The sequence below is a fragment of the Lepisosteus oculatus genome, chromosome 23 (assembly GCF_040954835.1).
Source record: "Lepisosteus oculatus isolate fLepOcu1 chromosome 23, fLepOcu1.hap2, whole genome shotgun sequence".
Taxonomy (NCBI): Eukaryota; Metazoa; Chordata; class Actinopteri; order Semionotiformes; family Lepisosteidae; genus Lepisosteus; species Lepisosteus oculatus.
The window spans coordinates 9,488,548-9,942,044 of NC_090718.1; the positions used below are offsets into that span (position 1 = coordinate 9,488,548).

At 37.5% G+C, this 453,497-nt stretch overlaps 1 protein-coding gene and 1 long non-coding RNA gene across 14 annotated transcripts; both read left to right on the forward strand.

Moving 5' to 3' along the window:
• The first annotated feature begins 64,742 nt into the window (after positions 1-64,742).
• LOC102684295 (neural cell adhesion molecule 1) lies at positions 64,743-417,830 on the forward strand. Of its 13 annotated transcripts, XM_006642289.3 has the most exons (21): positions 172,924-173,216; positions 335,061-335,135; positions 337,822-338,031; positions 339,556-339,699; positions 341,324-341,461; positions 342,160-342,277; positions 346,716-346,876; positions 347,400-347,542; positions 347,811-347,834; positions 358,947-358,976; positions 369,239-369,389; positions 371,726-371,910; positions 374,136-374,232; positions 376,565-376,735; positions 378,640-378,771; positions 395,614-395,738; positions 396,725-396,905; positions 405,086-405,293; positions 405,820-405,936; positions 408,326-409,003; positions 414,255-417,830. In XM_006642289.3, exons 1-21 carry the CDS (start codon positions 173,165-173,167, stop codon positions 414,373-414,375), a joined length of 3,261 nt encoding a protein of 1,086 aa, XP_006642352.3. In that variant the 5' UTR covers positions 172,924-173,164; the 3' UTR covers positions 414,376-417,830. The 13 variants fall into 13 exon arrangements, with proteins under 13 accessions (XP_015193236.2, XP_015193239.2, XP_069039073.1 ...); XM_015337758.2 differs by lacking the exon at positions 347,811-347,834 and having other exon boundaries at positions 172,925-173,216; XM_069182977.1 differs by lacking the exon at positions 408,326-409,003 and having other exon boundaries at positions 172,937-173,216.
• Positions 417,831-419,442: 1,612 nt separating this feature from the next.
• On the forward strand, positions 419,443-443,784 carry LOC138224555 (uncharacterized). The gene is made up of 3 exons (XR_011183042.1): positions 419,443-419,494; positions 443,282-443,400; positions 443,732-443,784. It is a non-coding gene; the product is annotated as an uncharacterized lncRNA (long non-coding RNA).
• The last annotated feature ends 9,713 nt before the right edge of the window (positions 443,785-453,497 follow it).

Here is a 453,497-nt window from a genome sequence, read left to right on the forward strand (position 1 = left end):
AGGATATGATTGAAAATGACATACTAAACTAATAAAATTCTAACTCTTTTTGTCTGGTTGTGTGACTTTAATTCTTATGATTTTAAGTGCAAATCTTCCTTTTGTACAAGCAAAATTATGTTTTTGGCTTCCAGAGCACCCATGGTTAGAACAAAAATGTGAAAAAGTGATTGAAGGAAATGCACATTATTTAACTTTTTTAATATTTATGGAGAAAGACAATATTTTTATTTCTACTGTACCCACAAAACACTGGTCCTGGGATAATATACTGACCATTTTAGTTTAATTATACATTTAAGCATCACATTTATCATACATGATGTATTGTAATATAATTTTAGAGTAAGCCTTTATAAATTACATAGCCAGACCTTTCACTTAAATTCACATTCCCAGATGGTAAAACAATATTCCATAGTTTTATTTAGAAGTTATTTTGCTGTTGTATGGCCAAACATTTGGATATAATTTATGTAGTGGTATGTGAAGTTGAATTGTAAAATGTCAAACTGTTGGTTTCGCACATTTATGAAATGGTTGCATCTTATTTGGAACCATGATGTTTATTTATTTTCCAGAGTTAAATATTTAACAATAAACAATCATAAATTTCTCATTTTTGTTTTGAAGATTTTCCATATGGTTTTATGAACAGCTAAAATAACTTTAAAAGCTTTTAAATTGAAATTAATGTATGAGCAGAGCTGCACGTTTTGAAAAATGTTCATGTTTGAATGCAAGACTATGTTAAATAAACTTTAAAAAGTAGTTTTAGAGAACATGAATTGCATAAGAAGAGTAAAAGCTGATTTAGATAGCTGTCATGTGAATTCAATATCTGCAACGTTTTGCTTTTTTTATATATAAGATATATATAAATGCATTTATAGTAATTGAACAATTTTGATTGGTGTAGGTAGTTCAGGATCCATTTAAGGCTATCCAGTAAACAGCTATTTTACAGAGCTCAGATACTACAGTATATGTACAGTATGTTATGCCATAGTTTTGTCAAGTAATTCAACAACAGTGAAAATTGATGGCTTTGTTTGGAATTACAAAAATAGAGATCATGGACCCAAGCCAGTCTAACAAGAGGATGTTTTCACATTACAAAATGTGACAAGTAAGATGTTAATTATGTCTCCTTCTCTTGCAGTGTGATTGAACCAAGCTTTGGCTTATCTAAGAACAAAACCATATATTTCCCCTCAGTAACCCTGCAGAGACTTTCAAAAGCTTCTCTACAACCATAGATAAACTTTCTCGATGCACAATGAGTTATTCTGCATCAATCAAAGTGGGGAATACACAACACTGGTTTGTCTGAATAAGTAGTCTTTCTTCTTTCATAAATTATTCATTACTAAATATGTAGCAGTTCTGAAAGACTTCAATCTTCACGGTTTGTAAATTGTACAAATTGGGATGGGCTGCCAAGTTAAAAAAATGTGAGGTATATCCTCACATACTATACCCACACAGAGAAAATAATTTTGTGGCCTGACTGCATCAGAAGTAGAGGTAATAACTGAGGGACTGGGGAACTTCTATGTGAGTTTTAAGATTTCCAAATACAATCTCACATAAGGTGTACAGTAGTTATCAGTAAATATGGTTAGGGTGGCCACTGTAGCAGAAAAACAAGTCTGATCATAGGTGACATGAATCTAAAGCATGGAAGCCTTGTAATTGGGTCTAGTCATTGTAGGATAATTGTAGCATGCTTGCTTTGTGGTGCCAAAGGTTGACTTTCTTGCACATTGATGCACACACCAATGCACAATTATTTGGGAAAAGGTTGTGTACAATATTACATTACACAGAATAACTGATTGAGATTTTCTAATTAAAATTTTACTGGTTTCACTTTACTGTTTGTACTACACTGTTAACACTGTTTAACAAGTATTTACTCTTCAGTGCAATGTGACTGGCTAGCAGGTTCAGACAACATCTCTTGTCTGAACTACATTTCCCGGATAGCTGGGGCTGACCCATCTCAGTCATATGACTGCTTTCAAAGAAGACAATTGGTCAAGAAGTATTTTAAAAACCAGAAAGCAGCAGTTTCCATTGGTTTGTCATTGTCTTCTATCAAGGAGAAAAGAAGATCTATACCATGTCCTGAATGCATCAGAGGGATAAGGTAACAACCGTGGAACTTCTGTGTGAGTTTTAAGAACTTTGTTTTGGAAGATTTATTGGCAAGGTTTTTGGAACATGGTTTGGAGGGACACATTTATCACAAAAGATAAAAGATACTGTTTGTAAAGCTGGTAAGCAGTTAAGCTACCTGGTTATGTGCAGTGAAGGACACTGAAGTATAGTATGATTGCAAAGAAAATATCTCAAGAACTGTAAAAAAACAGCCTTCACTAGAATGTTACAATCAACTCTTAAGTTTTCTAGTGTTAAGTAAAAACAAATTTCTGCTTAGGTTAAATGTACTTTTAAATGCATTTCTAAGTATTAGGATATAGCTAATCAATGCACCTTAAGGTCTATTGTGTTGAAATGCTGCACTTAAAAATCATTACAGAGTACAATTACATGTTCTTTTGTATGGAGAGAATGTATTATTCCAGTGAATGAAATTTAAACAAGAACTGTTTCTCTGGATAGCTCATGGTTGTACTTAATAGATATTAAATCAGCTTTATAAGCCTGCAAAGCATTTTAACTGTGCATAATATACACATCTAAATAAATATATATTTCCACCTTATTTGTACTTTTGTAGTTTTCAAGGATCATGTATTCTGAAGAAATAAACACTGTGGTCAAACATGAAGCACTTACTTCTAATATATTAAAACTCACATCTTATCATGATTAACTTTTCTTAACTTTTACTTTCCACTGCTTTTTGACATATTTTCAGACATCTTGCACCAAAAGTGTTTTTTAAAAGTCTTTAAAATACTGAACAAGCCTTTCTGCATACTATTAAATGTATGTGTGTTCTAAAAGACATGCTTCTCTTGGATGAAACACCAAAGGCTTGATACATGTATACTTATGAATATACTATTAGCTTGGATTGTAGCACAGAACTACACTGTTTAATTCAGACATTTAAATAACTTCAGTATAGCCCATAAAAATGCTTAAACATTACCATTGCTTTTTTATTTGTATAAGTCTTTCAAGCAAAAATGCCTTTTAACCCATCTTCTTCCATCTTTATGCCTGTGAAGTCTTCTAATGCCTCAACTGTGTTGTGTTTATTTCAATATTCAATATTCCCATTAACACACGTCACTAAAAAAGTAAAATAGGTATACCAAATTTCTACAAATCCTTAGTTAACTCTATAATTCAAACTGGGTCCTTAAGACCGAGATGAATATTCAATCAAGCTTATCCTGAAGGGAGATTCATGCACACTTAATATTATAATATACAGTATAAAACTGTAGTCAACCTATATTCTGCAAGATGCAATCACAAAGTTATGATAAGCTAATTGCTTTTAGTTTCATACTGAATTAATGGTTAAGTGTCCTCTGTAATAATGTCTAATTATGTATTCAGGAAGCAAATAGTTTGTGCTGGGTTCTCCATCCTTAACTTTTTAAATACATAAGTATTTATTTTTTAAACACAACAATGCACCCACCTTTGCATGTTCATTATAGAGCATTGTAAATTCATTATTTACAGTCAGTAGTCATATGACATGAATTGTTGTTCTGCATTTTAAACTTGGACTAAGGAAGTACATTTTGGAAACTTTTAATTTATTCAGAGAGCCTTGTACAAGATAAATACAGTGTTCTTCAGTACAAGGTCTTTAGGAGTTTCAGTAGTGCTAATGAAGAATTTAATTCGCTTAACGGAATTTATTTTAAGAAAAAGGTGGTTATTTGTTTATGCTGAAAAAGTTTTTGTTTGGTGTGCATGAAACAGAAAGGATAAACCAACTATAATTTGCATTCTGTTTGCAAGACAGGATAAGCTGCCACAGCAATTCGATGTTCAAGCTGTCAGGACCAAAGGGGGAATTCTGAAAAGCACTGTTAAATAAATTGCAGAGATTTAAAAGGATTGCCTTTAACCAGGTTCTGAATTAAGAGAACCTGTAAAACAAGCTTCATTTTTTACTTGTGTCCTGTGCTTTGTTTTGATGTACTACAAACAGCTGCACAATCTCCAAAATGCATTCATAGAACTTGCAACAACACACCTAAATGCATAGAACACACACAAATCTAATGTTTTTTTCACCTTAGATCAGTGTTAGGATGCTCTTCCTGCATTTCCTTCATTTTCTATACCTCTTTTAATAACAAAATGCCCTTTTGCTGTTTGAATGTTACATACTGTATTCCATCAGAATACAATAAAAAGGGTTTTAGTTCATGACGCATATATTTGACTTCCTGTGTTGCCAAGAAAGATATTAGTCTTGGGGCCGTAATGTACATGCAGTATATTTACTGTACTGTAAGCTAATAAATCAAACAGCTCTTGGATGGAGATAATGTGCTTAAAAACAGTGTTTGTCTTTGTTAATAATAATTGCTTATACTTATATAGCACTTTTCTGGATACTCCACTCAAAGTGCTTTACAGGTAGTGGGAATTCCCCTCCACCACCACCAGTGTGCAGCATCCACCTGGATGATGTGACGGCAGCCATAGTGTGCCAGAACACTCATCATAAATCAGCTATCAGTGGGGAGTAGAACAGAGTAATTAAGCCAATTCATAGATGGGGATTATTAGGAGGCCATGATTGGTAAAGGCCAATGGGAAATTTAATAGTAAAAATAATCCTCTTTATTTTATATAACACCTTTCATTAAACAAAATGCAATTCGTTTTACAAGAATGAAATCTGATAATAAAAATACATTATTGGCAAAGATTTTGATGGTAAAAACCACAGTATACTGTAAATAGTGTAATTGAGAAATCATTCTGTAGTCTAGCAACAAAACAGCAGAGCAGTCTATGGAGGACCACCATTTTGTTTAATTATCTGCATGCACAGCCTTGCAGTAATCTGTTCAAGAGAATGTAAAAGTCTGTATTTGCTTCTGCATCCATCTCAGACAGAGCACAGTAAACATGAGATGGAAAAAGTCAACCTAATAACATATTATTCAAAAGACAGGATAAAAGACATGGATTATTTACTTCTGTACTAGACTGCATTTTATGATTCTATTCTATTCTATGATTTTTTAATATATTTGTGCAGTAGAAAGAGGAGCCAATTAACATGACCAAAATTCATCAGTATAAAACTTTAGAGGGTTCAATTCTTGATATCAGCCAAACTGCTCAATCCATGCTAGGAGTTAAGCACGGGTAAATTTGAGCTTTGTCAGCACAGAAATAAATGTGAATGCTACATTTGTGAAATGTGAATTTGTGATCCAATGAGAATTTACGGATACTAAATGAGATCCATAGACCTGATGCCTGAGAAACGCCCAAATTTAAGTCCTCATTTGGGTTTTCCGTTTGATATAAGAAACCTGATATAAGAAAAACAGAAATCATTGGATAATCCTTTAAATAGCTTTATTAGAAAAGTACTTAAGAATCTTTAGAGATGATTTCTTTAGCTAATCAATTATACCTGACAAGCCTCCACAAAAGGGATTAGAAATGGACGAGATGGATGATTCCTGACAGGCTACAGATACTGCAGTCAGAAATTGAAGTGTCAGCAAATGTAATGTTGTGTTTACCATTGATTGAAAAGATTTACAATGTGTGTGTGCTTGTGCATCTAAAAACAGCATTGAATAATACTGCAAAAATATAAAGTTTTTAACACATTCATCTTTGTGTAATCAAATAGAGCCTACAGTCTTAGTTAGGAATTATTTTGTACAAGTTGTATCTTATACCCTGAAGTCTGTTTATACCTGTAGTTTTTTTAACCCTGAATGCTATTTCTTGCATTCACACAAGTCCTTAGAAAATCCATTTGCTTTCCTCACAAGGGTTAAATTTAAGGATGAAAAAGTATATTTTTCAAAAAGAGAACCATGAAGGGATATTCTTCTGAATTCAGAATGACCTTATGAAGCGTGATCATGAATATTGCAAGGGGCAAACGCAACAAAGAATCTAATAAAATCTATATAGATGGATATGTGACTGAGAAAACATAAATTATTGATAATGCCTACAGGATAAGTTACAATTCTGAAGTCTTAACTGTCTCTGTTTAAAAATCACTAGAAAGCTGGTACTGTATGTAAGTCCTGCAGTATTGGAATGTGATTTTTATTTTGCATCGTTAGATTTTGTTGGTATTGTTTTTTTGAAGCCAGGGAAGTGGCTTTCATCTAAACAGTTTAAAATGTGTTTGCCCATAATAGTTCAACTCATTATTGCCCAATGCCCTCGAAAACTTTGAACTTTGTCTTTTTCTCTAAAAAAATTGTATTTTGTATGTTGAGAAGCTGGACTCCTGGGGAGATACAGTATCTGCTCAGCTGACAACAAATAGAACAGAACTGCCCTGTTACTGCTGCCTTAGCACACCGTGTTTGTGCAAGCTGATCTGACAGACTGCTGACCACAGCTCCCCAAGGGTCAATTCTGTGGAACCGATGCTTGTTTGGAAAATAAAGTACCTACAACACCATATGCATGTACACCAAACCTCTTTAAAGCATTGCATATTTCACACTTCAAAATAAATTGTAAATGAACTGTTTCTTTCACTACTTCATTTTCAACATGATTTAAGATGGATTAATACACATTAGCATGTTGTATCTCAATTTCCTAGGACTCAGTGGTACATTGTACAAGCTTTAGGCTTCATTATTACTTTTTTTTTTCCTGTTGCAGTGGTTTCTGAAATGTGCCAAGATTGTTCACAGCAAGACTCTTTTTTCCATCCTTACAGTGAGTCTGTCTCTTTTGCTTAGACTAAGTAAGTGATTTTACTTAAGTAAAGACTATTGAAGATCTGCTCAAATCAATAAGCTTCCCTTCTGAGAATGTTGAGTGACCAAGTTTAAGTTGAGAACCCACCTAAGGTTCAAGATAACTATTACTCTATCAGCAATCAATTATAAAATATTGGTTTTGCTTATATACATATCAATTCTTTTATAAACATATATAATTAGATTTTAAGGAATCTCGTGAAGTGAATGCCAGCATATATTTGTTTGACAAATTTCTTATGATTGTAACTAAAGGGGAAACGTACTGCATATTTTTTTTGAGGAGACAGAAATTGCACAAATACTAAATGTCTGTCTTTTTCAATACAAAATATTGATGTGGCAGTAAACGGAAGAGGATGAATGAATCTCATAGTGGCAAGGTACAGCTGTTCCGATGTTTAAAGAACAAGCTACACCATATATCGTACTGTACAGACAAATAACTGTAAAGCTAAAATAACTGGAACTTTTAATTTAGAACAGAGAAGAGTACAAGGGACCTGTATCCATATATAATCCTCAAAGACAATGGCAACCCTTTGAGCTTTGTTGGACTCAACAGGGAAATACAATCCAGATTACACAAGATACAATTCCATACGACAGCAACACCAGAGGTCAGTAGGAGGAGCTTTTTACATAGAGAATTATGGGAGCCAGTATGGGAATTAAGATATGTGATAGCCTGGCTTCTTTCAAGAAATAGCGACTGTAGATGAGATTCTCAAATCAATTAACTACAAGCAATCACAAGATCTAGATGGGCTTTATGGCCTCTTCTCATTTAGAATCCTTGTGTTCTTGTGTAGATATTCAAGGGTGTTGTGCACAGCACTTGTTTTTTTTGCTGGTCATCTGGTGCAACGACAGTCCAGGTTCTCTCTTGTGAATTTTCACAATAAAACCTCTTTGCTTTGCTGATGCAACATTTAAACTTGTCTTAAGACGCATAAAATCTTCAACAACAACCTCAGAGGTGCTGTACTATAAGAGTTTGAGAAGTCTTTGTTAAGCATTATAAATACTACAAAATCCAGCAAAAGGAATCACTTGTTAGAGTATCTATGGCATATTAACATTTTATTTTTGTCTCTGCAATAATGCTATGTGACCACTAGACTGTACTGTATTTTAAGATGCAAAAAGACTTGAATCTTTTCTTTTTTGGTACAGTATTAGCTGGCACACTTGGAAGAACAACTGTCTGATGCACTTAAGAGTCCATGCAAAATGTCCTGTATATGATGGATTTTGTACTAAATTATGGTTTTATTGCTATGTGTACATTTATTTTCTTCTTGGCATCTTATATTTGTTGTTCTTCAGATTTTCTGGCCGGAGAGGCGTGTGGTATTGAAACGTGAGCATTCATCCTGTGGGATGATAAATTCCTGCTGCACTTTGTTTGCCTCCAATGGGAGAAGCCAGGGGTTGCACTATCCTGGTAATGTTTATATCCATGGTGCATTAACCCAGCTGTGACACTATGATGGCATGGTTGTGAGCCAGCGAGCTGTGCATTGCTGGCATTGACCATATTCTAAGGGCCCATATGTCTCACAGCAATCCTTGAGAAGGTTCAAAGTTCAAAGAGCAGTGAAAATGCATCGAGGGCAGCTCCACAGCCCAACCTAGACAGTGTCTCTTGGATGAACAGAAAAAAGCAAAACAGAAGGAAAATCTAACTTCTTTCCCTGCTGTGGAAGCATTTCCCTGCTGTGGAAACAGTGTGCAACATTGTCCTGGTGTGACCAAAAATGATTCCTACATCCAATTATGGCAATCGTAAAATTGTACACATCTGTCTTTTATTAATTTGAGTGCAACAAAATGGCTGGAATTGCAATACATCTGGTAACAGTGTATCTAACAGGGTTAATTCAGTCCTTAAGCCTGTTACAGTGATGTACAGTAATCCTGTAGGAACCTCAGGGGCTTTCAAGGTGCTCACAGCCTGGTGGGAGTTGAGCTTTACACATTGCCAATATGCTTGATTTTATTTCCACTAAAGATCTACTGTAAATGGAAATTAATTGATAAAACACTGATTGGATCTTAATCTTTTATCAAAAAGCCATTCACATTAAACCTAACTTGGTTCACTAGGAATGACAACACCCAAGAATAAAGTGTACTGAAAGGATAAGGCTGAACACGCTCGGCTGAGGGTTGGCCTCCTGGCAGGAGGACGAGGAGGCTGGGACCCCCTGCAGAGTGAGGGGTGACCCAGGGGCTGCAGAGGTGGAGATGGGGTGGAGGAGGGATGTACTGTAAAAAGATGTACGCGAGGGAGAGAAGGGGATTAGTACAGTATTTATAGTGTTTTAGGAGAGGATATGACATCAAGAGTGATTGCTAATTACCGACAGCAGAGTCTGATTGAACTTAGTTGTTATCATTCCGCCCAAACTTTCCTTACGAGCTCCATTTAATTAATTGTTTCATTTTCAAACCGTAAATAACACTATTTTAAACACTAAAAGAAGTATGTTCTCTTCGAATTACACTAATTGCACAAAAGAAACAGGTAACATTTCTTACACTGAAATACCAATTAAAAAGTATCAAGAATTTCATTGTTTTTTTTAATGAGACATTTCATAATCCTTTCAAAATATAAACCTTCTAAGTGTTTGATGCACTAATGTGTTTTTTCTCATATGAAAACTCGTATGAAATTGGCTTATTTTTTTTATAAGAACAAGATTAATCCAAAGATAAAAATAAATTAAGGATGCAGTTTCTTTTGTTTTATGAAGATCCGCAGTTTTAAGTATTTTAGGTTCTGATGCTTAATGAGAATTCTTTGACTTAATGTCTGTAAAAACTAAGAAATATCTTGTATAGAAAAGGTTTTTCAGTGATGCAGTGCCCTCCCAGAACAAAACAAACACCCACACATTATAATGGATTTACATTTTATTTCTATTTGATTTGAGCCATCACAGTAAAGTACAGTACATAAAATAAAATTAAGAATCTTCACTCTTAATTATATGGATTTTCCTTTAAGGAAGAGACGTACATGCTCATTTTTATGAAAACATACTGAAGTGAACAGAAAAACATACATTTAATAGTTACACTATGATTATCATATTATATCGTATTCACTCTTGTATTATACAGTACATGTACTATATATGTTTACACTGTATGTACAGTACAATTATTTACTGTATGAATTCTAGGCTGTATACAGAATGGAACAGAATCATGCACCTACATGGATGATTTAAAATGTTTTCCAATGGAAGGATTTACTGTATGTAATTTAAATACCACCTCTAACTTTCTAGCTTTGACTCCAAACAAAAGATGAAGACCTTAATTTTAATAAATCTAATAAGGGAACTAAAAACCACCTAAATGAGAGTCTGGTGGAGATTCACCAAAGCTATATGGCATCTTATAACATGCTCTTTAAATATGTATTGAATATATAGTTCTTAACATGCCTTTATTTTAAGGTTTATCACCAAGCTCAGGTGCATTTTTCTCAGTGAGGATTTGCTCAGTGAGGCAGGACACCTGCCACTGAGCAGTCTGTGGAAACTACAGTAAGGGAGATTTTTTCTCCCTTGATAGGACATAAATCTTATCTTGCACAGGAGAGGAGCTCAACTGCACGGCCCTGACAACAGAATAAGAGATCAAGCAAAAAAGCAACTTTAATGCTGGCTCCTTTTTTGGAGAGCATATTGAAAAATAAAATCCCTGTTTCTCAGGAAGTTGTGTGAATGTTTAGTTTGAATTTGTATTCTTATTACGGTCATCTGAAAGAGGAGACAAGTATTCAGTTTCACTGCAGTATTGTGCATAAATATTTAAGGCATGTTTTGAAACTTTTTTTAGTTTGACGGCTAGAACTATGAGGCAAATGTCAAATTATAAAGCAGCTAAATAATATGAATGGAACGTAGTCTATAAAAAGTAGCATTAAGTGACATTGGTGAGGTTGTGTGCATTGCTAGCGTAATGAGCATTAAGGCTAAATTGATAATTCAGCATTTTAAATGAAAAACAGATGTACTGTATTAGTCACAAATAATAATTCATTACCACCAATTTAATTAAAAATGGGGTTATCTAATGCTCAAGCTTTTCTCATCTAAAATTGTATAATTGATTTGGTATCTGTGGAAAGTGGGGATGTTTTGAAGTTTGGATTTATTCTCTGTCCAAGACTTGCTCCTGAATTTGCAGGTAAAACCTATTATGTCTGATATTCATAGTTGTAACCCTTTTCTATTTAAACCAGTATTCACAGTATACAGTGTGTGGGAGAGGACCGATCTCTTTAGCTGCACATTTAGAAAAAGGAAGCAAGAAACTGAAGTGACAGAGCGGCAAAAGGTCAAATCAAGGAAGGGCAGCAGATTATTAAAAGCTCCTGTGTGATTTGGCGGTGAAATATATTATCTAAAACCCTGAAAATGTAAACAACTAATCTGTGAGCTTCTTCAGTCTCTCAGCATTCCCTTGGAAACATAATTTCAAACCTCAGTGGTCTCACTGTTGCTTTCGCTCTCACAGTCAAATGAGAATAAACAACTCAATTGAAAATATTTGTACTCAGGCAAAATCCACAAGCTTAACCCTCATTAAAGCATTAACTGAGCAGTGCCAAATATTTTTTTTAATAAAGGACTCGCAGAGCTGCAACGGAACCCTAATGGCTAATATACTGTAGCTTAGTTATCATTTCAAAACTCTCTACTAGGTGAGAATCAATGGACAAGGAAGAAACAACTGCAGCTGGACTAAATTTCATTTAGTCAATTACAAAAAAATTGTCAATTCAATTACAAGTGAATGTTTGTTTTCCACAGCTGAAAATCTTCTTGCCGTCTGACAGGCGTTTATTACACTTGATGTTTTCAAAGTGCATTCTTACTCTCTTCGGACCAGTGAAGCTGCTTTTCCAAGTCCTGATCAATCTGGACCCAAACACCACTCATCAGAAGAATTGGTCTGCTGACCAATGAAGAAACTCTACATACAAGCTTTAGGCAAAGGTTTACCATGGGATTAGTGTAGCAGGCTCAAAAAGGTCATATTTAGTGCTTTGTTTTCTTGACCCAGCTTTGCTGATAAGAAACCAACTGGCTGTTTATCATAGCAGAATTTTATTTTAAGGGTGACAGTGGCTTGTCTCACAAGTTTTGGTCTGTATGGAGTCTGCATGTTTTCCCCAGGTTTGCATGCTGTAGGTTATTGAAGGGGCTCTGTTTCGCGATACTATCCTGGGGTAGGGACTGGAATATTTTTCTAATTTTTGGCAATACTTTTTTTGTTTAGTTCTTTGTTTTTTGTTTTTCCTGTCAGCATTTCTTAAATGGAAAAGTAAAAAGTGTGTTAGAGAAGAAGAGGGTGTCATTCAAAGATATTGACTTTGGTTCACCACTATAATAAACATTTTGCCAAATTGAGTAGCCTGTGTTTCCTATGATGTCTTCAAATTAATGTACAGTGTGATAAAGTATCATAATATGTATTGAGTTCACAAACAGCCTGCTCTAATAAAAAACATGTCTAGTTTTCTCACTTTTCATTCATTTCATGTTTGGAATTCATAATGCGAGTGTTTAAGAAGTTGCCTGTAATGAGATATAATTATTTCTTTCTTTATTATTATTTAAACCTTTCTTTATTTAGAAAGGTTTACCTTTCTAAATAAATGATTCATACAATACTGTAGCTTTCACATATTGACCATGGATGCTATCCATGCTAAAAATAAAACTAGTTCTGTATTACTCCTTAATTATCAATGAGGTATTGCACCACGCATTTGAGAAGCCAATCTTCCTTTTTAATTGCTAGTTAACATTCTGTAGTGTTAGTCAGAGAATATGCAGTTATTGAATATTCTCATTTCACAAACCAGTAGCACAGACAGTTCTACATAGCTTTCTGTTACTCTCGGAGTCTAATAACATTTCAACTTCAAAGTCAACCAAATAACATTTTGAGAAATGAAAACAACCTTGTCTTGTCAGCATGGGCCTTGAAAAAACTTTATACATGTTCAACGTTTTCACTAAAATATGTTATGGTCATGGTCAAAATCAAAATGCCCCTAGCAAGCACAAGAACTATACTACACAAAAACATGAAACGTTCATACAAAACATTTATAACAGCTATGTTTTTCAATGAATATTCATGAGTAAAATGTAAGAGTTCTGTCTGCACGTGTTGGAAGGGAATCTCATTTGCTAAGCAGCTAAATTGCGCTTTTAGATACTGCTTATTAAAGGCAAAGGATTTTGCTCCACTCTGCAAAAGTACATAATTCCTTTATTAAGTGTTAGTGATGCAAAACCCCTGATCATTAAAAATATAATGATTATTAGATTCTAAAAACTATTGCAAATAAAGGGGAATGTTTTCCAAAAATGAAGCCCATCCCAAAACTGAGATTTTTTTAAAGTTAAAAAATAATTAAAATCACACACAGATGATAGTGTGAGGTTTTTTTTGTCTTTCTTACTGCATTGACTAGTACAGATATCGGTTAAATTCTGTAATGGTAATAACAGAAATAAAAAAAGTATGTTCCTTTTTACATTTTTTATTTATTGTGATTGCAAAATTCCAGTGTGATTGATGAACTGTAGTTGCCAAACTGGTCAAATACGTAAAATGCACATAATATCTATCTTCAGGGTTTGTGGGTTGAACCTAGGGAATCTTAATATAACTGACTTGTTTTGAAAGAAGACTTCCTTTTATATAGATTACACAATTAGGTGCTTCAGACACTTTATTTAAATGTTATTATGCATTTGTTCAAAGCATTTTGAACGTATTAGGCCTGATTTTCCCTGTTGGCAAATCCCCTACCTAATTCATTCACAATGGAGCCTGTACTTTGTGCTGCAGCTTGTTGTTCTTGGCCTAAGGGTGCTTCTTCAATGATTGACCTGCTAATGTTTAATTTTTAAGGAGCAAAGGAATGCATGATGAGGTGAAGAGAATTTAAATATGCTTGATGTCTTTTTCTCTAGTTCTACACTTTATTCATGCAACATATACCAAAAATGACATTTTAAAAATGAGAGTTCCTGTATATTATTCTACAGGCCTCATAATGCAATTCAAGGACTTAGGTAGATATGCCCTTAGTCACATCTGTAAAGGTTTTTTGTTCATGTTTTTATGGATGAAGGTAAATGTTACACCGTCAAAGCAGACAAAACTGATAAGCAAACAAATAATTCGGGTTTCATACAAGGTGAAGTGTGAATGTATAAATCATTCATGCAAAAACCATGTGCATGAGAAACAAAGTACTAGACCTGGCAAAGAGAGCATAGGTCTATAAATTCAAATCATTGTTAGATTTTCAGTCTTGGTGAATCACAAAGGTCATGGAAAAGGTGCATTAGACAAAAGGTCTGTAGAATTTCTAAATTCTGCACACAACATAAACCTTTTAGGCTTAGGTGTTTGGAATATGTAGTTGGCTGTGGCTTAATTAGTTATTAAATATATTGATTATTAAGACCAATAGACATTTTCTTTCTAGGAGATTTTATTGTCTTTTATGAAAGTGTGAAAGGAAATAATACTTTATTCCTTCTTTGTGAAAAGAACAAACTTCACTGATCATAATGTAATCTCTTGACTCCAAAAACCTTTTAATATTGTCTCAAAAATAACTTTTGATGTCACTGTTATATTTTAATTTAATTAAAAGTACATCTCTTAAACTCAGTTCCCAAAATCTTGAATGACTGAAGCTGATGGAAGCTGTGTATTTATTTTTTTCACATTTGCATTTTATATGTTGTCCAACATCTTGAAGAATACAAATCTCCCTTTCATTGGACCGGGATGAGAAGTTTTTATAATTAGATTGTTACTCAGATTGATGTTGTGTTTTTTACTAAAAATCTTCAGCATGCAGCATACATAAATACTTGCATATTCCTACTGTAGGGTTTGAAATTTTCAATTGTTTTGTCTTCTAAACAAATACTAGAACTTCTATCCTCTGCCCTAAAATCGATACTCTTATGAACTACAGCAGAAGTGTTAATTTATCTTACCAATTGTTTCTTCTCCCATGCCATTTTAATGCCCTGAGAGCATAAGGAATCAATTTACCATGCAGGATTTTTAGCTACAGTGGCAAGAGTAATATAAGTAGATCTGCAACTGATGATCAAGATCAGGGAAAAAAGCAAAATACTGTAATTGAAAGTGGACCGGTTCCTCTGTAGGTTTCTCAGTCCATTAGTATTAGTTATTGCTGTTGTTATTAATGGCTTTTTTCAATAAAGGGTTTGGAACAATTCCAGTTCTAATTTTGCCCATTTCAATTCTCCTAGGCATAAACAATTTGCCTCCTGAGTATCCCTTTTGCTTGTGTTTTATCACACTCCACATTTGGTCTCGCAAGCAAAAATCTTTAACTTCTAATTCTCCATCTCTACTTTCATTCTCTGTTGCTCCTATTCATTTCTACACTTGCCTCATCAGCTATGTTGAGGATTTAGCTACTTGTTAAAGGAAGATAAAAGCAACCCAGCAGGATGGGTCAAATGACCTCCTCTCATAACCTTTATGCTCTTGGGATGAGGAAGATTTATTTTGTATAGTCACAGCCATGTACACTTGTCAGTCTGTGATAAAGAAGTTTAGAAATGGTTTTAAGAATCTGCACCATTCAGTTATAACGTTATACAGTACCTCCCAATCCAAACTATGATCACAGGTATTCATATTGTCTTCTCCTTTAAATATCAGCCATTCATTTGCTCTGACAAGACTGATCACGTAAGAGTCGCCACCACCGTGAAGCATGAATGTTGGCTCCTAATATTTTGTAGAAGTACATCAATTTCCATCTAAAGCATATGAAATGCGAATATGTTTGTATAGCGAAATGAAGTAGAGTAATATGGCATTTGTGAATTGGACATATGTGCATTAGCATATCTGCTTTGTCTCCCTCTGTAATCTGGATCTGTGTGCAGTAGCTCAGACAAAATCCATATAGAAGGAAAAGAGACCTGAAAATATAAAGATTGCCCTGGCTCCCAGCCCTTTTCTTAATGATGATTGGTGTTTATGCACAGTGAAAAATGACCTTAAATGCTTTGGGGGTGTGTAATGAAGTATGGTATCATTAGCCACACTATGCAACCAGCTCTTAAAAACTGAATTATTACTTCTTGTACAGAAGCAGGCCATTGCTCTTCAGCTTGGAAGATTATGGGTCGCCAGTAACAGGAGTGCAATATCATTTTTAGGTTTAATGTCAGGATTACACTACTAAAGTCATTAGTATTATGACCCAGTAGCCTTGTGATAGGGAGAGTAGTCTTGCACTCATGGATCCTGCTTTGTACGTGAGCTTCAAGAAGAGTCCCCAGCTTTCCTAAGCTCTCAACAGGAAGAGTGGCTTTCAGGTAATGAACAGAATACTCCCTGAGCCATCGTTGTTTCACCAAAAAAATTGAGATACTGTACAAGTCCGTTTCTTCCAGTCATCTAAATGACTCCTGTATGTTTCACTTGTAGTCACTTTCAGACTTTCACAGTCTGGCATAGCTGGGTTTCAACGTTAATGTAACAAAGAAAACTCTGATTACCACCTGTCGTCATCTTTATGTAAGATGAAAAAGTATTATGCAAATCACCTAATAGATAAACTGCCTCAGTAATAAAAATTCAACACGATCTTTGCAGGGGCCCATCATTCCAGGTTATTTAACACCGCACGAAATAAAGCTGATTCTAGTATGATTTAATTAGCAAATACCGGTGAGGCCAGTAGTTATTCAAATAACTCATTAACAATACTCTACATATCCCGACATCTGACTCTCTTGTTCTATAATTTGATTTATTTTTCTTAAGTGTGCTACATTGAAGTTATTGGAAATCCCTAATATATATTTTTATTCTCCAGGAACTAATAACTGATGTTCAAATATCTTAGTGTGACCAGGTATAGACTGGAATCCAGAACACAAAATAAATCACATCATGAGAAATGTGTGATATTGATGAGGTATTAATGCATAATATAGAAGCCTGTTGTATGACATTTTTCTATGATAAACCTTTATGTATGACATTTTGATCTGCCAAAGACTGAAAAGAGAAGCCTTCCTTTTTTAAATTAAACTGATGCAATCTGAAAACTTTATTGAAAGTAAGTGATGCGTTCTTTTCATTGCCTTTTCCAATTATTTGCCGTTTAAATGCCTCCTATTATAGCTTGACCTCAAAGAAAACATTTCAGTTGCTTAAAGTTTCCAGATGGGAACTTTTGCATCTGTAGACAACTTTTGAATTAGTTCAGAATGAGCACCATACAAAAGCTTTTTTTCAGTTCCATTGCTTTCTGCTCTGATTGATACCTAATTCAGCTATGGCTCAAGGGATGAACAAAAAAAAAGAAAAACGTTTTCTGTGCATGAAAAAAGTACAACCTAGTCCATCCATTGCTAGTCTCATTCTAATTAAGGTGTACTTTTTACTGCCATGTCACGACTTTACCAAAGTACCTTTTTAATACATCAACTTGTAGAATCAGTGCATCCGAAAGTGGAAAAAATACTTTCCTCCTAATGGAGATAATAATAATAATAATAATTGTTTACACTTATATAGCGCTTTTCTGGACACTCCACTCAAAGCGCTTTACAGGTAATGGGGACTCCCCTCCACCACCACCAGTGTGCAGCATCCACCTGGATGATGATGTGTTCTATACTTCATATAACAATCGATAGCATTCAACAATAGCAGACTATCATATATAAGACAGTCCTGGACACTTAACAGAACATGCAAGAGAAGACGTTAAATGTTAGAAAAATGCAGATCACACAGCTCTGCCTTCGATATTTCACATAATGGGTTAAGCAAATCGGCAAAAAGAAAATTGATTTTTTGGACCTTTTTTATACAGAACATGTAGAATAGCTGAACTAGTAAGTTTGTTTTTCATAATAAAAATCCAACCCCTGATTATAATTTGTGTCGTAGCTTGTTTATTATTAAATATACACCAGAGAAAGCTCTTTCAAAAAAGAACCAGATATGGAGCATTTGTTTTCCATTGAGGATAGGCATTTTAATCAGTACTACGCTGTCAGCTGATTGCCTATGAAGCAGGGGAGTTAATTAGAGATGTTACAATTGATACTAAAAGAAGTTTCATCAATGCTAAGTGCACTATCAACCAGAAAGAGTGCTGAAATCGTTAAGAGCACTCCAGGCCACAAAAAAAAATCATTTACAGCCCCTATCCTGCAGGCCTGAAGGTTTTATATGATTCTAAAAAGAGCATGTTATATTGATATTATTCACAGAGTATTTTCATTTACTGCTCTCCAATTTCCAAAGATCTGTGACATTTCCTTGTTTTTACTGTGACATCCCAGTAAAATACAAGCTGATGATTTCTGTAGCATCAGAGCAGATTTGTAGGGAAAGGCACTATTAGTGAGAATAATGTACATCAAACACCTTCAGATGAGTAAAAAAAGCTGACAGATCATTAAAAATATAAAGATCATGTTTTAATTTATTTATGTTATGAATTGTCTATTTATTTCCCTATTAATTAGTAAACATTAACAGTTATTCTGCTATATAAGTTAAGTAACACCCTAAACTGATTTTTGAAACCTGATATGTACAGTTTCAAAGATTATTTAAGCATACAATATCATTAACTTTCCAAATATTTCCTAAAAGTATTTTGCTACCTTAAATGACCCTCTTTAGAATAACCTTGCCATTAGATTTAAGTCATGCTGAATGTAAGGTTAAGCAAAACAGGAATCAAAGCCACCCATGCCAGAACTGATCGCAATGATCACATCCATCCTGTCCCTTTCCGTCTTACTCACAGTTCCATCTGATATGATCCTGCCCTTGCCTAATGACTTTTTAATCCACTCAATGTGGGATGGCTCTTTTAAATTAATTCATCAGTCTAAACGGCTTAGAGACAATAAAACCACTTGTTGTAAACCTGGAGCTGGCTTAGAATTCTAATGTCAGTAGAATGAACTGCTGGCAGTCAACAAATCAAATTGTACTGTCGGCACATTTAAATTCTGTTTTCCTTCCTTGGTATTGAATATTTGAATTGGCAGCAAAATATTTCAGCAAGATATTGGGTTGTGGCTGCCGTAATGGTATAGTGGTTAAAGTTGCTGCCACAGCACTGGGGTCCTGGGTTCAGTTCCAGACCTGGGGTGCTATCTGTGAGGAATTTTATGTTTTCCCCATGTTTTGTGTGGGTTTCCTCCAGGTGCCCTGGTTTCCTCCCACAGTCCAAAGACCTACCAGTAGGTTAATTGGCTTCTGGGGAAAAGGGCCCTGATCTGAGTGTTTGTGTCTGTGTTTGCCAAGCGACGGACTGGTGCCCATCCGGGGTGTATCCTGTCTTGCGCCCACTGCTTGCTGGGACAGGCTCCAGCTCCCCTGCGGCCCTGATTTTGATAAAGGGCCTCGAAAATGAATGGATGGATATTGGGCAGCCTAGCTGGTTTTGAGAACAGTATAAGGACATACCAAGTTCAAAGAATTTGATCTGTACGTTGTTCTTGCGGGTGATGGCCTGCTGGTGTTTAAGCTTATTTTGCATCAAATGAAATAGCTTTGGTGATGTTGTAGCCGGATACTGTACACGTGTACTTTGCTTGGTACAACCTGAAACGTCACCCTGTTAGTTGATGGCCTTATTTTAATCCTTTCCACAGTGTAATGGAAATTAAAATTTCATGACAGCTTTCTCTAAGGATGGCACTGTCCAGGTCTCCACAGGTAAAATTGAGGAATTCCTGTTGAAAGTACAGAGTAATTTGGCATATTGTTGACAATTAATATATCTATTTTGTCTAGCTTGATTTGATTCATTTTTTAATTTTCAGTGTTCAATTTCTACAATGTACTTTATGTTATAGAAATATACATATTTGTAAGCCCTGTAAATAAATCAGACTTGAATTGGACAGACATGATCATGTTCCATGACTCTATCCAATGATCATTTGAGCAAGACAAAATAGTTCAGTGCAATATTTCCATGTCATCTTGTTCTGAAACTGGCCGCATGCCCAGAGATTTTTGATATTGGCACATCCATACCTGGTGCGATGGCTTTCTGTTCATCCTGAAACGATGTTTCTGATGGCCCCATCATGTTCGATGTGCGTCAGTCTGAAGGCTCTCTATTTTAGGAAGAGCTGCAGTGCATGCCTTCTGTCAGCACAATTCATTCTTAGTTCCTTTCGTGACAGTTTTGTTTACATCATTCTGTATGGCTCCCAGAAAAGTGAGAAAAATTAAACAACAAATTCAAAAAGAACAGCTGCATATTCAGCAATGACCTGAAACCATGAATTGTTTCTAATTTGTAGTGTTTTTGTTACCCATATGCCCCTTCAGGGTTTGCATTCTGTATCAAAGGTTGAATAAGGTTTTATTTACTTAAGCAAGAAAATACTTATTTGTATGGGACACAAGAGAACTTCAAAAACTGGTGTGAATGGAAATGGTTTGAAAAGATTGAAACACTGCGCATGTCAGAAAAGGAAAAAAAACATATTTGTATCTCCTGTTTTTTCTTATTATCTGTGATGTTAATGGTATGATAATGATGGTATCAAGTGCTTTTCAGTTTTGTGTAGAACTTACTGTTTTAAGGAGCCATCCTTTAATGAAGAACTCACTTCATAATGATTTCTGAATGGAATCAAACATTAGATAGTTCTGCTGTATAACTAACTAATAGACCAAATCTGAGAAAATTTCTACACTAAGATTCTAACTCCTGAAAAGCAGGGGTCATGAGGCCTAGCTCACTGGTCTTCAAAAGGGCATTGTTTGTACATATTAAATGGTTCTACTTTCACCCCATGTTAATTTTCAATTTGACAGAGTAGTGAGAACAATAAATAAAAATAGAATGAAAGTTGATGGCAGGTTCTTACAAGTACAGAAATACAATTGTTTATTTGCATCTGAATAGATAGCTCAACACTTTAAGAACAGAAGAAAATAAGGACAGCCAGCTGTGTCTTGAAAGAACCCAGGGTGTTGGATTCAATATTTTTTTTTCCATATGCCAGCATTAGCTATACCCATTTCTTTATTCCAGAGTCCAAAAGGTTCATTTAATATTACTGTGCTCCACAAAAATGTTGTGAAAGTTGCTCTGTGAAGAGAAATTAAAAATGTCCCTGTGCAGCCATACTGTGCAATCTATTCAAAACTTTAAAGTCTGTGGTGAGCTTAATAAAATCCTAGAATGCACAAACTTTGCTGGCTGTCTTTCGAAGATTTGACAATACTCTGAGTATGAGAAAGCTCTTCTGAATGACCGAGAGCTCAAATGAATTCACTTGCAAGTGTAATCTACAAGGGCAGCCTAAAACAGAATAATAATTCTGGAGTATCCCTCATCCACAAGTGGATCAATAAAAGCAGGGAAATTATGACAATTGTGATGATGGCTATGAATGGACATACGCGTTTTACCTTCGTCTGCAAATGTACCGCAGAACTGAAGCTTAATTGATTCCTGATTGTAATTTGAGCTATAACCACAATTAACTAATTGTACAGTGTGTTGCCGACAGAATCTGAAGTGGAATAAAAGGTTTCTGTAGATGTCTTCTGTCTTCCCGCTTGGTTTCAGGCTATGAAGATTCTTTCTTCTATGCTTTATGTTCAAACACCCCGCTTAGCACAATACATTATCTTGCCCTCAAGATTATTCCCTCCTAGGTGTTGTTCAGTTTTACTTACCACTTGTAAATGCTGATGGTAATCTTAAATAGCCAGAGGGTTTGAATTAGTACCTAATTTTTATGAGCAGGCTTCAGTGGAATTGAATATACTGTAACAGTGCATGGCTTAACTTATACAAATTAAAATATGGCTGTTGTTAGTATTAGTTTTCCCTTTGTGTTTTGCCCAGGTGAACCCTAGTTTTTTTTTATTTTGTAAATTTTAATCTAGTATTCTCATATTAGTATTCAACATATACCTCCATCATGAGACATAATTATGATAGTACAATCTTTGAAGAGCCCTTAGTGCCTAAAAGCTGGTAATGTTTAAGATAGAAGGAAATGAGAAAAAACGGAAGACATAAAAATATTTATTTTTTTAACCTTTGCACTTAAGAAATAACATAATTGAGCATTGTGAAAGACATTCTTGCTACCCTCTGCTTATATTTTGTAAGTAAGTTTGATTTTACTTATAAAATATACTTTTGTTTTTCTCAGCTGGAACTACTGGGGGCTTGTGTGGTTATTCATTGATTTTTTATTTTTGTTATAATATATATTTTTGCTTTGATGGTAAACTGAACCTAGTACCTGTATCTACATGAGCTGGTTAAAAACATAGTGACTGCAAATTCACACCCTAAATGAACAAAGGTGATATAATGATGTAGACTGCAAAACATACTGTATGTCAGCTGTATGTATTTCCTGCTGTGCCCATGTTTTCAACTGCTGAAGGTCACCAAACAGTGTATCAGTCACAGCCCACTGAAAAAGAGAAAGGTGAGAAATTCAGATTGATAGGACTGTGCAGCATGGTCTTCTTAAGTGCAGAGGTTTCTGCTTGGCCCTTGAGTTAAAAACGTCATATCAAAGCATCATATATTGTAGCGACTCCAGAAATTGTAATATACCATCAACCATTTTATACTTGACGCACGGATCGTCAAGATAAAGCCAGCATTTTTATGAGCAGCATAGTGCAATAAAATTCCAATCTATTGCACAGCAAAACCATAGGTTCACATCAGCCTGACAGCTGGTGAAAATAGCAAGTTGTCGCATTTTTCCTTTGCAGGTCTAGTTAAAGTCATAAAGTAGTTTCTAAATGGTAGAAGAAATGTAAAAAAAAAACATCAGGTCACCTGTTTATTACTTTTACTTTTACTTAAAGCAATACTCCATGTTCTGCTAGACAGCTCCCGTAACGGACAAAGTACAGTATATGTCATAAAGATATCTCTCTTGCATGGTGCTAGAAAATATTGTAATATCTTGATAAAACATTTGCTATTGTTTAAAAAGATATTGCAAATTAAGATTTGAACATTTAAAAAATGTTCAAATATAAAAGCAGTTACATTCAAGAAAAAGTAATAAAAGTACAATTTCTGGTGGGTCAAACGGAAGTACTTGGCAATGTTAGAATTTCATTTCACTTTGGTGAAAATATAAAATGGTGTCACTGTTGATGGATTTTTTTTTCAGGCAGTAGCTTTAACATCGATAAATGCGCAGCGAACCATAGTGGTAGTGAAACATAATTTACATGAATATTTGATTATTTGTAAGAGGATCAATATCTGAAATGTCTATGAACTTGTTCTTTCCCTTTTTCGATGTACTGTATTTTTAACATGTTCACTTACTGTATATACCAGTCTGGCAAAAAGTTCACAGTTTAATGACCATTGTTGCCAAAAGAACTGAGGAAAGAAACTTCATTAAATGTTTATCCATTGGTATATCAATGCAACATCTGGTAATATTCTGCGAACAAAAATTGAATCACACTTCATGACTGTATCAGGTTGCCAGAGTACAGAAGGGATAACGATGTCATTACTGATCTGGCAAATCACAAGGGACTTGGACAAGTCTGATGGCTCCATCTGCAACAGTTCAAATGACTAAACCAAATAATGTCTCAGAGAATTAGCGCAATGCAATCAGCCAACCTAATTATTTAAAGGGCAAACAAAAAAGACTACTTCATGGCTGTCTAGTCCTACTTAACAGTCAAAAGGATGAGTTTGGTTTTACAGAAGCTGACAGATTTGGCATGCATGGTACACACTGTGGGACAACTCCTTTCTCTCACTCGGTGAGGTACTTTGAAATTCATTCAGTCACAAAAATGAAAAGATCAAACTAAAAGGCATCATTAGACACACCGGGATACCACAATGGTATTTAAGTACATCAAAGAGTTTTTTTTTACTTTTACTTTTTTCTACTTTTTAATGTATTAACAGGATTTGTTTCAATCTGCATTCTTTTTGATAACGTGTTCAAATCTCTTGGCGGGATTTAGGAAATCTTTAAGCACAATGCATTGTGGTATTTCATTCTATAAAACCTTTAATTGGCATTTCTACAAAGACAAAGGTGTTATGTGAAGGATAGAGACGGGGATTTACAGTACTAAAAGATGAGATCAGCACAAAAAAATACAAAACTGAAAGGAAAGGTGACCTCCCTTTTAAATCCGGGGTCTAGTGCTGTCTAATGCAGATTTTGCATCTGGTCACTTGAAAAAATCCTGAAATTGTTTGACTTCACTAGTTTAGGAGATAACTTGTGATATTTAGATAAATGCAATGGGATGTTGAATACTTTTTCACATACAGTACTCCACAAGTATCAATTTTAAGTTTTCAATAGGTAATAACAGCACAGAAGTAAACAAATTGTTTTCCTCTAAAGGGAATAGGTGTACTTTATCATGAAGCCTTTTACTAATAGATTATTGTCAGTATTGCTGAGGCTCAGAAGATGCGGACTCGCTTTCTTTTTCTGTATGTTTAAAAACGCAATAAATTTGATTTCATGTATTGAAGATTCAATGGATTCCATCAGCAGGCCTAAGATGGCACCAATCTTTGATGAGGAATTGAATGAATGTATTTTTTGAATAGTCTGCACTGGATTTCTTCTCATGTCAACAAATGAGACTGCATATAATATGTTTTATAGTAAAGGAAAATTGTTATAAAAATTTAACTATAAAATGTCACATTGTATAATGCGACAATTAGAAAAATATATATAGTAAGATGACTAGTCTCTCTAAGCATGAGCAAATTAAGAAGTAAATGTTCTTGCTAATTAGTAATTTTTTAAACTCTTTTTAAACTACTGTAATAAAAGCAAATTGTTGATTCTACAGACCATATTTTAAGAATTTCCCACAATTTTGAGATTGCTTATTTTGAAACACGAAAATCCATGAATTTCATCATGAACAGCTTCAAATCACCCTTGTTTCCTTTCTTAAATGACAAAAACACTAAATTAATTTTTTTCTCGAAAACGTGCACTACAAATGTCTCACTGGTTCTTAGAAAGAAGCAGATTTGCATGCAACACTCAAAAATACTATGGGAAGAAAACCTTCACTTATGTTTCTGTAATTTATATGTTAGTGAAGCACGTATTGTAAGGTTGAGTGTCATATTCCATTCCATTGGTACTGTAGTTTGGAACATGAGAGAACTGGGCCTAACCCTTAAGCAAAACAATATTTTCAGTGTGAATACATTGTACCAATAGAATATATTTTAAAAAAAGCTGAAGTAATTAATAAGACCTGGCACTGACAAAGAAAGTGACAAATCCCAAGTTAGAGGCAACAGCAAAAAATATATACTTATCCAGAAAGCATTTTTTATTGATAAAATATTGATTTCTCTTCAATTTTTTTAATCGTATATTCCCCATTTTAATATGGGTTTTGAATGAGAACTGTCTATAAGAATTTGTCTATGTTTATAAATTTGTAGCATTCATTTAAAGTATAATTTAAAGGTATTTCATCATTCTTAGGATAGGGTGAGATTACTGTACAGATGTTTGCATTTAGTTTTATTGTGTAAAACCAATACATTGGTCCAGTACACATATTTCTGTATTTTGTGACAAAACTGTATGCATATGATTACAGCTACAGCAGGAATAAACTAAATGGTTAAAACTGTTGAAGTGTTTAGAAACACATGTTTAGAAATGACTCACACCATTAGAAATTTGATGAGGGAGGACAGATGGCTTTAAAGTGGGTTTAAGGCATCTGCCTATATTTCTAAATTAGCATTTTGAATTACTGACAGCTGATAAAATTAATAAAACCACTAAATAGCCTTGTTTGGCGTGAAACACGAGACGCAATAAGATTTCAAGAAATCTTCTGTAGTTGGAGGCAAAAACCTTTAGGAGAGAACTGTCTTCCCTATTGATAATACAGTAAATCTACTTCTAAATAAAGGAAGGGGTGGATATTACAGCTGCATGACAACTAAACTGAGCTTTATAGTTGCTGATGATGGCTCGAGCCTTTTCTATTCATTATTTATGGTTTTGTTTAGTAAGTGCCCTTATTGAGAGCCTATAGGGAAATTAAATTGGATAGATAATGACCATGTACATGCAACTAGATCAAGTTATCACTTTTTTTTTCTCATATGTGTTGAAAGTGGCTTTTTCAAACTAACACTGCCACACTTAAATTACAGGAATTAAAGATATTACCCAGTAGGGCAATGGGAAATATTATAATGTGGAATGTATACCGTATATACAGTATTTCTCTTGATCTCCCCAGTATCCCCTTGCACAGGTGGCGGTGTATTAAGAGAAGAAGGGGACTGGAACAACAGCCCACTTGCTTTATTGGCCTTTTCAGCTGTACTGGTGTGCTAGCCACTCAGGAAGGAGAGCCATGTAGGAGGCAGGGAGGGGAGAAAGAGAGAGTAATGGCTGCAAATGCTAGCTTGGGAGTTAGGTGTCAGGGAGGGAATAAAACAGAGGGCCCTCCTATTTATAGGGGAAATAAGTCTGTAATTTTTGGACAGTCAAGGTCAGGGTCTCAGTCTCCCAGGCAGCTGGCTTCAGAGGGGAGGGATGCAACAATACTGTATGTAGATTCTGCCTCCTTTTTGCTCTCTGACGGCAGAGGCAAGCTACAGTACATTTTCTGTTTTCTTTGGCACCGGCCTTTTTTGTACGCAGTTCATGCCCAAACAAAGCACCCTGTTTATGAATTCCAGCTATAACTGACAGAGTAGACTATCAAAACAGTCAGTTCTCGTGAAGATGATGGGGGAATTTCTGTTCATAAAACTTAAATGAAATTTTGCAACATAAGAATTAACCTGGAAAAATAGATCACTCTTCCGGAGCAGTAGTTTTCAAACATTATTCTAATGATAAAGCATGTACTACATATCTTCTATTTGCATAGATTGCTTGGTAAATTGGTCTCTATGCGATTGACATCACTGGAAAATCCCACCAGAAGAGATTCTGGAAGGTTTAATTCTTTTATGATCTTCAGTCAAATTATACCTGCCAGTCCTCTATCAGCCCAGTAAATTTGCCTTGATAAAAGAAATCATGGGGAGGTTTCACATTTAATTAGAATTTTGTGCCCTTTACTAATTCACTCAGGCTATGACACCACTAAAATCTTTTTTTACTTGGTGATTTTAACAGGGCAGTGTCATAAAAATCATTTAGCACTTTAAATGAAGCATTAAAGGCCTTTTTCAAATTGATTAATGTGGTCTGATTGCTGGGATATGCTTTCTTCATTTATTCAGCTCCCCTTGTGTTTGGAAAATTGATTTTCTTTACCTATTACAGTACATCGCTTGCTTTATTCTTGCAAATGTGATAGCAAGAGATTATAATTTTCATTCCAAGCTTCAACTCTCTGGTTTCTGGCAAACACAGTGTTGGAAAAGGTAATTGATTGCTTCATGATAAAAATTGTTTGTTGAAAAAGTATTTTATTTCTATTTTGTTCTCATTTTAGTATTGTAAGGAATTGCATTCTTTAAATTGTGTATCTGTGGTGACATTTCATAATGATGATAAGCTTTTATGTTTTAACATTTTGAAATCCCGAACAAAGAAAAAATGTTGTGTTTATTACAGATAAGAAATGTATAAGACGTAACTGATATATTTGATATAATATATAAGATATACAGTATTTGATTGTATGAGTGCATTAACTAAGATGAAATGTGCAGGTTTTTCCAACATTGGACAGTAGTGTTACCACATTTACTGTATGTAGTGTGGAAAGTAAAAAAGGGCAAGGGTTACAGTGCACAGTTGACTGCAAAAAGCTAAGTAAATTAAGTGTATATCTTTTGGGCAGTATATCAAAAAGCAAAGATTGAACATTGTGTATGCATTTTACAGCATGTAGGGTACATGCAGGGTGTGCATTATGTACTATAAGTGCACTAGTAATTGTACATCAAATGTAAATAACATTAACATTTAGTTTATCTTAGCTACATTCACTTATCTGCTTACTTTAACTTTCTTGCCATTAGTAAGTAATCATTCTCATTAGTGCAATTTATTACTTTCCTTATTGATACCATGATAAGGATTATGGTATCAAGAGAACCGTGTTTTGTTTCACAAATCGTAGGGTTTTGTTTGAACAACATATTTTGTTATAACTGCATAGTGTTTTGTTGTAAATATACTCATGTGGTGAGTAGATTGCAAAGTGCTTCTCCGCGCCTTGAAACCCATACAGAATGTTCCAATTTCACACTATCTAACTGTACGGAGCTTTAGCCCACACTGTCATAAAATTATTATAAATAACAAGAACTTCTACTGTGTGGGAACGTTCTCCAATGGTAATCTGCAGAAACTGACAGTCAGTGGGCATGAAATCTGCCAACAAGTCAGTTTATACACTGAACTTGATGAATTGAAGTAAAGATATGCCGGGTGATTGTCTTCAAGTTTGCAAATTAACTGGCTTTGAATGTTTTAGAATTTCTGTAGATGATCCATGTGGACATTTATTCTTCTGTTTCTTCAGATCTCTAGGATTTGTAGGAAGATCTATAAAAAACAATTCCTCTTAGTCTGCATCCTGCACTGCTTACAAAAATAAATGTCAATCTCAAAGCTTAACCACTGGTTATTTGATGTAATTCAAGTTGTAATGTCTTACTTTGTCCACTTTAACAGATACTTTTGCTACTGAAACAATAATTAGGCTGTATTTAAAAGTGAATATCCAGCAGAATTTTTACTTCAGGAACGTAACGTAAGCATCGTTTTTCAGTTTTAAGTATGAAACGTTTGATCTTAGGTTATCCCAAAACACTAAATGATGATTGGATTGGGATTGACCCCCCTTCTGTCAGTAAAGTTTTTTTCTCAAACCTTTGTTCACATTCCAACAAATAAGAAAGCATTTTTCTACAGCGTCCCCAATGGCAGAGGGCAGCTCACTGATTTTGGAGGATTTTGTTTTACAATGAAAACAACAAAAATACTATAGATATAATTGTACTTAGATTATTATTCATTTAGTTGGATGACGCTCTCAAAGCTACTTGCATTTGGACCCATTTATACAGTTGGGCGTTCAACTGAAGTACCTTACTCAGAGGTATAACAGCAATGTCTATCCCCAGATCCTTAACTACTCCACACTGCTGCACAAAACAGCCATCATAGTAAGTAATACCCACATTTTTACCAATAGGCCTGTCTTTATAAGTCTTATATTGTATACACCTACCCTGAGAAAAGTTTCAGATATGTGTGTGATTAGAAAGTATTGGTATTGAGTATGTTTTTAATAAATATCTTTAAACTCTTGTAAAATATCTTAAGTTTTATACTGTATGCATAAGTAATGGATGATCATCTTCATTATTATGTAAAGACAAAAATTATTTCAGAACATCGGAAACCTTAGAGGTGCTCGATGACTTTTTTGATGTACTTGATATGTGCCATACTGACTTCAGGCAAGTCTTAGCTTGTGGACACACCAGGATCCTCAATTTAAAAAATGCAGTTATATCAAAACATACATGTTAACGGGGGCTCAATACTGAGACAGGATAGCAGGCCGCCTCCAAAGAGCCTATATCTTTGTCCAGTTTTCAGCCTGTGGTCAAAACATATTTTTGACCTTTTAAGGTACCATATAACAGATTGTGTCTAGATTATCAGTAATGTTTAACCTCAGTGCCAGAAGTCTTGTTATTTTTTACTGTTGTGGCAGTACTGGTCATCTTAAAAACTGTGGTAGTTTGGTAGACTGTGGTAGACTTTAAGTCACTCATGTCCTTCATTTCTTTAACCTTGACACTAGATTAGGGGCTGAACTATCGCCGGAATAATGGGGAGTTCACTGTAGTGATTTGAGGAAGTCAAATACCAATTAATTCCTTGTGTGTATCACATTCACACACAGGCATACAAAAATTAATAAGATCACTGGAGTAAAAAAAACAGATATTTGCCCTCAAAATAAGAAAAAAAAAATGTCAGGCTACCCTAATACCCTTTTATTGCATTTTCACAAATTTAACTTACCAAAATGCTTTTTTATCTTTTTTAACACTTTCATCACTGGATATAATTTTTGATGATATCTGGAAAATAATTGGTTTTACCCCAAGCCAGTAAAATAATACAATATTGGTCCAGCACAGCTGATGCCAAATGGAAAATATCACAGATATTATGTGGATTAACATGTAAGAAGAGTAAAAGCCAATGATTTTTCTTTGCTTAATATTGTTTAAGCAAGCACTGATTCAGAATGGCATTACACAAAGAGGAAAGTATTATAAAAAGGAATTGAATGAAATGAAATTGTCTCAGTGCATTGTTTTCCACACACAGGGCCCTCCAGACTTGTTTGTTCTTCTGTATTATTCAAATAGCAGTTTCCATTTGAAAAGAAGCCCAAGCCTATTTGAGAATAACAATGACTCAAAGTATATATTTACATTCAAATCCATAAAGTAAAAGTTAACTGTGAACAGTATAAATGATCTCAAGCCAATCAAGTACAGGTAGTTGTGGGTAAAACTCAACAAAGTACAGGTAGTTCACAATTGGTAAGCGAAAGGTCTGAAGGGCCTAGAGCAATTCTGCCTGATCAAAAAGCTCCCCATAGGGGTGCCAGAACTGCACATCCCAATTCAAGAGGTGTCAATGCCACAGGAGTACTTGCAGAATACTAATTTCAGGTGTGTGAATACATGAGACCCTACTGTACAGTATGTGTTTTCCAGACCTAAGGTATTTATGACAAAGATTATTTTGTTTTGTCCAATACTATTGTGGCTATTGTGTGAGATTTTCAGATTTTTAAGCAAGACGCCTTATCCAGTCTGTATATCTTTCTGTCACATGATCTTTTTTGTTTCTATTTCAGAGGTATGAATAAATCTTGAGGGCACTGTTTACTGTAGTAGTATCAGGACAAATCTGTTGTTTAAGCCAAGCTGCTCTAACCAAATCAGTTTTGATTAAATCAGGGTTAGCACAGTTCAGAAATGCTGTGATTCAAATCACAGTTGAGTGGCACAGCTTTAAGTAATTACTTGCTGGCAGTGACAAGACCAAACTGTTTTAGAGCCAAGCAAGGAAATCCCAGAATTTTTCACTTCATCAGCAATTTTGGCATAAATAGATTATATGAAGTGCAAAGAGATCTTTCATTTTTTCTATCTTTTTTTAAAATAGTTGTTTTTTTCTTTCCGAATTATGAGACAAACAGAAATCAATTAAGAAAAAAAGAAGAGGTTAGCTAGTTTGGCTAAATACAGAAGATGATGCTCATAAAGATCTTCCTCACACCACTGCTATGTGACTACATCACACCCTGTATGGTATCAGTGATAGGATCAAGGTTGCTGCAACTCTTTCTAGCAATAGTGGTTTGGCTGCCTGGTGCTGGATGGTTGTTTTATAACCCTCTATGTAAATAAGGAAGTAAGTTGAGCACAGATTCTCATTTTCAATTGTGATGTACAGAGTAAATGTTCATTTATACAGCATTAAAATAGAGAATTTTTAGTTGCTCAAGGGTGCAACACTAAATCTCTTATTTCCCTTTCTTTAAAGGGTGGTTGTTGCTATTACATTATGTCTCCCTACTGTATACCTACTGTATAGTCCTTTTTGATGTTTTCTCTATTAAAATGCATGACTTGCTCCCTCCCATTGTATTCTGCTCTTAGTTTTCTGAAAACACCTCTGGTGAGTAGCATGCATTAAAGTCATTTCTTCTCTGTTGCAGAAACAGATGGGTAAATTCACTAGGATAAATTCTTTTTAAAGACACAAAGGTTTCATTTGTAACATTTGCTGATGAGTATTAAAGCATTTTTATTCATACTGTACGTATGGATGTAGCCGGTCTGTCCAGATTGGAAGGATAAATTGTGCGAATGGCAAACGCAGGACATGTGTGATAATGTGATTTTAGCAATAACCTAACCAATTTAGAAAAGGATTGCTGCTGGCTAAGTGGCCGTTCCGACCGTTCTATCCTTGCGTTATCATAATGCTGATTTGATTACTGTGTTACAGCTGTAATACATTATGTTAACTTATCTGTTTGCAATGTGCTTTTTTACAATTTCTTTTTGTTTAATTTTCTATGATTTTCTCATTTGTTTACAATTAAAGATTAATTTAGAATGCAGCTGGTCATCTGGGTTACATTTTTGTTGTATACACAATTGCAGGCTTCTCTTATTCTAGTTTGTGAGCCGACATAAATCAACTCCAACATTAAGTTAAGGCAAAGATGCCTCAAAGAATCAGCTGATTCAGAAAAACTGGTACTGTATATGCTGATATACAGTAGGGTGTTTTAAAGGAAAGATTAATTGTAAGTAGTTACCACACTTCAAAGCTTATAGTTGAAAGAAGAATTAATAGTATTTAATGACAGTATTGACACTATATAATTAATATCTTGAATCTTAATGAATAAACACATCTTTCCCTAACAGAAGCTTACAGTCAAGGGAGAACTTACATCTTTTCTACCATTAATTGGCTTTTTAAATGTCTGTATTGATGCACCACAGAGAGTGGACACGCAGTACAATCGGTCTAATTTCTCCCTGCATATTCAGTTACTGTTCTTTGTGTCTATTTGCATCCATCAAACAACAAAAATATATACAGTCGTGTTTCTTCTTTCTGATTTACTAACGGTGCACTCTGAAATAGAGCGAATAAGAATCACAAAAAGGACAATGAGAATTACAAATATATTCTTATTTAACTTTGCAGTGCTGAATCAAAATTTAATAGTGTGAGATTGCTAGGTAGCCAACTGAATATCTAGTCTCTTTAATATTGTTGGGTGAGTATTGGGAATTAAATATCTTATTTGATAATGTTAAGCCACAGGGTTGTATGATTTGCTGTTATTTGATTTTTTGGTGCCAAAATGATAGGGCAGTGAGCATGAGATTGAATAATGTTTGCTGTGAACTCTTGCAGAACCCAATAAACTAACGTCACACTGCAGGGAATATTTGAGTCAGAATATGAACATTAATTAATGACAAAATCTGAGCTAGGTAAACAGGAACAATATACAGCATAGAAAATACTGTAATGTATTCTGCCCACATTTTGTATTTGGACTTAATAAAGGTCTTCAAGCATTATTCTTCTGTGTAGGTTATGGAAAAGCAGAAATAAGAACAATATACGTACTGTATATTTGTCACTTTCTGGTTCATGGAATGCTTCTTAAAGGTGAATTGACATCTTGTTTCAAGACTTTGAATTTACAAGACACCCAGACTACTGCCCATAATGTAAAATGCATTCATAAAAACATGTTAATTGTGTCAATCATCATTCACAAATGATTTTTTGGATGTTGACCAAACAGAATTGCTGATGAATGCCTTTCTAATTCATCAGACAGCTCAGAAACTGGAATTATTAAATTGTTTTCTTGACTACAATAATGCATGTTTTCTGTTTATTATTACACAAGTACAGTCCTGGAATACCAAGTTGGCTTGACTGAATTGTGACCAAAACTGTTTGTTCGGAATATCAGCACGTACAGTCTGAAGACAGGCATAACTTTAAGCTTTTTAGATTTGTTTCTTGGGTAATGGGCATCAGAAACACATTGACTCTAGTCATTTGGAACCATCTTCCAGATGACCCCTGAAAACTCTGAGAGTGGTCAGATGCAGAATGACAAAACAGGAATCTAGTAGTACAATATGTTGACAAAGTGCAGCAGCTGTTTTTATCTCATTTATTGCAGGACTATTAGTATTGCAACACCTGGGCTTCAGTTTACTGCTTAAAATCAAGAACACTGCAAGATGCCCCATTCATGTAGAATTAGATGAGAAGAATAATGGAGGGACACAGGAAAAGTAATGGATGAAAGCAAGTCATTAGAACCACCTTGCTCATGTGGTTGCTAGCAAGGTTATGATGAAAAAGATCTCATCCTCCTAAATTGATGAAACCAAAGAAATCACCTGCAGCCACATGACTTAATATGTACAATACATTTCCTGTGAAAACAAGAACTGAAGAACAAAGTCCTTAAATTTTAAATATATAGAACACACACTTTTCACATACTCCTAAGATTTCAAGTTTTATTTATTTAGTTTTTAATGGCACTTAAAGCACAAGAATAATCAAGTTGTTGTTTATAATAGATTACTGTTTGCACATGCAGACAAAAATGCAGTTTGGGCTTAAAGTCATGCTTCTTACAGGAAACAATTGTAATTCTGCACATGTTTGGGCAAATACAATATACACTCAAATTGGTGCAGGAATTAGATGACAACTTTGCTGCAGGAGAGCCATTAAAAAAAAAAGACTTTAACCTCAAGAATTAAATAGTTTTCTCATAACTGAAAATAATAAATTCCCATTTTTCACCTGTTTTCTTGATAGTAAGCTTTGGTAAAGCAAAAAAAGGGAGCAGAGATTAAACATATTTTGGTGTATGTAAAGGTAACACAGGTAAACACAATTCTTGATTTCTTAATCCGAACACAGAAATAAGCAGGCAGACGCACAGGGAGACAAGCAAACAAATGTATAAGTTGGTGAGGAAATACACATCCAGGTGATGATAATCAACTGTTTGACCTTTCTGGGGTTGGAACTGATCGGATAGACAAACCAGATAGTGGTCAAGCATGTGTAAGAGCAGTGAGGCACGACGCTCATAGGCCAATTGTCAAATTGTAACCAATTACAAGCCTAAGTTATGTACAGTAAATGCTTAAAAGTAGAGTGAGAATGTGGCTACTCACTGGACAAGACATTGATGTAACCAAGTACTGTTATTTAATTAAGTAATAGCTCAAGTCGATAATGGCACTTTTTCTAAAAATCCTCTTAAAATTATTTAAGTAAAGATTCGAACATTACTGTAGGACCTGCTTCTCAAGCTAGTTTTGATTAGTTTCTCTTTTGTATATCTTGCGGATTGTATAATCTATTGTCTTTTCAATGATTCAGTGAGCAAGAAAGGTGCCAGTGTTATCGACTTTTTGGGGCGAGCTTTGAATAGAAGTAGTGTGGCATCATTTGCCATTCGTTCTACATCATTCTTCTATACAGCTGTCCTTCTATGTCTTTTTTACACTCTATCAGGCAGACCCTAAGTATAGTTGTACAGTAAATGTAACACTCATTTAATTTTGAAAAATGCATTGAATAAAGCGAAATACAAAAAAAGGGATCGCAACGCATTTTCATATGTAATCGTTGTACAGTAGTGTGACAATAAAAAAGATGATGCAAGCTCTCACTGAGACCCCTTCCTGGTCCTAGTTTAACAGTGAACATAAAGTGTTCAGAGGAAAAGATATGTATTACATCCATCTGACAGCAGTGGCCCCTTCCATATACCCCTGTCTGATTAAATGGTTTCAGGGGTGTTTTTTTTCCTGTACAACATACCTCTCTTCCATGTGGCACAGCAGATAGTGCTGCCTGGGTTACTCTTGTATTCCTGCAGTATAGTTGGTAGACTCAAACAATATTACAATATTGATCCTTATCTGCTTTCTTCATAAGCAATTTCTCTGACAGTAACTTACTTTCTTTGCTGCATGAAAGACGGTGGAATATCTTTTCCGGATGTGCTGCTGGAGATGAGGATACAGCTGTCATTTTTTTTTCAGTATGAGACGGTTAAAAAATAATTCATATACCAGAGTCTATTGGAAAGATCCAAATCTCAGTCAAATCAGGTTTCTAATCCTATTTTTTGCTTTCTACCAAAGTGGAGCTATTAACAATGCTATACTGTTGACTCTTAGGCAGCTGATTACTTCATGGAAAACATAATATTAATCAAATCCCCTGGGGGGCAAAGCAAGGAGTATTGAGGGCAACATACCATCTTTTCAAAGCCGTGTACAATGCACCACTTAAACAGTGAGAAATAAACAGAGATTGACTCCCAGTTTCTTTCATTTGTATTCATTGTTTAGAAGTAACATATAATTTAGTACTGAATGTAATGCGGTTTGTATATCTGCTTTGCTTCTAATCTTTCCCATTTTTATTTTACTTCTGAAGATCATATCGTCTTCTCTCATATAGCAGAAAAATGTTTTTCATTAACAGACTATAACATGAGTTGAATGCATATGTATTCATTAACACACAAAACCGGCTTCAGCATATTGTGGCCTTGTTGTACTGTTGCAGGACATGGAAAGAATCTTGAATAATTCATGCAAAATTCCAGGAGCACAAGTGTGATTTTCTCTGCATGAATGTGTAGGATAACTGTAAGAAATGGCCGTGGATAGAATCTGCTGGAACAGGTACCACTGCTGCCTCACCTCTGACAGTTTGCTTCCCATCTGCCATTACTCTTGAGTTCCAATTAAAATGGGTATCCCTGAAAATTCAAACTGGGAGAGTTTTTAAACTCAGTTCACATTATGCAGTCTCATATGGTTATGGGTTTTCATTTCTGATATGAATTGCAAAAAGAATGATAAACACTCAGCTTTCCAGAAACTTTTATATAAAACATTTTGCACCAAGCTGTCTGTTGGCCAAATGACTTGACATTTCAACAGAATATGCTGGAATAAAAGTGGCCCAAAGAGCTCTGGTGCATTGTGTGATTCTACCTTGTGTTAAAGCCTCTGAGATACAGTAAAAAATTGGAAAACTCTTTTAACACAACTTGCTTATTTATAACTTGTAAGAGATGAAGGTGATGTTTCTGTAATTTAAACTAGCTACTAGAACAGTGACAATTCAAAGAACGTTAGTAGAGACTACAAAATGTTAAATACAAGGTTTATGGCGACCATTGGTGAATTCTGATTACTAGGATTGGTAATCCTGTTGGACATATTCCTACAAAATGAGCTCCCATATTGACAGAACTGTTAAACCAACAAGTTTAAGTAGAGCTGTGATTTGTTCATGGAACACTAAGGTGTTCATTTGATATTGGACAAAACAGTAGCTATCAACCTGAAATTCAATGGCTTCTTCTTGCTGGAACAGTGCTCCTTTTGTAGATTAAATTCAACCAAAACCATGTTTTTCGTCTTTGTGTTATCACTAAAGCACATAGCATGTCTTTCTAGAGTCCAATACCTACTGAAATGCCTGAATGGCAATCAAGGCAGAAGAAAGGGTGTTATATAAAGACTGAATGTTTGAGAGCTGCAATAGAATGTTTTCTGATTAAAAACTATCAGTAGTAATGTAGCTGAAACTGTTCCTTTCTGTTGAAATCAGTGTGTTTTGTTTACATTTTCCCAATGACTACATTTTCATACTAGTCCCCCCCTGTTTACTAATTATCCAAACATATTTCAGTATTGCACATTTTTTCTAGAAATAAACATCCGTCCTGATACCTTTTTTTCTCTAGGCAACAATGACTGCCCTCAAAAGAACTTTACCTGATAGCTCTGAGTGAGATTACTCCTTGATGAATAAATGAGCAGTTGGAAAAGGAGAACCGAAATCTAAATGGAAATGTTGCCAATTTAATATTCTGAGGTTGTGGTTAATTGCAAATTAAGCTTTTTAAGCAGCCAATGAGGTTAGGTTCATTCTCACATTACTGAGAGTCTGTGGCCTTTAACAAAAGATGCGCTGTCACATTTAGGAAACTGTGGGTCAAAATGGGAGACTGTTGTAGGAGAAAGAGGTTGCTAGTATGTAGGGAACTAACACAAATAGCTACAACAATTCCTATCAGTTTACACAAGCCACTGGTTCTTGCCCTAATAAAACCTTTGATCTCTAGTGTTGCACCCTAGAATTACTGACTACCCCATCTAACATGCATGTGCATTAACCTCTGCTGAACGTCAGCAACCCAACAACTAAAAGCAGACTGCAACACTATCAATTCCCTATAAAAAATTAATACTGACTAATAACACACAGCATGACCAGCTGACATTCCTTCTGCATGCAAAAGAAATTATAAAATGTACCTCCACGCTTTACATTAATTTTAGCTGCTGTTTACAGCTGCCCTACATACTAAAAGCCAAAACCAAACATTGCATGCCTTAACGTGTGATAGAGACTTTCCTAACACGAAATGAGTCTGTATATTTAATGGTTAGAACAAATTCTTTTCCTCAAAATACTTTGTTGACTAACTCATTTTTGACCAAAGTCTAAATGTGGAGAGTTAATGCTGAAGTTGGATAGATTCTATTCTTCTGCTAGAATTGTGCTAAAAAAAGGCAGATTTGGACAAATACCTACAGTAAGGCCAAGAATTACAGGACCGGAATAACAGAAGGTGTGTGTGGTTGACATTCTGCCAGTGTCACATGTTCCATCTTCCAACATGCAACAACAACAAATTGGTCTTTACTAGCTACTATTTTCACTATGACCTGAGCCTGGTAAAGTATGTAAGAAAAAACATGTCAAGATAACTATGAAATACTGCTTTTCCTACATTTAATTTTTGTCTTGAAACAACATGCCATCACAACCTGTCTACATTTTCAGGGAGTACTAACACTAGTTAAGGATTGGGTTGGTTAGAGTTCAGACTTCCTTAAAACAATCAATGTCACCTTCTACTCATTTCAGTGGAAAATATACTTCAGCAAATGAAAATAACATTCAGAGCTGACATAGGAACCTACGCTAACCAAAGAGAAAGCATCATCAATGCTTAAGTTCTGTTTTTTGTCAAGTATTCTGTTAATGGAAATCTCATGTTGAATGGTGTCCACAATGAGCTTTGTTTTGAGATTACCAAGGGCAAGAGTCATGAATACCCATTAAATTCTCACTCTGTCTGTTAAAATGCCTCTGGATTGAATGCCAAATGCAAGAGTTTTAAAGCTTTCTTCACTTTCTTTCAATCTTTTGCTTTTAGTGCAATTTAGACAGCATTCCCTTGTATGGCGATGCAGTGTACAGTATATACCAATATATGTAAGAAAGAAAATGTGAAGCTAGCTTGGAAATTGCACTTTTCCTACATTTCATCTCTCTCCTGAAACACAGCCATGCCATCAAAATTTGCCTACATCTTGAGGGAATCCTAACTCTAACTGTAGCTAGGGACTGGGTAGGTTAGGGTTCAGACATCCTTCAAAGAATCAATGCCACCTTCTTCTCATTTCAGTGGAAATTTGTGGGACTTTCTTTTTCCTCCATTTGATGGTCTCTCAGTTTCCATAGTTCCTGCACCTGTGCATTAGCCTTTTCAAAAAAGGACCAGATATTATTGCAGTTTTCACGAATATTAAATAAAATGCTTTTTAAATAGATCTTTTCAATGTTTCAATATTATTGTCATTTCTCTGTATTAATCTCAAGTACATCAAATATGCATGAAATCTAATAAGTTAAATGCCTCTGCACCATACTGAGGATGTGCAGCCAGTCACAGTAAGGCATTGCATTATTTCTTACTAAATAAGCCCCCTGCTATTCACCAGATGCAAAACAGTTTATCAAGGACAGTTTCTTGTATTTGAAAAGCTATTGAAATTTAAAGGTGTTGTGGGCTACTGTGCATAGATTAGATAGATAACCATAGATTTATATCTAATGTGGGGGTCATTAATCATTGTTAATCTTCATGTGGCCATTGTTTTTTCAGAAAGTGTTGTGGCTCTTTAAAATACTAGACAAACATCTTTATCTTACATGTATTTTTACTACCTATTCTAAAAATAAACATACAGCAGTATAGATCCATTGTATATATCTTTATGGTAACATCTGGATAATGGTTATTGTACAGACTAAGTGACTGAAATAGTAATGAAATCTGTCCTGCTACGGATCCCAAAGAACTTTGCAGTTCATTAAAAAAAACATTTTTTTTTCTTTTTTTTTACCTTAAATATGAATTTATCTTTTGAGATCACTTTCTGCCACATCAATTACTTCTGGAGTTCAGGCAGATTTTGTACTAGAAACTTGTACCCTATGACCCTAATATCCTGGTGCTGTTTTCAAAGAGAAACTTATAATCAAATTACCTGACCACAGTGGGAATTAAGGAAATACCACCTAGCAAACAATAACAACTTGCCATAATTGTTGCTGCTTTAAGTGCAGACATCGCGACCCAGGTAAGGATCTAGTCTTTCCTGAGCACTGACATCAAGCACAGAGGGAATTATAGTACCAGAGATGTCAGAATGGGGTTTTGGCTCTTAAAATGTCTTTAAAGATTCACTTTTCTCCAATGTGCCTTTAGTCTCTCATAAATGTACAGTGGGAATACGGAATGTGTACGAAGCTTGCAAACTGAGTAATGGATGATAACTATATGAATTTCTGAAGTATACCTGCTTGTAAATGTTACAGTATTAAATTCCATTTAAGAGAATAATCTTATTAAAATAACACCACAAGCTACCCACAAGCTACCGATGTCAGTGCTGTGAGTACTTCATACACTTTCTCTATTTTTTTTTCTTCAGATTTGGCTGTTAAATTAAAGTGGGATATTAAACGAGATCACCTTCGTGCTTCAGAAGCACTCCAGTGGAAATAATACATTAACTGGCGCTATACTATTCAAAGATTAACCTATTTTAAATGTATGGAAACCTGGACTGGGATTTAATCATGTTGATAGCTCTAATGGAAGAGCAAAATATTTTATTAATGGTGATGTTTTAATAAGTTGTTTTTTTTCCTTCACTGTGTGACATGAAGGATTATTGGCATAGCCTAATGGACATTTTTTTCCCCTTTTGCATTATTAAAATAGTGTCAGATAGTGGGAGAACTTTAATGTTGCCGAAGGCAGTCGTACAAATTGGCTCTGCTCATTTTTTAAGCGTTCTGTAAAACTGTCAATGAGCCGTCTACATCCACAATTTAATATAATCTATTCAGTGAAGAAGTAAGGAAGTCTGTACAATAAATGCTTTGTTTTTCTCTTATCACGGTCTTCCCTGTGGCATCTTTATCTCTTTCCGAAGAAAAGGTGGAAAAGGAGGGTGACACAGAACTTGCGAGCAGTTCACAATAACACAACTATTTTGTTTAATCAGAAAAAAATAATGCATTTAATCTCTACCATTGAATTGTTTATGTCTTATAGTACTTACAGTATAAATATAGTTAAGTACAAAAACAGGTGCATCCCTGTATTTTATACCTGACATTCTTTTGCATTTACAGGAGACAGCATCATCAACATCTGATCAATAGAGACATTTGACATTATGTGCAAAGTACCCAGTTCTAGAAGAATCAACACAACAGATGTTTATTTATCCAGAGTATACTCACGATTTATAGCATCATTCATTAAACCCTGGAACTCTGTAAGTAACCATTGGTAATGAAATTATGTCCCTCTCCAACATCAGATGTGATAAACTCTGTATTTTTCATTAGGAAGTTTGTTTTATAACTGCGGAATGTGCTGTTTCCTGTTCCTTTGGTGACTGATTCACATTTGCCTGTCTTATATTTATTACGTGGATTTGGATGTGTTCAGGGGTTATAAACTACAAAATGCATTTTTGACTTGACTTCCCTTCTTCACAGCTGCAAAACCTATCAGGTTTTCTTGAAAATCCAAAATCACCTTTGTTTATGATTTGGGAATTACAGTAAAAAGTCTGCTTGATCAGATAGCGCTTAAACAGCAGCTGGATTGAACTCGATGGTGTATCATATTCTTATCTTTAAAATACCCACATCAGTGTCTTATGTTGAAAGGGAGAAACAAGAAGAGTGCAATTTAAAAAATGTATTTCTATTGCAGAATTACATCTTCATTCTGTATCCTCTCTGATTTGAGGATCAGTATGCACTTCCACTGTTCACATAATAAGTGTGGTACTGTAGGCTGTCAAGCTCAGACCTACATGCTTGACTCTGTTAAAGTGATAGATGGATGTTAAAATGTGTTGAATTCAGAGTGCATTTGTATACCACTGAGATATTTGTTTCACTTGTGCCTTTGTTTGACTTCATGGTACATTCTTAGAGACTAAATACTTATTTTTTTGGATATCATAGCTGGTCTTTATACAGTACTTTAGGTTTAAAACCAAAATAGTGCAATATAAAGCAAAAACTGTAAAATATTATTTTAAGTGCGATTACAGCCAACTTCACCTATGCAACTTAATCAGCACATCATCCTCACCTGTTGCTAGAAAACCTGCCTCATTTACGAATTTCATTGTTTCACTTTTTAAATTAGAATGGCTTCGAATTGTTCTGTAAAACAATGTGTGTGGGTATATTTTACATATTTTTACCTAAAACATCAGCTATGTATGTGCGGGTGAACATATAAGTTGTCTAACCCGCCACCTGCACTGTCACAAACACTGTGCTTGATATTCATTGTAGGAAGGTTTGCATTGATATTTTGAGATACAGTCCGTGTCAATTATGATGAGCACTCACTACGCACAGTGTGAGAATATACTGATCTGAGCTGAAAAGGTCATCATGACATTTGTGCAATAAAATTGTGGGTTCCTCAAAAAGTGAAACAGGGTCTATCTCAACAAAGTACCATATATTACAGATCCTACGTACAAGGCATTCTGTTATACTTTAGCAGGATTACAAGACAGGTTTTAAAAGGTTACTTTTTTGCTCTAAGCCACTGAAAATATCATTGGTAAATGCAACACGTTTTATGAAAACCTGATCTAAACCATGTGCTCTATTTGCTTTGGGCTTTGCAAATCATCAGAGGCTATAAACAGGTGATGCAAGCCAAATATTAATTTAACTATAAATCAGTGAAAGAATGTTCCTTAATTCCTAACTTTGTTTCTTATTAGTCTTGCATTAAGGCATTACCAAAAAATGTTAACAACAAGTATTAGCATTTTATTTCTATATTAATCTCTTTCTGAAAGTTTAAGTGTACATTTAGCAGTGAATGTTCTTTTCCAATGGAATGAAAACCCAGACAATTTCTCACCACTCTTCTATTCTTAGTATTGAGATAGACTTATTTGCACATCTAGATTGTATTCTGAAAGGATGAAAATTAGCCTAGATTTTTTTATTTGCACCCTGGTGATTTATGCTGAGAGGGTGAATATTAGTTTATGAGAATTATATCCCTGGTATTCTATATTTAGATGTGAATATAAGCCTAGGCTCTTTATAGCATTGGTACAAAAGTAATAAAAAATTCAATTTGTACAACCTGTTGAGCATCTCTCAGAGGGATTAAAAAATCGTTTCTTAGTCTTTCCTCCTAGTACAAAAATATGGGCAATTTTCATTTTCAGCTTTTCCAAAATGTGACAGCAAACATACTGTATAAACACTTGTCCAAGAGACCAAGATCACTAATCATGCAAAACTAATTTGGCTATTTTGAAGCACAGAAAACGTAGCCTGTGCAAATTTTATTTGCATGCCAATTGGGTAATTCAATTGCCTGAATTGCTGAGGTTGTCACTATTAGTTGAAATGTAGTGTGACATTTGATTCTTTTTAGTCTGTCTGTGTAACCATGGAGACTGCCTTTGAGATCCTACTTGTCTGTGTAGTTTCCTACTTATTTTAGTCTGCCTACAGTGTGATTCTTTTTCCTCCATTTATTAATTTTCATCTAACAGTTGGCATAATCCTGTGAAAATGAGCTTGTGTGTTGAAGAGACAGACGTTGTTACATTCTCTGTTGCGTGAAGTCCTATATATCTTAACATAAGGCTTTCTCATTTAATTTAGTTTATATGAAAGGCTGTAATCCAACTCTTTGCAGAATCTCCTAAGTATTTGTTTTCAGTGTCTTACAAAATGTAATTCTGGTTTCTTAACTAATTTAATTCATTTATCAATTTTTTCATTTGAGAAAAATCCTTTTCACTCATATCTTAATTAGTTTTACTAATAATTGTCTCTTTATTATTATTACATTTGTAAATATTAAGTTCATTTAATAATTAGGGGCTTAAAATACAACTTCTGTAAAAATTTAGTGGTTAAATACTTTTGCTGCTTTCAGAATCCATATTATTCATAAAGTTAATATGGTTCAGCATTTTTTAGCTTAATAATTTTAAAGTAGAATGTGTAAACATAAAGTCCTCATTTAAGGTGTTTTGATTGTAAGCTGATATAGCAACACAATATGGGAAATGTGTAAGGCACCCTAAATAGCACCAGAGGTGATGGATTTAGGATGAATTGTACTGCCTGACATTTCTCCAGATTTTTGTTTTGACATTTAAAATGTTAGGTTTCCCAATAATTATTCTTAAACACACCAAATTCAGAGTAGACATCACATCTCATTTCCATGAATTCCATAACCACACATATTCAAGCCATTTGTCTTTAAACATTACGCAGGCTGCAAGTGTTATCAAATGTGATATACTGTACAATACATTCCCTGAAAAGTAAACAGGCAACTTTCAGTTTCAGTGTTCAGCAACAGAATAGCAAAGTATGTTGTATCCAAAGTGCAGCCATCACATAACCTATAAACTTTCTTCCATTGTAGGATGAATTATTTACAGATGACTGGTGTTTTTGACATACTGTACAGTACATTGAAATTGTATGTAAATATTTTACACTAAAATACTAAAAATAGGTGTAGTAATAAAGATGACTCTAGTCAGTCTTTCTCATCTTACATGTATTTCTACATCTGAACTCTTCAAATGAACTGAGCTAATTTAATACTGTAGGTACCTTTCCTTCAAAAAACAACTCTACCATGGTATTAGACTGGGAATTTTCTAATTCAAACAAATGTTCTTCCAACAGTAATTCTGATTGGTGAGAACTGTGAGAGGATTAATTATCTTTGACTTACGGTGCACAAATTCCAGTTGGACTTAGGAGGAATCTTATCACATTTCCAATGAAAAAGCAGCATGAAAGAGGGAATCAATAGTTATTTTGTTCTAGATGTTAAGTTGCTAATTGTAATTTGGAGGAATTGGTGAAGGAACAAACATCAGTCCAACCAATGCATCATGACCCAAGCTATGCTGTTTAAATCTCATAGAAGAAGAAGCATTTTGTTTTCATCTCGATGATGTATGGGCCACTAAACTGCTGGTAGCAACTGTCATGGTATGTTACTTGCATGCACCTCCAAAACCAAGGACCAATCTTCTGTAAGTTGGAAAAATGTGGTGTAGGATAATAAATAGCTGACTGCAAATCCAGTGCAGGGATTAAAAACAAAGAGAAGCAGTAAGAGTAAAGCAGAAATGATGGAGAGTACTGTGCATGTCTACACTCCAGGACTTTTCTCTCTGCTTCTGCTCTGTGCGTTCATCTTCATTCAGAATTTAAGGTTTTTTGGACCTTTAAAAAACCTCAAAGTATTCCAGCACATCAAAAGATTGAAAAAGACCTGTTTTTAGACCCATTATATTGGTTGTTTCATGTATGTATAATGTGTGTACATGTCTAGATAAGTCAGACAGAGTTGGGATAGGAGTAGTTGGAGCCCTGAGAGGTTACAGCCTCAGACTCTTGGTTTTGTATATTTATACTTGCAGGTACAGTACAAACAAGTACAAATGGATCAAATGTAAAAGGTTAGCCTTAAATAATAAGCAATGTCTCTGCCAATGTCAATGTCTCTGAGACAAGAAACCATAGAAAATAGAACTTTAGATTTTCTTCATTAATGTTCTGTGAGGAGGGCATTTGTGAATTTTTTTAAGTTACTCTACTGAAGTGAAGAATCGACGATCATTCTTTATACAGAAAACAAAGTTCAAACAAACTTCATTTGCTAATTTATTGAACTGCATTGCAATCAAAAAACTCACAGTAGCATGTTCCCTTAAGAAAGATGAAATTGTCCTGAATATTGTAAATATCAAGAAATATTTCAGGCTTACAGCCAAATACGGCTGTATGTTTTATTTCATTTCATGTTTCAGTCACCTTTTTATGACTCTGCATGAATAAAATGTGTATTTTCATTTTATTCTCTAGTTAGAAGCAATTTAGTTTTCTCATTGGAGAACACTTCAGCAGCATATAAAACAGTTCTGTGTTCTCTTTGCATTCTGCACTTTATTCTTTCATTTATTTAACCATTAAATTGACATAATCACATTACATTCAAGAAGGGGCACATCAATCTCTCAGCCATCTGTCATGAAGGCTTAGAAAATTTAGGGAAATTACCACTATAGATGTACTCACAGTGTATGGAGTCTGATTGCTGCTTTAGATATTGAGACAAATGATGCTGTTTTAGCAAAAAGCAAATGGTTTCCAGAAAGAGCAATGAAAAATAAGTAATTCAGCATTAAATAAATTTAATTTAAAAATTAAAGACACAGGTGGTTGTGCCCGCTCAGCTACAGCTTGCTCCTAAAATCCAAAAAGCAAATGTACAGACGGTAATTGAACATGTTTACATGAACTATATTTGCATGTATTTGCATGGGTTATGGATAAGAAGTAACATTTCTGAAAATATGACCATTTTTGGTACATTATTCATATTTGTATGATCGTAAAGAATATGTTCTGAAATTAGGACAGCATGCCGGCGCAATTGTTAGCATTGCTACAGTACCTTGCTGGGTTCAATTCATGAAGCGCTACAGTATGTACAGTACGTGCAGTACATGTGCTCCATGTGGGCTTCCATCAGAACTCCAGTTTCCACCCACAGTCCAAAACCATACTGGTAGGTTCATTGGTTTCTGGGGAAACTAACCCTGGTGTAACTGTGTGTCTGTGGTTGTAACTGACTTCCCTGCCCTTAATTTTGTGATTTTTATTCCCCCCCGTGAGCTCATAGAAAAGACATTTAATTGACAGCAACTACTGCTGCAAGCTGTATTGTTGTGCATTTGCTAAATAAACTTTGATTGATTGATTTATTGACTGGCATCCCAGCCGGGCTGTATCCTGCTTTGCTTGCAGAGATAGGTTCTAGCTACCCCGCAAACCTGAATTGGATTAACTGTTTTAAAAAACGGATGAAGTTCTGAACTTATTAAGATATAGTATGTCTATAGTAGTTTTATTTACATCTATTAAAATATAAAATATATAAATATTTATGGAGTTATTTTGTGGACACTCATGGCAGCATAAGTCGCACAAGTTTGATGAGCTTTAGTACCTCTACAAGAAAAAAACTTAGCATGTATTCATGGGAGATCTGTTGGCAAACTGTTCTTTTACATTCATTATCATAAATGATAGCAGGAAAGTACGTATCAAAATTCAGAATCCTCACATAGAATCAGTTGGAAGGGACGCTAAAAAGTCACATTTCAGTATTTGAATGAGTTGTTCTTTTTCTGTAGGTTGATGTGGTATGGCCAGTTCAATAGAAAGAACAAAAACAGGTGTCTATGCAGGACATTGTCCATGATGGTGGAGAGAAAGAAATGTAAAAAAAGACCTCAAAAAAGTGCATAGACAACATAGACGAAAATCTACTGTTAGTGGTGAGTGGTTGAATCATACAGGTATGTACTGTAGGATGACAGAGTACTACTCAACAGCCTGGGGGAGATTTTAAGGCAGCATTTATTGCTGAAAATGATGATAATTACAATTCCTTCATTATGATGTATATATGTATAGCATGAGGAATGTCTTTATTAGACAGGTTTAATAGAAATGGCATCACTTTTGAAAAGCAAAAGCGTATGGGCCTTTATGTTTATGGCTTTCTGCAGGACTGCCTGCTGTCCCCTGGTAGGTTTGTGACATTGTTTCCCCTCGTTAGATGGCTGGATTTCTGCGCAAGATTTGTGGAGCAAGTCCCTGTGGAGAACCATACTTACATATTTTTTTTTTCTATTTCAACCACAGCAGCAGCAGCAAATAGTGATATGGGAATCTGGGTTGGAGTTTTTGAGCAATCAGTTTTAACTGTACTCCTAATCTTATGGTGTAAACAGTAGAAACTGCATAACCAAAAAAGGGGGGGAAAAGGATTAAAAGGATTCTCCCTGTAACCCAGGTAAATCATAGGTTTTTGTATCCCGAGACCTGCACAGTCTGGTTCAAAAGTACACCCCTTAAGATTTTATGGTTTATAGAGTCATGTTTCCTCTTCAACCAGTTTGACAACCATTGTCAAAGTCTTTATAGTAGATAAAACTAACCTCATTAGACAAACAATTAAAACTTTTTTGTCTTTTTTGCCTGATTTTGTCATTTTTTTATTCAAAACACATCAGCCAGCATTCAATATCTTTATGCATAGCTTTAGCTCCACAATGTTGTCGGTGGTTTTATCTAATATTAAGACTCTCTGAAGACTAGGTTAAGGTCAAATATTGATGGAAAAAAAGTTAAACCATAAAAGTGTACTTTTTCACCACACAGTATATAGAATCTCTGTGGCGGAAGACCTATTGGTTTAACATGTAATTCATCGTACACAACCATATGGATAAATATTTCATACAATTTAGTCCTTGTTTTTCCTGTGGGCAAACTCTGGGCATATTGCCCATCTTAATCACTTTAAGATGGGCAATGGGCAGTTTGCCCACAGAGAAAATAACTAGCTTTTATTTTGTTTTTATTTGCCATTAAGAAAAGTATTGTCTGTATTTCTTGCTGCTAACTGCAATAAAAACATTTCTTCACAACATTTACTTCAAAATAATATTTAAAGTTTGCTATAGATATAGTACAATTTATTTGTCTTAACTTTTTTTATAACAATTTTGTGTATTTTGCTCCTCTTTCCTAAACATTAACATACAAATACTAATCTAATTGCTGCAGTAAAAATTAAGTTATTCTCAAATGTTTTTTTTCTAGAAGAAGACTGCATCATCTGTTCTTAACATACTGCACTGTTCATAAAGAGTCTTATTTCATTCTTTATTTTTTGTGCAAAAAATACACATCTATCAGTTTTAAATGAGCTTTTGTTGAAATGCTATTAAATTTCTGGAAATAGTTTTTATTTTTATTTTTTTAGTTCAGAAGATAAAAATGAATAATCAGGATTCTAAGTACAAAAATAATGAGAAACTATAATGCTTGTGATTCAGCAAATTAAAATTATTTATTTACAACAAATTTTTAATTTGATTTATGCTCCAAAGAAACATGAGATATGAAGCTTTTTTCTGTCCAGAATTCATCCAAGGGTGATTGGGTTATATTACATTTGCTGCTTTTAAGTATTAGTTTCTGTGGCTACAATGAAAACCATTTTTGAAGCTGAAACAAACTTAAAAATCAAAGAACAAAACAGTGCCGATTATAACTTTCATAAATGGTACAGAGGTGGTAATACTACAGAGATGCAGTGCTTGTAATGACAGGATTCAAAGGCTTAAATCCAATGAAAACTGCAAGAAATTAGAAGCCAGAAGCTATGGTAGGCCTATAGGTAACAAAATGATTGAACCAGGATTGTGGTTATTCACCCTCCAATTTGTAGCATGACTTCAGAAATAACAAGAAAAAATGGCCTTTCCTTTTGTATACCCGGAAAAAAGTGACTAAACTATAGTGTGGAGGACTTTCTCTGGCCTGTAGATAATGTCTTTTTATGGCATTTAATGATAAGCAAAATGTCGTTAAAGCTATATTTCTGATCAAGGACTAAAGCTTTGTGTTGTCATGTGAAAGCTTGTTTTAAACCTTTTAAAAGCTTTTTGAAAGATTATTTTTTTAGTGGAGTGCTGTTATCTACTGGCATACCTTGCTATTTTGATGTACAAAAGCACACCTATGTTTCCAGTTAATGTGGTATTTATCTCTAAACTTATTCTAAACTAATGTCTGACTTTCATCTCCTCTCCAGGACAAACATAATGACATTCACTTTTTATTCTTGCCTTGGATTGTTGGCTTTCTGTTATCTATGGATTACATTTCCACTTCTTATTTGAATATTTAATCTTTAACCGCCACCATATAGAATTGTCTATGTAGAATTCTTTATGTATAGAATATCAATGTTCCATCAATTTTATAAAAACAAATTCTGTTAAATTGCACTGATGATTATTAATAAATTTGACAAATTATGAATCAACCTGCTTGATCGGTGGCAAATGCTGTTTTAAAACTACGGCGCAAGAGATATTATGTGCTGTATGTATATTTACATTCCCAAAAAAGAAAACTTACTGTACATCTCCAGTGTACTACATGCAAGTGTATTAAATCCTAATATTTATTGATTGAATATGCTTAATGATTTATGATGGCAGTGAAATCCAATTGAGCACTGTTCTGGGATAAGACATGCAGATATTGTCTTCAAGATGATGTTCCAAGTATAATAAGACTTGGACAAAAACAAAAGGGATTTGATGTGATAAATGTGCGCTGCCTGACATGTCCCGGCCAAGAAGAAGTGTTACTGTTGTGCTGCTCTCCCAGAATCCCTTAAAGTCTTTTCTGCTCCACTCAATGGCAGCAGTACTTAGGCACTTTTCTGACACAGCTGAGTACTCTCCAGGCTGCCTGACAAACAGGCTGCTAAACCACTGGTCACTATGCAGGATATTGCACCGGATTCCTAAATCTTTTTTTTGTCTGGTGAGAATCATGACAAAAGGATTTAAAGTATTGGGAAAATGAAGGTCAGAATACCTGTAAAGCAAAAGAAAAAAGCATTACTGTACAGTACATAAAGTTAGAAATAGTTGATTTTAAAATTGCTTAGTGTAATCACTTTCAATAGAAAGTAGAGTACTTAATTTTAATTGCCCATCTTTCCATGAAAATCAAATGCAAAATATTCTTATGACACACATTTAAGTTCATTTTTACATTTTGGGCTTTTTATATATTTTATAGTCATGTTCAACAATTTATTTTGCATAAATTCTTTCCTTTCTGCATTTTCATGCACTGGTTGTACTGAGCCGTAACTCACATTTGCTAAATGAAGGACCTATTTTGAGATTTGGAGGAAAGCACATAGAAAATATTGCTGTATCTACCTCTAAAAACTGCTTGTTAATTTAATCATTTCATACATACACTGTAAGTGCAAGGGACCAAATTTCTCGATTTAAAGTGGAAAACAGGCATATTTTCTAGACATAAACATGCCCTGAAGTGTTTGTTTTATGTTATTAACTTAAAATGCTTATGTACTTCATGCACTTTACACACATTTCCTATTGAAAGAGGATACACTTTATTGTCTTAGGTTTCAAGTTAATCTCCATATTGTATGGAACAGAAAGAGTTGTGTGATAGCTACAGCATATAAAGTGCTGAAGAAATTATTTTCTTTTGTTGGCTCCAAAAAATGGAAGACAGATTTGCGACATTTCAATCTTTTGAAGCATCCTTTGGGTTTGGATACTTCACCAGGACTTCGAAATATGGAAATATGGTATTTTTATGGTCAGTGGAACGTCTGTGTACGATGTCTTTGGTGCTGAAGCTTCTGTATATTTTGAACCATACTTTCAACATACAATACATGTATTTTATAGATGGAAAGAGGTACTGCCAAATATATTGTGCTGATGTACAAATTGTTTAAAAAATATCCTCATTCATGAAATTTACATGATTGTCCCCATTTCCATTTTTTTGCCATTTGTATGAGCTCTTATGTGATTGTTTAATTTTCATTAATTCCCTGTTTCTTTAGTACTCTTTCCATTATTCTTTTGAATTTGTATGCATTTGTGTGCTCCCCAAAAGCCGGAGGTATAAGAAAAGTGTTTAATTCTGACCTTAATTCATTTAGAATTTGCAGCAAACAAAGACTGTCACACCTCACATAATCTTTGCCAAACGTACAGTATTAAACCTTTTTGGTTTTGTATTGTGTGCCTTGTTCTCTAATACCACAAAGCAGCTAAGCGATTAGGACTAATTGAAGGGCAAGCTTTTTCATTTAGACACAGCTCTACTTAATTAGACATGCCCTTGATACAGAAAGCTTAGGTGTAAATGATTAAGATCTTAATAAAATCTAATGTGGATTAAATTGCTATTCCATGGAAGCTTTAGTTAACACTGTATTACAGATTCCATATTTCAACAAATATAAAAAATGTTTATAATAAATAGGGAGCAATTTAAGCTCAAATTTCCATTTTTTAGATTTGCACAGGATTTTACAAATCCACTTTTAATTGTTTAGTGGAGAATTTGACAAATAAATTGATACTCATGTATCAAGATTCAGTAAGTGAAGAAAATGCAAACAACAATTTCCAAAAACTTGAAACCGTTGTTGCAAGATTATAAAGCCCCATTTCCAACCATTTGCAGCCTGCATATTCTTGAGAAGTTGATACTGTCTGAGAATTTGATTAACATAGTTGCATTTTTAAAAAAATACATAGGAAAAATGCTAGAGTCATTTATTCTTTGTCTATCTAAAGAAGTTTTAATTCCATGTAACAAAAATGACTGGAGAACAGGTATTGCTCTCACTTCTTTTGTGTTTGAAATTTGTATTAAAACGCCAATCTGTCGGAAACATCCTGTAAAAAAGATGAATGAGGCCTTGCTATTTTGATGCACTTTAGATTTAAGTGAACCATTTCCCAAAGGTTAAAGGACTCTACGTTAAGGTCAAATGTATTAATCACATTCGCTGTAGTGTCAGAAGTTACACAGAGGCCACAGAAAAATCATTGTGCTTTAAAAGACAGATTTGCACGAAAGATGTTGTGCTTGATAAAGTGCTACTGTTTGACAGATTATCTATTTACACTTTTCTTACTTATTAGAAGAACATGGGTTTCATATGAGTTTGTACAATTTAAAAGTCGTATATTTTTGTTAATCAGTATGATATTGCCTTTGAGAGAGATTGTAGTGCTCCCTCAGAATGCACATTAATGTTCATTGAGTTGAATTCCAGTTGAAGGGATTCATTGATTGTGGTGGTTGAGTATTCAGAGAATTAGAAAAGATGTTGAAATCTAAGGACAGAAAAGCAATCTTTGATCATGCCATCTGAGGACATTTTCAATTTGCAAAAAGAAATTGCGAATGAAAATCAGGGGGAATAAAATGAAGCAAAAAGCGTTTTTGGTACGGTATATCCGCAAGCAGATTTAATACCCCAGGTTCTGGTTATCATTAAAGTCCTCTCCATCCATCCATTCGAAGGTAATCTCAGCTCCATCATCCTATTGTATCAGTTTGCAATATGTGAAATGTATTTACCTGACAAAGATTTCTTAAACTAGGACTACATCTGCTTTTGAACTTTTTTGGAAAAGTTCTGATCTGAGCCATTAGCAGCAATATTGCCAAGCACAGAGGACTGAGCAATTTAACCTCAATGTAACACTTTACCACCATGACTAATGTAAATGTTAATTTATTGGTCTCTTTTTTTTGCAACTAACAATATAACTACGGTATAGAAAGCAGCCTTACCATCTTGTTGTCCGATTTCATTGGATCTCAAAAGCTGAACAAGGCAGGATGTGATCCCTACAGAGATGGGAGACATCTAAGGAAAAGCTGTAATTAGGGTTAGCAGTCTCCAAATAGAAGGTTTTCGACTTAATTTCCTGTGTCCTGGAGCTGCTGAGACAAAATGGCTGCCATGTATCACCCAGTTGGGTAGTGTACTTCAGTGGTGGATGAAAGTGTAGCACAAATACAGTATGAGGAAATAAATTCAGCAGCTAATAAGTAATCTCATGTACTGTATAAAGTGCCTTGCAATAATATTCACACCCTTCAAATTCTCTCTTATAGAATTATAAATAATTCCTGCACATTTTCAAAATGATTTTTTTTAATCAAAACTTGGTTAAATGTCAACAAAAACTGCAAAGAAAAAATAAGACCTGACATGTTAAGTGCTATGATGACCGTTGCCATGGTACAACGTGTTCAGCATAGATTTCAATAAGCTTTCCCAGTTTTCTGCTTTCAATTCAAATAAATTCAAATTGGCTTCTTACACTCCTTTATCACCTGTTCTGAAGCTGCTTTGCTCTTTCTAAAGTCTTTACACAAACTTCTTAGGTGGTTTCTTACAGGAAAAGAAAGCTGTTCCTTCAACATTTTGCAAGATGTAAAAGCTCTGGGCTTGACATTGGCAGTTTATGAAGATCCCCTTTTCCACAGTGCAACCCAAGCAGAATTTGACCGTTTTCATGTTTTCTAAATTGCATTTGTCTCCCTTAGCACAAATAAATTTGACAAAACCTGAATCCTAACCACATATTTCTGCAATGGAACTTAAAAAATGGCTACTCCATTATCCTGTTATATTGCTTAACCTCTAATAGTCTGAGGATTTCCAATTCATTAAGCAAAAATGAAAAAGTTAATGTTCTTAGATAGCTTTTTATTAACATCAATTCAATGTTCTCTTTGTATCTATTTGTATATTATTTAAGTAGGATGTTCATGTTATAGTTCAAGTAGCTAGCTTCGTCAGCATGCGTAGGCTAAGTTACAGTAGGTGTATTCCGTGCTGAAAAGAGGAGAAAGGAAACACAACATTCCGGCCGAAACATTGTCCACAGTCCACAGCCGAAACATTGTGTTTCCTTTCCTCTTTTCAGAATGGAATAAACATAACTTGTTCCTGTTCATGTTATATATGTTTTTATATTATCTCTGTATGCAGGACTTTCGCATCCTAAATTTCACATTAGAGGGCTATGCAATACTGCTCGAAGCAGCTCATATATTTTTAATATTTTTATAAAGTGGGAACCATCTTCATTGGCAATCCACTGTCAACAATTAAAATACTTTCCAAAAGGAGACCTAATGGCTGTTATTTTTCATATGAAAACTGATAAAATAATTACTTCATAATAAAGTTACATCCAACATATTAATGACTTGTAATAATGTAAGGTTTGGGACAAGGTTGTTGTGTACTTGTAATCAAAAATATAAATGTCTATATTTTATGAACTAGCACAAAACCATCAATGGAAAAAGTTTCATTTGCTTTGACAAGTAACACATTAGAAGTATTTGATTCTTCCTAAATTAGGAATAAAGTAAAAGTGCACAATGTTGAGGTATTTATGCATACCTTTAAGCAATTATGTCCTTTGTTATTGATGTTGTGATTTTTCAACATATCCAATTCTAATTTGAAACTCCACATTTAGTTTCTAAAATGTCTTGTATGTTTTCATACAAATTTAGAGGAAAGCTTATTGACATATAGGAATTTACAGAAGAAGCAAGGAAAGGGTAAACCTTCTTTTCCAAGAAGTATCCATCCTGTAATCTTCATATTATGGAAGTGGGTTGCAAAACTTCACATATGGAACACATTCTTGCATGACTGTGTATCTAACAATTTATTTTATCAGTGTAGCACTTCATCTATAGCCAAGGCAGTGGTCAAAGATAAGGAAGGTTGTGTAGTATTTTTTAGCTGTGTCATCTGCAGAATATATGTCTTACAGTGCAGTCAATGTAAGATTGAATTACTGCAGCCTGACATTAGTGCTTGTCTGACAAAAGCAGGAAGACATTACACAAGACATTCTGTTCCTTTTGCCAAAACTGAAGGGGTAGAAAAAGGTGTACTTTGTATTGGATTCTTCGCTATACAACAATTACTCAGATACCGCATATTCCAGCTGCTTCTATTAGTTTTTTAGTGCCATTCAGTGACAGCACAAGAAGCATTTGTTTTTCTTCAAAGGGTGATGTCTTAATATAATACACTACATTAAAAAATGCTGATTACACATAAATAAGCAGCTAGTCAACCAGCAAGTTAATCATTTTTCATTATGTTGCCCTGAACAAATACTTTCTCATGGCATTATTATAGAGTCATGGGGCTCAAGCACTAATAAATGTCGTTTCGTCTACTCTTTACAAACCATTAACTCATTAAAAAAATTGTGTTAATGAGATACTTTGAATGATTAATGTCCCGCATGCAAAAGGAAATTAATATCTCCCAGCATAATCAGAACTGCAGTATTATTTCTTCTCTGGCCCTTTTTCCACTGCTCCTATTCATCAAGGAACAAAGTAGTTTTTTTTAGGAAGTTTTATTCAACTGATGCAGTGCTGATTGTTGTTTGTGAAGGATAGTAAGTACAGAGAGCCTGACATGAAGGTAAACTACAGACAAGGTACAGGGAGGCTTCTGTTAATGATTTCTCCTGTCAACTACTCTATGTATTATGCAGAATGTATCAGTGGATGTTGATCAGCATTAAGACTGGTTGACTAATCCCATGCTGTCCAGTACAAACTGCAAATTTAAGCAATACTTATTTTTATCTAACAGTTGCCAAAACAATTGAATGTTCTTGAAATTTCTTGTCTTACAAAAAGCAATGAACCCGTCCTTACTCCTCCTTACTTGATACTTGCAAACTGCTCTGTACCTGCAGTAATCGACAGTATCTATCTATTGACTTCATGGTTTATTGGTTTTCTGTGGACACTATCACTGAATAATTAAGATTTTAAACTCTGTAAAACAAATGCACCTTTCAACAACTTAAATGATCTGCCACCTCTTTAATCCCTTTGAGAGAAATGAGCACTCTTGGCAGTAACTAAAAGTTTCAGAAATGAATTAATTTGGATGGGCTTCAATGTGCATTATCAGAGACAGAGGTTGCAAAAAGCTCTAAGTATGTTATGTCGGACTGTTGTGAAACAGGCAAACCTCAGTTCCTAATAGACTGCCACTTTTGCTTTTTGCTCAGCAGCCCAGACATTTGGGAATGGAAAAAAATGTTTCTCTTTTAAAATCCTCTCCTCAATAAATAAAATGTGGCTGGTTTTGAACTTTCCTGCTCATCCTTCCGGGAAACCTGTTGACCCCTGTAAACACAAATACTGTCTTGCAGTTGTCACATTGGCAAATTCATATGGGCTCTCTAAAGTAAGCGTCACCTATTATAGACCTTTATGTTTGAAACTGTGCTCACTTGTTCCCAGCTGTCAAACACTTGAAGCAAATTATGGGAGAACTATGTCTCTGAAAATTGATTTTCAATCTTAATTTATTGTACTACATTACAGAGTGCAGACATTTGTAGTGTATTTTTGCCAGATTTAACAAAAACTTTAAGGCATTCTTGACAAAAAGAAATTCATGTGTGGCTAATGTAGAAATGATCAGTTCTTCACATACTGTATTCAGAACATCAGTTTCCCAAATGTGCAGTGATTCAACCCTTTAAGGTTGTTATAGTCTTGTAATAATGGTGGCGAAAAAAATGCAAAAAGACAACATTGCAGGATGCCACGATCTAATCTTTCAGGTGTCTTTCTCACACCTGAAGAAGGCTCCACGGCTGAAATGTGTTTTCTTTTTTAGCATGGAATAAACCTACTGTATTCCTTGTTCCCTCACATAATTATGTCAGTTTTCAATGAAAGGTTGTGGCAGACTTAAACCTGCACCATTTTCTTTCATACTGTATGTGCATGTTTGTGAAACAAAATACTATATAGTCATCGGGGTGGTGCAATGCAATGCTCGGTTTGATTTAAACATCGGATAGAGTTTCGATGTTCACCACATGGTTGCCTGGGTTTTCACCAGGTGTTTCAGTTTCCTTCTTAACTGCTTTCAGCTCCCTTCTTCCAAAGTCATGCTGGCCAGGTTAACTTGTGTCTTGACGTTGTCCTTGTATGTCCAAGGTGCAGTACCTCCTTGCACTCTGTATCTGCGGGATATTTTCCAGATATCCACAACCCTTACCAGAAATATTTGACTTTTTGATAACAGATACTAATGAAACAATTGCTAAAAACACTATTGTTCCCAAAAATACTTTCCTTAGAAAATGTGTCACCGCAATCATGGTGAAACAGAGTACTAGCGAAATTCGATTTTTTGAAAGCAAGAGTCTATATTTTATAGTTAATCATTACATAAAAACTAACAGTTTAATTTTAGAGTTTTTTAGTTTTCTTTCACAAAAGTGCTAGGCATTTTGGAAGGAACACACTGCATTTAACTAGAATTGGGTTAATGTCCCTGGATGCTGTCTGTGTGGAGTTTGTGTGTTGTTTTGCACATTCTCCCTGTGTTTGCATGGGTTTCCTCTGTGTGTTCCAGTTTCCTCCTAGGGTCCAAAGACATACTAGTAGGTTAATTGGCTTCTGTAAAATGGTACCTTCTGTGAGTGTGTATGTGTTTGTGGCTCTGTGTGCCCTGCGATAGACTGGCATCCCAGTCAGGGCGTATCCTGACTTGTGTCCATTGCTTGCCAGGATAGGCTCCTGCTCCCCCTTGACCCTGTGTTGGACAATGGGTGGATGGATTCAAAGTCGTTGACATCATCTTATCTTGCTCTGCGGGCCAACAGCTGCAGAAAAAATAGTGTGAAGGTTCAGTTGCAAATGTGACATGTACAGATGCGAAAATTAAAATTATACAGCCTTCTGCTCTTGTGTTGAGAACAACAGCATGGGGCAAATTATAAAAGGAACAGATCAAGATGGAACGAATTATATGAGCATAAAAAATAATTTCAAATTAATAAACCCAAAGGCATTAGTAGAAATTAATGCTATTAGTACTGATGGAGAAAAGTATTTTCTTGATATGAGAAATGAACTGCAGTTGAAAGCTACTTTTCAAACTATTATGCTTCAACCCAGGTCTCCTGCTTTGTCCTCCAGCGCAGATTACTTAAATGTGGATAATTACAGTGCAGAAATGTGTAGCTGCTGTTTTATGCTTAAACAATATTGTTGATTTGGGATTTTCTTTCAAAGCAAAAACCAAACCAGGGTATCTTTTGTAATAACTAGTCCACAAAAACAAATTAAAAAAGAAAACATACATCTACAGTATGTGGTTTTCACTGTTTTTTTAACTAATATTCCTTTTTTGTGTTTACATTTTTCTATCAACTATCTTCTGTCAACAGGAATTGAAAAAGGTTTTCAATAGGTTCAATAGGAACACAATTGTCTTCCTAAAAATAAACTGCTTTTCATAAAAGACTATGAATTTTTTTTATTTTATTTTGATGTGGTGCTGGTTTTTAGATTTACTGACACAAAACACAAAAAGGCTGTGCCGCCGAAGTTTCTTTACTGTATGTACTGGAAAGGTGGGCCCACACTACGACTGGGGAAATGATTATTTGTCATTGTTCTATGTGATTATAAATACTGCAAAACCCTTTAAAATCTAATTTGCAAGATATGAAGGTTTTCTGTTTAACATTTTGATCTCGTTGCTATAAATTAACATACTGCAGCCAGGCTTTGACAACATGCTCAAGATGGGTTTCTAAGGCTGGTTCACTCAAAGACAGCAATGCCAAGGCTCTTGTGTGGACCTTTAAAAGCTCCCATAGCTTGAGGTTTGCTCAGACTCTGTTGACAGCTCAGGATAGAGTTTTTTCTACAGGAAACTCAACTAAGGTGAGGTTGTGTTTAACCCCCCTCTGAGATTGTTTCAGGATTGTCTTTTTCCACTGCCTTTCATTAAAGTGCTACCGTCTGCATTCTGTGTTGAGAAGCACATGGCTTGATGATGCACTGTTGGAGAACTTGGTTTGTTCTAATCTAAGATAAGATTAATCCAAATCTACCAGAAAATCCTGACTCTACTACTGAATGCGTTTAGACAGAATTACACCTTCTTTTTTCAAAAGTCCCATTTGCTCTTTGGTGCTACTGTTTAGCGTTAACAGGCTAACATCCAAATACCTGCCAGCAATACCGTACCATGATGTTGATCCACTTTTTTGATAAGCTGGGGTATTATCTTGAAAGGGTTAAGCTTCTTTTTGTAAGTGCCTAGGTTTTAGAGTATTTAAGGGCACAGCAAGGCAAATACTGTATTATCATCTATTCCCATAAAATCGAAAAAAGTGGAGGTCATGCACTTCACTTCTGCCATGCATTAAAAGCAATCAAATTAATCTATTACAACCAACAGTTCCCCATAATTCAGAGTATCCAATGAGAATTCATAATTCTTAGTAGCCATTATGTTTAAGTGTTAAAATACTTATCCCCTCACCTCTCAATATGAGATGTACTGCATAAGTTCTATTACAGCTCTGGAAAAGTCCCCAAATAGAAAATCAGTTTATTAAAACAAATGGTTATAGCTCCCTGTGCTTAGCTGTCCACATCCTATAGCAGTCCATTAAGCAAATGAAATAAAGGCATCGAAGTCATCTTTTTTTTCACTGCTGTTCGTGATTAAGAGCACAATAAAAATGATATTAGATGGACATAAATTGTGTAAGCTGCAAACTGAGTGCCAAAGCATTCAAACTGAAGCACAAAACAAAGGTCAGTTAATTCAATGGAACGCCTTAATATGAAATTGTTTAATATTATAAGTACAAATGATAACTTATTCTCCAGACAGTTTATTTTGATTAGTTTACATGGCAAAGATCAGATGAACAACCCAGCCAAGGTTTTTTTTTTAATACAAATTTAATTTAAGTTAAAAAAACATCCCATTATAATTGCACTCTTGTTATTAACTGTTGTGTTTGCGATCACACCACTATATGTGACAGTTAATTCACAGCTCTCTGTCATGATTAGACTTGTTCAGAGCCATGAAAAAGATGATTGTAAGGTGTCAAAAAAAGAACTTTTTAAATGCAAATCAATATTGTGTCTTACACTTTTCTTTTTCTGTATTTTGATAAAATGCTAGTCAGTATAAGGATACACTGCAGTGCACGTTGGAAGTGCTTATAAAGTACGAGCAATAACACTTTCAAAAGCTGAAAAATGTCATACCAGTCATGTGCTCAATGAGGTGAAATATTGGAGCTAGTATAAATAATACTGTTATCTCCTATGAAGGAATCCCTTACATATCTGATCTGGAAGGAATCGGTGTTCTTACAGTTACACAAAAAGCTACCCTCTGTACATTATGTGGACATCACCTGTGATCTCTCCACATTTGTGTTAACGCTGAATATAAAATGTCCATTGCTACCTTGACTGCTAATTAACATTTAAGCTGATCACTGACCTTGTCTATTTGAATCTGAATTCACATACATTTCAGAAAGGGCATTTTGTCTCCTTCAAAATAATATTGCTTTTTTTTTTCTTGTGTGACTGTCCAGTTCTGCTTCTTATAGGGTTATATGAGACAGACATTTTAATGAAGCTGATCTCTTCTGCATATTCAACAAAAAAAAGTATTCTTAGAGAATTATAATATACTGTGCTATTTAAATTATGAATCGACACATTAAGATGGATTAATTTCACCATGTTGTGTTTATTACAGTATAATTCTCAGCTCATGGATGATTTTTATTTCCATTCCAAAGTCTTCAGTTATTTGATTATAGTCATTTAAATTTTACAACGGCCAGATATTGAGTTTAAACACATGGCTTTGATGCCCTACTTTCCATTATGTTAAGTAGCAATGGAGCTTTGATATTCCAAAGATTTCAAGTTATAAATTAATATTTAAAATCAACACGACTTTTTCTTCTACAAGGGCAAACATTAAAGATCAATCTGGTCCATTTTGTATGCACAAATGTGTTAAATGAGAAATTGCACTTTTTTATTATGTGAAAATAGTACTTGGCATACCTAATGGAATGCAATCAGTCTCTTGTTTACAAAAGTGAGTTCAGTTTCAGAAACCTGACAAGATCAGAAATCTGTATTGCTAACACTGCTGTCAGCAACCACATCATTGTAATTTTCTTGAACATACAGTATAAATGAATAGGATTTCAGCGCATAACATTACCTTAAAAATGCAACAGTTAATTGACTAGATGGTGACATTAAATTAGGGTCCTTCAAATTTATTTAATTGACCTTTTTAATTTATTTTTTTAGATAGCAGTTTTAAAATCATAGATGTTATTTTACTGAGGCTCACCAGAGCTGGCCTAAGGATAGACCACTCTCTGGAAGGCTGGTCCAACAGCTACTGATAACACCTAGTCTTGCTTGTGCACAGATAGTGATAGAATGACAGTTTGAAAATGCCGAAGGCATGTCTAAAGCATAGATACCAGATCTCCTTGACTCTTCAGAAACATCTATTCTGTGTCACTCCCATAACATTTTTGCACATTTTTTTCTTTCCCTGTATATCAACTAAAACACTTAATTCTCTTAGCCATCTACTTTGTAAGATGCTTTTGTATGCATTTATTTTGAAAAGCAACTTCCACTGAGGTAAACAACTATATGCATTTCACAGGCTGTACGGTAATATATATATATAGATTGCATATCATGTGCTTTCAAATCATTACGACTTTCACTGATTTTAATCATTTATTTTACCTCTGTATAGTAAGCCTCAAGCCATGCAGTTTGGTATCTGCAACAGGTGATAAGAAATGTATTTTCAATTATGCTTAAATAGTGTATTGAAAACAGAGTCTAAAACTGAAAGTCTAAAACACAACTTATAGTGATGAAACACATCACACATTATTGCACTTGGTTCTCTTAGATGTTAAACAAATCTGCTGTGGTAGGCAGATGTAATAATTGCATGCAGTGTACGGTACAGTATGTCCATGGGCGAATTCATATTAATACTACTCAGACTCTCAGTTTAATATAATGCATTCCTGGAACTGAAGTATAAATACACAAGTGGTAACACACTTTCCAATCAAGTTCATGCTGATTGCATGTTAAGAAAATGTAGAAATACGCTCCATTTGACACAAAATAACAATCAGCAGACATTGATTTTAATCGTGGATCACTGGATCTCAATAATATATCATTCAATTATAAGCATGAACAAAACAGGAATTTCTTCAAATTCAATGTTACTTTTTTATTATTACTGCCCATTTTTCCTTTCACATATCCAGGATTTTTTGCAAATTGTCACATGCCCAGGACAAACAAAATGTTGTCTTAAGGTCATATTAAATCCCTACATTTTATTCATGCTGCAGTGACTGGAATAATTCTGAATATACTGTATGTTAGGTGTTAAAATGTTAGGACATTTTTGTGTCTTTGAGTAAACTCTTTAGGAATCTATCAGCTATGATACCAGTTTGCTGATTGACAACACCTGATCCTATGGCCCTGGCTGCTATCAGAGAGGCAGTGGCTTTATGCTGTGCTGTTGTTAATGAGTTCACAGAGGTGAAGGTAGGTTTCAGAGTCATGATGAGCCTTGCAGTTCTCCAGTCACTACAGGTGCAATCCATCACTTTCTGCTGTCTTTCAGTACGTACAGCCCTTTTCAGGAAAAATAAAATGAAGCAGTTTTCTCCGTGATGTACTGTGATTCCAGGACAGGCTTAGTATCAAGTGGAGGTCAACTGTCTCCCCCTTCAGTCCTCAGCTCCTGTAACCCAGGTCCTTGTTTGGCTTAGAGAAACTAGTCTCCACTTATCCCTAGTCAGACACAGCACAAATCATGGGCATTACACAAGTCACAAAAGGTGTCATTAGATGGAAAAATGAAGAAGGAAAACATTACTTGACTGACAATCGCAAACATACTATAAGCATCAACAAAAAAAGATTCCTCCAAACTCTGCTGCTTCAGATAAAACTCTTGCTTTACAGGCTCATCTTTGAGTTGCATCCATGCTCCATTCTCTCTCTGGTGCACCACAGAACAGAGGCTCTGCTCTCTTTAAAAAGAGCTCAGGTTGACAGTTCACTGGAAGCCTCTGCTTCCTGGGTTTTTTAGAGCTGGCCAGGTTCTATTGCTCTCTGTGGAATGTGATACAGACAATCTCCAACTTACCCCCTCAATCTGCTACAGGGCAATAATATCTGTGCTGGAATGGCTGTCTACAACTCTAGTAGTGAATTTAAATCATGGGTAAATTGAAAGAAAAAAAATATAATTTTTTCATTCCAAAGGGACATGTTTTTTGTTTGTTTTTATGAACTGTGTGTGAACAGCTTTATGTAGTGCACTCTGTTTACTTGGCAACACTTTCTATCTCTTTGGAGACTTCCTACACTGCACAGGATAGCAAAGCATGTTTCAAGTTATACTGTACAGTATGATGGTGCAATAACACTGGCTTCAGCTGATTTAATAGCAGGACCTGTAAGTAAATGAAAAAATAATATATTGAGTAAAAAAGTAGAGGAAGAATAGTATAACATAATCTCAAATTAAACACCTGCCTGCAGGAGTTGTCTACTGTATGTTGGTTTATTACACTGCTGATTCATATTCAGGTCATACCTTGCCTTTTCCTCCTTCCTGCTTAAACACCCAGACTCAGTCACAGTTAAAATGTGATTTGCTTTTCCAAATAAAAAATCTGAATGTTTGAAAAATAAAATAAACCTTACTTTAATTGTAAAGCTGACTAAAACCCTAAATCAAGGGGCTGTCATACGAGTCATAAAACTGTGCAAGAAATAAAATTGAGGTGCAAACCAGTCTCTATTTAATAAAGTGTTCCGTGAAGAAAACATTTACAGGAAAAAATGGAAAACACAGTTTGAAAATAAAAAATCAAGCTGTGGTACAGCATTTAAACATGGTTAGATGATGCATACTGTATAACCTGTTCTAAATAAAGATTTTCTGTCACGCCATTAGTGCCAGATTAAATACCCTAGGCTCTGCCCCCAGTTTCTGTGCTGGACAAATAAGATGCTATCTGAACCAGAGGTGAGTCAGAATCTGTAAAATTACATCAACATTGTGGGACAGACAGGAGACCAGAAACATTAACCATTTTAAAGAATTATTGAGGATCTACAGAAACATTAAATAATAAATAAGAAATACTAAATAGAGCAGATCAAAAGAAATCATCTATTTAATAGCTTAAAGTAACAACAGTGATAATGAAGATGGGTGTACTACAAATTGTTCATTTCTTTATACTAGTTCCGGGTTGATGGATGACGATGGTGAACCTGGAGTCAATGACATGCAATGGGTGAGTAAACAATGCCCTTCAGCATTGAACCATCAAACATCCGTTATTTATTTAGGTGAAAGCAGTGGAAAGGCAGATTTTAAAATAGATTTATAGCTAGCAACACAATGAGACAGCAAAAATAAATCTGTTTTATTTTTTAGATACTGAAAGACGCAAGATCCATCTTTCAAACACCAAAGACATTTCCATTTTTTCATTTCTATACAGAATTAGGTCCTTGAACAATAAATTTCTTCTGTATGAGAAGATGTCTTTTATGTCACAAAATAAGCATATGCAAATGCGAAGTGTATTCACATATTAAGCAGCACTGATGAGGTGTTGTATTGTTTTTAGTTTTAAAGGGATATCCACTGGAGTATATCATAAAAATATTTAATTGCAGTGCCAATAGGTCTGATAATTCAGAAAAAAGTGTTACATTGTGTAAATGAAGTGTGATTATTCTGATTTGTTATGAATTTTCAGGAGTTTGGTTAATGCATGGAATATTTTACGGGAATAAATGGCTTAAAATTCCCATAAAATATTCCTTTTTAAAGTTAACATTTGAATTGGTCCTATTGTCAAATACAATTTGACAATAGTATTTTTTGTTTCCAGTCCATGCTGACTCAAACAGTGATCTTATGCCATTCTCAAAACATCTATTTAAGCTCTGAACAAAAAAACTAAGTTATTTTATTGATCAGTGTCTTTCAAGTGTTACAGTAGTTTTTATTGGTTGATCTAAGTATACTTGAGGAATATTTTAATATGGATTCTGAGATGGCAAAGAAAAGGTGCTCTGTATTCCTGAATTTGCAGCAGTATTGCTGCAGAATTGCTCCCAGAATGCTGCATTTCTTTGGTTGTTCTGTACTGGCTTTGTGAAATATGTGTTTGAATAATATTTTTGTCAAGTATAGACTGAATCTATGCAAATGCTTTGAATAGCCATGGCTTTCATAAAACCATAAGTATCAATATGTTTCAGCAAAGGAAAAAAAAAATGTTCCTTCCATGTATGCAAATAGATGAACACCACTGTCCCCTGATTACTGGTTCTGAAATCCCTTGCAGAGTATATACAGTACATAATCACAGTATGGAGGTAATGAAAAATACATAATGTCATGAAATATGCAATGGTTGGTTTGAACATGAACATTTGAGGAACCTTTTAAGATAGCAAATGTGTTACAAGTCATTAACTGTCATGTGTTAGGAACTCTTAGGAATATGAGATATATTAATTAAATGATTGCTTTTTAAATAAAACTGTTTCATTAAGATATTGAACCAGTGATAATATAGGAGAATATAATGTTATTTTTTCCTCTGAAATTCCACCAGTCAGGTGTCATCCAAATGGTTAAAAACATGTCGGCCTATCTACAGTAGCTCATTTTTAAGTTCTTATTTATTCATTCTGGAAAGAATTCAGAGTATCAGCTTCAATAAAATTTCTCTACATAAAAATGTCACCTGTTCTTAGTTTTAAATGCAGTTTCTAATTCTGTCCTCTGGTTTGTGGGTCACTACTGATTCTGAAGACGTCCACTGGACTGATTTTGTCAAAACCTTTGTAGGTTTTGAATAATTGAATCAGGTTCCCTAACAGCTGTTTAGATCTTTTAGTCTGTTACTGTACTGTAGGAAAATTTCTTTAAGCCTGGGAATGAATCTTGTTGCTCTTCAATGGACTAATTCCAGAGAAGCCATATCCTTTTTTATAATATGTACTGGACTACATTCCATGTTAAGTTCAGAATGCAGATAGTGCCATTAGAAAAATAAAATGGTCAGGTGTTTAACAATGGTTTGCATTAATTAAAGCTAAGACATAGCCCTGCCTTTTAAATCCAATGGTTAATTACAATTCACTAGGTCTTTATAAAAGTCTTGAATTGCAAAGTGCAAAACCAGTTAGTATGTGTGTCAATAGTATATAAGAAGAATATAATTAGGAAAGTAACCAGGCTTTTCTTATGTATCGACTTCTAGTTAAAACAAAGACCAATTTAGTCAGAACAGTGCAAAGATTTTAATCTCAGAGGCATTGCATGTGAACAAAATATTTAGAGTTGAGAGACATGAAGTCTGATACCTGATTTAAGCAGATCTCACTGGGGGCTGTTAAAAGCAGAGATTTACAGCTTTAACATTTATTGGCTTGTTTCAAAGGTGAGCCAAAGAATCTGGCTTTAGGCTCAATTGAAAAAGTCAGTATAATTATTTCATCTTTTTTTTTTTATCCTGCACAGCGCTTTTTTGATTACCTCTGAGGACTCGGCTTCACTACCTTCAAACACTGTAACATAATATTGGTGGAATATTTAAAAAGAAACTTTAAAAATGTGTGTTTTACATGGACGATCAAAAAATATACAGGAGATGAATCTCATAACCAGCTCAATAACATCCTGGTCCGATGTTAAAATGAAAATATATGTAGTTCAAGTAGGGAGCTGCGTCAGCATGCTTAGGCTGCAAAGAAACAAAGTAAGAGTTTATTCCACGCTGAAAAGAGAAGAAAAGAAACACAATTGTTCGGCTGTGGAGCCTTCCTACAATATGTATGCGTGTGTATTGAACACTACCATATCAGAATGAATAGTATTGTGACAAAAATAAAAAAAACTGCAGCAATAACCTATGGTATCAGTTCAAAAAGTTGTTTAATGGTCCTAAATGTAGATCAGGAAGAGCAGAAGTGGGCATAGAACAGATGTATGCAGTGCTTACATACATTAGATCAAGCCCCTTGAGATTCTGTTTTTACTTAAACTAATACACTGTTTTCTTGTACATGTTTTTGATCCATAACATAAAAGATCTCTGTTTTCAATCTGAGAATGAATGTTTTGTGGCAGACCTTATTAGAAATATACATTGCCCTCCAGATTTACCCAGAGTACCCAGAGGAAATAGGGGCATGAATAAATCTGGAGAAGAAGGAGTTACAGACTTAAAATTATTATAATGTTATACAGTAATCATGATAGCATTGCGCAGAACACAGCCATATTTGTCAGAAATAATTGATTTACAGGACTAGATTTATTCATTCAGATAAGTACTCCTTTCCTAACAAGACTATAGCAACATTCAAGTCTTTGTAAGCAGAATGGAAGCCTTCAGAACTACAGTATATACTTATTTTATATTTTTGTTAGTATATTTTAACATTACTGTACAGTATGTTAGTTTCCATAACTTTACAATTCTATAGCTTTACTTCTATAACTTTTTTTTTTCAAAAACCAGTGTGTCTATATTTTCTTGTTTCAACTCCCACCTTGTTATAAATTGATATAAGTGAGTGTTACAATATCCGTGTCTTTGAATTGCATCTCTCATTTCTTTAAGTCTGAGTGGGAAAATGTGCTAACTCACTGGCAATTTATCAGTTTAAAGCTGACCTAGCTAAAATCACCCAATACTGACATGGCACCTTCTATAACATGAGGCATTAATTTATCACATTAACTATTTAATTTAATCATCCGTTATTAATTCCTTATCATCTCTACAGGTATTTACTGTTGCAGTATTGAAATAACATTTTGTTTGGCATTATTTTCAGACTTTGTTGCAATATTCTTTTCTGTTTCTCTCTGAAACTCATTTTTTTTTTCAGCTGTGCCAGTACCCCAGTTCATCACTCAGAACCTGCTGCAGAATGTCACACAGAAAGCTAATATTTACAGTTTGGGTTGGGAAATTTGTCAGTTTCACCTTTTTACATGAACATTTTCAATTAAGTATGACAGGATTCTCCATATACACATACATATGAAGATAAGCAAAAAATAATTTATCACAGCAGGAAAAGTCAGAAAATGCAGATTTTGCAGGATGGATCTAAATTGAACAGCAATCTCTCACAGTGATATGAGCAAGGAGAGAAATACATTTAAATAATCCGAGCAAACAACTGTTCTATATTTTTAGGAGAAAGTTTAATTCAGCTCTTGTCTAAGAACATTGATCAAATGTTTGCTAGCAGAAGACTTACAAGCGTATAAAAACTTAACTCTGAGTAACTATGAAGTTTTTATTTAAGATTTCAAAATGTGACCAACATGGAGAAATACAGTACTTCATTCACTACATTTGCGACAATAAGAAACATTTTCATTTTTTTCCCATTATTCTTATTTGCAGTTTGCCAAAACTTTGTCAAAAGCAGCAGCAGAAAAATGCACTTTACTTTGCAGTTTTACAGTGGAGAGTGAGGACTGAATGTTTGAATGCAGGAGAAAAGTTAAAAAGCTGCTTTTGAACCAGACTTTATGAAGTCCATGCACTGAAGGTTGACTTGTGTAATCAGCTAACCTTTATGAATCACCTTAAGCAGCTTATATCATACTCTGTAAGCTTTATAAAAATACAAAAGACATATGTATAATGCAGTCAAAACCAGCTAGCTGAGAAGAAAATGGTTTACAGACCCCTTTTTGTTCAAAACTGCTGTTGAATGAAAGCGTCACTCTGAATTGTGGAAGGCTAATTTAAATTGTTAACTGTGTTGGAGTGCCATCTGCAATTAGAGATTGATTAAGCTTGAATATTACTGTTTTCGTTTTGGCAGTGTAACACGTAAAACGGCTTCAGGTATAATTGAGCCAATCTAAGTTCCCTTATCTAATTGCATCTGAAGAAATGAACTGATTATTTAGACATACTGTACAGCTTGGTTATCAGTTTGCAGCCCTTCAGATACCAAGAGAGAAGGCAGGAATCTACTGATATGGACAGTGGTTTGCTAATATAATGGATTCTCTGAAACCCTCTCAGTTTTAAGGAAGGAATGGACAATTTAAGTGATTGTACAATAATCATCACAGTGGCAGTGACACAAACACAGTAACAAACATTTTAACTGTGTGTGTCCCTGATGACTTAATTCACTGCAAAATAAGATTGGTGAACTTGCCTTGTCAAAAACTGGATATCTAGTATTTGTATAATCTGGCACCCTGGCTAAATTTCCCATTAGCCTTTACCAATTATGGCCACCTAATAAACCTCATCTATGAACTGGCTTCATTACTGTGTTCTCCTCCCCACTGATAGCTGGTGTGTGGTGTGCATACTGGCGCACTATGGCTGCTGTCGCATCATCCAGGTGGATGCTGCACATTGGTGGTGGTGGAGGGGAGTCCCCATTACCTGTAAAGCGCTTTGAGTGGAGTGTCCAGAAAAGCTCTACGTATATACAGATCGTGTAAGAAATAATCATAATTATCATCAAAGAACTGTTGTTTTTCTCTTGCAAAAGTCAAAACAAATAGTCTAATCTTATTGCGAGTGTTGGTGAGTTAGCCGAGATGTGGTAGTTCAAGCAGTACATTATAGAGGTTTAAATTATTTACCTTTTTTTGTGCCTTGGCATTACGGGGTTTTCATAACCGCAAGAATAATATGAAATGAACTTCATAGAAAGACATGGAAGGAGTCTCAATGTTTTGTTCTCAGCCGGCTCAAAGCATGCAATATGAAGTTCAGGAAAAATCTAAATGCACCTAACAGTTTTTTACTCAAAATAATAGGTAAATAAGTACTTCTTACTGAGACCCTGCTTTGAAAAAATACATTCAGTATAAAAACAGAATTACACTGGATTCTAAGTGAGCATCATAACTTCTATTTGTATGTATTTTGGGGGGATTTTTTGTTTTATTGATCTTTATTTTCAGGACATGCCTGACCTTAATTTGCTCCAGAACCGATTATGGAATGCGTCAATAGGAAAAGCAGAATAAATCTCTGGATATGTTTTAAATTGCCTTTTCTGAAGGTCTTTTCCTGAAAATATCAGCTGTTTTCATAACAAACACCAATCCAGATGGATGCAAATAGTTGTTTTGCACACAGCTGTGAAGAGATTATTTTAATTTAGTTCATTTTACTGTATGAGTGGGTGATTTTCTTTAATTTCTGGCACATTAGAGAACAATGCAAAGACAGATAAACATTCTGGAGTCATGGATACTTTTACCTAACTTCAGATTTATAAAGCGTATTTTAATTTGTTTCAGTAGTCTCATTTCGAAGTTATATTGTAGTGAAAAAAAAGAGAACAGATGGTCTACAGAATGGGTCAAAAGTATGAAGGCTTGTATATGAAGTAAAGAAACTACCAGCACAATAGCCTAAAGATTTCTTCATAATTATGGTTACATGATGGAGTAGAGCAACAGGACATCAGGGTCTTTAAACAATGATCTCTCCACCCCAATGCTTAGATTTCCCTTCAAAATATTTGGGATGAGCTTGATAGAAATTTTGGATGATTCTAGTCCTATGAGAATATATTATTGTGCTTAGAAATCCTTGCATTTTGAAAAGTTTGAAAATCTTATTAAAGAAATGTCTAAGTTTTAAATTTAACTGTTATCTTATTGATCAATTGGAAGGCAACTGAATTGCATGCAGTTGTTTTGAATATGCAGATATAATGTACGTTTGCTCTAGTTTGGGATACAGTATTTACAGTATTGTTTCTCATTTCTGAATATTCTTAACCCACATTGTGAGATTGCATCTTGCTGACAGTAACACAAAATTACAAAGACCGAAAGAATCAGCTGCAGAAAGGATACCGAAATTCACAATCTTGTTTAATAATGTTTCTTTTATACACTGCAAATGAAACAAGTATTACATCTGAAATACTCTGTACAGAAACACAAAATTGTGTTCCCATAGAAACAAGATCTTCTTAGTGTCCATTTTTTAAATTTATCCATGTAATTCATGCATTGCAGTACCATTATCGCAGCATATTTTCATGTCCCATCACTTATTCATGTTTCTGCAGTAAACAAGAACATTAACATTGCAAACTGGGAGGAAATTGAAATGGCATCCCTATGGCAACCATATACACCTTACAGAGCTCATTTACAAACTAAGATGTGAAGCAATGACATTAAAAATCAATCAGAAATAAGGCAAGTTAAAGAATATATAACATGTCATTGTATTTTTTGCATACATTCCACTCAGTCATTCACTTATAAACAGTATGAGCTGTGACAAAATGTGGGGGAGGGTGATATATTTTGGGCCAAGAGTTTTAAGAAACCTCTACTCACTATTAGCCTGCAAACTAAGGACCTTTCAGGTAGGCAAAGAGAAACATAATTACCTTGTTTCCTGTGTGATGACACTCAGCTGTTTGTGATTTGTTTGCCTCTCAGAGTATAAAGCAGAGTGGCAAAGCCCAGCTCTTTGTCATTTGCTAGAAGTAGCTATGGAATAGAGGGGTCTTGTTTGTACAAGAGAAACCATAGGAAGAATCTAGCCAACCTGTTAAATACTATACTGTACCTTCAGATCTTGTGCTGTATGTGTAGCTACAGTAGGACTCCAAAAGTGGAGCTAGGTTTTCCTTTTTGGTTTGGGTCTGGCAGTAGGCTGAAACCCTGCATGTTCTGGAAGTGCTTATAGAAATTAAGAAATTAATTTTTCATTATACAGATGGAAGAACTCAGTGGTGACTTGGCACCCTCCAAATTGTAGGGTTTATTTAAGGACATAAAAGATTATTAGTGAGAGGAAGACATCTGACTCCCTTTAGCTTGTGTGGTACAGTAGTTAATAGCTAATTGATTCAGAGACCTTGCTTCTTGAAAGAAGCAAGGTGTGATTGGGCAAACTTTTCCTTGTTTAAGTTTTCCAAAGTAGAAAAGTTTCTCCTATGCTCAGTTATTCCATACATAGATATTGGCTTATTTCTTTTTAAAATGGATTTGAACAAAAATACAAAATACAAAAAGCAGAACATTGATATAGGAATCCTTTCGAGCCAGGATAAGATATCTGTCACGAAAGTTGTTTTTCAAGTCTTTTTTTTTTACACCACTATTGAGCAACTTTGTTTTTTCTTTCTGGTTTTGATTGAAGTTGGGAAATGTATGCTGAGTATTATAAATGATAATAGCTGTATGAATGATCTATAAATGGAAAAGAACATTTATTTTGGATCCAGTAGTGGACAACTTGTTTGTTTTTGCACTGATGCTAAAGTAATACCATTGCAGTAACCATTTCTTATCTCTTTAGATTTGAATTTATAATTTCAGAAAGAACACAATTTGAATACAGACGATTAGGGGAGGAATAAGCATTTCTTTTCAAGCAGATTGATCCATTATTTGAAGACTTTACCAAATGCACTGTAGCATTCTTTAACTTGCAAAAGTAGGTTCTGTTTAAATGTTGCTTTTAAAGTTTTTTATATCCATTCTGTAAAGAAAGGAAGAATCTTAAGATAATCTAGGCAGTAGCATAGAGTAGTGGTTTCTCCTCCAGACTCATGACTGGTACACTGTGGTTGCTCTATCAGTGGATTTCCAGACTCACTGTAAGTCGGAATTTATTCTCAAATGATGTAATAAAAAATAATAACTTAGTCTGTAACCCATTTAATTAGGTTGGACAAAGAAATATTATCAGTGGCACATAAGCTTAATAAGTATTTTTTCAGCTGTGGATCTATGTCTGTATGCATTGCTAAATTGGCTTTTACATGTTTGCTATTCAACAGACTAAGGCGCAAGGAACAGTAGTGAAGGGAACTTGCAAATTACATAAACTGTTCCAATTTGAGAGTTTATTCCCTTTTTCTTCCCTAGTCAAAAATAAACATGTTTATTCACTTTGTAGGAGTGCACTGACATAAGTAGTCCATTGCCATTCTTCAAAGCACACAGTTTTTTTTTACTATGCGTGTATAAAATAAATTAGCAAAGTTAATTAATTACAGGGTGGTGTTCAGTAAAAATGAGTTAAATTAAAAATGCAAAAGCTTGCCACAGAATTTATTTTCCCGACTGTAACAATAACAATAGAAAGACTATAGGAACATTTGAATTCTGATGATAATCTGTGGTTCAGAAAAGTGCTAATAGTAGCCTACTAGTTTTGGACAGAACATTCTCCACAAATGCTAAAATAAAAGGCATTTCCAGTGCCAAAACACTTAATTGAGGACAGACCTTAGCATATGTGTAAACCAAAGACACAATCATTGCAGGTGTGTGTAATTTCATTATTGTAATGTGATTTTGCAATTTAAGCTTAGAAAGTGTTAACTATATTGCATTACTTATTCTTAAAATGGTGTGCAGTGTCTCCCAGCCTTCAGTAGTTTAAAGCTACTGTATAATCTTAAAGCAAACATTGCATGGGTTGATAATATTTATTGTATTAGAATTTTCGAAGATCAAGACTGCCTCGGCACATGTTATTCTGGTTGGATCTTGTGGGTTAGCAAGTGAATGACTTAAGGGGGTTAAAAAAAACAAGATAGGAGAAATAATTACAGAGATGCTGTCTAAACTGCAAAGAAATGTGGGGAAGGTCAAATTGGAGATTTTGAATATGCAGATATATTTCTGCATTTTGTTGTCTTCAACATGCCAGCCTGAAGGGTAGCAGTCAGTGACCACTCCTCCTAGAAGGATAAACTCTACACTTCTCAGTGTTAGGGGTTTTTCACTTTTCAAACCCGAGTGTGCACACATAAAACACATTGACGTTTACGTGCATGATCTCATGTAATCACATCACCACGCAGTGAAGTTAGGTTTTCATATGCTGTATTTTTGAGCTCGAAAGATTGTTGTGAAGAAGGAATAATTTGTTTCAAAATGTTTACCGTCAGCGTAAAAGTCAGCGTGATTTATTTGCTGATATAGAGCTGGGAATAGTTTATTATAAAGTACTTAACTCGTTCAAAAGCCCTTAATTTAGCAAATTTCTCATCATACTGTGAACAGATTATAAATAGAGGCCTATTTAGACAATATATTGTAATAAAACCACATTTGACAGATTGTAAACATGAAGTTCATACATTTCTACAGCAGTGCAACTAAATGCAACTGCTGTACTCCGATTCTGATATCTTTCAAATATGTGGATTTGAGCCCAGTTCATCAGCATCAGGTGAATAGTACACAGTCCTTTTTTTCCAATTCAAACTATCAGACTTCCAGTAAAGGAACCCTGTGTCAAACAATGCGTTTTTCTTTCAGGTCTCTTCATGGACACAGAGCTTTGGAGGAAGCATAAAATGCTAATTATTTTCAGATTTTCAATACATTTTAATGAATTTTCTGTAGATTTGTTATTACTGGTCAGATATTTACTTTAGTTCATAGCATCTTGCAGAAATCAGGCGGTGCTGTGCTTCACACCAGCCTCCACCATTTCTTTATCAGCATTCATATCCTGTTTGCTTTATCATGTTTGGAAAGCAATTTTTAATGATAAAGAAATGTAGAATTTTCTGAAGCCTGAAAGGGCCCAATCGTATAACTGCTGGCTGCAGTTTTTAATTTATCCTCAACTTGATGCCACTCACAGGAATCTGTAAACAGTATTTTAACTTCATGCCAGAACAATTTTTCCTTTCTCTCTTTATATAATTTAGAACATTATACAAAAGTTGGAGAACTATTTTTAAAGTCATATTAATAAAAATTTGAGTTGTTTTTGAGAACGCAACACTGTTTATACAGTAGGTAAATATCCTGTGATATCAGACTATACAGGTAGGATATACTACCTGAAATCGGGACTCCCAAGCTTAATAATAATTAATATTTGTTAATGAAATGTTTAACTTTATTTCAAGTTTTATGTGCAAGGTAGCCTTTGAGATTTACATAACATGGTCTATCAGGAAGATCTGTTTCCTTTTAATTGAAGGGTCCCGACAAGTTTGTTTTTTATGTTCTCCGTTGCCCAGGTGTTACAGTATCTGCCACATTTACTTCCAAATTTACTTGTGTTTTGTCTTCAGATGAACTTTTCCAAGAAGGCTGGCGTTTTTATCTGAACATATAAATGTTTGAGAAAACATGTTGTCTGCAGTACCTATTTGTAATTTAACTGCTATCATGCTTTCTAATACTTATCTCAAGTTATTGTTTTAACTCTTTTAAATGAGTCTGCGGTTTGAAGTATATTTATCTTCATGAGATTAAAAGTGATAGATTTTTCACTGAGCCATGTTATTTGAGTTAATACTGCCAGGTATTGAAAGTATATGGTGGTGCTTGTCATGTGAATTTGGTAGTTTATTCTATAAGGTAGCAAGCAAGTGACACAACTCATGATTCCAACAAAGTCACAAATCTGCATGTGGTGTAACCATAATCTTTTCAGTTCAATATATTTCTGTGCCTTTCACCTCATTTGTATTTTGTCATCACTCATCCCCATTTATGGTAGTGAGGAAATCATAATGAGTGTTATAAGCACGTGTGTTTCATTGTTTTTAGTGTGATTTAAGACTGTTACTTTATCTTCCAGACAAGGTACAATATAAGGCTTTGAGAGTCAGCAGTAATGAGCAGTTCAATTAAAACTGCAGTCATTTAGATCACAATTAAGACTTTACCTCTGCTGATCTTTGTCTGACTAATGACATGCCTAACCATCTCTAGGACAAAACAAATTCAGAACAGCTAAGCAAAAATTAAATCTGCTGTGTACTTGATGCCCTAAAACATAACATCATACAAACATACATTATACACTTACTGTTCGGTTGAAACATTCCTCTTTTGCACGGACGTTGTGTGGATGTCATTTATGTTGTAAATGCCTGTACAGTACTGAACTGTAAATGTTGTTAATGAATAGCATTTCAAAGCCATACTAACAAACTTGAGAAGAAAAAAAAATAGACTTTCTTTATGGCCTATAGTTATGGATTGCTATTACATGCCCATGCAAATTCTTTTCATCACACTAAATTTGGTGCACTTTTTGAAAAGCTACAATTATTTTAAAATGTCAGATTTATCATAAAATTTGCATTTGATAACTCTGGAGCCTCTTTTATAAATGGTAATTTAAATATACATTCAGCTCAAGGGCCTACTGGCAGGTAGTCATGTGTGCAAAGATCAGGATTGAATTTCACTCGTTTGAATCTCTTGTCCCTGACTGTTTGTATTACTACTCTGCCACAAAACAAAGGTGACCAATCTCCTCAACATGAAGTGAATTAAAATCCTGAATGCTGTGGCCATTTTTCTGTTTGTGTTTCTATCCAGTTCTAAAATCTAAAAAAGTTTTAATTTCTTTAAAAAATTAACCATAGCCCATGGTTATGTTAGTAAATACTGTCAAGCCACTACAGTTCAGACATTTCATAAAATACACTACTAAGAAATGCAGGCTTTAATCCATTGGATTTGTAAACAGGTTTCCTGATTTTTTTAAAAAACAATACTGTCAATATATTGTCAATACAATACTTTTAACAATCATTGAGAAACCTGAAGAGGTATGAGACTTTAAGAGTTGTGAAACAGTATATTCCATAGTAATTCAGAATTTTTACTCACTGCCGATTGTACTTTACAAAAGGTATAGCTTTTTGTGCAGATTCTTTGGCCGAGTTTGTTGTGTACATTTCTGTTATATTTTTTTCAAAATCTCTGTTTAACAACAACATATTCCTTTTGACTGTGTTTCAGACTGTCTAAATGCTGCAGTAAAATAGCCTTTGTTTAGTAAAAAGGCCTCAAAGTTGGGCCTGCTGGTCACATCATTCTTTGTTTCTATGGCTACAGAGGGCTCGTGCAGACAAGTCTTGTGTGATTTCCATCAGTAACATTGTATTGAACAGTGTTATTATGATTGATTTGTGACCTCTAGGGATTAAAACATTCGTCTCGGAGAACTGCAGTTTTCTGTATGAGGAATTATTCAACTGATCATATTCTGCAGTGTCTTTTGGAGGAATGGAGGAATTTTTGCATCAGCCAAAACATTTAGAAATTATAGCAGGAATGTCCAGTTATACACAACTCAGTGTATGTAATCTCTGTGCTACGTTGGGCAAACTAATTGGTATACATTTTAAGTCAGATCCTGTGCTTGTTGAATGATGATTATTCTGTTAATTTTACTTTAATCCTTAAGAAAAGTCTGCTTTTTGCTGGCTTAACAGCAGTATAAAAACAAAACAATTCTATGCTCTGGATAAGCCCAGGCATTGTGCCAGATAAATACTAGATACTCAGATTTCAGTATATTGCAGATTTAGAATATGCTGTAAAACAGCTAGAATCAACAAGGCATATCATAAAATGAATCAGTCTTGGGAAGGGATTTCCATCGTTACTAGAAATACAATTGTTTCTAATAGTAACAATCATATGAATAAGATATAGGACATATCCTATCCTAGTCCTATATTTGTAGGCATGTAATACTAGTGTAAAGCACACAGGCTTTGGATAAAAAGTACGACTCTGTCGGTGCTGCAGTCCTGAATGCAGTGTTGATGTTGGTTTTTATTTGTTGATATGTTTAAAATCAATAAAAATGTTGACTCAGAAGAAAAAGAAATGACAAAAGTACATGTACTCTGTACACTAAAACATGGGAGGCTCTCAGAAATGAGTATTAATATACAGTATGCGTATATATTAATTGGTGTATATATGCACGCATTAGTAGATATATGTGATAATGTACAGTATATTCAAAATTAATCTTCTCTTGTTTTATGTGTGTTTGCCAACCAAGGCACATGCTGCCAGTGAAAGTATGTCGCTCTGTGGTCCTTTACTCCCCTCACTGAGCCGGTTGAAGAAATCTGAATTTCAGAGCAAGAATTTCCCATGGCCACAGCATACAGTGGGTTTGAAACATAGAGTTGAGCCCTTCAAATGCCAGTCTTACTAGAAGAGCTCAACCTAATGTTCTCTCAGATCCGGAGGTAAATGTCTGGTGCACACCAGGAAAAATTAGTCTGTTTTTTTTTTTTAGATCACCGATGCCAAAAGGAAAGAACAGCAAAACAAATAAGGTTCCCTCTGCAGGAGGGAGGTGTGCATGTGTCTTTGTGAAGACTGGCTGCCTTCCTTGCTTGCTTGAATGATTAATTTTTAATTAATTCTGTTGTGTATAATATAGAAAGAATGCCTAGTTTTCCCACAGTTGGAGATCTGGCCACAGTTTTTTTTTTCCTGTTGTGAATGTTAAAATTAGCAGCTGACGTTTTCCAATGGTGTAAACAACAGTTTCATATCACCAATAAGACATACAGTACAGAATATCTCCATGCATTTAACAGTCATGCAACAATAAGCTTACGTCACTTGGTCTAGTATATTTATAGAAAAGCAGATTAATGGATCAGTTGTTTAGATGATAAAGTAGTGTTATATAATGAATCTTTTTTCTGTATCCAATCAATAGCTTAGTGCCTTTTACCAATTATGTAAAACAATGTTTTGCTCATGTCCCAAGCTTCATTATAAGATTTTTCTCTGACTTACATTTACAACAGTAGAAATACAGTATACATTTAGATAAGCTGCTTGCCCAATTCCCATTTTGAGTTCTAAAGATTTTTGTTCTCCTTTTGATTAATACACATGTGTATAACCACATCTTAAGAGACGTATCATCTGTCTATATATTACACATACTGTTCATTTATATAACATCACACCCTTCATGAACGCATGTATATCTGGCACATTATCATTGATGCAGCATGGAGCCAACTAGTGTTTAGGGTCTTCCATCATCAGACATCCTCGCCTAGGTGACCCAGTTAAGGCTGTTCAGACCTAACAATACAACAGTTTGTGAGTTTACTGACAAGGCATATCCAGAAGAATTCAGGTCCAAGTACAGGAAATAAGATTTTCAGTGCCCATGAAGTATCCAGAACATCACCAACCATTTGCATGTGCAATAAAAAACAATCTGATGTCAGAGTGTGAAGATGAGTAGACAGCTGAATGCAAGTTATACAAGATCCAGAAATTCAGATTATTGCTAATCAGATTTTGACTGCACCATTTACATGAAATTGATTAATAAGATCAACATTAAGGAAATTATCCTAAATAAAAAATCATTGTATTTTTATGCATCTTGTCAATCACTATGATACACCCAGGGGTTAGTGTACCAGAAAAAGCGATCTTACAATGAATCTACTGTAGATAAACACAAACGCAAATGCACCCATCAGGTTCAAACCAGTGCTCTTCATTTTCAGAGCAGAAAAGACTCAAAACCAAACACCACACAAAAGGAAAACCTAATCCTTTCTTTAAGATTCTTCAGTCCCGCTTTAACACTAACCAGGCAGCTAAGCGGTTTTCAGAACAATGCCACTTAATGAAACTCCCATAAAATTCACACTTCAAGTCTTCAGCCTCGGTCATTGCTCAGACTGCCAGTGGATTTGCCCTCTGTCCTCAGATGGAATCATCCAAAAGCCTCCACTTCCTATTTGTATCAATGTCAGATGATCAATTATCTCCCGACTGGTCAGGTATATAAAGATGGCACATCATTCCCCACTGCATTCTGGGGAATGTGGATTAGACAAGGATCTCCATCACAACCTGCTTCCCTCTTACTGTGTACATGGTACTGTAAGTATTATTGTTCCTGACAAAAAACAACCTTTACTGTATATCAGTATTATTTCTGGTAGTAATTATTTATGCCTCCTCTTCACTCTACTTTCAAACTTTTTCTCTAGAAAACAATGTGCAATGTAGTCTAAAGATCGGACATTTTTGTGTTTTGAAATATAGACTGAAAAATCACATTTTCTTAAAGTGAAAACCCAAGTGCATTATTTAAGATTAGAGCAGTGGAGTAAGACGATGTCTGTGGAATGATACAGAAAGACCATTTATTTAATTAAAAATACATATATACTTTTCTCTTTGTGTGGCATGTTTAGAGAATATGCAATGTGGAGTCTTAGACAATTTTAACATGACTCTTGCCTCAGGGCACCATGGGTGTTGTCAAGTATTGTAATTTATTTTTCTGAGAAAACAGAAGAAAAAGGTTGCGTTAAAAAATAAACACATTTAGTGACAGGTTAGAGGTTGTATAGATACTGTACCCTGTCTAATCTTTGAAAATGAAAGGTCTTGCCCTGCTATTTGATATAATTCATGTGCCTCATTCACAAGTTCTAATATAAGCAGAAGTCTGTCAAAGATGACCGGAATGTCATGAAATGCTATATTCACAGTGGAGTTACAAAACAAAAACAAAAAACTCATCTTAAAGCTTTACACACCTTTACATGCACACATTTAAGTTGGAAGAAGTGCTAGATAGGCTAAAAGCATGCTAATGTATTCAAATAATGTAGAAAGAAGTAATGAAGATAATGATATTCACACTGTGTTCAAAAAACCTTTCAACCTTAAGGCACATCTAAATTAGTAGCACGTCTTCACTGCTGCAGAGCAGGTGTAATGAGCTGAGATTCTTCTCAGAAAAGGATACTGTGCAACAAGAGTGGCTTATCTCAACATGCAGGCACTCCTTGCACACAGGGAAAGACGCTGTTTTCAAAGGCAAGAGAAACAAGAAAGGTCTAGAGCCCACAGGATACCGATACCCATAACTTAAGGGGCAAGCCAAACAGTTCTCAGAATGTCAGAGGTTAAATTCCCCTGTACATGTACATGTAGATACAGATTGAGCACAAGCATAGTCCTAGCACCATAGTGGACAACCACCTGGTCCACCAACAACTCCGCTTTACAGCCTTTAAAGTTCTGCCTTCTCTGCTTTTGCTGTATGCAGGGTTCTGACATTTCTTATAATTCAATTTTCTGATCTCCAGTTGCTTCCACATGCTGTCTCTTCAACACTTCTCCACATATTCCCAACCTCTGTCCCACCCTTGATAATCAGTGCTGCCAATGTACAAACGTCACACCCAGTAACACTGCTTATCTACAGGTATACTATAGAGAATGTATTTTACTTAATCCTGTGTTTAAGTTACAGGTAAATAATTTCCTTTGCACACCGAATGCAAATTGACTTGTGGTTGTTACACCCACCTAATGGGATACCACTTACACTTGTCTTTTTTAGACATCTTTGTAAATGAGACCAAAGTGTGTTTAACATAGCATAAATGCATAGTAGAGGTTGATACATCCTAGTGTGCTTAATGACCCATATCCTTGACAATTATATGAAAATGAACTCGAATGTTATTGCAATTTAGCTGCTTTTTGGTACAGAAGCTTTATAATGTGTGCACAGTTTTACCAATGAACTTTTTTTAAATTGCTCAGCTTTGTTTTTTTCAATTTTCTTTGTGTCTTATTCCATTATGTTCTTGATATTGATTCATGTACAAAAAACTTCAGCCATATACTGTATATTGTTGTACAATTCAGCCTTGTACTAGAAAAGTCCATCTTAGCAAGATTTGCTTATTATTTGGCATGTCCTGTGAAACCTCAAGACCATAAAGTAGTATCATACTTGGCCTATTTCATAGTATGCTGTGTTGTTGGAAAGAATGTTATAGTAAACAGCCACACAACAGTCGTGATAGCTGGTCCTTATGCACTAGAGAATTCACACACAACTGAAAATCCCATTGAAATGGTGTTGTAACGTCTTGTTGACATAATCATAGCTGAAAGCCGACTGTCCTAATTTTAAATGTATTTTGTTCTTCTTTCTAAAGCATTTAAAAATATAATGAAGAAGAGATCCAAACACTTTAATCTGCTGGATTTTGAAATGTGCTTAAAGATTTACCTTAGGCTGATTTAGGTCATTTTGTATTTTTCAGTCCTCCAGCAATAAGCAAGTATAGCATGTGGAACTTCCAGAGGTCTTAGCTTGTTTTATTCATCATTTTATCTGCAGAGAATAGCTAACTCACAATATTTAGACCATTATTCAATAGGAAGAATTAATTTAGATCTGTCTTTGAACAAAGAAATAATGGGGATAAAAGTATTCTTAAGAAGTGTAATGTTAGCTTGCATAAAACATACAATTTATTAGTGATATGAACAGTGAAACAATAAATATAGTGTTTAGTTTTTGCTTGATGCTTTGTGAACATCAGAGATGTGATCTCTACAACTATAATTTGCCAAATCAAATTGGCACAGAAAGGCTTGCCTTTTTTGTTTCCCAAGGACCTCGACAATTTTTTAATTAAGGAGTACTTTTTAAAAAACAACTTGCAGACAAAAAAAAAATTGCAAGGCCTGGGTTTTTGTTTAAAGCCTTTTATGAGACCAAAATAAATTCCCACTCTTCATTATACACTTCAGGGACTGTACACATATAGATAATAAATTGACCTGATTTGATGTCTTTTAATGGGTTTTAGAGAATTTCTGTGTACCAGTGTGTGCTCTAATTAAGAGTCCTTTTATCTGCTTGTACACATAAAAAGAATGCTTAAGGTGAAGATTGCTTCAAGTGAACTGCAGTGTCAGGATAACTCACAGATGTAGATGTTGATATTAAGCAGCAGTCCCAAAGCAGCCTCTGCTTTGTCTATCAAATATTTGCTATTCTGTCTTGGTTTATTATTTGTATTGTTTGTATATATTATTTATTTGAAAGATATAGACATCAAAAGCGATATTTTACTGTACATCTTTACATATACATTTTAATTTCACTGTAGGCAGTTAAGGTCTTGTGCCTGTTAAATATTAGAAGATCAGACTATATGAGGCAATAAGTCATACGCTCTGTTAACAAACAATTGTGCTAACAATTTTTTCAAGGATTGCAGAAACTACTAACATCTGCTGTACAGTACAATGCTTAAATATAAAATAGCTACAAACAAAAGAGGGGTAAGGTCTAGATAGTATGTGTTTGTTAAACAGGTTCAAAATATATATGATAAAAAATGCATGAATTCCATGTACTGGAGCATAGTATCTCTGTTTCAGTCTCAAAATCTCTATCCTTTAAAAACACATTAGTGTTAAACACAAAAGGTAATACCGTATATTGCAAGTGAAATGGTATCTTTCTAAAAGAAAATCATATTAGGCTATGATGTGATATACCAAATTTTACAAATTATCCATTGACTTTGAACAGTGTAATTTTATTTGTTTTTGTCATTAGGAAACAGATGTTATAGCCACTCAAGCCAAATTCTCCAGCTGTTAATTTCCATTGATTTTTACTGTCACAATCCTTATACTGTAACTTTCTGACTTCCCAGTGTAAGGCCTTTATTTAGTTGTGAGGTATTGGATTTTTTATTTGATACACATAATTTGAAGATAATGTAATAGTAAAAATCACTACTGTCTCAAAGTCCAGAAACAAGATATATAGACCCCATGCAAAAAAATACATTTACATGTTAAAATTAAAAGAAATTAATATCCACGCAGAGTTGGTACCTGGGTAGTTCTTTTAGTAAATGGTAGTCTTAAATGATATCTTTTTAACAAGCATTTCATGAGGCATATGATTGGAAATGAAGGTTGAATGTTAGAATTCCTGTTATGTGAGATATGGATGTGTAAAATCTGAAAAAAACATTCCAGAAGTTCAAGTGGCCCATGCTATGAGACCAGTCGTGAACTGATGGAGAAGACTCACTATTATATAGTCCTGTGAAGCAGCTTGTTTCTAACATTTTTTGTACATTTTACTGAGGATAAGGGAGGCTGTGCAAGTGCTCTAGAAATGTATTGATCTTTACAATTTTCTTTAAATGTGCAAAAACACTAAACACTTCTCAGGGATAAATGTGAGAAGTTCATTAAAGCTCTTTTTGGCTTAATAATTATTGCACATAAAAAGAAGGAGCAGCCTGTAGAAATTGTGCTGTTGTAAACAGATATTCACTCGAGTTTAGAAAGAGAAAGATCTGCTCATTTTTTAACCATGACAGATGTTTCTAGCTAATGTTAAAGCTTCCAAGCTATATTTTTAGCGGCACTGACATACTGTCTGCTGGCAGTAATTACCAAGCGTAATAAAGTAAAAGACTTCTAGTGATTAAGGAGATGTGCCAATAACAAATTTGTTTCAGTCCTGTATTTTTATTCTTAATCTTATATTATGTAAAAGGGTGAAGAATACATACTGTATTACAATTTAATTTACAAAAATACATTTTATTATCAGATTGCGGTAGAAATGATATTTTATGACTTATATGAAGAAGCCTAAAAATCCTGTTGTAGATTGAATTCCTGGGCGGCAATGCAGTGCTGTTTGGGGAATGAACCCAGATTGCTGGCACTGCAGGTAACCTTGTTACTGCATCACTTGAAGACCGCCTGGCAAAGTGGTAATTGGCTGCTATGTGCAAGCGCAGAACTGGGGCAGGAGGCATATACAGCATGTTAAAATTCTTGTTAAAGCACATCCCTGCTCTGCCTCACACATTTAGGTGTTCAACCTATTTCAAACATCTGTGATATGCTGGAAGCAATTTGGGAACCCCTTTCACTAACGCTAGAGACAAGTTTATAAGCCCATTACAGCATGCATGTTATGTTTTAAATATACAGTAAAACAAATAATTCATGTATATGGACAGGTAGGGAAGGATGCATGGTGTGCTTTGTTTATATTATATTTAATAATATATTAATTTATATGTAGGGTTAGCATTGTTTCCTTATTCAATACCCAATTTTTGCAAGGTTAATTCTCAGCTCATTTCAATGCTGCACTCACAGTATGACCTGGACAAACCTGGGCATGAGCCAGCAGTTTCATCAAGTAAAGTCTGTCGAGAACTTCACAAAGAGGAATAGTATGGTCGGGTTGCAGTGCACAAACCCCTTATTACACCTAAAGTGCACTTTTACAGGTAGGTGGTGCAAAGAGCACAGGCAATGAACTGAGCAATGGAAAAAAGTCATTTGGTCAGATGAGTCATCCTTCACTGTATTCTCAACAAGCAGACGAGTACATTCGTGGTGCAGGCCAAAAGAAGCATACAGGCTCAAGTGCTTGTTTCCCACATGAAGATGAAATGTTCTGGTGGCTCTGTTATGGTGTGTGGTGTGGTGCATTTTCCTGGCAGGCTTTAGGTCCATTCAACCCTTTAGAGGGCAAGTTAAATGCCAATAAATACAAAGCCATTCTGAGTGATCACGACGCATGAAGCATTTCTATCCTGATGGGAGTGGAATCCGATTCTGAATCTGAATAGATAATACCCCTATCTACAGGTGGGGTCGCTGAATGGTTTGTTAAGCATGAAAATGAAACAATGTAGACCATATGCCATGGCCATCCCTGTCACCAGATCTCAACTCCATTGAACACTTATGGGAGGTTCTGGAGCGGTACATGGGACAGCATTTTCCTCCACCATCCCACATGATGAGATTGTGGAACGACAGTGTTGCATCCCTCCAGTAGAGTTCCAGACACTTGTAGAATCTATGCCAAGATGTACTGAGGTCATTCTTTCTGCTCTTGGTGGCCCAACACCCAAAAATAACTCTTTATGTTGGAGTTTCCTTTATTTTGGCACCTATATACTGTATTTGTATATCTGTAAATATACCTGTATATTTGGCACCCTTACCTCTATAATGGCTTGATGGGTTAAAATTTTAAAATAATGTTTACACACTGTAATATTACCCAGTTTAAAAATTAAACTAATTTAAAATTCTTTAATCAGTGATTTTCCTTTAAACTTCACTACAGCCATACATTACAGCATGCTATACTTCTCACAAGTTTGTCTGATTCTGGGTTTTGATGCAGAATACGTCATTGTTAGGAAAAACAGTTTCCCTGTTTTCTGAACTCAGTCTTCAGTCAGAACTCAGGGTACACCAGGTGAAGATCTATCAATCATTCATAGAAGAAACACACAATATCTTTGTTCTACAAGAATAACAAATTACAGGTTTTGCGTCAACAGTGTCAATTCCCCCCAAAAATGTGAGAATCAGATTTCTAACTTCTGATGTGCACTGAAGACATATGTCTTCACTACAGCATATTTCTATAATATATTGAATTACAGTAAAGAAATTCAAAGTCTGAAAAACATATAACTTGAAAATTTTAACAAATGAGTGTGTGGGTGTATTCCATTATGTAATAATGTATAGTATGTGTACATGTATATGTTAATGATCTGTGAAGTAGTATAAAGTAACATCAAAGGTCTTCATTGAAGTGCAATTATTTTTTACTATCTTTGGTATGTTACAGAGGCATTGCTCTGTAATGGAACACTTGACTCTTAACATCTCCAAAAGGAAAGGAATTAATACTAAATCACCACATGGGTAAATAAAAAGATGTATAAATATGACAATATAAATTGTCCACTTGTTCAGCTGTTTATTGGCTTTTTAGAACTGTTTTATAACCAAATATGCATTGCAATCATTTCCTTCTTTTGTTCATCTTTTTCCATTCATTTGCCCCAAGGAGCAAATTAATAAACTTGTTCTGAGTTCCGCTGGGTAACGAATTCCATGGGTGTCATCATGTGATTCTCTAAGAAAAATCACAATCAGTTAATGCACAGTTAATAAGTTCACTCCCACTAATAATGGAAAAACAACCCCCTAGAATAATCTGGACCATGAGGGTGGCTATAATTGTAATGCTGATTGCTTAGACATTACTGGACAGAGAATTTATAGATAGTTTTTACAGAAAGAAATACAGTGACGGTAATAGTTACCCATAAACATGTAGCCAGGGAAAAGAAAGACCATTAATTTTCATGATTCCTCCTACACTAAGACAGAACAGTAATAGTTGAAGCCCCGTATTATGGAATCTAATGTTGTGGCATAATTTCTCCTATCGATCCGTTCCAAACCCATTCTGTATGATTTATGGCAATAACTAGGAAGCAATGCACGCCGCAATGTAAAAAAAAAGCACTCTCAAACTTTATGAAGCTTTGCTAGCCTTCAAGGTTAATAGACTTTAAATCACACCATGCAGAGGTGTTGATGCTTGCCAGTTGACAAATGACAGGGTGATATTAAACTGTCTGTCAATGGTGAAATAAGAGGATTTAGTCAACTAGCATCCAAACACAATAGGAAATAATTGCAAATTATGTTCTTTGGTCTGCTATTGGTAAACAAAACAATTTACACTGACTCTGAAGGGTGTAACATTTGTCCAGTCAATAATTTATTTCTTTGTTCATTAGACATAAAATTAAACATTTGTCTTACACCTACTAGGAATAAATGAATGGCAGTCTTTTACAGAAGATCATTGAAAACATGTTCCATTGATTTAACTACTAAAATTAGAAAAATGTGTACTTAAGAATCATACAGTAGTGTCAGTCCTGTTACGTGTGTCAGTCATTATGTCATATTTGTAACGCTACTGTTAAGACAGTAGTTTTTTTCATAGTTCTCTGAGAATATTGTCTGTTGCCTAATAATTAGATTCTTATTTGAAGGAAACTTCTCAATTATATCCAAAGTTTTACTGATCAATACGGAAACATTTCTGTAAATCTTATTTTTTTTTAAAGGAGATAAACATGATTGAGAGGGCTGCATTAGAATGCACTTCTATTATCAAAGTGGTCTCATTCGCATTTTTGAAATACAGATTCTTCACTTTTTAAGCAAGTTAACGATGCGCAGTACCCTAAGACGTGAAGCATCATACATGTCAAAGTATCCACTGCTGTTATACATCATCGCATTTGAGAAACGGCTATTGTTGAACTTACCATGGAACATTACAATATAAGCAAATTTCTTCAAGAGAGAACGAAATAAAACGCATATAATGTGACATGTCTAATTAAGAAATAGGAGGTAGAGAAAAATTAGTAGTGCCTCTTAGGATATTTTGATTTAATTTGGTGTTTCCACTTTACAAACTCCGTGCAGATAATACTCCAGGTCCAGAACTGAACCCAGGTCCCCAACACTGCAAGGCCACAATGCTAACTTCTGCACCACCATGTGCCCCCCACAGTGCCTGATTACTTTTACAATTGTTCACTCCATTTTTTGTGGCTACATTGCATTATATAGTTGGGCACAACTACAGATACCATTCTTTCCTGTGAAGACTCAGTGGCCTCATATTTTCATCTTTAAACTATACTGATTGTCAGCTCATCTTTTAGATGGCCAGAAAGTTAGATGCACCACTTGATGTTGTACTTCCCAGATTATTCCTTTCTCTTAGCACAGTGCGAACAAATGATGCCATGGTGCAGAAAAGTCTTTCCCAGCTGGCAATCTGGATTCTCACTTTACCCAGCCAAGTCCCGATCAGACACTGGACTTAGAGCTTTTTTCTCTGGCCCTTTTTTTCTCTTTGTGGATAATCTTGTTATAGTGTGCTTCCATTCCTCTGCAAAAATGGATAATCTGCTTCAGTGGAACAGTGAGCTGTCTGCTATTTAGGAGGTGGTGTTTAAACTTTTATGTGATTCTTAGGGTGTTGTTCATATATATTATAACATGTTTAAGTCTGTCCTAGCTTAAACGTAAGCATTTTGGGCTGTGGGCGGGTGTATTACAGCTTGGCTCTAAACCATGGAAGTTGATATTTTAGTTTTTGATTTAGAAAATAGGGGAAGCAGAATGATGGGATGTCATAGAGTTAATGCAGGACAAGGAAGCTCTATTACAGACATGCTTAATACCCTAGTAGTTTGCTTGCCCTAAGACTAAAGAAAAATAACCTCTTTGCTTCTGCTGAGGTGGTCAAGCAGCAAAATGATGATGAACATTTACAACCTAGAAGGTTAGTAAAGTTTTCCAAGAATTCTACTCACATCTCTATCAAGACAGTACAGACTTGACCAAGATCAAAGAATTTGTAAACCGTCTGAAATTTCCTCAACTTCTGAACAAAAACAGAAATCTTCTGGCTTAAAGAGCATCCCAGCTGAGATCAGCAGTGTGAGATCAAGTCAGACATTTTATGTTAAATTCACTAAATATTTAATAGTTGTCAGTTTTCATGAGTATCAAAAATCATCTCTAATCTTGCTTCTTGTTAAAAAAGGCAAAGTCTGGAATAAGCCACTTATAGACACTTATACACTATCATCAAACTCATACATGAACATACTGTATTTGCAAAGGGTCCTACTAAGCAGATGCTATCTAATTCATCAAAGTACTCTTTTGCCTTCTGGGTTTTTGATACAACTCAGCTCTTAGTTAAAATAACCGAACATTAAATGTAACCACTTCCTTGATTTTAACAGTTTGAGCATTCAGGTTTCAGAAGCCATGTATCTGTATTATTTCCCATTCCTTTGTAAACAGCTCCTAACTGTTATCAGTTAAAGATGTACAGAAGCAGGTGGGAATGATGCTGTAGCAAACATTTACATTTTTTGAATTCTTATCGATGTATGGACTTATCACTCGAATTCTGCCTGGTCATTTACTGTAAAACAGTAATCATAAATGAGAGAACTTCTGAATCCCAGCATCTGGTACAGAGTTCATATGAATTGCCTACTATTTAGGAGCTAAAACGTACTTAGAAATACTTAAAATACTTAAACAATAGTCAAATTAAGCATTCACTGCGCTTAGTTAAGAAAGCAATTGGAAAGCAGTTGGAAAAAGCAGTAGACACAGGTGTACTCCAGAATGAGGTCTTGGAAACATTGTAATACATCATAACCAGGCAGGTTTTTTAAAGGTTTAGTTTGCTTCCGATAATGTTTGGCACCTCTTCCACATTCTAGGCAAATCCTTCATCAGTTAGAAGCATTAATTGGGATAATTTGACTCCACGAACTTTTATTTTCTGCTCCTAAGGGAATTTAAAGGCTGGAGGTAGACTTGCTTGCTTCCCTGATATATTTTATGTCACCATTCAGCTTTCGTCGGGACACTGTTTTAACTTAATCACTTATCCAGAAACTATTCTATTTTTTTAACACTCCCTAAAAGGGGTCTAGTCTATTCTCTAAATGACTTTCCCCTCTTGTGTAAATAAAGTTCTCTCTGAGCTATCTTCATATGGGATACAGAAATAGACAAACTGGAGGATGGTCCTGATTGGGAAGCAGTCTGGGAAAATATTTTCTCTTTGTCTAAAGTACAGCAACTAATCCACTTTAAACTGTAAAATGTACATTCTGGGTGTTCGAGATGAAGCTTTCAGATCCACCTGTGCCAGCTCCGGTCCTTGATAATTCCCAAATTACTGTCTGTCTTCAAGCACCACATCTTTTGTTTGGTGATTTAACTGCAGCCAAAAATGTCCTTGAATTGCACTTTTATATGTAAAGGTTGTTGTTATGGAAAGAAGTATGGCCATATTACAATTTCCTAATGCTTGTAAGAATGTGTTCAAGTGCCTTTTTGCTGTCTGAAGGGGTTGTGTAATTAATCCCCTTTTATTTGTGTTAGGTGTACCCTCCCTTTGGAAACCAGGTTTTAAAATATAAGACTTTAAAACAACTCTACTGTGAGTGCTTACAAATTGGAATATACAGTATAAAGGCTGGCACACAAAAAAAAAATATTTGAAATACACTAAAACCAAAAAAAAACCACAAGGGGCTCTGTTGAAATGTTAATGTGCCAATAATTTGTTAATTCACTGTGCACTGCTCCGTGATATATCTGTGATGATAACACTGGCGCAAAGGGAATATGGAAGCAGCTTTCTATTATACTAATGGAAAAATTGTAGCAGCAGTTTTTTCCAGCATCGTTTTCTGTGCCAATACCAACATTCAGCACTTTGTCAGCAAGATAAACCCTAGAGTGTACAGATATACACCAGCAAAAGCTTTGCCAGGCCCCTATTTCTGTTTCTGGAGCTACGGCATATGTGATGTAAAATGAGGCTTGCACAACAGTCTGGATATTCTTACACTGTCTACAAACTGTTTTTGCCACTCCAGGCAAACCTGGCTGGTGTCTGCTTTGTCCCACCACTAATTTCAAATTTTTAGTCTTTTTGTGGTATTCTTTCAGATTTCCCAAACAATTTTATACCTGTTGTATAGTGAATTACAGTTATAATTTCAGACATGTCTTATCATAATTTAGTTATGTATCTTTCCTTCAAGCAATTTGTTCTACCAGAGGTTATATAGCCACTTAGCTAAAAAATTAGACATTAAATATCTCAGTTTAAGTATCCATGGTCTGCCCTCCAGATTTCTTCATTCCCATGATGAAATAGGAGCAAATATATTGGATAATGTGCTGTCTTGAAATTTCTTCTGAAAATATCATACCCTAATCTTAATAGTACTGCACAGAGAAAAGTTAGACATTACATTACATTCTCTATCGTGTTTTGCGTTAAGGTTCAATAAGAAAATGTATTTTTTAATGTAATCTGAAGGAGAAAATGCTTACTCACATAAAATATCCTAAACCTGGGACAAACTATTCTGTTTGTTTTTTTTTTTCCATTACTGGACTATGATCTTCCTTGCCGATCTACTTCTTAACACTCACATAATTGGAAAAAGCAGCTAATGGAAACTTGTTGAGGGCTAATCTTGCTTTCATAGAGTAGGTTGCCATGGAGATAATTACTGAGATACTACTGACTTTTTTCATTGTTTGTTTTTTGAACACGTAGAGAAATATGTGACTCCTTATGCTGACATTACCTTTTCTGTGTGAGGCCACTGTAGTTCAATTTAGAAAAAAATAATGCTGTGATCCACCATCAAAATAGGAACTTTCCAAAGGCAATCATTTACTGTGACAACAGGGCTTTGTATGAAACAAGATGGATGCTGAACAGCCATGGTTCGTTTTCACACGTCATTTCTTGTTCTTTGCCTGAAGAGAAACAAGAATGAGAACTCTTTTACAAGCATGGACTTATATATTCATATGTTGTCACATCACACTTATTCATATCATGATAAATGACAAAGATATACTAAATTTTACATTTCCACAGTGTATGATGGAATTCCAACAATACTGTTTCAAAATCAGTTCTACCACACACATCATCTAGATACAGTATGATGGACTACTGAACTTGTTAAAAAATGTCCTTTATTATTGATGTTTCTCTACTGTAAAGAATGTAGAATAATATCTATGTGGGCATTTTTTATTATTATTATTTGGTGGTGTTGGTTTAGTTGAAGGTTTTTTGATGTCTTGGAAGACGCAATCTCATTCTTCTCAATCTTTTTGAATCAGTCTTCAAGATTTTGTGATTTTGTGAGACAAGACTTTTCAATTCCTTTTCACTCTGACAGCAGTGGCATAGTTTCATGAAAGACTGTATAGACAGCTATAGACATGAGAAGGAACAAATAAACTTGTCAGTGAAATTTCTGAAAGCTGCTATCTTCTGTCAGAGAAAGGAATTCTTAAGTTTAGCTCAGTAAATAGAAACTACCAACTATTTTGAAGGTGTCCAAACATATCTATGAATTTGTTATAGTACTTTATGTATAGAACCAGTTTGCCTGACAGCCAAAGTACCATATTGCTACTGCATATGAGGTGTGTAAGGCTCTATACATCTGAAACTGGTATAAATATTGAAACATAGCTTCAATACAGTTGGTACAGCGGTACCCAAGACATTATTCAAAATAAGCTGTCCGACAGACCCAAATCCCGAAGACCCAAATCACAACATTTAAATTGCAAATTGTAAAAAGAATACTTAGTGCCGCAGGAATTCTGTTTTGTGAGACTGCATCTGCATTAATTCATCGATTTTAAAAAAAAAAACAGCAGTCAGTGATAAGGGACACATATCACAAATTTAGGTATGGAACACTGAAGCATGTTTAAGAATAATAAAATCTGCCAAGTTGAAATTCAATCAGTTTCAGTAGTTCCTAAGACCGCAGTAGTTTGAAGCCTGAGAACTAAATGGCCGTCAGGCAGCCATCTTGCTTAAAGCAGGAACCCTATTTTTCACAATATTTGCATCCTGTTGCATGATGGGAAAAATGTATCAAAAAACAAGTTAATCATAGCAAAGGTTAAAACTGTTGCACCAACCTTTGCAGTCCAAATTTGAGTAAACTTTGATAATTAAGAAGTAAAACAGTATTGCAAAAAAAGGGAAAGCTTTGAATGTGTTTCTTGTTGGTAGTAGATCAAGGGATCTTCATTTTTAACTTTTTATCTTCATTATTAATGCTTGGCATGATGACAACTGTGATACTTGTATGAGAACAACATCTTTTACTCTAATCGATGGCATCCTTCTAATGCTTCCACTATAACTTTTTTCATAATTAATTCATAATTGGATTTAATAACGGAAATATTTCTTAAAACAGCCATAATAACCAAATCATAGCCATAACCCATGCAACAACAGCACCCTTGGAGACCTGGAGTCAAATATCTACAGTAACAGTAAGAAAAAATATTAAGGCATGGAAAAAAACAAGTTCAAAAGAAGAAAAGTTTCGCATACTTATTCCATGGAGATCTCGCAGTTTTCTTTTATTTTTCTTATCTGTATTACTCTGATGAAGGTCTTCTGAGTGAAATGTATTATTTTTTGAGGGGGGCATTTTAGAAACAGTGCGTGGGAGCACTTTTTCTGCACCTTGATTGAAGTCTTCCCATACAGATAACTTGTTTTCAGGCCTCATTTTGAGTGGAATGTGCAAGAATAACTGTGCTTTTTTTTCTGAACCATCTAGAAGTTATTTGTCCACTTGGTTTTGCTTGAGCATCCACAGAGGCAGGCTGAAAGACAAGACCCCCAAAGTCAGTGCTTCAAAGTGACTTTGAGCATTTTCTCATCCTCATTAGCTTTAAGGCTTGGATGTCACATCCTGTCTAAAAAAATCAATCCTGATAATTGCTGGCATTGGAATCAGGTGGATTTCACACAAGGAGAATGTCTGTCAGCACTGGCTTTGATTCTTTCTTATCTCAAACAAGTAATGATCGCCTGAAAAACCTAGAGTATTCTGAGAGACTCTTAAAAAACCTTGTTTACCAATCATTGTGCAGTGAATTCAATGTGTGGCCCAATACCTTTACAATTTAGTTTACATCGTTACAAAGTACAAAATAATGCCTTTTATAATGATTTAAGTGGCAATAAATGAGTTAAAGTCAAGGTGAAACAACTGACCTTTTCATTAAAGAATTTTTCATAGGCTTCCAGGAAAATTTATCAACAGCAAAATCATTGTGTATTTGCACCTATAAAGTTGTGGTGTTCATTTTTATGCCTGCAAGGGATCAGAAACGGTTTAGAAAGACAGAGTTGATCACACAAAGTGCCCCTTCTCAAAAATCTTTTAGCCAATTAACTTAAGACTTCCAAGGTATAGAGTAATATTGGTTACATCTTGTTAAATAAATACTGTATATAAATATGAAAATGCCTATATAACCAAAGATGTCTGCCAGACCACTGTTTTATTTTAGTTATGAAATCCATAAACTTCCTCTTTGCAGTTTTCAAGTCTATAATCATGTTTCTAAAGAATATAGAAGCCATTTATGTGTTTTATATTTTCAAATCTAACATTCTATAAATGTATGGTATATTTCCCTGGTACTATTTACAGTACATAAGCACAATAAAAACCAATGGATAGCTGAAAATAACAAACTTTTTTAAGGATCTTCATCTAGTTTTTATTCTGTTTTTCAATTTGTTACCTAAATTGATGCAGTCAAAGGTTTGGAGTTAGTGTAAATGCAATTCCTGTTTATTTTTTTTTTGTCTGAGGAAAGGTTAAGTGTGTTCTGCAGTTGCTTTTATTTGTTTCTACTTTGTGGGCAATTAACCTTTTATCTATAAAAATTTTAATTGTAAAGCACTTGATATGCAATTATGCTAATATTACTGATACAGGCACTACATTAAGCATTGCATAAAGTAAGCTCTGTTACATTTGACATCAAAAGCCAAATTCTGTTTTAAAAAATAAGGAAAGGACATACTGATATACAGTACATATGCTTACCTTCAATAGAGTATCCTGTCTTGCAGAACACCACAATCACATTTTAGTGACTTATTGTATACAATACATTAACATCAGCATCTTGCTAGAATGTTTAGTTAAATACATTTTTAATTAGCAATTACAAATACATTAATCATATGTTATTAGGCATATTATTTTTAAAGCAGGTCCACTCTGATGGAGCTAACTTCAAGTCCGTTGGGTTTCAAAATCTTACCGAATAGTGTACTCTATCTCTAGCCTACTGTTTTCTTGATATAGCCCGTGGGTAAAGAGTTTGACACAAATATCTCGTTTTTTTTTCCAATATTTTAGTAAAGCCGTGATTTTGACAGCTTTTTGGTTTAAAAAAGATACAGGCCCATGTAGGCTCATCGGTTATTAGCTAGACTTTAGGGGCAAACTGTACAATCTTCTCAAACGATTTTCTCCTCATTTCACTGGAAATGTGTAGTTGGATGTTGGAGCATGCAATATTAGAATGCAAAATCTGATCCATATCAATCCCATTCATTTCCTGACGGCGTGCAAAGGCGTAGAATGCAGATTGTCAGCAATGCAACAAAGCGTGAAGCTCCGTGCAATGTTCTGTTTTTTTTACACAGCACGTTTTTAAAGTATTCTCACATACTGAGAAAATATGATTTTTTTGAGTAGTAGTAATTGAAGAGTGGGTGAGATTAAGCAGTGAGTGTCTTTAAAATATACATTTTTTTTAATAGCGAACGTGCATGTTAAATTTTTTATGTAATAAAGAGTTGCCAGAGCTGGTTCCCGACCACAGCTAGTCTGAAACTGACAGGTACCAGGTCTGATCCCACAAACATCAGCACCAGGAAAGCAGCCAAGGAGACACGGAGACACAGCAGGATACAGAGATCATGGAATTGTACAGGGAGGTGCATGGATCACCAGCTATCACCAGCTATCGAGAACATGGTTGTAACAGGGTGCAGAGCTGACACAGTGAGACCCAGAGTCTTTAGTTCTATCCTCTCTCTATTCTCTCTGAGTATTTTTTTCTCATTTTGACCAGAACACACTCTGAAACAAACTCCTGCTCAGAGAGGTGAAAAAAAGCATCTTTAAAAACACTTGGTGGTCGGTTATTTTGCCTTAACACATAGTGTTAAAAGTAGTGCAAATTATTCCGGGAAAGTGGCATGGAGCAGTGGATACACACACACTTGGAGAGCTATAGGCAGGTGCTCAGTCACTTACCCATTGAGGAAAAGAAAGAGGAAGATAAGCTAACGTGCTAGCTCTCTAGCTCCTCCAGAGTAATCAAAAAGGGCATCAAATTCCCTAGTGGCTTTTTGACAGCACGGGTATAAAGATTCAACTCTCCCACCTTGTTGGCGGCAGCAATAACCCTTTGGAGAGCCTGCATTTTTAATATGTATGGTACATAAAAGAGAAAAAATTTAAAACTCATAGGAAGGTGTCATTTTGGCAGTAAATCCCGGCCAGAGCGGTGTCAAAAATAGCATCATCATTCTGGTTCGGCCAGCAAAGACTCTCTCTCCGAAAGCAGACTGAGGGTTGGGTTCCAGCTGTCGCAAGTTCAAGCCTGGGTCATGGCAGTAGCTTGCTGTGACTGGGATTCCCTAGGCAGTTGTGAAACATTGGCAGGGGGCAGGGCTGGGATCAATCAGCCAAGGTTTTCTGAGCTTCCCTGCAAACAGAGGCTCATGTGGCTCCTGTGGTGCAAATAGCATGTCAAAAAGCTGATTGAATGACACCATGGACGGGGCGATTCAGAGAAAAGCATGCCTGCTTTGGAAGTAGCGATTCCAACTCTGGGGTGGGCATAAGATAAAAAAATCACAGAATGAAAATATGCACAGCTTTAAAGGAAATTGTGGGGGATTTTAACGATTCAGCTTAACCCCTTTTATAACCTCAGTCTTTGCTGGTTTCAGAAACCCTGTCACTCAATGTCCATTATTGATTTGCACTACTCGCATATAAAATGTTTTTATGTACTCGATGTGTAATGTTAGGTTAAATAGCTACACTGGATAATAGTTCTTGGATTTGTGCCTGGTAATTAGCTGACAGTAGGAGTAGTGCATTATCCTGGCAAGGTGGCCAGTCTCTGTCGTTTGTGAAGACAAGTCTCAGAGGTGCATAGCAGTAAAGGCAGGTGAGCAGTGCAAATGTGTGAAGAAAATTAGCCGTTAAGATCTGTAGTCCTGCTCATAAGACTGAGCAAATAGCTTGGGGACTTGTGTTACCTGTGTAATGAACAGATCTCGTAAATGAGTCAATGTCCCCTGTTCAATTGTACTGTGTTACAGGTTTTGTTATGAATTATTTCTCATAGGTACAAAATAATTACTGAGGCAGGGGAGTTCAGGAAACTCATAGCAGTAGGTGTAAGCTCTTCCTTTTCACTAGTATTGTGTGTGGGAGGAAGGGGCACTACCTCGGGCTTTGTATCTCTTGTCAGTTTTTGGCAGGCAGGCTACACGTAAAATTCATACATGTTACATTTTGAACTCATGAGTGCCTCCTGTTAGACATTCAAGCAACTGCATGGTGGTGCCACAGTTTAACCTCCGCAAGTGTTTGTCTCATATTGACTGTGGGAATTAAGCACCTTTCATGTTTTGTTTTCATAATTAATACCTAGTTAAAAACTGATTTTTGCCATTTACAATGAAGACAGATTGCAACTTTTAGAGCCCCATTTCCAGGCAATATTGTGAAATGTTTTCCTTGATAAAAGCTCATACCGCATGCTTGAGATTGGCCTCTCTTCCTTTGGATTTTATCTCCCCTTCTAAAACCTGAAAAACCATACTACAGTTTTGGGTACACAGGAGGTTCGCAAGAATGTCAAGTCCTTGTTTGACATTAGTGAGTATTCCAAAAGAGCATTCCAATACTTGAAACGTTTTGTAAACCCAGCATTAAATGTTATTGGACTTGGCCAGAGCATGAGAACAGGCTCTGTAACTTCCGTATGTGGCATTGAACACTTTGAAAGTGTTGGATAGTATGCCAGATATGTACCTCGGATATATTTACTTTCACATTTATATGTGAAGAAGAAAAAAGCTTGTCATCTTAAGAACTAAAATGTGGCGTGATTTTAATCATTTGTTATTGAGTAAGCAGCTATAACAACACTCCATTCCGCTTCTCTGCAGATATTGGAAAGAACGAAAGAATCGCTTGAGCATTATGTTCCTTTGAGAAAGGTTCAGCTTTTCGTTACAGCTCACTTGCATCTCAGAGCTAAATAGAGGAAATGTTTGGGGTTACTGGGATAAATAGTTCATGCTGGTTAAGTGAAGTAAGTAAAACCTTATTTTTATAGCTGTTTTCTAAAACATAACAGTGTTTAATTGTATCTGCCCCCAAATAACCCCATATTAAACCCAAATAACTCTATCTGTGCTGTGGTAATCTATAAACAATTCTTTTAAAATATTTACATATGTTGAATGAACTTCTAGCTTGTTTTGTTCCAAAACTGTATTTCACTTTTAAAGCGTGCTTAGTTATACTAACCACAGAGAGTGAGTATTATAAACACAACGTTCACTTGCCCTGAAGAGATTTTTCTATTTTTTCATTTTTTAGTTATAAACAGTTTTATTTGTTTTCTTATTGTCTTACTTACTGTATGAATGTGTTCCTTGAGGCTGCAGTAGACTTTCACAACATTTTTCTTTCTTTTTGGAGTACTTGTGAGATTTGTATTACAGGGCTAAAATAAAACTGTCAATACAATGTTAAGCTAGTAAATGTATTTGCCAGAATGTTTAAATGCTTTAATTTATTTCTTTTCCAAATGTCCTTTTTGCATCGCTATTTTTACCAATATAAAAATATAAATATTCACCTGTTCCCACAGTGAAAAACATTTGCTCATCCCAAAAGGATCATCATATTGTAGGATTTGACCGTTGTTCAGCAGTGGAACAAATCTTAGAACAGGACTATTCAATTCCCAACCCATTCAAACAAGGAATTTGACACAATCAGCTCTTTAATTGCTGTAGTGCTCCTGCTGATTACTAGTAAAAAAAAATTAAGGAGCTGATTGTGGCAAAATTCTGGAATGGAGCAGATTGGAAGGACTGCAAGTTGAATAGCAATGTATTAGAAAATGAAGGCAAAAAAACTACATCACATTTGATCTAGCAGAAGATTGGTATAATCAGTTGAAATGCAATTTTCTGCAAAAACACCAAAACTGATTAGATCATTTAGGGATCCTGGAATATTAGTACAGATATTGTATATTGGTATGTTTATATCAATACTTTTATAAACACACAGGGTGATGTTAATACAAAGATATACAATGAATAACAAAAAAGAAACATTTAATTTGCTTTTGAGATACAGTACCTGTGTGTAGCTTGAGTACATGGTGTGGCCACATTATCAATTGTACAGTTTATAATACAGGACTTGTTTCCTAAGAGTGAGGTTTAGGTTCTTATTTTCTATATAATTGGAAATTATGTACTGCCTACAACACTTACAGTACAATACAAATTGTATTTATTTTTTGCTGCATTGCAACATTTGCAACTTTCTATGCTTACAGTCCATTTACTCTTAGAGATGTACCATTTTAAAACCTAGTTTTAACTTAGTTTCAGACACTTACTACAGTAACTAGACTTTTGTTCTCAAACTTTAAAAAACACCCTGCAGTTATATTTTTCACAAGCAGCCAACATGAAAACAGAATCACCCCCCTCTTTCTGGCATAGCAAATATAACCTTTGTCAGGAAAACAGTTAGTTACCTTAATTTGCTTAACAGATATCTTTATCCAAGGTAACACAGAGTGTATACCAAGTTTATATGAAGTATCAATACAAAGGCAAAAAGGTAAGATAACACCCAATAACTTGTTTTTTAAGCATTCATACTCCCTATCCAATTAAAATTAGCATACGAATAATACCAAAAGTCATGGGAGGACATGTATGGGCCCAGAGAGTGGGTTTAAGAAATAGAGAAGTGGGGAACAGCTTTGGGTGACACCCCCCCATGGCAGAGAAATAAGTGGTAGGATCTGAACTGTACCAGGAGATATGATATTTGTAATCAAAGACAGGAGGGGAACCAAGTTTTAACAGTGTCAGAAATTCAGATCAGAAAGGATTAAGAAGGAGAGGTAGGCACTATGCTCTGAGTGAAGGGAATCTGCCACAAAGAGGAAAGCTGCTTCTGTCAAGTAAGCTGAGTGAAGGCCAGACCTGAAAAAGCAGCAGAAAAGTTACAAGCAAGAGGAAACCATCTAGACATTTTGGTAGTTAGCAACCAGTTGATCCAGGTATCACACCCAGCCTTTACTGGAAAGAAGCTAGACTGTTGGCTACATAGCTGGGTAGCTTCCTCCATAATCCTGCAACCCTTAAACGCAAAGCAAAGAGATGGTGGTGTGCTGCTTGCTTAAGGGTTTGAGAGAAAAAGGAGAAGGGAGATAGAATGATAATTGTGAAGGGATGATGTGTTTTTTGGAAAAGTGCAATGCAAGCATTTTTCAAAGCTCTAGAACAGGGAGGTGTCAAGCAGGGAGCAGTTATTGGAAAGGAAATTGGGAAGATAGCCTGGAAGAGGTGAATAGGGAGAGACTTCTGAATGGAAGTGGTAGGTATATATTGTAGTCCTGGAAAGAGGATGACATGTCTGAGTGAGAGATACTGTAAGTGTGAAGGTAAAGAAAGTTGGAGAAGCAAGGGAAATAGTGAGTCAGAGGGCGATAAAGTGCTGACATGCTTGCAGATATTAACCCTATTCTCTATTTTCTTGATTTTTAGATATTTCCAGAGTAGTACACTTTACAGATTTTGTTACATCATTCTAAAAATTCTGTTTATACAGTTACTCAGTGATTTTGCTAAGCAGTGTCTGTTTGTGCAGCTATAGAAAGGAATTTGCTCAATGCTGAATTCCGATGTTGAGTCTAATCCAGAGTCTAATCCAGGACCAACTCAACAAAGCTGCATTAATAACATTATTACTTCTGGCAAGTTGTTGGCAGTATGTTTAGACAAAGAGTTGTGCCAAAGCATACATCTTGTCCTTACAAAAATCCTTGTTCAACATTAGAAGCACTCTGAGCACCATTTGAGCTCTGCGGTCCAGAAAAAGTTCAGTTCTGGTTGATGTCTCATGCCGATTGTGACTAGGATTCCTAAAGTGTGTATATATTTGGCACACTGCGGCTGAGATTAGCATTGGGATTTGTCAGTTAAGGCTCTGTTGGCTGCTAGCTAAACAGCATCTCCTACAGCTTTCAGGGTGCCTGCATGCTTCAGCAACATCAGCAAGAGATGTGCCACAGCCTCTCTTGTCAAAAGATTAATAGTTATGTGGAATGACCAGACTGGAGGAGAATGTCTGTCTGTCATTATCCTCTTTGTGCAGTTCAGGAATTGATACTGATACTTAAGACATAAAGAAACAATTGGTAGTTCCCAATAAATGGGGAAATATTGGGGATAAAAGAAAGATTGCTAAAACCATTGGCAGCAGTCACTTTCTCCCTTTTGACATCTTTCTTCTTAGAGTATCGGCGGGTGACACCATTGAAACACCTTTTACATGCAGCTTCACTTTATCTATAGTTTATCAGCTAGTGATATTTGTGTTTACTGTTGCATTGAACTCCCATGGACGCTATCAGATGTTGCTGCTCTCAGTTGTCCGCATTAGTCTCTTTGGCAGAGAAGGAAGCTTCAGCAGTATTAGTGCTGTTCGTCATTTGTTTCGAAAGGATGAGGATCCTAGTTTGTTTCTATTAGTCTTACCATGGGCACAATTTAAAATCAGATGGATAAAAGGAGCATTGTTTAATATATTGGCCAATAGGGAGAGTCATTTAACATAATTTCTAAGCAGGCTGCTTATTCACTGCCTGTAGGTTCTGATTGCAATAGGAAAGATAAGAACAAAAGTGTATTGTGTATCTACCAAAATTCCTTGTAGGACCCATAAAACCAAATATGTTCAAGACTTTAGGGACACATCCCTTGATAAATTCAAATGTTTTGTTTTGGGTATTACAAAGGGATTATGAATAAATTATTCAGGTTGTTATCTAGAAAAGCAACAACTATTTTGTATGTTTCTTCATTTGTTAATCGTAGAGATTCGTATCTCTTCTAGGCTGTTAATTATGTGCATTTGTTAATAATACACAATCTGGGCAAAATGTCATTCAAAATATTTTTTTTTTTTAATGATGCATTGAGACTGCTAAAAAGCTCTTGGGTAGGATGAATTGTGTGTATTCCTTAAAGTTTTGACATGTTTGCAGAACACTCCTCCCCTATTCTTCTAGAAGGCTCAGTTGCATTTGAGGCTGTGTAAAGGGTAACAGTATGCAGGACTTGACTATGCATTCCACTGGTTCCCCACCTTTTCTGTATGATTGCGACCTGGAGATATTGCTACCCTGGGCAGCCACAGAGTCCATTCCCTGGATTCATAATGGTCTGAGCTAGAAGAGTATATACTGTACAGTATTTTCTTCAGTAGCCTGGGATGAAAGAATGGATGTTAATAATTGTAAACAGATTTGTTGGTTTGTTTGCTATGTTGAAGTTATGGCTAAATTTCCAAGACCACAACGTAATTTTACTCAATAATATTTTAAATGTCATGCTGCACAGTTATACAGTGAGTGGTTTTGACCCTAGAATAGCCAAAAAATAATAAGCCATATTATTCGGACACAGGCGTCCACACATCATTGAACACAATATAATGCTATAAAGGGCATATAAAGTCACAACAGTGCATACCCCCAATATAAGAAACCTCGTACACTTTATAGTTAGCAGTCTTTTCCAAAATGTGTACTTCTTTTTTTAACTTTCCTGCTGTTCTCTTACACTAGATATTTGCAATGTTTGTTTGATCACTCTCTTCATACTATACTACGAAATATACTCATAAATGCACATTCTTCTATAATTTGTGCAAATAAAGCCTAAATCTGGTTTTCCTATTTGACAAATGCATAAACACATAACTAGTGTAAGATGTTTTACCAATGTGTAGGTGAAGATTAGTGGTTAGCAAAATGCTCTGTACTGTAATTCCTCTTTTGCCAAATTTTTATTTGTCATTTGAATAAGACATTAAATTGTGTTCATTGGGTTTTCCATTTTCTAACTGTCTGCTTTTGTGAGAAGAGCTAAAATGGGAAATTAGAATCACAATATAAATTGACATCTTCTTGACATGAATACACCTTCCGTTGATTTCTGTGGTCCCAAGAGCTTCACTGATTACAAGGTTAAAATTACAGCTACGACATCTACTCACTGCACAACTGTGGCACATAATTAAGAAAAAAATGCCTCAGCTTATGAAATCAGCTCAACCGAAGAATCCACAGAAGGTTAATGCAGTATAGCCTAAAATTAAATCAAGTTTTTAGCCTATGACCCTTTTAGAGCCCCAGGAAATTAACCAATCACTGTGGTGATGTGGTGATATCTGGACATGTGTCTAATCAATACTTGAAAGGGCCATAACTATATTAAAAACCATTAGTACTTATTGATCTTTAAATTGTGTTTTCTTCTTTGAACTTCCGACATTTTGGTCAGTAAAAACTACAGGAAAATAAGGATATGTTATTTATTCTGTTCACCATTAAATGTATCTATCTCCCATGGCTGATTTTACACTCCTCATGTTCCCCTTTTAAAGTTTAACTTCCGTGCCATAAAGCTAATTGTTCTCTTTGGTTTGATTTAATTCCACAGACATAAATTAAGGTATTTCTGTTCTGCTTACTAAAAGAATGATTTAATAAGTTGAAATCAACCATTGTTGAGACTAATCTGTAATTATTGTTATTCTTGTCTAAATAAATGCCACTGAATGAGTTCTAGTTCATCTAATGAAAACACTTTTCTATTCCTTTTCCTAAAAATCATTTTTAGAATCATGTTCCTTTATTTTTTATTAAGCAGTAAAATGCTTGCATTATTATTATTATTATTATTATTATTATTATTATTATTATTAAGTTGTCTCACTTTAGGGGTGTAATATACTGTAACTCAAGATACAGCTACTTATGTTGTAAAATCATACCATTTTTTTCAATTTAGACTCTCATGGTTTTATTTAATTTACTTTTATGAGTACACGGCCTGTTAGTTTGATCTCATAATGAAGCTTGTCCACAAAAGTACATTTATGGGAATTAATTATTTAATTCAATTAATAGACGAGAAAAAAAAGTCCTTTAAGAAAACATTACTTATAGATACATTTAGTCTTTTCAGTTAAATATCTAGAGGAGAAGTGCTAAATTGCAGAAGCCTAACAGTCCTTGACCAAGTATGACGGCCCTGTTTTCCAGGAATTGTCTCATCGTGTGTGGTTAAATGCAAACTGATGGACCTCCTCATTCAAAGTTTGGCGAAGTATACATACAGTACAAACAGACTATAAGCATAGCAAACTGTGTTTCTTTGCCCCCTAGTTCACTTCCAGTGATTCTAATCAGCTTGTGAAAATAACTTTAATAGGGTTTGGATTTATATCTGGCAACACCTCAGGCAACCACCTGTATCATCAATTGTTTTTTTCTTTCTCTCGTTGGTGTTGCTCTGTCTGTAATGACCTGAAAAAGATCTCTCAGCACTGGCTAATGTGACATTTTCAGATTGTAAGTACAGTACCTGCAGTGAAACACAAGTTAAATTAAACATAATGTGCAATGGATTCTATCTAATGGAAGCTCATCTACTGCATCAATCTAAAAATAGCCTTTCCTTGAATGAGAAATCCTAGGCTTAGTCCTGCTTTGTAAATATCATAAGCAGGGGTTTGCAATGGGTTTACTGAAGAATTGAATCCAGCAGTACAGTCATTTCAGTTCCATAATTTAGTGTCCCTTATTTAATTTTGTCAAGGACAATCTGAACATATCCATGCCAAAAATTATAATAAATCTCTAATATGTACATTTTATGTTTGTGCTCATTCCCTTAATACCAGCTGAACTGATTTGTATTATGTGTTCCGTTGCTTTGAGTGGAATATATCAAGTAATAAGGTTTCATATCAATCAAAGCTTCCTTGATGATAAATTTCTCAGTCCCACACTAAGCTGTGGAGTATTTTTTTTAAGTTTCCTTTCTTCTTAGAATCCCTGCTTTGTGTCTTGTACTGTATGTTACAGTACAGTATGTGTGTGTGATGCATTACTCCTCACACCAGACATTTTCTTCCCAAAGATACTTTTGTTTTGTTTTTTTCTAATTGGATCAATTATGGTAAGAAATAACCATGAATTTAAATCAGTTTAACCATATAAATGATAATCATTTTAATATTTCCACTTTTGTTGGTTACTTTTTAGCATACCAATAGTTTCGCATACAGTACAGCTGTAGAAATAGTTTATTAACCAGGTCTTTGCAATATGACTTAATGTATTTTCATAAAGAAAAGCAGGTGAAATTTGCAGGGCTTCTTTAAAAAGTAGAATTGCTTGCTACTCATTTTGCTTCCCTGGAGCTATTATTTCACTAACAGACACTCAACACTTTATAATAAGCTGCCTCTACCTTTAAAAGGTTGGGTTAATTAAGCTTTCAATCAAGCTGTTAATTTGTTTCACCTGCAATCTTTCCTACTGCTCAAAACAATTTAACCTGCTCTGCAGTGCTAATCTGCGTATGATTCATATGCCGCTGCTAATGGAGCAGGATTCTTCTTGATCTTGCTTCATTAGCATTAAAGCCTCTGTTACCTTCGCTCATCACTCTGACTCTGCCTCGCTAACCTCATCAAAGTCTCAGCCACACTGGTATTGCCCCTTCTGTAGGTAAGACCTCTAGTTATTTTTTATCCAGATTCCCTGAAACCCCAGATTTTGTCATTTTTAAATTTGTGAAAGGACCCACACAAGCTTTCAATTCTGCACTGCCTTGTGCTCTTCTCTTGGTAAGACCACTGTGGTGCTCTACAGCCAGAGGAAAATGACTTTTTTATGGGGAAAGAATTAGCTTCTCTGGAAGCATTGCACCATTTCTATTCAAATGTTAAAATTAAGAATGCTGTTCAATGGTCTTTTCAGAACATACTTTATTGAGAATAAACCTCCTGATTGGAATGCTGTGGGTTCAGGTCCTTTCTGCAGAAGCTGCTGCTGTATCATCATCTAACATGGTACTTTACCCCAGTAGCTGGTGAAAAATCGGTAGAGCATCAAGCACTAGAATCCCATCCAGGGGGTAGTCCCTATGCTCAGAACTATAGAATCCAGGACAAGTTCTGGTCTAATGCAAGCTTGGGGTTCACCTTAGACATTTTTGTATAAAACATCTCAATAAATTACTAAGTACAGATACGTCAGATGTTTCTACTTGGCAAATTACTGTAAGTCTTTAGACAAACACTCTCTATCTTTCCCCCTCTCTTGGAAATGTAATGGTTTCGGTATGCGTAAGTCACATTATACTAAATCCTATTTCTTCTCTGTCCCCACAAGTTCAGTGTGAGTCAGGCACTTTCAACTAACTTATCATATAGGCAACTGTAAAACTGAAAAAAACTCATTAAGAGTTTTATCATTCCCGTCATGAGATTATTAAACTATTTTTGTGTTTGGAATATCTTTTTTTTCTCCAGCCAATGGAAGGACCTTGATTCATGAGCCTTTCTGCTTTTCCTAATAGACTCTACACTAAAAAATCCCATTGCCACATTGTTACAAAATGCCTCAGTGCATTTAATGTCATTATATTTTCTATCAGATTTGCATAGTCGAAATATATGCAAATTCCTCTCATTACACACTTTTAATAGGTTTAAGAAGGATGGAATAAATAGCCTTTAAACTGAATATGCATTTGTTAAAGGAATAAATTCAGAGTTTTTAATGAATGTGTCCAAAACATACTGTAAGCTAGCATTGCAGCCAATTTACATTTTGTAATGCATGAATTGAAAGTTCCACTGCTGTTTAATTTACTAGCATTTACAGTAGACACTGTGATGCAACAAATTGAATGGGGCTGTTTCCGTTTTAGTCCCAATAAGAGCTCCCAGTCCCAAGACTAGAGCTTAAAAAATTGAAATATCCACAGAAAGTACCCAAGGGGCTTTGAAACATGGTTATATTAAGATAAACAATATATATATATATTTTTTAAAAAGCTTTTGATTAGAAATCCCTGAAAATCCTTTTGTTTGCGTAACAAAGGTTTTGAATTCAGAGCCATTGGAAATGGAGCTTTAAATTTGAAAATAAACCCTTTCATTTGGCAGGAGCTTGGAACATAAGCATCACTGGCAGAATGCATTCCTTTATAGGAAAACAGTATAATATAAACACTTGCATACATTTTCTTTTATTTATGTCACCTGCTTTGGGTTGTCAAGAAAATATAGAGTACCTTTCAATAATGACAGAAAATCATTCTCTTTAATTGTCCATAATTTAGTCCACACAAATAAACAATTGCCTCTCACATAAAATATCCACCCACAGAAAAGAGCTGTAGATGAACACAAAGTGACAGACATGGGCAGTATCAAAATGATTGAGGTACAGATGTGAAATTTTTAGAAAAGTGAACCGCATTTTGCCAAGATGTCTTATAACTAGTAAATAGAAGATAAGTCCTGTAAATTAAATATTCAGACACCACTGTGAAGATTTTCAGATTTCCTACCAATGTATTCTAGCAGTAGGAAACTTACAATAAATGGAGCAAAAATAGGCATTAATTTGTTAATGTTGTGGTTGTAAAAATTAGCTTTTTTATAAGAAAGCACTTAAGAGACGCTTTGTACATATGCAGATAAAGCAACACATTTTTGGACATTGTAAACTGTTTCATCCAGGGAATTCTCTGGAGCACCAGTAAACAGATTCTCACAGTCAGCAGGTCTGTCAGTCTGCTAACAACAACATTTGGTAGCTTCATTATTATCATGGCAGCCATAAGGTTTTGTAATAATGAAAATTTTGAAGTTCTGCATCCTGTATTGCTTCAATACAGTATTCTGCATCAGAATTATTTTTATCAGAGACTCATTATCTATAATAGTTTCTCTTCTTTGCTGTTTCCTGGAACTTTTTTTGAGTATAACAGAACTGGCAGAAGAAAACATTGGACTGTTGTTGCCCAAAAGATCATTGAGATAAATCTTAAAGTGAAAGTAAATTGCAGCTGTCTGTAAAAATTGCTAAAAAGAACCACAACACTCTCAGCCTTTGAGCACTGAACTGCATTACACAGCAGTGTTGCTTGGACAGTCATTTGATCAAGAGGTCAAGGTTCAAATGCTGGTCACACCCAGCTGATGATCCTGGCCATGGTCTGACAGAAAAATAGATATTAGCACTTGTATTCCCAACCTCAGCAAATAGAATTGACTGGGTGTGTTTTGCTTCACCAGATCATAGCAACTCCTGACGTAGCAAACTTTCTGGATTATGAGATGAAAGCCAGTGAAGTTGTGCACTCTTCTCCCCTTGTATCAGTTGTGCTTTGACAAAAGAAAAAAGATCCAGGCAAGGCAATCAGGTCAGAGTGACCTAATGGTGACCAGGGTCTTCAACAGTGGTGTAGTAAAGGCTAACACAAATATATTCATAGAAAATATGTTAAAATCTGAATGTATCCCTAATTTGTAATATGTGTACACAGAAATGTCAGTTTCTGGTCTGTAAAACCTTAATTTGGTCCAGCATAAGAAGATGGCCATGGACCAAGAATAGTTTTGATGCTTGCTTCTCTCTGACTACCCTCAGATTTTTTTTTTGGGGGGGGCTCCCAAAAAAACTCTCTAAAACCTGTTAGTAGGAGTGAAGCTTGTTTTCAGCCAGGTTCACCCAATCACAGGACAGAAGGACATTTCAGTAAGTTGTGTATATGATCTACCATGCAGATCAGTTTGATGATATGATATGAGGTAGTTGACGTTGATTAAACAAATTGAAGCATCAATCTCTCTTACTTATTATTCTGCCTTTGTAATAAAAACGTTTGTTATTATTATAATTATGCAGATTATTTTCCTATATTATATTACTATGTTACTTTTTTAAAAATGTGCTTGCCTGTGCTAAAATACAGATTTATCACTAAATCACATCACTTTTATAAAAAAAAAGTCTCAAGACTCTCAAAAGAGTCTTGTCACAATCCATTTTTTCACATTGGAAGGATAATTCTGTCAGGAATGGCTTCAATAGCAAAACTATAGTTTCGGCAAAATGTCTGTAATAGGATGGAAATGAGTCTTGATCTTAGTGTCTTTTTGTAAATGGGGAAATTACAGTATTTGCTGAGGCCATACACAGAATGTTCTTTTTTTACCCACTGAGAAATACAAGTTAATCCATGTGGCTGTCATAAGCCTTTTTTTCAGAAGCATTACCTGCCTCTCCATAACTTCCAGCACCTATGAATAAAACCTCTTACATAAAACCTGCTGAAGACAAGTATTACAACTGGACTTTTCACATTCTAAACGTTGCAGACTCTTTCTGTTTGAACAATGATTATGAAATGTCTTGAAACCAGTGACTTGTAACAGCTTAATATGGATTACCTGCCCAGTGATTTCTCATTTCTTCATGGCCGTACAGTGTTTTTGTCATGTTTTACAATGCTTAGAATGTTTTAGTACTGTTCAATTATTTCCAAGTGAATAGTACAGAAAAACAATACCTTTGAGAAATTCTCATCGAGAATTGAAATACACAGTACATACATAAGTCACAAGAGATAGATATGCCACATACAAGTTGTGTCCAGGTTTGCCTAAGATAATATCTACGTATAATGAAAATATTGATACCTTCAGAATTACCTTCCAGAAAATTCCTTATGTCTTGAAAATAAATTGAGATTTTTATGATGAATTTCTGAATAATGAAGATCTGCACAGATATTTGTTTTCTTTAAACAAAGGATTTAACCAGCATAAAAAATGGTCAGTTAAGCATTCTTACACCTTAAGACACAATAAAATAATAAAATCATAATTAAATGAATTGTTACCATTTTAAATCATTTCTACTGTTTATGGACATTGAAGTAAGCTGTTGGGGGAAAAAAAAAACATTTTTACGGCCAAGAGAAAAGCACAACTTCTTCCAAAAGTTCTATGTTTTCTTGAGTAAACACCACTATGTACTGTATATATAAGTCCTTGTTATCCTTTCACATCTTTGAGATGCAGCTTGGTTTCATGAGTAATGCCAAATTGCAGGAAAGAAAATGTATGTTACGCAACCTAATTTTAAGGTCCAGTGGTGTTGAGGCAAAGATATTAGATTGCTTTCTACAGTATCAAGACAGCAGTACTTAGCAACCACTCTTAGTTGCACTTTTTTGTATTACAGTTGAAATACTTTTCAGTTTTTTCTTTGGGTTGAATAGGCAAAAACACTTTCATTAAAACAGCAGGAATTAATTAACTTGCCATATTCAAAATCTCTTCGGATTAAATAAAAATTAATTGGGAGGTTGGCTGTTCTTCTTTCGAGTACTTTCCTCTTTCATTCTGTAGCACTAAATGTAATGGAGGTTGTCTGGTGCCTGACATGAATAGACCCACTGCTCTTTGTTCTTGTTGACAGCATGCCAGGAGATACATTTTCTAAGACACGTGCTTCAGAAAGAAAAAAAAATTTTTCTGGGTATTCGCACTCTCAGCTGGCGTCTGCTGTTTTTTGTGTGACAGATACACAGTTCTGGCAGAAAATGTGTAGTTTTACTCCAGGTCAACTATGAAAATCTGATAATTCACAGTTTGGGTCTACTTAAGGAAATCGTAGAATAATGAAAACCATCCTTACCAAGCTTCTCGCGTTTCATTAAATTAATACTGGCATTTCACTGCGATTATGGATGGCACAGTGGCTGATGGCATTGGTGCCTTGCAGCACTGGGACCCTGAGTCAATTCAGGATCTACTGGGATTTTGGATCCTCCCCCCAGTTTTTACATGGGTTTCCTTTGGACGCTTTGCATAGTGGTAGATAGATTGGTTTCTGGGAAAATTGGCCCTTCTGTGAATCTGTATGAGTTTGTATCTGTGTGTGGCCTGCTATGGCCAACATCCCTTCCAGGGTGTGTCCTACAGTATCTGTGTCCTGTCACCAGTGCTTGCCAGGATAAGCCTCTGGCTGCCCTGTGACCCTGTACTGGATAAAGCACTTAGAAAATGGATGGATTCACCCCAGGAATTAAACCCAGGGCCCACAGACTACTGAAATAACCTTTTTGTTAACAATGTGCTTCAGGATGTACAGTAAATGGTAATATCATTTCAACTGAGGCTTGGATGTCCAATCAATGTAGATATTGATGGTTCTATCTATATTGTATTGAGTCAAACTGTCGTTGAGCATGTCTTTCCTAACTGTAAGGTTAATTCCCACACAATCAGTATTTTACATGCCAATGTAAATACAAAGGGTTTTTGTTTATATTGTAGTTATTTCTGTATTTGTTAACAGCTAGGTGAATGGTAAGACTTTTACAACAAACATTAACAACATAATTTGATTAAAAGTTAAACCTTAAAATCTGAAGAGAAGTATTTCCGTTTACTCCTGTTGCACACAATTGTGATGGTGAGCTTAAATGTTTTAGCAGTCCTCTTCTGTCTCCCCTGATCTTTACCCTGACATTTGTAAGAATGTGTTACTGAGCATCACCAAATGCAATAAACAGTGGTCTAAAATGTTAATATGACCTTTGGCAAATTATGGGAATTTCTTCTTAAGTCCATGAAAAGATCATGAATATGTCATAGGACTGGTGTCGAGAGATTTGATTTTTTGTTTCTCTGAAATCACGAAAGACAGCATGAGAGTAACTTCACAGAATGAAAAAAATATATATAGATAAAATAACTGTGACATCTATATACAGAGATACTGAGATTAGGACCCCCCTGATCAATTATCACATCAAGAAGCTCTGTAATAATTGATATTTCAATGGTCTCCACTCCACTTTCATCCTACTTCATTACTCTCTTGCCAAAAGCTATGTCCTAACAAGGTACCAATTGTAATGAAGGTTATTTTAATAGGAATTCATTTCAGCTGGAACCATTCAAATGGCTTTATTGCAGAGAGACTGTGAGCTCAAACTGAGAGCCTCTTTCTTTAATGAGCAACAGTAAATGACACTCCCCAAAAAGCCATTAGGAGATAACCTAATTAGAGTAAAGAAGGAGCCCCACTATGGGTCTAGCATGTAATTGATTCTCAGTCCTCAGTTGGCCTCAAAGCAGATCGTTTGTAACTCAGTGTAAAAGGTTTATATGAGGGCTCATCTGCACTCACCTTTTGTGCTCATTTTGGCACTCTGGCTCTGACCACTCCTACGTTGACAGCTGTTATGATCGCAATCCCACACAATCACAATCACAGCAGGGTTGCAGAAATGCCCTCCATTCAGAGTATGCGCTGAACAAAAAAAAAATTCTGCCCACTCGGCCATTCTTATATTGTAGGACTTCTCTAGGCTTGTCTTCCTGTACAACTAGGAGAACAGAATCACTCTAGGCTAACTGTTTCAGAATAACAGGCCTACATCCATTCCTCTCCTTTTATTTTCACGAGGGTAATCTGTGGCAAACCATTTTTATGCAGCACAACACTGTGCACGTAACAATGCCAAGTTAGCAAATAAGAAGTTGTGTGTCTTCCTTCAAAGAAAGAAAAGTAAATGAACTGGTTATACCTGTGCTGTGTATAGCAAATGGGTAATGTGTTATAAATATGACAAAGCAGTATACAGTAAGGTGCAGGCATTAAGTATATTTCAAGCACAGTATTCACAATTTACACATACTGAAGCTTTTTGCATTGTTGTTTTCCAATATGTGTGAAACAATTTTCATTTTAAAGTGAGTACTTACATCTGAATAATCCCCTATCTACAGATACTGTATAGCTCTTCAGTCCTAAGTGAAAGGCATTTGCAGATACTGATTGATTGTTTCCAAACTCTCCCAGTGGTGAAACAGCATGTGGTGTGGTTAAAAATCCATCAGATCATTTAAGGACTAAAACAATCTGTATTTACAATACATATTAATGGAAAGATAGGTATGAATATGTAATTGCCAGAGATTAATCAGAATTCCTTTTGCCCAGTATGTTCACTGAGCATATCCCGTTATTTTAATGTGAGCCAAAACTGTTTTGTTTTCATTGTACTGTAGAAAGGCACAAACCGAAGAACTGCGATTTTTGGGTTTCCTCATACAGTATATGTTATTAGAAATAGCAGTAGGTTTAGGATTTTTTAATGTGATGTTATTTCTTTAAAATTTGGTGTAGGATTTTAACCTCTAAAAGAATAAAATGTAAAAGTAAAGAGGTTGTAAATTCTACACCTCATATACTTTAAATATCTGTGTGAGCTTTCTGAACCTTTGCTAGTCTTTCTTACTGCATAATATTATTGTCATTAAGGATCAAGATACAATACCTTGACCACATTAACCCCAACCAGGAGTCTCTAAATCTATTCTAAGAGTGTGATTTTTAGGATTTTTTTCACTGACACTTTTGGTACTATCTTTCAATGTTCCAAATCTTTTTTAAATATACCTTTTGTAAACTTCTGTGTGGAGTTTCACCAGTGTTTTTTATGTAACCACTGCACCTACGTTTTTCATTTGGATCATGAAGGAATTATTAAACATTGATTTGTAATACTTATTATAAAATTCACAGTTATTTGAAATCCTAAAAGTTAACTGGAATTTGCTTTTAAAATAATAGGGAATAATAATAATTCATAAATATTAAAGATGTAATACTACAATTTTAAAATGTGTTTTTCTATACACTCTAGTCTGTATTTTTGTCTTTGTACAACTTTCTTATTATCTGTTCAGAAGACTGTGCTGGTTGTTTGGTATAATAGAAAAAATAACATTTAAAAATTAAAAATGAAGCAGCCAGTGGGCTAAAATATGATTCCTTTTCAGGAAGAAGTGTAAACTGATTACATTTTCATAGTCGCGGTGGAAACCTTTTAACATTTCAAATCTGTCCTGTTTTTGAAGAAAATGGATGTAAATAGATAACAGACAATAAATGATGGGATTTAAGCTTGCATCTGTTCAGTTGTTCCTCAAGGTTAGGACTGGAATGGACTACAGTTAAATACTATTTGAAATTGCTGTTTGAAATCCTCATTGTTTTATCCCTTTGGGCTGCTGGATTCTCTGCACAGATAAAACTACATCCTTTTGGACTGATGCAAGAAAAATGTACAGTAACATTTGATTATGCTGCATTTGATAGCTACTATAGTAAAGGTTAGATTGGCAAGATTGATCAACCTCTTTCAGAACAGAATCTTATCAATTTTCATTGACTGCAATTTTAGAAAACTTCATTTATAAATCCAACAAGATTTAAAACGGCGATTCAGTAGTGGAAAGCTCCTATTAATAAAGTCCTGAAAAGTCCCTCAGTCAACATGTTTTGATACACTTTTATTAAACACCGTTTTAAAATAAAATACTAGAATCAACTCATTTTCTTTAAGCCCAAATCGTACTGTATATGAATTTAGCAAAATTCTAATACATTTGTGAAGAACAACTCCTTAAATTGTTTAAAGAAATTTGGTTGCAAGGTGTATACACCACAATGACTTATGTTAGTGTAATGTCTTTTATAACTGTAGTTATGACTCTAACCGTACAGTTATAATTTTAGTACTTTGTGATACTTTCATCTGGTAAATCCTAATAATGTCTTTAAATCTTTGTATGCTTTTTAAAAATCTGAAACAGCATTATTTCTATCCACAATCGCTTGTCATGGTTGATGTTTTTGGCCTTTCAATTTCCTTGTTTTTCTTTTACAATGTATTTTCACCGTGGTATAGGGGTAGAGGGTTTTCTGAGGTGTTAGTAGAAAATATTTAAACAAGTGGTGCATGTAGTGTCTGAAACAATTCCTTAAAAACGTAATTTCCACAGTACTGCAACATTCCTGCCAGTGTGACAGATAACATTATCCCTAGAAAGATCAATGACTTGTGATTTTATGCATGGCAAAGATACAAAACTATAATCACTTAGATCTGAATCTTTAGAATCTTTTAATCTTAGCTGTTAGATGATATATGATCTGAATAGTAAATGAAAAAGTACTGCTGAAATATTTATTGGGATTTAATGACAAGTTAGCATATAAATACTGTATCAGTAAAGTGTTTAGACTGAATATGCTTACAAGTTTTTGCCATACATTTTGTTTTCCTTTTTTCACTCATTGACAGCTTCACTTTTTTCTTTTCCAAAAGGTAATTTATTTATGAGATATTACATTATCTGTATATTGCACCAAGCTTCATAAGATAAAAGTGGTGTCACATCAAATCGCCTCCTACTAGGAATATGACATTAATAGGCATTCTCCTTTAAATGAGCAAATATTTTTGTGTTTATGAGAATTTATTTTTAAATGCCATGGAACATTTGTCTTCTCACTTCTATAGATCTAACCTAGAAAACCTATATAGACAACAGAAACAATAGTTTTTATGTTATGTTATTATGTTCTTTGTGTCATTATATAACATATCTAATCTGAAAGTCATCCGTGCTGTTTAGTTAATTGTATCTTTGCAGTTATATTCAAGGTCTTATTAAATAACCCTCCAGTTAAAATTTCTTTCAACATTCATTCATTCAGTATCTTGTACCATTGTTGAGATCAGTATTATCATTGTTGTCTCAAAGAACTTTAGCTGCAAATTCCCAAGTTGAAAGGTCACAGTTTAAATTTAAATATGAAATGTGAAAAAATGTTTTAGTACTGGGTGTTACTTAATGATGCTCCTGTTTTAAGATCTATGGAAATACAATTGTATAGAAGACTGTTTAAAAGTTCCAGAAGAGAAAAATGAAAACAGATGCTAAAAAACTCACAAAAAGACCTGATCTTGCAAATTTGGACAGCTATTCTCTTCCAGCAAATGTTTTGCAAGCATAAAGAAATTAAAACTAAGATCAAGAAAGCAATCCCATAACAAAAGCAATTACATATTTTTATTTAGGTGAAGAAGCCATTTGATATGTTAAGAATGCAAAATGCTGTTACGTCCAAACCCTTGATTCCAAATTTATCAACTGTAAAATTGCTTTAACAGTTCTACTCAATTAAATCCTTAAACGTGGGTCTGTTCATTTCTTCCACTAAGGAAAATATCAAACAAACAGTTTATCATTTAGCATTTTAATGCCATGTTACCACTAGGATTTTTTTAATCCAGCAGCCATCTTAAATATCTAGGTTTTTTGTAATAGCCCTTGAGAACTCTTAGATGAAGACTTTGTTTTGTTTTATAGTGATTTGCTAACAATTACTCACCACTGGCAGACTATACTTATCTAAGCTCTTGTAGAGTCAATGTAAACACACAAGGCTGGATCTTTTTGAATTTGCTTTTGTTTTCTGTTCTGAGGAACAAGGTAACCCAGATTCTTAGTAAAACAGTTTACACCAACAAATGGAACTTCAGTGCTTCACTTGAAAGTCCTTTTAAGGATAAATTTTATTTCTTATTTTCCTGTTGGCTGCTTTCTTAAAATATCATTTGAATTGCAAGAGAATTGTGTGATATATATCACTACCAACCTGAGTCTAATCACATATTTAATTATGTACAGTATGTGTGTACTTAATCACTTCTTTTCCTTCAGATCTACTATATACCTTGTTGGGATGTTGATACTTCAGAGATTTGAGAAGTTGAGCTATAACAGCACCAAAACAAAGGTCACATAAGTGTTGTGATCAGAATTGAAAGGCAATACTATTATTTGTCCTTTAGATTAAATAAAAAACAGCTCTGGTTTTAGTTGGTTTTAGTTCTGGTTTTATCTCCCTGGAAAACGGGTTATACATCAATTATTAATCTGTTGTTTCCCCGGCAATTATTGCTGTCAATAATATTCAACAGATTATTTCTACCTAAGAATGTGGCACATAATCCATATATTTCATCATGAAGTCCTATAAGTGGCTCTCCTTTTACTACAGTATATTAATGGTTTCTGTATCAATCATGTGTAGAGCAGTGGTGGATAAATGAAATGTCATAAAAACAGACCTGGGTGTTCAGATTTCACACTAAAAACTGAGGAAAAAAATATCAACTAAAGACATTTATCTGGATTTGTACGATAAGGCAGAATACCCCATTGGAACTGAGCAATCTTTTTTTTTTTTCTTGCCAGTTACACGTGAAAGTCTGAGCAGATTATGCAGTACTGAATAAGGGTGTCTTAGCAGCTGTCGTCCTCAAAATTACTCACTGGTGAAAGCAGCTAAAAGCAGTTAAGTTCCCACTTTCCATGTATGAATGTATGAATAAATTCCTACTCAATAAAATGGCTGTAGCATGTTGAAGAAAATAAGATTTTGCAACATTCCCAATTCAGACACTTTTATAAGGCCTTACATCTATATAAATAAAGAATGTCGTAACAACAGTTGCTTTCAGTTTGCTTTAGGCATGTATTATGTTGAGCATTTCTTTCCTTGTGTGTCTTCAGAAACATCTGTTGTAGGTTAATACTATACATACAGTACACTGCAGTGCAAATGTCTCAGATATTATACACTGCTCTTTACACTTCTGTTTCTGTTTTTTAATGCAGAAATAGTTCTGACTGCTGGTGTTTTAGCTTTACTGTTTTAAGTACACTTTAGCTATCTAACTAACAATCCCAATAGGTCTGCATTTTTATGGCACTTAATGAAGCCTTTAGGTGTTATGGATATGAAGAAAAGAACAAATTAGGATTGCTAAATAGACATGTTTCTCACCCAAACCAAGCTGTATTAACAACTGCCAAAGTGTTTCATAGTAGAAAACGCTGGTGGAGACTCTGAGTAAATTCTTGATGCTCATACACAGAATGTCACTGCAGATTTTGTCTAGGATGTCCAGGACTTGTTTGGCATGTTTGTGTATGTTTCCTCTATTAGGATCTCTGGAAAAGCTGGAAAGTAAATTATTCTTGGGTTTCCCTAACATTCTCATTCATGGTGGTTATCGCACTGCATTATTTAAATATTCTGCTAAATACTATACAGGGATGACTGTCTAACTTGGATCATGATGTCTGATGATGAATACTGAAACCAAGCACTCAGAAGGGCTTAGATTTTATGCCCCCTCTCTGGGCTGTCAGTCTCTGATTGACCGGTTGCTCATTTATCAGCAGGCTCTATTTCTCCCCCCCCACCCCCGCCTCAGACTTTCAGCTCCAGTACTTTTACCAATTACTGGAGAGCAGTGATTCAGATAAATGCAAATTTGACAGCAGAACTCCTGTTTTATATTTACAGTTGCAGTAATCTAGAATGTGTAAGGTGTCAATCAGTGTATCATAGTATTACGGACAGCAGCACATCACTCTTTTTCTTAATAATCTGATGCAGGACATCGCTGCTCTATAAAACTGCCAGGTGGCGCAGTGAATCCTTAAAGTACTGTATCTGTGTGTGGTTGCCAGACCATCAGTACATTATTAAATGGTTATTATGGTATATTATTATAGTAGGGCGGTGCGGTGGCTCTGTGGCTAAGGATCTGTGCCTGTTGCTGGTTCGAATCCTGCAGCTAGCAGAGGAATCCTACTCCATTGGGCCCCTGAGTGAGGCCCTTAACCCCAACTGCTCCAGGGGTGCTACAGGTATGTTAAATGAAGAACCATTTCAGTAAAATCTAACAGAACACATGTGCCACCTATCAATCTTGTTTGGTCAATGAGGGGCTAAATCCAGAATACTGGCCAAGACTGTACCACAGATTGCTTATTGCTACAATGAGTTTTGACGCCGGCTCTTGATGGCTGCTTCTGAAACCTATTCTTGTTCATTACAGTTGTAAGACTTTGTTCTATGGGAATTTAAAGGTCTACCAGTAGGATTAGTTTTGCCATTCTTTCTCTTTTATTTCCATAAATAGCATTTTTAGTGAAGTTCAGGAAAAAAGCTTTTCCAGTATATAATTTTAATTTCAGTATTAGGCATTCTTTACAGAGAATAAACAAAGTTAATTAGATAATGACTTACGCACCTAATTGCTTCTTATAATTACTTCCTTTGTGGTCACTAAGGCACAGTAATGATTGTTTAGCAATGCTATAATGGAATAATTGTTCATTCATTGTAACAAAAGAATTTCAGAAGGCTACAGATAACTGAAGATTTATGTTTGGCTGGTTGCTAAGGTTTTATTGATACAAGGATCTCATCCAGCTGTTTCTTGAAGTTTGCCAAGGAATCAGCTTCCACACGTTTTCATGACTTGTTCCAGACACCCTTCATCCTTTGTGTAAAAAATGTTTTCAGTTCTCAATGCAAAAAAAATATGCAGCTTGCAGGTGTCCCCTATGTTTTTGTTTTGCTGCTGAGAATTCAGTATTCAATTCCCAGATTTTGAATATGGATATCGAGTTGCCTTGTGATAGTGTTAATGCAGGAAAGAACATTCAGTTCTTTTAAAAATATTCAAAAATCAAGAGCATTAGTATATTAATAATACCCAGAATGCTCAAACTTGAAGGCTATTACCAATTTGCTTTTAATCTTAAGGTACAACTATTTACTATATAATAGCCTCCTCTTTTCTTTTTGTTGTCCTGTTGCCAGTTTCCTTTTATCTTGCCTTGATTTGTTTGTGTAATGCCTAACATTGTTACATCTTTTGATCATTGTAATTAAAAATATATTTAAAACATAGAGATTTTTTAATTACTACATTCAGCTAATTGCATCTTATTCTTGTATTATGTGTTCTGCAAAATTAAAGTCAGTCATTTTTTCTTCACAACATGATGACAGCTGAATAGTTATAATGGGAGATAAAATATTACACTTAAGATTTCTGATGAGAAGAAAGCAAATAACAGCATGGTTAACATTTAATTACACTCTGATGGGGATCTGCAATTGTCCTTAATTTGTTCATCCTAGGATAAATGTCTTTCACTGCTGCTTTTTGAATCAAAGAGCATGCTTTCAAATTTGACACGTCTCTTTTTCTCTTTGTAGTTTTGGGACTGTCAGGTGTTTAAGGCCCAGCCTTATGGCAACAACAGTTCTGCTGTTGTAGCATTCTCTCTACTGTATATCTGTACATCCACCTGTCACTCAAAAACTGAAAAGAGTGAGTTAGTGCCAACTGGAGAAGCAACATGCATGCCTGTCAATGTCGTCAGTGCCAACTTGGAGTCACTGTATTTCCAAGGGCCACCCTAGTGTCATTCTGCCAGTTGTTCACTTCTGCCTCAGGGAATTCTGCCCATGTTTCCATAGAGACACAGCCTAAGCTCGATTTTATAATAAAGTGACATCTGTATCAAAAAGTTCAACCTATTTGTCTATTTGTGTCATCACTTATGGCACTTATTTCCTAAATCATAATGCAAGAAAAGTTAGTTATTTCCCAGAACACAGAACATTCTCTTAGCATAGTTGTAGTATGGTGAGTGTAAGTCAACATTTACTTAGTACTTCTGTTTCCTTTTGATGCCCTTGAGGGGCATTGGTAATGTTGTAACCCTTTCTAAGCTGCTGTGGTGCTAGCTGCTGTGCTGTGTCACCACAAAATGTTGAACTGTTTGTGAAAAGCAGCTTGTGTGACAAAAATGAACTCGTCACAAAACTGGGGAAACTGACAGCTTTCATCAAGTTCAATCAATATAATTCAGCTTGATATTTATGCCTATGTTTTTAAAATGTGTGAGATGCTGTACAAAACTAAGTGTTTTGAGTAAAGTGTTGCACCACCCGTTCGATAGATTTTGAAACTCTTAAAAAACACTCTGCTCTTCAAATGCCAGTTGCTCCTGATGCACTGCCATCGGCATCACAGAAGACATATAATAATTAAAGGCAGTAGCAGCATCCGTTCAAGTGAATAAAAAACAAAGCATGTCAAAGTGAGACCTTGATACGAAAAGCCACTCAGGCAGCGCAAAAGGATTTGATCAAATATTTTGAACATGGATGTGAGACAAAAATAAAGATGTAAGAATCATAAATGCTGAAAACAATAAAAAAATTGTATTGGGTTTATCTTTTCTGAGTATTAACACATTCCTGACTCCTGATGGCTTATGTTTAGGCTTATTCAGCCTTTGAACAGACTATTGTGGAATATTCTGTCACCCTTCCTGGACACTTGCATCTAACTGGTGAAGGCTGTCTGGTCACAGTTGTCATGTGTTGCTAATGTTGTCATAGAAGGAGAAATGGGTGACAGCAAGACTTTGTCATTATTTTAACAATACTTTGACATTATTTTGACATTGTAATTCTACTTCTGTGGTCCTGCATTGTTCTACTGGAACACTATCTCTTCCAGATCAATGTGTATCCTCAAGCAGTAAGCTTGTCCTCAGTCTGCACCAAAGGCTATCTTGTCTTTAAGAAGATTGAAGGAAATGTATTGCCACATTTCCATAACAATTCCATTGCCTCTCTAGTTAACTTGAAAAAGAACACTGTCAGTGTAAAACTCACCACAGCATCTTCCATCATGTAGATCATTCATCCAGTCATTCTACTGATGTGCGGATTACTCTTTTCTGAAATTTCTTGTGCTGTAGCCTCTGTAGTCTGAAAACAATTACACAGATCAATCATACCTCTGCCTAACAGAACATGGTCTATGGCTTACAGAGTTCCCTGGTTTCTCTGGCCCAATCTGCTGACTGGTGAAGCAGAATATCTCATTCTCTCACAGACAGACCACCTTCAATAATGTCAATAGCAACTTGGCAATCTTCATTACTCAAGCAGGGAATTGTCATATCTTACACTGGTCTTGCATTAATTAAAATCATGTACTGTATTTTTGAAGTATGGTGCTGCTCAGTATTTAAAATGTAAGTGATATAAACTACAGTATGTACCCAAAAGGCACCATGTGCATGAGTACATACTGTAACTCAACAAAGTAAATATTACCTAATGACATTTTAAATTTAATTAATGTAAAGTTAAAAGAAAAAGGCAAGCTGATAACTTCAATTCCATAGAAAATTAATGCTTTTCATCCATTGAAATTGGAAAATGATTTTGGTGGCAGTGGTTAGCAGTCTCTGTTGATTATAGAAAATACATCCAAAGAGTTCTGTATTTCTAATGTATGTTTATGAATCCACTGGTTTGAGCATGTCCTATGTGTGATGTTTTCAAAATGAAATTTAATATTTGTTCTAATGATTTCAGTCAAGCCTACATTTAACTAAAAAAGGTGATTGATGTTTTTTTAAAGGTTTAAATTCTTTACAAATCCTTATAAGCATATTTGAAAATCTGAAAGTTTCTTCTAGTTGCAAATCCTAAAGTCATTATAGGATTTGCTGTATAGTGGGAACAAAATGTGGTTCTGTACATGTAGATACTGTTGAGAGTATTTTTATTTGGGTTTTTTAAATTGATTCTAATCCACATAAGTTATCTAAGGTATATCTGATATATCGCTCCTTCACTTCTTTATTGACAGAAAGTAACATTCGGCTTTAAACTTATGAAAAGTGTCTACTGAATTTCTGCTAGGATGAGATAATGTTTTTTTTTTACTCTAAAGCTTTTTCTGAGCAACACCTGACAATAAAAAAAAATATTTAAGTCTTATCTTCTCTGTAAAAACTCAATTTTAACATGATGGGTACTCTAGTTTTAAAAAAGGCTCAGATATCCTGAAAAATGTATTTTTTTAGTTATTGTAGTGAGTCAGAGTTTGAATGGTACTGATATCCACTGTCCTTATGTAATGAAAAAAAAAATCATGATTAATTGAACAAGTTTAAATTATGTGAAATGTGTTTGTCAAAGTCACGTTTCAACTATTAAACTAAACAAGTAGTTTAGAACCTGGAGAAATACCTGGATCTTGGGTAAGAAATTTGCCACATGCATTGTATACATGTAGTAGGCAAAATATATATTGATGGAAAAAAGAAATGCAACATTTGTGGAATGCGAATACTATAGTTATAGCTTCTGTACTTTTACAAAAAGTTGTCAATTTGTTTTAAGCCTGCTGACCAGCAATACAGCCTGTGCAGTGAGGCACTGCAACTTGTCAATCACTTGTCAAGCTGGTTAGGTGCGCTTTTACACAACGAGGTCCAGGTGGAACAATGGCTGATTAGATCAACTGTAAAAAAGCCTTAATTCAAAGCTTAGGTCACTGCAAAAAAAAAAGGCCACACTTAGTCACTTTTCTGTGCATTTTATAATGCCTCTAATGTCACCGGGAGCAAGGGAAAGGGCCAATGGCATCCTGCAGGCAGTCTTATCATGTGCCAGTGCTGCCAGACACTATGGAGTAAGCCTCTCCACTGTGTCCTGACTGCAGAGAAGGTTTCAGCAGACCGGCAGGACAAATGACCATCCAAGATCCGGTCGCCCTCAAGTGAACAGGACTCAAGAGCAGGATTGACACATCAGACTGGTCCATCTGAGAGATCTTTTCAGATCTACCACCTGTACTGCTGCTGAAACTGCTGGCAGACACAATGCCTGCATCAGTGACAGGACAGTGAGGCTCCATGCTGCTGGCCTTAGAGCATCATGATGGTGACCCATCAGAGGCCCGTCCTAGAAGTCACAACTGACTGGCTTGGGGCAGACAGAGTCTGCGATAGACTCGTCAGCAGTGGCATCAGGTCCTCTTCACGGATGAGTCACTCTTCAGCCTGTTCCACGCAGACGGGAGGGCCAGAGTGTAGAGGAGGAGGTGTTGCGTTTCTTTTTTAGTATACTAATTGCTTTTAACATTAAACATTTCAGTGTATTTTTTTCTTTTTGCTTGTGCATTGAAAATAAAAAACACTTTGAAGTGATGTTCTTTTGTACTTTCCAGTACATAAGGATAGAGTGATCATCCAAGCAAACTGCCTTTGTTGCTGTTTATTAAATCCTTTGGTTGCAGCAAGAGTAGAAGTGTTATATAGTGTTTCAGTTATGTAGATTTTCCTGAACTTTACTGCATTTTTGGGGCATGTTTACAGTTATTACGCTGAATTTTGTCACAACCCCTTGAAACAGTTCATCTAAGTTCAGAATTGATTTGCAAGAAAGAAATAATTGTCTTCACACCATTGTGGCAGCAGGAATAGCATATACTATATGTAAACAAGTTTAATACAGTACTCATAAGCATAGTACAAAGTACAATACAGTACTGTATATATATAATAACAGTGATGAAACTGGTATCCAAACCTTTAAAGCGGTTTGCTACTTTTTAGTAAAAAAGAGGTCAGAAAACAAGAAAGTTAAATGATGAGGAAATATGTGGGGCCTTGACGTGTCTGGTAAATTACTGGGAAATTCAAGATTAATGAAAAAGAAAGCATGCAGTTTGAGTATCATGATGAACAGCAAAGTTACCCAGCCCATTTTTCACAAATGTATTGTATAACAGATATTAGCAGGCTTTATTCTGCACCTTTTCCCACTGATAGTAAGCATGTTACTTTATTTTGGCAAATTTCAGTAGTGTTTAAAAGGTAAGGGATGCACTGTATTCTCAAAGGAATCGCTTGGAAATGTGTTCTTCCCCACTTATTCTGTCAAGTCACAGTGCATCAGGCTGTTTCAAACTGCAGGTTACGTGTCAATTAATTAATAACTCACTAAGTTACAAAGTGCTGAATGCAGTGAAATGAATCAAGCAACAAAACATATTTGCTGCATGACAACCTTAGATTATTTTTTGATGTTTATTAAATTGTTGTTAATAAATTATACATGTCACCACTCTTTTGGTGCACTTTGAAAATAATTTTACCCATGCAAACTACTCACAAGATTACCTTCTTATTTGGAGTGTTAGAGGTGACTGCGAATGACTTGCAGTGAATTATTTTATCTACAGTATGATTTGTCCACAATTCAGCCATAGTCAGTATATCATTATATTCATTCTGAGCCTAATACTAAGATACATATTGAGGAAATAGCAGATTTATTATTTGCAAACTTTCTTAAGTATTGCTAAGTTTACAATTTCTTTTGAAGTAATTTTCAAAACTTTTTTTTTATTGGAAGTTAGAGACAATTGATAAAATGAAAACAGGATAGAACATGTGAAAGGAAAACGATTACAAAAGGTAGAGGCTATGCAGTTTATCCAGTTGCTATGATTGGTTGGCTGAAAGGACCTTATGTTGTATTGTACAGGGGGGTGGAATATCAGGGACAGGGAAGTATACTCTTTGAGAATATTTTTCTTATCAGTTCAGATAAGAATTCCAGAAGATGTGGTTAAATTCTGCATCTGGGATTCTGTAAATTTTCAGATGTCTTCCCTTTCTCATGAATGTTTTGAAAAAGGAATTTTATAGAAGTATAAACACAGTATAAATAACAGAAATAGTCCTTCGATTGTTGCCTTAAAAACTGTAATACCGAACTGTAGAAATCATACATGCAGAGGCGCACACTTTGTAATGGGCACTTACAGTCACAGAATGTGTAGCTATTTAATCTTAATCATCTGGGATGTCAGGAAACACCTGCTGATGTTATTTCTGATGTAAAAGATAGTTAATATCTAAACATAGAAAAGGAGAAGGAACCAATTTTTATGTCACTTGATTTTAAGTGTTATTCAAATGTCTTTGAATTTTCAGTGGTGAACTAAAGAGTTATTTGCTGCCAAGGTTAGAGGCAGCACTAGCATTTCTCATAAGGCCTCAGAAGTTTTTGCTGTCAACAAATATTATCTGAAACTCAGGTGTTTCCTGCAACCTACCTGCAAGTGTTCACTTTAGCAACTAAAAAATGGATTATGGTACATGGAAGGTCGACTTCCTTTTTTGGGAATGGGTGTTTGCTTTTAAGTATTCGATGGGGCAAGTTGAAACATGACAGAGTCTCACTGATGAGTAGGTAATTTTATTGTGACAAATTTAAATAATCGCTTCTGACTATATTCTTTAAGGGTATGTTAGTATATCCCTGCCAGACAATAGTCAACCAGAAATTCCAGCCTTCTTTGAAGGCACGTCAGTGCCAGTCTGCTCACCCCTGAACAAATTCATCCAGACAATTCTCAATTGAGAACTGTCTCAACATTTAAAACCCTGTGGCCTTGATCTCCCCTCGTCTCCTGAGAACTATATCACACCGAGCAAGGGGGAGAGGTGTTGTGTCTTTAAAGCCTCTTTTTCAGAGCGAATGACCCAGAATGACTTCTGTAGCAGACCTTCAGTGATACGGCTCTTTTGGGCATCATGGACAGATGGCTTAGCTGGGGGCAGCACAGAGAAAATGAGAAGGGGAAGAAAAGTCAGTAGAGCTGTATAACGATGGCTGCCTTATTTGTAACTCGGGTCATTTGGCCTGTTTCACACTCATTCGGGCTTAGCCAAAATCAGAAACAAAGCATTGCAATTTGAATGCATTGTGTGAACCTTTAGCCTTGTAACGTTGCGTACATGTAAATTTTAAGGTACGGATAAACAATCTTTAATTGTTCTTAAATGATTTTTTCCCCTTCCATGAGATGCAGATGTAGGTACTATATAATTGCTATACTATATACTGTATATATTCTGAATCAGAGCCTGGCATGGTGGTGCAGTGGTTAGCATTAGCACTGGGGCCCTGGGTTCAATTGTAGACCTGGGGTGCTATTTGTATGAAGTTTGTATGTTCTCCCTGGGTGCTCCAGTTTCTTCTCACAGCCAATAGATATACTGGTAGGCTAACTGGCTTTTGGGAAAACTGGTCCTGGTGTAAGTCTTTGTGTCTTTGTGACTGTGTGTGTGCCGTGCAGTGCAGTGGACTGGCCTCCTGTCCTGGGCATATCCTGCCTTGTGCCCATTTATTGCTAGGATAGACTCTGGCTCCCCTAGGATCCTCTATTGGATGAAGTGGCTAGAACATGGATGGATGTGGAATTTTCTGTTTAAGTTTTGTATGAAGAGAAATGTAGCTCGGGGATTGTGGTCTGCAATGCAAACCTGAAGAAGGTGTATCCGGCATCCCTAATGCTGCTTTTTATTTCATGTGAAATTTATCCTAATGATAAATTATGTGCTATAATACAAATTGAAATTGTAGAGTACCTTATGATATGGACATATATTTAATGGGAAAATGTAATAGCTTACAGATTTAAAGTGTTCCTTTGCAGAATCCCAGAAGCTTTTAAAACAGAATGTTTTATGTGCACATAACAGGGGCACTGGTGATATACAGTATAAACCTTCAATTTGTTTATATATGTATATGTTCTCTAGACACCTTTACTATTTCTTTCCGTTCCAGTTTAGTATAAGAAGTATCATGTGAATTTCAGCTTGGAACCTCATCTTGCTAGATAATTATTTACCAGAAATAAAATGCCACAAAGTCCTGTGCATCTGACATGATTCAGTGGATAGTATGCTCATATTGAAGGAAGAGAGCAGTGCACTCAGGACTCTTCCTCTGAGAAACTGAATACAAATGTCTGTGGGGTTATAACTGAAGCATTTCTGTAGATCGTTTGTTCTTTGGCTTCCAAGAATCCAAGACTTGAGAGACACCATATCGTCAACCCATTCAGCTCCACCCCAGCAACCCCAGGCACCACAACCAAACATATATCGAACATCCCCATCTATGAGTTGGCTTTATTACTCTGCTCTCCTCCCCACTGAGAGATGGTCTGTGGTGAGCGTTCTGGTGCACTATGGCTGCCGTTGCATCATCCAGGTGGATGCTGCACATTGGTGGTGGTGGAGGGGAGTCCCCATTACCTGTAAAGCTCTTTGAGTGGAGTGTTCAGAAAAACGCTATATTAGTGTAAGCAATTATTATACAGAATGCCAGTACTTGGGAGAAAGGAGTCACACTGCTCTTATTGTTTGAGCCTGAAATTAATCGATACAATATAAATGTATGGTATGGTATGCAATTACTCTACCAAAAACAACTCCCCCTAATTGTAGTATAAGGATATATGCATTGCATAGTATACTACTTCTGGCAGTTCTACAAACATTCTGACACATAAATATGCACAAAGCAATCAACCTTTAAAAAATCTTAATCAAAAAAATGTTTTTGCTGTCTGTGGTTGACATTGCATCTGTAATGGTCACTCTGAAAAGCAGTGCCAAATCATACCATTCACTGACCGCCATCAAGGGCTGAAAGAAAATTAATTCCCACATCTCCTCTTGCAATCAGGATCTTTATAGTTAACGCTCTCTGCTCCCCCACTATTTGCAGAATGAGGATCCATAAACTGAAATTCATTTCAAAATAATTTCTGCACGATAATCCTTCCCAAATAATTCACAAAGCTCAAGCATCTTTTTACTTTTTGTTTTGATTGACCCCATCCCACACTGCAGGTGATGTTTCACACTGTGATTTGTACATGTGCTGTATGTCGAGTTATAATTCTATTTAGGTTGTAGCTATCAAGACTATTTCTTTTTTTTATCCAATGAAATGTTAGCAAATTGTAAAAGCACAAAAAGGAGCAGTTAAAACTACATCCTTTTCAGAATGTAAAGATAAAGAAATCTCTTTAAAGCATATTTCTTTTCAGTGCAAACCAGTTTGTCCTTGAAAAGTAATTCCTTCTAAACTGCATCTAAACTGTTGGCAGCCACAGTGATTAAAGTTATTTGAATCTTTAAGGATTTAGTAAAGCTGTAAACAAAATAATATAGTGTCAGTATGATTTATTATGCTTACCTATTGTAGTGGCAGGTTTTTAAGTTAAATAAGAAAGCCACTTAAAAACATTTTTGGATCTTAACTGAAGTATCAATTTTTGTGTCTACCTTTCCATCGATCTTTGGTCCTGATTTTGACCTTTTTACTGTAGCTGAGCAGCTATGATTCGCTAAGTGTCCTAAGTGATGGGGGGGCTGCAAGGAGATAACAGTTTCTTGTGACACAGTGAGGAGCTGGAAGATGTCAATGCCCCAGTCAGGCTGGAATCGACAGAATCCCTCAGTCTCTTCACCTTGGCGGGAGTGTTTTGGCCCAGAGGGTAATCAGATGAAAACCCACTGCTGTCTGCTGCCTGCTCTTAATCTGCCCTTTCACAAGCATCTGGGATATTACTCTGCCTGTCTTCTGCTATGAGACACAAATGGTAATCCCTTGTTCCAATGAACAGTTTTAAAACTGTACCACACTGCATTCTCTCTTTTTTTCCCCTTTTTTTGTGTTTCACCACATTCTCCTTCATACTTCATACAACAACATTGGTTGTTCTGCACAGCTCCACATACTGTACATGCCACTCAGTGTTGGGTTAGGTTATTTGCACAATTCCATAGATCATTGTTGGAGATACAGATTCAAAATAATGAATATTCCTATTATCATCATCTCATAATCACCAGTGTTGTAATATGTTGAATCAATCATCTATACTGTACATACTGATTTCTTTGGACATATTGATTCCTCCTCTAGGACATATTTGCATTTGCATTCACGTTTGGTGATTTATAATACAATTTTTGTTTTAAATGTAATCAGCAATTTTGTTTTCTTTTGAATAAATGTATTTTTTGGCCCGAAATTGCTGTTCACAGTATATATCTGAACAAATTAATTAATTTTTATAAATAAATTTTATTGTTAAAATCCAATTTTTTTATTTTGTGTTGTTTATACAAAGGAGAAGCGTTGACAAAAAATGACTTTAAATGCTCTTACACAGCAAAACTACCATTTTATTTCCAGCTGTTCCTTCTCCTGGTAAGGAAATACAGTAAAATCCAGAGCTATAAAAAGAAAGGTTCACACACCTCAAGAAGTAGAATTGTTGTGTTTATTGTTCTTTTATCTTATATTTTTAGTGGGGAATGAACCTCGGCAAATTTTTAGCTCATATGCTGACTCATAAGAGTGAGTAGCTGAATCAGCTCCAGGCTCTGATCTCTAAAACAGGTAGAATCAACCTGCAGTCCCTCAAAAGCGCTCCATTACAGTGTTAAATACTCTGCAAGACCAATATAGTCTAGCTTTGTCAAAAGCTTTGTTAAAGCACAGTAGTGTTGGGAATTGGAGGGCCTCCAGGTATGCAAGCTATTATTATTATTGTTGTTAAGAAGAAGAGGAAGAAGAATGATGTGAAGGACAATTCCAAGAACAAGTAAAAGTGAAAGTGGCTCTAGACTCTATTAAAACAGAGTTGTTAGTATGTGTCATTTACGATCCAATCTATATTCTGTTTAAAAACCAAAGTCATAATAATTTTCAGTCTCACAGAAACAGAATATACATTTGTGGCTGTGAAACTAGCAGTTGATGCAGCTACTATAATATCTAAGAAAATCGTTCCCACCTTGTGTGTGTGATATAAAGGTTGATGGGGCTTTTAAGCTGAGATAAAGGGTTTTGTTTGGAGTTCCCTCTAGAGAAGTCTTACAGTGAAGGCTTCAGGCCATGGTGGGTACATCATAAAAATGCTGAAAGAGCACAAAAATGTTAGAAAGCTTTTATTTGTTTGGTCACAAGTCTGAAATAAATTCATATGGTAACACACAATTCTCTGGTGAATTATCAGATTTTATAAATATATATTTTGATATTCTTATGTACTCTGCATTATAACCTAGAATATTTAGAGATGAGTAGAAACAATGTACAGTGTAGAGAAAAAGGAAGTACACCCCTTAAGATTTTATGGTTGAACATTTTAAAACATTTTTTACCTTCACCTAGTCCTCATAGTAAATAAAATAATAAGGTTTTATTCAAATGTTTCCTCATAATGCCTTCAAAATGAAATTGTGAAAATTCCTGTAGAAAGTTCCATGAGAAATCATGGTAAAACAAATATGACCTTATATGGTAACAGTATGTAATTTGCACATGTCCATGTGAAGTATTATGTATGTGATTATAATGTCCAATGTAGCAGATATGAAAGTATTATGAAGCCATTATGCAGCCACATTTGATTGAAGCGTTACCGATAAAACTAACCTCATTTAACACATAACACAAAAATGCTGCTGTTAATATTTTTTTTAAATCATCCAGGATTCAATATCTTTGTGTGAAAAAGTGTACCCTTGATTGAGTAACTTGTGGCACCCCCTTCAACAGCAATAATGCGAATTAAACGTTTTCTGTAAGAGTTGATCAGTCTCTCACATTGCCTGGGAGGAATTCGGGCCCATTCGTCCTCTCAGAACCACTTTGTGCTGTTTGAGGGCTTTCACTTGCATGCACAACTCTCTTTGGGTCCCACCACAGCATTACTATGGGTTTTAGGTCTGGGCTTTGTATCACTCATCATACAAATATTAATTCTTCTACCCATTTCACCTGAATAAAAAAGAACATAAAATAGAACACATAAAGAACTATTCTTTTAACCAATTATGTATCCTTCAGAAAGCCATTATGAACACATATGACAAAGAAAGTTTCACTGATGCATTAAAAATTGTAAAATTGTTTCAATGTAATAGTAAAACTGTGTGACGGTAATAGCTGTATGCTGTTTTTCTACATCAACCATGTGCAGACCTCCAAATGTTTTCCACTAATAATGTTATATCCTTACATCAGCCTGCTCACTTCAATTATAATTAAGGGCCTGCACTGCAAACATGCTGTAGTAGTTCTTATCAGGAATTCCTGCAAATTCTGTGTCTTGGGTGGAACTTTTGTGCCTGGTTCGATCCACCTCACTTCAACACAAGAAAGCTCTTCCCGAGGCTGAAAAAAGATAGAATTATAAATGGTTTAAACCACACTTACTGATTGTAGCCCATAATTATTTTGGAATGGAAGTCTGACAGAAAGGGTAGGGATGTAATGAAGGTTACAAGAAGCTGCGGTAGCCAGTTTATAAATGATGTTATTTATAAGCTCTATCAGGGTGAATCTCTTCTGAATTGCACTGTTTGAAGTACCCTATCAATGGCACACAGCCCTGGGCTTGGTTGATGCACAGCAGGGTTCAAAAGTACAGAAGGAAGAATGGTATGGTGCACCATACATCTGCAATGCCTGTGCTGTGACTGGGGTTTTAATCAGTTCCTGAGACAAAGACCTTGATTAAGTGTCTTTTTCAATTTAGACTACATTATAGGAATATTTCCTTCCCCGTTAGCGCTGTACATATGGCGAATGTTCTAGCCTTCTGCCCACACATCCCTCTGTTTGATATAGCAGATGTAGGCCATTTCTGCTTTACTCACTATCTCCCCCAGCTACTGTATACTCCACTGAGCTCTGCAAAACACAAAGCCATCAGGATTCGTTCAGGCCTTGCAGCCGTGCAAGGCCATGTGTTCAAAAAAGATTTGAAGCTATTTTTGTTGAGTGTCATTGTTTTGTAGGGATAACCTCATTTTCACCACAACCTAACCATTAGAAAAACATAGATAAAACTTAAAATCCTTTTTAATTACCCCTTTTTGCGTGTATAGATTTCCATAATACTTTAAAGCTGGTCAGCTTATATTGTAGGGTAGCAAGTCCTGTGTTTCTAAAAGTTTTGTTTTAGGAGTTTTTTTATAGAGTGAAATGGTTTGGTTTGGAAAGGATTACTTCTGAGTCAACAAGCCACAGAATAACTTATTTTCCTTTACATATTGAAGTTTTAACAAATCACTTTAACTGTCTTAAAATTATAAAACGAGATTCCCATTTCAAACACAGAATTGGAGCTAGTCTACAAGCATTGTTTACTTGGAAGAAAGAAAAAAATAAATACTTATACACTGTAAAAACAAATCATTGATTGATCTATCAGTACTTTCAAGAAATCTGTTTTCCTGTAGCACTTTGTATTTGTTGTACATTTTATCTGACTTTTGAGTGAAAAAATATAGGATAATCTAGCCATTATATTGTTATTATATATATAACTTATATTATATATAAGTTTCTCACTTTATTATTTCTCACTTTTCTTGGTTTTATATCAGAGGTGTAGAATCATAACAGCTTCCAGTGTTTTCCCCACACAGATAGTGGGAAAAGTGTAACAGCTCAGTTGGTACTCTATGCTGCCCCAACCCTCTGGAAATAGAAATACATTTGCCTGTGTACTGGCTCACATTACCACTCTTGTGCCTTTCCAGATTTTTTCCCTTGCCCGTGCCTTTTTCATTTCCTGTGTGTCAGGGAGATGCCCAAGAAACAGTGGATCAGAAGCAGAACTGCCCATGTTACACTGGTGTCATAATTCACATCAACAAAACTGACGCCTGTAATCTGCTGAGAGGTGGGGCAATATAATAATAATTGCTTACATTTATATAGCGCTTTTCTGGACACTCCACTCAAAGCGCTTTACAGGTAATGGGGACTCCCCTCCACCAGCACCAGGTGTAGGATGATAGTGCGCCAGAACGCTCACCACACATCAGCTATCAGTGGGGAGGAGAGCAGAGTAATGAAGCCAATTCATAGATGGGGATTATTAGGAGGCCATAATTGGTAAGGGCCAATGGGAAATTTGGCCAGGACACCAGGGTTACACCCCTACTCTTTACGAGAAACGCCCTGGGATTTTTAATGACCACAGAGAGTCAGGACCTCGGTTTTACGTCTCATCCGAAAGACGGCACCTGTTTACAGTATAGTGTCCCCATCACTATACTGGGGCATTAGGACCCACATGGACCGCAGGGTGAGCGCCCCCTGCTGGCCCCACTAACACCTCTTCCAGCAGCAACCTTAGTTTTTCCCAGGAGGTCTCCCATCCAGGTACTGACCAGGCTCACACCTACTGAGCTTCAGTGGGCTGCCAGTTGTGAGTTACAGGGTGATATGGCTGACCATATAACAACTCTTGCTCAGCATGGGCCTGTTATGGTGATGTACCTCTCTGTGGCATTAAAGGATGTGCACATCCTGGATTGCACAACTGATCACTTGACACTTCTCTCCTAGCAGAGTGTCGTACGTTGGTCAGGAGGTCTCCGAGAGACGGCAGATCAAATCCCAGTCAGGGGACAAAAGCCCTAGACCACTGGTAGATTTTATTTGAAAATGAAAATAGGAAATGTAGTCCTCTTTTTTCCCTGCACTATTCTATCCTGGACACAACTTGTACGATGCACAGTAAATTAGATAAAGCATCAACTGAGAGGTAAGGTTCTTCAGGAAAGGAGGGAAATTGATGCTCCTAAAATATCCCATTATAAGTCTGTTAGGTTAGTATAATACAGTGATTAAGATGGGTCATGCTACATTAGTAGAGTGCACTTCCTTAACTGCAGGATTGGAAAAAAAGACAGCGGAAATGTAAAAATTAATGTTCTATGACAAGCATTTACAGACAGTGCTAAGGTAGAAGAATTAACATGTTTTAGTCAATTTCCACAATCTTTTTTTTTCTTGAGTTTTAACTTAAGAAATATGTCTAATGAACGTCCAAAATGTCAGCAATAATGATTTCAGCTGTAAAAATTAAGTTTTGGGGCTGAAGGTTATAATATGGTTGTTTCTACTGTATGTGCTGCATAGAAAGTGCAATAAAACTGTAAGAAACAGAAACACAATATGCAGAAAGCCTGTAAATGGAAATTACATTACTTGATTTTCTACATTTTTATTTCTGTGGACACCTTTCAGGATTTTGACAAATGGTTTTTAGAATCACAGAGGGTGTGGCATTGTTTTCTTCATTTATTGTCTAATATTTTCATTTTTGCAACCAGCACTGCACAGCGTACTGTACGGTACCATTATTTCGGAATATGAGAGGAATATGTTTCCAATGCAGTACAACAATAACAGCTAGCGATGATACAGTGGTAATGATAGAATGTCTCTCATGGGCATTAATGTCATTGTACTCCAAAATGGCTTGCTTTGTTTTTCATATGGAGTGCTGAGGGAATTGTAAAATGTTTATTTTAGACAACATCACATTGTCCTTGCAAATGACAGCCTGTGCTTTATTCTGATTAATTCTGTCATTTTGCGCATTTCATTATTTTGGGGAGTAGATGTCTAAATAAACATAAGGACGGTACTATTAGGAGACAAGAGTGGTGTTTTTTTTTTCCAATGGGCAGAAAATGAACAGTTGCGACAGCAATGGGCATGATTCCAAACTCCATTTTGGCAGGATCTGCAAAGCCATGGGAAAAGCATGTCACATTCATACCACAATGGAAAAAAGAAATGATGCAAGCTATGCGGAATAACCTGAAATGAGGTTTAATATTAAATGAAAATCACAGGACTTGGAAAGAAAAAAAACACAAATGAGGCATTTCAGAATTAAATTTGAAATAAACTTTTAACCCTTTAAATATTACATCATCGCAGTTAAATCTTGCAGTCACTGCAAATAGTAGAAATCTTATGTGTGACTAAAAATGACATATAATTATGTGCACTTTTTTTCTTATTTGATATCACAGTGCTCTTAAAGGAATCTTTTTCACCATTTACAAAACACCGAATGTAGATGAAATATAACTGACGTCAAAGTCATTGAGCATTAGAAATGTCCTTTTGAGCAGGTTAGCATAACAGGTATGTACTACTGACTTGTAACTATAAATTGCCCAATTGATAGGTTCAAGAGTCATCAAACACTTGAGTGTACCAAACCTCTAATAAGGCAGAGCATACTTTTTTGTATGAGAATACTGTCTTGATTTTTAACACATTTTATTCCTTCTGCTGTTCTTTTTTTTTCCCTGTTTTTTTTATTCTTTATTTCAAAGGAGACTGGTGCTACTTCTATAAGTATGTAAGAATAGAAAATAAATGGTAATACTGTCTAATTATACCCAGCAATTTAAAGAAAATCAGTGTAGAGCAAGATACAGGTGGAAAAGCAGAAGCTTGTGTTTGCATGCAAAATCAACAAAGCAGAGACAATCAATACGAAAGCAGCTGTACACTGTGAGATATTAGCTGTCTAAATGTCAATACAGAAATTCAGACCTTCTATACATTTGTAATCGGAGGCAGAAAGTGCTGTTGAAATAAGATTAAGCTTGTATTTTACTGCTGTTAAAACAGCTCAGAGAATATTTGCTGCGGAAGAAATGTATAAAACATTATCTTTTCTACACTTCAGTACTTCAATCTGGATGACACAAAATGAATGTGTGTGATACTAAATTGGAGTCAAACCATGTAGTGCTGAGTTGAGAGAATTCATCTCTGTGCATTGCTTTTTTCTTCTCAGTAATATTAGAAAAAAAGACCTGATTTTAATTGCTAATGGCTAATGGAGGAACTAGATGCAGCCATTGAGAGAAAATAAACAAGTTAAAAATTAAACTGACCGCATCAGTTCAAAGAATGTAAATACCTAAAATACTTAAAAATACTTATAAACCAACAACCTGTGGCGTCAAGAATAATTATGCATTATTGATCTGGAACTCCAGATGATGTAAATATGTTGAGAAATACCTTTTGAAGTTGGCATCCATCCAATAACTTAATCCAGAGCAGGTTATAAAGAGAAATATAGAATGAGTAAGAGGTTTACATGGCTTGAACGGAGCTTGGTACAAGAGTGAACTGCAAAAGCAACATGTAGAAGTTAGTTCCACACTGAAAAGTAGGAGGCAAAAAAAAAACACAATGTTCTAGCTGTGGATCCTCTTACTTGTGTGGAAACAGTGGAACAACTTGGCATATTTGACTTTTTTCTGTTCTTTGCTTTTTTATCTATTATTTCTGGCTTGAATATTAAAAGTTCAGGGTTAATTAAAATTATTTCAACAAATTTACATTAAAGATTATGTTATCTATTACGGTGAGTGGTCTCCAAACTGGGTTCTGGAGAGCTTTAATTAATCAAATCTTTTAGGTCACCTGTTTCTAAAGATTGGGAACACATTTAAATGAGTGATGAAGTAATCAAGTAATATGCTGAATTAAGAGAGCATAGATTTTGATTTGATTTAGATTTTGGCCCTGAATAGTTTACACAGTATATTACTGAATTTAACACGTAACTATTAGTCACTTAATGAAACTGCTCCAAATTTGTATAAATTCCTGATTTAATATGGACCTCCTCCAAAAACAGGCTGATTGCAGGTTGGACACCTAATTGCCTTTATTTTACTTTTTTAGAAATTACTTTGTGAAAACTATTGAGGCTAGACTATTGTTGTCATTATATCGTTGTCATATTGTATTGCTGTCATTAACTATTGTTGCCATTAGTTGTTATATATAAAGATATCACCTGTCACATGTTGCACACTATAATCCTCATCGCTTATCTAGAAGCGATGTCATCTTTCAGGTCCATTTGTCTGAAAGTGCCAAACACTGGAAAAAGTTTCCCCTGTTGACCACAGGCTGTAAGAAATACAAGAAAAAAGCTAATGTTGTATGCAGAGAACATCTTGTTTTTGGCCGCACAGGAAACAAATCAATTACTGAATTGATGTGTCTTGTACACTTACTCTCATAAATCTGAGGAAACCATATTAATTGGGACATAATCCAAACTTCCTACATTCCTCTCTTAAGACAACCTTTCAACACCAATTATAAATAATGGCCCTAAGGGATTAAATAAAATTCAGAAGAACAAAGACGATGAAACTTTCATTTATTTCTGAATAAATGCCATCACGAAAGCCATCGATTTATGTGGATATTGCTTGATTCAGGACACATTCCCACATGATTGAAAAGATGATATTGATGGAACACAAATTTTTATTGTATGTCAGATAAGCATTATGAATATTAGAATCATCTTTCGCATTTTTGATTGAGAGCAAGATTAAGGTGATACTGGTTCAGTAGTGGTCAAGGAAGGCCAGCTAGATTATTAGACATTCGTGAAACTGCAAGAGAAAAAAAAACACAAGTTCCCAATGTGTTCCATATACTGTATTTGCTACAAATTACATAAATGCTGAATTTACCTCAGATTTTTCATTTCAAAACATGGGATGTCTCTAGCATAATTTAAAAGGTGTGGTCACTGTTTCGCCAATTTAAAAAATTTGTAGAATTTCCAAAAAATGTAGAATCAACTGCTGAGTGTACCATACTGACAGTGGCCAAGGTATTGAGGAGGTTAGAAAAACGCAAATGCTTTCCAGAAAGTAATTAGCAGTTGGTGCTGTTTATAAAATATTGCCCTTTCAGCATGTGTGTTTGGTTGTGAAAGTGTATTGCTTGTGGAGAGGAAGTGATATATCTCAGGAGAGTTTCCTGACCCCAGCCAAACTCTCCCTTGATGTGGAATTTAAAGACCGGCCGGCGCTCCTTGTGACCAGCCGTTTCAAATACTGAGCTCAGCTTCTGATTGTGAAGCACGACCAGTTCATTCCTAGAAGTCAAGAGTGATTTAGGATTTACAGGTTGTTTTAAAATAGGATTTTTTGTTGCTTTTTACTGGTAAGCGTGTCTACTACAGCACATTTCTATGTAACAAAAATGCCGAAGTAAAGAAACCTAAAGTTCCTTTAAAGCTGTAATGAACTTTCGGTATGAAAGTGTCTGTTTTAAGTGTTTTTAGAACACTTTCTTAAGAAAATGTTCTTAAGGATGTTAAAAGAGCTATACAATTATATGAAGAGCATTTTAATTGTGATTTATGGCAATAAGAGCTTTTAACATTAAATAAGCAGGAGGCTTCAGCTTAAGATCTTGTTTTCAACACTCATTAGCTCTTATAACTTGCCCCCTTTCCATTACATGTCCTGGCAGCATTAATTAAGGCAACTTTGGGCGTTGTAAAATCCCATCAATTCTGAGTCCGTGGCAGGAGAGTCTGCCCTCAGTGAAGAGCTGTGCTGAATCCCTGTGGGGAGACTGCAGTTCTCTCCCAATGCCAATCAAACAGGCTTTGCTGTTAACCAAAAGGAGAAGTCGGCAAACAGCAGCTGTGTGAGCAGGAGTGAGGTATTCAACAGCATTTACGTTGATCATTTTCCCTTTAGAGGGTTAACCAGGGCCTCTGATGCCCCTGAATGTTCATCAAGCCTCATTAAGTAACGTTTATCTGGGAGTCTGGACTGTTGCCAGGATTGCTAAGGGTATGGTTTGTCTTCCCTGATGTTATTCTATACTATAATGAGCCTTTTAGGAGCTATCCTAATTTGATTTCTCAGGGTGGCACAGCATATGAGTGCGTAAAATGACCTGACCTTCTCCTGCGAACTCCACACAACTGGACCCTGAAACTAGAGCACCCGTAGCCATCCTGGGCTGATTCCAAGTGGTGCGTTCAGTCTTTTAAAACAGCTTAACTAGGAATAAATCGTTCTAGGTGTTGCTCATAAATGACTATACCATCCTGAAGTGTGATGCTAAGTGCTGTAATGGTGACTTCGCTGTATATCAACATGATCACAAAGGCTTAAAACATATGTTCCTGAGTACAAAGCGAAGAATCAATCCCCGAGTTTTTTAAACACCTATTAGTGCATGATTAAACGCTCAACAGTCATTTTCTATTTACTGTTGTTTATCTTACACAGTGGTGAACCATATACAACTGTGACAATTACTGCAGAACTACAAAAATGCAGATATTCACTTTAATATGTGCTTAGAAAAGTATTCATATTGAACTCTTAACAGAAAGCATGGGGTAGCTGTACTTTTTGAGTCATTGATGTGCACGTCTGTAGTGGGATAAGGAGTAAACTAAGTTCACATATGACATGTTTTTTTAAAATGATTCCCAAACTCATGTGCAATATGGGTTCTGTTTTTGATGTGCAATGTAATTGAAGTAGAAAGAGAACAGTGCTTAGGAAAATGCAACAATATTTGCAGATCCTCACTGGTAATGATTTAACATAAAAGTAATCTTTCCTCAGGAAAAAAAAAGATAGGGGTGTTAAAATGATTTATTGTTGAAATGGTTAACATAAACGACGCCACTTCCTCTGCTCTGTTATCCCAGCAGGCTTAGTCGCTCGCATGAGTCCCTTGTGTCTGTGAGACTCAACTGGACTGGTTTTGTGGTTGCAGTGCACACTGAAGGAAGAGATACTGGGGGCAGGGAGACCTGGAACTTGAGACATGTGGAGGGGTTTGAGTGTCAATTCTCTTGTCTGAGCCCTGACAGTGTATTGACAGGCCCCAGCTGAGAGAAAACACAGAGACATCTGAGATCAGTCCCTCCTGGACAGTCCCATTGCTAGACAGAGGAATACTCCAGAATCCAAGAACTCACAGTGGTGTTGAGCATAGGAATAATTCAGATATGTTTGCTGTGCTTCATTTTTGAGATGAGAAGATGCTGTTGAAGATGTTGACAGCTTTTTTGGAACAGTCAGCGTTTTCTCCTTTTATGTAGTGAAAATACATGTGGTTTGTAAACTCTCAAATATGCTCTGAAGCTAGTGTTCACTATTTTTCAAGGTTAAAATGTTTTGCTTTTAAATGTCACTTCTATGCGAATCTCAGATGTATACAACTAAGGCTCTTACAGTATGTACTAAAGGATTGCGTCTGTTTTACCAGTATAAAACCTGTCACAAATGAGTCAATAATGTAAGGTGATGTACTAAATACAAGTGATGCATATGCAAGGTTTTAAGGAACATTTTGCGTAGGTAATTAGTCTTCTCAGCTAAGCCCTTGATGAATTCTTAAACAGGGTGGAGTTTGTGCAAATTAGGTTTCTTGAGTTTTAAAAGCAGCCAGCAGTTGCCGTACTTAAAATCATGCCAATTTGTTAAGACCTTAAAAGCATGTCTTAAAGTGTCACAGTCAACAAATCATTAAAAAGCAATGCAGGAAAAACATCGCTCCCAGCATTTGCAGCAGGAAGGAGACATCATCTTTAGCAACAAGTGAACTGGAGAATGAGAAAAGAAAGGGTATTTCATATCCTCTCAACCTTCTTCCAATTACATGAAGACCAAATTAGAAACAGGTATTGGATGACCTAAATGATGACCTGGAGCCTCTCTCCCAGAGAAGACAAGCCATCCCTGCTGCAGAGAAAATATTATCCACCCTGCACATTCTTTTTCCAGCTTTTCCTTGCATTACCAATTTAACACTGTGACACAGATGAACAAATTCCTGTTTTCCCTAAAAGGACATTTGATTATAAGATTTGAAAGGAAATGTTTTTTCTTCTCTGGTTTACCTGAAGTACTGGGAGCAACACACTGTGCGCATGTAGCCAAAAGCTCCATTTCATTCCAAGCATTTGTGCACAAACAGGAAACATATCTGTTCTGTAAATGGCCATTTGGCATGTGATTCACACTGAACTATCACGATCGTAGTCAGGTATTGTGGTTTATTTCACAACTCTTTTATTCTTAAAAGCAGATGCAGTTTGTAACCAACTGAGGATGGAGAAGCATGCTATATCCAACTTGCTGAAAAACTGAGCTCTTTTCCAACATTGCCCTTTGCCAATAGTGCCAGATTTTAGTCCTGGTGAAACGGACTGGGACACTAATATTTTACTCATAAAGTTGTGGGAAAGATCATGCAATTCTTCATTTACAAAAGTGTTGCAACAGGTATTTCAAGCAGTATATTATGTCTTTTCTTAGTATGTCCAGCCCTAAACGTGTTTGATATAATCTGATGACATGTTTTATCTGGAGAATGAATGTAATCAGTCAAAGAAGTTTGCCTCCCTGTTTCTTGCAGAAAAAAAATTAAAAGATGAAATAAATTTGATGATGTATGGAATAAAAGACTTGTGTGAAGCTTGTACATACTGTAAGTGTAATTTTAAGACAAGTACTGTAACTTTTGTATATATTTACTTTGATTTTGTATACTGTACATTTATTCTCTAAATGTTTACTGTAAACCACAGCTTCCACATAATTTTTAATGGAAAATAAACAGATCTGATGGGCTTATCTGGAAAAAATAAACATACACATAAGAAGCTTCATGCAAAATGTTGGATGAACACTGGATTGTATATACCTGTATGATTATACCATGAATAGGTGCTTAAAGTTCATATTTTTTCACTATGTGGCACAAACGTTATTGGAGTTTGCTTGCATCTGGATGCTTCACATACAGTACAAGAAAAACAACTTTTACAACATTTCATTTTACAGAACTGCAAAGGCTTGGCAGCCTTTTGTGATGTATTTTTTTCTGCATACAGCTTAAACTATCTGTCAAACTGGTCTTACTTTAATTTCCTGCACAGCTATTACTTGGGCAATGTAGACAACCCTGAACCAGTGACTCAGAGTTAATTTATGTATTATGCAAAATGTTCTTTTTCCCTTTCTTTTTAGTGGTTCCTAGTTGTCACATCTGAGTCTTTGATTCGTTCCTTTTTCAGTCATGGACCTGCAGTGTGCAATTTTTCTTATGTGGTTGACAGCCCTCTACATCCTTCTCATTTGCGGCCACATTAATCTCCTGTGTGACCACCGTAAATCAATACACTTGGTTTAAAAAATAACTAGCACCACCTTGAATTAGAAGTCTTTGTTGCTTATGATACGGTTCTACAGAAGCTCCTGAAACACCACTGTGCAGTGGTTTTCTACCCTTTCTTTTCTCTACTTTCAATACATTTTTTTTTAGTTATTTTCTTTGTTTAGTAGGCGGTTTATCTGCACAGTATTTTCAGTCAGATGCTGGAATCTTGCCTCAGGTGCTCCTGCGACACCTGAAATGGAGAGAAACACAAATAGTGCTCATGACTACAATGCAGATGTTCCAATTAATGGAAATATTTGTCCTCAGAGTGCAATGGGTTGTCAAAATTGAATATTTTTGTTAGAAATCTTGAATCATGATACTGTATTAATTCCAGGCCCTAATTGGGAGGCATGGTAGCTCAGACGGCAGGGGCATCTAGCTCCTACTTGGAAGGTTGCAGGTTCAATCCCAGGAAGGGGCAAGTGATGGAGGTAATTCTAATTCTTTCCAGATGGCTCCCAGGTCCACTCAGCCTACTTTCCAAATGGGTACTGGGGGTTAATCCTTCCAGGGGTAAGAGGCCAACTGGAGTGTGATGCTGACCAGATCACCTCCACCTCCATTGTTGGATGGTTGAGGGAAAAATGGTGGCCCTTGCCACCCATTCCCTCATGGGCCTTGATGGCCTGAAAAGTGTTACCAGCATAACAGGCAAAATCATATCCACCATGGCCAATAATCTGACCAAACTGAAGCAAGTAGAAGTCTCATCACAGAACCCCATGGAACAGCCTGGGTAGATGGGACATTTTCACATTTAAAAACAGCCAAGATTTAGGAATTGATTCCTAGATAACCTAGTAATCCCTAAACAATCTACACTGTTAACAGTTGCTCTTAATGTCCAGAAAAGAATATTAAATGAAAAGGGAGTCAGTCACCATCAGCAGGTAATTAATTTGCTGAAGAAGGTTTTAGTTCTCCTTCTTTGCCTAAAGCCTGACTGGAAACCTTCAGACAGTTCATTAGAGGCAAGATTTGCAGTTGACCTACAATCAATTGTTCTGAAATTTATGGAAGAAAGGGGGAATTGGAAGTAAGACGGCAGGTATTTAGCATTTTGCGTTCCCAACCAGCTGTTTTAAGTCTATCACAGTTGTGACAGCTGTGTATTTTAAGCCTACAGGTGTGTGAAGTTAGTACAAATGAGCACAGAGCAGAGAAGCTAGATTTGATGTTCCACAAAGTCCAAGGCAGTTGTTCTAATTTTATTACCATTTTGGTCACATCAGTAACATCCACAGCATTAAAACAGCAAAACTTCAAACCTCTGAGGGCAGAAGTGTGCAGAGATGACATGATTGTAGAAGCTGAGGGCAGCTGCTGACTAGCAATACTTAAATATTAGGTATCATATGCTGTACAATATGTGCTATTGTATATTCAATATGAATGAAATTGTACTCTTTGTCAAAATATAAACAATAGAATGTGAGGGAAAAAAGAAATTTGGAAACAAATGTGTAAATACTCAGCCAGCATCAAAATACAATGTGAAAACAGGTTTGTGAATATATAAATGATGATGGCAATTATATGGTTTCAGTTTGTGTTGATCACATATTATTTGGATAATCTGATCAGGCAAAATGGAATCTCTTTACACAGCAAGATAATTTAACATATCACAACTTTTTTTAAATTTTTGTTAGTTTAAAAAGAGACACATATTGATGATGGTAGCTGCTTGTCAAGATGGAAAATACATAGAAGCAGAACAAGGGAGACCTATCAAAGGGCAAGAAATTATTTGCTGTTAGTGTTTTCCTCTGTTATCAGTTAAGTATTTTATGGCCAACTACCAACTCGTTCCATTCAGATTTCCTGATATACTGTACAGTATACATGCGTTACAATCTGTAGTGTTACCCCCATTTTATGTGATTCGAAATTAATAGCTTTTTCACCCCCAAAAAATCACCACCGCATGATTATTCCAATAAAAATAGCTTCATAAATCTCCGCTAGAATTTATATGGGGTTAAACAAGCATGTTTTATTGCAACTATTAATGGTGAAACACCACAGGGCTGCATTTTCAAGATAAACTATCTCAATGTGTTCCTTTGTAATAATCGACTGGATTATTGTGTGACCGAATGGATGGAGGTTTCGTCTACATTATTTCCAGTGCTCTGAAGGCATCACTTGAGGAAGTTTACTGTGTAGCCTCAGGGTTAAATTAAATGATGAATTTGCCAAGGGTTTCCCTTGCATAGAGATACAGTGATTGTTCCTGTAACAAAAAGAAGTAAAAAGCACCCATTCTTGTAGTGCAGTTTGATTATACAAATTTTGATGGGATTTAGTCTCAAGTATGCAAATTATTTCATAATTAAGTGCACTTTAGAATTGAAATATGAACTATGAATATTTGGTGATATAAGATAAATATTACAGATAGTTGAAACAAAAACAGGTTTTGGAACTCTTGTTCTATTATTGAAGCATTTTCTTATTGCTTACCCTGATGTTACTTACTGTAGTATAAGTCATTTTAAATATAAAATATTTAACTGAACAAATGCAGCAAACAAAGCTTGCTATAATAAGCACTGGTGTAGCCTAACGTTGACCAGAAATGAAATAAACATAAAAATATGTGCCCTCTGCACATAATCTCTGCATTAATCTCAGACATTTACAAAAAGTTTTGAAAAACCCTCAGTGTACTGTCTACCCTACCCTTTTTTCTTCTCTTTTGTGTACCACGTTTTTGCATAGTTTATTCAGAGCCAGGCATTTGTTTTCCCAAAATCTGACTATTTTGCAGGCCCTTTACTTTTTCATTTGGATTTTTCATTTCTTCTTCTGGTTAGATAGTCCTTATGATGTCACCATGCACTGACTCCATGAAGGGAAGATCTGTGTGTACATTTTTCATTTTCAGTGAAAAGCTCTTTTTTTGAATGTTTTCTTTTTTATTTGTCCCATCTTGGCTGAACTATCAAAGGCTCCATCCTTAAAGTACACCCACATAAGCAAAAAAAAATCGCAATGGAAAGGTTATTTTGCATTGCATTAATGTAGCTCACAAAGATTTTCTTTTTGTGTCTTTTGGCAATGGATTAGTGAAAGGCTACATCTAGGAGACAACTTGTCTAATTTTGATTAATGTTCTCTTTGGAAAATTACAGATCCAAGTCAGCATGCATCAAGAATTTGAAAGGTGTGATTTACGCTCTTTGTGTGTGTTTTTTGTATGTAGCGTATATTGTAAATGTGGCTAATATAAGGGATTTCTAAATGCTATTTCAGAAAATAAGTAAAAGGAGCAGAAATTGAGCAAATAGAAAGCAGCTTCCCTTCAGACATCTTTAAAATGCTTTTGGTAATTCATGCATTTGGATGTTTATTTTACAGTCATGAAATTCATTGATATAATTTTGAGTGTCCGATGAGAGTATAGTTAATTGGGAGAGGGATTCCAGAATGGGGTGTGATTGAAGTTGTGTTTGTGCGCTGGGAGTTGAGGATCATTGGTGCTAGAAGCCGCTGCCAACTCTTCCTGACACACTGGAAATGGAGAGGGAATTTCTATGTGGGAATGCTGTCAGATGCTTCTGATTTCACAGCCCGCTGAACAGGTGCTCGACTAACATGCGAGGGATCTGTTTCTGAACATTGAAGTTCTTTCTCCTCTGGCTCCTCAAGCTTTCCTGTCCCCTTGTAATGAATAATAACATTCGCTCTAATTTATTTTAATTACCTGCCTGTCAGGGGTGGTTATTTTCAAGGATGTTGAAGTCTTATTACCCAGTGTCACTTTTATTCTGGTGCCGAGCTTGATGATAGTCCCTTAAACATTTCATTACAGCCACATTAGAATTTAAATGTTCCCCTTTCTATTCCTTTATTTCTCTCGAAATTAGCTTGATCTGACAACTAATTAATATTTAAGCACATATTTGGAGGCATGTGTAGGATACTCACGATCTTACCCAAAATGCCTCTGTTGCTTTGAAAAAAACAGCACTGTAGTATCACCGCGTCATATAGCAATTGCTGTCCTTAATGTTACTGAACGTATGAAACCCTGGCCTCTTTATCCAGCAATCAGAATCTGGCTCTGTGAGGAGGAATTTCTGACAGAAGCTCAAAGCATGTTCATGTCAGGAGAATATTATTTTGCTGAAGTTTAAAAAGCAAAATAAAATATTCACTTTATGACCATCGTATTTAAATGACACACTTGGATTAGTCAATCACGACAGATGGAAGTGACAGGCACACAAGGCTAAGAAAGAATCAAGCTGTCTTCCAATTTATTTGATATTTCTGCAGTGTCCCTATTCCTCTACAATGGTGATGAACTGTTCTCTGAAAGAAGTCTGCCAAGTACAGTAACATTACTATATAAAATAAGCTTCAGTCTCACCTCCAGTTTGTCTCTGAAGGGGAGACCAGAGGCATATTTATCAGGCAGTACAGAGGACTCCACATTGCTGTCTTTAGTTTTGCAAATCATAAAAAAATGGAAAAAAGGCCTTAAGCTTCATGTTTTCTTTTCGTGTGTCTCAGTCCAACAGGAGGAGGGTATGATGAAGTGTGGAAACATTCTGCCAGCAGTGATTCATTCTAAAAATACATTCTTGTTCTTTTGGTGTAATTAACACCAGCTAGAAGGCAGGTCAACAATGGATACCAGTGCTGTTTCTAGTTTAGAAAACCCAGCTTTAACAGTCTGTGTCTTAGCATATATGAAAATCAAAGAAAATGAGTAATTCTAAGCCACAGAAATTCAATATTTACATGTAATTATTTCATCCCCAGAAACTGTATGTGTTCTCACACAATGCATATACTGTATACTGTATAATTGCCAGAGTAATGCAAATCGTATGTTCTGTGCTGAGCTATTTATGAGGACCTGCCAAGAGAGTTTTAGTTCTGCAAACACCTGCAACCTGCTTGAAGCCAGCATTTTTTAATCATAATGAGCCCCAGAAAAAAAAACAGAAATAGGTGCACAGGTGTTGCGCAGTCAGTGACATTCCCTCCATCCTAGGAGCAATCTGTGATTGTACACAGTGCCTACAGATTTCTGAAAATTAACTGGAATCACAGTGACACCTGCACAGCAGCAATACAGATATCCGCAGGACAAGATCTTCAGCATCTCTTCAGCATGCAGACGGGGCAACACTTATGCTGTATGCCTTATGCTTAATTAATGGGTAGAGAGGGAGACATTTCAATTACTATAAATTACAAATGTATAGTAACAGTATTTGTTTCTTCTAAAAAATGTCTGCACAAACTGATTCTACTTATAGGCATTCTAATCTTCGAAATTGTTGAAAATTTAAGATAAGCAGAGCTTATATTAAGATAAGCAGAGCTTCATTTATTCTCTGAAAATGATGTGCAATCCAACCAAGATAAAGTGTAAAACTCCAGTCTCACTTCTTTCTTAACTCCATCTCAGTCACCTTGTCTAATATTCTGAACAAAAAACACACATGAGCAGAATGTAAGAATAAAGAGGAAGGTGAGACACAAAATTGTTAATCACTTTGCTGCAACACCTTTTCCAAAAGCCATTTAGTCTATGAAGAAATGAAGCTTTCTGCTGAGCATAAACTAAGCCTGAAATGCAATCCTTCATAAAACAGTGCCTTCCCATTACAGTACATCACATCATTAGCATTGTCCTGGAAGCAGACCATTTCTACTGATGTATGACTTTCTTGCAACTTTCTGATTCCCATTTAAAGCATTTTTTATTCTGCTTGCCGGACTGGAAGGCTTCTCAAAATCAATCAGTTCCCAAAAGAAATGAATAGTAGTAATTCAATATAAGCTTTTTTCTAATAATCCTTTCTATAACATATTCTATAGCCATTGCTGTCATTTTAAATTGATTTTAAAAAGTACTTAAAATAACTTCCTGCACAAAACAAAATGTGTAAGCAGTTTATTTAACAGTTTAGATGCATTTAAACATATGACCAAACGAAAAACATTTCCTCAGATTTTACAAATTCTGTGCCTTATTTTATAGCCCCTTGAGATCAGTGTTTTTGTTACATGAGGAAATATCATAGAAGGTATGAGGGATATCATGATCATGATGATCATAACATTATTACAATTCCAGACTGAAAGACAGATTTAAGATAGGAAAATGTCTCTTCTTCATTCTTAACAAAGTAGGTCATATTCAGGTGCTGCACAACATATTAATCTGTAAACTTACATATATTATTTGAAGTAGTAGATTTTGTGAGCCACAAGTGCACTGAAGATTAAGAGTTGGCACTACAATAACTGTGTCAAATCTGACAGTTTCACCATTTTCCTAGTTTTTGCCTCAAGAATATTTTGAAGCTGTATAGCATATCCTCCCTGCAGTCGAGCTCAGGCCCTGTATCAGCACAAAGACAGACAACATGAGTTCTGTGACAATCACTGTGGTTCTGACTGGCATGACAGACTAATCAACATTCTTTGAAGTTTGGAAGTCAGATTGACCTCAGCTTGCAAATGATCCACAGTTTGTGGTCTTGACTCAAACAGCACTGCAAAACAACCGCAAATTACGGCACCCTTCTGGACAAAAAAAAAGTTTAAAGTAAAAGACACTCTTGGCAAGGAGTCAAGCAAGAGACGGCTCTCTTGATGCGGTTGTGTTTCACTGTAGCTGGTGTCCTTGTTCTTCCTTTCTAAACAGCACAACATGAACAAAAGGAATAAAAGCTCCCTTGCCCAAATGAAATAAAGGGCTCTCTAGTGTGGGCTTTTGACTGATTAACCATTTAGCTGGCACCTTTTGTCACATTGGAGAAAAAAAGAATAGGAATTACCCAGCAACTAAATGAGAGTAAGAAAAGCCCTTTTAAGCAAGCAAACTTTATTCTTTTGCTAACAAAATAATTACAACTGGTTAAATGCAGCTTCAGTACCATTCCTTCTCAAGTTCTATAATATAAACAGGTTTGTGATGTTGGTCATATTGCACATTTTTCTTGGTAGATGGATCAAGTATATCTACACATAGACAAGGAGCAGATAGATGTTCATGTTGTGGTTTCAAACGGTTGTGTTTACAATTGTCAATATGTTTTCAGCACTGTATTTCTAAGTAGTAAAATGAAAACATTTACAAGATGTCTTATAATCAGCTCAGTGTTTGAAGGAAAGAGCTTCTTCGTTTGAAATGGACGGTCCTTGAAGGACTTTCAAGGTGGCTTGCAAATGATTTCACAGAATATTTTACGTTACAAACATTCTTCTGCTGAAATAGTCCCTGGCCTTAAATGTTGTTGATAACACAAAACCTGGAGTGTTTTTAAGGGTTTAAAATGCAATTTTAACAGTTTGTTGTAAAGTTTGTAATAATAGTATACAATTCTATATAACAAGAAATGGCTGTTCTATCTTGTGGTTTGTAACATGATGCTAAAGTTTTCAAGGATTGCTGAAATAGTTTCATATTGTTTTAACAGTTTGATGTTCATAACAAACATGGAGAGAAGGCAGATCACTTTTACAAGTATGTGCCAGCACAAACTCCCAATCAAAGGGTTTTTTCTGGTTCCTATGTGGTAGTGAATAAGTTCTCAAAATATTTTTAAAATCTGGCTGTTATTGAAAGAGAGTCCAGTGTTCCTATTGTAAAACGTTGGGAAAAAATAAATTCCTTTTTATCAAATGTTTATTGTTTAATGAAGACCACCTATTGATCTTCTGCTTGCAATCATTATAAAAAAAACTCTGATGTAAGAAGGTCACACTGAAAAGGTTCTCCATAACAAATACACAAATACTGTATGAACATGATTGTCACATAATGTTCCATTTAGTAATGAGTCAAAAATTAGACCACATGCTGAGGATGGAAGCATAGTTTAAGCATGAGGCATAAGGTCTGTTTTTTTGTTTCAAAGCTTAAATATATTTGCTAATGCTGTGGATGTAAATATTTTAAAATTATGTTGTTTTTTATACCACTTGATGTGACGTTGTCCAGTGGCAGGACATTCTGTGAACTCTTAGTAAATGCAGTCTTCGGATTTAAGTGAAGAAGTCATAGGGTATATTCTTAACGCCAGACACTGTTTAAAAAAGGCATGACGTTTTTGCATGGGATTCATGGTGGTTAAAACTGAAAATTGAAATCTTTTGTTTTTCGTTCCCACGACTGTCTTTGTCCTGTTTTTTTTGTCTGGCCACTTTAGAAAGCTCATTTTTTCAAGTGACTTTACCAGTTCAAACCCGTTTTAGTCACCCTGTTGAATTAATCTACACAGGGTTATTGTACAGGATTTATTCTGAGTGCCACTATATAGAAAGTATTAACTGAAGTTGGGGAGGGATAACAATGACAAGTCAGTCTCACACAGCTGCACCTAATCACCATCATTATGAAGCCAGCTTCATAAACTGAACTCAAATGCCTCCCTTCACAGCATCGCTCCTCCACCCCATCTCCGCCTTGGAGCTGCCCCTGGATTCACTCAGTCTGAATGGGGTGTGAGGCTCTTTGTCTTGTGGCCAGGAGGCTGCCCCTTTACCAAGCAGGTTTAACCAAACTTTTCTCATCAAGTATTCCAGGTATTCCCAAAGCATTTAATGAAATACCTGTTATAAGCACCTTGACTTTTTCTGTCATAAAGCCAGATAACATCTTTTGCCCTTTTTAATTTCTTCTTTATTATTTTGAACTATATTCAGTTCTCTTATAAATACAAAGCAATCTGGTAGTGCTCTTTATTACAATAAAGTTGTTATTGTACACTGTCACTGCCACTGAGTGTTTTCCTGTGAGTAACCAAGCAATTCATGTATACATCTCATCCGTCTCATGAATTATTGACAGTGGCTGATATGATTTCCCAAGAAGGTAATCGCTCAGCTTTAAAATTATCTCTTCTAGAAGTTTGCAACGTAATGGGAACTACAGGTTCAGTATGTTCTCAGAGAGGTTCGTTCTGTACACACTGATGTCTGTAGAGCTGCTGACACACAAATCACTGGCTCACTGAACCCCAGATGAAGAACGTGATTATATAGTACATTATGTGAAGAACATAAGAATATTGAATTCTTTTCAAACCTTAGAGGAGGTTATCATTGACAATTAAGAATAGCTTAGCAAATAGTCTTGATCATGAATATCTGGGGGAAGGACAAGGCCCAGTTTTCATATCTCCCTGGCTTTAGAGCATAAATATGGGTCTTGACGTTAATCTTTTCCAGGGTTCATTTTGTTAGCATCTCTCCACATCCCCAAAATCCATTGCTCACACTGCATGCAAAACTTATTGTAACTCCTGAAATCTTATTAATTACATTTTACACAGCAAATAACTTTTGTCAGATGCATGGTCCCAACACTTTTGAGTCCAGTTATATGTATACAGCATAACTGCATATGTATTGCACTGTATGTTTAGACACTAGAAATTCACTAGCATACATAGAACATGTTATGCATTGCTGTGCTACACATTTTTATTCAGTCTCTGTGAGGAAAGCAGATTGTGTGGCACAAAAGTTTTATGTAATGCTAATTCCTTATTCGGAGAAGTTTGTATTGTCTCTGGTCAGTTTGCCACTTGTACCTCAAATTAGAAAGACAGTAGAATCTTCTTTGCAACTCTGCATTGAAAACAGAGGATAATCAGCCCCCAAAATGCAGATTTTTTTAGTTACATTTGCAAGAGTATATTGGTTAGTTGTGAGATGACTTTCAGGTTTTCTTAGGCATATATCAGACATACATTTTAATAAAGTTCTATTACTTTAATTATATGCCAACTTTAAAATCCCACCAAAAAGTAATACATTTCTGTGTCACACCATATGCATGCTAATTAAAGCAAGTGCTAAAGAAAATGCTTTATTTAAAAAAGAATCTTGTTAGTTGAAGAAAGTTGTGGCCACAGAACAATGGTTTACACATCCCTGCTTGTTAATAGTTTTTATCCTTACTGCAAATGTAAATAATTTATTTTTTTATAATTGATACATTCCAGGTAGCATTGTGGTTAAACATTTAGATATTTGTAAAACACATATTTGTTGAGCGAATTACAAGCTATAATTGTTAGAAAACAAAAGCATATGAGGTATGTTATTTTTAATGTCAGATTAAGTAAGGTATGTATAAATGGGTGCAAGATGACAGGAAAGAAAATGTCACTGAAATTGCGGTATAATAAACTTACTAACTTAATAATAACTTAAATAAAACAAGCAATGTGAGAACCTAGTGTACGTGCAATTGTTAATAACCAAGATTGTTGTTTTTTAGCACAAGATTTCTTAGATTTTGACTCTTGTGACCACACTGACTTCAGTAAATGCCTACCTGTCCGGCTCCACCAGCATTGTTGTCTTAACACTGCCTTTATTCCTCAAGAGGAAAAAAACCCAAGAGGGAAAACACGGTTATCACTCTGCAACCTGTTGGCCAATGTGAGTAAACAAATGTAAAGACTGACCTTTGCCACGGTTTGGAAGGAGTCATTAGTCACACTCCCTATCAGCCTCTCAGTAGCATTGTCATTGTATCTCCTCATGTCACCGCTCTGTTGACAAGAAACACATTAACAGTGATTTCAGAACAAACAAACGGTGCCTCACCTCCACTCCTTTAGTTGTCATATTTATTTTCTGTAGAAAGACCTACAGAAGACATTTGAAGAAGCAAAAACACAACTAACTCTAGGTGCTGCATCTTTGCATCATCACAGAGGTGGCATTGCTCTGTTCTGCTTGTTATTTTCCAAATGATGACTGATTAAACGTCTTCAAACTTGTGGGTTTTTGTAGGCTCAGTCAATGTAACATTAAAACTAGCAGGAAGTCTTCATTTTCTGTGAATCGACAATGTTACCAAGTTAAACTATTCTTTATCTTCACTGTGCAACCTGATGGGCCGGCATTTACTTATCAAACCAGGGCATAGTTCTTTTCCCTGTTAATGAACTATTTAATTTATTAGGAATAGTTTTAGCATAGGTCTTTAAGGGTCTTTATAGTTTATCAGATTATAGAGGTTTGCCAATTGTGTATAAATACAGATGCAGCCATTTAAAGTGCGCAGTAAAAACCCATACTACACTCAACTACCTACAGTAAGTCATTCTGCGGTATGTGATTGCCTGGCCAAAATGACCGACAGGGGCACTTGTGGAGCATTGGTCGTAGTGAAAAGATTTTTAATCATTTAATCTCTTTATTGTGCATGTTTTAATCAGCTTGGTATTGAATATTTATATGGAATTTTACAACTAAAGGGAAATTTTAGTAGCTGAGCATAAAAAGAAGAGGAGTATAACGCGTCTGATGATCATAAATGATACTAATTTAGGAACATAAACATATCATGCAAACTATATATGGCTGGTATTGGTAGTTTAAAGAAAAAATACACACCAGCATTCCACTTAAATGTTATTGATTTACTTAAATTATTAATTTTATTAAAAACCTATTGATTGCATACGACTTGTATTTTAGAAATACTGTACATGGGTGATACCATCTCTACTTAAAGCCTTCCTCTTATAGATGCTAAAAAATTTAAACTTAAATCTTTAGCTGTTAAGCTGGCAATTAACACTAAATAATTAATTCAACTTTGATACAATATAAGTTTATTTTTGAAGTGATGACAAACAGCTCATGAGAATGACAGAATTTGTTTAAGCCATTCTGTCCGGTCTGTGGTTTTTCTTTGTCTTTTTTTTTTTGGACAGCACCTCTTTTTTTAAAATACCTTAGCAAATACTTGTTAAAAACAAGCCAAATGCAAACCTTCTCCTTGTGTTTGGTTTCCAACATGTTAGACAAATGGACACACAGACAAAGTTATGCAGGTTAACTTATTTCACACAGTATGACAATAGTCAGATCTCATCTCATACTGTACCTCCTACCTGCCTCATAATGCTGTACAGTATGTACAATACATTGACATACACATCATTACGAAGGTTATTACCACATCATTACCAAGGCTCAACTCAGGGTTAACTCAGTCCTAACATTCTTTGTGGTGTAAACTTATTTAATGTGGCTCTGAAAAGCATCCTCTGTAGATGATTTCCTACACTACAGAGCTCAATAAACAGTGAATACACATAGCTTCAGGGCTCCCGGAACAGGAATAAAATTTTCTGTTCTACCTCTTTTAAATAAATCATAACAATATCTTACAGAAAACCATTAAGTACGTTTGCAATTTAACAACAACTTCATGCATTTAGCAAATTAATCACGTAGAATGTTTCAGTTTTGCACATCTGGGAGTAGGAATTGCAGAGTGATGGTAGCGTTTATTTTTGTTTAACTGCTCTGTAAATGGTGCTGGGCTTGGTATTAATAGTAAAAGAAAAATCTGTACAATATACTATACCACTAATGCTGTCTTTGTGAGATTATTTTGAAGCATCATGCTATGGACTGTTCTTGTAATACAGCAACAGCAGCCTTTTTTTTTCTGAAAAATTCAGAATCCCCTTTTAAGGAATGAAATAACACTGAAACGTGACCCTCCTGCAGAATGTGGGAGACATTTCCTAAGTTGAAACGAGAGATCTGTGGGAGGTGCTTTCTTAAATGATATTACTGACCCTCTTTGGACTGCCATTGCACCCTCACTCACCTCTGTCTGCACAACAGACTAAACCCTCAACCTCTTTAGCACTTGTAATATGATATAGCAGCTAAAGAGACCACTAGAAGGTAATGAAAACTTCTCTTTTAGCACCCTCAAGAACCTTAAAGAACACCTTTCCTTTTGCAGTTACATTAGGGATAGTGCAATAGTGACCTTCAATGAGGTCTTTTCGTTATGAAAAGTAGGGATCACTTAATCAGTGACATCTTATTGTGACGCATATTCATAAAGGTAAGGAAACAGTATGATCATAATTGAAATGACATTATTAAATTATGAACGCATTTCAAAACTTTAATAGTTCCGAGCGGCGTCAGTTTTCCTTGCGGAAATGTGAGTTTTCAAGCAACGACTACAAAAAGCATTTCTAAAATGGAGACAACAATTATGGGGAGCCCAGTGTTGCAGTGCCGCTTCGCCGCACTGGCATTGTGGGTTCAATTCCAGACCTGGGGTGCTACAGTATCTCCGTGAGGTTTGTATTTTCTCTTTGCGTTTGTGTGGCTTTCGTCCAGCTGCTCTGGTTTCCTCCCACAGTCCAGAGATACAGTAAACTCGTAGTTTAATTGGCTTCTGGGAAAACTGGCCCTGCTGTGAACGTGTGCATGTCTATGTCTGTCCTGAGATGGACTGAGGTCCTGTCCAGGGCTACCCTGCCTTGTACCATCCTGTATTTGATAAAGTAGGTTAAAAAATGGATGAAGGGAAAGTAATTATTTTTCAGTTAAATTATTTTAGAAATAAAAGGGTCATTACATTACCATACCTGGTGTGTTTCTGTTGTATTTTATTAAGGACTTATTTAGTATTGACATACTAAATTGGACATTGGTATAAACAGTAATGTGTAGTTGTTATATTTGAATCCAGTAAGACCGAGCAAAACAACTCAAACTGCAACCCAGCTTTATGAAGGAAAGCATTTTGATCACATTTTGCAGTCTGGTTTGACTGTTCAGGTGAAGATATTTAAAGTTTAGGTAAGGCAGAGATCAAGAGAGAAGGCAGAGAGAACAAGATTATAATTAGAGGAGACACAACAAGCAAGTGCTCACTGCATTTCTCCAGGACAACAATCGGTACACATCATGGTTTTTTTTTTTCATTTTAAAGGTAGATCTTGCCTAGTTAGGAATCTGAGAGATATGCACACTGCTGAGATATGGAACGATGCCATCCATCATTAACAGCTCCTCAACAGTACACCCAGCTGGCTTTGCTTTGAGACACACTCATAGCCCGCTGATCCAGAGAGTGAAAGTAGGCTGGGTGAAGCTTCTGTTTTCATAATGAGAGACAAGCTGGGGATTGCTGAGAGGCAGCCTCTGCTATACGGTATATGCACAGGAACCAACCGAAACATGCAATTTCAACCTGCTTACTAAATGCTAATATGGTTTGTGCATGTGTGTGACATTCTGCACGTTCTGCAAGCCATAATGAGGGGTGACATTCTGTATAACAGCTGTATATAAAATGACAGTTGTTATTTCAAGAAAAAAAACAGGGGAGACCGTGCTCACAAATTTGTTACAGATTGTTATAAATTTGTTTTAGACCACAGGTCATTCTTCTAAGGGATTACAGTTTGCACTGAGGCACATGAGATGAAGGCAATGCAAAGCCTAAAGCATCTTTGTCTAGTGTTGATGTCTTCAATAGGTTTGCATAAGCCCATCACAAAAGAGAACTAAGAGGAAAATGAGTAATGTGCTCAGAGTATGAGCGATTGCTATCTTATTCTTGTTTTCTGTTTCTTTTCTTATTAAATTGAAAAAGCAATTAAATTCTGTTGGAAAAGGAGGAGATAATTTCCATGAGAATACATCATAATTTACTGGATTACATTCAAGGTTATTGTATTATTGTGGCAATGCAGAAATAGGCCACTTCAGTTTGCACACAAATGGATATGGTGAGAGCATTAACAAAAATTGTGGGAGATTAATTTTCATAGGAAGTTACCATTGCTAGAAAAAATGATCATCAGGGTCCTTTACCTTTGCTAACAAGTAATGTAATAAAGAACCAGTAAATAAGTGAAGGTTTGCTTTCTGGGGAACTGAAAAAGACATAGGTGTGTACACCTAAGCTATTTATCAGCTCCACAGAACTAAGAAGAGTCATTAGTGATGACAGTTGTTCATTAAAGCTGTTCTCAAAAGCATTTTCACATTTTCAGAGAGAAACGTTAAAGTCTCTAAATATGTACATAGTCACTGCCATTGTGTTCCCAACTCATACACACACAGCATCACAATGAAGATCCAGGACAGTTCATAAACAACCTCATCTTAACATACTGTAATGAAGTGTGCACTTGTTTTTGTTTTCAGTTTCTTTACTTGCACTAAGAAAAGGTTTAGAAATAAATAAAACATTCATGTCTCGTGTTTTTAATTCTGCGTCTTTCACTGTCAGGCAAGACTGAGCTCCAAGGTCAGTGTCCTATAATTTCAGTAAATACAGACAGGAAGGTGTTCCTCTAAAGAAATGAGAAACTTTCATTAAGAGATATCTTATACAATCCCACACCTGATTACCTTGGTATCCTGTAGCAGTGGATGTTGAGTGATTTACTCTTTGTAGCAGCTTCTAATCTTCTAATCTAATGCCTTGTATGGTACGTCCATAGCAACAAATGGGCTTCACGTGCAATTTTTATGTAGCTTGCAACAAATAATGTGGCATACACTTATCACATGTATAGTGTGAATTCATCATAAAATACATAAAAAATATTGATAGCCATTTCTCCACTGGCTTTGCTTGCTTGACTTCATTGTGGATCGGGGACAGAAATCTGGAGGTGTCTGCAAAGATCCAAGACGATCAGTTCCTTAAATGGCAGGAGTCCTTTAGCACAAGTATCAGAGAGAAGCTCTAGCAAGGGTGAAGTCAGGAAAGAAACTTGCAAATGGCATTATTTATACTGGGCAGAGACGCTAAGGTTAATGCTGGAGCGACGAACCCAAGATGAAAGTTGTCCTACTTATGCTTGCTTCTATTTTTAAAACATTAAAATACATCTCAATTATTCAGTATGAACAGCACATGAAAAAGGAATTACTATATCAGGCCAGAGGAACAGGAGCTTAATTTAATCCTTCTGAGTACACCCAGCAGTAAGATTACTAAATTAAAAAGAATTCATCTTGGCATCTTCTAATTGTAACCTTTCTTTCTGGTCTATTGTCCTTTTTTTTTTGCTGTTGCATCTTTTATAATTCTTAAGTTACTGGTCCACTATAAGAAAATACATTATGTTTACGTAATAAAGGTTATTTTAAAAAGTTGTTCATCTTTATTGTCTTCCAGTTGAAATAGAGTGTTTTGGTAATATAAAATAGCACTGTCTGGAACTGGTGATCGTACAGCAAAAATTCTTAACACTGTTACTCTGTGCTTGTGCATATTTAGTATCATACTGGATGCTTCCTTTTAACCAGGATTGTAGATATTTTATTCACCAGTTATTAAGCTGATAAAGATGACATGAATATATACCAAATTCAAGTGTATACAATAACTGTTAGAAACACAAACATTTCTGTTTGTCCATGATGGAGCAGGGCAGGGCATGATCTTGGACGGTCATCTGTCCTGCCGGTTTGCTGTAACCTTCTCTGTAGTCGGGAGACAGTGAAGCGGCTTGCTCCATAGTGTCTGGCAACGCTGGCACATGACATGCCTGCCTGCAACATGCCAATGGCCCTCTCCCTTGCTTCTGGTGACATTCGAGGCATTACGGAATGCACAGAAAAGTGACTAAGTGTTTCCTTTTTTTGCAGTGGCCTAAGCTTTGAATTAAGGCCTTTTTACAGGTGACCTGATCAGGCATTGTTCCACCTGGACCTCGTTGGGTAAAAGTGCACCTAATGAGCTTTCGTGTGATTGGCAATTTACAATGCTTCACTTCACAAGCTGTATTGCTGGTCAGAGGGCTTAGAACAAATTGACAACTTTTTGTGAAAGTACATAAAGTATAGTATTCTAATTCCAGAAAATGTTGTTTCTTTTTTCCATTGGTATATATTCTGAATCGGAGGGCTGCATGGTGGTACACGGGTTAGTATTTCTGATTCCCAGTTCTGGAGTCCTGGGTGCTGTTTGAGTGGAGTTTGTATGTTCTCCCCGTGTGTGCAAGATTTTCCTCTGGGTGCTCCGGTTTCATCCCATAACCCAAAGACAAACTGGGAGGTAAATTGACTTATGTGGAAACGATGGTAACATTGCACTGATTGCTTGCCAGGATAGGCCCCGCAACGATGTATTGCATAATGTAGAAAAAGTCACGACTCTAATCCGAGTTAAGTAAAAAGGTTGAGGAATTTTCACTTCTCTGTAGATTTCAATTCTTCAGCCTGTCTGGATCAGCTAAAGCACAAGAGAAGATAAAAGTACACAATTCCTCCAAGAAAGAAAGATGCAAACATTTGTTAGATTACATCACCTCACAAATGTTAGCGTGAGATTTCTCTTGTGTACAGAAGACCAAGGAGGTTGAATCATGTCCCTGTAGTCATCCAACCTACAGCAGATGTATGTTTCATCGTTTCTAATTTAATTAATTCTCTTGCATTTTTTACTCAAAAGGAAATCTTTCTTTTGGTTCCTAACTAACAATAGTGTGGTCCCACATGTTTACCATTTCTGCAGTATTATCATACCAAACCTACTGTTTATAAGAATGTATATGTATCTATTGCTTTGAGCTTTTTCTTTACTGAAAGTTTTGGGAAGCATAATGAGTTTCAATTATACAGATTTTTTTTTAAATCTAATTGTATTGTCTTGACTGAGATCCTGCAAGATTGAGGTCTTGACCGTTGTTCACCACCTTTTGTAAGAGAGGTAAGTTTGTGTGGGATTGAGTTTCCATAGTATTTCTTCACTACCGCTAATGAGCAGAGTTTTTACTGAACCAGGAAGAGGCTACAGGCAGCAAAGTTCTTGACAGTGTATACAGCGTTATGGTTTTCATGCAGGAAATAAAATAGGCTAGGCTCTGCAAGATTATCTACCAGCTCACAAGAAGCAACAACACTCCAAATTATATGTATTAAAAAAGCTTATTGAGTATTTAGTCAAATTATGATTTGGTTTATCCTGACTGACCATAGGGTGAAGAGGTACAGATGCAGAGACAGAAGTTGGACCACTTTATTATTACTTTCCTTTAATGATTGGTGTGTTGGGAGATTAAGGTACACTGCATGTTCTGCAACTCCAATCTTTGGTCTGACAGAAAGGGCTTCTGTGTACACTGTACTGTACATAAACTGTAACTGCAATAACATGTAGTTAAAGAGGTTGCTTAACAAATAATTCAGAGTGCAGTAGCAATAATAAGACACTGAAATGTTTTTAGGCGAATGTCCGACAAGATCAAAGACAATGATGTGTTAACCAACAGTCAGAAGACACAAAGATAAGGAAGTACTCCTCAGCAAGTTAATCCTGAAGACACACATCACTGGCTAAGGATCTGCTCATGTTGCCAAGTGCTCTTTTGAATTTCCTTAGGCTTGTTTAGGCAACACAGTAGACAAAAACTAGTAGAGTTTGCCCACAGCTATAGAATAACACATCTGTCAGTATCCGGCTTAAGTTTATTTTTGCTCTTTTCCCTCTTTTTCTTGTTTTTATTTGATTTATTTTTTCCTGTGACCAGGAATACCCTCCAGTTCATACCTCTACTTGAAATATGCCACAGGCCACGTTTTGTGATCCATGTTTTAACTAATACAATTGTTGTGCTTCAGATTTTCACACATCATTTCTCAAGATATTGCCATGAAGTTAATTCTGCCAGTTTGGTAGTTTTTCAGCATGCTGCTGAAGGAAGGTGGAAATTTTGCATTCTTGCAGAGTACATCAGCTACAGCTGTGATAGCAGAATAATAGGTTTGGAAATGTTGTTTTTTGTAGACTGAAAGAAACAGGAACACATGTATAATGAATTTGGTCAGTGAAAGAATGTCTCACTCCACAGTAAGAAACCTTAAAAAATAATAACTTGCTGAAAGTTTGTACTGCTTTTGCATTGCATTCTCAGTCTGGTATTTGGTCTTGTCAACGATTAAGAATTTTCTATTCAAATTATAACTCAGAGTTAAAAAACTAACACCCTTTGAGAAATTGATGTTTATTTTAAGAATATCACAATTTACTGATGTTTTGATGCGTGGTCTGTTCTTCAGGGGGTGCTATCTTGAATACCATGCTGACCGGAATTTAAAATGTGTGTCTGGACCAAAGTGCTGCACATTTCCAGCACTGTTATCGCTCGGGTACTGTGGTGGAACAAGACTCAGTATCATGCTGGTAAGTGCTAGGGTCTCAGCTCTCGCAGGCGGTTTGTGCAGTGTTGTCACAGCATGTTTATGTGATTGAAGATCTGTGCTCCTCCTGCATGAGTTGCTTTGTTGTGTTCTGTATGCCATCACTGGCATTTACTGCTGTACTCTGACTTGATCCCTAAGCTCGTGCTGGCAAGCCTGGCGGAAATCACAAACCGCTGAGCAAAAGTCAAACTTTGGCATATATCGAAGGAATTGTCTTCCAGTTGCTTGTGGTGAATATTAATAAAGCTATACATCCAATTCCATAGATGCTCTATGTTCCAAAACAAAAACTATTCCCATCATAATAATTACATGCTTCTTATAGCTGTATACAAGCTGACACAATCTGCCAATTGCTCCACTGGCAAAACAAATTAAGATTTTGAATCGTGTTCATGCTTCTATCAAGGTATATCAATATGAATGTTACAGATCTGCGGTTTTTATTATTAATTCATGTTGTAGTCACAGACACAGACAGTCATAGACACAGTACGAGAAGTAGTAGCAATAGTTTCAACAGGGTGAACTCAGTATCACAATTGTACATGTGCTTATGGAAATGATCGTCTGCGATATTTTGTTTATTTACTGAGCGACCAACAAAATCCTCATGTGACAATCGTCAGCTGATTTGCATGCACTGCAAAACACATCACAAAGCAGAGATAATTATCATGAATTAATTGATGCATTGACCTGTTTGTTTGTTTTTTTGGTAATTACCATCAGGCTTGGATTTGTAAAGGGGTATTTCATCCAGTTAATCTATTACTGTCCCATGGGTGGAAAATGAAACTTCAAAATAGATTCAAACCTACTGTAATTGTCTCTAAAATACAATTTTATTATAATTCATTGGGATTTGGAAAACTGGCAGGTATAAAAATATATAGACTATCTGTGCCTGTGGCTGAAGGTTGCCGGTTCAAATCCCGCAACCGGCAGAGGAATTCTACTCTGTTGGGCCCCTGAGCAAGGCTCTTAACCCTAACTGCTCCTGGGGTGCTGTACAATGGCCAACCCTGTGCTCTGACTCCAAGCTTCTCTCTCCCTGTCTGTGTCTCATGGAGAGCAAGCTGGGGTATGCAAAAAGATGAATTCCTAATGCAAGAAATTGTATAGGGCTAATAATGTGATGTTGTTATATAGTCCCCATGCAATGATTTTCACATTTGCACTATTTTTGTAAAGAATACAGAATAAACTGGGAATACTGTTCAGGGAATGTAATTACTTAAATTCTTTGCATGGCAGTAATTCAGTGTGCTATTCTCTGCATTTTTTCTTTCGGTGTGTTTTGGTGCATGTTGGAATGTCAACATGAAATTGCATTCTTCACTTTACTCCTCAGAGTAAAGAAATTCACTGCCTCAATACTGTGAGCATTTATAAACTGAAAGTTAAAACACTTGTTGCAAAATTTTGAAAAGTGTTAGCGCTCCTTCACATACTTGGCTATATTATATTCTTCCATCTTCGCTGAACAACTGAAAGGTCAGGCAATACTTAATTTCTGAGTTAAGGAAATCCATTGAGTTAACATAAAAAATGAATTCTCAAGTATGATAGGATTACAGACTTTCAAAAACTCAAAAAATAGTATTATATTAAATGAAATAAGTCAGGAATTCACAACATGAAACAGAAGCAACAAGCAATTTTGACTGATTCTCTGTTCCTTAAAAACAAAAACCAAGCTTATTTAATGTGTTGTGAAGCATAGTTTAGTAGTAGGATAGCTTTATCAGTGGAAATAATCTATGCGGTTCTGTAAACTAGAAGCCTTATGATGACCTCCCTGATTTTACTCCTTTATGACTTATTACCATGTAAGGTTTAGCTACTTTAATTTAAGGCTTAAAAGTACAGTTACTGTATGTACCAAGGCTCTCCATATTTATGCAATAATAAACCTTAGCCCTTCTTCAAAAATGTCACTTTGAATTTACATACCAGCATTGAAATCCAGAACAGGTCGGTCTATTTCAGACATCTTCCTGGTAGCCATTCCTCTTTAGAGTTTGGTTATGCTCTGTCTTCTCCTACCATTAAGATATAAGGCCAATCTCTTGTGTTCCAACACTTTGTTCATTTTTCAGTGCAGTACAATCTCTACTTACATGATATATAGCATTTTGATTTGGGACAGTAGACAGGAACCAAAAATGCATCTGAATCTTATTGCAGAATAAAGGTGTGAGAGTCTGTGTGTGTTAGGGTTTATCATCCATAATCATATTTCAGTCTGACTCCTTGACAGAATGAATTGCAGTACAAAGAAGGAAATGTAAAATGGATTTCAAATGTTGTTGCCAAAGACACAAACGTGGTTTGGAAGTCTAATGCCTAGTATAATGAGACCAAACCTCTGCTGTATTTGGATCATGTTTTATGATACTTCAAATAAAAAGTTTCCATTTAAGCCTTGCCAGGAATGAGCTCATTTTATGAGGGACTATAATGGAGGTCAGATGTTTCTGTACTGTGCCTATATCTCTCTGTGAAACACCTTACTTAAGTAAAGTTTTCCTTCTGGAAGTCTTCTTGCTGGCACTGAGGAACATGCAATGCATAGTATATGTTAAACGTAAAATATTTTGAGTTCTTGAGACATAAACACTTTAATTTACGATCTGTGAATGTTATTATTTCTTTAAAGGAGTGTATTCATGAAACAAAATGCCATTTGTGAGGGATTGTACCCTACTACTGTTGTTTTTTGTCTTCGCTGGTGGTGTTGTAGTAACGAGAGCATTCATAATTTTGTCATGGCAGAAGAATCAAAGGTGTTTAAATCAACATCCAAGTGAGTCTTTCCAGATCTGAGAGGAACACACAAGTGGCTGCGATCACAAAATGCTGTGTTTCGTGAGCACACCTTATGAGCAATTGAAGCTGTAGAGGAACGGCAGAAACTGTATGACAGTATTCTAAAGCAAATCATCACATGTCACATAATGCTAATTGACATCATAATCCCCCAACAGCTGCTAAGATAACCAAAGAATTCTAAATATCTCGAACCCTGCTTCTGGGTCCATAAGTGAACATAACAACAAAGGAGCTGTTAGGCAGCAGTATGCACCACTATACTACTATGCCGAAACATTTACCTGTTGCTTAAGATGACTGCACGTGAAAGCTGAATGAAATCATTGAGAACAAATTACAACATTTTCAAATATTACAATAAGGAAAATTACATTTCTAAATTGCAGCATTGGTTTTACAAAGTAGTTCTAAACCCTATTTAAGTTTGGGGTGAAGCTAAATGTGTTTTGCAGACTACTTGTGAAGGTTCATTGAGGATCACAACTGGGAGTACCACAGGGAACTGTACTAGGACCACTACCTAATTTATATCAATGATTATAGATTCTAGTAAACTAGTCATGTTTGCAGATGATAGCAAATTAGGAAGATTAGCAAACATTATAGTGAATGAAATTCATTGACAGTACAGTTGAATGCATAAGCAGGCAGTAGGCAGGCAGGCTTGTAACTAACAATCTGAAAAACATAGTCCAAAGTCATAGCCAAACAAACAGTCCAAGCTGAGAAAGCACAGAATGAAGGCACAGAGGGTGATCCATAAGACTAGTTCAAAGCTGCAGTGAATTCCAGAGTCGTGGTCCAAGCAAGGTAGCAACAAAGCCAGCTTAAACAAGAGAGAACAAACGCAGAAGCCAGAGACCATAAAGACAAGTGCAGAGACTCCATGACTGAGTGAAGAGGCACTGTCATAGCTGGTCTTCAATACCCACTGGTAAAAAGGTAAGTAATGGTTTAATTGCGCACAGGTGGAATTCGTTTTTTGGTTCCAGTCTTGTTGTCATGGCAAACAGTGGATTGACAGGCTGAGTAGAAGCTGGTTGCCATGGTGCTTCAAGTGCACCCACCAGCATTCCTATATGATCAGGTATGATAGTCCAAACCTGTGACGCCCCTCTGTATGGCCTAAGATCTATTTTACTCGAGCCTCTCTAGCTCCCCGAGTCCCACAGGCCTGAAAGCCAGCCCAATCCGTTGCTACCTCTAGCACTCTCCCCCTAACCTCCCACTATCCCTCCTTCCTCTCCTTCCAAGGCGGGTCTAGATACAGACTGAAACCCTTTTCCTCCCAACTTGGACCAAATTAATTAGCACAAGGGAGTGGTTCATTACATGCAGAGCTTGTCCTGACAGCTCCCTTCCCTCACATGGAACCTCACTTCCTCTGAGTGCTAATTACCTATTCAGTCCAGCTGGGCTCCATTCTGCAGTTTTGCTCAACTGGCAGGTGGCTATATTGAACTGGACCTGACTTTCGAGCAGAGATTCTCAAAAAGCCACCTCTTATTCTTACATCACAGACCTAATTTAGAATATTGTATGCAATTTTGGTGAGCATGTTATAGTAATTAGTCTCGAGAAGAGCAGCATATACATTATAGAGGAATATCCTAAACTTACAAACTGAAAAAATGAACCTTTTTAGTCTTGAACAGAGAACACTACAAAGGGACCAAAAAGCACTCTCCAAAATTGTCAATCACAAGAATACCCTAAACTGGAATTGGATAAGAGAAACAGATCAGACATACTGGTGTCTATAAATTGTCCACGTGTGTATCTATAATATATTATGTAAAACCCATAATATATTGTCTGTATATTGTATATATAATCTGTTGGATGACCACAAAAAATTTGATTACATTTGTTGACGGACTATATAGTGACATGTTTCTCTTGCTTTGCTTTGTAACAGTATTTTTACAGTTTCCCTGAGTAAAAATACAGCATCATGCATCACAGCATTTTTTCTTTTTTCTTTCACTTTTTTACTGTGTTTTAAAGCATAATAGTGCTGCCTGCAGAAACTCAAGACATGCTCCCATAGAAAAGAAACTTGAACTTAGTCATTATGGTCAGTGTATTCAAATTTTCCTTCATCTCTTAAAGAACCTGTTAGAAGACAGATGTGGAAACTTTTATAAGTCTTTTATTTTCCCTATATTTTAAGGAATTTAGTAAAAGCACAAATACTTGAAGTTGAAATTGCTTCCGAAACAGCTACAGTATATACCTAGAATATATTGTATATAATGAATCATAGGGCAGACATTTGATTGTTGTTAGTATTTTTACACATCATTATCAGAGATAGCCAATAGCCAATGTGGACTAGAAGGACAAATGGAGCATTTTGCAACATATTGTGTGTCCTGTGTATAAGTACAATTTGCTTACACATATGAATTTTAATTCACATATTAGATGTATCTTATAGTATTAGATACATAGTATCTAATACTATAAAACTATGTATTAGATACAATAGATACATTACAGTAACAAATGTCTTTAGAGTTATGGTTCTGAGTGAAATACATCATGATCATAGAAATATTTATTATTAAGTTTAGTAACACCTTAACCTAATATTTTAATATTTGTTTATTGTTATGGCTGGGTAGTTTTTAATTTCTTTCTTAAAATATCTTTGTAACATTGTCATGGGCTATATAAAACCCAGTGTGTCCTGACATTATGAAGCCATACGCCAACAAAATAATAGACATAGTACATCATCTTGCTTCCTCTAAACAAGCTTTAAAATACTGATGATATTTTTATATCGTCAGAATCATCTAAGAAACAAAGAATTTAACAATAAACACATCAAGATCTGAAGTTAAAAGATTATCTCACTCATCAGAACTTTTGCTATAGTTTTTATACAATTTTGCATCATGATATTCTGGTTGGTAAGCCCTGTCTCCTTCTTAAAATAATTATATTAATGGACTACTATAGTAAAACTTTATGAACAGCTGTACTGCAAAACACACAGAATTGCATTTGTTATGTTCAAACAGTTTTTCCCATATTTTCTAAGTCAACCAAAATTAAAGCAGAGTTCTATTTCCATATTTCTGTTTTTGCTGATATCACTTTGAGAGCTATCCCCAGGGTTTCTTCTGTGCTTATAGACTTCTTAAGGCTTCACTGTAAACTGTTAGTTTATGTAAAAAAGGGATTTTGTGGTTTTCTGAAATATGTTGAACCTTTCTTATTTATAGGAAAAGGAAATGTGCTTGAAACAATATTAAAGCTTTCAAAGAAAATGACAAGTGCAGATCTACAGTGCTTGTGAGGAATGACACAACAGTGGAATGCACACTCTGTGCTCTTTGTGTTCAATTTGTTTATACTCAATTATAAAAGGTTCTGCTCTAATTGTGTATCTCCACCTTGCAACTGGATTAGAAACATTTTGCAAGATATCACACAGCGTGTTACAGACCTCTGTCCATTCCCAAGCAATGAATCATTTAATCAATCAGTTGACCTCTATAGTCTTCCCAGTGCTCAATGCAAGCTTCCCCCACTCCACCCATTCGATGGATTCTAAACCTCTCTAATCTCTTCTGAAATGCTCAATGATTTGTGAGATTTCTCATTGCACTGCTCATCTATTTCTCCTAGCCATTTTCTTGCTGGTTTTCTCCATTTCTGCATTTCTTCCTCCTTTTCTGAAATTACTCCCTTCACTATTGTCATCCTTCATTCTGCATGTATGCCCCAAAAGACCCATAATAATAATAATAATAATAATAATAATAATAATAATAATAATAATAATAATAATAATAATAATAATTGCTTACACTTATATAGCGCTTTTCTGGACACTCCACTCAAAGTGTTTTACAAGAAATGATGCGACGGCAGCCATAGTGCTCCAGAACGCTCACCACACATCAGCTGTCAGTGGGGAGGAGAGCAAATGAAGCCAATTCATAGATGGGGATTATTAGGAGGTCATGATTGGTAAGAGCCAATGGGAAATTTGGTTTATCTTACTTAGTAAGGCCCCTCCTAAGGATGCAATATCTTCTCTTGGTCTGCAAATATGACAAACAGTCACAGTCCCAAAGTCATTTTCAAAGGGTCTATCATGTCAGGAAAGGGATCTGGATCCACAATACACTACAAAACCCACAGGCCTCTTTGCGGCATCAGTTCCTCCAAAGTCTCAATCAGGCATCCAATCGCTTGGAGCTTCACTCATAAAGCTGGATTTTTTCATTCTGCCAAGTGCCAATGTCACACAGACAACCCCTGGAGAACGACAAAGCCAGCTTGCTGGTATGGCCTGGATTTCCAAGTTATTAATCTCCAAGTTATTTTTTAGTGTAGGCCAAATTTTGACTCCCTGTCTGCATATCACATCACCGTAATAGTGGGCAGACCAACACCATTTTCTTTAGGAGTGATTGCCTTACTCCAATAGCGGAGTTCCAACATAGCAGCTAGGGGTGTGACCACCACTGAAGACAAAGCCAGAAGCTGGCATGACAGCTCTCTTCAGCTCTACTCTTTCTCCCTGCTTCTAGGAAGGCCTACTACAGGGTTTGCTCCCATGGCGCTCCTGAAGACCAGACGTGGTCTGTAGATACTGTAGCTGGATAGCTAGTGTCACTAGTTTTCACCATTTCCCATGCTAGCACTGCCATCTCCTTCTGGGAAGAAAGCTTTCCTCCTGTGTACGAGCTTCTGCATAGCTAAGGAGCCACTAACTCAAGCACAACCATGGGCCCACTCTCCTCCTGTACGCAGGTCACTGCAAACTCCCCTGACTCACTTTCTGTTTTCCGACTCAAACACCAGTGGCAAAGCCAGGAAGTCACTGGGGAACTTTTAAATATGAGGAGCCAAAGTAGTGCAGTAGTTCTCATTCCTTACGGCAAAGTCACAAAGCATGCATTGGCATTGTAGTTCTGCAAAATAAAGACACGATCCAAAACAAATGTATGCATAACATAATGGACAACACAGATTCAGTGTAGACCACGTCAAATTTAAAATAAGGAAATTGAACACAAAGGACTCAAGTTTTTAATTACTGAAAATAAGGCCCGCACATCAGATGTCCATTTAAAATTGTAATAATTAAAATGAAAGTAATTTCTGCTGGGATTATGGTCATTCATTTAAGTTAACATTTTATGTTTGAAGCACAGAAGAGCAAGCCATTTTAATTAATCTAAAAAATCCTGACTAATTTAATTAACTTACTGCTCAAATTAGGTTTTAAAAGGCCAAAGGCCACTTTTCTGTCCTCTCATTTGTTTGACTGAAATATTATAATTTTTCTTAATTTGGTTGGTTTGAAAAACAACAGAACAATAGACAACCAACTGTATTACCATTCTTTAAATCAAGAAAATGTCACTACTGTCTGTTTTTTTTACCTTGTCTAATGCAAATGTAGGATATTTACTGTAATGCATATCATGGCAATGCGAAGTTACCAAACTTATGAGTACTACAGATGTTTATACACCTACCTCTAATTCAAATTGTCACTAGAAGACTTCAAACTCAATGACACTACAATTGACTACATTTCATTATTGCTTTTTTAACATATGTACCGAAAAATGTTTTTAGATTAAAACTAAATTTCACTACCTTATACAATTCTGTGGCATACAAATAAGGTCAAATCTGCTTAAACTTGTTTAGGTCACCAGGTTGCATATCCAATTGGATTGCAAAATAGATGTATATGAACAATCAGTAACGTTTAATCTCAGGCGACGCATTTTGTTCTCTCTCTGTCTCGTTATGTTATACAATATTTTTTTACCATCCACTTATACTGCATTACCATCAAAGGCATTTATTCTTTACTGTAATAAGTGATTCCTTACTTGTACTTGTTTTATAGGTTGATACAATACTGCACAAGCATTACGTTTGTACCGTGTGCCTGCTTCACTGTTATTTGTCACTTTTCATTTTTTACTTATTTTGTCCAATGTAGAAACATTTCTTTTTTATGTATCTTTATGTCATTTTGAGTATTTTGTAAGTTACCCTACAGAAAGGCATTTTGCTGATCAAATAACTACCAAAAAATGCTGAACCACTCATAATTGATGGTAACTGGTCCAGTCACAAGCATTTGTAATGTTCAATTTGGTAGACAATGTAGCTAGAAATCTGCCCACATTGGAGGTAAATGTGTTTTGACACCACAGTGCTGCAAACCTGCAAGAGTCCAGACAGTCACAGGGGTCACTAGGAGTCGGGAGTGCCCTGGCCGACATAACCCTAGTTGGCTGGGTGCTGTGTTCTGGGGGCTTTGCCAGTCATAGTCGGCTAGTGACTTGAGCCCAAGATCATAAAGCTCAGCCTGCGCTTGGGCGGAAATCTTTACTACTTCTTCACTTGAGGCCTGAGTCCATTTAGTTTCTGGCAAACACAGATGGCTGCTGCTGGATCGACTTTTTTTGCTCAAATATTAAAAATCCGTCTTAAGCCAATCAGTGTTAGTTGAGTCGGTGTCATATTGTGAGTATCTTGCATCTTTATTCTCTCAAATATCGTCCATTAGAAACTATCCTGACTGCTGATGTATTTTCTAACAGTGCTACTGGCTTGGGAACTGTAAAACAGTTTGCAGTACGAGAAGCAATTTTTATGGCAAAAATGTTATCCATATAATGGGGAAATTATTGTTAGAAAATTCTAGAAGAGGAGAAAATAAGGAAAATGAAAGAGTGATTGTTGTCTGTATTTTTAAGAGATTTTAAGATCTAAAGCTGAAGACTGGTCAGCTTTAGATCTTAAAATCTCTTTCTAGTTGTTCTCCCTGTATTACTGGGATCCTCAGTGCAGTTTGGGATGTTTTAGATGAAAAGTGTTATTTTTCATGTTCCAAGCTGAGCTCTTTGCTATACTGTAGCAAGAGTGTTGACCTTCACAAAGTTAGGAAGATTGAAGACTGCTTACAGGTCTATAGGCACTTTTTCAAATCCAATAACCCTTTCTAGTTGTTCTCCCTGTATTACGTTTTTTGTTAACTCAAAATCTCTGTTATTTTTAAACATGCTTTATACTAGTATATGTTTACTGTAATTTGTTGTGGGAATAGTGTGCTTCAGTTGTTATGATTGCAAATACTGGTGAACATTATTTCTTATTTAAACACATGTTTTTTGTTAATGAATACATCACAATAAAAGTGTAAAAAATAATTAAAATGAGAATGTTCTTTGAGATGGGTAGATAATGCTTTAGGGGTATCTAGAATTAATTCATCAGTGTGTGGCAGTCACTGATGTATTATAAAGTTTCCATTGCAATTCCACTTTTTTTTTGTCATCTAATTTTCACTCTGTGTAAAAAAGGAAGCCTTTTGTTAGGAGCAGACAGGTTTCCTCTCGCATAACTGTGATATTATGAGGAACTCGTCCTTGCAAAGTTGAATTTACCCATCAGAACTAAGTAAATATTTGTTAACACTGGTTAAATGGCCCAGGAAGGACCTTCCTGAAAACTGATCTCAGGCTGAGAATCATTGTTCTAAAGTGTGTCAACAAAAGCAACAACAAACAAAAAAAAAGATGACTTTTATAAGAATTTAGAGGCCTTATAAACAAAATACTTATGCTTAAGCACCCAAATGTTTTGAATACATTGCGCTCTTAATTACGGATTTGGATTTAAAGTAGGAAACAAGTGGACAACCTGTTATATACTTAATTGCTTCTAAAAGGATAATTCTGAAAGGATAAGTTAAAAAAAACCTATGAATATTGCAAAGGAGAGCAGGTCAGATGGTCAGTCTAATCCTTCTGTTTTGTCATTAGCTAATTGAACTAAGAGTCTCATCCAGTAAGAACACAGCGTATCGGCTACAACAGAGTGGATGGGCAGCTTGTTCCATATTTTTTTCGCATAAAATTCCGAAAAACACAATCCAGGCCTGTTTGATTTCTCACTGTAAAACAGATTGCTTCTAAGGAGTGCATAACCCTGAAAGGCTTTGGTCGTTTAAGAAAAAGCAGAGCTGCAATGCACGACGTTTATTTATATCACGAATTTTGTTCCAGGGCTTCACTCCATTGAATCCTACTCCAAATTCTGGTAACGATCCATGCCAGGGTTTGCCAAATGCACCATCTGCTGTTTCTGAGGTGCAGCAGCAACGAGCTATGTACTTAGCCGCAGAAGGCTCAGCGCACTATTTGTCGAGCATGTGGAGGTATACCCAGTACCCCCCTCGAGTGAGAGCGAGTGATTTTGCCCAGGCGGATTAATTCATGTTGTGTGTGCTGAGGCTGCTTCTTGTCACTCATTCTCTTCGCAGCGTGCGAGCGTACCCAGAAAACAGCCAAGGAGCAGTGTGCAAAAATATATATATTCAAAAAATTGAAATATAGGAAAAAAAGTCACCTACCAAAAACCCTCAGCATCTTCTTACAGGAACATACCTTTATAAAGCAAGAAACATCACTTATCTAGCGATTGCAATGCTTCAAACCAGGGATCTCATCTGGGCATTGCTTTTCTTTGGCAGTGCAGGTAAGGTTTGCTTTTTAAGTGTTTTTTTTTCTTTAAAAAAAGTACCCGCTTGCAATTAGTTTTCACTGTGGTTTGTGAGATATCCTGCTAGTTGCACTTGGCGTCCCTTCATCTCATAGACCCAAGTTGCACTGTGTTCAGGAGCCAGATTTATTGTCAGACGGGAGCTGTCCTGACTGAATTTTCCAGGGCTCACCGAAACGTTATTCTCTTATAATTTCATTGAATGCGTGCTCTAGTGATGAACTGAGCTCAGTTAATTCCTGATGCGTGCCCTCAAAAACCGACTTTGCCGTTTTAATGTTGGAGTTATTTTTGTTTGTTTTGTTTTGTTTTGCATGTTTGGTAACATTGAAGTATATTTGTACAACAAATGTTGCGTCTCTGTCCGGTTTGGCTAGGTGGGAGCCAGGTCTTGGCAGCGAGCTTTTGCACTGTTAATAAGGATTTGGCTCATGTGTGGGAGATTAATTGAAATAAAATTATGAGCATGCATGGCGTGCAGTATATATAGTCCGAAAAAGAAATACATGGTTGAATTAGGTTTACGCATTTATCCTTAAGGCGCAAAAGATTAGGGCAAGAAAACATCCTGAAGTTTAAGTTCGCAATGCACTGGTATCGCAGGAGGGTGGTTTAAAATTAAGCAGTAGAGCATGTTGTATCTGAGCTGATCTCCGGACAGATCAAATTCGTCTTTATTCAATCTCGGTCTCCTTTTCTGTGCAACGCTCGATTTCGGTATATCAGAGCAAATAAGTTGCAACAGACATTTATTTTTTTCTTCCAGCCCCCTTTTTAAAGCAGCTATCTTTCTTTATATTTGCGAGCGTTTCTGTGAAGCGCAGTTTTTGAAAAGGAGACGCCGTGTTTTCAGCTGCGGAATTACTGTACATTGCGCGGTTAGCGTCCAGTGGCGTCTCTCGCATCTATCCAGTAGCATTCATCACTCCCGTAGCAATCCAGGAGGGGATCCCCCGTGTAACGGGACATTGATTTTAAGAAATTGTTATATTTATCTATTGTAGAATGGGAAGGGGGGCTTGCGTTGCCACGTCAAATCGGGGGTACTGTGCCATGGTACCGTGCGCGTTATAAAAAGGTAAATAACCCAGACGTAATTCATAGAAATAGCATCTGGGGAGCTGAATTGCATTGTGCGATGAGGATGGCGAAGTATTCCTGGAGGCGTGTGCGTGTGTAACCCAGCGGAGCAACTCCCCAACTCTACAAATAATGTTTTAACACAGTTAGTAGGCGTAAATCAGGGGAATTTCTCACGCAGAGAAAACGGCCATAAAATATCGGTTCAAAGGGCTGCATCTGTGCTGTGTAGCTCATGGCAGTCGTGCGCATCTATGCTTTTCTAGAGTCGGTTGAAATGCTGAGCTATCCAATCGGAATGCAGGGACCTTGGGCGGGAATAATCCCGTTATTTTTTTATTATTCCAAGGCATAATTCGTTATCTCTTGCAGCCATTCCCCCCCAAAAAAACTAAAAACAAATTAAATGGCTGCAGAATATGCGAAGGGTGGTCTGCATATTTTTATTGCGCTCTGTTAACTTCATGTTGGCGAAGAGATGATTTTGTAGGGGGGGGGGTGGGGTGGCCCCTGAAGACATGGTTTTGCAGTAGGATTCGTTGCGCGCAAAGCATTCTCGGATTAGGAATTTCCACGTTAAACCAGGCTCAGTAATTTGCGGTTTAAGAGGATAAAAGCGAGGCTAAAAAATGCGTTGGGAGCGTGTTGCTTTGTGCTAATGTCAGTGCAGTTAGTAACCGACCTCATCCGGCGAGGGGAGAGGGGAGCCAGACCTACTACGCGCGTTTAAATGGTGGATTATACAGATTGCGCTGTCTGCGGGGCAGGACCTATTGAAGTACTGTACTACGGTGCAGTGCTACTATGGTAGTAGACGGGGGTGGGTGGAGGAAAGGGGCCGTGTTGCGTCTGTCTTCAGTTGGATAGAATTGCAGTTGCATGAAAACCAGTCAGTTTTTCGGACAGAGAGGGGGCGGGTGGCTCTGGGTCGGTGGGCTGTGAGAGAGTTGGTGCCTAGAAGGAGCCGGGAGTTGTAAAAGGAGGGAATGCGGTAAATAATGATATATAAAAAAAACCCATCAACTATGCAATCCATTAGCTATGCCGAAGACGGGTCCGGATTGCGCAGTGTGAAACGATAAACCCATCTGCGAGAACGAAAAAGGGAGAAACAATAGGGTCAGGGCTTCATTGTGAGACAGGTAGGCGCGCTGCGCTCTAGGTGGGGTTCCTGAGGCAGCGCACAAGCAGAGTTTCCACGCGTAAAAAATACTGCATTTCGCCCCTTTGGAAATTAAAAGATGGAAGTACAGTACTTGTTGAAATTAACAGATTCCCTCAGATCCTATCCCATTCTGCACCAATACAGTCACTTGAAACAGTAATAGCAAGAGGATAATATTTATTCAAACCTGATTTTGTTAACTAGCTGGTAGTTTTGTTAAAAAAAAATACTAGCGAGATAAGGACTCGGCTGGTGTGAAATTAGCTTGGCTACCCCCCACCTCCCGGAAAAAAATAGGGAAACGCTGTAATGTCTGATGGAAGATGTCCGCTTTTCCTTACTTTGGGGGGGAGATGCACTTTTTTGGGGGATAAATTGGAAAAGATGTATTTTTTATCTGGGCGCAGGCTTTGGTGGGGTCGGTGCTGAAGGGTTGATTGATTGATAATGCTGCGCTTGAAAGTTTGCAGGGCGGGGACTGGGGGTAGGGACACACTACACCTGCTGCTCTCAATCTGCGCACAGCCTTAACGGGCCCCGGGCAAAACCTGGAAAAAAGCAGAGGGAAATGATTAAACCGAAGAGGCGAGTTTTATCCAGACGTGTGGCGGCGTCTTCTCTTTTCCGAATGTGCGAGCAAGTACACGGTGTCGGCTGGGATGCGGCTGCCGCCGTCAACACTGCGGGCTCTGTGCATAAGGGATTGAGACACGAGCTTCACCATGTGCACTGCGTAAACAGGTGTTGGGAGTGCACTAACACTAACAGCTCTTTGTGTTGTTGAACGGCGAAACCTGTTATTTAAAAGCCTGCTCGCAAGCAGGCACTCAAACAGGCTACGGTGTTGCACAAAATTCATTAAGTGATGTAGCTATTTATTGCCAGGTTAGGCGCAGTTCAGGCCATATAATGTTATTGATTCAGCAGGAAATGTGGGGATTAACGGGAGTTTGCGCCCAGTGTTGACGTTTTACTGTTGTAGCTGCCATTAGTCTACTCCTGCCTTGGGATGGATGGGCTCTAGTTGGCCAGTTGGCTGAGTATCATGCTGTTAAGGACACAATAGCACGGCTCTTAGCTCTTTTCCCCCCTGTGAGAAAGGCACTCAAACTTTAGCCTAATATACAGCGACCTGGAAAATATGCAGGTTTCTGTGTATTTTTTAGATTCTGAGACAATCATACAGTTTAAGTACAGCTTGTAGACCTTGTCTGCAGCACTTATTGTTGTAGTTGCTGCAGTGCTCATATACTTAGTTTTTAGAAAGCATGATTGGGAACTGTGTTAGAACCATCACTCAAATGTGTCAAGTTGACATTTTGAACTAATTCTGAACACTAATTAAAATGCACAAGCTGGTTGTGAGAACATGGACCGACTGTGTCATGTTACTTACTGTATGTAATTTCCACAGTCAGATGATGAGCATGGTATACAATGAAATGAATATGGTTTCCTTCATTAAAATAGTTTCCAAGGACACTTTTTTTCACTTTTCTGTTTGAGACATTTTAGAGATTTCTACTTTTGAAGAGCTACAGAAGGCTTTGGCAGTGCTTTGCAAACAGATCCTTCTGTGTGCTAAGTGCAGTTTTGTTGGTTCACAGGGGGTGGCTACATTCACAAGGAGTCAACAGTGGAAATAAACATGCAGGCTTAAGATGGATAACATCTGTGATTTAAATTTTTGAAAGGTCAAGACAAGGATTTAAGAGGAACCCTGAAATTTGAGACCAAGGTGGAGACCACAAAAGCAAGGAAAAAAGGCTTGGAAACAGCAAAAGAATGCTGTTTTATTGTATAATGATACAGCTATTGAATATTTAGTGCTCATTTTTCTAAATTCAGTATGTGCTACATCTGCATTTAATTTTCTTTTTGCTTCACAGGCATGTGTAGGTTTGAATTAATGGGCTTTCTCAAAGTTTGAAATATTGTTTACTCTGTGCACAATGACACCTCTGCTGCTGTTCACCTTGCTGATAAGGTGAAAAGTTTGCCCAGTGGAATACAGCCCTGCTTCTTTATTGCCATTCGTACTAGGGATGTCAGCTGTTAGCATATGATTTTGTTTTTCAAATTCTTTGTGCATTACACTGTTAAAGGGATACAAGAATAGGTGGGATTGAATTCAGTACTGTAGAATAAAATGCTGTGTTTCCTGGTTCATGGAGAATTTCTAACAACTGATTTCACTAGCTCTTAGCGGGCTGTTTTTCATGGAATATGGGCTAAAGGGTCCCTTTGAACCAGATGCTGAAAAAAAAATGTATACAGTATTCTGTTTGTAGAATCTTTGCATATTTAATGATATGCTTACTTTGCAGTACTTACACAATGTTTCAGATGAACAAAGGGAAAGCTGAGACCCTATCTGAATCCCTAATAGGAAAAACAGTATTCTTTGGAAGTAATAAACATCTTGGCAAATTGTGTTGATTACTTTGTTCCTCAGTTTAACTGCAGTCCCCCTCCCAAAGAAAAATGAAAGTATACAGTTTTAATTTCCCAGTTATTAGTTAATTCAGTATAATTTAAACATTTGAAAAGTAGAGTAAAATAATGTCTTTCGTTATGCCATCAGCTACACATCAGTTGTCTTCTGGGTTCCTGCAACCAGACCCGCTCTTGATTAAATGTTGTGAAATGTTCATCTCAGTCCCTGAAATGTCTTACCACGCTTTTCTTCGGAGAAAGGTGCAAGTTTGCCTAAGTGAGCCAAATTGATTTCTCCTCAGTGATATTTTTCAGCTGCACATGTTCTTTTGGGTGGTTCTGTCATTTTTTTTTACTTACGGTGCCTTTGTGCTGAAGAGAAAGTAACAGTTCCAAGTGTTCCACGTCACAGTTGTGATGATCCTGAATAAAGGTGGCACTTCACTGTTTCCTGTGTGGGCTCCATTTTCAAAGCAGTATATTTGCGATATTTCTTTTCCGTTTGAAAACAACAGCATGCCTTTTTTTCCCCTGCGTATATACTTATAGTCATAATATAAAAAAATGGGTTTGAAGAGGCCAGGGGGTGGTCTGGCCTTTTTTAATTTTATTTTGTATGTCGCTGTTAAATAAAGACGGGCTGTCTTTGCATATTAATCACTTTGTGAATAGAAACCGGCCTGATCTACTTTGTGTCAACTCTGAAGGAGTCCCAGGGAGCCCCTGAGAAAAAAGGAGGGAATTGGGATTGTGCTGCTGAAAAGGCAGCCCTTCCCCTCACCTCTGAAAGGGGTTTTCGTCCATTCAAGTGGAAGGCTGCTGAATGCTGGTGACCTAGAATGGTCGTCTTTGGTGGAGTAGTTCCATGACATGTGGGGGGGCTCTCTCTCTCTCTTCCCCCCCCTCAGTGAGGAGCCGTTGGGCAGGGGGAGGAGCTTGAGGCTGGCTGGCTTTTGTGCTGTCTCTCGGCTGGGGTGTGACTCATCACTCTCTGATGTAATCCCCAGCAATGGAGGTTATCTCATCCCTTGGTGTAATGCTCTCCTGCGCTAATTAGCTCTGCATGAGCAGAAATCGTGAAAACAGTCCCTCTTCTGGGGAGAGGCGACGGTGATGAAACCATTTGGTCCAAAATGCAAATTTCTTTTTGTATAAACACTTAAAACCACTGGTTTGTGGAACGACTGCAGGCGGTTGCATTTGAATGGTTTTTAATCACGGGTGTTTTAAAATTGTATGAGCTTCTTGGAATAGTGGTTAGGGTCTTGCAACGGCCAAGTCATTTGTGTCCCCTTCTGTGGTCACTGCCGGCATACACTGGGGAAAAAGGTACTACCTCTTCATTGCTCCAGTCCACCCAACTGTAAAACTTAGTGGCATCACATCCAAGGGGTGGTGCTGCATAATGTTTGCTAAGGAAACCATGATAAGCACAGGACTGATGGGCTTCTAATTATGGTAGATGCTACAAATTAAAATACCTTTGTACTTTTAGTGCTCTAAAATCCTCAGTTGATTTTTTTAAATTACTTTTCAACACAGATGGGTGGTACTTAGAAATAAGTGGTTATGTATATATCAGTTCTTCTTCTAAATCGAAGATGGGATGTTTTTTTGAAGGCTCCAAAAAATACATCATGGGTGAAAGGCTCATGAGGTTGTCAGGGAACACAGTTTCTACCTTGATTTGAACCACATTTACAGTGATGTTGGAGACATGCTCTGGCATCAGCTCTTGAGTTCTAATTTCATGCCTGCTACTCAAGGTATAATAATCAGCCAACCTGGCCTGTTAGCGCATCCTTTGAGTGGGGCTCTCAAAGTAAACTAGCTTGTGAACAGTGGAATTGAGCTGATTAACAGTTGGTTAAACAGTAAAGATAATAGTTGTGCTTGACTGCTGCCAAGGGAAGGACTGATCTGTTGAGGAAGGCCGAGCTAATAGCATCCTTTCATAAATTACAGCATTAGCATTTATTACACAGCTTATTTTCCACTGCGGGCAGTGGTGACTAACTTAATGTAAACCTGGCAGAGCTGTTGGGCCACGTCCTGTCTTGTTTTAATGAACTGTGCATGGGCAGGGTAAAGTTATGATTTCTAAGAAGCTGGCCCTTCTCTTCTGGACGATGTGCAATGCACGAATAAAGAAAGCCTGTTAATTGTAATGAAGTCCCTTTCTCTTTGTTCACCTACTGTATGCGAGGTATGTCATCTGTGCAGTTTAAATCCTAAGAAGTGAATAAGCAAGGAGATCATTTTTGCTGCTCACCAATGAAGTGTGTTTGGCTTAGCAGAAATGTCTAGTTGACGCAATTGTGCGATTAAAACATTTTCAAGGTTGTTAAGATGTTTGTGAGACTTACACTGTAACTGTTCTTTCCCCTTGTTTTCTGGGGGGGTCTTGCAGATGGCGCAGGAAAGATTTTTCTTTTACCTCACCTGAAAAAAAAGCTTTCTACCTTCCCGAATTTGGTGTTGGAACAGTCTTCCTGCATTCATTACCAACCTTAAGACACATTTTCTCGATTTAGAATGATAACCTATATCTTATAATGCCTGCACTTTGTTATAGAACAGCCAAAAGACTTCTGGGAGTTTGATTTGTATTGTTAACTGTGTTTGAGGTCTTTTGCAGCACAGGATCACATATTGCTTTTGGGGGCCAGCTGACACTTTCAAGTGTAAGTGGAACATTGGTGTCATTCTAGGACAGTTATTTTCAGCATTCTCCATTACTGAAAACTCAGCTTCTATTCTACTAGGATGTGCACCCATACCAAGAGTGCATTTAACTTTCATCTGCCTGGAAATGCAAAGTAGCGTATATTAATTTAAACCCTAAAGGATATGACGGAGCGAGAAGCTTTTGTTAATGTGCAATATATGCTTAAATGATTACAGTGCATCAAGTTATTCATTCAGGGGTAGAAACCCCTGCCAATATCTTCAACACTTAAAAGCAAAATTGCAATTAGCAAAGCTTCTTATTAAAGGAGACTGCGGTATTTCTTTTCAGAGAATGATAAATTGAAGTCAGATTTATTAGGAATTACATGCAGTTACCACAGTTACAATTCAGTGCATTTAAGGTTTAGATTAATATCCCTGTTTGATACCTGCAGTTGATATCAAGAGGTTATTAATTCAATATCGGCTTCGGCCTTTTGATACTTATTACAGAGTGAAGTGCATGGTCTTAGGTACGGAGTTTGTCGAATACAAAAAAAAATGTGATTAAATTGTCTATCTGGAACCTTATTCCATTCACATTACATTATTGCACAAAGCCCAGCACACAGCATGGCTTAATTTTGAGAATCTGCTTCTTGTTGAAATAATGAGTATATTGTACAGAATGCTGGTATGCGTATTCAGACTGCAAAACCTGCTCTATTGTTTGGTGATTTGTGAGCAAAGCTGCTCATTGTTTGAGGGGCTGCAGGCTATGCTAAAAAACAGCGAAAGTATCTAGGGCTAATCTGTCAATTGCTAAATGAGATTTTCTGTTCAAACTGGCATTCATGACGTGGGGAAATATTAGATTGAGGTGGCAGCAGGGGCAGACAGTTTGGCAGTGTTGTATAATGCAGAAACAGAGAAGGGATGATAATTAGGTGGGGTCTTGCCGACAGTACAAGCCAGCCCTACCTTCTTTTCCTCTGCAGCAGCTTGTGCAACAAAATGTTAAGGTAATAGCAGCCGCAGGAACAACAGTAAAATTCCAGTGGAGTACCATAATGGGGCACTTACATTGAACTGCCATGCAGTACAATTTAACGAGTTAACAATTGGAGAGGAGTTCTTAAATTTTATTCCCAGCTCCAAGGGTATCCACTCTTCAGTGCAGCTGGGTTAGAAGGTGATTTTACATCTTGTGCAGCATTGGTTAAGTGCTGTTCCTGAAATTTTCTGGCAGTACAGAATACACTACCAGCCACAGTGGAAGTGGCTTGTCGATCATTTATGCTCTTCTTCACACACAATCGGGCTTGGATGGCTGTGCGTTTCATGCATATGGATGGGTTTTTTTTGTCTTTGGAAATGGAACAGCGTACACCGGAACTGGGATGAAGAAAGAAAAAAGGCTGTGACTGAAGCAAAAAGCAAAACTGCTATTCGAAAAACAGACATATAGAAAAGCAGCGAAAAATACGTAAAAACAGCTGAGATGCTTTGAGGCCGCAGTACCCAAATAAGATCAATATTTCTAATCTATAAAATTAGTGAACGTTATTAAATACATGCTGAAAATTTGGTATTAAAAAGTAGAATTAAATAACCTCCTCTCTGAGAGAGTCTGGGGTAAAACCGCCTCCTAATTTTATCACAACACATTAATTGCATTGTGGCCTGGGCCTCAGAGAGTGCTTGATTTATTGGGGTTAAGCATTTAAAACAATGAAAGAGGAGCACTTTGAATATACCCTGCTGGCTTCAGCCTTAATCTGTAGAAGGGGAGCAACTGAGAAGCAGACAAAGGGAGGGAGAAGGATGCTTTGTGGGGGAGGAGCTCAAGATGTTATGCATGCCTCTGTAATAGCTTCCAACCCATTGTTTTTTGGCTTCATCATGCAAAACACAGGAGTGAACAGTACAGGATGATGCATCTAAAGGGTCTCTATATAATGTGTATGTTTTCGATTAAGTTCGGGAGTTGAAAACCGATAGCTCTGTTTAAATACCGACGGTCTAATTTCAGAAACTCATTTCTGAACATTTCAATATATGATAGGGCCGTTTCTGAACACATGGTTTCAGGGTTTAAGAGTGCTCTGTTGGAAGAGTTTAAAATGCCTTTAAAGTTTAAGTGCAGTTTCTGTAAATGGGATACTAACAGCAGTAGTCGTGGAAGCAATAGAATCTAGTCAGCTGAGTGAAAGTTATCTGTTCTCTCATCAGATGTTTCTATATATAAAAAATGTGGGTCAGGTTTTCTCCTATGAATTTAGCTCAAGAGACCCACACTTCCAGCTATATAGCACACATCAGTTTAAAGTGTGTATTTGTAGCTGCAGATTTTCGGATGTTTTTTCATTCTTTTTTTTTTAAAAAAAGACACATGAATATTTTAGTGGCTGACAGGATAAGTGTGTGAGGATTGTGTATTCCTGACTACAAAATTATGAATCGCATGTATCTCATAGCCTCACAGGACATAAAACTTCAATATTCTAGCAGCCTTTCACAAAATAAGTGGAATTATGACAATCTTGACATGTGATTTGCATAATTAAGAAGGCCAAAGCTATGCTGTGATTTTGCAGTTAAAATTAATAGGGACTCATTTGGAAGCCTGCTGTGTCATCTGCGCGATTACAAGTGCATGGAAGAAGGAAGATTTATGAGCTGTGAACTGCTTAGGTATCAGTTTCTTATCTGGACATTTTTATCATTATGATTTACCCTATCTCTGGCATATCGAGCTACTACAGTATATATATGTTTTGAACGTTGTGAAAGTGCTTTCCTGTACAGGCTTTTGGCTCTGATCTTCGGTGAGATTATAAAGTCTGATGGCTGCTGTTGTGCAGGAAGGAGTGAGCAATATTAGTCTCGGAGCAATGAAATTTGACAGGCAAAGACAGCATGAGTATGTTAGTTGTGTTTTGGTGTGTAACTCCAAGGCCTTCAGTTTCAGGTTTGGGGCTAAGAACAGGTGACCAGATTATTATTTTTGAAGAAATTTTTTGAGATCTGTTCCATTAAGCCAAGACCACAGATAATCTTGCTCTGTAATCATTTGTCTTTGGGTTTTCTTTTATTTGAAAAAGAAAAAATGATAGACACTTGAACAGTGTCAATGAAACATATCAATAATTCTGAATGGCATTTTCATAGCTTTGAAGAGAAACGCCTCTGTCTATTCTTATATTCTTAAATCTTAGGTAGATATTTGTGTTATGCCCTCCCTAAACAAATGACCAAAACTAATTGCAAATAGAAGTATGAAAAGGGCATTCTCATGTTTATGCCCATATAATTATCTGTAAAAATCTCACAAATCCTCATGTTGTTTTCATTACATTTTGGTGTTAAAGCATTTTGGGATTCTCTATGTTTTATTTCCTATTTGCAGTATGGGTATCTCCACAGCCTGTAGTACTTCTTTAAGTTCCATATTCACGAACAGTGAATCTGTATTTGATTTGTGTGGTATATGTTGTGGCTATAGATTTTGCACAGTCATCTGAATGTAACACTAGTTCCACATTCACTGCCCATCTCAATTTAAGCAGGAGTCACGTGTGTTAGAATTAAAATTATTATTTTTTTCTTCTTAGCTGACGAAGTTTTTCATTTCTCAGGCACAAATAAATGACACGTCTTTTATTTAATGTGCATAGGCAGCATAGCTGGGTGACATTTCCAAATCAAACACATTATCTGATTTCCTGTGTGTTGTGTATTTTCAGAGACTGCAAATATCTTCACTCTTGTGTGCCCCTGTTAACATTCCAGACAACAGTTTTCTTGGGGCTATAGGGTATAAAAAAAATAAAATACGAGAAGAAGCTGTGGTCTTCGCTTGTGATAGAATGGAAAATGTCAGTTTGTTGAGCAAACCATTATATGAAGTCCTAGACAAGATATAAGGTGAAAATGCGTAAGCGTTTCAAAACTGTCAAAACAGTGGAGATTTGGCTTACTTGCATACATTCTTTTTAAACATTTTTAGCTGATTAAAGCAGCCAAACTGAATTCAGGCTTGACGGTAAAACCGTTTGAAGCCTCCTTTTCCAAGCAGATTTTTTTCCCCCTCTTTCATATGATAAAAGTATTATCAGAGAGGTTTTCATGTGCTGTAATGCTCCTGAGAAATGACTTTGACGCTTTCCTTCTATCTGAATCTCTAAAACACCATTATAGCAATTCTGAACTCCGGCTCATTTCTCCTGGCTTTAACTCGACTCTCTGCATTAGCTCTGACATGTGGTGCCGCAGAGAACATCAATGAGAACCAACAAAGGCAGTCCCTTACAACTGACATCTGTTTACACGTGAAAGGAAACATCAATTTCAGTGTTATTCTCATCTGAATTCTTGGGGAAGTGTTTTCTTGCCTTGCTTTTGTTGTTCCAAAAGGTATGTTTATGATTAATGGAATGTTCAGCAGTTTTAAGATTGAGGATGCGAGGTCCAAATTGCTCTTCTACTATAAAACCAAATCATAGCTCCGTTTCCAAAGCCCACATTCACAAGATAACACTCAAATCAAGCACTTTTAATGAAAAGGGTACATTAAAAAATAGTTGTTCTTATTTATATTGATAAGCTAAGTATATCCTTAGTTGATGAACTGTCAAAGGAGCGCTCTTTGCGCTAAAGCTTGTGAGTAATACATTGTTGTTGCTGCTATAAATGTTTGCCGATTCTCCAGCTGTTGATTGTGTTAGACTTGCCACCCAGGTGGCACCTTTCCACCCCCATTCAGCATTCCTTGTGCGCATTTGCTTCTGATTTAAAGAAAATGGGTTTGGTGAGGAATGCATGAGCAACATTTCAGTATGTTTTAATACCATAAACAGTTTAGTGTAACACAGCCATCAATGAAATACAGGGCTACCCCTGTATGTTGAAATTCAGAATTGTAGTCCTGTGCTAACCCAGCTGTTCTGAGCACTCCTATATGCATGGGAAATTGTGATGTGAATCCCTGTTACGCCCCTCGTAATGAGTGGGGCCCTGTATCAATGACATCTCTTTAGCTGTCAGTATATATCTTGCTGTCCTATGAAATGGGATCTCCTCCATGTCCCTGACTTTTGCCGCTATTTCAGAATATCAATTAAGTGTGCTGGGATATGTGTTTTGGGTGCATATCAGTTTACAACTAAAAGTTGATTGAATATTGTATTCATGGAAGTTATTTACGGCACGTCTCTGCCTCCCCCCCAAAAAAAAATAGAAACAAAAAATAGTTCAGCTGTTGTCTCTGCTCTACAATTTGGAATAGCAAACCAGATGGGAATATACAGTTGCAGATAACAGAGCTCTTTGAGAACAAGTATGTTTTTTTTTAGAGTAAACCTATAGCCCATTTTATTGCCAGGCCTTGGAATCTGGTTTAAAACAGATCCTTGTGGATTAAAAGACCATTTGGGGTGATCTTTGGTGCCCTGGCTCTCATTTCACAAACAAAAAAATCAAAATGCCTGTCAAACCGAGGCAAAGCAGGAGACGCTTGTCTAATCCTTCGGTCTGGGGGTGCAGATGTGAGGATGGAGATACTCAGAATGAGGGCCAGACGAATTACAGAGCGATGAGCAGTGCTGCTGTGCTCATTTCCAAGGCCCTTAACAATGTAAGCAGATTAGAAACAAAAATAGCCTGTAATACTACTCTGCTGAAGGGTACAAACATTACGAATGGCATGAGGCAAAACCATAGGGTGGATGTAGTGCGTGCTTTTCATCTGATGGCTTTTTGCCTGTATATTTCTTTTTTTTTGTCAAGTCTGTGTCCAGTAACCGAATACTGCCATGGCAGTATTTCCTAATCCATTGTATTCTTAGATCTTCCCCGTTTTTGTATTTGGGAATCGACTTCTTGGTTGGTGGTATTTGGAGGTTGAGCCAGCTGTTGACTTTTTGATTTTTTAGCGGTGACTTCCTGTCACTCTGAAAAAGATGAAGGACGCTTCGTTTTGTTAAATGCAGTTATAGAAATTATGAATTTCGTTTGGCCTGGCTTTAACTCCACTGCCTTCACTCTGACACATGGCATCAATGAGGAGATTCAACAAAGACCTTTATATAAGACAGCTGTTTACATTTGTGTATCAAAAGGAATGCTCAGCTCCAGATGATTGATATAGTGTCTGCGTTACGGAGAGCTGGTTGTGCAATCAAATGCAGATAACTTCAGGGTCAAGGGGGGTCACAGTATTGTAATTTTCTAGTGCAAGAAAAAAAGATGAAAGCTGTGTGTGATGTGGTACTCTTAAGTAAAGAATAAAGTACTCTCGATAACTCAGTATTGAGCCCACTCAAATTCTTTGACAAAAAGAAGAAGCCTACATTAAAAGGATGATTCCGGATTTCACTTTCAATTTGGTCAAATTTAGAAAATAGTGTGAGCTCTGTTCCCTTGGCATTGAACTTGCTGTGGTTGTTAGCCTCAGCAGTGAATGTGGTGATAAAGGAAAAGACCATACATTAAGAGCTCTCAGGACATAGGGATGTCATTCTTAAAAGGAGAAGCATGTATCTGTGTTCCGTTGCACTCAGACACTTTGACAGGCCACATTAATCCAAACTGGATGTTTAAAAGACAAATCATGCACCTGAGGAGTTTTAATATTGATTTCTGACAGCAGTTGTGCTTCTCGTGTTAGAAGTTGCTTCGGGATATAATAAACGTGAATGCAAAGGCTTTATTTTTCTTTTAATGCTTAGGATTAGTTTTGAAATCCTTTTCCTTAGGCCTAGAGGTATACCACTGGTATCTTTTTTACAGTCCTCTCAAAGTACATTAGAAATGTGCTTTAATTAGATAATATCTCCACGTAGTGTGGTGTTAATTCCTGGAAAGTAGCTTACCTTTCTCTGTTCATTATGTAATGCTTTTTTGTACACTGGCCATAAATGTACACTAAAGCAACAGGATTGTATTTTATTTTCTAAAGCATCTTCAATTTTCCAACTGCTTTATCTAATACAGGGTCACCCGGAAGTCAGAGACTATCCAGGTAAGCTATGGGTGAAAGCCAGGATACATCCTGGATGGGACGCCAGTCCATCACAGGACACACACAGACACAAACACACCAGGACCATTTCTCCTAGAAGCCAGTTTGTTTTTGGACTATGGAGGAAACTGTAAAAGTATAATTTTCAACCAAAAGTATTTAAGTAGTATTATATTATATGCACTGTATAATAATTTAATAACTTTACATTTAATGTTACATTGATTCAGTTAAAGCACTGTCTATTGTAAAAAGTTGTATTTTTTAATTTTTCGGTAATCTGACCTGTTTGATTTTGGCCCATTTAAGGTAATCAGTGAGCACTGATAAATGTTTGAAACAAAGCCTGTGAATGGGGACAGGAAATCCCTAAGTATGTTATTGGTAGCTTACATTTGTCATTTTCTGTTCTGTTTTTATTGTTATGGTAGCAGATGGTAGACAATTTTCTTGCACTATTTCACTGTATGAGATAATTGCTCTTCAGTTATCGGCTAAACTAAAAACAGAGAAACCTGTGTGGTTCCCTTTGAAGTGTCTTTTACCTTAAGTACTAAATGCAAACATTGAAGACAGGCACAAAACTCCACCTTCTCTGTCAAGATCATGGGCAAGTGGGATTAAGCAAACAGAAGGAACACTTTACTAAAGAGCAATGTTAAATAGAGTTAGCTTGTGCTGTGGACAAAAATTACGAACCAAAAATTAAATTGGTGCTTTGTTCTTTCTTTGAAAAACAAACGAGTCCTTGGATTATAAGAAAAAATCCGTAAAAGGGCTTTTAACTTGAACGTCTTTAAATTTGTTCACTGTAGAAAATGTCCTCGGAGTATCTTTGTCTTTAAAAGGAGTGTTTCAAAGCAAATCAATATAAGGGATTGTAGAATTTGAGAGCTTTGCAGAAACATTTTTAAATATGTTTTACGTATAATATGTTTTACATATATGTTTTAAGTCTTTGTTCCCCACTAAAAATACATGTTATTCAATGAATTAAGATTTGAATAACCAGTAAACTAAATGGGTGTTTATCAGTAAAGCAAATTATTATTAGATGTAGGAGAATAATGCAGCGTGCTGCTGTAATACACATTGTGAAAAATTAGCCTAGAAAACTACACAGTCTACAGGGATATTCTGCACGCCATAGAAACGGGAATGGAATTGCCCTGTTTTAGAGATAGTTCTCTTCTGGACAATGTGGAATACATACAGACATCATTAATCATTGTGACAGTAGACTAGAAGAAGATTTAAAACACAATTAAAAAAAAAACTTCACTTTCGTGTGTGTGCCAGGATAAACCGTGTTCTGTCTTTTAAAAAAATTAAACGTGAATAAAGAACGGTAAATAAACACAGAATGAGACTCAGTGAAAGTCACAGATGTCCTTATAAGGACCTTATAGAAACACACACGTGTGGGTGTGTGGGGGGGGGAGAGATGAAAGCACAGAGCAGCAGTTTCTTCTCCTCTCGAGATCTTAGGGAAGAGACTGAAGCTTTGGAAGGCATTGACAGAAAGTGTGCAAACGTGGAGGGCTTTGTTCCAATTCTACATTTGAGCTTCCTCATTAGAAACTCACTGCTATTGTCTGCTGGTCTTAATGAGCATCAGTGCTATCAATAAGGATACAAAGAAAATGAAGCATAACATGCAACGTAATGCTGAAATCTGTTTACACTGCAGCTCTGTGACTGCAGGGTGTGTTTTGTCTTCCTGAGAAATATGTCCTAGCGGCGAAGACTGATGGATATTAAGGGTGAACACTGGAACGAACTGATGTATCGGTGTGAAAAAATAGACAAAATGCAAACCCAAAAAGGAGAAAACATTAGGCTGGCTGCTTGCATATTTCTAAGTCGAAAGCGAGTGGCACATCGTTTATTACACCTGCACCCCTCTGCAAGACAGACACAGCCACTGTTTATTGCATTATGCGCAGCAATTCATGCTACAAAGAACAGTAAATGACATGGAAAGAAAAATACTGCAATTAGGGTTGTGAGGCGTGTCAAGGCGATGAAATTCCACTGAGAAAAGTTTGGCTTCATGGGGGCGTCTGGAGGATTCTGCATGATAAAACTCTGGAGGGCTTTTGTACATGATTTATTACTGTCTCATTGCTCATTAGCAGAATTCAAAAGCAAAGGGTCGCAGTTTCTAACTGAACATGGTTTTGTTGTGGGATGCATGTTGAGTGCTTAGGCAAAAATTCCACATTTTGGAAACAGGTCAATGGATGTAGCTTTTCTTCCAGGAATTTGTTTACAATTTACGATGGATTTGCAGCTTCCTGACAGCGGAGCATCAGCAGTGCTGTTCACTTGGAGTTTACTGAACACAAAAGCGTTGAGTGAAACCTGTAAATCCTAATGCAACTGCTTATAAACACCCGTATCAGACTGTTCTGTAACTGGAAGTTGTCAATTCTAGATTCCATAGGATTAATAATACCTGACTATTTTTAAGTTTTTGAACTTAGTTTTTTGGAAGACAATAGTATAGGGAGGAATATTCATCCATTAATCATTAAGTATTACAACCCCTATCGCATGCTACAGGAAAGTAGCATGCACAGTGACACTTTATTCATTTAAAAATAAAACATTGCTATTGTGAAATTTAAGCACATGGTACTCCATGTTTTTGTCACTAGCTATTGGTGTAGCAATTGTAAAAAATAAGAACAAAGACAATCACAGAGAAATGCTTTTCCATGCACATGTGAACATGTGTTCCTGTTCAGTACGACTCACCGCAGCCTAAGCAATTGGAAAATTGTGTCATTAATCAATGTGTCAACCCAGGCAAATCACGTGCTGGCTGGTGCCTGTTCCCCACCCCCACCAGAGTGCGGAAGGAGTCCCTGGCCTGCCCTGGCTCAGGCACAAGCACCATGTGTCTGCATTCTGGGGTGCTGAGAAGGACCCATGGTATCATCTTCGAAAAGCTCAATGAAGTCCGCCGCCTGTCCTAGTGGAGAGATGCAGTGCAAGGTTTATTGACACTGGCTATTGATCTGGTGGTGTTCCACCCTCGCTGTCAGGACTCTTGAGGGGTTTGCTTTCACAGGATGCTCCAGTTTCGTTTCTCAGGCATACTGTTGTTTGCTAAACAGGGACTACGGGGCTTTCTGAGTAGTTCAACCATTAAAAGCCCTCTATGATCACGGGTTCGAGTCTGGGTCATGTCACTAGCTGATTGTGATGGAGGTCCACAAGCAGGGTGGGTAGTCAGCCAGGCCTCTCTTGGCCTCTATGGAACCCCTGTGGCATTGAAGGCATGTGGTATCTCTGATCTGTGCTGAGCCTCTGGTATGGAGCTGTGTTGCCTGTAATATGTTAAAAGACGAGTTGCCCAAAGGCCAGCAGGTCGGAACAGTCTTCCTACACTTCCTCAATCTCCTGTATGCGGTTGCAGGATTCATAGCTGCAAGCCAGGATACGAAAACTCCCAATCATCTATTCCAAAATGGTGGATATAGCAAAAGTAATTGGTGATTCTACATTTCTCCAGTAAAAAGAAGCAGTAGGGTTATATAAATATATAAAGCTGCTACAGTTTACAGCACTTGGGCTGCCCTTCATATTACAATGCTGGTCATTAAAAAGGTTTGTGACCTTTTAAATAGCAATCTAGTAGCATGTCAAGTTATGGGAAATCAAATGATATCTTGCAAATTAGCCTCCAGTTTCCAAAAACCTCATTATAAGTCACAGAAACATGAGAATGTGGCTAGGTAACCGCAGTATGTGTTTCACTTAGTGCTGAAAGGTGGAAGTCAAGACTAAACTAAGCGAATGTCGCACTGGAAGAAAATAAACACCGGCCGACCAGTTCACTGAACTGCAGTGCTTGGAAATTATTGCAGAAATACTCTAACTCAAGTCTTCAGAGAAGAAAAGAAAACAAGGAAAATGCCATGGGGTTATGGCTCACTGTTTGTTTCTAAACCCCCTACCTGAAAGAAATATGGCGCCAGTTAATCCACGGAGAGTAGGAATGCAGTGCTGGTGCACAGGAGGCACTGGGGAATTAAGAGGGTAGTGCAAATTAAAATGTATATATGAACAAAGAAACAAAAAGAAGGGGGCGAGCAGACACAGCCCTTAAAGATTAAGGGTAAGAGAGGAGACGTGGCCAGCTGGGGGTGTGCAGCTGGAGTGGAAACGAGAGGCGGTAGTGTAAACTGGGCATGAAGCAAAGCAGCGCAGGGCTGAGCTGGGAAGCCGTGCCCGCCGTTGCTGTGCGACTTTGACTGCGGCAGGGAGGTGGTGTGTAGACTGCAGTCACTGGGGCTTTTCCCGCAGGTGAGGGTAATGATAGCATGGTGGCAGATGGCCCTGGCGCCATCCAGTCCCGAGGACACCCTGTGGGAGCGCGGGCTCTGTGCGTCTCAGGATCTGCAGCCGACAGCGAGCCTAGAAAATGATTCCCACGGGCGGCTGCCTTCTGCATGGCCTCCCCTATGACGCTGAGCCTAGCTGGCGTATTCAGGGCTGGAAGATTCTCGAGGTGATGCAGTGCCAGTGAAGAAAACACAGCGTGCGCACACACACACAAACAAACTGACTTCATTATTCTCTTTAGAGCTCCCCAAACTGGTTGCCTTAGAGTCCATCGCTCACTTACCTTGGTGTTTTTTGATGTACAAGATATGACCTTTGATTGTTGGAAAATATATCTATACTCAGCTAACAAACTCACATGGGGGAAAAAATGTATTCCTGTCTAGCAGGGAGTCTTGTAAGCAGGGAAGGAGTTTGTATCTTTGCAAAGGTGAAATTGCAGTTAAATCACAGATACTCCTAAAGACGTCACCATCCAGAGCTCTGGTCTGTGATATCTGCAGAGGGGGTGGGAATGAAAAAGGAGTTTTTATGATACAAAATGAACTTTGGAAAACAGTAATTAACCTGAACTGACAAGGCTGCTGTGGACGTCCTAAAATTTTAAGCTTGTAAAACAGCCAGAACCAAGCATACCTGTACTTTTTTACACAGTACTTGCACTGACTGCTCTAAGGGATGAGCAGCCTCTGCTTCTCTCTAGAGTGTAGAACAGTGCAGCTGCAAGCCCAGGCATGGCATTATTAGGGTATACTGGGAAACCCATTCTGCCATTTTCAGTGACTGCAAAAGAGGTTGAAATTTTGGACATCCATTTTCATTTTCGGGAAACCATCTGGGTAGAGGTTTGGAGTCCTGAAAATGATGACGTATCAAGGGACAGTACCAACGTGTGGCAAATAAAAGTGTTCAGAGTGGAGAGGTTTTTTCTGATTAAACATTGTTTTTAGAGTTTGTGTGAACCCTTGTTCAGACGCTGCTGTGCAGTGCAGTTAATGACTGTCCAGTGTAATTTGGAAAGAACAAGGGAAATTTCAGCAGCACGATTAGTTGCCATGACGGATTATGAATGCCATTACAATTTCATCAGCCATGTATTGTGCTTCTGGGCTCTGTTCGATCTGCTTGTTTGTTTTTACTGTTCAAGGTATCTGTTATCTATAGAGTGATGCCACAAATACGCCTTGCAGTTTCTGCTTTTGGTACAAAGTCACTTTGCTGTCTAACGTATTAAGTTTACCCCACGGCTATGTTTCTCACTAAACAAAAACATTAATTACCCTTCAAATAAAATATTATTGGTATTTATGCACTTGGAAAATTATTAGACTGTCTTCTGGGCAGCTGTGATAAAACAGAATTAGGGAGAGTCTTGAACCATGTAAATTATTAAAATTACCTAAGCATACCACACCATTTTGTAATTTTCTTTAGGAAAAACTGGAGACAACTCAACTAACTGCACATAGCTCAAGGGAATTATATACCAATTTCTTAGGAATAACAGTTTATTGCATCATTAGTGGTAGACAATAGATGTAATCTCTCTGAGCAGCTGGAACGTTTCAGATTGTTTTAACAGAAATCTTAACAGTATTTTGCAGACATAAACAGTAACTTAGTCGTTGGAGAACGTGGGAGACGTGAACTGAGATGTATTAAGTCGGTTCAAATTTATCTTTAAATCTTATAATAAATCTGTAAATGTTAAGGAGGCAAAGTGACTCTCAGATGTGAGAGCCTTATCCATCCCTTGTTGTATTTAGGTTATTCTGATATAATTTTAGTTTCCCTGGAGGGCAGAAATCTTGTCACACAGAAGGGGAATGACAATCCAATGTGCTTGGGATTGAAATCAGGACAAGTGCCTGGGCTGCAGTAGGATACAGTTCTTATCCTTGAAGCCTTCCAATGCCACCTATTGATCTGTGTGTCTGGACATCACATTGCTGTCCCAGCTGTACAGTATGTCAGTTTGCTCTCGAGATCTTAAAATAGCACAAAATAGAAGAAATTGTGTGCTGAGGTTGAAAAGCAAAATGAATCACCCATTTGACTTGAGTGAGGCTGAGCTCGTCTGACATGATCGCTCATGTGCACGCATGATGAACTTCAGGGAACTGAAACAATAGCACATTGTTAGTAATTTTTCTAGAAGTTGTAAAGCCCTGAAATGGGCGTAGATTTTCTGGGTAGCAGTTTGCATAATTCATTTTTCCAGTGCCATTTCCAGTGCCAGTCTGATAGTAGCTAATAGTTCAGTATCTTCCAGTTTACTGCTGTGATGCCATGGTTCATCAGCTCGAGGAATAATCAGTGCTGAGGATGTTATATAAAGACTACTGTTTAAGTAAGCTTTCTTTTGATATTTTTCCAAAATGGCCTTTTTATTTCTTCTTATAGACGTAAAAATTCTGTTCCCAGCGTGTAGACCACACAGAAAAAAAAGATGTTTACGGGTTGATGAGAGCCCTCCAGTCTCTCCATATTGTCTGTATCTCCTTTATACCGAATTAATATCTCTAACGGCTGTTGCTCAGCTTTTGTGCACAGGAGGATGGAGCTCTTCCAGAGCAATATCCTGGCATCTTCTGGTACTTGCTCATTAGGGGTTTTTATTACATGGTTTTCGATCTCCAAACTACAGGATCTTAATGCTCTCTTAGGTGGTCCACAAGGACACTTTTACCTTGCTGTTTAATCACAAATGTTAAGGGATGTTAACAAGCCATGTTAATTTGGTTACACTGAGCTCTATTTAAAGCCCTTTCTTTGTGTAATTACAGGGTATTGGAACAATATCCTCTTTCCTTTTTTAAGCAGTGTTTCAGTCTGTCATATAATTAGTAGGGTTACAGCAGTGCCACTGTGTAAGTCTGTTGAATATGGCCACATTCTTGTTCTGAACACTGTTCTTAACCACTTTGTTGTTTTTTGTCATATCCAAGCAAAGTAATTGATGTGGATGAAGAGATCCATGAGGATAACCATACCGTGATGCTAATCCAAGAGGTCTTTGGAATAGGAATTTTGTCCTCCCTTACAGACAACCCCATGGGTTGAGATTCGTATGCGGAGTCATATTCCTAGTCAGATGTGCATGGTTTAGCTGTGTGTGCTCTTTGTACCGTTGTCTTTGTTGTTTGCTCTTGCAGCTCCAGGGAGAAGTTAAACTTCTGCTGAGCTACTACACATTGTGTCAAACTAACAGCTGCCCGCGGTATTTACATTCGCTCTGAGCATAGATTGGATTTCAGAGCTTGGATGACATGCCTGAAGTGCAGTTGTTCTGAGTGTGTGCAGCACGGATCAAGAGTCCAGTTAGATTCATTTTTTTCATAATTGAAAATTTATCCCTGGAAACTTCAGTCCTCAGATTATAGAGGGTTGCAGTAGAAGAGAGCTTGGCAGAACATTGTATGTGAACTTGCTTGACCAGCTCTGTATGTTTCCAGTGTTTCCTTCAGTTGTGTCAGATTACAAGACCATTCCAATGTGAGTTATTAAACTGAATGAAACAGAAGGAGCTTTTGCTTTACTTTTTCAGTATTTGAAATACATAATTTCTGAGACATTCCTATTTTTTTCTGTTGATTCCTAATGGCATTACTGTAGCAGCGGGACACTAATTGTACTTGGTTGTCATCCTAGGTATATTTATAATGACATGTTTAATGACTCCTTATTTTGGCTTTTGCCTGCCAGATGTATTTTTTATCTGCTTAGCAGTGCAGGTTCACCTCTTGGGGTGCAAGAGGAACCTTTTCGCTATTGTTTCAGCTGAAAGCGTGCACAACTTGGACTTTTCACGCCTGTGAAGTGGAAATAATGCGGAAAGTAATTCATTTACTTCATCTGAGAATTGTATTAAATGCAAACAGTTCAATACTGGAAGAATCTGTGTAGGCTGTCACTGAGCTTATTGTAACCACCTCGTACTCAGCAGCCTCAAGCACACACAGTTGTGTTTGCCCAGCAGTTCGCTTGAACTTGCAACATCACCCCTCATGCACAACGGTAGAAGCAAAATGCCTCAGTCAGCTAGGTTGCAGTTTGCCAGCTCCCAGGCAGAAAGCTTTTTGAGAGCTCTTTGGAAACTTCTGTGTGCTGCAGAAACAGAGTTGAACACTTACTTACTTAAGAGTACCCCTGCAGTGCAAATGTATCCACTCCTTGGCCTTGTGACCACCTTCTAGTTGTTTTCAGTGACTTCTCTTTTATGGGATAGTTCAACATATCAAGTTGCTCCAGCCAAATGGTGTGTTAATGATTAATTGTTTAAAGTGTTTTTTTTATTTATTTGTATACATTTTCATTGTTGGTCACTTCACATGAAGTTGCCAGTTTCCCACATGGACCACTGGTCTGAGCCCTAGGAGGAGGGTGTGAGCTCCTAGATGCACAGAGAGGCATTTGAGCTATTCCATGGGTATCAGATTTGCAAAAGATCATAGTTTATGATGGAAATCAGGTTCTAATACTCTAAATCAGAATATTTCAGGTGGTGCCTTCTGAACTGGCTTCTGTATCTGACATCATTTTGGACCTAGTCAGGGACTACTAGTTGTAGTTTTTCTTCTGTCATTAAAAATGTAAAAACGTAATCGCAATGCATCCCTCCAGGCTTTTCTTTCTTTTTGTCCATTCTGTCCATTCTGCAGAGCTTGACCTTGATGCCCCCTAAGGAAGCCAAAACAAAGGGATTGCCTGTTTTTTTATAACAGGCAGCAGTTACTATATGCAAAAAAATTTGAATGTCACAGAGGAAGCTGTATCCTACGACAAGTTTGAAATAATGTAAAATCTACCTCTGAAAATCTTAATTATCTAGCAGATCCACTTACCTTTTCTTAACCAAGTGTATTTGACCACATGGGGATGATAATGTACAGTAGGATGCTTGGAGTGCTGCTGCTGATGCCCTTGTTGAATGAGGCTTCTGGTGATACAAGGGATTGGGAAAAATATAAATTTGTTCACCCCCCAAAAATAAATCATTGTAAGCTGACTGGCTTAGTTTTGGCTCCAGTGTTACTTAGGTTTGAGTGGGTAGATAGATCTGGGCTACTGGTAACCCCCCCTAACAGTATAATGTTGTGTGATGGTTTTGAGTAATGCTGAAAAAGGTAGATACTTAGTGTGTGGAGACATAATGGATTTTGCATTTTGGTCCGGTTTATACTCTCGGAGCTGTTCGTTATGTCAGTGTCATTGGTTGTCTTCTGGTTTAAGTACTAAGGGAAGTTCTTTCTTGCTCATGCCCTGAGCTCAGTGAAACCGCTCAAAGCTTGCAGTGCGTTTCCAAGGAGCACTCGAACTGTTGTAAACAGCCACTCCAGCTCCAAAATTTAAAAGAGCAAAGAACCCAGGAGCAGAGCGGTCTGTTTATTGTAGCCCGAAAGAGTATACATAGCTGAAGCTGAAAAAATGCCACTCGGTAGGCAGGGGGAAAAATTGTTTTTGTTCAATTGGCACGACCGACGGAGAGAAAGATGAGACTGACTCTCAGTTGGTGGTCCTCTTAAAAAATCTTTGAATTGGGGGACGTGCTAAAATCCTCAGTACTAAATATGGGGGGGAAGGGCTGGATTCCTCTAGTAATGGGGCCAGAAGAGGTTGGGTTGCATAGTAGAGGATAGCATTGATATGCATGTTTTTAACTAAGATGAAAGAAGGGTGAAAGATGGCAGCAATAAAACACATGGCTGTGGCCAATGGGGTTCCTAACATTAGAATGTGCTTGTTCCAGATATTTAACTTTTTAAATATTGCCTTCACATCATGAGTTATTGGAACCTGTAAATATTCTTTCCTACTATAAATCATTTCTGTTTTGTTTTAGTTTTAAAACTGCTTTGTAAAATGAGCCCATTCCTAGTCCAGTAGTTGCTGTGTGGACTTGTTTTTGACCCTGTGGTTTTCTAGTATAAATGCCTTTCAGTGGATGGGATGGGATTCATACAAAACTTCATACACATGCATTGTCTCCGTGTGAACAAAGCTGCACTCATTGCCTGTTAGTTGATAAAGGCCTCTGCGTCTTCCCACACAATTAAATGCTCTGCAGTTCTGCCATGTCTTTGAGTCAGTTGTTCAATGGGTAGTGACAATGAAAATCTTAGTAACCTTCTAAGAATTCTACTGTACAGTAAATCCAGTTGAACACTTTGAAAGGGGTAGGCTAAATTGGCCGAAAAAATCATGTGAGACTACAAAGTACTGAATGAAATATTTATACTGTGCATATGGGAGAAAATTGTATTTTTGTTCACCCATTTTTTTTGGGATGTACAGTCTTTTAGTGGGGATTTTATGCCTCATTCTTCATAACCTGAGACTACAAATGTTAATGACAATAGAGACTGCTGGGTGTTTTTTATCTCTCTCTGAAAGAGAGCATGTAACAGTGGCAAGATGGAGAGGTGTCTGTGTTGATAAAAGCAAAGCAAACGGTTTCAGTGAATTGATTTTAAAATTGTAAAGCTGTTGAGACTTTTTTGGCTAAACCTCTGTTTCTTGATATAGCTACCGTCTCACATTTCTATTGGGAATGGATTACTAAAGTCTGGTTCTTGTGCATCTTCTCTGTGTTTATATTATTCATCAACAGCATTTAATATCCTCAGCTGTGTTGGCTGACCAAAGATAAAGAGAGAGTTGTTAGTCTCAGGAGAACTGAATATCAGAGTCAAAATTAAGTGCTATTCCTTGCCTGCTACAGTATGTATTAAAGCAAAGGCGTTTTGGAGTTTGGAGCATAAACCTCACATTTTCTGCCAAGACCAATTATTCATGAGAACATTCAAGTCTAATATAATGAAATGCATCTGGTATTTTAGCTGAAGAAGCCTAACCACCATACACACGCACCCAATGCTTGCTGTCATTTCTTTAGAAAAATAGTTTAGTGATTGTTTGCAATTTGGATTTCCTTTAATTTCATTTTTGGTGATTGCTGTTCGTCATGTGGTATTCTTGGTAGAGGTTTTTGGTGCAGAAAACAGGTGTGTAATGTCTAGGGTATATGCTGGCATTGCATGTTGCTAATGACATTCTTTGGATTCCATTAATAGCAAATCTAATCATTCCGTCCAGAAGCAGATCTGTTTTGGGCTGGTTAGTTGTTAGATGGAGCTTACGTATTGTATTTTCAAATGGACTGCAAAATTTCAAATCAGTTTATTGAAATTTGTACATCTGTTAACATTCCATTAAACATTGCGGAGTGAAACACTTCAGTGTGGCTTGTATAAAAGTAAAGATGTTTAAACTAGATTTCAGCAAGTGGAGTGGTGCTGGAGATTGAGACAAATGTCTTGCATACTCAGAAAAGCTGTCTGGTGTATAAAGAGTTAAAATAACAGGCTGGCAAATTCAGTTAACATATGTTTGATTAGGAAGGACATAAATATGCACACAATATGCAATTATTGTTATGTGGTGCATTCACAGTTAGTTGTAGAGCGGGATTTATCTATAGATCACTGGCTAGGAATAATCATGAAACTAATCAGTAAATAGGATTACTGGCGTGCGTGTTAGCAGGCCAAATGGTCCTCTTGGAAACTCTCAACCCTTCTGTTTTTCTCTAGCACAATACGAGTAAAATAGGCCTACTCAGCATTCTGGTGGCCAATGAGAAGCAGATGTTCTGCAGAGTGGAATAAAAAAAAAAACCCAGAAAAATCACTGCAGAAGAAGCAGAGTAACAAAGCTCACTGAAACCCTAACTTCTTGCATTACCATGAAATTGATTGAATTTGAATTGTGCCACAAAGCAAACAAATGGCCTATGGCAAAGGAGCAGAAATAAAACATAAGGCGTTTTAACTCTTTTGCTCCATGATTGAAGGAACTTAAGGTTGCCCAGTGATGGATGTATTGAATTAGGTGGGTTTATGTTTTAACAGTCTAGATGTGTCAAAACTGACAGATTGTGTCTCAATCTATTCTTCCTGGCATTGTTGCTTCCACTTAATATGCAATGACTGTGCTGAATGTGAAACTGAATAGTTGTTGAAGGCTTTTTACTTATGAATTGCTGTTGGAGATTCAGAAAAGTCTCTTGCATTCTTGAATAAAATACCTGTTTTGAATTCAACTCAAAGTCTTTTCAAATCAATTAACAGATGTTTCTCAAGCAGGATAGTTCTATGCAATATGGCAATATGTCATTTTTAATGGAAGATCAATGCAGGAGCAGGTCAACTGTAGGTGTTCAAGGCATTCGCAGTAAAGATTTTTTTTCCCTTCGCTTTGGGAAGTCATATTTAAAATTCCTGTCACCACTGCAGCCCACACACCAAAGGATGAAAGACTGATGATAAATGATTCTTTCCCCGATGCCTTCATCTGGTGATGAAACTAGTTCATGAAAGATGTCAGGCTGTCACTGCTTGCAGTCTGGACAAACCAGACTACGCTGTAGCAAGGCGTGGAGTTACAGTGCGGGTTTTAAGATAAGCTCACTTTACTGGCCATATACAATTTCTTGCATTAGGAATGTGTCTTTTCGCATACCCCAGGTTGCTCTCCATGAGACACACAGATGGGGAGAGAAGCTGGGGGTCAGAGCGCAGGGTCAGCCATTTTTACGGTGCCCCTGGAGCAGCTGGGGTGAAGGGCCTTGCTCGGGGGCCCAACGGAGTAGGATTCCTCTGCCGGCTGCGGGATACAAGCCGGCAAACTTCCAGCCACAGGGGCAGATCCTTAGCCACAGAGCCACCGCACCACTGCACCATCCCTGAATCGGTTTGAATCAGTCACTTGGGAGTGCCACGGCAATATGATATGACAGAAACTTGCACCCATGACCCCTGCACGCATGACTTACCTTTTGCACCTTGTAAAGCAGTGGCTGCCAGTCCTGGCCATGGTGATCCACACATCTGCCGGTTTTCATTCCATCCCTCCTTCATTAGGGAATTGAAGCCTTACTTGAGTTAAAGAGTTGCGTCCCTTTAATGTTTGCGTTTCGTTTCTAGTGACCAGTTTGGGATTTCACTTCCAAACACAACAGTTAATGATTCAACGTGTTTGTTCTTCAGGTCTTAAACTTTAAATTATTAGTATTAAAGTCAAGGAAGGGGTTGATTGTGTAACTTAGGGTGTCTGCTGGAACAAAACCAAAAGCTATGTGGGTCACCAAAACCTGGACCTGGATTGGGAACCACTGTTGTGTAGTGTGCCAGGGTCAGTGACAGAGTGCACAGTGTTTTACGGTTTCACAGAGGAAACACCCTTGCTGTGGGTTCGAAATTCCCGCAGGTAAAATCACTTTCCATCTTTGTTTGTGTGGCACAGTTGTTATTGTGTAGTGGAGTCCGACATGGCAACCTAGAATCCTTGAACCTTTGGTGTTGTCTCTATTTTTAAAAGGGATCATTGTCACTGAGGATATCTTTGTGGCTGTAATTAACAGTCTGTGGGTTGTCTGGGCAGAACTGACTTTGGAGTAATCTTCTCTTTATCCTACACAGACATGGAGTGACTTTCTCGCTCCTGATGGGAGTGCGAATGTGAAACCAGAGCCATTTGACCTCCCAGTCCTCTGCTCTGAATTTTTATTTACCTTGAACACGTCTAGAATCTATTGATGTTTCTTCCAGCCATTAATGGGGAAGCTTCTCAAGAGCACATTAGAGACTCTGGGGGCTGTCTCTGAGAATTATTTTTTCTGCATTTTACTTCAACAAGCCCAATGAGTGTTAAAGTAAAATGAGGATTTCTTAACTCTAATGGGATATGTTCTTGTAGGCTGATGTCAAACAAACCTGGATAACATCAGCTGTTAGCAATTTAAACTGTAGTGTAGTGTCAGGCTTTGTTGCTGAAATGATCTGCATCTGCCAAATGTTTCATTAAAAAAAATAACAATACCTCTTGTGATAGTTCTGTATTCCTGCCCCCACTTTTTTCTCTAGGTTTTGAAGGGCTTTTTGGCAAGAAACTACACACTTTTACTAATTTAATGAGCTACAGTTAAACAGAGGTGGATTTCATCAATGCCCGAAACCTCTTACACATTAGCTCCTGACACTCGGCCCATTTGTCTTCAGTTTGGTTTAAGATTTGAAAGTTAGATGTGAGGTAAAAAACGTTTCTCAATATTAAAAAAACAGAAAAAATTAACTCAGAGACTGTAATTGGTAAGTCATGTACGGTACTGGTTTATGTATCACTCATAATTTGTCAGCCTTCATATTGCTTTTTGTATGGTGCTTACAAAATAGGCACCTGAAGAAGCGGTTCAGTCAGCTTTGTTAAACAGTCATGGCAGACTATGAGACTCCAGATGAGATGTGGAGAAGATCACGCATTTAAGCCCCAGGTTTTTCCACTTGTGCAACATCAGCTGCCTCTAATTAATCAGAGCAGGATTTTGCTTTGAGGTTTAGTCATCTCTCAATCAGTTTTCAGTAGTTCTCTCTCCTATCCCCCATTCTCAGCACTTTTATCTGGCCACTTTGACAGATGGGATACAGGATTTTTTGTTGTTGTTTAAAAAGTAATAAATGGGCTATACAGCAACACTAACAATGAATCCAGGCAAAACGGTTACACTGATCTGAAAAGAATTCCAGGCATTGCCCAGCACACATTAAACATTTAAATGCCCACTTATCTTGAAAGAAAAGTTACTTTAATTGAGCACTTAATTTGCCAAGCTTAATAAAGAACAGAAATGCACTAACTCTCGTGTCGCATTAAGTCCTGTCTACCTAATTAATGGCTGCGTTTCTAGCTAGAATTGAAGCTGTTACAGAGATCAGAACTAAGAACCGGGGTGGGTTGCTTTTGTTTTTTCTTTCTGAAAGCCCATGCTGGTGGTGCTTTGCAACTAGCTACACCTTTTCATTTCATGCCGGGGTTCCTAGCTAGTTCAGCTGTGCTTAAAAAGGCGAAGTGAAGGGTTTACTGGCCTCTGTACAACTGTACAACAATTTTCTGATTATGTGTTACGGGATAAGGCATGACATTTTTTTGTGCTTTTTTTTTTAAATCAATTTATCCATTCTCTAACCCCCTTTATTGAATACAGGGTCACAGGAGAGAGTTGGAGTCTATCCTGGCAAGCAGCGAAAGCAAGGCAGTTACACCCTGGACAGGCTGCTACTCTGTCTCTGGGCACACATTGACAACACATTAAGATCACTTCATTGGCCATATACAATTTCTTGTATTAGGAATTTGACTATAAACACAAGCATGCACACACTGACACCAGGGAAAATTTTCCCAGTTGCCCATTAACCTACTTTTGTCTTTGGGCTGTGATTTTTTGAGCATGGGTTGTGTCACTGTCCGACTGTGACCGAGGAGTGACACCCAATTGGTTAGAGCACTGCCAGAGGGTTGGGTTAGCTGGCTGGGAACAAGTGACTGTATTAACTTCCTGGGCACCTCTGGGCTTGCCTGGATGTTGGTGAGTGATTTGCTCCCTCGGTTGTGAGACAGCTGTAGAGTTTTTAGTGTGCCAACATCAATGAAGGACAGAGGAGCTTGTTTGCCCATTTTCTTTCTCCCTTTGCAGCGCAGGAGTGCTGAAATAAGCAGATTGGCAATAGATGTTTTTCAGAGTATTGATGTTATCATTATGTCCTTATGAAAATGATTTATAATTAGAGAGCAAATTTTGGATGTAGTGTTCACATTTTCACAGTCATTCTTTATTATTGAAATTGAGTTCATAGTACTGCACTCTTATAATCTTAATACAAACCTGTATTACAATTCAAAGTAAAAGATGGAGGTGGGAAAAGCTTCCAGAGGGCCTGGACGAGATAATGAGAAAGGTAGAGGAGTTGAGGTGCAGGATATATACCATTAATTCCTCAGCCTTTTGAGACGTGTGATTCACTGCAGATGTACTGCTACAAACGATTAGGTTTTCAGGATTTCTGCATTTGGAACAGTTACAGATGTAGCCTTAACATCTGTGAGCCATTATATATTGTTTGATTATTATTATTAAACATCTTTTGGAAATATGCAAGTGTGAAATAAAAAGAACAGTACAACTGATTGCATTCTTGAGCTGTGAGGTACAGAAACATGCGGATGTATTATTGTAACATACTGGATATTTTTATTGGCACAGTGAGCCAGGAATATTTAGAGGTAATCACAGAATCAAAAGTTTCTGTTTACCCTTTTGACACTGAATAGACTACTTATTTACAGTAATCTTGTAGAGGCATTTGATGAGGAGAACATCTGTAAGCTGTTGTCAATACCCAGAAAATTCCACGAAGCAGATTTACACACCTTCTAACCTTTATCACTGGCAGTAAAGCCTTGCACAGGAGAAGAGAGGGGAAACATCCCCCCACATTCAAGAATTAATAACAAATTATATGTAAATCCAATTTAGGGTGAGTTATTAGTGATCCGTGGGTCGTGAGGAGAACCCAAGTGGAGGGAGGAATACCGAGTAGGCATAGGCAAGCGTGATAAGAGCACAGTCAAAATTTGTACTGAGGAAAGCAGCAAGGTTCAAAGCTGGGTGACATGGAACGGCGGCTCAAAAGGTGAATTTATAAGTGGTATTGAGTCCAGCAAGCACAGTTTTTGGCCTAGTTAATCACAGTTTAGAGGAACGTGGGAAAATCCAGGAGAAGAGGTGGAAACAGCAGGGTAAAGTATCCAAGGTACAGCACAAGGCAGAGGACCAGAGAGAACAAAATAGGCTTGGGAGTGGTCAAACAATGTACACAGGTGGAACGGGCTTCCTGTCCTCCTGCCTGATCATGTAACCACGGCAGCGGCTGACTGACAGGCAAGTAGAGGCATGGCAAACGTGCATGGTAACGCTAGCTTCCTCTGCTGCATTCTAGCGGGGGCGAGCATGACAAAGTACCTTCAAAATCATAATCATTAATGCCATTGGGCCATTGCAAAACTGTTTGTAAAGGGTCAAGTTGAACAATACAGTTTTGCATTTTGGCAAGTTAAAACTGTTGTGTTGAGCAGCCCTCCCACTTTTCCACAGTGTATGGAAACAAGAATCACTTTGCGCAAAGAACTGAAGCTTTAGAAATACAAGGCAAGGAATGAGAGTCAGCGTTGTGTGCATTAAAAAAAATCTTCTGTTCCTTTTTCTGTGTATCACTTGTCAGGACTGGGAGTTCAAACCAGCCTAATGGATTCAAAAGGAGATAGCTTGTATTAAGAATGCATTTTATTATGAGGCCTTGTCAGCATAATCACAGTCAGTAGTTATATTATGACATGCTGTTTGTCTTACAACATCAGATTTCTCAAAACTGCCCTTTTTGGCTTACTGGTGAAGTAGTAAGTTTTGCCAGGTACTCCTAATAAAAAAAGTTATGTGACGCTTCCTGCAGTAATGCTAAAATAGCTTTTCTGAACTACAGTTACGGCATGATGATGGCGCTAAATCAGAATCAAGAAATTGCTGTAGCCAGAAATTGCTTGTCTGCTGTGCTAACACATTGTGAGACAACAAAGCATTTATCAGAGCAAACGCGTTATAACAGGAACATAAAACTGCACTTTAAAAGCAGTAGGAAAGTAAATCTGACACCTGTGTTTGAGAGGTGATGGTTTAGTATAAAGAGTCTGTTTTTTTTCTTTTTATTGTGCAGAATTTGACTGATGCAAAGACATTGTTGAACTGAGAAGCAAGTTCATTTTTTATTGTACCAAGCTAAATAAGGACCGGCATTCCAAAGGCAAGCGGACTAAGGAAGTTTGTGTCTTGTCCCTTTATGTGCACACCCTGCAGTTATCAGGTGCTCTGTCTATGGTATAGACCCAGTGTAAACCCTGTACATTTTGGAGAAACTCTGGGGGTACAAAGAATAAACGGCTTTCTGGTGATGAATGAAAATACTTAGCTGCTAGGCTGAGTTTCACTTAGAAGTCAAGCTTAGGCATTCCTTGCGTGGGTTTCTATAACTCCATATTTCATTGTTTCCATTAGTTATATCTGGGTAAACCAATCTCTTTGGCAAAACAAACCAAAGAGTGGAAAAGAATCATAGCTCCCTTTCATCTGTCAGAGCAGCGACTCTTGAGGAAGGGTTTCATCTTTCCTTCTAAATATTTAGAAAATTTGAAACTTTTATTTATTTTACTGCACTCTCCCTGTGCACAATCCATTGCGGGATCCATAATATACCAAAGCTGTGAGATGACACGGTTAAGTGAAGATTAGTGTTTTATTTTGTTGATTATTTAAATGCCCGATGGCTGAGGAGTCCTTGCAGAGGGACTTTTATAAATTGGTAGGGTTACCTTTTGAATTTAGTTTTTTTTTTATTTTGAAGGTTTACACACTTATGCCTGGATGTTTTTGGGTTTGTGTTTTGAAAAGAAAACTTTGTCTTACTGGAAATAGATAAGTGACCTTATTCTTTCACACTAGGGAGGTATCCTTACCCTATACCACAAATAAAGTTTTCAGTGTAAACTAACAGCTGGAAATCCTTCATCTGTGGCATAGGTTAAGGATACCTCCCCTAGTGTGAAATAATAAGGTCACTTATCTATTAATTACTCCAGGTGATTTTGGTTTCATTTTGAGAGCCTCTTAAGCTATTAAAAACTACCCTCATTCTGAGAGAATTGCCTGTTGGAACGTGTACAATAACCATGTCGTAGGCCTCAGCTTGGACTGTCTTAACCATTTTGTGTAGTAACAAAATCAGATATGGAACTAGAATGATAATGGTAATAATTAGGTGATAGTCTTTTTTCTAAAAAAATGAAAAATAGCTGAAATAACAGATAGCCAAGAAGATAGTGTCCTCATTAGCTGGCCGTCTGCAGCAAAAACCTGTATATGAAAGGCTTGATGAAGGGTTGAATATGCTGTCATATTGATAACAGTAATTGCATTTCCATAATCTTTGAAAGGCTGGAGGTTCAGATTAACATGACTTCCTAATGGCCAACCATTTTTGAGACACTAAGATTAATGCAGATGTCTGTCACTTAGCGTTAAAGTTGATCTTTTCCAGGTATTTTATACAGTGTGTACTTTATGCCCTAAATGTTTACTATATCGTTCAGAATGTTTTTTCTGATACACAATATAATTGCTTACATCTATCTTGACACTTCCTATGTCATAGATTATTATTTAGCATTTCTTATTACCAAAATCTTTTGGTTGACACAAATAAGGGTGTGCTATTGAAACATCAGGTCTTTTGCATTGAAAAAAAAAATGATGTCTTTCTGGAGTATTAAAAGTGCATAATTGTGCAGAAAGAAAGTGCTTCGTTATATTTACAGTTAAAGTCATTCAATTACAGTAAAGGAAGAAGGATTATTTATGGATTTGATTCCTACACATTCATGACAGTACAGCAAATATACTCACTTATACTGCCAATCAAATAAGGGATTTTCATTGCACTGGAACAAAGACGGGCTAGAGTTTTAGACCATTCCTTTTCATGACTGCTGGAATGAGACCCTGTGAAGTGGATAAACCCTCCATATTTTCTTTGCCTCACTCCAAGTCTGGCAGACTTACTTTCGTTTGGCTTTGAGACTTCATAAATTATTAATTCTTCAGGCTGCTTTGAGCAGTTAATATGAAAAGGAAATGCTCCGAATTCCGCTGTAAAACCTCTATGAAAAGGGCCTTTTCTTAAAGATATCTTGAACTGGAAATGACATTGAATATTGAAAATAAGGAGTGGAGAAGTGTAGTGACCTTGTTTCGCCCCAGAGACTGTGTTGCAAAGACGGATGGCTGGCACTGTAAGCCTTAGATGAGATAATACTGTTTTTTGCCAGGAAGGTGGTGTTAGATTTTTTTGGTTGTTGCTTTTTTTACCCTACATCAAGTTGTTTCCACTGTTTTAATTGCTCCACAAGAAGCCTCTTGCCACACATTTCTAATTATAATGCTGTATTGTTCCAAGCTTTTTCTGTACTTTTTTGTCTCTGACTTAGATGATCAGTTCTTACTGTACGGTAATTCGTAAGTGGTTGTTTTTTATTTTTTATTTTTCCATCTCTAGATGTTTTTTTTGTTGCCGTTTATTTTTGTTATACCCACCAGCCTGGTGTGTATCACAGGAGCACCACCAGGTACCAGAGTGTCAGTGCTGATTGGAGAAGAGACCGCCAGGGTTGCTGAGGGCCATGAGAACGCTGGCTGAACTTACCCACCAGCCCTCGGTTCAGTACCGCCACTTGTCGAATCCCAGTCCCAGTCATCTAGTAACACAAGCCAGGCTCGAACACCGAGTCGGCTCGGATGAACGCCTTTCCTGGCTGAGCTGCTCAAAACACGGTAGCTTAGCCAGCTGTTTATAAGATCGTAGCCTACGATGCGGGGGAGGGAATGAAGACCATGAGTGTGGGTGCTCTGAAACGTGCTCTGGCAGAATCTTCTCGGAGCACCTGAAAGCGCTAGACATCTCGACGGAGGACCGCGTGCAGTTCTCGCTGGTAACAAATCAACCTCACAAGAGCTCTGCAGGCTGCAGCGCCAGTTCCTCTCAACACGGGATGCCGTTTCTGACTGAGGTCCCACCCAGTGCTGGCGGTGCAAGGACGGCAGTTTGCGGCTGCTGTAGGAATCCCGTTCACTCGTGCCATAGCTCTGGGTTGTGGTCTTTTAGGCCTTCCATCTGAGTTCATGACTTATTATGGCCTGGCCCAAGGTCCCACATGTTGATCTTGTAGAATGCCCTGTGGCAGGTGCATTTGATATGCATGTCTAATTATAGGTTTCCTTGCATTTGTGAGAGTGGTCTGATCCTTGTCAGCAAGTTAGATAAATGTTTAATTGCAGTGTTCAAGCTGTTAACGTGCATGCCTGTGACACATTGTATTTTCTTGTGCAGCTACTGTGTTCATACCCAGCCAGTGAGTTGCTGCTCTACCTGAGCTTAGTATTTGTATCAGAGGCACTGGATCTGTGAGGGATGTTGTGTATTCTTTTTCAGAGAAATCTGAAAATGACATTACTACTTCATTATTACAGCATCAGGTTGCTGATTGCTGAGTGCGACTCAGCTCTGTTTCTGGCTGGATTTATTTTATTTTATTCTGCAGTACCACACGGTATACAGTGTTGATAATTATAGGCGACTTTATGTAGGTTATGAGAAGGAGAAGGGATGAAATTAAATGGAGGAGAGAGGTTTGTTAGCAGAAGATGCCCATCAGGGGTGATTTATCAGCAGCCTGATAAACACTGTAATTTTCACTACAGGCTGTTTAGCGTGTGTTACAGTATATAAAAACAAACAGTTCAGGTGTTAATGGCTCCTAAAATGTGCTATTGCTATTTCCACTGTGAAATATATTCTAGTTGTGTAATAGGTTTGTACCATTCATATTATGTGTATTATTAGGAGCAGGGTTTTGTTTGATTAACTTTTCGGTATTTATAAGGTAATTGTTTTTTTTTGTAATTTATCAAGTGCACATTTGAAGAGGTATCAAGTATGTAAAATTACACTTTTAAATCAAAATTAAAGGTTATTCATTTTCCATGAAAAAGAAGTCGTCTTTGTGGTATTCATTAAATAAACAGGTTAAGTACAATACGCAGGGCTGTAAAAAAAAAAACACTCTCTGAAGAGATGTGGGGTGGGTGTGATGGAAGGAATATGATTATGAGGATTTGTAAGATTTGCCAGTGATCCCTTATTATGTGCTCCGTTACATTAACAGTCATTCTTTCATAAACAGAATGCGAGAGCAAATCTCATTGTGAATCCACAGAGACAATATTTCCTGTCTTCTGCAGAGCTGGGGCTTGTGTTTATTAATTCTCCAAAGGCTCCTGTGGAGGTGTTGTTTTGAAGGTCAGTGTGTTTGCTATTGTTCTCCTGTGAGCACATCCAGACCGCACCTTATTTTCCTTTGTCACAGCAGCTCAGTCAGTAGAAGACTATGTTAATGAGGCACAAGAACAGACTGAAACAACGGGAGGGTGGTTGATTTATGTAGAATGTGGTGGACAAGGTATTTCTTAAACAACATTGCATGTCCTATATACTGTATAATTTATCCTGGAACCACAGGGATTTGCAGGAGGCACATACTGATTTGTCACAAGTTAACAGACTGAGGATGTGCGCACAGCTTTCAATACGTTGAGTAGACCACATGTTCGGTGTAACATATCTTTACAGTTGAGGAGAAGATTTTAATTGTATTGTTTTTATCACTGCTGCATGTCAAGTGGCTTTCCTTCTTCTTGCATTTTCTGGAAAAGTGCTTCATAAGATATTCCTTTGCAGCACAAATACAAAAAGTGACATTTTCTAAATTTACCGAATGCTATAAAATGACATGTTGCTTCTTGGTACATCCAGTGTGTTTGTACTATTATTATTTCTAAGTTTGTGTCAGGTCCGGACCACATTTTCACTCTCCATAAGTTCACTTCATCTTTGTAACTGCCTCACCGAAAGCGACTCATTTCTACTTCTACTTCCAGAAGATAAGTGAGCTGTGTTTGAGCTCCTGACATCTTTTTAAAAAATGGCAGTTGTCAGAAAGTATCAGGCCCAGCTAAAGGCAAGTAGTTTAAAAAACAGAGAGCGTAAATCACATCTTTAGAGCAGCTATTAGTTTTTACCCACCGTTCATTTGGAAAAAGAAAGGTAGCACCAGTTCTTCAAAAGCAGCTCTGTGCTTGATGGGTGAAGTGAATAAGCAATACTTGAGAGGGGCTGTGCAGGTTAGAGTGTGGGTATCATTATACACAGGCAATAGAGATGCTCTCTGACATCTGCCGGGGTGAGTGTTTTTGACAAGAGATTATACTGTAGACACCAAATCAGGCAGCTGAAGAAACAAAATGATTTTGCCCGCATTTACCTCACTCCTGCCTGTGTGTGAAGTCTAGAATTTGTATCTGATTGAGTTTCACAGATCTCTTATCCTTGAGTTCAGGCAGGCTTCTGTCGCGTACCCCCCTGTTCCGTGTAGAAATGCGATTTTTATTTGACTTTTTTTCCCCTCCCGCCTCTCTGCCTCCGTCCTTTGCTGAAGGGAAAAGAATGAGAAGAGCAGCGCCTGACTCCGTGACCTCGGCTTCTGAAGAGCCCGCTCGTTCGTGCTGCAGCCAGAGCCTGGACGTGTTCTGACTCCCATTGCTTTGTTTTTAGCAGATAGTGAAAAGAGCAGTGCTGATGATAACTGACAAGCAGTGCATCTGCAAAGAACATGAGTTGAAATGCTTCACTGTTCTCCGACAGGGATCTACAGAGGAAGCAGTGAGGAAAAGCTGTGTGTAGTACTCATGTACTGAGGCACAGGGAGCTTTATCGTGAATACAGCAGTGGCCCCTGTAATATCTGTGCTTTTTATAGTGTGAGGCCAGGATAGAGGGCAGGCATGGAGATGTGCGGGTTAGCGTTGCTGCCTCACAGCTCTTGAGTGCAGGGTTGGATTCTGGATTGGGATGCTGTGTGTGTGTGGGGCTTGCATTTTCTCGCCATATTTGTGGAGGATTTTGCAGGATGCTTTGGTATTCCCCCAGCTCCTCTTCTCTGTATGCTTATGTGTTGTAAATGCCTTGCAGTTGACAGCCTGCCCAGTTTTAGTCCCACTTGGTACCCTGTGCATTTCGGATAGGCTCTGGGTTGCTGCCACTCTTCCTGGGGTAGGTGTCTTTTTGACAGTAGACGAATAGATCAATGGGTGCCAAGAAAGCACACCTAATGCATGTTTTCAGCAATTCAAATCATAAGTCCTGTGGTCTTCATACAGATGTACAAACACGTGAGCGAAGGAAAGTGATGGTTTTCATAGTTTGTCTTGTGATGTTTTATCCAGGCTTGCCTCATCATTGTTCTTTCAGCTCCCTCTCTCTCTGTTTGAACAGGTCTTGCGCGGAATTTACATCTGATGACCTGGCTATGAGTCTTTGTGGAATGAATCTAGCCAAGTCTCTGTGGGGCTTCTTCGCTTTGTTTTTCCAGCTGCATTATTTTGGGAGCTGCAAAGTATAGAATGTAAAGCGTTCTGATCTTTTCTGGATGAATAGCCAGATGATGACCCACTACTTAATTTCTTCTGTGTGATATTAATAAAGGGGTGCTTTAGTATTTGCAAAGTGTGTCACCTGAGCAGTGAGCAGCGAGGAAAGACAAAGCACTATTTCTAAAGCTTTAAAGCTGCTTGACCCTGATGTCTTTCACAAAAATGCAAATAAGGACAAACTTTTGAAAGCTCTTAAATCTGGTAAGAAACCTAAATAAAGTAAGAAATTTGACTTTGTGTATTATGCTAATGGATTGTGAAGTACTGCAATATTTAGGCTATTGGAATACGTTTTTTTGCATCTTATCTTTTGAGGTGTGGCAGTACACTGTAAGGGGAGAGAATTAAGTTATTTATATTACTTTCTTCTACATTTTTAATCTAAATTTTAATCTTAGTGCTTTCAGCATGGGGATTCAGAACAATCTTGAAACGGGCTCTTTTTACCGAGAGGGCAAATCTTTGCCTTTTGATACCCTTTTAAGGTCTTTGAGCATCATTACGAGTTGATTGGATCGCTTACTCTGTGGATGCTTGCTTGAACTTGTTATTACTGGAGACATCTGGGGTTCTTGCTTGGCTCCACCAGTGAAGCTCCTCACTTGAATGACTAGTGGAGATCTCTGGTCCAGATGGCAGTAGTCAGCTTCGTCCTGACTAAGCAGTGGCTCACAGCTGGCAGAGCACTGCCAGGATACGGTTGGAATTGTGCAGTTGGAAACAGTTTGCCAGTGCAGTCTAGGCTTTCTGGTAAAACAGTTGGCTCCTGTTACTTACCAGGCTAACTAATTGTCTGAGAAAGATGCATCACATCTCCAGTTCCCAGATACTCTTCTGCAAGTTGCTGTAGAACATACAGGGTGTCAAAGAGCAGTTGTTCGATAGTCAGGTGTTTCAGATCCTGGGGAGCAAGACCATGTTTTTGAGAGGCACTTAAGTCATTTCTGGAGAACTTTGCTGGGGTTTTTACTATATTGCTGCTTTTTGGGCATTCAACAATTGACAGTTCCCAAATGGGTGGACAGACGATAAAGAAGTCAGTTCCAAAAGTAAAGGAAAAAAGCAAAACTTCCTGAAAGCAAAGAAGCGAACATCCTGAAATAAATTGGACAAAAAAAACTTAACAATCTAAAATGAGAGATCTTTCTTTGACCATGAAGTGGGTACGGTGAATACCCTTACAGTTATTTTCAGTTCAGTTTGTCAGTAAGATATGCAATGCTTCTACCTGGCAGTTGGAAGCCTCTTCAGAGTTTGCAGAAGCCAACTGAGTAACCAGTAAGAAAACAGTAACAACCCAACTCCACGAACAAATTATATTCCATAATTGCATCGCTTTTATTTTGCAGGTTATAAACTTCGTCACACGAAAGGGTATTGTGTATCGAATTCAGCAGTTTAAAAAAGAAGAGTAACGTACTGTAAAGGGATTTTTAAAAGATAAAGTATTTAATTTCTGAGATGTGAATTGTGCAAACCTAGAAGCAGGAGCATGAGGTCCCCTGAATTAATCTCCACTGAATATCAGGCATATAAAGGCTTTCTTACTTTTCTCCTTCCCCTTATTTTGGTAGCATGCTTTTGATGGATCAGGGCTTTTGACATATCATTTATAGGTCTTCCCCTTTCTAAACAAACATGATGGATAAAGTCACTTGTATGTTCTAGCATGTAATTCTTCATTTATTCCTGATGCACAGGGCTAAGACTGCCATTGTGCTACAGCATCAGAAGGATCAGTATTAACCAATCATGTCATAAAGTCAGAAAAGTCAGCCTGCCCCCACCACCAATTAAGATCAATGTAGAAATAAACTTGCTTTCATTGTTATCCATTCTGGTGTGTTTTGTGTTTTCAGTTCCTTAAGCATTTAAAGACTGAAATAATAGTGAATGCTGAACTAATTAACTCATTTTTTGCCTTCTGTCATGACATTAGAGATAAGACAAGCTGGCTTCAGCTTGTGTTCTGTAGAAAAGCAGAATCTGGTGGGTTAAAAGATAGGGTTAGTTTTTTACTGTGACAGCTCATCCTGCTGTGGCAAATTAACTGTCCTCCCACCATCTCAGATATATGGGGAATCCAGCCATTAACATTTAAGCAGATGACAAGATGGCTGGAAGCTTTTCTTGGATTTTGACAGGTAGTTGATTGTGTTTTCTGGATATCTCTGGGTTTGTGATAGTTTCATAGTACGAGATTTCTTTAGCAGACTTCTTCTTTCTTTGAGTTTCAGGGTTAATTTACTGTTTCTGTCCTCTGATAGGGACGGGCTATGGTCTACAGTAAATTCGTACTCATCACAAAACAAAAAAAAACTGCTGGGACAACGCACTAGGGACATTGTGAAACAAACATCATTCTAGAAAGTACAATAAATACAACTGACATAACAGTAGAAAATCTCTGGTTATATTGTATGCATATACTTAAGACGTTATATGCAGTTTTTGTAACAGCATTACTTCTCTATTTAAAGTTATGAAGGGTTGGTGGGTGTGTCATGGCGGCACTGTGGTTAGTACCGGTTTGTCACAGCTTTTGGGTTCCGAGTTTGACTCCGGACCGAGGTGTCTACTTTGTGGGGTTTCTAGGGGTTTATATGTTCTCCTCTTGATTGTGTTGGGTTTTTCACCTGATGGTATGGTTTCCTCCTGTCTTCCAAAGATGTGCTGGGTACCTGGTGTCTTTGCATTATCCTTTTTTTTCTGATACACAATATAATTGCTTACATCTATCTTGACACTTCCTATGTCATAGATTATTATTTAGCATTTCTTATTACCAAAATCTTTTGGTTGACACAAATAAGGGTGTGCTATTGAAACATCAGGTCTTTTGCATTGAAAAAAAAAATGATGTCTTTCTGGAGTATTAAAAGTGCATAATTGTGCAGAAAGAAAGTGCTTCGTTATATTTACAGTTAAAGTCATTCAGTTACAGTAAAGGAAGAAGGATTATTTATGGATTTGATTCCTACACATTCAATCAAATAAGGGATTTTCATTGCACTGGAACAAAGACGGGTGTGTCCTGTGATGGGCTTACCTTGTTCCTACATTTCTGCAATAGGCCTCAGGTTGTCTAGACAGTATCCAGAGATAAGCATCTTTCAGGTGGATGGATGTAGAAGCAGTAAAGACCATAAAGCCTTCCCTTGCTTCTAACCTTTGAGGATAGTGTCGTTAGATTGAAATCAAATAATTTATGCAAATGCAGTTGTCAGCATAGTACGGTATCTGAGATCCCCCCCAAATTAATAGCTGCATATCCCAGATTTTCAAAAGATGTAAGTTTAATGCTTCATTGACAAGGAACCCTGAAATCAAGTTTAATTTAAATCTTGTAGTTTTAATCAGATTCATAAAAGAGTAAATGAGACTGCTAATATACCAACTGTAGTGTGTATTTGAATGGAGTAATCATGATCACTTGATCTGAAATTACATCCGATGTGCTTATGTATTCATTTATTGCTGTGCATTTAAGTCTAAAACAAGACATAAGGCCACAGAAGTACTTAATGTGGTTTAATTTAGTTTAACATTCCAGTGCTGATGTTCAATAATGTTTTGCTGTATTTGGCTGTTTTTTTTTTTCCAGTAGCTTTCAGATTTGTTTCTCACATTGAACCCTCTCTGACACCCTGGCAGTTGTGATATTTTAATTTCATGAGGGAGTGAATGAAGGAGTGTTCTGTGGCGATGCTGGAATTGTGGATGTTTGAGGCGCAGAAGAAAAAGAAACTGGCTTATATGCTCCTGCTGAATGGAATGGATCTCATGTGCTCCTGTGGAAAGACTGAACTATTTAAAGTATTCTTGATTTTTCTATAGTCCTTTTAGTACATATAATATATAAAATATAATGCAGAGATCCTTGAAAGGATCTTTAAAACTTTGGAAAATGCTTTCAGGATTGGAGTAGCCAGTTGTGGCTGGTGGTGTTTGAGGAATTCCAGATGAGTTAACGCATCTCCAGGCTTGAACCCACAGTGCTTGTGTTATGGAGCTCAGCTCGCGCTTGGGTGAATGTCCGTTGTACAGATTGAGCTACCCAGGAGCCACCATATTTTCCTTACATGTTTCTGCCTTCGTCTCTGCATTGGTCCTTAAGATGGGAGCCCTCTGCTCGGTCAGGAATCTCCTTCACAGAGGTTGTCACAAAGAGTAACTTGGGCCGGCAGCAGGGAGGAGGGAATAAAGAAACTGCTTAGTGGAGCTAAGCCTTCAGTAGACGGTTTAATACATCAATACTGTGCTTATTTTTAATGCTTGTTCTGCTGCAATTATGCTGTGACCTTAACTTGGAAAAGATGAGATATTGTGCATAACCCAAGTACGATACTGTTAATCTTATAAGCCAATAAAAATTCAATTACCAAAAAGCAAACATGCCGCCAACACAGCTACTGTTAGATTAGCAGATTGGTAATGGCAAAGTCAGGCTAACATTCTCCAAACTTCTCCAGAGTATTTGATTTTTTTTTGCCGTTATGTAAGGTCAAAGCTGTGATGGAGGTGAGGACTGGCGATCATTTTGTGTCAAAAGAGAATAGCTTGAAAAAATTACCCTTCGTTTGAAGGCGGAATCTGCTTTGTTTGGTAAAAACGCGGTCTGTGTATTTTAAGTTACGTCAGCTCTATTTTGGTTTTAATTATTGTGGTGTTCGTTAGCAAGCTGCTGACTGCAAGCTCAGCAGTATTAATAAAGCGTCAAAGTAAAGGTGTCAGATTTTGTGGAGTAATAAACTAGGTTGAGTTCATCACTTTTGATCATATTTTTAGCTAAATAGCTTGAAAGCCCCTCTCATCAGCTGGATAATGTGCTGAGCTGCTGACTGCTGGCTAGTCCTGTTCTGTGAGAACAGAAACATGGCAAACTTGCCTTTTAATGGCAATTGTAATATATTTGAAAGTTAAACTTTAATAAAAACAGTCTAATGCTGTATTAATGTTAATTACAGAATTCATTTGGTTCCTTCGATTAGTTGTAATACATGACGCAGCAGACCAACGTGCTGAGCTTGTAGGAAAGTTTTTGGACAAGACTAATGGATGTAGTTTCTTTTCATATTCACTTGGATTGATCTTATGTGGGAACACATATCTGGCAAATCCCCAATTATGCATAAATGAAATTGGAATCTGAAAATAAAGCTAAGTATAGATGTAATGTAATCATATAATTGAATGTCATATCCAGTATGATGGCCTTATTTTAACCCTCTGCTATCCACATTATCATTGTACCTGCTTTAAGCTGTCAAGATTTCAGTGTATTTATCAAATTAGTTTGAATGTTTAAAAACATCTCCAGGAGATGCGTTTAGGACGCTGAGTCAGTGGGATTATGTAGCTGAGTTTTTCAAAAGGGATCCGAATGCAATTAAACTGGATTTAATAATAATAACATGCAAATAGAATGCAAATTGTACAGTGCATTCAATCATTGCATAAAAAGTGCTTTGACCATGTACTTGGAACCAAAAACTGCGACATTTAATAACTATTGAGCTTATTATATAAGACCGAGAAAGATATTCTGGACAGTGATACTTTCACTGGTTTAACAAAAAATAGATACACGTACTTGTTCGTGCTTTAAAATGGGAGAGTCACTAATTTTAATCTAATCTAATTTGATACAATTCACTGCCTTAACGGTGATGGCTTGAGATGGTGAACTGTGTTATGAGGATAGAGTAAGGAGGGGCAAGTTGTAAATAAACACTTAATGAATAATTCATCATGAGTAAGACACATTCAGTTATTTTGTAGTTGGGGAATTTAAGATGACTGTTGGCTAGATGGCAGTTCTGTAAAGATTTTCATCAGAAAGTAATGGCCATTAACAGGACATTTTCTGTTTTAGAATCCATTAGTCTTTCCATTATTGAATACTCTGCAAAAAAAACTTAATTTCCATAAATACAGTGACATTTACAAATCATTATTGTGGCAATAATTGATTCTTGGGAAACATTTAGTGTCTTCTTTTAGAAAGCAATAAATTAACTGTAATTTATTCCTTTTTTTGCTGCACATCATTTAGTATTTGTCTGTCTGAGCCTGAAAGCTGCTTTTGAAACAAGGTCTTTTCTAAATATTGCACTGCACTTAGTTTGATATGCCTTGGAAAATAAGCTAGTTGATCTTTGGGCTGTCTGCAATGGACTATTTTTTTTTATTAAGGATTTAATAATAATATCAGGCCTTTTCAAAATTAAGACAGTGACAAAGTACATTTAATCTCTGTAGATACAGAAGTGTCCATGGTGGTAAGAATGATGGACGGACTAAGTTGTTGTACAGCAAGGAAGCATCTTTACATCCTTAAGAGATAGTCTGCGATGGACAGGCAGTAAGGGCAGATAGTCAATAATATGAGACCCTGTCATTCAGGGTGCACAGATACTGTAGCTGCTTTCTTCTAATTCAGATCATCTGAGAAAGTGGATTTCCCCCTGGAGAGTATTGTCTTGCCTCTGTGTCTGCAGTTTAAAGGTCTGTACTCAAATGTTTAGCACTTACTAGGTATTGTAAACACTTTGTTGAAAAGGGGTATGTCAAAAAGGAAAGTTAGAAAGCAGTCAGTCAACATTTATTTGGTGTATTTTATAATAAGTCATTATAGTTTTTGTCGAGTCACCCCTTCCAGGCACTACTCAGAGGCCGATATATGTTTTGGGGGAAAAAAAATTAAAAACCCCATTGAATTCAAATCACATTGATGTTGTGTTGAAATGGATAATTTCATGTTTAGAACGCTGAGTCAATGGGATTATGTAGGAAGAGTCTTGGATCATTGAGCTGCTGACAGTCAGATGACCAAAAGGGGATGAAAGGTCTACTCTCATCTGTAACCTTTATGTTTGTTAAGCAGATATGTTGTTGAAAAACACTAGTGACTTGAATGCAGCCTAATCCTTTTTTTTCTTTCCTTTCTGTCACCTTCAAATTGCTGTTCCGAAATTAACTGTTGGAAACGGAAAATCTCTGGTGGGCAATTTGATCTTCTCAAGGTAAGAGTATTGCATTATCTATTATCATCAGCCACAGCTGACAGGATACCTGAACGTCTGTAGCATTTCATGTTTTTAGGTGTTGTGCTTTGTATTACAAGAGCATTCATTTATTTCTGTGCTATTTCTGAAGTCTTAAATGTACCAAAAGGCATTAAAAATGCAACAAATGAGGACTGGGACTCTTTTCGTCTTTGTTGTGTTGTTAATGCCTCTTGGAATATATAGTACCAGCCTACCCTACATTTTCGTCTTTTTGGGTTCAGTAAGGTTTTATAGGAAGTTGCACAACTATAGATTAATCTCCCAAGGCTGCAGCGTTTTACAGAATTAAATTTCAGTTTTAAAAATAAAAGGATGGTAAAGTAGGTGAGTATCAAGGAAAATTCAGAAACAAATTTCTAAAGGGCCACAGTTGCCGCCAAACAAATTCATGATGGATTTAATAAGGATGTGTTTTTTTTTTCTGTAAGAATGGAAATTGCTTTTCGCTGAATAGCTACATTTCTCCATCATAAACGACAACCTCCATAAATTCTCCTGCCATTTGAGATCGGACAGAAAAAAGTGGTTTGTTCTATTGAGCCCATAAATCACACACAAAAATACAGTGTAAAACCCTAATCATACGGACCTGAAAGAGGTTACAGACGTACATGTGCGCACCTAAGGCCAATCGGAATCTTCCAAGCACAGTGCTTCTTTTTATCTTTATGTTCTGAATCGGTCTCTCATTAAACTCAGAGACTGTTCTCTGAGGCTCTTCAGAATCCTTTAATTTGCTGTTTGTGTTTTTACTGTCACCTGTGTGCCTTGTTTGCCTTTTTTTAACTTTGCCCTTTTGCTGCACTGTTTTGCGCGACTCATGACAAATGGTGACAGAAAAAACAAATTTGGAGAAGGGACAGAAACTGCTGATAGAGCTGTGCAGAGAGCTGTAGTACATAGAAGTGATAATAGCCATAGTGCCTCAAAAATGTCCTTAAGTCCCCTTCTTATATGTAGTGAGACCCTAATGATTTTTCCTTCAGTGGTCTCTAGCTTAAGCCAGTCAGTGAAAACCTAATGCCAACCATTCCTGCCTACAGCACTGTCAACATGGATAACACACAAGTATTTGTCTTGAAGGCTGCTGAAGAATAGAGGCTACAGTACATTTCAAATTTAACTTTGGGAAATATAAGATGGGGTGGCTTAAACAGGGCATTATAACTAAATTTGCTTAAATAAATTTCATCTTTGTCCTCATATAAAGAGGAATGACTGTGCAACATTAGGAATCAGGTCGGTCTTCTGGCCTAGGAGACTCCAGTCTGTGCTTGACGCGTGCTCAATTTATCAATAAGGAATCACAGCATTTTAACATTCTGCACTTTATAGCAAGCACACAAGTAGAGAAGTGAGCCACACTGCAGATGACAGGTTATCTAACACGCTCAGCTCTCAAGTCTTAATTAATTGCCCTGTTTAAAAAATGTTTATGCTGTGCTCGTGGGCTAATTCTTATCCCTGTGTTATTAGAGTAGTGTCTGGAAACACTGAGCAGGGGAAGAAACTTAATATTCTGCACTTCACCACTAGAACTGTGTCTACCTAGATACACAGAATTGTTTGGGCTACAGCGATGACAAAATAACGTGATACAAAGTAGATATGGTTGGTGTGTACCTTTTAAGTCAGTTATCAGAAACAATTATCAGAATGGTTTAATCTTAATTTTTTTAGGAAATAGTTTATAGAGGAATAGTGTGGTTCATTCAGTCGTTTTGAATGAATGTTGTCAGCCTCCTGAGGTTAAACTGTCTAGTTAGCCACCAGATGATGATTTGTGCTAAATATTTTAATATTGTTATTGTGATGTGCTGCTTTTACAGACCAAGTACATGTTGCGGATGAGAGTGGCTGGATATTGAATATTCAGGGTGGCGCAGAGCCAGCGTGTTTTGACTGATCCCAGTACCCTGTGTGATATTTGTTGACAGTGGAGAGTCGCAGAGAGCTGATTTGCACAATGTTCCCGAAAGGCAATCTGGTCGCTGAGTCAGGGGTACCCCACAGCAGCCTGCTGCGTCTGCTTACCCTTCTCACCAAATATAGTCTGTCAGGGTAAACCCGAGTCCGATTGCTGAATAGCTTGTTGAGTGATGGATTAATTGGAACGTGATCTTCATGTTTCTGCCCTTACTGTCACACTGCTTGTCTGTGGGGGAAAGCACTGAGTAGTTGGTCATTTGTTTTGTGTTTGTGAAGCTTAATGAGTGGTCCTCATCTTTGCCTCCTGACTTGAAGAGTTTTATGCCTCTCTTGGCCAGCTGAACTATCTGTTGTCTTTTCATTGGCTTATATGGAAGTCTCTCCACTGACTAGTCATTTTCTATGACCCATCACTCCTTAAGTGTGTTAAATTGTTCTTCAGATTTTAACCTAAACAGAAATGAAACATTGAGACTGTTGTGTGGTATCATTGTATCATTTTTCTTTCTGGTGCTGAAAGGAAAAAGAACAACTATGCAAAATGAAGGACAAAATGGTTTACTATGGGAATAGATGCTCTAAGATGTACGGTAGGAGCTGCAGTAAATATCACATAACTCAGATTGAACTGTTTTCCATAGTCGCACATTTTGCTGACAAAGCTTTGGTCTGACAAGGTGTGATGCTGTTTAGCTGGGGAGGTATCTTGAGAAATTGTGTGTTTATGTATTATCAGGGCTCCTACTTGAAGCTTTCCTGTGCTTATGTGGCCTAAATTGTGTTTACAAAGGAGTGGGCAGACCTGATTTGACATTGTTCTCTATGTGGTTAATTTAGTTTTTGAGTATACTGGGCATGAAAACAACCACAAATAAAAGGACTAAAACCCCAACAAAAGCAGAATTAACCTCTTTTAACAAGGGGGTGTGGTTATTTATGTTTTGTGTTAAATTGAATAGTGAGATCATAATAAAACTGCAATAAACCATGATTTTCTACACTAGTGAACTACTGTAGGCCACATTCATGAATTTAAGTGTTCAACATTAGGTGGTTTTTTTTCAGTAAGAAGAAAAGAAAAGGGTTATTTTGTTGTTTGTAAGACTTTTCTACTACAGTGTTTTTTGTATTTTAGGTAATTTGTTTTCCACTCTACTGTCAATCAGTGTACATGTGTTTGCCATGAAAATAAAGATCAAATCAGGGAGTCCACATCTGCTCACAACTTTTCAGTCCTGCAAGGTAGTGTTTTCTTACTTAACTGCCATTATGTGGTGAAGCCTCTTGCATTGAGGTGCAGGTTGTGTGGGCTGTGAAGGATGAAACTGTTAATTTGAGCTGTATTCCCAGTTAACAGCAGAAAGTTGGAAAAACAGACGGCATTCTGTTTTTGACTCAAGTGCTGGGTAGATCATTGTGGTTCTGCAACTCCTGGCTGTGACACATGCTTTGTTAGAGCACTCCTAAACCATCTGTTTGAAAGGATAAGTTCTCCTGTAGTATAAAGTGACACCTTTTAGTTCAGTATGCTAAAACATTCTGAGAACATACAGAAAAATTTTAGATATGTGGTCCCAGACTTGGGTGGACCTTTGAAATCCTGTTAGGGTTCTCCAAACTCAGAAGCCTTTGAGATCGGTTTTGCAGGATGACGCATAGTCCTAGGTACAGTAGCTTTCTTGCCATATGTATAAAATATACCTGCTGTATTGAGTTGTACCTGAGGATGAAGGTCTTCTCAGTGAGGAAATAGGCCATGATGTTTCAGCACGCTGGCTAGGTGGGTTGGGACTGTACCTTTGGGTGTCTGTTACAGAGCTTCTTTAAGTAAGGTATTTGGTTTGGTAAGGTATTTGTGTCCCGTGTGTATATACATTGTAGATGCTAAATGGTCTATATACTGATTCTTCATTTTTTTGCTTTTAAAAGCATTTTTTTCTGAGTTTAATTAAGATTATTAATGTTTGTTGTTTGGAATGTAAAGAAAGTACTCCTGGATGTTTTTTGACTTCTTTGCTCCCCAGAATTCTGGCCTCAAAAAGTGAAAGGTTATAGCACAGGAAAGGCATTTTAACGAGGCCAATGCATGTGCTGTAAAAACAATCATACTGAATGTGGTATCTGGCTATCTTACCCTTTGATGTTGGATAGAGTGCAGGGCCCTGCTGTGCATATTTAATTGGATTCTGAAGCAGAGTATGGGGTACATTTGGCAAAAGCTAATTGTTTTACAAATGATACATTAATATCTTGGTCTCAGCTTTAATAGTTGATTATTTTAATTGCCTTGCTTTTGTAATTTGCTTAAGCTTTGTAAGCCTGTCTCTATTGTTAACAATACTGTTTATTAAAACATATAATCACTAAGAAGTAGTTTTTGTTCTTTTATGACCAAATTGAAACTGTTGTGATCTGGACCATGCAAGGGTTTTATAGTTTACCTCCTGTGACGTTTTGTAAACAACGTGCCAGTGATATGAGCAAAGGAATTGGGTCGGCTGCTACAGTTTACCAGCCACACACTTTTGCCGAACTGCTGTACATCAGAGAAATGGAGTTGAGTTAAGATATGCAAGGCTTGGGTAAGAATCTGTTTCAGTCCTCACAAGCAAAATTTAATGTCTCCTCTTAATGGAATACAGCCTAGATCCACACCACATAACTCAATTTAAATTACTCAGTGTGTTAATCCTACAAGGAAGGAACTGCTTCTTTATTTGTGGGGAAGAAACGTCTGGAAACTTTGTATGTGCGTATTGAGAGGTCTACTTTTTGTTATGTTTATTACTGTACTCTTAAAGCACAGTCCATGCACGTTTTGGAACACTTAGATAAAAGCAAACTTCACCAAGTAGAATGCGTTTCATCATCAAGAAATCCTGTCTCGCATATTTCAGAGATTTTGTTCCACTACCACAAGATTTGTGTTTGTTTTAGGAATTCTCCCTGTGATTTAAAATACAGCTATCTTTTGAATTAAGAGTGGTGTTTATTTTTTCACCACGTATATCTGGGCAGAAACATTACCTTAACGTTACAGAATATTGGACTGTCTCTCCCCTTTGTTTACTACAAGACTTTGGATACATTGGAGACTACAGATCAGTAGCATTTTCCTTGTCCCCATTTATAATAACTGGGCCTGCCTGCCCTTTGCTGTCTCAGTGGCACAGATGATGGATAGGCTGCATCTTTTGTCCTTCTCAAACTCTAAAATATATCTTCAGGTACGTCCAAACCATTTTCAGGTTTTCTTGGTAAAAAGGGGATCGAGCAGATGAGGTGATTATACTAACTAATTGATTACTACTAAATTGTCCTGGTTACTTCATTCAAATGAGCTTTAATGTATTTTCTAACAGAACATAAATATCCAGTCCAGGTGTAGAGTTCAGTACTCGCCTGCAGACAAGTGCTGTTAATGTTCCTATTCCCTTGTAAGCAAAACTGGAGATGGTTTGTTTTTTCTAAGAGATCCTGTACTGATGACTGTGTATGCAATCCATTTAATTGGGTTTAAGAAAATATCTTTCTAATGAAAAGCAGCTGCTGTGGTTTGAGCAGTCCAGATAGCTGACAGGCAGACAGCTGGCTGAAATTAAGTCTACCGTACCTGCTATGCTATGAAATACTAACTGCATACCTCAGTTTTAGCTTCCAGTAGTTGCTCATGGCACATGGCGACTGTCCAATGTCCATTCCACACAGTAATGAAGATAGCTAATTGCTTCTGAAAAATGTCAATGGCAAGATTGGCCGGTAAGAAGTGGCTTCTCCTCTATCAGACAGTTTTCCTTTTTGCAACATTCAGCGTATCATACCAACAAATTAATATTTTGTCGTTTGGCTTAGAAACAAATGCTAGTAGAATGGCGTATGGTAAGTGTCCCCAATCAGGGAAAAATTGTTTGTGGTTCTTTCTTTCTAAAGAAATTTAAAATCTTGTATTGAAACTTAAATGGAGCCAGCCGCTGGCAAGATTGCCATCAGTCAAAACTGAATTTGCAATTTTAAATGAATATTGTCAAACAAGTTTACGCAAAATTATCCATTTGACATTAGCTGTATCCTCTTGACACTGCCTGCAAATTCCTACTTGGAGTGTCTTTTTTTTTTACATCAATACATTGAATGGTTAGCTAGATTTAGTAAAGAATTAATAAACACTTGGGTCGATTTTCAATGTTGTATATTACTGCTTTGATTAAGGCAGGGGTGTTTAGTGGTTAGAGATTTGTTCCATTTAGTTTTTCTTCAGTGTGTTTGAAGCTGCTTTTATGTACAGAAATCTCACCTGGTCACATTCTTCATTGCTACCAAAATTTGCTTTTTGAATAAGACTTTACTATTTTAATAATACAACTTTGCAAAATGTGGAGCAGCAGTACTTGTGTGTGTGTATACAGTACATTTTAAAATAGTTATAATTTCTGTTATCTCAATTCCCCAAATAGAAGCCACGATGTGGCTGGCTGGAGTCTGGCTTGTTGTCCTCGGCTCCAGTAACTAGGGCTTTCAAAAGAGCTATGAGATTGCAGCAATGTGATTAAAATACTTGCTGGTCCTACATTTGGCGTGAACTCTCCGGTGAGGCACTGTGAAGCTCATGGAGTGTCAGCTATAGAAAGGCTCTCGGGGGTATAGATGGAGGACAGTGAGTGTGCACAGGACTTTGTTGTCCGTGTGCATTACCCATTACTGGGGCTAAGCCAAGTTGACAAATCAGTGATTCAAAGTCCTGTTAGCACGGAACAAGATGGTTCATAGCTCCACATTTTTATGGATGAAAGAATAAGTTTGGGATTGTGCTTATTTGCAGAGCTAGAATGCTAGAGGTGCATGAGTCTCTTCAACTAGAAACGTGGCATCTGTGATAAATAATTAAACATTACAACAAAGGTAAAGCCTTAAAGTGTTACTTAAAATTTAGGACAGGATAACATAGGCTTCATCAACGGGTTTCATGGAACTGGAACTGGTTGGTTAGAGGCTTGTTAGACTTACGGCTCTGATTTGACTTAATGCCAGATCTGCAAAAAAAAGGTTCACAAAAGATAAAAAAGCAACTGCCAGCAAAGTTCTTCCAAAGCCCCACAGAATTCTGGGAACCTGATTTATAGATTAAGTGGTAGCAGAGACCATATGGTGCCACAAACCTAACTGTGAAGTTAAATGAGTCAGAGATGGTTTGTTACGCCACTTCTGTGTCCCCAAAGGGAACAGGGTGCGCCAGCTCCATCCATCACACAAGCTTTGCCGCATCTAATCACATTTCGACTGAAGTGCTGCCGAAATTTGATTAAGGCTTTGACAGAGGCTTTTATTGGCTCTCTGGCACAGGCGGGGCAATGTGTTCTCTGCCTCTTTATATTGTTCGTGTTGTCGTATTACTTTTTTTTATGCATGCATTTTTTTGGACTTTGATGCATTGAGAGGTTCCATTAGTGTGCTCCATCTTTTGGCCCACAGATGGGCCTGGCTTTTAAGAGTTCTCAGATGGTATTTGAAAAGTGTCTAGTAGCCATCCATTGCTTGCGGTAATTAAAAAAAGAACAAGCACTTGGGTATCACTGTGATGCTTTTGTTAATGAAGAATCCTGAATGAACTTTATTTTCTACATAAGAAAATGTCTTGTTTTTGGGTCTATTTTTGTTTCTCTTTGAACAATGTTGATCAGCTTTTTGTTCTATACACTCACACCCTTGGGGAATCTCCACAGTTCGGTGTTTTCATGCCTCAGCTCATAGCTACGAGACCAGTCACTGCTTCATGGGAGAAAGAGCGTATTTAGATTCGCTCAGATCCGGCCACCTTCAAGCCAGCCATCTTTTCACATGTCTCAGGCCACGTGCAGGTTGGCAAGAATGCCAGGGCCCAACCTTGACTCGGCAGCCCAGATATATGGCCAAGCCTCGAACCCATGACCCCAGGTAATAAGGGCCTATATGGATGTGTGCAGCCTCAAACCTCTTTAAACGAGTCTGAGACGGCGCAGTTTTGCTCTTGGAAGTGAATTGCCCTTCATGGCCAAAGTGTCTGCCCTTAACGCCATGCATTGGGCTTTGAGAAAGAAGAGATTGCATTGACCAGTGAGAGGAAGGTGTGTTCATACACAAGAGCAAAGCCAGTGGAAGGGCTTTTGCCTTGATTCTTGGGTCCTCAGAGCTGAGACCTGTGCTCTGAGCAGTTCATCGTGTCTCCAGGATTGTGTTTAATAGATGCCGGTGCTCTTCAGCTCCCCCTGCATTGCTCTGTTGCCACAAGCACAGGTGTTCACATTGCCTGCTTGACCCTTCCAGTGGTTGCCTTGGTAACCAGCTAGCAGCATGGATCTTTAAATCACTGTTTTCAAACAAGATTGTCATTAACAAGTCATGGAAGTCTGAAGCACATGTTTACTGATTTTGGCAAATTGGGAAACACTAGCTTAACTCCTTAGCTACCAGATGGTCAGAATCAAATTGGCGTCAGTTTTTGTTTTCCTGCGAAACTCCGATTTGTGCCTGTGACAGCAGGATGGTTTTCAAAGCATTAAATAAGATCAGTTCACAAAATTAAAGATCAGCTGAACAAAGGAGCTGATAACTTGAAATTCTTCGCTCCCTGATGTTGATATTTTAACAGGAGATTTTTTTCTTCACTGCGGAAAATAAGAAGTGAATGGCCTAATTAAGTGAAAAGTGCAAAGTGGTCCGTGCTTTATTTGGAAGCTGTAACAGAAGCTGATCAAAGGTTTTGTTTTTGGTATTAAATAAAAATACTAAGTCATTTCATTGCACCGTAGTAAGATGCTTCAATGACTATAATGAACATTAAATGGTTATTCAGAAAAAAACATTGGGAGCAAAACTACATCATGTTTTTCCTTTCATAGCATTATGTACGGTGTGTTTGAACCAGCTTCTGAATGTGTGTTTGATCAGTTCTGAATTGGTTAATTCTAAATATTAACTGACCTTCAAAATGTACAGAAATAATACTGTAATCTCTATCCAGAACTGTTTCCACAGACAGTCCTTCAGAAGAATCTGTGGATTATAAAATTCACTGCGTTAAAATATTTAGCATTGCTGAATGACTTAACCAGGGGGAAATGTAATTTTTATTGACTTGCTGTCAGAAGTATATAGCATGAATTACTGAGACGTTTCAGACCATTAGATAAGTTGGGCTTAGAGATACAGCATGAAGTCAGTGCTACATATACAGTATCTCTGGAGCAAAATGCATTCTGCCTGTTTAAATGTCATTTGACTCCGTATTTGGAGCTCTGGGGCTAAATTATGGTAAAAAGACAAAACAAATGAAATATAAATATTGAAAGAAATTGCCGAGCTCATAATATTGCCACATTTGATTTGCGGTCTTGATTTATGAACACAAGTTGAAGGTGTACCTTTGTCTCAATTTAATGCTTTTTTATGAAGCATTCAGGTTTAATTTCAAAAGGCTTTGGCTAACGTGGCCAAGAATTCATATCTGCATTTCTGAATGTGGTGTGAAGGTAAGGAAGGCCTATACATAGATTAACACTAAACAAGTTACAGTGGGTATATTTTATTTAATTTGCTTCACAGCTTCTGTTTCTGTTGTCACTTGAGTAGCTATAAACAGCAGATGGGCATTTACAGCACGTGAATCTAGGAGCACATTTTCCTAGATTCTTATTCAGAGCCATGTTTTTATTTTTAAATGTGTCATTCATTTCTGCTGACTCTGGCCAGATTGGCAACTAAATCTGTTTTAAAAGGTGAGGATCAAAGAACTTCCTGGTCTTGTTTTCAGGTCTGGCTTAAACCATTGGAGGTTTAAACAACTGCTTAGTGTGGTCAGCTGGTAACCCATAGAAATCAAGGTTTACCTCTGAACAAACATCCAAAATGACTGCCTTTGTTTTTGCATTGCAGTTTAAGACAGGCTCATGTATTCTTCCAGACTGAACATTTCCAGAGTGTTCGATCAATGAAACTGTAAGGAGGAAAGGAAAGTGACCGTGTTGTTGTTCCTGTAGAGACTGCAATATAAATGATAAAATATTCGTGACAAGCCAGTCCTAAATGGATGTGACATTGTGCTACAAACAAAGAATTAAGCAGGATTAAAATCTGTTTTTCATTCAGACTTTGGAAAACGCGCAAGACTCAGTATGATTTCTTATATTTTTTCACTGATTATCCTAGACTGTTGCAGCCCCTAGGGACATGTAAAAGCATATAATACCAGGAAGGATCCTGTTTTGTCCATTTTGATAATTTGGTTCCTAGTTCTTAGGTTTTTGCTGAGCACCAGCAGTCTTTCAGAAGTGATGCTGAGAGATGTGTCACTCGTCCTGTGAGGGTTTACCCCCCTATAAGGCACGGTGGAGGTCCTTCTTGCATGATCCTTGGTTTTGCATTGCAATCTGCAGATTATTCTGTGGAGCCTATCCTATTTCCTTTCTTGTATATACTGGAACAAAATCTGAGGTATTTCATTCCTGTCTGATTCACTTCTTGAGCCTCTGGTTGCCATGAGGGTATACCTTAACACAAGTTTATTATGTGAGCCGAGTCTTCTCTCCTTCTCTTCCATATTTCGATATTTGTGGACAGCAAAATCAGATTAAATGATTGCCGTGATGTTGAATAAGCCATGAAATCAGATTTGTAAACAAAAGGCAAAGACTTGCTTATTAATTTTTTAACACATTTTTAAATTAAAATTAAAGAACAGGTAGATTGTGTAGAAGGCTGGTACTGTATGTGCATATATGGATAGTGCTTAGTTCTTTTTTTGATACCACAATTAAATATTCTACAAAAATAGAAAATGTCTCTTAATTTTCCAACGAAATCCAACACTTGAGCTTTCAGTACCAAAGGTGGTGGGTCAGCATTTGTCAACTTTTGAGGAATTAAGATCAGATTTTTTTTGACAATTTATGTCATTTATTTCTGTTCTCTTTTGTTGCTTTTAGCCTCTGTCTTCAGCGGGGAAAAGTATTTTTGTAACGGAATTTCATTTCATGTGAGGTGCTGGGTTAGGTCATAATTAAATGATCAGGTGCACAACATTACATGTGGGTGGGTTTGTTTTGGGGGTTTTGGGGTGATTTTTAGTTACCAAGGGAGGCAAGCCTAAGGATTGGACCCCTTTCTCCTCAACTGGGCCCCCATTGAGGCTGAGCCCCTTTGTACTTTGATTACTTGTGCACCCCCTGACGCCGCCCCGGGTGTACATGTAATTACACTGCATTGATTTAGTTCTCCCCTCTCCCATTTTCCTTCAAGACATATGTAGCTACTTACTGATTTGGCATGTCCTTTTTAATTTAAGTAAAAGATAGAATTTTTGAAGAAAAGCCACAGGCGTGCCCCCATGAAAGAGATTCATTGTGCGAGACAGTTTCATTTGAGGGTGGCCAGGCTTTAGCTTACAATAGGATGGAAGCCTGGACTCTTTTTTTCTTCTTCCCAAGTGTGGAAAAAATGCAGAAAAAAGGAACTGTATTCGGTTTTAGAAGGACTGGCTTTTTACACAGCTGTATGGGAAACAACAGCTAGCCGAAAACACTGGAGTTCAATCGAGCTCAGGTTTTTCTCAGTCATTTCCATCACATGGCACACTTCCATAAATACAGTTTATGATTTTGCGGCACACCAGTGCCCACGCATCACCAGCCCAAGCCCTTTTTTTTCTTATTGATATTATAACAAAAAACTAATTACAATCTTTTAATCTGAATTTGTCTTAAAGTACCTTGTCACCTTAACCCAGCAGGACCTGGTGACAGCGAATCACAGAAGTCTCGCGCGTCAGCTCCCAGGCACTCTGTTTTTGTGTTTTATGTCTTTCATAGGTGAAAAACTTAATTCATGCCGCACAAGATTGTCACGTGTACAGTGTTAGAGTGTGGCCTCTGTCCCCTAAATATATTCCAAACGAGCTTATATATATATATGAACAATATTCAATTATTTTTTATCCCTTTATTTTCCTCTTATGTTAATGTTCCAAAATTCCACAATGCACCAGTTAATTTAGGAAGGCACACCGTTGTTTCTGGTTTAAGAACTCTGATACAGCTCACAGGTCATTAAGATTGCTATTTTGTGTGTCCCGTCATAAAATACCTATGGCTTTTATATGCTTATAAAATCTTTTGAGGGTATTTATTGACAATAAAAAATGGGTTTAGCTGCTAATTAGCTAGACAGTCTTTTTACTTTTTCCTTGATGGACATTTGTTCCTGCGTAAAATTACTGGGAAATACTCGCCAGATTTCATTTTATGGTATCAGATCCTGTTTGGCAGGTCTGCCGAAGGATTTAAAATGATACTGTTTTTTTTTAAGCAAAAAGAGGTCCAGTCATGAGCACAGGCCTGTGGTGATGGTGATGTGCATTCTGGGAAAAATAAATTGCCTGTCTTCTTCCATCATGCTATTGCTTTTCTCCTGGATGCAGACCCACAGGTATCATTCAACTTAATTTAGTTTGTAGTTGCCTTTTGGTATACAGAGTCACCATTGATTTAATCCACCTGGAGTTTCAAGCTTTTGTTCTATAGAGAGCTAGCTCCTGAGGCTTGGAATGAGCATCTTCAACAGAATGGCAACACGACACTAACATTTTAAATCCTGAAGATTTTAGCTGTGAAAGATCTGTAGAGCTGAGATAGAGGTCACTTGTCTTCAAACGATTCTGGCTACATTCTTGGATGACTAGCAGGAATCAGACCATACATATTCCAATAGGTAACCACCCCTTCCCCCAGAAAAATACAAATAACTTCTTTTGTAGCTTTATTGGTTTGTTTACATGGTATTATACTAGATGTGAAATATCATAAAAGCCGGTGTCTGCTGGGGCATTCACTGATGTTCAGCTTTGTAGAGCTGGTATTGTCTGAGCAGCTGGTTTCCAAACCTCATCTCTGGCTGCTGTAGTTTTAAGGTAATGAAATCGGTCGAAGGTCTTGATCCCAGGAAGGCACTGTGGGGAAAAATGCACTTAAGAAAGGGCTTATTTTGATACAATAGCAAACAGCTGAAAAAGGTAAGTGCTTGATTATTGAGAAGAATAGCTATCTTCCAACCCCCCAATCCATAAAATGGCTCCATCTCCTTTGTGTAATTGAATCAAACTTGAGACAAGCCTTCTATTGATCACTGACCATGGTCTTATCGAATCCCAGTCACTGCCCTGTGGATTAAACCTAACCTCCTTACCAGAACGATGTAATGGACTCTAAATGTAATATGTTTGAGATTAAGGGAAAAATTGTTAATGTGATCTTTCCCATTCTGCGTTGGATTGCGTAGGTGTCTCGGGATGCTTAAGCCCTTGAAATAAATTAAATTTTATCTGTCTAGTGTATTTTAATTCATTTCTTTTTCATGCAAGGGCCAAGGGCAGGATTGCCAGCCTGTTATCAAATTTGTGCTCTGTGAACATTTGAGAGATAACTAAAATATGGAATAAAGGAAGATATTAAATGTTTTTTCCCATTGCCTCATTGCTGTTCCTGGAGAAATGTGCTACTTCTACCTGCATTGCTTAGTAAAAGTTTCATATGCTTTTCCTAGCTGTTATTGGTAGTTATTGGAATTTAGCAGGGATTGGCTAAAAAACACTTCTTTGGTTTTTCCTTTATTTTATCCAAAACGAGGACTGATAATGGACTCCTGACACACCAAGAAAGCTTTCAGAAGTTATTACTTAATTATTCCAGTGGAATATTGTGTTCTGTTAATGTAATTGCTTGATTTTGTTATTTGTTAAAAACTAAGAAAGACGCCTGTAAATCAGAGTATTAAACACAAACCTCCTTTGTATGTGCATGTCAAGTGCTGCCGTGGGAATGAAAAGGAGAAGATCAGTTTAATTCTTAGTCTGCACAAATGTCCTTCATCCACAAGAAGGGAGATGGTCATTGGGGAAAAAAAAAAGCCAATGAAACAAAAATGTCAACCATTTCATACTGTACTCTGAGAACGTCCTTGTAAGATCTGGGTTTCTGCATTATACGTTGTCTTTTGAACATGAGTGTTCATTGTTAAGCCAAGTAAATACTGTACATCTGGATATTAATACGTGCCAAAGTGTAGTCACGGGACTCATACAACTGGCAGCTCCAGACGCTGCAGTTATCAGCAGGGTGCCTGAAGTTAAAAGCATCTCTTCTTGGCACTTGTCGTACGCTGACGCCTGCTTTAAATCCTTTAAATCCCCCTTGCCATCTCTTCCAGTCTCCCAAAGAGCAAGAAACCATGAAGGGAAAGGTGGAATAAAACTAAACAAAACAGTAATAATCCCCCAAAATGCCATTTTTGCCTCCTTTGAAGTAGATATCATTGGTGTAAGATTGAAGAAAGGTAATTGTACACATTGCACATGTGGGTAAGGGATGCTGTGTAAAGAACATCTTTACTAGATTTATTCAAAGTATGTACTGTATGCGTATAGATTAGTATATATTGTGAGAAAACGTTTGTGAGCCCTTAGGAATTATATGGGTTTCTGCATGAATGGCTCCTAAAATGTGATCTGATCTTCATCGAACTCCTAATAATAGTCTTATTTAACAAACAACACACACAACATTTTACATTGTTATATCTTTATTGAACAAATCGTTTAAGCAATCAAGGCCATTGATGAGAAAAAGTTTGAGAACCCTTATATTTAGTAGCTAGTGGAACCTCCGTTATTGGCAGTAACCTCAACAAAATGCTTTCTGTAGCTGCTGATCAGACGTGCGCAGCGGTTAGGAGGTATTTTGACCCATTCCTCTATACAAAACTGTTTCAGTTCTTGTATATTTTTGGGATGGCATGCTTGAATGGCCTGCTTCAGATCATGCCACAGCATCTCAATGGGATTGAGGTCAGAACTCTATTCTAAAATATGGAATTTTGACCCTCTCTATTGTTGATTTACTTCTGTGTTTTGGATCATTTTCATGTTGCACGACCCAACTTTATTTGAGTTTTAGATCACAGACAGACACCCTGACATTCTGCTGTAGAATTTCCCGAAACAACTTGGAATTCATTGGTCCCTCAGTGATTGCAAGCCGTCCAGGCCCTGAGGCAGCAAAGCAGCCCCACACATTTTTACTCCCTCCACCATGCTTCACAGCAGGGATGAGGTTTTGGTGTTGGTATGCAGTGTTTTGTTTTCTCCAAACATAACACTGTGTACATTTACCAGCAAGTTCAACTTTTGTCTCATCTGTCCACAGAACATTGTTCCAGAAGTGCTGTGGACCATCCAGGTGGTCTTTTAGCAAACGTGAGACAGGCAGCAATGTTTTTTTTGGAGAGCAGAGGTTTCCTCTGTGGTAACCTCCCCATGAACTTGTGAACACAGACATTATCAAGTGCAAGAAATGCCTGCAGATCCTTAGCTGTCACCCTAGGGTTTGTCAGCTGCTTGAGGATTGTACGGTGTGCCCTTGCACTGATCTTTGTAGAATGTCCACTCCTAGGGAGAGTAGCAACGGTGCTGAATTTCTTTCATTTGTAAACTATCTGCCTGAGTGTGGACTGATGGAGGCCCAGGTCTTTAGAAATCCTCTTGTAACCCTTTCCAGTCTTATAAGCTTGAACAAATCTTCTTCTGAGGTCCTCTGAAATCTCTTTTAATCGGGCCATATTGCACTGAAGCGCAGGTAACCAAACCTGTGTGATTTTTTTTTATACAGCAGGGCAGGACAAACCCACACCTAAATTGACTGGAACACCTGACTCTATTTACCCTCTTTTCAAGATGTCATTATCCTAGAGGTTCACATACTTTTTCCATCAATGACCTTGATTGTTTAAACCATTTGTTCAATAAAGATATGACAATTTAAAATGTTATGTGTGTGTTGTTTGTTAAATGAGACTGTTTTAAATTATTATTATGACTTAGATGAAGTTCAGATCACATTTTAGGAGCCATTCATGCAGAAATCCAGATAATTCCAAAGAGTTCACAAACTTTTTCTCACAACTATATACTATACAAGTAGCTCTTTCCTCGCCTTTGCTTTCTCTTCCCTTTCTGCCTCTTCTTTGTCTAGACAGTGGTTTGTATCCAGGCCCGTCTTTGTCCTCTGCCTTAAGGACCTATATATAATACTGCTGAATGAAGACTTGGAGACAGGGCCAGCTGTCAGGTGCATTGTCTGTCAGTAGGTGAAATATTACAAGAAGCCAAGCTGTTAGGAGGAAGGCTACTTTCAGTTGCCAATATCGACAGCAAAACGCTGTGCTGAGTTAAGCTTGAAAGCGACACTGAAGGGTGCTTTCTTTGTAAACCATCTCAGTTCTGTTATTTATTAATCTCTGTGCTTATGTATTTTTGTTTAACTGGGGTGTTCTTTGCAATTTGCATAATTGTGATTTTTCAGGTACTGTTTGAACTGCAGGATTGCCTTGTTTTTGGTGTGGTTAATCTGTTATGTCCAGTTTTTTGCAAATTATCACATTTACTGCAGTAAATACTGTGTATGACATATTACAGTACTCACTGAGCCATTTTTTGCTTATCCATACTCCAGCTTGGCCTGTTACAGTGGGGGCTTTTTCGTGAGTTATTCAGAACAGGGGAACAAGGCAACCAGCTCATTGTTCAGCCTCACTCACTACACATGCTGGGCTGTCGACCTCTCAGTAAACTGACAGGTTAGGCACAAAACCCAAATCAGAATACAAGATTTCCAGATATGAAGATGCATTTCTGCTGAATTAATGTCCAAATGATTCAGAAGTTAGGAATTGGGCATTGACTAGAAGCCATATAGATATCTAGTTGGCCGATCTGAAAAGCTAACAGGCAGAATGGCATTTCTAAGTCATTCGGTTGCTGCAGTTTACAATGCGAAGAGGCACAAGGAATTTAGGCACAAATGGATTTTAAGAATGAGTACGATGGGCGGTCACTTAATAAGGCTGGCGTTACAGCATTTAAAGATTGCAGAAGGCGAGGGATGCGATTGGTACCAGAGCTGTTAATCTTGCAGCATCGATCGCATACTGGAATACTTTAAGGAGGCGTTTATGGCAATGGATCTATTTATTTTATGGGTCCCTAGAGGGACTTTTAAATTCTTTATGGACCCATTGTCAAAAGCATGTGAGCAACCAAGCCTTGAGACGGACACCATCTCCTCAGGGTGATTGAGTTCCACATTGTCATCCTATTGTACATCTGCAGCCTGACCAGTCATTTTCCTGCTTTGGAAAAGCAAACAACGTGTTAAAGAAGGTAGAAAAAAACCCAACTTTTAGTAACCAACAATAAAACCACGGTAAATAAAAACATGTATTGTAACGAAATAGTTTTATATCTTACTTATTTTTAAAAAAAAGTGTAAAGGGGCTATACCATTTTTTTCTAGTTTAGCCACCCAGTTTGGAATTGACATTTGTTTTTCAGTGTCAGCTCTCCTGCAGTTGATTCCTGTCCCTGCCCGGGGGCTGCTTGAGAAATCCTGCTCGTGGCCAGCTAGCGATATGTTCCAGGCATTGACTAGCAAAGTCAGGAAGACAGAGCATGGGCTGTGCTCTAAGAGGGTGCCTTTATTGGGTAGACCACTGAAGATCCCACCATATTGTCAGTTTGAACTGACAATAATGATACTATCTGCTTTCATTATTATACTATGTTTGTTACTGTACCAGTGAGTTCCCTATACTTTGCAGTGTGATTTTCAGTTAATTCCAACATTCAGGCTTTTTATGAAGTTCCCCTTATAAAATATAATTTCCAATTTCTTCCTTGGAGGGTTTTGGTAATCTGGCTCCTTTTGTTCTTGTTTAAAACCTAGGCCGAATTCTTCATTTGTTCACTGCCGTCCCAATTTCTCAGACCGGGTTTTAAATCTTGGTAATAAAATAAATTCACTGACGTTATAAAAAAAATACAAATTTCGAAATAGGCACAAAATCATGAACTTTGTTGAAGTACTGTAAGTCACCAAGGCGTCGCAAACTCGCATTCCGCTCCCACAAATTGCAATGTTTTGAGGCCCTTCCTGCTCACTAGTCTCCATAATGACTAATGTGATGTATAGTGTGAGCGAATAAATATAGGCTGTGCAGCAGGTATTTCACCGCAGAAATATTCCAACGTGATCTGCATGCAGAGTTAACAAGTAAGTAGTATTTGTTGGTACAACCGTGTTTAAATCAAAAGCAATATTTCTATTGGATTAAAAGGAATGTATTATTTGTAAGCCTGCTTGTTTACAGTGTCATAGAGCCGTGACATGTCACCAGAAAGTTTTATTGCTTCATTCTGAATCGCAGAACATGGCACTGCGCATACCTGGAAATTTAATCTATTTTGTGAGTTTTTAAAAGTTACTGTGTACATTTTAGTTTTATTGTGGTTTGAAATGCACTCATCAATGCTGATTCTTTCTAACCCCGAATTGATCATAGCATTTCAGTTCAACTTTAATGCAAACGTTGCCTTTAGGAGAGCTGATTTTCCCCCCCAAACCTGATTAATATCAAAGTTGTGTTTAGTTATAATTAAAATCCCTGACACTAACAATTAGTTCAACTCAAGTACTCTCAGCAACCTGCCTTGCCATCAGTAATAATTATAATAAAAATGAAACTCTTGCTTGAATTGGTAATTTTGATTATAGTGGATCCCAACCTTGATAAACATAAGAGCAGCTGTGTCTTTTTATTTGAAAGAGTTGCCAGATGAAAACAATGCACAGAGTAATGGGTGTAATCAATGCAGGAAAAAGGTTGAAAGCATTTACTCCAAAGGTTGGATATGAAAGTGTTTGTCTGATATGGTTGCAAGCATTTGTAACGATGTCATGGAAACATGATTGTTTATTCCTGAGTTTGCATTTGTTCTGGATGCATCGTGTTCTAATTTCACACAACAACAAGTCGAAATTGTTGACGAATACGGTCTGCATCAACTAAAGTAAATGCTTTCGCTCTCTTTTCCACAACATAGTATATATATATATTTATTATGTTAATATCCTGTTATGAAGACTAGATTCTCTTTTAGTTTTTCCTTTTTTTTTTAACAGTGACATTTTAATACAGATTCATCATAGTGAAGGTTATTTTCATCTACATCTACATCTAGTTAGGATTCAGAAGTGGAAAATTACGCGGAAGCGTTGTTCTGCCACCCTCAAATTGGGCATCTCTGATAAATGACATCATTCCACAGGGCCGACAGTTTCTCTGGGCCATTAAACTCAACGCACACTTCTGTTACTGCTTACATTTGTACACACGAGCGGTAAGACAAGTGCTTCTCTGCTGTGAATAAGTAAGATTTCAAGTCGGGCAACCTGGTATTGCACATTCACAAGGAAATTGTTTTTATTCCCCCATACTGTATGTTATAGCATTTATGGTCAAATTTTAATTCAAGTCCCTTTTTTTAAAGCATTTGTGCTCTTTTAATGAATACATATATTATGTATGACATCTGTTATTAATAAAAGGGGTTATTGTATTTGAGTGATACATCACTGGCATATTTAAATGTCACTTTTTTGTTTTGGGATAATGTGGATAGCTCGTGCCGCACAGCTGAATGGGCTTGACTCGGAGTACGACATCATCAGGAAAAACTATTTTTAAAGGGCAATTGAAATAAATTAAGGATTGTAATAATCTGATGTCTTGAACAGATGAAGGGGGAAAGTGCATGTTACTGATCGGCTTGGTAACTTAGAGCACAGGTTTCGTAATCATTACTCCAGTGCTCTCGGAGTGATGTTGGGAATTATCCCAGGGCACAGCAGTGACAGCCCTGGTCTCTTGCCATTTGCATGTAGACTAAGCTCAGAGGCTTCATAAAAAAATATAAATTGGCACTGAGTGAGCAGAGCACTGTGCTGTACAGGACAGTCTCTTGAGAACAAGTGTGTTACAACTTCTGTCTAGACAGAAATAAAATTGCAGGGTAACGTACATGCATAATACAGAAAGGCAACTGGAAATGATTTACTCAGTTTGATTTAATTGAACTTTATGATATCATTTTATACAACAATTAAAAAAACAAATGTTAGAAGTATTGGCATCAGTGCCTGACCCATAAAAAGGGTACAGACTTGGTGACCCCATGCCTGACTCCAGCCCTGTGAATGTCTGTGTGGAACTGAGATCCATATACAGTATCTGAGTCATCGCAGTCTGTGATAAATTTGTATCATTTTAAATTGAGTTTTGCCTATGCAGGATTTTGCAGGAGTATCTTGTACACTTCAAGCTGTCCTGATCTAGCTTATCAGCCTTTTTGTACTCAAATCCTTTCTAGCAAAGTTGACCAAAATTCTGTACTACCCATGGAATTCGGAAATGGATATCTCAATGGCTTTGTATCTTATTTTCTGTAAAATACAGGTTACAGTTGTAGTTTAATAGTACTTCAAAATGTCATCATGAATGCTCTTTTAATCTCCAAGACCACTATCTTCCTTTTTTTTTTAAATGGTAAATTTATATTTCAGTAAGGTACTACAGATATAGGAGGTAGATACTGTAGACCTTGACTAAAATGGTCCCTAGCTCATTTGAAAACAGAGTAGCAAATACAGATGGAGCACACGGTCCTAATCTTTTGGTTCTGGCGGCTGAACTTCAGCAGCAGTGTTAAACTGCCCCTGCGGCAAATTTGAGAAGTTTTCCTTCCTTAAGCCGTTATGGAATGATAACAAATAAGATATCAGAGAAGTTAAAGGGTTCCCAGGGGCATTTAGGCACCGTCACGCTTAACCTTTCACCTTTCCAATTTACTGCCAGAGTGCAGAAAATGAAAACAATCTGTGGTGGTTCTGTTCCCCCTGCAGTCAGTGTTTTATACTCTTTTGTCTTTCTTGTCTGAAAAACAATGGCCATCCAGAAAAGGCCTCAGAGTGATCACTCCAGAAGGGGCGGGAGTTGTGGAGGGACTATCAAGAAGGTCGACAAAGGCACTTCTGTTGACAGACCCATTTATTTTTGCACCTGAAGTCCCAGAAAGCTTGGGGTCCAGATTTTTTGTCACAGAAGTTCACTGAAATTAGAAGATTGCTGAGTGATGCTTCTACTTTAAAATGATTCTGTCTCCTTCTTTCGTGATCTTATTGAAGCACCAAAAAGAGTCAAATAAAAGCCCATATTAATGCCCTGATTTGTTTGTATGGACAGAATGAGCAGTTAGGGCTTCAGATACAAATGAAGCATCTCTGTAGAACGCTTTTGTGACGTATGGAATGACCCAACAAGCTGGTTTCAACAAAATACAATACAGTGTTTCAGGTTTGGTCTGCTGTCAAGGTTAGATACATATACTATATAAAAAAAGATGAGCTGCTGTCCAGAATACTTAGCTTAGCCCCTTTTCGGATTTTCTTATTAATAGTTTTTTCACACTTTGCTGCATACTTAATGTATAAGAAGAAATGAAAGTGTTGCAAAGACCATAATTTAGGTTATAGCGTCCAAGAAACATTGTTTACGAGCAGTACAGTTCATTACACTAATGGTCGCAATTTGGGAAGAGTGGCCTTTTTTTCCTTACAGGGCTGTTTAATATTAATTAGGTGCTTCTGAACAAGCTCCTGTCAGTGATACTATGTGGATATGAGGCTAAAACATTTATTGGGGGGAAAAAAGGGCTTGAAGGAATCCATTACTTATGACATGCATTTTACAGTACTGACAAGGTGCTTTTTTTGTCACAAAGAATGACTGTATCACGCCCATTGACATTCATGACAAGCCTTGCATTCCATTTACTGTATGTGGAGCATTTCTGAATGAATGTAATGTAATAGAAAGTGCATGTGCCCGGGGGCTGGGGTGGGGGATCTTTCAGAGTAAATTGGCCAAGCTCCTTTAAAAAGTCAGTACCTGTCACATGGCAGAACACAGGATGGGAGGCCACTTCACTTATTAGTGTTAAGGGTCCAGGCTAGGAGCAGTTCTCAGCTCACAGGAGGTGGGATTACAAGGCACGTCTTGTTATATAATAGCTCATAAACTGTGACTCATTAAAATCTTGGTAACATGTTATTATAATTGTGAATATTATATCTCACTGGTACGGTGGTTGTAACATTTCAGGAGAGTATCAAAATGGATAAGTTAAATGCATAACGCCTTTGTACTATGAGGGAAATGTTATCTCTTGATCTGCAAGAACGCAGTGCCCTCAGTGCACTTAGTGTATTACTGTACAGTGCCCTCCAAAATGCATTTGAGCATGCATTTTACATGTTTAAAAAAAGTCACAACACTCCACGCGTGTGCAAAAATTAGCTGCATTAGTAAATAAAAAAAGCTTTGACTTTGGACTGTACCAGTACGTTTAGAGAGCACTGTATGTTAGCAGATCAGAATGTGAGATTTAAATTGAAAACAATAGGCACAATACATTTTTTTATGGGGGATTCGTCCAATGTATGGGATGTAGATTAATATAAATTGTAATTAAATTACAAATAGTCTGTGCACATTTACCACCATTGGATGGCAAACGTACAGTAGTTATAAGTTTTTACTAAAATCAGGAAAGCAGGTACTTTCAGACACTAAGGAATACCTAAGAACTTGCTAGTAACCAAGAAAAGTACTAATTAGTTCAGGGCTTTCATATGCTTTATATGCTTAAATTTATGTTGTGCCGGGTTTAATATATTTTGTATTAAAAACTGTTCCCACCTGGTGAGCATTTGAGGCTAGTATCCTGTCCCTCTTAGTATGGTAGAATCCTAATTGGACCCAATGGGCTTTGATACATAATGCTTTTGCAACATAGCAATTAATTATATATTACATTGGTGCGGTTTAAAAATCTGAAATAACTGAGACATTGTTAGTTTCAAGATACACTAATACTCATCTGGTGAATTATTCGAAAGGCATTCAGGAAAATGCAATGTGTTCCTGTGTTCTCAAAATAGGGTCTTTGATGAATGAAAATAACTGAGGACTACTTGAACTCAGAACTGGCTATATTTGTTTCTGACCCAGTGACTCACTGACTTGATAGCTTCAAAACGGTTGAAAAGACTTTCATTTTTAATGAGAACTGTATTTTGTAGTAATATTTATGATAACACACCATATGTCCACTAATCTTGCTTAGTTTACAAGGTATTTTCATTTGTCATTCTTTAAATTATCTGATCACTTAAGAGCCACTTTAAGATGGATCTTTCTCCTGTTAGTTGCTAAAAATGAATGTTACATTAAATTCTTCACCAGTTCGCGATCAAAATGGTAATGCAGTGATGAAATGATCTCACAATCCCACAGGACTACAGCCCTCGTTTGGAAAATTGCAATGAATATGTAATGAGTAAGTAGCAATACAATCAGCTGTTATCAGACTTGAGCATGAAAAAAGAGATATGGCGCATTTTCCTTTTTTGTACAACATGATTTCTCAGAGTTGCATAGGGATTTGATGAGGCCTGTGCTGGGCAAAAAAAAAACTATTTCCCTTTTCCAAAGGCTTGATATTTATCATGAAGTAAGTCTTGAGCCCATCATGATTTCTATCAGTCCCCATGACCTCCTCCTGTAATACACATGAATTGACTTCGCCCTGCTGCTTTATAAATTGGAACGTTGGCCTATAAATGATGAATTGTGGCAGATATGGATGCTGTATTTTAGCAATTGTTGTTGGCAAATTTGGATTATGTAGTTTATTATTTAGGCTATCAGTGACATGTATAAATGGACTCAAGAACAATACATCTTTTGTGACAGGGAGGTTTTGGATGGCTGAGCAATAATACAGGTCACTTTTCTGTAGAGCTTGTACCAAAGCCACTCATTCCTAATAAAATTGTGGACCTTCTGCAACACATATAGTCTAATCCAAGGCGTTCTTAACCCCTTTGGTCTTACAATTGTGTTCAGTGACCTCATACGCTAGCAGGCTGACAACGTATTGTGAGCAAAATAGGAACAAATTGTTTTTACTCTAGCTTTTCTGGAAGTGTTGCAGTTCTATTTATTCAAAAGTAAGGAACACAAAAATGGCCAAATCAGATATAACTGAATTATTAGAACAGCTTTCATTAATGGCTTTGGTTAGTTTTGTCAGGAGCTGTAGCTTGTTGAATGTTTTTAATGAACAGTACAGGGAAAGGAAGTGTTCTGATTTAAATCAAGCTGAATGACCCTTGGATACCCTTTAATATTACCTAAGGGGTTGCTTATTTTAGGCCAAAAAAACTCAATTTGTGAGTGTTTTGGAAGAGAAATGTAGCAGTATTGCTACATTTACAATGTAGCAGTATAATACTGTAGTTGGTAATAACAGGGCAAGACCTCTAATTACTTTAAAACTGGGACCTACATACTGTAATGAACTTTAAATGCCTTAATTTTGTATTTCCATCCCATAAATCCTGATAGGACAATGTTGACAGTTGAGATTAATTTCTCAGTGTTCAGAATTTAACCCGATTACTAATGAAATCTGAAATTAAATGGATGTGAAACGAACATGGAGGAATTTCTACACATAACTTCTTATTATCTTTCATTTAATTAGTCTAGAAATTTCAGCTCAGATTTTCTTTCCAAACCCTGGAACATGATTAGCAGTTTTATTTTTAAGTTTTGTGGTTCCCTGTCAACACTTTCTTATTATCGCATAAGCATGAATGGATTATGCAGAAAGCTCAGCTTTGGGAATTGAAGAGAAAAGCAGAGCTACTTTCAGGACCAATTATAAAATTGCTCTCAGAAACTATCTTAGGAGCTTTGCTAATTTTTAGGCCAGACGTGTTATAGTTTCCAAAGATCACTCTTGGTACTCCGGGAAATTAAGATGCTTACAGCATTGAGCCCCTGAGATCCAAAACAGAATTTTTCAATTTGTGAAGGAGACACTAAGTCGGGCCACAGTCTGATTATTAGGAAGGTAATTAGCCTATGTTTTAGATTGATCTGGGATTGGGAAAGAAAAGACAAAAAAAATACATTTAAAACTTTGCAGGTCATATTCTAATTACATTCTCCATGGGATGGCACATTACTGTTAGCTTAGGGTTCTGCTTATTCATATTTGTTACTGTCTTCGTCACTGTGATTTGGTTTTGTAATTCATTTCTGAGTTTGATAGGCATGGTTCAGTGCCCACATTGTGAGTTTGGAGAAGAAAAGCTTTAGTCTTACTCTTCATTGTCCTTGGGATATTTAATTTATTGTGTGTATAATTTACTGTTAACTGTTTTGGGAATTTAAAATACATTTAAAAATAGGATGTTTATTTTTCCTAGGTCCAAACCCCCATCTTCAGCTGACGGTGATAGGTCTTATTATCCATGTTCTGCCCTGTTGCACTGTTTTTGCACTGACTTCATTTTGTCAGCTGTCCATGAATAATGAGTTGATGCAGAAAACAGAGTCCGAGCTATCAGAGCACCTTTCTCTCTTTTCTTCAGTCTGTGGGCTGCAGAAGGCCTCAGAAGGAAGCTGGACTTTGCTGGCTGACTTCCGCTGCTCAAGTCAAGCAAGCTGGAGCTAGTAAAACATCATAATTTAGAATCTGGCAACTTCCTTTGCAGTGGATTTAATGCGTTTAGTCACCCTAAAGCCTATAATATATTTCCATTATTCAGAAATGCTGATTAATTTAAACAGGGAAGGGAAGTGCTTTGATGTAAAAAAATCACTGTATTAATAAATATACCGGAGCTTTTGAGCAAGTGCTGAGTTAGCGTTTCTTTTTTTTTTTTGCAGTTTGTAATTCCCTGCTAAAAGTATTAAAGCTTACATGTAGAAAACCAAGACCTGCCTCTACAAACTGGATTATGGAGTTTAAAGAGGGTTAGGGAATGGGGAGGAACCCGGGGCAGGAGTTTTGTTTTTTGTTCAATCAGCATTTGAGTTTACCGGCGCCTTCCCTAGTATTGACTTGCCATGAGTTGTCAAGCTGACTCAACAATGGCGGGTGAGCTCAGTATAACACTGAACTCAATCTGTGACTGCTGGTTCTCAGGTCCTTTGATGGAGAAAGATGGAAAAGTTTTGAATAGTGACAGCTGCAAAGATCTGATCCTTATGTACAGGGGAAATGAGGTATGCAGCTACTGTGGAGTTCTGTGCTACTTTAGAATCTCTCCCTGCAATCTCGAATAGTTTTAGCTGTGTTCACTGCACTGTGCATAACCAGATTTGTGCGTATGTCCAGGCATTGCCACCCAAAAGTAACAGCTTGGGTTTCCCTTGTTTTGTGAGAAACAAATGGCCTGTGCACACTCTGACGTCCTCGAGCCCAGAGAGACCCATTGCTGAGAAATGTGGTCTTCAAAGAAACAGAATTCTTTACATGTATGTGTGTGTATAAAGCATTTGTCTTGGGCACAGCGGTGTTAATTCAGTTTGTTCACCTCATCTTTATTTTTTTTTTGGCCCCGTCTTGAAAAGGAGGGTAATGGACTTCACGTTTTAAAGGATGTGGGAATGCCCGCCTTTTTTTTTCTTTTCTCCTCTCTTTTATGGTCCTGTCTTTGATGCTGCAGTTGTGAAAATCAGAGAATGTTGGTTCTTCCCCCTCAGAATGCCCTGTTCTCCCTCTTTCTCTCTCGTTTGCATAAAAGGCCACCCTCTCGGCTGTCTGTCAGGCATCCTGATCTACCGCAGATGGCCCCGACAGCTTCGGCACTCTTTTTTGGGGGGGTTTGATTGTTTTTCAAATCTTTTTGGGAGTATTTTTTTTTTTAAAGGAGCCGCAGATGTAAAAGCAGACGTGCTCCGTCAAGTCAGTTGAGCAGAGAGGAGGCACTGTTACTGAGGGATGAGGGAAACGCCAGAGGAGAGGGAGAATATCTTTGCTGGTCATCCTAAGAAACAAAAGCCTCCTTCGTTCTGCTGTCTGCCCTGCTGCTGGGAGAGGATGTTCCACACCCATTTCATTCCTCGATGGCACTTTCTTAATAGATTGGCTCACATGCTGGTTTCAGAGGGAGTCCCTTGTGGACACAGGGGCTGTGAGCTCTTCTGCTTGGTCCAGACAGATTTCCCACCTTATTTTTGTGTCCTGCTGTGTTTTTTATCTACTGTAGGTGAAAGGCTGCTGCGTAGTTCTGGGTGTTATGATTGTATTATGGGTGTTGGTCCATAATGGATGTTTATTGCCACAGACTCTCCATCATGACATTTTTGCAAAGTGTATTGAAACTGAATGTCTTGTTAGCGAGGCTTGTGGGGAACGTTTATCTGTCACACACATTACAGCAGCAGTTACCTTGATTTTCAAGGCATCAGCCGTCTGGATGAGAAAAATAGTTTGCATGGGATGTCAAGTATATCCTTGACATCCTTCTCCTGAAACTGAGCAAACATTGCTAGAGAGCTACAGTAGGGCATTTTTATATGATAACCTGATACTAAGGAGCAAAGAGTGGCAGTGATGTGAAGGAGAAATGGGTGAAGAGTTCAGGTTGGGCTATAAGGGTGTAGAGTTTGCCCACAGTTGAAATGTGGAGTGATAACTTTGCTGCAGTAGATCTGCAAAAGCACCCACCTGTGTGGAAAGCTTTGCTAAATGGGAAAATTGACCACAGCTGAGTGACGTTTAACCCCTGCATCTGATAACATTCATTACACCTGCTTCCTTTTTTTTGGTATAAGGCAGCTGTTTATACTGCAGATGTTTCTATCTCTCAGTGGTTTTTAAATCTTTTACAAAGTTTGCACAGAAATGATTGACATTAAAGGCCGTTTTGTAATGATTAGAATGTTTATACAATACTTGGCCTTTTTTTTGTTAGCACAAATGAAAAGCAGTAAATAACTGTGGGAATGTAGTTTTCTTGCCTTTAAAGCACAGGGGTGTCATACATGGATGTACTGTATGTACATCTGTAAATGCAGGATTTGCATTAAAGAAATCCAGTGCTTTAAATTTCAGGAATCGTTTCTACAAGGCATTAATAATTTAGAACTGGCTTGGGAGTCCTATTAATTTACTGGTACATTAACACTTCGTACATATGACCCAATGTACTGTGACACTGCACATTTGGGTATTTTTGTAAAGTTAATTAAAGCATTGGTCTCCACATTTTTAATTCCATCCCCCTCGATAACCTTGGTAAGGTGATCCTCAATGAGCTGTACAATGTATATTATATCCCTGCTTTAGGTACAATACAATAGGCTATTTTCTATTTTACTTAGCATAAAGATGTCCTAATAGCAGTTAATAATAAAGAAAACGTTAATTTTAATTTAATTAGATCACATGAAGTCCTGTGGGTGGGGGGGGGGGGGGGTGGATTGATGCAGGGAAACATTGGTCTAAAAGACGAAGCAAAGACTGTCCCTATACACTGGAGGATCGGGGCAGAAACACTGGCTCCGGCAGTCATGCCTCTAGTCTTGCTAATTTCATGGTTGATTGACTTGACTGTGAACAGTTTGTAAAATAAGGCCTAATCCCCACAATTCAATGTCATGTATCGAGGAGTACGTATGTACTCGGGGAAAAAAAAAGCTGCAGCATTCCTTTGTGCTAAGCTGTTTTCCCCCCATTTCCACACTGAGTACGACAATGCAATTTTATGTAACCTCATTAGTGATAAAGCACAAGTGCGCTTACATAACATCACTAGTATTCAGAGACAGTTTTTGTAATAGCATTTATATTTTATTTGGTTTATTTTGTCAACACCACCAGCATGACAAAATGTTAAGTGCCCTAAAGCACAGATGCAGTGCCTCCTAAAAACAAACCTAGTCACCTAGTTATTTCTGAAAAAAAGATGTATCAAAACTCAAAAAAACAATTCTGTTGGGCGTTAAATAAACATAAATTTGGTCAAGTAGAAACTAAAGTGTGCTTAGGATGGTGCACTGGAACCATAATGCTTCTTTTTTCAATACAAGGCAGGCTGTGAGCCACAACAGCAATTAAGGAACTCCTTTTATTTGACCATTTTTTTATTACAAAACACGCTAAAAGCAGTTTCTCTTCTTCTCTTTGTTTTCCTGAACCTGACTGGAATCTAATTTTCTCCAATTGTGTTCAAATAAAGGTAAGACCACAGTATTTTCTAAAAAAAAAAGCTTTGAAAATAATGCAGGATATTTGAGAAGTCACATTTAAAGGCGCTATATAAAATAAAGTTTGAGTTATATAATAATAGTAATAGTCTTCCATTCTGCTTTTTCATGCATTTGGGAACTTAACTGGGCCACAATTCTACAATGTTTTGATTTGCTGTCTCTTCCTTTTCTTTATATTAACCTTTGAATTTAAAAAGACACACGTAAGGTAGTTCATATGAGAACATTCATTCTTTGGGTGAGGTAAGAGTAGGATTTGTAAAATGCTTTTATAAAAAAAGGGTTTCAATGATTTGTTGAATCCATTCGCAGTCTCTTTTCAGCAACAAATATCCCATTGTTTTTGTAATTGCTGTGTAGATAATTTTGTACCTGCTGCTTACAAACTTTGGCAAGGTACCAGAAATGATAAAAAATGTCAGAAGTAAGTGTTCTGCAACAAGTCCAGAAAAAAACATAATCCTAATTTTATTTTTTCTTTAAATGTACCTGCAACTCCTTCCTAAGAAATCTGGGTCTAAATGGTTTTGGGATTGTGTGATGTGCAGGTGACTCTCCTGCTTTGATGTGACCTAAAGAATTTGCTCATTCTTTTTTCATTTCAACATACAGTGTGTGTGCTCGACTTCAGTTGCACCTGGTCTGTCTTGACTTATCAGAGCCTGGGAGAGAGATGGTGTTAATTGAATCCGAAATTTACATCTCCGAATCACCCGTCTGAATAACTTACCGGTGCGATTGGGTGGAAAGCAGCAGTTAATTTTCATGTGGTTTGCACTGCAAGTGACAGGTCGATTCCGAAGGGCGATTTAAATGGCTTGAGTTATGATGGGCTGGAGACCTGTGATGTGCAGGAACTCTTAATTGTGGCTTTTTTAGTGCTGTAAATTCCCCAGGCTAGGACTTCTGAGTGTGATGTCATGTCACTCCCTGTTTATGTTCGTGGTGGTAACATGGAAGAATGGGATAATTCAGCTTGCACAGTGGCTGTCCTGTGACAGCCATGTTAGTTTCTAGCACAAAAGAAATCCATTTCCACAAGTCTGAAATGGGGCTTTTTCCCTTTACTTCTGAAAACAGTTAAGAAAGCTGACATGTGGTGGAGATTTCATGAGAGTTTGACCATACTTGGAAAAAGTTTATTTGTAAAACCTCTTATGGAATAATACAGATGAAATACAGTGGGGATTACCGGATTAAGGTAATTAAACACACATTTGTGTCGTCTTTGAATGCATATATCAACATGATCTTCTGAGACCAGACTGGTCTAGAAATTTAGAATACTTAACCCCTTTCAACGTTTTCCAGCATATTCAGTGTGTGTTGTCCTTCGTGTGGAGTCCAGTTGAAATTGTAATTGTTTTTTTTTTTAGACTGAGATTTCCTTCACATTGTTTTTACTTTTTTAGATGGAGAAAAGGTGTTACTGCATGCCTGTAGGTCCACATGCTAGTAGTTGAACTTCAGACAGTCACTGGCTACTCTGTAAAGCTTCTGTTGCTGATTTGTTCATTCTTTTGTAGGAAGATTTGTTTTCAGAATAATAAATACTGTTAAACATTGTAAAACGCAGATTTTCGGAATGTTGAAAATGTTTTGATACCACTGCAAATTGGAACTTGAGAGCAAGAAGCCTAACACTCTTCGCAATTCTTCCAAAAATAAAAACTTAGTAAACTCTGGTAGCCTTCCAGCATGACGAGAAACATTATTGCACCTGTTTATTTAGATCATGCCTTGAAATGAATGCATGATCTAAACTTTTCTAAAAAATGTCCTTTTCTCTGTCTTTTTTTGTCCTCAAGAGTGTTAGCCATAATTCTGTCTTGTTGGTCGATGATGATACAAAACACGAGCCTTCAGCATTGCAGAGCCAAAAACTTAAAATGCAAATTGCCACTTGGATGTTATTCTGCCAAATAACACAGAAGCAGCCAGGCAGATTGTGAACCCAGAGCAACTGAGTACCAAGCTGTGCTTTGAAAACTGCGGCAGGCATATGTTGTAGTGCGTTCATGCAGTCCGATTAAAGTACATCCCATGCAGATTTGTTACTCGGAAGTACGTTTACGAAGTATTAAGCAGTTGGGTTTGCAGATTTTAGCACAAGGCTTGGAGCTATGTCTTAGCCAGTATGTTATTCAGAAATAGAAGTTGCTGTCCTTTACTTTCCACTTTGTCTTGAGGGTGTGGAGTGTTGGTTTGTTCAAGTTGATGCCAAATGGATGTGAAGCAGAAACAAATATTATGGCATACTGTTGACCATCTTTATTAAGAACATGTTGTGTTTTCATGCTTTGTGGAATTTTGAATGACACATTTTGTGAACCTAGAAACGTTAAGTGTGAAATTATAACCAGCTTGTACATTGCAGTCCTCGTGTGTAGTATGTAGATGTCTAAAATTTTTTATTTGCTTTTTAAACGTGGGGGGGGGGGGGGCAGAACTTTACTTCCAAACTTGAAATTTCTCGACCGTTCTTCTCTTGAAATTTTGGTTTCCACGGTTTCCAAATAGCCAAGCTGCAGCTTGAAATGGTAATTGTTGACTCAAAATGAGCCATTTTGTAATGTGACAGAGGTGGCAACATTCTTCTGTGGCAGTGAGGTCTCTGTTATTAAGACTCAACACTTATTAAGTTGAACAGCTGTGTGAAGGCATGCTAATGAATACAGTTTTTCACACTCAATTTTTGAATTGAAATATTGTGAATTTGCCATTCATGTTTTCTAAATAGGAGAATATAGGCTATATAGGCTGTTTTTGATTAAAACTGATCTCTAATTAAGTGTAGTCTGAAACAGGAGAAACTCAAATATTTTTATTTTAGCTTGAAAATGTCTTACAAATTAAAGAAAATGCTAATCTAATCTTCCTTTTTTAGATAAATATAGGTAATTTTTCAGATTTTCAGTTGATTTTATAGCCTTTGACTTAAGTTTTGTGTATACAGTGTCATTTCAAAATGAAATTGTATGGAATTTTGTTTATAACTTGTCCATTAATAATGCAGGGAAATATCAAATATAGATGAGATACATACATAAGAAACTTTGTTGTATCAGCTAATATTTCCATTTCTTACCATGAACTTCTGTTGGGTGTTATGATCATTGTTTTACATTGAGAGCTACTAGTGCTGTTTAGTTTATGCTAAATTAAACAGTCATTAGGTCTCACACTAAACTTACCTCTGCATAACTAAAATATGTTTAATTTCATACATCAAGTTAATTGCGCGTAACAATTTTAACATTTCTAATTAAAGTTTGAAATGATCGATTGGGTTACATTCCGTTCCTTAATCTGACTTTTGAACCATTTAAAATTATTTTTGTCCAATATTCTTATTTTATTACTTGTTTCCATTGGCTACCAGTCCTCTGTAATAACTCTAGTTAGCAGCAGTTTTTTCAATCCCTTTTTTAAATCTGAACCCTGAAGTTGAATACTGTCCACAGGGAAAACATTCCTGGCCTCCATTTATCATAATTTCTGATTTATTAAGGTCCTTTTTTAGCTTTTTTTCCCTATCATTATAACAATTTTCCCATAGTACAAAATTCACACGGGTGCAGGCAAGGTGAATCAGTGTCTTGGATGTGATGTCAATTTAAGTAGATTATTCGGTGGATTCTGAATCTGTTGTGTCTTCCACAAAGTTTCCGTTCCAGAAAACACCAGCTACTGCTTACCTCTTTTGTACATTGTCAACAGCAATTACCAGAGAAGAGCATTTCCATGTTTCTCATTCTTTCTGAATGATAAAGTCTTAAAGAAGCTTGAAGTGCTTAAGGAACATTATACAGTACCTTGGGGAAAGAGGCTCAAGGAAGGTCTGGAAGATGGGATGCTCTGAGATAAGGGTAGTGGTGTGAGAGTTGACACTGCAGTGAGGTGCATAAATGCATAGAGTTTGCATAATCTTGTTTGGACTTTGTAGAGGTTATTTCTAAAATGTGTAATTGTTGAAATAAAACAGATTTTGAAACCAATGCCATACCTCAGCCTGTGACAGATATACTGTAGTAAAAGCTTTGTGAAAAAAGTAATCTTACTCTTCTGCTTTACATATCTGCATTATGCAAGTACAGAGTGAAATCTATTACAAGGAAGTAAAAATAAAAACTTTTCCGAAATAAGATTTTGTAAAAGATCCCTAGAAATGAACATCATCAGGAGTCTGTCAACTGTAGCCTTTGGCGGGCTTCTGAGCGCACTAAGTATAGTTGCAATTCTCCAGGATAAAAAAAGACGCCAAGACACAGACTTGAATGTCACAGAAACAGGCACTGTCATCTCATGATAAGGCAAGGAACACTGTGATGCAAATGATCAGAAGAAAGTGCCTCTTTTTCAGTGTCATCCCAATGGGCTGAAGAGGCTGACTTGCAGATGTTGCTTGTATCATTATTAAACATAGCCTTCTGGTTTTAAGTGGTGTAAAGTGTGTAAATGAGGTCGGATGAGACCTACTGTAGGGAATGGGCAAGCAAGAGTACCCATGTAGCTGAACAAGAGATGCTGCCTGTTAAATGTGGAGACCCCATCTAAAATGAGAGAGAGCAGCCTCATGAGATGACCGACTGTTTCTTGGGCCCAGAAAGCGATGTCATGGCATATTCCCTGAGCAGAGAAAATGAAATCAGTCACAGGTGATGCTGTAACTAACGCACCACGATTAAACTGCCAGGAGACGCTTGTGAACTGATGCTAGCAAATTAAAATTTGATATAGCAGGACCCCCCCATACCGCACATAATCAGTCTCCTGCAGAGGCCAATTCATTTTTTAAATGAAGCTAAATTGTAATTGAGCTTACAGACCATTTTGAGCTGATTTTGTTTCACTAAACAGCATTTATGGGATGCCAATAATTTGAGCATAGTGTGCTTGAAAACACTTTGGGTTATGTTGGTAAAATATTAACATACAAGTAGAAGAAAAGCAGTGTTATTTGTGTTTACCAACACAAAAATACTTGTCCCATCTGTCAACCACGTATTTTGCCTACCCAGCATGTGATTCAGAAGTTATGCAATACATTGTTACCAAGAATAGAAAGCCTTCTCATGAAATATCATAAAGACCGGTCTTTTACCTGCGCTGTCAACAATGGTGTTATCAGGTTGTGCATTCTGCAACACTATTCATAAAAATATTTCAAACAGACTGCCTGGTTCTTTGCAAGAAAACATTGTGCTTTTTTCAATCCATTTGCGTTCTATTTCATTTATAGATGGTCTGTATATTTTCATTTTTGAAAAGCATTAGCATAGCTGTTGTATTTGGATTAATTTCAGTACTGTATTGTATTTATCATATTAACAGAATTATTTAGGTTTGCTCATTAGCAAGTAAGAAATTAGCATTGCAATCTGTCATACATATATATTCGATAATGATAAAAAAAATATTTTTACAGTGGTTGATTAAGGCTTTTTTTACATCCAGGATGACAACAGCAGCTGGCTTCATTTTGCACATTTTCTGAAGACAAAATCAACATTTCAGCTAATAAACCGTCTACAGAATGTCCTTGTCATAAGATGAAAGCAGTCACTTCAGTTTCTGAAAGACTCTATGTCCCACATTATCTTTCCTTTGAAGCTGCTGATAAAGTTTTGAGGCAAAAAACTTTTTTCAGCGTAGATTAGATCCAGTCATGGGTGGAATGACTGAAAATTTGAGTTAAAGAATGCAAATATTAAGCCAAAACAGGTTGAAACTGCACAAGGACATAAAAAAAGGTTTACTTTTTGCAGCATATGTTGACTTTTATGTGGAATTCTTCTAAAATGGAAAGCATGTATTAAAAAAAACAGAGAAAATAATTCAGGTGCTAAATAAACATAAGACATCAAACATCATAGAAAAAATATTGATCACATAGATTAGATGCCAAGAGAATGGCTCTTTCAAACTCTTAGTCCAAATGTGTATTTTTTTTTCAAGACCTCTTTGCCCCATGTTGTCAGCTGCAACAATTTATTATTTCACGTACTGCATGTGTTCATATGGTAGAGTCATAGATCACTGATGTCTCTCACCTTTCCCAGCACACCTGGGCTTGAGGAGTGAAGTCAGTGAATTGGAGATCAAAACCCTGACCATGTTACAGTTTGGAAAATAAATGAGGAGGAAGAAAAACAGACTTGAGCATTTCTGTGCAGAAGTGATGAATGCCAGCAGTCAGTTTGAAAACCATTAGCACAGGCAGGACTGATGTTTATAAACAGTCACCACCAGACAGTAATGGGGCTGAATGAAAATGGATGATCATGAGAAATGTTAAGCAGAATTAATTACCAGTGTCCTGCAACCCTGGCAGGTCTCTGACTACATGCATATTGCTGGAGAGTTTTGAGGAGCCAACATCACATACAACATAGGAGCAAAGAAGTACGCTTTCCCTGTTTTGTGCGTTTGAACTCTGCACAGAAAAAGGTGCTTGTTGCATTGTAAGAGGAGGGGCACATGTTTTAAAGATGATAATGTTTTAGGTAAAATCAAAATCGATTTTGTAAATAGATCCAGGCTTTTGATGAACCTTTCTCCTGAAATGATCCATCCCTTTGCATCTTTCATTAAAAAGTATTTGCTGACAAATATTGTGTTAGAGAGATCAGGGTGAAAGCTCTGGTTGACCAATGTTTTGGTTAAAAGATAAATATACCATCTTGTGCTGGTATTTTAATCCCCATAAAGAAATGAAAATGCATTTCAATTCATTTGACAAGCAAATCACCAATGGATGGAAATGCCTGCCCCATTGAATGCACTGCGCCCTTGGCATGCAGAATTGAAAATTTAAGATCAGAAGCAGCTCATGAGTTTCTCAAAGTGACACAGTAAAACCCTTCTTATTATCCGGTATCTGCCTAATGTTTTCTATTGCTTTCTTACAACTTACTGTACATCATTTTATCAACGTGTGAATGAATACCCAGCACAAATGTCTTACTACGATAGTACTGCCAGCATTCTAAACTGGATGCTGTTGTCAGTGGGAAAAGACAAATTCATAAACTGTTTTGATGTACTATGTGGTGGCCTGAACTTTTTTAATTGAGCGAATGTGTTTCTCTTCAGAGGTGATAAGGGAATGGGACCCTGGTGACAAGACAGTTCCATACTTCATTTTGTTAAAAGGCTTGTTAAACATGATATATGCTTTGTGCAGGATGAGGCTTCCAGGAAATATTCTGCTCCTTTTTCACTCTGCATGCAGATGTAGACTAATCTTACAGAAGAGCTTTAGGAGGGAGTTGAAATGTGCGTAGTGGGGGGGGGGCAGCAAAACATTTAACGATTTTTTTTTAGAAGGAGATAATTAACAAATGCGCCATTCATTAGTACTTTTTTTATTTTTATTTATTTAGTATTAGTTTTCGGAAGTGAGGGATGGGTTTCCATACATTTTCATGGTAGTAATCGCATGGATAAGTAAGCTGAAATGCCAAATACTGGAATATTAAGGCAAAATATTCACTTGGTTCATACATAGCTGAGTTGTTGCCAGTGCTTTGTTTTTCTTCATTCGCAATAAATTTTATAACCCCCACCTTTCCCTGCGTACATCACCCATCCTGATTGCTCTCCTGCCTTATCTGAGAATGCACAATGCATTTTTTCTGTCATGAGTTTTTCTTTTCCTTCACATATGTGAGGGAAGACATTTTATTGTGTGTCTCTTGGCAAAACTGTTTAACTCCAATGACCACATTTTCAACACTGCGTAATAAGTGAGAAATCTGGCCTTGTTCTGCTACCTTTAGGACAACAGTTGAGTAGTGGAATTTCTCTGTTAAATCCATTTTGCTGTTGTCATCAGTCTAAGACATAACCCAGAATATGAATAAGGGTTTGACTTCATTATTCTGTGGCGCATGAAATGTGAGAGTGATAGTGTTTAAATCAGCTGGTGAGGTTTTGGTTCAGGAATGTCTTCATTGTGGATCATGCTTTCTTTTCCACTTCAAAGATCTTGGGATGAGTCCAGTTTCCCAGGAAGAAAGATGCCCGGGCAGAAATGACTTGCCTTTGCACAGTGTATTTTTAAACTTAAGAAAAGAATTGTGGCACAAAATAAAAAATGATATGACCCGAAGAGATTTTCAAACAATCCCTGAAATTGTCACCATGCAAATTTAATTTTTAATGTGGGGAAATACGCTGTATGTGTGCCATTGTGAAAATTAAGGTTCACATCATACTTGTTACAAGAAGACATGCAGACCGGTAATTCATAGTAAATGGAAGCCAAGCGATCTGCCTCAAAATCCTATTAACCTAAGTGTTACCTGATGTTGCCTTCGTTATGTCTTCTGATTCAGAGGTCCAGAGGGTTATTAACCTGTCCCATCTGCTTTGAGCTTCATGTACAGTGCAGTCGTTTTGGCATCCGTAGGCTTTCAGGTGATGAATCTGTGTTCTGCTCCTTTTTGTCTTCATTATGTACATTGTTTCGAAGCCAAAAAGATTTAGCACTCCTCCCCCTAAATGGTATTAATCTTTATGGCGGAGGATCAGCTCAGACATTTCATAGTCAAATGAAAAAAGCTGTAATGTAAGAGGTGTTTAAATGAATTTTGCCCTGTAACCACTTAATATATCATAATTGATTGCTAAAATATAGGATACTGTTGGAAAGAGTTGTGCAGGAGTTCTGTAAAACAAGAAAACAGCGTGTCTCTTTATTTTGATTCAGAAAGATTGGAGACCTGAACCTTAATATGTCCAAATTTACAAAACTTTGTGTTTTGGATGATCTAATCTGGAAGCCATATGGACCTGAGTTGGTATCATGATTGTGTAGCTTAATTTTTCTGATCTAGGAGCTCAAGGAGCTTGAACTACTTTTCGCTCCAAAACAGAAATACAGAACTATTTGTATAGTGTCCGGTTTACCTCTTGAATTATTACCAATGTCCTGTTATAATAGCCTGTGCTAAAAAAAAAAAAGATAACCCAAGAGATTTAGACAAAATGTAAAATATTAGATCTTAGTCCTCTTTCTGTGCAGTCTGAAGTGAACCATTGTTATTCACTCGGTCTGTTCACAGCGCTTGACTGCAGAATGTGTCGCCATGGCAACTGGGAGGCCTCCTGTTGCTGATGTTGCTCAAGACATCTCTGTGTGCATGAGGGGAGGACTGACAAGCCAGTCAAACCAGTGGGAAGGACATTGGAACTTCTTTGATTGTCGGCTATCGGCGGTGACTGATGTCTTCACTAATGTAAAGGACATGTGGGAAGTTCAACAAATGGTGTTTGGAAACACCATTTGTTGAACCAAATGGAAAAATTGAAGAGCCACACGAGATGTAAGGTCTTCTCTTGCCACCCATACATTAGCACAAAGGACAAAGGTCCTAATAGAGGTAGCTGCAACCTAGAGTTCACCCTGGCTGCAGAGGGCACAAAGCTGAACTCCACCTTTTCTGGGATGCGTCCATCGCCAGTAATGGACACACATTTTGCAGACTAGCTAATAACGTATTTACCTTTTATTGAAAAGCACCTCGAGAAAACTAACACGAACATAGGAAGACATACAGACTCCACACAGATGGTTCTTAGCCTGGATTCAAACTCGGTGCTCAAGAGCTGTGGCATGCCACCTTGCTGCCCCTCTTTGGTTCTCAATTTAAGAAGGAAAAGGACAGCTGAAGTATGATTGATGCTAAAACCAAGTTCTGTTTCATAAGAATCTGCTGGTTCAATTTTACAGGTACTGGTGCTGTCTAGTACTAAAACTGTGCTCCTAAAAACGCAAACCCTCAATCCTAACTCAGGCCAGCTTGGAAAGAGTGATTTGATCAGGTGACTTATGGCTGTCTTACAAATGCAGCTACCTAGGGACAACATCAGTCATACAGACTCATCGTTTTTTTCATTTTCATTGTGGTTCTTCTTGAAATTTCCCTTATGCTCATCAACATTTACTTCTTTAGTGCGTTGTCACAAAATAGAGCTTCACATCTCTGTTTTTCCTTGGATGTGATTGATGATTTATTAATAATAGTGATTTTACTGATGTTTCAGTTTATTTTTTTCTGCTAAATAACTCTGCGCTCCACCTGAAAGTGTACTGGGACAGACACTCTAAAAACATTTTTTAATTGGTTAAGGACTCCAGCTACTTCTATACATTTTAGATTTGCTAGAAGGTTGTACGCTGGCGAGCATGTGAGACTGAAAAAACGTGAGTGGCATTGCAAATTGAGACTGTTTTTTTTTTCTTTAAAGGCTTAATTTGTTAACTTTGCACACATTAGAACTGACAAATAGAAATATCGCTCTTGAAATAAGTCCAGATCTGTACATGATTTATATCATTAGACACCAATGAAACCTTAAGACTTTCAGCGCTAGTCTGGGAGAATTCAAAACAGATTTCTCTATTTAGCACTCTGTGTGGCCTTGTTTCTCCAGTCCAAGGGCTGCTATTAATCTAATCTATTTACCAGTAATGCCCCATAGAGATGTTTTATCACTAGCAGGAACAATTTCCCCACCAGCATTATAAATTTAAACAAATGCTCCCTGAGAACAAAGTGTTCAAAAACTGAGTTGGATAATCAAAATCAGGTAGTTTTATGTGCCCAAGAATATACACTAGGATAACTTAACACTGGTGTTACTAAAATCGTCTATTGTAGTTAGTTTTACCTATTCAGAATGTTGAGGATTTCCAGTGAAGTAATATTTTTGGTTTGTGATTTGAGTAATAAAAGGGGTTGAATTGCTCAGTGATCTTCTGTTTCATAATGCATCTTTTTTTCTTGGATTTTTTTGTCGTAGTCTTGTTGGATGATTTTAATTGTCTCAGGTTTTGTAAAGGTGAGGTTTCGCAGGGTTTGATTGTACTGGTGTGTGTGTGTGTGAGAGAGGAACTAGGTAAGGATTGGTTAGGGGGAGCGTCCAGGGTTTCTATATCCCAGGCCTGCTCATTCATTCCTGGCCACCTGAGTGAGCTCAAATCTTGAGTGAATTGTGGACGGCGCAGCCCTTCACTGCTTCAGAACTCTGACCTCAAGAGAGCTATCGCAGAAATGTCTCAAAATTCTACTGAAAGAATATTAAATCCTACACGGTGTAGTAAACCACAGCTCAGCATCGCGGGGACAGCACAAGTAATTGAAAAAGCACAGAATACACATTAGGACTGCTCTGCAAGTCCTGCCTGCAATTCACCACTGCAATTGAATTTTGGCTCTGGCTTCACAGGTGCGGAAATATAGCACATATCTCATCACGGATAGCAGGATGTTCACGAAGCATATTTCTGTTCATTAGGGCTCTGTTTATCCACTCATTTCCTGAGCTGTCAGTGTCTTCCATGCCAAATGTTTGCTGTAGGCGGGCAAAGCTGTGCAAAACCTGAGATTGAAGATATTCTCAGAATAGTTCTGGTTTTCTAGCAAATCACCCAGGGAGCATTAAGGCAGAATAAAGCAATCAGAACAAAATGATGGTTCACTGTGGCTCAGAGCAGGTTGCAGTGCTCTTCGGGAGATATTGTTTCTGATAATTGCTTAAATGATTTTAAAAAAAAAGCTTTAGCTGTACAACAACACCAGCATGCTGCGGTTTACACCCTTGAACTTCAGAAGTGTTGTGCTGAGAGGAAGCCTGTGCTGCCTTACAGTCTAGAATAAAATGGGAAATAGGCTTCATAGCTCACCCCTCTTTTCTCTGGTGTACAATACAGTGCAGGGACTCCATTTCTCTGGCTAATGGATTGTATAGAGTAAGAGCAGAGTGGATTGAAAGTGCTGCAGAGAGCACTAAAATCCCTGGGCATCATAAACTGACCTGTGAAACAAAGAGGAATATCAGTGACACCATCTGCTTGTCATATAGTGATCAATCATATTCCAGGAAAACCAGTATAAATCAGTGTTGCAAGGAGGGGGTATTTATTTTCTTCAAAGAATTTGAGCGGTGACTTCTTATTTTAAGAAGCAGATCCTGTTTGCTGCTGAACCTGGACAGAGGAGGCTGTGACGGAATCTGAGTTTCTGATTCAAGCCGGGGATGTTGTGGGATTAAAGATGAAATGAATGAAAAATTGATAGGTAAAAAAAAAGGTTACAACACCAGAAGGTGATATGAAGGTAAACATCTCTGGAGCTCTAGACTAATGGTATGAATGAAAGGCTGGGTTGTATTCATTGAATAAATGTTGTTTTTCGGGGAAACTATTACTGTGTCAGTTTTGTTCTTATTTCATCCTTTAATAAACCACGTATATCAATTGAGATCAAATTCCAGTACACAGTGCTGACTAGGCCAAGCCTTTTCACCAGTGTAACACAGGAAATAGAAAAATGAGAGAGCAAAAATGCTAATAACATAATGAAACATGATAATATGAACAAGCATGAGAAGAGATCTACCCAGGCGATTTTTAATGCCCTCAGATACTTGTTGGCCATTTCAGTTTCATTTTATTCCAGTCATAAGTAGTGGCAAAATTAAGTGATGCGTTGCTCAAAAAACAGTAGATGCTCAATCTGATATAAGTACTACATCTTAAATTTCAAGATGGCACAAACTTAAAAAAAAAAGATTTCAAATTATTTCCAGATAAAGAACTATACATTGCCTTCAAGCAACAATGCATGTACCTAGAATACAATATTTTAGGGGGTATTCTGACGCTGAGGTACTCAGTCATAATCCCAAACTGTTTGCGCTTCACCACTACTTCCTCAGACAAGCACAGCCACTAAATGTCTGGAACCCACACTTTGTCAAATACTGAGCAGGATTACTATTGTCACAACAGGGGGCGCTAGTGATGAAATGGCAGAATGGTACAGGCACCAGATTTCCCAGAAGAGCCCTTCTGTATAGAACATCACAATAACCCAGGTTGAGGGAGTATGGAAGTTGTTGTGTATAACTGGAGAAGTATATAAAACAAGATTTGTTTTAGACCAAGTCTGCTCTTGGCATTTCCTTGTAATTTCTCAATGGGTTTTGAAACTTAACGAGCCAGATCCTTCGGTATTTATAAAACCTTAACTCTAACTTTTTTTTTTCCCCCCGTGAAGTAAATAAAAATCTGAAACTTTTTAAAGATGAAGATGTGAATACATTTTGCCGCTGGAGTTTCAGTCTTTTTTTCCCCTAAGATCGTTAAAAAAAACAGACTCAGGGTTGCTGTTGTGTTGTGGGAGGTAATTTGTGGGGTAATGTAAATCCACGCCTTTGAGAGAAGCAAATAATGTTTTTTTTACTGGAAAGGTTACCCCTGTATCGATCAAGCCACTCTATTGTACTCGTCTAGCCATCTGAAAAGCTTAGCCAACTATGACAATCCGATAGCAAAGGGGAACTCAAGCCATGCAGAAAATGTAGAGCAGTCTACCATGGCATTAGTTCATTTAAAAAAACACATTCCACAGTGGGTTTAGGGCAAGCTTCAAGGTTATAACCTGATGGCAGATAAAAAGTAACATCCCACTGAATATCCAGATATTTACAACATTGTTCCTAAAGAACTCACATGATGATTTTTTGCATGTGGAGTTGTGCAGAAGAAAAACAGGGCCTGTGTTCTGCTTCACTGACACTTCCTGAAGGAAGGTGGTACTGTATATATGGCTTTTCTGAATAAAGGTCACTTTACTGCCTGAGCACCCCAGTTGTGGTTCTAAAAGGTTAATTTTTTTTTATTTGTGTATACAAAACATCTGTGATCTTGGAGATCTTTCTCTGTCACTTTCTGGGGGGGAGGGTAAGAGATGCAACATGTTCAGTTTCAAGAAGGATCCTAACAAATTAAAAATAAAAGAACCAAGTTAATCTGCCTCCTCCAAAAAGATTTTTCAGGCAGTTACAGCAAAGGCATTTAATGGAATAAGGTCGATTACAGATCACGTTGCTCTTCAAAAAACTTGAAAGGCCATTCCACTTTGTCATGGGCACAATGAGGCTGAGAGCCAGCATATCACACAATTACAAGCACACATTTCTGTGGTCCGCTGCAATTGACTTTGCAGGAGCCAGGAGGGGTTCTGAATGTGCTCATAGACCCAGTAGCTTCCACATGGAATATGGAAGTTAATTCTTAATGGAATAGAGTGCCAAGAAGCCCACACAGTCCCGTGTTCAGTCAGAGGTTCCATTGGTACAGTCACTCCAGTTCCTCTTCCACTTATAGTGTCCTAAACTTCAGACTGAATGCCAGGAGGCACAGAATGGGTGTATTCCCCTTTAAGGCTTTTAAAGATCTCTCCATTAAGAGAAGGAAATTGCTAAACTTCCCTGGAATACCAACACACATAACCTGGCTTTTTCTTTCTCTGGTTCCACATCTCCTCAGAGACCTTCTGGTGTACATTACCTGACTTAGTCCTTTTACTCCCAGATTCCAACAAAACTCCACTAATCAGTTTGCTCACAAAAACTCAGGAGATTTAAAAATGAATTTAACAAGGCTGCTGCTAGCAAGTTAAATAACCCTCTACACCTCCTGCTGTCACCAATAAAACTAATGAAGGAAAAAAAAATCCTTGCAAGTCTTTTTAAGCCTCTCCATGTTGAAAACCACTCTAGGTACTGGGACTATCCACTGATAGGACAGTGCAAATCAAAATAATTTCACAAATCAAAATAGTCATAATTCCTCCGGTGGTAGCTAGTTCTGCCACAATACTCACCCTGATCTATAAGATCCTAAACAAAGACTCTCAGTCTAGGCACACCTGGCTACTAATATGCCCTAAATTAATCCTGTGGAATGTGGAATCACCAGCTGGACCAATCCAATCAGTTGTTTTTTCCTCCAGTGATATTCCAGTCACACAGGATACTAATTAGGCAATTAAGCCAGGTGTGTCCTATTTAAACCCACAGTGGAGGCCCTGGTCAAAGCCTTGTCTTGCACCATCATAGAGGCACTGGAGGATATATCTTGATTGAGTTATAATCTAGTATTTATATTAATCAGTCATTGGTGAATATTGCTCAGACTCTCTTCCTAGACCTCTTTAGAAATTGATATTTTGGTAATTTTCAATGGTCTTTTCATATCCAGCAGTAGGTCTTTTTACATACTTGTCTTACCCAAGTGTGTAATTAAACTATACATTGTATAGTCTACAGAAGTCTTCTAAATTAAATGGCTGTATTTTATGGGGAGATGTATTGATTTATGTTTGGATCAGCAAGCTATAATAGTCATTTAGGTAGCTTTGGAAAGATGATAATCCTGAGGTTTTACAGTGTGCACTTCACAGGATTACTGAATAAGTACTATGTATCTCTTTCTCTTGGCCTTTGCTGTTTAATTTCCCTATAGTGTCATTACTAATTTCCAGGGCTCTAACATGAATTATATGGGTAATAACCCATAATGTCACCATCGCCTTTTTTATTTTATATGTCAAAAGTGCGTGCAATAAACATGCCATAAGATTAGCTGTTGAAATTGCCTTTAATGAAAATTTAGATTTCAACTAGCCTGGAGAATTAAAGATGACAGACTCAAGGTGGTCCAGGCATTGCACGGTTTATGAAAAACGGACCGCGTGTGTCAGAAAAAGCAGCCGATTACATTAATCCTGCTCGCCTTTGTATTGGTGCAGCAATGAGAGTACTGTACTTTGCATGGTGCAGAGCTGCAAGCGAATGGTTGCAGTGGTACTGTAAAGTGTCTAAAGGCAGACTTCAAGAATACCTGATCTCTTTGATGGCTCGAATGGTTTCACTTGGTCATCACGTAGGGTTCCTGTTCAAGCTATGCCAGTCACCTCTTAAAGCCTCATGGTGAGCGTCACTGCCGTTCTGCAGCTCCTGTTTTGTCCTAGTCCTTTTTTTATTTTACTCCTTTTTTTGAAGGGAGAGAAACCTGGATCAATAATTTCCATTAGCATCGATGTTTGGAGTGTGTGAAGAGGTCGCTGATAGAGGGGAAGGGGTCCTGACATCCTATTGGATTTTCTTTAGCAGTTTTATTCTTTTGTAACTGTGGGCCAAAAGACCCTCGGAGTCCATTAGAGGATTTTATTTATTCATTTATTTTTGGCTCTCTTTCCGACGGGCAGAGAATGCTTAAAGAGTTATGAAGGGAAACTTGCTTGTGGGGTCTTTCTCTTTGAGCACGGTGCCAGGCATTGTTGCCATTTTCACAGTCCTCTCCTGCTTTGAATGAGAAGTTTCCAGCTATTTCTAAGTTATTGTGCCTTAGTAAACAGCTTCAGCAAAGCGAGAAAGTGATTTAGAGTAGCCTTGGGCTAGACTGGATGCTGTCCCCTAACTCTGGCCCATGGATTACAGTTTCCCTGCTCCCTGTAGGAATCTGGCAGCAGTTTTGTTTACTATGCTCCAATCAGCTTTGAGCTCCCACAAAAACGTGCTAGTTAATACTGCTGGACTCGTAACAAAATCTTCACTGAATATGCCAAGTCCCTTATTGAGTTCATATCACTAGTCTCTTTTTTTTTTCTCTTAGCTTGTCTTCATGTATCCAAACAGTAGTGAGACTTCAGAGTACAGGGCCACACAGCTGTATTAATTTTTTTAAGGTCTAGGGACACATCCTGTTGGTACAGGTCAAGTCTTGGAAAAAAAAACTCTTTTGCCTGCTTGTCAATGATTTCAGTATGGCAGTTCCCCTGCATTTTGTGGCCTCAGCAGTCTCATTTTTAAAACCGTTTATGGTTTAAGAGGAATTATTAAGAGGTATTACCTGACCCATTCCATAAACATCGACCTTGAATGCTTATGAGATCATTTCAGACCAGCTTTAGATTTTATCAGTTAGGGTAGTCATTGTTGATTAGGCGTGATTCAGACTTGTATGGGTGTATTTCATTGTGAGCTGCTTGATACATAAACCACAATATTGTGTTCCCTCTTCCAGAAAAACTCTGCAGTCAAAGGTTTGACTAATGTTCATTCCAGTACTTGCAGGCAGTGTAATGCAATTTCTGAATTCACAAGCTATCACTGATTATTTTATTAATGTGTTTGTTTATGCATTATGTTTTGTATTTTGCTTTGAATAAGAGCCTTATATTTGACGTTTGAAAATTCAACTTGGTTGCATTATAAATCATAAATCCCTATTTGAAGACTAAACTTTTGCTCTGAACACTTCCAAATCTATTTGTATTTTAAATGTTTTTATTTTTAGAAATAGACATCATTAGGTTTTTATACTTGAGTTTCAGGCTGCTGGGAGTTTGTCGGGATTGAATGAATCCAACCTGAGCTTCAATTCGTGTGCATGACAAAATCGAAAAACACTTGTTTTCAGATAAGCACTGTTGGATGTGGAAAAAAATACAGATGATTTAAAATTGTCACAAAATCCGGCCATTAGAAGTGAAAGAAAGACTTACAATTTTAGCTAGATGGTTACATGAATAAATTGCCAACTTGTAATATAATTATAATGTTAGTAACAGAACCTTTTTGAATATTATTAAAACTGATTAGAACTTGGGAGCTGGAAACAAATGACTTGTGTTTGTGCTTCTTTCAATTTAATGCAATATATCGAGTCGATTGTGTGGGGAGCTGGTCAGTGTTGGGACTACACAGGGACAAGTAGAGGTTATTGAGGAGCAGAGAGAAAAAAGCAAACATTTTCCAGGTTTGTCACATGCTTTCACGCACCTGAAATAAATATTTTTTTCCTGCTGCTTTTCATCGTGGAATTAGCCTCTGCTTGTTCATATTGAGCGAATAACATAAATGAAAGGTGAGGTGGCATCATGCATAGTGGAACAGAATTTCCATGCTTCAAGATTAGTAGCAGGCCAACAAACAGTGAAAGTGGGGCAGTAAAAGAAAATATGTATAGATATCTTTATAACTGATGAACTATATACTGATTCAGTTTGATCAGTATTTTTGTTAATTAATACTGCCTGCACAAATAATGAGAAGCTGGACCACTGGGCTTTGGTCTGATGAAAGAGTAACTACTGGTTAATTGGTTTGCCAAAAGCAGGGTTCATATTAGGTTATGTCAATGCTTCATTGTGGAGAATGGAGGGGAAAGACAATGAGTCATTAAAACTTCTAAGTTGGGAAATAATGAATGGTTCAGTGTTCTCGTTGATAGCCAGTATGCCAATGTTAAGTGGTTAACTGTAGCTAGTTCTATAGTGGGGCATTCTTCATCTTCTGTCTAATGTATAATGAGAACAAAAACTATGTTTTTTGCTGAAATTCAATAGTGAGAATACAACATCAAATTAGTTTAAAAGTCCATGTTTAATGTCCAAAAATGTGCACCTGTCAGTGTGCTTTGAAATAGAATGGAGTGGGAAGGGCGCAGAAATGTACACACCTTAAAATGCATTTCTTCCTGCTACATGTGATACACTTAGACACCTCACAGCTACCTTTCTTTCCCCCAGCCTGTGTCCTAGCAGATCAGGTCTGCTCTGCTGCCTCTGTTCCTATTACAGTTCACCAGAGATCTTCATCTTTGGTTCTGAACAGCCCTAATCCTTTAGGTTTATACCTTAAAGGCGTAGGTTTATGCCTTTTCAGTCAGTCTACCGTGTCTAAATATGTCTGTATTTTTTACAGTTAAGACTTTGAGATTATCTGGAATAGAAAGGGCAACGATAGGTTTTCCATTGTACCCCAGACCCAGCTGCGTGTCATTACTCTGATGGCTTTGATGAGGGGGGACAAATCCTCCTAAAAATGGCTCCCTGTCTGTCACCATTGACAAGACTGAAGATCATAAAGTGAAAACCTTAGTATCAGCACTTAATTTTTAATATTGTGCCTGTTATCAGCATGTTTCTTCTGTTAACATCACTGCAGCCCTTGTTAGGTGAAACTAATAATTAGCAGGTATCCTGGTAGCTTTCATTTTAAAATATTTAATTATTTAAATTATTTAGCTTTAATTACTAAATTAAGTTTAACTCTGAAAATTATTATATGACAGAAGACTGTAGAACAGATTTGGTAATACATGTATTTCCTATGTTTACCATTTTTGGATGAAATTCCACATTCATAATGCATACATGTATTAAAACCAAATTCCGTGCGTTTCTCAATAACACAAACATAATTCAGAAGGAAAAGAGAACCGAACTCCTGAAGCAAAGGTGGCAATGTATTTTTATTTAATTCTTTTTTTAAGTCTGTGTAGCAGTAAAGCTGGTTTTGTTTCCATTTTGAGATAGAACACATGTGAGATATCAGGTTTCTCAACACATCTGGAGGACTGGGTTATTTTTATCATAGGTTTTTATATGTAACTTGTAGTTCTCATAAGTCTTGCAGTGGTGTGTACATTATTGACCGTTTACGTGAGCGGCGAACATTTATGAAGGATATTAAATTCAGAAAATACAATTCCTTTTGCTTTATGTTGAACAGTGTTTTACAGGCTTGCCTTGGGCTTCATTATGAGTAACATCCTGAGCCGTGTAATTCCGGAGATAAACAGTAAGATATGTTCACAGAACACACTGTAAAGCTTACATGATCAGAAAGCTGACATTGCTGAATCTCGTGTTGTAACTTAACCTGCTCAGTATCGATACAATTAATTGCCTGACTCCAGTTGGAAGAATTTTGAGACTCATCTCTCTGCACTGAGCTGCTATGATGCTGTTGTGAATTAACCCCAAGCTTTGACTTTTGTCACTTATAACTCTTCTGTTGAGAGAAAATGCCAAAAGTGCCTATTCTGGGGAACCTCAGAGGCTTATGAGGACAATGTGACCCTGAGAGCGAAGACACCAGAGACCACACTGGCTTAAACACACCCTTTAGTCATATACCTACTCATTTTCTTGCAATCTGATGTTTTTAGGCTGTTGAAATAAAAGATGAGAATCCTGTTAATGTGTCAGAATTCTCACAGTTCATATAATCCGTGTAAGTGCTGCGTTTTTAAACTGTATCACAGCCCTGTACAGTTTGTTGTCTGTACTATTTTCTGCCAAGTATCAGGTTGAGCCATCCACTGGGGGATGTAACACAGACTTGAAAAGAAACCAATTGCAGTGCCGCTGAACTTTTTTTTAATAGTTGCACATCTGTCTTGTTAATGTAGTGAAGTTGTAGCACTCAAGCTAGAATTTACGGTGGCCTCACACCTCCCCAGTAAAGAAATCCTCTCCCTTTTATAAACAAATAAAAGCAATTAAAACTTCGGTCACGGCAGTGTGGAAGGATGTAACTTGATGAGGTTGATTCACAGAAAGACCTGGGGAAATGTGATGCCCTCAACCTCTAAGAGCTTGAAAGTGGACGAAGCAGTAATTTTTCTACACTCAAATCTTGGGAGCCCTCAAATGGGATTTTGTTTCTAATAAAGGAAATGGCCTCATCTAAAAGGGATTTGGCTAGGGTACGCTTCTGTTTCACTTCAAATTGAAAGCAGATCCTTACTCCCTTGCTACTATAAATATTACCCCTGTTAATTGGGGAGCAGGACTATGCATGAGACTATATTCAGTGTTTTTCATGGTTGACTGATTTGGCTGTGGTCTATGTGGTGGAGTTAAAATATTAAAAAGAATATTTTTGTAATTGACGGTGGAAGAATGCTATTCACCGACTTCAGAATAAGCCATTTTTAAATGGCAGTTAGTGGTCATTATAGAAACATTATTAGAGAATCCATTAGTGGATTTTTCTAAGTAAAGAGAAATTAAGTAAAGAGCAGATTCGTTCAAGAGCCAGACAGTCTAGGGTTGTTAATCTAGTGTTTTGAGTATTCCAAAGGATTATTAATCCAGATTAAATTAGGTAACCAGTTAATGTCATCTTGATTAGGATGTTGAAGCGTTTGGTGTGATAAAGGCCTGGTGGTGGTGAAGAAAAGAATTTGGACAGGAATGAAAATTCTGTGTTAGAAAACCATTTCAGTTAATGTTTGTCGTATCAGTCCCATGTCCGGTTTAGGTTTTTCCAGTGAATGTAGAACTCATTTATTTGAATATTTTGGGATTTTTTATATGGGAATACAGAAGTGCAATATAGCACCTTTACTTTGTGTAGCTCGTGGTCATGTGGGGGGTATTTCCAGCATTCTTCCCTGTGATTGTTGAGTTTATCCGGAGAAGAGAACAAATGTAGGACTGGCTGCTAATAAAAAGGGATTGAATAGTAATCCTAAAGATATTAGACTGTCAGGCTTCAAAAAGCCTCTGAATCCCAGCTGTAAGTTTTCTTTGGTGTAGTGATAGGACATCAGCATTTTTGAGTCTTTCTTATTTTGCATCTTTATCTGCCTGTTTGCTTTATTTTATGTGTATCTCAACACATCAAGTAAATTAATCACTGTTGTCTAGTGACTGAGCCCTGCTTGAATCCAGTATGTGAAAATAAGATTGTGGTTAGGTATGGTATTATCAATTAATCCATGCTCTAATTTAAGCATTCAAAAATACTGTAAACCACAGGATCAATATGGTGTTTAGACTGTCTCAAAGTACATTCATCCAGTGTCGTATTGAATAACCTTTGTCAGCCACTTCAGTCTTCATCTGAACAAAGTGCATACTTATGCTGTACTATTTTCTTTTATATATTAATATTGCATTTTTCATTTTAACATGATAAACTGAAAGCTTTGAAAAAAAAATACAAGCACGCCTGTGCCAACAGAGACTTGTCAGAGGAGAGAAATGTGGCCTGGCTGAGAAACAGGATCCAGGAATAACATTTGTCAGTCAGCCGTTATTAATTCACAAGAAAACTCTGATCGGTTGGCTGGCAGGTTGCACAGGAGGAACAATGGGGCTATTTGAAGGGGAGATGCTGTAAAAATAAATTCCGCTCAATCGAAAGTGATTGAAAATCATGTTGATTTACCACATGTCCCCCACAAGAGGAGATTTATACGGCTTGAACCTGGACAGGCTTTTGTAGGGGGGAAGGCATGTTCACAGAGCTCCAGGGAAAGCAAAAGCATAAGTATAAAAGCAGATGGTCAAAATGACTTTTATTTTCTTTTTGTTCTGCCTCACAAATCAGCCTCATCCCATCTCTCCATGAGAATCTTTGGAACTGTATTGTTACCAGCTATACACTTATATTACCTAGTGTTGCAGCCAGTAAGCTCTGCCCTCTTAATCCACAGACGTAAAACAATAAAGAGTTTGTTTGGCCTGTCAAAAGAAAATGCCCTTCTATAATGTGTTGTGTATCAGTTAGGCTTTCTTACACTTTTAGGCACAGACTCTTCCATCATTAATTTGGCTGTCAAGTTAAATTCTTTTTTTTTCTTTTTTTTCATGATGCTGGTGACTTTTTTTGCTGTCCTCTCCTCCTTTGTGTCATTTGTGCCCTGCTGTTGGCAATACGTCAAAAGGTAAGAGACTTGTTTTCCAAGTTGGTGTGTTATCCGCCATTTCAGGAAAAAAAAAACTTCAGACTATTAGTGCTGGCCTATCACTCGCCTAAGAGTACAATTTAGAATTGTGGTAAATGCATCTCCATTTTTATGTCGTTTAGGCTTTCTGCCAGTAATTATACAACCTTAGCTAGCTAATGTACTGTATTTAACTACTGTGTGTGTGTAAAATGTGTTTTGAACCATGCCAGCTTTCGTTGCAACATTTGGTGACCTTGCTTTTCATATTTTACTTACAGTATATGCCTTTTAGTTATGTCTGTTTTAATAAAAAGAATCATTTCAGAAGTACAGCCAAATTTGACATTCTTGGCCTGACAGTGACCTCACCCTTGAGGCCATTGAGACTCTTCCACAATTTCTGAAAGCCCTAACATTTTCTTTTATATATATACATTATATACAAAAGGAAAGGACGTCTTGTCAGCTTTTATTGTATGGAACAGAAAGTGTTTTGCAGTTGATTTTAAATATTTACATCAGCGTTTGATTTGTCTGTTTGCATTTCTGAACCAAATGATCTTTTGCCAGAATGGCTTCCTCCTCCCCCCATCCCCTGGTTTCCAAAATTCAGGGAATGTTTTTCAGTTTTTTGCTTTTGTTCTCATATATCTACCGACTGAGCCCAGTGGTCGTTCGGTAAAGAGGATGGCTCAAGAGAACGTTATTAACAAGGCCTAAAGCTTGCCTCCGTCCTCTTGTAAATGAAGAACTTGTGCCTGACAGTGAGTGCTTTTACAGTCCTGTCTGTGTCAATAACGAAATAGGAGCTGTGAAGGGCAGTGTTCCATTACTCTGGCAGGAGGCACAACAGGGGTCTTCGCAGCATAACACAACGCAGTGCTGTGATTTGTTCTCCAGATCTGTTTTTAAACCCCTACTTCACAAGTTAAAAATGCTCTTTACTGCATTGAGGTCGGTTAAATGGGTGAAAATTACACAAAAGCTATTCAATGGTTAACCTGTCTTCAGCATTTCTCTTGTATCGCTCCCAGTCTCTTATGTGTGTCGATCTTATTTGTTTTCCAGCAGTGTATGTGCCTTGTTCTTTTTAACTGTAGGCTGTATGGAGTTGCGTGTCTCATGTAAAAAGAATTTCCAGTCCTATTGGGCTTGCCTTACAGAGCAACATTCATGTGTTAGTGTAAGAGTGACTTGTTTAAAAAACATGTCTGAATTTGGAAGAGGTTTTGTTTGTATCCCTCAAATCTGTGTGTTTTTACTCATTATTTTTTTAGGTTCTCCAGTTACACACACACACATGTTAAGATCAAATGTATTAACAAATGCTTTTGCCACTTGGATAGGCTCCCAACCCTTTCTTATTCAGTGTTAAAAGATATGTGTTTAATACATCACCAGTTTAGAATCTCTCTGGAGTTGAAATAGTGGTAGTATTTTTTTAAAAAAGACAGTTTTAATATAGATTTTTCATTTATTGAATGCAAGCACTATTAGAAAGGCACTGCGATTATTAGATTGCATATTTTTTACATGAAGGGCAGTGTGTTCGCTTTAACACTGTCCCTAATTTCATCAATATAATTAACTCTGTTGCCATGGCGCATTGTGAGGCACTGCTGTTGTGACCGAATATGGACGATGACTTCAGCTCTTGCTGTGTCCCAGAGGGACCTGCGTCCAATGAAAGGCCTTTGTTTCCCAGTGTTCATTAACGCAGTAGGCGACACTCCTTAATCCCCAAAGAATTGACGCCATTGCTGCCGTGACAAATAAATTAATGGACCTGATGCGGTTTGTAGTGTTGAAACTGTGAAATGAGAAAGAAATAACACACGCACACGGATGAGACCTCAGTTGTTGCAAAACTAACAATAATAATTACAGGGTAATAGTTGCTACATTTGAGCTGACTGAAAATGACCAGAATTACTACTGCTGTGCATTTACATACTTTAATGAGAATAAAAATGTGAAACAGACATCTAAAAAATACAATAGAGCTTTGTGTTGTCCTGTTGTGTTGAGACCTGTGGCCAGTTTAAATGTTGATTTGGACATGCCACCTTGGTGTTTAACGAGAACTAAGAAAATGTGACAATATTTTTGCTAAAACTGTGAGGTAACAATAAAATAGTCATTAAGGCTGACATAGTACATTTGGTACTACTTTGTTGTTCAGCATGACAAAGGAAAAGCTGTCACTTTCTTGACTGCCGCAAGTATTCAAAATAGACTATCCTGACACTAGACTTCTGTGGAAATTTTTCGTCTGTTTTCAGCTGCTTTTCTGTGAAGACAATGAGGAGAGGGAGATGGGAGTGAGGGAGGGGAAAAATAGAAATGCAGATGACCAGAGAAATCGTCTTTGTGTGTCTCTTGAGACGACACAGGGCAGCTAACTGGGTAGACCCAAACCCTGAGACAGCTTTGGCCTTTGTGTGAAACTTTTCCATGTGAATCATGCAGAAGCTCCACACACAAGGGCAGCAGCTTGGACAAAAAAAGTCACACATTTTGGAAGCGTGCAGCATAGTGCTCTTTTATGCATTCTCTATAAATTAGCCCCATCTGAATGCAGATTAATACTGGCGAAAATCTGGTGTGAGATAGACCCAGCTGTACTGCAGTTTCATTTAAGTATTGAAACAAGGGACCAAGGAGTGGAAGCAAGCAAGAGGAACACAATCTGTGTTACTGGAACATGTGTGACGAAAAAGCAAGGCAGCCTTGAAGGATTTATGTCCGTATCGTCTCCATGTCTAATGCGGATGGAAATAAAATAACACTCCCAAAGAATAGTGTTTTGAGCATTGTGAGGTTAAAAAGACACAGATGAGGTTAGTTAGGAGCACAATGCCTCTGGATTTAGGGGTAGCATAAAGAAAATAGTAGTGCTTGGAAAGTCTCCGACAGCTCACCACTGGGAGTATTTTTTTACCACCCCTGAAGGCCGTTGTAATGTCTCTCAAATACTTCCTTTTATGTCTTACTTAAAAAAAAACTTTATAACAAACGGTAATAAACTGCTCCATTTCTAATATGATCCAGGAAACTATAAGTATTCTAAAACTCTAGGGAAGCTTTAAAAATAGCTGGGAATGGGGAATTATGTGCTCTGGATCTAGCTTTTCATTGCAGGATAAAATTACAAGTTCTCTGGACAAAGGCTGCAGCAAGCCTTATTGTGTTTTGCAGATCACTTTGTTTAAACTTCTGTTCTCCCTGGTGATGTTAGCAAATGGGGTGTTCTCTTCTGCAAATAAATAAGCGTACCAAGTGTTAATTTTCTGTTTGTGCTGGAATTAGTTATGAGTCCTTGTAAAACTTCCGCCTTCTCTCCAATAACGAATGAGAGGGAAAATATCCCCTCTGCTGTCGGTGAGCTGACATGCAGATGCCTTCAGGAAAGCACATTGACATTTATACTTGTACACTGTTCAATTAGAAACTAGGCAGAGGCCTCTCTCACAGTCTGCTTGGAACAGCTCTAATTAAAAGGAGCGTGTTATACCTCCTCTCATCAGCAGAGAAAGCCACTTATTCCTGGTAAGGGACCTGACAACCCAGAGCCTATCCTGAAAGGTAGGGATTATACTCTGGATGGGAAGTCACTGCATGGCATAAGAACACAGGGATAATTCAGAGGCACCATTCCAACTAGCCCGCAAAGCCTGGAAGCCTGGGTGCTTAATGGAGGCTCGCATGAACATGGGGATAACATACACACACCACACAGAATTTCACCAGTCAGGAATTCAGTGTAGGAGCCAAGATATGTGAAGCTGCAGTGCTAACTAACATGACACCATGCTGCCCTATTGCATATTTTTGTTTCTTCTTTAAGGTACCTGTACTTTGAAAGCTAATCATGGAATTGGAGGTATAATAGACATGCTTGACATTTAGGATGAAGTGTATTATGCTGTAAAACTCTCTGCTGCCCGTTTGCAGCACTCCCTATTTGATTATTGCTGTGCACTTGTGCTGGCATCAATAACTGTGGCTGCTGTGGGCTGCAGTTCTTCAATCAGGGATGCTGCGGCAATGTACTGGACACATTTTAATGTTCATCTGTACTGCTGTAAAGGAAGCATGTAAAAATAACTCTGAGTGGAACTAATGAAGGGGTAAGGAAATGGATTTTAAAGCCACAGGGACAGTGTTTTTGATATTGGCTTCCACTCATCAGATCATTTTAATGCCTGATTTACATATAATTGACTTGCTGTTGTCAGCATTCATTACTGTGATGCCGGGTGCTGCAGTCGTCTGTCAGGTCCTGGAAATACAGCAAACTTCAGTTGGTAAGACAACCTAAAACTACAAAATGATATGAGTGCAGCTGAACTACGCCATAAAATACAGAATCAAATTCTTTTTTTTTTACTCTATCCTTAATGTCAAACTTCCAGGAGCCTTCCTTCCATTTTATGTCTTTGACAACTTTCATACTTTCACTTTGCCTGTGAAAGACATCCGTCCACGATGACTCCAGCAAGGAGAGCAGGCATGGGCTTAGCAGGACGTCAGTGCTGTTACCCTTCATTCCCTTTTTGGCTCAGTATGGGGCTGCTTGTCATGTCTCTGAACTTAATTTGAAATAACTAGGAGCACAAGAAAAGAGGCCATTGGGCCGTTGGCTCATATGGTTCCAGCATGAGGAATCTCATCCAGCTTTGCCTTGTAGGAGGTCAGGGGTAACAGCTGCAACACTGCAGCTGGGAGGCTTGTAGCAGACTCCCTGAACTCTCGAGTGTTTATTTCTTAAAAACAACAGTCAGTCTCCTCTTCTACTGAGAATGCAAAACGTTCCTTCAGTTTGTTCTTGTGATTCATCTCCTTAAGCCTTGGAATTAGTCTTGTTGATCTTCTCCACTAGGGTTTCGTGTAAAACAGTGCTGAGTAACAGTTTTTTTCTGTTTTTCTTTGCAGTGAGGGTCAGGCAAGAACATAATCAAATTCTTCTTTTAGGAGTCTTATCCAAGAATTACAAGGAATTTTTCCTTTACAATAGGAATAAAATATTTCATTCTCTAAATAGTAGGCAGCAGCTGTCATTTTAATATTTTAATGCACCTCAATAAACATGGTCAAACATCTGCTACTCTATACATTGTACTGCAGGATTCATTCTTTTAATTTTGCAGCACATTCTTTAAATATTTCATTTGTCTGTGCTGCAGAACAACATCATAGCGGCTCTGTGTCTAAAGCATATTGTTATAGCTGTTTTCTGACATTTATGAGGGTCTGTCAAAAGTGTGTTTGCCACGGTTGTAGGAACTCTTAGTGGTACCGTGTGGCTGTAATTGCTTTTGTCCAGGAACTACATGAGCTGTAATTCACAAGCACAAAAGTGTATTAAGATATTGACAATGCTACAACTTGCCACATTCAGTGCTGATCAAAGTGGGGAGCCTTGTTTAGAAAGGTGTTTAGAAATAAGGCATTACTTTATGAGGACACCTACAGTATAAAGCTGCTCTAGCAGGAGAAAAAAAAACAGAACACTCACAAGAGGCAGCGTAGCTTATTACTGCTAATGCAGGAAAGTGAAATGGTGTGAAAGAGCAAATAAAAAAGAGCACTGTAATCAACACTTTGATGCGAGAGAGGGAAACCAGCAGCATATGTCCCTGATCAAAATAATTGAAGAAAACAAGGTTTTGCATTCCGCGCAACGTTATAGAAAGAAAACAATTAGTTGCATTCATGTAGTGCTTTTCATCTCAGATGATCCCAAAGTGTTGTATAAATTGGAGGGTTATTTTTATTTATCTTCATCTACCGCTGAAGTACAGCACCCTACACCTGGTAGGTGATACCAGCTACCGCACTATGGCTCACAGCCGATCATGTGGAGCAGTGAGAAACTGAGAGAGAACTTTAGGGACGCCAGATTCTACAAGGCCAGAGCTGCTCTTAAGACCAGTGCCATGACATCTTTAAGGACTAATGCGTCAGGATCTCGGTTTAAAATCCCTTCCGAAGGATGACATCGTCATTATTAGGATGGAGCAGTTTTCTTGGAAATCCTGGTCCAGGGAAAAGAATGACAATAAACACCACATTAAGCTGCAACCTCATTTTGCTAAGAAGTCTCCCTTCCAGTGCTGACCAGTCCCACCTTTGTTTAGCTTCTGAAATCTGACAAGATCAGGATGTAAATTGATAACACTATCGCAAAATAGAACAACCAGAAAGAAAGGGACTGATAGCAAACTCTAGCATTCCTCTTTATCGTTTAGATAAATGGCGACCACTCATTTCACATTCTGAAAAGATGATGACCAGCTTGCCTTGCATTTGCTTGGCTGGAGCATATAACCCATGGAGGCACAGAGATGGGAGGAGTGTGAAGGATTCTCAGAGGAGGTGCAGAATGACAGGTTACACTGAACGCAGTTGACAACATGCAGTTATCAGATCCTCGCAAACATATTCACAGTTGCTTGGAAGGGTCATAGGTTATAAACATGCAATGTGGATATGCAAGCTTTTTGTCAGGGTTTTAGTCCCCAGCCACCCATTGCATTGCTCTCTGAGATCATTTGAGCTTAGGGATGGACTTTACTGACAGAAGGTCAGGTAACAAGAGGATATCACATGCAATGTGAAATGCCCATGACTTTTAATGAGAAACAGTAGAGCTTGGCTCTGTTTCTCTGTTAACCATGAGTCAGTAATCCAGAGCACAAGAAAAGTTAATAACATGTGCAGGCCTTTCACAAAGGTTTGTGGGAGACTAGGACAAACTACCTAGTTGCCTGAGCTTGTACAGTGGTTTTTCAGGTAACAGTAAAATGATATCCTGCAAAGACATGGCAAATTAATTAGATGAGATAAATAGCCAGTGTCTTCTTATTTATAACCTTTCTTATGGTTTTACCAAAGTTGCCATCTTCATGTACACTAAGCAATTATGATACAGCATGGAAATTTTGAAAATGTCAACTGAATCTCTTAGCTATCTGTGACTGCAATTCAAAATGTTACTTTAACCTTTCCTCATACGTCCTAGCCTTGTTGCTGTTTGCCCCTAATATTTTATCTAATAGGTTTTGCAGCCAGCTCTTTTTCTTTGCCTGACGTTTTGTGAAGATGAAAAATTACGTGAAGCGTCAAAGTATCACCAAGTTGATTCTGAGAAAGCTCCTACCTTCATTACTGAACTTTCTCCTGAGGAAGAAGAATTGAGAGGGTTGTTTTTTTGCATTTTGGTATTATGAAAAATACAAGTTAAGCTTTTTAAAACGAACAGAATATTTCTAGTAAATGTTTTGATTGCCATTTAAAAGATAAGATCAATATCGGCTGCACAGTCAGGTACCTGTTTAGCTTGTAATTGCAATTTTATAAACAACTTTTCAGAATTTTTAGATTGTTTTTTGCACACTTCATACAATTAGTAATGCACACTGTGAGGGGAAAAAAGAGAAATCACAACAAAATGCATAAGGGGATGTTTTAGTGCATTAGTACACACTGATGGATCTTCAGGATGGTAAAAAATGAGTCTGATTATCTCAATCTCAGTGTATATAAGATTGCTCAAGATCTCAGATTAGGAAGGTTGTGTGCTTGGAATATACATTTAAGTGTCTAGAGCATGTGCTTTGTAGTGCTCCGCAAAACAAGTTTTTTTTTTTCAGAAAAGAAGGAACCTGTACTTAAGTGCTTTTAGAAGGCAAAAAAAAAGCTTACCCTCCTTTATAATTTAAGTGACAGAATAAAGACAATCACAGAATGGTAAAAGTATACAGCTGGACAGTGTGGTAGCCCTCAAAAATCCCTTCTAAAGAAAATGTACATGCATATACAGTACATGGGTAACATTGCAGACAGTTAATGCATCTGAATTGGACACATCAAACAAAATGAAGTCAGAAGTATCAAAATTCTGTGTAATTTATTTAGAGCAACATTCTAGAAAGCAAGGATTTTAGCAATTTGCGAAATGATGGGTAAAACAATGTGAGCTGATTATTTCTCTGAGTTAAAGTGCATTAAATTAGGCAATGGAAATGATGCTTCACTTATTGTAGCTTAAAAACAGTATGCATGAGATAAAAAATTAATTGCTAACATGTGCATTTACTTTGCTGTTTCCAGGCAGCTTGATCGAGCTGTTTAATTATCGCTTTGACAGGTGCGCCTAACATCAGGAGACTGTATAGTTGAAAAAGAAAAGGAACTTGATTATGTTCATAAAGTTTGACCCACAGAATGCTTTTGCCTGCTTTCTTTTGCTTTATGGTACTGAAACACGGTTCTGGTCTGTTAGGGCATTTCTCACTGTGTGCTGTTTTCAAATATGGTCTCATTCCATGCAAGGAGTGTGCGTTATTTTCTGCTTTGGAATTGTGTGTCTCCTCTTTTTCACTTGAGTGCAGTTGTCAGTCAGCTGTACAGCTGGAGCACATGGGGATGAGTACTTATCAAGCACACTGACTAAATATGGTTAGGAGTCCTCTGCTTTAGGCACATACCAGAACTTCACTGCTCATTGAATTGGAAGAAATACTGAGATTTCCCATGAATTCAGGATCCCACACATTTGAATTCAACTTGAAAAACTTTCTGTGGGAAAAAAAGTTAATCATTTTTAAATTGTGACAGGCCCTGGTCTTCCATCTATTACTGCTCAGATTCTGAAAGCAAAGAAAAATCTTTCTTGTTGCTCTATGACTTAAATAATTTTCTTTTTTTTTTTCAAATGAATTTTTAAGTGGCCATTTTGAGTACTGGCGTATGTGGAGGAGGTTAAATATAGGTAAAAACTGTGAAAGGATATAAAAAGTGCAATTTGCAAAAGAAACTCCAGAACTTGGAATTGTTTCATTTTAATATTTTAAAAGGGCATTACTGCTGAGAAGTGAGACTGAATAATGCGATGCATTATTACTTTAAAGTTAAAATATCCCAAGACAGAGTGCTACTTAAATTATTAAATTTACTCTTTGTCAAATCTGTAATGTGTCAGGGCTGTTATTTCATTGAAATACTATCAGAAGAAAGTGCCAGTTCACACTGTCTCTGGGCTTCAAAATGCTTTGGGGGGAAAAAAGTGAATGTAAATGAAAACGTGTTGAATACAAATGCAATATTTTGTGACGTTACATTACAGCCTGTTAAATGCCAAGGAAAACATTGCTCTTATTTAGAGTAGAGTAAAATTAGATGGGTATGAAGATTCATAATCTTCATGTGCCAGAAGATCATTGGAATATCAGATGTGGAATGCCAGATATAAATATTTCAAGGCACATAGGCAAAAAGTAAATAAAAAATCTCTCATAGCCAGCAATGTTTGCCCTTACAGCTCTGAATTGAAAATGCAAAAGAAATTAAGCATACTAAAATGCCCTTTGGGCTTACATTTGGCACATCTTCTTAGAATGCAGGATGTACCTTGTTGTCTTGAGGTTGTTTGTATCTGTTCTGTGGCACCAGCCAGCCTGCTGTTGTCTATAGTTCTTGTGCGTTAGTACTGAATGAGTTTTTGCCAGGAAAGGTGGGCTGGAGTTAACTGGATAATCATCAGTTCACTCCACGTCTTTATCTGCTGTCACTGGTCTTATGTTGGTGTGAGCTAGTGGTGTCATTCCAAGCTGCTCAGGTGTTGTTAGTTACAGATATGGCACTCTGGGCAGTCAGTGCATGAAATGAAGTGGGTGGTGTTATGGTAGATTTAGATGTACACAGATTGACTTCATCTTAGAGGCTTGGGGCTGTGGTTGTAAACATGAGCCGCTTTGAATTGTGGCTGTGCGGTTCCTAATTATTGGGTGGGAACGAGGAAAAATATCAGCCAGTTTTCAACTTAGAAGGAACCCCCTTCCCGTTATGGTTTCACTCAGTAAGAAAAGCAAAACTGGGTCTGTTTAAATTTTACCTTATTCATGTTCTCGTGTTTCACGTTCGGGTTAGGGAGGTGAATTGTATGTAATCCCACAGGAATCAAATCAGTTCTTTTGCCCTCATTCTGACACGCACAGCATACAGAGGCACTTTTCACCAGCTCTTCGCTAAACACCCTGTGTTAACTTGTATAGTGGATATTTTACACTTCAAGGGAAGTACTGTGTGGTGTTCACCCAAATGTGGTGGACATCTCTCTCATCGGCTGTAGTATTATAAGATTAAGTGATACACACACTTGCCCACCCTCAGATACAGTTCTGTGTGATTTCGCTGATAAGAGTCTAAAATCGAGGACAAGACTCACTAAGCATCCCTGGAGCCTTTTGTTGTTTTTAGGCAAGTTAACAAAAGTAGAATGTGGATAGACCTCCAAAAACAAAAGTGTTATTACTGTCAGCAGCATTTAATAAAACTCAAAGAGCATTCTGTGCTTGGAAGGCGAATGGGCAGCCAGTGTCAAAACGATTGCTGTTTAGATGAGATGAGCTCAGACATGCATAAGTAAATAAGGATAAAAAGCCTGGGGCAGCTTGGTTCACAACAACACAGTAATAACTTTCTTCCTCTTGTTTCTGTAGCTTAAAATGGAAGGATCAGGAAGCTTAGAAAATAACTTTGAATTCTTTATTTTCCCTAATGTCTTATTTTCCACCCAAGAAGGCATTTTCTATATAGTAAATTGCTCATAATTTATGGATTTGTCCTGTATGTGTGAAAACCTGTCCATTTTAATGAGAGTCTCTTTACAGCCTTCTTTGTTTGCTTATTTTAAGTCCAGAGCAGTAAGGACTGATGTTTTGATGAGTTGATACTCGGCAGTATCTTGAGAGAGGATATTCTTAATTCTCAGTGATTCTGTTCGGTCTGTGGTGCCAAATTACATAATGGCAACTTGGATTACACAATTTGCTCCATGTTTTTCCCCAACTAGCGTTTACCAAGCTTAAGCTGCTCCTGATTCTTCCAGGGTTCTGGGGTGAATTTTGTTTATTCTAGTCCAGTTCTGGAATTTTCCAGTATTCTACAATCCAGGGACCATAGCAGCTAAGGGGGGGGGGGGGGATGAATATTCCTATTCAATCTCGTCCGTTTGCTATATGATTATATGATACAGGAATTACACAACAGTCGTTCTAGATCGATCAAATATAGTTGCGCTTCCAGGAGTTTTAACTGCTAAGTTATTGAACAGTATTTGAATGTTTATTACCTAATTACTTTTTTGTGCTTGCTATCGATTACAAAACTGCTTAGTATGTGTTAAAACAGTAGAGATGGTAGCTCACCTCTTGTTGAATAACAAAAAAGACCAGGGGAATTTTTTTTTTTACTTGGCGCTTGGTTATGGAGGTCACAGATGATGTTGCCTGAGGGTGGGATTAACCTGTTTAGTGTGTGAAATCTAACTTCGCAAGAAGGGATGAAAACTGTACAAAGCAAATGACGGATAATAACGTACGGTAGCATTTTTTTGCATTTTATTTTTCTCTTTTTTTATTTTTACTTTTATTTCGGGAAAGATAGTACAATTCTTTGTTTTAGGTAATAAGCAGATGGAAAAGAGTGCGGATACATTTAGGTAGAAACATCTATAGTAGTAACTGTGTGGAGCCTGAATAACGGCACGTCTTCTGTCAGCTTTTATATTGTTTTTGTGTTGAGACTGTTTCTGAGTGTAGAGATTAGATTGCAGGATAGGAACATACAAACATGGCTTTTGGTCTACAGCCCGCACAGTCTCTGTGACAGTCCTCTGCAACCCACAGCAAGAAGACCGATCAGCCGCTAAGTGAAGAGGGAGCTAAGAGTGAAGGTGTGTTCGTCTTTGTTTGGAGGATGAAGTCCATTAAACATTGCTGTTGGTCTGGTTCAGCGCTGCTGAGCACAAGGCAGGTTGTTGTTTTCTTTTATTAATAGCCGCTGAAAAAATGGTAACTCAAACACATACATTACTGCACGTGCAGAGTAATGTATTAAGTAATGTAGAGTGCCATGAACATTTTTACAAGTGAGATCCTCATGACCTAACAGAGTGGGGGTAATGAAATGATTAAATGTTGACTATGATGCTTCTTATTATTATGACTTATTGTCGAGCTAGGCAAAGGACGGTTGAATTAAGACGACTCTGCTGAAGCCTCCTGAAAGGAAAATCCAGGGATAGAGTCAGAAGTCATAAAAACCCTGAAAGAAAGATTGTGCAGAAGGTGTTTGTTTACTGGTTGTGCACTGTGCGACTAAACAGTTTACATAAGGGGCAGAAAAAAGACATCCAGCAACAGTTAGATACAGTCTCCCAGGTGACGTTCCCTCCTGCATTTCCAAAGATTTAGCAGCACAAGGGTATGATACTGTACACAAACGTACACAAAGACTATAACTTAATACACCTTGGGAACCAGCATAAATACTCTAAGATCCACCCCCGGCTCCAATTGATGGACAGGAAGCCTCCATTTAATCCTGGGGTTGGATGGGTTCTGTAATCCTCACACAACATGTTGGAACAAACAAATAAGAACATGGCCAGAACTGGGGGTCCACAACAGGTAAGACAGACACAGAACCAATACATAGATTAACGGTACACAATAATTCCACCAATATAAAAGGACAAAGAAAGAGCCTGTTTAAATAAACTATGGATGAGCGAGTGCATAAAAGTTGGTGGTAAGACCTCTGAGGTCATGCACACTAGCCCTTCATCACAACAATCAAACTTGACAAAGCTGAGATTGTGTTGAACCGATATCTTCCGACATAAAAAGGAAAATATCTCGATGGCCAAGCAGATGTACACTGACAGTGGCAAAGCCTGCCAACAGCGGAGATCTCATTACTGCAATGGAAGTGAGCTACGAATGCATAAAATGGGTGAAATAAAGATCGTCTTTCATTGCCTGTGAATATACCAAGCTTAAAACACTTTAAGGCATTTAAAACCACTAACCGTGTTGTGAGTGCATGAACATCTATGTCTGACTGCATGCATGTGACCAGCGAAGCCGTCATTTTCTGATGTAATGGATGATGATCACAGAACCAACGGCCAGTGATACCAGAGAACAATTGCTTGTGCCCCTTGTACCTGCCCCCCACTGAGTCTCAGCACGCTCAATGATAGTGCACCCTGAAGTAGTCGCTGGATTCTCATGGGCTGGGATGTGTGCACTTCAGCAGGAAGAAATCCCTTGAATGTTCAGTATTGCAAACACAGAGGCAACGTGGATGTGCTGAGTCTTTTAAGAAAATAGAAGGAGAAGTTCCCAGAAAATCTGTCAAACCTAAAATAGAATTAGACCTACACAGTAGATCCCTATAGGTATACCGTGTGTCTTAAAAACTAAACTACTTTCTCCGCTCTGAAATCTGATCAGTATTCAGCAGTGAATGTCCTCTGTGCCTAGTACTACTGTTCAAATAATTAAATGTATCAGTTTTCAAATTTAGAGGAAATGACTTCCAGGCTAATGCAATTTTATTCTTTCCTTTTTGTACTGGATTGAGTTTGTTCCTTTTTTCGGGCATTATTCAAACACCCTGTTTATTCTACCCTTTCTCCTCTGATTATGATATAAAGGTGTGAGATATTTTTGTCAGTTTTACACTGTGCTGATCACAGGCATACCATTGTTTTTGGTGTCCATATGACTGCAACTGTAAGAACCTTACTCATGAACAGAATGTGTTTCAGAAATGTGAACAAAAGATTTCATTAAATAGCATTCTGAATTTAATTATGTTGTATCAGCTTTTGTCTTTGAAAAGTAGTGTAGCAGAACTCAAATTTGAAATGTGGCCTTTCAAACGTACATTTTATCATATAATTTGAGTAGTAGCCAATGAAAGCTTCAGGTCAGTTGCTTCACATCTGATAATGTTAGGCTTTCTATTTTCTGAAAAAATAAAAAAGGCACCGGTTTATTGCAAAATAACAACAAAATAAAACTAAATAACATTCCTAAAAGCTAGTTGTAAAGGGAACTGAAAATATTCCTCTGAGAATACAATTTGTGAAGTATGGTATAGTTTTAACATTTTGTACTTTGTATGTAGCAAACGTTTTTGAGTTAAGTAGGTAATGGTGTCAGTACAGCATCTAATTCTGTTCTTGGTTTAAATCTACAATTTATGATCAACAATGGGTGGACTAAATAGATAATACTATATATTAATAATAGAAAATGTACTTTTCAACTTTTAATTAAAATTACCTGCTCTCTGATTTAATGAGATTTAATGGCAACTGTAAAGCTCTTCCCCACTTGCCTATCACTAGTTAGAAAAAAAGTTTGCTGGTGAAAATAGTAGGGCTATTAGTTTTTTATTGTCCTGCCCCCACAGCATTAAAAGGCTGTTACTGTGCAACGGAGGAATACCACTAAGGAATAATATAAAGTAATGACGCTGTCTGTAGGGAGTGACAACTGCCTGACAGGTTGTAACAGTGTTCCCCATTGAAGACAGAAGCTAGTACTTAATTCAAATGGCAAACTGCCACACTGCTTAGTGTATAGCACACTCACAGTGGCATCGAGGAAGTCACGTCCTCGATGGCTTTATTTGTCTTGTCTCCGTTTTGTTGTGAAATGTGGAATTTAAACTGAAGTGACCTTAAAGGTTATAACTGTCACGGACGTCCAAAGGGACTAACCACGGGGAGCAGGAGAGCGGAAAAAGACCCATATGCGTAGCGGCGAGACGGGAAAAAGGCCCGGGCTCGTATTGCAAAGAGTTCCGGAATGCCGTATAGAAACCTATGCCCTCAGGGAGCAGATGTGGGGCGCCCTGGTGCTAGGCGGGTCTCAGGACATCCGAACGTCAATGCTGAGCCCCGACAGAGTGCAAGACCCGGAAATAAATAGCCCAAGGGAAAGAGAGGGACCGGAAGGACAGCAGGCAGGAAACTAGGGACAGGACAGAGAAGGAGCGCCCTCTGGCTGCAGAGGGCGTGACAGTACCCCCCCCTTCATGGGCGGCTCCTGACGCCCATACAAATAAATGAGCTGCCCAGCACTAGGGGGAGGAAAAACCTAATTTAACTGAAAAGAAACCTCCGGGAGTCCACAGCTGAGAGCTACCCCCTCCCCCGGGGTAAAAACCTTTATTGGGTAGAGGCAACTCCGGAGGCAAAAACAAAAAAGTACACAAGCACAAACATAATAGACAAAAACCTGGGAAAGACCAGGGAGACAAACCACACAAAACAGATAGGAACCAAAAACAGACACAGAGAGCAGGGGGGTCCAAAAAGGAGGGGAAACCAGGAAGAAAAAATAAAAAAAGGCAAAAAAACAAGAAAAAAACCCACAAAAACCCCGCAGACTGCAGAAAAATACCGCAGACTGGGCAATGGGCACATTCACATTCTAACGCTGATATCGGAGAGAGCAAGACCAGGAAGAGCCAGGCACGAAAACCCGCTCCAGACACAGAAGCTCGGAGTGATATTCAGCAATAAGAATAGGCAAGCCAGCTCAACATTCAATCACTGATATCGGAATGAACAACCTGAGGAGAGCCAGGTACGGAAACCCACTCACAGACACAGATGCTCGGAGTGATATCCAGCGATTAGAATAGAGGAACTGAAAAAAAAACAGCCCAGAGAACAAGAAAAAACTGCGGAAAAACAAAAGGCGCCGCTCGCGGGGTCGAAAAAATGGCTCAGCATTGATGTTCGGATGTCCTGAGACCCGCCTAGCACCAGGGCGCCCCACGTCAGCTCCCTGAGGGCATAAGTTTCTATACGGCATTCCTGAACTCTTTGCACTATGAGCCCGGGCCTTTTTCCCGTCTCGCCGCTACGCATATGGGTCTTTTTCCGCTCTCCTGCTCCCCACGGTTAGTCCCTTTGGACATCCATGACAATAACCAATTGGACTGTTCAGTACATTTTGTTGCTTGAAGGTAATTGATCCAGCGACTTCTTCAAGCATCCCAGGTATCACCATCAACAACAGGGCCGAGAAGCTCTTTCCTGACATGCTCCTCCTCCTGTGAGCATTTGGAAAGAAAACTGTCAGCTTTTAACTTAACACCTGTAGCAGTTCACTGTATCTATCTGGTCTTCTTGTTTCTTTTCATGTAATAAAACATATTATATCAAATCATAATAATGGGCCTTATTCGGTGGTCAGAAGTAGCACATACATCATACTGCAGGATAATTGTGATGTGTTTTTCAAGGCACATCAAATTTACCAGATCATATTGCTTCCCTTAGGATTATACAGTAAACAGTACAGTAGTTCTGCATGAACTATGTTCTACATTCTTTCTTTAATGTTTTAGTTCTTTAAATTTATCTAAGCTGCCATTAATTTAAAGTTGTGTGAAGCTTAAAAGTTCGGAATTTCCTTTTGACGTTAGTCCAGGGCATACATTAAAAGGACATAAAGGGTGCCAAGCTTTCAAACCCACAATGTTAAAATGGGAGAGTAATCATAACAGGAAATACGAACCTTTTTTCGTTTATCCATTATAATTGTGGTTCCTCCAGTGAATAGTATAGGATGTGGCCACTGTAAAATAATACAAGAAGGGTTACAAATGGAGTATCTAGCCTGTTTGGCAGTCAGTAGCAATTTGAACCAAAGGTCTCATTTAGCTGTATCTTGAAAGGCACCAAGAGACTGGATTCAACAACATACAGTAGCCGGGTAGGTTGTTGCATACTCCTGCAACCCTTTGAATAAAGAAGTACCTCCTGACCCCACTGTGTTGGAACATGAGGGTTCCAAACTAATAACTGTTCGAGTGAATAAAAGCATAGGCTTTCATAAAAAATAAAACACTTTGCTCCAATACTTATTTGTTGCAATTTTAATAAAACCTCTTAGTACTGTACAGTATATGTTATTCGTATTATATACTATTGTGTAAAGTCTTATGTTTTTCAGACTGGGAGATGCTCTTTCAAGGGGAATATTTACACATTGATAAGTGCACATATACACGTACACCAAAAGTAAAAATAGCTCTTAATCTCTTAATTCCAACATGCAATCTTGTGAAAACATATTTAATCGTTTTTTTTATAACAGAGAGCTGATGGCATTAGTGAAGGGAATAATTCAACACTAATTGAACCTTTCTGGAAAGGGATACAAAAGTCCAGTCTCATAGTCCCCCCCCAAGGTTACATTTATAATACTGCATTTTATTTTTCAAGGTTGTATTCAGTACCTCTGGCCAGAAGAGGTTTTTTAGTAATCTGTCATTCCTTTTCCATAAAAAAAACAACTACTGTCCCCCCTCCTCTCCCCCACCCTCCTGATTTGTATTTTGATGCGTCGGGAGATTTTTTTTTCTTTCCACAAAATTGTCGTGCGCTCTAATGGGGCCTCATGAGAATGCGACATGCTCCAGTTCACTGCCTCCGCCTTTCACCATGTTAAGCTGTTCTTCCCTAAAGCTGTGCACTTGCATCCTATTCATAGCAGGATTACTATGGAGGAGTGGGGGTGGGGGGGTTCCATAGCAACCAGAATGGCGGTATCAGCAGTAGCATCGGCAGGCTGGCAAAACCCAAAAGTCCCATCTTACAGTACAAAGCTCTGGTAGCATCACGCATTGTGGATGTTTGTAATTCTTAAAGGTATAAGAATGTATATTGTGTGGCGGCTAATCTGATCAGATAAACTTGCAATTTATGGAGTATTTAATTTAAATACGGACCGTGGAGAGATTATGAGTAAGAAGGGGCTTTAACTTATTTTGTATTGCAGCTATTGTTTCGTTTACAAATTACTTGTTTTAATTACAACTGGTATTGTATTGTATCTGTACTAACCCTTTCTACATAGGCTAAACCCCTTGGTCAAGACCAGTTGTAATTAGACTCTTAATTAAAAGGTGTAAGTGATTGAAATATGCGTTTTTGGGAGGGACAGCAATACACAAAATAAACGAACCTGCTATATTTTGGGTTTTTTATTGTCAGCTGCCATTTAATCAATGCTTTAGAGCTATAAACATACTACTATTGTAAAAATAAGCAATTAATTAAACTATTTCTGTTATAATAAACTTGAAGCTGATAATGCAACTGTGGACCTTTAAGAGCATGTCTGCACTGTCAGATAATATATATATTTTTTACACATAAGTAAAATTTAATTTGCTGTCCCTCCGCACTGCAGCCTTAGCACATTGTGGATCTGATTGACTCTTGGCAATTCAATTGTCATTGTTTTCAGAAACATTCTCTTTATGCTTGTTAGAAAATGTGGAATCTGCAAACTCATCCTGGAATTTGAAGGGCTCATATGTTTGTTTTTTGTTTCTGTGGCAGACTACTGTACATACAGTACATACTTAATGCAGTAGATAAGAAGTTTTTCAGTTTTACCCAAATGTAAATATTGGCCCACAAATTATACTACTTAACTTTTTACATGATCTTTTTCTGTGTTGGTGTTAATGTGCTGTCTTCTGTGATGTATTGTGTAAATTATATTATTTTCTTCTTTATTGCAAAGGAAGCCACATCTGCCATCTGACGTGTAGCTTCTTATACTGCAAAACAGGGAAAAAATGTGCAGATTCAGACTGTATTCTGTGCAACCCCTGAAATGCGTCTTTATTTTCAGATAAAGGGCATTTGAGATTGAAGTATCCTTAGAAAACAAACTACCAAAACAATCCATTATAGTTTAACCTAGAGGTCAGAACCTGCCTCTCTATTATAACCTATAAGAAAGCATCTATTGTTTAAATGGTCATGCCAAGAAAACAATCTCATTTCACAATTTGATTTCTTTTTCTGTTTGCTTTATTTCGTAGGCCCTGTTTGCGCTTTGTTTTTTTTGTTGTTGTTGTTGCTGTTGATAGACAGCTAGTCAAATTCAATCTTCTGCTGCGTGGTGAAAAACGCCAGCAACTGAAAGCATACTTAGATAAGCATCTTAGACTTCCACAGCCTGCCTGCCATGTTAGGTACTGCGCATATCAGGGACACAAGAGAAAAGCAATCTGGAATTTAATTTAGGATTCTTTTTTCCTTTCACTTTGAGCGCCGGCGATATGATTCTTGTAATTTTATTATTCATTTTCATAACTTTTACAAGACAAAGGCAATGTAAAGAATACTGGCATTGCTGTGTAGATAAGCAACGCTTTCCTGTATTGAGTTTGCACAGTAACCCTTTGCTGAGCCACAAATATCTGAATGTCAGCACGGCTGGGTTTGTGGTCTTGACTAATTCCAAAGCAAAACCGACAGAGAATTTAGCACACTTGGCAGGCTTTCTCTGGAAGAAATCCAGGCTGTCAGGTCACTTCTGAGGTACAACACAGATGTGAAAGTACAGTAGTTTACACACTCAATGGACTTACTTGTGGTTTGCCATTTTTTTCTGTTCTGTGTTCCTCACACTTCAAGATACAACAAGTCCACCTTACGTCAGCTTTATATAAGGTCCACAAGCTTCACGAGAGGTGGTAGGGGATACTGCGCATGAAGATGGCAGAGTTGTGTTTTGCCATTTTGGGTTTGTAGTGCATTTCTTAAAGGTCATTGCAGATGCGAAGGCACAGATGGTCTTGGATTATGCTTCCACTGCTGACTTATAAATCAAAAGCTGGACATAAATAATATGCCAAACTGCTCTGCAGCTTTCCCTATCAGCTGTTATCCCAGTCATGGTTTCCATGCTTAACATTTTCATAGTTAATTATTGTATATGGGTAATAACAAAATGTTCCTCAAATGACATGTAAACTTCAATGAATTGCCTACATTCTCCTCCACATTTGCTAATACCCCAGTTGAAACAGGGACAAAAACATATAACAGAAAGATTTAAAAAAAAATCTATGAAAGATCTAAAAAAATCTAGGGACTGGATAATGTTTCCTAAAACAATTATTTTAAATGTCATATTTAAATTGTGTTGATGTATGGCAGAGAACATTGCATAAAGTCATATTTGTCATATTATGACATTATGTATGTGTTGTTATTCACCTATACTCCAGTTTTGTGTGATACTTATGTTTAAAGTATTTAATTAAATCCTTTAGACTTTCATGATTCTTCTTTTGTGGATTAGAATAGATCAATCGATTCAGGAAATACATATTATAGTGTGCACTCCATGCAGCCTGTGCTGAAATTGTGGTTGGGGTTGAACTGTGGTTCACTGTTTTGTGTATGAAAACACCTTACTATGAGGTACTCTCCTGTGTATCGTCTTTCTGCACTGCAGCACAGTGGAACACACAATAGGTCGGAGCAAGCCTGTAATCCAGCTAGATAATTCCACATGGAAAATGACGTATCTGAAAAATTGCTCCTTTTAACAAACCTTGGTGTTGCTGTCGATGAGTTCCTATTTAAATTGTTTTTAAATAAAATAAGTAAATATTATTTTTATATCAGATGCCTCAGAAAACATTAAGAATGATATGGTAATCCTGTGTTCTGATGTACCATACTTAAACCTGTTGTGATATTGCAGACGATACTTCCTACCTGGTTCTGTACTCCCACCAAATGAGCTTACCTGTGATTTGTTTTGTGAAAATGCTTAAAATGCATCACTTTTAAACATAGCCGTCGTTGGACTTTATTTCATAACATGACCCAGAAATTATTCATATTTTCAGTGGTAATCTACAGCATAGCTAGAAGTAGAAGCAATGTATTTTGCATGAATGCCCTCAGTGGTATTAACGTTTATAATGAACAGATCAGGTACAGTAGACTTTCTTTTTAATGGCAGTTGCTCTTTCCTTTGGAAGACATTTTGGCACGTATATAAAGCTTTGGATAGGAACATCCTAAAAACATGTAAAAACATGAGCAGTATTTACAACAGGCAGTGTCTTTGAAAATGTATATCATCATTACTAGGGCACTGCATCCCAGGGAATACTGTTTGGCAATGGAAAATTTATCTTTCTTGTTTTAAATTTATACATATTTAATTGGAGGAGAGTGTTGCCGTGGCAACCGGCCCGACCTGGAGTAATTCCTGACAGCAGTGAGGTGAATTAATGGCTTGGGGAATTGGGGAGTGTTCCACATATTGGAGGAAGGAGTAAATTTAGCACATAGGAGGACATGCAGGGAATGAAGGTGGCGGGGGGGTATGGCTGTTACAGAATGGCAGGAATGAAAAAGGGAGAAAGATGCTCAGTGAAAAGGTTTGCTCTTTATTTACAGATTTAATTAACACTCCAAGGAGCAATAAAGATAAAGATAGTCCTTCTGTAATGTGGATACAGTCAAAGTCCAAACTGAGTTGCTTCTGGGTGCCTGTTTTTTTTTTCTGAAAATAATTTTACATGGGTTTTGACACTGGGACAGTTAAAAATGACTTCTGCAGCAATGTCTTCTGAATGCCCTGTGTATGGCTTATCTTTAAAAAACAAGAATGCTGTATATCTCATTCTGAGTTGAGGTTGACAGAATACTTCTGGAAGATGTTGTAAATGTTTTGAGCATTTAGCTCAAAACTGATTTCCCCGATCGCAACCTCCTCTCTTAAAAAAAATTAAAGGGGTACTGGAATGCTATTTTTATATTTTGGGGTTAGAAAAATCAGTATTGATGAGTGCACTACAAACCACAGTTAAAATAAAATGTACACAGTAACATGTAAACCCTCCAATTTTCATCACAGATGACATTACCAGGTTATATACTGTACAGCCATATTATGCGATTCAGAAGGAGGGAACAAAACTTCCTGTGCCGAGAAGAGGCCCTATTTCAGGCAGGCTTGTGAATACATCTCTTTTAATCCAGTAGATACACTGTCGTGCTCTTCGAGATGGATTTGCCGACAAATACTTCTTGTTAACTCTGCATGCAGATCACGTTGGAACACTTCTGCAGTGGAACGTCTGCTGCACAACCTGTACTTATTGGCTTGTACATTTGGGTTACTAGTGAGCAGGATGGGCCACATTACATCACAATCTGTGGGAAGTCTCGCTCTTGCCCGTGGTGAGACCAGTGGTTTAAAAAAAAAACAAGGCGGCTTACTTTCACAAAGTTCACGGCTGTATGCTTGATTCGGAATTTGTAAGTTTTTCTATACCATCACTGAATTTGTTTTGTTACCACGATTTTTCTCGTAAAACTTGGGACTGCAGTTCCTCTTTAAGCCTTTTTTTATTTTACTGTGGTTATCTTTGTAATATCCCAGGCAGCACACTAAGTGACAATCTGTCTGGGGCCGATCCAGTACTAGAGTAACACTCAAAGCAGTCATTGCTTATTAGCTCATGGTTACCAAAACCCTCTCCCACAGAGAAACTGCTGTAGCAAAGAGTTTCTATTATAGCAGAAAGCAGGGTGTTCATAGTCTCTGGAGAATTGTGAGCTGCAGTTTGAGACCAGCATTTTTCATTATTTTGAGCTTTTGTGTCTTCAAACAGTGACAAAGAGTTTGGGCATTTTGGAAAACAATTTACATATGCTTGTTTTTGTTTGTAAACCTGCCTGTATGTGCATTTAGTACACCAAGACATAAGTGTTTTTTTTTAATCCTCCTGAGAGTAAGAAACTCACAGAAGAAAGAAATGGCAGGCTCTAGTCTTGGGCATAGTCATGGAAAAGGTGCAGTCTCAGAAGGAAATATTTTGGGACAGGACATGAAGCTTCAGTCTGTCAATAGAAGATGCTTAACACTATTTCACTTATATACATACTTCGAGTGGTACTGTAAACCTCGTACCACTTTATTGTTTGTAGATACTTATCTCACTATTTGCGGTCAGTGTGCAATGTTTTTTTCTTGTAGCTAGATTTCTGCTTTTTGTAAGTATCACCCTCCAAATTTAAGTCAATTTCTTATTGGATCTAGCTATTGGGGAGGGGTTGCACTGAACAAACTGAAAAAAGTGCATTTTGATACAGTTCCCCTGAAACAGTGTGATAAGATCTTCTTGTGTTTTAAATCTCAGGGGTTCACAATCCTTGTCCTAGAAGACCACACACCTGCTGGTTTTTATTCCACTTGAGCTTAATTACCTAATTGAAGCCTTAATTGAACTAATAACCTGATTGAAATATTTCCTGATTAAAAACTTTTTTTGTCTGCTCCCAAGATTGAGATTTTGTTTCCATTACAATATGCAGTAGTTGAAAGGCAACCTCCTACGAGTTTAAGAGCAGAAAACAACCGAGGAGTTGAAATTAATCCTATTATTAACTCAGATGAGGGTTTGATTGTGTAACTGGTAGCTTGGCGATTGCCAGGAGGTGTGAGGGCCCCAAGACCAGGATTGAGAATCTCTGTTCTAAGTCATGAAGGGTTTAAGTGAATAGGTGGGGTGAGTACAAAAATGCAACTAGTCATAGAGACCAAAAACCAAAATAGCTCCTTGTATTTTGCATCATACATACTGTAAGCACCGGTTTAGTCTCCTGCTAGAAGAAGCAAAATTGAAAACATAGCACTGCATACATATATAATAGCTCCATACATGGAGCGCTAAGTAGCTTCTTTTTGTTTCCTGCTCACTTATTGGGTAGCTACCTTGCTTGCTGACTGTACAAACACAATAAACACTGTTACCTGTTAGATCGTTTTGTTACCCTTTTCTCTTTACTTTTAGTTTTTCTCTCAGCTCCCTGCCTTGGTGTGTGTGTTTAGTCCTCCTCTGTCCGACTCTGCAGTCAGATACTGTAGCCCGCTCCATCCCTACATGGTTACAGAGCTGTGTTCTTTCTTACCTTATACTTATCCCATGATCCTCCACACTAGGCATAATGTCAGCTGTTAGAAAAGGATTCTGGGTCTTGTTTCTCACCAGCTCTCCCATTGTACAAGTAGCTACAGTCTTCCTCAAAGCCTCTCATGGTGCTACAGTTTTAATGACTGAACATCTTCCTTGGTACTTGCCATGAGTATATGACACTGGGGGCAGGAAAGGGTTACAATGGGATCTTTTATCCCTACTTTTATTTTTTTTAATACCAGTAAGAAACTGTTTTCAATAGACAGTGCTGAAGGCATAAACCACAGATATTTTGCAGAGACCAATTATAGAGAAAACATTTTGTACTTAAGTGGTTTTTCAAAATCTCAGAGTAGAAGCAGATGCCAAAAGAACATTTGTCTGATATATTTTTTGATGAACAGAAATGGAAGTCTGCACTTAAATAAGAGAGGGCAATGTACTATTTTGTTGCCAAGGAGTTTACTATACATTTTATAACTAAAATCTGTTTTTATTTAGGATAAAATTTCTGCGTTGCGTCTTTTAGTGTGGAGCAACCACGTTTGTCATATGCATATCTTTCACATTCCTTGCTGAACTAAGATTAAAAAAATAGAAGAAAGAGAAACTTGTGGTTGAGTTTGAGAGAGAGTTTACTCTGCTGTCTCTCTCTTGCTTTCCTTTCAGCAGTAATTGCCTGATTGTCTGAGATGACAAAGTCTTGAAGTCTTATAGTCCCCCATTCTCCTTTCTTCTGGAGATTTCAGGTGATTTCCTTGAAAGACATTTCTTTGTCGTCAGCCATTCTCTTTTCTGTTTTATTACTGTCTTGTTTTTCTTCAGTATCTGTGTTGAGCTGTGGTTTGCAGTTTGCTTAAAAGGAATTGTAGAAAAAGTCCTATGGGGTAAATGGCTAAAAGATTGTGCAAACTTAGGAAAACACTAACACAGATATCGGGCAACTCACTTTTTAATGGATCTCAACAATCTGGAAGTAATTATAGCTTCTGGCTTCCCCCTGGTGATCTTTAGTCAGTTCCCTATTGGTGTCAGCATCTTGACAGACATGCTTAATCTCAACTGCTGCATTTTTCCACCCCTGTGCTCCAGAGGTACAAGATAAGCTGCTCCCGATTCTCTGAAAAGAAATTATACTTCAGCATGTGAAGGTTTGTGCACAGTCACCTGTGTTTGGCTTGTTGTCTGTTGGGGATATCTTCATTGTTAACATGTATAAGTCAGGGGAAAAATATTCGCTATTTTTGGTGAAGTTGTATTTTAGCAACATTAATGATACAGTATATGAAATAACTCTTAATTCTAAAAGTATATTAACAGGAAGTAGCATCATTTTTATTTGAATGCCAGCAGAAACTACCAGACACCTCCTTTTGTTTATTTCTTCATTGATCTAAAGATTTTCCTAAGCTGCTGAACCTTGTGATGAGACTGTTTTTGACCTTTTATGGAAAGGTGATTGCCTTACTGTCACGTCAGGTCCCCTGAAAGTCATCTATGTCTGGGCTGCTGCTTGTTTGTCCATTGGAAACAACATAGAGGTTTACGGGTTTTAGAAAATGCAATTCGTTTTGGCCTCCGTACCAATTTCAGGATCTCCTAGGTTTATATATAATATTCATTTTTTAGATTATACCACACTGTTCTGGACTGTGACTTTTCAAGAGCTTATTTTTTGCTTTTATAGGAAAGTGTCCTGAAATTATGGTGGATTAAAACATTCTTCCTTTTTTCCCAGATGCGCCTCATTTGACGTAGTCGACACCCCAAGCCTGTTTGCTTTTTCATTTCACCACTCTTTTAATATTGAAGCTCTTTCCACTGTAAGGTCTTGGCTTCTTATTGTTAAAGCACTGCCATTTTGACCTTGTTGTGACTACGATTGCATTGTCTGTTATACACCGCCATGCTCTTCACCTTACAGCCCCTTGAGAACATCTGGAATTGTAGCACAACCTCTGCTTTTGTGAGAAGGGCCAAACATGGAAGGAGTTAGGGCATGGCATACTCTTAATATACAGAGCAGTGCCTTTTTCAAATCTCATGCCTTGTTTCATTGTGGCATCTACTGTTACCTTCAAAGCATTGTGACTGTTTTAGTAATTATCCCTTGGGGCTTTTTTTTTTTCTAAATGCAGTAGTCAGTCTGGAAGTTGCATATACAAATAAAACCTAGAATAAGTAGTGTGCTAGCTTGTATTGTTGGCCCTTTTATTTTAACAAGTGGTAATATTCCTTAAGGAGCTTTGTAGTTTTGGTTTAAAATGTTATTGCTTTTCTCACTTCTGTATTTATCATCCTCCCAGGAGGGCCCAAAAACCTCCTTAAATGTTTATACTTAAAGCTGCAGAGCACAGTGACACAGATCTGAAAGAAAAAAGAACCAAGAAAAATGCAAGCAGGCTCTGCCACTTATTCATTTCCAAACAGACAGAACAACAGATACGAGCTCCTGTATCATTACTTCATCTTTTTGTCATTTTATACTAACTGTTGCTATCAGAAAAACAAAAAACAAAAAAAACTGTACACTCTGCACAGTGAGGACGAGCGAATCTTCTTTTAAAAAGGGCAAAACAATTATCCCAGGCTTGTTTGTGTGGTGGAAAAGGTCTCTCTGAAACATGCAGCTTTCAGGTCTCTGCCTGAACTTAATGATCTTGAGGCTTTGGTACGCTTTAGAATCACGATCTTTAGTTGGAGAGCAGGGAGACTAAATGCTTGGTCACTCTGGGACTCCAGCCGAGTTAGTGAGCTGTTCTAACAAGCTCAGAGGCGATGGCCCAGCTGAGCAGTACAGTAGGAAGGGTGAACAGTGTGGAAATTGGCCCTGAAAATGGCAGGATTCAGCAGGAGGACCAGCTCTCTTTTTGGAAGTGATGAAACACTTAATAACCGAGTGAGTGCTGAAGCTTACCCTTGAAGGATTTTTTATTTTTCGTACTCAAGGTCCTACCTGCTCATAAACAACCGAGTGAAACTGACCACTGTTCATAGCCCAATGAGTTGGTGTAGCCCAGAATCTACCACAGGCTCTTTGTTCATTGTGCATTATTGCCTGTACCTGTTAATTACTAATTATTAATACTAATAAACCTGTTAATGGCTAATTACATATAATATAAAAACACAACCAGTGTTGGGGTGGTAGTTTTATAGTATAATATTCTTCCGACCTATGTATTAATCCTGACTTAAAAAACAGTTTTCTTGCAAACAAAGTTGGTGGGGGAAGGTAGTTTTATTTTAGTATTTGGTGCTCAAATGTGCAGGCTGTCAGGAATAATGCACCCAGTCATCTTTAATATAAACCATTTCTGAGGAGATTTCAGAAAGAAAAAGAGATGCTATATTTCTAAAACTGCCTACATGTTATGTGAAGAAGCTTTCCCAGCTTTCCCAGAAATATATATATATATGTTCTCTGATAGATGTTCAAAAGAAATGGAAACAACTTGGAAATCACTTTAACCTCCTCACTGTTCTGTGAATAAGAAGATACTAGTACAGTAGCTCCAGAAATTTGGTTACCTGGAGTAACCAAAGTTTCAAATGATAATGTGGGCGTTGAAAAAGTTAAATTGTTAATATAAAGCAGGAGTAAAGTAAACAAGAGATATTAGTTTTTTTTAAGACGTGTATCTTACTGTATGAATAATGAAAAAAAAGATCTGTCAGGTGCTGAACATCAGAGTGTGTGTAGCAGATGTGACTTCATCTCGACCCAGCCTGGAATGGAGATTTAGAGGCAGAGCAGAGACCATGGATACTTCTCCCCCAGAAAGCACAAAGTGTGAGGGGGCTGCAGTAACAATTTGTACCACTGGCACAAGTAAAAGTACTGCCAGCTCTATAGTCGAAGTTACAGTTCTAAACAGGCCTCCTGAGTGCCTCATCCAGTATAGGCTATTGCCCAAGGGCAGGCTGACCTCTAATCAAAGTTTCACGCCTGAGTCATATCACTGGCTGAATCTTGTCAAGCACAGTTTCTGAAGTAGTGGTGCACATCTGGCTGAGGACATTAGTCATTCAGGGCTTTCAGCACCATAGTGACTTCTGTGACTTCCCAGCATGCAGTGCTGTTGGAAGGGGACATGCCCGTTATTCAGTGAGATCTGGACATTGGGAGTGTTGCAGGAGTCATCTCCTGTGTGCAGTCGCAGGGTTTGTAGCTTTGAGACATGAAAAATCATCATCGTACATCTGATGATTCCAAATTGGATCGGTAGAAAACCCCCAAAAATGTTGAAATAAAAAATAAATTAAAAAAAGTAAGACACAATTACTGGGACCAGATTAGACTTAATGATAGTTTGTGTTTGAAGGGCTTCGGTTTCCAAACCACTGTCGGGATAGCTTTAGGTTTGGTTGAGATGGACATAAACATACAGGCAATGAATCTTTATTTGGAATTAGAGAATAAAATAAAGCTACAGCATACACTAAGGTAAGATCTTTATATGAAGTTATAATTTATGTTTTAATGTACTGGCCTAGCACTAAATGCTCTTTTCATCTTAAGAGATATAGTACGTAAGCAGCCCTCACAATGCCCTGTCCTGCCCTCTAAAACCTACTGTTTTACAGTATATCGAGGCCTATGAAACATTTTTCGATCTTGTGTGCAAGAGTATTTTCATTGTGAATGACTGTGAAGGCCTGCCAGGAGCTGCGCACACTGCTAAACATCACTCCTTTGATAGGAAGAAGGCTTTGGCCACTGGATTACACCATCAGCTCTTTGATTATAATCATATTCTCTTTCTTGAGGCTCATGAAGATCTAAGATAATTGCAGCTGTCCTTGGGTAGTTCATGCCCTTAAGAGAGAGCAAATTTAATACAATTGTTTTTGCTCAAACACAGGACAGCACACCATTTAAATAAAAATAATGAAATTTAGAACTTAATGCTGGAGTTCTGCACTTGAATTAAGATAGGAAACAAGTTTATTTTTTGTATGCCTAAAGGGCAATTTCTGACTCATTACTGGTGAAAAAGTTGAATGCATAATTAAGCTAATGTTTTTTCACAAATAATTCTGGAGTGATTCTTACCTGAGCTTGATAGAAAGCATACACATTTTTATTGTGGGATACAAAGCACATAACAGTCTGCAAGAACAGATAGTACAGTTTATACCACCGGGGAATTAATTAAATTTAAAAATAAATAAATAAATCTCTGTCAACACTGGCAAAATGTATTTAGCCTAGGTAATAACAATTTGTGTCTTTTAATTAGCATTCAGAGTGTTTTTTCTTCTTGGCCATTTGAAAACAAATGTCTTCGGACTACCATTATAGATTTTTCGGCATTTGTTTTTAAGTTTCTATAACTCCAAAAACATTTTCTGACATTTAAAATGTACTATAACCTCTGTAGTATAAAAAAAAAATATTGGTCTCCAATTCAAGCAAGTTCCTTGCATTGTAATTTAAGGTTTACAATTTAAGGTTCTGTCACATTCCTGATTGCAATAGTGGTCATTTCTTTATTTCTGTGGGTTTATTATTGATCTCAATTTTCTTGCTTTGTTAATGTAATCTTTTGGGTCCTGTTATTTCTTAAGCACTTTGGTGGTATTGGAACAACATAGTACTATCACATGCAAAAATAAGACATCTTGGAAGAAATATATTTTTAGAAAGATCCACAAGAAAGCAGTATAGTTTATTATTCATAGGAATTTGCTGGGGAATGTCTGGAGGAGCCATTAATTCCACTATGCAGTGCTTATCACATGTGTGACATATACTTTCATTTTCACCTTCAAGCCAGCAGTCAGTAAGCTGAGATAAGATTAAAGGCATTTGTAATTTATTTCTCCTGACCATTTGGGATGTATATTTATATTTTAGCTTTTTAGGATTCATTTAGAAGCCTTGGAAAAATTGCAATTATGTAATGTTAAATATTTAAAAACATATTTACAAGTGTGGAGTTTTAGGTTAGTGGAGTTAAGATTTTAGACTAAATTAGGAATTAAAATCAAAATTGTATGAGTAAATATTTGTTATGGATATATTCAAAAAGTGGAGGACTAAGGGGATGTGCGAATGAGTCCCATCGCCTTTCTTGAACAAAACACATTGGGTAATGAAATGCCTCCTGTTTTAACTGCACTTCAAACGTAGTTTTCACGAGTGCCTTTTGGTTTGTTTTACTGTCCAGTCTGAGGTGAAATACAACCCAGGGAGCCCTAGTAGAAACTGTGTTTCCGTATCTGTTGTATATGTTGATATACAGTATATTTACTGTATATGTTGAATATGCTCAAAAGTCTTAATTTAAGCATGTTATCATGTAATCAATTATACTGAAACTTATAGAGTGATGTCTTTGGCTGCCAGTGAGCCAGTGTTGATTTCTTTCATCAGCTTATTCTTATTTTCACATTCCTTCAGTTCCTTTATTATCTGTCGCCTTCTACTGTGTTTTTCCAGTACCTGAGTGAACTCTCTTGGCTGCATCCTGAACTATCAAAAGACATCAGCAAAAGTCTGCAAGCCAGGTAGAAAGAGAAATGTCCCTGGATGCCAAAGTCTGATTTTAATTGGCTGAAGGAGAAGATGCCTGTTTGTTGAGAGCGTTCTGGTTAATAAAAGGCTGGATCGTACAGCTGGTACTGTCAAAGCGAAACTCAAATTCCCAGGGATAGGGTGTTGTGACGACATCAGTGGAGTGCAGGAGTAAGATGTTTTGTTATTAGATGGAAATCAGAGCAATGTGGAAGTATAATGGAAGGAGAGTAGTGTTTCAAGTACGAAAAATGTCTTTAACCCGCACCACTGTCGTTGATAGTGACTGAAAATGTGATTGTGGACATCACGCGGAGGTTTGCTGCTTCAGCATCAAGTGGGTTGGCGCCTCAAAAATCCCTATTGGTGAAACCTGGACATGCCTTTCCAAGGCTTAAAGTGTGCTGGCATCTCATAAAAATTGCATCAATTATAGCAACACAGTGCAACACACGTGTGCTGTCCTAAGGGAGCACTTTTTTCTAGCCCAGTTTCAGGAATTGCCTGTCATGATCTTGCCTGAAGACGTTTCTTGAATGAGTACATGCACATCTAGGTTAAAGCTTTTTTTTTCAGCAATAAAACTGTAACCAGTCCTGATAAGAAGGGTTTGCCTGTCCAACCTAAACAATGTTCCAAGATACTCCTGAAAGGGCCTTCTACAGCTCTTTCTGCTGAATCTGTAATTTTCACCTCAGCAGTACATTTTTAGCTATGACAGTTACATTTTATGTTGATGTTTTAATGGGCAGGGCTGCTGAAATAGCTCCAGCTAAAATGTCTTTATCCTATGGAGATCACCTACAGGATCTTACCATGGAGCTTTGGGGAGGTCAGCAGTCACCCAGTAGGGACCACCATGAGAAACAGGTTTGTCAGTTTAATCAGAGAGGTACAGACTCTGTAGGTACAGTACATTATGCATTAAGTTGTGATATAATTGTGGCGTGCTTGGGAAATTATTTGAATCATATTTATTACTTCCTCTGTACTGTTAAATTAGCATCTTCAGCTGTTGTTTCCTTTAATTTCTGTAATTCGTTTCCTGTTATTCCTGACATTTTTGACCGTTAATCTGCTTTATATGTTTTTAATTGTACATTTGCAGAACAACAGGTGTTCTCAGGCAAAATGGCAGCAATTGTTAAAGGTACCAACGTATCATTTTTGTAATCGTGCAAGTAACCTCTCCCTGATTTGCTTTTCATTTTGAATAAATTTAAAGATTTTCTGAATTCAGGTTTTGAAGTAGCAGAGCAGGGCTGATGTGAGCACCCTTGGGAGCTTAACAAATTCTAAATTCTACAAAAATTGAACATTTTGTAACACATTTTCATAATTTTTTTCCCAAATGCAGGTAAATTACATTTTACTAGTGACTAAATCCAAACTGCAAGCTCATTACTAAATGATGCCTCATCCAATGTATTCAACTATTAAGACACTTTTAATAGAAAACATGAAATGTGTATTTAGCAAATTTAGCCAATGAAGAATCAAAACTGATGCTACTCCTTTCCAGCAGAAGAAAGACATGAGAAGAATAATGTTTTAATGTAAAAAATGATTCTTAGAAGTCTGGTTTAGACTGTACAGTACATAATAAAACAATCTCAGATCACTTGAATTAGGGGAAGAAAAGGAATTTAATGATTCTGAATTCATGAGCTTTTACCTGATGCTACTGTTGGTTGCTCAGTGCTTCAGGAACAGCCTTTTGCTCTGCTGCTAAATCCAGCAGCTCCAGTAAATCACCTAGCTGCCTAGTCCTTGGACCAGCAGCTGTATTGTCTAGCTGCCTAGTGCTTGGTCCAGCAGCTGTATTGTCTAGTTGCCTAGTGCGTAGACCAGCAGCTATATTATTTAGCTGCCTAGTGCTTGGTCCAGCAGTTGTATTGTCTAGCTGCCTAGTGCTTGGTCCAGCAGCTGTATTATCTAGCTGCCTAGTGCTTGGTCCAGCAGCTGTATTATCTAGCTGCATAGTGCTTGGTCCAGCAGCTGTATTATCTACAGTAGCTGCCTAGTGCTTGGTCCAGCAGCTGTATTATCTAGCTGCCTAGTGCTTGGTCCAGCAGCTGTATTATCTACAGTAGCTACCTAGTGCTTGGTCCAGCAGCTGTATTATCTAGCTGCCTAGTGCTTGGTCCAGCAGCTGTATTGTTTAGCTGTCTAGTCCATTATCCAGCAGCTGCAATATCTATCTGTTGTCCTGAGGGCCAGTTCAGCCCTGGCATTTGCCAGAGCTTCCATGTTGCCAATCCAGGCCTGGGTTTAACTGACTGCTGATGGTAAAAAGAAAAAAAAAATCCTGAAGAATTTGATTGCTTTATGTGACCCACACCATCCACTGTGGGGTTGTTGTAGTTGTAGTCATTATGTGCTAGCAAGGAAGACATTTTTCAGCTTTCTACCTGAACTGCTGAGGAGAGAAATTGCTTTACCAATGGAATTAAGGTAGATCTTTTAGGAAAGCCAGATCATAGCCTTATTAGTATCCCTGGAGATCTTCCATCACAGTATTGACCGGGTCTAGACTTGCTTAGCCTCTGAGATCTGACAGAATTAGGTTGTAGGGCTGTAGCTCTGCTGGCTAAATCATTCAACTTGGGTTTATCCTGTATGCAAGGGGATGGCCTCCCCACGTCATTAACCAAACCGTGGGTGCACAGGCTTGGTAGCTTTGCTCTCATATGCTCTGCATGCCGAATATGGAACTACACAAACAGAGGAGCTGCTCAGCATGTCTAGAAGTACTGTTTATAATACAAAGCACTAGGCTTGTTCGCTGGAGTGAGACCCGAGGGTTCTCAGTTGTAGGTTTTCTTTCAATGGCACCCTGCCAACCAAGATGCTAGTTCAAGTACGGATGATGCTTTTCCTACAGCATCTACATTTTCCTCTCCAGCACATAATAAAACCCTATTGTGTAAACAATTGATCCCTGCACATGTAAATCCCAATCATATTATCTTCCTGAAATGCAGAACTGTGTTACCACCTTATCAATAACATGCTTTCTCACAAACAAGGTCGATGATGAAGTATGAATCTGGGGGGTGTTGTTTGCATGTCAGAGAGGGAGTATTCCTGCTTTGATTTCCCCATAATGCTCCTTATGTCTGCCAACCATAATTAAACTGGATTTTAAAGTATATGTAATTTCCCTGTAGAGATCAAGTGCCTGAAGCTGCTGACAGTGGAGGAGATGTGATTAGTTAATAAAATAGATTTAATCTAAATGCATCATTTGTATGTTCACATACACGTTTTCACTGTATACTTAAATAATATAAATAAATGCATCTTTGGAAGCACAAGAACTGAGCTACATGGTTTTATTTGGAAATCTGCAGAGCTGTCTGATTCTGATGTCCATTGTTTTCTGAAGTCTTGTCAATTGTTTGTTTCTGAGAGTTGCTGTTCCACTACAAGAAGGGCTTGTTCTGCCTGAATCCATCCTCAGGCCTCTTATGAAAGACTTGATTGCGAAACTCAATAGGTTTCTTGACCGAGGAATATATTAGTCAATCGAACTGAAGTGCCTGTGTGGCACTGGAATCTATTGTTCTTGTGGAGCACTCATTGAAGAATCAACACCATTGTTTCTAACACCTTATAAGGCACAGTAGACACCTGCTGTACTAGGACTAGGACTGTGGTATACAAACAGTGGACCATGTAATTTCATCGTTTGCGGTAGTTTCTGGCTATTTTTGGTTAATGATCCTTGTGTTGTGCATAAAGTGGCAGTTTCATTGTGGAAACTAGTTTGTTTAACAGTAGTTGAGCTGTAATTTTTTGGTACATCAAATAAATCTCTGTTGACGACAGCCAGAGAATCCAGAAAAGGAAACTGACCACTTTTTAAAGAACTACAGGTTGGGTTTTTTACTTGTTTTCTTGTGTATCCTTTACAGTGACAGCTGGCTATAATTCCCACCCGGTGATTTTACTACCTGGGAACAAGACTATAGAATATCAGTTTTTTCAAAGCTGTTTTTTTTTCAATAGCGAGGATGCAACAGTGTCAGGTCCCTGGACCATTACTGCAATGTAGTGAATTGTAATGTACCAGTTAAGATGTTTTGGGTTGCTTATGGAAGATACCAGATTTAACTGTCTAAAATCACTACAGTATAATACTGGCTTCTTCAGTGCCTTAATGACTTGGACTTCCGCCAATTGCTTGTTTCCTAAATCCATAGACACTGAATGATGACATCTGGGCATGAGTGGTTTAGGCAATCACTTTGAAAAACAACCCAACAAATCAACCTAAAAATCATGATGTGTGATGTATACAGGGATATTAGAGACTAACAGTTTATGAAACAAACTGTGTATCGGTTTGGGGAAAAAATGAAAGCTGCCTGAAATATTTGTGTAGCCTGCCAATGCCTTCTGAGCCTTCTAAAAATATTATTGCTGCTGCACATTTATTCAGCTGGTGCATCTATCCAAATCTGTGCAAAGGTTTTATATTGTGGGGTAGTGTAATAGGTGGTTTACCATTCAGTATAACATGACTTTATACTATGCCATTAGTACAGTATGTGAACTATATTATGTATACCAAACAAGATATAGCAGTTATTATAAAAAAACAGGGATGGATTATTGGATATACAGGCACACTGTGAATAAGGAATAATTGAAGAAGCATCAGAAAGGCATCAGAGATGGTATAGGTCTATGCTATATGTTCCTAAATATCTCATTCCACAGTGAAGTACTGTAATTAGTACAGCTAGTACAAGCAGATGTAATGGTTTTCCATGGAATTTATTGAAAATGTATTATTGGAAACAGAAAAGCTATAACAATAAGTGATAGATTCATCCTTCTTAAAATAGGTGTCAAATTTTCTGTTTGCATTAAATGCTGCTTTCATGCTTTCTGTACTAAATAATATTTTTAGTTAATATACAAACATCCGCCTTTTTTGAGATCTATCCAGTTAATGTTAACAAGCTTACATTATTAAGCCTTTGTAAATCATTAGAGTTAATTTCTCCCAAGGGTTTAATTATTGTTTGTTATGTTATTTGTTTATGCTATTGGCTGGTGCAGTTGCTGTGCAGTGGAATTCTCAATGAATAAATAAAAATTGTTTATGTAGTTCTCTTGAATATTTGATATAAGGGTGCCTGAATGTTCAAAGTGATTTGCTTATTTAAGTTTAAAAGGAAATAATTAGTGGAAAGCTTCTAATGCATAAATTAGGTTTAAAATAAATGAAAAGGAGGCATCAGAGATTTCATTAATTTGGGTAAACTTTGAACAGAAGAGCTAATGTTGAATTTATTGAAATAGGTTTCCTTTATGTCACTCGATATAGACAAGAACTAGAAGGAACTGGAAGCAAAGTAAAAGACATTATGTTGTGTAAACGTGTGTGAGGCCAGATCTATAGTTCTGAGCTTGTGCTGCACAAAGTGATCTGATTGAGTAAATCTGTTTATTGATCACCTTTAAAAGACGAACGCTGCAGAAACACCTTGTTCATAACAGGTGTTCGCATTTCTTTTCTTGGAGGCTGACAGCCTGCCTTTTTTGTGTGTGTTTAGCCTGTGTATGTGTTTGCAGCTGGTTGACATGATTTCCTGTGTTGTGTTTGTGATATGTTATTTGCCATCTCTCTTCCCATCCCATCATCAAATTTGAAAAAAATATGAATATTTGTCACTTTTATTTATCTTCTATATCAGTCTTCTTCGTCTTTGCCTTTTCTCCATTCTTCCCTTTAAATATAAAAATATAATTACACCTAGAAAGTCTCCTTTACACGTAGAAGGAGAACCACTTTATCCATCGCTGAATTACAGCATCCACTGGTTACAAGCATCCCCACTAACCAGTGTCAGGTTAATAAAATTCACCAGCTTAATTACTATGACCTGCAGTACAGGTACAGTACCATACTTTGGTGTAGTTCTGGTCCTGACGGATTGTCACCTACTGGTTCAACAACACCACTTACTGTATACAGTGACTTAGTTATCCTTAGAGGTCTCCCATACTAGTGCTTTCAAAGACCACCCCTGGTAAATGTCTGAAATCTGTTGTGATCATTTACGCTGTTTTTAGCTTCACTAAGGAGAGTTTTGTACATTAATAATCAGCCACAAGGCACTCTTAAGCCATACAGCTGAAAACCACACGAGGGGGAAGACCCTCTCTCTTTGTAGGTTTGATGTTTTTAAAAGAGAAATACAGATACAGTATATGTCACAATTGTCAGTGGCTATTAAACTCATTTGAGTATGAATGTGTACTTTTCAATTAAGATTTAACTCTTTGTGAGAAGACTCTTTGCTGTTTGATGCTAAAATAACAAACTGAACACGGAAAAAAGAAAATGTGTGACAAATTAGGGTTTGTGATTGCAAATGGGTTCATTTGCACCAACATCGACACTTCCAAAAATGCTTTTCCTACATCAGCAATAGCATTTAATCCTTTGTTTAAATGGATAAGTTATTTGACAGCAAATTCTCAATTACAATGACAAGTCTGAGAAGCACCTAGCAAACAGCAGGAATTTTGCAGGTGTAGCATGCACTACTTTGTTTTAGTATACATAAGCACATCACCCCCTTTGGATAGGAGTAGGAAGACGAACCCACTACTCCAGACAAGTGTGTTCAGTCTGTCAAAGCAGCCTGTCTCCAGTAACACCAAAGTGCGTTTTGTGTAGAAAATGAATTGTTAATCACTTTAGCTTTTATCAAGGTATAACTGGTAATGTCACTAGATGAGTGTCGTGCTCATTTTTATTCTTTTCATGCATGTCACTTTATCATTCTGTTCAATTTATATTTTATGCTTTTTTTTTTTCACTGCATGGCAAAGCTTTTTAGTTTGAAGCGGAAAAGATCATTTGGCACTGACTGTGTGGAGTGCATTTAACCTGGAGGCAAACTGGAAGAGTTCACATATGGTCCACTGTGGTACAGCTTCGGTTTAGCTACCTTTCGCGTGCCTCAGTTGTCAGCAGTGCCATTTTGCACCGCCGTCCTCTCCCACAGTTCCTTGTCTTCTTTCATCAACGTTGGCTTTTAGCTGTGTCATTTGGGCTCACTTGAAAGTTGTGTTTTAAGGTTGAAAACAAGTTGCGGTACCCAAGGTGATTGGTAGCAGTTTGCCAGTTGTCTACATGCAATGCGTGCCATATTTTTAAATAAGTTCATTGGTGAGATTGGTTTGAAAGAAAAGGTTTTGTTTATTGTATTTTCCCTGCTACAAGTTGCTGTCCATTTTGTGGCAGGGAAAGAGAATAATATATTTGGTTCTATTTATATTTGGTATGTTCTGACTGGCAGTCAGAGAGACAAAATGGGATTTGTTTCCGTCCTAATTCAGGAAAATTATTTTTATTATTTTTTTGTTCAGAGACTGAGGGAGACATTTTCTAAGCAGACGTTCTTGGTTTTGTCTCCAGTGTGTGTTTGCCATCACATCAAATAAATTGGCTTGTTTTTTGGGAATGAGAGAGGGATTACAAATTTATTGGACTTCTGAGGAATATGCTGTATGGTTCCGTATGGAAGGTGATATTGAGATGGTGTTAAATTCCACTAAGAATATATTTATAGACGCAGTTGTGGACCATTTTGGCTTGTCAAAAAAGCAACACTGTGTTGCCGCTCTATGGGAAGTTATAAAGCAGTAGTTTTCTTTTTCATTCGTATTTTAGTATGGTGAGAATTTCAAGATTTTTACATCGTTCTTACTTCCATTTTAATACTGTATGGAATCAAAAACATAAATGAGCCCAAACACAACTTCAGACATATACCAACATAATTTGTCCACATGGTACTGCTTTCAGTGTCATCTCTCTTCACTGCAAAAGGGGCATCAAATTGAAGGGGGTTTTATTAAGGTAAATTGAGTCTGCTAGTTTTTCCTTTGTCATTGTTTAGGAATGTGATATATTTATATATCAGGATGGATTTGCTAAGGAGGTGCTAAAATTATTTTCCAAAGTATTTTTTTGGTTTGTAGCAGTTAGTGTACTCCTTTAGAAAAGATGGCAGTGTGCACCATTTTTTGGTGCAAAAATCAATGATGTGCCGGAAAGAGACAGAGACTTGATAGAAAAAAGCATAGATAGAAGCCTTATTTCACCATTGGCGAGATCCATCCATTAGATTTCACTGTTTTCCTAGACCAAAACTGGGCCTGGGTTGCTGCTTGCGGATCTCTTGAATGAGGGAACTTGGTTGTGGGGTGGCCAGTAGATATTTTTCAACATAACTACTCAAGTATATCATTTGTTTTTAATTCCGTCATCTGCTTTGGAGAAAGTGCTGGACTAAAATGCTGAGGATAGTAATACCTGAACCTTGGAAGGTACTTCTCACTATATTGTACATGGCTGCAACTAATAACACTGAACCTTTTAGAAATATGATGAGAGTAGTTATAAAATAAAATGTCAAGAGTAGTGCATTTATTTGACCTTGTCTCTACAATGTTTGTTACTGTAATTATAAATAAAATCTGTCCACATAGTTTTACAATAGCATCTCAAAAGAGCAAAATCGTAGGAACAGTATAAAGTTAGGTTTTACTCGGTTATCTACAGTACAGTGTGATGAAAAAAAAAACTGCATGATAGAAGTAGAGCTTCAAAGATCCTGGTCATTTGTCTTTAGGTTGTTTATTAGGTGGCATGTATCATGTTTTTATATCTAGGTGTTTCTAAATCTGTGAACATTATATGTTTTTTTTTAATTCTTTAGGTTAAAAATATGCATGTATAAGTTTGTGAAGCACAAACAGTTTTCATTCTGTATTGCTCCCACTTTCACATAATGTACAAACATCATAGTTTTAAAAGTTGTGAACAGGCTAAGGATCAGCAGAGTTGCACTGCCTTTACAAATTAGCTTGTTTAATGGAGCTAAAATGTGAATTCCTTCAGAAGACATCCTTCAAGTCTTGCAGTCATTCAGAACAGTACGCACTGTGTACTTGTTAAATCACAGCAGTGCAATCTACCCAAGTTATTTGGCAGAAATAACCTCAGCCATTCTCGTGTTACAAAAATCATTTTGCTGCTCTGGAATCAGTCCAGAGAAGAGCAACCAGATACATTCATGGGCTTAAAGAAATGTGCGTCACTGACAGGGTAAAAGTACTAAACCGTCTTAGTCTCTAACAGAAAAGACTTCTGTGGGACCTGAAACAAATATTCATAATCCTCAAAGGTACTAATAAAGTCAACCCCATGGTCAACAGTGAAACATGACCTTAAGGACCTAAGTGGAAGAACTGTACATTTAAAACTGAAAGTTTCCAAACTGAGAATTGGTCAGGGGTCTGGAACAAACTACCAAGCCATGTTGTTTGAAGCTGATACGCTGGCTTCTTTCAAGAAACAGCTAAATGATAGATCCTCAAATCAGTTAGCTACCTGCAACTGAATGGGTTCAGTTCGGGTTAGACAGGCCGAACTGATTCGGCTTGTTTGAAACCATTCTTACAGTATGTATTTGTGTAATGCCTTGGAAGGCAGAGCTGCATTTTAAATGTGTTGACATCAAATACTGAGAAGTCTTCATCTCGTGTGCTTTATATAGAGGGAATTCGATTTAAAATATTACTGAACATTACAGTATATGGTCACTCGTTGTGATGCAAAAAAAGCTTCCTTTTAAAATGACTACTCTGCTGTTTGTCTCCTGTCACGTCTACCGCCGCATGGTGCCCACATCTTCACTGGCTTTGTGTTCATTAAACCCTTCAAGTATCCTCTGTACCTGAGAGGAGATGGACACCATCATCAATATCTGCCTCTAAGAACTCAGAAAACACAGACCCTGCTGTACAGTACGGCATGTTGCTAGGCAACAGAGAAAAGATAAAATGACTGTAGAGCTGAAAGGTCTACTTTTTAAGAGAATTCTGTCCAATAAGAATGAGAATGTATTGGATTGGTAATGGAGAAATCTTTACTACCTGAAGGGTTTAATGCACCTGACTGGGAAAGAAAAAGAAGGACCAGGTATACAAAAAAGTAGGCTTGGGGAAAACAACATTTTTTTTCCTTTAAAATCATTTTAAACTTTAAAACAGTACTGAAATGTTTTAAAATTTCAGTTTTGTCTTATGCAAACTATTTTCAGCTCTGTCACTGATCAAACGTTTTGCTCAGCACTCCAGTCAAACCAAGGGCAGAGCTCACGCTGCAGGTGAGGATTTCTGTGGCAGTCTTCCAGGTTTCTGGAAAATGGTATTGAACCTTGGTACCACGAGCCAGCTTGATGTTTGCAGAAGGACCCTTTTGTCTAATCAAATTTAACAGAAGATAAAATACATCTGTCTTGTACCTACAGACTCGCTCTTTTTTCTGGCTCAATTAACTATCCAATTAATAGTTTGCAATTCTGCACTGGAACAATTTTGATACAGGATTGTGAAGATACAACATATTTGTTTTTGTACTTACAGCAGCTATTCAGGCAATGTTTTGTGTGTTAAGACAAAGTTACTCTCTACCATGATCTGCAAGAATTCCTGCCTGGTTTTGTGCATCACAAACGCCAGGTACTGTACCCCCAACTCCTCATGATCCCTACCCCAGAGGGTTTTATGGTTAACCACTAAATCATCAGTTTCTAAAGGCCGGGAATAATTAACTGTGATGAATCAAGCAGGTGATTTATTACATTTAGAGATTATTTGGAACAAATGAGCAGAGCCCTAAAAATCCCAAAACTAATAAGTCTTAAAAGGATAGAGTTCCCTTAACAGAAGACATTTATTTTTTAATTGATCAGTAACTTTAAAATGTTTTTTTTAATTAAACAAACAGGCCATTTAATGTGACTTCTAAGAATCACTGTATCAGGGGTCTCAGGTATTCCTGGAGACCCCTGTTTTGCACTGAAGCTCAGTGGGTTTGCAGAAGTCCAGGTCTCCCCCTGGTGGTATTTCACTGCACCGGAATGAGTGAAAAAATGGCACAAATATCTTTGCCTCCAGTTCAGCATTGACTAATTGGACGCACGCAGAAACCATAACATTTAATATTCACTCACAGTCTTGTGCTACATAATATTAATCTTAAGCTATAGCGGGTACACCATCATTAAGAAATGCATGCATAGTTTATAGAATAATCAGTCTCCAGGAAACGTGAGTGGATTTCCTTAAAGCCCTTTTAACACTTGTTAAGTTTGCTTCTCAGTATAAATTTGGTCTGGGATAGACGTTTTGGTGGGGCTGGAGACTGATGTTTTGACACACAGTGCTTCAGCCAATGTTGTCCTCTTGACACGTTTGCTCTTCCAAAAACATGTTTAAAAATCGCTTTCATTCAGAGGATTTTTGCTGATTGGTTGTTTAAGGTCTGCCTCGATGCGGTCACTGAATGTGTGTCTCTGGTGATGTTTTACTTAAAAACTGAAACACCATTTCTGAGCCTCTCACAGCCAAAAATAAAGCAGTGGCCTTAAAGCTCTTAATAGGATCACACTGTTCTATTGTGGCAGATCTCAGTGCCAGCTCAGGTTAGGTACACACAGCAGGATTAGGTTATTAAACTACTTTCCTTTGAAGGTGCTTACTTGATACATCTCATTTGTTGGAACTAAGTGGTTTGAAAAATCCAAGATTATATCTGGAACTGACTTGGGTAAAGGACTGCTTTGGTCTGTTATTCAATACAACAGCACGATGGGACTTGGAGGGCTTTAGATGGCAGGGCGGTGTTATATCTCTGAATTTTAATCCTGAATCTAAAAAAAAAAGATGTTTGTGTGTGTAAGGGTAGAGAAAGAACTGAAATTTCAATGCAGTTTATAATCCTATGCGGAGATAGGATAGAAGAAGCAACTCAAAAGTCTTATTCTTATATTTTGGGTATTTCTGTTCTCCCGTGGAAGGGCTCTCCCTGCAGTAGTCCTTTATATAACCAAAAATTGTGAATAACCAAAGTATGATTTGGCAGTTTATCACAAATTCTACATTTATATTTCTTCAGGTTCAGAAGAACTCCATGCTATTAGGTCATCGAATGCTGTGACATTAGTTGCGGCCTATTAAATCATTTCTGTTTTTTTCATTGTAAAATGAAGTAACATTAAATGCCTTGGATGCTATACATACAGTACAGTAGCATTTTCTTTCTACCTTTTTTGTGAACCAGAATCTTCAGAGTACAGAGTAGATAAAGGCTGCACTTTATCATTATCATTAGTTAAATTAAGCAATGCTGTACTGGAGGCTTGTCACAGCCCACTCTTTTCCTTCTCAGTAACCATGAGCAAGTATGAGATGGAAAGCAGATGCTTAAACCTAGGATGAACGCATGAGACTGTGCTCCCTGTACCACAAAATCCACTGTGAACAACCTGTCATTTCTTGAAAACTAAAAAGAAAAAAAAGACCTCACCACATTTAATTTTTTTCAGATTGGTAAGAAAGTTTTTTTCAGATGTTTTGTGCTCTTTATGAGAAAGAGTATGGAGGATTTTCTGCACATGAGGTCAGGGCATTTTTGTTCTGTTGCCCTTTGTAATCAAACGTGGTAACCTCAAGAAGTCCCATTGTGCTAGAATAGAACCAGCATGTGATTTCATGTGAAATTCCTGTTGATTCTAACTATTTCTTCCACTGTCCTGGCCTGTGATTCGCAAGAGAGCTGAATGTTATCTGAGGCAGGCGGATGGAGAGGTTTGAGAGGATTTAGGGAGTGTGGTGATCCCACACTGCAGAATGCAAAACACTGACAGAGAGTAAATGCTCAGCATCTCTGCAGCTCCCTAAAGTTCATGGTGTTGATTTTGTAAGTCCCCAAATTGCTCTCCTTTTGCTTTTGTTTCTAGTGGTTGGTATTTCTTCTACCTCCTGGCTTGCTTGCTAATTTGAAATCAGCTTAAACTGCATGTGGCCACTTCAGCAAAAGAGCATTGGTCCTGAGCTGTGGGCAGCCAGTGTAGAGTGAGGGAGCCAGGACCTTTGTTTGATGCCGGCTGAACTGAATGCTAATGCTTTGTCTTTGCATTTCTGCATCAGAAAACCCTTGGCTGTCAGCGCAGGGGAATGTTATAAACTCTCAATGTCAATCCCTCCATCCATTTTCTAACCACTTTATCCAATTCAGGGATAAATGCGAGGGAGCCGGAGCGTTTCCTGGCAAGTCATGGGCGCAAGGCAGCGTACTGCCTGGACGGAACGCCAGTCCATCGCAAACACTCAGTGTCCTTAAAACAAAAAGAATGCTGCACGTTCTCAATGCACCAGCATTGTTCTGTATGACTATTTAACACATGCGTGAGAATACTGTAAGTGTATGTTAATATGCAGACAAACACAACTACAAAAATGTTGACCAAATTCCTCTCAACACTGTAAAACAAAAACAAAAAACAACGGGACATGACATTTCTGGAGCTCCTACGAAATACTGTGACCTTTTTTCATAGAATTGGGATGAGCTGAATTGAATGTAACCATTAATGTATAGATGGGATGTTCCATAAAGACACATCTAGACACATCTGTCAAAAGTTCATAAATTCTTATAACCATCTTGTGTTCATCATAGCGTTAGCCAGTCATTACTTGTTTAATGGGCCTTTGTGAATATGTAGCTCACAGACAAGAGACATATATCATTTTACAGGAGACATATATCGTCTTACAATATAACCAATGTGCTCCTTTAATCTGATATTCTTATTGCCGCTTCTGTATATGTTTTAATCCCTAGATTCTTTCCATATGTTTTAATAGGCTGGTAAAAGTAATCATAATAACCTTATGGCAGACTGCTTTAAATGGATGCAAATGTTTCTACTTTTTTTCTTATCGTGTTTTGCTGGTGTAGTCACTGTATTTGACTCTCAGAGTGCATGTCTTGTATAGCGGACACTTCAAAAGATTTCAACCTGAAAAAAACTATATTGTATCTGAAAAATCATAACTTTTTATTTACAGCAAAAAAAACACTATTAAATATGAATATTTCAAGAGCAATCTACTTCTCTCTTTTTCCCTTCACTGTGTGAATAGTGGACATAAGAGCTTTTTACTCATAAATAGCATATTTGCTGTCTGATTTCATTTTAGTGCTGTTCAAAATATTAAGAAAGCCTTCAGATCTCATGCTTTGGTATATCTGATTATCTGAAGTTTTGTTCGATCACTTGACAATACAATACTGTACATTTATGTTACTGAAAAAAATAACTGCATGCAAATGAGAAAAACAATACAGAAGTAAGAATACATCATATACAGAGACTCCCTAGTGTGGTTAAATGAATATTTTGAAGCCATGTTCATTGCAAAGCTTGTTTTTAAAGTTGATTTTTTCAGTTGGTGCTATTTTCAGAAGCAGACAGTTGGGGGGGGGGGGGGGGGGCAGAATTTGTTATTAAGCAGTGATGCTTTTCACACAATGTAGATAATTTATGCTTAAAAAACATTTGGGCCTCCCACACACCGAAAAAGCCTTCATTTGTCATAATGTAGTTGCCTTGCCCTTTTATGTTAGTTATTTAAGAAAGTAAAAAAAGAAAATGTTGTGTTGTCATGTTTGATTTAGGTTGAAATCACTGAAGCTGTGACAGCTGCTTTGATATGCAAACAGGGTCTAACCTCGAAACAAAACATATTCAGAAACTTGTGAATGAATAACTGAGGAGTAAGAATGTGCCAGATCTTTGCTCCTTTTCATTTTCTGCTGGCTCTGGTTTTCATACTGTCAAGCCAGCCATTTTGAATAATAATCATCACATATCACATCACTTTCAATAACCGCTTATCTAATTCAGGGCCGCTGTGGCCTGGAGTCTATCCCTGGAAGCACCGGGCGGGATAAACGCTGGATGGGACACCAGTCCATCGGAGGGCACACACAGAGATACACATACACTCACACCAGGCCCATTTTTCCCAGAAGCCATTTCATCTACCAGTACGTCTTGGAAATGTAAAAGGGAATCAGCTGAATATTAAGTGAAGCATCCAAGTGCAGACAGCACTCCAGGAATCAGGCCCAGAGCCCCAGTGCTGTGAGGCAGCAATGCTAGCCACTAATGGAATGACACCCATTTTGAATAATTAATGTCTTAAATGTTAATTTTTAAAGAGGTGTTGCAAAAATATACAGTACCATGCTAAAGTAGCAATCTTCATTCAGAAGGTGTTGTTCATAAACTGGAATGGTGTACATGTAATGTTTACTACAGTATATGATACACTATACATCATTAAATAGCTACTGTATTTTTTGTTTATAAAGGAATTTATCATCATTAATACAGTTGAATTAATTAAAAAGTTATCAGAGCGTTACTACAGTTCTTATTTTGGGGATGGTACAAAACTTGCCTTTAGTCTGTTTGTGCAGTTTATATAAAAGGCACTGGGTTTCTGACGCTGTTTCCTGTAAGCTGGCAGCCACACTAGTGAGAGTTCAGAGAGCAACAGGACATGCCAGAATCAGTCAATAGCACATGCAAGAGGAGATAATCAGTCCCGTAACAAAGGGAAACAGAATGTCTTATATTTTTTGTAGGCAGAACAGCATAGGGAAGATTTGGAAAATAGGCCTGAGTTTCAAATTTAAACAAGACGTGGGATATACTGTATACTCACCTGATGCTTTCTATGTATTGATCAGAATATGTTCTAAAGAAAAGTTATTTCAAATAAATATTTCCTTGTGTGTTAAATAATAATACTACACCCCTTTTGGTGAAAGATTTGAAGAGTTCATCTAGTGTCTCATCTTCTGATTTAGTCAACAAGAGGACATTTTTTTTATTCCTTAAGATTAGGGGCTTGCTTGGCAGTCAGAGCATCTTGAAGTACAAGGTGCGTTTAAGACAATTTGATTTTTGTAATGGAGGGGGAAAAAACGTTTTTATTTTATTTTCGGTAACATCCTATGACTTCTTTCACAGTTGTCTTCAGCGATTTAGATCCAGTACCTTTGTGGGATTAGCATTTAGTTCAAGCAAGCTTGAATGTCTGAGCTTTAGAAACGAAACGGTGTGAAAAATAGGCCACGGGAATAAAACCAACAGGCTGCATTCCCGTTTACATACCCTGCCAGAGATCGTGCCACGCTGAGTAGGAAAATGAGGCCTTCCTGTGAGCAGCAGATGGTACTGCCAAGCTGTTTACTAGGAGAGCTCCCCACGTTGTATTCCATTCACTCCCAGCGTTAGGTCTTACTTGGAAAAAAAAAACACTATGACAATCACTCTTATATGACCTGCTTGGAATATTCTGAGCTTGGCCTTTTGACAGGTTTTGATGTGTGAGGGAACTGTGCAATGCCTGTGTTTGCTCAGCTGCAAAAGCTTTTGTCTCCAAGCCAGAAGGCTGCAGGTTTTCCACCTACTTAAGAAGCAAATTTACATACTGTATGTATTCTGTCAGCTCTTCAGCTGTGAGGTCACTGAATTCTCGCATTTCCCTCCGTGTCCTTGCTGAACACAGGACGTTGCTTTTCCTCTCTGGGATGAATCAAGACTCAAGCCAGTGAAAGAAGGAATTACAGTATGATCAGTTTTTCAGTCCCCACTCAATATGGATTGACATGCTTTATTTTTCTATGGACTGTCTGTTTTGAAGACGTACAGCAGGAAGCTGTCAAAGACTTAGACAATCTTGTTGTTGGCTCTGTTTTGAATTTAAAGTAATGACTGTCAGAAGTTGTTGCTACCTTGATTTATTTTTTTCTTTGCATTAAAAACTCTGCATTAAATTTGAATTAATGATGGCATTGAAATATTGTCTTCCTTGTAGCAAACTTTAGGGGTCTTTTTTTGAAAAAAGTATCTCGCAATCTTTACTTATACAAAATTAAGTACTTAAGATTTATTCAGCAATGAAAGATGTATGCTGCATTCTGCAGGGAGGGTAAGATCATACAAACGTCAAAGCACAAAACAATTTGTTACTCTACATCTGTATGGACAGTATGTTTTTAATACATATAGCATACATATTTTGGAACATGGAGTGCATGTTTTTGTAGTTATTTTGATTAATTGATCAGAGAAGACTGGCTGTGGTTGAAGAAACACTAAATCACTCTAGTAGAAAGAGAGCTGATTAACAGGTGATGAGGCTGTTGAATGAAAAAATGAGGCTGCCGAAAAGCAAAGAGGGAAAACACAGGAAGGAGCCAGTGTACTCTGTTATCAAGAGAAGGATGCCTTAGTGCCGTTGGGATGCCTGAGGCTGAAGTAAGTCATTGCTTCTCCGGGGTGTTTGCAGCTATCAATTTCAAACATGGAAGGTCATTACGGTCAAACAGTCGAAAAATAGCAGGGCACGGTCTGGGCGACCATGAGTCCCCAACACCTTGCCAAGATGAAACGAAGAGGCGCAGGTGTGATGGTCTCGGCAGGAGTGCCCACTCCCTACAGATCTCCGCTTTAACTGATGGAACGGCAACCTGACTTCAAAGCTCTTCTGCCCATCCTGCGGGCTCATTCTGAAATGACATCATTCCAGCAGGAGGATGTACGTCCTCATGCTGCTTGTGATTTTCTTGCGAGATGACAAAGAGACCGTTTGGCACCGGATTAGCTACTCGCCAGACTTCATTCAGTACAGTGCAAGATCTGGTGTAAGTTTATGTATTAAGGGCAGATTCATTTTAGTGTTTTATATGTTTCACGATCAATTTGTATGTACTATAGCTGCAGGCGGATGCTTTCAGATGTATTCTGCCTGCATGGTCTCAGCTAAGGATGGATGTCTTGTTTACTGACGAGATGGCGGAGTGCGGGGTTTGTGGAATTTAACGTTGCTAAGAAGTTTTAGATTTTAACTCCTGTGAGCTTATGCATGCCATTCGCGTGCTTCCAGTGTGTAGTGTGCTTCCTGGGTATGCAAAGAAGATTTTAAACATATTTGCACGTATAATAGCTCAAAAGCATTGCATTTTTATGCTAAAGTGACTGTACACCATGCAGGTATGGTAGGAAGCCCTTTTATTTATTTAGGAAAAACTGACAATACAAATTGAATATAAAAAATTATACTCTAAAATTGTTTCGAATTGATGCGTGACTTCATTTTAATGGGATAGATTGAAAGGTGCATTGCTGATAAGGAATCATCTAAGAGAAGTTTGGGGAGAAAAATCAATACTCCTGAGCGCCTTTGGTGGTTTGTGATATCAGAGAGTACTGTGTGTAGTGCAGTGATAAACTGGCCTAAATATTAAAACACGTAATCTTGTGCAGTGTGGGGAACAAGTGTATTCCTTAAGGTATAGCATCCTTACCACAGTCCCTAGACTTGGCCTTAATGTTTGTTAGAATGGTTAATTAAACTTCAGTTGATAATCAGATAGGTTTCTATCAGGGCATTGTAGATGAAACATGAACTGCGGTGAAATTGAGTTTTTAGAGACTTAAAAAGTCCCACAGATGCCAAAAAAATAAAATAAATTATTGATGTAGCTTTCTTTTATTCATACTAAGCCACTAAGCTGTAATGAATTTGTTAAATGCTCACTGATGTGTTTTTATATTTGAAAGATTCCCATGCTGTGTTGAAAATATTATGCAAGTAAGTTTTACTGTCAATACATGCTAAATGATAATATTGTCCTGAAGTTGTTTCAGTGTTAAGGTTTACTTTTTCTTTTAATTTAAAAAACTCATCTAGTGTGTATATTAATTTATTGTTTTTTAGCCTTGCATTTATGCAAAAATGGGTACCTAGTTAAATGTACTGTTGAATATTATGATCTCTTCATTGATGTCTCCTAAGTTGAAGAAATTATTTTGACCTTGGACTTGACACCAGTATTAAAGACATTGAGCTTGTTCTTAAAAAGGCAATGTGTGTTATACAGGAAGCTTTGAAGGTTTCATAAAACAAACCTGATGCTCTTTAACTGTAGCTATTAAAAATGACTGCTGTAATGTCTTTGAACCTGAGCCATTAATCACATTATTTTTCTTTGTTGCTAATAGAAGCTGTAGGTGCACAAAAATAATGTGATAGTCTTTCACCAGCAGTAGACTTAAGTCTCTTGTAATGAGATACAGACCAAATGGTCTGATAGGCAGAAATGACACTGTATATAAAAATGGGATTGTGTTTTCTTCTTATCTTCCCTTTGTTTTTGATAGATAAGATCATAGTGAAAGATGTACCGGCAATACAGTACCAGGACCAATTTTCCTAGAAGCCAATTAACTTACCATGTCGTTGGACTGTGGGAGAAAACCAGAGCACCCAGAAAAAACATACAAACTCCATGCAGACAGAACCTTAGAAATTGAACCTACTGTACGGCCCCCGTGGTGTGAGGCAGAAAAGCTACCCACTTTATCACCGTGCTGCCCATGGTTAATTTAGTGGAACACGCAATGAACATTGCTCAAGTCCTTCCAAAACTCGAAGCTATACACATACTGAAAACGAAAAATTGCATTTTCCGTTCCCATGCCCATGTTCCTTTTGACAAGGGTTAATGATTTAAAAGTGAATTTGTCCGGCATCCTTTTTACATTTTTTGATAAATCATGCTTTTGTGCCTTTCCATTTAAAATGAATCTGAACTGATGATTTTTTGTCTTGGTTTTGTCACTAAACAGCTGTTGGAACTTCTTTACATCTACTCTGTAACCTGACGGGCGTTGACTATGCTAACTGTAGTAACAGTCCTTAGAAACTATTTCTCATACTGTTTATTTTTAACAAGTGTCTTATATTTTGTTTTCCTATTTCTTTTTACTAATAACAAATCTTTAGTCCAAGGTAAAGTTGGTTGTTTCAGAGTCTTGGAACAAACATAGGGCATCCATTGTTCAGTGCTGCATCTATTTGTCAGACTGTCAGTTCTTTGTCACGCTGATTGTGGTACCTCAGACATAAGCCAGTGTAACTCCTGTGTCCTTCAGCTGTTCCCAACTGGGCTTTGTGTGGATTGTAAGGTGTGCAATTCATCTGGCTCCTGCCATAAATTGTCACTGGCAGCACGCAGAGAGACTCTCTGAGGATAATTCACTGGATGGGGCATGAATTAAGAAGCAAGCTTAATGACTTTGTAGCTCTCAATTGGCTCTTTCTATTCAGTGACAATCTGGCCTACGCTTGGAGTCAGACTAATGCCAAGTTTGGACTTCTTTGTAGATAGGATACTGTAGCCTCAGTTAAAAACAAATGCTCAAGATATGATTTCTGCTTGCTGATGTTTCAATTGTCTTGACTGTACAAGTGAAACAAAAATGTATCATTTACTGTTCCATGAGCAGCAGATAGGAACCAGATCTAGTCTCTCCCCTCCGTAGTCTTATAAAACAATCTATTTTTATATGACGTACATGTATACTTACAGTTTTCTAATGAAAATCTTTGTCTAAGGCGGTATAGGCCAGAAGTATTTTTGTATTTTTTTTTAGTTTGCTTTTTTTTTTAATTTCTCAGTTTTATTTTCTAGCAACCGGCGTCAAAGTTTGTGAGTCAAATCAGTATATAAAAAACGGGATGTGAGTGCTCTGTGCCATTGTGTATATCTAGTTAAAATAATTAAAAAAAAACTAATTTACAGCCAGAACAATGCTAATAAGCTATATCTTGTGAAGATCAAAGGCCTATTCTCCAATGGGGACACTTTTCTGTTCTCGGGTACTTTGCATTGAAAGCTTTTAAATTACATTTTAGATTAAGGAGCAAAGTAGCTCTAATGTATACTGCCAAGCGTTACAAGTTTAAAATTGCTCAGGGAAAAAACACATTATCTTATGTGTCTCCAGGGAAGGCCAAGTACAGCAGTTTTTGAACCTCTTCCTTGTGCTGTTTCCCCAGATCAGGCACCAGTCCTGGAAACTCCTTATTTCAAGTCAGTTGACTCCTGTTTAGTTTAGTTTCTTGCCTGCAGTGCACAGCCCCTTCTGGTGCAGGGTCCTACCTCATTAATCAGCTACACCCATCTCTCCACGCTCCAACCCTGAACATCTCAATACCTTTTCCACACAGACAGATCCGGCACTGGATAAGCAAGACACCTTCCAGTTCATATGTGTCATTTCAACATTTCTGTGGCTACTAACTTCTTCCTTTAGATTTCAGTACATGCTTTTTCTTCCAGACTCACAGCGTATAGCCTATGTATTCCATTATATAGATTTGATGAAGATTGGTTGGTGAGTGGCACAATAGTTAGCAGTGCTGCCTCTCAGCCCTGGGCCCAGGAGTGCTGTCTGCATGGAGTTTGTATGTTCTCCCCACCTTTGGTTTCCTCCTTAGAAGATGGATGGATGCAAGATTATTTAGCGTGGCATCTATTCCCAAAAAACTTATGGTTGTCCCTTTTCCTAAGCCTTCATGACCACATCCAGACTACTACACAGTAGCCACGTGACATTGATTAACTAAAGGAAGCTTTCACATCTAACTGAACAAGTACGGTATGTAGTAGGAAGAAAGCTGTGCTGCATTGTCATTATAAAAGCGTAGTAATAATAACATTAAGTCATCACAATATAACAACATCCCAATTAGAGAGGGAGCATATGCTGAAATCTGGAGAGCATATGTTGTTTTGGTAGCCTATAACATTTGCTGCCAGCTCAAGGACAATTCTTCTGTATTCAAAGTGGGAATGATAGATGTGAATAAGTGCCTAGGAAGAAAATAACTAATGCAATTATCAGCCAGGAGTAGCAACTGCAGCCTTATTCCTGTTTTAATAAAATTACTACAGGGCAGTGTTCAGGCACTGTTTCATGAGAGCTAACCTAGGTTACATATGGGTGGGTGATTTGGAGGGTGAGAGCTCTACTGGCTGTTTTGTTTGTGGCAAAACAGATTTTGAAAGTCTAAGCTGTTTTTTTAGACTGTAAAATGATTTTTTCCCGGGGGTGGGGTTGTTTCAAGGGTTTCGCACAAATACAGTACGTGTGCAGATATTAGCAGGTTGTGAGGCTCGCAGGTGGCACTGCCAGTAAAGGTCCTTGCTCAGAGAGCTGGTTGAGCTCTCCAGTGTTGCAGGTTCGACCTTGATTTGTTTCACTTGCTGGCCAAGGCAAACAGTGGGATGATTTTAACATTATGACGTACATTTTACTTTTCCATTTTCGATTTACATTTAAAAACAAGAAGAGGAGGCACTTCTTTACCCAAATGGTTACGGGAGTATGGAACAAGCTTCCCAGCCTTGCTTTTCAGGTCAATACCCTGGCTTCTTTCAAGAATTGGCTGATGAGGTCCTTGGATCAATTAACTACTATTACATGAGCTAATTGAGATGAATGGCCCAGCACAACTGGTTGGATATGTCTTCAGTAAAGCCCTCTATATGCCTGCAGGTACCTGCCAGATACCTGCAGGCTTGCCATCCATGACAGTACCTCCAGTCAGTTCTACCTCTCCACTGGAGCTCACAGTGGAGCTGGATGGCTGTGTCCTTGTGTCTTGTTCTCTCCCAAGTGGGTGTGCGTGTTGCTGCCAGCAAGTCAAGTCTTTGAGCATTTGGCATATCTAAAATGGGAGGATATTTGTGACCCATTGAGAGAAAACAAGCCTGTCAAGTGTCAAGAGTTTACCCTTCGCAGTCTGGGCCTGAACAGTACAATGTGGAGAGTATTTTCTGTTGTTCTCTGGGACCAGTCAGTGGGTGTGATCGTGAGTTGGTTTGAACGACAGCTGGAGCCCAGCCAGAAAATTGGCCTATTAAAAAAGAAAAATAAATCATACTTTAAATTGCAAAAAAAAAATTAAATGTGGCTTGTTGACATAAATAAAACGTGTAGGTGTTCCTTTTTTGTGTGGAACAAATGGTAACAGACACTTGAAAGTTACATTGTTGCCTTCTGATTATAAATGTTCGGAGAAAAAATAGTTAAGACTGAGATAGATGAATAAGAAGACTGTTAAGATGCTATTTTAAGTTTCTCATTAGGTTTTGTTTGTGGATTTTTTTTTCTGTGGATCCCTTCCATATGTCTGTAGGTCTCTCTTAATAGGCTGTATTTAGAGCTGTACCTCTGTTGTCTTTATCTCTGTGAAACTGAAATGTGGCAGAAAGCATATCTCCGACAAGTGAGAAGAGGTTTTGGACTTGCAGGGCATAATCTAATGCTTGCTGTTGCACAAATACAGAATCTCCTGCACAAGCTCCCTAAGGCTAGTGTGTGGTATTTTAGTTAGCAAAGCACATTTGTCTGGAGTCTCTGGTGTATTGCAGCTCCCAGATGGAAAACAAATAAAATCAATATTTTATCACTGAAAAAAATCTTGGCCTTACATTTTAGAATCACTTTTCTCACCCTTAAAAAACCTAATTGAGGTGCACGATGTAAAACTAGTTTTATGAGCTTCTTTCTACCTACCTTTTATTAGATTGCATGCTTTTTCCAGTGTGAATGTCTCACGTTTGTTAATAAAACAGAAAGCTCATCTGTCAAATACTTGATCCTAAATAATAACAGTGATTTAAATATAAACAGGGACATTGAAATGGAGCTTATCAGATTCTGTAATAATGGGAAATGGAAAATAAATGGAAAGAAAAAAAATGCTACCTTTTTAGAAACCTTTTTTTGTAATACCTTTTCCTTCACCCTTATCTACTTAAATCTGAGCTGCACAATGAATGCCAATGAACTTTATGATATTACCCAGGTTTCAATTTTCATGCTTTTTCATCAGCCTGAAAAATGTTGAAAACAGTGCTTTAGTGGTTGACATTTCACTTCTCATGAAGAGAAGTGGGAAACTGCTCACTCCTGCGAGCTGAAAGGAAGTAAAGAGTAATCGGGGAGAGATATGGAACAAAAAACATGTACAAAAAGACACTGTATTTAACACATTTCACCACTTAACCACATCCTTGTAGCACAGTAGATTGAACCTTTGGCAAAGGTTTGACGGTCTTGTTGTTGCTGGATTTACGTCAAGATGTGCCATAACAAGGACATGATAGCTCATTCCACCAGGGTGCTGTCTCCTGGGCTCCTTTAATGGAGTCAAGATGGACAACCTGCAGCTTCACCCAGTACAATTGTCTGCTTCAATTCCCTGAATGTTATGATCCGAAAAGATGTTATAGCCACTGAATCACATCCCCTGTAGTACAGTAGGTTTAAGCTTGCCAGAGGTTTGAAGCCCTGTGGCAGAAATTAGGGTGGTGAGGGAGTTTTGGCAGAGCTGAAGTTACCCCCCAAGTGTGCCATAGCCTTCTGTGAGAAACCTCTGCATTTTTACTTCTGTTTTTCCGACACGGTGATGGGCAGTAGGTACCGCATACGTTATTGGTCTTGGCGTGTGTGTATGACTTCCTCAAGCTGAAAATAATGATCATATTGAGTACTATGTCAGAATGGTCTGTGGTTTTTTGCAGCAGGAAGCCAGGTTCCACAAACGACAGCAAGCCAGTATATTTGGTTATCCTGTTGCTGGATATATCTTTACTATTTTCTTTTGCCAGGGTAACAAAGGTAAAACACAGTGCAGAGCTCCTGTTGTTAAAGCTAGCTCACTTTTTAAATGCCATGTGTGCTTGTACTGTATGAAGTGTGTAGCCCCCTCTTTGCTCTGTGGAGCGAACACCTGGTCCCCTACAGATGGATTAATGCATTTGTCATTTTCTGTTTAATTTTGAAAGTCTGTTCCGGTTTCCTCCTCTCCCGCCATTGATTTCCATGCGTTTTTCCAGCTCTGTATTATGCTGCCTGCAGTTCTGACAGATCGAAGTTAATATAAATATTTTATTTCGTATTTTACATCCTTCTCCTCTGGTGCAATTAATCACATTGGAATAGATTAGAAAGTGGTGTGTAGGGTACTAAGGTAACCCACAGAGATGGGGTGGCACTTTGCGTTTTGCTGGTGGAAGGCTACAGCAGCCCGTTATTCCTATTGGATTAGGGGAAAAACGAGTAACCATCCTTTATTGTCGTTCAGCCCAGTGTGCTGCATGGCTTGAGCTTAGCAATTACCCTGCAGGCAGATATTAGGTACTGCACAGCTCATTTAGGGTCTGACCTTAATATCTCCTCTCTTTATCAAATGTCATCAGCCCACCCGATTGCTCAAAATTTCTAGTCTGTAACCTTTACTGCCTCACATTATTTCATTTTTATCCTCTTTTTATTTTATGTTCTTTCCCCCTGCTTGGTGATGTTTTTTTTGCCATTTTGCTTGTACAGAGAAAAATCTTTATACTGCCTGCATGCTTAGTTATCTAAACGTGAAACCGCTGCCCGGCTTTGTCTCTAACCTCACACATGACTGCTCACGCTGCACGGTGCCATTCTGCTTTCTTGGACTGGTTTTGTTGGTCTGGGGACCCTTCACACTGTAATTATTGAGGACTACATTGCCCACTGGTTATTAAATACATCCTTTTGGCCTACCAGGTGTCTGGATTGTAGCCTGCAAGGAACCTAATGGCTCTGCCAGGCTTGTGTCTGCCTCTTTGGCCTCTCTTTCCTGCAGTGGTTCCCAGTCCTGCTCCTGGTGATCCACACACCTGCTGGTTTTCAATCCGTTCCACCTCCATTAGATAATTGAAGTCTTAATTGATCTAAGAAGCTGCTTCATTGGAATATTTGTGTTTTGTTTCTAGTCCCAAGTTTGGCATTTGATGTCACTTATAAGACACAATAGGAAAAAGCTCCGACATGTTTAAGAGCTGAGGACAAACAATGAATCTTCTTCTTATTAAGTCAATGAAGGGTTTGATTATAGAACTTGGGGCTCGGCTGGAATAAAAAAAACCAACAGGTGTGTGGATTATCAGGCCCAGGATGGAGAACGGCTGATCAGTAAAGAGCCTTTGTTGGCAGCTTCAATCAGTGCAGTTGTCCACTTCTACTTCTTGTGTGTTAGGGGGTTCGGCATTCTCCAATCTGCAGCCTGGCTGGATGCATGACCTCTGTCACCATTGTGTCTGACTGCTCACCCTTCTGGGTGGTGCAACAGCAGAAAAATCTTCCATGTACCTGAAAAGCCAAGAAGTGGTTACCCTCATGGGCCACACCCACTCGGTCTTGGAAGGGAATTGTTAGTCAAAAAATCTCGATCAGCTTTCCCTTATTAGCTGGGCCTTACAAGGATACAGGAGGAGCCAGGAGTGGTCCAGTTGGACAGAGGCACACATATTGCACTTTTGAAGAGATAATTAAACAACACAGAAATCTTTTTGCATACTCAGTCCTTTTGCTTATTTGCATCTTCTCCTTATTTTTATCTTCTTCTGATCTTCTGCTTACTTGCATTTTCCATACTCCCCTGTAGTTTTCTTGGTATTTCACTGTGCTTCACCTAGCATAAGCTCATTGTAATAAGTGTAACACCACCTAATTGGGAGCAGGAAGGGCTATAAAGTGAGCTAGGAATGATTTTAGACTTTTTCAGCTTTTCCTGCAAGTTTGACGCAGTAAAACTCATTTTACACTCCTACAAAAAAAAAAACAGACTCTGTCTCATGGGGGCAAACCAGGGCTTTGGGGATGCAGACCTTGTTTCAATAGAAAAGGCGCATCCTACATGGTTGGTTTGAGAGAAAGAGAAGAAAAACAGAATGAAAATGTTATTGTCTGGCCTCATACAAAGGAACTGATTTAATGTAGAATTTTTCCATGGCTTGATGCTTGATGCTTTGTGCGGCTGTCATTATCAATCTAGTCAGTGGATTGAGAGAGCACTGCTGTTAATGAGGGCATACTCACCCTTCCACCCTTCTGGGTGACAGAGCCTATCAGCTCATTTGAATTTTTATAAAATCTACCTCAAGGTTGTTGTTTTTTCAGTTTTCATAAGCTCTTGCCAGCTCTCTCGCATCATGAGATGCAGTTTTTCTTACATTGTTTTCAAGCTTAGCGGGTTGTCTCCTCTTGCACACAGTGGGACCCACTACCATGGAACATGATTGAAAAATTCAGCTGCAGGTTACACAGAACCGCTGCTGTTATTCTTTTTAAATCTTTTTCTTTTAAAAAAAAAAGCTTCTTATTAATGTTATTTACAGTAACTGAAATGAGAGATTCATAGTTAAAAAAGAGAAGAAAACAGCAATTATGTTTTACTATACCTCATTAGAGCAGATTGGTGAAAAACACTATAATCCGAACCATTGGAATAAAACCCTTTATTAACTAGGAGTTTGCGTTCAGCAGAGTCAATCAGAAGAAGAACGTGGGCTTGTGTTCTGACTAACCTGTAATGCTTTATGTAATTAAACTTTTTATTATATTGCATTCAGGAAGTAAATGTATTTTTTTTAATCTGCATCTCTGAAGTATCAGTCAGTCATTTTATTTGTGTGTTTTTTCCCATTTCTTTAAAAGTTGTTTTATGATTGCTTTCAGCTCCCGCCTGTCACTTATGTGTTGTACGTTTAATTTTAAAAAGAAACATGATTTGCGTCACAGCTATAAGCAGCAGCATAAATACATGTTCTCAGAACATTAAGATTAAAGCATTGCAATTAACATCAGCCTAAAGAAAATCTTTACGAGGTGTGTTTTTTTTTTGGCTATGGAATAGACGGCATATAGCTTTGTTTTATATTATTAATTACTACAATTCCTGTTAATAATGATTCTTCAAACCGATAGGCATAGATTTGAAGAAGAAAATTAAAAATAGTAAATACAACATTTCATATTAGTTTAGCTCACATAAAAACACTACTTGTGTAAGCACTAGAGTAAAGTGCTTTGAATACGAGGTTCCTCAAAAATGAATTTCGCAGCAAAGATGTCATTTGTTGCCTTGAGGTACAGTGAGATTTGCTACTCTGATAAGGGATGGGGAAAAATCTCATTTCTGTAAATCTCTGTAACATACTGTGAGGGCAGATATATGGCTTTGATGTCATGCCTTTGATATCATACTTGAAAGCTAGACAGGGGCTGAATAAAACATTTGAAACGTGAGTTGTTAAAAAAAATTAAATAGCCATGTCCCATAGGTTCTCGAGTATGAAGATGCGGGTTTTAACTAGGTCTGGGGAAAGTGCACTTTTCATGGTCTAATGGGGACAGTGAGCAACGTTTAGCCATAATTAATGAAGATTAACAATTCAGATAAGTACGACAGCAGTCCATTTAATTTCAAGTGCTCCAGGGAGATATTGATATGTAAAATTAAAATCTGTTTGATTTAGCATATTTCAGGATCTTATTGCAAATTTTACACCCATTTTATCGAAGCTCATCAGACTGGTGGGGGGTGCCTTATGGGAGAAGCTATGCAGAGTTTAGCTAACCTACTGTACCAACATCACCGGCAGCCAGCACAAGTTAAGAGCCGAGCAGCGGGATTCTATTAGGGGGAAGTGTGAGTAGTAAGAATTCAATAAAAAAGTCATGTTGGCACATGTTTCTTGGGAAGGTTGCGGGTATATCTCCTTTACTTTCTGAAAATAAACTGCTGGTGAAGGGAGCTCAGGTGTTTTAGAGATATATTAAGAGTGAGTTGACACAACCGCAGTGCTTTTAGGTTCTTTGATCAGCCAGCAAGCTCTGTCCAGAGATGGAATCAAAGCACTTAATGCTCTTACATGAACATTTCCACAAAGTCTCAGAATCCTGAAAAAAGATGCAGGAAGGTGACGGGGAGGGGGGGAGACTTTGTATCTGGGGCAGTCAACTTGGAATCTGACTTTGAAAGATCTAAGCTTCTGCCAAAAGTGAAACACTAGGTGTCAGATAACTGCCAGGCCAGTGCTGGTGACTCAGTAGCTCATTACAAGCTAAATATCCCAAATTTTCCAAGTACAGTAGGCAACGTTCTGCTCCTCCCCTTGATTAGACAAATTTGCTCACAGATGCTGCTGTACGTGCCATGATCTCTCCTTCTGGTACCCCCAAATGACCTACAGTGTGACTTTCAACAGTCTGACTGAAGTTTTTTTTAGATTTTTAGAATCATTTGGACTGTATCTGTTTTAGGTATGGATAGCTGTATATTTCCATTTTATACTGCACAAAGCATACATATGTATAAAAAATCTTAATTAATTTGCATTGCACATTTGTGAGGGATCAGCCCATTTCTAGTGTAAGCTCTTTCTTTTTCAAAGTGTTCTCAGTACCAGGTGTTAAGAAAACAACAGTTTGAAATTTAAATTTGTGTATTTATTCTGTGGCAGAAAGTACTTCTGTCTTGCACAGCTAAGAAATTCAGATTTAAAATGTAGGTTGCCAAACCAAGCTCTGAAAGAAGATAATGGGTTGTAGAGTTGATGTATTGATGGAAGTTTTGCAGGTTTAGTGAATTCACAAGTCTAAAACAGCCTCAGTTCATTTGCTCTTCGAGATTAATTTGACCATTTAGAATGAAAAATAGGACTTCTGGTGCATGTGGGGACATTACAGAAGACATATGATCCAAGGATATTTCGTCGGCAGATTTTATTCAATCTCAACACATCATTATATGCAATCCATATATCAAATATAAAATAGTTTTGAACTAGCAGCTGCTGTATAAATTAAATCTGATGCTTGTTGCATGTGATGCTGAAAAATCAATTTATCTTTCACAAACATGGAAAAAAAGACTTGTAAGTGTATTGTGAAAATTAGCAGATTAATTTCTAACTATCACAAAGATGCATCACATATAGAAAGAATGAAGTGTTTTGTTCATGTGAGAATTACCGGGAGTAGGGTTTGGGCGTTATGATGAATATCATATATCATCCTGTTTTTCTTGATATATTAATCTTGATATATATACTGTATATCTTGCAGGGAAATATCACAATACAGTTGATGATGTCACCAGTGTTGATTTTAATATATAATCCCATTTTATATTTGTTTCTCATATTACTAAATGACACATTTTTTATTGCTACAGATCCGTCAATTCTTTCAATCCGTTATTTTCAATTAAGACTTTCACCCAGCACTACAGTATTAGTATTGCATCCTTACCATGACAACAGCATTTTGAGAAAAGCAAACAAACACATTTTCTGTCCTTTTTAATGCTGTTCTTTCATAATGTTTATCTTTCCTTTTGTAAGGACTGTGTATTTATGACTTGTGCATTCTGCTGTCTTTATAACAAACTCCGTCTCGCCACCAGTGCCCATCCTACACTTTGTGAAATACAGAAAGTGAACTGTATCTAATTGTTTTTTTAACTCATATTTCCTTTTCAGTATTTTGAGATACATTACCCATTTTCCTAAAATGGTAAATGCTCTTAGCACTCAGTTGCAACAATATTACAATAATGAATAAAGTGGACCATGATCAGAATAGTACAATATCGCTAAATATTTTCTGTAATTTTCTAAAATATTATGAATATTTTGTTTTGAGGTGCATTGGCTACCTTCTGTATGACCTGGGAGACGAAATGGTTAAAAAGATCAGCTAGCTGTAGTACAGTATTTGGTTAATTTCAAAGTGACATAACATAGTGTTTCTAATGTAGTTTAATCAACTCTGTGTTAACTGCTTACACACTGAACAGAGAACAAAACAAAATCTTTGGGCAGTGGAAGGAGGGATTAAAAGAGAAATCGGTGCTCTGTTTTCTTCCTTCAAGGAAGAAGAAAAATACTGTTTACTGATGAAAACTGATTAAATTCCAGATTTGCTGTGTTGAGAACTTCATACTGTATTAACTCCCCTGTGGACGTTTTTGCCAATAAACACGTAAACAATGGAGTAAAACTGCAGCCGCTCAGAACATTCTGCAGTCTCCTCCCCGATGAGGAGTCGGCTGCCGACAGCAATCCCTGGTGCCACATATTCATTAATGTTTTTGCTCATCAGAAGAGCAGATTCATGATCAATGTCGTAGTTAGCGCTCATTAGATTGCAAAAAAACAAGATTAATTGGAATGGTGACTTCCAAGACAGCAAAAGGATCTGCATAGTCTGCTTTAGGTCAAATGGCTTTTCAGCAAAAGGTGATTCTTTGTCCATCCATTTTTTAAAGACATGTTTCAGAAAGATATGTCAGTAGTATATACAATACAAAGAGAGGCTAGGTTCCTGGGCTCCATGTTAAGACTCTAGAGAATATCTCTCTTTCTTCTTTTAAAAAAAAACTGCCTTGTAGTTTGATTATTTATTTAAAAACATACTGTTATTTAAATTGGCTTTGATTTCACGACTGACATTAAATCAAATGAGGAAAAAGAGGATGCAGGGATACATAGATTGCAAGAGACAGGAAAGCGATGTGTGCTGAACAGCTGTTTCCATGGTTTTTATAGATCACTTTCCCCGTTACTGATCCTAGATGTAGTAATTCAAAGTGTTTAGAGTCCATGAACACATCCTCCTTTCATCTTTTTATTACTTTTATTTTAAATCTGTAATACCTTACATCTTAGATTTCAGTAAGCCTCTACATATTTATCTCAGGGTCGTATCTGGAATTCTTGGCTTCTGGCGATTCAAACCTCCTAAGAATCAGCATTAGTGTCATTGATGTATTTTTTTGGAAACTGGGATGAGTTTCTGGGGGTGTCTAGCCATGCTCCTGAACTGGTGGGGAAAAAAAACTTTCTGTGATTGTTAGATAAGATAGGAGAGAAGATCAGATCACTTTATTGACCACAAACATTTTCTTGTATTAGGAATTTGTCTTTTCGCATGCTGTATGTTATCATGGCTGTGATCAAGAAAAAGTACCTGAGTAACCGGAATTGTGTATTTGCCTAGGCTTTACACAATCTACCAGAAAGCGTGCTGATCAAAAAGGTCTATTTAGTGTTCCGGGAGTTTTGCAGATGCTTGGTTTGGCCAGAGCTCTATCAGTGGGAGTAGAACCCTGACTGGATTTATTTCTCTCCAAAAACCCTGGAGCCTCAGAGGAGCGATAGACACTAGATTATGATCCAGCGCATAAGTCAAGGCTGTGCTTAGCTGGCGAAGTTCCGTGAAAGAATGGGCCGAAAGGGAACTTCTGCTGCCACTTATTTTCGGGAATTTAGTTTGTTCACACCTAACTCTGTCTAGTGCCTCAAATTCTGTGTTTCGCAAATCCTTAGATCTGCGTTAGGGAAAATGGTAACAAAAGAGAAATCCTGTAGGTTTAACTGACCACTTGTTCACCGTGGCTTAAAACCTCTGTATACAGTTTAATGGTGGTGTCTTGTACCATTTTGCTTTTAGGCTTTTGACAGGTAGGAAGCTGAGAAACATTTTTCTGGCAAAAAAAGATTCCATAGTCACTTTTGAGTTTCAAGGTTTTATGTTCTCAAGCAGTGATAGCATAGGCAGATCCTGAAGAGAACTGGAATGAAAGCTTGAAATGAAAAGCAGGCAAGACTAGCAAACAGAGACATTTTTAACTAGATAGGTAGATAACAAAACAGAAAACATTTGAGAACGTCTTGAGCCATGAACCCAGGTAGAAAACAGAAACACTTGATTGAATACTAAATTAAGAAGAAAGATTTTTATTATTAAATAATAATAATTTCTGAATGATGAAAATGCACATGACAGGGTGATAAATGACAAAATCATGACTTAAATAGAACACTCAGTCTTTTTTGTTAGTTAGATTTCCTTTACTCCATCAGTAGTGTGCAAGTGAATAATTGAAAACATCAGTCTGTATTTAAATCGGTCACTCTCCCTTTTTTGTCAGGACAGAAACGTATGAGATTTGTCTGGAAAAACTAAATTAACTTGATTTATGGTTATGAGCTTTTTTGGGGGGTTCATTTTGAACATGCAGAAAAAATAATAATTCGCCTTGCTTATCACTGTCACGACGTGCACAGGTACAGTAGGTTTCATGAAAGTAATTCGAAAAGTGAAGTGAGAGGTAATTATGAAATGTCACTGAACACTGAGGCCTTTAGGTCAATGTTAGTGGAAATGAAGTTTACAAGAGGCTGATGGTTTGGTAATTGGTGCCCCATCTTTTAAGTGTAGAGCCTTAATTGCCACATTTAGACAGGGGAGCAACCTTCCCTTGCAGTGTTGTTGGATTAAGTAGTCTGAAGTGTTGTTCTGACTGCACTACAGGTTTCCATGGCAACAAGTTGCTCTGGTACTTGGCATGCAGGATGGACTCAAGGCTTTATTTATTTCATCGGCAATTGATGTTTTTCTTCTTTTTCTTATTATCTTACAAGGATGTTTTATTCTTCTGATTAACACTGTCATTATCCGTGATAAATTTTTTTTTGTGAGTTTCTAAAAGCCCCGTACTCTACTTAGGCTCTTTATGAGCAAGCATTCAGAGAGACTCCCTCACAGGAAATGGACGCTTGATGCAGATGGCGGACGTCACCGGTTCTCATCTCACGACTCAGAGTTTTGAAATGTGTCTGTACCCATCGTACCCTGGGAGGGTTATTTCATGACGTACGCATTCAAGCCATGTTGCTTGGTTTGAAAATGTACAGTAGGACTTTTAAGAGTTGGGCAGTATTTGAACACCTGTAGGACGTCAGACGACATACTTGACTGTATTATAGACACATATTATAGGAAGTGGTATGTCAGCAGTAAAAATAACAATTATTGTTCTTCATTCAAATAAGAGAAAAAGACATAACCTTCAAAGAAAGTCTCCTTTTCCCTCATTAAACCACAGAAACAATAACAAACTTCCTTCTGCATATTACAAGTAAAATGAAGGAACTGAGAAGAAAATATGAAAAGAGCAATGAAGGAAGTCATATTGAATAGAAACAATTCATAAACCAGTTACCGACTGTAGTCTTAACAGTAGTAACTCCAAGTAAACATTGTTCATCAGTTCTCTTGGTAATATTCCTTTTTTTACCAAAAAAATGTTTGCATTTGATTGTGATACTCTTGTCAGCTTAATTTCTTGTGGACATACTTGGTTAGTCTATCTGGATGCATGGGTACCTCATTACGTAGCACTGTTAATACTCAATGACCTTTTAAACCATTCAAAAGAAGTGATCTTCTATTTGGAACAAATTTCCTGCTTTTAAATTAGCTGTTTAAAATGAATGCAAATCAAGCATACCATTATGAATGCACACGCGCCTGGGCAGCCAGTGCTATCCATAAAATTCACACTGACTTTAATCACAAATAGAGAGTGCTTTAAAATAAATAAGGTACAGAGACTAAACAGTTTGCAAAACAAGTGGATGATGAAGCCAGTTGCTGGAAATTAAACCACTTAATGTGTCAAGAAGTTGCTCTCTCTGCCTTTTCTCTTCATCTTTATACTCATAAATAAACATTTTAATTCGGTGCAGCCCAGTTCAGAGGATTAGATGGTCAGAAAGAAACTTTTAAAACATTTACAAGATTGACAATCCTAATATTGTGCAGTCTTGGTCATTGTTTAGCCCCTACATCTGATGTAGAGGGCATAACACATTGTAAACATACTGTACAACACTAGTATACATTTAAAATATAAGGTCACATATTTCCCACTTAATTTATTAATATTGCTTCTTTCCTTAAAAGTGCATGAAAAAAAACTGTAGAGAGATCTGGCATGGAACATTGCAGACCTTTTCTGTCAAAAGTCAGACTCACAATCTGGTAAACTTGCAATCAGAGCTTGTGTTTTCTGAAAACTGTGCAGAAATCCAGTTGGTGTTTAGTCACATAACGGTAAGGTCTTAATCATACCTATCAAATGGATGTGTCTCTAATCTCCGATCTTTCTTTTGTTTTTCAGCTTCTCTGCAAGTGAACATCATTCCGGCACAAGGAGAGATCAGTGTGGGAGAATCCAAGTTCTTTCTCTGTGCAGGTAGGCTCCTTGTCACAGCAAAGTAAAGAAAGCTTGTAAAGAAAGCATTTGGCCCCTGGATTGGAACCACTGTTGAAGGTGCTGCTCCCAGCATGCAATCTCTATACTATATACAGTTCAGGATTCAAGAGACCTGCAGACACTCTGGCCACCCAGGAACACTGAAACTTTTGCTGCTTTCTGAATATTTTAGTCATGCGTACGTTTTCATATATCTTCCCTGTGTTTTTGAACTGTCGAACATTTTCTACTTTTTGAATAATAACTACCAAGAAGAACCAGAGGAGGATATTTAAAAAAAAACACTCTGTAGCGATAAAGGCCATGTTTGAATGCCAAAATGGAAGGTTTATCTCTTGATATTCCATCTGTTCAAGTCCTTATAAATTTAATTACTGATTTCAGATTTCAATTTTTACAATTCATAAAGGCCATGGGAAAGTGTCTTTCTAAAGTGTATCTGCTCTTTCGGAGTAAAAATTGTCCTTTTTATTCCCCTAGTTACTGCTGGTCACTCACCGATTGCTTAAACTGACAGTATAGCTAATGTCCTAAATTTCCACTTTGTAGAGCTTTAAAAAGAACCTGTAGCTCTAGGTTTAATTAGATTCTCCGCAAGACACATTACAGGACTGTTAGTGCACTGCAGATTTTTTTTTGGATGAGTCATGAAAAAGCATGACAATAAAAGACCTAATGATAAACGTAAATTACTCAGTATTGCTCTGTATGGCAGTAATGACATATTTCCATGGTAATGCCATTACTGCACCCGATATTGTATTCTTATTGCCCGAGTAAGCTGTGCTTGCTTTCTTCAGTGTTCTGAAGCTGCTGAAAAAGAATCACCATTTATTTCATTATCAAAATGGAAACAAGCTTCAATATATAGCTGGAAAGAGCTTGTTCTGATAAATTTACCTTAAATCACTCTGTGGGTTTTCAGCTGAGTTTAGAAAGCCTTTAAAATTAAAGTGATAATGCCTGCAGCTTTGTAGACATCCAAAGGAGCCAAGCCTGCTTACAAAACCCCGATTCTCTTCAAAAATAAAACACCCAACAAAAAAGCCACGAAAAGCCTCCATAAAGTTAATGTGCAATTCAGTTCTTATCATTTTATTTTTTTGAATATTGTTTTTATTTTACTATGAAGACGGGGAGGCTTTCAGCCATAATGATATCAATATAAATGGCTTTGCTATAACATTATAAAAACCATAAAGGAGCCTGCTATTTAAAGCCTTTTTGTAAACACAAATGTACAGTATTTTTCACATCTGACAGCTCAAGAAAAATGTTTCTGAAACACCACTTTCTTACCTTTCTTATCTCTCAAAGTCAGCACATGGTACAAATATCTGGATGCTTGGAAATATAACCTTCAGGGTTCAGTTAGATGTTTTAAAAGACATTAGGAAAAAAATAGTCTTTCCTCCCAAAAGAGCAGAAAATGACTACTGTATTCTTTTTTCTGTTGTGTTTGTATTTAGTGTTTAGGTCTATGCAAACATACGGTAGTGATAAATACAGTAGTATAAGAAAAAGATTTGGATTAACTCGTGAAGCCAGGAGCAAAGGAGTATGGCATAGTTCTTAAAGACTATTACAGATCTGTGACTCAATGTATTGTTGAGTCCATTTTCTCAATGGCCTAACATGGCATTGGGTATTATTGGACAGTCTTGAAAAAAATGACAGTAATTTATTTTAACTTAAAAAAATAACATATTAAATTGTCTAACCATCTATCTTTAAAAAGATAGTTTGGTAGCACGCACGTTATTTAAATAGATCACAAAGGGATTTATGTTCCCAGTATTCACAAACTGTGGTACTTACTAAGAGACATACAGTATGAAAAATTTGCCCCTAGGCCGTTTTAAAATCTTGCCGTAAAAGGAGGGCTTTGTTCTCATAGGATGTGTAAGCTTCCCAGTGAAACATATTGAAATGCAATATGGACTTGCTCTTGGAAGCTAATGTTTAACTGAGTTGTTATAAATCATTTCTAAGGCACCAAAACTTTCTTTTTCAGCTTGCAATGTACCCGGAGGGAGTTTAAGTCTAGCGGTGTTATGATAAAATATTTGATTAAAAAAAGGAAAGGAATGTATAAGTATATTGGAATGTAGAAGAATATTACTGATGCATGGAGAAGCACTGCACTCTTGTCAGTAGTGTTGTAACAAATGTACTGTTCCCATGCAGACAAAATATCTACCTCTGTGTTCTAGGAGTTATTAGGCGCATTAACATTTGTGGTCTATAGCGTGAGCAAAAAAATATACTAGTTATGCTGTTTTGTTTTATCATTGGAAAGGACACATATTCTAAATAAAAAAAGCACATATGTTTCCATACATACTGTGTGCTGTTATACCGTATATCGGTTCAGAACCTAAAAGAGCATTTGACATGACTTCTAGATCTCTTTAGAGAAAGTCCAGAGGATTACCAAAGACACAAGGAGAAATTTCATCACCCATCCATTTCTCTCATGTTTGCCTTTAAACACAAAAAGGGTATTGTGCTGCAGTTGTAAAAGTTTTGACATATTATAATTAGCAGCAGAATCATTTGTCAAATTCTACTCTTCCAGATAAAACAGCCGCCTGATGTCGTCAAGTGTCCTACTTTCATCTTGCCTGTCAATCCCACTTGTCCCTCCCCTGTTGTTGTTTTTCAGTCACTGGTGAGGTAACAAATATCGACTGGTACGCACCCAGCGGGGAAAAGATTCTACCAAACAGACAGGATATCTCAGTGTCTCGCAACGATGAGGCCTCGTCCACCCTCACGCTCTACAACGCCGACATCGACGACGCCGGAGTCTACAAGTGTGTGGCGAGCCATGGTGAAACCGAGGCCGAGGCCACCGTCAACATGAAAATCTTCCGTAAGTGTTCGTGGGGCACGCTGTTCCGGTTAATGTTATAATAATAATAATTATTGCTTACATTTATATAGCGGTTTTCTGGACACTCCACTCAAAGCACTTTACAGTTAATGGGGAGTCCCCTCCACCACCACCACCAGTGTGCAGCCCCACCTGGATGATGTGACGGCAGCCATAGTGCGCCAGAATGCCAGAAGGCGTGGGGAGGAGAGCAGAGTAATGAAACCAATTTATAGATGGGGATTATTAGGAGGCCGTGATTGGTAAGGGCCAATGGGAAATTTGGCCAGGACGCCGGGGTTACATCCCTACGCTTTACGAGAAACGCCCTGGGATTTTTAATGACCACAGAGAGTCAGGACCTCGGTTTTACGTCTCATCCGAAGGACGGCGCCTGTTTACAGTATAGTGTCCCAGTCACTATACTGGGGCATTAGGAGCCACATGGATCGCAGGATGAGCGCCCCCTGCTGGCCCCACTAACACTTCTGCCGGGGTCTGCCGTTGGTGGGTTTCTGGGCCGGAAGCAGGGATCGTTACCAATTTTCCCGAATTGTATTAGTTTGCAAAGCCTAAACCAGTTAGCGTAGGTTTAGAAATACTAAGTTTAAGAAAACGCATCTTTCTAATTGCATGAGCGTTCCATCTGAAAACGATAAAAAAGTATTTTACACGAGAACAAAGGCTGTTGAAAGCTGTCCCTTTTCCTCGTTTTAAGACCCAAATTAAATCTACCGTTGTGACTCGCAGCTTCTGTGGCGCGCAGAGAAAAATCTGTTTCGGTGATTAAGAGGAGTCTGTTTAATACTTGTCAGCCATTTACCTAGAGATTCTTGATAAAAACCCCAGAGTAGTCTCTGATTCTTTCCAGTTTCTAAAACTCTAAGAATCTAAAACTCTTTCTTGTGCAACAGAAATACAATTTTTGTCAAAAAAATATAAAATATTAGCTACAGTTTCTGAATGCTGATATAAGAGAACCATCTCTTTGCTAGATTCTAACATATACAGTAATACTGTATTCACCGTATTCCCAAAATATCTCTCACTGGCGCAACATTGCATGAGAGTTTCTTGTCAGACATACAAACATTGCATGGTAACTGAATTAACCAGATTTTTCCGTATCGGTGTTTGTGGTTGAGAGAACCTTATGTCTTTAGCATGCCAGTTGATGAATTTTGTCATCTTGTGTTTGCCATTGTGAGATTTTTTTACACTATATGTCTGTGAAGATTTATGATCAAGTCCTTGAATTTACAAATGCATAGCAGCCCAACAGTGCCTAATGAACCCTTCTGTTTTTGGAGATAATGAGTTCTTTTTTAATATCCCTTTATGCTTTCTGAACAATTACAGACCTTGAATATGTTATTAAGAACCTGTCAGGGATGCAAATAGCGGAATGAGGAGTTTTAGGTAGCAAGGACACCTGCGTGGAAATAAATAAAGGAAGAATGGGGGGGAGTTCACTTTTGTATTATTTTGTCTGAAAAAAACAATGCTTGTTTTTTTTTCTTTCAGAAAAGCTAACCTTCAAAAACTCACCATCCCCCCAGGAGTTCAAAGAAGGAGACGATGCGATTATCGTTTGTGATGTTGTCAGCTCGCCTCCTCCCACTATAATCTGGAAGCACAAAGGTGTGAAGATTCAGGTTGAGAAAGATGGTAAGACATCAAAACCTGGATCCCAGAGTAAAGGGTGAACTTTAAGGTGATTCTCCTGAGCTGTGCAAGACATCATCTCTTTAATTAGTTCATGTCAGCTTCTTGTTTGTTTGCAGTCTGTCATTTCAAGCAAGTCTCCCAAGGTATCTTAAAGCATGGTCACATAATCCAGTAATTTAAAGGTTTCGATGCAACCTGCAATGCAATGGGTGTTTGAACAAGAAACTAGAGTGGTGAAAATGTACAGTAAGTAGACTTCCTTAACATTTTATGGTATAACATGTTTGCCTAATTTGACAGGTAACAAACATTCTACTTTGTCATTATATTTAAAAAAATCAACAGGCATGCAATGTCTTGTGAAATCGTGTGAAAAAATAATAGTACCCCTTAACTGATATGGAGAGATAAGGGTTCACTTACTTTTCACATAAAGTTATTAAATGCTGGCTGATTTGAAAAAATAATGACAAAGTAGACTTTTGTATGTTATTTGTCAGTTGAGGTTAGTTTTATCTATTATTGGGACTGGGTGAGGACTAGGTGAAGATCAAATATGTTAAATTATAAAATCTTAAGGGGGTGTACTTCTTTTTTCACCTCATTGTATGATGTGGGTCTTTTGCAGTCTTGTTGGTTTTTTTCTCCAAATGGATCATTTTCTGATATTGTTTTAGGGGTGTGTAATTCTTGGCCGTATTTTATTTGTCTTATAATGTCCGTCTGATGACTCAACATTTTTGGCACTTGTTCTCTAAAAAAATGAAATAATGTGGTCTGTACTATTCTGACTTTAAAGCCTTTATTCTTATACACTGGTGGTTTCTTGACCATTGGAAAATACAAAATCACTACGCTGTGCTGGAGTGTGGGATGTATGGACACTCCCTCTGTAGATGCATTTTTCACTGGAAAACAAGATTTACCAGCAAAACCCCAAATTATAGCAGTGTCTTAAACCAAAGGCTGTTTATGTAAAAGTCCATTTTTGACACAGCTTTTAAAAACAGTTTGCTGAACTTGAGTACAACTATACAAATGAAAAAAAAGCAGACGTTTCCGCTAGCATCAGCATATTGTGACTAGAACATAGATAACTCCAGTCATAGGGAACTACAGGGGCATTCTGGTTTGTATTCCATCTTAGCTCTCAGTTAGACAGTTGAACTAATTGTTAACATTCAGTAGTGTATTGAATGTCTTTTTTAAGGAAAGATTTAAAGACATGCAAACTGCTGGAGAGTGGTCCTTCAGAATTACCAGTGTTTTAGTTGGCAAAGACTAAAAGGAATCTTGAAACTGACAGGCAGTATTGGTTCTTATTTTTCCTGTAGGCAGTATTCTGGTTGTCACTGTCTCTCTGTAGTTAGATATATGAAGGATTTGAAGGTACATTTCCATCTCTCAAGAAACAGTTGGATCAGGTCCCTCAGATTGTTTAGCTTTCTGATGAGAGAGATGAGTCAAGTGGCCTCCTTTAATTTATAACTGTTCTAAGGTTCTCCAACTTTAACTCTCAACTTTTACCTCAACATTTGAACTTGGTGAGGCACACTCCACTCGTGATAGCGTGCGTGTTGTTCTAAATTCCCTTTCAAGACGGGATTCTCCCTTCCTCACTAAGTTCGTTTCAGAATCCTGGGCAACAACCACCTACAGATCCGGGGAATCAAGAAAACGGACGAGGGGTCGTACACTTGTGAGGCTCGGATCATGGCCCGCGGCGAGATTGACTTCAGGATCATCCGGGTTATTGTCAATGGTGAGCACTGTGAATCATGCCCCTTTGTTTCTTTCATGTTCAACGCAGTGGAGTGCCTCTTTCATTCTGGGCACGTGGCATCTTCAGTGTCCACCACATCCGCAGATAACTGGCAGTTCACAAGGCGCGACACGGTGTCCAAGGGGATTTCCAAATAAATTTTCCCTCTTAACTCATTTTGAACTGGAAGCTAGCAATGAAACCTAATAAAAAACAAAACTTGATGAGATTATCTGCTTTTTTAGTAACTGGAAATCTATGCGTTGTTTTTAGTCATGATCACTGAAGGGGTGGAATGTGACTTCTGACAAATACAAACTTTGACTGATCGGAAAGAAAGCTGTCACTGTTAGTTTTCACTGAATGTGATTGCTTGACCGTGCTAATTTTGTACGGTACATGTTTGCTGTGCTGTAGGAGGCAAATCTATATCTGAGTTTTCGGCTCCTTTTTTCCAAATGCTCAGTTAACACAATTTCTCATAAATGCACTGGAAAAAAGAATACCCCATTTTTGCACTACTACGAAGTCATCTGTAGCTGTGTTCATTCCCAGCCATCACTCCCACAGCTACTGTAGTTGCTGTCTTTGTGCTGTATTGTTTGTTGCCTACTGTGCTCTGAGTATTACTCATGTTTGTGAATTTGATCTCACAGTAGCTTGCCCTTCATCATGATAGTGTTGTTGTTTTTTTCCAGTTCTCCCTACGATCAGAACCAGGCAGCCTGAACTTAATGCTACAGCTGACATTGGACAGTCTGTGGTGCTGGCCTGCGATGCTGATGGCTACCCAGAACCTACCGTTACTTGGGCAAGGTAAACTAAAGCATGAGGAATCCCAAACTTCACACATACAGTGGGGAAGCAGCAGTCTGTGATGTTTGCAGTGCGATGCTTTGCATCGTTAGCACATTGGGAACAGTCCGATCATTCATTTGTTAAATACTGAGAAGAAGAGAAGGTTTTTGGATTGACGATGATTTAACGCAAGGTGTGCGGTGTTTAACATTTATAGTTATACACCTGAGCGGGGGTCCTGGCTTCAGTCCAGGACTGGGGGTGTCTTCTATATGGGATAGGCCTGTTTTCCTGATGTTTGCAACAATAGGCTTTCGTAGATGGCCAAAATTCCCAAAATGAGTTCAGTAAGAATCTATTAAAAATGACATGGTTTTTAATCAGTGGGAAAATAGCAAAAGTTAAGACCATACCCCAGTTGAGCATGATGAACAGCAGCTTTTCTTGTACGGTGAATGAGTTGTTCCGCTTCTAGCAATCAAAAGAGAAATTCCAAGAGTTCCAAGAGATGATATCTCCATTACCTGCAGACCACACGTATTAACAATAATGCAAAAGAAACTAAATGAAATGGGTACTTTGATATCGAAATGGAAAAGAAACCTAATCCCTTCCCAAACCCCGCCAGATCAAAACAATAATTTCACAGGATAAAGACAAGATTCTCTTCCTGCAATAAACAAATCACATACAGTACTTCTTACAACATAACAGGTCCGAAATCTCTCTGGAATTTACACGTCTGTCACAGTAATAGTACTCAGCATTCATCCTGTATTTCACCTGGGATTTGAAAACAGTTGGCAGTGTTCTTAACTTCCTGATATACAGTAAATCATCACTGTTGTCTTTCCAAGAAAAAACTGAACTGCTGCAAAGTATAAACAATGCTCTGTCCCTTTGTGCATAAAAAAACAATACTGCTTTAAAAGTCATGTTAAAATACATATATAGCTTGTATTAAGTATGTACAGTACACTGCATAAGTATCAGTCAGCACAGAAAGAAGTGGGTTACCATTCAGTGAAACAGCGATAAACAGTTTCTCTAAAAGGACAGGAAGGGCATTTGTCAGTCAATGTGGGATTTAAACCAGACACAAAAGAATTCACTGTGAAAACAGCAGCCTCCACTGCAGATCTCCAGCTCTTTTGTTCGATGGTGTTTTGCACAGGGATCTCCGGCAGGCTACAAATCCTTCCTCGCCCCCACTCTGCTTCTCTGTGGCTTGTCGGGGGGCTGCTGGAGCTGGGCTTTCAGAAGTGCTGTGTGAAGTGTCTTTCCTGCCGCTGCAGTATCCATCCAGGCCCTTAGGGCACCAGTCAGCGTGAGAGCAGAATTAAATAGCATTGTGGCATTGCTCTGCATCGATTAGAAGATCCTTCCTATGCCTCTTGCAGAGAAACTAGGGGTGGGGCAGATGGCGCACTCAGATTAGTTGTACTTGATGTGCATCAGCTCTGGGAAGTGTTACAACACTGTCTTTAGCCACAAGTGGGCCGAAGGCTGTGCTTTTTTCCTAATGGGTGAGGGAAGAGGGGCGGTGCTGGACCTGCTGGACCGCAGTGGATGCACCAGGCCAGGCCAGTGATTGCAAGAACTTGCCCTGAACCTGGACGGAGAATTGAAGGGCGTGAGAGAGCAGTTGGACCACTGGCAGCAGCTGTTTACTCTGCTGTCCCAGCAGGCAAGGACCTGCATCACCAATAATCTGGGGGCTCCAGCACTGTTACATACAGTAAGCTGGCGTGTTTAGCGCCACCAGTGACTCTGCACTTCCTGAGACGGGTGGCTCTGGCTGCCTCAGTGCGTGCAGTCCCAGTGTTCCAGGCAGCGATTCACATTCCTGGCCAAGCTGCTGCCGTCTGCTTGTTGTCCATCCAGTGGTTGCTGTACAAACCGGACAGGCTGTCGTGTGGGCCCCAGGCCTGGCACCCTGCTGCTGAGAGTAGTGGCGCTGAGCACGGACCTCTTTCTGTTTCAGCTGCCCTTGTGCCGCAGTCTTCTGTGGGCCTGGTGAAGGTCGCAGGTTCAGAAAGACAGAAAATGGGGTATAAAGAGTAGGGGATCGCCTGTGAGCTGGTGATACACAACCCCAATGGCAGTTGCTCTTTTGCTTTTCTTTATCTGGTGTTCTGTGCTTCAGTTACCTGACCTGGACCTGGTGGGGGGATATTATTATCACTACACTGACTACTGTATGTGCAGTTTGCCCTGCTGAGGGAGCTATTTTGAGGGCTTTCTGAATCGCAGCCCCTTTCTGAGGGCCAGAGAACAGATGAGGACACAGTAGAGATACAGACAAAGCACCACCAATTCACCAAAGAATGAATTGCCATTTTGCCCTTAACAGATCAGATAGAAAACCACATATATGGAGACTGAGTGTATTTGTGCTTCAGTGTTTTTACAAGTGCCCAGTCATTATCTGCAAAGAGTTAAAACATCCTTTTCCAAGCGCCTTATTATGAAACTAGTTTCTCATCTGGTGAAACTATAAAGGAAATGACCTTACTTTATAATTAAACAATCAGTCATAAATCTATAAAGACTGTACTACTGATCTGTTGTTTTCAAGAGAGGAAAGATAAATTACAGTATAAAAGGAAAAAAAACATTGAATTTAGGTATTGTCACCAGTTTTTTGGGTCTGTTTCCTTGCATATTTAACATTCCTGTTTTTTTTTTTCTGGTGCTGATAACATTGAGTTGGAATAGAATGAGATACTAAAGCTAATGGAATTAAATCTCAAATCGTTTGCAGATGCATTGAGATTCTTCCTGCTCTCTTCCCACCTTAAGAGCCTGTACACTGACAGCACTGAGTGCTGTTTTGAGCTCGGTATTGACAAAGAGGTTGTGATATGACTTTTGCTCTGAGAGGGAGGAGGACCTTTCTCAGTTTAAGACCGGGATTACAAGGAGATCAGAAGGTGTCTCCATCATGGCTTAGGGCCAAGGAAGCAGAAGGCAGTCCCACTCACCAATTTATCATTTGTCTTTAGGGTCAGAGACAGCTCTGTCACACTTCCTAGCTCTCGCTGTCAATGGTGTGAATATACCTTCAGTGCCAGTATAAGATAAGCACCACCCTCTTTGTACCTCTAAAGTTAAAGTGCTGGGGTAGCTGAGTCACTCTGCTGTCAGGAGTCTTCACAGAGCACATTGCCTGGAGGTGAAATGTTATCAGACTTCTCTGTGCAGAATTCCCACAAGAGGCAAACAGGTTTCTTTTGGAGCTTTGGGTTTGCAGCACAAACCTATCTGCTGTGTCCCCTTCGGAATAAAACCTGGCATAAACTACGAAGGCAAATTATGAACCATTTATTTACACAGACTTAAATGAGCCTCAAGGGAGTTACGTTTGCCCAGGTAAAACTGAAATGCATAGTTCAGATAATATGGTGTTTTCAGAAACAAAAACTGGCCTGAACTATGCTGGAAGTGAAATAAATTTGGTTTTATTACTGTTCTTAATTATGGGTGACATGGTAATTGGGTTGTAAGAACTATTGCCTGCTAGCACTTAGATCCTGGGTTTGTTTCTGTCTTAGGTTACTTTCAGTAAGGAGTTTGCATGTTCCCCCTGTGACTGCCATACTGTCTTGGTGTCCTGTGTGCATGTCTTGCAATGGACTGGTATCCTATCTATGTTGTGTTCTTCCTTATTGTCTGCCGGGCTAGTACCAGGCAAAATTAATGTATGGATGGATTCGGTGCATTTACGCAGCCCACTTTCTTGGTTTTAATTTATTTTCCTTTATATTTGCCGCATTGAGTTTACTACAGTCAGCTTTCTTACACTTCAAAAGGTTTGTAAATTAAGATTTCATTTAATCTTTTTTTTTTTAATTGCACACCTGGTCCTTCTTATTGTGTGGGTTTTATATGTGTTCATTTTGGGTCCTTCATCTTTTAAATGTAGGAGGATGAGCAATATCTTTTATTTTTATTTTAATAAAATCAGTGCTTAAGCTACCTTATGAAAGTTCTGCTTCATGGGCGCAACTGCTTAATGAATTTCACTTAATCAGAGGAATCTGGAATGCTGAAGGAACTTATAAAATATGTTGGCTTGGTGTTCTCATTTACTGCTCAGTTCCTTACATTGACGACTGCATGTTGTTAACCTAATTTCCTCATTCTTCACTCTTGTTAGTCACAGTTTCTTCACACTTCATTTAGTGAGTCTTTTTAATTTTAAAGATCAGATCTTCTTCATGGGACTTCTATGCCTCCTGTTCTCATATGAGCCCTGTAAGTTTTTATTTGTTTCTTAGATCTTCTAATTTCCTGTGTTATCATTGGATATAGATAAAAAGGATGTTTTGTGTGATTTAAGCGTTTAAAAGAAGATTATATCAAAGGTCCAGAGAGGCAAAACAAAAAGGAATTACTTTTTAAAAGGTTAGGGAAGAAGTGTAATTTGTCTTTCTTTGCCTCTCTCTTTTACCAGGGATAATATCATTCTGGAAGCGGGCAGTAAGTACAGCTTCAACGAAGACGGATCTGAGATGACAATAAAGGATGTGAAGAAAGTGGATCAGGGAGATTACAAGTGCATTGCCAGGAACAAGGCTGGGGAGAAGGAACAGGAGATTAGCCTGAATGTTTTTGGTAAAAAAAATTAAAAACCCAATCCTGGTTGTCATAAAACTGCATTCTAGAGTTTTAACTTTTAATTCTCCTTTAGTTATGATTGTTTTATTCTTTTTAAAGTTAGGCAAATTAAAAATGAATATTTCCAGCGTAACATTGTAGGAATGATGAAAGTATTAGAGTAATTATATTTTTATAACCCAAAGAATATGACTAATTAGTACTAATGGCACCCCAGCAAATCACAAGAAAGCCTAAATATCCATTCCTAAGACACTAGTCTGTACAGTATTTTTATTGTCACGCCTTTCTGTTTTTAAATGCCCCCGCTTTATATAACTGCTCTTTCTGTATTTTTCAAAATGTTTTCCAAAAGTAAAGGGATGGGAAAAAGCACAAAGGGTACTTTCATGCAGAAAGGAGCATAGTGAGATGAGGCCCGGTCTCAAACGCACTGGAATTGTTTTCACCACATGCCACGTCCTCTATGTTAATGGGACATATTTTTTTATGCAGTGCATGTTTTGCATTCTTCCAATAGTGAAACCCAAAATCACCTACACTGAGAATAAGACAGCTTTGGAACTAGAAGAACAGATCAGTCTCACCTGCGAAGCCAGCGGAGATCCCACACCTAATATTGTCTGGAGTTTCGGCAGGCGGGTTTTCACAGAAGGAGAGCAGGTATGTGCTCAGTGCTGGAAGAGGATGTGAGCTACAGTAGACAGCAGGTATGACAGAAATTGCTTGAGAGCCTCTCGACGTTTATATGCGTGTGTGTGTAAGACTCAAAGCCAGTCTGCCAACTTCCGTTCTATAAGTATTTGCCCTTGAAAGTTTGAGGAGACTGTGCCAATAAGCGCTCAGCATGCTAGCCAGCAGAATGCCTTTACCAAAACAGTGAGGGTGGATTTACTCTCGTTATTTCAAACCTTGGTTTCTCCCTCTGCAGGAGCCCATTAACAGGATATATCAGGTATGAAATCGTACTGGCAGGTACTGTAATAAAACCAATCAATTAATGACTTAAAACCCTGATGGATCAGAAAAATAATTGACAGTGTTTTAATTGCATTATATACCCAATAGAAATGTTTTTTCAAAAACAAATCAAAAAGAAAATTTGATATTATTCCTAGGTTGATTCAATGCATCGATCCATTGATGTTTTTTGTTTGTTTAATGACATTCAGCTGTCGGAAATGTGAGGAGGTAGTTTTTTTTCTTTGTAAAGCTTGTAAGAAAGGGACTTTTGTCCAAAGATGTATTGTAGATTGAGTTTTCTTATTTTCCAGGTTCTTCCCTTTGTTCTTCTAAAATTACAGATCATACTGTTGCATTAGCTGTGTGAGCACACAGTACATCAGCTGTGCCTTTTCACTCTTTTGCTGCAGCAAAGTGGCTTCAAATGTCCTGAGCTATTGGTTGTTAAGATGCCTATGGCCAGTGAATGATTGTACTGGCATCACAGCACACATTGTATCTAAGAATCGCAAAAGAAAAGTATACAAACTATTTTTAATGTACAAGACAGGCCTTGGACAACTTCAGAACTTTGATGTGCACGTGAATCATTTTCATGCAAGTGAAAGCATCCCTTAAGCATTCCATTGTGAATTATTATTTACCACTATTATTGATTTAAAATTTACTTGCAGTTTTTAAGTAGGTTTTCTACCTAATACAAATGAGTACAGATTTACACAGATGTAAATTAATGCAGCAGGAGGTTAAGTCTGTATTTAGCCTATACAGTATAATCAAAAAATTGGTGAAAGTTTGTTGTCCTTTAGTAATTCTTGCCTTTTCGAACGTCGATTTATCGATGCATTGCTTTTTTGGAAGCTAGATGTGCTGATGGGGAAAAATGACCATCGTCTCTAAGCTTAGTCATGTACAAATGTCTCTGAACTTTTCCAAAATTCAGGATCTTATCAGGGTTCATGGGTTTGATGGAATATACGGCAGAAATGTTGCATGATCACTATGTAGCTGTAGATCCCTCCAACCCCCTAGTTTACATGTGGATGGGAAATTACATATTAAAAAACAAACTTTGAGTTTTCTTTGCATCCATAATAGGGGATAAAAGAAGCTACAAATGCATCAGAAGGGTTTGTCATGCTTTAGATTATCATACCATGATCATTGTACGTTTCCAACTGAAGGCTAATTCAGGAGACTGGAATAGCCCTTGGGATGCAGAAATCACTGAAATGTAATGTCCCATTGCTCTGAAATTGGTCATCACACCATACTGTATGTGTTAAAAAAGATAACAACAGCATTTGCATTCTGCATTATTATGCATGCCTGAGTTGTTCACCCTTATTCAGACAAAAATAATTAGCAGTTAAGGAGCCGCTTGGTTTCATTGCCACCTCATCAGGAAAAGCCAAGCAAAAGAGCACAGGCAGCAACTGTTTAAGAGCTTTCTACATTGTGCCACCTACTGCAGTCCTTAAGAGCGCTGGTTAGGGTTATGTCAGCAAAAGAGAAGCTGCTTCTTTCATTAACAGGCAGTTACAAAGAAGAAACATTAACCACTGCTAATTATTTTTACATCTTTCATTTTTTGTTTGGTCTCAGTGTCTTGCTAACAGAACGTGTGCTAATCCCCACAGTTTGGGCTGAAATTGGGTAGAGGAGGGGAGAAGGAAAGGGACTAAGTAACTGATGTAACCAGCAACTCTCTTTAAAAATATGTATTTTTTGAGTTTTACAAATCTGTGAAATTTAAGGTATACTTTTTTCTATCATAGTCAGTTCCCTGTTTTTACTAGTTTGCCCTTCTGACCCTGTCTCCCATATGGTTATGTTTTTTTTTCCAATTCTCTCCTTGCTTTTTTTATTTTCTTTAAGATTTATCACACCGGCATGAACCAGTGCATGGAAAATCCATATTGCTGAATGGTGCAATTCAAAACAGATTTCTGGTCTACAGCAACAGTTTGCAAAACAAAGAGTAAAATTAGGAGGGTAAAAACCATAGTCCTTTGCTCATAATCTTTGTGTACTGAATACATACCTTGCATGATGATTTAAACAGATGTCTTTTTTTTAGTATTTTTCCCTTTTAATTCCCTTGTTCCCCACCTGGTTGTCTGGAACTACTGTATATCTGCCATCAGGACCAATAGGGCAATGAGTATATCTGGAGAATATGACATTAAGTTAGTGCTGTAGGAGTAAGACACTAGTATTTACATTACCTCCCTGGAGAAGTGACTTTAACTGAGGTCAGTTTAATATGAGACAGAAATCCTGTTCTACTGATCCATTCAGTTTCCCCAATGTTATCATCATAATAGGACCAACCATGTTGTTAAGAATTCTTCCAGAGACAGAGATACTATATAATGCATGCTATAGATTCATACATTTTCAGAGAATGAAACTTCCAAGTTTCATTCACTTTAATACAGATTCAGCATTTTTATGCGGTGCAGCTGCAGTCCTCTTCTTTTTCAACTTGTCCTTGAAATCCAGCACATGTTTAATGCAGAGCTGCTTTTCGTAAATCCCAGGAATAAGGTTTGGACAGCACAGTTCCTGTAAAGGAAATCTTTATACAGTCAACAAAAAATAATGGCTGGATGCATGCGGCCCCTTTAGAGATTTCTGTACATGATATACAGTATGGAAGAGTCTCGCTGCAAGGAATTAGTTAGAGGATGTGTTTAAATTGGTAAAAACATTTTTTCCAACAATAAGTCAGTCTGATACATCAGCAATGAATAGACCTTAGGCAGCAATGCAGCCTGTATGGATGAAAAAAATCCTTCTTTATTTTAAATATTAAGCTTTTTTGTACAGTTTTTATTAATCAAATAATTCATTTGTTGAGGTAAATGGGGCTGGAGAAGAAGAGGGCTTGTCTAATCTTGTGTCACACATATTGACCTTCAGCACTGCATATCAGGGGAATATTAAACAAAACACCAAACAGGGGCTACTGGAGTATGCCTTTCGGAAAGGTTGAAAACTACAGTAGCAGCACTTGCTGAAGTAAAAACGAAAGGAGATAAGGGCTGCCTGAGCTGGGGAGGGTGATGTAAGAAAGCAGTATAATTAAGACCCAGACCTAAACTTTTGCCTTATTTGTTGGAAGCTGTGTTTTTTTTTCGTCTCAGGCTCTCAGGCAGTGGGAGAGAGCTCTGTCCTCCTGTGCCTCACAGAGCTCCACTGTGTTCATGAGCTTCCGGTGGATCAGTGCCAGACCTCCAGATTCATTTGTGCCTCCAAAGACACCAGCAAGTGAATGGCAGACTGTCTTCAGTTAGCACAGGACAAAATTAGTATGGGAAACAAGATATTTATTTCGAGATGAGTTGCTATGGAGAGTGGTCTGATGGCAGAGAGAAATGGTCAAGTTCTGATTTTTTTTTTATTCTTTCGTTGTGCTCTACAAGAAGCCCCCCTACCATGACCCTTCTGTCTCTGATAGGCCAGGGCATGTCATACTTCGTTTTTAGCGTGGAGATTGTGAGAAAATGGTTGTCTAAATTACTGCTGACTAAAGGGCTTGCAATCAATGGAAATTACGTCTTTTCGTTATCATTGTTCTTTTTTGGGGGGGAGTTTATTTCATTGTCACCTTTTGGTGTTGTTGTTTCTATGTCTCTGGTACATCATGTGTGCATACAGCTCCACATTTTTTTTATTGTTTTATCCTTTATACTGTGTGCCAATTGGGAATACATTTTCATTTGCGATAACAACCTGGAGAGTTACCCATGTATACAGTGTGGCATCTTATTGGAGCGCCTTGCTCAAGGGCATTTTGATAGTGCCCACTCGGGATTTGAACTCCTGCCAAACCGGTCCAGATCTCTGGAGTTCAGAGCCCTAAACGCTACTGCTCACTGATGCTATATAGGCTTTTTTTCCACATTGAAATTGAGGATTTGGGCAGCACTACCGCAGCGCCCTGTTCAGAGTAAAGAAGTGGAATTTAAAAAATACAGTATGTGCACAGCAGAACATGCTGGCAGAACCACAGCTATGAAACATTTTTTATATGCCAGAATGCAGACGCAAACTGCTGAAGTGAGAAAAACTCTTTTGCCTAATTGACCAGTTCAGGTTAGCGTTGTCCCCAAGCAAATGAAACCTACAGTATTGCTCACTGTGTGACAATCATTTATACCTTAGTGCCTAAAAGTTGCACTGTTTTAGCCTTGTATATGGGGATGGATAGATACAAAATGGCATTACAATTGAGTAGCGTCTCCATCTGTGAGTAGGCACCAAGGCAGCTTAAAGCAGCAACAGAGAATGCGATCTCTTTTAATTTGTGTTGAAACTTACTTCTTAAGCGTCACATTCTGAAAAAAAATACTTGAAAGCTGATCTCTCTCCAAAGTTGCTTGTCTTTTTTTCCCCACTGAAAATTCATTACACAAGATGAATCAAAATCATTCATGCCTGCTATACCGCAACTGTACATGCCCTCATATTTTGTTTGTTTTTTGTGTTTTTGTTGTTCCTGTTAATTTAGTTTTTATGGATCTCTGTGACAGTGTACAGAAAAAAACTAAATCAGGTTTGGAATGAATTCAGGATGGAGGTGGGGAGACTACAGGAACTTGGCATAAGAACTATCCTTTTCTCAAAAATCAAGGCAATAATAACGTCAAACCAAACTGACAAAGAAAATAGAAATTCTGAGTTGGACAAAGTTGAAGAGAAATGAAGGCATGCGTATATATTTATAAAATAACGGATGTGTGTGTTTCAGCAGTTAAGCCACTGGTGCCTCATACACTAATCAGACGAGTACATTTTCATCTGAAAGAAAAACATAATAATTCTAACAAAAGTGTATGCATAGTAGCCTACACATTCTTTAAAGAGTTTAGCTTTTGCTAGTTTACAATAACAGTCTTGTGTTTTGCAGTACTGTGTACTGCATTTTCCCTGTAGTGGTGTAATCTGGCCTGTAAAATAATTCTGTTGTGCTTGTCTAGAAGCCTCACTTGTCTGACATACACCAAAAATATCTTGTCTTTAACACACTGAAAGTCTCTTTGGAGTGAGATATGTTTATTTAAGACTGCTCATTTACTTCCATGAAATCTCTGAGCTAAACTACTGGTCTTTTACTGGACCTTGCATTTTTGTGAAGCTGACATATTTCTTGACCAGTGGCAGACATTTCTCTACAGTTGACAGACAAAAGAGTAAGTTCTTTCAGATGCCAAGAGCAAAATGGAGAGAGAAAATGGAAAGAAAAAAATTGACCCTATTGTTTTGCTCTACAAGTAATCCATCTTGAAATGATAGATACTTTTTTTCTCATAGAGGATAAAATACTTTCTCTGACAGTATCTCACGTGAGTTCCCGTGTTCCGTATCACACGTTTTGTTCATTCATCATCCGACCGTGGCCTATCCAGCTAAAAAATAATGCAGTGTCTGGAATAGCTGGATTCCCGCCCAGATCAGCATTAAAATTCAGTGGTAAATTACTGACTTGGTGCTTGGGCTGTTTCTGCAGTATGGATGTCTTCATTCACCTTGCTACAGAGCGTTGGGTTGGAATTGCCAGCTAGCAGCCAGAATGAAGTTTTGATTAAATTAACACTCAATATATAATTAGTTACGTATCAATTGTAATGGGTAGTCGTTTTGGTCAAATTCCATTTAATTGATTAAAGAGAAAAAATAATTGACAGACAAATTTCAGTGAAAGACTAGGAATTGCTTTTAACTATGATGTATTAGGCTTGGATATATTGCTTTAATTTCCCTAAAAACAGTTTAAGGAGACTGATTTTTGCCACTTGTTTTGCAAATCAATCACAGTAACTGCAACTTTAACACACTTAAATAACTAACTTTTCAGTAAATACTGTATGGTGAAAACTAGCCCCTTCTGTGGAAATGGTTGCATTATTTTGAGAAGTGAAGTTTAGGAGTTTGAACAACTACAGTCTTACTAACATTCTCACAGATACTAACTTCACTTTCTGTGAACCTGGATATTATTAAGATGCTGATAGTGCAACAGGGTGTTGTTTCATAGCATTGATAAATGTTATTTATTTCTGTTAGGTATAGGCATAATAGTGTGAAAATGGCTGCAGAAAAGTATTTACCATATGAATTTGAAATCATCTGTTTTGGCATTGCAGAAAAAAATGTCACAGTACTGTATATGTTCCATATTCATAGCATCGTTTATCACTGGCACATTTTCATCTGCTTTTTATGTCTTTCTTATTTATCAGTGTTGTGGGTATTTTTAATGTCAGCAGTATATTTAATTTAATCATGCACATTAACATGTATATTCATGATACCTGGAAAAGACTTTCAATATTATTCAATATTTCAATATTAGGCAATATTATTTAATATTTAAAGAAAATGAGCCATGAATGTAACAACCCATTAGTGTTATTGCTATCCCCCTATCATTTTAACCATCCTATTTTAAAATAATTGATTGGAAAAATGGGGAGCACAGACATGCCAATCAGATAATGGTAGGAATAGACCATGGTACTGCATCGGAATCAACTAAACAAATAAAATGGAAAGTAAGACAATTCAATTTTAATGGAAGTTACCATTTTTACAGAATGATTTTTAGGAGCAGGTGAGTTGTTAAACAAATAATAAGCATTTTGCCATTGAAATTAAATTGAGATGAGTAGTAATTTAAACCACAATTTAAAATGTGATCTATATTAAGAGTACAGATTTTTAATGCTTATCGAGATTGCTGAGAGCATTATATGAGTCAGTGATTTGTTGGCTTCCTTAAGGTTAAGTGTAATTGAATAATTTATAATTAGCTGAAAGGCACTTTTTTGTAAGAAACAACACGCAGAGGCTGCTGTTCTTACATAAAAGGCATCTAATCTTTAATGCTAAATTATTAAATTGTTCCCACCATACATAAAAAATGAAAAGACATTTGAATGTTTTGATCAGTTGTCAGCTTGCATTTTAGTCTGGGTGGCAGATCATTTATCATTGTGATGGGCTGACGTCTGTAAGGCAGCTATGTTTGGAAAGTCACCTACCTCATTTTAACTCATCCTCTAAAAAGCTGGAAATGAACTCCAGCTTTTGCTTTTCTTCTCATTTTAATTAATCACCTCCTATCCATCTTTAAATATGTCATGCTACATCTTACATTTAATAGCACTCACTTTATGAAAGCGCTTAAGAATATACTGTATGCTATTATCTATGTTCTCTCAATATCTAGTCCCCACATTACTGGAGATCTCTCAGACTTTCCAATGCTGCTGTCGAGGACTTCGGCATTAATCTGTTTGGGAACTGCCACACCTCCCTGACTGCACACATACATTGTGGAAACAACATCTCTAAAACTGACATCAGCCCAGTGAAGTGTCCCAGGCTCCTACAAGCATTAATGTAGTTCAGTACCTGAATTTCGGACCATTGCTAGATGTACTTTTATGTATAATAATACAGTAATCCTTTGACAACCACAAGGTATACATTCCTGAAACCCTCACAGCAGGTAGATTTGAGGTTGGTTAACTTAAAAACGGAAACTGGAACCGAAGTCCCAAATTAACCTACAGTATGAAAGATCTTTTTTTTCCCACCTTCCATAATTGAATACAAAAACACCACACTAAAATAACATACAATGGATCTCAACAGGAAAACACACACACACACACATTCTATCAATGTCATATCCTAAAAATAAATTCTGACAAAAAAGAAAGACAGATATTTTTAATATTCTTATCAATCAGGCTTACGCTTCTTAAATAGGCCATTAGCCAGTTTCATTAGCACTGAAGACCTGATCAGTTAAATAGCCTTTTTCATCAATCAGCTTCTTCAGTTTGGCAGGAAACTTGGATGCTGCCTCCCCTGCTAACTTCAACTTAGGTAGTCTGTAATGCTTTTTAAAGTCATCAAACCACCCTTTGGTGGCAACAAGCTTTTCAGTCTCCCTGTCCTGGACTTTCCACACAATGCTTGTAAATTTTTTTATCCCTATCACATGTGATACTCAGAGGTATTTTTGCAATGTTCAGATCACGTGGTACAAAACAACATGGTTCTGATAGTTGCCTTCTTTTTCTTAACTGTGCGAACTGTGTGTTCATTAACAATAAATCTGCAAACAGTGCTATTGCTTTGTCCTTCTCACCACGTATCAAGACTTGTAATTTATCCTTTTATTTCATATAGAGATATTGCTGATCTTGCGCACTTAGCAATGCCAGGTTCTTCACCTTTTCTCATAAGCTTAGGAGCCATTTTAACTGCTTATTTAACTATTGTATGCAACAGATACGCAGCTTATCAAACACTTTTTTCTTCTAAGCTCATCACAGATCTAGATCGCTTAGCAACACTGGACGCTTCTGAGAATGTTGTCAGACCCACTCCCACCAGAGCTGGAGGTCATGCTAGAGTTGTCACAGCAACCGGCAGAGCTTCAGCTTGGCCTGTCAATCAAACGGTTGCTGTGACTACGTGCTCTAGCTGGAGATCTGTTCCACCTACACACTATTAACCTCCACACCTGCCTCATGGGGAGCAGGTTATTTAAGATCAGGCTTCGCATCACACTAGTGCTCAGTCTTACTGTTCCATTCTCAAACCTTTGTGTTCTCAACTTTGTTTTACCTCTGGATTTGACCACACTTCTCTTTAAGAGTTTAAATTTCCCCATTGTGTTTGCTCAATGGAAATTGCAACTGCAAATTGCAGTGCAAAACTGCAGGTTACGCCATGGCACAGGTGCTGCAGGCTTTTCCTACACTCTGCATGTCAGCCACTCCTTCACTTTCCGGTCCCACTTAGTGGGGAAGCCTTGACCTGGGTTCAGTTTTGGACATGTGGGTGGAAAAATGAAGAGGCCTGCAGAGATTTGAAGTCACCGATCAGTCTTGCCACTGGACTGCACGTTTGTCTCTGTGAGAGATGGTGTGAGAAACGTCACAACACCTCCGTTGAGCCTATGACTGTCATGAGAAGGTGAGAAAGACCCAATTCTTTGGTGAGAAGGACCCAATGCAGACTGGCCAGGCCAGACTCACTTTCCAGACAGACTCTCCAGTCACTCCCTGGGGTTGTGCATCTATGATGGAGGCAAGGCACACCTCTGCAACAACTGCCCAGAGCTTGGAAAGGAGGGGGTTGCATCCTCTCCACTTTCTCCTGAGCACTTTATTGTCCTGGTCGTTTTGTCCTGGAATTCACGTACATGCTTTTGTGGAGTCTGGAGAAGCTGGGAATTTCGTTGACATTGGATTAGCAAACCAGTTGGGAACACCATTGGACTTGTGTCCTAATCATTCTAACGTGCAAGCCCTAGACAGCCAGCCTATCAGCGCTGGAGTAATTAAAAAAAACTGACCATTTCTTTCTGCTTCACCAACAGTCATGTCATCTTGAATCATCTCCCTCTTGTGTGGGAGTTCTGCTCTTTGCCCATTGGTCCTGGGGTTTCATTGGCTGTTGTGAAGCCACACTCGCATTGACTAGAACATTGACTTTAAAAAAACTCACCACTTGGAGTCCTGCTTGCCATGAAGAGGGCATCCCAACTCCTCTTACAGTAGCTGCAACTGAAATCACCCCAGGTCAGCTGCCAGCCATTCAACTAGACCTGTCAATCAGACGGTTGCTATGACTATGTGCTCTGGCATGAGATCCCTTCCACCTACACACTATTAACCTCCACCTTAAATAACCTGTCTCATGGGGAGCTGGTTCTTTGAGATTAGGTTTTGCATCATGTTGCCCCTCAGTCTAAGAGTGCCTTTCTCAAGCCTGTTTTACTTCCAGATTTGACCTTGCTTGGCTTTGACTTACTACCACTTACTTCCCTCTCCTGCCTGTCTGCTTGCTTACCACGCCAGCCTGCCTGTCTGCTTGCTAACCACCCCAGCCTGCCTGTCTGCTTGCTTGCTTGCCTCCTTGTCCACCTGCATTTAGGTTCTTTTCGTGGCCCTGGCTTACTGCTCAACTCCGGTTTTGAGCAGTGCTTACAAAGGCTTGATCAGTTGCGTGAGGGGCTAAGTAGTAGTGCTGTTGTTTAGGGTATATGAATCCACAGTTCATGCAATAAAGGATAGCAGGGAAGTTATGAGAGTGAGTGTAAAAATTGGAACAGCAATGTCGCTGTTCCGCAAGGCCTCGTACACGCCAAGTGACCTGATCTAAGTTTGAGTGGTAATGCTAAGAATTATGTTAGAAAGTTATTTAAAAACCATCCACTATTATTTCCAAAATATATTGTGGGTAAAAAATATATTATAGGTGAAAAAATGATTAAATTTTGTTAATGGGTTAAATCGTGACTTCGGTGCCCCTAACCCTATTTTTCCCCCATAAGGTTTTAAGTTTACCAACCACAAATATATCACCCCCAAGGGTTTTCTGGAGCTACAATTGGCAAGGGATTACCATATATTTACATAATTGGATATCTAATCAGCTATTATCATTGGTGCATCAGCATAATGAAGAAATAAATCTGTAAATCAAAAAAAGTCAAACTAAAATGTTTAGTAAAAGTAATGCACACTGATCTCCGAAATACAGCAAAGCACCCTTTAACTGAATTGTACTGGAGCAATCACAGCTGCATATCTGTAGTTTACACATTTGATGTTTCGTAAAGAATGCATTCAGGTTCGTAAAATTTGCTATTGCTGTGATGACCTGGACTCATGCATACCAAAGTGTTTTCCACTATGTGAAATGTCAGTGTAAAATGCAAGCAGATGGCTACTGTTGCTATGAACAGCATATACAGTACATGGAGCATATATATTTAATCTGAATGAGACCTTGTCAAAATGTAACACTTTTAATGTAATTTAAAATGTAAATGTTTGAGTATGCTAATTAACATGTTTCTTTTTGTAATTAAAACACATGCATCTTTTTTAACATAAGCTCATTTCACTGGACTAGAACAGGTAAAACGTAAATTGTAAGTGCAGAATTGTGCATGTGCATCCTGTTGCAATGCATGACTTTAAACTGTTTGACCGAGGATTTGTTTTCTTAAGGATTCTTTTTTTTTTTGCCTTTTTTCTTTTGTGTTTTGTTTCTGTGTCTGTTTTCCCAGGCTTCATGGACTCGGCTCGAGAAACACGAGGTATGGCTACTAAACACGTAGCCAGACTCTATACAGTAGATACTAATGTTAGAATGGAGAGGGGCCTCTGTTACAATGGAATATGGTGTTGGCTTCTGGAGGACTGCTGTGCAATACTTAGGACTGGCCAAGTTCAGCAGTAATAAATAAAACAGAAGGGGCAACATTTTAGATTACCTCCCCCATTTCTGCCTTATATTCCTTAACTGTAACTCGTGTTTTTTGTTATTTGCTTCAGACCTTGTCACTCTAGGGTGAGTCCCAGTTGACTGTAGGAAAAAACAGGGTCACTCTCTGTCCTTTTTCTGGCTATGGTGCTGGGAACACCCCTCACCTGTTTAACAGGAGCAAGCCACCACTTCATTCTGCTGTAACTATGGCCACAGCGCTCTAGAACTGCTTAGCTAAGGACTAACTGAATTAACCAGCTCGACATTACACTTCTGGGAAGTTGTTGATGGAACTTTTTTTTTTAGTAGTAACAACAACAAACTCCATTAACAAGTTTTATTTTTTGCGAAGAGGAGCAAATGAGGTTTTCTTTTAAAACAAATTGCATTTAAAGGCAAAAATGTACAACACGTGAAAATCATAAGGCTTTTACAATTAGGGAGCACATGATCTTTTTTGAGGAACAGTTCTTTCTTCCATAATTTTTCAATACCTAAGAGATATGTGCAACAGCAGACAATTGTTGCTACACATGTTTTGGAGTATAACAGTACTGTATAACTGTCTGTTCTCAAAGCAGATTGGAACTGCTCTGTTTTAAACTACATACTGTATGCTAGGTAGGGAATATTGTTTTTTTTTCTTACCAGAAGAATACAAAGATCAATTGAGAAACTGGGTTCAGATCTTCAGTACTGTAGGTACTGATTTCTGGATGTTCTTGTTCTTTTTTTTCAATGCATTTGAAATGGGAAGATATGGATTTTTTACATTTTGTAGTCACATAAACCATTGAGATTGAGGGTTTTATTTATTGAGCTGCTTTTGCTCACCAAGGGCTAGTAAGCTAATGTAATTTGCTTTTGTATTAATTATTCTTTTGTATTATTATCTATTTTACTTTGTAGTTCAGCAACATCCCATTGAGTTCACATTAATAAAGATAGTTTTTTCTCCTTCATTTTTTTCTTTTTTGTTTCTTTTGCTCATATTGCCAGAAACAGATTAAAAGAAAAGGCATCCAATTAATTAAGCAGTACTTCTTAAACATAAAGCTTTGATTGCATTGCTTCACTCTTGTCTGGGATTCACAAAGACATTACATATTCAGGGTCTCACCTGCGTGTCAGTGGGAAGCCAAAATATGGATGAAAAAGAAGTCTTTTCAAGGATGATAAATCTTAAAATGCTTTACTACTTATTATTTGCTTTGGGGTTCAGTAAAATGCCACCTAGCTCACTAGTTCTGCACTGCTTTTCAGTATTTTTCTGAGACATTCATTATTGTACTTTTTGAAGATACTGTAGATTAGCAAGGAGAAACTGATGTGAGAAAATTGCTCTATTTGTGTTAAAAAAAGCAACTGAAAAAAGCTTTTTCCCTAGTGATGGCCTCTGATAAAACATTAAAACATTAAATTAAAGGAATGTGGGGGGACTGCACTAGCTTTTATTCCTAGGTGATAAATCTTACAATAGCCGTAGAAGTAGTGACTTCGGATTTCTTAACATTCTGAAGGCTGCAGCAATTCAACAGTAATTGCATAAGTGTAATGCTGAATCTTAATTTATGTGTTGTTTTTGTCCTCTGTTGATTGCTAGGTTTGCATATCAATTGCGATGAAAGGAAATGTGAAAATAGCTCGGAAATAAAGAACATTTCAGTCGAGCAGAGAATTTTTACAGCTGCAGTCTTCCCAGGTTATCATTCACAGTTCAAAAAAAGTCGACATATATCAGTCGCAAATGGATGATCTCATGCAAAAAATAAAAGCCTTAAAATTTTTCCTGAGTGGAAATTCTGTGATTTCACGAAAGCATGTACTGTATTGTTGTCGATACAGCAAGGACGAAGGCAGGTTTTCAGCAGATGTTTTTTTTTTTTCGTATTTCACCATTTCTCGTAACTCACAAAATTAACTCACATCATTTTGTTTTTGAGTAAATTCCAACAGTGTAATGAATGGTGGGTGTTTAAGGCAAGAAAGGAGGGAAGGGTTATTTAAGTGGGGTAGGTTTACAAGTATATCTTTTTGTTGCCATGCTGCACTTTGTGAAAAATGGATTTTCTCCCCTTCAGGAAAATAATGGACTTAACAAAATAGGTTGCGTTTTTGCTCCATAATGGCATAATTGCTGTTTTTCCAAACTGACACCATAATCTTACTTCATTTTGTGTAATGGCTTTTAATCTAAGCTCCCTCACTAATGCACATCACTGCTGACTGTTAGTGCAATTGGATCCAGAGTACCCTGACTTGTGTAACATTACTGGACATTGCCTTTTCAAAGGGTGTTGGACAACCTGTGGAAATGATAGGATGTGTCACTGAGATTGTGTGTTAAAATATAAACTATAAAGTTTTCTTACATGGCTAAATCTTATATGGATAGCCTAATGTATTATTTCCTTAGGCTTTTTATGAGCAAAATGTTCATACTGAAAATGTTTGATTGGATTCACTAGGTGTGAGGATAATGGAGGAACAAACAAAATGTTAGCAAAATTTTGAATGAAGACATCCAAGTTACTTTGAAACAAAAATATTCAGAACTTGTGTCAAACTGTAAAGTAAACCCAAATTCAGTGCCAAAGAACTTAAATGGCATAAAATGTATCCCAGGTTTTTTTTTTCTTTGCCATACGATCATTGAAAAAGCTCCTGTACAACTCTGAGATGAACATGCCTAATTTTTAATTACAAATTGGATTGTTGCCAAAAGAGTTTTGTCATATTGTTCTGCTAAGCAAACCTTTTAGATAGGTATTAGTCTCTTCCAATTTGTAATGTTGTGACTTAACTTGATTTACATAACGAATATAGCTGTGACATAATTCATGACACTGAGCCTCTAGGAATGGGATCTAGCATGTGGTTTTGTACATATATGCGCTGAAACTCTGTAGTCCAGTGACAGGATTTCCATAGGTTTAACTGATGGTATAATCCCACACCATTTAATCCTTGATTCTATAACGTGGACCTGTTGAAAGGGAACGGTCTGCCTGTAATAGGAAGGCATTATTCATCTTTCCATTTGACACTGGAATCATGCAATGTTTTTGTTCTTTTCTCCAACTCAGTGAATCCTTCCTTCCTAGTAATGAGGACAAATTAGAAAAAGGTGTCAGAAGAGGAATCAGCTGTTTCTTATTTAAACTTGCAACTTTAAAAAGCCCTGCTGTAGAATGAGCTTATTTGTGTGTGTGTGGCCACACTTGCTCTTTAGTTTTTTTATTTTGTATCATTAAAAGGCAAATACTCAATTTATGTGACATTTGCATGTTCTTAGTTTTCAAGAGGAATGGGGAGTGGGGATTGGTCCTTATATCTACTGTACTAATGGGCAACAGGATTAGAGAGAAACAGAACTGAGCTCGATGGGCCAAATGACTTCATCTTATCTGTGGCCTTCCTGATATTTTTATTTTCACTTGTTAGCAATCCGTGTATGAAAGCATGTGGCAGAGACTGCTTTGTGACATACCGACATGTTTGTAGATTGAAATTTCTCAGTTATGTGGTGATTTATGGTCCAAACCCCCTGACAGTGTTACTTCCCACAGTTCAGTAGGTTGTGACTCTGCTTAAACTAAGTTAAAAAATTGAATTGATTTTGTGTCAAGCATTCACTATATTCTTCTTTTCAATAAACAGGGTTCCATTTGACCAACGTAGTTTTGAGAGAGAACTAGAATGCTTAGCCTCAACACAGATCCCTTTTTACAAGCTGAGAATGCTTCCAAGTTATGGCTTTATATTTACATGATCAGGGGGTCATTTTCTGGTCATTTGAGAAAAGCTGTAGAGTCAACCTCTTAAAACTGGGAACTGTTGTAGTGTAGAGTGAAGGTCAGTTTCGCAGCTGGCTCTGATGAAGAAATTGATTTGTGCATAACACTAGACAATAAGAGAAGGCTGGCAGCTATACCAAATGAAAAAAAAAAAGATGTAATTTCAGTGTTGTCACAGAAGTAAATGAATGACGGTCATTTCAACAGATTGTGCTTTGTCAAATAGGAATACAGTGTGCCAACGATATTTAGGATTCGGAAGCGATGAATATCTGGCCTTACACACTACATATATATTTTCTGATTATTTAAATGTCATGGCAGAGGGCCATTTTTAAAATAGCTGTATCTCATGGCACCATTAGTCTTTATCGTATTTTATTAATACATTTGTAGTAGTGAACACTCAACAAAAGGCTTTGATTTTTTTTATACCTCAAAAGGTGATACTGTAGCCGTGATCGTAAGAACATTAACCCTCTATTTCCTGAAGATAATTTGACTTTATTGATAATGTTAGTAAGCTAGGGGATTGAGGTGGACCGTTCCTGTCTATAATATACTAGAAATGGTAGTTCTGTGTTTTTTCATTGCTGTAGCACCAAAGTGTTCTGATGCTTCTACTTTTAATTATATGGAAAATAATATTTTTTGTTATAATCCAGTCCATTTGTTTCCTTCTAACTGCAATGTTTGTTCTTTCTCTGAAGAGTTGAAATGGAGAACATTTTTTTTTTACTCTGAAGTCCATAAACACTATTTAGTATAAGACACCATGGCTTAGTATATGTGGAGTTATGTAATTAGAATTCAACTCTAGTCTGTTAACTTCTTCATAGCTGCCATTTCTGTTTTGCTTCAGGCATAATGTTTTAAGAACACAGCTTGTGATTTAATTCAAATATAAAATAATGAGAGTAACCGTGGAAGGATTCATGGGCTGTGTCTTAGAAAAGTGGTGCACTGTGAACATGAATGGCATTAATAACAGTGTTGATGGTTGATGTTCGACTGCTTGCTTATAATGCTAGAGAGGAACATTGGAGTTCATTTCCATAGCACTTTAGGCAAGAGAAGTTGTAGACTAATTTGTTCTTGAATCTGGTCGTACCATCACACAAATCAATATCTCCTCAGGGACTTCCATAATCGATCCGCACCATCAGAACCTGTTAAAAGATGCCAGCCTTGTCAAGTTGAGAAGGTTGAGAGTTTCTAAAATACTGATTAAAAGGAAAAGAAGCAAGAGTGCAGTCCCACACGGTGTCATTAAAAACATATTTTCAGGTTGCCGTCTGTTGTTTTTGTGGTAGCTTCACCTCAAGAACTTGAGGAAGTGATGGTCAGTGTAGGTGGAAGTCATGTCTCTTGAGGAGTACAGAGAGGCACAGCCGGGTCAAACCCCGCTGCTGAGAGGCATGAAAAACCAGCACAGGACAAACGAAGGGGTGGGGTCACTGTAGCGTATGGGATGGAGCTCAGTGAGTAAAGCGGGAGTTCAGAAGATCGGCCCGTTTTTCAGAGCAGTAGCAGAGAGCTGGCAAGGGCTGGTGTTATTCCACCGAGCGATTGATTGATCGATCGATTGATTGATTGAGCGAATGCTGTCTAAAATGACTCCATTTTCCAGTTTTTTTTTATGGCTCGTACTGCTGGAAACCATAACACGGCAAATGGTAGGGCGTTAAAGCAGAATAAGCTCTGACTCGCAGGTTGCTGCTTCACTAACACTCTTTTCTTCTAAATTTATTTCTTGTGCCGTGAACACTGTAAACATTTGTCACCTGAGATGGCCGTTTCGCTTTATGGACTTAAAAGGGTTTTATTTTGCTCTACCATACGTTCTGTACTTTTCTAAATTTACGGCTTGCCACCGAGGGATGGAAACTGCTAACTAAGGGTTCCTGTGTGTAGGTCCATCATATTCTTCTTTACTCTTTTTTAATTATTACTGTAATGTAGTATAGACTAACTGGTAAACATCCCAAAGTAAACATTTACTGAAGATAGCAGTGTGTGACACTGTGTTTGCTTAACAATGTTTTTAGTGGGTAAGCATGTTTGTCTTCTCTGTGTGCTCAGCAGGTCAGATCTTTTGTTTTTAGTCAAGGGAATGATTTATTGCATGAAATAACTAGCAAATTCTCAGAGGAGACCACTGTTCCTCTCTGTTTGGCCTTTCTGGGTGCAGTGCAGCTTGGTTATGGTCATTTCATACTTGAATTAATTGTTTTTAACCCGAAAAGTCATTTAGAAGCAATCCTCCACATCTCCTTGTTTGCAGGCTCTGAAAAGCAGACCACAGCATATTTGTAATGGAGAGCAGTTTGGTGACAGTTTAACTGTCTCATTAACTATTTTCTGTTGATGTGCTAATTTTGTTTGTATGTGTGGTTTTATACATACTGTATACAGTATGTCTTAGGGAGAGTATTTTTCCTGAATTATTAGAAACCCGTCACAATGTGAAGTATAGTGCTTTATCAGGAAAAGTACGAGGAAGCAGCAAAAAGCAAAACAAATAAGGGAGCTATAAAAATTATGTAAATAAGTGTAAAAAAAAGTTATTTCCAAGCTGAGAGCTTTCGCACACAGCTTTTGGGTGTAAATCTTTGTGTAAGTGTGATTAATTCATTCGCACATATCCAGCTGAGATTTAAAAAAAAAATCAGTTCTCCCTTCAGCCCCGCAAAATTGACTTTTTTTAGCTGCCGTAAGATCCCCATGTAAAAAACGCAAATGATAATTGACAGAAATCAGGGAATACTTATTGAGTGGGAGCTGTCTAAGGCGTCTTTGTATAGTTTCACTTCAGTCATGTATACCAAAAAAGACTCCACTGCAGGGCACAAACACATGTAGAGGCTCCCTGAGGATGTCTGTAACAGAGTCAGGAGCACTCTCCATCTGGAACCATCTGTGTGGTTTCGCATAGATTCTTAGCGCAAGCAGTGTAAAGTGCCAATACATGCCACTTTTTTAGTAGTCGGTGCTTTTATGTATTTTGCATTCTTTTCACAGTGATGTAGAAAACTGGAGATTTTATTCATCTACTGAAAAACAAGTCTTTAGTCATCATGAATGATTTTCAGGACACAGACAGAAAGCATACTGTAGATGAAAATTATAGTTGAAGATGTGTTAGATGTGTCACTACAAACCCTAAATGTATCCTGAATGCACTTAAACATATTTGAATGAGAAGGAGAGGGTAGAAGACAGAGTTAGGTCACATATAACAAATGGGAGCCATATCACCCTGCTACTCATAATTGGCAACCCAAGTGAAGCTCAGCAGGTGTGAGCCTGGCCAGTTCCTGGATGGGAGTCCTGCTGGGAAAAACTGAGGTTGCTGTTGTAAGAGGTGTTAGTGGGGCAAGTAGGGGGCGCTCACCCTGAGGTCTGCATGGGTCCAACCCACACCCACAGACCTGACACCCAGGCTTCATAACGAGGACTGCCAACAAACGGGATTTTACTAAATTGAAAACAAAAGGAATAGAAAAGAAGGAAGGGATAAAACAAAGAATACAGGGATGGACAATATCCTGTGACCTTGTCGGCATTCAAACTGGCCTGATACCCACCTGACACCTGTGACATCCTCCAGGATTACAGATCTTAGATCTTCTATTAGTCTCCTTCCAGGGAAGATCTCCAGATAACCTTCCTTCTCCAGGTCTTTCCCTTTTTCACTTCTCTCTTCCCCGCAGCTCTCACAATCAGGGTGTTGTCTCAGGCATGGAGTGTTCTCAGAAATGTACTCCACAAAGCCGACACCACCTCTCATACTATTGCTCAAGGCGTTTTCTCTCTTTCCCTCGTCAACAGCATGGATTTTATAGTTTTGTGCATTTTCAGATTCCCAAGTGAAAGAACTGACTGAATCGCTTCATTTATTTTGTTGTTTTGCAGTTACTGAGTATCAGCGATATCCTCTTCTGCTGTTTTTAACGCCTGTGTTAACATCAATTAATTTCTTTCACAAAACTGTAAATCCTTTTCTACTCTTTTTGGAAGTAGAAAGTATTGTGGCAGAGAGTAAGTACATGACTGCTGTAAACAATGTAAAACAGAAATAATTGAATAAAAACAGAATAAAACCTTTTGTCATAGGTTTCCAAAGTTTTTTAATCCTCTGTTGTACACAAAGGATTTAAAATGCTAGTGAAAAAAAACATAGATACTAGAAAAGCAAGCTGAAATATGTGGGCAGTTACTGTATGATGAATTGTTTGAAGAAACCCTTTGAAGTATCAAAGTGTTCATCCACTGTAAGACAGGCCTTCAGTTCTGCTTGATGAACTAATTTGGAGCTACTTTGATTACTTAACCTGGGGCAGAAGTATAGAGGAGAATTATATGAAGTCTGCGGTTTATGGAAACCACAGGTTTTTGTTTGGATCAAATCCAATACAAAGATTTGAGTGAAAAGGTACAGAATGAAAATAAAAAGAGTTAAGTTAGGTCTAGAGCCCAGTAACATTTTAAAATGGAAAGTATTTTTTCTATTTTTTTCTTCAAAACATATTAAAGGTATATTTATTGGAAAAATCATATGGCTATTCGTAGAACCAGTACTCATTAAAATTCTGTTTATTATACCATCCCATCTGTTTGCGAGACAAAAACTTTAATTAAGACTAAATTGTATTTGAATATATATATATTCGCTTTCAAGATACTATTGTGTTTATAAATATAACCAGAATTGAGAAACAATTCAGCTGCGCATTTGCATGTTATTCATGACAGTGTTTACTGTGCTGTTGGTTATTATAGTAATTATAGTTTAATTGTTCATATGACAAAACCAAAAATAAAGATGCCAAAAAGGAGCTAAAAAATGTAGAGTTCTTTTTGTCTTGGTAGGGGGCATATTTGTGAGCTTACTGTTTCTGCGTTTAATGTGAAAATAGAATGTGCACTTAAAAATGACTTCTTTTTGTTGACACATTAGCTTTTGAACTGAGTCAAGATTAAAGTTCTACCTCTCTTCTTCGAAGCATTTTACAATCCCAAAACTCTTGTGTAGGTTCTCACACTACATATCAAGAACACAGCCTCTGAAGCATCCTTTTGAAAGACAGAGTAGGTCTTTCTTGAGTAAGTGCATCAGATAGTACAACTCTTAGAGCTGGAATGCAGCTGGTGTACTGTTCCAATTTGTGTCCATACGTGGCGTAATGTATAGTTATGCTGTGTTAAAATATGACCAAGTGAGATGCTGAATTAATAAAAATGCCCTTTTATCTCTGCAGATCATGTGAATGCTGAGCATTAGGTTTCTTAAATTGCAAGAAAGGCATGTAGTATTCTGCTCACAAACCAGATTAGAGCTGTACAAAAACACAATTGTGCTGAGTTGAACTGATCGCATTTGCAGCTGGATGGAATACATTGTAAAAATCCATTTTGTTGCCCCCAATAAAGGTCCCGTCCATTTTGTGCTGTTCACCTAAAAGCTGATTCAGACTTTAATTCATGTCACAACAGCTCTTAGACTTCATCACAGAAATGCTCATTGTGGCGCATAATGTTGCTTTTTGTAGAATCATTGCTTTGAGCTACACATCTGTGTCAAAGCGAAGTACTACAGGTTGAAGGAGTGTGTCAAATAGAATAGGATATCTCAATCAAACATAGTAAAAGCTTTTCATGATTTCAAAGAAAAATTCTAACCTCGCAAATCAGTAAATGAAACTTGCTTTTGTGTAGAGGTACATTTTCCAGCTTCCCAACCCAGGAACATCAGTTTAAATGCAGCCTCAATAGAGGGACATGGTTATAATACAGGGAGATCAGAAAGATTTTTTTTTAAAAAGCAGGAAATAGAAAATGCTTTTTGCATCTGAAAAAAATAAAAAAGTATCTTGTGTGGTAGGAATTTTTATCAACTTGAAGCTACAGTTAACAACATTGTATATTGTGACAGTGTTTTTATTTGTTTCTTGAAAACATTCTTGTTTTTTGTTCATTGAATACAGCAGCTGAATTCTGTGAAACCGTTAAATCTCAATTAAAATTGGTAAAGAGGGAGTTTTGTTTTCTAAAACTGAGACATAGCTTTATTTAACCTCACACCAGTGCAGTGTAACCTCACAACCGTTTAGATCTCTGGGAAACAGACTGAAGGATATAATTGTATTTTAGGGGCAAAGAATCAGGAATGTAATCTTATTTTAAAGTGTAAATGGTCATGTTTTTTTTTAACCCGCTAGATAACAAGAGCTGACTGAGCTAAGAGACTGGACAACTGCTGAACTCCTTTTATTCTCTTCCTCTTTCCTGGCAGAGTTTGGATCGAAATATAGAGGTGCGGAGTGATGCCAGGGTGTCTTCCCTCACCCTGAAGTACGTCCAGTTCACAGACGCGGGACAGTACCTGTGCACAGCCAGGAACTCCATTGGCCAAGATTCCCAGTTCATGTACCTCGAAGTTCACTGTAAGACTGCTGGTTTGGTTTTTTGGTTTGTTTTTTCTAAGTTTCTCGATCGTTGATGTAGATTTAGCTCAGACACGGATAAGGTCTGTAGCCTCTTGGGGTTTGGGGCTGTGTTTCCGCGGATTTAGGCTGCTGCCATCATTGCTGCACACGGATTTGTCTTCATATCAGCTGCCTGAGTTTTTTTTGTTGTTGTTTTGAGCCAAAGCTTTTCTTGTAGTTTTGTTACCATCATTTTTTTTCCAACATTGGCATGCTAGTTAAAACCTACTTCGCTACAGTGCAGCAGATGTTTTTTTTAGCTGTGCGAACTACAGAACTGCTCAAATAAACTAAGACTTTCAAGATCTGCACTCACAAAAAGTAGTACCGTGTCCAGTGCTTATGTTTGTTGTAGAGATTAAAAGATAGTTCAGGTGGGTAGCTGCATCAACATGCGTAGTCTGCAAAGGAACAAGTAATACAGTAGGCTTATTCCATGCTGAAAAGAGAAGAGAGAAAAACACAACATTTTGGCTGTGAAGCCTTCTTCAGGTGTGATTAAAAGATAACAAACATATCCCACCATCAAGGCATCCTGTTCAGTCATCTTTTATTTTTAAATTCTGTAAGATCATACAAAGGAAAAAAAAACTCAGCAGGTACTTTAATTCATAAACACCTCCACAGAGCATCAGGTTGTGGCCCAATATTCAGATCTTTCAGATGGCAAGAAAGCAAAGATCTGATTATTGGGCTACAAACTGATTTATTTTTTGTCTTTTTATTAGCTACCCTTTCCTGGCTCTTAAATAGAAAATGGATTTCATTTTCTAAGTGACAGAATACAATACAATAGATGATGAAAAACCCAGATTCATCTGAAAACTGTTTTACCATGTGGTAGTCAAGGGCAAGCAGATATATTTTTTTTAATTTGCATTAATATAGACATATGGCATTTTTAGAGCTTATAGATTTCATTTGATCTTATTAGAAAATTTTAAATAAGTGAAAGAATTAATAAAAATATTCCCAGCAATGAATGTGTAATTGGATTAACTTCCTTAGCCCTGAAACAAAAGTAATCTTTGCTGTTGTACTTGATAGCATCATAATACGTAATTCCCAAAATTGTTTTGAGCTGTAATTAGACCATGTTAAAGATCACAGTAATCTAGTTTTGGAAAGAGTGAGTAATTAGTGATAAAAGGTGTTTTGTTACAATTGAAACTGAAGGTCCACAATTGACAGATGAAATCATTCTGTTATGCTGCTTGTAGATTAGAGGCAGCATTTAAGCTTGTTTTGTTCTGAGAGATAGAGAAACAAATTGACTATGGATTTCTTTGTGAATAGATGGCACTGCTGAACATTTTTGACAATAGCTGTGTATTTCTGGGAATGGTAAAACATGTAGGTTACTATTGAACTGTTTTGTCTTATAGCTGATAGAGCTCTATGCACTATTGAACTGTTCCTCTGTCTTACAGCTAATTACATATCACATTTTTTGTAAATGTTTGCTTCACTCAGAAAGCAACTGTTTGCTTCATAGGATAAGTTCCAAGAAACTAAATCTACTAGAAGCATAGTCTGTCCACTTTCCCAGAACTGACAGAATATCAATTTTAAATCTGATTCAAAGAACTAGATGTCTCATTGTACAACAGGCTCATTGTACATGCTGACTACAACAATCTAGTCTCCTCCGCACTTGGATCATTCGAGAAGCTCAACTGTAGCTCAACTAAAAAAAACAATTGTAAATGATATCTTCATTAGATAGTAATACTTGTTATTTAGTACTGTATGTGAATATCTGGAAATGCTGGATTCTAAATGTCGAGAGGAAAAATGTCCACATGGGAAAAAAAATGCAAAACACGCTGAAAGGTCTCCTCCCATCAATTCAGCTGTGCTAGAGTCGAAAGCAAATAGAGAGGAAAAGGCCTTATGGAGAATTATGTTTTGTAGTTTTTACCATTTTCTTTTAATATTGTAATTTCATTAAAAAGCAGCCTGTACTCGAAGCCGAGGAGAGAAAAAAAAAGAAAAACAAAGATGACAAAGGAAAAACTGCTGATAAAATAACATTGCTTTTTGTTCAAAACTGTATTGCCGGCATCAAGGAAATGAAATGTTTCTTTTTTTTTCTTCAGATTTCTATTATCTCTCTGCATAGAAGAATAGTCTGTTTTAGAAGGAATGCTGACGCGGTTTAAAAGAAAAATCAATGCTACGCTATACTTAGTGTCTAACGTGCTAATAAGAAACGACAGGGGCTTGGAAAGACACACGCCGTGGCGGTACAGGGAAATTAAATTACACGGTGCACGCGTGCGTGTGATTCACAGATGCGCCGAAGATCCAAGGCCCTGTCACCTCGTACACGTGGGAGGGGAATCCCGCCAACATCACCTGTGATGTCATCGCCCACCCCAGTGCCTCAGTTGTGTGGTTCAGAGATGGACAGCAGCTCCCCAGTTCTAACGCAAGCAACATCAAGATCTACAACACCCCCTCCACCAGCTTCCTGGAGGTACAGTATTTGTTTCACTCTCGCCCTTTGCAAAGGATACAGTTGTACATTTCCGTTCAGACCCAGTGGCCAAAACATTTTTATTCCTTTCGTGGAAACAATTCTGTGGCAATTTAATTGAACTTTTAGCCAGTTTAATATTGATAGGCTAATCCCAATTAGATCTGTACTTTGTCTTCCTAAACATAGTCTTTTGGCATCTTGGGGTTGTAGAAAGTAACAAATAATGTTGCTAATATAGAGAGCGAGTTATTGGTAAATGTGACGGATTAGCTACTGCAACACTTCATATGGGCTCTCCATTTATAGTTTACCATGAGTTGTTGTGTTCGAGCTATGATTAATGTGAATTAAAGATGGCTAAATCTTCACAGTGACACAAATAACAAGTTGAGTTTCTTCTTTTCCAAACACTAATTATTGTCAAGGTTATTAGTGTAGTAGAAAGCAGTAGTGGGGAACTTTGGTAAGTTGCTGACACTCATATACTGTGGTAACTTCTGACTGTACCTATGATTTACAGGATTTTGGTCATGTTTAACCATTTACTGTACATGACCAACTCTATTACTCTAGGTATATAAAAAAAAGTTCCCTAAAAAGTTTTTATATCAAATGCTGCAAGATTTTGGAGTTGGAGAAATAATTTGGACCTCTGTTCCTTTAAACTGTATATGTGTACTCTGTTATTGCATTTCTTTGATATAAACCTCCATAAACTGCTTTTAATGGCCACAATGCTGAAAGACCTCCAGCTGTTGCTTCTTGAAAGACCAAGAGCATTGTTCTGATGTGCACTTATATCACAGTTGCTAAGTGTTTCTTAAGTGTTCAGACCGCAGTCTACAGCTTATCTCATCCTGGAAGTATCAGAGTGATATTTTTAAGAGTGCTGCCTTTCAGCACCAAGTCCCAAGTACCTACTGTTTAAATAAAATAAGCCAACATGTCCAAATGTCATTTTAAAATGCAGTTTTTGTTTTCTGTGTTTTTCCCAAAAGCACCTGTTATCCCCGACACTAGCAAAGTATTATTGTTCATTTTTTGTCCTTTGCCTCAAAGGCAGTGTGACTGGCCGAAGGTCATGAACAGCTCTTATTTTGACAGGAAACAAAATGTCAAGTTGCCTCGTTGTGCGAATTGCATTGGAGAGTGGCTTTTTACGAAACATTATATTTCTGACGGTCCGAAGGTCCAGCCGTGGATTAGCAGTTGCAGGCCGGCAGGTGGAAAAGGCTAAATGTCAAGAGGAGTTCATTTTAATTTGTCCACTGGTACCCATTCAGGCCGTGCACTATAACTCCCCAGCTTTAACAGAGACACCCTACAGCAATACTAAACTGGACTCTGCTAGGGAACACTTGTCTTGCCAGTCATATCCAGGGCTTTATGGTGCGAATGCAAGCCTTATCTTTTCCCTTGTTGTCATTTAAGCTCAGTCTTGCCTATTGGGATTTGCAGTGACAGGCAGTTTGGTGACTAAGGAGAGGAATGAGCACTTAGCTTTGATGTCTCCAGGGAAGCATCCTTGTTTCTTCCAGACTGGTGGAAGGACAAAACTAGATGGTTCAATAATAAAACAAATATATTTAAACTTTAAAAAAAATGCTTATGTGCATATGTTTTATTAACACTGCAGTGCAAATGTCATAGACATTTTGCATTATTATACTCTTTTCACAAAGTGTTTTTACTTCTTTTCGCAAGAGCACAATTCCTTGGTAATCTTATACTGAACTTTTAGCCATTTTGGTTGTAAGTGACCAGTTAATTCTGACGTGTCTCTCTTTTGTTGTAGGAAAACTAGCATTTTTAGCTTAATGGATGTGTAGAGTGGAACAAATGATTTTAATGACAAACCCCCGATAAAGAGTCAATTCGATTTGACTGGTAATTGTGAAGGATTAGCTACTACACCACTTCATAGTGGCTGTTTTCACCAGTTGCTGTTATAATCAAAGTTTTTGAAGAAAATGAACAGTATGAATGAAAGATTACTACATGGCAAACTGAGTTTCTTATGGCCCAAAATGAGATGTGGTAATCAAGGACAAGGTTATTACAATAATAGAAAACGCTTTAACTTCATTGTCATAGTATATAGACATTACAACTCCAGTTTGGTTAAGGTACCTACAGTAAGTTTGCACTGAAACTATTGTAATTGTAATCAAAGAAGAGTCGAGTTGTAATTTACAACTCTTTTTGCCTCTGTTTTATTGAAGGTTACTCCAGAGTCTCAGAGTGACTTTGGCAGCTACAATTGCACAGCCACCAACCGTATTGGCACCGAGTCAAGAGAATTCCTCCTCATTCAAGCAGGTCAGTACCAGTGCCGCCGGGTGTATGGGATGACAGGGCGGCACACGGTGCAAAATCATCACTGCTGCTGTTCTTATTTATCATGCCATTAATTTATTCACACCTCTATCATTCCTTCAATTACAATTCAGCAAAAACAAATCTGCAGTTACATTGCTTTCTTTGGAAGTGCAGAGGATGCCTTCAGACCTGTATTGAGGCCTCCAAAAATTAACTGTTTCCTCTGGGTTATAAAGGATGATAATGCATGGAAAACATTAGTAGTAGCATGCATTGTGATGGTCATGGTTATAGTGGTTATGGTCAGATAGCCTATTGGAGACTGTAAGTAAAAGATCCTTGTTCTCTGCAAGTAATGGAGGTGGGAATAAAAGAATACACTAAAGTCTGAATCGAGCACTTTGCACTGTAGTGTGCATTACTAGGATAATTAAAGCCGGCTAATACAGTGGCCACTCTGCCAGGAAGAGGAGGCAAGTGCCTCCTGTTACTGTGGGCTGTGAGACAGGGGGCGTGGGAGACCACTGGAAAGCCAAAGGCGACTGGAGATCTCCAGCTCACACTGGCGTCTTCAGGGTGCAAAGAGTCGTATGCTGTTCAGATTCGCTTGCACTGGTGTGGTTTTCACAGCTGGGCTGAAAGGAGGCAGCGTCATCTGAAGGCCGACCATAAAACAAAGTAGTTTTGAAGACAAGGGGGTGTAAATAAATGTGACCCATGAGTTTCTGGACCTAAGTGAATCTTTTATGATTATATATACTGTATGAGAAATATGACTTCCTTTATATTATATTGTTCTCTGAAAAGCCTTTTATTGTTCCTACTTCACGAGGGGTATGATTGACATTTGAGGACACTGTAAATAAGAGGTTACCCAAACATTCAATGAGATTATGTCTATATACCTGTAAAGTTTAAGCAGTCGGGAAACTGTAGTAAGGCACAGTGAAGTAGCCATAGGAACAACCTTGCAGTTTTCTCACAGTGTGTTGCAGTTTTGAATAAATTGCATTCAATAAGAAATTGCAGTTATTAAAAGAAAATATAATGATTCTTTTGCTTTATTAACAAAGGCAGGCTAGAATAAAGTGTAAGTAATTGACATATCATATTTGCAGTGCTCATTACTTGATATTGTTACACGGACTGCACAACCTTAATTTGAAATTGAAATTCTTGACACTTGCTAGATAATGTAAGAACTGCACTATTTATATGGTGTTAACTTTTAATGTAGTATAAAGTCTTTCCTAATTAGGGTGAATCATAACACCAGCAAAACATATTAAACATGAATTAATATACAGTATTTGTGTGTTCTTTTGAAATGGTTTTTTTGTCTTCAAATTTCGCAGCAGTAAGCAAACCTCAATTTTGTGTCAAATCCGAAGACATTTATAAATTATCAAGTGTGTGTGAGCAATTAAAGTATACATTGGTGATGTTGAAGATTCACATTAATGTTGTTGAGAGACTCCATTCTTACTTAGCATAGAATCCCACGTAAAGAGTTGTAGGTCTTTAGTAATTGAGTTTAAAATGAAATCAAATAAGAAAGGAGAAATAAATGTGAAGGGATCAAATTCAGTGTCTTACTAAGACAGACAGGTCTGACACAAGTTATACATATTTTGAGGATGTCTGTCTATTCCAATCCGTGTGATTCTGTCCACAAATTGCATTAAGTTCCCAGTCAACAATTCCCATTCCTAACAAATTCCCAGAATCAATTGTGCTTTCGTCCTTCATATTTACAAATGCTGTCTGGGTTCATTCCGATGATGTCAATCAGCTCTCCATTGCTGTCAACTGCATTTAGTGTTCATATTGATTGTATTGGCATATTATGTTGCCTAATTTTTTTGCGCATTCCCTTATGAGCATTTTTGCACTGTAATTGGATTTCTGTGGTTTTCACATGCTTGTATCCTGTGCTTGCTTTGCTTTGCAATGGTGTCTCACTGTTTCGTTCATGCTGTTTTCACAGCCTCTTTTTGCTTCACCATGCTTTACTGTGATTTCACTAGTCTTTACTACTACTACTATTACTACTACTACGTTTGTAGTAGAGTTTGTTAGCAATGGGATTTGTAGAATGTACTACAAAATCTACTACATTCCTAACAAAAACTACTTCTACTTTACTAGTAAAAATGTCTCCGCTTTGACCAAGTTTTCATTTTGCTTCACTACATCATTCTGTTTTTACTTTACTCTGATGCCAATCAGACTAATTACCTTAATGTTGCACTTGCCGTGGTATTACACTGTAAATGTTTTCAAGGGTCTGTTCTGCCTGCCAAGCCTTCTCCACAACATTTTTCCCTTTTAGAGGTTCCGTCCGCCCCCGTGATCAATGAAGTAGACCCTTACTCCAGCTCAGCGCATATAGATTTTGACGAGCCTGACGCCAGTGGTGGCGTCCCCATTCTCAAGTACAAGGCCGAATGGAGAGTGGTGGGCCTGAGCGAGTGGATGCATAAAGAGTACGAAGTCAAAGATGGTGAGTTCCTTCAAGGTGGGATTGTGGGAAATACAGGTAGGGTCACGTTATCTGTTGTTGGATCGGCTGAGAACTGGAATGCTGGGCTGAATTGCGATTTCATGCTTGTTCTTTCTTGAATGTTTTATTTTACAGTCAAATTGAAGTTTAATATACTTTCGGGAGATAAACCAACCTAAAACCTGCTGTACAGCTAGATAGATCATTGATCCTTCCTGGTCTTAATTACACTGAGGCCCTCTTGCACTCCACTCCGCAGGGGAGTTTATGTAACTGCTTGTCTTCATGGCCTGATTGCCGCGCCTCAGCTTAGCAGGTTAACAGAATGCTGTAATACGATTGCATAACCATGAGAGTGCTTTTGTGGTGTGATTTCTCTCTTCAGAATTGTACACTTTCGAGGAATTTTGTACTTATTTTGTACTGTTGGTCCTTATTCCTGTATGTTTACTCAAAACATCCTTATTCCTTATTCCTGTATGTTTACTCAGACAAAAGTATGTCCTTGAGTCGATGGTTGAATTTAATCAATCACAGCCCAATAAGAAAATGAGCAGTTACAGTAAGTGCTCTGTACCCTCCTTCCTTAATCTATGTAAGACATTGCCTAAATCCATCAGAGATCCTGTGACTGTCAACATTAAACATTTAGAAAATAAAAAAAATCCAACTTTCAAAAGTAAATACAACTGTTGGCATTATAGAAATCTTGTAAATTCCAGATATTTTTCATATAAAATCATAGAGTTGTTGGACTAATAGAGAGTGTTGGTTGGGGGGAAGTAATTGAATATAGTGATTAATGATGTGAACAAAATGAAGTTTCATTACTTCTCTACTAAATAAAAAGACTTGAAAATAATTAACAGGTCTTCAGTTACTGCCTTGCTCCAAGTACTGTGTGTCTCACGTCACTGTAATTCTGACACTTGGCCCTGTCAGATTGACAGGAGTGTGTGTCACTCTGTGCCCCAAGGCTGTGTTTCAGAGAAGAGCATTTTGCAGCAGCCTACTACAGTGGGGTCTGTAATCTCAAATCGTATCATCTGCCTGCCTGTCAGAAAGGGTCCCAAAATATCTGCTTTGTCTGCGATGTAATCAAAATAATAGGCAGCTCTCATCTGCTGTTTCCGCCCCCAGCTACTGTACGTCAACATCTTTCTCAAAGAGCGGTTTGCATGCTCCACTTTTCCATCAAAGAAGAGTTGGAGCAGATAAAAGTTATTTTACAGTTCTGCACCACTGAGTGCAATTGATGCTGTGGATTCACATGGAGAGATGCTGGATCTCGAGATCAAGCTGGAATTGTTATCATGGGGGCAAGCAAGAAAAGGATTACTGGCATTACTAGCCAGGCTGTCAACACAGCAGAACTTTGTTTAGAGGATTGTAGATCTATACTTGTACAGTAAGTGTTACAGATCCTAAAAAAAGCTAACGGCTCTCAATGTGAGCATCCATTTACTGAAGGACATTCATTGTGCTGGAAAGTTTTGTATGCATGTGTTGGCTTCTATCAGGAAACAGCTGGATGAGATCCTCAGATAAATTATCTACTCACCGTTAAACAGGCTTTATGGGCATATTTGTAATCTTTCACGTGTTCTAAGGCTGGGTTAAGTCATAATTCATACTTTTGCTCCCAGCTCACTTTACCACTATGACCAGTTTTAATCAAAAAGGCAGACAAAAACTAATGTTGTCACAAAATCCAATTTTATAAAAAAGAAAGAAAAAAGGCCTTTTTTGAGCTTTGTGTCTATGCAAGTGCCTTGTGAGCTCCCGTCGATTTAAGTTTGTATTAATTATTCAGGACCATCCACTTTTGAAGTTCAACATGAATTCAATTTGGACTTTTTCGCCTCCGTGATTTGTCTGCTGAAGACTCCTTTCGTCTTCCGCAGGTTACAATGACAACACGATCGTCATCTCGGGGCTCAAACCCGAAACGAGCTACGAAGTGAGGATGTCAGCGATCAACGGCAAGGGAGAGGGCGACAAGAGCCAACCCACCATCTTCAAGACTCAGCCAGTCCGTAAGTACAGCGCAATCTCCAGAGTCTCACTGCTGCCTCGGACACCCCAGGCAGATTAAGATGCCCTCCCTGCAGCACAGCAGCCCAACCTTCAGTGCTGAGAACGCATCCCCTGGTGCGTCAGCCGACTTGCGAAACGCATTGAAGTGTCCCTGTGTGCGGATCAACATGACGAAGCGAGGGCTGGTTGGGAGGGCGTGTTCTGATTGCTGGAACCCTTCCGGGTGGAAAGGGGTTTTGGCAGCTGGGACTGGTTAAAAAAAATCTTCCCCACAGGTGGTTTTGAAGCCCCTTTGATGTGAAATACACGCTGGGTAAATGTCCCTTTCGTCTTCTGCATTAATGCTAATAGTTTGCTTTGTAGCTGGACAGCGAGGCAAATCAGCCTCCTAAGGTGGCCGTGCAGGACCCTTTGCATATCCTTGGGAGTGGATCGCATTCGATTGGCTGTTCCAAACAACGGTTTTATCTCTGTCAGCACTTCCACTCTTAACTGCTTCTCTGCGAGGTCCATGCAAGTACAAGGGAACGTGACAGTAAGGGCACATGTGGCTTTCCGAGGTAGTTTAAATGATGTGGTCTCCGGTGTGGTGTTTTTTGGCTGCTTGAAATTGGATTATGAAGGCTGACAGGTCAAAGACTAAGAACTAGGAAAACCTCCCATGTTTTTTTTAGCTCTGAAGTTGTGTAAGGCTGGGGGCAGGGTTTCGTCTTATGCAGCAGGGGATCTTTTTGCAGTGTGTGAGCACTGGAAATTCCACGCAAGGCTTGTTTTGCGCTGTGAATTTCCAGGGTATAATAAAACCTGTACTTTTTACAAGCTATAATTATCTGTATCTTGTCACTGCATTACAAGATGGGTTATTCAACAGTGGGCTCATGGACAGCATTTCCACCTAGTGTATACTTTAAAGTTTATTCTGTGCTAGCCTGAAGCTGCACTATAATAAAAACACTTTTATTTCACTCAGAGAGTCAAATATACTGTACATTGCCTGACTTCACCTAAATTTAGTTTTTTTCTTTTAGCTGAGTGTTTCAATTCATAATGCCATGGCTTTCTTTAAACTCTAAAGGGCAAAGATGCCACAGCTGGTATTGTAATGACAAGGGCTTTTGTGCTTATTACAGTACTGTGATTTCCCTAGGTGGTGGCAGGAGCTTCTACATTTAAACCTTTCAGAAAGGCTGCATACGTGACTTTATTGCACTGTATTGGCATGACCACATACTGTAGTATTTATTACAGTTTACAGACTTTCTCCTAAAGATTGGATGTTAAAAAAAACATTGACTGTGGAATGCTGTCCTTGAAGTCCTGGAGGGCAATAACCACATGGTGCTTGTGGGACAGATCAGCCACCCTCGATAAAACTGCCTACAGCGGGGCTTTTAATTTAAGCTGTATGAAGAGTGAGGGAGTGTGGGGAGCGCAGCCGATCTCATTTGAATCTGTGCCCCCACCAACACAGCCGGTGGAGAAGTAACTATTATAGAGAAACCTGTCATTACTTCTCTTTTAGCATGCTAATTATGAGCCTGTGTGTGCTGCTGTTTAGATCCTCTCTCTCAGGGTGTTTTGTGAGTGATCTTTCAAAGAAGATACTGTAAGTCACGCAGAAAAATCTGAAGCACCTGCAGAAATGCTGCTTTTTTTTTTGTAGCATTTCATCCAAAACTTCTGAGAGGTGTGCCAACTAGGATTGCCCAGGTCCATAAAGGCGTGCAACACATTTGTTGTGCTATCAGGATGTTTCCACTTTTTTTCCTCCTTTCTCCCTCTTAAAATACTCCAAGCGTCAGTCTTAAGACTGGGCATTTAGGTTTGAGATCTCACTGATGAAAGATCAGCAGGCTAGCACCCATCCATCTGTACTGCTTTAAAAAGAAATTTACTACATGTTTATTTGAAACCCGTCCTTTCTTTCTTTTCTCTCATTTCTGCATTTCCGTTCTCACCTTTTCTGTTTTTTCTTTTCTGTTTTTACTTTTCCCCCCATCTGTCTTTGTTCCATTGGACAACTCAGACTATCCTTATTCAAGTAAGTGCCTCCTTGTACCCTGTCTGTTTTTGTTAATTTCATTCATCCTATTAACATTTTCTCAAACATTTCCATGAATTCTGTTAACTTGCCCTTCATGAAATCTATTAACTTGTACTAGTCTAGAGATGAGAACTAATTTCCAAAGCACCTTTGGAGCTTTCTGACTTTCAAGGCTGTATTTCCTGACTGAAAAGTACTTTAAATTGCTTTTAGTCTTCTATTTTAATTTCTTTAGTGATTTGCACATGACTCAAACTGTTGGATTCCATTCTGAAAAAAATGCTTTATTAAACTAAAAGGATATATACTTCAAGGAACTTTGCAGTAAAAACTGTTGCTCGAGTCAAACCTTAAGTTATAATAAAGTAGATCTATACTTTTAAGCTTTCATCTTATTTTAAAATGAAACCACCTAGTGTTTTATATGTCAGCTCTTTTTTTAATTTTGCAAGAAGCACCTTTCTTCTGTTAAAAGGAAATTTGTCATAACACAGTTGGTTTCTAATTTGCAATTAGCTGGTAAGCCAAAGTCCCAGATTGGTCAGAAGATCAGGATACAGAGTAGTTTTCTCAATAAGAAAATGAAGAAAGAAATAATTAACTGCATTTTTAGTATTTCCTTTCTCATGTGTCTTCTAGCTGACATTTTTCACAATCTTTTGGAATATACAGGTTGGTTAAAGCTATATTTTTAGATCATTGCCAATGGTAGAACAGATTTCAGATGTGAGTTTTGCTGTAGCTGACCCTGGATGTTAGTACCTACTTACTGTAAATATGGTTTCCGGTGATTGTGAATGTCTCTTAATACACTATAATGTGGTATAATGTATAATTTAGTATAAAACCTAACAGTTTTGAAAGCACAGTGAACTATTTGGCTGTGTCTGTGTGCATTTAGAAGGTGTTGTCTAAATATAGCTGAGACTATAATGAATCTCATCCAAGATACTGATGCGGCTTGTGTACTCTATAGCCATGTTATAGTTATAATGTTCTACTTGATATTGTTACTATTATTATGCTGGTTGTTTAACAATATACTGGACTAAAAACTCCTAAGGGATGGGAATGTAGCACAGGAATTTATCAAAACAGTAAATGTGATAGCTCTTTTTTCTGTTAATGAGTAATCAATCTCTAGTCTATGTCTTTACTTGAACAGAATGTTACAGTACCCCTCTGACTTACAGAAGGCCATCAAAAACATAAAAATGCTGGGCACATTGAAATGAGCTAGGTGTTTAAGCTTTACTGTTTGAGGTGATATAGCAGCTCCTAATTTGCAAAGCTGCCTTCTTTTTTACTCAGTAACTTATCACATTTATTTCTGACATCAACAAAATGTGCTCTGCAACTCCCTTCCATTGCCAAAACAATTACAGTAAAAGATGCTCCTTCTTAGAACAAAAGGCAAATCCAGAAAGCCTACTCAAGTGCAAGATGTCCTTTGTTATAATTATACTTAAATATCAGAGAAGGGACATTTCCTTGAAGAGACAGACTGCAAATTACACGTTATATTATTCATCCAGAGGTTGTTGGTACAAATGAGGCCGATGATTGGGAGAACAATGATCCAGAGTGTTCAAACATTAATTATGGAAAACTCACTTAAAGTTTTTTGGGAAGATGTGGAAATGCCAGGGATTAAGATTTTATGTATAGGAGCACTCAGGACATACAGTACATTACAGCTTTAGAGTGTTTTTATTTTGGGCAAAAATAATTTAGATTTAGATTGTTTCTGACATTTTTTTTTTTAGTTCGAGATTCCAAGCTGAATGTTTTCAGATTCTTGAAAGGAACTGCTGACAGAATCAGTGAAGTCTGCTTTCATTTACATCTTTTAGGCTTGTTTCTTTCTTTTAAGTGGCCAGCCAAAAATAGCTCGGTGAGAGCACGTAAAGTCAAAGAAAACATGCCAAACATCAGGTGGAGACTTTCAAATCACGTTTTGTTTATTTTTTAAATGATTAAATATGATCGAAACCGGGGGTGAAAGAGGGCATCACAGTCTTGAAAGCAGATTGAAGGAAGACGTGGCTCACAGTGGCAGCTGAGAATAGAGCTGCCTGCAAATGTTTAAAAACATCTTCATGTCATGCTGTTGTCCTATACAGTGACCGCTGAATCACCGTTGATTGAGGAGAGAGGACATGTCTTTCTTTTGAAGTATAACTACCCTAAAGCCAGGCAGTTTAGAAAGAAATCCAAAGCCCATCACCTGACGTACTTGAGTAGAGACCGCGCTGTCTTTGGTGCCCGACTGTTACTGTCAGTCAACGGCGAAGAAAGTGAAGAAGACCTGCATGATGGATTTCGCAGTCCAACAGCCAGCTCAGTTCAAACGCCAAGTACCGTTGAGAATGACGGAATGACTGCTGCAGATTCATCTGAAGAGACGGCATCAGAGACATACGATGGCTCTGTAGACCTCGCTGGGACACCTGAAGAGATGCCAAGCAATTCTCACTTCTCAATTCTGTTGACGACGGAAGATTTCCCAACCACACCTGTACCTACAGCAGCTGATGAAGCAGGTGGTGAATCGGAACCTTCCGAACCACCGTCTGAAAGAGATGCTTTAGAGGAGATCCGTTCGACGACTGCGTTCCTTACGGTTCTTCCTGCCGAGGACATTTCCGTTGCTGAATTTGTAGAAGAAGGAGAAACAACTGAAGCACCCAGTGATGGCACTGTCAAAGGAGCAACTGTTTTTTCGGAACCCGAGCAATCACATGAAGTTACTGAGGAGCCTCTTGCTGCAGCACCAACAATGATGGCTGAGAATAGAACAACCATGGCAGCACATGCAGTGGGTACAGAAGAGACAGGTGCTCCTGTTGAAGGGGCCACAGGCTCAACCCTAACCACAGGAGCACTGTACGAAACTGAAACTACAGAACACCAGACCGCAACTGGAGGAATTCAGACAATGCACAGCACAGAGGTAGCCAACAACATCTTTGATTTGGTCACAATCATTCCTTTATTTGACGGCCAAGAGGAGACCACTGAAGATGGTGACGTGGTTTTTGATGATGACCAAGATAATCTGACTTCAGTGGTTGTAGTGCCTCTCAAGGAGGAAGAAGAAGATGTTGAGCCACTTGTTTTAGATGAGGAGAATGACATAGCTACACTTGGACCCCTAGGAGTGGAGTATATTACCGAAGCAACAGAAATAGGAGATAAAGTAGGATATGAGAAGGCATCCACTCAAGCTGTAGAAGGAGTCATTGAGATATTGACACCATCCCAGGAAAAAGGGGAATTGCATACAACTTTATCTCAGGAATTTATTTCTCAGAAGGAATCGGGGTTATTGAATTTTGCCATGCAGGAGGCCACAATGTATCCAACTAGTCAGCCAGCAACACTGCCGGAGGTCATCTCAGTAGACATCAAACCCCAGTCAAAAGAGACTGCGACCACTGATGAGACCACAGTTGCCACCCCCACAGTTCCTGGCTTTGAGAATGTAGACAGTGAGTAAGGATTTGCAGGAATGATGATATTTCCGAAAGTATGGTTTGCTTTTTTTAATGGGTGGCGTTTTATGTTGTTTTTACAAATACATACAGCAAAGCAACACTGCTACACCAACATGAATGTCTTTGTCACTGCTTGCAAAAAATAAGAAAATACATTTGCGTTTTAGAAACAGGCAGTGTTTGCTTTGCACTGAGTATTTGCAAGTGTGATGGGAAACTGTTGAGGTTCTTTGCATTAATGATGTGATGATCTGCCAAGCAGAGCTGAACAGAAACAGCAACAGCTCAGAGAGCTTATCCTGCATTGCCAGAGAGCTTACGTTAAGTCACATATTCTAAGCAAAACAGCACATCTTCTATGGATGACTGTTAGCACCGAGTTTCGATGTACTTTTGGGAAGATAGATGAGATTTTTTTCAATGACTGTCTTTCCTCCATCAGCACAAAGGGTCCACCCCAGGGCTCATTATAAAAAGTAATAATTTCCCTAGGATGCCATTAACACAGCTTGTGATCGACAAGGAAGATAAAATGTTTTTCTAAGCTTTTGTTTTAGGCAAAACGAGACTTACAGGTACTGTCACCTGCAAGTGACTTAATTGCACTTTTTAAAAAATATGCATTCCTTTCAAACAATAACAGATCAGAATGCATATATGGAAGCTTCATATCAAGATAAAACTTACTAAAGTTTTATCATTCAGCTTCTGTTTTTAGAACATGCTATGGCTACAAAAAGCAAACCATCTGCTTTTTTGCCATACCAAGTTCTGAATGCTTTTTATGCTTTATGAATGGCTTTAAGGCACATTGTTCCTGTCGAATCACGTTTTAGAATCAAGGTTCCCACAGGACGTTGGTTGTATAATTGTGGAGGACTTCAGCAGAGTTGGCACAGTTTGCTTGTATTGTTTGGCGAAGTTAAAAATACAAACTGACCCTTTTCTCGGCTGTTATTGCTGTGTTGAGGCTGGCCGTGACATTGAAGCACTGCACATCATTGGAGTTGGTATCGACAGCTTTGCCAAAGTGTTGTGTGCCTTTTTTCTTACAAAATATCCCTGTTGTGTTGTTAATTTACTTTACCTCTCAGCAGCAGCATCCATGACCACTGAAATTCTTTTAACAAACTCAGTGCTTCCAGAAACTGACTCCTCATTTAGTGATGCTGTCACTAAAACACATATAGAACCTGGTAAGTTAGCTTTGCTTTGCTTCCCATTTCCTTATGATTAATTAGCAGCCTCTACAGATTGAAGTACTGTACTATAGGTGCAGCTAATCAGTATGTTGTGTTGTCTATAATTGCAGCCATGAATAGAGTTGCTGTTATTATTTTCAATACCTAATTTTATTAATAAAACAATTCAATTTTAAATTTTGAAATTGAATTTTTTTTATGAGTGATTCCGAGTTCTTTGTTTTCCTCTGTGGTTGGCGTTGCTGGTTTGTGTTGTTGTTTGCTTAATTATCCGAGTCTGACAGTTCTTTCACATTTCCAGTCCTGTGTTTGAGTTGCTTTGGGGCACTATTTTATGGGTAGGCCTGAGTATTGTGAGACCGAATATTTCAGCCACCACCTTTTTCATGGGCATTTTGCATGCACCTGCATGTTAAGAGTCCACAGGAGACTACGTTGTAAGATTCATGAGAGTGGAGTGAGAAAACTTCAACAAGGATAGACATTAAGAACTAGATCCTGAAATTCCTTGACAGTACTTCTCAGATTCCACAGTCCTTTAATTTCAAGCTCCATATTGCTTTTCTTTTTAGGAATTCTTCAGCTCCCATATGCTGTGTAAAATAAAAATTAAAAAATAGGAATGCATTTAAATCATGTAGACATTTTACTGCTTGCCAGGAACAAATGATAGACATTACATTCTCCATAGCCAGGTAAGGTAACAGCTGTCCAATTGGCCTCATATCTGCTGACTGAAAGAACACAGAGACAAAATGTAGGAGAGCATTTCTTTCATTAAAGCAGATGCTGTGTTGTTATTTAACATGTCAGTAAAGACAGCAGGGTGCATTACCCAATTCTTTGGAAATGTTAAAAAAAAATTGCAGAGCCTGCTGTTGCTTTTTTTGTATGGAACACACTGTAGGTGGTAAATGGTTATGGCAGTATCTGAACTTTTGGGAAGGAAAAAAAATCTTACCTTATGTTCAGCCTTTTCAGCTTCTGTAATTTGGAGGATGACGTGATAAAAACCGAGTTTTCATCTGTTGCCTCTGTGGGGCTTCCTGTGAAGTAACAGAAGTAATTTACGTTTTCAAAAACATACGCTTGATTGTCAAAGGTGCACCAACTCTTCTGCCCATCTGTGACATTGAGTGTTTGTCCAGTATAATAGCCAAACGTTTTTACATACTTGCTTCGCTTATATTTTCTTCTGTTGACAGATTTATGTTAGCCGATGTGGTAGTTTTGCAGCCCTCTAATGTAAAATGAGCAGCATGAAGTGTCTAGTATGCCATCTAAACAATTTATCGGTTTTGAAGATGAAGCAGAAAAAAAGCCCATCTTGCGAAATCTGCATTTCATGAGTTAATGAAGTTCTGCACTTCAATAAGGGAAAGCACTTGGAAATATTACTGTCTGTTTACAGTATTTTTTAAAAACCTGCTTTGCATGCAGCTTCTACCATGAATGCGGTTTTAACCCAGTATTAATAATGTTCAGGTTTCCATCTATCACAGCTCAGTGGGCTAAAGCATTGCTTACAGTGAGTGTTTTGCTGTGGTTCAATTTCCATAACTGAGTTCCCATTTCTTTCATAATCATGTCTTTACCATCTTCCAGTTCCTTCAGTGACACCAACCCCCATTCCTCCAAGCAGCACTGTCGTTAGCGCAGATAGTGAGTATGCCTTTGGCGTGGTTGGCGTGTGGCGTGTGGCGTGTTCTTGCTGCGCTTGCCTGCTTTACAACACAGAGCTGATTCGTGCTTGACGTTGTTCCCTAACACTGGCCGCCAATTTCAGAAACGAAATCGAAAGTTCGCAAACCTGCTTTGGCTCATTTGAGGGTGGGAGATTGAGGCACAGAGACCCTTCCTTTCCCATGATCCCACCCTGCTTTGCTGCATACTCCGACAGACCATGCTTTTGTTGGGTGCGTTGCCATCACCTGGCATGACGTTAAGCCGTAATAAAGGCGTTCCGTGAGATGCACAGAACTAAACAAAGGTCATCAGGCAGTAAACCTTTCTCTTAATTTGTGTCTTCATCTTCCACGTTTGGCTTCTTCCTTCTTGGTGACAATATCTGATTAGTCCTGTTATTATTAATAATGAACAAAATATAGCAGATATTAATGACAGAAAATATATATATATATCTGTTTTAGACCAATTCGATGCTATGTACGTTAATGTTTAAGAGCACAAAATACTCTGTAAGTATGGATGATTTGAACAGAAATGTTTTTACCAGGGCTGCACTGCAACTTCAATTCCTCACCCTCTAAGGCTTTCATTATTCTTATAGCATGGCCTGTGAAAATCCGAAGCAGAGTTTGCCATGAGCACTAACTCTAAATAAATGACATTAACACAGTGGCCTGTTTTGCTTTGAGCCATCAGTTTTTAAGAGAGCTTCACTTACAGGATTACTTCAGATAATAAAACCCACAGAACATCTTATTGGTTTGTGGTTGGTTTTTTTCTGTAGTGATAAAAAAGTAGACTCATTAATGATAGTATTTAGGCTTCTGGCTGTTTTTTTAACACCTGTTAAACTGGTCATATTTTTCAGCAATGGTTTTACCTACAGTAGGGAAAAAAATTGTCTCATGTTCTCTACCGTTTATCTTCTGGCCTTCCTTTCCTGTCTTGTTTTTCATCCCTTGATCTTAGTTACCTTTACTCTCTGTTCATTTGGTTACCATAGCAACACTGATTCCCCTGCACTTCTGTGACAGAGGTAACTGCCTTGTGTGCGTCTTCATATCAGGAGGCTGGGAGGAGTTTTTCCACCCAGCTACTGAACGCAAAGATATCTGCTCCTTTTTTAAAAATAAAAACAAGATGACGGTGTCAGCAAATTCTAATCTCTTTTTCAGCTGCTTAGCAATCTTTTAAGGCAAGGCGGGCCCTAAATAATCATACAAATTGAAGTATTTATAGACTGCCAAGAAAAAAATATTCTGCTTAATAATTTTACATTATAATTGATATTAGCTGTGGGGGGAGCTCTAGGCATGGCTCTGGTGATAGATTGAGAGCTTCATTTTCATTTGGGCAAGAATAAATAACAACCCAGAAGCCTATGAAGCTTAAAATAATAGATATTTCACTTCAGAGGTGTTGTCAGTTCTGCTTTAGCAAAGATCCGGCGAGGTGTTTCCTTGAGAACTGATGACACTGTGAGAAAGACCTCTAAATGGTTTACAGCCATAGCTTTAGTAATGGGGTCGGAAAACAGCTATATTGTCTAATAACTCCTTAACTATATCTGTCAAGGTTGAGCTCTAGCAGTGTTAAGTGTGTCTGTTCTGCTGATTCAGGGTGTCCGTTTAAATATATAGGTCCTCTCACTGAGTTTAGCAGAAGGAACAAATAACTGCAATTTCCTTGTTTTCAAAGCTTGGATGAGCATGCTTAGTGTGGAGAGTTTGCATTAATAAGCTTTGTATGTTGTTTTTTTTCCACAATTAATCATATATACAAGAGTTTCATTTTGTTTGTTGGTGTAGAAATAGATACATGGCATTTGTTTCTAATGTACAGATTTTAGTTAAAAGTGTTATAGAGGTTTTATGTTCACAAGCAAAATCTACTCACTGTGTGAATGAACAGAAATCTAGACTGTTTCAGAGTCATCCCTTATAATTTAGTTCCTCCTCATTCTCCAGTGATTAAATCCGGATAAGTGAGTGTGTGTTGTGAGTGCTGTTGTTTTAAATAATAATCCTCCTGTAGCAGAATAGCAAATTATCGATTGAGTGCCTGGATTGCTATTATGGGAAACGCCATTGTTTCTGGCTCACACCTTTGAAGAGAAAGACTGTTGTTAAGGTTTAACACTAATTGTGACTAATTAAAAAAAAACTGCCACAAAGTGTGAGCTAATGGATTCCAGAGCAGTCAGAGCTGGCTGAGACACAGTGTGAGCACAGCATAGCCACAGTCAGGAAATATCCAAGCTGAGAGCATGTGGCCATAAAGGCTCATTGTCTTTCCTTTTTCTTTCAATTTGCTGTTCATAAAGAACAGGATATTACAAGAAAATGAATGGAAAGTAGACCCCATACCTCAGAAGCTAATTAGAAGCCATTAACCCTTTTCCTTAATTGAAACCACTGCCCAACTCCTGCTAGAAAGGGGTACTTTTTTTAAAAGCGTGTTCTGAAGCATCTATAAAAGGCTTTACAAAAAAATTAATATTCTGCTCACTATAGTGTCTTGATTTCTTCTTGGCTTCTGTTTAGGATTGTCTGGCTGCTATTAATATTAAAATCACTTTTACCCGTATGTTTGGTCAGTTTTACAAGTGTGGGCTTCTTAAACTCCAAGTCTTTGGAAAGATTCAAATCTCTTGCACTTGCCTGATGTCCAGTGCATAAAATGTTTTGAAGAAACAATTTAGAAATATTTGTATACAGCACTTTGCATGACTCATCATCTCAAGACATTTTAGAATAAGGTTTTTAGTATATTTTGTGGTGGACATTGTGAAATACAAAACTGTATTCGGGGGGTATATACTGTGCAGTCATATATTATTATACACTGTCTTGGCACTTACCTCAGTTTCTGGAATCTTGGAAAAATACTGTAGCAATAAAAGACATTTTGCTGTAGAACTCTTCAAAGTCCTTTTACAGAAGAGGAATACCATTCCCTTCTGTATTTGTATTTAATCCTTTTTAGCAGAGTGTGCAGAACATTTTCATGTATTGTAACAGTCACAGCTTAATTCCTGCTTATACGAAAAACTTATTTGTGTATGCACTACAGTATACACAATGTACTGTACATACAGTTTTATACAAACACTTAATGTTTTCCTTTTTGCAGTGAAAAAAGGAGTAAGTATGATTTTTCCTCATTTTTTACCAACATGGCATGTAGAAATGATAATCACATCTTCGTACTCTTGTGCTTTCAGAGAGGACTGTATTTATTAGCTGCATGCAGTAACTGACCCTGAAGATTATATGTTGCAGACAGTGTTAAGAAGTGTCTTTTTACCATTTAAATTTTTGACTTTCTTCAATTTGTCATGGCAAGAATTTCATGAAAGTAGGCTTGATGGAAACTGCTGCTGTATAGAAATTAAAATGATTTACTATATATCGCTGCAGATTGGAGTACATATATTATGCTGATATATATACTTTTTTTTTAATTGGATGTCATTAGCGCATGGCAGGTACTGTAGGTGGAAATTTAAAAATTAAAAAGATAAATCTTGAATGAAAAGGCAAGGGAAAACAATTGTATAAACGTGTATTGCAATGGGTGATCTTTAGCGATACTGTATGTAATGAAATCAGTAGACATTCATTCCATGCTCACGCAACCGTTACAGATGTGCTAGTCTCTTAAATTAACCCTGACAATCCCTGATATTTTTACCCTTTGCTATCAAAAGAGCATTAACTATGCACAAAATGTTCCACAGCTCACAAACTTTTAAACTCCATGCAGACACAGATCTAATGCCACGTTTGAAATGAATTTCCCCCAAGTGAAATCCCATATGTGTCCTTTTACTCCCCTGTTCCTGAAAATGATCGCATACAAGTAGCTGAAACAGGATGATACTGGGACAGTTACTAAGCACCGCAGATAAAAATCCAGTCCTGTTTGGAAACATTCCAGTCGCTGATCATTTTAATGGGTTACAGTATGCCCACACAGTATGTGACATACATAGCATTTTAAAGAAACAAAAACATTTAGTACCTGCTATTTAAAATTCAGTTTCATTTCAGCCTTCTTTCATCACAGACTTGCCTGTTTCACACACCGAAGGACTTTTTACATGCCATGTTAAGTACTTGCGCATGTGTGATTATTGTAGTTGAGTTGTCATCAATCAGTATTTTTTAATACTGCAGAGTTTCCTCTGATTTTTGTTTTTTTTTCCCTTCTGTTTCATTGCAGACTGTTACAAATATACACATAATGCAAAATATATTGTCGAAAGAGCTTTTATTTTGGTCATCTCTGTGTGCTTGTAACAAAAACTTGCTTGTAACACTTTGATATTCTTATCGATTTCAGCCAGAGGAAATGCTGTTTCAGTGTCCCTGTTGTTTCATATGTTTTAAATGTTTAATTTTTTATGTTGTGAAATTGCTTTTCATTTTGTTTTTATTCCCTTTGTTTTTTGTATAATTTGGTCTTAACTTCTTATGTTCTCCTTGCCCATGTTTACATAATTTTTTTAATTTTTTGTGTTTTCCATGTGACCTCCTCCACTTTCCTTTTAACCAATCATGTGCGTGCGTATCATGTGACTTTGTCATGTGGCTTGCATGGTGCTGATGATGTCGTCCACGCTGGTGAGCAGAAGGTAAAATCTTTGTTCTGATTGGTCCAGTTCACAATAGAGAAGCATTTTTTTAACAGATCAACCTTTAGTAGAGTTTTTCATTTTTTACATGAAAACACACGTCACCAAACCATCAATTATTATTTTGTTGCTGGTTTACCTAGCTTACTGTCATTGCATGTTGGATATATCATGTAAAAAAAAACATCCTTGTTTATTTTAAAATAGAATAATCGGAGAAATAAACAATAATTTTAAGATCAACCATTTTGCCTGTATTTGTTTTTAATTTGTTTGTAAAAATGAAACATTTAAGCAGTTGAAGTTAAATTGTAACAGTCATGAAAAAGGAGATAAATGCAAAGTTTCACATCAATAGACTAGCTTAACCTTCTTGAGCACAAGCAGATTTTTCAACAGCATGTTCAATGACGTCTGCAAGTCATTCCTATGCCCAGAAGTGCTTGTTTAGTCTGCGTTTTTACAAAGTAAAATTAATTATATTGTCTGCTTAATTAGCTGCTGTTGATTTCTGTCTCCAAACACTGGCTTGGAGGTGCAAGCTTCACTGCTACAGGATAAGATAAAAGGCAGGTTAGCAAGTAACTGAGCTGTAATGGGGAAGACATTAAAAAAAGCAGCATTGCAAAAGAAGCAAATGGTTGACCTGAACATCAGATTTTCTTTTTCTCATTTTTTTCAAGAGAATCCATTTGAGCCAAATTCTTCACCTTTAACACCTAACCCAGCCACAGTTTGCCTGTTAGTTCTGAGCATTGCTTTTCATTAATCCCTGCTACCCTAACATTTCCAAAACTATAACAATTGACAAGCCTTGTGAAGCCACTGACCCGCCAAAAAGCATTGCACTTTATGATTTTATTTTTGTTTTACAGTCTTATGTTTTAGTGTCACCTGTTTTTTTTAAGAAAACACATTATTACAGTGTTCCTGGCCACTGTTCAAAATGAACTAACAACGACAATCACCAAACATTGCTGCATGCATGCAAGTTAGAGTTCCTTTGTTTCTCTTATTCCTTCCTCTCCTGTTTATAGATACCTTTTCCAGCTCTGTCTGGACTGAAACGTTTGCTTCTTTCTGCATGTCAGTTTTGTGTTGTCCTGCGAATGTACTTTTTCCTCACCCTGTGTGTTATTCACATGTATTGATCTGTGCTTCAAATCCGGCCAAAGCGTGCTGTTCTCGAAGTGGAGTCCCATTTACACTTCTTACAGGGTCTAACCTAGCTTCTAGTGCAGAAGTAGTTAAACCTAATGGGCCAAAAAATTTAAGTGTGTTGCAAAGTGTTACTGTTCATTTCTGCAGTAAAGTGTTGATCCTATCCTTGTTATATAAAGTAAGAAGTTCCCTTCCCAAAATAATGAGTTCAAGAGTTTTAAAAAAAAAACAGTGAGTTTCATAAGGACAACTTGACCTTTTCGGTGTAAATATGGTGTGACAACTCATGGGGAGTTTTCTGTAGCACTGATCCTTAAAATAGAAATATCTCCTGCCGCAGACACACACAGAAATGGGTATCAGTCAAAATAGTGCGGATAGAACAGCACCATCTTAAAAGGTGTCTGCTTTTGAATCCTTGTTCAGCTCATTCTACCAACAGTCAGAGATTGCCTACTCTGTCACTTCTTCTCGCCCAGCTGCTGTGTAGTCTAGTGGATCTGCCCTCCATCTCCAGATAGCAGTTCTAGGGCACAGGATGCTTCTTCATTCACCCATCCAGTTGGTTTCCTCTGAAAAGGTGGCAGGACTTTACCGCAGTCTTCTGGGAGATGTAGGCGAGGCAGTGGCCTTTATTTTGCCCCTTCTGCCATGCTGCCATAATATTTATGCAAAATTTTCAGTGTGGCTTTAGTACTTCAAGAACTGAAGTACTTCAACACGAATCTCATGGTGATGTATTTGACATTTAGGGTTCTACATCAAGGTATGAATAATAATAATAATAATAATAATAATAATATCAATGTATACAGCTGGGTGTTTTAATTCCACAGTTTGAAGTACCTTGCTGTAGAGTGTTCTACCCAAGATTTGGGTCAGGATCCAGGAAGTGGTCACTTCCAGTCCTGACCCCTACTGCACACATGGTCTTACAGGGCAGGCTAATTGGGTATAAATGGGACTCAGCAGCCAATACCAAAGATTCGGTTGATCTTTACTTACACACAAGGAGTGTGAAAATAGGCAATATCATTACATTTTGAATAATTACTGTGGGTGCATGGTTTTTGCATGGTTTTTGTTAGTGTTACTCATTTATGTATAACCCTAATGGCTTTTTCTCCCTCTTAGCATCTGAGAAACCTTCACCTAACTGTGGAAATGATGCGTTGTACTGGACTAAAACAATATTGTCACCTTTATTTAATAATTTGCCTTCTCTGTCACTAACTATTTTTGTTTTATTTCCAGCATTTATTAGTAGGAATAGGAGTAGTATCTAAAGAGGAGATCTTTAAAATAATATATATGTTAACTTAGTCTTTCTTGAACAATAAAGTACCTGTCCACAATAACGATTGTGATAGAATAGTAATTTATAAGTGTTTTGAGATTAAAAATAATAAATACTGTTAAAATATTATTACTATTAAGTGAAGAACACTTAAGTATTCATTCAATATATTAATGTAAATATGTATTTGAGCAGTACTTGAGATTTATATGAACAGCTTACCTGTTATAGGGGGTTTCCAGTACTTTTTTTTCAGACATTTTTTTCTTTAGAAGGGGAATCGTTCAGTAACATGGTTAATTGCCGGCCTTTTTAAACAAGGAGAAAAGACAAACACTTAAGTAGAGCCATGAGACCTGCATCGTGTGTGTTTGTATGACAAAACACTGAACTCATAGCGTAGCTGTGCCTCAGCGTCAGGTCAGCTGCAGAAAAAGTACAGAACTGGGCAAATTGGCCACATTGTTTAGAAAGAATTGCCTGAATTACACCAGCTGAGTTGTCATCAGTCAAGGTCTTATATTCTTCCAGGGAATGAAAGGAAAAGTCCAGTGGCGAGTCATCACAATAAATGGCTGTAAGAGAAAGGAAGTGCTTAATTATAATGCAAATTCTTTATGTAGCCATGAATGTATTAACTGTGCACCTAACATGCACATGGCCCTCCTCACCCTAGATAACATAATTATGAACTATATGTTGTAGCTAAGTAAGGTTGCTATATGTCTTGTCAGTGGACTGCTAGAATCTAAAATAAAAGCCCTGGGAGGTTTTGTAGTCCCTTTGCTAGGGCTGCTTTCTGAGAATACTGTTTGAATGCCCATACAGTCTCGCTGTTCAGAAACGCGTAGCGCTCAGCAAATATGAATACATTTTTTTTTCCACTTTCTTGAAAGTTAGATTGTTATTGATATTTAGTTCCTTCCAGGGTTTTGTGTTCTCCTGGGTTAAGCACTGCAGAAAACATGAAAGTGAAATCAAATCAAAATATCAGACTTCTTCGGGCAGAGTTTATTTGACTAATTACGTTACCATTTCCAAAATATTTCCGAATGCAAGGTTTTGAACCAGGCCTCCTGAGGAAAAGCAGATAAAAATAAGAATATTGTCCCCAGATATACTTTAGGGACAACATAGGGGAGAAATACATAAGCTCAGGTGTCCAAATAGAGTAGACCAGACACATGGGACCGGTAGGTAATACATAATTCACAAGGGCTGGAAGGAATGTTGTCACTGTGCTGTTCTGAGCTCCAGACAGTGGTAAAGGTCTGTACAGTCACTAACTGCACTGTCACTGGTATGTCCTCCCTAGGGGAACCCAGCCCTCCGAAACTGGACGGTAGAGTGATGGAAACAGGGAACAGTATGAAAGTCAACTGGATCAAGCAGGACGATGGCGGCTCCCCAATCCGACACTACTTAGTGAGATACAAACCTGTGAGTATAAGATAAGATTGGGTCACTTTACTGGCCATAGACAATTTCTTGTATATGACGCGTATCAAAATTATCAGACAAAACGCATTGCCCCTAATAACAACGTAAGATAAAGATCAAAACCAGGGTACAAAAAGTATAAACATTTTTGGAACCAAGAGTTTAAGAATGACTGAAATAATCAATAATCAGTCAAACGTAAAAGAAAATACTGTAATACAAGATAAATATTGCAACTAAAAGATGAGATAAGATTACTTTATTGGCCATATACAATTTCTTGCATTAGGAATTTGTCTTTTCGCATACCCCAGCTTGCTCTCCATGAGACACACAGACAGGGAGAGAAGCTTAAGGTCAGAGCGCAGCCATTTATATGGCACCCATGGAGCAGTTGGGGTTAAGGGCCTTGCTCAGGAGCCCGACGAAGTAGGATTCCTCTGCCGGCAACCATCCAGCCACAGGCGCAGATCCTGAGCCACAGAGCCACCGCTCCACCCCTAACTCTGTATGACAGAGTTTTAGATTAACCTTAATTTCTGTGCTGTCATAAAGCATTCTGAATAGTTTCAGACTTCATTCCTTAAACCTGCAAAAAAAATAGAGTATCGCCTAAACGTTTTCAATGTTTTTGTTTTAAATATTGAACATAATATTCATTATTCTTTCTGGAGGCACACAATGTCCCCCTTTTTCCCTGGCACAGCGCTTTGGTTTTTTCACTAAACCATTAAGGAAACTTTATTTTAGGAAAAAAAAAAACGTTACTGCAGTAACATTGACAGGTACAAAATACAGCAGAATTCGAAGGGATAAGAGTAAAATGAAATGGAGGGTTGTGTTTCATATTTTTAAAGAGGGTATGGTAAAATTCGAAAAATGGAAAGAACTAGTAGAATTAACTCTCCCATGTCAGCGGTTTTTACTGTAGTAAATGAGCCCCTTGACAGTGTTTGTCTGGCTTTCTTCTACCTTACGGTTTTTAGAAGCACATGCCAGACTGGAAGCCTGAGATCAGACTGCCGTCTGACAGTGAGTATGCCGTCCTCTCGGCCCTGGACTGGAATACCGAATACGAAGTATACGTGGTGGCAGAGAACCAGCAAGGAAAATCACAGCCTGGCATCTACTACTTCAGAACCCCCCCAGAGCCCACTGCTATCCCAGGTACCAGAAACATTGCTTACTGGACGAAGCCACTGCCAGTTGATGCTGGTTCACAGTGTCATGCCTCGTTTGCCTTTAAATCAAGGGTATTCCCTTTCTGTGTGAATTTAACACCATCTGTCCGCACGCATTGTCTGCTCTCTTTTTTCTCCCCCCTTCCGCTGCCCCTTTAGACCTGTTTGAGCCGCAGTTTTCCTGTTGTAAACTGTTAGTCGCTTTCCCGGGCCTGAGTTGTCCCAGTGCTTCCATACAGTTGTTTTCCGCCTCTAGCTGAACATGCTTCATGAAGCCTACAGTAAAACCACCTCCAGTTAGCGCACATTTAGTGCGAGTGCCTCGTTAGCAAAAGAGGGCTGGCTGCCAAGCAATTGAAATCCTAAAAACCCGAAACGTTACAAAAGCGGACAGAAAATACTCGCCGCCCTGTTGTGCTGATTTATGTGGAAACATGCCTTCAGCAACACAGGGGAAACTTTATCCCCCCCCCCCCCCCCCACACCCCCGTGAGCTTAGTCACGGCTAAACTTCATTAGAGGCACTGGAGAATTAACAGGTCGAGGTGTGAATGATTTATCTCCATTTCAAAAAAAGAGCAGAACATAGCTTGCAGCTGACATCTTTTTCTCTCATAATTTCTGCTTGACTAGTATGTCTCATCTGATGGGACTCCAGGCCTTGTCGCCCCCATTCTTCCCATTTCAAATTGTCACGGTTGCCCTGTACTGAATTGACTGTGCTCTTCTCAGACTTTGCATTTTCGCACTTTTGACTGGGCTGCCTCCCCTTTGAAATAGACTAGGCCTTTCTGTCTACTGCTTCTCTCTTATAATTCTCTCAGGTTTTGCCAGTCTTGGATCTACTGTTTGTCACTCTTGATACATCAGAAACCCGTGAATTTACATCTTTGATTGTGATTAAGACTAAGGAAAGATTACGAAATAATAAGTTAGTGAAACTCAACATTTCTTTGAGATCATATTTATGGTTGAGACTACTTGTAAAAAATCATCAAAGACTTTGATCATATAACACAGAAAGCCCCTTCTAACAAGGCCTATATGTACAAGGACCATTCAGTTATTAAAACATAATTATCCTCCAACACAAAATCAGGTTAAGTCTTGCTTGGCGTAATAAATGTGTGCAGTGATGTAAACAATATCCAAAATTCCTTTTCAATATTGTCATTTAAAAAAAGTAGAATGAGTGTTTGTAAATATCACTAGAAGATTATGGCCCCTTTCTGTGTTTTGTGGTAGTAAGTATGTGATGGCAAGTAATTGATCATACAAAAGGCTTGAAACTTTAAAGAGAGTATTGAAATCTGTTTTGATTTATAAGTCATTCAGGTAGACCGAGTTTATTGAAGACGAACATCAGCTTGATTCTTGGGATGTTTGTTTCTCACTGGGGATGCAGCCCTTTGACCTTGCATGGTGATGCATTAATGGGATTAATATGAAATTGCTTAACTGAGTTGTTAACTGGCAGTTGCCAAAGCATGGCACAGGGACTTGCTTTGTCTTGTGCTTGGGTTGGTCCCACCACTTACCGATGGGAGGTTTGGATAGTGACATCCCACTAGTAACACCCCAGGTTTACTTGGATGACCGTGTATCTGTTTTGCTTTCTACTTTCTTGTCCACGTCTTGACTGCTGTATTTCACTGATATCATTTGACTTCACAAGTAAACAGTTTAACAAGCGTTGGCAAATTGGGGAAAAAGCACCATGTTTGGGCTTTGTAAACCCTGCCCAGATGTTTAGCATATCTGCTTTGTCAGTTTTCACAGCTTAAACGAAGTTTTGTTTAATCCGCAGTTTGTTAAACAGGGAATGGGTGGCTGGATGAGATATTTAAAAGAAAGTTTGAGATTTTCATAAAGCATGTACGAACAAGTAAGCACATGTAGGTGACACAGGTGCGTACGTCTTGAGAGTGCCGATGCTTTATGAAAATAAGCTATTTCTTCTAACACCAAAAAGGAATGGTGTTCACCATTTGTAAAGTCCACTTAGGAGAGCGGCGCTGAACTGTACTGATGGTGAAACTAAAACTCAGTTGCATCATCCAAATCTCCCAAGCTTAGGCTGACTAAGAACAGACGCTACAGGTGCTCCTTCTAAAAATTTGCCACTTGAAGCAGAGTTTTTAACACCAACAATAACACATTGATGATGATCATAAGAACACCCTCATTATTTTAACATGTTTTGCCATTACTTCTTTGTTTTTCATGGACAGCCTTCCCTGTGTGAGACTTTTTATACATTAACTGTCTACTTTAAAAAGTTAATCACCATGAATAAGATGGTTAAGATATCAGGATGGTTTATAGTATCCGTTCTTCCTCATTAGTTTTTACCTTATATTTGGTTTGATTGTTGTTTTAATTCATGCTTAATTATTTTCTTATTTAAATGCAAACTGCTTTAGTACCTGTGGCTCAGTATTTGGATATCATACCTAGACTCTTATACAGTGTTAATGTACAGTAAATTGCTCGCTGTCAGGGAGGTTGTCCTGTTCTTGTTATTAGATTTTTTTGTCACTTGTCTACCACTTCCTGTATGGTTCATAACTCCTCTGCATCTTCACCTTTTTCCTGACCTTCTAACTTTGACATTCGGCCTGCTTTACTGCCCCGTGTCATCTGCTGAGCTTTCTTACTTGCTGTGTTTTCTTTTTGTCTTTTTCTTAAAAAAATATACCTTTTCTCTTAACTTGTGTGGATTTTTTTTTTACTTTAGTTTGTTTCAATTTACCTTCCAATCTTACGTTTCTGTATTTATGACCTATTTTTCTATCTTTCTCTTTTTCTCTCTTTTTTCCCCCTCCCTCTCCCCCTGTTTTTCTCCCTCTCCCCTTTTTATCTCCCTTTCCTTGTCTGTCTTCATATGTGGTCGTGGACACCTATGGATCATCACATTATCATGTGCACGGATTTGTTTAATTTTTTCCTACACTTTTTTTATGCAAATATTTCACTGTATAATTCTTGCTCTCTGGAAACTATGGGGGGGGGGGGGTTTGTCTTGTTACTTTGTGTCATCAGCAACCTTGGGCTGTTCTTCAGTGACCTATACACTGATCTCACTCGTCTCCTCCGTACTGACTGTGTTCTTACTCTCATAGACTTTGTCTCAGTAAAGTTGAAGACTGCCTGCCATTTCATATCAAGGCTGGCTGATTGTTTTGTATGCCTTTTCAATCCTTGCGCTGAAAAAGAGCGAAATATCAGCTTAATGTTGAGGATGGCGGTGGGCAGCAGGAAGAGGTCGTTCCTTGGTACTTCTGTTATTCAAAAGCTTTCCTTCCCCCCTCCCCCCTTTGTTACGTAAAGTAGAACAAAAAAGTTCAGTAAGGCAACAGACTCTATCTTCAAGTTAACAATAACCCAATGTCCCTTTTTCCTTTCCATTATCCCATTTAAGAATGCGTGGAAACGCCACCGCAAACGCTGTGCCTGACTGTGCAGACACATGCTCTAGTGGTCATTCTGTGTACATTTAAAAAAGTAACATTAATAAAAAAAAAACATTGAAATGGGCACAATAAGTGAATCATTTTCAAATCCGTTCCCGTCTGTCACTGTCTGATATGGTTCCTAATCCATGAATTTGTCACACGTCTGTCATCATAAAACTTCTTTATGGTGAGAAGCAGAAGACACCAATTTCCATAAGAATTTAAAAGATAAAATATACCCCTTTTCAGATTTGAACAAATGGTGCCCATGAAATGATTTCTTGTTTTGAAAGATTTTTCTAGGTTTACCGGAATTATCTAGGATTTATCAAAAATTGATTACTAGAACTCATATGTTGTATTAACTAATATGGCTGATGCTTGTATCCAAAACAACCTACATTTTAAACCCTTTTATACAGTTGGGCATGGGACTAGAACAGTCTGATTGAAGTACCTTGCTCAAGGGCACAACTGCTGTGTCTGACCTGAGATTTGAACCCATAAACTGTAAAGTTTTCCTTTTTTTCCATTGATATTCATAGATTGTGATTTGTTCCTAGTTAACTCTCCTTTTTAATACATGAAACTGATGTGCATCCATGTAGTAAATGTGTGTTTTTTAACTTACATATACTGTACATTGCTTTTGGAGGAATGGCTAGAATCATTCTGAATATTTACGTTATGCATTGAAGTGCTTGAAAGCAAGTGTTTTGTGTTGCAGTTTTGTATGGATTAGATTATGCTTTCATTTGAGCTTTTCCAGCTGCCCAGCAGAGAGAAGTGTGTTTGGATCTAGGATGATTTCCTGTTTTATGGCTATAGAAAACTTTAGATGGCTAAAAATGAATTATTTATCGAAGAGAGCCAAAAAGCAGATACAGTGGTTATTTCTCTCTTTCATTGTTCGGAAAATGTATGTGATTGTATAATATGATTTCGAATTTTGAGGAAAATTGTTTTAAGGCAGGGATGTGTAGTGCAGTAAGTGTAACCATTCTGTAGGTTCTGGATCAAGACCTTATGGACTACAAATAATAGTTGTAATCAAGCTCAGACTGAGGCAAATATTTTCATACATTTTGCTCCACACCTCAGTCACCCCAAAATGGTACAGAGGTGAGGTACAGTAAATGGAATTTGTGTGCCAATCGTACTGTTTGATTTTCTTATTCATGACTCTCAGTGTGTTTTTTGCACAAGTGGGGGGATATTTCCCTTGTCCAAAATGGTGACAAATATGAAAACGACAAAGAGTACTGTAAAAGGGCTGAAGAGTGTTTAAAAAATAAATTTTCTGTCGACTGTTTTGCTCTAAAAACTGCACTTTTAGGGACACAATGGGTGTGTTAACTGTGTTCTGTGGTTCAGTTGCATAAGTGTTTGATTTATTTTTTGGGTTTCATTTTAACACAGGGCGTCTGTTAATGTTTTTCTGTGATTCAGAATAAATAACAGGCCTTGGCTATCATTTTTTTCATATGTGCAAAGGATCACTGTGGCTCTGCTTTTCCTGTAGTGGAGCACCACCTGGAAGGTTAGCAGACTTTGAAGTTGTATGTGATCACTGCTGAATCAGTGTAAAACAATAGCCTCAATGAATTGTTAAAGTTTAGATTTATGTTGAAGGTCCTGTGCTACAGTAGATTGTAAGGTTAATCTTAAAAGAGATCCATACTTTTTTCCTGAAAGTTAATTCCATTACTAAAGATCCATTGTTGTTTACTGTGTACGGTATGAGCTATAATCACTCTCTGCACAAGAATACTGCTTGGAAGTCACTAATCAACAAATTATTCATCTTTGCACTATATGAACACTTGATTCTTGGCTGCATCAACATTTATTGAAGCCTCATTTTGTAGGATACATATGTCATTTTATTTCAGAAAATGTGTGAATGAAAGCCTTAGTCTTTTTGAGGGTATTTACAGGCTCAGTAAAAGGCATTGTGTCTAACAGTTGATAAGATTTGCACCTGTAAGAACTGACAGATACAGAATTTTGTTTTGTGGTTTGTGTGCATGTACTGTACTGTAACTGAAGTAGTCATACCCCTTAGGTGCAAGTCTCACTGATATGTTCTCAGATTTCCCCTTAATGTTCATATTAAATGCAAACTACTGATCAAATGGGCTTTTACCATCTCTAGCCCTTTACAAAAAAAGGAAGGAGAACCTATGAATAATTAAGTGTTTTACTGACTCAAGATGAGAAAATGTAGTTGCTGGAAGGCATTCTTGAAGATCAACTTAACTGTTTAGCAGCAATTGCATTAAAATAATTGTATGGGTAGCTTGTACAGACAGAATACCGTTGCCTGTAGGCTCAGTGGACCGTTTATTAGCAACATTTGCATATTCTGTCTTTCGTAAGCACCTTTATGTTTTACTAAATTCAGCCAGAACAAAAGGCCCTGATACTGTGTTCAACAATGAATTGAAAATGAGACTTGAATGTATGATGTTCACACGTTGCTAATGCACACTGCAACAATGGATGAGAAACATGTCATGATTCACATTCACCTGATGAAATATAAACTGTTGAATTATTTTTGTAACATGTAGATTAACTAGAATAAAAGAAGTGCTTCCCTTCTAATTTTAGGCAATTAGATGATTAAATCTTGATACAAATGGAGCTTGATACAACATTTAAGAGCTGTAACACCCAAGAAATAGTTTGCGCACAATTAACTACAGTATTTTACTAGTTGAAATTACTTATAAAAACATCATTCTAATTGACTTTTTGTTCTTTTATGCCAAGTTACAGTTTTGTTAATTGGATTAGACAAACATGGACAGTGCAAAGCACTTTAATAGCAGTAATGAGTAGATTTGTGGTTTTTAAAATATATTCTGCTTACCTGTCTTTGAACAAGAGCTTGTACTGTACGTTGTTTTCTTCAGGAGACTGAGATGAGAACTGAAGTGGGTCTTTTTAGCACAACTGCAAGGGGAACCTTGTGATGTCTTTCATAAACGTTCCTTAAGTGTAGCATGTGAGAACGTATGGTCCTAAAATAGGAGGAAAAGTTCCTCTGGTTGAAATATTCATGCAGAATCACACTTCAATAAAAGCAAAGAATAATACAAATTGGCCACAAAAGGCGATTGTATCATCATTTTGCTGTGGATATATTTTGTTCAGACGGGATATCTAATATGCACACTTAAGTGTCATGTACAAGAATCTTCAAAATGCAGTAAGTCAGTTTTTTCAATTCCCAACCTTATCTCACTCCACATCCTGGTGATTAGAACTCTGTGGCTCCGTGCTGAGGCAGATGCATGTGTCTGAACAGGGAATGCCGAAATTCAATATTGTGTATTCGAGAAACACACAAAAAACTGTTAGAAATTTAATAACCCAAAATGATTTTGGGTTAAAAAAAGATTAATAAAAAAAGGAGAAAGTTCGACTTGGATGACACTTTGTGTTTATTTTGTCTGGGGTTTTCACCTTACTCTTGTCTTCCTTGTATTTTTTTGTTTCTGATGTTGAAAACATAAAAATTAATTCACACTGTGGGACCTTTGCAGGCTATAACTAATAATAGTCTTGTAATTTTTGATAGTGTTTCTTTGGGATATGAAAGGACACCAACAAAATTGAATGGATTTGCACTGAGTAGTTACACCAAGTGGAATATGCTTGATGTTTCAGTATCACACTATGTGTAACAGACACATTCTTTAAGCACACTTCTGGCTGGAAATGGTGCGAAACCTCTTCAGTAACTTGTTAAAACTGCTCAGTTGTTTGGTTATATAATCCTTACATACTGTAATTCTTTGCCCACATGGATAGCAAGTCCTGCATTAAAAGTAATTAAGGGTAACATTAAAATCACAAAAATCTAAATATTATTGGATCCCTATAATATCAAAATGAAAATGTTTTTTTTTCAAGTTCGTACCTACTGTTAGATAGTAAGAGTGGTTCTTTCTCACCTAGTGATTATACTATTGTTTTTTAAACAAACATGCATTTCTCAGGAATGCAAATGCACACTGTTGTGTGCATTACTTATGAGCATTAAATGCATGTATTGTAGCAAGGTTTTTTTATCAAGCATTAATTAAACTTTTGGTATTCATTTGCGGTAAGTATTTTGTATTTTCCTTCACTTAAAACATGAACACCTTTTTATGTTTCTTGCTAAGTTACTGTCACTTGCAGATTGTTCTAGCACATATTCTTCCAAGAGGTTATAACACATCAGTGTTCTTTCTTTATAACAGGAATGTTCAATAGTACAGAAAAAAAAACACATTCAAGTCAAATGCAGATGCAAAAGACAAGACGCTCAGTTTGAAAATCACAAATCTGTTTCAGTTGTTTGCAATCTAGTTGGTTACAGAGGGTTGCTAAATTCTAAACTAAAATATTTAATTGTGTAATGTTACAGTTAATTAAACTGGTATAGACAGTAGCATATAGAATCTTGCCTGATTTTCACATATTGAGTAACAAGTATCAGAGGCAGACTCAAAATATTGTATCTATTCTTGTATATTTCTAAGGAAGCAAGCCTCATTTGTTACCAAGTTAATATTTTGTGTATGGACTTGCATGTCTCCAGATCTGGTTTGGTTAGATTAATTAACATTTGAAGAGTTTATCTCAGACGGGATTACGGGATTTGTTGTTGCTTACTGAAAATCATGTTTCTCTGTTTTTTTTTTCTTTCACCCTGAAGATTCTGTGGCTAGTGGGTCAGGGCTGAGCACAGGAGCCATCGTGGGAATCCTAATTGTCGTGTTTGTCATCTTGTTGGTGGTCGTGGACGTCACCTGCTACTTCCTGAACAAGTGCGGCCTGCTCATGTGCATCGCTGTCAACTTCTGTGGGAAGTCGGGACCCGGAGCTAAGGGCAAGGACATAGAGGAAGGGAAGGCGGCTTTCTCGTGAGTTACCGGCTCCATGTGTTTTTTCGCCATCTTTGGGAAAATCGCGCTTTTTGCGTGCCACAAAAGAAACGTTGCAGAGACAGCATCAAACTTTCGTTCTGAGCACTCAACAGGAAGCACTGCCATCCTTCAAATCTCAGCCAGGGGAAAGATAATGTTAACAGGTGTTTTCCTCTTTTATCTCCTTTCCTGGCGCAAATCCCTTTTTCCTCTTGTGTGCAAAGATACAGTACATTTCAGAGTTTGAATATATGAAACCCCCATTGTGACCGTAACTAATGGTTTATCGAAATCAAAGGGAATCTTATATGCTATCTTATGTTCTGCATAATAGTCAATTTTATTTACTGTGTTTTTGAGGTGATTCTTTATCAGTTGAACTAGTAAAGCTAAATTCCTAAATTACTGACCCCGTGACTGTTTGTTTCTCCTAATTATAAATGTTTCTTGTACCCTGGAGCTTTTAGTGAATGTGTTTAAAAAAGCAAAATTCCTACACATACTGTACACTGTTTGCTTGCAGGAAAGATGAATCCAAGGAGCCTATTGTGGAGGTGCGAACAGAGGAAGAGCGCACCCCAAACCATGATGGCGGGGGACAGACAGAGCCCAATGAGACCACCCCACTGACTGAACCTGAGTAAGCACCATACCTTGCTCTTCGCTACCTCAGTTACTCGACAGTACCTTCCAGGGATCATCTCTTATACACCTTTGCCACTGGCGTACCCAACCCAAGCCAGTACCAAACTTGTAACTCTCCGCAGATGTCCAGTGCAGGTTGGGACCAAAGTGCAAGGCCTGATGTCACATGCAGAGCATGTGGAGAGTTATAGGAGAGAAAAGTAGGAAAGAGCACCAGCTTCCATCTTCTCAGAAGTGGCAGAAATGTGCCCTTTACTTGTGAAATCCAAATGCATTCGCTCATACACCGTTTTCTGAGTTCCGAAACCTTCTGGATGAAGAGCCTGCAGTTCTTCAGCAGCCCAGGACTATTCCTCAACTCCACCCGGTACCTCCCCTCTTTTTTTCTAGAAGCAACATGCTTCATCACTGCCCCCTGGCCTTGCGACTCAGCAGTACTCAGGTGGCTGGGCTGGAGTTTTAGAGGCTGGTACACACTTGGCTGACACCAAAACAGCCAGTGGAAAACTCATCTGGAGCTGTACCACAGCGGGCTTGCGTGACTTGGGAGTGCCAGTGGAAAAGGGCTATTAGAACAGCTAGAGAAAAACCGGACGGCTTCCAAAGAGGTTGTTGTTCTTGTGGTCTTGTTGTTCCTGGAAATCTTGTGATTTCCCGTGGAGTCAGTCAAGTGGCTCACAACCACTGGACCCTATTGGCATTCTGCACATCATCACGAGGTTTAACCTGCCCACTGCAATATAATCAGATTTAATTTGTAGGTTTCAAATGAAAGTGTAAGATCGTCTTTTTCATCCAGAATTAGGGAAGACGAGATAGAATTTATGGGTGCAGGGGGTAATAGGCCAGTCGAATGCTCAGTCCTGTTAATGTGAGCCCATTAATAAGGACAGAGTGATATCAAAAACCCCTCTTGAGGGGCTCAGCCAGTAAAGGCACTTGTGTGAGCACAGGTGGAGCTGTAAAATCACAGGCTCAATTCTGCGTCTCGTCACTGACTGTGACTGGGATTCCCCCAAGGTGGTGTTGTCGAGGGATGGGTGCGATAAATAACCCAGCGCTCTCTCAGCTCTTAGCGAACACCCCTTTCCAGGCACAGAGCGCTGTTGCTGAAAGACGCACCTCTCCTCCGGCTGACAACGAGCCCCCAGGGTGGGGCTGTGTTACTTGTGGCGCGTCTAAGAAAAAAAACGTCTTGAAAGTGGGCACGTCTGCTGTGCTCCCCTGGATGGCAGGGATCTTAGCCGTGAACTAAGACTGAAGAAATACACAGTTGTTAATTCTAAATTGAGCAAACTGAACAAAATATTATGATTAGAGATGCTAAATTAAAGCAAAAACTGCTGGTAAGTGAAACTGAAGAGGGGTTAATATTCTGTTCCACCAGGTGAAAGCCATACCAGGAAATTACAGCTGAATGTTAGCAGTAAAACTGAGTTACCTGTGTTACTACCGAGTGCCTTGGCACCTGTAGTTCCTCGTTTTCGTTTGCTGTTCATTTGTGGGTTGTGAATCTTTGTGAAGCAGCTATAATATCATGAGTGTCACCCACCCTTGTCCCTTATCAACATACCTATCAGTGTGTAGCCCACAGAGCAACTGTCATCACGGAAGTTAACAGTCACAGACATATAGACTGTCAACAGACACATGAATTCAAAAACCTCAACTTGTGATGCTGTCTTAGTAGGAAGGAGAAATATCACCCTTTTTTTACAGAAAGAGAATAGCAGCTTCCATCAAACAACAGAAATCTAAATATAACATTCCATTACAGGAATCTCATTCCATCTTATTTTTCAAAAACAAGTATATAATGAGAAACAGCAAAATAGACTGGGAGTTTTGAGAGTTAAATTAGTCTTTTATTTCCTCCTGGAGAAGTGAGAAAGGTCCCTTAAGCCACGATATCTAAAGGAAGAAAGATTCCTCTTCAGTTCCAGGATGCAATTTCACTTCTTCATTCTGTTGGAAGCATTGCGAATCGTAGCAAGGAATTGCTTTGTCAATAATCATACACAAGAGATATTTAGTGAAGTAGCAACATAAGGATTGCTACGTTTGCCGTAAAAGAAAGAGAAATGCCCAGTTTGCGTTGGCAGTTTGTTTGTGGCTGCACCTAACCCTGTTTATTTCTGCTCCCTGGATCTAAGCAAGCAAAACCCCCTTGCTCTGCCTTTGCGATCATTTTATTTCTACAGCCGTTGACTGAAAACTCGGTTGGCTCACCTTCTCGGGCTTTACTTCTGTGCTTTTATAACTGCATGCTGCACTCCCTCACCATGTATGCTCGTGCCTTTGAAACACTCCTTCTCTTTTTATTTCCTCCTGTCACTGCTGCTATATTGTCTTTTTTTTTTCTCTTTTACTCCTTATCCTCACAGGCACCCCGCTGATACCACAGCTACTGTCGAGGACATGCTCCCTTCTGTTGCCACTAACTCTGACACTGTCACTGAAACCTTCGCCACGGCCCAAAACAGCCCCACTAGTGAGACCACCACCCTCACCTCCAGCACAACTGCCCCAGCCGCAGACCCCAAACCTGCCCCCATCCAGCAGGCAAGCACGCCCAAAGCAGGCGTCGCCACCCCCGCCCCGCCCCCCGCCGCCGCCGCCTCCGATGCTGCCCCCCAGGTGGCCCCTCTGGTCGACCTCAGTGACGCCCCCGCGCCGGGCGGCCCTGGCAGCGCTGCGGACGCTCCTAAAGCTCCCAGCGTGCCCACCGCCCCGGCTGCCCCGCCCCCCGCCTCTGAGCCTCCGCAGCCCGAAGCCGCAAAGGGCCCCGGGAACGAGGGGGCGCAGACCAGCGTGGCGAAGAGCCCCGCCGAGGCCGTCGCAAACCCCGCGAGCCCGAAGAGTCCCGCTGTCACGGACAGCGCGGCAAACCAGGACTTTCAAATTGACGGAGGACCCTTCAAGACCTCGGGCATTGATCTTGCGAAGGATGTTTTCGCTGCTCTGGGCTCTGCTTCTCCTCCCGCTGTGGCTGGCAAGCAGACTGCTGAGCCTGCTGCAGCCCCTGCAGACTCCGCTGTACCGCCTGCTCCGGCCCAGGACGAGTATGGCTTCTCCTAGACTTTCGTTGTGTGTGGGTTGTGCCTTTTGTGGCGTTGTTTGTGTTGCCTTGCCTGGTGTCTTGTCCACTCTGGTGTGTGTGTGTGTCCTAGGTTGTGACCGCGCTTTCTTCCACTAACACCTCTGCTTGAGCATGAAAACTAGTCCCAGGGCCGAGGGAGTCTCTAATACTCGAGTAACGGCAATGCGACACACCAGCAGCTGTTTGTTTCCCCTGATACTTAAGTAATAACTACATCCTAAACATCCTCTATTCCTGATGACCAAAAATCACAGAGATGAAATATGTTATTCCAGACTACATTCTGTACGTTTTTTCCACTTTGAAAGTGCCGCGGGATTTTTTTTTTTGTGGCAGATCTGCCAAAGGAAGTTTGTGGTTTGCACTTCTTAGTTGCCCTTTATTTTTTCTATCCAAAATATCGCATTTAAAAAGTGAATAACTTGGCACCCCACCATATAAATCTTAGATATTTACAAATGTATTTCTCTGTAGGTAGCGGTGCAAAATGTAGTGGCTAGTGATAGCTTACCAATAGCTTTGTGCTCACAGAAAAGCCATCCAGATCACAGCAACGCAGCCTGGGGTACAGCCGCAAAGAAACAAGCACCAGTTAGTTTCAAGCTGAAAAGTAAAATGGAATTAGAAATAAGGCATTTCAGTTATGAAGCCTCTGAACAGGGGTGTGTGCATCCGTGAGAAGAAAACTCCACTCCTTAAATGTTTATCATTTTCCTAATTTTCTTTTATTTTTTTATCTGGGAATTAAGCTTACAGTATTTCTTGGCATCTCACAGGTTAACATTGCCCCCCAGAGTTAGTCAAGTGGCTCCTACAACCCTATGTGTAAAGATGTGCTTTTTTTCTCAATTTAAAATTCACTTCCCCTTAGTTTTAAGAACCACTAGTCACGCTGTCGATGTGTAAGAAGTCCATTGAGTTATCTAGTATTTTTAAAACATATTTGAAACATTTTTTTTTACAGTTTTCTTTGCTCAGACTAAAGAGCTCCTTTAACCTTGAGGACTAGAATTAATTAGGTTGCTCTTCTTGTAATGCAACTTTAAAGTTTCCCAGAATGCTCTTATAACAAGATTATCTTTAATTTTTAATTGGTGTGTGTCTAAACAATCACATTTGTCTGTAAATGTTCATTTTTCCCATTTTTTCTAAGTGTTGTATCCCTTGAGCTACTATTCATTCAGACTTGTTTCCAAGTTACTTTTTTTCCCAATAAAAACAGAGATTTAGATAGAAGATATGCCTGGAAGCAGGCATTACCGTATAATGTTTTCATTCAACCAGATAAATATTTTCTCAGCATGACTAAATAAAATATCAAGGCATTAGAAATCCTTTTTACTGAAATGTATTCTAAGAAGCATCAAATGGATTTTTGAAGTGTTATCACAGATACTGACACCGCCCCGAGACTGATAGAAAACATTATAAAAGGGATTTCCTCACGCACATCCGTGCTTAATGAATCAAATTATGTTCTCTGTCTTGCAATGTAAAGTTGGCACATTCAGAAATGATCCAAACAGAAAGAGGAAATGAACACGCCTTTGGACGTGACCAGATTTCAGAGGATGATAATGTGACATTATTAATATTACTTGGCAAAACAGTATTGGATACAGAGATTCCTGGCAGAGAGTGCAGTAGAACTTGACAGTTCTGACAAGGACTGTGCTAAGGATTTACAGCTTTGATGAATTCCTTTATGATTGATCTTAGCATTCAGCCATTTAGCTACCCTTTGTTACCGTTCTCTGAAACCCAGGGAAACAATAAGTAATTTTTATTTTTTATACTGTAAAAATATTTTTGCAAAATAGTAATTAAATTTCATCAGCATTCAAATATAAATGAAAGTATAAGCCGTGTGTGTTCCCCGTTTTTTAACACCCACCAAAAAAACATGATAAAAATATTTATCGACCAGCTTTGCAATAGTGCCAGTGTTAAAGCAGAGCAGAACTGACTTGGGGGGGTGGGGAAGAAAAATGTGACAGTAACCTATCCTAGTATTTTTTGCAGAAAATATAATTTGACGTTTATTTCAAAGTGCTGTTTGTAAGAATCAACCACACCACACAGAACAACCTTCTGCACATATACTGTAGGTATTCTACCCTCCTGACATGTTTCATACTTTGCCAACATGCTGTGGCTTACACTTTATGTAAACAAAATGCACAAAATACTAGATACACAGGATTTACTACAGTCACGTACAGTGAAATAAGGATTATTTGCAGGGATTCTATTTATTTTTTTCAGGGGAACAAAGGGACAGCAGTCAAAATGTTTTGGGGAGGCATAATATTGCCATTTATTGCTGATTAGGCAGGAAAGGCTTGTAAAACATTGGAAGTAAAAATATAGAGAAGACGAGAAAGGAAATCAAAGATGATTCTGAAGGGAAGTAAATCAGCTTTGAAATGTTGCATAAGCTTGATACATTTACTGTAAGTGTCTCTACCAGGCACTGATGACTGTGTTGGTGAGGACTGGTAATTACTAGAGCCAGTTTTATCAGGCCCTAGGACATTTTAGTTCAGCTTTCAATGGAAGAACAAGGCCTTCTTTTTGTATTTGCAAAAGATGTATTGTTTCCCTCTCTTTTCTGCAAGTAAATGGATTGTACTGCAGTGCCTCTTTTTCTGCAGTCATTGTCTTCCTGTCACGTCTCACATCAAGCACCTTGGCTCTTGTGCCTCTTTCCCTGCGTGGAAAGTGAATCCTATCACCAAGAGAATGGGATCCTGGTGAAGTACTGTGCTGCATCCCCTTTAATCATTGACACCAAGGCAACAGCCCTTTTCTTTGTCTAGTGCTTTTGTTTCCATTTTATTTCTGCCAGCAGAAGACACCATGATAGAGCCTCCAAAAGGATAATTACATAATGGCTAAAATGAGTACTCGACAGCTTTATAAAGTTCACTGTGGACAGATTTTATGAGGTCGCACTAACAGATAGGAGAACTAAAAGAGGTGTGTAGCGTTGATTGTCGGGTATGTTTTTTAGACACGACAGCCAGCTTTTCTGAATAGTATAACCTGTTTCATTGAAGAAGTAATGCTGTTTGGCCACGTTGAGGAGATTCCGCTAATGATCAGTATGACAAAAGTGAGAATCTCGTTAGGAAATAAAGAAGACCGCTTCTTCTTCACCCGAAAAGTAATTCAAATAAGATGAAGGGGGGGATCCCCCAGCATGCCACCAAAGCAGAATTGAACAAGCTGTCTCATGTGAGATGTATTGTAAGACATTTGTACTGTATGGCACCGCTTCAGCTTATCAGCTGTTTGCTTCCATATCAGCATCCTTCATCAGCCAAGCAATTTAGATCTCTGAAATTCAGGCATAAGAACAGGCGATGCAGAGATCACTAAGACATAACATTTTTCTGCAGAGGATCAAGGTCAGCATTTTACTGATGTGCTTATCCTTTATCTTTGATAGACTCCCTACTGTTGTGATTACTATCTGCCATAGTGATTACCTGTGAAGTAAGCAGGTTTTTATTAAGCATGTCCTCATAAAACACAGGTGCTCAGGTTCCATGGCACTTTTCCACCATTTCCTCAGGTCTTAAATTCAGAAAGCCTCGGCTATGGTCATGCAGTAAACGAGTTGAAGTGTCTCATAAAATGGAATGATAGAAGGATGAATCGAATGAAAACTGTGAGCATGGAGCCAGACACTTCCAAGATGCTACTAATGAGAAAAAAACCTGATTGTGCAAGTATTGTGGTGTGCAGAGCAGAAACAAAACGTGGCCTTTCTGAGCACATGACGTCTTTTGGTTCTTCATAGGATTTGTGGTTAGGAAAATCCGCATCTCTCTGAAGGAGCACTGCAGGGTTGCAAAATGACTTGCAGCGTACAGCTTTTAGAGCTGTGTTTATGGATATCCTAAAATCTCACATCGGAACATGGACGTGGATACACAAGAAAGTAGGATCTCTAATGAGATATTTCTACATCAGTTACACTATTTCAGATTTTTTGGAAATGGGTTTAAAAAGTATAGTCTAAAAGTGCTACCCATCCTCAGCTATGGTTAGTGATCCAGGTATTGCCTTTACCTCTATTTTTTAATCACAGAAAATAAATGCCTCAGACTCTCAAATAAGTGTGAACTAAATATAGGGTGCCACACAAGTATTATCATTTACCAGTTTCATCAGTCAAAACTGTTCCATCTGATTACCATGCCTTAAGTCTTTAGATCTTTGTTTACAAAGAGGTGTAATATTTAAAGTAAAAAATGCTTTTGTTACTTTAAGACCGAATGGATGCGTTATGTACTGCAGTTTGTGTGTGTTTCAATGCACAACACACTACAGTCCTTCCTCTGCTACTGTAGAACTCTGTGAACATAGTCTGCCCTTTAAGAACAACTCAGACCCCTGAAAAGGTCTAGAAATGGGCAGGCAGCAATTTTATCATTTTTGATTTTAATAACAAAAGGTCAGGAGAGGGGTAGTACCCCAGCTTCTACAAATCACTTGCCCACTTAGGTATAAAAACAACTGTTTTCCCTCCTAGCATTCTTTGCTCAGACGGCCCTCCATCGGACATTGCAGCTACCATCTATATAAGAATCTAATACTCTTTACAAATGAATGGAGGCTTTTAGGCCCATCTAACCCATTTAGTAGTAGTTAATTGATCCAAGGGTCTCAAGCAGACATTTTTTTTAAAGAAACAAGGATATTAGTTTCAGTAACATTGCTGGGTGTCTTGTTCCCTATTTCCACAATGCTTTGGAGCATGAAATGCCTGTTGTTCTAATTTTTACAAGTACTTCCATGTATTATAGCTTCCACTTATGCCCAGATTGGTATATTATTGTTTATTTTTTTGAAATTTGCAGGTCCTCTCATAGTCTTCTCTGTCCAAGCCTATCAGCGTAGATTAGGTGTAGGATGTCAGTAAAGGCGTGTCTTGGATGTACTTTACTTTTATGTCATTTAACATAAATCCATTACTTGTGTGAGTGTTGTTTTTTTACATCCTGATTTGCTTTTAATTTCTTGGTGAACAATTATAGGCAAACATTTCTCTGCAGAGTGTTGAATCTTGTGGTAGAGATTGTTTTTTTTTGGGGATGCAACATGCATTCAGCATACACTTTAAGATGTGTTACAGGACTGTCACAGTATTCAGGATTCAAACTGCTTAAAAACCCTTGTTTCTGTATGAATTTGTCTCTTCACAGGAAGGTCCCTGTAGATGATAAAAGTAAACCGGAGGAAACAGAGGTGAAGAAAACTGGGTCAGAAGTGAAGACGGTGCCTAACGAAGCCACGCAAACGAATGCAAATGAGAGTAAAGCATGATCTAATAAACAGGAAAACGCCACAGTCACAGACCTACAAAATGTCACAAGAGCATCCAACAAAAATTAAAAAAAAGTTTTTCTTCAGTGTCTTTTATTATTTTTCAGAACAAGAAACATGCTCCTGTTCGTAGAATTGTAGAAAGAAATCAACTCGTGCACTTGCAATTTCTTTTTTCCCCCCACTCATTCTCCCAAGTTTAGAAAGAAAGGAAAAGAGACTTATCCTTCAACTGGTACTGTACACTGTGTAGCTGTAGGGTACTGAGATGGTACAAATGGCTTGGTTTTAAACAGTGCTTTTGGTAGAATTTTCGCTTAAGAAGGAAAAGCACTGGAATGATAGTCTTTCAAATGAAAACGTACAGTATGTCACCTCATTAGCTGGATCAGATAACTATGGGAAATTCTGGTTTATAAAGAAACAGTCCTTACTTGTTGTGCACAGACTCCATTACTCTAGGCGTAGAATTTTATTGTTACTCATTGTTTCTGATGATCATTAAATGAAGGATTGGAGAAAGTTTGGTTTGTTATATATTACATACTGTATACATACATATATATGTGTGTATCAATTTGCAGTGTTCATTTTTTCATGCAGGTTTTTTTTGCCATTTTTTTATTTCCAATGTTAATGGGTTATGGGTATGTTTGTTTTAACCCTTTTTTCTTGTGTTTAAAAATGTGTAAAAGTAACTGCCTTCTATTTTATTATTTTTTTATCATAATGTTTTTGGGTTTAGCATTAGAGCTTAGATCATTAGCATGCTTGCTTTGCAAAGGGTTTTATTTTTAGTTTTGAAATACAGTATGTTTACAGTTTTATTCTCTGCTAGCTCCCATTTATGAACACCTTGCTAGGCTCTTATGTAAAAAAGGGATAGACAAGTTGTCAAGAAGAAATAGGGGAAAGGGGTTCATTTTAAACAATTAAAAATTACTTAAAAACAGACCATTAGGCTGCATTTAGACAGGTGTCATTATATATATATTCTGCCATTTGTCCATCTCTCTCCATGTCTTTCCATTTTGTGTCTTATGCTGATATTTTGCCTGTAATTCAGGAGGGTCCAAGGAGGTTTTACATGTAATCAGCCTACCATAAAAATGCTCTCAAAGAGCAGAAGGACACTAAGTATAACAGCTGTGACAGAAAAGTCAACTGAAAAAGTGAAAGGGGATGCTTTCACACTTCTGTTTCCATCTTAGTGCTGTAGTCAGGAGCAGTATTGGTACAGTACAAACCTTCAAGGTATTAGTGTCCGTTATCTTTAATGGCAGTAGCTTTGCTGTCAGTGAGATGCAGGTAGGATCCAAAAAAATAATATCAAGCCAGGCTTTAAACTTTGCAGAGAATAGACCCCTTACAATGATTGAGGAAAGGAAAAACACAGGTTGCCTTTGTTTACAGTAAGGGTAAAAATACACCATTAAGGCCTGTTTAAAAAAAAACAAGTTGATCTGATATTTGAAAAGCTTATTTATTAAAAGAAAATAGTGCCCATTTTAATCTTGCTGAAAATCCATAATTACAGCTTTATCTGCTATTGTTTAACTCAATCAAAGATGCAATCTGAAAATAGACATTTTTTGTCTCTTTTTATACATATGAGAAAGAATACCAGATTTAATTCATTATTTAAACCATAACATTCTACTGTGGAATAGGGGTTTCCATGTTAAAATTGTAGACCAACCCTATTTTGTTTTGTACAGTACACTTCTGAGAACTTTTTTTCTTCATTTAGACTGCAAGCTTGTGCACTGTGAATGCGTGAATATCCTAGTGTGAATAAAATGTGTTCTCTGTCATAGTATTTAAAAAAGAAAAAAAAATCGACATAGTTTGGTTGTGAAAGGTTTAGAGAATAGTTAAGAAAAAAAATTGTTCCTTAAGAAAACAAAAGACATCAAAAACACTAAAAGGGGGAAACGAGGAAGAAAATGCCTTCGAAATTGTTCTTGTTGCGGCATGCATTCCACTTTCTTCAGTGTTTGCCTGTAATGGAGAAACAGATGGTCCAAGACTGCAGCCCAATGTTCTGATATATTGACCTGTGTAGGGCCTTTTCACTTCAGTGTCTATGTGTGCAGTCAAGGTAACGATAACTGATGGTGTCGCTAGTTTGTAAGTTCAAACTGTGAAAATACTGGTCTTGTCATTTTGCTCAATGTGTTTTTGCATATATTAGGCTCTGGGGATGAAAATGGAGGTAATCGTCTTCAGTAACTTGTTCTTTTCATTAAAAGGGCTTGCTGTCTATGCCTACTTGTCACACAGACTGAAGCTTTTTCACAGAGTAACATTTCCAAGGTCTAGAGAGGTCATCTCCGGCTTGCTGTTAATTAGTTAAATTTGTGAGAAGTCACAAGTAAAAGCATTCGGAAAAGCTAGATCTGGATAGAGCTGCACTTGGAGAAATTAAGAGTTGAAAAAGACTTAACACCATGGTGAATTGGAGTGCTTATTCTGTTTAACCCGTTGTGCTTGAACTAATTTTCTGGCAGCTACAGTATATGCTCTTACATCTCTGGAGTACTGCAGAGGATAGTGATTATACAGTAGATCACCTAGACCAGTCCTCGTAAGAAGATCTGTTAAGAATTTGTGCTCTTACTGACTCAACTATATGACTGGGGTCTGAGTCCTGGATTAAAATCTGCAGCACTTTGTTGAGATTGAGACTTTATAATGCTCCAAGATAAAAAGGCCTTTGAAGCTTGTCTTGTTAGTCAGTTTTTTTAAATGTTACTTGCTGTAGCCTCTTGCATACATTTTTACATAAGAGGCATCATGCACTTCAGCTCAGCAATGCAGGCTTACTTTGCTATAAAATGGGCGACGGTGAGGAAAGGTCTTATGATTTCTTTTGATATGATTCCATACCATTCCTAACAATGCAAAATCCAAATCTCTCTATATACTGTATATATACAAGCGTATATCATTACATCAGTTAAGTTCCGTATTCATATGAGCCAGAAGTTATTTCTCATGTTTTGTTCAAATGCCATTAATATGGGACCAAGTTTTTGCGAGTTTACACAAGCCTTTGAACTTGCATATTGTGCCATGAATTTGTTGACTGACAAAATTGAAGTCTATGAATTTGAAGGAATAAAATCTTAATCTCATAATGGAAAGCCAAATGTTAGTCTTAACAATTAGTCTAAGTGAGTCTTTTTTATGTATAAATATATAGAAAAGGACAGGTGCCTCATCCCTTTAAGAGGACCATGTCAAATTTCCAAGAAACCTCCATTGTCATTCCTACCCAGCATTCCCTGCTTTGGGGGCCTTCTCTCTTGTATACAACTTTTTACTGAGTGAAACATTGGTACCACCTTTCTTTCCACTGTCACTGGTGTAAATACTGAGTACTAACCGAAAAATTTTGACTTTGCATTCTGTCAGAAATACTTGTGTTCAATAAAAGTTACAAAATAAAAAAAGGTTTAAGTGTTTTCTTTTACCTATTTAGCAGTACTGTATTCTAGAGATACTGCAGTATTTTGGTTAAATCTAGTATGAATTTCAGAACAACTGTAGGATTGCACATTTAAAAGACCTGTTTTAGAGTATCATGAGTTGCGAAGTCTGAAATTACAAACATTTCTTGGAGCATGACCTTCCAGATATTGTAGGAATTAAAAAAAAGTATTCATTCTCAATATAAATGCTAATTTAGTTTGCAACTGATTGTTAGGGCTTGGAATTCCCCTGAAGAGCCTAATCTAGCAAGCAAAAGGAGAGAGACTCTGCAGGGAAGAAAAGTTATCTTTGATCAGACACTCCAGTCAAAACATTTTCTCAAAGTTTCAAAGCTGAATGAAAGTTATTCAGTCGTACAGAAGGGCGGGTAATACTGTGGATTTCTAGAAAGTGATGTCATTCTTGGCCTGATTAAGGCCAATAAAACTATATAATCCCTTTACCTTGGATCTTTATTCTGATCAGTCAGTCCATATACTCTTATCAGTCACTGTGAGATTGTGGCCAACGGTTGAAATGCATTAGTTTGATAAATACACATTTGTTTTACTGGTAGGTTAGGTGGCTTCCAAGAAAAGTGGCTCTTGTGCTAGTGTGAGAGCATGCGTGTCCGTCTGTGTGTGCTCTGTAATGGACTGGATTCCCATTCAGATTCTATCCTGTCTTGTGCCCCGTTGCCTGCTGGGATTGCTGCTCCTCCACGACCCTGAATTGGATGTAGTGATTAGGGAGTGGATGGGTGGCAGCACATTCAGCAGATCTTTTCAGCACGGAATAAACCTATTGCTTGTTCCTTTGCAACCTATCAGTATGTCTGGACTGTGGGAGGAAACCCATGTGAACACATGGAGAGCATACAAACTCCACCCAGATACAGTAGCACCCCGGGAATTGAACCCAGGGCCCCAGAGCTGCTGCCGGAACGTGTCACCTTTCCAAGACAACAAATTTGAGTTTTCCCCATTACTGGGAGGGAAACAGCCAAGGAAAATGTTGCTGCCATTGTGTTTATTAAGATGCGCAGTTACTGTGAGATTGTGGTCCATCATTGCAATGCATTAGATTAATAAATACAAATTTGTTTTGCATAGAAAATCCTTAATGTTAAAATGTTTAGATCTGTGAAAATGGTTTATCTATAGGTATTCTAATTGAATCGGTACAAGATTATTTGATTTTATCCTTTGTTTAACCAGATAAGTGGATTAAGCACAAAGGCTCTTAATTACAGCAATGATTCTTATTTACAGCAACAATGTAGGCAGTAAATACCTATTTATACAGCAGTGCATTTACTTAAGCAGTCAGAGAGAAATAGAAATTTGAACCTAGAGTTCTAATCAATACTCCACGCAGTTGCCCTTAGATTTTTTTAAAGGTATTACACACAGCACGACAAATAATTTTCTAAATATAACCTGAAGTTAAGAGTTATCAAATCAGTGTACCGAACGAACCATGCAATATGAGTCTTATGAATCTTATCCTATTCTAGTATACCCCTAATGCATTGTATTATCAATGGAGATGCATTAATACGTTTTACCAGTAGGCGGTGACTTTCCGCTTGTCTGAAAAGACACTTGAAGACGGTGGAGAGCACAGCGGAGACGTGGAACTTACAGTAAGTGCTTTGAGTGCAATATGTTAACAGGAAATGTGTTCACGTGATTCGATTTTAAAGGTTAAAATGGTGAATTATTGCATTTATTCCATTTTTCCATGGCAACGAAAAACTGCTCGCAGCTTGGTTATTAACAAATCATGTATTATCTGTGGGACGCACAAACGCACGTTATTTCAATTAAACCATGAGATTACTTTTTTATTTTGTAAAATGACAAAACGATAACACGTTAATGTTGTTTCTGTATTGGTTTAAAGCAAAACAAAAAACTCCTGTATATTGTCTGTGAATGGAATATTATTCCTAAAGTGATAGCCAAGCTTTAATTAGCTGTAAATATACATTTAAATACCGTCCGAAATATCTATTATCTTTTAAACATTTTATTATTGCATGGTTTTCTTTTGTATAAACGTTTATATAAGTTGATTTCAAATATAATACTTTGTACTTAACATATAATGCATAATTTGATTTAGAATATCGAACGTTTCACCTCAGGTGATAACAAAAGTCGTTACTGTGTTTGTTTAACTACAGGTCTATTAAATGTGAGGGTAAAGGCACATAGAATCCCTAACAACAACTTTCAGAAAGGTACATAGTTTATACGATTATTTTTCAATTCAATGTTTATACAATTGTAAGTATGTATAGTAAGCATCAAAAGAAACTCATAACTGCAACAAATTAAGTCATTTTCAGAAAAATGTCTTTTCAGGTGTCCTGACATTGTGTTTATGGGCTGCAATGTTGTCAGGTCAGGATGAACCCATAGGGAGGGTAGTGAGGTCCAGTACTAGATCAATGCAGCACCGGGCAGTGTTGTAGCGACAAGACATTCCTGCCCAGACGGAGCATCATGCTTCTGCTTCACATGGATTGATCTCTTGTAAACAACAAATAGTTCTTTCTGCACGCCTGTGCCACACTTGCCGATATCCAGCGGGCTGGTCTGCACAAAAACATGATCCATTGCTCAAAAAGACCTTGCTTCTCAGCCGTTGAGCCCACCTCGTTCCTTCCTCCAACACACCACTGCCACAAAGGTGTTCTCTTAATAAGAGGGACACTGTATTTTTCTTTCTATTTTCTGTTCATAATCTATTAATCTAATTAATCAGAAGAAAATGTATTTGTCAAAACAGTGCTGGGAACATTAATTTCCAAGATCTTGGTCCTTAAAAAAACATTTATCAATGCAAAGAGTAATATGTTTCCTTGGCTAGCCTGCATTGTGTGCTTTATATTATACTGTATATCCTTTAATATTTCATTTTTTGTCAGCTAAAGCGTTTTTTACATCAGGAAATGCACTCAAAACCGAGAGTAAAATACATCTGGTGCTAGCCATACAGTAGGTCTGAATGCTGTAATGTACAGTACTCTAAAAAAATCATAGTGCCTCATAGTTCAGGATAATCAACTAAAATAATCCACCCACCCTGGTCATTACCCAGCGGTGCCAGGGAGTTTCTTTTGAATTCCCTCCTGCTGCCTGCAATTACTGTATTCTAACATATTGCCTTCACCTTTACATTCCAAATTATTGTTCTGTGTTTTTGTTTAAAGAGATATCCAATGTTCTAGGAAGCAGACATGCAAAATGACTACTCCTGTCACTTGAGGTGCGGCCTGGCTGGGTCCTGCTGGAGTATGCTGTGCCAGTGTGCCCATCTCTGAGCTTTTCCAGTAATCAGGAGCCTGTAACACAAATATAAAAATATAGGTCAGATTTTCTTCCTTGTTTTAAATGCAATTTATTTAAATGGGAATTGTACATAGATGAGCAGACAGAAGTAATAATTATGGTAGAATATGAAATACGTTAAGGGTATATCGGTGTAACAGTGGTTAGCATTGCTGCCCCATAGCTCTGCGGTCCTGGGTTCAATTCTGGGCCTGGGAGTGCAGTCTGTGTGGAGTTTGTACAGTATGTTCTCCCTGTGTTTGCTTGGGTTTCCTCCGGGTGCTCCAGTTTCCTCTCAGTCTAAAGACATACTGGTAGGTTAATCAGCTCCTGGGAAACTTGTGTGTGAGTGTGTCCTGCAGTGGACTGGCATCTCAAACAGGGTGTATCTGGCCTTGCATCTGCTGCTTGCTGTGTTAGGCTCCATCTCCCCAGAACCCTCTATTGGTTAAAGCAGTTAGATAATGGATGGATGGAGTTGTAATGTACTGTAGGAGGAAGAGTATTGTTTGCCTTTAAGCAGCCATCAGTAGTTTCTGTTATCCTTGATTTGAAATATACCAGGCAGTTTTAACAGAAAGCAATTAGACACATTAGCTTTAGACCTATGGGGAGTTATTATTGTTCTCTAACAAAAACACTCATATGCTGTCGGCCTATTATCTATTTTTTTCATTTTCCCCCTCATAATAGATGTTTAACGAACTATTGCGGAACTAATACATTGAAACAAACTAAATATGAAGTATTGGCTAACAGTGGAAACTAACATCCTGAATATACTGTATGGATATAATGTATTTCAGTCTGTGTAACCTAGAGTCATAGTGTTAAATGAAACAGATCAATGCCTCCTTCCCTTGTTGCAAACACTGCATTGTGCTATACATCTTAAAACTTCACCTTGCTGGCAAGATTTCAGAATTTTACTTTGTGAACCCTTCACTACAGTAAACCAATACTGTACATCCTGACGGTTTATGCTAACACTACCTGACATTAACCTGGCAGTAACCAATCTGTCATTAAATCTTCTCTCAGTGCTGTGTTAATGTAATGTAGTCAGTTTGTCTCTCTCACCCCTGTCATTGAGTGTCATGTTCATCTACTGCTGCACCCAATCAGTGTATACTGTATTAAAATTAATATTTATTTTTTCATTTACAGTATATGCTGTAGTGTACAGTTTGGATGCAGTCCAGTCTGTTGAATGATGTTATGCAGTGTCCAGTCATTGTATCTGCATTAACCCATCTGTTCTAGTGCAGTATGGACATCCAGCCGTGGCCAGTGAGTGTCTGTATTAACCTCTTCCTCAGTAAATGTTAATGTGCTGTAGTGACCAGTCTGGATACAGTCCATTCTGTTGAATATAGAAAACCTGGAAAAGACAAGAGGATGAGAATAAATGATTGAAACAAGTGCAATACATTTAGTAAACAGAAAATGGAGTATAGAGGAGAAGACTACCTGACTGTGAAACCTTACAGACACAGTGTGAACCACTGTTATTGCACACAAACACAAACAGGGGCCACATACCTGTAGCTTTTTTGGTGGCTCATTAAGGTAATTTAGATTTGCCACAGCAAAGGGTTTGAATGCTGATGTAACTGTTGACTTTTCCCTTTTTTATATTACTGTACTTCTGTCTTTTTATTTTTTGCTTTGAATTTGTGGACGTCAGCAAACTTTAAAGCAGCAAAATGTGAAAACGTGGTAAGGATCTGAATACATTTTCAAGGCACCGTATAAAGGAAGATGTGTTTAGCACTTATTTAAACCTTTACCTCTGTAAAAATATTTAAAGGTTTCAACTAAAGTGTCTGGAAAAACAGACATTTTTAGGAATTTTTCATTCTAATTAAAGCACAGTCTAATTCTGTGTATCAAGGCCTTGAGAAATATTACTTATACTTTATGACATTTATATATACAGTAGAGCATACATGGAAATCGAGATTTACCTTCCTAATTATATGTCACATACTGTATGTACATATCGTAGCAAGGTTCTTTCATGCAGATTTACAGTAGGTGAAAAGGTAGGTGAAAATGATCCATGAAACACATCATACAAGAAAAAACAAGTGGCTCATGATCGTAACAGTAGTAGTAATAATAATAAACTTTATTTTTTATAGTGCCTTCTCAATAAGCTGCACTGCGGACTACAAGGTTTTAGAGAAAACTTTCTCATTTTTAAAGAACATAATAACATAGGAAAAGTTATAGTTCAAAAAGGCATTTGGTCTTTTTTGCACATTAGGTTGTGAAGTATGCTGAAAACTATACAGGGAATCCTCACAGCAACAGCCTCACATACTGCACAAGACCTTACCCAAGAATCCAATTCCACAGGCTGCTTTTTTTCTACCTAAAGTGGACATGCATTTATCATCATTGCTTTATGACAGGAAAATGAGCTAAGAACACTTACACCATCTCCTTGTTCCGGTTGGAGAGGAGGAGCTGTCCAGGGTGCTGAAAACAACCAGTGCTGCAGTTTGAGTGTAATATTTCTAACGTTAAGCTTTCATTAGGAAATCCAGTTTTTACACAACTCTTAGTTCTAGCAAGACAGTGTACAGCTTAGATTCTTATAATAAGGCACTTTCCTTCTTAAAAATAAAAAAATACTGAGATAGAGAGACAAAGAGGGGTACATTATGCAGCCTTATTATTCAAGGGTAACATTCGTTAATTCATGAATACTGTGTTGTTTGAAAATGGTGAATGTGTAGTGCCTGAGGACATTTTCCTACATTGCTTTTTGCCACGGTTGTATCTCTTTTTCCCCCATATCAACAAGTTTAAGGCATTGATTTTCTTCAGCAGTTTGTTCCTATAGTCTTGAGACAAACATCACAAGGATAATGTCGTCAGCCATGAGTAAAATGTTGTGTTTTGCAAGGTATAATGGATTTCAGGGGCTATGAGTTGAAATTCTTTTCATAGCAGTTAGTAGAAAGCTTGTTTATTGTGTGTTTACATTGAGTTCAGTGGCACTGAAACACCATACAGTACCACATACTGTATATGATTATCTTGTGTTTGCTTTGCTTTCATGTGTAGTTTTGTCATCTTAATTTTATTGTGGTGTGCTCTGTGTTGTTATTTTTTGTCCCAGTGTTCCACATGAGTATGGATGTTGTATAGAATAACTGGATAGTACCAGTGCATTTGAGGAACTTGACCTTACCTAGAATCGACATAAACTAGAGCTCATTTTGTAAGATGTAAGTGATCTGGTGCTGGCTGAACAAAAACATTTGAGGGATTTCAGTAGCCTCGTGCCAAAACTCTGATTTAAATAAAAAACCTTCCATGTGCATTACTGGCAATTTGCAAACATCCACTCCTCGAATGATTACCTGGCCTTCACAGCTGTTACAACTGATTCTCTCCACCTCCTCTGGCATGTTGCATTTTGGATATCCACAATGGAAATAGAAGAGCCAGATGATAAGCTGTCCCATGACACTACCTACACATTGCATAGACATAAAAGCATCTGAGAAATGTGTAGGCACTATGAGCTCTGTGGTGCAACAGAAGGTATACAATGAAATAGATCCAAGCAAACAGCAGATGAGCGAGATCAAGAGAGAAACCAGTTATACTATGGTCAGTAATCTTCAGTTCCTGGTCCTGGTCCTCCCTTCTTTTCCCTGATGGATCATTTCTCCCTTTTTAAAGATTATTTTGTTTTAAATTCGACTTGTGTTTTTGAGTAATTTCACCAGTATCCTTTTTTCTATCCTGACAATAATTGGAAATAAAAACAATCAATTACAATTACAGCTTGAGAGGGATACAGAATGCTAAAGAATACTGCTGTTCTCACCCTCTCAAAGTGTGCTTGTAAAATGCTACATTTCACCCCCCTGACTCTGTACTGAGTACCTATTGATTTGCACTGTATTTACTGTCTGCTACATGCATTAGGCTGTTATTCCATTATTAAATTTTTAGAGATGTATTTTTACTTAAACAAGTGTTAAATGTTAATGTAACACTGGTTGAATTCCTCATAAGTACAGTAGGAATCAGATAAGTAAATGTAAATAAATGTATGAAGAAATTAGGTTACAACAAATACATCTTGATCAATTGGATAAAATGTAAGACTTATTTGAACACGTTATTATTCAAATTAAGATCAGTTTCCCCAAAACTGAGGTATAATTCATTTTAAACTTTAATATAAAGAAAAGTTAAAGTTGGTTAATTTGGGTGCTTGAAAGGGTCCTTAAAAACTAGCTAACAAAAAAATGAAACAAAACACTCAGGGTACCAGACTGCTATTATGCTCACAGTTTCACAGTTAAGTGTATATTTTAAATGCAAAGCTTTTACCCCTACTGTTACCTTTGTAAAGCAGTTATCCAAAAGGATGAAGTCATCAAAATCTGTGACAATCAAGAAAGTAGTTGCTGTAAATACATCTAGTTTTCAGAGCCCACTCTGTGAAAAGCACAAGGAAACCTTATAAAAAACTGTACATTATTTCCCCCAAACTCCCATTTTTTTATTCTTGATACTTTTTGCAGTATGAAGCTAATGATAGCTCATTGAATGTAAGGTTTAAATAACAACTTGACACCATTTTGAGGGATTTATGTATTATTATTACCTATTAGTTTATTTCACAGTAAATGAATATGTTTTCATACAGTCTCAAAAGCTTTTTATTCATTGCCAATTGAAAGAATTATTGGGTCACTTTTGGGGGACTTAAATGTTGTAAAGAATTTGTATTGTATCACCACTTTTACAGTTATTTGCTGCTTGAAGTCTTGGTATCTGGCAGAAACAAATCTGCTTTTAAAGAGTTATTAATGTACAGTATTTAACAGATTTTAATTGTTCCTGCAATTTATATGAATCTGTGTAGGTGATCTTTAAATGGGCCAGATACAGAAGCATGCCTTCTGCATAGAGTTTGTCAAGTTCTTGCTGGGCTCACTTTTGCTTTCTCTGGATCTTCTGCTTTCCTCTCACCTAGATGAGACAGGCTGGGTTGGTTAACTGCTGTGTCATTATTGCCCCTGTGTGTGTACACACTCTGTGATGCACTGAAATGCCATTCAGAGCATAGTGCTTATGCTTCTGGGATAGGCTTGCTAGGAATAGGGGCTTTGTGATAATGTAGGGGATTCAAAATATGTCCACTACTACGTTGTGGAACAATAAGAACAGCCCGAGATTTTGGCTTGCTGGTAATGTACAAGAGTCCTGATTCTTGACATGAGAAAACAGTTTGTGATGTGCTCTTCCTAACGAGCATGCAATGAAATAAATTAGGATTAATTTGAAATAAAGAAATAATTAGGATTTGATGCTTACACCTATGAGATTGGTACCAGAGTGGAGTGGCTTCAGTGGGGAGCTAGCATTTTCTTCCACACCCCATGGGTTAGCATTCCTTTCATTAACCTGAGCACCAGGATCTCTCCTGCAGTTGTAAGACACAGAGGAAATGCTAATTGGCAGCTCTAAGTTGGGGTGTAGTAATGCCTATCAAGTAATGCTCTGGATGGAAAGATTTTGGCCACACAAACCATTACATTAATCTAACAGTCTAATAGATAATGCAAAAGTGATTATTTCATGAATAATGCAGTGCTCCTTGCCTGAGTGCTCATGTTATATAGATATAGCTTATATTAGAAATTACATTGTCTGTAAACCAGTAAATTAATGCAAGATTAGGGAACAAACCCTGGGCTTACAAAAGTTCAGTTTCCCAATTTAAAATGGCCACGAGCCTACACATTTAAAAAGGAACAGATGAGACACTCCAACCTCTATAGGAGACATTTCAGGCAGCTCGATGCACGTATTTAAAGTCCCAGAGTTTTGAGCAGGTAGTTCCAAGCATATACCTGTGTTGCTGCAATCAGTTCCCTGCTATCATTAAACAAAAGGCTGGACCTTTTGATCTTTTGATCAATTTGTTCATATTAAAATCACTGAGATTCAGGCTGCTTCCTCTGGTTACTTGTAAAAAGATGATCTTAGACCCAATAGGTCTTAGGTGTTTTCTGCCTCCCCAACCATCCAAACATTAAATTGACCGCAGAGACAGAAAACCATATGGCTCTACCCAATTGGATTCCTCCGCAAACCAGCAAAAACTTCACACTCAGCTGGTTGCGAATAACTTATTGTGCTGAGGAAGGGATACAGCAGTTTCTCACACGTTTCCAGGGAATTTGCCTTGACGGATCCTGGCAGCTTGTTCCATGCCATCTGTGTAAAAAACAACTCCTGTTCTCGATCCTAAATGCTCTACCTTAGTAACCGTCTGTTATATCCTGGTTTTCCTACCGAGTAAGAAGGATTGACGAGTTTACTTTGTCAACAACAATTGCAGGTTTAAGAACACAATGTGATCAAACATATTTGATGACCACTTAACATATTTAGCCCCCTTAGTCTTGTATACAATTTTTAGAAACATATAGCTGTTCTTTGAACTCTTCCAAATTATTTTTATCATGCTGCGGCTGTACTGTACATGGTAACCCTAACATCTTTAGAAATTCTACACATAACTCTATTCCTTAGAGTATGCAAGTATAATTACTCTAAACCAAAAGAGTAAAGGCATTGCAGTAAATGACTATGGTGTTCCATTTCTTTATACGGAAAGCATAAATGCTATATTTAAAAGAGATCTTATGTTAAAAAATGTCTGTACACAAAGCTGGATATGAATATGCATGTGGCACGACTCTCCATGTCTGCCCCATGTTTGAGCCCCGATTTTTAATTTTTAGAATTGAGTATTGTGCAAAACTGAAGAGAAGCAGAAAATAGGAAGCCGTTCTTCAGTATCAACCACCTGGTGAAGTACCTCATGTAGTTTATTCAACAAATTGAGTTACAAAATGGTTATTAAATGGGTTATTAAATGGTTATTAACTTATTAAGTTGGGGAGGGATAACAATGACAAGTCAGTCTCACACAACTGCACCTAATCACCAGCATTATGAACCCACCTACATAAACTGAACTCGGACTCCTCCCTTCTCATTTGTCTCGAGAATCTCTCCTCCACCCCGTCTCCACCATGGAGCTGCCCTTGGGTTCGCTCAGTCTTAATGGGGGGTGAGCCTTCTTGTCCTGTGGCCAGGAGCCACAAAGCATTCAGTCCTTGGATGTTGTTGTCCCTCATGAAATAACACTTCGATTATTAATTTAGTTAGATTGCACAGACCTCCCAGTCCAATACCTAAAATTTATTTTAAATTACTTTTTAATAAATAGTTTAAAAGGCAAAGTAACTACCTTGATCACACTGTCTCCCAAGGAATCAAAGGGAAGCTGTGAGGAAGGTGCACTTTCATACGAGAGCACTCAAACTGCAGAGTATGACATGATAGGCACAAACTTCGCTTTAAGGGAGGAGCCTTTGGTCTTCAACCCTTTTTCCCCTCAATGTCCTCTTATCTAAAAGGAATTACACTGCGCCTGAAGGGCTAAGAGGTTTTGCGTCATCCTGGGCTGGGAAACAATCTGAGATCACATGCCGGCAGACTCAGGGTAGGACAGTCGTGAAGACAGGAGAGGAGGCCTAAGACTGAATTGTGGCTGTATTAACTTGGGGTCCTCTGCTGGAGTTTGTACTAGACTCGTATTTCCACCTGGGCAATGCAGGGTGACTGCATCTTTCACAATTTCAGTCCTCCTTCACCTCCTCTTAATGACTTGATTTGAACAAATTGTTGTTTAGTTCGTCAATTACCATCACTGGCTTTTATGGCTGATGTTTCCAGCTCTTTACTGATTGAGGATGGTATTTTAACTTCGAGTAATCTTACAGGATGTTAAAAAACTGATAAAGTGAAATTTCCATACTTGCTAAGTCTCCTGGTGCCATATAGAAAGTATCCGTATATAGAGTATGTCTCTGCCACTCACATTTTATTAGTATAATTATAAATAATGTTCCTGAAGTCTAATTATTCTTAATTATTATATAGTAATTTTACTAAATGCAATTACTGTAATTAATATGATGCATTTTTTATTTATCCTGGTCTAAACTTTTAATGTGAGATGATGCAGTACTTTTAAAAAGTGTCTATACACATGGGTCCACTAGAGGGCAGCAATTAGAAATCATGGTACTGTGTCTTGCTTAGACAAAAATCTACTATGTAAATGAAGGTATAAACAGGTAAAAGTTTGGATCAGTTTATTTTTTGCCTTTATTTAACCAGTCTCTGGTGGTATCATGATACTGCATGGTAGATTTTGGTCACTCTTAATATTTTTGACACTGTTGGTCAATATTAATAAAAAAATAATAATTAAATGTTTTTCTAATAGACAAACAGTCTTGACCCTTCTGCAGTTTATAAGCGAAATACCCATTCATGCAAACAGTTAACTGATGTTTGACATTTGAATTTATAATATGAAAACTGTGCCTTGAGGGAAAGTAGCACTTCATGAACAAATTATATCATGGGGAAAATGCTGCAGTGGAAATCTACAGTATGCAGCACAGGTAGCCCCTTTTACCTTTGTCAGTAGTGATACCCCTGGGAATGAACTGCACTCCCTTTGCTGGAACATCAGCATTATTAAGGACCACATTTTATTTCTACCAGTTGTGCATATAGAAACTTGTACCTGTGGAGCCAATTATATTACTCTACAGGTTACCTGGTCCAATTTCTGAAAAAGCCCAGATGATATCATATGCATAATGTCCCAGTAGATGATAACTAGCATACTTTTTCACTGTTAAAAAACGTATGGTCCTGTATTATGTGCTAAGAAACAGCTAACTGTTTTCAAAGTCACACCTAGACATGTTGCGTCCTTCATAGCCATATCTTGAGACTCTGTTGACACAGTGTGTAACCCAGCTGCTGTCTGGTTTCTGTTACTGCCTTCACCTGTTTGTTCAGTTTATAAAATACCACAAGATGGCAGAAGAGTGCTGTTCTGTATGTTGTATGAATGCCTGTGGGAAAATATGGCATTTCACTGCAGAAAATTGATGGGTCAGCTGAGAAAACGACTTTGACGGAGCTGCGACATTTTAGTTTTTGTATCTGAAACAGAAAATATAGTAATGATTTTCAACTCCAACTTGTGTATTTCTTTAATTTGAAATTAATTAGACTTTCTCATTTAAAGCACCGTATTATTGTTAACAGGCATACCTCCACATTGTCCTGTTCTTAAACTGTCCGTTTTAAACCGTTTTAAACTGTCATACTATACAGCTCCGAAATGAATAAATTCGCACGCAAATAAATTCTTAAGGGTGAGGATGGTGAGGCTGAAAAGCATTAACGGTGAAAAGGGACTTAACATCACTTTTTCTGCAGTTAAGCACAGGTAGGGCACTACATTCATGCTCCCGTGCAGTCATAAAACATGAAAGAAAACATCTAGCTGTAGTCTCCATATGTGCCTCCAATAAATATTTCCACTCCAGGTATGCACTAAGCTCAGTTAGAACTTCTGTAAGTTAGACAACGTAGCCTTTTTTCATTTTCACAATTTATTTTATTGTTGTTTATTCCTTTGCTCCTCTTGATACAGCTGATCAGTACAAGAGCCCCAATCCTAAAACTGTAGGTTCTGTGAAAATAAGACCACCCTAAGGCCACCCCTGCAGTCACATCACAGAGCAGTGAACTTCGATGCCGATGCCAATATCTTGTATATGTAGGATGTAAGGTAAGAGTATATACTGTATTGTTAAGTCGTTTATAAATCTGTCGGAAGCAAGATAAGGTATTCAATTAGGTGTCAGGTCATTTTCTGGACATTCAAACATGAGATGAACTTCCATTGACCACTTTCAATTACAATTCTGGAGACTGAATGTTTTTTTAATCTTTTATTCTGTTAAACATTGGGAAAAAAAACAATGAAGGGAGGATTTTGTAATTTAACCTAACCAAACTGTAAAGCTTTATTAAAATAAAAATTCATCATTACCATTTAACTATCACAGGTATTGCAGTAATGCAGGCACTTAGGGTTCTGACTTACTGTAGCAACATTTAAACAGGAGGCACATCTCCCCATAATGTGCAGTATAATGTTCAGGAAATGTTGTCAACAGAAGTGGAATAGTGGAAGGCGAGTCGGTTTCCCTTTTACTTTTGTATTTTGCAAGTTATGAAAAAAATGCATTCAGATCTTACCTACAGTTTGCTTGTCTCTCTAGAGACAAGCCAGTCTGCAGTGGTTTTAAATTTCATTTTGAACAACAACAGTTAACACCATTAACGTGTGAATGGTCAGTATCTGAAGAATATAGTAAAATGATCTCAAGCAAATACAAAAGTGACTGCTATAGAGTTTATTGGAGGTACATTTGTAATGCATACTGCTCAAATGCATTTTGTTTTCAATTATAGCACCCAGTTTCCTTTAACATTTCTCTATTTGTGTGAATTGACTGCTGTTTTAGTTAGCTTCCACAAGGTGGCATGAGCGATGATGCTTTTCACCCAAGCACAGCAGCTTTAATTAAGTTAATTTTGCAATTTACACGTAAGCTGTCTATTTACAGTCTAAATGTCACATAAAATGTGTAAATACATTAGAATTGCTTTGGTAACCTTTCTTTTTAGTTAATTTACTTAATAAAAGTCTCACAATATACAGTAATGAACAACCATGCTTCATTGAGTAAATCGTGTTATTACAGTACATATGTAAAATGGAAAATGTTAAGAGTAACACAGTGTTAGAGAATATGTTATATTTTCTATTTTGATTTGGGTTATATCATAAATATGTACAGTAACTTTCAGGATGCAAAGGAGCTCAATTTCACTCAGGAGCCTCATACACATTGAAGCAGTATTCATCTAAATACTTGATTGGTTAATATTGATTAGTTCAGTGACTGTTTTATTCAGCTTAGCATGAGGCTAAGAAGTACTAGTGATGGTGGAATACAGATTGACATAGTGAAAAGTTCTACATGAGGAAGTAATGAGAATATTGAGTTTAAAACTGGGCAGAACAGCAGATAGTGTACTCTGGTGAAGTACAGCTGCTTAAATGGTCAATATTTACACATTTACAGATTTGCAGAAACTTAAATCAATGTGTTGTACCTGAATGGACTGGTCTCTCCATTCCTGAAGCGGAACATATGCATTCTGGTTAGTCGGAAATTTAAATATATAGGTATCGTTGCGTGAGTAGCCATATCAGATCTGTTAGAGGGCATGGTGATACCGTAACATGAAGTGATGTTCCTGAAGTTTGTAGTTCACGTTTCAGTCCAGTTTTCCAGTTTTATTTTTTCTACAGACCTGCCACCCACAAAAACCTTGGTGTAAGAGGTGAAAACTAATCCTTTACCCCCAAAAAAGGAAACAAAATCATGATATTTTTTACCATTATATTTTTTGTTTATTTTTTGTAGAGTCATTCTGCTGCTTGTTTTGATCCTTCAAGCTGGTCACGATGGGGTTTTATTTTTGAAGGGTTTTTATTTTAAAAATATAATTTGTAGCTAATAGCTGCACTCTGCATGCACGCACAGAGCTTTTGAGGAAAAACTACAGGTACCTGTGTATCCCTGCTGCTCCATGTCATCAATGCTTTGAGTGTCATCTGTACGCCTGCTCTACATTGGGTGCAGGCTAAGTATCCGGACTGGATCTGCATCACTAGAATGGATTCAGCTCACACACAACACCCTCCGATGGTGGATGTGAAGTACTATACAGTGCATTGCCCAGAAATCGTTTTGTTTAATTGCTTTATAAGGTAGTCTCTATGTGCAGACTAATGTGTAAGAACCTGTAACACACAGCAGCAGCAGCTTCTTGTTTCTTGAAAACACCAGGTTTTGTTTTAATAAAAATCTGCACTTCAGGACTTCAGTGGGCCCTTAGGTGGCACTGTCCCCATTACAAACTTTCATGGTTCAGAAAGTATAAAATTATAGAAGTGCTGTATTATATACAGGTGACATTTACTGCAGCAGTACATTTTTAAGTCATTTAGTTTAACAAATCTTGATAAATGTTCATCTGTTTTCATTTCATTTTTGTTGAATAATTTTATTGATAAATGCTGCACACTTGACTCTAACCTCTCAGTGCTCAGGATGGAAAGAATGAAAACCCTGTTTTTAATAACTTTAATAACTTACTGTATTTTTTATTAAGAAATTACCTTTTGTTGCACATACTGTAGGTGATTTTTAAATAGCAGCACAGTACTACATTATGAAGGTAAAACAGTATGTTCCAGCTGGATTTTGTCATTTTTACTGTTGGCTGTGTCATTACTGTATATATTACATCTCATAGGTATAAATAATCAGAGTGACACAATTTAATTGAAGCTTTAGTTCTCTTCAATAAAATTTAAATGAACAACAAGGTGGACACAAGCATCATCTTGACAATTTAAACATTTCCTATCATAAATATAAATAAGATTTTTTTCAAAGCACATCATTCAATATGTCCACTGGTACTATCAGAATCCACCTGCCTACATGAAAACAAGGAGAAGTTTGTGCAAATTAACACAGTTTAAAATTCGCCGCAGTTCTTATTTAAAAGACCCGATTTCAGAAAGCATCACGGTTTATTTACCAGTCAGGCAAACATTTTAATCTCATTATCGGATATTTTGATTCCCACAATCCAAAGCACTCTTGGGATAGATTTATGAAGGATTATTTCCCGAACGGTGATAACAAGTAAAAGATAAGAGATGCAGCTCTGGAATCAGTCTAGAGAGGAGCGATCAGATACATTCCTGGGCTTAACGGCCCAGGCTGACATGCTGAAAGAACCTTTTTTAGTCTTGAACATAGTAGACTAGGAGGGACATTACTGAAGCACTGACAAAGTTAAACTAACATACTTCTCTTGAATCAGCAGTGACACACGAACCAGAAGAAACGAGGAAAGTAAATGGAAATGCATTTAAAATTGAGAACAGAAGGCACTTCTTGACACAAAGTAGTGTGGCATTATGGTACAAGCTACCCAGTCCTGTTGTTGAAGCCAATACCTTGGCTTCTTTGAAGAAACAGCCGAATGAGATCCTTGGATCAATTAGATACAAGCTACCAAATGGGTAGATGGGACAAATAACTTCGGCTTATAAGTACTGTAACTGTTCTTTTATTCTCATGAAATTCCATTCAATAATTTTTTTAGGTTATGTCTGCTTTTTTCAGAGGATGTCTGTTTTAATTATTAACTTCCTCCCATTAAATTGCAAACTTATTGTGACTACTTTGTTCTGCGCTGTATTAGATTGATATTTGCTAGCAAGTGTGGAAAACCCATTAATTCATAGACCTAGCCAGGAACGTGTCTTGGAAGTTCAAGATGTTCCCACTCTCAAATGTTCCTTTTATCCATCCATGTTGCCAGAGAGTAAGCAGATGCCCTATTTGTCAAGATTGTATTTTGATTCTGATTCAGCATTTTGCCTTACTGCATAAATCTTGTCCCATCAAATTTTGACAAAATCCTCTTTAAAAAAAAATCTGGGCTCTGAATCTGGATCGGAAGTTTTTTAGGAAAGAATTCCAGCAAAATGAAAAATCGGGAAGCGGTGACTATCAAGACACAGTTACAACACAACGGGACTTCTCAGTTGCCTTGATTCCTATTTATTCCAACTTAATGATTTTCAGAGCATTGTTGAACATGAGTCTGAAACAAATAATGCACTATTTGATCAGGTGGCTTTGTGGTTTTAAACGCCATGTGAGACTAGACACTCTTTTAAGGGGCATAGAATAAGAGAGGGTTTGGAAGAATATTTTTAGGTTCCAAGTTGCTTGGCTCAGTGATGGACTTTGGAGAAGGACAACGGTCCAGCTGTTTCTTCCTTAATCTTTTCAGAAGGCCCACAAGCTCCCCTAAATCCAGTAAATCCGTGTGAGCCTCAGACAGGCATTTCTGTCACCTCTGCTGTCAAGTTCCGCCAACAAGAAAAAACAACAAACACATACCAGCAGATTAGAGTCTTTCTCCCTACCACACCCCAGCCCTAAGCCGCAACAACGCACAGAGGCAGACTTGACAAGTCAGGGTATAGGGAGAGATGGGGAAAATGGCTTCCAGACCTGTAGAATGTAATATTTACAACTGTCCTCAGCAGAAAGTCAAGGAGCTTTGGCAGCTGTCAGTGAGATCAGCAGAAGTGCTTGCTTCCTTTATTTTTTTCCCTCCAAAATTAGCATAAATAAGATAAACTGAATAATATGCGCACTGTCTGTATGCCCCTTTAAGACGTTGAATGAGTTCGAAGAAGTGGCTAAAAACATTTGTCAGGGAAACACTTGATTTATATAGCACTTTATCTCAGTTACAGTGTAGTGTTGTTCCTTGTGCTTTCTTTAAAAGAAAGAAAAATTCAGAAGCCTCTCCGGCAGCCTTAAATGGAACAACACTGAACCTTCTTCTTCATGATGCGGGTAATAATAATAATAATAATAATAATAATAATCTTGTATACGTGATAAAGAAAATGGCAAAAAAATACAATAAGGAGTAATAAAAAAAGTACTGTTCTTAACAGAGTATGAAATCATAGAACTGTCTCTAAACATGCATTGTGGTCTTTCTTTTACTGTGCGTTTGCTTGGCTGCCTGTTTGTTTTTCTTCCAAATCCCTCCAGAAAGTTCAGAAGACACTTGTCAGCATTCCAATTCCTGTGGAAAACTGCTGCATGGGATTCATTTGCTTAGTAGAATCAAAATCTTGTTTACTTTCACAAGCTTAGCAGATCTAGCATTTACATAACGATATCTAAACATGATTCTAGAAGTCAGTCATTATATTTACACTATTTCTTGTGTGGGCTGATGTATGAGGGAAGATATGCGTGCAGTGATTCATAAAGACTCCTACAATACTGTGATTTTTAATTCACCCTGAATATCCACAGTTTAGAGTGCAGTCATTCTGAAAACTGCAACGCTTTCTTGAGTATACTCCTTTTACAACCACAGCAGATGTGCTATTGCTTTTTCTGTCTGTGTATATTCCATGTTTGTACTGTGGTTATTTGAATCAATGTTGCACTACAATTCCACATTGGTTGTAAGGGAATGTGTCTGGTGAGAGAGACCCAGTATATTTTGTGCTCATACTGTATGCACCGATTGAGTGACAAATCAGACACCAGACACAGGCTCCCCAGTGGTACAATATTCCTGAGAAACAGGGTACACATTGTGCTGGCATCACAACATTCCTGACAGAACTGTTTGTTTAGTAATGCCAAATCATTAGTCAGCCAGATCTTGGAGTTTACGAAAAAAGAGAAATCTTGTCGTCGACCCTTGTAGGTCTCAAAGAGAAATTTGAAACAAGAAAATCACTAATCAAAGGGTATGCAAAGTACACCATCTGCTACCAGATTCTGTGAGATAAAATATGATAATGGTAATTAAAAAAAGGTATCACAAAAGCACAATAACTGATTCATTATGCTTATTATTTTATATTTGTTAATTTTCCATGATTTTGGTCTCATATTTTGCTAAACGATCCTTAGACGATATGTCTAATATTTGGACTGGATTTCAGCTGGTTCCCCTGGAGGGGCTTATGATCTCTTCCTCACAGGATGTCCTTCTTCCAGCTTCTTGTACAGAAACTCAAAGGTGGCTGGTGTAGGAAGAGGATGGGCTAAGAAGCGGGAACCCATTCATTGACTTTCAAGCAGGAATAGAAAAGTACAAAGGCATATCTGTCACTAGCTGAATTGTGAAGTGAAAAATCATCACACCGCTGTTTTCAAACCCCATTGTTCTCTCGTGTTTTCTCTCACGTAAATCTGCTAAACAATGCAACCAGGCTAAAGCAGTGCCCTTTGCACATTGGTATTTGGGAAGCTCCTGCTCACAATTAGTATACACCACAGAAGGGCTTACTGTGAATTAGTGGGTAATGTATCTAGAAGAGATCTACAGTACGTCACATTGATTTAGTACAACACCATTACCAAATCACATCATGGTACGCGTAATTAAACACATGTTAAAGACATTTATCAAGGTGTTTTTTATCTTAACTCTGGTAATTCTTCAGATACTATTTTTTCAGTTCTTGGTTTACGTAGTTTTAAATCATAACTGCGGCCACCATCAGTATGATCATGCTCCAGAAATGATTGTGCCATTTATTATGTCTTTATTTGAAAAAGAAGAGCATTTTACTTGGCAAAAATATTTACAGTACAACCTAGGCACTGGTGTATTGTTCCAACAGAGTTTGGCCTACTGTAGTCCTGTTGTATATTTTTCCTTTCTTTTCTTGAAACCTTTGATGCCGTGTGAAGAGTTAAAAAAAAAACAATAAAAGACTCTTGCAAAAAAGCCGGCTTTTACAACTGCTGGTGGTATACAAAATGGCGCACAAGGGCGTCATCTAATGGCTCCCCACTGTTATACAGCTGAGGCCTGCTGTTGAAACTTCAAAGGAGAAGGGGAGTGCACATGGTGGTCACCAGGACAGAAATGGTTAACCTGGCCGGTGCTTAGTCTGCCAGGGCTTGTTGCATTGTCCCTCGGTGGATTTGCATTGCATTTCTGGAAGGCGAAGTTATTTCTTTAAGGCGAGGTCAAAACTGTCATGAGCCCTGGTTGTCCATGGCAACTTAAAGAGTTGTGACACACTCTTGTTATCAACTGTAGGGTAGCCTCTGGGAAAAAAAAAACTTAATTATTCTTAAATAAAATACACAAATGTACAGTAACTCTTAAAATTGTGGTGTGTACCGGAGACACATTTGAGGGTGTTTGAGGACAGACTGTAACCCACTATATTGCTCACTGAAGTGTTGAATGAATGGTGGCTATTGGTTGACTATATGTAATGAGACGGAATAATTTCCGTATTAATATGTAATGAGTGCATTTACAGGTTGAATGAAAAGTGGTCTTCTCAGGAAAAACTGGAAAGTGGTCCAGTTAGCGTGCAATGTCCTAAACTTGTGGTTTTTGAAAACCATGAAGACATAATGCTACTTTTTGTACATGCCATGTTGTTCCATGCATTCAGAGATCTCTTAAGAGCAAACAACACATTTGCTTGAACACAAAACCTTGCATTAAGAATTACTTCTCAGTGTCTTGGCTCATTTTAATGTTGAGTTTTTCATGCCCACAGTAGACAATAAGATAATAAATGTTTAGCTATTCCAGGATTCAGATTAAACAAATTCAACTGGATTCAATGGTCAACTACACAAATTTCAGTCACAAGACTGTAATTTATAAATATTATTGAAACAAAGAAAGCTGAAGGATAGTTTAAGTGAATTCTGCAATAAGAAATACAGTAATCTGCTTCAATGAAAAACAACGTGTCTCTGGAAGCCAAAAATTGGAGCCTTGCTGGAAACACTTCAGGGTATTTAAGAGTGCTTCTTACAGGGTGCGGATTATCGAGGATGTTATACATACAAATGAATAAATCCTATTCAGCAGAGAGTGGAAGATTGCTCTCACTAATCAATAGACAGCGTATTGCATCCTGCAACAAGAGAGCTTGTGATATGGGTAACATGATAGAAGGCAGAGATTTCTGATTCCTTTGTGTTGGAAAAAGCTCATTTGTTTGAAATAAAATTTGATGATCTGGAGGCTGATACACAGCAGTTCTGCATCCATTTTCTGTCCAATGGCATTGTCAGTTACACAACATTTTCAATACACTATAGATCCTTTCAGCTGTTTTTGAACAACAGATATATTTCTATATCTCAGTCCCTGCTTTAGTTAGTTTGTCTAATAGTGATTACTTAATAATTTCCTTTTATTAAAACAATTGCAATTTTTTGGGGAAAAAATCCCAAGGGCCTGCTCCTAGTTAAAATATATTATAATAAATTAGCTATATTAAATAAAGTTAAATATACTGAGATGTAAATTGGAGGTACTGTTTTTGTCCATGCAATATTCACAATGTTGTAACATCCAAAGGGAGATCTATGGGCTGTAAATATTTTTTATTTACCCATAGCACTGTATACAACAAAACAAGAAAACATACAATGAACAGGTACATGAAACCAATGAAATGCAATGGAAAATGTTTTTTTTCTCATTAAAATGTTCTCCTTCTGGTAAGAAAAAGACATTTTTGTTTGATCCATTAACAAGAATAACTTCAAAGCCCAACAGCAGAGCTTTACATAGTCACTCATGCATGAAGTACATTTCAGAACAAAAACCCTTAATATTTGTGGAGGGGAAGTAATCAATATCCCAGTGTACATGTATCTGTGTATCTATCTTTGAATTTGTCATTGTGAAAGATTTAAATTTGCATAAGCTAAAGCAACAGCAACAAACAAAAAATAAACGATACAACAAACTTCAAAAAACACTTTAGCACTGTTGGGCTAATGGTAGGTTTTTATATTACAGACACTGATACTTTAATTAGACATGCATCTGAATGTTAAGAAGAGCTTGGAATATATTGGTTTATAACCAGCCTGTGTCAAGCACTCTGCCTTTTGCAAAGAGAGGCTAGAGAGGCAGACAGTCCTCTATTAAAATTGATAGATACTGTAAAATGGACACTATAGATTTTACTGGCTTTGTGAGGGGAAAGAGGAAGATTCTTCATGTATATTTGATAAGCAACAAGCTCATTTTAATACCAGTGGACAAGGTTCAGGCGTGGTAAATCTACACGCTTGCCCGACTAATGTCTTTAATTAGGGGTTGATTTATCACCGCTTTTGAATTATTTATAAAAATGCAATTGCATTTGCTGCTGAAGGAATAAGGAAAATGAGAATCCATGGTACGTGATAGTGATAGTAAAAAGACAGAAAATAAATGTACTTAAAGGACAGCTTTCCTTGTGGAACTACACTCAATATTTCTTCTACTATGCTCCATGTCTCACTAAATACAGTAATTTCCACTTTGTGTGATTCTAACTGGAGAAAGAAAGTTGCAATATATCGTTTACATCCACATTGTGACGGCCCTTATTTTCTCACGTATGACATGAAATATCAGCTACAGCCTTTATTTGCAGATGTTACTGTTCTGTAGATTTAAATGCAATAGCTCTGAACTTTGAAGTACCAAAAATAAAAACCAACCTTCGTTTCCTGTTCATTTTTATAATCACTTTGCACCTCAGTAAAGAAAAAAACAAACAAAAACATTCCAAGGTCTCTGAAGGATTTACGCAGGAGATAGCCTGTGGATATCTGTCCCTTTTCTCAGAGACACTGTAATATGATTACTCTGTTGTTTGTGATCAGTCCACTGGTTAAACACTATGGGGAAGTGGGCTTGTCTCCTTCCAAGGTGAACAATAGTTAGAAAGAAATTCAGAGGGAATTTTGGAATTCTGCTCCAGTGAGGACAGCTGGAATCTTAACACTTAAAAAAAACTATTCATTTTCTTTCTCATGTCTCAAAAGATCCCAGCTGTGCATTGTAACACAATAGGTATGGTACAGGTTGGAAAACAAGATGGTGCATTAATCTCGAATTTCAGTGGGCCAGTGTATGTAAACGTCACTTGATGTGCAAAAGTTAACGTATTGAAAGATTCCACCCAAACTGAATATTGCTTATTTCTATTAGCAGGGTTTGCTTTCATCGAATTTGTTTGTGATTGCCTGTTCCATAATATTGTTTTCCTCTGGAGTGAGGCTTATTTATGTTATTTTGAAATGAAATTAAATATTAGTTCCTATCTGCTTTCTAAGACATGCTTTATTTCAGTGGTTCCAAAGTTTGTACAGTTTGTTTGCAATGTCCCTAGCTCCAGGGACATTAGATTCAAGAGTAAAGCCACCATATTAAAGATGCGTTAGAAAAAAAACAAACTTAGTTTTCTTTACATCTTGTTATATCTATGTCTAAATATGAAATAACTGTAAATAACAGAAAAGTATAGTACCGTATAACCAATACTATTTTACACTACTCAACCTGTGGTATGCACTGGCTGTGTTTTCTTTATACACTCAAGCTTTTTGGATTTTTTTCGTGTAACTAGGGTTTAGAAAGTCTGTTTTGTCTGAAAAGGTTTGGCAAGTTGGGACACTAAATAAAGCAACACTATTGAGAGCTTTTTGTATTTGTGCAGAAAGTTCTTGAGTATTTTGTGTTATTCTTTGCTGTACTCCAAAACCTCAATTTTTACTCGTGTAGACATGAAAACAACATATTTAACCTGCCTCCTGTAAGCTTTATAGGGCTTGTAGCCTTTGTTTGTCCAAATGTTGTTCTTGAAGTGCAGGAGCTCAAGTTAAAGAAATGCACTCAACAGCACTAATGTGATTACCCTGTTGTTTATCATCATTGCTATTGTTTTTACTGTATTGAATAATCTAGACCCTGTTCACTAAGGGAACAATGGCCACTTCAAGCTGGGAACACGTGAAAGAAAGTTTATAAAATTTTGCCTCAATGGGAGCAGCAGGGTGCTGGCCTAAAAGGTTTAGTATTCATTATAAACCTCTCCAGCCCACAGACCTGCAGTGCTTTTTGAAAAGCAGCCAACCTTCCAAATCGCAGGACCAAAGCTGCCTCATTAGTCGATGATGCGCCTAGAGATGAATTCATGACTTTGCTGGGAGCCAGGGGTTTTGGTGGGTGTAAGTTAATGTTTATGGACGGCAATGCAATACCTGTGACAGAGTGGAGTGAAAAAGTGTTTGTGAAAGCCCCTTGGCACATTGAGAAGGCTTCTCTGAAAATGAGTTCACCTCTTCTTCTGAAACATGCCGTACTGTAGTCTAAGCTTTATTTCCTTCTGTTTATTTCCTTCAGTTTAAATCAGTGATTCTAGCACTGTAGCGAAATTTCTGCATCTAAAAGTCTTACCCTGCTGGATTAAAAAAAATTGTAATTATGTTTTGTGAAAATCTTTTGGCCTCACACTCCCCAGAAAAGTACAGAATTATTAAAGAGACGTCTTTCTTTCTTCTGGTTTGAGGGTTTTTTTTTTCTTCTATTTACAGTTGACTGCACAGGAACCAGTTTTCTGATTTCTATGAACAAGGCTGTTGTAGAAGATATGTACTATTTTACTGTCTGGACATGTTCCTTATTTCTACAAATATACAGTATATACAGTACAGTATAGTATATGCAAGCATCTGTTCTAAGCTTTAAAAGTATATGTTCTATTTACTTTTGTATTTGGCTAAATGTAGAATGGATAATGAATCATATTACAATTTTTTTTGATAAGTTGAAAATTTACAATGTTGAATTATTCGTAGCCCTATGGCAATTATTAAGGTTGTGTTATGGCTTCACAGTAATTACAGATAATTATATTATTTGAGCAAATGTGGACAAACAAATAGGTTCTTGATGCAGCTTTTATCAACAAAAAATATTAACCTTTTTCCCATTTCACTTCCTAGCAGCTACTTACTTGCAGCTAAGAACCCTGTGACCGCACACAGGGGAGAATGAGGCAGTGTATTTAGACTCCTCTCACCCACCCACCTTCAAGCTTTCATCTAGCCTCACAAACTGTGCCAGCCCGAACTCCACTGTCACTGACAACATGTATGGCAAACACCCAGGAGGCAGGAGGGATCACTCTTTCGTCGAGAGCCGAGAAAACCTTGCCCACTTGATTCCTCCCTACCCTTGGTGGCACTTGGCTAATTGTGTAGTACTATTGGAAGAATCTCAGTCACAGTCAGTTAGTGACACGACCCAGTCTCGAACCAGTGATCATAGAGATCAGCCTGCACTTGGGAAAATACCTTTACTGGTTGAGGTACTCAGTAGGTCCCCAACATTGTGTTTTCCGTCCTGAGCAATAAGTAAAAAGGACACACTACTGAGCCCTTTTGTCCCTCCAGATTAATTTTGAATCCCTGAGAACTCGGATGGATGTTTTATCTGTAAATATGGGCTTGAACCGTACTCTTACTGTGCTTTTGTTGTTTTTATACTATCCAGAATCACACCTTCAGAAAAACACCTCCCTTTCTTACACTCACTGATACAAGAGCACCTTATATCAGAACAACGCAATTCTGATACAAGACAAGCAGACTGCTCCAAGTGTCACACTGGCTCTGCCTTCAAATGTTTTCTCATTTTAACAGGCATATGCCCAGCTGCAGGCTGTTGTGAAATGTTTCCACCACCGTTTGATTCAGCATGACAAATGGTACAGTATGACCTGCTCGTCTTCCAAAGCTTATGTACTACATGTATTTGAAAGGTAAAGTGCAATTTTCTTTTTTCTCCGAAGCACTGTAAAACACAAATGGAAAAATGGCTTGTGTAAGTCTTGAGTAATTTACAAGGACAGAAAACAGGGTTTAGGCTTTATACTGTATCTTGTTGATCAAGGATAGAATAAGACACAAGAGGAGCTGGTGGTATTGTAAACTCTCTGCTGTTTCACAAGGAAGCAGTGACCTTAAAGCTTCTGAATTCATCACTTCTCTCGTGTGCCTGTGTATCCGCTGTAGAGAGAAGCTGGGTCAAGCCCCCAGGACGTGCACCGACTCAAGGTGATCGCTCTCTCCCCCCCCCCTACTCTTTCACAGCCGCACCGATGCCCCGCGGACTGCAAGCGCACTGGCTCATCAGCGCCGGGGAAGATGGACTTTTATTGAAACCCAATGAAACAGTTCTCTTGCGTGGTGGAGCTGTCGACTTTGGCAGGCTGTCAGCTGAGTCTCCTCAGTTGTGGTGAAATGAAACGGATGCCCCTACGGCGAGAGAGAGAGCTTTCTGCAGAGCACCTGCTGTTTTTTATGATAACATAGAAAATCACTCCTAACTGCAACACTTGTTGCCACCCCGCCTGCACACACTCCATATAACAGGTAGGAATGCTTTTATGGAATCACTAGATCTGATTGAGTTGTATGTGTGTGTGTGAAAGTGTGGGTTATAAAGCTCAGGGGAGCTTTTGTTTATCCTCATGGTTAGGGTCTTCATTTAAACTCCAGCATCGAGAATCACGACGGTTTGAAAATGCCAGTCCAAAACGATTTGTTGGTCTTATGCTTGAGGTCTGTACTCAACTGAGCAGGTTCAGAAGAACATTTAGGGCATGAAAATCTATCAGATAACTTAGAGGCATGTATTATTAAGGCACATATTGCATTCTTTTGAAGCTCTGTTTTGATGTGGTTTCTACAGCATGTTCTATTTATTCACAAGAGGTTAACAGCATGATAAACATTTTTATGGGTTAAGCAAGTAAGTAGAAACCCCCTCGGCATTACACTGGGAAACAGTGCTGAAACTGTTTAAGACAAGTCTGTAAGTCACTTCATGAATGTCTGTAAAGTGAGGCTTCCTCTGTTCTATATAAGGATTTACCAGAATCATTTCTTTACCATGTGCCCTGTCTCTGTTAATGTTTATTATCAGTAGTAGGGCTATGACAATGCACTTACTGTACTCACAGAAAGGTCTGCATGTACTGTATCTCTGTGTCTTCTGGCCATCACATTATTTTGTCATTCTAAAGTATCTCCTGGTCATTTTTTAAATAAAACAATGGTTCTTATTCACAAAGCTTGTCCTTCAGGATGATCGTTTTCTCAGTTTTAATTTTTGTAAGCACCGCGAATACAATTTCTAATGGCAGTTCTTTCAGAAAAGACAACCAAATAGAATTGGAATGCCTGTCAAAAGGAAAATGGAGTCACGTGAATTTTTTCCTGCGCTGTGTTTCAGATCTCTCACTTCACTTCAGCTCTGTCAGTATTGGCTGCATTGTTTTCTGTGTCTTGCAGCTAGTTTGCAGGGACTCGGCAAACAAAACATTGCATTTGTTGTTACAATACAAGTCCCGGCGGGCATGCTTGGAATCTGTGCGATTGCTGCCCACAGGCATAGCAGAATCAGAAGGCTTTATTAGCACAGTGGTGGATCTCAGTGTTCCCTGTAAGGAAGTTCCAGACAAGTCTTTAAGTTACTGTGACTAACACTTTTAGTGGATGTCTTTGTCGAGATATCAAATGGGAAACAGGGTGTACTTGAACTTTGTTTCTTGAAACCGTACTCCTTGCGTGAACTATTTAAAGATGAGAAGTGTTTTGATGTCATCTTTCCTTATATCTGCCATCTTCATGGAATTAATAGAGGCATAATTTTGAGCATCTGACTGCTGATTTTCTGCTTCTTCCGTTAGCTGTTACAGCTTTATTCTCAGAGCCAAGGTTGTTGTTTTTTCAGTGTACTGAAAATGATATTTCTTAGGGCAATGCTTACTTGGCCTTCTTCATTTGTTAGTTGTTTTTTAATAGTAAATACCTTTGTTTCATAAAGTCAGGATCAAAATGGTTTGCAATAATTAACATATTATTATTTTTTGTTACGGTGTTATTTATAAGGGTAATTAAAAATGTGGCATCTGCATATTTTTCTGTACCCTTCCTTTTCCATACCCTTTTTTCTGTACCCCCTGCAGATTTTTTCCTTTAATATGTACATCAGAGTTTGATTCTTTGTCACAGCATTTCCGTACATGATCCGTTTGTCCAGTTTTTAGACATTTGTAAGGATTGTAAGTCTGCATACAATATCTGACTGACTTTAATGCGACATTGATTCGGTAATCAAATTAAAGTTCACCATTCAGTGATAATGAAACTGGAATAATAACAACCATTATTGTGCTCTGAGTCGATAGGCAGCCTGGGGCCACCTCAGAATTCTTTTTACTCTCTAGACCATAATTCATCACACCTAAAATCCAGAAGGTATAACTGGCATAAATGCATAAAAAAACTCTCCTCTTCAGCTGTCAGTACAAGACAATATGTGTTCTTTAATATTATAATTTATATTGGTATATATGATGATATTGCAACTGAACATTCTGTCATCCATTGATTGATGTTGTATTAGATGTAATCATTATGACATAATTGATTTTAGCATTTTCTTTAATCTAAGCTCTGCTTATTTTGGTAAGGTAAATGACCTTATTTGTAACCCAGAGAAAAGAGAATATGTTTTCTTAGTCGATGAAAGTTAGTCTAGTCGATGAATAGGCTAATAAAGCAGAGTTTAGCTTTAATGAACCTTTATGACCTTATTCATGATAAATGGAGTAATAATTAAATCAAAATCTTTATGTTGGTCAGATATTCCATGATATGCTGGATAGAAGATACCAGATATTGTAACTGGTCTACACTTCCTTTTCATATTGTCATACCATACAGTGATACAACATATCCAGGATAATAAGATTTAATTTCAGCGTGATTTCAAAGAGATGCTGAAAAGCTGAAGCAGAAAGATTATTTCCTGATAAAAGACCTAATTCTCATCACCTGGAAGGAATTGGAGGTACAGTTCACAGGAAATGAAGCCTTACCACTGTTGAGAAATGTAATACCTGACTTACACAGTGTAGGTGCAAGATGTCGCAAATTTTAAAAGCAGTGTCTCACTTTTCAAATTTGAAGGTGATGTACTTATATTGTAATTACAAGAAATATCATGCCTTAGCTTGGAGCAGTTTTTTCTTTTGAAAAGTAGATTTGCTGTTATAATACTGATATACATGAGCAATAAAACTGTAGTAAAGTTTAGCCAGAAGTCAAAGCTGTCAAATGAAAACAAGTCTCAGGAAATATTTTTCAATTATAATAATTTCACATACTGTGGGAAGCGAGGATCATTTAACATGTTCAGATAAAAATGTGATAGAGCATAAAACGTGAAACTGACAGTAAATGACAAAGGGGGCAAATTACCAGTTTCGACATTCCATTAAAAAAGGGTTTCAGTGGTTTCCATGACATTCCTTGTGGTGGAGTTACATGTAACCTAAAACCCACAACAGAGCTGGCACAGTTACCATTCATTGGTCAAAGAAAGCAACACTTGCATTGATTAAAACAGCATGCCAACAGGATCATTCTGTCACCTGCCTCAACAGGTGTGTGCCCTGGGCTTTTTGGGAAAAACATACCTTCCACTATCCCCTCATTTTCCTACAACAGAAACCCATTCATTAAAAAAGACAGTTAATCCAGGGAAGGATATTTTAGCATACAGAAGAGTATAAGTATCCCAGTTAGCATAAAATCAACTATCGTGGTCAACTGTCGTGACCTGTGACACAACACAATCCAGATTGTCCTTGACAAAAAATACCATTGTTCATAGTGCTTGTTAAGAATTTCTGACAATTGTTGTTGAATTGTTGAATTGTGACAATTCCTCTGGGCTTCCCATCTGATTTTTTATTCCAAGAGACTATCCTTCTCTTCTCTCCACAGAAGCTACACTTCATATTATTATGGACTAAGCAATTGATAAAGCAGAAGTGTTCCAAATGAGAGTAGGCCATTCAGCATGTTTAGCCTGAGTAGCATTCCCATAGCTAGAATATACTGCTGGTTTCTCATAAAGCTGACCTTTTAGGCTTTTGGAGGAGTACCCAAAAGCATTATTATGTGTATTGTCTGCTTCTGCCTCTGTAAATTCTAAATTTTAAACACTGCAAAGTTTAAATTACAATTCATTCTATCAAATGTGACTTTTTCTATCTTAATTACCAGCTGTGTCCAGGAAAAAAACAGTATCCCCACAGGAAAAACAAAATGTTTTTTTTGGTAACCAACACTGAGCTAAGATCCTATTTAAAATCCCAAGGAACTATTTGGAACAGCTTTCAAATAATAGGAGTATGTATATTGCAGCCCAAGACTAAAGACTGAGGGATCCCTGTAATAAACATTCAGTTTCAGATCATAAGGTTGATACAAGATGTAAAAATAGAACAAAGATAACAACAAAAGTTCTCTGGCAAGAACTATATTTGTGTGTTTTTCTTTTCTGTCTCTGAGATAAAAAAAGGTTTCCCTCGCACTTTCCCTTGAGAATGATTACCACACTGTAAACAAAAACATTGCAGGACTTCCTTCATAGAAACTCCAGGAGCTGGCACTTTTCCAGAGAGTGAAAATGAATTTCCTCAAAATGTAAAGCGCAAAAACTTCTCTCAGAAATCAGCAAAATATAAAGAGAATGCTCAGTATGGTTAGTTCTGAACTGAGGTTTGTAAGGTCCATTCATTTCCATTTTGTCAGTTGACACTGCAGTGTGATACTCAGTGAAGACTGTTGTATGTGCGAAGTACTGTATATTATAAAGTCTGACTGTAATTTTAGCACATTTCCTTGGAAGAGTATGTGACATATAGTATAACCTGGCCAGTTGCCAACCAGTTCCACGGCGTAGTGGAAATCCCTCTAGAATCTGTGAATCCTCTCACAGTCCTGGTAGGTTCTCCTAGGGAGTAAATAGTCTGCCATTTCAGTCTGCCTCTTTTGGCAGTTGTGCCCAGTCTTGAGGTGCTGTTTGATCTTAAATTATAGCTACTTGGTAGTAGGTTTTGATCGAGGTTTGAATTTTGACATTCAATAGCTCGAGGTTTAAAATGCTTTTTAACAAGCCGTATCATCTAACCAACTATCATGGTCTTCCAGTGCTGAAATTGAGTGACAATATTTTCTAGCAATTCGAAGCATTGAACCCTGTACACACATTAATGTATTGTAATGCACTGTCTATCTAAACACAGGTTTTTAAGGACCATTATGTACTGTAAGATTATTTCAATAAATTGGTCAGATTTGTCTATTTTATTAAGAAAACTACCATGTATTCCTGCTGTATGACTTAATTCCGTGACTGTAGTACATGCCTGGCAATGGAGGTCAAAATAATAGATTTATTGTACCAGGAAACCAGAGCAGTATGACCAATTAAGGACATAAAAGTTAAAGAAAAGCTTTGTTAGTTAACAGAGGGTTGTGTTGTTTGCAGGACAGAATCCACTCAAGGTCAAAGGTAGGGGTGAGAGTGCGATAACAGCAACCTGTCACACAAGATGCCCCAAGGAGCATAACAGGTGAAAAGGCCCCGTTCAGCCCAGCTCCGAAAAGGATATTCACACAGTTGTGCTGCTGGCTCCCGCATACCCGAGTCCCTTATTACACACCCATCTGAAAGCGGAGACAAGAATGCTCATCATGTTGCTATTCACCTGAGACTGAACAGGACTCTGGAAGAGATAAAAGACAACAAGCCAGGGTTTTTACAGACCATTGCATACTGCAAAAAGATATTGGTTCCAGTTTATAGAACCCATACATGAAAACACACATGTTTATTGTAAATATTTCGTGAAAAGATGGGGGGTTTTATTCATTTGAAAGGTGCAGTGCCCTGATGCTTTACTTTGTTTTAAAAATTAAAGGTTGGAAGTCTGGTGTGAAAAGCCATTGTTTCCCTTTCAATAGTATTAAGTATTTAAGACTGTAAGTGACACTATGAAAAAGCCTCTGTTTTTTTAGTGAATAGGTAGGTTGATAAAGGCTACAAACCGCTGTATTAAACAACTTTATAATTACTATACAGCACCCTTCTGATTTATTTATAGTCTGCTAAAATAGAGACATCACATAACAGAATGATCTATGGATTGGACAATGTGTAATGTGTGATCTTAATAGCACTGCACAGAGCAAAGTCATATTTATCATAAATTATTTAGATTCATATTTATTCACACATCACTAGTTAGTATTAAATAAATCCTCTGGCATAGCTTATATTGACACAATGCCTTCTGTAATGTGATTCAGAAGAGGTTTTGGCATTTCTGAAGGGATTTGTGATCATTCCTCCAGGCAGTATTGCTCTAGGTACTTCAGACCCTTTGCTTTCCATTTCTGAACTGCCTTCAGGAGTGTGAAATAGACAGTCAAGAACATTCATTCTCGTGTGCACTTACAATTTCTTTGTAGATCTGGATGTACTGTATGCTTTGGCATTGTTATGCTGTTCTGTTTTTGGCTAAGTTTGAGCTTTGTGGCAGAGGAAGTTATGTGTTTGTCTAAACTGTCCTGGTATGTGCTGGTGTTCACGATTCCCTCTGATCCAATGATGCTAGCCTTAAGTTTTTTATTTTTTATAATGGATGCTACATGGAAAGAGATTGCTTTCTTTAAATTCTTTTATAGTTGTTCCCCAGCTTGTGGAATTCAATGATCAATTGTCTGCAGATATCAGAGAGCTCTCTGATCTTAACCACCATGATGCACGCTACTACTGACTGTTTTCCAGGTATTACCTCCTTTTAAACTCTAGGGAAGCAGAAAAACTTCAGAGGTCTCTGTATAGTTGATTTATATTGATTACAGTGTCAAATTCAAAACTATTTTATATGATGCTGTTTGTTCCTATTGCTTTGTACTGTACAGTATATACAAAGGTATATAGAGTTAAAGTACATACCAGACTATAGACTATAGATAAGTACTTTAGACTCAAGGTGTCCACTGTAGTCAAGGTGAGAGTCGGGGTCTGATCAAAGCTTTCCCTGTTACCATCTCACCATTTGGTCTGGGGATCACATGTATTAGTCAGCAATCCACAGTTGTATAGGTAAATTGATTTTCTATGCAAGTGCTTACCAGTCTCAGTTTGTAATGGATTGTGGAAAGCAGAGTTTCGGCATAATACAAAATAACTGAAAGCTGGAATATGTACAGTACAGATTTTCTTCTCTGTGTGTAATACGAGTCCCAATACCATCTCCCATAACTTTTACTTTGCAATCCTGCACCTCATTGTCATTAATAGATGGATAAATGTTTTACAGTGTTATCAGAGCACTTGCTTTCAGATCAGTGGCTTCAGCTGTGTACAGCAGGTGTTATCTTGCAGCTCCTCGTTCTGACTCTGAATCAGAGTGGCCCATAGTCTGTGTCAAAGGCTGGCAAACTGCCGAAAAAGCCCAGCCTCCCTCTCTCACCTTACTCGTCCTAAACTCAGGCATTAATCTCACTTTAACGGCATTAACCACCCCCAGGCTTCAAAGCAGGGCCTGAGAAAACAGAAAGGAAGATTTCTTCACAATGAATATTTGTGGTTGTTCCTCGCTGCCGAGTGTTGTTTCAAGACACCAATCCCCTTTCTCTCAGTGAAACAGGGATTAATTGAAGATTAAGGCCTTTCCTTTTTTCTGTATCCAGAAGTAAGTCTCAGGAAACCAAAGCACAGAGGTTAAAAAGTACCTTGTGACCACAATCTGAATGACCCTGAAATTTTAATCGTGGTGGAGTACTTTTTGCCTTTTTATTTGGAGAATAAAGATTATAATATTTTCGTCAATGCCATATGTATATTAAATATTTCTTTTTACAATCTGTGGTAGTCATAAATAATCAACAATGGGTATTTGGAACATATAGAATACTGGTTAGTATTTTATTCACTGTATGGATTAATTAATAGTCACGCTCTTGAAGCAAGCAACAAGGCTTTCAGTCTGAGTCCACAGTTTATTTTTTTATGAGCATTGTGGTTCTGGGTTTTGAAGCTCTGAAGACAATATACTCTTGAGTTGATGTTTTTTAGGCCAATGCCTGCACATACAGTAAATTAAGGAAGACCTGCTGCACACAAATCTGTATTCAAGTACTAATAAAGGTGTGACCAGAAATAAGTTAGTTCATATAGTTCAATAATGATAATAATAATAATATGCCACTGTATCTTCATAGGTCAATAAAATAGTGTTCTTTCTTACAAAAATCTGTACCCTATGAAGAAACTGCTCTGCTGCTCACTTTATATTCACATCTAAAGTTCCATTGAATGAAAGGCGCATTTTTCCATCACTAACACTTGCTCAGTGCCATCATTTCCAATCTGATATCTTATGTATATTTTTGGAATCCTTGAAAAGGTTATGATTTTCTATCACAACAGTGCATATTGTGTGTGTTTAAAAATGCATACGGGGTTATTTATCTTGTGATTATCGAAACAGATTTTACACAATACACAGAGCACCTTCATCTTTACCACCTTTTTGAACACCCAAATAACACAGTTCAAAACTTAACTTCATGCAGTAATGCAGCTAGCTAAAGGAAATCATTTAGAAAAGCAATTAACAGACTGTTAAACTAATACAAATGCAAACTATACAGTATGTTAAAATCTAAATACCATACTGTACTTTAGGTGTACTATCGCTATTACTACTTCAAATAATTATGATGATGATAGTAATATTGCTTCATTATTAAGGCCAGTATCCTGCACTTCAGCCTTTACATTTCAAGAGTACATTTATGGGTACAGTGCATGTATATCATTCAAAGGAAAAACAATTGAGTCGTGGGTAATGCCGCAATGTAGAAAGTTTAATGGTAAATACCGTATACAGTATATGTGCTTTAAAACAGAGACTTACTGTACAAGGAAGCAGAACTAACAGCTTATACACCAGCCTTAACTGTGTAGCTATTTTAGATAGGGAAAACCACCCCAGGAAAGCATTTCAAATTGTTAAAACAATGTCTATAACATGAGTCTATCAGCTGTTACTTTCATGGAATATTCATAGCTTGAAGAACACACTAGTCATATGAATAGACTGGTTATTTTAAAAAGTCATTGGCACAATGGGTCCTTTTCTCTAAGTGTAATTTTGTAACTTAAAGAAGTGTTAAGAATAACATTTAACCTACTGGTGGGAACATTTTTATTATCCATAAAAATAACCTGCAAAAGTGGTGTGTTTTTTATGCATTCTCATACTCTACTATTTTTTAATGACGGGTACCTGCAGGTCAAATTTAAAGACTAATTATGTCACTTTTTTTTTAGGAATTATGAGGACGGCGCAGTGTATTGTTTCATCTTTCAAGTACAAAACGTTCAGTGCATTGGAGGAATCTGATGTACAACTAAGCAGTTGCGTCTTCCCGTGTCTGTCACGGGATACAGTGTAGAGCAAACTGCTATAGTACTTGTGGAACAATACTTGTAGCTTCAGAAAATCTGATAACTCAGCGAGGATACTATTGAATACAGTATGTCAATCGGGGCTTTGCATGTGCGCTGTATCTTTAAAATGTGTAGATCATCGACTCCATATTTGATGCTGGCAGAAGCGATGCTTTAGCGCTGTCCAGCACTTGTTTTTAGACCTGGTTAATCAGATACTACCCATAGTTACATTGTTACATGTTACAGTGATGCCTAATTAAATTAAATCTAGGCGCTACAAGTGACCTGCAAAACGCAACTGATCGAGCAAAAGACCGTGTCCGTGACAGCGGGGTACTGTCAGGAATTCACTTACAATTATGAAGTTGCGGATCACATGCGTGATGTTGAAATACAGTTTTTGCTCACCACGACGCACGGAGTATTGACTTCTATTGACGGGATCTGTACATCATTTGAAACATCTGATTAAGGTCCGCTAAATGTGCTGCACTGAATCTAACACGCGCAACATATGACTTAAATATT

What these genes read in the sequence shown, in the direction of transcription:
- LOC102684295 (XM_015337753.2), top strand. Translation starts at nt 173,165, where the DNA reads ATGCTTCAAACCAGGGATCTCATCTGGGCATTGCTTTTCTTTGGCAGT. An exon ending in GATTAGCCTGAATGTTTTTG is followed by an intron (nt 346,877 to 347,399) that starts GTAAAAAAAATT and finishes TTCTTCCAATAG; the next exon opens with TGAAACCCAAAATCACCTAC. An exon ending in ATTCCTCCTCATTCAAGCAG is followed by an intron (nt 374,233 to 376,564) that starts GTCAGTACCAGT and finishes TTTCCCTTTTAG; the next exon opens with AGGTTCCGTCCGCCCCCGTG.